The sequence below is a fragment of the Dama dama genome, chromosome 13 (genome assembly GCF_033118175.1).
Source record: "Dama dama isolate Ldn47 chromosome 13, ASM3311817v1, whole genome shotgun sequence".
NCBI lineage: Eukaryota > Metazoa > Chordata > Mammalia > Artiodactyla > Cervidae > Dama > Dama dama.
Window position 1 is genome coordinate 24920748 of NC_083693.1, and position 576716 is coordinate 25497463.

A 576716-nucleotide genomic window follows, 5' to 3' on the forward strand; every position below is an offset into this window, starting at 1 on the left:
GCCAGCATCACTCTGTGAATGGGACAGCTGGCGTTATCATCAGCATAATCTCCAGGTATCACATGTCCGGGTATTAGTGGATATGCTAGATTTGGTTGAGGAATGCATGTCTCAAAGATTCTCTACAAAGCATGGTTTTTCAGATGGTCTTCTGATGATAATAATGCCAGTAACAGTAATTAACATGACTAGAACACTTCTTATATTCCAGGTACTTTCTAAGCCCCTTAAAGATCACTCTTTAATGGTTTTATCTCCTTTAATCCCCAGACTTCCTTCTTAAAACCTGACACACTGCCTTGTTAAGATTCAAGTGTCTTTGGGTTCAAATCTCAGTTCTGCCACCTACTATTTTTGTAATGTCCTTAAACCTCAGTTTCCTCATCTACAAGTGAGGGTATTAATACTTTCCTCCCAGAAGTAAGTGACATAATATAAAGTACCCGAGATATAACAAGCTCACTGTGAATGTCACTTCCTTTCCCCAAAACAGCTGATACTGTTATTGAAAATGCTTCTACTCTCCTTTCTTTCTATGCTTCTGTTTTCAATAATTGCAGACAGAAGACATAGTCAAGTGTTTTTTTTGACAATGATATAATTAAATCACATCATTCATCAACATAGCAGAAAGCAAACGTATAGATTTGGTTTTTTGGTTTGTTTTTTTTTTTTTTTTTTTTTTGCTTCTGGAGTCTATAGTTCTTAAACAAGACTATGAATACAAGGATAGAATATGTGAGAACAAACCCTAGTGCCAGTTAAGGACACATTTTCTAATCTGAACTCTACCCATTCGGGGATCTGAACTCCACCCCCCAACCTCGTGAAATCATCAGAAAAGGAAAGAACCGCTTGGGCTCTGAGATCCTGTCCAATTTTAGCTCTAGGTGTTAGGTTCATGTGGAAGTGGCAAGTTTTTGAAATGCTGACATGCTGACACTTAAGAGCATGGCTGGATCCTGTTATAGCTCAGAGAAAGTATATAAAGAACCTGGCCCTGGGTGAGGTTTCCAGAATGAAATAATGCCCAGCATGATGGAAGTGGTAAGGCTTAAGGATGGAAAGCCTGGGGTTCTCAGCTTCACACTTCTCAGCTGTGTGACCTTGGGCATGGATGAATAATATATTGTCACCTTAGACGCCATCTCTGGGCTCACCTGTGAAATGGAGATAATAGCATCCTTCTCACGGCATCACTGTGCTGCTCAACACTTGTCCATTCACTTCCCCTTTGTGGTAAAAAATTTACTCCACACAAATCTCCAGGGACTTCCAGCCCAGCCCAGCTGCAACCCCGAACACTTAGTAAATCGTTGGAAGTCCACTTCCACATACTGTTTCGTGTTTTTTTAAGGAGTCTGTGTTGGAATTATTTCCAAGCTTGCAGCATATGTCTGCCCATGGAGAAGGAACAGGTTTCCTCTTAGCTCTGACTCAAACAGCCTCACCTCAGTTGGCGTCTATCACGTGAACCATGGCACAGCGGTCACTGCATCACGCCCTCGGCTTCCAATCTCATTTCCACCGTGACAGGCTTTCATCTTTCTGGAAAACGCCTCCGTCTCCAACTGGGACTCTCTTAGTCCCTTTATTGCCCGTGACTGGGACTCTCAGCCTCTATCTGTTTCCTACTCCTTGGCCTTTGCTTTCTCTTGCATTTCCTGAGGAGTTCCCCTCTACTTTCAGTGACTTTCTGGATTTCTCATTTGCTTTGTGTTGTTTTTTCCTTTGCTGCCTCCTGGACACCAGGGTTGAAATCCCACTCTCTCCGTTTTCTGTTGCTCATCCTGCTATATTTATTCCCTCATCCCTTCTCTCAAAGTGACGCAAGGAAGAGCTGCCTTGAACATACCTCACAACCCTTTAACTGGAGACATTAAGGTGAAGAAATATCGGGAGCCAAGATGACAGAGAGGGAGTGCATGGAGTCACACCTAGGATACTCACCAGACGCTGATGACCTGGAGGGGTAGAATGAGAGGGTGGGAGGGAGGCGCAGTGGGGAGGGGATACATGAATACATATGACTGATTCACGATGCACGGCATAACCTAACACAACACTGTAAAGTAATTATATTCCAATTTTTAAAAACAGAAATACAGAGAAAATGAAGCTTCAACATGATGGGCTTCCCTGGTGGCCCCTGACAATAAAGAATCCATCTGCAATATAGGAGATCCGCATTCGATCCCTGGGTGGCGAAGATCCCGTGGAGAAGGGAATGGCTACCCACTCCAGTATTCTCGCCTGGAGAATCCCATGGACAGAGGAGCCTGTGGGCCACAGTCCATGGGCTCACAAAGAGTCGGACATGACTGAGCGACTAAGCACACACACATATACAAAATTATAAACATTTTTAAATCATGGGATTATCAGTATTAAAAATTTCAATAAATTTACATCTTGGTAGAAATAAGTGTTGGCAAGAATGTGGAAAAAGAGGAATCCTTGCACACCGTTGCAGGGAATGTAAATACGTGCAGCCACTGTGGAGAACAGCATGAAGTTTCCTCAAAAACATTAAAAATAGAACTACCATATGATCCGGGAATTAATTCCACTTCTGGGTATTTATCCAAAGAACAAAAACACTGATTTCAAAAGGTGTCTGCTTCCTATGTTCATTGCAGCATTGTTACACTAGCCAAAATATGGAAAGAGCCTAAGTGTAAATCAGCGGATGAATGGGTGAAAAAATGTGGTGTATGTATCGAGCTATTCAAAAAATGAAATCTTGCCATTTGTGACAGCATGGATGGATCTTGAGGGCATTATGCTAAGTGAAATAAGTCAGAAAGACAAAAACAAATACCACACGATCTCACTTATATGTGGAATATAAAGAAAACTAAGCTAAACTAAATGAACTCCATGAGAATCTTTCTATTCTAACTGAATGGATCTGCCTCCAGTCGTTTTCCCCCATTTTTCCTGAACCTGAAACCCACCATGGCTTCATTCCCATCCCATGCATAGTGTTCTCACTCAATTGGCCTCCCAGGAGGGACCCTGATGGTGATGGTGATGGTTTAGTCTCTAAGTCGTGTCCAACTCTTGCCACCCCATGGAATGTAGCCCACCAGGCTCCTCTGTCCATGAGATTCTCCAAGCAAGAATACTGGAGTGGGTTGCCATTTCCTTCTCCAGGGGATCTTTCACACCCAGGAATCAAACCCGGGTCTCCCGCATTGCAGGTAGATTCTTTACTGACTGAGCTATGAGGGAATCCCTAAGAGGGGCCCTAACACCAAATGCAAAACATATATACACATCCACACACTTCCCTTTCACCCATCTGACTTCTTTGCACCCAACCCAAGTAGCTGTTCAATGTACCTTGTCCCTAAATATGGCTTTATGACAATCTTCTGTTGTTAAATAAAACATCATTTGTGGCCCCATATGCTTTTTCCCTTGTCATAGGACTGTGTTATGGTTACCCTCATCCCCTCCACAATGCGAACATAGAGCCTGCAATGCAGGCGACTCCAATTCAAATCCTGTATCGGGAAGATCCGCTGGAGAAGGTATAGGCTACCCACTCCACTATTCTTGGGCTTCCCTTGTGGCTCAGCTGGTAAAGATTCCACCTGCAATGCAGGAGACCTGGGTTCGATCCCTGGCTTGGGAAGATCCCCTGGAGAAGGGAATGGCTACCCACTCCAGTATTCTGACCTGAAGAACTCAGGATCACAAAGAGTCGGACATGACTGAGCAACTTTCACATGTTTTTTCCCTTGTTGTAGGACTGTGTTGTGGTTACCCTCATCCCCTCCACAATGCCAGCACAGAATGCCTGACCATGGCAGGTACTCAGTGGATGGTCATCTCATGGATAACTCTGACTCGGCTGAATTTTGTTTCCTTTTTTTCAGAGAGAGTCTGGAAGTCTCTGAAGAGGTAGCCAAAGCTTAAAAAGAGAAAGACAACTGACCAATGCTGTAGCAGTCCTGTAGTCTGAGAGAGGAAAGACCTAATAGTAGAGCCTTCACAATAGTAAACCCCTGTTTTCAAACGTATCCGCTGTGTGTCTGGAGGCTGGGAGGAAGAAGGCTGCAAAAACAGGAGAACAAATTATGAAATGAGATCAACAAATCCTGTAACTGCAAAACATTTACTCAGACAGGCGTTCTCTCTTATCCTAGAGACCAGAAAGGAAATAACTCCTCCCTTTGGAAAATAAGACTCGAACTTGCAAAGACACCCATGGCCTTGGCCCAGAGCTCTAGAAGCTCTAGAAGACCTAAATATATACTAAATGTATTCACAAGGGGCAGGCAGCCCATAAAGGGTGAATTTATGGATGTGAGAAAGAGATTGACAAGTTTTCTCTTCTAAACAAGTCATAAACTTCCAGATTCTAGACAAGCAGAACTTCCCTAGAGAATTATAATAATAATAACAACCACAGACATGTAGTAAGTTCTTACTATGGGCAAGGCATAGCTATAAGTCTTTCCATGTATCAAGTCATTTCATCTGCATAATTGTTTTTTTAATTTATTTTTAATTGGAGGATAATTGCTTTATGATATTGAATTAAAGTGTGTTAGTCACTCAGTCGTGTCCAAAACTTTGCAACCCCATGGGCTGTAACCCCTCAGGCTCCTGTGTCCGTGGAATTCTCCAGGCAAGAGTACTGGAGTGGATAGCCATTCCCATCTCCCTGGGATGTTCCTGACCCAGGGATTGAACCTGGATCTCCTGCACTGCACGCAGATTCTTTCCCATCTGAGCCATCAGGGAAGCCCACAATATTGTATTGGCTTCTGCCACGTGACAGGATGAGTCAGTCATAAGTATCCATATGGCCCCTCCCTCCTGAACCTCTCCCCGACCCCTGCCACATCCCACCCCTCTGGTTGTCAGAGTACCATGTTGAGCTCCCTGTGTTACACACAATCGCCTGTTAACTGTCCGTCTTACACACGGTGATGCGTGTGCTTCAGTCGCTCTCTCAGTTCATCCTGCCCGCTCCTTCCCCTGCTGTGTCCAAAAGTGTGTCCTCTATGTCCGTGTCTCTATTCCTGCCCTGCAAATGGGTCCGTCAGCACCATTTTTCTAGATTCCATATATATGCATTAGGATATGATAGTTGTTTTTCTCTTTCTGAATCTTTCCGAAATCTACATCTGCACAATCTTACATGTACATTATTTTATCGGGTTGGCCAAAAAGTTCATTCAGGTTTATGTCTAAGATGGTATGGAAAAACCCAAACAAAGTTTTTGGCCAGCCCAATACAGCCTTCACTTTGTAAATGAAGAAATTTAAGAACAGAAAAGTAAAATGGCTTCCCCAAGGTCAAACAGCGAGTGAGTGGTAAATGTGAGAATGTGGACAGAGAAACATAAAGGCTCAGTTTAGAGAAACTTGGGTTGGAATCTTGGCCCCATTATCTGTTAGCTGTGTGACCTTCTGCAAGTTACTTAAACTCCCTGAATCACATGTGCCTCAGTGGAAAAAATCAGGTTAGCTGCATCATCGGGTTGCTGTGAAAGTTGGGTGAGTCCTGGAACTTTGAGTTTCCTGTAATTGAAGGACTAGTCATTTGGATGAAGCTTCCTACTGAAAATAACTAAGCATGCTGGATAAATTTTCTTTTCATCTCCACAAAGCCATCAAAGAACAGATAAAATATTAAAAAAAAAGTTCCAGGCCTAAATCTAAAAAGCCGCAAGAACTCAGAGAAGTAAGCAGAGGGTCAGCATCGCTTTTCTTCTGAAGGCATCTGTTGGTCTGGATCATCTGAGCTGTGAAAATGAGCTGTGGTTTTACTGGCTTCTCAGGACAAGGGGGACGGTAGTCAAGGCCAGGGATTGCCAGAGCTTCCACAGGCACTTTTTCAAAAACTGGTGAAATTGAAGTGAACAGGCCTTTCCCATAATACCCACCCTAGATGGCAGAGAGTGAGGTCTTGACATTCAGCAAGAGTCAGGAGGAAAGAAGAGAGGACAACTGTCTCTAAGGGGTTATAACCATGGGCTGGCATTTTTGGAGATGCACTGCCTAAATCTGCATTGCTGATGTGGTTCAAAAGCTCAAGCTGTGCACTTAAAATTGTGCTGCATGCGGCTTCCCTGGTGGTCCAGTGGTTGAGAATCTGCCTTCCAATGCAGGGGACTCTGGTTTGATCCCTGATTGGGGAACTAAGATCCCATATGCGACTTAACCCTTGCGCCACAACTAGAGAAGCTCAAACACTGCAACGAAAGATTGTGCAACTAAAATGTGACACAGCCAGATTAATTAGTTAATTAATTTTTAAGAAATTAAAAACAAGAATACAGTGAGAAAATGGGAGGAGAAGTAAGAAAAGTCCGGTGGAGGATAACAAAGGCAGACACAATTTGTGTGCTGTGCACCACTGACTGGCTCCCAGTTCTTCACACAATCACCTACACACACCTGCTCAGCTCTGCACCAGTGGGGCCTTCCACTGTAGGCATCCCCATCGTCTCTGGAGTTGGATGGCCCAGGTTCAAATCCTGGCTCTGCCACTTCCTGGCTGCATGGTGTTGGGTAAGTCACTTAATCTCTCTGTCTACTTTTCTCATCTGAATAAAGGGGATAGCCACAAACCTTCCCTGTGGTTTATTGTAAGGATCAGATAAGTTCATGTCTAAAGAATGTTTACAGTGTCTGGCATATAGGAAGGATAACTATATGGTAGCAGGGATGATGCTGATAATTATGATGATTTTTTAAAATTATTTGGCTGCCCTGAGGCTTAAATGCAGCTTGTGGGATCTAGTTCCCTGACCAGGGATCAAACCTGAGCCCCCTGCTTTGGGAGCTTAGAGTCTTAGCCACAGGACCACCATGGAAGTCCCTTGATGATAATTTTCTGAAATGATAATTTGCCCCTTATTTAGTTGGCAAGATTTTATTAATCCTTTACAATTTGGGTCATATTACCTGCTCTGTCAGGCCTCTCTGTCTTGGTGTACCATAACCTTTACATATATATCTCTCCTGGAATCTTTATCACAGCTATTTGCAGTGTCTGATTGACTTTTCTGTCTCCCCATGGCACTATCAGTTACTTCATGTGGGAACTAAGTCTTATATTTCATTGTATCCCCAGCTGCTAGTACAGAGCTTGACACATAAGAGATGCCTAGTTAATATTTGATGAATGAAAGAATGTATTGATGATTTCACCTTGCCTTAGTGGAGCAACTTTTCCTATAGTAACTTTTTTTTTTTTTAGTCTCCTGTCCTTTATTCTGCCTTCACTTGAAACAAAAAACAAAATTCAGCTTGTTCTCCCATTTTAATTGTTTTTCTGGAATGCAGTCTTCTTACCAACAGTCCCAGTATCTTATCTACTTAATTTAGATCTGCATGAGACATAGAGTGTCAGGAAAATGACTAAACCACCATAAAAATGGCATTGGCAAACAAATTGCGCCCATGAGTCATGAGATCATGAACTGAAGTGTTCATAGATTCTTCCTGTGGGGATGTGGACTTGAGTTGACTTCCTGGTGCTGCTTTGTTCATGGATCAGAAGGCTGGCTTTACAGTCCCAGATCCACTCCATTTTGACTTTGAGCAAAATGTATTCTCCCTAAACCTCACTTTCCTCCTCTGCTAAATGGGTTTACTAATACCTACCAAGTAAAGATATCATGAAGCCAACAAGGTCATGCAAGACATGTGAAGGGGCTTTATCAATGGCCATGTGCTTTAAAAATGTAAAAATGGCTGATTATATTTGTGCTAGAAAATTCCCTGTCATATTCTGGGTGGCCAGTTCTCACCCTTCAATGGGTGGCTTCTCGCAGAAGAAGCCTTCTATCAGTTTTATAAACACAGCAAAGAGCTTCACCTGGGAACAAAGAGACCTCATAAAACTTTAGAGACATCTCTGTTTGGAGAGTTTGGCAAGTGACTGAGCTTGGTTCCAGAGAAAACAGCCCTGAGGGGACCTGATTGGGGAGCACGTAGGAGAGTTCATGCTTTCCCCATGACTCGACTCGCTCTGACGCATCCATCCACAGTAACAAGTGGAAAGAGGTCATAGACTGCCCCAGCTGGGTGTCTGAGAGCAGAACGAAGCCTCTCTGAAATGACATGGCTTGAAAACCAGTTCTGAATGTAAGAGAACAATTTCAGCTAGAGATTTAAAATGATCTTTCCCAACTAAGAAGAGTCAGATCGCGGTGGGGCAAGAGCGTTGGAGGCATCAGGACATCACCTCCAAGTCATTAAAGGCCAGACTCTGCATCCTGAATTTAGTAATGTATTTGCTTATCCTCATTATTAATCTCACAGAACTCTTTCCTGCCCCTTTTAGAAAGTCAGAGAAATTTCATAAAGGAATGAGGCAATTTCATTTTGGCATTGCCTGGGTTCATTAAGACCATATCCAGCAGCCAGGAAACTACTCGAACGTTCGTGAAATTACAAGATACTAGAAGTTGGAAGGAATTTGGAGAACATCAGTTGGAAGCTGAAACCCCAGGGTGAAGTGGCACACCCATGGGCAAGCAGTGAGTGGGACCAGAAGGCAGGCATCTTCACTCTCAGCCCAGGGTGACAGATCTGCATCCTTTCAACCTCCTGGAGCAGAAACCTTGAGAATCCAGCGGCTTCCATGTGCTAGCTTCCATGGTCCAGAGATAGGGTGGATCTAGGTTCTAAGTGCACTCTTTTGTCTAAACAACCTAGGAACTACTGCCAAGGCAATTCATTCTGAAACCTGCTACCTAAGTAGGCTACATGATGTCATCATCTGTCTAGAGAAACTTCCAGTCATTACATTCATTGGAATTGCATCAAGCATCAAATATATTCACCCACTCAGTCCTTCTCCTTACCAAGCAGGCTTTTTCTTCTCCGTCATTTCTTCCAAACTGTCCTAGACCGTAAAGGAGCTGGAGAAGACCACGAAGACTTGCTGACAATGCTCTAGATCCCAGTTTAACTTTTATTTAACTGAAGAACAGGAAAAAATAAATTCAACTACTTCTCTAAGCCAGATGTGTTCCATTCATCCCAGTTAATCCTCACAAGAGTTTGATAACTGCAATCGCCAATTGAGGAGACTGAGGCAGGAGGTAAAATAACTTTCTCTAAGACACAAATTTAGTGAGTGATACGGTCAGTGTGGAGTCTTTCTGTCTCCAGTGGTACCTGATCTGTCATACTGAAGGTTAACAAACATAGTGCAATTCATGTGTGTGCATGCTAAGTCACTTCAGTTGTGTCCAACTCTGTGCGACCCCACGGACTATAGCCTGCCAGGCTCCTCTGTCCATGGGATTAGGGCTGCCATTTCCTTCTTCAGGGGATCTTCCTGGGCCAGGGATCAAATCCGAGTCTTTTATGTCTCCTTCGTGGCAGGTCAGCTCTTTACTCCTAGCGCCACCTGGGAAGTCCCTGAATCATACCTAGATTTAACCTAAATTCAAGTCCATTCTGGACCAGATAACTCTGTTCTTTGTGCTCTAGAGAAAAGCAGTATGCCAACTTCACCAAACGCTAAACTAGTCTAAGATAATTTTAAAAATAAGTATTTAGTTAAGTGATTACTGTGTTCCAGACACTGGGCTAGGCCTTTTAAATTAATTAGTGCCTGGCAATCATAGAAGAGAATTATATGACAGGCATACCTCGTTTATTGCCCCTCACTTTATTGTACTTCATACACAGATACTGCATTCTTTGGAGACTGAAGGCTTGCAGCAGCCCTGCATCAAGCAAGTCTATTGGCACCATTTTCCAACAGCATTTGTTCACTTCATGCAACTGTGTCCCATTTTGGTAATTCTTGCAATATTTCAAAATTTTTCATTATAATTGTGTTCGTTATGTGATCTGTGATCTTTCCTGTTACTATTACAAAAACTTATGACTTGCTGAAGGTTCAGGTGAAGGTTAGCATTTCTTAGCAATTAAATATCTTAATTTAGTGCTTCTCTGGTCGCTCAGTGGTAAAGAATCCACAACAGTGCAGGAGATGCCGGTTTGATCTCTGGGTCAGGAAGATCCCCTGGAGGAAGGAATGGCAACCCACTCCAGTATTCTTGCCTGGGAAATTCTATGGACAGAGGAACCTGGCGGGCTATAGTCTACGGGGTCACAAAAGAGTCAGACATGACAGAGACTGAACACACACACACAGAGGAAAAAAGGAAATCACCCCCAAAATACAATAAAAATGTAGAAATGGAAACAAGAATAAAAATATAAGAATATTAAAGGATTAATTTAGGAGATCCATGACTTAGCGATTAAAAAATAACAATTTTTTAATTAAGGGATGTGTTTCTTTTTAGTCATAATGCTGTTGCACACTAACAGAGTGCAACGTAGTGTAAACGTTAACTTTTATATGCACTGGGAAACAAAATTTCATGTGACTCGCTTTATTGCAATAGTCGCTTTATTGCTGCAGTCTGGAACCAAATCAATAGTATCTTCAACGTTTGCATGTATTCAGATCATCCCTATTGTTTTTGTTGCTGTTCAGTCACTCAGTTGTGTCCGACTGTTTGCAACCCCGTGGACTGCAGCACGCCAGACCTCCCTGTCCTTCACTATCTCCCGGAGCCTGCTCAAGCTCATGTCCAGTGAGTCGGTGATGTCATCCAACTGTCTCATCCTCTATCATCCCCTTCTCCTCTTGCCTTCAATCTTTCCCAGCATCAAGGTTCCTATTGTTAGTTGCCTAAATTACCCAGCCAGTAAGAAACAGAGCCATATGCCCAGAACCAGCATGCCATGATGTCATCTAGTTATAGAATAGCAGAGAGGAAGTTCTATTCAGAAGCTTTGGCAGGCTTGGGAAGATGAAATTTCAGACCAGTGTCCAGTCGTAGAAACCTTGTCTTCAGGATCCTCTGTCCTGGACTGTGAGGGTAACAATCTAGTGACCTAAGCTCCAACAAGAGGCCACATCATGACTTGCTCTATGCTGAAATACAGTACCTAAGAGACTTCTCACAGACTCGATGGACATGAGTTTGAGCAAGCTTCAGGAGTTGGTGATGGACAGGGAAGCCTGGGGTGCTGCAGTCCATGGGGTCACAAAGAGTCGGATACAACTGAGCGACTGAACTGACTGCAGAGACTTCTAGCTCTTGTTAATTGCAACCCTACCCAGAGAAAGGTAGCCTTGCTCCCTTGTAAGAGTCACCAGAAAGTTCACACTTCAATAAAACTACAAGAATGGTCCCCACCTTGTATGGATGAGAGTTTCAACTCTTCTTCCAACCAGTCTGTCTGGGGAGACTGTTTGGATTTGTTTTGGTTACCAGCACTAGTAACAGGTCAAAACACTGACTTGATTGACCTCATTCAGTTGCCTAAGAGCCTCTTGACTTGTTATCTCATTGTCTCCATACAATCTTTCCTTCTGTGCAGGTAGATCGACTTGCAGGAGATGTTTCATTCTTTCTCTGGGCTTCTGCTGGGGCCCTTTCTCCCTGCTGATCTCTGTCCTTAGAAACTTCCCTGATCTTCCCTAATGGTCCAGTGGCTAAGACTCCACACTCCCAATGCAGGGTACCAGAGTTCCATCCCTGTTCAGGGAACTAGATCCCATGTGCCACAATTGAAGAAGATCCCGTGAAGCCACATAAATAATTATTTTCTCTTAGGGAAAAAAAAAAAGCAAAAAAGAATCTCCCTGACTTTTCACACCCAGCTCTGGTCACACCTTCACTCTACCTTGGCATTTGGCAAACAGGCTATTATTTTTTGTTCATGAGTTTTTAAAATTGACTCTTTTGCATGTTTTATATCTCTTAAGTCAGAAGCTTCTCAAGGACAAGGATCTTATCTTTTTATTTACTTGGTTTCCCACCCCTGACACATAGTATTCTCTTCACATATGACAGATTGCCTGGCCACCTTTTGTTTCCTCTGGCCCAGCCTCCAAAATAACGAAAAACATCACACAAGCAAATAGGGGAAAGGTCTGGGCTTTCCAGTCTATAGAAAAATAGAGAATTCTCTCTGGGCATTTTTGTATGAGTTTCTTGATTGCTAATCAGATTTCACTTAGGCATTAGTGACTTTCAAAAACAAACATAATTAAGATTTACTGAAGACCTCAGTGTGCCAGGTTCTCACACACATTATTTCAGTTATCCTCACGACAACCATAAAGAGCAATAAATGTTTTTCTCATTTTGGAGATGAGAAAAATGACTCAGAGATATTTAAGTTATTTTCCCAAGGCCTTCTGGATTCAAAGCCCAGTCTAATTCCAAACCCTGTCTTCTGCTCAACTGCACAGCCCCCAGCTATGCTCCAGGGCTGACTTGCCCGACCTGCTCATTCCTCTTCATTGACAGGCTTATCTGTAAGTTGCATAACATCGACTCCAAGGGAGAATGATAATGGCCTCCTGATAAAAGGGAGTAGGAAAGAGGAAAAAATTTTCTGAGACTCCACTGTGTGCCAGGCCATACACTAGCTTCTTTTTCTTCTTTGATAATCTTGTTGTTCAGTTGCTCAGTTGTGTCCAACTCTTTGCGACACCATGGACTGTAGGCTACCAGGCTCCTCTGTCCATGGAATTTTCCAAGCAAAAAAACTGGAATGGGTTGCTATTTCCTACTCCAGGCGATCTTCCCAAGCCAGAGATCGAGTCTGCATCTCCTGCATTGGCAGATGGATTCTTTATCACTGAGCCGCCAGAGAAGCTTATTTGGTGTCTTAGCTGTTCATTTTTTCAAAATGCTGTTTGATGAAGTTTTTTAGTTTAATATAGTTGAATGCATCAGTCTTTTCCATCATGATTTAAACTTTTTGTATCTTGTTTGAGAATTCCTTCCCCACTTTCATAATCATAAGATATTCCTACAATTTCTTTTAAGTTTCTTTTTTTTAAACAGAGAAGAGTCAATTTTGACTCTTTCATGCTAGATCTGTTTCTTTGGCCGCTTTTGTTATTATATTCACACAAAATGGCCTGCCACAGAGAATCCTGCCCCTTCGCCTGACCGTTAAGCTAACGTGCTTTCATTCAGAATCCTGAAGGAATGAACATATCCCTCCTGCCTGTGGCTTGCCATTCTAGAAGATACTTGCAAGATTAAATGGCTTTTTTACTGTTTTCTTACCTCCCCCCATCTCTGATACATGAAAGAACCTGGCATCCAGACCCTGACAAGATGATTATTTTGAGACATTACTCTGCCATCTTCTTAGTCAGTTGGCTTTCCAAATAAAGTCATATTCCTTGCCTCAGCACCTCATCCTTGGATTTACTGGCCTCTCTGGGGTGAGCGTTGCCAGCTTAGGCTCGGTAACACGTTTCTGTACATCCCCTCCCCTTGGCACTGCCTTCCCACAGGTCACCACAGAGCAAAAACATGGAACGCTTCACAAATTTGCATGTCATCCTCGTGCAGAGGCCACCCTAGTCTTCTCCGTATCATTCCAGTCTTAGTATATGTGCTGCCAAAATGAGCACTATGCCAGCCCCAGCTTCTTTATACACACTCACTCTTCCTAGTCACCTCATTGTGTAAATAAGAAAACCCAAGCTCAGGAAGTCACATGACTTCCCCCGGTTACCCCCCGCAAGTGCGTGTTAAGATCCAGGTGGTTAGGACCACCTAACCCAAAGCACAAACATGGAACTTCCTAGGAAAACAGTGATGTTCTACTAAAGTAATGGGCTCTGGGGCTTCCCTAGGGGTCTGGTGGTTAAGAATCCACTTGCCAATGCAGGCGAGATAGGTTCAATCCCTGGTCTGGGAGGGCATGTCCCACATGTCTTGAGGCAACTAAGGCCATGCGCCACAATTACTGAGACCGTGCCCGAGAGCCCATGGTCCACAACGAGAGAAGCCGCTGCAACGTGAAGCCTGCACACCACAGCAAAGAGTAACCCCCACTCACTGCAACTACAGGAAGTCCACACAAAGCAATGAAGACCCATCACAGCCAAAAATAAATACATACATTTTAAAAATAATAATTATAAGAAAAAAAAAGTAGTGGGCTCTGTTTTCAGAATTGAGGACTAAGATTTTGGCAGGTTGTCAGACCCAATCAGCAACGTGGTGTTCCATGTAAGTGGAATAAGACTCTGAAAGCCACAAACTGGTGACATCGATGATGTCAGGCACTTATTGTGATGATGTGGCTCTCTGAAGACCACAAGAGGAAACGCAGGAGGTCCCAAGCCAAAACCACACAGCCAGCCATCCTCCAGGGGCTGACTGCCCATGAGCGTGCTGCCCATACATCTGTATGGTGGCAAGAGACCCCAGAAACCACCAGTCCCACTGGATAAGTTTAAACAGCTATCCGCAGGCCATTTCTTGGGGAGAAATCCCTGCGGAACCATCCTTTGGTCATGGAGCCCACTGGATCAACATTGCACACAATGGAATAACACAAATCATTTTAAAATCAGAGATACAGCAAATACTTGTTGCATTCACCGCTTAGCAGTCATTCATTTCCTTCCTGGAAACACCCTAGGTTTCCTCTGAGCCCCGCCCTTCCCTGCTGTCAGTAAGCTGACTCTCCCAATGACACCAGGGGCAGGCAGGTGAAACCCAGCCAATCAGAGTGCTGTGTTCTCTTCTGGCTCACAGTTATGTGTTCTGATAAGGCTGCAACCCAGTGATACCCAATGAGACTTTTGCTTGTACTGTAGGGAGAAGGACACCCTCTCTTTCCTTCTGGGTTTTCACCTGGCAGATGTTGACTTAGAATTGAGAGCAGCCAGTTTTCCTCTGTGCAGAGTTAGAGAATGAAGTCACCACACAGAGGAGGGACTTCCCTGGTGGTCCATTGGTTAAGACTCCATGATCCCAGTGCAGGGGACTCGACCCCTGGTCTGGGAACTAGGGTCACATGCGCCTCAAGGCAACTATATATATAGTAGAGCTAAACAATATATGTAGTTCAGTTCAGTTCAGTTCAGTCACTCAGTCGTGTTCCGACTCTTTGTGACCCCATGAATCGCAGCACACCAGGCCTCCCTGTCCATCACCAACTCCCAGAGTTTACTCAAACTTATGCCTATCGCGTCAGTGATGCCATCCAGCCATCTCATCCTCTGTCGTCCCCTTCTCCTCCTGCCCCCAATCCCTCCCAGCATCAGGGTTTTTCCAGTGAGTCAACTCTTTGCATGAGGTGGCCAAAGGATTGGAGTTTCAGCTTCAGCATCAGTCCTTCCAATGGACACCCAGGACTGATCTCTTTTAGGATGGACTGGTTGGATCTCCTTGCAGTCCAAGGGACTCTCAAGAGTCTTCTCCAACACCACAGTTCAAAAGCATCAATTTTTCGGCACTCAGCTTTCTTCACAGTCTGACTCTCGCATCCATACATGACCACTGGAAAAACCGTAGCCTTGACTAGACGGACCTTTGTTGGCAAAGTAATGTCTCTGCTTTTTAATATGCTATCTAGGTTGGTCATAACTTTCCTTCCAAGGAGTAAGCGTCTTTTAATTTCATGGCTGCAGTCAGCATCTGCAGTGATTTTACATATGTGTGTGTGTATATATATATATATATATATATATATATATATATATATATACACGTACATAGCTCTATTATTAAAAAAAAATAATCACCACAGAGGAAAGCAGAGATACTGCTGTGGACTGAATGGTTGCACTCCAGCCCCAAACTCATATGTTGAAATCCTAACCCCAGTGTGACGGTATCAGTTAGTGGGGCCCTTTGGGAGACGTTTAGGGCACGATGGTGGAGCCCTCATCAATGGGTAAAGCTCAATGCCTTTATGAAAGAGACTCCAAGAAAGCTCTTTTGCTCCTTTTGCCATGTGAGGACACAGTGAGAAGACAACCATCTATGAAAGAGGAAGCCAGCCCGCATCAAACACTGACATGCCAGCACCTTGATCTCAGACTTCTAAGCCTCCAGAACTGAGAGAACTGAATGTCTGCTATTTAAGCCACCCAGTTGGACTTCCTGGTAGCGCAGTAAATAAGAATCCACCTGCACAGGTGGTTCAATACAGGGCACATGGGTTCAATCCCCAGTCCAGGAAGATTCCACGTGCCGTGGAGCAGCCAAGCCCGTGTGCCACAACCTCTGAGGCTATGGTCCAGCTAACGAAGCCTGAGTGCCTAGAGCAGCCTGCACTCGGCAGCAAGAGGAGCCGCCAAGATGAGAAGCCTGAGCACCGAAACAAACTCACCACGGCTAGAGAAAAGCCCGTGAGCAACGACGAACACCCAGCACAACCAAAAACAAACTAAATAGAATAAGCCACCCAGTCTATGGCATCGGTTATTTCTGTTATAGCAGCTCGAACACAGTAAGACAGATACAATTGAAGATGGTCCTAATGCCCTTGTTTTGCAGTTGCGCCCTATGGGTTGCATCCTAATGACATTTTTGACCCTTAAAGCTGGCCTGGATTTTTCAATTTCCTGAGATAATAAATTCCCACTTTTTTGCTTAAGTCAGTTTGAATCTATTTTTGTATCACTTGCAAGAGAAAAAGTCCTGACACAATGGCTTTTCAAAACAGAAGTCCCTCCGGGGGGTGGGAAAAAGTCCCTCTCCCTTGAGGTTTTGGGGCTTCTGAGTTAATGACAGTCTGATAGAACTGAATCTTGTTCATACCTTTGCTTAACTGTCTCCTCAGTAAGGCCTTTCCTGACTAAAGTCCTTTCAATTATGACTTCCTCCAACCCAGTAGCCTTGTCCCCCTCCCTCTTCTATTTTTAAGTTTTCACCATGCAATACACTACTTACTTTACTTGTTTGTTTGTTGTCTGTCTTCCATAACTAGAATGTAAGTCATAAAGGTGGGGTTTTTTAGTCTATTTTATTCATTAATGTCTCCATGGCCTTCCCTGGTGGCTCAGATGGTAGAGAATCCTCCTGCAGTGCAGGAGACCTGTGTTCGATCCCTGGGCCAGGAAGATGCCCTGGAGAAGGGCATGGCAACCCACTCCAGTATTCTTGCCTGGAGAATCCCATGGACAGAGGAGCCTGGGGGGCTAGAGTCCATAGGGTCGCAAAGAGTCAGACATGACTGAGCAACTAACACGCTGGACTCAGACAGACTTGGGTTCAAATCTAGACTCCCCAGTGACTGGTTACTTGCTCTACATAAGTTTCAGTGAGATTCAGTTTCTCACATATGAAGTAGGGTGGGGGTAATAATTGATACTCTCAGGATTATTGTGAGATCAGGTGAGATGATACATCCTTGCCTGCCATCCTATAGGCTTCCATTATAGGTTACCTGTACATAGGGCAACCAACCAGAATGAGAAAGAGAACTCACTAAAATGATACGTCGAAAGACCCTGCTCGTCTTTTGTGAATCCATGATGACTGAGGAACAACCAAGGGTATATACTTGACTCAGTATGACAACCAAGATTTTTGTCCACTGCTGGCACGTCTACCTGGTTTTAGAGTGACTGATCCAAGAAAGAAGGCTTTTGGATGGTGTGGGAATTCTTGTGGGACACAGATGATAAATTGATGTCTCCTAGCAAAAGATGATGTGACTTGTGTTATCTGCTTATTTATTGAATGTGGTAAATTAAATGTTTGTGTCTACCCTGAAATTCCTGTATTGAAGCCCTCTCAAGCCTGTGCTCAGCGACAAGAGAAGCCACCGCACTGAGAAGCCTGGGTACAACAACTACAAGTAGACCCTGCACACTGTACCTAGAGAAAGCCGGAGCACAGCAAGGAAGACCCAATGCAATCAAAAATAATAAATAAAATACATTTTTAAAAAATTAATAAGTGGCTCAAGGCTGAAGCAGAAGCTCCAATACTTTGGCCACTTGATGCAAAGAGCCGACTCATTGGAAAAGACCTTGATGCTGGGAAAGATTGAGGGCAGGAGGAGAAGGGGATGACAGAGGATGGATTTGTTGGATGGCATCACTGACTCAATGGACGTGAGTTTGAGAAAACTCCAAGAAATGGTGAAGGACGGGGAAGCCAGGTGAGCTGCAGTCCATGGGGTCACAGAGAGTCAGACACAACTTAGTGACTGAACAACAACAAAGGAGGGCTTGCCCTTTATCTCTTTCTCCCCCACCTTCCCCATGAAATGAGGACACAGAAGGAAGTGGCCATCTGCAAGTCAGGAGGAAAGACCTCCCAAGATCCTGACTATGCTGTTACCCTGATCTCAAGCTTCTAGCCGGCAGAACTGTGAGAAAATAGATACATGTTGTTTAAGCCACCCAGTCTATGGTATTTGTTATGGCAGCCCAAGCTGACAAAGACACTTGGGTAGTCTTCCTTTCTTGTTGCATACACAAAAAAATGAGAATCTGTGTAATTAAAAGTAAAGTGAGAATTAAAAATGTCAGGGGCAAGGAAAGTGCACCTTAGAACAGAAAGCATAGAGGAAGGGGAGGAGCAAGTAGTTCATAGGGTAATAGAGAGTTCTAGCACTGGTTCCCAATAGGAAAAGGAGTGCGTCAAGGCTGCATATTGTCACCCTGCTTATTTAACTTATATGCAGAGCACATCATGAGAAACGCTGGGCTGGAAGAAGCACAAGCTGGAATCAAGATTGCCGGGAGAAATATCAATAACCTCAGATATGCAGATGACACCACCCTTATGGCAGAAAGTGAAGAGGAACTAAAAAGCCTCTTGATGAAAGTGAAGGAGGAGAGTGGAAAAAGTTGGCTTAAATCTCAACATTCAGAAAACTAAGATCATGGCATCCGGTCCCATCAACTCATGGGAATCAAATGGGGAGACAGTGGAAGCAGTGTCAAACTTTAATTTTTTGGGCTCCAAATCACTGCAGATGGTGATTGCAGCCATGAACTTAAAAGACGCTTACTCCTTGGAAGGAAAGTTATGACCAACCTAGATAGCATATTAAAAAGCAGAGACATTACTTTGCCAACAAAGGTCTGTCTAGTCAAGGCTACGGTTTTTCCAGTGGTCATGTATGGATGCGAGAGTCAGACTGTGAAGAAAGCTGAGTGCCGAAAAATTGATGCTTTTGAACTGTGGTGTTGGAGAAGACTCTTGAGAGTCCCTTGGACTGCAAGGAGATCCAACCAGTCCATCCTAAAGGAGATCAGTCCTGGGTGTTCATTGGAAGGACTGATGCTGAAGCTGAAACTCCAGTACTTTGGCCACCTCATGCAAAGAGTTGACTCATTGGAAAAACCCTGATGCTGGGAGGGATTGGGGGCAGGAGGAGAAGGGGACGACAGAGGATGAGATGGCTGGATGGCATCACCGACTCGATGGACATAAGTTTGAGTAAACTCTGGGAGTTGGTGATGGACAGGGAGGCCTGGCGTACTGCAATTCATGGGATCACAAAGAGTCGGACACGACTGAGCGACTGAACTGAACTGAACTGAGCACTGAGATTTATATTTCTATGAGCTTCCAGCTGGCCAGAGAAAAGAGATAGAGGGCGATATTGTAAGGGTCAGCAAAGGGCAGTTTCCCATGGCTTAATCTCTAGAGGTTTAGAAACTTCTTGAGTTCAAGAGCAGTGTCAATTATTTAGCAGTGTATAAGGTTTGGCTACTTGACTCCATCATTATATGATTAGGGCCTTAACAAACAAGCTCAGGTGAGTAGGTTCAAATGAGCATGTTGAACTTTAAGAATTGCCAAGGGAGCATCCTGGCAGTCCAGTGGTTAAGACTCAGTGCTTTCACTGCCAAGGCCCAGGTTTGATTCCTGGTCAGGGAACTAAGATCCTGACCAGAATGTCATGTGGCATAGCTAGAAAAAAAAAAGAAAAACAACTGTTGAGAAGTTATCCAGTAGGCTGAGGCTTCCCTGGTGGCTCAGATGATAAAGAATCTGCCTGCAATGCAGGAGACCCAGGTTCAATCCCAGGGTCGGAAAAATCCCCTGGAGAAGGGAATGGCTACCCACTCCAGCATTCTTGCCTGGAGAATCCCATGGACAGAGGAGCCTGGGGGGCTGCAGTCCATGGGGTTGCAAAGAGTTGGACACAACTGAGTGACTAACTTTCACTTTCACTTTTTCTATCCAATAGGCTGCCTGCTTTGGCTTATCACATTTAATGAAGTTTCTTTTTTGAGTTGGTGGCAATTTCTTTATTTTTTATAAGTTTTTAAAAAAAAAATTTATTTGGCTGCACCAGATCTTAGTTGCAGCACATGACATCCTCATTCTTGTGGAATCTAGTTCCCCAACCCCATGGAATCCAAGCCCCCTGCATTGAGATTGTGGAGTCCTAGCCACTGGACCATCAAGGGAGCCCAGGCAACTTTTTAAAAATAGACTCCTTTTTGTCCTATAATAGTGGATGCGAGTTTTTTAAAGAACAGTTCTCACTGTGGAGCCCTTTAGGTCCTATCCTAGTGACTCCATGAAACTTTCTGCAACTCACTCTCCTTATTAAGAATAAGCAATCCCAGTTCAGAGAGGTTAAGTAATTTGCCTGCAGGCTTCCAGCTAATATGTAAAATAATGGGAACCCAACAGCTTCTGCTCTTTTCATTCCATCAGTGTTCCTCACGCTTTATTCCTATATGTGCCTTCTTCACTATCTTTGTCTTACCCTCTAATATGCATGATTGTTTAACATTTTTCAGCAAATTAACTCTCTATTATGAGTTTAATTTTTTCTTAAGCAGTATTCATGAAATTATGAATTTGATGTGCTTGTTATATGATATGTATGTTATATTAACAATATTACTGTGTGTGTATGCTCAGTCACTTGGTTGTGTCTGACACTTTTCTTTTTTTTTTTTTGTCTTTTTTTTTTGTCTGACTCTTTTTGACCCATGGACTGTAGCCCGCCAGGCTCTTCTGTCCATGGGATTCTCCAGGCAAGAATGCTGGAGTGGGTTTCCATTTCCTCCTCCAGCAGATCTTCAGACCCAGGGATTGAACCCATGTCTCTTTTGCAGATGTTTCACCACTGCTCCATCTGAAAAGCTTATATTAACAATATTATTAATTCACATTAAAATAACTATATAACCTATTAATTTTTAAATTTAAAGTCATGTGCATATGACCTAACGTATTCCTCCAATGGTGTGCATATTCAACCATTGGAAAACCTTACACTGTGTCCAGAAGTGAAAAAAGGTGAACATTTCAATGAACAATGCTGTTTGTTGCTGCTGTTCTGGGTTCTAGAATAACAAGACCAGTTTTTAAGCAAGGCTCATCCACTGTCTCTGAAAGCAAAAGAAAAAGTCGAGACCCCAGAACGTTTTGAACAGCCACGGTGTTATCACAAGAGACATGGCTAGACTTACAAAAAGTCTGCAGTGAGGAGATACAATCACTTAAATAGCTAGGTTTTTGTTCTTCTGTTCAAAATAAACATTTCTTAATAGTTACACTTCAAGTAATGCCATGAATAAAAATCAAACAAAAAACCTTTGGACTTTGATAACTAGAAGCAGATTAATAGCAAATCACATTTAAATAAGGCCTTCATAAGTGCATCATGATGAAACAGAAGCAATAAGGTTAATTAAGTCTTTATGTTCTATTATATACGTAGGAACCCAGCCTCTTTAGATTAAACAATATTAAAGATAGAAGGGCATGTGGTAAGTTGCAATTATGCCCAGTGTATCAATGAAATACTCTTCTTGAATTTTCACTGGTTGCTTTTAAAGTTGGTTTGAGCAGTAATCCCAAGAAAGAAATCCTTTGATCTAACCAAATGAAGGAGTAATCCATTAGTGCTCAAGCAAGAAAGACATAGGACTTCCCAGGTGGCACAGTGATAAAGAATCCACCTGCCAATGCAGGAGATGCTAGAGACTTGGGTTCGATTCCTGGGTCAGGAAGATCCCCTGCAAGAGGGCATGGCAACCCACTCCAGTATTCTTGCTTGGGAAATTCCATGGACAGAGGAGCCTGGCAGGCTACAGTCCATGGGGTCACAAAGAGTTGGACATGACTGAGCACACACACACACACACACACACACACACACACACACACACAGAGGAAGACATCATTTGTTCACACGGCCAACAGCTACTGGATGGTTGCCTAGTGATGCTGGATATTGCACTAGGTTCTAAGATACCCTAATAAGATATGGTCCCTGAGCTTGGGGAGCTCATAGCCTAGTTGGAGAGATAAACAAATCAAACAGAACAATCATGCTGTGTTGTGTGGGAACAGGTATTGGGTTGGGCAAAAAGTTCATTCGGGGCTTTACATAAGATGGTATGGAAAAACCTGAATGAACTTTTTGGTCAACCCAATACTAGGGGGTCCTGACAAAAAGGAATTAAATACAGCCTGAAGGAGTCAAGACAGGCTTCAAAGAGAAGAGAAAGGGGCAGAGCTAAGTGCTTATGAATGAACTGGAGTCAGTGATGAGGCAATTCCAGGCAGAAGGACTAAATCACATTTGGGAAAGCACCTTAATGAAGGACAATAGGATGGAACTGAAGACCAGGTCACTTATGGTGAACAAGTCATTCAATACGGCTTGAATGAAGAAGGGGAGAAAAAGTTCAAGCTGGAGATGGACCAGGTGATGACAGGCCTAACTAACTAGTTTACCCTGAGGACTATAGAGCCGTTCGAACGTGGTAAGCAGAGGGGACTTGGGTTGCCTGATGGTGGCTGCCAAGACTCCTCTGTGAGGGCTGCTCGGCTCCATTCTTGGGACTTTCCCTGGACACATTTGGCAACAGGGCAGCAGCTGCAATTACTGACGGCTGGAAAACAGGGTCTCTCTGGCATGTTATTCGGGCAAGTGTAATTACGGATAATGGGCCTCAATTTGCCCATCAGGAATTTGCACAGTTGGCTCTGTCGCTGGAATTTCAATATTTCACATTGTGCTTGTGTACCAGAGTTAGACAACAGGAGAAGCAGAAGCGGCCGTGGTTTCTCAGCAGCTCCGTGCGTTGACTTTGGAAATGGTCCCGGGCCTTTGTGAAGCAGTGGCCCTTCCTTGAAAAGCAGGCCTTGCCCTGAGCAAACCCATCCCCCCGAAAAAGGTTTCCAGCCACGCTCCTCAAGCACCAGGTCTGGAAGCCGAGCAGACAGGACCTGCTGGTCCAGTGGGGCCAAGGTCCTCTCCTGGAGTCTACAGCTGGTAAGGAGGACTGCGTCCACTAAGATCCTGGTCTGTAACCCAGGCTGACACACAATTAAAAAAAAAAAAAAAAAAGATGCTTTGAATGTGAATATTTCAGCTCCACTTAGGGCAACTACTTTGGAAACTCTTGCTTCATTACTGTTTTTCTTCTTTATGCTGCCTTCTGGGGCAGGGTCAACCAATTTTGTTTCCTATTATTCCAGTTTTGTGTTCTGTTCTTGTCCTGGCACTGGCCTTTCTATCCATTCTACACATATTAATATAGTATTTGGCCATATATCAAGTCATGTTCTAAAGGCTTTGTGTGTATTAACTCATTTACTTCTCATAACAAAAGTATGCGATAAATACAGATAAGGAAGTTATTATACCCATTTTACAGATGAGAAAATGAAGCCCAGAGTAGGGGAAATCAGATTTGAACCAGGCAATATTGTTCCAAAGTCTCACACCAAACTTCACTTGAATTTCATACATTCCAACCTGTGTTTTCTTAATATCTGAGATATTTTTTTACTGAGCAACTTTTTTTGGTGCTAGGTATTTTACATGTGTGATTTCCGCCAGACAGCTGAAAAGGACAGATACAGCTAAATGAACTAAGCCATAGTGATTTAAGCAACTTGCTTGTGATTATGCTGATAGTAAATGGGAAAGCCGCTGGCCTCTGAGCCAGACAGAGCTCCTTATCCCTCCATCTATTGCCTCATTCTCTCTTATACTGATTGTCTGGGGTATTTTGACAGCTTGAGTCTGCCCTAGGACCGAACCACCATGATGACCCTAGACACAGCCCAGGCCCCGCTCAAGGGGAGGCTATGACAATCCACCACAATCTCAGAGAAAGGAAATAGAAACCTGCAGTTACTCTGTGAGGCTACCTGTGAGGGCCTCTTAATAAACAGAGCTCTAACAATTATATTCTCCATTTATGAAATGCTTCCTAATGTGCCAGGCACTTTATATATGATACTCCTAAGCAGCATGACAATCCTACAAGGTCAATATTATTACTGCTATTTTACTGATGAGGAAACAGAGGCTCAAGGAAGTTAAATAATTTACCCACCTTCACCCAGTTATTCAGATATGCTGACTCCAATATCCAGATGTTTTCTCCTATACCTGGCTTCTTGTGAGCTAGATTCAGAATAAGCCTTTCCAAGGGCTTAGAGAAAATACAGAGGGTGAAAGAAAATAGATTTAGCATGGACTGGGGACATTTCTTCATTTATTTGGCTTTGCCAGGTCTTAGTTGTGGCACACAAGATCTTTGGTCATGGCATACGAACTCTTAGTTGCGGCATATGGCATCTAGTTCCCTGACCAGGGATTGAACCCGGGCCCCCTGCATAGAGAGTACAGAGTCTTTTTATTTTTTTTTATTTTTTTTTATTATTATTATTTTTTTTTTCCAGTGGGTTTTGTCATACATTGATATGAATCAGCCATGGATTTACATGTATTCCCAATCCCGATCCCCCCTCCCACCTCCCTCTCCACCCGATTCCTCTGGGTCTTCCCAGTGCACCAGGCCGGAGCACTTGTCTCGTGGAGAGTACAGAGTCTTAATCACTGGACCACCAGGGAAACCCCTGGGGGACATTTCCTTTTTTCCTTCCTTCCTCTCTCCTATCCTCCCTCCTTGCTTTCCTTCCTCTTTTCAATTAAAAATGACACAGTGGTTAACAAAGCTAACAGAAGCCCTGGACTTGGCCTCCTGTCATCTTTAAAATCCAAGTTCCACCCATGCACAATTATGACCGCTGACAATAAAATCCCAACCCAGTGTGAATCAGCACAAAGAAAAAGCAAAAGAGGGCAGGGCTGGGGCTTGGTGCTTAGAGTTAGCCCCAAAGTTATGAGTCAGAGAAGTCTTAGGATAACCTCCTGCCAAGTTAATCCCAGGCCAGGGCTTGCCAAGGTGCAGCTGCTCTCACAAACTCCAGAGGACCAAAGTGGACTGCCCTGGGGAGAAAGAGCAGTTCTACTGGGCTGGAGAGAGACCACTGGACAAGTCATAGAAATTGTTGTCATTGACTGAATCTCATTGGTGCTACTGTGGCAGAAGACAGTCCTGCAGTCACGTAGGTGGCGGTGTATCTGTTTGATTCTCCTCTGCACTGTACCCAGATACTCAGTAAAGGTGTGTATAATGCATTCAAAATGGAGGCACGGATTTGTTTGTATTACTAATACAATGTTTGCAATGTGAACGAACCAAAAATAAAATGTCAATACAATGCTTGCGTGCTATCCTAAAAACAATGGCATGGGTTTGTGAAAGCAAAAGTCGCTCAGTCCTGTCCAACTCTTTGCAACCCCATGGACTGTAGCCCTCCAGGCTCCTCTGTCCATGGGGATTCTCCAGGCAAGAATACTGGAGTGGGTTGCCACGCCCTCCTCCAGGGGATCTTCCCAATGCAGGGATGGAATCCAGGTCTCCCGCATTGTGGGCAGATTCTTTACCAACTGAGCCACCAGGAAGGCCCAAGAATACTGGAGTGGGTAGCCTGTCCCTTCTCCAGGGGATCTTCCCAACCCAGGAGTCGAACTGGGGTCTCCTTCGTTGCAGGCTGATTCTTTACCAAGTGAGTTACCAGGGAAGCCCCTGCATGGGTTTGTAGAGACCTAACCAAATGAAAAAGTGTTTGTCTTAGTTTGTCCTTGGTCTGGGTTCTCCACATTGCCTCCAGGTCCACCTTTCTCTCTGAATCTGAACTTTGTGAGTAAATTCTAGGGTCAGAAGGTGTCAGAATCACCTCGTGCTCCAACTTCAGACAGACCTAGGCTCTTATAGAGAGAGTAGTCTGCACTTCTTTCTTTAAAAACACAGGAACTATGAAATTTTCTCATATCCTTCTAGAGAAAGAAGAGGGAGTTATCCATCCATGCTTGTGGAAAGAGAAGAGGACTTTAGAATCACAAGGATCCAGAAACAAACTCTGCTACTTACCATCTGTATAAGCTTTGGGCAGTTTATTCACCTGTAACAATGAAGAAAACGGGACTTAACCTTGGAAAGAGGTTAAGAAGACTAAGTGAGAATGTGCATGTTAAAATGCCCAGGACGGGGGAGGGAGGTGGGAGAGGGGTTCAGGATGGGGAACACATGTACACCCATGGCTGATTCATGTCAGTGTATGGCAAAACCACTACAACATTGCAAAGTAATTAGCCTCCAATTAAAAAAAGAAAAACCTAACAAATGTTCACTATACTGGGAAAAAAAAATGCCCAGGACGATGGCTGGCTTACTGTAGTTAATTAGATCTTCATCACTCAATCTCCTTGGCTGACCTGTGCTTCTTTCTGTATTCCCAAGTCCTTCTGAGAGTCCTAGCACCATCTATTCTTTATGATACAGGAATCTTTGATCAGAAATGCACCGAAGGTTACTCTGGTATTCTCTCTGTGTTCCAGAAACAGAAATGGGCAATTCAATTTTTATTTTATTCCATAAAATGATGAAGCACATATTCTGGGTTAGGGACTGAACTAGGAGCTGGGGATGTATAAATGAATTGGGGGTCTCAGAGGGGGGAAACAGACAAATCAGACTACAGTTGGGATATCTGTAAGGACAAAACTAGAGTTTGCGCACATCCCAGAAGAAGTATTTAAATGGGATTTTCAGGAACTGCCTGAGAGTGTGTGTATGTGTGTGTGTTGAGAAGTAAGGCATGAAGGAAGGCAGGTGGGAGCCTGAAAGGGCAAGCAGAAGTAGACCAGGTGAGGTAGGCAGGTGGGATTGGCTCTGCCTGTAGAGAGAACAATGCCAAGGCACGGAATGTGAAATCATCAACTTTGGTTCTGGTCACGGGGACCAGCGTATACTAGGGGGCGGGGCCAGGAGAGGGGCGGGGCCAGGCCAGGGGCTGGAGAGTTGGGCAGAGGTCAGATTGCAAAGGGCCTGGGGAGGTATGCTATGCAATTTTTGGCTATTAACTGGACACATACAGTGAGTCCTTGAAGCATTCCAAGCAGGAGGGTAACATGATCAGATTTGCTTTTCTAAATTGCCAAGAAAGGGACTTCCGTGATGGTTCAGTGGTTAAGAATCTGCCTTCCAATGCAGGGGACCTGGATTCCATCCCTTCCAAAGTGGGAACTGAGATCCCACATGCCATGAGGCAGCTAAGCCCCTGCGTAGCCACTAGGGAAGCCCATACACTGCACCTACTGAGCCTGAGTGCTCTGGAGCCGCAGCTAGAAAGGAGCCTTGTGCCACATTGAACACCCAGCACAACCAAAAAAGTTGCCATGACAACTTATGTCCACAGATTTAACTTGTTTTTAGGAACTTATGACATTACCTACCCCACTACCCTTCCCAGGCTTCCCAGGTGGCTCAGTGGGTAAAGAACCCACCTGCCATACAAGAGACACAGGAAATGCAGGCCCAATTCCTGGGTTGGGAAGATCCCCTAGAGAAGGGCATGGCAACTCACTCCAGTATTCTTGCCTGGAGAATCCTGTGGACAGTGGAGACTGGAGGGCTACAGTCCATAGCATCACAAAGACTGAATCGACCCAGCCAAAAAAAAAATTATCCCACTGCCCTTATCCCATGGAAAGAGAAAATTCTGTCTTCAAAAATTAAAATTTTCAAAGAACCACATGCTAGATGGGATTTTGGTTTTGTGTTGAGGTGCTGTTGGGGATGGAAGAGATGATTTGATTAGGAATATTAACTTTATGGGGCTTCCCAGGTGGCGTTAATGGTAAAGAATCCACCTTCCAATGCAGGAGACGCGGCTTGGGTCCCTGGGTCAGGAAGATCCCCTGGAGCAGGAAATGGCAATCCACTCCCATATTCTTGCCTGGATAACCCCATGGACAGAGGAGCCTGGAGGGCTACAGTCCATGTGGTCACAAAGAGTCGGACACGACTGAAGTGACTTAGCATGCACACATGCACATCACTTCCCGGGCTAGTGATGAATCTGTGTCTCCTGCACTAGCAGGCAGATTCTTCACCACTGCGCCACCAGGGAAGCCCCAAGTCCATGGTTCTTATAACTTGAACAGGAGTTTTGAGATATTTACCAAATCTGGAGACAATGATATTTACTCTAACAAATCAGTTCTCAGAGGCCTCTCCAAGTGAAAAAGCAGGAGGTCTGTAACCCAACCCTGAAATTTATTAGCAGAATCAGTTTATGACTGTCAAGTCTCACTCTTAAGGCACCCCAGTGCTTGCCTTCTATTTCTGGCCCTAACTGAAGCTGTTAGCTTCTCACTTTCAAAAGCATTTAGTTCATTCAATTAAAAAAAGGTTATGATTATGAGAAGTCTATTGAAGTGCCCTGAAAAATCTGTTGACTTCATTTTTTTTGGTAAATCCACAACATTCGTGATGACTTGTTTTTAATCATTGTCACTTCTCTTGATCAAATCAACTGCCAGGGTTTTGGAGTCTCAAGGGCAGTTTATCCTACGAATCAGGACCCATTTATCTGAGGCTCTGTCTCTGTAACTTCAATACAACACGCCTGCATATCATAAAAATCCCGACCTCAACAGCAGGCGAGATCTGAAAAGCAGACTTAGAAAGTGGATGAAAAAAGAAAGCACAAACTTTCTGTGTTGCAATCCTACATTGCCCTCATTCACTGGGAGGCTTTTCTAATGTCACATTTGTCTTGGCAGATGAAGTGTCACATACTAAGCAGATGATAAGTGGCATAACTCAATGGAAGCATTTGGGAGAGCAACTCAGGAACAAATGAGTAGCTGGAATGTGTAACCACCAGCTCAGACAGGCAAGATCCTGATTTGGCCACCCGGTTGAAGTTAGACGGGTTGGAGCTTACTTTCTTCTTTTTTTTTGAATTGTATTTATTTATTTTTATCTGTGCTGGGTCTTCATTGCTGCACTGGCTTTTCTCTAGTTGTGGAGAGCAGGGGCTACTCTCTAGCTGCAGTGCGAGGGCTTCTCATTGCGATGGCTTCTCTTGTTGCAGAGCATGGGGTCTAGCGAGTGCCAGCTTCAGTAACTGCAGCTCCCAGGCTCTAGAGCACAGGCTCAGTCGTTGCGGTGCACAGACTTAGTTGCTCTGCAGCATGTGGGATCTTCCTAGACCAGGGATCATACCCGTGTCTCCTGCATTGGCAAGTGGACTCTTTCCCACTGAGCCACGAGGGAAGCCTAGGTTTGACATTACTTTTAAAATCAGTGTCCCCAGGAGTGCACGCATGCACACATGCATGTGAGTGTGTTACACAGCTGTTGTCTGTCACTGAATACTTAAAGTAGAAAATCAGGAGGTAATGTCATACTTAAAATGAAGAGAGAAACTAAGATCTTCAAGAGAAAAACAAAAGGAGGAAAGCAGATTTCCAAACTGACCTGATATCCACTTCAAGAGACCAGTTAACATTACTCCAGCTACAGAGTATCTTGTGTCCACAAGCTTTGTCCCTAATGTACGCCGAGGCCAAGGCGTCTGCAAGCAGAGTTTCTAGTCACAGCTCAGCTAGGAATTATACACCCTCCGGGGTCTGCAGGTCAAGATTTAAGCGCATGAACAAAGGACCTCTTCAAACTAACATGACAGAGACCCATCACGTCCGAACTGAAGCCAGAAAGGGGAAAGAAAACAAAATTAAATAGTTCTTTCATAAATTTCATTCAAGTTTCACAAGCTGAGACCCAGATGTGAAATTTAAAAAACATTCTCTGATGCCTTCATTCTAGATGAATAGGTTTCTACATTTAGGCAGTCTTGGCATTTGCAAGGCACTTGCTTTGTGTGAGGGAAAATGAGTGTGGGGACAGTAGAGAGAAGAGGGAGGTGAAGGGCCAGCTTTTAGCCTGTACCTGGTTCCAAGGTTTCCCAAGTTCCCCAGATCTTGGTTTAAGTGCTCTATTTAACTGTGAGAGCAGCTCCCAACTTAAAGTGAGACTCAGAACTATCTTCCCGTGTGTGAGTTACTAATCTGACTCTTCCCTAGTCGGGAGCTTCACAGAGGTGGTGTTCTGGAGCTGATGCTCAAGACTTATCCAGGCAGTGATGCAGTGGAAGAGTTTTTGGGTCGAGGTAGCTGTAGCAGCAAGGGCGGGAAGAAAAAAACTAGAGGAAATGTTCTGGACATGTGAAGATAAAGGACTGAAAGGACTTGGCATCAGACTGAATGTTTGGGGCAGGGCAGAAGGAGATGCTGGAGGCGACTTGCGGGTTTCCGTCCAGTGGTGATGTTTATTGAAGAATGGAATAATAGGAAAAGGAATGAATTTGGAATGGGAGGTGGTTGAGACAGGTATCTGCTGATTTTGCCTTCCCAGCATCTATCTCACACCCTTCTATCCATGGTACTTCAACTTTCCTTCAAGCAAACGCCCATCCTGTATCCTGTATTCACGTGGTTCAGGTGTAACTGACACCATCTTTGGTTCAGTGGGTAGACACATGAGCCAGGCCTGACTAATCAGGACTTCATCTCCCAGCCCATCAGGACTCTATACTTTTATATAAAATTGCTTATAGATGCTAATGTAATGGTGGGGTGGTGAAACTTTAAGCTGTGTTCTCATAGTGATTTAGAAGATTAAGAAATCACCAAAAATAGGGGGATGATGTGATCACAGGGGAGCTAGGTCTTCTCCAGTGACCTGTTTGCAGTGCTATGCTGCCAGTGCTATTGATTCAGGGGTGGACATGTGATCAAAGTTGAGCCAATGAAAGATAGTCCTGAGACTTTTGATCAAGGTGTTGGGAGCTCTCATCTCATTGGGGGTCCAAAGCTGATGAAATGGGAGCCTGGAGCTTTTGGTAGTTACATTGTTACTATAAGAGAAGAACTGTCTAAGAAAGAACCTAAGAAAGATCCTGGAGAAGGAGATGGTGAAAGACAAAAAAGGTGATGGGGAGAGACAGATTTCTGCTAATGTCATCACTGAATCACTTGGAATCAGACTTGCTTGGAGTCTGTCACTGGATTTAATTCTTTTTCTTTTTTTTCTTGAACCAGTGAGCCAAAAAAGTCTTAATGAATATAAAGATGTTATTTTTTCCTCTTTTTTTATTTTTAAAATTATTAATGCAAGATAACACATTTACTGGCAACTTGGAAATTACAGAACAGATGTACAGAGTTCCACTTTATAGTACAATTATTTTTTAAGTAGGTAAATTAAGATTTTTAGCTGAAGTTTCAATATCAAACTCTCAAAGATTAATAGAATGAATATACAGAAAAGTAGAAGGATATAGTAGACTTGAAAAGCACCATGAACCAATTCAACAGAATTAAGATTTATACAATTTTCACACAACAGTAGGGTACAAATTTTATTCAAGTTCCCATAGGCTATAAACTTGGACACTGGAACATATCCAGGGACATAAAACAAGGTGCCAAAATTTCAGGGTCTAACGGGATTGAACTTATACAGAGTCTGTTCTCTTATCACTGTGTAAGTATGTGAAATCAATATAAAGATGCCATTTTAAAATTTTTTAATTTATTTTATTTTTGGCTTCTTCATTACTGTGTGCAGCCTTTCTCTAGCTGCATTGCACGGGCTTCTCATTGCAGTGGCTTCTCTTGCTGTGGAGCACAAGCTATAAGCATGTGGGTTTCAGTAGTTACAGCTCTTAGGTCAGGACTTGCGGCAAATGGTTCAGTTTCTCCACAGCATATGGAATCTTCCTGGACCAGGGATGGAACCTGGTCTCCTGCATCAGCCGGTGGATTCTTAACTATTGGACCATCAGGAAAGTCCTAAAGATGCTATTTTTGGACAGATCTATTTTAGGTGCTGAGAATCACACAGACAGTTCAAAAAACAAAGCAAAATTAGTGCGCTGGACACTTTCCTTGAGCCAAAAGATAGAGTTTTAAAAGTCATCCATACGGTTAAAAAAAAAAAAAGGCAATAAGAAGAGAGAAGTGTCACATTTTTGCTTAGTGCCAGGTATTGTTCTAAGGGGCCTTGTAGTTATTCTTTCATTTCACCTCACAGAAACTATGCGAGTAAAAAGCTGTTATTTGTATTTTACTGAGGAGGACATTAGGGCACACACTGGGGAAGTTAAGTAGCTTGCTGTGGTGGCCAGACTCCAAGACAACTCTCATGAAACCTGCCTCTCCTTATTCATGCCATTATTCCCTTCTCCCTTCCCCCTAGCCCTTGAGTTTGAGCTGGACCTAGTGACTTGCTTCTGATGAATAGAATAAGACAGAAGTGATGGTGTGTGACTTGGAGACAATCATTAAAATGGTATAGCTTCTACGCTCCTCTCTCTCTCTCTCATCACTCATCTTGAGGAAAGCCATGTTGTGATCAGCCCCATGAAATGCCTCATGAGGTGAGAAACTGAAGTACCTGGTCAATGGCCATCAGAGTGAGTTTGGAAGTGGATCTTCCAACCCCAGTCAAGTTTCCAGAGACTATAACTTCTACTGACAGCTTCACCTCTTGAGAAACTCTGAGCCAGAACCACTCAGCTAAGCCATTCTCAATTCCTGACCCTCAAAAACTGTGTAGATAAAAAGTCACTATTTGTTTTAAGCTGATGGCCTTATGGCTAATTTGCTACCCAGCAGCAGATAATTAATACAGATTTTGGTACCAAGAATGGGGTGCTGAGGTAATAAAAATCTAAGATGTCCAAGTTGGTTTGGAAATACAACTTGAGTGGAAACTGGAAAAGCTGTAAGGATTTTGAGGAGGGTGTTAGTGAAAGCGTAAAGGGCCACACACACACAATTTGTAGAATTATGGACTTTGAAGAGCCCATCAGGAAAAGTGTAAAGAAAAATGGAGAAAACCTTATTAGAAACTGTATAAAAGGGAGTCTTCATTATGCATAGCAATAAGTTTAGTAATATCATTGTCTTCAGTGATGTGGGTGGTAGAAAATGTAACTGATTAACTGGGTGATCGAATTAAGATTTCCAGCCAGTGTGTTGAAGGTGCGACCTGGTTTCTTCTAGCTGCTTATGATAAAATGCAAATGAGAGGGATAATACGCTAATGGAAGATTGTTAAACAAAAAAGGAACCAAAGGGTTTGAAGAGTCACATCATGTGTAGATGCCAAATGATGTCAACATTTAAAAATGGCTTCTGAGAAAAGATCAAATCCAGAGTACTGTTGGGAAAACCTGGTCCAGAGATAAAGCCCAAGGTGTGTCTGTAAAATGCTTTGTTAATACTTGGAAAGCTTAAAGGTGTTGCTCACAGTACTGTTCAGGCAGACAAAAAGCCCTCTAAGATGTTAAGGGTGTGACTAACAGGTCCTCTCAATCAAAGAATAGGACTTCTAAGAAGCTTAAGGGTATTGTCTTTCCCTAGAATTTAAAAGTGGAGAAGAATTATATCAAAGAGATTTGTGAGTGTGGCTTTATTTTACTAGAGCGGACCCCCAACAAGATTCACAGGAGATCTGCTGACTCCGGCAGATAGTAATGGGAAGCCTGGCATACTTCTGTTCATGGGGTCGCAAAGAGTCGGACACAACTTAGCGAATGAACAGTAACAGCAGCGATCAGCAGAGACTGCCAGATTGGACTAAGAAAGGTGAAAACCGTCCAAAATGTGGAAAGGACCTTGGGCTCTTGAAATTCAACAAGACAGAACCAAACCGAGGAAACTACTCAGTTGCCGATACACACTACATTTCATTAAAAAAGGAAAGATAACTCAGACCCTGGGACCAAGAACTATGAGAACCATTCCTGGGCAGAGATAAGACTGAGTCCAAATCTGGGTACTCATAGTATTTTCCCAGATGGATTTCAGAATTGCTATGGGCCAGTGATGACTCTGTGCTCCCAATTTCTCCCTTTTTGAACAGGATGTCTGTAACCAATATCCTATGCCTGTTATGCATTGGGTGTGTACTCTGGAGTGGGGGGGAGGAAGATGACTTGTCTATTTCATAGGATTCACAAGTTTAAAGATTAAGAGCTACACTCAAGGAACTCAACTTAAGGTCTACACCTGAGAAGCCATATTCATATCTAGATTTCATTTAGGTTATGAAATTCTAGACTTTGATGTTACAATGGTCTAGAGACGTCTGAAGACCTTAGGATGTGATGAGTATATTTTTCTCAGCCTTGGGATATAATGAGTACATTTTTTATGTGAGAAGACTGTGAATCAATGGGAGATCAGAGAACAGACTCTAATAGCTTCCAAAATGGCTCCCAACGGAGCTCCTAATGGTCCCCATCTCCTAGAAATCAGTCCTTCATATAATCTCCCCTTCTTAAATGTGGACTGGACTTAGTACCTCGCTTCTTTTATTTGTGTATTTATTTGCTGCTCAGGGTCCTCTTTACTGGTGCAGGCTTTCTCTAGTTACGGTGAGCAGGGGCTACTCTCTAGTTGCGGTGAGCAGGCTTCTCATTGCAATGTCTACTCTCACTTCAGAGCACAGGCTCGAGGGTGCTTGGACTTCAGTAGTTGCAGCGTGAGGGCTTCATTGCCCCGCAGCATGTGGAATATTCCTGGAGCAGGGATTGAACCTATGTCCCCTGCATTGGCAGATGGACTCCTAACCACTGAACCACCAGGGAAGTCCCAGCAGTTTGCTTCAAATGAATATAAGGAGGAAGAAACGTTGGTACATGACTTGGAGACTATGTCATAATAAGCACTGTTGCCTCTCTATCCGTCTCTTTCTCTCTGCGTGTCTCTCCTTTTTCTGTTTCTCATAATGCAGTCTGTCATTAGTCACACAGTCAGCGTTCCTATGGGGAGGACCAGGTGGCCAGGAGCTGAAACCACGGCCAACAGCCAGGGGAGTGAACCTGGAGGGAGATTCTCCAGTTCTAGTCCAGAGACTGTGGCTCTAGCAGCCAGCTTTACTGCAACCTCAAGAAAGGCCTTGGACCAGAACCACCCGTCTTAGCACTTACAGATTCCTAACCCTTAGACACTGTGCAGATAAAGAATGTTTTGCTGTTTTAATGCAAATCTTGGGATCATTCATTACACAACAATAAGCAATATACTTGCCAAAGGCATAAACTCTCTGATTTCATGAATATTAGGGAAGACAAATCTAAGTTGTCTGGGACCATAGGTGGTGGTGGGGCTTGACAAGATGGGTCACATGAGAACTCTTGAGGATCATAAAAAATGTTCTGTTTTTTTGTTTGTGAGGGCAGTTACACACCTTGACACTCTAACTGAATTGTATACTTAAAATGGGTGTTATTTACTGAATGTTTATTTCTCATAAATAAAATTGACTTTAAGAAAAGAGGGCTGTTAATGAGGAAATGGAATCAGTGACTATAGGCAAAATAATGGGGAAGGCAAGAAGATGGGACAATGTCTTAAGAAAGTATTTGTGTTGGGATATTATTTATCTTTTAGGGTAATAAAGACTTGAATAAGTTTGAAGGCAGAGGATAAGGACTAAAGGTGTAAAACAAAATTTAAGTTATAAAATAAAGTTCTAGATGGGACAAATATAGCTTATATTAAATAGGATTTTTTTTTTTTTTTTGGTGGATAGTGAAAAACTTCCTGGAAAAGATGGCTACAGGGAGAGTTAGAAGCTTTGACAGGGACTTGGGTTCAGGTAAAGAAGTCTAATATAGTTTTTGTGCAAATTGACACTGGAAGTCAATTATTTTTGGATTGTCTTCTATCGTGTTAAGTATTATTCTGTAAGCAACTGGGAGCAATTATAGTCTTTTGATAGGAAACAACAGGTTAGAGCTGTGCTTTAGGCATACCATTCTCTAGCAGAGAGAAACATGGACTAGATGGGAGATATCAGGGGCAGGGAAACCCATTACAAGACTATTGAAATCATTCAGTCACAAGTTGGCAATTGATTACAAGAGAAGCAGAAAAGAAAACTTGGTTTTTTGATTTGTAAAAGAGATGCATGTGTGTTAAGTTGTGTCAGACTCTTTGCAACCCTATGGACTATAGCCTGCTAGGCTCCTCTGTCCATGGGATTCTCCAGACAAGAATACGAGAGTGTGTTGCTATGCCCTCTTCCAGGGGATCTTCCTGACTTAGCAATCAAACCCGTCTCTTACATCTCTTGCATTGGCAGACGGGTTCTTTACCACTAGTGCCATCTGGGAAGCCCTGTAAAAGGGACAGAGGATTATAAAAAGGCAGAATTTTGGAAATGATTAGATGGAATTGAGGGAAGGGAAAAGCAGGAAATGGAGCAGTTGAGAAAGAGAAGGAGACTTCACTTTTGGAATAAAGTCTGAGGTTCAATAGACTATCCAAGTGAAATGGTGTTTGCAGTGGGTGGGACTGCAAGTAGAAATCTCACAGCAATAATTGGACTAGGCTAGAATTGAGATTTAGGAAGCGTCTGTTTTCCTTTATTGATGAAAGAATCAAGACTCTTTGAAATGGATAACAGTGTGGGTGTATCAGTCAGCTTGGGCTGCTATAACAAAATACTATAGACTAGAGAAGGAAATGGCAACCCACTCCAGTATTCTTGCCTGGGAAATTCCATGGACAGAGGAGCCTGGTGGGCTGCAGTCCATGGAGTCACAAAGAGTCAGACACGACTGAGTAACTAACACTGATGATAGACTGAGTACCTTAAACAGGAGACATTTATTTCTCACAGTTCTGGAGACTGGAAAGTCCAAGATCACGGTGCTAGGAAGTTCAAAATTTGTTTGCTGGTGAGGGTCCTCTTCCTGGCCTGCAGATGGCTTGCAGATGGATACTTCTCTGCATCCTCACATAGTGGACAGAGGAGGCTCTGCTGTTTTCTTCTCACAAGGGCACTAATTCCATCATGGGGGCTCCACCCTCATGACCCATTTATATTTAATTATCTCCCAAAGGAGACTTCACCTTTATCTGATATCTTAATATTACTTCCTCTATCTTCAACATATGATCCTTAGGAGGCTCAAACATTTGGTTGAGAACAATGGATAAATCATAAATAATGCTTCAGATTTAAACCAGGTGGCTAAGTGATAGAGAAACTGCTTGCTGATTCAGGAGACACAGGAAATGTGAGTGCAGTCTCTTTGTCAGGAAGATCCTCTGGAGCAGGGGATGGCAAGCCACTCTAGTACTCTTGCCTGGGAAATCCCATGGACAGAGCAGCCTGGAGGCTACAGTCATGGGGTCACAAAAGAGTCAGACATGACTGAACATGCACATATACTGTTCTCTCTGGAAGATGAATTGAATGAACTCCAGGGATCGTTTCTCAAAATGTTTCCTTAATGCAATATGAGATATTAATGCATTTTCCAAGAAAAATTGGTTTCATGATGAAAGAAGTTTGGGAAATAGAGTATTAAAAAAAAAGCTAAACAGATTTTTAAAGGCAGTTCTTCTCAGAGTCTTCATACGTAATGGTACTATGCACAGTGAAACCTCAAGAGGACAGGACTACAGAATATAAACCATTTCTCATTTTATCTTAAATAGTGGTTTTTCTTAGGAAGAGTTCCAGAAACTAATGTTTTAAGGACAGCATTGTAAAAAGAAACTAGGTTAATTATATGACTATAACATCACCTATGTAGTATTCTTATAAAAATAAATAAACCACCCTATTCTACCAAGGAGGATTCAAATCCATTTATGCAAGAAACTACAAGCAACCTAGACTCCTGAAATAAGTCAATGTCGTGGAAGACAAAAAGAAAAAAAGGGAGGGGGGAAATGTTTCTAAATTATGTGAGTCTGTGCTTAGTTGCTCAGTCGTGTCCAACTCTTTGCAACCCCATGGACTATAACCCGCCAGGCTCTTCTTGTCCATGCGGATTCTCCAGGCAAGAATAGTGGTGCGGGTTGCCATGCTTTCCTCCAGGGGATCTTCCCAACCCCGGGATCAAACCTAGGTCTTCCACTTTGCAGGCAGATTCTTTACCATCTGAGCTATCAGGGAAGTCCTGATATGAAAGTCTAAAGAGCTACTATTAATAAATGCAATGAATGAGTTTTCTTCAGATCACTTAGGGGACAAAAAAGCACAGCTGTAAAGATCCTCATTGGAACAACTGGTAAAGTTTGAAAATACACTGTCATTAGATAATACAAAATAGAGGAAAAATAAGAATCTGACTCGGTTACATTCTATTCACCAGGTGTTTCCCAAAGTACTTTGGTCCTTGGGAATCTATACTGTAAGACCTAAAAGCATGACAGTTTTAAGTGGTAAGTGCCGTGTGCTCATTTGCGTCCAACTCTTTTGCGACCATATGGACTGTAGCCCGCCAGGCTCCTCTGTCCATGGGATTCTCTAGGCAAGAATACTGGAGTGGGTTGTCATGTCCTCCTCCAGGGGATCTTCCTGACCCAGGGATCAAACTCGCATCTCCTATGTCTCCTGCACTGCTGGTGAATTCTTTAACCACTGATCCATCGGGGAAGTTCAAGTAGTATGTTAGTTCCACATAAAAAAAAAGAAAGAAAAAGAAAAGGAACTTCCCTGATGGTCCAGTGATTAAGCCTCTGCATTTCAAATGCAGGATTTGTGAGTTCAATCCCTAAGAGACTAAGATCCCACATGCCACTTGATTGGCAAAAAAAGAAGAAGAAAAAGAAAAAAACTCTTTTAAGCTGTACTGAAGCTGTAGTTATTGGGAACACTTGTGTGTGCAAATAAAGACTTCTTAAAAAACTCCATACAAGTTAGGGAACAATATTGTATTAGAGATGAAAATTTATAAAAAATCTGCCCAGGAAAACCTGAGTTTTCACAAGATCGTAAATCAACTATGCTCCAATAAAAATCCGCCCCCCCCCAAAAAAAAACCCAAGTTTAGGTCTCTCATGAATTGTTGGAGTCCTTTTTCATTAAATAGTGTTTAAGGCTCAAAAAAAAAAAAAAAAGACCATGGTGTTTCTTTAACTCCAGCTTCAGAAACCTACCATTATAAATAATTGGGGATAATTATGAGAGCAGCTGAATAAACTGGAAAAGCCCGGGCACAAAGAAAAAAACCATAGGATGAAATGTGCAGTGCTGGAGTCAGCCCATAAATCTCTCTGCAATCAGAATAACAGTTCCCCGTCTTCTCCAAACTGGAACGTATGTTTAAAGCAAACACCAGAGCAAACCTAACCAGATCAAAATTATGCAACCCCCCAAAGTGAGTCTGGTTTCCTTTTACAGTTATAGGGAGAGAATCTCTGGGCCCTCAAATTAAATTCCCCTGACTCCAAATTGAGAAATACGGCAGTAGCTTTTTTTGGAGGGTATGATGTCCCTTAATCCTAAAGCTTTGGGGGCTCCCTTTTCTTCCATCAACCCAACAGCCCCTCAACTCTTCTCCCCTGGGAAATACAATGGCCTCAGAAGCTTACTTTGATACCATGAGCTGACTTTGGCAAACCTGTTGCTGGAAGGGTCATATGGAGAAAAGCAGGGGTCCCAAAAATTAAACAAATCATCTATCACTAACTGGTACATCTGGCCGATATTAATTAAAGACTGGGAAACCCCTCGGGGCAAGAGAGTAGGTGGCTGCCACATATACTGAGAGAGAGATCAATACATGACAATATGTACTTTTTGTTGGAAATTACCATTAAGATTGTGACAGAGTCCAGGTTTCCCTGAATTTCTATATAAATAGCACTTTTTTTTTTTTTTTGCATGATCAGGTCTACTCCTAGAGTCTTTGCTTGTCGTCTGTAAAAAAAGAAGTGGAGGAGGGAGTTAAAGCTGGCAGAGCACTTGCATGGCGCCAGGCAATGTGCTAAGGGCTATGCAGAGACTTTTTATGTACTGGCCATCGTGTGGCTAGTAGGTGTGGGTGATCGCTTTACAAAGAATTTGAGCGTCCAGGATCTGAAGCCAGCCCTGGGATGCTTCTAAAGTTCTGGTCTTTCTGTCTAACACAAGAACTTAAATCAGAACTTAAGTCAGCACTCTAACACCTTAAGTGAAAGAGGTGTAGTGAAGGCATTATGGCCTTTGTTGTTGTTCAGTCACTCTTTGCGACCCCATGGGCTACAGCACACCAGGCTCTCCTGTCCATCACCATCTCCCGGTGTTTGCTCAAACTCATGTCCATTGACTCAGTGATGCCATCCAATGTCAGGGTCTTAAATGAGTCAGCTCCTTGCATCAGCTGGCCAAAGTATTGGAGCTTCAGTTTCAGCATCAGTCCTTCCAGTGAATATTCAGGGTTGATTTCCTTTAGGTTGACTGGTTTCATCTCCTTGCTATCCAAGGGAATCTCCAACACCACAGTTCAAAACCATTGATTCTTTGGCAATCCAGTTTCTTTATGGTCCAATTCTCACATCCATACATGACTACTGGAAAAACCATAGTTGTGACTATACAGACCTTTGTTGTATTATGGCCTAGGCACATGTTATGGTTGGAGCAAATGCCCAGAGGGACACTCTATCAGAATCAGTCAACCTGAGCTATGTTGTCCAGCACAGTAGCTGCAGCCACATGTGGGGTTTTGAACATTTGAAATGAGGCTAGCCTGAACTGAGATGTGTTATAAGTATAAAACACATATTGTTTTCTTTTGAAGACTCAAAAGAATACCTCAGATTTCCCTGGTGGTTTGTGCTTGCATGCTCAGTCGCGCTTTGCGACCCCATGGACTGCAGCCCACCAGACTCCTTTGTCCATGGGATTTCCCAGGCAAGAATATTGAAGTGGATTACCATTTCCTCCCCCAGGGGATCTTCCTGACCCAGGGATCGAAACTATGTCTCCTACATCTATTGCATTGGCAGGCGGGTTCTTTACCACTAGCCACCTGGGAAGCCCTCCTTGATGGTGCAGTGGATAAGAATCCACCTCCCAACGCAGGGACACAGGATCCCACATGCCTCGGAGCAACTATTAATAAGCCCGTGCACCACAACTATTGAACCTGTGCTCTAGAGCCCAGGCGGGATCCACAACTAGTGAGCCCACGAGCAGCAACTACTGAAGCCCGCGTGCCTACAGTCTGTGCTCTTCAACAGGAGAAGCCACTGCAATGAGAAGCCCTTGTTCAATGAAGACTCAATGCAGCCAAAAATAAATAAACTAAAAAAAAAAAAAAACCAAAAAGACGCCTTTTCTCAGCCATAAGAAGGAACGATGTAGTGCCATTTGCAGAGATATGCACTAACTTAGAGACTGTCAAACAGAGTGAAGTCAGTCAGAAAGAGAAAAACAATTATTTTATAATATCGCTTATATATGGAATCTAGAAAAACGGTACAGATGAACTTATTTGCAAAGCAGAAATAGAGACACAGATGTAGTGTCTGTGTCTACTTATGGATACCAAGGGGGAAAGGGTGTGGGATGAATTGGGAGATTGAAATTGATACACATACAATACTAGCATAAAATAGGTAACTAATGAGAACTTACTGTATAGCATAGGGACCTCTACTCAATGCTCTGTGGTGATCTAAATGGGAAGGAATTCCAAAAAAGAAGGGGTATGTATACGTATAGCTGATTCACTTTGCTATACAGCAGAAACCATCACAACATTATAAAGCAACTATACTCCAAAGAAAAATTTAAAAACAAACCAAAAATTAACCCTTTCTAGTTTAAAGTTGAAAAAAAAAGAACACCTCATTAATAAATTTTTGTATGTATCACATGTTGAAATGACCATGTTTATGATACATTTGTTTAAATATAATACCATTAAAATTAATTTCACCTGTTTCTTTTTAAATGTGGCTACTAGAAAATTTTAAATCACATATGTGGCTCACCATATATTTCTACTAGGCAGGTTTGGGCTTGATATTGAGAAAGAAAATTTCTCTCAACCACCCAAGAAGTGAAAAAGTGTTGGACTGCAGAACCTGCCACCTGGAGCCCAGTTTCCCTTAGAGATTCTCCTGTTCCCCACCCTCATCGTCATCCCACACTTAAATTCAGTTTAAACACATGGTATGAAGGTAATCTTTCAAGATGAAAGCCTGTTCTCATCCTGATTCCATGGCTTAAAATCCTTTGGAGTTTTTGTCTTGGCCTTTCAGGCCATACTCCTTAGCAAAGCAGTGTAACCTGGCTTTGGCTGACTTCTTCCAGCTTCACCTCTTACCCCTTACTGCTCCAGTTTCTTGTGTGTGTTGTGTTTCTGATACCTCCGCGTCTTTGCATTGGCTCCTCCTTTTCCTGGGAATGTCCTCTCTGCTTGCCACACACACCCAAACCTCCTGGACTAGCTATACCAAGCACTGTCCTCTAACTGGTGGATTGTCCTCCAAGACCTAGTTTTATAGTCGCTCCTGTTGGTGCCTCCGCTGAACTTTCACCCTCTTAAGTGTTCTTCTCTAAGCCACCTAACACCCTCCATCTGCTTTTGTGGAGGCACGTACACTTCTGATTTCCTGCTGGCTTGATCGTTTGCTTCCCTCATTTGACTTAGTTCCTTAAAGCCAGGAACCTTGTTCTTCATCTCGAATCCCAGGACCAAGCCTAAGCCTGGCACCCAGTGAACATTTAATAGCTACTTGTAACTGAATTGAGAAGCAGGTCAGATAACTGACCAGGGATCATCCACTCCCAAATGGTGTATCAATTAGAACTCTTGTGGATGCAAGGGACAGAAACCTCCACTCTGACTGGTTTGATTGTCTTACAGGATTGAAAAGCTTATGTGTTGTTCTAGCTTCAGGAATTGCTGGATTTGGTTGTCCAATCAGTGTCACTGAGATGTTGGGTTGTTTTTTTTTTTTTTCCATTTCTCTACCTCTCCACTGTGCTGGTTTTGTGTGAAGAGAGATTCTGTCCTTAGGGCAACGAGATGGCTGATAAGCCTATCTTCCAGTTTCCAGTTGAGAAAAACAATGTTAGCCACCTTGATAGTTTGAACAGAGGGTAGAATTTACTCTTGCTGCCCCTAATTGGCCTGTCTGGGGGTCATGTGCCCAAGTCTGAACTAATAATTGTTGACCTGTGGATAAGAAACATTGATTGGCTCAGGTTTAATCATATGATGAAGAAATGGAATTGAGACTGTGATGCAGTCGACTTCACCCCAAGCAAGAGACTGAAAGCAAAAGCTCCTAAGGGCAACAGCAGGGTTCGTATTCAAAGGGAGTAAAGAGTCCGCTGCAATGAAAGAAGAGCCCTGAGGCAAGTTGGTTCCAGAGTGCCTTCTTTTGCAAAAGTAGACATTTTCGGGACCATGGATCTCAAGAAAAATTCATGTTCTTACAACTGCACTGATTTTGTTTTTTTCCCTTGCTTTTGCATTATCAAGGGACTCTGTAAAATGGGGGTTATTCTTGTTAGATGTACAGGTATTATGTGCTGAGCTGTGCTGCCATTTTAGTCACATTCAATTCTTTGTGACCCTATGGACTGGCCCACCAGGCTCTGTCGGTGGGATTCTCCAGGCAAGAATACTGGAGTGGGTTGCCGTGCCCTTCTCCAGGGGAATCTTCTCTACCCAAGGGTTGAACCTGAGTCTCCTGTATTGCAGGCGGATTCTTTACTGCTGAACCATCAGGGAAGCCTTGTGTAAATCAACTGGAGAGCTCAGTAAGTTGACTGGAGAGAGAGGTTAGAGATAGTTGAGAGACACAAAATCCTATTGCTGCTTGATAAGACCTTGGTATCTTTACTGGCTTGAAAACTTACTCGGGAAAGCAAGAGAATGACTGAACTGCAAATCTCTTTCTGGTGAAATGGGGACACTGAATGCAGACACTTGGTGTCCCTTGGAAGAACAAGTCTTTAGTATCGGGGACCGTCAGTTCCAGGGCACCTCACAGTAGCTCCTTCTGTACAAATTCATTCATGCAAAACTTCTGAGTGCCTAACTATTCCCACTGGCAGTCTGTTAGGTGTAGGAGAGAGAGAGGTAAACAAAACAGATTTTAGGGAGCTCGCATTAGAGAGAGCCAATAGAAACACAAATGAGATACTTTCACACTGAGATAAATGCTATGAGTAAGTTTGAGCGATATAAATGAGAGGGACTGAGATAGATGTTTTCTCTGAGGTGGGATGAGAGCTGGTGCTTGGAGGATGAGAAAATGCCAACCATGCAAATCACTACTTAGGACTTCCCAAGAAGACGGAGGGTGTAGCTGGGAAATGTGGAGTAGCACCTTGCTTCTCAAGGGGAGATCCCAGATTAGCAGCATCAGAATCACCTGGGAGCGTATTAGACATGCCGAATCCCAGAACCCACCCCGGCCCTACTGAGTCAGAATCCACATTTAATGAAGTGGCCCAGGTGATTCGTAGGCATGGTAAACTTTGAAAAATGCTGGACTCTTGATCTTTTCTGCAGCTCACTTGGAAGGTATAAAACCTGCTGAGGCAGGGAGTAGGGAATATTGCTGTCAGCAGTCGCTAGAAACGGGAACATTTGCTGCTGCTGCTTCTGTAACAGACCAGCCGGGCTGCTGGAGAAAATCATGAGGTTTTCATGTGTTAGGGTCCTAGAGGTTTTCTAGGTTAGTCCCCTTGCTTTACAGGACACTGAGGTTCTTGGAGAAGGCGTGACCTGCCCAAGGTGGGTGCCTCTGGGCAGGATCTAGGATCTAGGAGTTTCCTTTCTCTGGGCTACCTTTCAAATATTGACAGGACAGATTAGAGCGAGAATGGAGGAGGGAATGATAAGGTGATTGGGAAATATTTTTCACATGCAGCACTGGAAAACAGCTGGCCTTGGTGTTTCATTCTGTGAGGCAGAACTGAGAAAATATACCTGAGAACCAGGTTCATTTACAGGGAAGCAAATTTCAGCTCAAGGCTAGGAACCCTTCTAAGATTTAGAGCCAAACAACTGAAAGTGCCTCTTACAGGCAGGCAGTCAGTTCAGTCACTCAGTCGTGTCCAACTCTTTGCAACCCCATGGACTGCAGCACACCAGCCTTCCCTGTCCATCACCAACCCCCAGAGTTTGCTCAAACTCATGTCCATTGAGTTGGTGATGCCATCCAACCAACTCATCCTCTGTCATCCCCTTCTCTTCCTGCCTTCAATCTTTCCCAACATCAGGGTCTTTTCCAAAGAGTCACTTCTTCACATCAGGTGGCCAAAGTATTGGAGTTTTGGCTTCAGCATCAGTCCTTCCAATGAACACCCAGGATGTCCTTTAGGATGGACTTGTTGGATCTCTTTGCAGTCCAAGGGACTCCCAAGAATCTTCTCCAACACCACAGTTCAAAAGCATCAGTTCTTCGGCACTCAGCTTTCTTTATGGTCCAACTCTCACATCCATACATGACTACTGGAAAAACCATAACTTTGACTAGATGGACCTTTGTTGGCAAAGTAATGTCTCTGCTTTTTAATATGCTGTCTAGGTTGGTCATAACTTTTCTTCCAAGGAATAAGCATCTTTTAATTTCATGGCTGTAGCCACCATCTGCAGTGATTTTGAAGCTCCCCCCCAATAAAGTTTGTCATTGTTTCCATTGTTTGCCCATCTATTTGTCATGAAGTGATGGGACCAGATGCCATGATCTTCGTGTTTTGAATGTTGAGTTTTAAGCCAGCTTTTTCACACTCCTCTTTCACTTTCATCAAGAGGCTCTTTAGTTGTTCTTTGCTTTCTGCCATAAGGGTGGTGTCATCTGTGTATCTGAGGTTATTTATATTTCTCCCAGCAATCTTGATTCTAGCTTGTGCTTCATCCAGCCCAGCACTTTGCATGATGTGCTCTGCATATAAGTTAAATAAGCAGAGTGACAATATACAGCCTTGACAGACTCCTTTCCCAATTTGGAACCAGTCTGTTGTTCCATGTGGGGTTCTACTGTTGCTTCTTGACTTGCATACAGGTGTTGCAGGAGGCGTTTTCCTTCCCAGGGATTTGGGGTGGGGAAGGCTTGGCTGGGGCGAGGGCTGGTGAGAAACTGACTGGCCAGCCTCAGATTGCTGGGGCCTACAGACCAGAGGGCACAGGGTGTGGGGTCAGAGGCATTTGGGGCCCATTCTTGATGCCCCCGCCGAGACTGGAGGAGAAGAAAGAGCCCAGAGCTGCAGCGCTAGCGGGCGGAGGCTCTGTCTTCCATACAGGTAGTAAGTATCCACAAAACCCCCACTCTGGTAGGAGCTTGACTGGATCAGGGTTTCACAAAAGATGGTCCTTTGCATCTTCACATTTTTGTGGGCCATATCGTTTGTAAGTATTTTAAATTGATATAAAAATATGAATATGTGTAAAGTACACTAATCTTCATTGTACACTGGATGAATTTTCACCGTAAGTCTATACCTTTGTTATCTACCATCCAGATCAAAATACCTAAGGTGTCCAGCACCCGCCCTGCACTTTCCAGCCAATAATGCTTCTCTAGGTAACCACTGTTCTTGCTTTGATTACAATCAATTTGCACATCTCTGAACTTATATGAAGTTCATATAAAGTGTGTCCATTTTTTACTTAAAGTTTTTCTCTAAGTAGATTCATTTTTACAACTTATCTAAGAAATAACATCAATGAAATAGTTGTTTGATGTGATAGGCGTTTCCCCTCAATATACACTAAAACACACAACTTGCAAAATGAGCTTCTTCCCGTACCAAGAGACCACATTTTGTTTCTCAAAAGCCGCCAGATGATTTCTGAGGTCCTTGCAACTTGAAGATTTGCGGTGAAAAGCCCAAAGTTTATGGAATACCCTGTCGCAATCCCGATGCCATCAGAGGCTAGCCACCCATCTAACTAAAACACTTGTTGAATACCCAGCAGCGACTCTCAAGGCACTGCACTCCACTCTCCGGAAAAGACCCCACTTTCTGATCTCAAGGGGAGGGAAAAAGAAGAGTAAATCATTTCAGGGTGTGTTATGGTAAGTGCTGCAGCTCAGGTGAGCACCCTCACACTGAGGAAGGGCGGTTTCCGGAGTCAGGGAGCAGAGGAGAGGGTGGGTGAGCATATCAGTCGGCACCTCTACTAGCCACCCGACTTTGATCACTTCGCCGCAGCGCAGCAGCTGCGGTCAACCTCAGCCTTCCTTAGCAACCTGAGGGACCGCCCAGGCGCCTTGCTATTGGCCGGGAGGGGTTTGATGGGCAGCTCTGCCGCGCAACCCCGGCGCGCAGCCCCTGGCGCCGCGCTCACTCACGGGAGGGCTCGGAGGCATTACCGCCCCCCCGGGTGCCCCGCCCACCCCCGAACAGCGCGCGGCGCATGCGCGGGCGGTTTGGGGCTGTGTGCAGGGCTAGCGCCGAGCCGGAGCAGCTGCGGAGAGACTCCTGGACTCCGCTGAGGTCGCCGCGCCCGCTCCTCGCTTCGGCCGCCGCAGCTTCCAAGCCGCCTCCGCCGCCGCCGCTGGGGGAGCGGCCACTTATTGTCTTTCTCCGCGGCCAAGGTGCGGAGCTGCTCCAGCTCGGCCCGCGGGGGACCCCGGGCGCCGAACGGTGAGAGCGCGACTGAACTCGGCGGAGTTGGGAGAAGTTTTGCGGTTAGAGGAGGGGTCGCGGGCGGGGAGCGCGGGCCGCTGCGGGCGGGGGCGGGCTGCCGGGGCGCGGCCGGGGGCGCGCGGGGGCTGGGATGCATGGGCGCGGGGGGATCGCTCCCCGGCCCTCCGCGCCCCTGCCCGGGCCCCCCATCACGCATTGTCTGCCCGGGGCCGCGGCTCGCCTCGCCGCTCCCGCAGCCCAACCCTGGGGCCGCCTCCGCTCGCGGGCTGGGGGGGCGCGGCCGATCCCGCCCGGCTGCGATGCCCCCCTCCCGCGAGGCATCCCCGCGGGGCCCGGACCCCAGGTCTTCTCCGGGTCTGCTCCTCCGGGAGCGGGGGCCGCAGTCGTCCCCCCGGGAACTGCGGCTGCTTCGCGGGTCCCTCCGGTCCGGGAGCCGGCGAACAAGTGCCGCGGACGCCAGGGAGCGGCTCAAGGGGGCCGCGGCGAGCGGTAAACACGCCGGGCTGGGCCGGCCTCGCGGGGGCGCCCTGGGCGCCTGCTCCCGGGGGCGCGGCCGGGGCTCCCGCACGGGGTCGGAGACGTGCAGCCCGGGGGGACCCGCCTTGGGACCGTGCCCTGGGCTCCGCTCTCGTCGAGTTCAAGTGCAGCCAAACTTGGAAACCAAACAATACTTTTTTTTTTTTTTGTAAATACGACTTACTGAACCCCTCTCCCTTCCCTCCTCTCCCCGCCCCCCCCCCCCCCAAAGTCAACTAGTAGGTTAAACTTTTAAAATAAATATGGGGGAAGTCCTCAAGAGTTTTTCCATCAGAAGAAAGGATAGGGTTTTTTGTTTTTGTTTTTGTTTTTGTTTTTGCTAGTAGTGCTTAGAGCAAAATGACTCCGTAGCATTTACTTTTCTAGATCTTAGCTGTGAACTCAGGAGTTAACAAATGTAAGTTGGATTGAGCAATATTTGGTGTTCGGTCTTAGCTTTAACACTCCTCAGTGAAGTTATTTTGAGAGTTTGTTGCCGCAGGCATACAGAACTAAAGTGAAAAACAGTGCCTTTTTTCTCCCTCAGCAACCCCCTGCCCCGTTTTATTTTCGTAAGTAACTATTTCTTTTTTTTTTTAATTTTTATTTTTTTTAAATCGTTGGATCGCCCAGATCAGGATAAACGCTGGGAAAATCACTTGGAAAAATCATTTTCTGCAAGTTTGTAAAGGAGCTGTGATCAGCTGTGATAAATCACTGTTACAGTCTTGTAGGCTTCCGTGGTCTCTTGGGGATTTGGCAGACTGGCAAGCCCTGTTGTCAAGCTTTGGGTGCTTCCTTCTGCTGAATTCAGTTCATTTGCCTTATGAAGTCGGAATGATTATGTTTAAATCTCCACGGTGGAACCAGCGTAAATGTCTGTCAAATTACCTGGTGGAAGAAAATGACCAGAATGTGTTTCTATCAGTAGTATGTATTCCTTTGCCGTCTGGTAAATTAACAAGAGAACTTCGAACCAAACACCGTGCGGGTCAGCTTGCCTTTCGCTTCGTTTCTCCTGATTGACCGATGTGAGGTGTGCCCTGAGTTTTTCTGGTTTCCTTGGCCTCATTTTGTAACTGTCTTCACCTGGCAAAGCTAAAGAAAAGTGTCCCGATGGCATAAGCTTGGATTTTTGAGGCATAGTCACAAAGTTGGTTTTAGGAGTCATAATCCTTGCTCTTTGGGTTTTCCTTCCCCAGGTTGTGCAGCTTTAGATGGGTTGTGTGTAGGGGGTGGGCTGGGGGCTGGGAGGAGGGGTTGACAGAGGTTGGAAGGAGTTGTCAGGGAGGGACAAAATGTAAACAAACACTGCTTAGAACCTTAAGTGACAAGCAGATCAGTTCCTCTGCCTCTCTGATAGCATGTTATACATACCTTTGTTTTAGGATTATACATACCTTTGTTTCAGGGTTTCTTGCACTTCATTTTTTTGCCTGACAACTAGTAACTGCATATGTAGTGTAAATGGACTCCTCGTCCAACCTGTTAACTCCCGAGGGCTGTGATGAGTCTCAACTGTATGCCTCTTTGCCCAGAAGGAGTCTTAACACAGCACAGGTGCTCAGGAGGTGTTTGTATTGGGTGAAGGGGCTTGGTTGGTACTTCACCCGAACATGGGACCCAGAGAACCACAGGACCTGGGGACTCGTTCACGGTGACAGCTTACTTGCAGGCCTGTAATGCGATTTAGTGTACTTCATACAAGGATGTCTGACCTTTCCTGTTAACCCGTTAATTACTTCTTGAAAAGAATCTAGGTTTAAATAGTGTGCTCTGGATTTCGCAAAGTGGTTTTTAATTGGGAAAATTGCTCCCTTTTTTGTTGAAATGGCTAAGACTGCCGGACAAATGCATTCACTGCCCTGCCTGTTTACACCTCTGTTGTGACTTGGGGAGGTAGCACAGTGTAGAAGAATGCACATTCTTTGGAATTAGGTAAATTTGAATGCAAATCCCCACCCTTCCGTTGACTAGGTGGGCAGCCTTGAGCAGGCAGGTCCTTTATCCCCTCGGAGCTTCTGTTTCCTACTGTGTAAGGTATAGTAACATTCTTTAGAGCATTCTTAGAAATAAATGAAGCTGTGTGATGATCTTCATAGTATGCCTGTTACCTGGTAATGACAGTGATTTGGGTACCTTTTTGTATGATTTAAAGCATGTTTAAAAGTCCGATGCATCTGAGCATAGTGCTGTTTATCGTAGAGGGAACGCTTCTCAGGGCACTCAAAACCGGTGCTCTGGGACAACCCTGAGGGATGGGGTGGGTGGGACAGGGGTTCAGGATGGGGGACACATGTACACCCGTGGCTCATTCATGGCAGAAACCGCCACAATATTGTAAAATAATTTGCTTTCAATTAAGATAAATTAATTTTTTAAAAAGGAAGAAATCCATAGTGGCTGTTGTGAAATAATATTTGGTATTCCTACTGATACTAATATATGTAATTGTTATGTTTGGATTTGTTAACTCTCTAAGTAAAAGTACTGCCCCTAGTATAACAATAAAAAAAAAAAAAGAGGGAATGCTTCTGGGAATTGAGTCTTAAATGCAGTTTTTTTTAAAGGTGGAGTTGAACTGAATCTTAATAGAATTAGCAGTTTATCTTCTCAGTCAGTTGTTAATCTTTGAGTGGGCCTTGTAGTGTGACTCAGTACAGAACTCTGCATTTATAGTGTTTAGGAAATGGTCAGAAATGGGTTGTTTTCAAGACTTGGAGTAGGGTATCTGAGTTATTTAGTTCCAGCTCTTCTTCCTTATTTTACCTTAATTTTGAAAAAGAGTAGATATGGATTATGACTACGTTTCTCAAACTTGCTTAAGATGGAACTGGCCTGTGGGTTAACAGAGGTGGTATTACTTCCTCTTCAGAAACACTTTTGAAGGTGCCACCATTTGTGGGAGGAAGCAGTGATTTAAATCAGTTATACCAGCGTATTGTTTAGAAAATTCACAATACCAAGTGGAATACATTCTAGAAATATTAACCTGTCATGGGCATTTCTGTATATTGAATCTCATCGTTCCATTTTTTTTTGTTAATAAAGGCAAAAAATTAATCATGAAGGATTACTGTAAACCTTTAAAAATTATGTTTGACCAGACTCACAGATTGAGGGGAAAAACCAAAGCTGACAAAGCTAGATGAATCACACTTGGACTTTCGATAAGCCCCTTTTAAAGTTACCGTTGTGGTGCGCTTGAATACACAGGGTTATTACTGCTGGGGACAGGTGTCCCATTTGGAAGCTGTGCTCCCGAGTCACTGTCAGGCTGTCTTACCCACTGTCCGTGGGGCGAGAGGAGGAAGCTGTGAGTGGAAAGAAGTTAGCTTCCTTCACATGTCTTCGCATTTGTGGTCCTGTAGTCCACCTCGGGGTTGATTGGGACAGATTGAGTAGAAGATGGGTAGGTAACCCATTTTAGTCAGTCCTTGCTCAAAGAAGACACCAGTAGACCTGACACTGAGAAACGATGATTGTTAGGAATGTTTGTGTAGGACAGTGGTGTATTTTACTTGTTCAGAGCCCTGGAAAGGTGGATATCAGTGTGCGTGATGTGGCTGTTGGGGTGGGGAGAAGGAAACAGTGTGAGGGATTTACCATTTATGTCACTCAGTAAGCTCTCCTATTAGTAATCAGTCCTTTTGAATTTTCACTTATGATCCTATCGTAAGCCTGTGTTTGGCCGCAGAAATCGTCTTTACCACTTCAAAAGCCTAGTTATTCCTGAATGGTTAGGAATTAAGTATGTTGCACTGTAATGAGTTCGTCTTTGAGAAACTGAAGATGTCAAGCAAGAGAAAAAGTACCTTGGAGTTATGCAATGGAGTGTTCCATCAACCCGAGGTAATCGCTGGTGGTGTCTGCTGAAAGCATGTGATACGGGCCTGCATGGCTGACTTCCTGGGCTTCACCAGTTATTGGCACTGTGTCCTTGAGGAGGCCACTTCCTGTGTCTCAGACTTAGCATCCTTACTTACAAAATAAGGACAAGTTTGATATTGTCATCCAGTCTCCTGCCCTCTCCTGTCAGTGAGAAACTCGACATAAAACACTATACAGGGCTTTGTCATGTTGTAGTTTTGTGGGTTGGCTACTGGTTTGGATAAAATTCAAATCCTAGGCTATAAAATGGGAAAACAGCTAATGAAGTTTATTGATTTTTCTTTATAAATATTATACCATTTCTTTTGCCATTCTTACTTAGGAAAATGGATACTTCTCACTTTGGCCTCTTTGCAGATTTCCTTTTACAACATATTTGTTATGGGATATTTTTCTAAATTCAGTGCTTGCTGGGAGACCCACATTACTCTGAAATCACAGGAACTGGCATTGGATCCCAGTACTTGAAGTCAGGTGAAACCACAATAAACGGTGAACAAAGAATGTCAGACTGTGTCAGAAGGGTACAAAAGAAGCTAGCCTACTCACTGTCTGATCTTTACTGACTCATTTTCTTAAAAATTATTTTTAAAAAATTGGTTTACTCAAATCAGGGAATGCGCCTCTTACATGTCAGATGTTATGCTGTGTGTCTCACATTTTGTCTATGACTGAGCTGTGTGGCATGTGGGATATTAGTTCCCGGACCAGGGATTGAACCCTACATTGGGAGCATGCAGTCTTAGCCACTGGGCCACCAGGGAAAGCCTACATTTATTTCATTTTTGAAACAAATCTATGAGGCAGGAATTATTGACGCATTTCAGGAGGGCTTCCCTGGTGGCTCAGATGGTAAAGAATCTGCCTCAATGCAGGAGACCCAGGTTCGAAACCTGGATCGGGAAGATCCCTGAAGAAGGAAATGGCAACCCACTCCAGTATTCTTGCCTGGAGAATTCCATGGACAGAGGAGCCTGGCGGGCTACAGTCCATGGAGTCGTAAAGAGTCGGACACGACTGAGTGACTAATACCTTCAGGAGGGGGAAACACCCATGAAAATGATTTGATAGTGGTCATGTAGTTTTAAATTTTGGTGCTAGAATTTGAATAATCTGAATTCACTTTATTTTGGCTGCAAAGGGCATGCTTTTCACATCACTAATATTGTCACCTGAAAAGAGTACAGTCTGTAAACAAATCAGGTTTATTGAGTCATTGTTTATATGATATAATGCACCCATTTTAAGTGTACAGAGTTTGACAAGTTTTGATGAATATGTTAATCCCTGTAACTTAACAGCACAATAAAGGTATAGGATGTTTTCATCATTCCAGAAAGATCCTTTGTGTTCTCCAGAGAGTTCTGCCTTCACCCCTCACTCTGCTGCCTAGCTCACCATAGGCAGCCGCTACTCTGTTGCCTGTCAGAGTTTTGTTTCCAAACTATGGCCCACAGACCAGATGTGCCCTGCTTTTTTTTTTTTTTTTTAATAAAGTTTTATTGGGACACAGCAGTGTTCCTCTGTTTCCATATTGTCTGTGGTTGCATTGGTGCTACAGGGACAGTAGTTACAAGACACCCTGTGATCCACAAAGCTGAAAATATCTACTATCTCCCAGAAAAAGCTTGCTGAGCCTTGATCTGTGTGACTACTTATAATGATGACATTTGAACTGTCCTGTAGTTCTCAGTGCATATTCAAATTTTTCCTGTTTGTCCTCCAAATAGCTTTTTATAGTTAATGAAAATTAAACAAAAAATCAGGGTAATATTCCATGGCATGTGTGTATATATGTGTGGGCACATGCACATTTGGACATAGTTCTGTAAATAGTGCCGCTCTGAACATTGGGGTGCATGTATCTTTTTGAATTAGTTTCAAACTTTTCAAATTAGTTGTTTGCCTTCTTATTATTGCCCCAGCTGAAAGTACAAAGACTTTGCTCTATATTTTCCTCCTAGAGTTTTTATAGTTCCAAATTTTACAATTTAGGTTTATGAATCACGTGAGTTAGTTTTTCTAATGGTGCAAAGTGTGGATTGATTTTTTTTTTTTTTTTTGCATGTGAATGTGTAGTTGTTCCAGCAGTGGTTTTTGAAAAGACATCTTTCTCCATTGAATTGCCTTTGTACCTTTGCTGAAAGCCAGTAGATCATGTATGTGTGGGTCAGTTCCTGGATTCTGGGTTCTGTCATATTGGTCTCTGTCTTTCATTTTTCTTTTGCCACACTACTGATTACTGTATCTATATAGTAATTTTTGAAATCAGGTAGTATGAGTTCTCTAATTGCGTAATTTTTCAGACTTATCTTTGAGTGTTCTAGTTGCTTTGCCTTTCCAAGTACGTTTTATTTACTTATTTTTATTTTTTGGCTGTCCGTCAAAGCTTGTGGGACCCTAGTTCCCTGACCAGGGATTGAATCTGGGCCCTTGACAGTAAAAGCGTGGAGTCCTAACCATTGGACCTCCAGGGAATTCCCACCAAGTATATTTTAGAATCAGCTTGTTTAGAAGACTCCCGCCAGGATTTTTGATTGGCCCTGTATTGAATCTGTAAATCACTTAGGGTAGAATTGACAGCTTAGTCATATTGAGCCATGAACATGATTTATGATGTTCTATTTATTTCGACCTTTTTTTTTTTTTTTTAGTTTTTTTTATTAATGTTTTGTAGATTTTAGTAATTGGATCTTGCATGTTTTTTAAAATAAGATTAATATGTATTTCATATTTTCTGGTGCTGTTGTAAATGATGCTTTTAAAATTTCAGTTTCCTGTTGTTCATTGCTAGTATGTAGAAATAGGATTGAATTTTTTATGCTGACCTTTTGCCTTAAAAACTTGCTAAACTTACTTGGTCTTTTGTTTGTAGACAGTAATGTCATTGGCAAATACAGGAAGTTTGATTTCTTCCTTGCAGTCTATATGCCTTTTATTTCTTTTTCTTTACTGAACTGGCTAGCGTCTCCTGTATGATGATGAATAGGAGTTTTGAAAGTGGACCTTCTCTTGATGTTAAGGGGAAAACATTCATGTTTCACCACCAACATGATGTTCTTTATAGTTTTTGTTTTCGTAGTTGTAAAGGTGTTCTTTATCAAGTTGATAAAGTTCTGTTTATAGTTTGCTGAGTTTTTATCATGAATGGGTTCTGAATATTGTCACAGGCTTCTTCTGCATTTGTCGAGATGATCATATATTTTTTCTTCTTTAATCGGTAGATATGGTGAATTGCACTGCTTTTTCAGTGTTGAACTAGCCTTGTATTCTTTTGATAATCCTTAGTCATGCTGTATTTTTATATATTGTTGGGTTCAATTTGCTACTGAATCTTTTTAATTTCCTTTATTTGTCTATTAATGTTCCTTTAAAAAATTCTTGGTCATACGTGTAATACTCATATCATAGTTAAAGTCCTAGTTCATTAATTCCATTATTTGTTTCTATAGGCCTTTTTTTTTTTCCTTCCATTTTTGGGTCACAGCTTGGTAATTTCTTGTTAGATCCTAGAAATGGTGAATTTTAATTTGTTGATTGCTGTTGATTGGTCCAAGTTAGATCAACCCTAGCTGTATCCTTTTACTTTAAGACAGTTTTACTCCATTATTAAGTCATGAAGCCGCCATAGTTTTCATTGAAGAATGGTATGTTCTCTGTTCTCGCTGGTCTGAGTATGAGTCTCTCTGCCAGCCCTGTGTGAGCTCTGGAGTTATGTAGCGTATGGTCCTTGGGTCATTCTTTGCCTGCCCTGATAGATTCACAGTATGCACACACAGCTTATTATTCGTTATTAGACTCAGTCAGGCCTCTGTGCTGATTTCTGGAGATCCTTCTTCATGCAGCTCCCTCCTTTCTAGTACTCTGGTTTTTAGGTTCCTGACCCTTCTCATGCTCTTGGACTTCCTACTTGACAAGCCTGCCTTGCTCTGCTTGGGCTCCTCAAAGCACATGGTCCAGGATGGGCCTCCAGGCTGAGAAAGTTGGTGCATGTGTGGAGTTCACCTCTTCCCAGTCCTGTGCTGCTGGTGGTCCAGTGACTAAAAGATGTTGCCATTTTGCTGTCCATTTTTTTGGTTGTTGGTGGGGGGTGGAAGCAGGAAGGAGTCTGGATCCAGGTACTCCATCATGGTTGGAAATTGAAATCCTTTGAAAGAGTATAATTTATTGATGATGCTCAAGATCTCCTTACAGGAGTCTTCAAGTCTTTGTGGGTATAAATATCAAAGAAATGTTTGTTAAATGTCTATGTAGCTAGCCTTTACTCTGTCGGGAATAGAGAAGTCATGTTGCTAAGTCATGTCCATCTGTTTGCGATCCCATGGACTGTAGCCTGCCAGGCTCCTCTGTCCATGGGATTTCCCAGGCAAGAAATACTGGCTGCTGCTGCCGCTAAGTCACATCAGTCGTGTCCAACTCTGTGCGATCATAGGCAGCACCCCACCAGGCTCCTCTGTCCCCGGGATTCTCCAGGCAAGAATATTGGAGTGGGCTGCCAATTCCCTTCTCCAGGGGATCTTCCCGACCCAGGGATCGAAGCTGTGTCTCCTGCTTGGCAGGCAGATTCTTTACTACCTCTATAGTATGTACATGAGATTAATCAAAGATGTGAAATGCTCTAGTGATGAACAGAAAAGTGGTCTGATACTTTCATATACGATTCTTTATTTTACATCTTTGTTTCTTAACCTGTGTTTATACTTTCCTTCTATGGCACAGGATGAAGTGAGTCAGTGGGTCGAGTATTGACTCTTTCAGATGTGTTTGGCAACTTACTTGCTCTGTGGCTTTAGGTAAATTGTTTGTCTCTGAAAATCAGCATTCTCTTTTGTAAAATAGGCACATGACATACCTTGTAGGGTTGCTTGTTAATTTTTTCAGCACATATTTGGGTGCCTTCTGTCGTCAAGCACTGTTCTAGGTGATGGGATTTTCAGTGACAAAAAGCAGTTGCTGCCGTCAAGGGGCTGACATCTTAGTGAGAGAAGCCAAGATTAACAGGTAGAAGGCCGGTCGTGATAATTGTAGGAAGAAGATGAAGAGTATTCAGAAAATTGGGGGAGGGGGTCAAACTTTCTGAGATGAGATTTCTGAGAGAGACCTGAGGGAAGTGATGAGAGCAGACCTGAAGGTCTCTGGATGTTCCGAGTGGAAGGAGCATCAGGGGCAAAGAGCTTCAGGGGAGAGTATGAACAGGGAGGCCGAGGACGGGGCAAGAGACAAGAACAGTGTATATACAGGTAGTTGTTGCTGTTGTTTAGTCGCTGAGTTGTGTCCATGGACTCTCCAGACTCCTCTGTCCCCGGGATTCTCCAGGCAAGAATACTAGAGTGGGTTGCCATTTCCTTCTCCAGGGGATCTTTCTGACCCAGGGATTAAGCTTTGTCTCTTTCCCTGGGAGGCGGGTTTAAGCAAGACAGTAGTGACCTAAAACATCTTGTATATTTGTGCCCAAGAGTTAAGACTCCAAACCTGTTGAGAACGTTTCTCCTCTGAGCATGATAAAAGTGTTATCAGTGAAATCTGTTGTTCATTTTCAGTCTCGAAGGATATCAGTTCATTCAGTTGCTCAGTCGTGTCCACCTCTTTTCGACCCCATGGACTGCAGCACACCAGGCCTGCCAGTCCATCGCCAATTCCTGGAGCTTGCTCACACTCATGTCCATCAAGTCGGTGATGCCGTCCAACCATCTCATCCCCCGTCATCCCATTCTCCCGCCGTCAATCTTTCCCAGCATCAGGGTCTTTTCCAGTGAGTCAGTTCTTCGTATCACGTGGCCAAAGTATTGGAGTTTCAGTTTCAGCATCAGTCCTTCCAGTGAATATTCAGGACTGATTTCCTTTGGGATCGACTGGTTTGATCTCCTTGTAGTCAATACCACAGTTCCAAATCATCAGTTCTTTGGCGCTCAGCTTTCTTTATAGTCCAACTTTCACTTCCATTCATGATGACTGGAAAAACCATAGCTTAGACTAGATGGACCTGTGTTGGCAAAGTAATAACTCTGCTTTTTAATATGCTGTCTAGGTTGGTCATAGCTTTTCTTCCAAGGAACAAGCACCTTTTAATTTCATGGCTGCAGTCACCATCTGCAGTGATTTTGGAGCCCCCCAAAATAAAGTCTGTCACTGTTTCCCCATCTATTTGCCGTGAAGTGATGTGACCAGATGCCATGATCTTCCTGTTTTGAATGTTGAGTTTTAAGCCAGCTTTTTCACTCTCTTTCACTTTCATCAAGAGGGTCTTTAGTTCTTCTTCGCTTTCTGCCATAAGGGTGGTATCATCTGCATATCTGGGGTTATCGATATTTCTCCTGGCAATCTTGATTCCAACTTGTGCTTCATCCAACCTGACACTTCGCTGATGTACTCTGTGTATAAGTTAAATAAGCAGGGTGACAATATACAGCCTTGACATACTCCTTTCCTGATTTGGAACCAGTCTGTTGTTTCATGTGCAGTTGTAATTGCTGCTTCTTGACCCGGATACAGGTTTCTCAAGAGGCAGGTCAGGTGTCTGGTATTCCCACCTCTTGAAGAATTTCCCACAGTTTATTGTGATCCACACAGTCAGAGGCTTTGGCGTAGTCAATAAAGCAGAAGTAGATGTTTTTCTGGAACTCTCTTGCTTTTTTGATGATCCCAGGGATTTTGGCAATTTGATCTCTGGTTCCTCTGCCTTTTCTAAATCTAGCTTGAACATCTGGAAGTTCACAGGTTCACGTACTGTTGAAGCCTGGCTTGGAGAATTTTGAGCATTACTTTGCTAGTGTGTGAGATGAGTGCAATTGTGCAGTAGTTTGAATGTTCTTTGGCATTACCTTTCTTTGGGATTGCAATGAAAACTGACCTTTTCCAGTCCAGTGGCCATTGGTGAGTTTTCCAAATTTGCTGACATATTGAGTGCAGCACTTTCACAGCATCGTCTATTAGGATTTGAAATAGCTCAACTGGAATTCCATCACCTCCGCTAGTTTTGTTCGTAGTGATGCTTCCTATGGCCCACTTGACTTGCATTCCAGGATGTCTGGCTCTAGGTGAGTGATCACAGCATTGTGGTTATCTGAGTCATGACGATCTTTCTATACACAATGCTGTATAGTTCTTCTGTGTGTCCTTCTCACCTTTTCTGAGTATCTTCTGCCTCTCTTAGGTCCATACCACTTCTGTCCTTTATTGTGCCCATCTATCGGCGATCTTTACATGTGATGCAGGGGCACACTGGGGCTTCACTGATGGCCCAGACGGTAAAGAATCTGCCTGCAATGAGGGAGACCTGGGTTCCATCCCTGGTTTGGGAAGATCCCTGGGAGGAGGGCGTGGCAACCCACTCCAGTCCTCTTGCCTGAAGAATCCCCATGGACAGAGGAGCCTGTTGGACTACAGTCCATGGGGTTGCAAAGAGTCGGACATGACTGAGCCAGTAAACACACACACACAGGGGTGTATTGTGTGTAACTTTTACACACAAGATAGTTTGGAAGGAGTTTATCACAGCGTTAACTCTAGTTTTGTTTGCGGAGTGAGATGACGGTAGAATTTTTTGTTTTTTAATCTCCTAAGTACTTTGCTATATCTGTATCTTTCTTTGTATGTATTTTAATTTTTCATTTTCAAACAGAGGTAATACTTCGGGGCATCTGCTCGGTTGGTGAGTCTCTGGGCTGATGCAGTTTCATTTGTTTGTGGTTGTTCACACTCCGTCTTCCACAGATGGGTCTTTGTGGTCTGCTGTCTTGAACATTTGAGCCGTCGATCACCAGGGGGGACGTCAGGGGAGAGAGTACGAGTGGTTTTGACAGAAGAGTTCACGGCAGCTCCTGTGAAAATTGTCAGCGCATGTTCTCCCCACCAAGCTAGTTGTGGCACCATGTCGTTCAAAGGGGGCGTTGTGTTGTGTTCGTATTGTGGTGGGCAGATCACTTCAGGTAAATTGACTCAAGCGTGAATTTTTTTTCCCCCCCTTAAATCTGAATTATAACTTTCCGTGCTAGCTTAGCTCGTTAGAAGCATTCCTTTCCCCAGGTGATAACAGTGCCAAAGGTGACAGGGAGTTTTTGCAGATTTGACATTTTCTGTAATTGATGAATCACCTCTGAAAACACAGCAGTATAGTTTGAAATATGTCTGTAAATCAATCCATGTACCTGGTGTTGCCTGTTGAGTTCTGCCCTGTTTAAGGCAGTTGTGTTTCTGGAGTTGGAGGAGAGAGACCCATTGGGGCATTGCGGGGAATCATTTCTGTTACCTTTATGATCTGTCTGGAGGAAAGCGGTTTTTTTTTTTTTTTAACCTTGCATTCTTTGTGCACAGAGAGGGTGGGCTCAGAATACAAAGGAACTCTGCTTGTGGCTTTGCAGTTTGGGGGTTATTTAGGAGGAAGACCGGACAGCTAGAGTTTGAGAAGCAGAGTTCTAATTGTTCACTTGGTCACATGAAGCCTTGGGGCCTGGCCGAGGTGCTTTCTGCCTCTGAGGATTAAGAATGTATATGGGTCAGTGGACAGGAACGACCAAAAGTTTTTTGCCTGGGCCCTCCTGCTAAACGAGTGCTGTCTGTGTGCTTAGGACATAAGCTGGTGTGTACTTAAAGGACTTTTTCATTCGAGAGAGATCTTTTACTAAAGATCAGGCCATTTCCCAAGAAGTGTCTTCTAAAAAGTGAACTCACGAAAGGGAAGAAGAACCTAGTACTGGGTGCCTGCATGTGTAATACTGTGTGTTGATTTACATTCTCTCAATTCTTGACGGTAATCCTGTAAGATAGGTTTGATCCTCCCTGCCTTTTTGATGAGAAAAGTATGGTTCAGAGCTTTGACTTTGCCCCTGTGAGGTTAATGGACTATAATTTTCATCCAGGGCTTTGTGACTATAAACATACTCTAGTTTTTATTATATATGGCATAAGTCACATTTTTTATTCATTCTGATATAATTATACCCAACACAGCCGGCTTAAAATTCCAGCTTGTTCTTGTTGTAAATAGAAATCATTGTGGTCTGCCTTTCAAGTTTTCCTAGAATTCCTAAAAGCATGCTGGGCTTCCATGTTTGTACCTTGAAAGTAGCAGAAACTTGCCTGAAGAATTGTATTTTACTTCAGATGCCGGGGCTTTGTGGATCAGCATTAATAATTAACATTTACATACTCTTTCACAACTTCAAAGTGTTTTGCAAACAGTTAATTAGTTCATGTTTAACCTATATTGGAAGTTGAAAGACCAGTTTTTTAGGTTCATTTTAGTAGTCCTGAAATGTTAAGAACATAAGCCTTCAGTAAGAAAAATGTAGGTATGAACCGTGAAACATTAAACACCTCTCGCGAGTCCCTTAGCTTTGCGCCCAGCTTAGCTCACACCAGGAGTGTTTTTTTGGGGGTGGTATGCACATCTTTTGCTTAATGCCAGGGGATGGAGTTCTGTGGACTGTAAGATACAGGGCGCAGAGATCTGGATGATTCCGTGCACTGCGGTGCAGCTTGCTGTCCTGCAGCCCCTTCGACATGAACGGTCCTACATTCCCGTGGGGTTGTGAAGTGATTGCGAAGTGATTGGCACAGCGACTCCGGCAAGTGAACACAGTCGTTACGCATGGTAATTTCTGGGAAAAATTCTTTTCCTTTTCACTCCTGGCTGAGGAGATAATAACTCTGTAACTAAATACCTTGCTAGTTTCCTCAGTTGTCACCTGATTCCTTCTCCTCCCTTCTCCACCCCCAATAAAATGGCATTTAACCTGGCAAAGTTGTGTAGCTGCAAAAAGATCGGAAAGGAAGGTGATCGTCAATTCAGCTGTTTCTGTCACCTAACTAGCTAGCTGTGTGACCTTGAGCTGGTTACTGCTCCTCTTCTGCCCTTGAATTCTTATGTTCTGTGAAATAATGTGTTAAAGTCACCTTTCATTGAGTCCTCGCGGGGTGACTGGCAGGATGCTACAAAACTTACTCTCTTGGACGTGAAATGGAACAGGTGGTATATTCACATCAGTGAAGAATCTTCAAAGTTGTAGTGACTTCGTCCTTCCTACTTCGGTTTAGGTAATTAATTGTCTTAGTATTGTTGCCAACCACCCTGCTGTACTTTAAATATCTCCCCTCCACCGCCCTTTTGCTAATACAGAACAATAAATAGAACGCTTTGGTAAATATTGTGTCTGAGTTATTTCCTTAGGACAGGACACGCAAGTCCCTTGTCACCGTTGCTTTATAGCCCTGTCAGTCAGAGGAGCCTGTTGATGAGTCTTTGTTGAGCTGATCTTGCCAGAGAAACCTGAGTCTGTGATGAAAGAAAGGAGAAGGATTCTGAGAGCTTGGCATATATACTTAATAACATTTTTATTATGGATGGGAATCTGTCCTTTTAATGGGGCTAGGTAGGAATGGCCTTGAATTTTTTACTCTGTCAAATAATGTTTTTCAAATCTTTTTTTCCACTGCCCTTTTCCTTCACTGAAAACTTACAAGTGAGATGAGTTGGCTTTTGAACCTTTTTATAACGTTAAATACCCAGGTTTAAGCTTTTCATCCTGTTTTACCTAAATTTTTGGTAACTTGGAAGGAATGTTTGTTATACAGCTGAACCTTAAATAGTAGTACTATATTGTGAACTTTGAGTAATTGAGATTGACTTAGTTAAATGTTGGAACCCACCATTTTATTTTAGAGGATGCCTGTAGGGTAACACGTTTATTAATACTTTTTTGAAAAAGGACTCTTTTTGGGCCAAGTTTTGTATAAATTGGGCGTCACCAGTGGCTCAGATGGTAAAGAAACCGCTCACAATGCCGGAGACACAGATTTGATCCCTGGGTTGGAAAGATTCCCCTGGAAAAGGTACTGACTGCCCGCTCCAGTACTTTTGCCTGGAGAATCCCATGAGCAGAGGAGCCTGGTGGGCTACAGTCCACAGGGTCTCAGAGAGGCAGACCCAACTGAGCAACTAACACTTGTATAAATTAGACAGACAAGATAGAAGTTTTGGAAACTTTAGGTAGTTATGGAAAAGACCCTGATGCTGGGAAAGATTGGGAGCAGGAGGAGAAGGGGACAGCAGAGGATGAGATGGTTGGATGACATCACCGACTCAATGGACATGGGTTTGGGTAAAGTCCGGGAGTTGGTGATGGACAGGGAGGCCTGGCGTGCTGCGGTCTGTGTGGTTGCAGAGAGTCAGACATGACTGAGCGACTGAGCTGAACTGATGGCAAGTATCATAAACTACAGGAATAAATGAATTTTTCTAAGATTCTACGCCAGCAACTAGGTGAAAAAAATGTTGTTCTTGTTTTTTAAGCATCTTGGATTGTACTGTTATTGGTGAGTTCTTTACTTTTTCTGTATTTTCTTTGCCCACCATTTCCCCTCTCCCAGTTAGTTCAATAGGATTCGTTGTCCGATTGCTCACTGACTAGGTGGGGACAAGGTAAACCCACGTGTCTGTATTTCCTCCTCAATTATAAGGCCCGGGAGGACAGACTGTATCTGCTTTGTTCATTGTTGTATTCCCAGTATGTGGCGTTGTTCATGGCACATACCAGTTAGTTACTCCTCAGGATGTATTTGGATGGAGGGTTGAGTTTGTAATACAACTATATATTAATAACGTGTTTATTATTGATATCGGGTTGGCCAAAAAGTTTGTTTGGGTTTTCCCATAAGATGGTATGAAAACTGAATGAACATTTTGGCTGACCCACTATTAATAAAATCTGTTTTTTGAGACTAAATCAACAGAATTTTTTTTTTTTAATCCCAGCATCAATTGTAGTTTGATTATGGTGAGTTAAATTAGCCTTTTGGGGGGAAGCGAAGGGCACCATGTTAAATGGAAGATTGACTTGTGGTGTGACCTAGTCTGGCAGTAGTATTTGTTCAGCTCTTCCTTGTTTTTTCTGTCTGTTGTTTTATATTTTAACCTGTTCAGCAGCTTCGTCACTGTCATATTAGTGTGGCTCGCACATGGGTGTAGGTGTGGCTTGCCTGCCTAATTTTTTAAAAATGTGTTTTAAAACCATATTCAAAATAGAACAGTAGAATTGATCCCTGCAGGCCCATTACTCAGATTCTGGAGAATTAGTGAGATTTTGCCATTCTCTGCCACATCCCTTTTTAAATCACAGTCATATTGTGATATAATCTGTATAGAATAAAACTTAATATGTTTACTCCAGTTGTTTTGAAAGTTCCTATCAGACTTATTTTCTTAACAGTGAATTTTACATGGGACTTTCACTCCAGTGTTTAATGCTTGTAAACCATGAAATGTCTCTTAAGTCATGGCGTGGTATGTTTCCAGGATACGGAACAGACAACTTTAACTCAAAGCTAGTGAGTGCTGAGTAGGATTTTTTTTTTTTTTCCTTTCAATAGAATCGTTTCAGGAATAGGATCATAAACCTTCTATTAAGCACTTTTGTTTGCAATCTGAGGTTTCTGTGAAATTAGACATGGAAAATTAAACAGAGCTGCACAAGTTACTGATCTTGGCAGTTTTTGAGTTCTCCCTTAGGTTAGGCTCCCCCCACCCCTTCTTTGGATGACTGTTTCTCAGATATTAGTACAAGAATGTTATGATCTATACGAAATTATTGTTGGATTCATGTTAGTAGTTTTTCACCACCCCCCATAGAATTTAATGGTTCTTTTTTTCTTTTGAGAATCTATTTTTTCTTCCTAAAATGCATTCCTATTTATTTTGATTTTTTTGTGAAGGAAATACTTTTCAGGTAATTGAATATCTTCATAAATTTAGTACTTCCTTAAGAGTTCATTTGGCAGTGTACGTAAAGGTAGTGTTGATTTTAGAATTGCTTCCTAATTCAGATTGTCATCTTAGAAGCTTTCATTTGAAGCCCAAGAACAGTTGATTCACTGTTTTTCATGGCCCTTATTTGTATATATTCTGTCCTTAAGCTCAAGAATTCTCTGAAATACCACCCGGCTGCCTCCACCTCCTATTTCCCCCACTCCCCCCACCCCCAGGCGCTGTTTGGGTTGCTTTGGTAAAAGCGCTTGTGGCTGTCTAAAGATTTACAACTTTAATAGTTGCCTCTCTAGGATATGTGCCTGTAAACGGAGAATTTTCTTTCCTGAGTCTGAATAAAAGTAATGATTTACCTGTGAGATACCTCAGGACCCAAACAACCAAAGGAAACTCGGAGGAAAAATTAGATCTGTCCTGTCCCTTCAGTCTTGATGCCTGTGGAAATCTACAGGGACCTGTTGGCGGAAGACAACAGGTATCATTTAGTGGGAGCCTAGACCAAACTGGGTATCTTACGTTGATCAGTTCTCAACTCTGCAGGGCGTTTGTATGATTTTGCCAGAGGAGATTGAGGTCCAAGGAGGGTGATAAATTAATTAATTGTATTAATAGGCATACTTAATCAGCAGACATTTAGGGTAACTTCCTAGGTGCTGGGGGTCCAGGGATGATCAAAAATAAAGACACCATTCCTGTTCTTAAAGTGCTCTTGGTTTTGTTTCTTAGTTAATGTGTGATGGCAACAATAACAGTGACAACTGCTGTGATGTATTACTGCTCCCCCTGTGCCAAGCTTAGTCCTCTGTGTTCTGTAAGCCTTATTTCATTTTAATCCCCACAGCTCTAAGAGGTGGGGTCAGCCACACACAGTTAACGGATGAGGGGACTTGAGGCTCAGAGGGGCTGGAGAACTTGCTTAGGGTCTCACAGCATGTGGCAGAATTAGGACTTGAATGCTGCTCTTCATGCATCAAGAACATTGCTACCAGGGGTTGAAGTAAGTAATTATGTGAAAGGAACATCCACTGTGAGCTCTGATTTTGGCAGAACTTTGTGTAACTTTGACTTTGCCAGTAGATTTATTTTTAAAGTTCAGTTTCTGCTATATAATCTCTTATTCTAGAAGTCATCAGAGTTTTCATGATTCATGAGAGAGATTTTTTGTTTTATTTTTACTAACAGCAGTAATGTACAGTCCCTGCAGAAATTCAGGAATTACCCATAAACAAAAAAGTACACATAAGAATAAATGACACTGCCTGGAAAATATTTTGGGTACACTGGTGTTTTTCTTCCCAAACTAAATTTGTAGAAGGTGTGTGTGCATTTATGTATACCATATGTGATTGCATTTTGTATGCTCTTATGTATAAATAGATTATAAAGTATATTTCACGACTATGCTTTTACACAACGTCAAGTGAAGGTAATGGCTATATCGTATTTCATTGTATGGATTTAGATTTAGCCTCAGATCACTCATTACCTTTTTAATTTTTTTTTTTTTTTTTTTTCCATTTTTTGACCATGCCACACAACTTGTGGAATCTTAATTCCCTGATCTGGAACTGAACCCATGTCTTTGGCAGTGAAAGCCTGAAGCCCTAACCAATGGATCACGAGGCAGTGCCCTCATTACTTTCTTAGGAGTGGTGTTTCTTTTCTTTCCCCTCTGACCCTCCCTTTCCCCTTTATCCTGTTGTAAACACTGCTGTGATGAACAGCTATGTACATAATCTTTGTATTCTTATTTACTTATTTCTCACAGAAATGGAATTGCAAGGGCAAAGACTGTATGTTTCAACAGCTTTTAATAAATATTGATGTCTACAGAAAGCTTATCATCATTTACACTCCCACTGGCAGAATACGAGTGCCTGTTTATCATTTATTTCTCCATCTTTTTTTTTTTTTTTGCCTGCACTGTGTGACTTGCAGGATCTTAGTTTTCCCAAGTAAGGATTGAACCCAGAGATTGAAAGCTTGGAATTCTAACTACTAGGCCACCAGAGAACAAACTCTCCATAATCTTAAAGTTGTTGTTTTTTTAACTCAACATTTAAAAGGAAGTTTTAAATGCCATAGTAAAATTACTAGTAGAATTACTGAACTACTGGCAACCAATTATAAGTAAAAGAACTCTGTATTTCTGAAAGAATAGAAAGAAGCTCATGAAACATATTCCCTACTGTCTTAAGCACTGAGAGTTAATCTAAAATTGGTTCTCAGTATTAAAGTTCCCATAAGGGAACTTTCAGATAAGGTCTCTGATGGTCATGTTCTTTGGCACCTTAATTGGCGGTCCTAATTAACTTCAGGAATGAGTTGCAGGAGTGTTTGAGATAAGATTTATTTATAGAGATGATACAGAGTTAGGTAACCTTCTACACAGTACACAGAGAAGAAGGGGGTGACAGGATGAGATGGTTGGGTGGCATCATTGACTCAGTGGCCATGAGTTTGAGCAAACTCTGGGAGATAGTGAAGGACAGGGAAGCTTTGTTGTTGAGTCACTCAGCCGTGTCCAACTGTTTGCAATGCCAGGCTACTCTGTCCTTCGCCATCTCCCGGAGTTTGCTCAGACTCATGGTGTGCGGCAGTCCTTGGAGCTAGAGAGTCTGACATGTCTGAGCGACGGAACAGCTACACAGAGTGATCCATGAGAGAGGATCCGTGGCCATTCTGTTGCACATCCAAATGCATATAAAAAGCTTTAACAATCAATATTGTATCTAATAATGAACATGCAGAATTCACATACGTGCCCAAAATCACAGTCATGTGCTGACATTGTGGTTTAAGCAGGAAAATAAAAATCAAATTAAACATTGGTCCATGCCCTTGACTTATTAATATGGCCACACAGTTTTCTGTGAGACAGATGAGTTCCCTGGTCTCAACTGTGATAGCAGTGATTTTTAATTAGGTAACGTTTGTCAGAATTTTCTGTACTATAGGTAGGAAGAATCAGTTGCATAGCAAATTATAAGTCAGGTAGGTTGTATAAGTTGGTCTCCAGACACTGTTGATACACCAAAGTATGTCAGTTGTGTTGGGCATTCTTAGCAGTATTATGTGGCTGATCTTTAGCCTAGTCCTGGTTATAGAGAAAGATTTGCTGGTTGACTTAGTAGATAAATCATTCCTAGAAGAGTTGATTTATGAGAGCTCTATAACAGTGTTGCCTGGAACCTGTAGATTGTTACTCAGTTGAGGGAGAACAACTGTGATCTTCTTGGAAACACCCAGTTTTTTTATGTAGCATACCTGATTCTTGAACTGTTCAGATCTCATCAATGTGTCTGGGTGTTGATTTGGTTTCATAGGAACCCTCTTAAGTGGAGTTTTGAGGACATCGTCTCCGCTGACCTGAATTTTCAGAGGGCTACTGCTTTGGAAAATCTTGCGAGGTCAGAAGAGTTTTCACCTTCTCCTTCTTTTCCCTGTTACAATCACATTGCTTGGACTTGAATCTTAAAAAGTCTACCATCCTGCATTCACTGTTTTCTCCCCCTTGGCAACTTGAGTCGTTTTAATCCTAGCTTTTTCTTGATACACTGCCCTTTGGGAGATGAAAAGGGGAGTAACAACATTGAGCAGATCAGGCGAGGACTAGGATCTCAGCCTGTAACATTTCAGAGGATTTGCCCCTTGAGTCTGGGTTACTTTTTCTTTCTTGGCCTATGGTTTGGGGCGCTAACCTCAAGGGCCTGGTAATACAGCGGTGCTAGGAGTTACATGTTTCATTGCAGTTGTTTTGGGACACATGGCAAGATTACTGGGGAACAAAGTAATAAGAGAATAGACATGATATAAATAAACTTATTTACCAAACAGAAACAAACTCAGACTTAGAGAACACGCTTATGGTTGCCGGGAGGAAGGAAGGGATAGTTAGGGAGTTTGGGGTAGACACGTACACACTGCTCGGTTTAAAGTGGATAACCAGCAGCGACCTGCTGTCCAGCACGGGGAACTCAATGTTATGCGGCAGCCTGGATGGCAGGGGAGTTTGGGGGAAGAATGCATGCATGTATGTGTATGGCTGAGTCCCATTGCTGGCCGCTTGAAACTGTTACAACATTGTTGATCGGCTATACTCCAATACAAAATAAATACAATTTTAAGATTAAAAAAAGGATTAGCAGAATGTAATGTGAGAGTAATAGAGTAATATAAAATTAGTAAGAGAGTAAGGATGTCAGATATAAAATTTGAGACTCAAAGCTCTTGGACTGTGATATAGGTAAAGGTAGATTTTGATGCAGAGTGTTCTGTAGCTGAGAAAAACTTGACTGTTAGTGGACAGACAGTAGATGCGGATTCAGTAGATTTGGGTTCTAGGCTTAGTTTTTTACTGACAACCTGGGGAAGTCACTTAGACACACCCTTCCCATCCCCAATTTCTGCCGTTAAAAGTGAAGTGCATCCATTTTTGTTTTTTAGTTTATTTTCTTTTTTCGAAAGGTATTCTCAATCCCTCTGGATTCCTTAGCGTTACATCAGGGATCCAAGTAGGGTTGGGGCAGCCATGAGAAAGAGTCCAAATTGTTCCCCATAGAGTACTCCACTTGAGAAAAATTTACTTTTGTGGGTTTTTTCTGATAATTCCTTTGAAGAAAGTCCCATTGCCAAAATCAGTTTGGAAACATCTAGACTGAAACATCTTGAAAATGCTTTTGGATGCTAAGATGTGGTGTTTCTGAATCCTCCTGCAGAGTCTCTGTTCTTGGTGTGACTGTCTCAGAGGTAGGGAGGTACTGGTTCCGGTTCGGTGGTGAAGTCACCGTGCAGACCACTGGATAAAAGCGTGCTCTCTGGCTCCGCTCTGATGCCCACTGTATGTGAGAGACTTCTCAACTACACAGAAATCAGAAGTGCTTTTTACCTCTGCTCACTTGGAGAATGGTAAATGGTAAAATGGTAAAGAAAACCATATTCCGTGCTTATCAAAACATTTATACTGCCTGCCACTTGTTTGAGCATCCGCCGTATAGCGTTTTGTGTAGGTTGTCTTCTTTAACCCTGGGGTGGCCCTGTGAGCAGCTGGGGTGAACTGCGCCGTCGGTGAGGACCAGCCAGCTTCACGGAGATCGTGTGGTTTGGCCAAGCTCCCGCAGTTACGGGGAGAGCTGGGGCTTGAAAGCGGGATTGCGCTTCTAAAATGCGTGCACGCGTTGTTGTTAGCATGCCTCTCCTACATTTCGGGTGGACTTGTAGCCGAAGAAATTAGAGCACCACCGTCACTCGTGGTTACTCATTAATGAAATCAGGCAATGCAAGTAATTGGCAGCTTTCATTGTTTCTGTTTTGTGTGTTTCGGCCGTGATCACTGTGTGACTTGTCGGATCTCTGCTCCCTGTCCAGGGGTTGAACCTGGTCCAGAGCAGTGACCGCTTCGAGTCATGAGCACTGGATCAGTAGGAAGCTCCCTCGCTGCTCTTAAACTGCTTTGGATTATGCCACGGACTTAATCAGAGGGCAGAAATGGTCTGATCAGACTGAATATATATGTTCCTTATCCGTTGTCTCCTTCCAAATAAGGAATAAATGAGACATTTATCAGATTAGAGCAGGATGAAATAGTCTGTATGGAAGCTTGGAAATGATTCCTGAAAGAATAATAGATGTGAAAACAGAATTCTGCAGTAGATGATGATAAATTCTCTAAAGTCACTCAAGCATTTATAGATTACATTGTTTCATAATCGTGTGAGATTCATGATATCCATAAAGCTAGGGAGATTTGGTGATAACTTTGATGCCTCGAGAACAAGTTTACTGTGACACTACCTAGTTGCAAAGAAAGTAGGCATTTTTTTTTCCCTTCAAAATGTAATAATTGACTACTGGGCATCACCAGGGTTTCTAGTTCTTCCTTACTCATGTAAAAAGATCCATCACCCAGTCTCTTTCAAGTCCACCGGTGACCAGGTGTCCTGCTGTACGCAATGAAATTGAGCAGAAATGACACATGTCGCATTTTTAAATGTGAAAGCATTTAAAAGCTGATGTGAAATCCTCTCTCTTTCCCTGCTGTTGGGATCCTACCACGTGACTAGTCCAGAGGGAATGCTGAGTTGAGAAGGACAGCCTCTCTAGAGAATTTCCTGGGACCGATGCTGATGAGCGAGAAATAAGCTTTGAGTTCCGCCGCCTCCACCTTCTGGTTGTTTGAGCACTGTAACCTAGCCTGTGCTAATGTTACTGCATGTGCGTTCCCAGTACTGATGGGTGTGGTAGGTTGCTAAGGAGAGGGTCTGACCGAGAGCAGAGCAGAGCATAGTGCGGATGTAGGGAACCTCAGTGATCTAACAGCCAAGTTGCTCTTTCAGCTGTCATCCATTGTGTGTTCGGTCAGTTTAATTCTTCCAGAAGTACAGCTTCGGTCCTGTCACTGCCCGGCTTGAAAACATTAATAGCTCCTCAGTGCCCACAGAATAAAACCTCAGTCCGGCCCACCACGTGCTTTGAGCCTGTTGAAACTAGAATAGCCATGTTGAACTAGACATGCCTTTGGCCATTCACGCGTTTGAGAAACACTTGCTGGTCACTTTGCATGCCTGTTCTGAGATCTGACTGTGGGAACACAGAGTGTTCCTTACCATCTCCGCATGTCCAGGTTTGACTTGGCTTTTGATATGAGCCTTGAAGGATATTTCCTATTGAAACCCTGCTTTATTCTTAGTAGTCGTATAGAATTTCTCTTTCTGACTTCTCAAGCCTTTCTGGCACCCCACTTTCTGTCCTGTGTTGTACATTATTATGCTGTGTCTCATTCCCTTTCCTGGGGGTTATGTCACACTTTTCCCTAGCTCCTAGCATAGGGTAGGGACTCAGTAATATTTACCGAGTGGGTGGTTGTTAGAATGTGATTGTGTTGAAAAGTCAGTTAATGATTACTTTGCTTTTGTTTGACAAGTGGTGTTATTGTTAAAGGTATTTTGCCTTCTTTGCTTGCACGTTCCGCCTTCTGGCTTCTGGGGTTAAGTAGTAGGACCTTATGTGGCAATGGCATTAAGAAAAGAAAAGCATGCCTACAGTACTGTGCCCTGGAACACAGACACACTGAGTCTTCTTTACCACTGTGTGAGGTCTGTCTTGTGTTTTCTTAAAGAGTTACCATAGCGCTGCTTAATGTGACATGTGGGATAATTCTAGGGCATAAGAATGTGTGGATCAGATGTTTTAACCAGTTCACACTTTTTTGTCTTGAATGTTTTGCTGTCTCTATTGACAATCTCCTGAAAAATCTGTACCACTGATTTAGAACTTTGAAATGGGTGGTGAAAAAGGCCCAGATCCTCCTCTGGTTTGGCTCTTAGCTAACTCTGGTGGTTTCAGTCGTGACAGTGGTATCCACAGAACAAGTGAGCTGGACAAGAATCTGTGATTCTTTTTCCGATTTTGCAGAGGACCAAGTACTTTAAATTCTGATCTGGTGTGGATGCAAAAATTGGAGACAGCATCCTGCTAGAGCTGGGACAGGATGAAGGAGCCTGTCCTTCTCCATGAAGGAGATTTATGGGTTTATTGAGTGCTTACTCTGTTCTGGATGCTGTCTGTTCACTGTCTTGTGAGGGAGTTTTTATAAAACTCTGTGTTTCAGTTAAGGAATTTGAGGCTCCAAGAAGCTCTGAGGATCCTTGTGTAGGCCACACAGCTGGTAAGAGTGGGATCCAGAACACTGGTCCAAATCAGTCTCATTCCAAAGCCAAGTCTCACTTACAAAGCCTGTTGTAAATTGCAGGCAGTTCTTGGTTTTGCTAAGAGAGTGGCCTTTGGGGCAAAATGAAGCATGGTCTGGATGTGTCTTGAAGGAAGCACTACATGTTGCATATGATAGTTTGTAGAATAATCTTAGAATACAAAGGAGAGTGACTGGATAAAATTTTTTTTTCTGAATCTTCTGTTACCCTCTGTACCCTGTTAGAGTGGAGTCATTACCTTTGTTCTTGTGCTTTACATCCTGAGATGAAAGGACTTGACTGAAGTCCCAACAGCTTTGTGTGGGCTTAAGTTTTGCTTGCTCCTCAGTAGTTTTTGCGACCTTCGGCTGCATACATAGCCTTTTCGAAATGTAGTTTTTGTGTGTAAAATGGGGTAAACATTACCTGCTATAGCATGTTGCTGGATTTCGTCTGTAGTTGCACTTGTTATTGGGGAAAAACACTTTTAGCACAAATCATGGTCCAGGATGATGGAAGGTAAGAAGGCCTACACAGAAGGCATGACTTCAGCAGTGTGCATTCCTGTTAAGAAGCAAGTTATTCGTGTCTTCCTGTTTCAGGACACAGGCGTTTTCCAGTGCCCTGATAAGCTGCTTACAACTTTGTTTCGTTGCAGAGTATTGTTAAGTACAATTAAATGTAATAATCAACATCTTAAAGCAGAGCTTAGACGCTTTGAGGGGAAAGTATATGAACATGAAACTAACTTTCTAGGGGTAAATTATCTGGGGATTCTGTTCAGCAGACATTTGAAGCATCCTGTTGTGTGCCAGGCCCTGAAAGAACCGATGGCGAGTAAGACACAGTCTCATGTCACTAAAAGCGCATCTCTAGAGGGTAAGCATCTTGCTCACAAGACAAAAATTAATGTTATGCCAGTTATAAGTAGTATTAGCACATTGAAGAAAATGAGCAGAGTGAGTGGAACCAGCCACTAGGAATGCAAAGATAATTTCTTTTTCTTGACTGCGCTGCACAGCCTGTGGAAACTTGGTTCCCCAGCCAGGGGTGGAACCCATGCCCCCTGCTTTAGAAGTCTCAAGTGTTAATTGCTGGACCACCAGGGAAGGCCCGCAGATAATTTTTGGGTGAGGTGGAAACTTGTGGGATGACAGTGATACCCAAAAAGCTCTAAGGGACACAGCTGAGGGATGGGATATTTGGGTTGGATCTTAAAGCATGAGTATAGGGGTTGGCCAGGCGTGGGTTGAGGAGAGGCGGAGTAGAATAGTGGTCCTGCCGGGACAGAGTCTGGTCAGAGAAGCACAGCCAGCCCTGTATGCTTGGGCAGCAGGTGGCGTTGTGTCGTGTGGGTGGTTAAGGTGGAATGGGTGGGGTGTCTCTGTGTCACGCTAGGAATTGAGTTTGTCCCCCTGAAGCTAAAGGGAGGAGCCTCGGTTTTTATTTTGGATCGTTCATTCGGGAGCAGTGTGGGTAGTGACGTGGGGACAGGGGCGCCGTGCCCCCAGGAGCGGGGCAGACAGTCCCCCTGGGCTGGGGCAGCGGTGTGGAGGGCCTGGGTGCTGCAGAGAGGAGACGGGCGCCGGCAGATCCGCTGGGTGTTGTCCAGGTCGCGTGGATTGAGCTTGGTGAGTAGGTGGTGGGACGCAGCGGGTGCCAGGTGTCCAGGGTGACTGGACGGTTCCAGCTCAGGCTGCGGGGTGAATGACTGTGTACCGAGCGGCCTGATTCACCCTGGCATGGTGGGTATGGAGGAGCAGTTTTCCTGGAGGAGGCGACGTTGGAGCCAGGCTGAGATTCTCTCTTTCCTTGGTTTTTGTTCTTGCTAACAGTCTTTTAGAGGTCATTTATTCTTCCGGAAAACACTGTCAGCTTACTGTGTGCCGGTAATCTTTATTTTTTAAATTAAATTAGTTTCGGTGAAATACACATTGCATGAAATCTACTATCTTAACCAGTTTTAGGTGTGCAGTTCGGTGGTGAGTGAAAGTCGTGTCCGATCCTTTGCGACCCCATGGACTATACAGTCCTTGAATTCTCTAGGCCAGAATACTGGAGTGGGTAGCCTTTTCATTCTCCAGGGGATCTTCCCAACCCAGGAATTGAACCCAGGTCTCCCACACTGCAGACGGATTCTTAATTGCATTTACAATTGTAAATTTACAATTGTTTTGCAACCATTGCCACCATCTGTTTTCTGAATTGAAAGTCTGTACCTATTAAACAATAACTGCCTGTTTTCTCCTAACCCCTCAGCCCCTACCATTCTAGTTTCTTCCTTTTAGTTCGGCTGTTCTAGATACTTTATATAAGTAGAATAATAAAAGTTTTTGTCTTTTTTGTCACTGGCTGGTTTCACTTAGCATCATGTCCTCAAAGTCCACTTGTGTCTCAGCCTATCCTTCCAAGACTGAATAGTATTTCAGTGTATGGATGTACCATGTTTTCTTTTTTATTTTAAAACTGCTTTTATTCTTTAAACACATTGCATATATTTTCTGATGTTATACATTTTATTTTAGAAATTTGATGTGTACAAACAATTCTTAAATGAATTCAAGCAATCTCACTGAAATACAAGATCTAAAGGTTATTTTTAAATGTACTGCAAATCATTTCACTTTTACTATTTTTTCGGCAAATTCAAGATAACAACATGTCTCAAATATTAACAAAAGTATATTGCTCAGTTTTTTTGCTTCATACCAGTTGCAGATATAACAATAGTCAACTACTTTAATATTTTAAAAATCTTTTAAAATACTTGTTATCTCTAAGAATTAAGGAAAATTACTGAGTTCCGATCTTTCACACTTCATACTGGTTGTAGATAGAACAAAGTAGACCAACTACTTGAATAAAGTTTTACCCTCTTATGTCTGAGAATAAAGGAAACTTACTTACTAGTTCAGATGTCACCCCTCACAGTAAGTTAAGCTACCTATCAGCTTGTTTCTTTTTACTTCACACCAATTGCAGATATAATAAAATAGATCAACTACTTGAATAAAGTCACATCCTTTCCTATCATTAATAAAGGAAATTAAATTGAGATCTTTCACATCTTAGAGCAAATCTTATCTAGATTATCAGTTTAGGTAAATCTATTTTCTATAGTTAATGCTTACATTTAACTTCCAAATTTAACAAATGATATTATTTAGAATTCAGCAAGCATCTAAACTACAATTAATTTGCAACCAAGAAAGGTTTTATGAAAAAACAAAGCAAAATACTAGAGGAGGTCTTGTCTGTAACTTGAGACATCTCCTGAGTAGCCCAGGTAAAGGGAAAAGCAACCCTTTCTAACAGTGCACAGTACATTTTTTCCCCAAAGAACTAAGCAAAAGTCATTCTCAAAACAAATCATTTTGATCACATCAGCTCCTTTAATTAATACATTCACAGGACAATGGGAAGATTCTGAGCTAAACTGATTTTCGCTCCACCCCCGCCCCCCAGGTGAAGAATGCATCAAACCAAGTTGCCATTTTTTGAACCTCAAAGTTATTTGTAACAAGACCAATTCTCACGGGGGATGGGGGGGATTGGGGAGAGAGACCCTTCAGGGCAAGAAGTGGTGAAAGTTTGACAAACTCACTCCCCTCAGGGAGGACTATACAGATCTCTTAAGAAGCAACTCAGGGAAGATGGTAGGGGATAGAAGAGCGAGGTGGGTAGGTAGCGGGTGGAGGGCAGAGAGAAGAGGGGTGAGCTCTGAGTAAAATGAAGGAAAAAAACAACAAGAAACCCGAAGGAAAAAGGAAAACAGTCTACTGAGGGAGACGTGGTAGCGTTGGCTCCGGCTCCGGTGGCAGCCGCCACAGCGGCGACAAAGGCCGGCCTGGAAGAGGCGGGGGGTTGCGCCCCCGGTGGCGCCGGCCTCCTGCGGCTTCACGGACTTGGAGTGCTCCCCGAAGTTGCAGGCGGAGCGCACGCAGACCAGGATTAGCGGCTGCCTGGTATACTCCCCTCCCGTGACGATGGCTGGCGAGTCGGCCTGGCTCACTTCGACGGGGGTCTGCAGGATGTGTGACAGGGCCCTCAGCCCCCGTTGGCCTCCCCACGATGCACTGCACACGATGTCGTCACAGTAGCTAAAGAAGCGGTCGCGGCTGTCGGCGTCACCGGTTTCGGGGTCGCTGGAGAAAGGCAAGAAATCATCGACGTGCTTCCGCATGTACTCGGCAGTGCGGTTCCGCAGGCTCTCCACGGTTACGGAGAACACCAGCTGGTCTTGGATGGCACGATACATGCAGTGGCTGTCAGTCGGCGTATCCTTCATCTCCAGATGCTTGGCCTCCAGGATGGCGCCGAGCTTCTCTTCCTCGTCTTGGCGGAAGCTGGCCAGATACTCCATGTTAACCTCCGCAATCCTCTCCTGGCGTGTTCTCTCGAGGGCAGCCCTTCTTTCGCGCTTTCTCTGTGCCCTGAGGAGGTGCGGAGGCTGGTTCTCAAGATCCATCTTGGCTAGATCTTCAGTGACAGAATCAAGGTTGCTGATACCAGGGAAATCCTCTTGGAACTTCTCCAGCTCCTGCTGGTGCTTCTGCTCCATCTCGGCCTCAAGGCGGGCCACGTCGAGATGCAACTGCTTTCTTTTCTTCTTGTCGCTCTTGGGGACCGAACTCCTCATGAGCTGAATGCGGGCCTGTAGCCCTTTCTTCTCGCGGTGGTGGCGTCGTAACATCCGCTGTTTTTCACTCCGTGAATCTTCCATGATCTTTAATGGCAGACGAGAAGTTTGGTGGCAGCTTAAGTACTACTACCGTTTACGTCAACAGTCCAGCCGCCAGCCTAGCTAGAGCTCTTCAACTTCCCCTGGCCACTGCGTTCTCCCGTGTTTTCTTTATTCATTTATCCACCAACAGACACTTGAGTTGCTTCTGCCCGTTAGCTGTTGTGAATAATACTGCTGTGGACGTGGGCATGCAAATATCTCTTGAAGTTCCTGTTTTCAGTTCTTGGAGTGTGTACACCTATAAGTGGAATTGCTGGATTATATGTAGTTCTATTTCTAATTTTTTCAGGAACCGCCATACTTTTTTCCCATGGTGGTCAACACTGTCTCACATTCCCATCAGCAGTGCACAAGAATTCCAATTTCTCCATGTCCTCTTGTTTTCTTTTTTCCCCTCAACAGTAGTCATCCTAATGAGTGTGAGGTGGTATCTCATTGTAGTTTTGATTTACATTTCTCAAATAATTAGTAATATCCAGCATCTTTTCATGTGTTTATTGGCCATTTGTTTGTCTTCCTTGGAGAAATATTCGAAGTTCTCCGCCCATTTTTAAAAATTGGGTTCTTTCAATTTTTGTTATTGAGTTGAAGGAGTTCTTTATATATGCTGTACATTAACCCCTTATTGACTGCAGCCATGAAATGAAAAGACGCTTGCTCCTTGGAGGAAAAGCTGTGACCAACCTAGATAGCATGTTAAAAAGCAGAGACATTACTTTGCCAACAAAGGTCCGTCTAGTCAAAGCTATGTTTTTTCCAGTAGTGATGTATGAATGTGAGAATTGGACTGTAAAGAAAGCTGAGGGCCAAAGAATTGATTCTTTTGAACTGTGGTGTTGAACAAGACTCTTAAGAGTCCCTTGGACTGCAAGGAGATCCAACCAGTCAATCCTAAAGGAAATCAGTCCTGAATATTCATTGGAAGGACTGATGCCGAAGCTGAAACTCCAAAATTTTGGTCACCTGATGTGAAGAACCAACTCCTTGGAGAAGACCTTGATGTTGGGAAAGATTGAAGGTGGGAGGAGAAGGGGATGACAGAGGATGGAATGGTTGGATGGCATCACCAACTCGATGGACATGAGTTTGAGTAAACTCCGGGAGTTGGTGATGGACAGGAAAGCCTGGCATACTGCAGTCCCTGGGGTCACAAAGAGTCGTACGTGACTGAGCGACTGAACTGAAACCCCTTATTGAATATATGACTTATTTATAAATGTTTTCTTCCAGTCTGTTCTTGTGTTTGTGGCCTTTGATGCAGCTAGTATTCTTTTGGCTTTAGTCACTCGGTTGTGTCCAACTGTTTGTGACCCCATGGACTGTAGCCCACCAGGCTCCTTTGTCCATGGGATTCTCCAGGCAAGAATACTGGAGTGGGTTGCCATTTCCTCCTCCAGAGGAATCTTCCCAACCCAGGGATCCAACCCACATCTCCTGCGTCACCTGGATTGCTGGCAGATTCTTCACTGCTGAGCCACTGGGGAAGCCCGGCATTGCAGGAGCCGCATTGGATGTGAGACTGCTGCTGAGCTTGCCTGAGCCAAGGTGGGGGCGCTCAGGTGAGCTTGAGTAGCCATGGTAACTGAACAGTTGTGTGCTCCGAGTGAAAAATGATGCCGGTTTTACTTAACGTTCTCCATGAAGCAGGAAATTTTCATTTTTATCAAATCTCGGCCTTTATAGTACCCTTCTCTCCCTGCCCCCGCCAATACTGCATGACGTGCGGGATCCTAGCTCTCTGGCCAGGGATCAGACTTGTGCCCTCAGCAGTGGAAGCTTGGAGTCCCAACCACTGGGCCACCAGGGAAGTCCAAATGGTACCCCATAGGTAAAGGATTCATTCAAAGTGAAAGATCAGTGACTTTAATAGAGGACTTACCACTAACTTACGAGGAACTACCTACCATTGTCAAGTTTTAATATAATATCAAAAGAAAGAAAATACTCGCAATTATTTGAAAAGGCTAAAAAACTTTTTCCATCTGTGGATCTGAAGCTGAATTGTTTTTCATATACCTCAGTCAGAACTTCATGTGTTACATAGTTTGAATGCAGAAGCAGACACGGGAATCTAATAGTTGTCTTCTCTTAAGCCAGATGTTAAAGAGATTTAAAATACATGCAAAAATATAAAACAAGCCACTTTTTCATTAAACTTATGTTTTGGGGAAATATAGTTATTTTTCATAAAAATGGGTTATTTTAATATCTTATAATTTCATTCTATATAGTGAGTTTATATTCCATGTAAAGTTTGAAACCACTGATTGTAGGTTACAGATTGGAATTAGCTTCTTAGGGAAAACTTTAGATTCCGGCATATCTGAAAATCTGTATAGGAACAACACGCAAGAAAAGAGAAATAACGAGTTTCTGTTTGTATTGTGCAGTTACTGGGCATTTAACATGTGTCTGGCCCTGCGCCAAAGTACCTATATTAATTACTTCCTCTAATCTTTATCTTGCAGTGCATATATTTTCCCAGTTTTACAAATCAGGAAGCAGAGGCACAGAAAGACAGAGAGGTTAAGTCATTGGCTCACACTTACTCAGGAGGTTAAGTAGCAGAGCCAGGCTTTGGGGCTCGCTCAAGTCTGATTCAAAAGCCTGAGGTCGTTGCGATTCTCTATCAGGGCACAGAAAGCTGTGTGTCATGAATCAGCGCTATAAACATACTGCGGATCAGTCATTGGAATAAAAGTGCATTATCTTTTTTGGGGGGGCTGTGCCGTGGCATGCAGGATCATCTTAGTTCCCCGACCAGGGGTCAGACCTGCAGTGGAAGTTCAGCGTCTTAACCACTGGACGGCCAGGGATGTTCTGAAGAGTGCGTAATCTGGAGATGGCTCGTGGAGGGCTCCGGCTTGGTGAAAGGTCCTATCTATGGTTGGTTGTTTTGGTTTGTTTTTGAACCCAGGCCGTAGTCTGCTGCTGTTTCATGGAACCAGATCCTTAGAAGGCGAGTAGAATTTCACAGCAGACCCTGTCTGGAAGGCTGTAGGCTTTGTGTCTTTATTTGTTTTGTTTTGAAGATTGATTTATTTATTTTTGGCTGTGCTGGGTCTTTGTTGCTGCTCAAGGCCTTTCTCTAGGTGCTGCGAGGAGGGGGCTCCTCTCTGGCAGTGGCTGCCGGGCTCTAGAACGCAGGCTCGGTAGTTGTGGCTCACAGGCTCAGTTGCTCTGCAGCATGGGGGATCATCCCAGACCGGGGATCGAACCCGAGTCCCCTGCACCAGCCGGCGGATGCTTCACCACTGAGCCCCCAGGGAAGCCCGGCTTTATGTCTCATAGGTTAGTAGTCATTAGTATGTGATGTAGCTCAAGGTGGGGGAGACTTTCAGGGTGGCTGTAGTTCAGAGACCCTTGCTTGGGCTAGTTGCCGTTCTTGGCTTCACTCAGGGGTACAGGAAACTTGAGGTCATCAGAGTGTCATTTTGGATCAGAGGTTGGTTTCCCCAGTGGCAGAAGAGGAAACGGGAATGGGGTTGAAGGCGGTAAATCAAGGATAGTGCTGTGTGTCTGATCCCGGGCTCTTGGGTGTTACTTGCTGAGAGCATCAGGTGACCTTGAGACAAGCAAGTGTGAAAGCAGATTGAGAAAAGGCGAAGTCAGCCCACCCAGGGACCTCGCACAGGAGCTGCGTTGCTCCGGTTTCCACTTCAGATGGTGTGCGACCCGCCCATTTGGGATCACCTGCAGAACGCTTGTTTCTGCCTGGTAGAATGGTTTGCTGCCCGAGAGAACGTCACCCACGTTTGTACTCTGTGTCCCAGATGCTCGAGCAACTTGGGTATTCTACTATTTAGATACTTCAGAATTGTCATTGTAAATTTGTTTTGAATTAATTATAGGAACACTTTTATTTATACTACACATTATAACTCTTTATTAAAGTGTGTATATCTTATTGTGTACCTGTGTGCTCAGTCTTTCAGTCCTGTCCCACTCTTTGCACCCCGTGGACCATAACCCCTCAGGCTCCTCTGTCCGTGGGATTTCCCAGGCAAGCATACTGGGGTGGGTTGCCGTTTCCTTCTCCAGGGGATCTTCCCTACACAGGGCTCGAACCCTGCAGCTCCTGCATCGGCAGACGGATTCCCTGAACCACCAGGGAAGCCCCATATTTTTTATACTTTATTATAATTTTTAAACTCTCATTGTTTTCTTTCTTTTTAACCCCCTCCAAGGAAATGGAAATGAGTATCTGTTTTAGCCCAAAAAGCAGGGAAAGGAGGTGTAATTAGTTTTTCGTATTTTGGTCTTGACTAACTCTAGTTTTATTCCCAGGTTTCTCATTCTGTGCCTTCAAGCCAGAGTCTTAACTTTTGCTCAACACTGCTGTGGCCAGCATGTAATTGGAACTTGTCTTTTGGACTTCTGTATCATGTAAATAGGCTTTGACAGGGGGCAAATTTAAACTGTTCTGAAGATTGCCTATTCATTTCTAAAACTGTATTTTGGGGTAGAATTGAATTGCTAATTGTGTTGAAGGAGTTTTAAAATGAGGGGAAGACAAAACAAGAACTTATGAATAGTTGCACAGTTTAAAAAAAAATAGAAGAGGAAAATGAACATTGTGCTTTTTCTCTTCTGAACTGGTCAATAGCTATTTATTCCAATTAACAAAAAAGATTCCCAGACATAAGAAAAATGAGTTTTAGTGAGATGTAGCTGATTATATATAGAACGAAGATGGAAAATGTACTATAAATACAAACGATACGGCTTCAGAGTGTTCCTTTATTTAGTAATTTGGGAAGAGTTAGGGAGCTCAAGAGTTGGATAAACAAGTTAGTGGACTCCGTGTTTTGTTAACTCTTATGTCAGAATGCCTTTTCTTCATGTGGATGGGTTTCTAAGATGAATGGTTAATTTGTTCTTGGTTCTTTTCAATGACCATCTTTGAGCAGATGACAAATTGAAAAGATGTCCTAACTCTGAGACTCTTGGCATCTGTTTGAGACTTTTTCTTCATCCTTCCCGTTGTATTCGGGAAGTATATGACTGGATGAGACTTGCATGGCCTGGGAGGAGGGTTAGCTTTCTGTTTTCTAAAGTTGATTCCAGGCTTTCTGTTACGTAGGTTTGCAGCTTTTTGATGAAGGGGAAAACCTACTTGTGACAAAGGCTATATTATGTGAGCTTGCTTGGTTGAGTTCTCTGGAATTGGGATGTTTTGTGTGTTAATTTAGTTTCAGGTTTGGGGTTGTAGGGAACTTACTCTAGAAGCCTGATCATTTTTTTTCTTTGCTTAGTCTCCTGCAAAATTTCAGAGAGCAATGACTTTTTACTTATTTATTTATTTATTTTTTAAGCAATGACTTTTTAAAGTGAGATATGCATAGATGGAAGATTAGCTCCAAAAATGCGACAGGAAGTTTCTGAGAGAACTGGTGCTTTGACTCAGCTCGGAATTCGTGGATCGATACAGATTTATAAACAGAAAGATGCTGAGTCGGTATGGTAAAGGGCGATAGAAAGATTTGAACAAAGGTGGAAGCATGATAGAGCAGCTGTGTCTGCTTTGAGACGGGAAGAACGGAGTAGAGATGACCTTTGAACAACACTGATTGGAACTACATGTGGAGTTTTTTCAGTAGTAAATAGTACTACATGGTCCACAAATGTTGAACCGTGGATATCGAGGATCATATATGGTAGACTGACTATAAGTTCTGTGTGGATTTTCAGCTTAGCCCCAGGATCAGCGCCCCCAACCCATGCTTTGTTCAAGGGTCAGCTGTTGCAGTCTGAAACCTCAAGAGTGTTAAAGAAGAATGGGATGAGATTATCCTTTTATAAACTCGGTAGTTCACTAGACTGCCAGATACTTAAGAATTTCTATTCTAAACAACTATTTGTTGGGCAGTTTATATTTAGCTCTGTGATATGTGCTTGGGGAAAGAGTCACAAAAGAAATATATGTTAAAATTACCTCTAATTTTGGGGGGTACTTTGTGAGCAGCCTGATGAAGTTTGGGTTTAAGACTCACACGTGGGTAGTCAGGTACTGTGGCAGACTGGTGCCTTTTATTCCTTCTGTTAATCTCCCCTCTTCCTGCTGTTAATTCACTTTGGAAATCGTCCATCTCCTTAATGTAAAATCACACCGTATACCCCTCCCCGTGAGTACCCATGGTCACGGCCGGTAGCCACAATAATTCAAGGCCTTCAGTGGTCAGTGAGTAGGCCCAAGGTTCTTAATTTCTTCTACGGCTGACTAGTTTTCAGTGGGGAAAAGGAAATTTGAGAGCATTTGGGTAATTGGCTGTGACTTGCAAGACATGTGAAGTATCATATCACATCATGATAGATTATGGGAACTTTGGTGTTTGCTGGAATGCTGGAGGAGGTGTCAAGGTCATTCTCCAGAAAACTGACCCATCTGAGAGCCAGTGTGTCCGCTCTAGTCTGTTCTCACCAAGGCCACAGTTCCCTTGTCTCTTCCTCTTCTTCCTTCTCCGCTTAAAGGTAAATTTTAGGCATTCTGCACACAGGCTTCCTTAACATTTTACTGGAACAGGGAAGATGACCTGTCCTCTGAGGGTTGTATACTTATTAGAATTGACATTTGTTATCTGTGGTGGAGTTTGATATGTTGGCATCGTGGAGATGTGTTAGATTTCAGTATGAGATATGGGATTTTACTCACCAAACGGTCTTGCTTCCTTTCTTCCCAGAAGATTATTATTAATGGTTGAATAATAATAACCTTGAATAACTTAACTTGATTTTTGTAATAATTTTTTCTTACAAGCTTGCTAATTTACGAACAGCAGGTAACTTTTTCTTGCTTTCTGTTTTTTTCTGTTTGTTTGTTTGTTTTTTACTAAGTCCTAGAGTGGTATTAGAAATATTCACATGTTCATTCTAGGTAGGGGTGAGGTCTTTCCTCCCTCCTAAATATATACCAAGTAAGTTCTAGTAGTTTTTGGACTTTGAAATTTTAGAAACCTCATTTTGTATGGGATTTTGACTGCTTTTCTTCATCTTAAAATTGTTGTGTATGACCAAATGAATCTTTCGGATACATTTCTTTTGATAAAATTGGAACAGCATTCAAACAATAGACCTTTAGGTTAGAAAATATTATTTATGTAAAAATAAACCAGAAATCACTGAAATATGGTTTTGGCGTATTGGTCAATGTTGCTGAGTTAAGTTAATCAGTATGATTGAAGGGTATTTTTCGGACATAGAAATATTGAAATTCAGTGATAGGTCACACAGTGTTAGAGAACAGTCCTTCGTTAACCCATTGACAGACTTTTTGTGATACCTACTTGAGCGCAGTGGCCTCAGTGGCAGAATGTGTTACTGTTTTTTTTGTTTGTTTGCTCCCATTCACTGAGTCTCTACTGTGTTCTAGCCGTTATGTCCTAAGTACTCATTTATCCTCAGCCATGACCAGTGAAGAGGACATTATTGTAATTTCATACAAGGAGGAATTAAACCCAAATATTGGTCAGATGTTCAGATTGCACAAAACCAAAGGAGTTACTGGTCTTGGGAATTAAACCCAGATCTGTCTGGCTCCAACTTAGCACTGTCTGATAGAAGTACAAAGTGAGCCTCATGTAATTTAAAACTTTGTAGTAGCAAAAAACAAGTGATATTAATTTTAGTATTTAACTCAAAATGTTACAAAAATACTATTTCTTTCTTTTTTTTTTAAAATTTATTTATTTGGCTGTGTAGGGTCTTGCTTGCAGCACATGGGCTCTTTTGTTGCTCCTCATAGTACATGGACTTCCTTGCCCTGGGGCATGTAGGATCTTACTTCCCCAACCAGGGATTGAACCCACATCCTCTGCATTGCAAGGCAGATTCTTAACCACTGGGCCACCAGGGAAGTCCCAAAAATACTATTTCAACATATAATTAATGTGGAAATTGAGATATTGTACTTTTTTTTTTGGCACTAAGTCTGGAAGCCAGTGTGTATTTGACACATACAGCAGATCTCAGTTTGGACTGCCCCCCCCCCCCCCTTTTTTTTTTTAACGGGACCATTTTTAAAGTCTTTATTAAATTTGTTACAATATTGCCTCTGTTTCAGTGTTTTGGTCCTTGGCCCTGAGGCAAGTGGCATCTTAGCTCTCAGACCCAGGGATCAAGGCTGCACCCCCTGCACGAAAGGTGCGGTCTTAACCCCTGGACCACCAGGAAAGACTGCCTGCCTCTGGCTGGTGGCTCCTGGCCTGGATGGTGCAGTCCTCGTGCCTGTGATGTTGCCGAGGTTCTAGTTCAGTGTCACCCCCAGTTGTGCCTGGTTTTGATTTCAGCTTAGAGCTACAGTCGTAGCATTGCCTACTCAAGCAGTATGCCTGGAGGTTTTAAGGAATTCAGTCACATACTTGTCCTTAATAATAAAGACCACAAGTGGCTAAGAACCCTTTTAACCACAAAAGGGGAACAGCTGAAATAGTGTACATGGGTTTAAGGTAGATAATTAAATTCAGCAGTCTACTTTCAGTGTCTACGGGGTATCAGGCATTGTTACATGTTTAGAGATTAAAATGAGAAATAGACTTACTCAAGAATCTCACTCCCAGGGGTTTAATTAGAACAGTTGTTTCCAGAAAGGAAAAAAAAAATTTCCCCGTCTAATTGGTATTGATGGGAAGAGTCAAACAGTGTATCTCTGTGTATAATACTTTAAGAAAGTATTATATTGAACTGAAGGGGTTAAATTGTGAGCCCCAGAACAAGTTTAAGAAATACTGTTCTCTTTCTGATGGTCTGTGACTTGCCATTATGTTGCCACATTTCTGTTCCTGATAAATTGAACTGTGATCATGCTGATTAACGGGTGTGCGTTTTCCCCTAAGCTTTTCATACAAGTATTGTCCTGAGCGTGATTGTATGTCAGAATTGAGCTGGATATGTGGAGGGTTGTTTGGTTACCAGGAAGTAGAGGTGCCTCATCCTTTAAATGTAAAGAGTTGGTTGCATTCTGGTTTACTTGAGTTGGGAAGTAGAGTAATGTTTTTCCAAATTCACTCATTTTTCTGGTGAGGGGAAAGGGGAAATGAAGAGAAATGATCAGTTAATCATCACTTATCTGTTGTTTCAAAAAAGCAAAAGCTCTTAAAGATAATACATGTCTTTTGTCAGTGGTAAACATGCGCGTGTGTCATACTTTCTGTTGCTAAAGGCCAGTGCCCCCAGGTGAATAGGGCCTTGAGAAGGTCACTTCATTTTCTCTCTGGGGTTATAAAGTGAAGCGGATGGGAGAAAGAAGACATACTGTTTATATTGTTGTCATTTCTAGATGCCACAGAGTGTCTGACCCTCGAAACAGTGTCTTTACAGAGCAATGGTAGCGTCAGTATGCAGACTATTATCACTTCATTTTTATGATGATCTGCAGAACAGCTTGGAAAGTCTCAGTTTGGACTGCCTTTGTTGGAATCTTTAGTCCAGTCTAACCCTTCCTGCTTGAAGGAACCATTGCTCAGCTAGTCAGTTGACCATCTGCTAAGACAGAAAAGGCCAATACAAGTTGGAAGTTAACACTTAAAACTCATACTGTGACTGGGACGTGGAGGGAGGAATGCCTCATTTTACCAGAATACGACGCCAGGAAATTGTATTGAGGATAAAAATGAAGGGGCTCACGAGCTCACTCCATTATGTAAAAGGAGAAGTTACCTGAAACAGCGTGGAATTGTAGGAAGAGAAGCTGAAATATAGAATAATTTTTCTTTTCACTCCTTTCTTCAGTTGTGTAAAAAAAATTTTAAGGGACTACACCTAAAAAATGAGATTTCACACTTAATGGGGTTATGACTCATTCCCAGTTTTCCACAGATTAGGAATCTTGAATTACGTGGAAGTCTGCAAACCATTTCCGTTCTCATTAAACAAAGGTGCAAATGGACAGTGACTCAGAAATCCTGACGATAATGATTTTGGTTATGTTTATTTGGTTTCTTAAGTTTTTAAAAAATGGTAATCGGAAAATAAATAGCACAGCAGTCTCAAAAGTAAACAGGTCTTTTGTGAGATATCTGGGTGTCAGACAGACCCTGGCGCACAAGAGAATTGAGGTCAGTTAAGGGAGAATGCTGCTTTAGATTGCCTTGGAGCTCTTATAGTGTGCTAGAGACTCTGCAAGGGTGGGCAGAGCTAGCCCTAAAAATAGATGGAGGCTTATCTGCACATTTGAGCTTTTGGAGCAGCTGGATCAGGTCTCTTAACTCCCCTGCTCCTCCCAGCCGAGTAATTCTCCCTCTCTGTTAGCAGCTTCTTGGAGAAATGCTCACCGGCTCTGAGGGCATTTTTGAGAAAGGTGTGAAACGGGCTTGGGCTAGAGCACAGAAAGAGGATTGAGTAGCATGGAACATTGGGTGATTTCTGCCATTGTCAAAATAAGAGCAAGATTTGATGGGAGAAGTTGCAAGAGAGCAGCTGATGTTTTGATGGAGAAGAGCGTGTGTGTATGTTCACATTCTTTTTTTTTCCTTTACCTTTCTCTCTTCCAGAGAGTAGCTGATGTTTTGATGGCGGAGAGTGTGTGTGTGTGTTCACGTTCACATTCTTTTTTTCTTTTCCCTTTGCCTTTATCTCTTCCAGTCTAATACTCACTCTTGTCTAGACTTTGACAATGTAATGGACGAGACAGACTCCTCTTTCTCTGTAAATGAGTTGCAGACTTTCATAGGTGCATGGAGGGTAGTGAAGGGAACTTCTTACTTCGTGGGTTCATTAATACTGTTTTTAAGTCTTTGAATCAGAGCTCATTTCTCAAGTTACGGCTTTTCAGTTTGGATGCATCGTTCAACAGCTGCATGGTGACTGAGGGGCTCTTTGTTCTAGCAATGCCACTGCCCTGAGTGAGGTCTGCCCTCCCCTCACCCCCTTTTCACATCCACCTCCCAGAACACACTGCCTGGCACTAAAATGGGAGCTCCTCCAGCACACAGCAGTGTTCCTAGGCCCCTGTTACGCTGCAGCTGGAGGGCTGCTGCGAGTGATACACGTGATTGTGGGGTCATGGTTTCTCTCGGCAAATGCTTTACCCGCAGTCATTAATGATCACTGTATACTACCCAGTGTGTGCGTCCTGGCGATCTGCATTTTTAGGGCCTGATCCTCACCCTCAGGGAGTTTATATTTTAGTAGGAGAGGCTAGACTAGTCACCCAGTGACTACAGTATGGAGGTGCTATGTTAAGAGGTTGGAAAGTGCTTTGGAGAGTATAGAGGGGGCCCGCTTGACCCAGTTTTTTCATGCATTGAGAGAATTAGTGATTGTTTCCTGAACGTGAGGATGTTTGTTTTACCTTGTCCTGAAGGAGGGGCAGGAGTTAGCTGGGGAAGAGTTGGGTTAGGGCAGGAGAGGCTTGGAGGCAAGGAGGCCCTGTCCCTTGCAGTGCAGAAGTGCTATATTGATTTCAGGTTACCCACCAGTTTGACTCATCTGTAAGGAGTAATTGGCTTCATTTGGATTTCATTCCTCTTGTAATGTGAACAAAGTTTCTTTCCAGTGGGGCAGGGTTAAGAAAAAATAAGTCCTTTATCAGTCTCCAAACTGAGTTGTGCTATTACTGTGAAATATACATCAAATTTCAAGACTTAGGAAACAAAATAGGTAAAATATACCATTTATCGTTTTATGCTCTATGCATGTTGGAATGTTAATATTTTGGATATATGGAGTTAAATAAAATGTATTATTAAAATAAAAAAATAATAAGTTCTTTTATCAATCCTTTCTAACTTAATCAAACCAAATCAGTCATTGCATCCTTCCCATTATATTCCTGTATATGATTCTAAATTAAGGAAAAAACCCATTTCAGCTTTCTTATGGGTAGAGGTTGTGTTATTGTACACTTACTTATATTGGCAGCAAGTCCATTGCAGTAATGTGGGTGCTCTGTAGTCAAATGGATAACTGAAAAGTGCTTAATGGCATATTTTCCTGTTTGATATTGATACCTTATTAATTCTAATATATTGCATGGCCAGTGTACAAGTGAACTACTTGAATATTGTACAATGTTATATGTGGGTTTATTGTATTTTTATTGAAGTTGCCTCTAGGTTACTTATAATGAAGAGCCTGATTACAAACAGTAATTTGGGGAGCATGTTTAAATTATAAAAGGTAAAAACTTTCAGTTCTTGGGAAGTAATTCTTGGAGTATCAGACAGTATTTGTTCATTTTTAAAAAGTCCTCTAGAGACTTTAGCACTTGGAAGACTTGTCATCTTCATTTCCGGACAAAGCCTCTTTGAAAGTATTAATATTAGCTGGGAGGACAGATACATTTTTGGGGGTGAGAGATAGTTTTGGTTTTTAAAAATAGCCCCAAAGATATTTAGAAACAAGATTGATAATAAATTGCATAAGAACAGTTTGGTGCAAAGAAAGAGAATAAGAGATGTATCTATAAATATGTAATGCTATTTGAAGATTGTTGTAAAGGAGAAGATCCAAAAATGCTTTGAACAATGGGCAGTGCTGGTGGAATAAGAACTGATGCTTCCAAAAGGACTCTGAATAGGTTCATTGTGCCGTTTCCAGTTTTGAGTGCTTGGTGTGCTAAATGGCTAATTTGAAAATAAGAAAGGGTGGTGGTTTTCTCGAAGACTTCCCTCTTCAGTTAGAATTCTTTGTTATCAAAATCTTTTCATACTCTGTTTTGGTTTACTGAGTAATATTAATGGGTAGTTCCCTTAACTAATGGAAATGTAAGGTTTCACTGTTGTATGGAGCCTTGATAATTATTAAGCCAAGTGCTAATTAAAGCAGAAGAACAGTGTTCAGTGGTCACTAAGATGAGAACTTAATCATCTCTTACAGTGAATGAATGAGCCTTTACGGTTGGGGGCCTCTGACATTGTCGTCAAGGATCATATGAAACTAGGTAAAAATCTTAAGGGAGCTGAGTTTTTGTTTAGTCAGTTTCACTTGTATGTATTAAGGTAACACAGTCTGTGGATAACTCTTCTAAGATTTTTTTAGTGTTAACTGACAGTCGTACGTATTGCATTGGCAGGTGGATTCTTCACCTGCTGAACCACCGTTTTGTCGTTTAAAATCCTACGAGGAGCGACTTCTAGCCACAATTCTATCCCCACCCCAACGGTTGTTTTAAAGGGTGGTACCCTGCAGGAGATTTTGGCTTCCTTCTCTACCAGACCCTCTCCTTCATCACCATCTCTGAGGAGTTTTCTTGTGGACATCTCCTGTGTACATCATTACTTTGACTAGAGATTTAGACTGCACGTTTGAATTCCTGTTTCAACACGATCTTCTGGTTTACAGAAGTTAAAACCTTGTTCTTCATGCTTTAATAGGAGTAGAGAATCCTGGTCATCAGAAATGGTGGGATTTGTTTTTCTTCCTTCTCCCAGTATAGGAAGTTTGGAGAAGGTTATTCTATCCTGAACTAAAAGCCAGTAAGGGTGGTTTTAGACAGGGGCATGGGAGACATGCAAAGATAATGACTCCTTTAGGCGAAAATCTGTAGCTGTTTGTGTGTGTGGTTTTTTTTTTTGTTTTGTTTTGTTTTAATTCTTTGAAAATCCTAGTGGAGTAAAATTGCTTTTAAAGTAAAATGTTTGCCATAAATGTTTGGTAAATGCTAAAATATAGTTTTAAAACTTGAAGACATCACCGAAACCGTTTTGTCCAGTTTGTTCGTTTCATTGATGAGCGAAGTACAGGTCAAAGGAGTGGAAAGAGACTGAAATAGCATGCCAGATCTGATAAGACTAATTGTAGTAGAAGTATGTGTAAAGATCTGCATTTGGGTCTAGAAAACCAGTTGTGCAGGTATAGATGGAGGAGGTCTTGATTTAATTAGAGCATTAATTGACCATAATAGGCATATTTCAGTCATGAGTGACATGGCCATCAGAATCACTAAATTCACCTTGAGTTACAATAGTCATCTTGAATTGCAATAGTAAAAGCATAATGTCCAAAAACAGAGACTTTGGTGGTGTGTTAGAAGACCACTCCTGAAGAGTCAGACTACTAAGGTGCTTCGTTCTGGGTTACCTGTTTTCAGAGAAACATTGACAGATGAGTTTGTCTTACTATCCAGTTGATACTCCTGAGCACTGCTTGAAACCAGGCACCCCAGGCAGCTCTTCAGGTGGTGTTCCTCGACACCGGAGCAAGGCTGGCTTCTTTCTTGTCCTTAACATGATTCTCTAGCCTTGTCTACTAGCCTTGGGATCACAATAACACCTTTTACTTTTCTCCACGCTTGCTTAGGACCTGGTACCCTAATTTAAAGCTGTGAAGGATAGAAGATTGTATCTCAGTGTCTTGTGGAGTCAGGCCCTGAACCTCAGTAAAGATGAGGCCTCTCTGCTTTTTTGAGGGGTGATGGCTGGGGCGCAGGTTTTAAATGGTCACTTATGGGTTTGTAGTTTTGCTGTTAAGGTTTCATTTCCAGAAAGGACTTTAGAGATTTCTGGACCTGAGCATTACCTTTTAGCTTCCCTGGAGTTATGCATATATCAGAGATGGTAGCTGAGGACAGCCCTGAGGAATGACACAGCTACAGGAGTCAAAAACCAGCAGACACCCGAGAAGACACGCATTCACATGGTGCTGGAATGACCACACAGTCCTCTTCTGCGAGATAATCATCGTCTTGTATTATCTGACCGTACGGATTTCCACCTGAGGAGGAAGGGAGCTAATCTTCATTGAGCATCTGGATAAGAAGCCAGATGCTTTACAACTATCTCTCTATTGTCTAATAATGGTCTTACCCCATTTACAGGGTAGGATAAAGAAACTGGCTCATGAACGGAGTCACGCCACGTAGATATTGGAATTCATTTGTGTCTTGACTAAAAGATCTTCAGTTCGGTTACTTAGCTGTATCTGACTTTTTGCAGCCCCATGGACTGTAGCACACCAGGCTTTCCTGTCCATCACCAACTCCTGGAGCTTGCTCAAACTCATGTCCATCGAGTTGGTGATGCCATCCAACCATCTCATCCTCTGTCGTCCCCTTCTCCTCCTGCCCTCAATCTTTCCCAGCATCAGGGTCTTTGCCAGTGAGTCAGTTCTTCACATCAGGTGGCCAAAGTATTGGAGTTTCAGCTTCAACATCAGTCTTTCCAATGAACATTCAGGACTGATTTCCTTTAGGATTGACTGGTTGGATCTCCTTGCAGTCCAAGGGACTCTCAAGAGTCTTCTTTGACACCACAGTTCAAAAGCATCAATTCTTCGGTGCTCAGCTTTCTTTATAGTCCAACGCTCACATCCATACATGACTATTGGAAAAACCATAGCCTTGACTAGACGGACCTGTGTTGGCAAAGTCTCTGCTTTTTAATATTGGGTCACCTTTATTTTATGAGCAAGGGAGACAAATTAGTGTTTTTTTCTTATTTAGAATGGCCTAACAACCACCATTCTTTTCTATCCAGTTTTTTCCTTTTATACTTCTTAGGCCCTTTAGCCGTGTTTTCCCTCTTTCCCTGGTGAATTTTCTTGAATTTTTAATGTTTTTGAGTTTCTAATTTAGAATTTTCCCGGATTATCTTCTCGCTTCCTGTCTCCCTTGTAAGACGAATGGTCCATCTGGGAGTTGTTTTTCAGGCCAGGGAAGAGGGAAGCATGGGAGGTAATTCCCTAAACTGCTTCTTAATATTTTGTTTTTATTGGACTAAGTTCCTTTATTGACTGAGCATCTGGTATGGACATGATGTGGCCCGACGTGCCCTCTGGAGATTTAGGATTTAGTTTGGGAGCTAACGGGCTTCCTGGTGGCTCAGTGGTAAAGAATCTGTCTGCCAACACAGGAGGCGTGGGTTCGTTCCCTGGCTTGGGAAGATCCCCTGGAGAAGGACATGGCAACCCACTACAGTATTCTTGTCTGGGAAATCCCATGAACAGTGGAGCCTGGCGGGCTGTAGTCCAGGGGGTCAGAGAGTCAGATAGACCTGCCGGCCGAGCGCACACGCATGCATTGGGCACTAATGTACAGCTGGCCTTGGGATAAGTGCAGGTGCTTGGTTGATTGTCTAACAGCCAGACAACCCACAAACCACACAATTGTTTAGAACGGGAAAGGAGCACAACTTATTTTAGAAATTACAGAGAGGCTGTGGTTCTCAATCCTGGCTTAGGATCAGAATATTGGGGGAGATTTTAATTCAGTAGGTATGGTGTAGGGCAGGAATCGGTGATTCTGTTAGGCACAGTGATTTATGCCATTGAGGAGAATCTCTTGTATCACTTACTTCTCAGAAACAGCTTTGTCTTTCTTTGCTGAATAAACTTTTGCATTTTCCTCTAGACTGTACTTGAAGTTGAATCCGGGTGCATTTTGGCTCATTCCCCTTGTGTAGTTTTTGGATCTGTGAACGTGATCTGTGGCTCAGTTAACAATTTCCAGAGTGGAGTAGAGGTACATTCAGTCTTTTAAGGAGTTAATGTAGAATGTAGTGAGGTAGACTTCGTTTGTTTGCATATCTTTTGGGATTAAATTCATCTATTTAATAGCAAAGCATCATCATATTCTGTAAAGTCTCATTAATTTGGACTCTTAATTTAAATTTGTACTTGGAGGCAGACGGCACCACTGTACTGAGTCTGCCGATTGCATGTTTTAATATTGTAGCAGGTCAAATAGAACCTCTTTTTGATAGTTTTTATTGGTTCCCAGTTTCCATTTATCTGCATTAAAGTAGTAAAGCTTTCTAAATTTAGTCAAAACTATTAAGGAGCTTGTCTTTCCAAAGCAGTTTGAAACTGGTTGAAGTTGTGAACTGTTTTCTGTACAGAAATGTGCTGACACTTTCTCTTTAATTTTAGAGAGATGCTGGGTATGACTCAGTCTTTCCAATCAGGGGAGATAAGTGATACGTATGTTAGTGGCTATTGGTGGGTTTGCTTCTTAAAAGCAGTACTGTGTCTTACTGAACCAGCCCGTCTGATTCCCAGCTGTGCATCGCGTCTTGCAGCTCTTAGTCATTCCTGCACTTGGGCTTGAAGTGGCACTGTGGGCCTTGCTTGGGCTTCTGTTTTTCCTCCTGTTTTAACATGTCTGACAGTCACTGTTGATCTGGCCGCCTCCATTCCTGTTCCTGATCACTACACATAACAACTAGCATTTGAATACTCACTGTTTACCAGGCATCGTGCTTGATGGCTTTACACTTACTAGCTTAACCTTCATAGTGATATTAACACCTGTGTGCATAGTACTGTTCGCCATATTTTGCACATGAGAAAGTTTTGAGGATTTAAATGTTTGCCTTAGGTCATAGAGGTAACAATGAATGCAGATTCACATCTGTGCTGGGAGCCCGGAGTTGGAACTTGGCTGTACCAGGACCACGCCGGGTCTTCATCATCAGTGTTCTTCTGCTCAAGTTGCTAAGCATCGATGCTCCTTCAGGAGCCGTCTCCTGGTGATGCTAACAGGGAGAGATCACAGTCAGTGACTAGTCAGCCCTTTTTTTTTTTTTTTTTAAAAATGATCACTGGGGATTGTGATTCCAGGGGGATGGAATAGCCAGCCACCAGTGTATTACTCCCAGACGTTGGCACTGATGATGTCGAGGGTCACGCTCAGTCCGGGACAGCCACCACTAGAAAGTTGTGTAGAAGTATGTGCTCATTCCTCAGCGCGTCCAGCTCTGCGACCCCATGGACTGCAGCCCACCGGGCTCCTCTGTCCATGGCACGTTTCAGGCAAGAATGCTGGAGCTGTTTGCCATTTCCTTCTGGCTTAGTAGAAGCATATTTGTTATCCATTGAGGAACTGGGTGTATCAGTAAAATCTGCACTACCACTGGTTATGCCATTGTAATGGTTAAGAACTCAGGTGGGGAGCTGAGCTGTTCTACATTTATATCTTACCTCTGCCAGTTCTGTGACCCCAGACAAACGATTCAACCTTTCCAGTCCTCGGTTTCCTTACCTGTGAAACAAGGGTATTACTAGTACCTTCCTCCAAAGAGAGATTTTGAGGATGAAATAAGATAATATGAGTTACCCAGAGTATTTTGCAAATAGTAAACTTCACATATTGCCTTCCTATTGTGAGCCAACAGGAGATCATGGTGTTGTAGTACTAAATTTAGATTATGTAAAAGCTCTGAGGTGGACATGATCGAGTCTGTCCCTTAGTGTTAAGCAAGACTCATGTCTGTGGCCTTAAGGTCTGCTGTTTCACAGCCTTAGATAGTAATTTCAGGGATATTAAAATTCCAAGTTCTGAAGTATTTTGAAACACTTTAGAGCGGCTTATGTTTAAAAAATTCTTGTTAATACGATACTGAAGTAAATGGTAAGAAAATCAATTACTAGGTTATTTTAGTAGACTGACTTGTAGGATAGCTAAAACTTGAAAAATATGAAGTAGAGCTGTTGTGTGTTTGTATTTGTTGGGAGGGCTGCAGGGAGAAGCGAGGTCAAGTGACAGTTATTGACCAGAAGGAAGGGTTGATGTAATCGTGCCACTTATGGGGTTTGGTGTATGAAAAAGATGCCTTTAATGTTAAAATGACTTTGAGAAATAGCATTTATCTAACTAAACTCTGTCTTCTCTGTAATATTTAAACACATCATAAGTTTTCAAAAGAAAGCCATTAAAGAAAACTGTCTTGCCATGAAAGGTGGGGGTGGGAAACCATTTACTTCTTAACAAAGACCTCTGAACCGTGCAAAAATTCACTGTAGGATCTCCGACTTAATAATAACTTGTAAATGGCTTAATTGGTGATTTTTTTGGTTTCAATTTCCATGTTTGAAATTATAAACATAGACTGTTTAAAACTGTTTAAGGAGCAGCATACTTACAACATATATTGTGGTCAGTCCAGGGAGAAGGAAACGGAGGGTGAGGTGGACAGCAGAGTGTTGGAAGCTGTTGGCTGACTTTTCTGTAGACTGGTACGTATATTCGTAGCCTTCTTCAGATGAGAAAGTGACAGAGTGCAGTATTACCCTCATCTTCAGGCCTTTTGTCAGTTAAAGGGTAAACTTGTGTTGCATTTTTACAACTGCAGGAAAAGTGACACTTTTACTGGTTGTATCTGAATCAGCTGATGAGCTGGAGCAGGAGGATATCTAAGAATTTTTCCAGCTCTAGGATTTTATGATTCTTTGTCATCATCTGATAGAAATAATGACTGAAATAACTGAATACTTGAAAATTTCAAAAGTTCAATTGGTAGAGTTTTTTTTTTTAACTAATTCTGAATTTGGTTAAAAGGCAGTTTAGATCAGGAGCTCTTTCCAACTCTATTTCTGGAATTGTGTGTTTTCGAGTATTGAATGTTGCATACCAGATTAGTTCTCTCTTTTTTTTTCCTTTTTAGTAGACTATGTGCTTTACTTAAGAACAATAGAAAACAGCTTTTACTTTTAGCTGTCTTAACTCATTCTAGCCTCCTTTCTAACTTAACCTAACTTCATAGTTTATTTTGGCTGCAAAATCCTGCCCACTTTTTATCTGTTGTAAAAATGTGTTTTTCCTTCAATGAGGGGAAAAAATGCAAGCGAACGCATATTTATTTTGGATTATCTTTTCCTCCCATTATTTTCATAACCCCTTGCCATGCCTCTGCCAGTCTTAAAAAAAAGTTGATTGAATTTGAGGGTAGCTGAAGCATTTTTTAATGTAGGAGTGGTTTGTGAAATGTGGGAGAATTCTAGCAAATTCCCTCTCAAAGCATCGTCCAGTAACAGCTTATTGGTGATAGAGTACAGCTTGCTAGTACCCCAGCTTACTATTCTGGGATAGTTCCAGGTTTTGAAAGAGTCTGCTAGAGTTTAAAAGACACTTGCTTCTTGAAAGCTATGACAAAACTAGACAGTGTATTAAAAAGCAGAAACATCACTTTGCTGACAAAGGTCCATACAAAGCCATGGTTTTTCTAATAGTCATGTATGGATGTGCGAGTTGGTCCGTAAAGAAAGCGGAGTGCTGAAGAATTGATACTTTCGAACTGTGATCCTGGAAAAGACTCCTAAGAATCCCTTGGACTGCAAGGGAATCAAACCAGTCAATCCTAAAGGAAATCAACCCTGAATTTTCATTTGAGGGACTGTTGCTGAAGCTCCAATGCTTTGGCTGCCTAATGTGAAGAGCCAACTCATTACCAAAGACTCTGATGCTGGGAAAAGACTGAAGGCAAAAGGAGAAGGGGGTGACTGAGGATGAGATGGTTAGATAGCATCATCGATTCAGTGGACATGAGTTTGAGCAAACTCTTGGAGACAGTGGAGGACGGAGGAGCCTGGTGGGCTACAACTGAGGGGTTGAAAAGAGTTGGACATGACTTAGTGACTAACAACAAGACCAACTAGAGTTTTGCATCAGTGTGGAAATCAGGAAAAACTTTGACATCTGAAAAAGACCTAGGTGTTTGTAAGCCTCATTATACAACTAGATTTTCATTCACTTTGCATATTTGGACTTTATGAAGCTACTCTAAGGTGAGAAAAATGGTTTACAATTCTGCCAATGTTGCCATAGATTGATCTGTATAATGCAGCATCATATTACTCCCCAAAAGCAGAAAACTATTGAGAGAGCGCTCTGGGAAGATTTCCAACAACTCTGCTTCTTATGCTTCAAAGATTTGCCATCATGTTTTATAAAGTGTTGACGGTGGCACTCTCTCCTCCCCCGCCACCTCCCAATTACACAAATGGTGCATGGAATTTGGCGAATATATGAAAGAGTTATTAATCACCTAGGTAATGTTCCGTTACCTAGAGATAGTGAAGATTTTTATTTTCTTCTAGCCTTTTTCTTCCTTATACATGATTTAAAAAAAAATACACTGTTGATCAGATTATATAAACTGTTTTCTGCTTTTTTTCATTTAATCATATGTTCCCATGTAATACAATTTTGACTACTTTAAGGGATCACATAATTCTATTGCTTGGAGTTAACATATTTAACTAATTCTGTTAGTTAAAAAAATTTTTTTTTTCCAAAATAAGTTTTCCCTCAATTTGATCATCATTTCCTTGTGGTACAGTAAAATTACCAAGTTAAACTTTGAGAGTTTTCAAGTTTTCTTTATACATATCATAAAGTTGTATCTAAAATGCTTTGACTGCTTTATATTTCATGCCTATCATCTGAGTAAGGGAATATTTTGCTGCATCTTTGTCATCAACAGGTGCTTTTGTTTTTCTTGCCGTTTCTTGTTTTATATGTGGAAAAAGGCAGTGAAGTTATACCTCTCTTAGAAATGCGGTGACTGCCTGGTTAGTTCATAAGCTCCTTGGCCTTCGTTTTGATCTGAACCCAGTTCTGGGGACTTCATGATCATCCCTTCAAAATTGTTATCTAAGCTTTGTAATAAACACCTGAGTGTTTGTGTTAGACCACATCTGGAGTGGGTTCAATAAAACCCCGCTATCCCTGAATAGTTAAGCAAACATTTGCAAATTCTCCATGAAGGAAAAAAAAGCACCCAGCAAAGCTGTCCATGTTTATGGTGTTCGTGCTCACCCCTTGCATGGTTAGCAGTCTCTTTTGGAGAACCAGTTTGTGCATCCAGAAGAGCCAGTCCAGACTCCTCTGCCCTTCCCCTCATGCTGCCTTCTCTTTTGACTGGAACTCAGAGGTTCTCAGCTAGTTGACAGGTTACATACAGACTTGCTTATTCAACTTCAGCTCCATATTTACTAGACCTATTTTTGTGTTATAGGTAAAACTCTTTATTTAAATTTCTCTCCTTCTGGAATTTCATCCCGTGTTCTGAAATGCTTTACTTATTGTAACTGACTATATTGTAAACTCACGATCCTACCCAGGGAGGACTTGACTTTGATGCTGTGGAGAGAACTGGTGCAAAAATCTTCAACAAGCAGTTGTCGTTAAGGATAAAAAGAGCAATTCTTCTAAATTCATTGGTAGAAATGGTCCCATCTGATATCAGATGGTTGCATCTTTTCTTAAATTCACTAATTTTCAGTTACCTTAAGGTTGGTCAGGCGCTCTCACAAAGATGTCAGTAGGGTGGTGCATCAGAGTTCTCACACACTTTTTATTAGTCCTAGGAAAACTACTTTCTCAGTCATTCGCTTATTCTTCTCATATGCAGTTGGAAGAAGGTTGCTTGCAACTCTTTGCCCAGCCTCTAGCAAAGTAAATGATGGCCATTCAGAAACCAAGAGTTACGTTTAGGAATGGCTTAGTGTGGTGGAAATTAAAAAAAAAAAAAATCTTAACAGTGGTTTAAACAATGCAAGTGGATTTCACTAAAGGGACTGCAATAGCGGTTATGAGAGCCAACAGTATGATAGCAGGAGGAACTGCAAAAAACATACTTCACTCTGAGCTCAGGCTCAGGCCATTTGCAGGTTTGAACATTCTGTTCAGGTCTGTATGTGGTTACAGTTTCACACATGTAAATATTTAGGAGTGGATTGCTAGGTTAGACTGTTTTGCAAAGTGGCTATACCATTTTACATTCCCACCAGCAGTACTAGAGGGTTTCATTTTCTTCCCCCACACTTTTGCCAGCACTTGTTATTTTAAAGTAACAGCATTTACTTTAAATTTCACGTGATTGGTGTATGGACTCTGTTAGTCGTTTCCATGGGAGCCGTCTGGTGGGTGTGTATTGGTAATGGTTATTGATGTTGAGCATTTTTTCCTGTACTCATATTTGCCATTTATTTTCTTTGATGAAGTACCAGTTGACCATTAAATTTTTTGTTAAGTTTTAAGAGTTCTTTATATATTCTGGATACAAATCATGTATTTGATTTGCAGATATTTTTTCCTTCTCTGTGGCTTGTCTTTTCATTTTCTTACTGATGTCTTTTGGAGAGAAAAAGTTTTAAATTCTGAATACGTCTAGTTTGTCTTGTATTCTTTTATGCGATCTGTACCTTTGACTTCGTATCTAAGAGGTCTTTGCTTTAGCCAAAATCATGAGGATTTTCTCCTGCTTTTCTTCCAGAAGGTTTATACTTTGAGCTCTTCGCTTAATGTCTGTGATCCATTTTTGTGTGTGATGCAAGCTAAGGGTTTAAATTCCTTTTTTTTTTGGCTGTGGATATTCACTTGTTCTAGTGTCATTTGTTGAAAAGATTCTTAATAGTTGCTTTAAGCTATATTGCTACCTCTCAGTCTGGGATTCACTAAAGAGCAGAAGCCTTCATTTACTGGCCGAGTTAGGGGAAGAAGGAGAGAGGCGGTTTGTCTTGAGTGTTGGCCTTGTTGAGAGGCGATCTTGTACCACAGTTAGCTTGATTCTGATTTTGTTCTATTAAGACATCCACAGAGTCTTTGTAAGCAGTAGAGTTTTAGCCAGCTTGGCTTCAGTTAAGATGATGCTCTGTTATCCTCTCCCTCTGAGGCTGATTATGGAATCTTCTTTACAGTTTGGGTTGGGTAAGCCTGGGATAGTACAAGCTAACTTGCACATTTGTTAAAACTAGTTCTAATAGGAGAGTGATGAAACCCTACTGAAAACAGTTTTTCTTTTTCAAAACAGTTGTTTCTAACTGTATAAGTGAAACAGCTTATTACAGAAACTTGGAAATTATCAAAGTATAAAGAAAAACCTTTCTTTCCTCACCACTATCAACCTGGTTTTGGTACTGCCAGTTACTTAAATTTCATGTGGTTGATATATGGACCCTGTACAGCATAGTTTTGGGGAACAGTATTTTGATCTCCTGAATTCAGGCCTGTCTTCTTGCATTTCTCCTGGGAAGGGAAAAGACGAAGAGCTAATGCTTGATGAGAATTTATTGTGAGCCAAACCTTGTACCCCATAAAGCTCCATGAAGTATTAAAATTACATTATGTGTTATTTAAAATATTATTAAATTTTAAACAATTCAGTTTTAAAAAGTTTATTCCCCCCCTTCCAACTTCCTTACCTCCCCCTTGCTTTTTTAGTCTTGGGTTAAATTATTTGCCCAGTGTCTTTCAGCGAGTGTGATCAAGCTGAATATTGGCGGCGGGGGAGGGGGGGAGTGTGAGCATCATTCATTTAAAATAGTTAACCTGCATTTTCTTTTGTGGTTGGAAAAGTTTTAAAAGCAAGAGGATGAAATAGTTCTTTTGTTCCTTTTATTGTCCTGCTCATGTGGCCTCCCTTTTATTGTTGTCTGTCAAAATTAGAAGTTCCCCGGTCTCCTTGTGTCCTGCTCAAATTAAGGCTGCTACTCTCTGCCACTCCCTGCAGCTCCAGAGAGCCTTAGTTTTAACTTTGGTATTTGTTAACTGAATAGAAAGATAAAGAAGAGAGCTAGGATTTTTAACAAGGAAAATCTCTTGAATTGGATTGATTTCCATCAGTAATTTTAGTTAGCATTAACTAGTAACTAGACGTTGACTACCAGGCAAGCCACTCCATTTCTTCATCTCTGAAATGAATCAGCTACTCCACATAGACTTTTCTATCGTACATTAGCGTTGCTAGATTTTTGTGTTAGTGGAGCCATGAAATTTAATACATTTCTGTTGATAGGGCTGGGAGTAATTGCCATAAGGATCAGTATTAAAAGAAACCTCTGTCTTTTCCTGCGTGTGTGGGTGCTCAGTTGTGTCTGAGTCTCTCTGACCCCATGGACTGTAACCCACCAGGCTCCTCTGTCCATGGGATTTCCCAGGCAAGAATACTGGAGTGGGTTGCCATTTGCTCCTCCAGGGGCTCTTCCTGACCCCGGGTTTGAACCTGCATCTCCTGTGTCTCCTGCCTTGGCAGGCGGATTCTTTACCAGTGAGTCACCTGGGAAGCCCCTGTTTTCTCCACAGTGTCCTTAAATCTCAGATCATCATACTATTTGCACTGGAGTTAATGGGTAAAAAGTGTCAATTGCAGTGCACTCTGTGTCGGGTATTTGTAATCTTGGAGTCTCGTGTTTCTTCCTTCTTGTTTAGGAGGTATTTACTACTGCCTTCTTGACAGCCAGAACTTCCCATTGACGCCCTCATTTTATCAGATAGCATAGCTTACTCTAATCTTTTGCTTATGCTGTTGCCATAGTATCCTGTCTGGAAACAGAAAGGTGGTTGATAAGTTTGTACAGGAATCCAAATTTTTCCCCCTCATTGACATTTGCCAGCAGATATATATATATATTTTTTCTTCTCGTGATTCAGGCCAAGGCCTGGGTACCGTATAATTAGTGCTAAGGGTTGGGGGGTGGGTGGGGGGAGGTGGCATGTTTGGACTCTGGACAGTTAAAAGCAGAGTCTTTATATTAACCCACTCTGTTAATCACTAAACTGTTGGTGATTTAAGACTTTCTGCTTGAACCATCTACTTGTCTTAGGAATTACATTTATTCCTGACAGATGTCATGTTTGAGCTGAACATACAGAACTAAGACTGGTGCATCTTCCTGCTTCTTGGTGTATCAGGCTCATTAAAACAAAACAGAAAGCAACCAAAGACAGTGGGCTCCAGCCACTCTTAACATATTTGGACCAGTGAATCAGAGTGAAAAGTGATAAAAGTGGTTCTGGAGATGCGGAAGAGAAATTCTAAAGGGCTAAATAAGCAGGGCTCTTATTCTAGTGCCGATGAACCTCTGACTTGGTTGCAGGAGGCATCCACATGGGAATAGGAAGTTGTTGAGAGTAAAACCTTTATTTTGCACTGATTGTTGTTTTTGCTCTTCACGTGTTCAGAAGAACTGGGGGGGGGAAAAAAGCTGTCAGTGGTTGACTGAAATTACCACCAAGCTCAACAGTGTCTGTCTAGGATGTCGGAGGGGAAACGCGGAATCTGGTTCTACCTTTTTTTTTTTTTTTTTTTTTGGTTCTACCTTTTTCAGAAGACACCGGCCAGTGTAGGCTTTGTGGGAAAGGTATTACAATTTAGTTACAATTTAGTGAGGTTAACAGGGAATCCTGCAGCAGGTCCTGGTGATCTGATTCTGTTCTGGGCGGGCTTCTGCTTTCCATTTTTGAACCTCTTCCTTGCTGGCCACGTTCTCTCCCAGCCCCTGTGCCCTGGAGTACTGTGTTACCACAGAATAGTTAACTGTTCCTGTTTTTAAAACAATTTAACGTCTTTTTTTATTATTGTTGTTTCGACACGCACACACTGCTATATGCATTCATTTTTGGTTAATTTATTTTTGGCTGTGCACAGACTTTCTCTGGTTGTGGCTGGCGGGGGCTATTCTCAAGCTGCAGAGCGGGGCTCTAGGGCGCCCGGGTTTCAGTACTTGCTGCACACGGCTCAGTTGCTCCGCGGCATGTGGATCCTTTGGGACCAGGGATCGAATCTGTGTCCCTGCATTGGTAGGCTGGTTCTTATCCAGCAGGCCACCAGGGGAGCCCTAGTTAAGTCTTCATGTGGCACAGTCGTCAGGCGTGGAAGGCAGAGAGCGTTTGCATGGCATCATTCACACTGTGTTCCCGTCTCACATCTTGCCTTCTCTTGCAGGATTTGAGACCTGAACTCTTCCCTACTTTTCCCTCGCCCTCCTCATGCTTTCTCAACCCCAAATCCCTTATTTTCTGATCTCTGATAAGTACTGGGAAATTATCATCTGATCAAGACAGTTCTCTGGTATGAGCCTCTGAGGTTATTTACATTGTTTTAAAGATGTGGGATAGTTTTCATGAATACTCAGCATAGTTCGTGGGCCTTGTTTTTTAAGTCCTTCAAACACCAAAGAAGGTGATAACAGCTTGGCACTTCACCGTCTCTAAACCAACATTTCTAGAACTCACAGTGGAAGTTACAGGTTATAATGATACTCCTGAGAGTCAGCTTAGAGAAAACTTGATTGATGTGTTCTCTTTTTGGAACAGACATGTAAATTAATGTATCTTAGAATTTTTAGTGATTGTTGATGCAGGAAATTTGTTATTGAAGGTAGTCTGTATTCTGGAATGTCATTAGATTCAGTTTTCCTGTCTGCTTGTCATATTATGAAGATAGTTTATATAGAAGTACAGTCTGTATAAATTCATTTAATTACATCTTCCTTTGGGCTCCCGCAGCACTGTAATTTACCTTAGGCTGACTTGGGATGAAAGATATTAACTGTGAAAAAAAAGGCCAGTTTATAATTAAATTAATAAAGGTAATAACGGGACAGAGCCAAAGAGTATTTATATTTGTCTTATTATAAATGGCACCACTACCTGATGTTTTTCTATGTATTTGGCTTAGTTATAGAAATACCATGATTGGTGCGCAGCCGGGTATTGCTATAGTTGGAATGACAGCAGGATCTAAAGATCTTGATATGGTTTGGGGCTTGTGAATTTGACCTTACTGTGAAGAAAGCAAGGAATCCTTGGGAGGGTTTCATCAGAGAATTGCCACACAGATGGTAATCTGATTGTGGGGAAGTTGAACCTTGTGATAACTGATGATTATGCTTAGTGGCAGGGAGAACGGTAGGGAAGCTATGTGGTCCAAGAGAGGGTTAGGCTTTGGGTAGGAGGAACAGATACAGAGACATCGTAAGCTCCAGTACTTTGGCCACCGGATGCAAAGAGCCACCTCATTGGAAAAGACCCCGAGGATGGCAAAGAGTGAAGGCAAAAGAAGAGGGCAGCAGACGATGAGGCGATGGTGAGATGGCATCACCAACTTAGTGGACATGAGTTTGAGCAAACTCAGGGAGATGGTGGAGGACAGGGAAGCCTGATGTGCTGCAGTCCATGGGGTTGCGAAGTCGGACACGACTTAGGGACTGAACACCAACAACAGATGTAAGGTAGGGTTTGAAGGAGCGGGAAGTCAGTGCGTGGGAGAGCTTGAGGCAAGACCGTTAATGAGGGCCAAGGACAGAGAATGAGAGTATAGGGGATGGATTGGTAGGGATCATTCATGGGGAGTAGGATGTCTGGCAGGCAGTTGGCAAGTAGGAGGGTGCGGAGCTTCTAAGTTAGAGCTAGGGAGTCAATGTCAAGAGCACCCTGCGGATGAGTGATGGTTGAAACTGAGGGAGTGGGGTGGGAAGAGTATTTGGTGGCTGCAAGGGCTGTCTGGAGGTAGCGAGTTGTTGCCTAGGTCATCTGGCGAGGTAAACATGCCTTTTCTTCCTCCACGTTTTGCCCAACCCTTCCTAAAGCACTGGGCTCTGATGAGAATTTAATTTAAAATCCATTGTATTGTTAATCATTGTATAACTATATAACAGCATAAATATTTGGGTTTCAGAATGTACTCCGTGGAGGCAGTCCTGCCTGATGAATAAGAGCATAAACTCTAGAGGCAGGCTGCCTGGGCTGTCCACTTTCTGGTTGTGTGACCTTGGACAGTGTCTTCCACCTCTTTTGTAAAGCTGAGATAAAATGATTATCACAAGGATTAAATGGTTTCTTACTTTAAAGCCCTTATACTAGAGCTTGACATGTCATAAGCTCAAGTTATAGTTAACTAGCTATTGTCATCATACACTCTGATATATGTTCTAGATGATTCTAGTGGTAATCTGGTACATTCAGAGTCCAGTAATTCGCAGTTAAAAATTACTCTCCCCAGATATTTTTCCCTTGCCAGTAACTTCAAAAACTAATGAGCAGAAGTGGATTTGAATTTCTTTTCCTCTTTTCCTTGCTGTGTTTTGGGTGAAAGTTGGAGCAGTTCTGTGTCCCTTTTGGTTATAGATGAGATAGGAAGTGTAGCCACAGCAGTAGTAGATCTTGAGCCTGTTGCTTTCTCGTCCTTCCTCCTCATTCTACTCTGTCTGTGTGGGTGCTGCTGTCAGCCCCTTAAAGGGGCTTAAAGATGAGCTGCAGTTCATTGAACTTTGCACTTTTAATCCTCCAGTCAGCTGCTGTAATCACTAGAAATTTCAGAGGAGGCCAGGTAAGTAAAAGTAATATTTTGTGTCAGGCAGACTGGCCTTGGTGATGTGGGAGATTGGGAGGGTGGTCAGGGTTTGAGTCCACCCAGTTCTACCATTGAACATGTTACCTTTTAGGGCCTCATTGTCCTTCTCTGTAATAGAAAACGGATGGGGTCTTCACTATCAGCATTTCCATCGAGCTCTGATAATGTCACTCCTAGAAACAGGCCTCGAAAGTTAAGTGTATCCTAGCAAGAAATGTAGAAAATAAGAAAGCGGGTGTAAAAATGATTAGTGTTTTATCTTTTTATTACAGAATGTCACCATAGCTTGATCACTTGGTGCAGGAAAGAAGCAGGCTTGGGGAAAAGCATACATTTACAGCTTGGTGGTGTTTGAGGGGAACAGGCTTAGTGTTTTGGCGTGTGCTTTTGAGAGGTGCATCTGAAATGTGGGATAGTTCCTCAGTTTTAGCTCAGTTTTCAAGAAGACTTTTTCTGTTCTGTTGCTCACCTGGTATTTTTCAATATTGACTCAAACAGAGGAGTCAGTGAAACAGGGCTGCTGGCCGTGTGTACTTTTAATCAGTTAATTAGCACCTGGGGATCCCCTGTGTCACTGCCATGGAATCGAAAGTCTCGCCAGCCCACCTGGTCTGTGATTCTCTCCTTACTCTCTCAGTAACTGGCATCACTGCCAGTCTGTGTCATGTGACACAGAAGTCTAGAAACCATCGATACTCCCTTTTTCTTACTCCCTGTTTATATTACGCCTATCAGCAGATCTTGTGTTTAGTATCCCCGTTATCTGTCATCTGCCCCCTTCGTTCCATCTTCATCACTTCCCCCTAGTGCTGGCTGTTCCTGCTTACCTGAATTACTACACAGTGTTCTAGCTGGAGTCTCTGTGTCCACTTCCTGCCTTCTTTCACATCTTTCCATTACATAAACAAGCGAGCCTTTTAAAATAAGAATCTAATCATGACCCTTACTTTTAAAATAGAGACCAAAATAGTTGACAGTAGGCCTTATATGGTCTGGCCTCTACACTCCTTTCCAGCCTCATTTCAACCCACTTAACGCTCTCTGAGGCTCATTTCACTTTTCTTGTTTGAACTCCTAACAGCTGTCAAGAAATTGAGCCAGATCACTATTGACAAAGGAGAAATTGTTGGTTATCCAAAGTAACAGGTCTTCTACGTATGTTGACAAGGTAGGTTTCTTCTCTCTTCTCTCTGTTCCTTTGGGTGTTTTGATGTAGATTCTGGGTGTTTTTTGAAGTAGAAGCGCAGGATTCATTTAAACCCATGTTAAATTTCATCTCAGCACATTTGGTCTCTCGTGTATTTCTTTGGTCCACCCTTTTAGTCTTTCAGTGTTTTTGGATCTTCAGTCTTAAATTTCAGTATGTCAGTGTTCTTAATGAATCTCAGGTAGTCTGTATATTGGATCGTTTTATCATTAGCTATTTCACACCCTTGGTAAAAGTGTTCCCCAGAATTGGACAGAGGTGGGGTAGGGAAGAGTTGCAGTTAACTATATATAATAGAACCTTGTTCCTGTAGTCATTCATTTGGTTATTCCTTTTGCTTTGTTGTTGAAACTGTTGTAGGGTTAGGATGGAAACAGTGGGACATGGGGCACATTCTGCCTCTTCTAAAATGTCTCCTCAAATTCCTGGGACATGTTGTAGCCTAGAAGCATACCCTGTGGCTTCCGAAATACAGACAGAATCATGTCCCGGGAGATGGAGAATTTTAGTCACCCTGTGCTTATATCTGAGGCTGCCAGGTTTCATTTTGTTCACAGCATTATCATGGGAGATTTGGGCAGGTGTTTTGTTGAAATTCAGACCCACTATCAATCCCTAGGATGAAAAAATGATGCTAAAAAAACAGAAACCAAGCCACAAACTGTCTTGTGTGTCTTAATTGTGGCTATTTGCTGGGTTTTTAGGTTATTGTTCCCCAAGGCTTACAAAACATCCCTTTAACAATCTGTGTCTGATATTGAGATAAAATTCAATAGTTTACAGTTTATGGAATCTGCTTTCTTACTGTAAACTGCCATTGTCTGTATTTAATCTCTAATCTATTTTATTTTTAATTTTTTTTTAAATTTTTACTGGAGTATAGTTGAGTAACGGTGTTGTGTTTCAGGTGTACAACATAGAAACTCAACGATACATTTACATACATTCACTCTTCTTCAGATTCTTTTCTCATGTGGATTATTACAGAATATTGCCTCTCCTTTATTCTTAAATAGTCTTTCAGGACTTGGGAAGTCTCTCTTTCTAGCCTGGGACAGACTGCTCTAAGTCAGACACTCTTACAGTGTCTCCCTGTCTTGGGCTGTTAATTTTTTTCTTTGCTATAAATAATGAAGCGTGAAGTTCATTCTGATTGGGAGAAAAGGAGGAAGTAAAGTAGATAAGGAGTTCTTTTGTGTACTTCCTTTTGTACACTACCACCCTGAGCAGTGGGTCTTAGCTCTTCCGTCCTTGTCTTGTCTCAAACATAGAAAACCCGAAGAGCATTTTTGGAGTCCCAAGCCATTTCCCCAACCTTCAGGTCATTTTTGGAGTAAAGAATCTTACGCCTTGTGCCTTTCTACTCTAAACAGTTGTTAAGTTCACCCTTCTTGTTGTAAGCAAAAAATCAGAAGTGTTTGATGGTTCAGTCACTCGGCCATATACACTGAACATTTTAGTTAAACAGGCTTTCTGCTTTGGGTTGGAGATGACAGTTAATAAGGTGTTAGAGAGGAAAGCTAATCCTGACCACTCCTCCTCAATCAGAATCCAGATAATCAGGACCGCGCCGCCTCAGAGTCCGGGGGAGACTCTGCGCTCGCTTTCTGTTTTCTTCTTGCTCAGGTTGGCAGCTTTCTTCCCTACACTGAGTCTGTGGCTCATGGAAGACCACTGCCCATGAGCTCCTGTTGTAATCATGAACTTTCCGTGAAGTTCCGTGAAGGTTACGGCTCTGGGGAGATGTTCCTCAGTCCTCTCAATGCTTTAAACTACAGTGACTACAACTTACTGTCTACTGTGTGCCAGGCATTCTACGTAAATTTGCTTGTTTAATCCTCCAGGAATTGGAATTCTCCAGGCCAGAATACTGGAGTGGGTAGCCGTTCCCTTCTCCAGGGGGTCTTCCCAACCCAGGAATCGAACCAGGGTCTCCTGCATTGCCAGCGGATTCTTTACCAATTGAGCTGTCAGGGAAGCCCAGTCCTCTCAACAGCCTTGTAAGAAATGCATACCACCCTTTTATTGACTGGGGACTGGAAGCTTAGAGAGGTGAAATGAGTTGCCCCAGGCCTCATTGACATAATGTTTGATACTTGTGTGTTTCTGTCAGTCTTTAGGAAACTGACTTACCTGAAACAGTAAGAGTCATACCTGGAGCTCTAACCTAGGTCTGTTTGACCTCCAGAGTAAGTGATTTTTCTTACTGCTGTTGGGGGCCTGCTGTGATGTGGCACGCTGCTTTGGAGGATGTGAAATGGAAGAGCACACATTCTTGGCCTCTGAAGACGTTTTTGAAGAATAATGGTAAGGGGAGCTGTTGAGAGTTTTAGGGGAGGATTTACCTTTCTTTGGGAAGCAGTGGGCTGAGTCTATGAGTGTGCTAATGCGTGTGTGGGGTTGGATCTGTAGTTGATGTGGCTGGAGATCACCTGTCTCAGCACTGTGATGTTGTTGCAGCCGTCTGTCTGTCTGTCACCCTCCGCTTGGTCTCGGCTCAGGCCTTGTCCACTGCCGGGTGATAACAAATTGTTGGCCTTTATTGTAGGCTCTTCCATTTGCTGTATCTGTCTTCACATACAGAACCCCAGCCTCATGTATGACAAAACCCACTACAATATTGTAAAGTAATTAGCCTCCAACTAATAAAAATAAATGAAAAAAATAAAAAGAACCCCAGCCTCTAGTGAAGGGTGACTTTGATTTTTGTCTGCGTTGCTAAATTGTTACGAACACCCTGTTTGTTTCTAAGCCAGAGGGTCAAGAAAAGAGATTTGAATGTTTGCCAAATAGAAGTAGATCCCCTTAATGGGTGAGGCATCTGCTTTAAGCAGTTGGGAGGAAAATACTAACTTTTAAGTATCCCTTAAAAATAAGGATTCCCTTTATTTTTGGTGATGCTCATTATGGAAATTCTGGAGTAAGCAGAACGTATGAACTTATTATGGAAATGTTAGACTATGAAGTAAAAGAAAATTAAAATTACCCATAATCGCACCTTCCAGGAATAATCACTGAGCATTTGAGTCTGTTCCCTCTGTCCCTACTGTATGTCTGAGAAAGCTGCATTTCTCTATTCCGATTTTTATCACTTTACATTATAAGCAATTCACACACTATTCACTATTGAATTCCTCGTATGGTTTAAATAACCTTAATCATTTTCCTGATGTTAAATAGGTTATTTCTAGATTTCTTTTGTCATAAAGAGTTGGACTTGAGTGAAGTGACGGAGCACGCATGCACGTGATTCTCGTGAACTTCATTGTCACGAGCTGTGACTTGTCTATGTCAAGGGTACTGCAAAGCCAGCACATCTAGTTAACTCGTGTGTCACCCCCAGGTTACCACCTGCTCATCTGTTTTTCTCCTAAAAGTACCATCATCCCGGTCGTCAAAGTAAAAATCTTCCTAGACTCCTGATTAGTCTTCACTCCTAAGGATATCTGATCACTGAATTCTAGCTAGGCTGCCTTTCATAAAATCTGTTTTCTCCTTGCCATCCTTATTATTATATTTAAACTCACTAGTTTTTACCAGGACAATTGCAGTAGTCTTTCAACTTCCTACTTATAGACTGTTAACTCTTTGAGTTTATTTTCACATAATGGCCAGAAATTACACTTTGGCATGCATATCATGCTCTTTTAATGCTTACAGACTTTAATAGGTTTCTCATTGCCTTGAGAGTAAAGACTAAATTTCTTAATAGTCTAGAATTGTTTCTTCATATCTTTCTGGTCTTATCTTCTGTCTGTCTGTCTCTCACACACAAACACACCGCAACACATACTCAGTCAACACTCTCGCATATAATCACAGCGCTTTTGCTACCGGAGTTCTCATAGTTGTGCGGTTGTGTGAATGTTGTGTGAACTTTTAATATGCATACCCATTTGCACATGCTGTTGGTCTGCTGGAGACTACACAGCTCCTCACATAGCTTGCTGTGGTTGTTTAGTTGCTAAGTCGTGCCCGACTCTTTTGCGACCCCATGGGCTGTAGCTGACCAGGCTCCTCTGTCCATGGGATTCTCCAGGCAAGAATACTGAAGTGGGTTGCCATGCCCTTCTTCAGGGGATCTTCCCCAGGGATTGAACTGACGTCTCCTGCATTGGCAGGCGAATTCTTTACCACTGAGCCACCAGGTTAAGCCCCTGATGTAATGTTACCTCAGCTTGTTGAGTTTCTTGCAGGATAGAGCTGAGTTCATCGTGTCACTGTTCATGCACCGTGGCAGCCCATGCTGGCCAGAGGTGCCTCTCCTGCTTCATGTCTATTGAACCTTATATGATACTGCCTGCGGTAGGCAGACTGATGGCTCCCAGAGATGTGCACATCTTTTCTGGGTGTGGATAAGTTACCTTACGTGGCAGAAAGAACACTGCAGACGTGATCAAGGACCTTGAAGTGGGGAGAGTACTTTGAATTATCCAGGTGGGCGGTCTATCCACAGGGGTCCTTAGAAGCAGAGAACGTTTCCTGACTGTGGTGTGTGTGTTAGTCACTCACTCGTGTCCGACTCTTCGACCCCGTGAACTGCAGCCCTCCAGGCTCCTCTGTCCATGGGATTCTCCAGGCAAGAAAACTGGAGTGGGTTGCCATTTCCTCCTCCAGGGCAACTGTGGCAAGAGGGGGATTGAAAAAGTGTCAGAGAAGTTCGATTTTGTTGACTTTGAAGGTGGAGGGAAAGGGCCGCAGCCAAGGGATACAGGCACCCTCTAGAAGCTGCAAGGAATGACGGGACCAGATATTCCCTGAGACCCTTCAGAAGGGGATGCAGTCCTGTCCTCCCGACACTTTGGTTTGTAGCCCAGTGAGAGTCAGGTTACTAGATTTCTAACCTACAGAACTGTAAAGTAAGATTTGTTGTTGTTGTTTTACAACACTATGTTTGTGGTAGTTTTCTCACGGAAGCTTGAGAACTATCATCCATTGTATCTTATTGTATTATATGTCTGGTTTCATGACTTTTTCACTAGATTTTAAGCTCTGTGAGAGCAGGACTATATTGATTTTCACCTCTGTCCTCAGCATGGAGTAGGAGTGCTAACGCATTGTTAACACCCAAAAGTCTGAGCATACAAACTAGCTAATATAGTGAAAGTGTTGCTCTGTCAGTTCCGACTCTTTGCGACCCCATGGTCTGTAGCCTGCCAGGCTCCTCTGTCCGTGAATTCTGCAGGCAAGAACACTGGAGTGCGTAGCCATTCCCTTCTCCAGGGGATCTCCCAACCAGGGATTGAATCCGGGTGTCCTGCATTGCAGGCAGATTACAGATTCTTTACCATCTGAGCTACCAGGGGAGCAGTACTTATATCCTTATATCTTCTAGGATTTTTGCCACATAAATTCCCCAAGCTACTTTTTGAGTTAATGTTTTCTCGTTTTAAATAGTTTTTCTGTCTCCTTTGTCCTGTTAACTTACTTTTCTACTGCTCCTGTTTTCTCCTCTAGCTCGCTCGCTCACTCTCTTTTTTTTATATTTGGCCAGGGGCAGGAGAGTGCACAGTGTGGCAGGTGGGGTCTTAGTCCCCTGACCAGGGATCAAACCTGTGCCCCAGCAGTGGGAGCACAGATTCTTAACCACTGAATCACTAGTGAAGTCCTTCGGTTCCTGTTTTCTTTAATTATGGTGGTTCCTTTCCTGTTGTTTTTTTTTTTCCCCTGCTTCCAGTACTGTCTGTCTTACATCATTTGCAGGTGACAGTTTACAATAGCATTGTCCCTTAGGAGAGAAGCTTGTATAGATATAGAGTCTTGTTTTATTTAATCAGTCCTTCTTTACAGGTAGTGTGTACTTCTTTCTCACAAATCTGAACCAAAATTTTACTTAAGTAATTTCTATAAATGAAACAGAATTACTGATTTTCCCACTCTTTTTGTTAAACTGCATTCTGTGTAAACCTAGCGTGAATTTCTGGTTGACTTAGCCTGTCATTTATCAACCATAATTTCTGGGTAAAATACAAAAGCAGTGTAACGGTACTAGAGAGTAACCAATAGAGTGAATTCTGTAGGGCAGTTGACTTGTGGAAGCTTTCAGTCCGTGGGTGGATTCCTCAGTTTTAAGTTCATAGGAAAGCCCCAGTATTTATGTTTTTGGCTTGTTTCACCACAAGGCACAGTTCAGGACCATCACAGCCACTGAACAGGAAGGAACAATTCAGGAGAGGAGAGAGCCCCAAGAGGAGATGCCCCAAATTCTGTGTAGAAATTCTGTTCAGACTCTGCCTGACCCCTGATCCGTGCATGAACAGGGCATGTTTTAGTTTAAGCTTAGTTTAAGCTAAGGCTTAAACTGTAGATGGGGGTTGCCATCCAAGAGACAGAAGTTTGTCGTCTGAGTTCAATTAACTGCCTGCTAAAAGAAACAACAAAAATATTCTTTGGAGGAATTAAATAATTCAAAGCCTCTGTAGTATCCAGGATACATTCTAAAATTACTCAAAATGTGAAGAAACAGGAAAGTGACCCATTCTCCAAAGAAATCTAATCTATGGAGATTGATCCCAATATGTCCCAAATCTTGGGTTGAGGGGAGAAGGGTTTTTAAGCAACTATCATTACTATACTCAGTTATGTACAGGGAGATCTACTTGTAATGAAAAACTATGAAATCTCAAAACCAAAATAGAATGTATGAAGAAAACCTGTCTGAAATAAAAACTTTACAAGATAAGTCTAACGGAAGAGGGTAGACAAAAGAATCACTGAACTTTTAGATCAGCAAGAAGAATCTGAAGAACAGAGAGACGAAAGATTGGAACAGAAATGAACAGCACCACTGAGCCCTGTGGGGCAGTTTTTCAAGGGTCTGTAATGTGCGTGCAGCCGAAGTTCCAGAAGAAGAGAAGGAGAATGGGACGAAGAATTATTTGAGGGAATGTGGATACCAGTATTTAGTGAATTAACCAGAAATAATTACTGTTCGGCATTGTTTATGAGAAGAAAGGGAAAAGGGATGGTGGCCATAGAGCCCAGGAAGGATTGAGGCGGTCTCGCCCTCCTTTCTCCCAAATGCCGGGTCTTACCTCAGCTGACTGATTCTTCCCTGGGGTGTTTGTTTCTGGGCCTTTCAGGTCTACACTGCCAGGAGATCAGGAGGTTAAGTTGCAGCCAAAACTGAATTGCACAGAGTGGGAGAATGGGGTGGTTTTTGAAGCGTGCGAAGGCTGCTTTCTCGGGGAGGTCTGCAGTGAACACTGGCTCCTTCTGTGTCTGCACTTTGCCTTTCTTCGTGGCTTTCCTTTCCTGCCGCCCTCTTGTTTCTGAGAAGAGAGCCTGATGCTTGTGAGCTGGACTGGTGACTCAAAGGCAGTGAGTCCTGTTGAGACCCCAGTCAGCTTTGGCAGAGTCCAGCCACCAGGGAGACCTTTGTCGGGCCTTTGCTTTCCTCTCCTAGATGCCGTTGTTCATGGCAGGGCTTGGAGTTATTTGGTAGTGAGTCAGTGTTAATGTGCCTTGATTGAAATGTGGAAGCCACAGTCCTGTAATTCTGACCTTAACCTTTAAAAAAAAAAAAGAAAAAAAGCCTGCTAGCGTGCTCACATCCAGCTAGTGTGCACTGGTGAGACCATGCTGATTGTTACAAGTTTGAAATACTGCCCCAAGCCCTTGTCCCCACTCCTCCCCGCTCTGCCTGCGTTTGGAAATCACGCTGCCTCGAAGCTGGCCACCGCCGACTTACCTCCCTGTGACCACCAGCCGAAGGGGTCAAGTCTGGCATGAGGGCTGGGTGCCTCTGCTAGGCTTTATCAGACTAGTGACTTCCTTGGCCATAAATTTTCCAACCTCGGCCTGTCTGTCCCTCTAGTTCCCGTGTCCATCCATGTGAGTGCACCAGTATGTGTCCTATATAGACGTTAGAAATTTTGGGAGATAGTGTGGTCTAAGGATTAAAAAGGAGTTTTGGAGTCAGACTGACCCCAGAGTCTACCAGTTTTGGGCAGGATGTCTTTAGATAAGTTCCTTGAACCCTAACGTCCATTTTCTTGTAGAATAGGGATAATACCTATCGAAGCTTAAAATAATCTGTATATGATAATTCAATTAATTCAATTTATTTGATTTAAATAAGATAATATGGTAATAGGCTTCTTGGTTTCATCATAGCTGTTAGGTCATCTCTAATTTTGTACATTTTTGTGTAATTCTGTTTTAAGTAATTAATTTTACAGGAGAACTCTAAAACCAATAGTTTTTCTCATTCTTACCTATCTTTACAGAGAGCTGACTGATGTTCAGAGGTACAATTGGGTTGCCCAAGAATATGCAGTGATTTTGGAGCCCAAGAAAATAAAGTCTGTCAATGTTTCCATTGTTTCCCCATCTATTTGCCATGAAGTGATGGGACCGGGTGCCATGATCTTCGTTTTTGGATGTCGAGTTTTTAAGACAGCTTTTTCACTCTCCTCTTTCACCTTCATCAAAAGGCTGTTGAGTTCTTAGCTTTCTGCCATAAAGATGGTGTCATCTGCATATCTGAGGTTATTGATACTTTTCCCTTGATTCCAGTTTGTGCTTCATCCAGCCCAGCGTTCTTCATGATGTACCCTGCATAGAAGTTAAATGAGCGGGGTAACAATATACAGCCTTGTTGTACTCCTTTCCCAATTTGGAACCAGTTCATCATTGTTCCATGTCTGGTTCCAGCTGTTGCTTCTTAACCTTCATACAGGTTTCTCAGCAGATAGGTAAGGTGGCCTGCTATTCCCATCTCTTGAAGAATCTTCCAGAGTTTGTTGTGGTCCATACAGCCAAAGACTTTGGCATAGTCAATAAAACAGAAGTAGATGTACTCTGCTACCATTCAGATATAGATTAAGTACGAACCTCTTTGCTTTCAACCCAAGGACACTGTAACTGTTAAGCAGCATGTATTAAATAACACAGCAGATGTGTTTTAATAACCATGCATGTAAACTTTGGCCAGGACACCTTCGATCCTAAACAGAAAGTCTCAGAATATTAGCCTGGGGATTATAGTTTGTTGTATAGGCGAATAAACTGATGCCTAGAGAGATTAAGTGGTTTGTATAAGGCTTTTCTAAATTCTTACTTAGCTTACAGATTTTTAAATGTAGGTTTTCCCGGTTCAAAATAATTTCTCTCCCGCCTCTCTGCCTTTGATGTTATAACTAATGAAGTCGGTGTGCCCTAATCAATTTTTTGGAGATAACTTGTCTTCCTGAGTTGTAGGAGTTCTTTATATATTCTGAATACATGTCCTTTGCCAGATATGTTTTCCAAAGAACAGAAGTTACTGATTTTGTTAGCAGTTACCGTGTGTTTTTGTTGTTTTTTTTTTTCCCCTCTCTAGTTAACATGTTTTGTGTTCTGTATAAGAAATCTTTGCCAAACTGAAGGTCACAAGCATTTTCTCATGTGTTTCCTGTGAGAAATTCTCTTTTAGATTTAGGTTTGTGGTCTGTTGGAGTTAACTTCTACAGCTGATGTGAGGTAAGTGTTGACATTCATTGTTTGCTTTTGGATACCCACTTGTTTCAGCACCATTTGTTGGAAAAAACCCATTTTTTCCTTCCCAGATTACCTTGACCCATTTATGTGTGGGTCTTTTTCTGGGGTATCCTGTTCCATTGGTCTTTATCTCTCTCCTTAGACCAGTACTACCCTGCGTTAGTTAAGATAGCTTGATAGCTCTGTGGTTAAGTCTTGAGGATGGTAGTGTAAACCCTCCAACTTTGTTCATTTCAAAATTCATATGGATATTATAGATCATTTGCATTTTCAGGTGCATTTTCAAATCATCTTGCTGATTTCTGTAATGAATATTGCTTTTTATTGTTTTCTTGGAAATACATTAAATCTGTAGCTCAATTTGGGGAGAGTTGGCATTGAACTATGATGTGTGTATGTTGGTTTTTTTTTATGTTTTAAAATATCTTATGTATTTTCTAAAAGCATATTTTAAATTACAACATTTTGTTGAATTTATAGTTAGTATTTCATGGTTTTGGTACAATTATAGATGTTTGAAGTTTCAACTTCCAGTTGTCTGTTGTAGCATGTAGAAATACAATGGATTTTCGCTAATGAGGTAGCGTCATTTTTCTATTTTATTTTGTTGATGTGGTGAATTTGCAAAAGCTAAACCAACATTGTATCCCAGGATAAACCCAGTTGGGTCATTGTGTATTATCCTTTTTCATGTTTCTGGGTTTGAATTAGTAACATTTTCTTAAGGGGTTTTGTGTCCGTGTTGATGAGAGGTTTGGCTTGTATGTTTTTTCTTATAGTGGCTTTGTCTGGTATTAGTATCAGGGTAATGTAAGTAAAGGAAGTTAGAAAATCCCCACACACCCCTCCATTTTTTGATATTGATGTCTTTTTTTTTTTTTTTTGGCTGATCTTTTTGGTACGTGTCACTGATGCCATCCGGGCCAGTTTTCTTTGTGATACATCTTAGCTAAGAATTCAAGTTCTGTAATAGATATGGGGTGATTCTGGTAGATGTGCTGCTCACAGTAGTTTTAATTTTCCTGTTCCCTGATGACTAATGATATTGAGCATATTTTCATGTGCCTCCTAGCCATTCATGCATCTTCTTTAGTGAAAAAGAGCCATTTTTAGTTGGGCTCTTAACATTGAGTTCCAAGAGTTCCTTAGGAATCCTGGATATGAGTACTTTGTCAGATACATGATTTGTGGATATTGTCTTTGGCCTCTCAGAGGTAAAGCTATGAATCTTAGTCAAATATAAAATGAACATGTGTTGAAGATTTTATCTAATTCATTTATTAATGACGTATCCAGCAAGATGTTAAATGTGATATGTGATTGCACATATCTGGTAATTTTTTATTGTATGTTACACATTCTGGGTGATACGTTTAGAGACTGCTCTGTTTTTTATCTTCTTCTTAAAAGTGTTAACTTGTTCTGGCAGGCAGCTAATTGAATTGGACTTAAACTCCTAGTTTAATTTGATATCTGCTCAGTTCTTTCAGCCTCACAGATTTGCTTTTTGCTGGAAATCTTGAGACTCAGTATATGTACAATTCAGGGGTCTGCCAAGGATTTGGGGAAAGCTTATATGCAGATTTTAAGAATGCAGCTTTCTGCTTTAGTTCTGTCTACTGTCTTAAGGGATCTGGGAAGTAACCATAGTTGAAAAGCAAAGTAAAAGTGAATCTTTGATTCAGTGCTTTTCTCTTTCTTCAGCTTTCTGTCTGCTTTTATCTCTTTCCCGTGCCTTGAAGTGGTAGCTTTTTGTATTTTAGTCAGTTACAAGTGCTTATCCAGGAGCACATCTTCCCTGGTGCCTTAGCAGTAATGAATCTGGCTGCAGTGCAGGAGATGCAGAGACGAGGGTCCGATCCCTGGGTCAGGAAGATCCCCTGGAGGAGGAAATGGCAACCTGCTCCGGTCTTTTTGCTTGGAGAATTCCACGGACAGAGGAGCCTGGAGGGCTACAGTTCATGGAGTTGCAAAGAGTCAGACTCTGTGAGCTACTAACAGGTTCTCTTCCACTTTTGTGAGAGGAAGTGAGCAAGGGGAGGTTTTTGAGAAGGGAGGTGATGTAGAAAGGACTTTGGTAGCTTAGATACGGGGGTTGTAAGGTGAGGTTGCAGAGTCGGACCCTGAGGCCGCCGAGCATGTACACACGCAGGCACAGTGATCTAATACAGGGTAATCGGCTTTTATTTTTTTGTCGACTTTTTAAATAGTGACTCTCTTTTTCGGTCATCTGCAGTTAACTTTCCATAGTATATGTCTTCTAATGAGGGACTGGAAGCCTAACTCAAGACTTAAGATTTTTTTGAAAGTGAAATAAATAGGTTGATTTGCTCTGCAAGATTTAAAAAATGTTTTCGTTGCTTCCTGTCTGTTTTGACCTGACTCCTTGAAGGGCAGAGCTTGTCTTCATAAGTGCGGCTGATGCTGGCCCTGAGTGGGGTGTTTCGTTGTGTTTGTTAAAGCTCCAGGCCTCAGACTGTTAGCCCATAAGGAGTGTCTCCTTGGAGATTCCATAACTGAGCTTTTAGATTCCCCAGCCCTTTGGTATTCTTTTTTTTCTCTTGGACTGGGTGGGGAGGTATTCTGTGGGTGGCTGCATTCTTGACTTGCTCCTTGCTCTGACCTGGGATAGCCATCAAGGTCTGTAATGGAAGGGCGCAGAGCATGTCTCTGGTCTGTCCATTTTGCTTTTAAGTGCTTTGTGTTTTAATTTTCTGTTCACTCGAGTAGCAGACGTTAAGACTGCTAATCAGCTGTATGCAAAGCCAGTGTGTGCCAGGTATGCATGGGAAAGGATGGGATGGTTCTTACTCGTACTTACGGTTTGTAAAATTCAATGTCGTATCAGCAGAAACGGCTCTTCGCTCTGACTGCAGTTTTGAATGGGAAAGACTCCCTGTTGATTCTCTTGAAGACTGGGCGTTGGTTTTGAAGCTTGATTATTTGCTTTATCAGAGTTTCGTCGCATTTCAGGGAAAACATTCTCGGGAGTTCCTGTTGCTTACGTAACAGCAGCTGAATACTAGGGGCCTGCAGACTTTAGCTGGCGGATGTTAGCCTGTGTTTGTGTAAAGGGGAGCTTGTCTATTCCCGGCCGATTGTCAAGCTTGTAAACATTTCCATTTGGAGGTGGGTAGGAACATGTTGGTCTGTTGAGTTGCATTACTTATTGGGTAATTGCGAAGCTGACTTTTCCTGTAGGCCATTACCTACTACTGTGGGAAAACAGAATAAGGCAGGTCTATAAAGTAGTTGGAAATGGTTGAGTTTTGGGGGAGATGAAACAGATGAATTAGTCTACAGAGAAGTGCTGAACAAGTATGTCTTTGCCTTCTTCCTCTCCCATCAGTCTTTTATTGGTGAGGCACTGCTTCTACCACCAAGCATTTTCCATTTAAATTCTTCTCATCCTCACGGGGTTTAGTTCCCAGCTCACAAAATCACCTTTCTGCCTCCTTGCTTGTAGACCTAAGGTACCCAGTATTTCTAATCGTGAAATTACGAAGTGTTAAAGAGACATGGATCTCTTTACTTGTGAAGTGGATTAATGTGAGAATTTGTAGGTGCTTGAAGCAGAGTTGGAAAACTCTTTTTTAAGTGCCAGTAAAGATGATGGTGATGGTAGTTAGCTCTGGTTAGTTGTTAAGCTGTAGGGTGTCAGGAACGTAGAATTTACGGGGTTTGCCTTCTGGATGAACCGACAAGAACACCCACTGAGGAATGAAGTGGGAGAGCTGTGTGTGGTACCTGTCGGTGAGGTAGACACACTGGGTGCTTTCTGATGAGCTTGAATTCTGCAGGCCAGCGCGTGCTTCTTACCACCGATGTTATTTCCAGCATATACTTCAGAGAGAGAGAATGGGCGAGGAAGGAGTATTTTTCTTTTAAAATGCCCTTGGTTGAATTTCAGAAGTGGATTTCAGATGCCAGGAAGCAGCTTGTAACAAGAGGATGAGGTCAGTTGGTATAATTGGAGCTAGTTGATAATCCCTTTACTCTCTTCTCTGAACATTTAGTGTTTCTATTTCTGTAGAAACACACGAGCTAGAAAATGACTAGGTCTCTCCATAGATATCTTGTGTGTCAAACTGGAGGGAGACGCACAGGACGAGGGGGATGAGGATCAGAGCCCAGAGTCGGCCTTCAGCCTTCACCCATGCTGAGCCTGTAGTAGGTGCTGAGGCCATTGGGTTCTGTTTAAAAGCCTCTGAAGATTATTTTAGAAATGCCGTCTTCAGTGTGATTGTACCAGCACTTGGGCAGGGGAACAGAGGGAAAGAAAGAGGAACCAGGAGTACATTTTTAAAACTCTGAAAAAAAAAAAAATTGACCTATGAGCTTCTACTTCAAGGGGCAGGGGCTGAGACCGCTGGCTTGCGGTTTTCACCATCTTACTTCCTGCTCTGCCACAGAGTCAGCTGTTCCTGGGCCCAAGTTTGCTGGTTGAAATCACCGTTTGCATTTTATTCAAGTCACTTAGAGGGAGAGGCAGCCCCAACGGAGGTTTTAACTCTGAGCTTCCAAACAGGTGGTTAGTGGAGCGGCCTCTATGTCGCAGAGATTGCTGTTGCTGCAAGTAAGGGGTCAGGGCCTGCTTTGCATCGTGCACGGCTCTCTTGGTGTCCGGAGCCGGGTGCTGGCTGGGATCGTGCCCGTGAAGGATGGAGTGGAGAGAGAGCACTTGCTCTGTCACTGCCGTACGGAAGCGCTGCCCACGTTTGCCTGACCTCAGCGGCCCCCGGGGGGCCCTCTGACTCTGGTCAGATCAGTCCTTGTGTTCCTCAGGGGGCGGGGGTGTTTAAGGTGTCCCCTCTTCTCTGCCCTCCGGGGTCTTTGCAGCAGCGTGGCCCCTGAGTCTTCCAGAGCAGTCAGAGTCCTTGGCCGTCGGCTCACCACGACTGATCCAGCACCGAGCCCACTGTTGCTGCAGTGGGGTGTGGCCCCCGGGGCCTGTTTAATTTATGCGGAGAGTCAGAAAGTCAGAGATCTCAGAGCTCTCGGGCGAGTTTATTCGGACTATGTATGGTTTGTTGTCCTGTCCGCAGCCCCTTGTCAGGAGTACACGCTCACATGCCTGTTGGACTGAACTGTTGCCTCTCGGAGCCTTGCCCACCCCTTCTGTCTGGCGCCCTTTACGTCTGTCTGCGGCATCCCTTCCGCAGCAGGGTGGCTTCTGGACAGGCTGGGCCCTGGGAGACACCTGCTCACCAAGCCCACCTCACGCCCACGGAACAAAACCTGCAAAGCCGCGGTTTTACTTTTGGGACAGTACGCCAGGCGGTCTTTACTCTTTTCCTCTACATTAGTTTACCTTTTGGTTGTAAAGGTTTTCAGGAAAAGCAGCCAAGTGAAGCATCGATGATGATCAGATTATTAGCACTTGGGCCATTCTGTGATAATGCTGATTGTGTCACACACACACACACACACACACACACACACACACACACACACACACACACACACACACACACACACACACACACACACACACACACACACACTATTCTGAAATGTAAAGGAAAGGGTGCTGTGTAGTAGAGCTTGACTTTCTCTGGCTGTTTTAAGTATTTGACGTTTCACAGTGCCTAGCAGTACTGTCTTTTTGTACATTAGCTAGAAGCAGCAATTCATTGTTATGCATTTCTGTTATGCGCCACTTGCCTCCACACGTAGCTAGAAATGCTAAATGTTTTAAAGCAACAATTTTCTTTTTTAACTTAGTTGAAGTGGGGAAATGAATTTTCCATTTCCTGTTGTGTAAGTTATTAATATATGTGATCCTGTAAGAGTTTCCTTGTAAGAGGAATTCAGAAAACTCGAGATTCAGGGAATAATCTCGGAAGTTCCTCTTAGTTCTGTTATTTCTAATTTCAGAACAAGTGTGATATTACCTAAATTTAGCCGGGCAGTTAACCTTTTAATAGTTTAATGAAGAACTGCCTTTTGAATCATTAGCTTTAAAACCGTTCTCAGTGAACTGATCAAGTGAGGAGAATTTGTAGAGCACGTTGTCGTCGATTTTCAGTTCAGCCGATCGCCTCTATTCTTTACCTTTGTGTTGTCAAACACCTGTGTTTGTTTTGTGAGGCTGTGTCCCCGAATTGGAAGTGAGTTGGCTTTATTAACATCCGAACAGAATTAGACACGACTCCTTTAAAGCACCACTTTAAAAATGCAGAGGCACTTCCTCCTCTACTGTGGCCCCCGCAAGTGCAGTGTTACACTCGCCTTGAGCGTGACTTGGGGACAGATCGCTGAGAGAGACCTTGCCGTAGAGTGACAGGGCCGGGATTGTTATGTCAGAACACGGGTACGTGTTGGTCTTCAAGTAGCTGAATTCCCTGTTGAAACTGCTGATCAAGTTATCACAGGTTCTACAGCATGTTGCGGTTCCATATGGCTTCCAGATTGTTTAGAAGCAGGGGTGATAATTTTCATGTGCTTTTAATTGACTGGCCCTAGTTGTCTCCACCTAAACTAAGTTTATCAGTAATTTAAGAAAATTACTCTCTGCTCACTGTATGATATAAAAACAAAATGACTCCCCAAGGGATATTTTATGAATAGAAATTCTCCTTTAAAAATGAAAGTCTTCACGTAAGTTAATAGAGTGATTTTTTTTTTTTTAAACCTACTAGTGGGCTGCTGAAAAGTATTGGAGTTTCTTTGACTCTGTAAAATTTTCATTTAATTATGTAACACACAAATTTCTTTTACTTGAAGTCTTTATTGTTCAAAAACCTTCCCTCCATTTTGAGATGGTTTAAAAAAAAAAAAAAACCCTTGTGTTTTCAAATACCATTATTCTCCAATACCATCATTTGAAGACCTACTACTGGAGAATCATAATATTGAAGGCAGTTATTTATCCTCAACATATGAGAACCATTTTAACAATTTAAAACCTAACGTTGACATCCTTAGCATCTGCTTCTGATACACTCTTCTGCCTGCCCCTTCTGGGAATGATGCGATAGTGCTTTTGGCACGCAACGTGACCAAGAAGGTGGGCTGCGGGTCACTGTGGAATGATTTCTAACCAGCTAGCAACTCCAGACCTTGGGATTTTATTTGTCCAGGTGAGGTTGTACAGCTCAGTAATGTCTGCATTTGTGTGCGCGCCCACTTGCCTAGATTTAGTCTTTCCAAGTAGTTTGTAACTGGCTCGGCCCATTGGATTGCTTGCTTTTTGGATGATACAGGTTGGGGAGGATGAAGGAAGTAGAAAGGCTTGAACTTGGCAGTCTCTTGACAGGATGTCTCTCTTAACCCCTGCTGAGGTTAATTTACATAAAAGCCAGCTCTGTGTGTGTGTGGAGTTTTCTAAATTTAAAGTTTGTTCTTATTACCATAGTGATAGGATTGTCAGCACTGCCTGGATTTACGGCCCTGCTCTCCTCTGTCTGGACGTCCTGGCAGCTCCCGGTTCCGGTTCCTTTGGGTAACAGGGTACAGCTGGTGGCTGAATTCTCACCTGTGGAATAGCCCTTTGGAGCTCTCTCCTCCGTGTAGGTCTCTGCAAAGCAGCAGAAACCATTTTTGCAGGAAACCACAGGCCTGTGTTAAACACCAAGGGAGAATTGAAATAACATGTGTGAGTGTTCCTCTTCCCGAAGGTACCAGTCACCGTGCGGACGCTGCCTCGGTGTGGTGCAGGGCCGCCTTCCGCCCTCCCCTTGGCTCTGAGGTTCTTGTTTAGTTAGCTGATGCTGACTCCCCGCTTCTCTGGTCTCTATTGCCTCTCCGGCCAACTGAGCAAGTTGAACCAGGCTGGATTTCATAATGAGCTAGTAGGTAAGCCTTCTGGGACTTTCAGATATTTTGGGGAAGATTGATTTTTGTTCTTACACGCTGTGGCCCCTTGGCCATCAGATGGTATGGGGAAGCTCATTCATTTCTGTCTCTAATGGTCATGTCAGTCAGGTGTCTCTTTAGTATTTACTGGGAGCCCACTATTCTTCCAGATGCTGTCATGAGCCGTGGTGGTGTGGAGGAGGAGTGCTCCAGATGACATCTGCTGTGTGGCAGGCCAGCATAAAGGAGCCAAGGGAAAAAGGCAGGCACGGAATAAAGGGGGAACATACCAGTGTGTAACTTACTGCTGACTGTGTGGATTAGCCTATCAGCAGTAATCAGCAGGGTGGAGGGCATTATCTTGAGCCAGAGGAGTGAGCACTGGGTGGAGGGTGGTGTATGGGAGCCGGAGGGCCGCTGTGGGTGGGGGCAGAGGAGGAGAGGAGGGCTCAATAAGGAGCTGCAGATAGTGTGCTGAACAATATTTGGAGAAGTCAGGGTGGGTCTCTGGGGGAGCCTGGATGGCCTCTCAGAGGTCACTGGAGATGAAGGGCATATTTAATAGAGTGCTTTGTCTGTTGGGGTTCCCATTTCTCTCATCAGTACCCTTCATTTAGAATTAGGGGTCAGCACGGCAATTAGGATGGTTCAAGAGAAGTACTCCTTGAACGTGATGTGAGATTAATCCTGAGAGGGCTGAAGACGACATGCCAGGCAGTAAGGATAGGAACGTAATTTATTAAGTATTTTCTCATTGCTTAGTATCGTATAAACATTTTACATACATCTTTTATTCTTAGGTTTCCCCATTTTACACATGAGACTAAAGCTTGGCAGTTAAATAGCTTGTTGGAGGCAGTGCAGCCAGAAATGCAAGAGTTATACAGCTCAAATCCAACTCCGTGTCCTTCTCTGAATTGTGTTGCCTTTCTCATTTTTATTCTTGGAGTATTCTAGTTGTTTTTGTTCAGTCGCCGCGTTGGGTCCAACTCTTCGGGACCCCATGGACTGCAGCATGCCAGGCTCCCCTGTCCCTCACCATCTCTTGGAGTTTGCTCAAGTTCATGTCCAGTGAATCGGTGATGCCATCCAACCATCACATCCTCTGTCGTCCCCTTCTCCTCTGTCTTCAGTCTTTCCCAGCATCAGGGTCTTTTCCGTTGAGTCACCTATTCGCATCAGGACAAAAGTATACAGTATTCTAGTAGAGGCTGCTAAAGAATCCTTAAATGCTAGAAGGTTGTCTTCCCAATCTAGATGGGTGCTTTTCAGCCATCTGTTTCTTTAATATCTTCATTATTCATCCAAGTGGCTTATAATAGAAAGATGGGGAAAAATAAATATGATGCTGAATTTTTTGCAGAGGAAATGTTCAGAGCTCATAACCTCCCCCTTGGCAGCTGCCTGTCCCATGCGGCCCTTGTGTGTGTGTGGATGCAGCATCTGGGCCTGATCCCTCGGGTTCAAGTCTCCCCCTTTAGAAAAACCAACATGGGTTAAGTGTGTTCCCCAGACTGTGATCACTTCTTGTTTTTAGGCTTTTCTCTCCCTTTCTTCGTAGCTCAGTGATAAAGAACCCGCCTGCCAATGCAGGAGACTCAGGAGATCCCTGGATCAGGAAGATCCCCTGGAGAAGGGAATGGCAACCCACTCCAGTGTTCTTGCCTGGAAAATTATGTGGACAGAGGAGCCTGAGAGGCTACAGTCCATGAGGTCGCAAAGAGTCAGACACAACTGAGCATGCATGCAATGCTCCTTTTTATGAGGCCTGGCAGATCTTAGCACTGTTGCCTGGAACTTCCTAAAGAGAAGAGACTGGTGCCCCCAGAGAACCTTCCAGGAGGTAAGAGATGTCTTACCACTGTGTAGGCAGAGAGGAAGCTGCAGAATGAAAGCAGCATTTTAGGAAGGCTGAGTCAGAGGTGCACATGGAGCATGGAGAGATTTTCTCAAGGTGATAAGGCCCTGGCACTCAGGTTTACAAGCAGAGGCAGGTCGACTGGCGGTGCTTCCTGCCTGGGGAAGGAGGTGATGTGGGCTGCTTCTGGGACCCCTTCTAATTACAGAGTTCATGGCTCACAGGGTTTGGCTCGGTTTTGGGGTGAGGATCTCAGGGCCTCTGGACATTGGTTGGAAAGCCAGCCTTTGCCTCCTGCACCTCGGGGAGGCCACCGTGGGGTCCTAGCCTGACCTTCCTGGTTGTAACCCACAGCGGATACTTGGACTCTCAGGGTTTGAATTTAGGCTACAGGAGATTACCTTCTAATGGTACTTTTTATGAATCTTTGAACCTGAGTTGTGAACAGACATTTGAGCTGAGCTTAAAAAATACAGAAGACAAAGCAAAATCCAGAAAATGATGATAATAAAAAAGATTTGTTGATGCCCGTGTCATCGTACGGCCATCATTTCTTTGGGTTAGCACTATGTCGCAGCGGTTTGTGTATTTTCTTCTGTCTTCCTTCCTCGGCAACTTGGAGGCATGTGAATTTACGCAAGTGTCTCTCCTGACTTCTTCCATCACCTCCTGCTTGCTCTTCTCATTCTTCTGCATAGTTGTTAAGAACTAACTGCGCTTGTCTTTGGCTATGCTGTTCTTGTTTTCTTTCTTTTCTGAACTACACATCTCCTGCTGTGTCTACTTGGTTAAACCTTCCCTCAGATTGGCCTTCTACAGTAAGCTATGTTTGGGCTCCACCTTCTAGAGGATTTATAGCTCCTTCCTGATCCTTGTAAAATTTTTATTGCACTTATACTGTACTATAAATTAAGTATTTAAATGTATGTGTCACTTGTGATACTGGTAGGGGCCATGTGTTGTTTCCCTATCATGGATCGCAGCCTTGTCGTGGTGAAGGGGCTTGTGTAACTCAGTGAAGCGATCAGTCATGCTATGCTGGGCCACCCAAGACAGACAGGTCATAGTGAAGAGTTCTGACAAAACATGGTCCGCTGGAGGAGGTATTATTGGCCAGTCACTCTAGTATTCTTGCCATGAGAACCCCATGGACTGTATGAAAAGGCAAGAAGATACGATACGGGAAGGTGAGCCCCCTGGGCTGGAAGGTGTCCAGTAGGCTACTTGGGAATTCCAACTGAGCTATTTAAAACCCTAAAAGATGATGCTGTTAAAGTGCTGCATGCAGTATGCCAGCAAATTTGGAAAACTCAGCTGTGGCCACAGGACTGGAGAAGGTCACTTTTCATTCCAGTCTCAAAGAAGGGCAATACCAAAGAATGTTCACGCTACCATACAGTTGTGCTCATTTTACATACTAGTGAGGCTATGTTCAAAATCCTTCAAGCTAGACTTCAGAAGTATGTGAACCGAGAACTTCCAGATACACAAGCTCGGTTTTGAAGAGGCAGAGGAACCAGAGATCAAATTGCCAACATTTGTTGGATCATGGAGAAAGAAAGGGAGTTTCAAATAAACATCTACTTCTGCTTCATTGATTATGTTAAAGTATTTGACTGTGTGGATCACAACTAACTGTGGAAAATTCTTAAAGAGATGAGAATACCAGACCCCCTTACCTGTCTTCCTGAACATCCTGTATGCAGAACAAGAAGCAACAATGGACCGGTTCACAGTTAGGAAAGAGTACAGTAAGGCTGTGTATTGTCACCCTGCTTATTTAAGTTCTATGCAGAGTACATCATGTTTTTAAATACCGAGCTAGGTGAATCACACACTGGAGTCAAGATTGCTGGGGAGAGATATTAACAACCTCAGATATGCAGATGATATCAGTCTAGTGGCAGAAAGTGAAGAGGAACTAAAGAGCCTCTTGATGAAAGAGGGTAGTGAAAAAGCTGGCTTAAACTCAGCATTCAGAAAACGAAGATCATGGCATCTGGTCCCATCATTTCATGGCAAACGGATGGGGAAACAATGGAAACAGTGATAGACTTTATTTTCTTGGGCTCCAAAATCACTGTAGACAGTGACAGCAGCCATGAAGTTAAATGATGCTTGCTCCTTGGAAGGAAAGCTATGACAAACCTAGACAGTGTATTAAAAAGTAGAGACATCACTTTGCTGACCAAAGTCCATATAGTCAACGCTATGGTTTTTCCAGTAGCCATGTATGGATGTGACAGTTGGACCATAAAGAAGGCTGAATACTGAAGAATTGATGCTTTTGAATTGTGCTGGAGAAGACTCTTGAGAGTCCCTTGGACAGCAAAGAGATCAAACCAGTCAATCCTAAAAGAAATTAGCCCTGCCTGATAGCTCAGTTGGTAAAGAATTTGCCTGCAGTGCAGGAGACCCTGGTTCAATTTCTGGGTCAGAAAGATCTGCTGCAGAAGGGATAGGCTACCCACTCCAGTATTCCTGGGCTTCCCTTGTGGCTCAGTTGGTAAAGAATCCGCCTGCATTGCAGGAGACCTGGGTTAGATCCCTGGGTTGGGAAGATCCCCTGGAGAAGGGAAGGGCTACCTACTCCAGTATTCTGACCTGGAGAATTCCATGGACTGTATAGTCCATAGGGGTTGCAAAGGGTCGGACAGGACTGAGCAACTTTCACTTTCACTTTATTCATCGAAAAGACTGATGCTGAAGCTTGAATGCTTTGGCCACCTCATGCGAAGAGCCAACTCATTGGAAAAGACTCTGATCCTGGGAAAGATTGAAGGCAAAAGGAGAAGAGGGTGGCAGCGGATGAGATGGTTGGATAGCATCACTAACTCAGTGGACATGAATTTGAGCTAACCTTGGGAGATAGTGGGGGAAGAGGAGCCTGACATGCTGCAGTCTGTGGGGTCAGAAAGAGTTGGACACGACTTAGCAAGTGAAGGGCAACAAAATTTTATTTGTCTCTAAAGCTCAGCATCTGGTTGTCCATGGACTATTTTAAGGGCTCAGTAATATGAGATTATCTACCATTATTAAGTCTTTACGTGCCAGGCAGATACTATAAACATATATAAAGAAAATGTGGCCCCAATCACTAAAGACTATGGTGTGCTCACCCATATGAATTTTAGAGCATGTTCTAAGATGAGTGTCAGAAAATCAAGAGTTTTAAAATTAAATTTAATTTCTTTACTTATTTTAATTAATTGATAAACTATTGTGGCAAAGCTCTGATTTGTTTTATTCCACGATAATGACTTTGATTGTGTGTGATGTTTGCTGTAAATTCTGGGTCATCCTGCCTACTGGGTAATCCAGCACTGATAAAAGAATCAATCAAATGAGTGAATGCGGCTGTTGGTGTTTCGTTGTTGGGTTTTGTCTCAGTTTGCTGTATCCTTTTGTTTTCCTGTGAGTATTGTCCTCTGTTAGATCCGTGTCCTGACAACGTCTCCTAGGCACCCCCTTCCCCTCCCGCCCCCTTTCTGACTGGTGCTTCGCTTTTTTCTTGGTGTGTAGTAAGCACTGTCATGAGAGGGTGGGATAGGGCAAGGTTCACTGTGCCGTGAGAATCAGACACCTGATCCGAGTCTCAACACTGTTGTTTCCAAAAGTGTGGGCTGTGATTTCAAAGGAAAAACATCTCACGGTTTGGTTTTTTGATTTGGACTCTGATGGTGGAAGTAGGCAGGGAGGGGCTGGGCAAGAATTGGCATTATCTGACAATGCGCCAACAGATGCTCATGTGCCATTAGGTTTGAGCATCACTGCTTAAAGCTCACTGCTCAGTTAATCCGTGAGTGCATCTTTAAACAGAAGAACTTGGACATTTGCGAGGCTTCCGTAAGATTTCCTCAGTTTCTTATTCAGCAGATATACTTGGTATGTTTAGTACTTTTTCTTTTTGTAGAACTTGACATCCTCACCAGGAAAAGCCTATCTACCCCTTGTACTGTGCTTCTTTTTCTGTTGTTCAGAATTCCTGGCTCCTACCCTCAGCCAGTACATGACATGTTTATAGCCAGCAGCCCAAACTCCTTAGGAATGAAGGAAAGAGTCTTTTGAATCTTGTTGTTTTCCTTGAGGAAGACCTGAATGTTGACCATTCTGCAAGAATCCAGAGTATGCATTGTCATTTCCATGTTAACCCCCACCCAGATGTTTGTGGGTTTTGAAGGATTTATTGTAGCCCAGTCGTAGCTGGGTCCCTGGCCATGGAAATTCATTTGAAGCACACTTTTCCTTGGAAATACCCTGCAGGTAGAAACGCTCTATTTATGCTTGGCTGCATCCCAAACAGCTGTCCTTCCCTTAACGAGACTGGGGTGGTTGTGTTTAGGGGGGCAGTTTACACATCTTTTTTGTGGATTTAGACGCTTCCCTGTTGTGAATGACAAAAACCATGCAGAGTTTGTCAGGCTTGGGCAGCTGGTCCTTAGGAAAAGAGAGTTTGCAGTATAATTACCTGCTATGGCGTTGGGGGCGCCTGTGACTTGCTCGCCTCCCCTCCTTGAACATTTCACTTCAACAGTAGCCCCTGTTAAAGGCTTCTTCAGTGTAGAGTGTGACTGTGACCGAAGAATACTGAGTTTGGTTTATGTTTACAGACATACGGGTGCAGACACTCATGTTTTATTTGCTTTGCTTTTTATCAGCTCTGGGGACCTCTAGTAAAGCCAGTAGATTTATTCAGTTTGACATTGAGGGGAAAAAACAGGTCTTTTTACTCCTTTCTAGGTCCGTTGTAACAGGGGACTTATGCCTTTACTTTATTGAGACATGCTTTTTTTTAAGATGGAAAATATCTTTTAGACATATAAAACTGTTGAATGAGGACATAATGTTTCTTTGGATTATTGAGAGGTTTTCTTTTTAGCTTTTGACCAGGAGTTGGCATTCTGGGATCCCCTGGCTGAATCTAGCCTTCTGCCTCTTTTAGTAAATAAAGTTTTATTGGAACATGGCTACGCCCAGTCATACATATGGCAGCAGAAACCCTGTGACCTGCAGAGCATAAAATACTTACTGTTTGACTTTTTACAAAAATGTTTGCTGACACCTGTTAAGGATTCCAATTTTTATTTAGGAGTGTATTTTCCGGGGCGCGGGGGGTACCTGGTTAGGATTTTGCATTTGTTTGCTCAGGCCCATCGGTTGTTGGAAGTGCCTGCTGTCCTGTCTGTCCCGCAAACTAGTCAGACAGGCTCATTGTGATCCTGTATAGTGACTGAGCTTCTGCACAGTCACTTTTCAGGTAGAGCGAGGTGCAAAACATTCCAGAACTTCTGCTGCTGTAAACTTTGTCAGCATTGCACGCACAGAGCTGGTATATTCTGATGATGGTCTGTGCTTTGCATCCTATGAGGAAAAGGCTGATGCTAGTTTATGTTAAAGTACAGGAACGGATTGTTGCAATAGTCTTTCCTTCTCTAATCAGCAGCACCCTGAGACTTTTCTTCCCTATTCTCTCTTTTATATTTTTAATTGGAGGATAATTGCTTTTTATTGTGTTGATTTCTGCCGTACATCAGCATGAATCAGCCATAGGTATACATATGTCCCCGCCCTCTTGAACCTCCCTCCCACCCTTCTAGATTGTCACAGAGCATGATTTGAGCTCCACCATCAAAGTGGGAGAAAATAATTGCAAATGAAACAATTGACAGAGGATTAATATCTGGAATATATAAGCAGCTTATGCAGCTCAACAGCAGAAAAACTTAATAGCCCAGTCAAAAAATGGGCAGAAGACCTAAACAGACATTTCTCCAAAGAAGACATATAGATGGCCAATAATACATGAAAAGATCTCAAGGTTGCTAATTACTCAGTTCAGTCGCTCACTCTTGTCCGACTCTTTGCAATCCCATGGACTGCAGCACACCAGGCCTCCGTGTCCATTACCAACTCCTGGAGTTTACCCAAACTCATGTCCATCGTGTCAGTGATGCCATCCAACCGTCTCATCCTCTGTCGTCCCCTACTCCTCCCAACTTCAATCTTTCCCAGCATCAGGGTCTTTTCCAAAGAATCAGTTCTTTGCATCAGGTGGCCAAAGTATTGGAGTTTCAGCTTCAGCATCGGTCCTTCCAAAGAATGTTCAGGACTGATTTCCTTTAGGATTGACTGGTTGGGTCTCCTTGCAGTTCAAGGCAGCTCATTATTAGAGAAATGCAAATTGAAATTACAGTGAGGTATCACCTCACACCAGTCAGAAAGCCCTTCACCAGAATATCTACAAATAATAAATGCTGGAGAGGGTTTGGAGAAAAGGGAACCCTTTTGTGCTGTTGGTGGGAATGTCAGTTGATTACAGCCGTTATGAACAGTGTGGAGATTCCTTAAGAAACTAGGAATAAAACTGCCCGCCTGCAATGTGGGCAATGCAGGAGACCTGGGCTCGATGCCTGGGTTGGGAATATCCCCTGGAGGAGGGCATAGCAGCCCCACTCCTGTATTCTTGCCTGGAAAATCCCATGGACAGAGGAGCCTGGCAGGCTGCAGCCCATAGAGTTGCAAAGAGTTGGACACAACTGAGCACGCGCACAGTCGATAGGACGTGGAAGCAACCTAGATGTCCATCCTGAGACTTCGTGCATGTGGGTGTTGTGGTAGGGTGTGTAGATTTATGTAATTGACACAGTTGCATTAAAATTGGGCGAGACTGTTTTGACATAAAGTGAATATGTTCCATTTATACAACAGCCAACTGTTTGGTTTTTCTTGGAGCATTTTGAAATAAAACTCAAAATGTGGGAAGAATAAATATACTTACTGCACTTGTTATTAGTAATATTTCACACACACCCAAGTTTATGACTTTCCCAGAACTGTAACAGGTTACTATGGAGTGGCAGAGTTGGTAGACATAGCTAACATCATATCATGTAAATCTTTGCATTTTGATAGTTCTTTTTCTTCATGGTCTCTTTCAAATGGCCTGCAGCCTTTACTGGCCCCACAGTGTCAGGCGCATGTTGTGCTTGTGAAGTCACTCACTAGTTTGTTATCGGAGACAGAAGGATTTTCTCTTTTAGGATTTTCTCTTAAAATTCCTTGATGAAATGATTGGGTAGACATGGTGCTTTTGTTTAATTTTCCTCTTGATACAAAGTCTGTTGACAAAGCAAAGACTCCAGTGGTCTCCAGATTGCTCTTGGGGTATAGGTTGGTTTTCAAGTGCATTTGCTCTGACTGAGATGATCACCTTCCTGTAATATGTAGGCTCCTTTTTTTAGAACACAGTTCTCAAGTCAATTAAGTCTGTTTAAATGTGTGAAATAAGTTGATGCACTGTACATAGCAAGTGTTTGATGGTTTAGCATCAGAACTCTTGAATTCTCGATTTTAGGACCAGTTTGAGGGTCTTTCATCTACTGTATTACTTGCTTTCTTGCTCTCTTTCCCTGTGGGGGTAAAAGTCACCTCAGGAGGCCTTCCCTCAGCCCCATATTTAAAACTGTGTCCTCCTCGTTACCTGTTCCCTCTTTGATGCTTTCCTGTAGCACTCACTGCTGCTCTGTCTCTGTTAATCCTCAGATAAGCTCTGTCTGTGCTCTCAATGCCTGGGTGCCCAGCACACTGTGGATGCCCAGTGATGGCTGAATTAATGAAATCGAGGAGAGCCTGTACTGTTTGTAGAATGAGGGCTAGAGGCAGGCAGGGCAGGTTGGTTGGTGACATCAGACTGGGCTTGAATTCTAGGTTCACCCCCCTCTTACGTTGATATTAAATAATCACTGAAAGGAAACACCCCCCTCCCCAACCAGTGAGATGGGGGAAAATAGTGTTTTTTAAAAGGGGATTAAAAATGATGTTGGAGGGACTTCCCTGGTGGTCCAGTGGTTAAGACTTCGCCTTCCATCGCAGGGGTGTTGTGGGTTCGATCCTTGGTCGGGGAGCTTAAATCCCACATGCTCGTGACCAAAAAACCAAAACATGAAACAGAAGAAAAATTGTAACAATTTCAATAAAAACTTTAAAAGTGGTCCCCGTTAAAAAAAAAAATGACATTGGCTATAAAGCTCTGTAAATGTTAGTCCTTGCTTTCCCCTGGTTTGTCAGCATTGAAGCCTAAAGGCAGTCTGAATTTAGCAATCCGATGCTTCTAGGGTCATTACCTTGATGACTTCTGACAGATTTATTCTTCCAGCAGCCTGGGTTGCCAGCACAACAATGAACTGTCCCTTTGACCAGTGTGGGTGGACAGACAGTTTGTCAGCCCTCTTTAATCCTCATATCAGAATAACTTGTATGGGTTCTGGCTTTGAAAAGTTTAGGCGAGTCCACGATTCCAGACAGTTCAGAGGGCATCACCAGACCTTTCACCCAGATGCAGCGGGCGCATCCGAGAAGTTTGTTTGTGTTCCTTGTACACACAGTCATTGTAGGTCTTCTGGCAAATCAAGAAACATCAGAAGGCTGGTAGGTCACTAGTTGGTCTCCATAGATTTCTTCAAACCTTGCAGGTCTGGTCACAAGGTGTTAATTCTTGCTTTGGTTTCCACTGATGTTTCTTCTGTTGGGATGGTCAGGAATACTTCATAAGTCAGTTAAAGCAAATTGGTTTGGTTCGTGCATTTATAGATTGTTTCAGTCTTTTGTCCCAGGCAAGTCTGAACAGGACCTAGAAAGCTGATTAAAAGACTAGTGAGCACGGTGCTTAATTTTAAGTTAAATGGATATTTAATGCATTGAGAAAGTACTCTGTCTTCAATCTTTATTTTCTCTCTCTCTCTCCCTTTTTTAAAATCATCTGTGCTTGCTTTTTGAATCTGTTGGTTAGAAAAACAAAGGTTTTCTGAAATAGTTGACTATTGCTCCATTTCTCAAGTTTGGTTTCAGTGTGGATTTTTGTAGGTGATTTTTGCACCTTAAGGGTACAGAATCATTAAATGAAGCCTGGCAGGAAGGAAAGAGTGCCCTAAGCCGAGTGTGTGTGTGTGTGTGTGTGTGTGTGTGTGTGTGTGTATTGGGCGGGTGGGGGTGTTGACTAGAGGACAGACAAGCCTTGTGTGTGTGTGTGTTTGGCGGGTCTGTTATTGTGTGTGTGTGGTGGGGGTGTGGGCTAGAGGGCAATCGGGGCAGGCAGGGCAGGTGGTCAGCCCCTGTGGTGTGTGTGTGTGTGTGTTGGGTGGGTCTGTTAATGTGTGTGTGTGTGTGTGTGTTTGGTGGGGGTGTGGGCTAGGGGGCGTGGGCTAGAGGGCGATCGGGGCAGGCAGGGCAGGTGGTCAGCCCCTGTGGGGCCACCTGGCTGTGGGCACGTATTGCAGCAGAGTGAGTGAAACCCATGGCCTGCTGCTGGTTGCAGATGATCATGTGTGGGAGTCCGGTTATAGATTTATCTTTTTCCCCAGAGCTGTGTGTTAACTGTTTTTGGGGTGAGTTTTTGACTTCCCTGGTGGCTCAGGCAGTAAAGTGTCTGTCTACAATGCGGAAGACCTGGGTTCGATCCCTGGGTTGGGAAGATTCCCTGGAGAAGGAAACGGCAACCCACTCCATTACTCTTGCCCAGAAAATCCTGTGGACAGAGGAGCTTGGTGCAGGCAACTGTCCATGGGGTTGCAGAGTCAGGCACGACTGAGCAACTTCACTTTCACTGTGATCCTCAGACGCACAACCTGACTAAACTGGCCGATTTGTAAAGAAGTTTTAATGCTGAGAGGATTCTGTTAATTTGAGTTGTGTGTGGTTGCTCAGGCATTGCTTTTTATTCTAAAATTTGGTCTTTGATTTCTAATTTACGCTGTTGGCATTTCAGTTGTTAGGTTTTTATGATCTGGTGTGGCATCTTGCCAAGTATGGGATTTTATCTTTTTCTTTTTGCATCTTGAATGCTGTTCCTGTAGGTTTTTTTTTTTTTTTTTTAATACTGCTAGATCGTAATTGATCAGGTCCCCTATTATGAGCAAGACACTCAAAATCTGTTAGAATGAAATTACTTTGGTCTTCTCTGATTCTTATGAAGATGGGATTAGCTTATTCTGAGATTTGTTTATTTAACAAAAGATATGCCCTTCTCAAGTAATTCTGGACTACGATAATTTTAGCTTAGATGAAATCCTGGTCAAATCACCAAGGTGAGCTTTTAAGAACATGCTGTTCTTAATATTCACAAATGTATTATATAATGTTGTAAGTCTTCTCTAAGGTTCTTCCTAAGATTTTTGTAGGAATTCATTTAGATCAGGTAATGACAGGGAATCCAGCCACTGATTTTCAGGAGACCAACAGCTTCTAGTTGATGGAGGCCACCTGTGGCCCCCCTCCTCTGAGAGGAAGAGCCGTCTCCTGGTCTCCCCTCCGCCCTGAGTGCCCTAGTGATAACTGGGGGAAGCATCTTATGAGTTTGGGGGATTATATAGAAGTGTAACTTGCGCACGCACTGTTCTTTTTTTGGTTTGCGTTTAATATCCTGTTGGTTGGTTGTTGAAACATCTTCTGTGACTGCAAAGACTTTTGTCTTTGTTTTTCAATCAGAACATCTTTCTCCCCACTTGTAAAGATTGAATCTGGGCCACACGGGATGTTACAATCCGTGAACTTCTGTTTCCAAACCTCTGAGGAAAGCTGGGTATCTGTAACCCCAGACTCCTGATTTTGCTCATGTAATCTTAATTGACATCTAGGACTTTTCCAATGGGTTTTAAATTTTTGATGATAACTTTTAATTTTATTCTCATTTATTTCTCTCTTTTCTGTTCCAGTGTCCTGGGTCATGAAACTTAATCCACAGCAAGCTCCATTATATGTGAGTAAATCACCAGATTTCACTTTATCCTTAATTTTGCTGTTTAATTCTTATAATAAACTAAAAAATGTTCTCCTGTGATTATCAAAGGAATGTTGAACCATCTCTACATATGACTATATTGACATGATGCCGTTCAGAAATTGAATTTGATTTAGTGACTGTTAAATGATGAATAACGCATGATACTGGGCGGAGAACAAATGACACCTGTAAGCCTTGTGCGGTAGACTGATCGGGGAGAGAAGACGCATGTATAAGGCAGTCGCATTGCCCTGCTGAGTGATTCTGCGACTTCTCATTTGAATACACAGCTCGCTTCTGCAGAAGCAGGGTGTCGCGCTTCCTGCTGCCGTTGTGAGTTACCCTGTTCCACGGCTAGGTGGCGCTCTGTCACCGGCGAAAGTGCTGTTTACTTTTAAGAACCTGGGTAAAAGCCATCCTCTGCTTAGAAAGTGGGGAAATTAGAAGATGACATGGATAAATGAATGAATGGAGACCGGAAGAAGTAAATCCTAGGTGTTTTTGTTTGTTTGAACAAAGAACAGAACCGTTGTGAGTTAGCCGATCGGAGGTGGTGAGAAGCGCCTGGTTGGTGAGCAGCCGTCGGAGAGGTGCAGCTCGGCCTCGCGAGGGGCCGGGGCTGTGCCGTTGGGGGGGCCTGGGGAGGCGTGCAGGGTGTTTTTGATGGCACAGGACGTCAGTCAGATCCTTGATCCTGAAGATGAAGGACCGTTTCGTTGGCTGAAGAGTGCGCAGAGTCTGTGGAGGACGCAGACCAGCAGGCGGAGGGCGGGGTGGCAGTGAGCTGGTGTCGCTGAGTTGGCGTTCGCGGTGATGCGAGTCGGATCCGCAGAGGTGGGTGACGCTCAGTCACGGCAGCGCACGGAAGTGTGGCGTGTATTTCGTGACCACTGAGGAGCTTTGAATGGTGTTCAAACCGGCTGCTCATTTTACGTTTATTTTTTTGACTGTGCTGTGTTAGTAGAAGTCATATATACTTTCCTAACACGGAGCAATCATATGATTGCTCTTCATACAGAGCAAAACACATGTTCTTAGGCGATATCTTGTGTTCTTAAATTCCTTCCAGACCACTTGGAGACCATTTATTATGTTCACCAGTGGGTTTGCACGTGAATTGAATACCTTGGACTTAAGAAAACAATTGAGATAAAAGTCACACACCATAAAATCCACCCATTTAAAGTGTACAATTCACGGTTTTTAGTATATTCATAGCTGTGTCATCTTAACTTCAGGGCATTTTTTAGCACCCTCAACAGAAACCCCACACCCCTTGGCAGCCACTCCCCAATTCTCCCTCCTCCAGCCCTTGGCATCTGCGCTCTACTTTCTGTCTTTATGGTTTTACCTGTTCCGGAAATTTCATATAAATGGAATCATGCAGTATCTGGCCTTTTGTGACTGGTCTCTTTCACCTAACATCTTATATATAAGGTGTATATTAGAGTGAGTATAAGTACTTTGTTCCTTTTTGTTGATAGATAATAATCCATTATATGGGCAAATTACGTGTCATTTATCCAATCCTCAGTTGATGGGCATTTAGGCTGTTTCTACTTTTTGGCTGTTAAGGGTAATGCTGCTGTGAACAGCAGATTTTTGTGTAGGCACCCAACTTTATTCTTTGCCCATTGATTTTTCTTGGGCGCTTTTGTTGAGAATCAGTTGGTTATTAAATGTAAGGAATTATTCCTAGACACTCAGTTTTGTTCCTTTCATTTAAGTCATTCCTCGTTGGTTAAGTTTCTTTCAACAGTGATTGATAGTCCAGTGTACATGTCTTTAATTTTTGTAGAATTTATTCCTATTATATCCTTTTTGATCCTATTGTAAATGATACTGTTTTCTTAAATTCATTTTTAGATTGCTCATTGCTGGTGTAGAAATACAGTTGATTTTTCTGCATTGATCTTTTAATCTACAACCTTGCTGAACTTGTTTATTAGCTAGTACTTTTTTTTAGTGGATGCTTTAGGATTTTCTACATCCAAGATCATGTCAGCTGAAAATGTGCTGTGTGTGCTAAGTCGCTTCAGTTGTGTCCGACTGTGTGACCCTGTGGAGCGTGGCCTGCCAGGCTATTCTGTCTGTGGCATTCTCCAGGCAGGAATACTGGAGTGGGTTGCCATAGGCTCCTCCAGGGGATCTTCCCAACCCAGGGATCGAACCTGCGTCTCTTATGTCTCCTGCGTTGGCAGGAGGGTTTTTAATACTAGCTCTACCTGGGAAGCCCTGTTGAAAATAGACATAGTTTTCTTCTTTCCAATCTTTTTATTTTATTTCTTTTTCTTGCCTAATTGCCCTGAGGAGAACCTTCAATTCAATGCAGAGTTGAATAAAATAGTGAGAGGAGACATTCCTGTCTTGTTTCTAATCTTAAAGTGAAGGCATCCATTCTTTCACTGGTAACATTAGTACGACATTAGCTGTGGATTTTCATAGGAGACTTCATCAGGTTGAGGAGGTTCTCTTCTATTCCTAATTTGAGTATTTTTATCATGAAGACTATTGAATTTTGTTGTTGAGTGTTTTCTTCTGTATGTTGAGATGTATTGTGTGGGTTTTTTCTTTCATTCCATTATTGTATTATGTTGATTGATTTTTAAATGTTAAACCAACCTTTCTTTCCTGGGATTAATCTCATTTGGTCATGGTGTATAATCCTTTTTGTGTGTTGCTAGATCTGGTTTGCTAGTATTTTTGTGTCTATGCATAGTTTTCTCCTGATGTTTTCGTCTGCTTTTGGCCATTGAATGAGTTTAATTATGGGCTGATATGACTGCATAGTTGTGGTAGGCAGAATAATGGTTCAAGTGTGTCCATGTCTTAATTCCCAGAACCTGTGAATGTTTGTCTCACATGTCAAAGGGGCTTCACAGATTTCAGTAAGTTAAAGATCTTGAAACCAGAGTTTATCCTTTAATTATCTGGATAACCCAGTGTAATCACAAGGATTCCTGTAAGTGAGAGAGGGAGGCAGAGATGTGTAGATGCCACGCTGCTGGCTTTGAACGAGGAAGGGTCCATGAGCCAAGGACTGCAGCCTCTTGAAGCTGGGGAAAGCAGGGGAACAGCCTTTCCTTAGGACCTTCAGAAGGAACACAGACATCTTTATTTTAGCCTGGTGAACATCTTTCAGGCCTCTGACCTTCAGAACTGTAAGGTGATAAAACCTGTGCTGTTTTAAGCCTCCGAGTTTGTGGTGGTTTGTTGTAACAGCAATAGAAAGCTAATACAGTGGTAGTTTGGGAAAACTCAGTTAGCAGTGTGCAGGATAATTTAGAAGGAGCAAGAAGAGGCTGAGAGGTGAGTTAGAAATTTTCTTGTCTTGCCATCATTGAATCTGAGAAGTTGAGAGCTAACAGGCTCCAGATGATACCTGCTTCAACCTCCCCATTTTAGAGATGAGGAAATGCATTCTGAAGACACCGTGATAAGGTCATGCAGCTCATTGGTGGTAAATTGTGATTTACATCTGTATTTTAGGGGGCTTAGTCACAGAAATCACTGTAAAATTTGTGAAGCATAAAAAAGCTTCATTTTGTAAGGGAAGCAAGGCTCTTAAAAATCGGTTCTGAAGAATATACTTAACATAGTGCTTTTATATATGACTTAGGTGTTTAGTGTGGTTGGACAGGCTCTACTGGGAAGACCATCTTCAGTGAGCTAAGGTAAGTGTCAGGGCTTTACACTGTTTGGGTGAAGGAAAGTATAGTCATCCCCCCTTCACTTTTCTAGTGATCTAGCATCACAGTTTCACTTTCTGTGGTTTCAGTTACCTTCAGTCACCATGGTGATAATATTATATGGAAAATTACAGAAATAAACAATGTATGTATTTTATCTATTTATTTATGACTGCACTAGGAGGCATGCAGGTTCCATAGTTTCCTGACCAGGGATCGAACCCACCCCCTGCGTGGAAGCCCCATGATTCATAAATTTTAAGTTTCCCACTGTTGGGAGTGGTGTGGTGGGATCTTGCACCGTCCCGCTTCATTCTGTAGGGGATATGAATCATCCCCTTTTCCAGTGTGTCCTGCCCACTGGTCACTTAGCATCTGCCTGGGTTATCAGATCGTCTGTGGTATCTCGCTGCTGTGTTCAGGTGACCCTTATTTTACTTAACAGTGGCCCCAGAGTGCAAGAGTAGTGAGGCTGGCAATTCAGATACACTGAAGTGTAAAGTGAAAAGTGAAGTGTGAAAAGTGAAAAGCCTTGAAGTGAAAAGGTGAAAGTTCTTGACTTAATAAGGAAAAAAAAAAATTCATATGCTGAGGTTGCTAAGATCTATGATAAGAATGAATCTTCTATCCATGAAATTGTGAGGAAGGAAAAATAAATTCATGCTATTTTTGCTTTCGCACCTCAAACTGCAAAAGCTACAGGCACAAAATGTGATAAGTGCTTTAGTTAAGATGGAAAAGGCATTAAATTTGTACAGTAGGATATTCTGAGAGAAGGAGGCAGACACCACATTCACCTCACTTTGATTTCAGTATAGAATTGTTATCTTGTTCTATTTTGTTATTATTGTTAATCTCTTTACTGTGCCTAATTTGTAAACTTTATCACAAGTCTGTGTGTGTAGGGAAAAAACATGTTAGTTATATATAGAGTCAGGACTGTCCACGGTTTGAAGCATCTGCTGAGGGGTGGTCAGTGTGACCCCCTGGATGGGAGAGCCGCTCTGACTGTTACAAGGCAGTCCATTGGTTAGGGGGTCAGTTCTCTGCAAGCAAAATAATAGAGTGTGTTGAAATTCTTCTTGATGATTTGAGATATGCTAGGGTGTATGTCATCAACAGAAGAGAGAAAACTCCTAGTTAATGAGGAAAAACGCTGAACACTGAGAATAACTTTCACCTGAAAGTTAAGAAAAATAGGCTGGATTCCAAATATTCCAAATAAACGTCTTAACCGGGCTTTGCATAAAAAGGAGTCCACAAAAAGCTGCAGTAGTTAAAATGTAAGGGATGTCCTAGATTTTACAGGTGGCAGCACTGTCAGATGCTTCAGTGAAGCTATTGTAATGGGTGACCTTTGTGGACTGTTAACAGTGGGACACAGGGAACCTGGAACTTCGGGGGCCAGGAACTGTAATCTAGCTCTGCCTCGGTTTCCCTGCCTGTCAGCTCTGATCTCACAACTGCACCCTTGGTGTGATCAGCTCGTTACGTTACCAGGTCAGGTGTTTGCCTCGGCCTCTACAAAAACACTGATGGTTACCAGGTGAATGTTTATAAGAATTGCAGTTTCAGGACCATTGGGTGGTGGTGGTAAAAACTTGAACAGGTTCAGTTACACCTCTCTAGGCGGTAAGGGCCTGGATTGTTGGAAAGTGAAAGTGCTAGGCGTTCAGACATGTCCGACTCTTTGCGACCCCATAGGCTGTAACCTGCCAGGCCTCTCTGTCCATGGAATTTTCCAGGCAAGAATACGGGAATGAGTAGCCATTCCCAGGTCTCCAGGGGGTCTTCCCGATCCAGGGATTGAACCTGCTGCGTTGCAGGCAGATTCTTTACCATCTGGATTGTTTAGTGGAAGTAAAAATGGAGAGGCAATGGCAGGCGCAAGTAATATTGAAAAGAGGCAGTAGATCGGAATTCTTTAAAAATGAAAGCATGATGGTGGATTGAGAACTTGAATGTGAATGGCAGCCTGTGCCATTGCCAGATGTGGAAAAAGGAGGCAAGCGATGATTTTGTTCTTTAAGCATGTTTAAGGGCATGTTGATGTTCCGTTTACAGCAGGCGATGTGGGCTTGGAACTGTGGGCTGAGCAAGTTGGTTTCCAAGTAGAGTTTGACTCATTTATAAGAAATTGATACTTTTGACTCTTAGAAAAGATGAGTTCTTTGAGAAAGATAAAAGAGTGAATGGAATTAGGATGATGGACTGTAGCAAGAGAAGGTGAAGTTGACTGGAGAGAGGAGGAATTCCAGAAATCTGGGCTGCATTTGAACTTTTGGCCTTTTAGCCCTGAAATTCTTAAGTTTCAGTCATACGTTAGTCCTGGGAGTGAATTTGGGGTTTGGAGCTGGAGAGTTCTTAGATGCCTGCTTCGTGCAGACCCCTTTTTGGAGGCTGGGAATTTAGCCATGAACAAAGCCGAAGGCTCTTGTGCTGCTTGCATTATAGCGAGGAGAAGGCATAACTCTTAAATAAGAAAATGCCTGGAAGCACAGTTTCTTGAAAATAAAACAAGAGGATGTGATGTGGGTGTCTGAGTAGGAGCTCTTTTAGGGGTGCTCGGGGAAAGGGTTGGGGAGTACCTCTAGCTAGGGGGCGGAGTGGACCGGCCACTTAGGCTGAGACCTGAGTGACCGGTGCGAGCCAGCTGTGTGTGGATCTTGGCCCAGTGTTCCAGCCCAAGGTGACAAGTGCAGAGCTCTGAAGCCAGGGCTGGGCTTGGGCGGAGAAGGGGCAGGGTGTGCGCTTCTGGAGGAAACTGGAGACTCAGGGAGGAGACAGGGAAAAGCCTGACCTGGAAGGCTTTCGCAGACCCTTGGGTGCCTCCCCCAGGCCTGCCTTCTCTCACAGCTGAAGCCCACCTCTGAGTGTCCTCTGAAACCCAGCCTCTGGCTCACGGTCGGGTCTAGCCTTTCAGGGACAGCAGATTTATCGTAAGGCGGAGCGCTGGGACCCGGGCAGACTGCATTCTTAGGCAGCTGAAGCATATTGTTTCGGATTCCCCATTTGAGGAGAAACAGTTTTCATATTCTGTAGTCATTTTTAAGATCTGTGTTTTGATGCAAATGGAACATTCTTGAATGGAAGAATGTTTTAAAGGAGATCCGACTCTCATTCGTCTGAGGGCAGTGGGATTAAAAGTTTCTGCTGTTTTCTTCATGCTTTTGGGGAGAAAAGGAAGTCTTCCCAAAAACCTGCTGTTATGACCCTTCATGAACGACGTGTGACGCGATTTCACAGTGTCCTTTCAGCCCTTGGTTTTCTGTGACTGCTTCACCAGCTGGCGTAGCACTCGCCTGCATCTCCCATAACCTTTCTGGATGACAGCTCCTTAAAAACAAGAGTTCATATTTGTATACTGCCCCCAGGTTTAAAATGCACATTTGCACACAGAATATCATTTGATTCTCATTATAACCTTGTGTAATCCACCTGCAATGCAGGAGGCCCCAGTTCAATTCCTGGGTCAGGAAGATCTGCTAGAGAAGGGATAGGCTACCCACTCCAGTATTCTTGGGCTTCCCTTGTGGCTCAGCTGGTGATAGTATCCGCCTGCAGTGCCGGAGACCTGGGTTTGATCCCTGGGTTGGGAAGATCCGCTGGAGAAGGGAAAGGCTACCCACTCCAGTGTTCTGGCCTGGAGAATTCCATGGACTGTATAGTCCACAGGGTTGCAACGTGTCGGACATGACTAAGCAACTTTCACATTCTTCCTTTCACGACCTTGTGAGGCAGGGAGGACGCTTCATTCTCACCCTCATAATACTTGAAGAAATGAGAGTCCAAGATGGTTCATTTAGTATATGTTTTACCCAGAGATTGTGCATCTCAAACCCACGGTCTGTCTTCCGCATACCACACTGTTAATTAAGCAGGGTTGCTATCCGTAATTGTTACCTAAAACACGACCGGTCTCACTACATTTTATGTGATAGAGACTTGCACGAATAGGCTTTCCTGGTGGCTCAGACGGTGAAGAATCCGCCTGCAATGTGGGAGATGTGGTTCGATCCCTGGGTTGGAAAGATCCCCTGGAGGAAGGCGTGGCAGCCCACTCCAGTGTTCTTGCCTGGAGAGTTCCGAGGACAGAGGAGCCTGGCGGGCTGCCATCCATTGGTGGCAAAGAGATGTGACGGAGTGACTGAGCGCAGCACAGCGCAGACCTGCACTAATAAAGTCCTTTTTAAACTGAGTCACCCATGTTTAGTCTTCCGTTTCTCTTGTTTTTAAAGTTTTTAAATGTTTTATTTGAAAGAAGTGCACATTTACAGAAAAATGACAAGAATGCAGCTTCACCTCTGCTCTCCTTTTATTAACATTTAGGTGTGACCTAAATGTGATTTTCTTGCCATTTTCTTTATTACATATTTTTTGAACTGTGTGAAAGTTGCAGACATCATACCTTTCCCCCCCTAAATATTTCAGCCTGTATCAATAGTTCTTAAAGACTGAGACATTCTCTTTCATGATGACAGTACAATCAACAAAACGGGTATCATAACATTTACGTAATACATTTGCGTTAGTCCATATCCAGATTTCTCTAATCATCCCAAAATGTCCTTTAAAGCATCCTCCTTCCCGCTTCTCCCCAGTTCAGGGTTTAATCCAGGATTACACCTTGTATTTATTTACAGTCTCTTAACCAAGTACAGTTCCTTTGTCTTTCCTGGTGCTAGCATTTTGGAAGAGAATGGCCAGTTAGCCAGTTACTTTGCTGAAGTTTTTCTGGATTTGGTCAGGAACACTACATAAATTCAAGTCACCCTCACTTCTTTTTGACAGAACAATTGCCTTTTCAAAGTTGCTCATTAAAAAGTAAAATAAAGGTGCTTACTTGTTTCCCAGGTTTCATTATTAGATTTACCTTGTGTGAGTCCTGAATCAGTGCTGTCATCTTTGTGATTAAAAGTATTGCTCACAAGGAAATAAATGTGATAACAATGTCTTCATTGTGCACCTCTAACTTCTTACAACTGTAAGGAGATGTGTTCAGCATCCTTGCAAAGTGTAGCTAAGAATGTCTGATTTTATTTAGATGTGTGTTCTGTGAATAAATAACCTACTCATTCCTTTAGCCAGTTGAAAAGGCATGCTAGACGTAGAGTCCTGGAATCACTATCTTTAGTCCTTATGGGACTTCTGGTCTGAGCCACTTTTTACAATAAGCAACATACAGCAAGTAGTTTTTATAAGTGTAATACACGTACCCTTTGGCGGTAGAGCCCTTTTCACTGTCAAGATTAAAGCACATACTTATCCCAGAAAGGATAGGGGGTGAGGGATGCTACCAGATGATAAAAGAGAAAGCCAGGCACATGAAACAAAAGTTGGTATTTATAAAACAAACAAAATAGGTCCCGCCACCACCCCCACACACTAAGCACCACCGGACCTAGCAACCTAGCAACTGGACAAGAGCAACAGTAAATAAATCCTCCCCCAGACCAACAGCTGAAAAGGAAGCAAGGAAGGAGGAGGAGGAAGGGGTCTCTTTAAATGCCTCTTATCTAAGGCCCCAGGCTTGTTCTAGAAGAAATCTGGGCAGACCAGCCCTGAAGGCTTTTTCTTCTGTCATCTGATAGCATCCCTCACACCCTATCCTTTCTGGGGCACAAGGAGACAATAGGGGTCAAGAATAAGCACATCTGGATTATTCCAGAGAAAGTCACTTCCTTTCCCCGCTCTGACTTAACTTTTCTGGAGAAAAAGCCACGATGATGTCCCCAAGTGACTGCCCCACGGTTGGTGCCCCGTGTGGGAATGAACTTTGTGACTGAGGTCAGGACTGCAGAACAGGGAGATGAGTCAGGGGAATCATTGTATTTTTGGGGGTGGTTGACCTCACTCCGCTGGAAGAGTGAAGAAACTGAGCTACTGCAAGACTGACGGATTTGCCCGAAGTTTCATGGAGGTTGTGCTGGTTCTGGTCAGGTAGCAGGAGCTGCAGGTAACTAGCCCAGCCAGCATGCCAGAGGCGAAGGTTGGAATTTAGGGTTGTGGTAGAAGTCTGGGAATGCATGGGCTATGTAGGAGGAAAAAAGGGAACAGTGGGAATGCCAGAAGGAGGGAGAAGCATTTCAAAAGATAGCATTGAACTCTCTTTCAGAGTAGTGTTGGTTGCTCAAGTCCAACTCTTGTGACCTCATGGACTGTAGCCTGTCAGGCAAGAATATTGGAGTGGGTAGCCATTTCCTTCTCCAGGGGATCTTCCCAATCCATGGATTGAACCTGAATCTCCAGCATTGCAGGCAGATTTTTTAACTGTCTGAACCACGAGTAAAAATAAAACCTGGGTTGTAACACTTGACTGTAGAGAAGTCATTAATAACCATCCTGGTGAATTACTTGATCAGATACTTACCTTTATCCCTAGATCTTTTACAGGAGGATGGGGGTGGCTCTTTAGCCCTGGACCAGTGAAAGGAAGAGGTAGCCACGGCTGTTGAATAATGACGGAGGCATTTCTGTGTACAGCACGGCTCCTGCAGGGTTTTTTTTGTTTTTTCTTTTTTTTTTTTTGCTGCTTTTCTGTGTTAGAATAACGTCCTTACTGGTTGCCTAAGTGTTCCAGTGGGGCATTGGGCACTTGATGGTTAATGAAACCCCAGAATGGATGGCTTGGCTCTGACACTGACTCAGAAGGTTTATCTTGGATGCTTGATGATCCGCTAACTAAAATCACCATAAGAACACATTTAAAGAGGAAAAACTTGGGGTTCATTTCTCAGATCCTTCAGTTATAAACTTGCTGGTGTCCCCAAGATTTGTGGTTGGGTGAACGCATCTCAAGATCTCCCTCAGGAAAACCAAAACCCCCACCCCAAAACTACATACTCCTTTAAAAGCAGAGAGATAGACGTGAGATATAGGTTAGTATGGAATACTTACCATGACCTGCCATGTGATTGGGATGAAACCCACATTTATTAGACTTTCAAGGGGAAGAGCTAATCTAATTACAAAGAAGGTGCTCAGGACCCCAACAGACCTGGTTTATTGTGCCCTTTCACGTTTCTCTTTTTCCCATCGCACTGAATGTTTTTGCCTGTAACTGCTTCTGGGGGGAGGAAAAGCATCCTGTCATATCTTTGGCACTGGATTCCTTTTTCCTTACAAAACAAAAGAATATCCAGTGATTATAACTATTTCTATTAGAACAGGGACCAGTGTTTTAGATGATGTCGCTCTCTGTTCTGTCAAGTAGGGGAGGGTGGATTAGGACACAGGTATCCTTGAGACTCGTTGGAGAAGACCCTGATGCCGTGAAAGACCAAGGGCAGGAGGAGAAGGGGGCGACAGAAGACAAGATGGTTGGATGGCATCACCGACTCAATGGACATGCGTTTGAGCAAGCTCTGGGAGATGGTGAAGGACAGGGAAACCTGGCGTACTGCAGTCTATGGAGTTGCAAAGAGCTGGACGTCACTTAGTGACTGAACAACAACAACTGTGTGTTAATCAGAACTGACGTCAGTGCCAGAAATGAGAGTCCATGTGGCCATGTCATGCTGAGAAAGAAGGGGGTTTAACATAAGCAATTAAAACAGTTTGTTTTTGCATAAGTATAGTTGGTATAAATAATCATAGTTGAGAAAAGTAAAAGTGTTAGTTGCTCAGTGGTGTCTGACTCTATGCAACCCCGTGAACTGTAGCCCACCAGGCTCCTCTGTCCATGGAATTCTCCAGGCAGGAATACTGGAGTGGGTAGCCATTCCCTTCTCCAGCGGATCTTCCTGATCCAGGAATCACACCAAGTTCTCATGATTTACAGGCAGATTCTTTACTGTAGGTTACCTCCAGCTTTAATGTCCTCTGTTGCGTCTTTCTGTTGCCTCTTTGGAGGGGAAGAGGACCTATTTGGTAGTGGCAACATTTTATCTCTTCCGGATAAATGTGTTTCCCTAGCAGGAGTTGAAATAACAAGGCTGTCTCCCTCTTGGTTGGCTGTTGTTGTGTTACATGTTGCTCCTACAAAGAGAGCTTTATCAACTTTATGATCTCTTAAATGAATTACCTGTCTTTGCCTCAACAATACATGTTGAATGGGTCAGCTGCAATGTTTTGTAGACTGGAGGCTCTTTCCAGCCAGATCCGAGTACTGTGTTTTAAATAATGACAACTTTGTCACTAGTGCCAGAAGAAATAAGGAAGTCAAGTGTTCCTCAATTTAGTTTTTGATGACTTTACAGAGCAAGAGCTTCAGTTTCTTTCTGTTGGGCTTGTTAGCCCATCTGCAGAAACTTGCTTTGAAGTTAACAGATTTTGCATTTGCAGATAGCGTTTTCTTTTCCTTGGCATTTTCCGAGTAGGTTGAGATACATAAAGGCCAAAAGCCTTCTCAGAGTCTCTCTGCAGGGTGTTTTTACACTAACTTGATGTTTCCCAAGCATCTGGATATTTGGGAAGGGGAGTGGTGGTGGGAAGAGGGCAATAGAATTAAATTTTCCATTTGCTTCCAGTGAAGAGAAGTCCTGCTTTCCAAAGAAGGCCAAGATGTAATGCTCTGTGTCCTTAGCTCACTCACTCATCAAGTATTCGTAAAGCACTTGCTAAGTGAATGGAGGACCTGGTCTTCGAGGAATAGATTCTTTCGCTGGAGTTCACATGCATGAGGAATTAAATGACAGTACAGGTAATACTGCCTCAGATGCTGGATTTGTTAGACAGACAGTGATGGTTCATGGCAAGAAGAGGGATGAGATGTTGACAGAAATGATAGGAAGGCCTTCAGGGAAAATGGGGTTTCGTTAGCCTGGACAGATGTGGCTCTGGAGAAAGGAAAGAGCAGAATGAGAGAGGGGAATAGAATCTGTGAAGTAAGGTGTGGACATGGGGTTATCAGGGGTGGTGAGGGAGCTGGCTTGACTGGAAAGGACAATTCACATGGTGAGGAGGAGATGGCATAGATCTGCTTTGTTCATTAGGGTAGCCACTGGCCCCATGGAGCCATGGAAATTAATAAAAGAAAATTGAAAAATCAGTTCCTCCATTGTAGAGAGCTTAGCTGCCACGCTGGCTGGCGGCTGCCACGTTGGACAACGCAGATAGAATATTTCTATCAGTGCAGAAAATTCCGTTGGCCAGCACTGATGGAGGGAGTATGGCGTTTGACAAGCAGGACAGGGATCGACTGGAGGTCTTCCGACTAGGCCGGGGGTCGCACGATGGAAGCGGTCGTGTCCCAAAGGCCATGGAGGAGGGGCGTGGGGCGAGCAGAGGGGGAACTGCCAGGGCCTGCCGAGCGGGTGGGCCTGGTGCCCTTCGAGTGTGCTGGGTGCTCGTGAGGATGGGAAAGCGGTTCCAGAGAAAAGTGGATTGTGTCTGACAGAGTGGCGGAAAGCATCAGAGAGCCACAGATGTGACCACCAAGGATTTTCCTAAAAGAGGAAGAGGGATAATGTAGAGCCAGAGCAAGGGGTGCCCTGACGGATAGAAACCTTAAATATATAGGTAGTTTTTAAAGAGACCTATCTCCTTTATTTTGTGTAGTACAAAAGCATATAAACATAATTGTGTGGCTTCTTCTTGCATCTCTGCACAAGCACTTGGGTTGGTAGCTCTTTCCTTTGTTTGCTTAGGAAGAGGAGAACGACACTTAAGGAGTACTTTTTATGTAAGGTGACTTAGGTACATCATCTCTTCACCCACCTGAGGCCTGTGATACAGATGAAGGAATATATAGTTGATGAGAGGTGAAGCAGAGCTCTGAACCCACAACTCTCGCCCTTTCTGCCTAGTCTCTCCAAGTAAGAACGGTTTCACTCCCAGTCCCTTAAGTTGCCGCCACCCTCTCTTAACCTGGGACCTCGAAGCCTGATGCTTGTATCACATTCTACATTTAGAGGTTGGCATCAGTACTGGATTCCACTTGCCGTCGCTTCTTCAAATGTAAGCTGGAGATCTTGTAAACATTGTTTACTCAGGGCAGTCATTGGTGTGAGGAGTTGCCCAGACTGACTTGCAGCTGAATTGTTCTAGAGCACTGGTTTTCAAAGTGTGGTCCCACCAGCATGAGCATCACTAGGAGTTTCTTAGAAATGCAGATCTTCAGGCCCCATCCAGACCTACTGAATCATAATGCTTGGGGTGGAGCCCTACAAACTGTGTGTGTGTGTGTGTGTGTGTGTGTGTGTGTGTGTGTGTGTGTGTGTGTGTGTGTGTGTGTGTGTGTATTTGCGCCCCCACTCCCCTGTGCCCCCCATGTGAGAGGCTTGTGGAATCTTGGTTCCCCAACCAGGGATCAAATCCTCATCCCCTGCAGCGGAAGCGGCCCCTCTTTGCAAACCCCTAGTCCTAACCTCTGAACCATCAGGGAAGTCCTCATTTAAAAAACAAAAGTTTAATGATAGTTGTTCATGTAAGTGAAAGTCGCTCAGTCATGTCTGACTCTTTGTGACCCCGTGGACTATACAGTCCATGGAATTCTCCAGGCCAGAATACTGGAGTGGGTAGCCGTTCCCTTCTCCAGTGGATCTTCCTAACCCAGGGATTGAACCCAGGTCTCCCGCGTTGCAGGCAGATTCTTTACCAGCCGAGCCACCAGGGAAACCCTGTTCATATAACTTCACTGATAAAAATCTCAGACTGTAGATTGTTTGTAAACAATTCCAGTTATTTGGTTGTGGTGGTCATTGATTCCACAGCACATTACCCTGCAAGCCACTTTTAAATAAGCCCTCCAGATGATTGTGTTGCACCCCAGTATTTAAGAATGAACCAGTAAACAAAAAGGATGGTCTTAAAAGCCCCTTTCCTGCGGATTAAATTGGACAGAATTGTTTTTGTTGCCCTCACTTCGGCGTCTGTCACAGTACCTTGCACATAACAGGCCCTCAGTGTTTCTGATTAAACAGAGTTAAAGCCGTTAAGGGCTTCCCAGGCGGTGCAGTGGTGAAGAATCCACCTGCAGTGCAGGAGGCCCAGGAGACTCGGGGTTGATCCCTGGATCCAGACGATCCCCTGGAGAGGAGGGCATGGCAACCCACTCCTTTTGCCTGGAGAATCCCATGGACAGGGAGGCCTGGTGTGCTGCAGTCCATGGGGTTGCAGAGAGTCTAACACGACTGAGCGACTGAACTGAAGTGAACCCAGGCACTGGTACATTCCCTTTTTGGTCTGTGGGATCCACTGATCTGATTGTGGACTTAACTTTCTGCCATTCCTGTTATCGTCTTCATCTAGTTAAAAGTCAGAGGTGATCTTAAGTTCCCCTTATGATGGTGCGTTCCTCTCTACTCACTTCCTGCATTCCTCACTTCTATTTGATTAAAGATGATTCGGTTCTTGATCTCTTACTTGCTGTAGTTTATGTGTATGCAGGAGAAGGCACCAGAAATGGCAGGTTGTATGAAAATGGTAATCCTTATGAATGAATTTTTGCCTCACTAAAAAGTTTGTGACATGCTGACTCCACTTGTTTGACGTAGTATGAATAGAATGCTAGTTTCTAATTAAAAAAATAAATAGGCAACAGGCAATAAAGATTTACTGTGTTGCACAGGGAACTATCGTCAATATCTTTTAAGAACCTATAATGGGAAATAATCTGAAAAATAATATTTGTGCATATGTATAGCTGAATCACCTTGCTTCGCACTTGAAACAGTCAGCTACACGTCAGTAAAATATATATATATTGAGGGAAAAAATGGTAATCCTAAGGGGCCTCATTTTTTGTTGCTCTTTAATTTTGGGGAGGGCTGAAAGTATGTATTTCTAATCAACTTCTGGGTGATTCTTTGGTTCTGGGACAACACTTGGAGGACCCGGGTCGAGAAATGTAACTTCCTTGTAGGCGTCAAGTAGACAGGGGTGAAATTCCTGCTCTAGTACTAATCAGCTGTGGGAGCCTTGCAGTCTTCCTCTGTAAAATTCAGCAGGATAATGCCAGAATTACAGGTTTTCTGTGAAGGCTAAATGTGATTTTAAAAATGACAGCCATGGGCGGGAGGTGGGAGGGAGATTCAAGAGGGAGGGGACATCTGTACACCTGTGGTTGAAAGCGAAAGTCGCTCAGTCGTGTCTGACTCTTTGCGACCCTGTGAACTGTAAGCCTGCCAGGCTCCTCTGTCCATGGAATATCTCCAGGCCAGATTACTGCAGTTGGTAGCTGTTCGCTTCTTCAGGGATCTTCCCAACGACAAACCTAGACAGCATATTAAAAAAGCAGAGAAAGGTCTGTATAGTCAAAGCTGTGCTTTTCCCAGTAGTCATGTATCAGTGTGAGAGCTGGACTGTAAAGAAGGCTGAGAGCTGAAGAAGTGATGCTTTTGAACTGTGGTAATTTTGCTATTATCTGGAATGGTAGACTGTTTCTTCCTACTACTTTATGATTTTTTAAGTATTGTGGATCATTCAGTGTCTATATAGCTATTTAATATCAGTTAGAATGTTTAGCCAGCTTTAAGAAGGCTTCATAATTTACCTTTAAAGCTAATCAAGTTTTTAATTTTTTTCTACATGTCTTTGTTGAGTGCTTTTCAGAGGGTGTCATAAAACCGAATTTGCCATCCAGTTAAAATCCTTCACCTGTAATTAAATAAAAAAAAAAAAAACAGTAAAATTTATTACTTTGTTTTACTTTGAGAAATATATTTTACTAGAAGAGAGTATAAGGGAAAGTAAAGACATGGAGATTCTGAAATGTGGGGTATTTTTGTTTACTTTGAATGAGTGGGGACATGTGTTTGATGTCTGCTGTATGCTAGGTACTTGTTAAAATACTAGTACTTTGGGTTAAATAGTGACCCTAATCTGTGTAAGAGAGTCGTGCTGGTTTGTTATAGTTAGCACTTGATGAAAGAGCCATTATTTAATTATTTCATGCACTTCAAAATATGTGAATGTAATAATACAGGTTCTACCCTTGTGGAGCTGACAATTTTGTGGTTCCCCAGAAGGACTTGAGTGGTCCCTAGAAGAATCCCAGAGCTGATAGCAACTGACGTTGGAGTTCTGAGTCACGGGACTTGGGGCCCCTGGTTTTCCCTCCACAGTGATGCCCCCCATTCTGTATTTGCATCTTCCCTCCTAAAGCCGGTAAAGAACCTCCTGAGTACAGGAGACCCAGGTTCAGTCCCTGGGTCAGGAGGATCCCCTGCAGAAGGAAATGGCACCCTACTCCAGTTTTCTTGTCTAGAGAATTCCACGGGCAGTTCATGGGGTCATAGAGCGTTGGACACGACTGAGCAACTACCACTTTCCTAAATCTTGGTGTAGTTGACAGTGTCCTCGCTTCCAGCTTTGATTGTCTCTCTTCATGGTCTCGTATCCTGGGCTGGGAGTGAGATCTGAGCAGGCGCCCTGGACCCACTGGTTCCCCCCACGCGGACACTGCCCGTTGCACAGACAGGAGAGGCCTCCATGCCCAGAGGGAGGCGCACCGTGTGTTAGATCAGCAGGCAGGCCTTCCACCCGAGGAAGGAGACGAGGTGAGTCCTCGGAATAGAAAGGCGGGGCTGATTTCACGCCCTCCCCTCCTGGGCGGCGGCGGTCACGTGAGAGGAGGACGTGGCAGGTGAAGGCGGCCATGTGGCCAGGTGGTGAGACTCACGTAGCCAGAGTGAGGCTTCAGCCTCCCGGCGTGTCCTCCCGTCCGTGTGTTGTGCGCTTGCAGGGTTTGTGTGGCGCTTCCCTGGTGCCTCGGTCGGTAAAGAACCCTCCTGCAGCTCAGGAGACCTGGGTTCGATCCCTGGGTAGAGAAGACGGGCATGGCAACCCACTCCAGTATTCTCGCCTAGAGAATCCCATGAGCAGAGGCGCCTGGGGGGCTACAGTCCACAGGATCAGAAGAGTTGGCCCACCAATAACGGCGGGAGGGGCTCTGGGAGGCAGAGGCGGCTGGGGAGCAAGGGCCGTGTTGGGGGGAACCTCGTTTCCTGCAAGTTGAAGGGACACACTCGTGAGTTAGAACGTCATCCTGTTGGTCATCCATGAGTCTCAGGAGAGTAACTTGACCAGATTGTATTTTGGAGATTTGTCCTTTTGCCTTGTATTGTGTGGAGGGTGAGTCTGGAAGCCTGGAGACCCAGTTTCATAGATGCCTTTAGAGGAAAAAAAGAGACCTGATCAAGGATAGCCAAGGAAGCTACACAAATAAGTATGGGCGATAGGTAGGACACAAGTCCAATTGCCAGATTTTGATGATAGAATGCCCCCACTTCAATCATCTGCTTCCTGGGAGGGCAGAGAAGGAAGAGAGAGATGTTCTGTCAAGAATTAATTAAAAAAAATCCTCATGGTGTCTGCATTTTAACCAGACACCTGGTCCTGTTAGCAAAGGGGGACTGTCTCTTTAAGTGTTGACCCAAATACTCAAGCAGTTCCAGAGAGTTGTGAAACATTTGTGAGAGGGTGAGGCTGTTTTTTAAAGCTGCTAGCCAACACCCTTCGACCAATTTAGCTTTGCTTATTAACAGGAATAGACTGAGAGGCCGGGCTGTGCATTGAAACAAACAGCTCATCCTCTTAGAGTTGTAAAAAACTTCTTTTTAAGGAACACTTTCCTTAAACATCAAGGGGTCCATACATTAAATTATTTCCAAGCTTTTTGTAATTTTGATTCCTTTTCCAGCTGAAGTTTCAAGATTCTTCCCTGTTCTGAGAGAGTAGTCCTTAAAACCAGTCCATACAGAGCACTCTACAGACAAATTGAGCGCCATCTACTGGAGTTTATTTTAACGGACCATGTCTGTGGTGCTTGGAAACCTTTTAAGTATTTATGTGTGTCTTAGGACTTCCCTGGTGAAGCGTCTGTCTACAATGCGGGAGACTGGGTTTGATCCCTGGGTTGGGAAGATCCCCTGGAGAAGGAAATGGCAGCCCACTCTAGTACTCTTGCCTGGAAAATCCCGTGGACGGAGGAGCCTGGTAGGCTACAGTCCATGGGGTCACAAAGAGTCGGACATGACTGAGCAACTCCACTGTAGTGTTGCAAAATTATGAAGCTGGAAGACAATATGAATTTTGATCATAATTGCTAATAATATTTAATAGTTTAATGTTAGCATTGGGAAGGGGAATGCCTTTTGGCTGGAATATAAACATATGATCAAAAATGAAAGCAGGTTATAGGGATTTCACTGACCTGTATCTTTATCTGGCAAAAGATTAGCCTGGTTGAAACAAAAACTAACTATAAATGTCAAATAAAATGGTTACAGTAGTTTCTAACATTTGTTGTTTTTCAGTTGCTCAGTCACGTCCGACTCTTTGCAACCCCATGGACTGCAGCACGCCAGGCTTCCCTGTCCATCACCAACTCCCCGAGCTTGCTCAGACTCGTGTGCATTGAGTTGGTGATGCCATCCAACCAGCTCATCCTCTAGATGCCGTAGTGCTCTCCCCAAATGCTCCATCACTGTTAAGTGAGTGATAAGGAAGACCGACTTAGTGTTGGGTTTAGTTTGTGGTGTTTTACAGTTTGTTTTTGCAAAAGGATGACATGTTTTTGGTTCAGCCCAGCAGACATTTAGCACTTGTGATGTCTCAGGCCTTCTGAAGAGATGTTGCATATACAGAGATGAGCTGGATGAGGGCCCAGCCCCAACTCCACTGTAAATGGTTAAGCGTTCAGAAGACCCTCTCCTCCCTGCTTGATCTGTCCTGAGCCATGAGCAGACTCGGGCGCAGCCACTTCCCTGGAGAGGCTTTCCTCGTACCTGTACCTACCTCAGGACAGAGTGTGGGTGCCTAGAGACGCTTGTGTTTATGCTAATTAGAGCACTTACCGGGTGGCCTTCTGTCCATAGACATGTCTGTCTAGGCTCCTGGCGGACAGGAAGTATTTATAATTCTAGTACCAGTTGATACCAGAGATGAATTGTATTAAACAGAGGCACTGTGTGCTTGTTAAGCATCACTGGATGAATAACTTAAGGCTTTGGTAATGGGAACAGAGCAGAAGGGAAGGGAACGAACACATTAATATTGGGCTGTTAAATATCTTTCAACTGTTTAACTTATCTACTTGATGGATGGGCTGGAATAAAAATTTATACTAGCAGTAAAAAGTTATGAACTAATAAAACACACTCAAGGAAATGTTTCAAGTAATAAAATATTTTCAAGTATTTTAAGGCTTATTTACATATCAACACTAAAATTTCAAATATTCCTATTTTAAAAATAATCCCAATAACTGATGGCTGGTGGTCCTGTAGTATATTTGATAGCAATAAGTTCTCTGAAAGTCCTTTAACTTTCATTAGTTCAGTCTGGCTTTCTACCTCATTAGTACAGATCAACGATTGTGAGTGATATGATCTCGGAAAAAATACAAAGACTTTTGTAGTTACTCAGGTTATTATTAACAAAATGGTTAAAGTAAAGAGAAATTTGAAATATTTTTGATGATTGGAAATTAATTGCGTCACGAATCTAGGAAGTGATATTTATTGTAGTTGTGAGCTCTCTCGAGTATGCAAAATGAAAAAAAATCTCAGTATTTTAAGTTTTGGGCTAGAGAGGACTCGCTTGTGGCTGCCGTTAAACAGAGAGAAGTACGGTCAGCCTCATACTCTTCCTTGATGGCATTTGAGTTTCAGTTCCTGTTGGGTCCAAAGGAGCTTGTTTCTGGGGTTGAGGGCCTGGAATAGTATGTTGTGAGAAGACCCATTTAAGGCTGGAGAAAAATGAAACAGTTCTTGAGTTTGCTGCTTTCCTGTCTTCCCAACTCTCCTCCCCTGTGTGTTCTGAAGATTGCGTAAGCATCACTGCGGATCCTTTACTCCTCACCTCTTTTAGCATCACTGATGCTGTGTTCCTTGATTTCTTCTCTTCTCTGGCTGGCCTGTCCTTGCGTGGTCTGTCCCTCCCTCCCTGCCCTCCTCTATAGGAACCTGGGGTCTAGTCCTTGGCTCTCTGTTACCATGGCGACCTCATTGCTGGCAAGGCTTCTTAACTTAGTGTGGGTTGACTCTCAGATCTGCCTCACCAACCCAGACCTTTTCTGATACCCTGTCCTGCTTGGCCAGAGGAACCTGGCGGGCTGCAGTCCATGGGGTCGCAGTCAGATATGACTGAGCAGGTGCACGTCCTGTCTATATGATGTCTACAGTTTCCCCTCCTGCTGGTAGATGAAAGTTGACATTTAAAGCTTATCATCCACTTTCTCACAAATCATTCTCACAGCCCCCTCCCATTTTTCCTTGGAGAGATACCCATTTTTTTTCTCCTAGTGTTGCTTCATGTCTATTCTCTTCCTATATTTGTCCAGCTCCCATTGTCAGCTGTCATATTTCATCAAATTATTTTCAGCCACATGCCTTTCTCACATTTATTTCTTTTTAGGTCATTTTGGTGCCAGAGTAGTTTAAGTCCCTTTTGCTTCCTTGTACTGTGTTTTTGTAATATTTTCCTAGACTGGTTTCCTTGCCTCTGTTCTCTTTTTCCTTCTTAGAATACTTCTGAGAGATAAACCTTTCCAGAACATTCACTACATCCAATTTTCTCCCAAAACATGCCACTCAAAACTGTTTTTTCTTTCTTTTTCTTGCCTACATTCAGGTTCAAATATGAATGTTTTGGCTTGCCATTAATATTCTGTGTAAACTGCTACCTGCTCCCTTCATTTATTCATGTAGTTACTGAGAAGCTTCTTGTTGCTACAAAAGCACTGTGTGAAGTGCCCCCCGAGACACAGTTCTTGCTTTCCATAAACTTTAGATGTTGATGAGACACGCGTACAACATAGTGGGCTGCGTGCGTGCGTGCACAGTCACGTCATGTCTGACTCTGTGTGACCCTATGGACTGCAGCCCGCCAGGCGCCCGCCCCGTCCATGGGGTTCCCCAGGCAAGAATACTGGAGTCGTTGCCATACCCTCCTTCAGGGGATCTTCCCGACCCAGGGGTCGAACTTGCGTCTCCTGCAGCACCTGCGCTGCAGGTGGAGTCTTGCCGCTGAGGCCGGGGAAGCCCTCGTGTGCCGAGTGTACACTTACACGCACTCTTCGGCTTTGTCACACATCCTTGGGGCGAGGCAGCCGGTGTGCCTGAGTGTGAGTTTGCCCTCGGTTTCGGCTTGTCTGCTGCCTGAACGCTCCCACATCACCTCCGGATCCTTCGTCTCCCTTGTTTTCAGCACACTTTCCCTCTGCCTGCAGACCTTCAGGTGTCTGTCGCTTGCTCTTGAACATGTTTCTTCTGAGAATTCCCTCTTTGCGTTTCTCTCCTTTCTGTTTCCTGCACTAACCTTGGTGTCAGAATCGTGGAAAGAATAGAGACTTTGGAATCCTACTTGGATTTGAATCCCAGCTTTAGCCTTTCCTAGCTGTGTTCTTAAACATTAATGTCCTCTGGGCTGCTCTTCTCATCTCCAAGAGGGGTAAAGATATTTGCCTTGCAAATACTCGGTTGAGTTTGCAAAGCAGCTGGTGCTGCCTCTGACCTGCAGGGGGCGCTCAGAAAATGGTTGTGGTGAGCCCGCGTCCCTTTCTCTTGTCACCAGGCTCCTGTGTATTTATTGTTTGCAGAAAACTAATTTAGTGATTAAAATGGTTGCTGTGGTGTGTTAGTTATTTTCCCTCTCTTGTTGGGTGAGAGGCATTTGTGCATGGGGGTGGGGGTGCTCCACACTCTCAGCCTGGGCTTGAGCACCAGGGGAACTGTATAAACAGGTTGCTGTCGGCGTAGACCTTTGTCCACATCTGTGTTGATTGAGCTTGCCATATCCCTAGTCCGTGAGGCCTTTAAACCTTTGTGAATTAAACATTTTCCCCTTATCTTTGTTTTTTAAACTCTTATGTGTGGAAATAATTTGAAATTCATAAGAAGTTGTTAAAAAAAAAAGTCAGGGCAAAGAATACCCAGATGCTAGTCACTCAGGGTAATTAGCACTCACAAACATTCTACCCCGTTTGATTTATCTTTTGTACTCTCTAAAAACCAGTACACACTCACAATGTTTCCTTTATTGCCTTTTGCTAAAGTGCCATATGTAATGGATTTTTACCCCTTACATGCTTCAGTGTGAATTTCCTAAGACAGGAGCTTTTCTCTTATAAATCACAGTGGAGCTAATTACTGTTTTTAGCAGTCATGTCTCTGTCAGCCTTCGTTATCTGAGACAAGTCCACGAATACAGTACCCCTCTTTTTTTTTTTTTTCTTTAAACTTTATATTGGAGTGCAGCTGGTTACAGTTCTGTGGTAGTCTCTGGTGAACAGTGAAGGACTCAGCAGTCCACGTCCGTGTATCTGTTCTCCCCCAAGCTCCCCTCGCGTCCAGGCTGCCACGTAACATGACAGCCTGGGGAGACGCTGTTAAGGCAAGGTAAATAGCTTGTTCCTCATCAGAATTTTCCCCTAACTTGAGTACTCACTGAAAATTTTTGCCAAACTCAATCTCTCCCATTATGACGGCAAAATGATAGTACTTTCATTAGTTTGACATTCTTCCCACTGTGACCATCAGCCTTCCTCATTCCCCTATACGTAGGCGCTCACCTTTCTCCTCTTTGTCTATTGTTGGTATAGAGTCATGGCTTCCTTCCTATTTTTTTTTTTATTGTTTATAATTCATTACTGTTCTTCATTGACAGTTTGGTCTAAAATTGTCCCAGATTTGGCCAGAGGAAGCCACGTCGATGTGCATCGTGTCAGCATGTCCCTGTCCTTTTTTAGGGGAGGGAGGAGGACGTTTGCTTACTTTCTTTCAAAGCTAGATGTTCCAAGCTCATCTTGACATACCCTTGACCTAGACCTGGAAACAGCCATCTTCCAGCAGCCTTGGTTCCTTTTAGTAGAGAATGGTATTAGTGACCAAGATTAGTGTAAGATGTTAAAAAAATTTTTTTAAAAGCCTCAGAAATGGAACTTAATTTTGCGCCTTTTAATTTTGAATATCTGGCCATATAAATTATTTGAAAAATTGTTTCTTGAAAACTTTATTATAAAATGATTTCAAGTTTACAGTAAAGGTTTAAGAATAGTACAAAGAAATTCTGTATGCCTTAAACCCAGCTTCACTAACTGTTAACATTCTACCTCATTTGCTTAATCATTCTCTCCCACCCCAATCATTTGAGAGTAACCTATAGACATTCTCCTTTACCCCAGATACTTCACTGTGTGTTTCTTAAGAACAGGGATCATATAAATCACGGCACAGTTACCAAAATCAGGAAAATTCTAACATTGGTACAGTGTTAAATGTGTGTAAACCTCATTTAAATCTGGACACATGTCCCATTAATGTCCTTAATAGCAGTTTGTCGTTCAGGATCCAGCCCAGGACCATGCACCGCATTTAGTTGGAAAATCTTTTCAGTCTCCGTAATCTGAGTCTTTCATTAGTGACATTTTTGAAAGGTTCAGATCAACCTTTTTTTTTTTTTTTAAATAGAAAGCCTCTCAGTCTGGTTGTGTGTGATGTTTTCTTCTGACTCAGTCGAGGGCATGCATTCTTTAATAGGAGCACTGCGATGCTGTGTCCTCAGCGGGTAGGATCAGGAGACAGGCGACATTAGCTCATTTCATGTTTTTGTGCCACTTATTCAAGTGGCAAAAGAACTACAACAGGATGTTTTGAGGGTTTGTTACATCTCTTTAATATTTACATAATTATAAATTTAAATCATTTACTTTTTTTTTGCATTTCATCCGGCATTTAATTACATGTCTGTTTTTTTGTTTGTTTTTTAATTTTTACAGTGTTGTCTTGGTTTCCACGATACAGCAACGAGAATCAGCCATAATGATGCACATATCCCCTCCCTTTGAGCCTCCTCCCACCCCGCCCCTCTGGGTCATCACAGCGCCGGGATGGGCTCCCAGTGTTACTCAGCAGCTTCTCACAGCTCTCCATTTCATATGTGATAGCCTATATGTGTTGATATCACTTTCTCCATTCAGGAAAGCGAAGATCATATACTTTTAATAGTGGCCGTGTCTAACAGCTTGTTTGTGGGGTTCCTGAAAACGTGATGCGCCCTCACAGGCCTGTACAGGCCAGCCCCAGCATACGTTCCATGCCAGTTATCTTGCTGCTGAAGGGGCCCACCTTCCAGAACCTTGTGACTGACACTGTCTTGCTGTCTTTGAGATCAGCGCCGTCCCTTCTTTTAGCGTTCCTCCCACAGGACTGTAGCTCACCCGCCTCATCTCCACCCAGCACCTTGCCTGCTTCCAGGGCCTTGTCTGTCCCCACACCGAGAGTCGCTCCTTCCCACGCCTCCAATGCTCTTCTCTGCCCCATTCAGTTTGTCCCCGTCACGGTACTGTCCCCAGTGAGAGGCAGTTACCGTCTCCAGTTAGACATGACTAGTATCTTGGGGCAAGGAGAGACTCTCAGCAAGATGGTAGGCCTAATGCAGAGAGAGAATCCTTGATCTAGAAAAGAAGATTTATTCTTAGGACTCCAGGATAGAAATCTAAGTGGAAGATAAATTTTTTTTCCTGCTTATTAGTAGGTACATAAAGATGATTTTAGTTCTATTAATAGTTTATCTACAATGTAAATGAGTTAAAGGTGGGGAACGGAGATCATAGCTACCATTTAAAGCTATGTAAGTGATTGATCCCTGTCATTTAGAATTACAATGCACTTATCTATCGGGGATCACCTGTGACTTAGAAAATGAGGCCTGGTGTAGATGGCACTTTCCATTAGTTCTTGTGTCATCTGTCAGCAAAACTAGTTAGGACCCTGGAGAAATGGTCAGGTTCAAGGATACATGTCTCATGAATGAAAAAACATGGGATTATTTTTGTAATAATACGCCATGGTTTTTGAATTCAGATTACTGGAGAAATGCAGATGTAGATGCATTCTCTTTTTGGGATTGGGTCAAACTAAAATTTTCATCAAGAATGTCTTGAAAATTTTCGTTGTTAATAAGTTATCTGTTATAGGTAAAAACACAACAGACATGTTAACTGGTTAGCAACCTGGATTGGTTGACCTGTCTGTTCCCCGGGGCCGGCCTCTCCTTCCCCTGAGCAGCAAGATCCATCACCAGGGTATCTCTCGGGGAAGGTGTGATGAAAACGACCACCTCAACTGAGCTTCTTCCTTAGACCTGCTTTCCATTTTTATTTTTTAATCACCTATTTTAAGGCCATCTCGAATAGTTCTAAGTGTCTGGTTACTACTGCAGTAAAACAGGAGTCATGAGGCTGAAATGCGGAGTCCAAATGTTTATTGTTTGCTCCTAGCAACTTTATCAGAGTGCTGAGAGTATTCCTTCAAGGAGAACAGATGCTTTAATTCCAGATGCCTTCAGAACCTAAACTTCAAGTGAGTTTGAGGTGAATTAGGCTTCTGTGTTCACTTCTATTTAATATTGTGGGTAGCTGACTCAGTGTTTAAAAAAAAAATAGAGCTATGGAAGCAATTTAAAACTTACTTTTGTCTTGGGAATGAAGGAAGAGGTTGCTCCTGAAAGCTTTATTGAAAGGAATTTCAGCTGCTTATTAGCCGTCCCTTCTGACCGCAGTGAAGAGAAGGCCCCAGGTGTCGCCTGTGTCTTGGGCGCAGAAAGTCGCCTGGCAAGATGTTGGGGCTTTTGTGGAGAGGACCTTTTTGATTTTGAAAAAAGATGTATTCCTTGAATTTCAGGTTAGATATCTAAGTGAAAAACAAACTTTCTCCCCCTGCAAAAGTCCACATTGTTAATAGTGTAGGCTTGCAGGCTCTGTGATCTCTTTTGCAATAACCCAGCTCTTCGGTGGGCTTCCTTGACAGCTCAGGTGGTGAAGAAGCTGCCTGCTAATGAGGAGATGCAGGCAGGAGACTCGGGTTCGATCCCTGGGTCATGAAGATTCCCCGGAGTAGGAAATGACAACCCACTCCAGCATTCTTGCCTGGGGATCCCAGAGACGGGAGCTTGGCGGGCTACAGTCCACAGGGTCGCAAAGAGTCAGATACAACTCAAGTGACAGAGCAAAGTCAACTCTTTGATGGCCCGTTGTATTGCGAAAGTAGCCATAGACACTGTAAACAAATGACATGACTGTGTCCCAATAAAGTTTTATTTATGGATACCAAAGTTTGAATGTCATAGAATTTTCCCGTGTTAATATGTGTGAGCCACACACAAACCAGCAGAGGCCTGGACCTGGCCCACGGCTCATACTTGCCAACCTGTGCTCCAAAAAGGAAACTTCAGAACTTTCAGTAGCATTTTTTTTTTTTTTTCAGTTTATAGTGATATTTCAATACCTTGAAAAATTGATTCTTCTTTGTATGCTGCAGACATTTTAACTGGTTATAGTTTTATCATGCCAAAGGATAGTTTACCAGCCTCAATTTTTCAAAAATGTTTCCAAAATAGGGGCTTATGAGTCCTAAGTGTGTGTGTGTGTGTGTGTGTGTGTGTGTTTAATTGCTAAATCATGTCCGACTCTCTTGCAACACCATGGACTGTGGCCCACCAGGCTCCTTTGTCCATAGGAATTCCTAGGGAAGAATATTGGAGTGGGTTGCCATTTACTTTTCCATATATATACGTGTGTGTGTGTGTGTGTGTGTGTATGTATATATATTTCCCTTCCCGGGTGGCTCACCAGTAAAGAATCTGCTTGCAGTGCAGGAGACACGGGTTCGATCCCTGGGTTGGGGAGATCCCCTGGAAGAAGGCATGGCTACCCACTCCAGTGTTCTTGCCTGGAGAATCCTATGGACTGAGGAGCCTGATGGGCTGTAGTCCGTAGGGTATACAGAGTTGGATGCAACTGAAGCAACTTGGCACTCTTGCGCGCGTGTGCATGTGCGTGTGTGTATACACACACATAAATATATATATACACATACACACACGCACATTTATTTATTCTTTTCAACCACTTAAAAATGTAAAAACCTTCCCCAGCTTGTGAGCCGTACACAAACGAGAGTGCTGGACTTGACCCATGGCTCAGACTTTGCCGACCTGTGCTCTAAAAAATGAAACTTTAGAACTTTCAGCAACTTTTTTTTTCAGGTTATAGTGATATTTCAATACCTTGAAAAATTGATTCTTCTTTGTATGTATGCTGCAGACATTTTTCTGGTTGTAGTTTATTATGCCAAAGGATAGTAAACATTTTACCAGCTTAAACTTTTCAAAAACATTTCCAAAATAGGGACGTACAAGTTCTGAAGTTTAAATAGTGTCTGAAGTCAGGGGTAATGCTGTTGTACTGACCATGCTATTCCTGTGTTAGGGTGCTTGGGAACTTTCCAGTTCATCAGTCTTGGTAGGTTACAGCTTACTTGTAGTTCATTCTGACTTCTTACAGCAGACTGGAACCCATGTCGGACACAGGGCACTGCCTAGAGCCCTGGGAAAAAATTAGAGAGAGGCACTTTGGGCTCTGGGAACTGCTTGGAATTCAGAGCATTCCTATTACTAGCCTTGATCCCAAGTTTGATTTTCAGATGTTTGGTTTCCATTATGGACTGAAGCACTACCTGCTTCTCTGTTCTGCTGCTGGCCATTAAGTTGTGGCCACAGAGTGGCATGGTTCTTTAATTGGCTTTATTACTGCTAATGTAGGAAGGGAAAAAATGCTGTAAGTAATGAGAATTCTCCCCTATTTAATGGTAAAATGGCCTGACTTTCTCTTAATTAGATTTTCCATAGCATATCATTAAAGATGTACACAACCTAAGCCTCAGTGCTTTAAAGTCCTTTGTTTATGGTTACCACATAAATTATATAATGTTTGGGAGAATGGCAATTAGGACTCTATTTCATAGAATAAATTTAATTTAGCCACTGATCTCAGTTAAAAAAAGATTAATCTATAAAAATTGCTGGAAGAGGGAATTCCCTGGTGGCCCAGTGGTTTGGGACTCAGCTTCCACTGCAGGGGGCGTGTGTTCAGTTCCTGGTTGGGAAACTTAAGATCCCACATGTTTCGTGGTGTAGCCAAAAAAAAGTTGTTAGAAGATGATTGAAAATGATAGTTGCAGCCCCGTGAACTGTAGCCCACCAGGCTCCTATGTCCATGGGATTCTCCAGGCAAGAATACTCGAGTGGGTAGTCCTTCCCTTCTCCAGGGGATCTTCCCGACCCAGGGATCGACCCCAATTCTCCTGCATTGCAGGCAGATTCTTTACCAGGAAGAAGATAATCAGCAAGTGAAGGATGAAGATGTCTTAACTTCTAAATAGTTGCAGAGTCACAGGCAGAGTTACTGGGATTAGATTTATGGCTTGATGGAGGGGGTGGGATAAAGAAGAACAGCAATTCCAGATGGTCCGGAAACACACATTGTTGGAAAAGCAACCCTCCCATCCTCACAGGTTGAGAGTCTTATCCTAGGCTGAGTGGTGAATGTGTTTCAAGAGTTCTCACGTGTTAGCTGTAAGAAGAGAAGGTATTATCTCCATTTATGCAGTCAAGAAAACTGAGATTTAGAGGATTTAAGTAAAATCTTTTTAGATGGAGTTTAAACCCAGATTGGTCTTGAGCCCAGGTCCTTTGCACTCTACTGCTTCCAGCCAGCTCTTCGGAGGCACTCCGTGTTTACTGTAGGACGGGTGGACTTGGCAGTGACTCGTGGGATGTAGAGTTTAGAGAGTTACTGCAGCAAACAGAACACAGAGGTTAAAGGGCATTCGAAGTATAAGGATGTAGCTGTTTAATGTACTTCCTCCGTCCTCTCTGCCTTATTTTTAGATTTTCCTGGAATTTTTACAGAGCTTTTTAAGGGAGCCGTTTTATGTTCTTTTAAAAAATTTTCCAAGTAAATATCCCAATATCTTGTTGGTTTACTTGTTTTTCTCATCACCTTCACTAAAATGTAAGCTGAAAGAAGACAGATTGTTTCGTATCCTCAATGCCTAGACCACTTCCCGGCACATTAAGGGCTCAGTCAGTGTTTGTATAAACTTGCTAGAATGGGTGCAGTTTCTGTGATACATTGATTTCCCTTTCAGTTTGATGTTGTGTAAAAATCAGCTCCCCAAGAGAACCTTACTAATGCAAACCTGCTCTCTCTCCGCCTTTCCTAGGGCGACTGTGTTGTTACTGTACTGCTCGCGGAAGAGGACAAAGTTGAAGATGATGTAGTTTTTTACTTGGTGTTTTCGGGTTCCACCCTCCACCATTGTACAAGTACCCGGAAGGTCAGTTCTAACACGCTGGAGACCATCGCTCCTGGTAAGTGTTTGAACACAGTCTTCACCTGCCTTTATTTATTCTGTGTTCTAGCATAGAGTGATAGGAAGAACCAATCAGGGTGAGGAAACTGCAGTTGCATTTTTGTTTTAAATACACTTCATTTTATTTCTTGCTTGTTGCACAAAACCTGAGCCTGACTAAAAATAATTGAAATAGAATGGTGTCATAAATTAGAAGACAGTCGTTAAGATCAACAAAAATTTTAATTTATTGGAATGTTGAATCAAAGTAAAATACATTTAAAAGATAAATTCATGCGGTCACTGCGTGTGACTACAATTTTGATTCTGATTTTCATTTTGGCAAAAGCAAAGGTAAAATGCGACTGCTAATACATTCCTTCGTATCTGTGAGGGGAAGAGTGTAAAAACCAAAGTTCCCCCAAATTAACAGGTTATTGTTCATGGTGAAATGAATACTTAATCACTGTTGGATTTATCCATTTAATGGAATTAAAAGGAAACTGTTTACTTGTTGAAAATCCTTTGCAAAGTCATTATATCATTGCTAATTCCACCAGAAACGGCTTTTGACTGATTCCAGGCATCTGAAGGTATACTGATTTGTGTTTGGAAATGAACTTATTCTGTCTTTCCTCAACCTTGCTTCAAAGTTAATAATTGGTTAAATTTCATCTGAGTACAAAAGAGGGGACATTTAGGGGGAAACCCATAAAAAGTGTTGACAGTTGAACCATTTGCTTTCAGAGAACAAAATGGATTCCGTTCTTCTGGGAACTTTTCCTGTCTTCAGTGTTTTTATGTAACATCGATTCCACTTTTGTTGAAATAGATCATGTTAAAAAACCACCAGTTTGTGGTTGCTGCTGTGCTGTTTTACATAACCTGACTTCACTTCTGATGCCTGCCAGGTCCTAGAAGTTATACCACATTCACAAACTGAGATTCTGACAGTTAAAAGCTGTATTTATCCTCCTCCTTGACAAAAGTGATTTTGAAAATACAGAATTTAAAGGTTTTGGCAGTTCCGATGTATACTCTCCCTCAGACTTTTAGGGATGGGAGATTGAGGAAGTTCAGGAGAGGTACTGATTGTTTTTTCTTTCCCCTAAAGAGTGTTACGTATCCTCCTTTGTAACTTAGAGCTCCAGTCGTCTTGTTCCTGTGATGGATGTCATGTCAGAGGGTCTAATCTGGAACTTGCAGTTTGCTGAGTGGGAGCTATCCAGGGTCGCCCCTGCTAGACACATCTTTCGTGTGCGTGGCAGTGAGCAACAGCCCCTCAGCTGGGTATTATAGAGACTCAGTCAGTGCCTGACTGCGCTCTGATTAGGAAAGCAATGAGGATAACTTTTATAAACTTACTTTTCCTCCTGATTTAGAAGTACTGTATCAGTTTGTGTGTTTGTGGATATGTAGATGTATAGATATGTGTGTGTGTGTGTGTGTGTGTGTGTGTGTGTGTGTGTGTGTAGGTAGATAAGATAGCAAGAAAGCCTGCAAGCAGATACCAGGAAAATGGGCTTCCCTGGTGGCTCAGATGGTAAAGAATACACCTGCAGTGCAAGAGACCCAGGTTCAATCCCTGGGTCGGGAAGATCCCCTGGAGAAGAGAATGGCAACCCACTCCAGTTTTCTTGCCTGGAGAATCCCCATGGACAGAGGAGCCTGGTGGGCTACAGTCCATTGGGTCGCAAAGAATCGGACACGACCGAGCAACTAACCCAGAGGAAGGACAGCTGTTAGGACATAGCCCTGTGTCCTTGATGCCGCCCTCAGCCACAGCAGGGTCCAGCCTCTTGGGGGAGAGGGCTGTGCCTGGCGGCTCTGATACCTTCAGTGTGAAGGTACTAAGTTAGTGTGGGCTGCAAGCGGTTACTGCCTTCGGTTCACAGATCCATGGTATTGTATGACAACCAAGTGCTCAAAGTGCTTACCAGATCCTTGTATACTGTCCCCAGCCTACTTTTTTGACTTCAGTTTCCGTTCCCCGCCTTGCCTCTGGGCTGCCACCTCTGTAATAGGTCTCAGGACCCCTTCTTTCCCAGCCCCACACATCACTGGGTGTCCTTTTGTACCAGTCGGCTCTGGGTACCCTCGTTCTGCTGGCTCCAGCCCGCCAGAATGGATATTGTATTCTGCCCTTTCTCCCTAATTTGATCCGAATCCTCAGTACCTTCCTGACCCCTTTGCTTGGAGTTTGGAGTCCCAGTGCCTGGCCTCTCCTAGTCTGCCTCTAAGCAGCTCTCTTCCCCTCCAATTGTGATCTTACCTAGTGCCATCTTCTCTCAACTTGTCCCCTCTGCTCCCCGCTGGCCTGCATATTCTGCAGCCCGCCTGATTCAGTCAGGCTGCTGCCTGAGGCCCTTAATCCCAGCGGAGGTGACAAAGGATTCCAGTCCTTTAAGACCCCGTGGTCCGAGCAGGCCGAATGAAGAGCGAGGCGCCGCCTGAGCCTTGGGTGTCTGCGCAGGGGTTCCAGGGAGCCTCCCTCCTTGGTGGAGGAGGACCTCTGTTAGCTACTGAAGGGGGAAAGACTTTTGAGTGGATCTCATCACTCTGGTCATCAGGCGTGTGGTTTTTCCTCTTCTCTTGTCTTTTTCAGCTGGTGTTGTCCAGATTGGCTCAGCAACTGTTGTGGAGGAGTGGGGAGACACAAGCAGATTTGGGGGTTCATAGGCTAATTTTGAATTTCTTGTTTATATTACAGAGTTAATATTTTCGTGAAGAAGTAAATGGCCTTAAATCTGCCTTGGGGGGATTTCTTTGACTTGTTTCTTATTTTCCTTGAGGTCTTTACTCAGATAATCAATCAGCTTCTCAGTGAGGCCTTTCCTGTCCACTTTATAAAAGTGTACCTTCTCCTTTATATATTTAAAAAAACCTGCCTCCTCTACACACCCCCTGGCCCCTTTCGACGCTTTACTTTTCTCCACTGCACTGATCAACTTCTCACTCGTTGACACGTGTGATTTATTTTCTGCTCGCCTCTGCTGGAGCCTCAGCTTCACCAGGGCGTGGATTCGTGTCTGTCATGTTCTCTGGTGCCACTTGATGGGACCGGGTTTTTACCATGTTGAAACTCATCCTGGTTCTCAGAAACTGCCCTGATAGAAAGGTTGTACATACGTGTGTACACGTACACGCACACACACACACACACACGCCCCCCACCCCTTTCTTTTGCAAACTGCCAGAGAACTCTCTGTCTTCTTGACTGGGGGCAGGAGCCTGTGTTTTCTGTCCAGAGCTGCATCTGATGATTTCTGTGTGTCCTGTTGATGGTCTCAGATTTTGTGCAGAGCGCAGCGTCAGATTAGCCACGGTTCCTCGTGGCAAGTCCGCACCTGCCTTGGGCATCCTGGTTAGAGGGGGAACGCGCATGTGCATGTGCGTCCTGGTTGAGGGGACCCGGCATGGTCTGGTTAGAGGGGGAACGCGCATGGTCTGGTTAGAGGGGGAATGCGCATGTGCGTCCTGGTTAGAGGGGGAACGCGCATGGTCTGGTCCGTCCGCTGCAGCTGCTGTTGGGGCCCCCCGCTGTGTGGGGCTCACTCCTCGGGTCCTAGTCGTCCGCCTGACCATGGAAGAACGAGAGCTTTGTGTCTGCAAATGTCAAGTTTCACCCAGATTGCTGGCTCTGATTTTTCTTGGAGTCCTCCGTGTGTTTCACTGTCACTGCTGTGTAATATTTTAGTTTTCACGAAAACGAGATGATTGATTGACCTTCCTAAGACAGCCACTCCTTGATGTTCATTCATCTGTGACCTTTTATGATTTTGGTGGGTAAAGAGAGGAGACATTTCTTGATAGTCCCCGAAAAAAATCTCTTTGACTCCAGATATTGAGATTACAGTCCATTGCCCTCCCCCCCCCCCCAACACTTTTTCATATTTTCTCACTTTTTGGCTTTTCTGATGATAAACTTAACAATGAATTGTATATGTATGTTTAGGTATAAAGAAATGGTAAAGGCATTTTCTTGCATTATCATCATAGACAGGCTGTAGATATGATACAGTCCCCCCTTTTTAAAAAATGAAATTATGTTAAGAGTAGCAGCATCTTGGGACAGTTAACTGGAGCCTTAGAGACTTTATCTGCCTTTAAGTTTGACTGTTTTAAAGTGCATGTGTAATTTTTAACATATATAGTAATTTTTAAGAAAAACATATGAAGACTTTGGAAATACTGTCCTCTCTTTTGAAAGTAAAGCTGTCTTTGTGCTAATTAACACTAGACAAAAAAAGTTTTATAGTATAAGACTATATTCAAAATACCTATGAAACTGACTAGTTTATAATTTGCTGTGAAACATATGTCTAAAGACAAAACTTGTTGGCTTTGTAATAAATAAAAATAAAATACCTCTATTCTTTTCTCTTCATATAAAACAAATCCAACCCCAATCCCATTTTACCAAAACAGTGATTCTTCTTGCGGGATGAGGTCGAGATGTTTTCTTTATAAAGGCTGTAGGATAAGTAAGTAATATAAAGAAATCTGAGTACCCGCTGAAGGTAATTCTGGGGGGATATGAGGTGCTGTCCTGTGCTCATTTTTATTAATTAAATGTGAAGGTAGACCAAGCAAACAGGAACTGCAGCATGGAAAATGAGGCAGGGTATTCAGTGGGTGAATCTTTGTGAAAGGCTTTGGTGCAGAATCTCTCATAACATGAAATCCTAGCATCACCCCGCATGTCTGTCATTTGCTTTCAGAATTCACAGCAAAGGTTCTTGTTTGACAGGAAGATAGCAAATATTCCTTGACCCAGAATTTGACTCAGCTCTTTGGTATCTTTCCTTTCTTTCTCACTTATCAGGGGAAGATACTATATAAAGCAGATTTGTTATTGAAAAGAAAGAAAAAAGTACATTTACCATGATCAGAAGTCCTTGGGGGCTTAACTAAAAATCTTTGCTTACAGCCGAGGTCTCAACAGGTAGCCTGCAGTGAAAGCACTGTATCTCTCAGTTCCTGTGAACCAAGGCTCTCTTTCTGCCAGTAGACGTCCTGAGGTCCCCAAATAACACTTGAGAAGTTCTAGGCTTTTCCTGGCCCAATCAGAGATGCCCTCACGCTCTGCCGAAGTAATCAGTTACTTTTTCATTGGACGTTTTCTAAGTCTCTCTATCCTAAAGTACTCCTCCTACAAGGCTATCTCTAGACAGACGTGATTTTATATTTTAAAAGACTTAACTTTCTGTCCCAATGCTAATCAGTATACGTGGCTACCTTTGGGGAGGACCAGGTAACGGAAGCTGTGTGCTCTCTGGTGTCCAGGTGAAATGCCTGTGTGGACCCTGCACCATCTTGAGCTATGGGCACAGCACTCGGATGGAGTTCACGTGTCACCGTGGGGCCAGTGTCCGCCCGGCGGGGTGAGAGTTGGTTCTCAGGTGGTTAAAAAAATTTTTTTTAACTTTTTTCCCAAAAAAAAAAAAAAATTATAACTTTGTTTGCTTATTTATTTTTGGCTGTGCTGGGGCTTTGTTGCTACGAAGACTTTCTCTAGTTGCGCTGAGCGGGGGCTACTCATTGTGGAGTGCAGACTCAGTGGTTGGGGCACACAGGCTTAGTTGCTCTGCAGCACGTGGGATCTTCCTGGACCAGGGATGGAACCCACATCTCCTGCATCAGCAGGCGGATTCTTTACCATTGAGCCACCAGGAAGCACCCACTTCCCTGATCTTACTCTTCACATATAAAGCCCAGATATAGCATACAAATATACAGTATTAAAGTTTCATGGGGTGGGGATGTCAGACAGGGAGAAATGTCTAGAAAAGCTGCTTGGGAGATGTCAGTGACTAGAAGATTGGAGTAATAAGCTAGATTATAGTTCATCAGATTTTTAGTGTCAGTCCGGCCCTTTCTCCCCCCAGGTGTACGTGATTCCTGGGCCTGCTGTTTCTCCCCTTCTCCTTAAATGCTTCTCTACACACATACAGAGATCTTTGGCAACTATATCTAAATTTGCACATCTACTGTTAGACCACTGAAAACTAGCAGTAGGTACATACTTTAGCAGATAGTCCTCACTCCTGTTAGTGTCTGAAGACCAAAAATTTCCTTTAACTGTGTAACCAGTCCAGAGCAAAGAAAAAGACACCAAAGTTTCAAATACTTCGCCAAAGTGAAGTAGTAAAGTGTATTATTTTTGTCTTTTCCGCCACTGACTCTTTGTCATAGGAAATGACCGAGTGGGTCTGGGCTTGGCTGGCCCAGCGAGCACTCCAGGGTTCCCTTTTGTTGGCGCGAGGGCAAAACAAAGTCCCGATTGTTTCATCCTCAAAAGAGAAGGCCCGGATGGGATGTGTGCCACTTTTAGCCTAATAGGAAATGAAGTAATTGTTGGGTCATGCTTAAGCACTTTTGTTTATCTGTAGCACCATTTCGTTGCCATGGATACAGGTGCTTCGTACAGTGATAAGGAGCCTGCGGAAAGCTCGCTGACCTCAGGAGCACACCACCTCGTGACCTCTGAGCTCAAAAAAGGGTTAGATGCTTTGAAGAGGACCACGAGCGGTTAAACTTTTTTTCCCGCCAGGTGCCCCCGGCCCCCTTTATATTTTCATTGCTCCCGTGTCGGGGGCAGCGTTTCGCTCAGAAGCGGTGTTGGGCTTATGTGGAAGCTCTTGGTACAGTTATAGAGGTCTGTTTGCCTGAGTCACCTACATTAGGAGCATTTTAAGGAGAGTGAAAAAGCTGGCTTAAAACTCAGCATTCAGAAAATGACCATCATGGCATCTGTTCCCATCACTTCGTGGCAAATAGATGGGGAAACAATGGAAACAGTGACAGATTTTATTTTCTCGGGCTCCAAAATCACTACAGCTGGTGACTGCAGCCATGAAATTAAAAGATGCTTGCTCCTTGGGAAGAAAAGATATGACCAACCTAGATAGCATGTTAAAAAGCAGAGACATTACTTTGCTGACAAAGATCCCTGTAGTCAAAGCTGTAGTTTTTCCAGTAGTCACGTGTGGATGTGAGAGTTGGACTGTAAAGAAAGCTGAGCGCTGAAGAATTGATGCTTTTGAACTGTGGTGTTGGAGAAGACTCTTGAGAGTCCCTTGGACTGCAAGGAGATCAAACCAGTCAATACTAAAGTAAATCAACCCTGAATATTCATTAGAAGGGCTGATGCTGAAGCTGAAGCTCTAATATTTTGGCCCCCTGAGGCGAAGAGTCAACTCACTGGAAAAGACCCTGATGCTGGGAAAGATTGAGGGCAGGAGGAGAAGGGAACTACCGAGGTTGAGATGGTTGGATGGCATCACTGACTCAGCAGACCTGAGGTTGAGCAAACTCTTGGAGATAGTGAGAGACAGGGAGGCCTGGCGTGCTGCAGTTCATGGGGTTGCAAAGAGCTGGATACAACTTAGGGACTGAACAACAACAGTAGCTGACAGTGTTAAAATGACTTTAACCACCGGCAGTATTAGACTCCTGTCTCTGTAGGTGCTTGCGTGTATATGGCCGTCTCAAACGTGGTACTCTCTAACTCTCCCCCTAGTTGTTTGTCTCCTTCCTGACCTCTTAGGATTCACTCAGGAACGGTCGGACCTCTCCCAGCCCATGATTTACTCCATGCTTCTGATGCAAAACTTATCAGACCTGACTGTGTGTTATATTCAGAGGTCAGTGTAAAAAAAAAAAAAAAAAAAAAAAAACAATGGAATTGAGGTTCAGGCCTTGTTTCTTTAACAGTCTCTCTCTCTTCTTCCCCTCTCTCAATTCTTTGGAGGTCTTTCCCTCAGAAGAGTCTCAGTAGAATTTCCAGTACTTCCCCCCTCTTTGAAAGGACTTGTGATTTTTCTTTCCTCTCTCAGTTACCAGGAACTTCAGTGGAAGGAAAAACGCCACGGAACTAGTCAAAAACCTTGTTACCCTTCTTTATGCTGCAGCTTCTGTTTTCTTGTAAAAAGGAGTTAAATTGTGGTCATTATGTCAAATTGGATATGGCTTCCCATCCCATCCCTTCTTTTGCCATGAAGATATAGACATTGTTAATACCTTGTATTTTGTGTGTACAAAGGCAATCCTAAGTTAATGGCCCCTGAAAATAGTTGAGTCTTTAGAGCTAATTTGTGGTAGTAAGATATTTTATGTGGGTAGATGCAGTGATTTCAGTTTTATTAATGGGTCCTTATTATTATATAACCTTTGCTTTTGAAAAATGTTTTTTTCCCCTATGTATACTTTATCTGAAAGGTCATAGGGATTAAAAACCCTCAGTGACCCACTTGAGCCTAATAGAAAAGGTGAATGTGAGAGGGTAGCCTAGTCAGCCTTGCAGGGTGGCTTTCCAGACGTAGGGGAGGCCCTTGGTTCCTGCTCCCAGCTGACTGAGAGTTTGGTGAAGACTGGGCCAGGAAGGCCTCCATTTTCCTTAACCCTCGGCGCCTATAGTCATGCGAAGCAGATTCCAGCTATATGGCACATTTTACTTAGCACGATTCAGAGTTTCTCCTTCAGATTGTGAATTCATGTCTGAAGGGAGAATGTTGGGCACACAGTTGGATGACTTCTTCTGAATTTCTGTCTCATGGCCTTTTCTGACATTCTACCTCCTCTGTTCCACGGTTTTGTTTTAGTTCCACATGAATAGAGCAGACCGTAGTGTGCCCACACACCCATCCACCTTCTAACAGCTAAAGCAGCACAAAGAATCAGGCGTGCTTCTGCTGCTGAGCTCACGCGTGCGCGCGCACACACACAGACACACACCCTCTTAAACTTTCTATTCCTGCCCCCTTTGTTGTCCCCACCCTATTAGCCAAGTAAACAGTCCTTTTAGCAGCTTTAGATTTCTGTGCAGATCCATTACTTCTGCACTTTCCAGTTTGGGATTACGTGGGTATTGCCTCGCTGTGGCCTTTGACTGTGAGAGTGTGTGCATGCACATGCGTGTGCCTGTGCAGGGGAGTGTGAGAGGACGTTGAAGACCTGGACGGTGGCCTGGCCCCTGTATACACAGGAGGTGACTTCACAGAGCAGCGCTGATGTTTACCGTAGTGACGGTGTGACACCTTTGCCCAGGCTTGGGGAAGGAGACAGGTGAGAAAGCTGGGTGGGGCAGTGGGTATTATTACTGTAGGTAAGGTTAGTGTAAGATCTCTGCTTAAAGTGTGTTTAAAGGTAGAATTCAATTTGGATCCCACATTATTCACATTCTCATCATTGAATTGTGAAACCTCAAATTTTAGCTTTTATTGACATTTATTCATAGTTACCTCGAAGGACTGTCAGGAGTTTTAAAATGAGCTTTGTTGTTGGTCTTTAGTCACTGAGTCTTGTCCAACTCTGTTGCGACCCCCTGCCAGGCTCCTCTGTCGATGGTATTTCCCAGGCGAGAATACTGCAGTGGGTTGCCATTTCTCCAGGGGATCTTCCCAACCCAGGGATGGAACCCACATCTCCTGCATTGGCAGGTGGATTCTTCTACTGCTGAGCCACCAAGGAAGCATGTATATGTGCATACAGCCTGTGTGTGTATGTTTACATGTAGCCTATGTGTGTGTATTATATGTATGTGTATATATATGTGCACACACACACATAATAGTTCTCTTTAAAAAAGAAAGATAACCTTGAAGGGCTGAGCGTGAGCCACCTGGGAAGCCTTGAATAAATGGTAAATGCTGTTATTACTGGTGAGATTCATGAGTGAGAACCATCGCATTGTTCAGGTCCAGTTGCCTCTCAGTATTTGCAGGGGGCTGGGTTCCAGGAGCCCCACAGATAACAGGATCCACAGATGCTCTGGTCCCTTCGTCCACCCTCCGTGTCCATGGTTCCATCAGCCAACCATCGTTCATAAATATAGTAGCACATGCATGTGGGGGAAAATCCACATTATCAGTGTACCCATGCAGTTCAAACCTGTCTTGTTAAAGGGTCAGCTATAGTTATTCTGACAGAAACAGGTATTGTCTGTTTAATTTGGAAATGAAATGAGGCTATGTGTATGTTGTTTGGGGTGATAAGTATTAAAGAATTTGAGAGGAGTCTTCTAAATTTTAGGTCTTCACTTTCAAGACGAGGGTACTCTGTAGATTTAAAAGTGTTAGAGAGGTTACCGTTTATCTCAGGCCACACAGTCTAGGAAGTCTGTAGATTTAAAAGTGTTAGAGAGGTTACCGTTTATCTCAGGCCACACAGTCTAGGAAGTAAGAAACTAGGTTTAAACCTAGGTCTGTCCTCACACGAAGCACCTAGAAGTAGCCTAATTAGTCATCTTACTGACACTATGTCTCACAGCAGTTATTCCATCCTTTGGACTCTGCTTCCATTTTTACGTTTTGAAACTGTTTCCTACTCCTGGGACCTGAGTTTCTGTCTCCTCGCCTTCTGCCTGGTAAAAACCCCCAGACTGGTACAGCGGGAGGCACCATAGCGCCTGCAGAGGCTGCTCACTCAGGCCGTCTGTGAAGAGGCAGAGATGGTCTGAGGTCAGGCAGCATAGGAGTCCCACAGCCAGGATTTGAGCATGGAGTTTTCCATACTTTCCCATTGGTTCTTCCATGGTAGCATCGTTTCCTCTTCAAGCCTTCTTGTCTCTGTGAGTCTTGGTGTCGGGGCAGACGTGAGAGCAAGGAAACTTGGGTTCAGATTATAATTCTACCACTTGTAGGAGCTTTAGAACTTTGGGCCAGATATTTAACCTTTTTGTGCCTTGGTTTCCTCGTCTGACAAATGGGGATTATAGTAGTACCTACCGCTTAGGGCTGTGATGAGCGTTAAATGGGCTCTTATTTGGAAAGCACTGAGAATGGTGCCTGGAACAGAGATTGTTAGCGATAGTGATAATTGTTATCACTATTATTAGTGCTGGAGGTAGGAAGGAAGGATGGGGCCCGACCGGGCGTCTTGAGTGCTGAGGGTTGCAGTGAAGAACCTCTGGGGTTGGAGAGTTGGGAGCAGGACACCTATCAGAAAAGTCCAGTGTTTAAGATTTCACCTTCCAATGCAGAGCGATCCCTGGTGGGTGAGTTAAGACCCCACATGCCTCACAGCCCAAAACATAAACAGCAGAAGTAACAGTGTAACAGATTCAATAAAGACTTTACAGATGGGGTGGTGTGGGAGGCCCTTAACCGCCACCTTTCACCCACGTGTGAAATTGTGAAATGCACTGGTTCTCGCCCTTGAGGGCATGGTTTGTGTCTCTTTAAACTTCTGGAGGGCTTAGATCCCTGTGATTAGCTGCTGCTGGGGGTGGGGGGTGTGGGGTGTGTATATGTGTGTGTGTGTGTGTGTGTAGCTTCTACTCACAGTGTCCTGAGCTTGGTAGACGTCCAGATAGATATTAGTAATTCTTTTTTCCCTCTGAAAAAATTGAACCTGGGCCTGAGCCGTGAAAGCACCGAGTCCTAACCACTGGACCGCCAGGGAACTCCCCAGATGTTAGTTGTTAAATGTAACAGAACAGCTTCAAAGAAATATTTTCTGCCAGGAAAACCACCCGAACCATAACTACCCGAACCAGCTGATTTGTTCCTGCTGAAGTTGTCTTATATAATTAGGCTGGCTGCCCTCCAAAGAAAGATGAATATTCCGCCCCCCCCCTCCCAATTTCATTTTGTGTAATAGATGTACATTCAGCGTATTTGTTGACTTGAAATGCATACCTGAGTATACATAAACAGCCACGCCCATGCGGGCAGAGGATGCTTGATTCCCACAGCCTTTCTAGAAGGAATTCAGCTGGGAAGGCAGTGGGAGCAACTGGTGGAGTTATGCATTTGTATGGAGACTGATTTCCGGGGTTCGTGAGCCTGTTCCTCTGGCTTTAATAGTCATACTGGCCTGAAATTCCAAGTATAGGGTGGGCTCCTTGCAGACAGGGACATAACTGTCACTGTTACTTTGTGTATAAGCGATTCTTTACCGAACTCTCACCCTGTGATGTTCAGCATCAGACCTGGTAGATTCTGCTTCATGGTTGTGTGAATTTGGGCAGTTTATCTCGTGAAGTCTCAGTTTGCTCATCTGTACCATGAGGACAGTACACACCATATAAGTTTGTTGTGTTGAGAAAATGACACATCAGATGCCTGGTGTGCCGTAGGTTCTTGGTTAGTCAGTGCTTTTTCCCATCCTTAGATTACACACCAGTGAGAGACTTTTCGTCACAAAGGAAAGCCTTTAAAGAGGCTCCTGGGGGGAAAGGGACTTCCCTGGTGGCTCAGATGGTGAAGAATCTGCCTGCACTGCCAGGAGACCCAGGTTCGATCCCTGGGTTGGGAAGATCCCCTGGAGAAGGGAATGGCTACCCTCTCCAGTGTTCTTGCTTTGGAGAATCCCGTGGACAGAGGGGCCTGATGGGCTGCAGTCCAGGGGGTCACAGAGTCGGACTCGACTAAGCAGCTGACACACACACGTTGGGGGTGGCGGGACGTATGTAGAATATTGATTTACTTCTCCTGTTGGTCGCACAGGGGAAAAAAAATGATTGTTTTCTCTTTCAAAGACAGCAGAAAGCTTAGTTTGCTCTGCGGGTGGGAAGCCTCTGTTGGCTGCGCCTGTGGTTTGGGGAGTGGCACTCGGAGACCCTCCAGCTCATCCAGAAGCCGGGAAGGGCTCTGGGTGTGGGTGGTCCCTGGAGCCGGGCCCTCAGGTGCCTGCAGTTCCGTAGGCAGCGCACCAGGGGCGCAGCTCACACAGAAACACCAACTCCACTTTCTTTTCTCATCAGAAAGATATTTATGGAAGAAATGATGATGTTAAGAACATAGTTCCAGCCAGCTGAGATCAGGGCCTGAAGGTGGAGCAAAAGTGTGTTTTGATGAATACATTCTGCATCTTGGAAATGCATATCATTGTGAGGCTGAAAACCCCAGGGAAGATCTGATTTTCCAGGAATGCCTCCCTGCAGGAACAGTGCTCACACCTTCCGGTCTAGACGCCAGTGGAGCGCCCTGGGGTGGCGGGTAGCTTGCTGCCTGATGTCACAACTCGTGCAGTCTCTGCCCCTCTGGGCAGTGGGCACCGTGGTCTCTGGCCCCGGCATTGCATCATCCCTGTGCAAACCAGGCGATTTCTTTGAAGTTCTCTTTGCATTACAGGAAAGAATGGGCATCTCAGAGCAAAAGTTACTTTCTCCACCTTGAATTGCTTCACAGTAGTAAAGTGAAATCGGGTCGCCTGCTTGGTGCTTGCTCAGTCGCTTCAGTTGTGTCCAACTCTTTGCCATCTTATGGACCATGCCTTGCCAGGCTCTGTCCATGGGGCGCTGGGGCCTCAGTCCAGTCCCTGCCGGGTAACCCGTGGAAGTGACTTTTTCCCTGCTGGGTTTCTAGATCCAGGGTGGCTCAGGAGCCTTCCCACTGGACGCTAGGCCTCATCGCAAGCTCCTTGAGCTTTCGTTCTTTAATTTGTTCAAGTTGAACAAATTAGTGTATATTGAGATTTTCAAAGACTGTTAATGCCAAACATTATGCCGCCAGCATGGTGGCAGCTGGAATGCAAACTTAATCTGTTATCTGGTAGGGGAGCCGGGGCTTCCCAGGTGGCTCAGCGGTAAAGCACCTGCCTGCCGATGCAGGAGACAAGGAGACGCGGGTTCAATCTCTGGGTCGGGAAGATCCCCTGGAGAAGGTAATGGCCACTCACTCCAGTATTCTTGCCTGGAGAAATCTCATGGACAGAGGAGCCTGGTGGGCTACAGTCCATGGGGTTGCAGACAATCAGACATGACTGATGGACTGAACAACAGCAGGGGAACCAATTGATATTTGCAAATAGCACTTGTGAAAAATGAATTAGAGATGGAGTTTTGTGAAGTGTGGACGATTGCTGTCAGAGCTTGGGGGAAGGAGGGGGCTCCTTTCAGGAGGGGGAGCATGTACGTTAGGCAGGAAGAGCTGAGATTCCCGCCCCCACCCCATCCTTCAGGAGGAGGGCTCTGATCTGTCTTCCTGCTGCCTGTGTCTCCTTAGGTCATGACTGCTGCGAGACAGTGAAGGTGCTGCTCTGCGCTTCCAAAGAGGGCCTGCCCGTGTTCGTGGTGGCGGAAGAGGACTTCCAATTCATCCAGGACGAGGCCTACGATGCAGCCCAGTTCCTGGCCACCAGCGCCGGCAACCAGCAGGCCCTGAACTTCACCCGTTTCCTAGATCGCTCAGGACCCCCATCCACGGATGTGAACTCCCTCGATGAGAAAGTCGCCCTGGCCTTCAGGCACCTGAAGCTGCCAGCGGAGTGGAATGTGTTGGGGACAGACGCAACCTCACACGGTAAGGACCTCGGATGACCCGCAGCCTTTGAGCTTGGGATTCGTTGTTTTTGGCTGGGGCTGCTTTCCTATGGGGATGATCTCCCGTCTCCCATGGTGGCTGCGTAGACTGTGCCGTTACAGGAGCAGTGTGGCCTCAGTGGCCTCCTGGGTCCTCCTGCTGAGCTGTCAGGCCTGTTCTTGCCGGGAGACGACCCCGCAGAGCACTCACTCGCAGCGGCAGCTGTCAGAGGGCGGCTTGTTGCCCTTCTGTGGCCCGGACTTCACGCCTGATCTCCCGTGTGTGAGCGAGGCCTGTCCTTCATGAGGAGGGCAGCAGAGGAATGTTTGACACTTCTTGCTAAAGATCAAAGACAGGATTTTCATTCTTGTATTCTCAAGGTCTCTAGGGAGTCCACGAGGTTGGAAGAAGGAAAAGACGGGAGTCGTCAGTAGGGGCGCGCAGGGGAGCGAACCGAGACCTGGGACGCTCTCCCCAGGTTTCTAACCATCTGCTCTCTCTCCCCGTTAGAGTTCATGGAAGGCGGGGCTCCACCTTTTAAAAAGCAGTGATGTAGCAGGTATCTACGTATGTTCCTCTTTTTCTCATGGGGATTTCCTGTGTCATTTTTCTTGTGGTAAATGACACCTATTAGTTGTTGTGAATGTGTGTCTATACACTCACACACACATCTGATGAAGCAGCATATACCTGGAGTCCAGCGAACAGCGTCGTCTTTCCCTCCTGAGTGCAGATCTAATGGAGAGATTTAGGAGTTACACAGAGATCAGAATGTTTCCTCTGTTCCTGACAGAAACTGAATGGAAAGGCTGACTTCAGTCGGCTTTCTGGAAGGGGTTGCTTATCCTCTCGACTCTTATCTCTGGAAGAACAGGACAGTCACAGGACCGCCCTGCAGTGTTCTCAACTTTGGTTATTGCCTTATGAAGGGGTCGCTCAGAAGGCCCCGGCCCTCCCGCAGGCAAGTAGCCCCTGACTGAGGAGGAGCGCTCAGCGGGGCTGAACGGGAGGGCACTCAGGTCCCCCCCCCCGCTCTCTAGACCCATCAGATAGCTGTGGTGGTCTCATGGAAGAAGGGCAGTGAGGTTTTGCTAGCTTTGGTTCTCTTAGACTCACTGAATTTAACCATTGGGGCAATGACCAGCTGCAGGAAGGGGCCCCCACTGTCAGGGGCTTCCTGTCAAGATAAGAGGGGCACTCCTGCCAGGTAAAATACAAAAGGAACCTTGGATATGCAAATAAAGGGGAAAAGCATTTATCCTTTTCCTTTTTAGCAGTGTCTAAGAAACCTCTGCATGACTGAGATCTAGAGATCAGAAGATTTGCCATTATACAGGACAGTGGGCACTTTCCCAGAAACCTGGTGTTCCGACATTTCTAGCTCCTGCTGTTCTCCCCCCACCCCAGTGTTGATTTGTTTGTTGATTGATTGATGGCTCTGGGTCTTCATCGTTTTGTGTGGGCTTTCGCTCCTCGCCATGAGGGGCTCCTCCTAGTGGTGCTGTGTGGGGTCTCTGCGGTGGCCGCTCTCACTGCAGTGGCGTCTCTCACTGCAAGCACGGGCTCCAGCTAAGCTTCAGTCGTCACTGCAGCGTACAGGCTCCGTGGCCGTGGCTCACGGGATCAGGGATCGAACCCCTGACCCCTGCATTGCAGGAGGATTCTTATCCACTGCTCCACCAGGGAAGTCGACTCCTGCTGTTTTCTGTGTTGTGACTGGAGTGGTTATTCTGGAAAAAAAGAAAAAAAAAAAGGAATGGTTATTCTGGTTGCCATTCATAAATCAGTATCAAGAAGGGTTGCATTAGTTATTTATGGGGCTAAAAGTTGTTTTGTGTGGTTTTGCTTTGTCTTGTTTAAAGAAGGCACAGGAATTGGGTAGTTTGTTCATGTCACCTGGTTAAAAAGAACTATAGGAAAAGACAGGTCTGAGACGTTAGACATATCCTTCCCTTCTCTGGGCCTTAGCATCTCTGTCTTTAATAGGAAGCTTGCCAGATTTAATATTTTTATGGTCTTTCCATGTACTTCTTAAGTTTCTTTTGTACAGGAAGGCTAACTCAAATTTGGACACTTAAGGAAATGCCTGAAAACCACAATAAGGCACTGTTACACATTTTTAGGAAGGACAAAATAAAAAATACCAGGCACTGGCAGAGGATGCAAAACAATGTATCTCATACCTTGCTGGAATAGAGCCACCCCAGGAAACAGTTTGGCAGTCTCCTATAAAGTTTAATTTATTATGTGACCTAGCATTCCCACTTTTTGCGTTTTGTCCTAGAAAAATGAAAAGTTACATTTACCTAAAGAAATCTTTGCCCTAATGTACCTATAGCAGCATTATTTATAATCACCCCAAGCTGGAGACAACCCATATCTCCCTCACTAGGTGACTGTACAGACAGACTATGGTACATTCATACAATGGAATACTGCTCAGCAATAGAAAGGAACAGTCTGTTGACATGTGCAGGAACCTGAATGCATTTTAAATGTTTTGCACTAAGAAGTCAGTTTCCAAAGTTACTGTGTGACTCAAGTCACACAGTAGAAAGGGCCCTGGAGAAGGGAAGAGTCCCAGAAGAGTCAACTAAACAACAAACAAAGCATCAGTGACAGGTCCTTGCTTATTGTTGGTTGGAGGTGGGTTTAGTCGCTCAGTGGTGTCCAGCTCTTTCTGATCCTGTGGACTGTAGCCCACCAGGCTCCTCTGTCCATGGGATTTCCCAGGCAAGAATACTGGAGTGGTTGCCATTCACTGCTCCAGGGGATCTTCCTGACCCAGGGATTGAACCTGGGTCTCCTGCACATCTCCTGCATTGCAGGTGGATTCTTTACTGCTTGAGCCACCAGTGAAGGGGGAGAAATGCAAAGAAACAGTCTGCTTAGAGCAGAGAGTTGCATATCAGATGTTTTTTGAAAGACGTTTAAAGGAAGAAGGTAAGTTAGCTTGGTGCCTGGGGTAATCACGCAGCTAAATAGAGCACTTGTTACATAACTGGACTGTTTCCAGTTGAAAGCTGGGTGTTTACAGGTGTTCCAGCCTAATACTTGTACAAAGGAGTCAGGGAAGATTTATGGTTAATCCTCCCTCTCTAATCGTTTAGATGCAGTGCTTTTTAACTTTTTTCCCTCAGGTCACTAACTCCTTTAGAATTAGCTCCGATTTCTCCGGAGGGAAAAATACACATAGGAACCTACCTGCAAAATTTTACATATTGTTTCAGGAGTCAATCTCCCTGAACCACAGGCGTGAACATGACATTAAGAACTCTTGGCTTTAGCAGGGAACTCAAACCGGGACTCTGTAACAACCTAGAGGGGTGGGATGGAGAGGGAGGTTCAAGAGAGAGGGGACATGTGTATACCTATGGCTGATTCATGTTGATGTTTGGCAGAAACCAACACAATAGTGTAAAGCAATTATCCTTCAATTTAAAATAAATTAAAAACAATAAAAGAACTCTTGGCTTAGGCTTGATATCATAAAGTGGAAAAAGCATAGGCTGCAGGGTCAATTTGTTAATATCCTGGCTTCATTGCAAGAGTTTGTGTAGAATACTTAATCTGTTTCTCAATTTCTTCATCTGTAAAATGGAGGAAAAGATTTCCTGGAGAGTGTGCTAGTTTGCAGGCTTTTTAAAAATTTATCATTATTTAAAAAAATTTTTTTTTTTTTTTAAATTTTGGATATGCTGGGCTCCCTAGCTGTGGCATCTGGGCTCTAAAGCACGCAGGTTTGGTAGTTGCGATATGCAGGCTTCTGCAGTTGCAGCACATAGGGTTAGTTCCCCGGCGGCATATAGGATCTTAGTTCCCCGACTGGGGATCGAATTCATGTCCCCTGCATTGCAGGGTGCATTCTTAACCAGTGGACCATCAGGGAAGTTCCAGGCTCTTCATTTTTAGTATGCCATGACTGGTATCCAGTAACCTTTTGGACAAAGCAGTGATGAGCTCTGATGCGGGAAAGCAGCATGTTCTATAAAAGGACTTAAAAAAAAAAAAAAAAACACTCTTTGAAGCAGAATGAGATTTTTTTTGAGCTTATTTCTAAAGTCTTTCTTTACGCATATATCATCAAGAGGGAGTTTGTCCATTTTATCCTCCTCAGTGTTCTTTAATGCCTAGTTACATGAAGCACTGGACTTTTTTTTGCCTTAGTTCTGCCTTAAAGGCAAATAATACAGGTTCATCTGGGTGGAGGGTGAATGGTGGGATGGGAGTATCTTCCCTCTGAGCTACCAAGTTTCACTGAGTTGTCTCAGGTTTTCAGCACCTCTGTGGTTAGTGAAAGGGTGAACGAAGATGCTTTTTCCCCTGAAAGACCCTCTCACAGTAGCAGTCAACATAACTTTCTGGTAACAGAAGGTGGGCCTTGAAAGCCCTGCTCTGAAGAAAGCAAAGAGGAGCACGGTCCTGGGGGAAAGCTACATTCTTACTTAGTCATGGTGTTGTATAACTAACCGAGAAGCTCTGATCGTCTCTGGGGTAGAGAGGTGTGGGGTGGAGAGAAGGATGAGACGGGTTTAAGCCAGTTCGCACTAAACACCGCCGTTGCGTTCTCAGTTCTTTGTATCTGGTGTTTGGTTAGTGAAACCACAGTGGTAATCATTTGGGCTTTTAATTCCCGTACCTTTTCCAGATTGTTTGATAGCTTTCCATGGAATTTTCCCTTAGCTACACTCACTAGAATTTTTGTATATTTTCACCTATTCATAGCTGCTAAAAAAGAAAATAAGCTAGTAAAGATATTTTATAATATAAAATAGTAATCTACAGGACTGACTCCAAGACAAGTGCTTCCTCGTTATCGAGCACTTTAGCTCCAAAAGGTTTTATTGCCTCTCAGACCTTGACTCTGTCACAAGGTAGCGAGTGGCGTTTTTCCAAATGCCCGCTTCTCACAGGGGCCTGCTGTTGCCCATCCCCACTAGGCGTGAGGATTCCTGCGTCATGCTGGACCTGAGGTTTATTTGAGAAGGAGACCAGAACAGTCAGAGGAATGGAGACTTTGGAGTCTCCCAGATACACATTCAAAGCGCACTGCGAGCAGGCTGGCTCAGTGCGGTAGGAAAAGCACATGTAGCCTTGGATCACCGTTTTACTCAAAGAATTCAGAGCCCTTTGCTTAGACAGAAAATCCGGTGACATGAAAAGGTGCAGACATCTCTCACGAGGACGGGGCGCAACCCCTTTCTCTGCCGAGCTGAGTGTGAGGGAGGCTTCCAGCACTTGAGCAGGTAGGAAGCAAGACGCTTCCTCCTGCCTTCTCCATGGGAAGCTGGGCCCAGGCCCACAGAGCGATTTTTTTTCCAGTTGAAAATAGTTAAACAGGAAAATCAACCAACCAGCATAAGGCCCTTGAAATAACAGTGAAACAGAAAGGGAATGGAGAAGGGTCATGAGTATTCAGATGGGAGCCTGTCTAATTTTCATTAAGAAACCTAAGAAAAATTCAGAAGAGGTTTTTCATTTGTCCTTTAAGAGATTGAAGAAGTCAGACCTGTTATAAAATCAGAGAAGGAAGCAATGAGGGAGAAAAAAATAAGTTTAATGATTGTGTTAATCAGGGTTGACCAGAGAACCAGAACCGGTAGGAAGATAAGTATTAAGATTTATTTCAGAGAATGGCTTGCACAGTTGTAGGGACTTAGCTAAGGAAGTCCAAAATTTGGAGGGCGAGAGCAGAAGAGAAGATGGGGGCAAGCTCATGCCCACCAGCATGAGCCAAGGCTGTCCTCCTTGGACAGGAGGGGAAGTCCTGCGCTGGATGGACTCCACGGCCACAGGCTGACACTGTCCTCTTCCGGCAGGGTTTCTTCTCTCTCCAGGGGAATCTCAGCTCTGTCTTTAAAGCCTTCCAGCTGGTTCAGTTAGGCCTTCCCAGATTAGCCAGGATAATCTTCCTTATTAAATCAACTGATTAGGCCCTTTAATTACATCTGCAGAAAAGCCATCACAATGAGGGCAAAGATGGGAGTTGTCTTAAATGATGCAAGGACAACCAGAAAGCCATAGCATAATCAAATTCAGACTGGGGACAAAGGACCCAATTGACATCAGAGGAAATGCAGTTAGTGATCTGAACAACAAAGTTGAGCAGCTCTCACGGTTACAGAGAAAACACAAAGATCGCAAGAGAGAAAAAATTAGAACAGAGGCCAATTCTAAATTGTAGATCCTCAGGATTTTAAACTGAGATGAAAGCAACAAAAGCAATGATGAAAAGTGTGTGTTAGGTAAGAAAAATTACTTTTGGAGGAAAACGAGAGAAGGTGCTTCTTAAGCTACAGCATGAGAATGCTTGTGTGATTGATTTTTTTTTTTTACAAAAAGAGATGGGATGGAGTAATGGAGAGGGATTGGTTTCTAGATTCAAGACAGAAGCATCTTCAGATCTTGCTGATTTTTGCTGTGGGCAGTTATTAACCTCTCTTCATCCGCAGAAAGAGGATAACGAGGCCTCATAGGGTTATTGTGAGAATGGAAAGAGTGAATACAAAGCACCTAGCCCAGTGCATGGCATTGAGCAGCCTTCACCAGATATTACTGTTCTTATTACTTGTTGATCGCAGAGAGGGGGCGACCTAAAAGCAGATGTGGCGCCTGCTCCTAAGGACTGTAGGATGAGATTTGGGGTCCTCCAGGTGCTGGAATCGGTGCCAGCTTCAAGCAGCTGTATCGCCTTGTTATTGGAACTCTGCCTTTTGAAGGCTGAGCTGACTCAGAGCAAGTGAGGGATGAGGAAGACGGGGGGTGCAGAAGAACTGCTTTAAGGAGGTGCCGTCTAGTGGGGCCGGATTAACCAGTCTGTAAAAAATCACGAGCTCCCCGGCAGTGCCTTGTTCGCTTTTTTGTACTTGGTAAGGGTGAACAAGCGCAAGGCACAAGTCATGTGGTGATACTTGATCTTTCCTGAAAATTCTTTCCGTCTTTTCTTCTGGCCTGGCCACCTGCTCCGAGTTGTTTATTCACATTGGCACCCACACGTGCGCTGGTTCCTTCCGTAGTGTTGATGTCTTTCCAGCCTTATGCCTCTGCCACCATTTATAAACCATTTAGTGTGCTGAGTTCTGTAAGGACAGTGTAAAATATGGAAGATGGTTTTTGCCTCCCAGGAAACTTACCCTGGCAATAAGGAGACTAGACTAAGGCACGTGTGACATTAGAAGCAGTTCACGTACAGTTGCAGAGTTGCAATGCGTTTTTTCTTACCCTACCGCTCACATCTGAAGCATCAGGGACTTAAATGTAAGGGGAAGACACTGGGGTCCAAGAAGGATGAGCCTGCCCGGTGGGGTAAGTCGAGGCCTCCGGGAAGCTTTGGAGAAAGAGATGTTAGTGCAGCTGAAGGGACGAAAGCAGGCACAACCCCAGGGCACCATTCCCATTCTGGACTCTTGAGTGGTACTCCCTGGGGTCAGGTAAGCCCAGCCTCATCATTCCAAGTCAGACGAGGCGCAGAGTGTTGCCAGCGAACCTGGATTGTGATTGGAGGTCAGGAGGGACAGAGCAGAGAGCGGGGAAGGGCAGGAATGCAACATCACTGAACACCCGCTGCAGCCATCACCTGGCAGGCGTCTCGCCCACCCCTCTGAGCTGTTACTATGGCCGTGGGAGCGGAGGTGGTAGTGGTACCAGGCTTCAGGGAGGCAGGGAGGGGAGCTCCGAGAGCTGAAACGGGTTGTGTCCAGTCGCACGGACAGTAAATGCCAAATGGGAACCCAGGTTTGTCTGATTCCAAAGTCCTTCCTCACTCTGCCACTTTCAGAGTGACTCTGTACCAAGAAGGGCCTTCGCTTCAGGTCAAACAGGTACATATTTTTCCTTCTAAAATTGTTAGCCTATCATCTTGGAGCTGGTCTGTCTTATTATGCCTGAAGATGCATTTCTTTCTTAAACAACAAGAAAAAGCTGCCACTGCCAGCAATTTGATTTGGCCTTCATCTGGGAGAATAAAAAGACCTGTGTGTACTTAACAAGCAGAACCTGTTTTTAGTGTTTAACTAGCCAACTCCTCTCTGGGTGATATTTTTTTTTTAAAGTAATTATACTTTTTTGATACACCCATCTAAGCCCCAACAACTATTCCCCTTGGAACCTGATCCCCATGTAGCGAGGCTGCTTTCACTTCTTAAATTTTTTCTGTCTGTCTGTCTCCCTCCCCTCCCATATGTGTGCAGTCACCCTTGACGTCTGCATTAAATCAGAACATAGAAACGGTTCCTCTTTTGTAGGACTGTCTCCTATAGGAGATTTGGCCTCTCACCCTTTTTTCTAGCTTTGTTTTGTCTTTGAGAGCTGATTCTACTTGGCCACGATAAAATTGTTCGTGCTGTATATTGAGGCTTAATGGCACGCTCTCAGGGGCTTGGAGGCAGTGGCGTTGACCTGAGCCATCCTTTTGTTCTTTCCCTCTGGGTTTTCACGTTCTCCTCCTTATCTTCCTCTTGTCGGCTGTCTGCAGATGGTGGCCCCCGGGAGACGTTGATGCATTTCGCCGTGCGGCTGGGGCTGCTGAGGCTGACGTGGTTCCTGCTTCAGAAGCCAGGTGGCCGCGGAGCTCTGAGCATCCACAACCAGGAAGGAGCGACACCTGTGAGCCTGGCCTTGGAGCGGGGTTATCACAAGCTGCACCGGCTCCTGACCGAGTAAGTGCGCCGTCTCCGTTTCCTCCTTCTGGGCCCCGGCCCCGCCCCGATTCACAGTAACCCCGCCCACGTGGCATCTCCAGCCTTCCCTGGGAACTAAACCCTCAGCTGTGAGCCTTGCCCTGCGCTGGAGGTCGGTAAGCTTGCTCCTGCTCAGCCCTTCATTGTCTGAGAGGAACGCACGTAAGTCACCTTCCCTCTTCTTCCCTTTCCTCAGCTTTCTCTGCCCTCACTGTTTCTTGCCTCTTAAATTTTACTGAAAATGCAGATCTAAGTCTGGTCTGTAGGGGTAGCACTCTATGACCAGGGTATCCAGTTTTCCCCAACTTAGTCCAAGAGGGGACAGTTTTTCTGTGCCATGTACTTTTTTCCCCTGGTATGTCTTTAAGACTTGAAAGAGTTAACCCGAAACAAATACTTTAAATAATTGCATATAGAAAGTGTGCTGAACCACTAAGTTTTGGTTTGAATGTGATTTCTATAAGTAAAGTTGAAAGCAGTGGGCTCTTCCTGCGAGGAGCAGCAAGAACCGCCGAGTTGTCCTGGAAACGTGCTGCCGGAAGTCCTGTCTGTGTGTTTGTGGGTCCGTTGTTACCCATTCTGACTCTTCAGAGAGTGCTTGGAAGGAAGGCCGTTCGTCAAAACATTCAAAGAGTTCTTCCTTTTTTCTTGAGTGAATAGAAAAGTAAATGCTTTAGGACAGCCAACACTTTTTTTTTTAACTTCTTATTTTGTATTGGGATATCATACAAAAACAGTTGTGATAGTTTCCGATGGACAGTGAAGGGACTCAGCCATCCATATACATGTATCCATTCTCCCCAGCCAGTACTTTTCTTTGGAGTAGTTATAAAAGACAGGAAATGTCAACTATAGTTTCTCTTATTTAATGTATTTTTTACTGCTTTATGATTATCACCATCTTTTCCACCTCATGAGCAAGAATCAATCCCATTGGATCTGTGTTCTTTGGCAATGGAGGGACCCTTGTAAATTAAGTCAGTCTTTACAGATTCTCAGGTATTTTACCCATGTTAGATTTGATTTAGTTGCCTTTTATTTTTTACTATTCTAAACTGTGTGTGTGTGGCGGGGGGTGGGGGGTAGTCTGGAAGGGCCCAGAAGAGATCTCAATGTAATGTAACTTTGTTATACAAAGGGGGGTGGGGGCTATTTGTTTTCCTTTACCTGCCCCATGGTTATAATGCCCCCAGTCACTCCAAACAGGAGGTTCCTTGCAGAAAGCTTTCTGATGGGTGCCTCCGGTCCAGTGACAGCGGGAGGGGGCACACCTCATGTCAGATGAGCTGTGGATATTTGAGCTCTCCCAGGACCGTATTCCAGAGGGCAACGCATTCCGTTCCCTCGCACTTACCATCTGGCCAGAGACTGGATTCCTTCTGCTTGTCTGCCTCACGGCCTCTGGAAGACAGGCCTCATCCCAGAAGTTGAGACCATCAGCTCCGTATTACTGCCATGAAGTTCAAGTGCAGTTTTCTCCAGATTCAATCTTAGAGCGCAGAGGTTTTTCTGGGAAGCAGAGTTGGTTACGGATTGCCATCCAGATGGGGAAATAGAATGATTACAACAGCTTCTTTATATGCCGGGAGAGGATGTCACAAGACCGTTCTTGCAGCACAGCTTTAAGGAAACTAGAGTGTGTGTTTTTGGAGGAGAGACTTTGCTTTGCTTTATCCTGCCACCTCTGTTGCATGTGAGAGAGCCGCTTGGCTCCTTTTGAAAGGGAATAGGAAAAGGAAAGCCCACTTGAGAAGTCTCGACCACAGTAGGGCCCACAGTAGGGCAGTGGGAGCACCCACTACAGATCTAACTCTGAACTGAGATTCTTCTGGCTGTTACTCTTCTGCAGCCTAGAAAAAGTGCCAAGTCCTAATTGTTGTTCAGTGACTAAGTCGTGTCCCACTCTTTGCAACCCATGGACTGCAGCACACCAGGCTTCCCTGTCCTTCACTGTCTCCCAGAGTTTGCTCAGATTCATGTCCATTGAGTCAGTGATGCTATCCAAGCATCTCGTCCCCTGTTGCTCCCTTCTTCTTTGGCCTTCAATCTTTCCCAGCATCAGAGTCTTTTCCAGTGAGTCAGCTCTTCATAGCAGGTGGCCACAGTATTGGAGCTTCAGCGTCTGTCCTTCCAATGAACATTCAGGGTTGACTTCCTTTAGGATTGACTGGTCTCCTTGCAGTCCCAGGGACTCTCAAGACTATTAAGAGTCATAATTAGCAATTTAAGAAATGATCAGGAGGTGATTTTACTAAATCCCTCCCTCTTCCTGTGATGTCAGTAGACTCTTCTAGATTTTCCACCATAGAGAGTCAGGAGAGATGAGATTATCTTTGACAGATGAGGAAGCTGGGATCCAGAGTGGCAGAGTGAGGGGACAAGAGGGACAAGGTGGCCGAGCTGGAAACAGAAGCCGCATCTCTTGTGAGGCTGGCCAGAGTGGCCAGGCTCCCCGCAGAGATTCGGAGAACCCAGGAGGAGACTTCCTAGGATCCACAGCCTTTGCAATTAACAGAAGTTTATGCATGTGTGTTTCTGAATAAAGAGTTCATCTTGTGAAATTCACAGTGAGATTTGTGGGAAGTTAAGAATTGCTGCACTGTGTGATGGCTGTCTTTCTTAGTAGTTCACTAAAGTCTTTAGACTTGGGTATGCTTACTCCTTCTCCCTTTTAAATTGGAAATTCTCATGTTGGCCTCTTACCTTCCCATTTCAGTTAGTATGAAATTTAAGTATCGTTTGTATCCATTTTACATTAATTGTAGCTGTTTACAGTTTAGCCTTAGCTGAAACATCAAGTTTATTTCAGTCCTTTTATACCTCTCCCAAGATAAATCTGTTGTTTTGATTCTTTGCTGCTTATAGTGTTTTTTGAGTGGGGAACGAAGGATGCTGTGCTGATTCGGGTCCAAGTTCCTTTCTGCGTTTGTGTCCCTAAGGCTTATTTCCATAGTCTGTTTTGATTGACTGAGTCATTTCTATGTGAAATGTGCTTCGGGTTAAAAGCTTTCTCTTAAGTAAGACTCATGTCTATAGGGAACCTCCGTTTAGGACAGTTTGGGGAGTTCCCCTTTTCTGTAACCTGTAGCTGTTAATTTTCACTTTGTTCAGTGACAGGGAAGAGAGATCTTGTTGACTTACAGCTCTTTCGCTTTAGTTTTTATTTTGACTAGGGCTTCTCAGGTGGCTGGGTTGTGAAGACCCTGCCTGCCAATACAGGAGATGTGGTTCAGTCCCTGGGTTGGGAAGATCCCCTGGAATAGGAAATGGCACCACTCCAGTATTCTTGCCTGGAAAACTCCATGGACAGAGGAGCTTGGTGGGCTGTGGTCCATGAGGTCACAAGGGTTGGACACAACTAAGCACAGACCTTTATATTTTGATGTCCATTTTGAATATGGATGCATTTGTAATCTGAAAATTCACCTTAAATAAAACGTTACCAGTTTTGCCTGAGAAATCTTACTCCTCAAAGAGGACCCTGCACATCTGCACCGCCTTCTTTTAGGTGGATGCACAGTTAGCGCCCATGTTTTGAGGAGCTAGTTGGCATACTCTGCCCAAGGTCCCTCGGTGATAGGCAGAGCAGGGAGACAACCCAGGTCTTCAGGCTCTTAGGTTAGGATGCTCAGGAATGACAGCATTGGAGAAGTGTTGCATTGGCATTGTCTGACAGGAGAATGTTAGAACTGGGAGCTACCTGATGTCTCGTTCACGTAATGACAAGTCAGAAACCTTAGGACCTAGGTCACTCATTAGAGCTGAGACCCAGAGGCAATTCATGGTAAAGGCCAAGCATGCAAACTTTGGGGTCAGATCTAAGCTTGTGTTTTGACTCTGCCATTTTTAGCTGTATTAGTTTGGACACATGAAGTAACTTTTCCTCTCTGAGCTTCAGTAATATCTACTTTCTAGAATAATGACTAAGGGTTGGGCATGTACAGTGTGAAAAAAATCAGGGTTTACTGATCCCACAGTTTATGGTCATTTTTTGGAACACACAAAGGGGCTATAAATATGTTTCAGCTTGAAGAGAGACAGTATAGTATGGTGGAATTGCTTAGGGATGAAAAACGTAATATCTAAGTTTCCCCAGTTAGCAGCATGAGTGACTCAGAAAAAGTCACTTTCCCACTTGAATCTCATGTTTCTTATCCCTTATGGGTAATATCTCGTCTGTCTACACCATAGGTTGTTAGAACCCAGTGAGATTTGTGCAGATGCCTTATTAAAGTCAAAGGGACACTTTCATACAAAGTGTCCTGTGTAGTCATAAAATCACTGAAATGATTGTCACTGGTCAGTGAAGCTCACCTTCCCTTCCCGTCCCCGTTGATTGATCTGCCTACACTGTCCTTTTTGTAATGTTAATTATAGTTGTCTGTGAATTACAGTCAGTAGAAAGGTCGGGAGAGTTGTAGTGGAGAGTCTGGTTTTGAGTCCAAGGTCTGCCTGTGTAGAGCTGGAACTGCATGATGTTGGGTGACCCACTCATGTCAAGCCTTAGTGCCTTGTTTATAACATGGGAAGAGTAAGGGACCATCTTCAGGGATTGCTTTGAGAGAAGAGTGCATAGCATTTCAGGGAGAGAGGGGCACAGCCCAGTGGCTGACATAGATGTCATCTACCCTTTTCTTATTTTTCCTTTCCTTCCTCAGTTGTCCTTTTCTTCATATATTAAGAAAAATATGGCCAAAATGTTGGAAGTCTTTTCAGGCAGCGTTTGAACATTGCTATTTGATAAGAGTTTGAGATTGTTTCCCAGTGTAGCAGATAACAGTGATGTCGGTGCCTCTGGGTTGTTGGAACCAGACTGGTAAGGAATCGTTCACAGCGCTGTCACCCTTACAGGAAGAGTATTTCTTTGAGGAATTTCCACTCCCCGGTGTTGACATAAAGGTGCCGAAGTATTTTATTTGCCCAAAGAATGAGTTTGAAAGTATTTGTCCTAACAGTACTTCACCTAATTTTCCGTATCAGTTTAACAAATCTGTATTTGTTGAATGCCTGCAGTGCCCTAGAAATCATGGTTGGTACGTTGCAGGTCATACTTCATTTTAACCTTATTACAGCCTTGTGAAATAGGTTTTATCTGTTTTATAGATAAAATATAGAGGCTCAGAGAATTGAAGTAACTGGCCCAAGGCTGTATACAAACGGTGGCGCTCCCGGTACACACGCAGTGTGGAATTGCCAGGGCCTCGTACTTCCCTCAGCACGGATTTGACAGGAGAAGGAAGACTTGGGAAAGGCCCCTGGGATGCTGGGTGGGCGTCACTCACTCAGGGACAGCCAGCTTTCCATTTAGTCCCAGTCCCTACTCTCCCGAGCAGAGCAAGAGTCTCACTAAATAACCTAACGTTTACATTTCACATCACATGGTTTTAGATCTATTTTTTGGTTACCCTTAGGCTACCTTTTTGCATTTCGATGCTCCCGACATCCTAATGAGTGGGTCGGGTAGGTTTTGTCCCCGTTTTATAATCGGGGAAACTGAGGCCAGAGAGGTGAGGTGCGTGGCCCAGCGTCACAAGGCTACACCAGGCGTGGAGTCCAGTGTGCCCGGGCGGGGCTGACACAACGGCGTGTGCAGGGCAGAGATGCGGCCTGGCAGACCAAGGCCCTCAGCGGGTGGTTTATGCTGTAGCATCCGCAGCACTGACCCCTCTCTGAGAGTCTGGGGGTGCGCGCCCACGCCCATCTTCTGACACCTCTGCTCTTGAAACCCGAGTTCAGGGTCAGGTGGTAGAGTAACTGGTACTCAGGTGTACACATTTCACAATGGGACCCAGCCCTGTTGAGCAAGACGTCCTGTGAACATAGTGGTTGCCTTTTTAGGGTCCTCTTCAAGTACTTGACAAGTGGGTCCTTGGCAGCCCATCAGGTGCAAAACAAGTGTGTAGGCTTTGCTTTTGCTTAGGAGGAGGAAGGATGGAACAGATGTACAAACTTAACATTCAAAATGATGAAAAAAGCAAACAATTTTTTAACTTTACATTTCTCTGGCCCAAGTCTTATCCAACCACATGTTTGTTGGTCCATCCCTCCTTCCCTCCGTGTATCCATTCTCTCATCCTCTTTTCTCATTGTGTCACCTGGAGCTTTTTGTTTTGGTCAAGATAGGGTGGTAGAATTGAGTGGAAACTAGGGGTGGTAACAGTAACTGAGTGTCGAATACCTGCTGCACTGGCATTCACACTGTGTTCTTAGTAAAACCTCTTAGCAGATGTCTAAGATAGAGTTATTACAGGTAGTATCTGTATTTTTTTTACACATGAGAAGATAGACCCAGAAAGGCTAGTTTGCCCAAGGCCATGTGGTTAGTAAATTGGCATTATTCACAAACTTGTGTACTGGTTGTTTTAAAACTCTTTAATACAATTTTGTGAGGAGGCATGTTTGGTAACCTTGTCAGGCTTTTAACCAAACTAATGATTCATAGATTTGATTTTCAGTAAAGCCCCCCCTCTTCCCTCTTCCTTTTTTGGTAAATTTCTAATCTGAAGCATTTTAAGAATTTTGACATTTCATTGTTTGCTTTTTTAAAAAAGCCATTCAGCTACTGATCTCAGGATTTCCTTATCTGGCAACCTGCTGGCAAATTGCAAAATGTACTTTCTGAGGATAATGTTTGTATTTATCTAACAATTACACTAGTTACCATTTATTATGTTTGTGTCAGGCATTTTGGATAAATTCTCATATATGTTCTCCTCTCCAAAACCCTTTGGGGGTGGGCACGTTGTCCTCAGGTAACAGGTGATCACCATAGCTGGCGAGGAATGGGGCAGTAATTTGAACCAGATCGGAAATCTAAATTAAAACCCATGGTCTTTTATACTACCTTGGTCTTTCTAAGAAGGTGAGTGGGTCCTGGTAGGTGGTTGGAACAATAGAGCCACTCCACGTGTCTCATGACTCCTACTGTATACTTCTTTTCCCCCCTGCAGTATGCATGCAAATAGTCCTAGCCTGTGTTTATTCTTGGTGTAACATTTACGCCTCAGAGGTTTTCTTCAAAGAATTATGAGTTTATACACCTTAATTTGTGGCGACAGAGTTTCTGTGACCAACAGCATGTGATATTGAAAGTATTTCTGACTTGACTATAGACCCAGGTGCAAGAAAACATGAAACTAGAGCATAGGACTTGATGGGTGTTTGAGAGAAAATGAAGGATCAGTTGGCACTTTCTACCCTCTAAGGAACCCACACCTTTAGTATATTATGCATTATTTTTATTTGATGAATTTTGAAGTTTCCTTAAAGGCATACCAGGACAAAGAATGACTTGAACACCTTACCTGCATTTATTATTAACAGAAATGAAAATGATTTTTAAGCAAAGAAAATAAGGAATGTTGAATAAACCTAAGTGGCTAAAATCAGTATTTGGCCAAAGCTGACTATCACCAGTGTAGAATGAAGTTGTGTCGTACATGAATAAATATGAAACAATATAAAGAGTAGTTCTATGTGTTTATTAAGGTTTAATGGTTTTGAAAGTCTTGTAGTGGAAAAGCAGTAATTTCTCAGCATCACCAGCTTCTGTCTGCATCGCTCTTGATTCCCTAACAGCATACTCACTTTCTGTTGACACATCAGTGTCCCTAAACAGGTAGGTGTTAGAAAATTATAGTTCATGAGAGTTCTTCCAGAGCGTGTTTTTTTCTAAGAGGAATTTTGTACTTAGGATTCTTGATTTAGTGATTTTCAAAGGTTCTTGAGCTGTTGAATGTGGTTAGCATTAGGAAAGTCATTTTGGCAAGGTTTTGCTCAGTGGTTTTATTGTCCATACACACTTTATACGCCATTTATAAAGGGTTTGAGCGTCCCTGGATATAGGTATAGGTGAGGGGTCTTGGAACCAATTCCTGCAGATACAGAGGCATGGTTGTGTATTGTGATGTCCTCGAAGTATTCTTAATAAAGTCTGTTGTTTTGACATTTGATTAGCAAAACCTATTTGAGTTACCTCATTTTTTCCTGTTATTTCTTTATACATTTATATCTGGATTGAGGATAATTTGTCATAGTGGCTATACATGGTTTTGACATGTCTCCTCTTTGTAAAATTTGGAGGTGGCAATGTTGAATTTTCAGCTTTTTTTTTCTCTTATAAGATGTGGATCATTTACAAATAGAATCTTCCTTGAAAGGCACATGGCCTAAATGGAATGAGAGATGTGCAACTTAAAGCATTTATTCTAGTGAGTGTTTATTTGGTGTTATGAACAAGTTAGCAAACAGTTAATCAGAATTAGTTTTTATATATCCTAATATAATTCTTCCTTGTATCATTTATTTTTTTGTAAACAGTAGTGGCTCAGAAATGGTAAGATGATCTTCATAAAGTTATCTAACCAGAGCACTCTTTTAATATTCGTATTAACTGTCAAGCTATTTCTCTATTAATTTAACCATCTGAAACACTCTTGTATAGTGCATAGTGGCATTAACAGTTTTCACAGTCACTAATTATTGTAGTGTTTTACTCTTAACAGTAAATACATGTATGCTCTAATTGGTTTTAGAATTTTTGCAGCAAGAGTATATAAGGAGATTTGCACTTTATGTACTTGATCATTGATCCCATACACATTGGGTAGGCATTCAGCTGTTTGGCCTTAAAAAATAGCAAAGCAGAACTTGAATGCATCCCTATTATTTGTCATCTGTAAACCTCAGTTTTCCTCATCTGTAACATAGGAAGTCACAGCATGTACCTCATCGGTCTGTTCAGATTAAATGAGAGCATGCCTGTGAAGTTCTTAGGAACTTAGCCCGTCCCTTTATTTGGAGAGCTGGGGACAAAGATTCATCGTCAGTGAGACGAGCACTCAGCTTAATGTGAGCATGACGTCTCTGCACACCACCATCCAGTTTCTAACATGTTTTTTCCTGGTCAGGTTCACTGCACAACTGTAATGCTATCTCGTGAAGCAGCAGGGCACTGGGAGTTCTGTTTTCTCCTAGCGGTAGAGTGGTTTAGGGGTGGCTGCCTGACCGTTACCCCGCTAGCAGGGTCTCCGTGCCCTTTGCTTTTTAAATGTCTAATACTCAGAAACTGCCTTCTGGTTTGCTCACTAGAGTCACACCACCCCTGGCATCCCATGGGTTTATTGAGCGCTTTGGGAGAACCAGATGCTATGCTGGTAACACTTTACACTCAAGGTCGCCTGATCTCACAGCAAACCTAGTATTCCCACTCTATTGACGGGGAGATTGAGCTGCTGAGAAATTGAAGCATGACTAGCCCAAGATCCCACAGGTGGTACAGTCTGAGTAGGGAGTCAAACCGAGTCTGTCAGACTTTCCAACTCATGTTCTAACCATCATCCTATAAAACTTGTGTTTTAAATTATTCAGCAGCATGGAATCTGTGCCAAATTGCTGATACAGAGTAGTTATTCAAATGACGGGCTCTTCTTCTTTTGTGCTGTTCCCATTCTGGTCGTTAAGGGCAGGTGGCTGTACTGTGTCAAAAAGGAAGGAGGGAAGGCAAAAACTCAGAGTATCAGTGCTAAGAGTCCTAGTGAACCTGCATGTGCGTGTGAAGTATAAGTAGTCCAGTGTGTGTTCTTAACACCTAAGGTAGTGGCTTTCTGTTCACTTTAAGATGGATCAGTGGTCCACCTCCCCCTCCCTCCTCCCCCACCCCTCCCTCTCCCCCCTCCCCCTCCCTCCTCCCTCTCCCTCCTCCCCCTCCCTCCTCCCCTCTGCTGGCGCTTGTCTTCTCTCCCTCCATCTCCGTGGAGCTGTGGTTGATGCCGTAGGACTCCTTGAGGTCTGGCACTGTGAGGGTGATGTGGTTTCATGAAAGATATTGCAGTAACCCTCAAATAAGGAACTAGGTGCTGCACTTCCTGTCAGAAGTAGACTCAGCAAAACACGCCTTTGGGGAGGCCTGACCCGACCGTTCCGCCTCTGCTCTTAAAGCCAGGACCCAAATAGGATGGGCTTGCGGTACTCGTGGTGCGTGGGCAGCCGTGAGTGAGTATCTTCTTTCAAATGGATGCACTGCCGACCTTCATTGTTTATTCTCTGCCACTTGATGGGGCCTTTTGCTGTATCTCAGCAAGTATCTCTGAGCTTCCCCACCAAGTGACTGGTGTTGTTAGTACGGGAAAGATGTTTTTCTCTGCAGTTGATTTGACAGGGTCTTACATGTATGTTAGCATGAAACTGAACTTTTTTTGAGTTGCGACACACAAGGGGAGAAGGCGGAGGTTGAGTGGTGGTTGGCCGTTGTGTAACAACAGCTGGACGCCGGCAGATTAGCCGAGGTTCATGCTGGGCTTACTGAATTTTGTTGGCCCACATGCACAGACCTTGAGGTTTGGAGCCAGCCATGGATTCTCCATTTGGATGATGGAACCCTTCTCTGAGGAGTGGCCCCTTAGTTTGTGCTGTTCTACAGTTGAAAACTTGCTTTGGATATTATAAAAATTTTGACAGAAAGCCTACTATACCTGACTGAGGTGATTTAGTCGCTAAGTTGTATCTGACTCTTGGGACCACATGGACTGTTGCCTGCCAGACTCCTCTGTCCATGGGATTTCCCAGGCAAGAATACTAGAGTGGGTTGCCATTTCCTTCTCCAGGGGATCTTCCCAACTAGGGATCGAACCTGGGTCTCCTGTGTTGCAGGCAGATCCTTTACCCACTGAGCTGTGAGGGAAGCCCCTACCATACCTGACACCTGACTAGCTTCTGATAAGTATTATAGCGGACTTAGAATTTTCAGAACTTGAATGTGTCCTCATAATTTGACACGGACTTTCCTCGTGGCTCAGACGGTAAAGAATCCCCCTGCAATGCAGGAGACCTGGGTTCGATCCCTGCATCAGGAAGATCCCCTGGAGGAGGGATGGCTACCCGCTCCAGTATCGTTGCCTGGAGAAGCCCATGGACAGCAGAGCCTGGTGGGCTACAGTCCATGGGGTCACAAAGAGTCAGACACGACCGCGCAACACTAACACTTCATTTCACTTCATAATTGGACCGTGTTGGAGGGTAGGTATCACTGTGGACAGTCTAAAGCGGTACAGAAGTTTTGGAATTAGATCTGAATTACCACAGATCCTGGGTTTTTCACTTACTGTGGACCGGGGCAAGTTATTCCTCGAGCCTCACTGTCCTCACAGGAACAATGGAAACACAGTAGCCTGTGTGTCAGAGTCGTTGTGACGATCAGAAGTCAGTGCCGTCCTCCTGATCCTGCACTACCTGACTTCCCTGGTGGCTCAGATGCTGGAGTCTCCCTGTAGGGGAGGAGACCAGGCTTCGGACCCTGGGTCGGGAAGATCCCCGGGAGGAGCGCCTGGGAAGTCCCGTGGACTGAGGAGCCTGGCGGGCTGTGGTCTCTGGAGTCACCGAGTTCAGGTTTACCTGAACTTTGTTTGCCATCTACATGGCACGACCAAAGCTGCCAACACTGACCAGCCATACTGCTAGCATCACTAGTTTCATTCTTCTGTTTTTTTTCCCCCTGTTGCTTACTCCTTCCAGCATGTTCTCACCCCACGCGGAAGACAGTGCTAGTTCTGCATGATCGGCGAAGCTCTGTGAGGTCTGGCCTGTGTAGAGCTCTCAGACCTCGTTTCGTAACGTTCTCTTCGTTTCCGTCGCCTTCCCTGCACAGCCGCGCGGGCCAGCTGCTTGCCTCCCCTGAGGCTCTCCGTCCTTGCTGAACCCTTTGCCTCATGCATTCTGTCCCGGCAGCTTCACATGCTAGCTCTTTCACGTGGTTCTGATCAGTTGCCGTATCTTCTCAGACCATCTTCTGGCACCTGGCTGCAGAGCCTGTGTCTCCACTCCAAGGAGTTTTCTGCCATGAGCACCTTGTTTTATCTGCTTTAAAGCACTTACCTCTAACTGTAATCATACCTCTCTCTATGCTGTAACCTCCAACATGATAGGAATCTTGGCTGTCTCACTGATTCATCAATATTATTTCTCACACCTGGAAACATAATAGATACTGCATGAGTATGCATGTTTGAATAAATGAAAAAATATATAGCCTAGGCCATCTTCTGAAAATGTATGTGTGTTTTTATTGTTTGTTTTTGTTTTTTAACATCATCCTGAAATAACTTAAGAAGGGCATAAAGAAGACTAAATTCCGGTGGAATGCATTTGTAACACAATGGCATACTACCTGTAGTGTTATCTTTTTAGTGGACTTCTGGAAGCATTTTATTTGGCATTAAAACATTTGAGAACAAGCATTCATATAGATCTTAATACCTTTTCATGTATAGAGAAACAATATTTTTGTAATTGTTACACTTATAACTCAGTTTGCTCCTATTTAATAGGATATAGATTTTCATTTTAAGGTTGTACAGAGTAAAGTAAAATTCTGTGTATATTATACTGGAAATATCTCCCAAGATCTTTTTATATGCAGACCATTGTAGAGAATATGTGCTAATATGAAAATAGTTCTGTTAAGGTGCAAGTGTTCAGTAGAATAGTTTCAGTGCCTTTTTAAAAGGTGATCTAACGGCGCATTTAGCTTTTCTTTTAGCTTATTAATCTACATGAGCAACTGTACTAAATTGCTTAGGAATAGATTGCTTGGAATGAATCTTTTATTAAAAAATCATGTTTTAGCCCTCAGGCAGCCCTAACTCCGTGAAACCTTGTTTGGTTTACCTGAACTTTGTTCTCCATCTACATGTAGAACATCAACCTTGTCACCTGGACTGTCACAAATATTTATAATGGAAGGACTCTGAAAAGCTGAGTCCTGCTGTTCAGTGTATGGTAGTCCCTCATGACCTGCCGCTTGTACCAGTGTCCGTGAATGCGCAAGCCCCGCAGTTGGCCATCTGTATCTCTGGTTCTGTAGCCTCAGCTTCAAGCAGCTGTAGACTGTATAGTACTTCAGTGGATTTATTGAAAAACATTCGCATGTACGTGAGACCCATACAGCCCAAACCTGAGTTGTTCAGGGATCAGCTGTACCATTTTTACTATGTACGGTGATTAGCTTTCTATATTTCACATTTTATTAAAGGAAATCATGTCATTTATTAGTGAAAGAAGCTCTTCGTGACATGCCTTTTAAAGTAGACTTTTAGATGCTTTTGGTTTTCTAAAAGTAATTAAACACTGGTTGGGACCGAGCTTTTAAAATATTCTTGAATATCCTTGAGTTAGTTTCCAGGCCTATGTGAAGTGTTCCCTGGGAGAAAAGAAAATTTGTCCAGTGGATCTGTAGCTGGTACCACATTCCATGTTTCCGTCCATGCCGTGCTGTTTCTTTCTGCTGCCACTGGCCTGTCCCCCCAGGGTCTGTAGATTTTAAGAATGTGAAGTGTGGTTCCTGGCAGACTGGAGGGATCGCTGTTGTTCAACATGAGGCAGGCCCTGAATCAGGGCTGCTCTGCCCGCTCTTTGTCCCTGCTCCATGATGAGATCAGTATAAAGTATGTTGGGAGTATGTGTTTACAAACCTTTATAGTAATCTGACATGGGCTTCCCAGGTAGCACAGTGGTAAAGAATCCGCCTTCCAATGCAGGAGATGCAGGAGATGCAGGTTCAATCTCTGGGTCAGGAAGATCTCCTGGAGGAGGAAATGGGAACTCATTCCAGTGTTCTTGCCTGGGAAATTCCCGGGAGAGGAGCCTGGTGGGCCACAGTCCATGGGGTCAAAACGAGTCGGACATGATTGAGCAGCTGAACACACATACACGGTAATTAGAATAATTGTATATCTGTTGAATCTGTTAAAGCTTTGGGCATAAGTTTTTTGGTATAAGTTTTGTTTTTCTAGTAATTTTTAGAATTTTAAATTTTTTGATGAATGGGAAATGTAAGAAAAAATCTGACCCTTCATAAATAGTTCGAGTTCTTACCTGATGCATTTAATCTACTTATTTTGCAGTGCTATAAATCAGGGAGAGTGGATCAATGTTTTATGGTTCCTGTATAAGTAGTAGAGTTTCTGGAAAAAGAGTAGAGAAGAGTTACCAGGGAAAATGTCACATGTAGGCTGTGACCAGTCTTTATTTTGACTTGGTTTACTTGTCTGATTGCTTCTAAATAAGATTAATCCATTTCATCAATTGAATTATGAAAAGTGCTGAATAAGGGCAGTGGGACTTAAAAAGATAGACAAGATCATTAGAAGTTTGTTAGACTTAAGTATGGGTTCCTTTCTTAAAATTTTTTTTTTTTTAATGACCGTAACATACTATAAAGTCACATGAACTTCATGCCTGAAGATGAGTCCTGCCCAGATTAATGAACAAAAATTAGTTTTTCTTTTTCCTGAACTGGAAAAGCTAGTTTGCAGAGTGACGACTTGTGATTAAAATTACTGGTTTGTATAAGTAAGGCAAATAGTTTATCTGTAGAATCACGAAATCTTCACTGTTTGAAGCCTGTTAATCAGCTGATTTTAATGGTCACCATTACACTGGAGTTTGGGATTCGTATTTAGCTCTTAATCTTTCTGTCATCAGTTCAGTTCAGTCGCCCAGTCGTGTCCGACTCTTTGCGACCCCATGAACCACAGCACGCCAGGCCTCTCTGTCCATCACCAACTCCCGGGGTCCACCCAAACCCATGTCCATTGAGTCGGTGATGCCATCCAACCATCTCATCCTCTGTCGTCGTCCCCTTCTCCTCCTACTCTCAATCTTTCGCAGCATCAGGGTCTTTTCAAATGAGTCAGCTCTCCGCATGAGGTGGCCAAAGTATTGGAGTTTCAGCTTCAGCATTAGTCCTTCCAGTGAACACCCAGGACTGATCTCCTTTAGGATGGACTGGTTGAATCTTCTTGCAGTCCAAGGGACTCTGAAGACTCTTCTCCAGCACCACAGTTCAAAAGCATCAGTTCTTCTGCGCTCAACCTTCTTTATAGTCCAACTCTCACATCCATACATGACCACTGGAAAAACCATAGCCTTGACTAGACGGACCTTTGTTGACAAAGTAATGTCTTTGCTTTTTAATATGCTGTCTAGTTTGGTCATAACTTTCCTTCCAAGGAGTAAGCATCTTTTAATTTCATGGCTGCAGTCACCATCTGCAGTAGTTTTGGAGCCCAGAAAAATAAAGTCAGCCACTGTTTCCAACTGTTTCCCCATCTGTTTGCCATGAAGTGATGGGACCGGATGCCATGATCTTAGTTTTCTGAATGTTGAACTTTAAGCCAACTTTTTCACTCTTCTCTTTCACTTTCATCAAGAGGCTCTTTAGTTCTTCTTCACTTTCTGCCATAAGGGTGGTGTCATCTGCATATCTGAGGTTATTGATATTTCTCCCGGCAATCTTGATTCCAGCTTGTGCTTCTTCCAGCCCAGCATTTCTCATGATGTACTCTGCATATAAGTTAAAAAAGCAGAGTGACAATATACAGCCTTGACGTACTCCTTTTCCTATTTGGAACCAGTCTGTTGTTCCATGTCCAGTTCTAACTGTTGCTTCCTGACCTGCATACAGATTTTTCAAGAGGCAGGTTAGGTGGTCTGGTATTCTCATCTCTTTAAGAATTTTCCAGTTTATTGTGGAACCTTGCTGTCATATTGAGTTTCAAATGCTTGTCAGAAAAAATGGATGTGTATTCCTTTCCCTCTATTGCGAATAGGTTATTTAAATCAATAAGGTTTAAATAGGTTATTTTAAATCAGCTTAAAAATGCTGTTTTGTAAGCATTTCTATCATGCTAGAAATAACATTTATTTAATAAATAGCATTTCCGTTTCCAACTTTGAATTTAATTTTAGTCAGCAGTGACAGTGTTCTCCCTTTTGAAATAATTCCCACGTGCCTGTGTTTTCATTCTCATTAACATCAGGCACTTTGTAGACAAAGGACGTGTGTCCATGTGCTTAGTCATTCAGTCACGTCTGACTCTGTGCAATCCCAGGGACTATAGCCTGCCAGGCTCTTCTTGTCCATGGGATTCTCCAGGCAAGAATACTGGAGTCGATGGCCATTCCCTTCTCTAGGGAATCTTCCCGACTTCAGGGTTGAACCAGGGTCTCCTGCATTGCATGTGAATTCTTTACCATCTGAGCCACCTCCGGGAAGCCCAGACAAAGGAAATAAGTAGGTATTAAGCCAGTGACTGTTGTGGAATAGGCAACGGACCATAAGTTCTGTGAGCAGTCAATGGATCAACCCAAGTCATATTTAAATAGAAATCTCTCTCACTTGGCTGACCTAAGTCATCTGGGGAGAGAGGAGGGCTGAGCAAGAGAGGACACATTGAGCGAGGAGAGGTCAGCCACCTGGGTTGCTTCTTAGCAGAGGATCTGTTTGAAGTGCCTGCTGTCCTGGGGACAGATTAAATATGACTGTGTTAGAGTCCACGCTGAGACTTCTGTGTTGCGGTTAATTTCTCCATGTTCCCTTGAAGCAGTCTCAGTGACACCTGCACTAAGCTGCCTCTGTCTTGTGACTTAGGCCAGAAGCAAGGAAGATCATAGGGAGGGGGAATTAGCCTGTGTTAAACAGTTAGGTTAACATAACAAAATTATTCATAATGCTGCCACCAGAAGACAGGCTTATTTCATTGTCAGATACTACCTTCCACATTGCATGGAGTTTCTTAAATGGTTGTAGCTGATACTCCATTATGTATTCTGATATATTTTCACTTTATGATACTTCTACCTATTTCTCTGGTCTTTCTAATTATTTTTGAGCTCTTAAAGTATTTTGTTTATCACAACTATTCAAACCATTTAATGTTGAATGTTAATTTTAACCTTAAAAACCAACAGAAATTAACTAATGAATGCTGCAGTAAACTTTTTTTACTTACAAAGTTTTACCTGTTAAATTATTTCTGTGGGATAAATTGCAGGGAATAGTATAATTAGGTGAGACGATATGCTGACATGCCAGTGTTCATAGCAGTCTTGCCAGCCTTAGCTATACTTTTGTTTTTTAAATGAATCAACACCTGTGTGGTGTGTCACCTCCTTAGCTGCACATTAGAATCACATGGGGATTCTCATTGTACATTACAGTCTCCTGGGAACCTTTGAAAAATACTGATGCCTCCAGGCCTCCTCAAGACTTTTATTAGTGTGAGGTATGATCTGGACATTAGGATTTTTAAAAGCTCTCCAGGTAATTCTGAAATGCAGTTAAGATTAAGAACTTTGCTTAACATTGCATCTGAAAATTAATTCCTGAGAGTTTGTTGAATTAGGTTGGTGGCTTAAATCTGATTAAGAAGAATCAACAATGAAGTATCAATAGCTTGATCACATCAATAAATACTTAGATGTTAATCTAGTGTAAATTTTTTTTTTTAACTTGGGGATGTATTCGGTCTGATGTATACACAACTAGTATCATGGTAGGATATTAAAAACCACTTTTCAGGATCTTGAAAACAGTGCGTTAAGGTGAAGCTAGAAAATGGAGACCTTTGGACGTTAGAGGAACAGGATATTCTACAAGTCATGGAACCGTGGAGTAAGAGAGCCCAAGTCGCCCCTCAGGAGTGAAAAGCAATGGAGAAAAATGTCCACAAAAGTCACGGACTACACACTGTCCTCTATGTCCATAATGCATAGTAATTAAAGATTAAAAATACCAAATGTATGACACCACAGTTATGTGTGAGCATGGACTGATTAGTCATTAGAACTCACATCTCTCCAAAGCTTAAGCCCTCAAAGTCCATATGTTAAAAAAAATTTTGTTTGTTTCATTGGTCTGCGTTTTCCAGTGCAATCTAGGCAGCAGAGCTAGTTTTATGTGGTGGTTTAGAATGTCAGCCCAAATTCTGGCTTAACTGACTGTTAGGCACATTATTAAATTTCTTATGGTTTTAGTTTCCTCATCTGCCAGTCTTCCCTCACAGGGTAGTTAGAAGAATAAATTAGGTGATGTATGTAAAACACAGCTCAACATTTGATATATTGTTGAATAATTTAGCAGTAAAGGAGTGATTATGATTATCCCCATTGCTTGTGGAAGAAAATAGAATCCAATATTTAATGAGTACTTAACGCATGCATGCTGGGGCTTCCCAGGTAGCTCAGTGGTAAAGAATCCACCTGCCAGTGCAGATGTGGGTTTGATCCCTGAATCGAGAAGATCCCCTGGAAGACGGCACGGCCACCCGGTCCAGGATTCAGGATTCTTGCCTGGGAAATCCTACGGACAGAGGAGCCTGGCAGGCTGCAGCAACTTAGCTGAATGACTGAAGTGACTTAGCAGGCACACGCCAATAGATGGATGGCATTTTATCCTTTGAAGCAATGATTTATCTATCCCTTCAGAGAGAGTGCGTTCTTAGTGATCCCAAACCATTTGCTCGGGAGATGGAACAGGGCAATGCGACCTGGCCAGTCATAAGATGGGAGGTCCTGGCCCTCCTTAGGGGTTATAGGGAGTGGAGAAGTTGCAGGACAACACAAGAGATCTTTCAGATCTAAGTGGTAGGAGACCACTCTAGGAGTTGAGTTAAGACTCTCCAGATAAAATTCAGGATGCCCAAGAATGGTTTGAAAACAATATATTAACACGATGCTTGAAAGTTTCCCATATTCACAGCGCCAGTCCTTTATATCTTGAAGCCTGTTCTGGGCAGTGGTTGAGTGTAACCAAACAAGAGGTTCTCCGAGACCCACGGTACCCTGTGATGTTGTCGTAAGGAAGTAACACCTCTACTGCGCTGCTGACACTGGCAGTAAAAACACCCTTTCCTTGGCTCGCGGTGGTGGTGTCCTCATGGGGTGAGAAAGGAAAGGTCATGGAGATCCGTAGCGCTCCCCTCCCCCTGCAGCATTTACACGCCTTCATCTACAGATCTTCTTTCTCTCACACTTTTATTTGTTTATTTTTCTTTTCAAAGCCTCATCTGAGGCTCTGGTGCCTCTTAATCCACCAGCTGAAATAACCAGAAATTCTAGTGAATTTGTGGGTGTGCTTTTCTGTCCTGCCAGACTTGATGACATAACATCTTAGTGTGTGTTTCTAAGGTAAATTTTAGATACCCTGGCATACCCTTCTTCACGGCAGAAATACAAGGCCGAGGGCCAGGTGACTGACTCAGTGCTGCAGAAGCCCACCTGCCAGCACAGGAGACGAAGGAGACTCGGGTTTGATCCCTGGATCAGGAAGGTCCCCCTGGAGAAGGAAACCCACTTCAGTATTCATGCTGGAAAATGCTATGGCCAGAGGAGTGTGTTGGGCTACAGTCCATGGGTTTGCAGAGAGACACAGACACACACATACACACCCCCACCCACACACACCCACCCACCCCTCTCTCCGTGGCCGAAATGTCAGTGCAAGCCAAGGGTCAAGTAGACATAGAGAGAGCTTCTAATCAGGAGAACGGGGAGAGGTTACTCTAGGAACCAAGAAAGTGAACGTAAACTGGGAAGGGTGGTTGTACATGAAGAAAGCCTGTCCTTCTGGAACTGAGAGCGTGAGGAGGGATCCTCCAGCCCACCTCGGCGGGAGAGGTGGCCTTTCCCGCTCTCTCTCGGCCCCATCACAAGGGCAGCTCCATTTCTGCATGTGTTTTTGTTTGAAACTCTTCGACTGCATAAAAGTGGGAAGACTAGTGTCTTGGGTGACTTTTATTGCAGTTTATCTCAAGCCTCCGAGCTGGCCTTTTTCACGTGTATCTGCTGCCCGTGTGTTGAAGACTAGGGGCTAACAGGCCAGTGTCCATGTGAAGTTAACCAGATGACGTTGGGACCGTTTGTTTACTTGAACTGTTTGTACCACCCCTGCCAGTCTTTAGAGCGACAGTTGACTATGTTTGTACTCTGTTATCTCTGTTAAGAATATATATTTTTCTAGCTTGTGTCATAATTAACTCAAAACCATTATTTTCCTCCTTAGTAATACATAAAAATGATGTTATTATTACAAGTAACAGCATTGTAATGTCAGTGAAATATATTTCGTGCATAATATGCCACACAGGGGTAAAACACCCATGAGATTCTTTCTGCTTTTTGTTTCCACGGAGGTGGCAGTAACAGCAGTAAGCCACATTGTGGTCACCAGACAGGAATCCCGTGTTTGACCTTAGAACGGTGTTTGTTTATCCTTGAGAAAGGTATCATGCTTATCCTGGTAGCCCTGGCGTCTAGCAGAGTGCCTGCCATTTAGTAGAAGCCCAAGTTCAGGAAGTTGACATGTGTTCAACTAAGGTGTGAGAAGAGGAAGAAAAAGCCAGAGAAAACAGTAGATGAATAGGAGGGTTCTTAAGGGCATCAAGTGAGAAAAAGTTTTTCATAGAAGAATCAGATCACCGTTTTTAGATTCTACGAAACTCAAACTCAGTGGGGGAAAAAGCCACTGGACTTGGGGGTTTATTTTGTCAATGGAAACCCATGACAGGGAAGTCTTAGCAGCCGCAGGAGAGGCACTGGTCTCTAATAAGTCATGCCAGGCTTTTTTGCAACCCCGTAGACTGCCCATGGAATTTTCCAGGCAGGAATATTGGAGTGGGTTGCCACTTCTCCTCCACTGGATCTTCCCCACTCAGGGATCAAACCAGCATCTTCTGCACTTGGCAGGTAGATTCGTTACCACTGTGCCTCCAGGCAAGCAGCCAAGGGAGAGGTAGGCTCCAGATGACAAAGCCTTTAGTTGTTTAAACAGCCAGTGGGGAGGCAGAAGGGAAGGCATAGGGGGGCGTTGTATGCAGATTAGGGGGTTACAGCAGGGATTTCTCAACGCCAGCACTACTGATGGTTTGGGGCCTGATGACTCTCTGTTGTACGGTAGGGTGCCATCCAGTGCCTTGGAGGACAGCCACCCCGCTCCCACGTGTGACAATGAAAAATGCCTGCAGACATTGTCAGATGTCCCCTGGGGGCTGGTCTGCAGGGTTGAGTCAAGATTGCTGCTGGCGCCCACACACTTTTCCCCTTCTCTGCTCTGTCGTCTGCTGGGGTGTTCATGGTCCTTGTAGGCAGATGGGGAAGGAACTGCTCCAGAGACAGGTGGGAAGCTACAGGCATCCAGGGCTGATGACTGAATTGGTTACCTGAGGGCGGTTGATAGGGGAACAGGGCAAACCCACTGTTCAAAGAGGTGCCCTGAAGTTAGAGGAGCCGGGCAGACGTGTTTAATGGTGGGCAAAGGTGGACTTAATTCATGTTGGTTCATGGCCTCGAACTTCTCTCTCTGAAGAAAGAAAAGATCACCTGAGGATGAAGTGGATGAGGTTAATGTTGGGTCTTTGAGGGAATTAGAGAACATTTTGGTAACCTCTGTGGGGACGGATTAACACACATGAGTAAAAAGCGGTCCGGAGCAGCAGCGAGGCCTGGCTGAATAGGGACTTTAAAAACTAATTTAAGACATTAATTAAAATCCTAGAGAAGAGGGCTTCCCTGGTGGCTCATTGGATAAGAATCCACATGCCAGGGCAGGAGGCGCAAGGTCAGTTCCTGGTCTGGGAAGATCCCACGGGCCACAGAGCAGCTAAGCCCGCGTGCCATAGCTGCTGAGCCGGTGCCCTGGAGCCCGGGGGCCCTAACTACCGAAGTCCTTTTTGTGCCCGGAGCCCGTGCTCTGCAACAGGAGACGCCACCACCGTGAGAAACCTGTGCACTGCAACTACAGGAAGCCCATGCAAAGGCAACAAAGACCCAGCGCAGCCAAAAATAAAAAAGAAAGAAAAAGTAAAACAAAAATCCCCAAGAAATAAACCTATAACCCAACCACTGTAACACTATTTTAATTTGTGCACTTTACTGTTTATACTTAATGCTTTTTGCCTTTTTCATTTTGCTGGATATAGATTTCAGCATTACTGAACTGTTATTTCAGTTATATTTAATGGCTACAGAATAGTCTGCAGGGCTTCCCTGGTGGCTCAGTGGTACAAAGAATCCACCTGCCAATGCAGGAGACGCGGGTTTGATCCCTGGGTTGGGAAGATCCCCTGGAGTAGGAAATGGCTACCCAAATATTTTTGCCTGGAAAATTTCGTGGACAGAGGAGCCCAATGGGCTAAGTCCGTGGGGTCGCAGAGTTGGATGCAACTGAATGACTTTTCACTTGTAAGACTTTGCAGGAAGGTAATACTCTGTAGATCTGTTCCTTAATTAGTCAGATAGCCCTCTAGTTACTGACTTGCTTAGGTTGTATCCAGTTCTTAGTAACAATTGTCCTTAATGTTGTAGCACACCTTCATGGAGCCTGGCCAGGTTTTATTTGTGGATCCAGTAAAAGCTTCAGTGCTGAGTGCAGAGCAGAAAGTGTGTTGGCCTCGGTGTCACTTCACTGAGGTTTCCCTGACCCACCACATTTAAAACTGCAAACCTCATCTCTGCTTCGTTTTTTCCACCACCCCTGCTGTCTCCAGAACACTGGGTATTTTATCTTGATTGCCCTTGCTAAGTCCACAGACTCCCCCAGGACAAGGATTTGGGGTCGGTTCGCAGGCACGTAAATACTTGCTGGGTGGTGGGCTTACCCAGACGTACAGGTCAGGTGGGTTTGAACAGTGTCCATAGCAGCGTGTATTCATGGAAGCCAGCGGGAGGATAATTGCACTAACTAGTAGTTGGTTTCCAGGTGGGCTCGGAAGCAAGCACTCCACGTGGCTGGTGAATTGGGAGATGGTAGGGTTAGCGCTTGTGGCAGCAGGCGCGCATTCCTCTGGCAGGAGAGCGTGGGAGAGGTAGGAGGTAAGCAGATTGTGGTTCCAGCAGGGAATTTCCCAAGGTTTCCATACTACAAAAGAAGTAGTTTGAGAATTAACAGTGACATGGTTGGTAGAAAATGCCATTTTGCCAGGAATGGACTGTATCACTGTTTAATTGCCTCTGCCTTGGCCAGCAGCTCCCACTTGCTTGCTGTGTATTTGATTCACATCGTATGGTACTATATAAGTTAAGTTGTGTTATCAGAGTTTTTTTTTTCCTGGTCGGAGCAAGGTTGTATGTGGTAATCTGAGTAAGCAGATAGGCCAGTCATGTCTGAATTAAGCAGAGCTAGTGACAGTGTCACCTCAGCCTAGGTGGCACCGTGGTAAGGAACCTGCCTGCCAGTGCAGGAGACAGAAGAGACACAGGTTTGATCCCTGGATTGGGCAGGTTCCCCTGGAGGAGGGCATGGCCACCCACCTCAGTATTATTACCTGGAAGATTGCACGGACAGAGGAGCCTTGCGGGCTACAGTCCTTGGAGTCTCAGAGAGTTGGACATGACTGAGTGACTAACACTCTTGCTTGGTAAATCTGTGAGATATTTAGCATGGCATATTTTAAGCAACTGTTGGGAGTCTTGCTTGAGTATGGAAATTGTAATAGTTTTCTTCTGGGACAGCCTTAATTGTCACCTTCAGCCAGTATGTGGCTCTCCAGTTTGCCATAGATTTTCTACTATAACATATTTTTAGTTTTCAAAGTCCATGTATTCCCTGGTGAGTTGTTAAGGATAGACAGGTGTGATTTAGTGGATGAAACACTGGGTTGAGAGTTGAAGTATTGTTTCCCTCTTATATTTGTCAGTAGATGCCGTGTCTGTTATGTCTGAATTCTTTTGTTTCTTCCTTTTTAAAACGTGATAGTGATTCCCCAACACCACTTTCTGCCTTCTTCCAGAATCTCAGGGACACTTTGTCAACATGCTGGTTTATTGGAACCATGTAAAGAGATTTCATGTTTTGAGGTCTGTCTCAGAAATGCTTTTTTTCTTACCTATGCCTTTTTCTACTTTATTTGAATATGAGGTGTATCTGCAATGATGTGAGTTGAGCTGAGTTGGTCATCTTTTAAATTTAAAAAGTTATAATTTAAGTTATTGGGACCAAGCACTTGGTTCAAACTAGGATTTTATAATTACATTGACAAGTATAGTATGATAAGACATTATAGTATTTTTCTCTATATAGTTTTGACTTTGAGAATTTTGAGGATACACCCCCACTTGTTTTTAACAAAAATTGGACTGACCTTGCATAGATTGGAGTGATTAATTTCTTCCCTTCTCAGTAAAATTGGCTGCAATAAGCATATGCTGTAACCCATTTTAAGACAAAAAGACAAACGCTTTGGAAGACTTGCTTTTTTTCTTTTTTCTTTTTTTGGAAACCAGAGCAAAAGCATTCTCCTTACATCTCCTCATTGTTTGTGAGCATAATATTAACTCTCTTAGGATCCCAGTCTTCTCTTTATCTTGATCAAAGAACATCCTTAGGAAGGAATCCTGCAGTTTCCATTTAGCCCATTTGTGACCTCTTGTGAAGTTACATGTCCAAGTTACCTGGGAACTGTGCAAACCAACTTCCTGGAGCAGAGACTCAAAGAGCAGTGAGGTTAGAAATTTTACATAAGAGTTAGAGAATTTAACCTATGCCTGAGAGGCTGACTATATATGTATATTATATTACTATGTTTTTATATATTAACATATATATTACAGTGTATTCACATGTATTATATAGAGAATATACATATGTATTGGAATTTGCCACGTGGCGCTAATAGTGAAGAACCCGCCTGCCAGTGCAGGAGACCTAAGAGATGCGAGTTCAATCCCTGGGTCAAGAAGATCCCCTGGAGAAGAAAAGGGCAACCCACTCCGGTATTCTTGCCTGGCGAATTCCATGGACAGAGGAGCCTGGCAGGCTGCAGTCCATGGGGTTGCAAAGACTCAGATGCAACTGAGCACACACATGCATTACGTGTACATTAATCAGCGTTTGCTTCTTTCCAGGGAGGATGCTGGAGAACCAGACTCCTGGAGCAGTTTGTCCTATGAAATCCCTTACGGAGACTGTTCTGTGAGGCATCACCGAGAGTTGGACGTCTATATGCTAACCTCCGAGTCGGAGCCACACCAGGAGCCCCCACTTCCTGGAGACAGTTGCACTGGACACATTTTTAAACTTATGAACATTCAACAGCAGCTAATGGTAAGGAAGAAATTATTTCCATTTTCAGTCTTTCGTACCCTCACCCCTTCCCCCAGTGAGCTTTGCCATAATTAGAACATAGCCGTGCTTCCCTCAGAGATTGTGAAACCTGTAGAGCGGTTTTAGCTGCGTTCGATGTCAGCACTTAGAGAGACAGAGCTTAGCACTGGGGTAGTAATAAGAGGAGACTGGGAAAATTCTTCACTGGTTTTTGCCAGGCTTTTAAAATAATGAAAGATACACATATACATTGCTGACAGAGAACTATGCAACAACTAGAGCTAAAATTTTCTGGCTTAAAAGGAAATTTGTTTAACACTATAAATTTGTTGGTTTAACTTTATAAAACAAAATGAGCTAAACTGTTTCTGAGATTGTTGCTAAAGAACAGGAACCAAAGTTACTAAGAAACAGTCTTTCCTCAACTCTTTCAATGAATGATGACCATGTTGCTATATTTAAATTGATAGTTGTGTGGTAAAAAGATCACTAAAAAAAAATAAAGATTTTTATAATCCACTCAAGCCTTCAAGATAAAGTTGTTGCCAGACATAAAAACATTACAGACTCCCTGGTGGCATTTATTATGGATAATATACACGTCATGTGGATACATCTCTCTTGGCCGTAACATCTAAAAGGCTAAGTTTAGATAATTTTTCCACCCATTTTATTTCAGAGTTGATTTGATTCGGAAAACTCTTGGCAGTAATTTCATTTAAGGTCATCTGGGGTCAGCTCACTGCCAGAGTCTTCCCTGGGAGCAGACCTTATTTCAGAGACCGGCGGGCCAGAACACTTCACAGCAGGGTTGTAGACGCAGTCGCCTCTGCCTCTCCGGGTTGTGTTTATTCCAAACTAGGTGTCATTTTATTTTCCTCTGGAGATGGCTGAAAAGTCAGGTTTTCTTTAGACCTCTTCTTACTGGGTGAATGGTAGTCCATTCAGAAACAGCAGTTTGCAGATGCCAAAGCTACCCACAAGATGTGGGAATAGTTTCCTGGAAACCATGAGAAATTAAAACTATGAGAAGATGCATGTGTTAGGAGCATCTAACAATGAGAAGCATCTAACGATGAGAAGATGCATGTGTTAGGAGCATTTTCAAGCCATACCACTTTTTTCCTCCAAATCCCCGTTCTGTCGTGTTCACCCTTTGTTAAATTCAGTGACCCGTTTTCATAATTCTTTGGAGTTGGTCACCACCTCAGGAGGAAGGAAGCAACCGATCTTGAGTTCTCTTACAGAAGCATAGCGCGGCAGAGTCAGTGAAAATCTGTTATTCTCGTACTGTCTCATCAGAAGGACCTGAGTGAGCTTGACGTGTTTTGCACTTCCACGTGTGACCTCTCACATGAGACCCAGCAAGCAGACAGGAGTAGCCTGGTGGTCGAGGGCTGGAGGCACAGGGGCCGAGCAGGTGCAGGAGTGAGGCGGCGGCACACGGTGTGTGCACGAGATTATTGTAACAGAGAGGACGATGAGTGAAGAGTGAGCCAGGCGCTTCAAAAAACAGCTCTGCGAGTTCTCTGGTTGCTTGGTGGTCAGGATTTCAGGCTTTCTCGGCTGTGGCCCGGCTTCAGTCTGTGATCAGGAAGCTGGGAGTCCCGCAGGCTGTGCAGTGTGGCCGAAAAATAAATAAGGAAAGAAAACCATGTGATTAAAAAAAACAGTGTCATTATAAGGGTTCCTGAAACTTTGATACAGAGGTAGATCCACTCTTAATGATCAGATGTATTTTATTTCTCTCCATTTTTTCGCTAAGCTTTGTCTAACATGTGCTTGTGGTTTTTACATAATTTTAACTTTAGATTAACTGTTTCATTTTCTAAAACATTATAAATACCTTTTTCTGATTTCACTGTGGTCTTCACTGTTAACATTTGGAATATATGACAGCATAGCATCCTCCGCCAGGTTATTACCGCGATCGTTCTAACCATCCCCATATAGTTGGTCACGTCTGTTTCTCAAGTTGCAAAGACCTGTTTCTGAGATGACCTATAAAATATCCTCAAAGACGGTACCACCTGAGAATAACGAAGAATTCCCTATCGCTCGTTTGATATGTTGTTTGTTTAATATTCAGTAGTAGAGGAACAGAGGAACTCTTTTTATCAGTCAAGGAAAGGATTGAATCATGCCACTCTTCTGAAATTATTATAGCCCCATAACTAAAATAGCTAACCTAGATTGAACAGAGCCTGTTTTGGAGATTGAAGGATGCTATGTAACTCCTAGGTAAGAATTCAGGGCATGGGAGCATGTGTCTGCTGCTTGTGATTGAAGGGAGTTTACCATACTGGTCAGGATTTGTTTTCACTTATATATACGAGGCAGGATGGAAGCTGCCTCTGCCCCTCTAAAACCCCTATAAAAAGAAAGTTTTTGAGGCTCAGTTTTAATCTCCTTTCTAAAATAAGTCGATAATATAGAAAATAGCCATATTGTATTTTCTTGGCATCTTTATCTTTCTAGCAACTGCAGCTGTCAGACACAGCTCAGGCCCAAGGGCTCATCATTGGCACTTGCTTAGGTTGGCTCAGCCCGTGACCTTAGAAGGGCTAGCATGCTAATGACCTCTCTCCCACAGAATTTTCGCTTACAGATGTCAGTGATGTCTTTTCTCATGGTCAGTTTTTTTAAAAACATCTTCTATTTCCTCCTAGAAAACAAACCTCAAGCAGATGGACAGTCTCACACCCTCAGCGGTGACAGCACAGGACCCTTCAGGTCCCCCCCATGACCAGGATGCAGATGGTCACTTTCTTCCCTGCGTGTCCGAGCCCACAGCCAGCCTGCAGCTTGCCTCTCCTGGAGCTGCCGAGAGCTGTCAGCGCTGCCGGGGGAGCACCGTGGGGCAGACTGAGGGCTCCTGCGATTTGCCAGGTGTGGCCACGGAGGAGGACACAGACCCTTCCTGCAGGAAGAGGAGCACGGGCGTGGCGAGAACAGGAGGTGAGGTGGGGCCAGCGCCTGCGACAGACCCTGGAGCGGCGTCTGCTCCCGACAGCTGCGTTCAGAGCCTGCCTGATGGCAGAGGAGAGGGCCCGGAAGGCCTTCCGTCCTGTGGAGTCAGAGACGACGAAACTACGTTTTTGGCAGGGGCCACCGACCTGGCGTCCCCAGGCAGCATCCTGCAGGGGGCCGTGGCCCAGGCCTGCTCTGGAGGCAAGCTGGTGGTCGCTTCGCCAGCAGGTGCCAGCGCCCCCGAGGCTGCAGGAGAAGGGGAACATGGTCTCATGCACCCTGATGCCGCCATCATGGGGAACATGCTTGAAGTGGAAGAGAGTATGAAGAAACGATTTGAGGACTCCAGTATCAGCACGGCTGGAGCCTCTGACGGAAAAGCCGCAGACGAGCCTGTGGATGGAGCCAGCCTTCCAGACAGTGTCTTGGCTGCCAGTCCCCTGGATGCTAACAAACCTGCAGAATCGATACTTGCCATTAGTAATGGCAAAGCTGTCATTGACCAAACTGCAGAAACCGAAACTTCTAAAAGCTGTGAAGAGAGTGCTCACACTCCAGGAGCCCAGAATCTTCAGTTAGTTCCAGCTGCTGCAGGCGACGAGGTTTCAGAAGGGCTCCAACCCAACACTCCCTTGGCCAGCGTGTGTGCGCCAGGGTCGCCCTCTGATTTAACCTTGCCCGGGCCGCACAAAGATGTGACGCCTAACCCGAAATCAGAAGTGGAGTCATCTGGTGGTCACAGCCAAAACAGCGAGTCACCCATCTGCTCCGCAGCTGGGGGTGATAAACTTTGCACAGCCCCTGAGTGTCAGCCAAGCAGAGGGACGTCTAGTGGTGTGTCGCCTGCAGAACACCGTGACGACACAGCCCCCCAGCCTGAGAGCACGACCACAGGACAGCTCGGCACACGGCCCCCGCCCACTGCCCGCTGCCCGAGCGGCCCACAGGCCAGCTCCACCCAGATCACCCCGGACACCCCAGAACGTGTGGAGGCTTCTCTCCAAGTTTCAGATAAAGAAAGCCAAGGAGAAGCTCTGAAAGTGGAGACATCGTCAGCAGATCCAGCTGAGGTGGTTCCACACCCGCAGGCCGCTCCCCCCAAGGCTGAGAAAGAAGGGGCGTCAGGCCCGGCTGTGACACCAGGCGGGACTCTCTCTCTGGCAGGCAGTCCCGGCAGTGAATCAGTAACCAAAGATGACGCACTCTCGCTCGTCCCCTCCCAGAGTGAAAAGGGAAGAGCAGCCCTCCAACCACACACAGATGGTGGAGATGGGCCTGACGGAGACGCGAGACGTCCGGAGGAGCAGCCTCCAGAGGGCGGCGCGGCGGCCCTGGGCCCACCCCCCGCGGCCCTAGACCCGCCGCCCGGCATGGGGAACGCCGGCCCCGGAGGACTCGCTGGGGAGCAGGAGCGCCCCTCCCTCTCAGCAGCCCCCGAAACCCTGGCCGTCGAGGGGACCACCGCCTCCGCCCTGCTTCCTGGGGGTCAGGCCGCTGCGACTGAAGGAGGAAAAACTCAGGTGGTTCCTGAGGGCCCAGGAGGCGAGGGTAAAGCCAGGACCTGTCCCGCCACTGGGGACGGCCCTCTCTGCTCAGGAGCATCGCGGGGAGAGTGCAGACCACCGCCTCCTGCGCCAGAGGCCCCGGGGGTCCCTGAAGAGCCCGGCGCAGCGGCCTGTGCAGAGGACAGAGCGCTGCAGCCCGGCAGCTCCCCGGGCACACCCTTGGCCCGTCTTCATGCAGAAACTAAACCCAACAAGGAAGTGGCCCCAGCAGCCTCCCGGCCGACGGGAGGTGGGGCCACACACAGCCTGGTGCCACCAGGAGCCGGTCTGGCTGCTGATTCCAGCCAGGACGCCCCAGGTGCAGAGCCGAGCAGCTCAGCGCCGGCGCCAGATCTGTTAGCAGGTGGGCCCAAGGCGCCGAACTGCAGTCCAGCTTCTTCAGTTCCAGATGTTGAGGTGGAAAACACCCCATCTCTGGGGAAGAGCGCCGGCTGTGAGGTGAGTGGAGATGCAGTGCTGGACGATGCCCGGGTTCATGGTCTACAAGAAGCCCTCGGGGCTGGGACAAAGGATATATCTCACAACGCCCCAGACACCTTGTCCTGCCAAGAGGAGAATATGATCCTGGGTTTGCCCGGAGCTTCACCAGCCACAGGTGTGACTAACCCCCAGGGCAGCACGCCCCCAGAGCTGGTGGCGCCTCCGGGTGGGGAGAAGAAGCTGGAGGGAGCAGACTGTGGCTCTGTTGGCCCGCAGGAGGCCCAGGGCGACAGTAAGACGCATCACGACCCACTGCAGCCTGTAGGTGGAGAGCGCCCCCCAGAAATGGGGCCCTCGGGTGAGGCAAGGGGTGCCCCCGCTCTGCCCTGTACCGTCTCCACCAAAGCCTTGCATCGGCCCGAGGGTGCCGACTCCATCGAGGAGGCTGCCAGCCGCATCGTGGATTCTGTCATAGAGCGAGTCAAGGCCTCCGGAGCGCTGATGACAGGGGGGGCCCTCGGGCACAGGTCACCGCCCAGGCCTCCCGAGGCGGGCCCAGGGACAGAGCCCACAGCACCTGCTTCCGCCGGGGAGACGAGCGCCCTGCAGCCTGCGGAGACCCCGCCGGTGAGCAGTGGTGGCGGAGAAGCCTCTGGGAGCCTTGAGCAGTGCTTTGCTGGAAGTGAGGAGCCAGAGATGATTCTGCCTGTCCAAGGACCTGCACCAGAGACAGGTAAGCCACACAGAGTACAAAGCAACTACCTGAGGGATAGATTCCCTTCAGAGTCTCTGGGATGTGCTGGTAAAAATACAAGTGTCGCTGCTGTTCAGAGGCCGTGTGTTCACTGGGTCGGTTGCCAGGCTACCAGTCAACACCATCCGGAGAGACACGTCATGTCAGACTGGGACAGATTTTGCTTCCTGTATTCCAGAGCCCGGGCTTGATAGCTCAGAACCTATAAATGCTCTCTCTGTCCCACTGGAGCAGCTGCAACTTTCCTAACCTGGAAAACAGTACTGAGATCCCAGGTGCTCCAAAATGATAAAGGGATGGAGCAGATGTTTTGAGTCACGTGTCTTAGTCCTTTTTCTCGAGAACCGTGACACACAGTGCCGACAAGGTCTGTTTTATTTCTAAACCTGAAACTCCCTTTCTTTGCCCACCGTCCTAGTCTGTGTCCTGAGCACATCTAGAGTCAGGGTGGTTTCAGAACCGCTGGCAGTATCTTTCTCAGCCGATGGCCCAGCATCCCACATGGTGGCATTAGGTCATTGGTGGAGCCTGGGGGGAAGGGAACGCCCTACTTTTCCTGCCTGAGGAGCAGGCCTCCTGTTCCATTGCCGGTGGCTCTTGGGCAGCCAGCCGTCTGGGAACTGGGGACCCCGTGCAGCGCAGGGCCTAGGATACAGGATTTCCGCCCGAGCCTGGTCTGCCGCACCACTGTCACAGGGCAGACGTTGTATCTGCTTATCTCGGTGAAGCAGCTGCAGCAAGCAGATTGCTCACACGGCAGCAGCCCGGTTCCATCTGCGGGTAACCATGTCCAGAGAGAGCAAAGAGAAGCCTCTGGTGCTCGGTGGAAAGAGACCAGCCGAATAGAACTTCTTACTGAGGGCTGAGGCTTAAACTGAAGTCAGACTGGGTCTTGCCTCCTGACATCGTTCAAGGTCAGTTGAGCTCACACTCTGAGACCACCACCTGTTACCAGAGATAGACAGAGGATCTATCTCCATGCTTGTCCCCAGATTCTCATAGGTAAGAAGCCTGTTTTGTTTTTATCATCTGATTGTTTTTGCAGTTCCTTCTAATTTTTGAAAAACTGCTTTACTGTAGTTATGTGTTAAGAGGTTGCGGGGGTGGGGCAGGAAGAGAAATGAACGAACAGAAGAAGGAAAGAAGTTGCTTTGGAAAAAGAGCCGTTTAAACACAGTGGCCATTTTTCCTGATAAAGGGTTTTTAACCGTTTATCATCTGTTTTTCCAGTTGAGGGATTTAAGAAACCCAAGTAGTAGTTTTGGTGGCTTCAGGCTTTTTGTTTTCTTAATATCTTGGATTGTTAGCCATGAACAAATTTCTGTCACTGTCAATCTCAGGATTTAAATAAGAAGGTCTCTAATTTTTAAAATAAGGCACAACAACAGGTCTATTTTGGGGGCCCTGGCAGGGTGACATTTTGGAAGAATGGGAGTGGCTGTAAGCCGATGCCCGGCTGTGTTCTTTTCACTTGGGTGCTGCGTCTTTGGCCACATGGGCTGGAATTATTTCTCTTTCCGGCTCAGTAGTCAGAATTTAACCCAAGTAAGTACAGACTAAGTAAGGTTTGTGTCCAGAGTACCTTATGAGAAAAGGTAGATACCAAAAAGAGTTTCAGACTTTGATTTTTAGTAGTACACAAATATATTAAGGATGCCAAGGAATTATGTTTAAGATTTTTAAGGCTGTAGGAAGGGAAATGAGACAGAAATCAAGTTTTAACGGCATCTGTGGTTTTGGAGTTGGTGGGTGTGTGTGGGAGAGTTACTCCTGATGCCCCGAGGAGTCATGTGGGCTCCATGCTCATGGCCTCCAAGGACAGCGAGAAGTAACCGGTGATGAAGCAATGGGTGCTTTTTTCAGAAAATAGCCAGTACTGGGGAAAGTCCCTGGTCACGTTGCCCCAGAGAAAAAGCACCCAAGTGTGATCTCAGACCAAAGGGTATTTTCTAGGAAGTTTACATTCCACTTATGAATTTAACCCTACTGCTTTGTAAGTGGGCAGACATCAGTGTAACTGCTGGTTTGGAAGGACCGACATAGCGTTGGCCTCTGTTTTTCATTATATAGTGCCGTCGGCAGAGCCAAATAGAAATCAGGAAGAGCGAATCACATACCTTCAATTCGAATGAGGGGATGGGGCCTGATACATAATCAAGAGCATTGCCTGCAGTGCTTTGGAAAGTTAATATTGCATGAGCCAGGCCGGTCCTGTGGGGGCTGCCAGCACCCTGCAAGTCCCAGTAATCTCTATTTACTGCTGTGACTGGTTGCTGCTTGCCAAGATACATATTTTCAGGTGATGGATATTATCATCAGGATAGTAAGGATTTATGAGAAATCATATCTCTAAATAAATGAAATAAAAATCAACACCTGTCCCCCGACCCCCACCAAAAAAAAAAAAAAAAAACTTGTCTACTCACTCAGAAATGTTTTAATCAAGGAATATTTAAGGGGATTGCTTATCAGATTTTTCTTTTTTAATTTTAATCACATATTATGAAAGACAGATTTTCGTTCTTTGGACAACAAAACGTTTGCCCTTTTTTTTTTAATTGCTAGTAAAATCATGTAATTAAAAATAAAGGCAAAGAAAGGAGACTTACAAGTATTCATTTATAGTAATGTAGCTTTCCTAAATCTAAAGTAGAGCTTTACACATGTCACAGTGTGCTTTTTTTAGATTTATTTTTAATTGGAAGATAGTTGCAATATTATGTTGGTTTCTGCCATTTGAATCGACTGTGAGTATACATATGTCCCCTACATCTTGAGCCTCTCTCCCACCTCCCACCCCTAGAATATAGTCTTAATATACTTGATTATTATATAATAAGTATATACTATACTGTAGAATTTATTCTTTGGTGAAAGAAACCTCTGTGCCCTCTGTTGTAGGGAACATTTTTCTCTGCCAGAGTAGTCGTGTCACTAAATTAATAATCATAGAAAACTTTCAAAATGAAATCGAAATAATAGTTCTATTTGGATTATCAACATGAATTTTGACTGTTCAGCCATCAGAGTCCCCTTTAAAAAAAAGTGTCAAAGCCTAAATTTGTCTCAGGCATCATTTTATCTCTTCCTTCCTGTATTAGCTTGACCATATGGTGGTCAGGTAACAAAACCGCTCCTCTTTAGTCTGTTGAGCATCAGTCTAAAGAAAACATGAGAAATTTTTCCTTAAGAAAAGGTCCTGCTGGAGTGTTTTGGTTTGGAAAGAAATAAAAGTTAAATTCTCATTTGTTCAGGATACTTCAGGTGGATGAGTGTGTGTAGTATGTTTTTAAAAGACTCTGCCCAAAGGCTTTATCTCATTCTCAGCGGCTCTTTTCTTCTTGTTGTATGCAAGTATGTCTTGCCTCTGTGATAATAAGATGGAATGACTACTAGCTGTAGCTGTTAATTGGTTCCCTTAAAGCTTGTAAGTTTTTCACTCCATGTGCAAAAAGCACCACACTCATAGAATCATCATGAAAAGTAAATAGTGAAAATGGAAGTTCAGTAGGCATTGAACAAGATCTTTCCTTAGCTACAAACCCACACAGAGGCTGGAGAAAACCATACAACCCTGTGATCAGGGCTCAGCAAAGGGCCAGAAATGACACCAGCTCCCAAACAATACTTGCTGTTTAATGCAAAAAAAAAAAAAAGGGCAAAAGCAAACAAAATGCATGAAACCTGGAGCAAGTTGCGTAAATAGAAAGGCCAGGGAATCAATTTTTCAAATGCACTTTGTAACCACCTTGCTCTCCCTAGAAATGCCCGACACGAAAGCTGAAGATGAAGTGGATTTTCTGAGTAACACGCGGGAGAGTTCAGTTTCTGAAGAGGCGGCTCTGGGAAACAGAACTTCTACGCCGGAGGTGAAACAAGGCCCGAAGACCCAGGCGGTGAGTCTGTCCGAGCACAAAATGTGTTTAGCCTGCTCTGCGTGTCTGCTCTGTGGCGTTATCTGGGGGATTTTTTAAATTCACAGTAGGGTCTTTCCCCTTCTCCCTTGTTCCCTAATATACAAATGTGGACATGGTGCGGTGAGGCTTTTACACAGCATCGTTTTAGAATGGATGTTTTAGATCCCTGCAGCGATCCCTTGGAGATTGTAATGAAAAAGGTTTTTTTCCCTGTGAGCACAAGACTTTCCAACTTGTCATGAGGTTTAACATGTCTCAAGATGGGAATTACCACAAAAAGGGATCTATTGACACTTCTTAAACCTGACTCTTCTTTCTTTATATAGAAACTGATAGCGAAGATGATATTTTAATTTGAAACCCAGTACTGACTGAAATAGGAAGTGTGTCATTTTTAATGATTAAAAAAAAGATTTATTAGATTTTCATAACAACTCTATTGAGACATAATTCACATAACCATACAGTTCACTCATTCAGGTAAAGTGTGCAGTGCAGTAGTTTTTTTTAACATGTTTACAGAGTGGACAACAGTCACCACTGTCTAACTTTATAACATGGGCATCACACCAGAAAGAAACCCATATTCATTAGCAGTTCACCCCACCCACCTCAGTCAATAGTCACCAGTCTCCTCTCCATCTCCAAGGATTTGCCTCTTCCAGAACTTCATACAAATGCAGTTACAGAACATGTGGCCTTCAGTAACTGATTTCTTTCACTTAGTGTATTATTTCAAAGTTCATCCATGCTGTAACATTGATCAGTATTTAGTTTCTTTTCATTACCAAGTAGTACCCCATTGTATGGATGTACCATATTTTTTTCTATATTTGGATTGTTTCTACTTTTTGGCTGAATAGTTGTGAATAGTAACTGCTAACAAACTGTCCGTTTGTATGGACGTATGTTTTTATATGCTTAGTAATTATTGTGTTGGCTCATGTGGTAATTCAATATTTAGTATCCAGTAAGTTTTCAAAAATGACTTATTTTTCAGAGTCTTGATTATTGTTCTTGTTTGAAGCTATTAACTTGTAAAACAAGAGAACTTATAAACTTTTGAACAGTGCTCTAAGCTTTAGATGCCATGCTTGTTTTTTTTAAAAAAAAAAGCAACAAAAAGAAACAAGAAAAAAACCCCACACATCTTTGGCTGGAAAATCAAGTTATTGGAGTAAGTCACATTGCCCGTCAGAAAACCAGCCATCCTTGTCTAGACTTGAGGGTGTGTTTTTTTTGCTCTTCAGAGGGCTAAGTATTTTTCATAGAATTACCCCAGTTTGCTAAACAGAATGGTACCCTTCCAAACTGTTTCAAGTGTGTGGACTGGGATAAACAAGCTTCATTTCATTGGAGTGCAGTGGTAGGGAGGTGCTGGCCGTTCTCACCCGCCCCTTATTACCGATAATGCTCATGACTAATGCCTGGGCGGCTACTTGTGCGGCAGGCATTATTCAGACAAATGTTGCTTTGCCCCTGGGGAAAGAAGAGAGAACACGCCCTGCGTGGGTAACATGTGTCTTTGTTTCCAGAAGCCCCTGAAAAGGGGAAGGAAGAAACTCACATCCTTGAGTTCAGACACCTCTGTTTCTTCACCCTCCACATGAAGTCCTGTGGTTAGCGTCCTGGGTACAGGCTGAGGCTTGGCCACAGACCCTTTGCTTTCTCACGAGGATAGCTCTGTCCTGACTGTATCTTAACCATTACAAAGGAGAAAGCAAAACTCTGTTTTGTTTGGGGTTTCTGTTTGTTTTGTATTGGGCGTATAGCTGGTAAACAATGTTGTGATAGTTTGAGGTGACCATTGAAAAGACTCAGCCGTACATCCGTGTGAATCCGTCTCCCCCAAACTCCCCTCCCATCCAGGCAGCCACATAACCTTGAGCAGAGTTCCCTGTGCTAGGCAGCAGGTCCTTGTTGGGTATCCATTTTAAATACGTCTCCATCCCGAACTGCCTGACTCTCCCTTCCTCCTGTCCTTCCCCCTGATGACTGTTAAGTGCCTTCTCCAAGTCTGTGAGTAGCTTTCTGTTTTGTAAGTAAGTTCATTTGTATCATTTCTTTTTAGACTCCAGATATAAGGGCTGGCATAGGATATTTCTCCTCTGTCTGACTGACTTCAAGTTGCTCCTTTCCTCTTCTCATTTTCCCTCCAGTTTTAGAAGCCGAGAGAGGACACTCCTCTGGTTGGGCATGAGGCGTCATTTTGCAGATAGAAGAAGTAGACCCCCAAATAGTCCCTTGGCTAGCTCAAGGTCAGGGCCTGCTAGAATGCTAGAATGGGAGCTTCTAGTTTGGTTCTACCCTAGAATCTGCCCAGTGGGTTGCCTTCCTCCCCAACTCTTACCCCAGGCTCCCTACTGGGGGCTTATCCTAAGGAGCTTCAGGATTCGAGAACCATGTAATTTGTCTATTGTTGCTGGGGTATGTCTTTGCTTTGTGTCTGCCTCCACTCCATTTAGTTAGAGAAAACATACTTTGATGGGATTTTTAGTTTGTGAGGATCTTCAGGTCTAGTGTTCACAGCATTCTTAATAGTGACATGAAATCTGACCTCTGACCTGCCCTCCCTTGCTGTAGATCGAAAGGAGGAAGCATAGACATTTTTGCATTTTCCCTGTGTCGCATTTTCTCCTTTTTTTCCCCATCTAACTCTGCATGTTCTCTTCCTGGAGAAGTTTGCAAACACTTTTGTAAAGGACAGAGAATAAATACTTCAGAGTTTGTGGGAGGTACAGTATCTGTAACAGCTAGTCACCTTTGCTGTTGCATGCGAAAGCAGCCACAGGCTCCTGTAAACAATCATTTGACTGACTGTTCTGATAAAAACTTCATAGAAATTTGAATTTATTTAAAAAAATTTTTTTTCTTTTCTTTGAAATTTGAATTTCATATTGTGAAATCATTTCATATTGTAAAATCATGTCATATTGTGAAATGATTTCATATCATGAAATACTCTTTTTTGAATTTTTTCTTTCATCATTAAAAATTAATGTAAAAAGCTGCTCTTTGCTGTGTTTTTTTTCTCCCCATGTGCTGTACAAAAACGGGTGGTGGTAATCTGTTGGCCCCTGGCCTTTAGAATATGTGTGCATCAGTGGATGAAAAGAAAGAGAAAGCAAGTAGAATTTTTTCTTTTCTGAATGGTCTCAGCCTGTGGAGAGCTTGTTACTAAACCGCACAGAGGAAGCAGAGAGTTTCATGTCTCTCCTAAGTGTGTCTTTTGACTGGGTATCTCCAGGGCTCGGCTTCCTTAGTCTGTTCGTCTTCTGGCCTTAACCTTCTGGAGCCTGGCCTTGCAGTCTGAGATTGTGATTGTAGTCGAGGGTGGAATGGCATTCATTTAGGATTATTTAATTTGGTTTTTCAGACACATGCCCAGTCTATGTATTGCCCTTGGAAATAAACCAGTCATTGCTTCATTGACTCATTGTTTCTCTGAATCAACCTCTTCCAAATGTAAAACAGGAAAAAATCTGTGTGTCTTAACGCTTTGCTACTGTCTTGAAAACCGGGGACATAGTTTTGCATAAGGAGTAAAGGATGCATAAAGGAATTGGGCAGTATCGAGAAAGTACTTGTGTATCTGCAGAGAAGGCACATGCATGTTAAATGCTTCAGGTTTCTCAGCATGTGATAAGTGGTACTGACAGATACTTCCCTACTGAATCAAAAATAGTTCACAATTCCAGAGGCCCAGCTTTATACACCGAATGGTCCATTCCCATTAGTCATTTTATCATCATTTTATATTCATGGTTTGTTACTAGGTATTGCCAAAGCTTTAATACTAGTTACACTTAAATATTCATCATTATCCCTTCTTCCATACATCACTGGTTTCAAGATTCTAGATTACCTTTTGTTGTCCTTTTTTCCCCCAGTGAGTTAATATTTATCAAGTACTTAGAGCGCGACATGTAATAAGTACAGCTTAACATTCTTAATTAGCTTCATAACTTCATATTCCAGTATCCTTTTTACTCATTAAAGTAACTGGTGACTTACAGTGGTCCCTAAAGCAATCAAACCGCAGTTTCTGCTTCTAGAACATTGTTATGAAAGCTTTAGGAGTAGCAGCAAGCATTAATTTAAGTTGGGAGATAGGGTGCTTGTTTTAGTTCTGAGATCTTTAGAAATTTGAATGAACCTAAAAGATTATCTGAAATAGGAAGGAAAAAAATGGTTTCTGGAAAGTTAAGCAACTAGCCTCATTTCACAGCTAGTTAACTGCCCGCTAGACTCATTTCTGTCTGGGTAATGTTTCTGTGACACTGTGGTTTTCAGAAAACTCACCCTGAGGATATACGTCTGGGCAATTCAGTTCACTTTGATTTTTTGTGTTTTAAACAAACAGGCCTGAATGATGAATATACACATGAAGATTCTGAAACCATTGTGTTATACTCCCGTGCTTTCAATGATAGCCGGAGAAATTCCTTTGACTACTTTAGCACCTACTTTTATTTGCTTTAAAAGAAGTCTTGTGTTCTTATTATAATTTGTTCACCTGTAGGTAAATACCATCAAGATGGTATTTGTCCAAAGAGTTTGCTTTTGCTGAATAAATAACTAAGATTTTCCAGACCTGCTGCTTATTTCCTAAAGAATGCTGTGTAGAGATGACTGAATATTGAGCCCAGAACAGAAAGCCTCTGGGACCATTCACCTTGAGAAAATGCTCCACAGAGGCCAGGAAGGAGTTCTGACTCCTACTCGCCTGCTCTGGTGCTTCAGACCAGCACACTCCGTGTCCTCTGTCGATCTTTTCAGCATGTGGCCAGGTTAATCAGGGAGGTATTGTTCGTTCATTGAGATATCTCTGTAAGAATTCCTTTTCCAAATGATCATTGCAAAAGCTTGTTAGCCATACGGAAGAGTTAATTCAGCAAGCCAGAGTGTCTTGTCAGGATGCCCAGCAGCCAAACACTCGAGAAGAAATACATTCAAGCACAACTATAGAATCCCATATGTTGAGTATTAGGTTACTGGGAAAGTCTAGTCTTCATTTAACACACAATCCCCAATCAGAAGCACTCCCTTTAAAAAAAAAAAAAAAAGCACCACATGGCCAAACGTTAAATCAGCTCAATTTTCCTTCTTAATTATTTTTGCAACAGTGTTATTATTTGTTTCTTCATGGTTTTGTTAAGGGCAGTGTTAGACTGTTTTTGGTTAAAATCTTGTTGAATTCTCCCCATGCTTTGATTATGTTCTGTTTTCTTCCTCTTGTCTCAAGGGGGCGAGCTTGCATTTCCGTACCTAGGCCAGGAGTCTCTAAAAAGGGTTTGTTTTTTTTTTTTTCCCGTGTGTGGCTTTTCACAGCCTTTATGCTGAGCTGCTGTAGAAAATTTTGGCAGCTCTCTCAGACTATTTGGTAACTGACTGGACAGGTCATAGCACTAATAACCCAAGATGGCTCACATAGCCTATCTTGTTATTTGACAGTTTGCAGTTTTTAAAAGGAGTTTTGAAAATGTCTGTGCTATCATATTTACATATAGAGTTTTGTGGTGTGTGTGTCACCCAGGAAGAAGCAAAGTGGCCTCGCCAGTAAGTCTTCTGTACGTATATTTGATATCTAAGAGAACCAGCACCCCTGTCCCTCTGCCCCCATTGCCAGTTATCTTTTTTGGGTCCAAATGCAGAGCTAGCTTTAGTCACAGGGAAACTTACTCCTCAGCTTTTTCATACAGAAATTTTAGAGATGCTCCGGTTGTCTCTTCTGACATATAGTTAACAAGAAATGTCTGCAAATGTTTGAGCAAACTCTGGGAGATAGTGGAGAACAGAAGAGCCTGGCATGCTGCAGCCCATGGGGTTGCCCAGTCGGACACAACTCAGCAACTAAATAACAATAACGTATTCTGGAGAAGATAGTTGCCAGAAAGAAGCACCTTGATGAACCCCAGATCATAAAGCCACAAGCGGAAAAACCTGCAACCTTAGTGTAAAAATATCTGTAGATAATATTTGTAAGTTCATGTGTGTGTGTGCTCCGTCATGTAAGAGTATAATTTAGTGATCTGTAAGAATATAATGTAATATCTATAGAAAATATATGTAAGAATATAATTTAATGATTTAATTTAAAGCAAAATAGCATAATTTTTCCCTTGTCTAAAAAACTGAGGTACAGTTGGTGTACAATACTTTATTTTAGCTGCTTAGCAGTGATACACAATTTTTAAAGGTTGTGTTCCATCTATAATTAATAAAAACATCAGCTATGTCCTGTAACTTATTTTACACATAGTAGTTTGTACCTCTCCATCCCCTTGCCCTGTCTTGCCCCTCTCACCTTCTTTCTTACCTCTGATAACAATCAGATTGTTCTGTGTATCTGTTGAGTCTATTTCTGTTTTGTTACATTCACTAGTTTTTTTTTAGGTTCCACATATAAACGATGTCATACAGTATGTGTTTTTCTTTGTTGGACTTAGCTTCACTTAACATAATTCCCTCCAAGTTCATGTATATTACAACTAGCAGAAACTCATTTCTTGTTACGCTGAGTAGTATACCATTGTATATGGCCATATATTTTTAAGGGACCGTTTGATCTGTGAAGAAAGGCTTGGGTCCCTTGGTAATGTGCATAATTGGGACAGTTATATTCTCAGATTAGATTTTGATTGTGTGTTTTAAGAAGAGGCCTTAAAAGTTACATTTTTGAAACTTACGGTTGGCCACCATAAGAATAGAAGGTGCACACTGTGGGATTCTTTAGCCAGGAAAGGGTTCAGAGGAACTGATTTATCGTATCTTGGTCCTCTTAGGCTGCTCAACTTTGTGATGGGGCCTGTGGCTTTGATTTCAACTCACTTATTCATTTAGTAAGCCTTCAGTGAATGTACCTTTCCCTCTCAAGGTATTGCATCGAGTATCAGTTCAGTTCAGTTGCTCAGTCGTGTCCAACTCTTTGCGACCCCATGAATCGCAGCATGCCAGGCCTCCCTGTCCATCACCAACTCCCGGAGTCTACCCAAACCAAATATGTAGGGAAGTAAAAGAGGTTAGATCTTGTCCCTGCCCCCAGTCCAGTTAAATAAAGCAAGCATGCACGGGCACACTCACGCTCTGTGGCTGTCGTATGTGAGCTGTGCCGTATGGTGCCGTCAAGGCGCTGCAGGAGAAGTTCACAGAACTCAGGTGAGTCCTTCCTGAGGCCTGCTTGTCCGGATGTGGTGACGTCGCCTTAGTGTAACCTTGTTGTGATGCTCGCTGTCTGAATGTTCACTGGAAAGCAGAGACGGGCCCAGGGAGCCTTTGATGTGCTCCCCTGCTTGATGGTTCTTTATTGCTCTCACAGTGTGCTCAGCTCTTGGGAGATCTCAGAATTACCAGAAATGCCCCTGTTTCCATTTAGGAAGCTGAAAAGCAACATTTACCGAAAGAAATATAAAGAATGGGGGGAGAGATTCACGGGTGGCGCTAGTGAGATGTGGGTTTGATGATCCCTGGGTCAGGAAGAGCCCCTGGAGGAGGAAATGGCAACCCACTCCAGTGTTCTTGCCTGGAGAATCCCATGGACAGAGGAGCCTGGTGGGCTACAGTCCACAGGGTCACAGAGAGGCGGACACGCCTGAAGCACCTTAGCACACATGCATGTGTAAAGAATGGAAGTGTTTGGTAGTGTGTGAATCATGTAGGAATTAGAAAGAGTAGTTTCTCTGTTTAAACATTTCCGTTCTTTGCCTCTTTTGTGCAGTGATAATAGCCACTTTTCTTCCATTCTGAGAATCCCACGTGCCCCCATCTTGGCTTGTGGACCCAAAGAATTGTGACGTGGTCTTAAGCCTGCACCACACATGTATTCTTTAATTGATGGTGGAAAAATAAAGTTCAGAACAGAAAATACTCTTAGGAGCACATTTAAAAGGTCTTCAGTTCAAGCCTTAATAAGAAGTCCAACTAAGCCAAATGTTTATAATATTGATCTTCCTTGTCTGTGTAGCAGTTGGCATTCTGTCCTGAGTCATCAGACCTGATACATATTGAAGAGTTTTGAAAACCTAGTCATTCAGGGATTGGAGCTTGGAGTTGAACTAAAGTGTTAGTATAAGAATGAAATAGATTTTTTGTCTTTGTTTCCTAGATTTCTATTGAGATAGTTAGAAGATTTCTGAAACTGTTTGAATTACTTACGGTAGGAATAATTAAAATAAGTATATAGCTTCCCAAAGTGGACATTGTGGAAAATATTTATTTGAATGTCTAAATTTGACTTGGAGCGTTCACTTATGTGAAATAAACAGTAGTTCCTCCTTATCTGTGGAGTGTATGTTCCCAGACCCATTTGGACACCTGAAACCTTGTTTTGTTCACTCAGTCATGTCCGACTCTTTGTGACCCCATGGACTGCGGCACACCAGGCTTCCCTGTCTCCCGGAGTTTGCTCAAACTCATGTCCATTGAGTCAGTGATGCCATCCAACCATCTCATCCACTGCCGCCCCCATTCTCCTCCTGCCCTTAGTCTTTCCCAGCATCAAGGTCTTTTCCAGTGAGTCGGCTCTTTGCATCAGGTGGCCAAACTATTGGATCTTGGAATAGTGCCAAATCCTATACACCCTGTGTTTCTTGAATACGTACACACCTGTGATAAGGTTTACTTTATCAGTTAGGTACAGTAAGAGATTAACATCAACAATAATAAAATGTCATGGTTATAACAATATACAGTAATAAAAGTTACATGAATGTGATCTTTCTCTCAAAATACCTAATTGTACAGATTTAATGTCTTTTACATCTTAACTAAGCACTTACCACTGCACTCTGCCTGTAATTTTTGTAATTTGAGATGAGACAGCAAAGCTAGTGCTTTTTTCTTGTTCCTTCTTCACAGTTTCTCAGAAGATTCATTCTTACCATAGATCTTAGCAACTTCAGCATATGGTTTGTTTGTTGTTGTTGGTTTTTCACCTTTTATTAAGTCTGAAACTTTCACCTTTTCGGGCTTCCCTGGTGGCTCAGCTGGTAAAGAATCCACCTGCAATGCAGGAAACGTGTTTGATCCCTGGGTTGGGAAGATCCCCTGGAGAAGGAAGCAGCTACCCACTCCAGTATCCTGGCTGGGAGAATTCCGTGGATGGTATAGTCCATGGGGTCGGAAAGAGTCTGACACGACTGAGCGACTTGCACTTTTTTTCACCTTTTCACTTAGAGCACTTTATGTCTTTGGTAGATCCAAATTGCCGGCGTCACTACTCTTGTGCTTTGGGACTTGTAAAATAAAATAAGGGTTAGTTGAACACTTCAAAGTGATACTGAGATAGTCATTTTGATAACCAGAAAAGCTACAAAGTGGCTGACAGGCAAGATTTACTCTTGTTGCTTGCAGTCTCCTTGAAGAAAGCTAGTCCAGTAGAAAAATGGGCTGAAGTTAGAGACACCTCCCACCCCTTTGGTTGGTTTGCAGAAATAGCAAGCATGGGATCATAGGATGTGTAGTGGGGGCATTTAAAGGTCTTTTCTGTTTGTATTGCAGATTCTGCCTTTACAGGAACCCCGAATCTTCTGGAACAAGTTGTTCTCCTCATAGAACCTTGGCTAGGGTGGCACTGTGGTCTCTGTCACACCGTCTCTATCCTGCAGTTTGCAAGGAAGCGACTGGAGCCCAGCACGCTCCTGTGCCTGAAGGGCTTGCCTTTGTTTGCCCAGATGGTTGGCCCAGAGCCCAGCCCAGGACCCCACAGCCTGGAGCCCGGCCTCTCCCTTCCTACCCGCCTCTACCTGCGAGGCCACCTCGTCTCTTTAAGTCAGCTCTTCTGTGTCCCACCCTAGGCTGAGGCAGCCTGCCAGCCTCTCCGGGCCTGGGCCGCCTCTGCTGGGGCAGTCCTCAAGTAGGACCAGCTCTCCTGGTCAGTGGCCCTCTTCTGTTCCGTGGAGCCCTCCTGCCATCCCTGTATGCAGAGAGAAGTTGCAGGACGGGCATAGCTGGATCTGTATGCTGCTTCCTGTGCTGGGGTCATCCACTGCCCCGGGGGCTCTGCAGCTCCGCCTTCAGCAGGTTGCGGGCTCACGTGGATTCTTGGAGGCCCGGGCTGGGGCCTGGTGCCGGGAGCACAGTCCCGGGCCGTCCGGACGGATGTACGGGTTGCACCCCTGTGGCCTTCCCCTCGCCAGAGCCTGGCATCTTGATTTTGACGTGTGCTCGACCCACGTTGCCTTCCCTGTGATTTAATGCAGATCATTATCTACCGAGGCAGGGGTTTCTTTGGATCTAAACAGGCACGTGTGAGCTGGTCGGGACTCCACGTGGGCCTCACCGTGTGTGTTTCCTGGGTGTGCCCTGGGAGACGGGGAAGGGCCTTGTGCTCCCGTGTGTGCCGTGTCCACTCAGGAGACGCCCCTGCAGCCCTGGGCAGAGCGCAAAGGTGGGATCTCCTTTGCAGCACCCTTCATCTTGCTGTTCCTGTGAAAATAATAATTTCTGGAAATGGGCTTGTGGGCTTTTTCATTTCTGACATCATCAGTTTCTTTCTTTGCCAACCTTCCTCCTTACTTTGCCACCTCAAGTTATTCTTCTTCTTCTTTTTTAACCCAGCCTTTTCTTTTGTGTTGGGGTGTAGCCGATTTTACAACGTTCTGGTAGTTTGAGGTGAACAGGGAAAGGGACTCAGCCATACATTACATGTATCCATTCTGCCCTGAAACCACCCCCCATCCAGCCGGCCGCGTGGCGCTGAGCAGAGCCCCTGTGCTGTGTGGTAGATCCCTTGTTGGTTACCCAGGTTAAACACCGCCGTGTGTACGTGGCCTTCCAGAGTCCCTAACTGTCCTTTCTTCCCCCTCTGCCCTCAGCAACCGTAAGTTCGTTTTCGAAGTCTGTGAGTCTCCTTCTGTTTTTTAAGTAAATTCTTCTGTGTCAAATTCTCACGTTCATTTCCCCATTGAATCATCTACAAGCCGAGCTCCTTGGAGGTGGCGGGGTCTAGGGGTCTCGGGACAAGGGTCTGGCATCAGAGCTCCCCCCCCATGCCGGGCTAGTGGCGCCGTCGTCGAAAAGTCAGGTCACCACCCCAGCTGCTGGCTTCTCGAGGTTGCACCAGAACCTTGTCGCGTGCGACCCCCACTCTGTGGGCAGCGGGACATTCATTCCAGGAGATGCGGGAGATTTCTTCTCTCATTCCACCCCACCCCTGTGAGACCAGAGCTGGTTGAAGGCCACTGCTTGACTTGTCAGTGGGGGCCGCGTGGGGAGAGCGCATGTGTATCCATGCATGGGCTCCTTGCTTTTAAACATTTATAACAAAAGATTCTAGTGGTAAGTGAGACTATTGGGATGTATTCCCTTCCTACAGGTCTACTTAACAGTTGTGCATTTCCAAAACTAAATCAAGCCTTCTCTTGGCAAACATCTCCTGTTCTGTGTATTGAGCTCTGTAATAGAAGCTGGGGGTGCCGTGATGGTCAGATGAGTAGGAGACATCCCACCCCCCAAGAAGCCGTGTTGGGGGAGGCAAAGGAATGAGCTGCTAGTTGGCCCCTGAGTCATGGGAGCTTAGGGAAGGAGCCATCTCTTGCCAAGGCCTATTTATACCCGTGTCCTGGCAGTTCGCTTTGGTGCCATTATACCATCAGCCGTTCAGTGGAGTTCTGCCGAAATGTTTCACGTGGGGATTTTTCCCCTGTTGACAGCCTTGCTGGCCTTGAAATAAGGAGCCAGTCTTTTCATTCCAGTTCCAGAAAGTGATGCTCGTGTTGTCGCTGTTTTGCCAGGGAACAGTTCCTGTCTCCAGCACCATCGTTCAACAACACGATGGGCTGCGTTCCTTCCTAGGAGTCATTAGACTTCCCTAATGAGATGATCCAGAGGAAGAAAATAGAGCTCTGGCCCTGCTCCCTTATTAGTGCTGTGTCTGCCTCACATCAGGCTCATTGAATTGTTTTTCTCCTTGCCTGAGATTGTTGTTTCCTCCTTGACTCGGGAAGAGGGTTTCAGGCCAGGCTCTCTTGACGTGGGACTTAAATGCATTTGCTCTTGTAGCAGAACCCAGCGTACAGGCTGTGAGCAGAAATCACTGTTTCATGGTTGGCATATAATGTGGACTGTACTCCGAGGTTTGCATTGCTTTTTAAGTCCAAAGAATGTGTCCTACAGGCCTTGAAAAAGAGCTTGTCCCTGGCACACTCCACCCGGATAGCCCCCCAGGCTCCGTGAAGCCAGGGGAGGTTCTTGAGAAGTGCTGGATGAGGTGACTGACACCCACCGCTCAGCGTCACCGTTGCCATGTTGCTCTGCCTGTTGGCTTTGGTTGTGGTGTCATACTGGAAGCTGCTGTTTCAGCTGTCCTTGGCGGGGGTGGGGGCCGGAGGTGGAAACCTCATCAGTGCCTAAGAATTTCTCATCTTAGGCATGTGAAAAATGCTAAGTTTTCTCATCTTTAATTCCCGATGGGGGAATTTTTGCCTTTATTGCCACACGTCTATCTCATGGCATGGCTGTTTAGTAAAAGCAAGATAATGCACGCCCTTTCAACAAGATAATCTTTGAATCAGTCTTACTGTTCTTTGAAACTTAATGTCGCCGTGGGTTACCACCTGTTTATTGGTGGGCAAGCATGAAGGTGCCCTGAAAGTGACTGATGTGAAAAGTTGCCTTGATCCTTCCTCCCTCAAGCTAGTTAGTGCCAATGTGGAGCAGGAAAGAGGGAGGTGGCAAGAAGGAAAGGGAAGATGAAGGAGAGCTTTAATGTGGGGGCTGAGGAAGCAGAAGGATAAAGCAGCCTGAGTCTCTTTACAGCATCTGTAGCTGACCAAGGCATGAAATGGTAACAGCTGTGGAAAGACCCGGGTTGTCTAGTTCTTCTTGCGGTTGTTCATGTACGTTCTTGTAATTCATCACTACAGGGTAGACTGGAGAAGTTTATAAAATGAGATATTCAAAAAAGAAGGGCTGGCTGATCCTTCTTGTGAAAAGGATTTTATCACCTAACCAATTAGTTTAATGGAGGATGATAATTGCACAAATTTAGCTAAGGAAAAAGTGGGTATTGTCAATATTTTTTAAAGCAAGGTTTTTAACTTGTAGATAGAAACTGGTACACAGAGGAAATTTCAACAGCTATTGCTCAGTGAGGCACTGCTGAGCCTCCTTTAAAGTAACAGATAGGACTTTATAAATATTGGCATCCATTTTCACCAAACAAGTATTTCTTTGGGAACTTCTTTTTAATAAAGAAAGGCTAAATAATACATGTGACCAATGCTTGTCATTTTTACAAGATGGCCTTTTACCCTGTGTTTCCAAATGTGTGTATGTGCTGATGACCACAGGGCGTAGCAGAGCTGAGACAGCCTGACTCTGGCAGGGAGAGAAAAATCCATGACGCCTCCTACTGGGTCTTTAGCATCCACTCCTTAGAATTGTGGCCTGCAGCTCCTCATGCTACCTGCCCAGGAGTGAAGATCACTGTACAGTTAGGTGGGAGCTTCTCCACTCTGGAAGCTTGGACACGGGAGTCTTTTAGAAATGGCAGTTTTCAGATCTTTGGAGGTAAAGCCTCAAGTGCTGGAGCTTCCATTTAAGTCTTTGCTGTATTTCTGAAATACCCATGTATTTGACAGGCTTCTTAAATTGTGAAAAAAAATGTACCCTCTTCTTGATGGCTTGCCAGCGTCACTATGACTATCATTACTGTTGTGTCATAAAGGTGAGCATCATTGGGCACTGGTCTCACTAGCAGTTCAGAAACTTGGGTGACTTGGGTGAAGGAGTTACTCATATCACATTACAGCTTGGTCAGGGGCCTCAATCTCTCAAAAATGAAACTAGCCATATGGTGTATGAGAAAGTGCCTTTCAGGTGAATTTGTTTGCATGTAGCTCATGGAAATAGTCTCTTCCTAAAGAGTTTTATTTGCTCTTCAGAAAGCCATCTCTGCTTTTCATTCCTGCTGTAGTTTCTCAGTTCATCAGCTTCATTCAACATGTTAGGAAATTGTTGGTCCCTCACTTCACATATATAAAACTATAGGCATTGGCTTTCATATAGTCTCTATTTTGCTTTTTTTTTTTTTTTTAATATTTTATTGAAATACAGTTGTCTTACAGTGCTGTGTTGATTTCTGCTATACAACAGAGTGATTCAGTTACACATATATACATTCTTTTCCATTATGGTTTATCACAATATTGAATATAGTTCCCTGTACTATAAAGTAAGACCTTGTTGTTTATCCATTCTGTGTCCCAAACTCCAGATCAGTCCCTCTGCCTCCTACCCGCCCTCCCCTGCAATCACAAGTCTTTCTCTTTGTCTGTGAGTCTTTATGTTTCACAGATTAGTACATCTGTGTCCTATTTTAGATTCCACATGTAAGTGATATCCGGATGTTTGTCTTCCTCTTAGTTACTTCACTTAGTACGATCATCTCTAGGCCCATCCATGTTGCTGCAAGTGGCATTATTTCTTTCCTTTTTATGGCTGACTAATATTTCTCTGTGTATGTGTATGTATACAGACTGTACATGAAGTGATGGGACCAGATGTCATGATCTTAGTTCTCTGAATGTTGAGCTTTAAGCCAACTTTTTCACTCTTCTCTTTCACTTTCATCAAGAGGCTCTTTAGTTCTTCTTCACTTTCTGCCATAAGGGTGGTGTCATCTGCATATCTGAGGTTATTGACATGTTAGGATGACTATAAAAGTAGTTTTGACCCCACAGATGCCCTGAAGAGGTCTCCAGGCCCTTGAAGGTCTTGCAGACCACTCATCGAGACCCACTGCTCTGGGTCATGTTAGAGATGCTTGCTGAATTTGGTGGTGTGGCAGGGACTTCACGGTCTGGCTCCTCGGATTACTTGGACAGTCCCGTCAGCTCTGCCCTTCCACAGGCCAGCTGCCAGCCACGCCTCTCTACCAGGTATTCTGAGTGAAATGCACCCTGGGAACCTCCCTGGGTACTTACTCTTTGATTCTTTGAGACCCTTCTCGGAAGGGCTGTGTCACCCTGCAGCACAGGCCTCTGTGTCTCCTCTTCCATGTTGGCGGAGCTGCTGGGAACCAAGGAGCCTGCAGTGCCGCTCCTCTTGCCAGGGATGCTCCCTTGGCCGTGTTAGGGACCTGCCGCAGCTCCCAGACACGATAGGCGTTTATCGTGTGGGGTGCCTGGTGGGCGTCTTGAAAGAAGAAGGAACACAGGAAGTAGCTTGACAAGGCGTATTTTCTAGTTAATTGACAATTTTTTTTGTAAGTATGACTTCATTGGACTGAAGATCATACTTCACTTGTCAAAGTCTCTCCTTAGGGCACTGTTAAAACCTTAAGTAGTTCCCTTTCTTTTGAAATTTGATGTCCTGTTTCTTTTTTTTTTTTCCTTAATTTTTTCTTTGATTTCCTATTTCTATAGCAAATATATTTGAGGCTTTTACATTTTGTTAGTACAGCTTAAAAAGGCTGATTTAATCAGCATGCCAGGAGTTGCATCTAAAAATTACATGGAGAATAGGAAGTTTCTTATCGATAACCCATTAACACAAGTATTTGGGATTGAGCATCTATGTAGAATTGAGAGTGACCCTTGCAGTAACAGACCAAAGCTTCTTAGGGTTTATCAGTGTAAGAATGGAATGGAGCTATTAGAATTCAGACCCAAGGAAAGTCTCCTTGTATGAAAGAAAGATAGTAACAGCAAGCCACATTAAACAAATTGTACTCTTCAGAATACTCATGCTTACTGTTGCTTCCCAGGTGGCTCGATGGTACAAGAATCCACTTGCCAATTCAGGAGGCACAGATTCAATCCCCATGTAGGGAAGATCCCCTGGAGAAGGAAATGGCAACCCACTCCAGTATTTTTGCTTGGAAAATCCTATGGACCAAGCAGCCTGGCAGGCTACACCGTCCATGGGGTTGCAAAAGAGTTGGACAGGACTGAGTGAATGAGCATGGACGCAGTGCTTATTGTTGTAACATCCTCACAGGGGAGGCAAAAGAGCAGTGTTAATAACACTCTTATACGTGCAGACTGGGCAAGGCCTTCGTGTCCTTCCTGCCGAGTGCTGGGAGCTCCCGAGGTGACCCTAATAGCACTTCATGCTGTCTCCACGGGCTCCCTGGTTGGTTAGATGTGCCATTCTTGACACAGTGCTTGGCCGGTCAGTGACGTGCAGTCTTCTGAGGCGTTAAATTTACATGCACACACACACCCATACACACATGAACACACACGCGCGAGTGCGCACGCCTGCATACACACATGTGAATCTTTGGAGAAAGTATCAAAATGCTTCCATGAAACTTGGTCCTGAATTGACTGTTGTGTACATATATTTTATTTATGTAAATACATATAAAATATATAGTGGGATATCGTTTGAAAATTATGAACAAATGAAATAATAACCACAAATTAATATCTATTTAGTTAGACAAATCTCTAGCAGGGATGATCTTACAGAAGCCACCCAAACTGCGATTGTTTTCAAAAAACATTCAGGGTAGGCAGAGGATTCTGTCTTTACTTGCTGATTAATTTCTGACATGTCCTATTTATTGATGAGGTTTAACTAACACCATCTGTTTGTGTTGAGCAGAGCAGACATTCCTTTGATACAAGAGTGCATGTCTCTCTATCAAAAATCTGTGAATTATGTAAAATAAAGGAGCTTCTGAATCTAGGTTGCCTGCCCCAGTTTGATCTGCTCCTGAGAATGGGTGACCTTCTCTGAAAGTTCCCCTTCAGACAGAGAGGTAGATATTTATTCATTCACATAGGAACTGTTTGTTGAATGCTCAGTAAGCCCAAGAACCTATAGGAAAGCCCAAGTAAACATATCTCATGGTCCAGGAGATTTGTACCGCAGCTTTCCAGAAAATGGTGGTAATCAGAGTGTGGGTAACTTAAGTGTGGTAGGAGGGCTAGCACAGTTCTGATAGAGTCGGAGGAAGGACAGACCAGTGTTTTGATGAGGTGTTCAGTGGAGGCATCGGGCCGTGATGGCATTTGAAGGCGTCTTCTGACCGGTGTTGCTTCCGTGGGGAGGAGCGCGAGGGAAGGAGCATGGGCTCGGAGGCAGGTGTCAGTGTCTCACCTGAGCACGTGGGCGAGTCTTCCGGGGGCAGTGAGGGGAGAGGCCCTCGAGGCTGGCGTGGTCCTCAGCTTTCCTCCCAGAGTCGCCTCCGAGAGCCCCGTGCTCTCTGTCCTAGCGGTCACTGGTGTTCTGGCCGTCTGGAGGGGGACTGTTCAGGGACATTTTAAGTTCAGTCCAAATTGGGCACTTGGGGATTGGCCAGGAAAAACATCTATAAATATCTGTCTTTTTCTTCTTTCCCTTACCCTCACATGAAGAGACTTTTTTCTTTTTTTTTTCCCCCAAGGCTAACTCTTCCATCTGGGTTCCCAGTTCTGTCTTGACCTTAAAGTTTACAGAACCGCTTCTCCCTAAGACTGCTCGGCATTCAGGTTCAGATACTGAGGGGTTCCTTTAGTCTTAGCTTCCAGGGCAGCTCCACAGCTTCTCCACTTAGCAGAGGAATGAAAGCCTTTTTCCCCTCTGGTTTCCCATCTCATGGTACAGAATATTTTCAGAGGGAATCTGTGATCTGAATCAAAGCAGAAGTGTTGTGTTCTTTCAGCTATAACTTGAGTCAGGATGTTCCATTACATGCTTTTTTCTTATATGCACCCTTCTGTTGTTATTGTTGTTCACTTGCTATGTTGTGTCTGACCCTTTGTGACCCTCTGAACTGTAGCATACCAGACTCCTCTCTCCTTCATTGTCTCCTGCAGTTTACCCAAACTCATGTCCGTTGAGTCGGTGATGCCAACCAGCCATCTCGTCCTCTCTCTCTGCCTTCTCCTCTGCCCTCAATCTTTCCCAGCATCAGGGTCTTTTCCAGTGAGACTCTTCTTTGCACCAGGTGGCCAAAGTATTGGAGCTTCAGCTTCAGCATCAGTCCTTCCAGTGAATACTCAGGGTTGATTTCCCTTAGAATTGACTGATTTGATCTTGTTGCCATCCAGGGGTCTCTCCAGAGTCTTCTCCAGCACTACAATTTGAAGGCATCAATTGTAAGCTGACTTAGATACCTCCTTATAAAATAAGGCAAAGATGTAATGATAATAAAAATAAAACTATCATAGCAACTAATACTTACATAGTATTCATGCCACAGGCGTGAATATACAAAATACTATGTGTATTCTTTTTTTTTACTGTATGTCTTTTTATTATTTTTATCTCCCATCAGCAGTTAACACTACTTTTCTTCTTGGAGGGTTTTTCTCTTTTCCCTTTGTTTTGTCTTTTTCAACAGTTGATATAAAAAGCAAGTTAGACTTCTCCATTTTTTTGGAAGGCGTGACTGTACTGTGTGTTTGCTTGGGAGGGCCAAGGGACATTGTCCATGGGAAGCTGAGTCACTTTTTGGCTCGTCTGACTGGCTCTGCTGGAGCTGTTCTTCATTCTGTGAAGTGAAAAATAAGAATAAGTCGAGTGATTTCCTAAAGTGACACGTTTTCATTTTATGTGGGATTCAAATTTTTCCTAAAGGTATGATTATTTTGAGCACCAGTTTTCATGTCTGGCCAAGACTTTTATCCTTTAAGTCTAAAAACTCTTCCAGACAGCTCACCTTCTGTGTGTGTTAACATTGACCAAGACCTTTTCTCTCATTTACTGACTAAATCTGGTCAGCCTTTTGAAAGTCTTAGGATTATGATTGCGGCAGGAAACGGATGTATAATCAGTTTCTCCTCTAGCCCTTGGATGTCTAGGACTGGTTTTGGCGCCCTGGGAGAGATTTAAGAAGTATTCAGTTGCCCTCAGCATTCTGCTTAGAGAGCAGCATGCAGCCGCAAGGAAGAACACAGGATGAAACTCGTAACACCAGTGTGGTGGCCCAAGGACACCATGGTTCACAGCACAGAGTTCTAAGGAGAGTTAGAGTTGGCAGAGAGCATGACTGTTAATAGAAATGTGGGAAGGTAGGGAATTACAGAAACCACAGTTGTCCTGAGAACCAGGGTCACTGAAGTAGGAAGAACCCCCACATCCTAGATGTGGAACCTTGAGAGACCAACTGTTTACATCTTGAGGACCGACAGTAAACAAGGCTGGATAAGGATCATGGCGTGGTGTCCCCACAGGCAGGAGACTTGATGAGGCTAGAGACTCGTACAGATTTTCTGAGTTACAGCACAGATTGTGCCGCTTCCATGCTGTAACATCTCCGGTGGCTCCTTGTTGCCTCTGAACAGCATCCGACTCTTCAGCAGGGCATTGCATGCTTCTGTAATCTAGGCTGTGGACGCTTGTCCAGACCAGTGTCACAGCAGTGTCTTGAGTCCGATGCAGGTAACGGACGCCTTGCCAGTCCTCGGTCATACCTGCCTCACATCAGCATTTGTACCTTCGATCTCTGTCTGCATCGGGGTTGCCTGCCTCCTCCCTCCCTTCTTCTGTCTTTCTGTCCCTTCATGTTAAACCACCACCTTCTTGAAACTTTTCTACCTGGTCAGCTCAGGCAGAGCTCCTTACTCCTTGGTGAAACCCTGCATTTCATCTGTACTACCCAAGCTTCCTCATGTGTACATTTCATGCCGTGGTCCCTGGTTTGTTTCTTTAAGGTCCCAAAAGTGTCTCATCCATCTTGACATCTCTCATGACAGCTCACAGAGCCCTGTAACTTCAGCCGATACTCAGGTATTGTCGAACAGATAAGTAATTTTGGCTGATATCAGCTAGTCGGCCACTCGTTGGCCGTGACACGCTGGTGATGACATCATCCCTTGGGAAATTATGGCCTGCAGTTGTCAGCGCTGTCTCCCTGACCTCATTGCCTTTGTTTTGTAGAATGAGGTCTGTTCTTATTTTCCCAGATGATCGTATGGAAAGGGAGTCTCAGTTGCGGGCCGTCCCTTCTGTTTCCGCTTCCTTGCCAGGCGCTGTCCGCCCTGCTCCCTCCTCAAGCTGGGACCTTTGTGTCTGTTCCTGACCAAGACGTAGCACGTGCCCTCAAGGCTTCTCCTCCGGTCTCTGACACGGTCTCTTGCACAGAACCGAAATAACGGGCGTGGAACTCACTTCGTGTCAGCGGTTCTTTTTCTCTGCTCATGCTTCGTTTCCTTCTCAGAACAGTTTCTATGCACTAAAGTGTTTATTCCCAGGTCAGCCATCCTGTAGCAGCCATTCTTTAAGGATTCACTAAGGCACTTTGAAGGATAAGATGTCTCGGGAGAAAACCGGAAGAAGCGGAGTGTATGGCAGAGCTTAAATTTTCCCCTGTGAAATGGTAGAAATTCAAAAGAAATTGCAGCTGAGCCTTCCTCACTCCACTACGGCCCCAGAACTGGCTCTCCCCAGCCAGGGTCCACGGAGCATTCACACAGCAAAACCCAGCTCTCTCCCGACCTGACTTTGCCGCAGCATCAGGCTCTGTTCACCACTCTCGCTGTCTGGCTCCTCGAGTCACGTCTCTGTGTTGATTTCCGTCATCATTGTGCCCATCCTAGCCGCTCTCCCGAGTCCCAGGCACAGCCGCTCAAGTTCCATCGGAAGGCAGGTGAGCTTGTGGTAGCCTGGGAGTCCTCTGTTCGGGCATTTCTCACACACATTGTTTTTACTATTTAATGTCCATCTGGTTCTCTCTATTATATTCTCGGCACCAGACCTAGGTCTTCAGTGAATATTTGCCTCATGATTGAACTCATTTCAAAAAGCTTGTTGAAGATTCAGGACAGTGACTCGTGAGACGTTGTAGCAATCACAACAGTATTCTTCCATGTAAAATTTCTGGGTTGTTTAACTGGTTTTTGATACTAAACTTGCCATTTTTGACATCCGTAGCAGTCTAGGTTTTTACAACACTGATATATTTTAACTCCGCATTCTTTGGGACACTTTGAAAATTCTAAAAAAATTAAATGTTTACAAAATACCTAGTACACTTTAAAGAGGAAAATATGTAAAGTAGGGTTTACAGTAAAATCACGTGATCATAGTATGAAAGAGACCTGTTTTGATACGTCCAGCAGAGAGGTGTGGGAAGTGACTGACTCGACCACAAGCTGGTATCCGTCCAGCAGTGTGGCGTGTGTGTTGAGAAGAAAGGCAGTTTGATCCCAGTCGTCCCGGTGTCCTCAGCACCAGAGGGTTTTTGTCTTGGTGTTCACATCACGTGAGGGACACTCACTAACTGAAGGGCCCTCAGTCGGGTACCCGTGGCACGGGGAACAGCTGTGGGAACCACGAGCCAGAGGAGAAGCTCTGAGGAGGGTGGTGAGCCATGATGAGTATCTTCAGATGCTCGTTGAAAAGCTGCCGTAAGAAGTAACTAACGCTTGTTCCCAAGAGGAAAACTGACAACAGTACCGCCGCTCATTCTGAAGGAGACCTGGAGACCAGTTGTCAGTAAGACTCTTCGTCTCTGTATTGGATGTGTGAGTTCTGATTTTTGTGACAATAACATAGTGAGAAGCTATTAAAAAAAACTAAATGTCAAGTATTAAAATGATGGCAAAGAAGTTGAGTGCATTTAGTGTAATAACACACTTTTTCTACCAGTACTTTATAAAATTAGAAACCATTTGTCATTTTTATTGAAAAAATAGTCTTTTTCTGTCCTTTTTCGTTTCTATAAAATCAGATGTAAGAATGCCAATGATTAAAAAAAAGAATGCCAGTGATAAGAGACGAGAAGTGAGTTCTAGTTTTGTTTCCTGAAATTTTGACTTATGTTTTCTCGCTGAGAGTTCTTTCTTCCAGTTTAGGGGATTACTCAAGACAAAATAAGATGCATATAGAAAGAAAGATTTCTCAAATTGGATTTAATGCAGACTCATTAGTTGTGTGACCTCGTTGTTGTTTAGTTGCTAAGTTGTGTCCCACTCTTTGCGACCCCATGGACTTTAGTTCACCAGGCTCCTCTGTCCCTGAGATTGATGCTCCAGGCAAGAATACTAGAGTGGGTTGCCATTTCCTTCTCCAGAGGATCTTCCTGACCCAGGGATCAAACCTGCGTCTCCTGCATTGGCAGGTGGATTTTTTACTACTGAGGCACCAGGGAAGCCCAGGTGACCTGATAAACCGACTAAAGCTCCATGGTACTTTTCTGCATCTGTAAAGTGGACAGAGACATTTCACACTTTAGCTTTTTATGAAGAATAAACGAAATGGTACATGTGGGTGCACCTGGCCTACAGGAAGCACTCAGTAAATGTTATGAATAAATCTTGCCCCCAGAAGACCTGTCCTAGAGGTTACATTATCCTATCACCACTTTTCCAGATGAAATCTGATCTGGCTGTCTGCCTTTCTTCCCTCCTTCCTTTTCTATCATCAAGCGGCTGGTAATTTTACTAAAATTTAACATTTGTGTGCCTGTTCCCTGAGACCTGTTTCCTGTGAGGCGCACAGGTTGGTGAAGGGATGTTTTTAAAGCTCTGTCTTACTCTCTTCCATCTTAATTGCTTCTTGCCACTGCCATCAGCTGGCTAGCGTTCAGGTTTCTTCTTGGGAAAGGCGAGAAAGGACTAAAGCAGAGGTACTGCCAGTGGAACTGCTGGTCGGCTGGTGGCTGCCCTCTAGGTCTTCCATTCCCCTTTACTCTTTGAACCTCCCTGCAGCCTCCAGAGCCGGGCGTGGAAGAAACGCCGGGGAGGGGGCCTCGGGCCTCACTCTCCTGGGTCAGCAGCACCTGATCAAACACCTAAACTGAAATGGAAAAGGAAATCCTCTGTGGGCGCAGTGCAGTTGCTGTGAATCCTTCTCGTCTTCCCTCAAATGCTCAGGTATTTTAAATGAAGCAGATTTAGTTTCAACAGACGAGTTGCTCAAGTGGAGGCTGTTGATAATAAAAAAAAAAACCAGTATAAATATTTTATCTGGATTTTAGTAAATTTTGCCACCAACAAGTTTGTAGCTCTTGATGACTGTTTTTAACTTAATGAAATCATAGATTAGTGAAAATTGATGACTCTGCTAGTCGTTTCCTTCCTTTTCATTTCATGTGAAAAGTGGAGGTGGAAAATATAATTATGCAAGAATACACTATATGTTTTCTACAACAGGTTTTGAGAGAACTTCTCAATTCCTTTTTCTTTCTCCACTGCACCCACATCCTATGAGTTATATGGCAAGTGATAAAGATTTGTTAGTCTCAGGCTGACCATATCAGACCAAAAAGGAACTTCAGATATGACACAGTGTCCAGCCCTTCTCACTCCCCAGTTCTGGAAACCCAAGAGTCAGTCTGATTATCCCAGGGTGCTCAGTGAGATGTGACAAACCTAGGGATGGAAAGAACGTTTGATTTTCACCTTCTGCTCCTTGCAGAGACGAAATTGATCATTGGTGTGTCTTCGAGCCAGTGACATGCTACTGCTGTATGTTCAGACTTTGAGGTTACAAAACAAATGTTTCAGTGGCAGTAGACACCCCACCCTCGGACCACAGTGCTCACTGGCCTTTGTGTTCTGTTTGGGTCTTCAGTACACCCACTAGATGGTGTCCTGTCTCAGAAACTTTGCTATAGGGCTTCAGGTAGGGTTCTGCCCTCACTAAAAAGCACCCAAATAGCACTGACCCATAAGAACGCTTAAATAATTTGGATAAGGTGTTAGATAAATATTGAGGGAAAATTTAACTCATGAACAGAAACGCTGTAGTTAAAATAAAATTCAAAAAAATATTTTTATACTTTATTTTCTGGAATCTTTAATAAGATACATCAGGCCTGTGGTATGAACAGACTTTTAGCACTGGTTGCTTGTATTGAAGAATGTAGGCCTCTTTGTTTGAGTTTGAGTAAGATCCAGAAGTTGTTGATGGACAGGGAAGCCTGGTGTGCTGCAGTCCATGTGGCCACAAAGAGTCGGACACCACTGAGCGACTGAACTGAACTGAGGCCTCCTTGTTGTGGCTGGAATGTGGAGTGGAGGGCACAGAGAGAAGGGAGATGTAAGTAATCTTGTGAATAATTACTCTTGTGAAAAGAGGTTGTAAATAATAAACATATTTTACTCTTTAAGTTCCCAAAATTAAAGGAAAAGAGACATATCCTCAAAACGAAGCTTCATAGGTCTCAGCTTTGGTTTGGATATAAAATGATTGGTTTCTGAGTTTCAAAATCCTAACAGAATAACTGCTCAGCAGTTCCAGATGTTTTTGATAAAAACTTGGAATTGTCAGATCAACAGCGAAAGCGCAGGACCACAGACTTTGTCTTCTGTGGCGAGTATCGAACAGATCCAGAGGGACAGCAAAGCAGACTCATGTTCCCCACCCAGGGCATGTGTTCCCTACCCAGAGGATTTGTTCTCCAAGAAGGAACAGAACACGCAATTACAGTTCCAAATCCTCTTAACATGTTTATGTGTACCGAACAACTAGGAAGTCTCAATTTCCAGCCTGCAGCGCAAAGCCAGCATCTCAGCAGAAATTCAAAAAACTGTCTCAAAACCATAACCTGGGCCATTTCAGACAGTTGTATTACTGTGAAACATTTCTTTTAAACTTCTCGAAGACAGAGATTTTGTTTTTTTGTTTCTTTTGTTTGCCTTTGTTGCAAGGCAGTTTAAGTGCAGATAACGCCGAATGTGGAGTATCTGTTCAATCAGTGTAGATTATCTGAATTGAAGTCAGTAGTTAGACAAGACTGGGAATAGAAAGGCTGTATGGTGATTAAAGCATCTATGATCCCTAGGGAGAAGCCTGGGAACCTTGGAAGCAGGAAACATTTGATTCTAATTAAAACAGAAGGGAGCGGCAGTGGGGAATAAACCATGTTGAGGACAGAGGGGAGGCGGCTCTGTCTTTCTGTGGGGGAGGAGGGAGAGTTCTGAGTGACAGCTTGGTGAAAGTTCATACAGAAAAGATAATAAACCATCCATTTTTCCCTGCACCAAAACCTAAAGGATCTTTCCATTCGTGTCCTAGACCACATAGTTTTCAAAGTCGTCGTAAGTCGCCGGCCAGGTTCCCACCCTTTGGGTAAGCCTGAGTTAGAATTTTATTTACCGCTTTATACTCTCTCTCCAATCGTCTGTTTTCCATCGTCACTCTCATGAAAAGCAACATCTGGTTCAGTGTCCGCGTTGGTAGCGTCACAGTGCGATGCTCGCTGTGGGCGTATGGGGAAGGGGAGGGCCGGTCCACCCCACCCCGCGGATGAAACCGGGACGGACGGGCTGGAGGCTTTGAGCTGGCTGAGCCACAGCTGCCGCGTGTCCGGGGGAGCAGGGAGGTGCGTCCTAGTGGGGTTCGCTGCCTCACTCTCCTCTGAGCTGGTCAGCCACTTGACGGCCTGGCCAGAGGACATGGTGACTCACCGGCCCATCTCTGCCTCTTTTATTGCTCCTGGAAAGCCTCCCCATCAGCTCTCTTGGTGACACTGATGGAAACTTCAGTATTAAATCTCTTCTCCTCTGGCTTGTGGCGTTGGACCCCCCTCACCCACACTGGCAAGGCCAAGCCAAGGACTCCTCCTGTGGCCCCTTGAGGGGAACGTCCGCAGCCTGACGCTCCTGGAAGGAGAACATCCTTTCAGTTTTTCCATCTCCACTCTCCCCCCACCCCACCCCCTGTGTCGTCCTCAGTTCTTTCTCTTCTTTCCCCCCCAAATTGTTTCTGACACCAGCGAGAAGACGAATTCTGGAGCGGGTCTGCCCCTGACGATGATGGCTAGGGTGGGGCGGGAGAGCTCCCGGGTGGCAAGAGAGCGGGCTTGTGGAGCGATGGAGCCCCACGCGGGCTCAGTCACGGGAGCGGGAGAAGTCCCCGCCAGGGGCTCCTCTTGGTCCCACGCAGTGCGGCTGACACCGATTCCTTCTCCTCCTCTCCTCTTCAGGCGTCTTCAAAGCACTGCTCCTCCCTGCCCACTCCTCATCACTCCCTCCCTCTCCGCAAAAACATAAAGAGAGAAAAACCTAACTGACCTCTTGATCTCTAAGCCTTGCCTGCCACTTCCGTAAGCCCTTGTGGATCCTGAGACTTGTCCCCGGAAGTCTCAGGCTAGCATTTTTCTCACGTTAAATCACTGGTTTGCATCTGGCAGGGCGCTGCAGCGCGCGCCCGGGGTAGTGGCCGCGTCCCTGACTTTGTGGGACCGAGACGCTTGTGGCGCTCGCCTGCGGTGTGCAGGATGGCAGCCCCCCGCCCTGTCCCCACGCCGCCCCGACCTCAGCCCGGGGCGCGTCTGGGGTGCCCCACAGAGCCTTTTTCATGGGAAGCAGCGTGAGAGGAGGAGGAGGAGGAAGCCGGCGGGAAAAGGAAGCCTTGTTTTTCTCCTCTTCGTCTGGGGATGAATCATGTTCCCAGCACCGCCTTTAGGTTTTCAAGCCTCGGAGGTTGCTGGTGCTGAGGAAAGGGCCAGCAGTGACGTTCCTGAGGGAGGGAGGGAGGGAGGGAAGAGGGGCCCGCGCCCCAAAAGGGAGGGAGCACGGGGGAGGAGTGGTCTTTTTTTTTCCTTCCTGCTTTCACTCCGCTGTCATTAGATCTTTTCAACTGAAATCAGAACCAAGCCCTACTGCCTGGCGGGCAAGAGGCTGACTAGAGACTCTTTCTCTGAACAGAATCTCAGAATTTCAGCCTGCCTGCTTGCTTTTTTTTTTTTTTTTTTTGCTGTGAAGGAAATACTGCTTTTCCTTGCTTTTGTGTTTTTAAGCAAGAAGAGGTGTTCATGAGAAAATTTTGTCCCGCCATCCCTGCGAAGTAGAGCTGTCTTCTCTTCTCCTCTGCTTGTCTTTTCCCAACAAGGTACATACTGGATTTTTCCTTGCCTGTTCTGGGCTGTTCCCCGCCACGTGCGTCGGCCGGCATGCATAGCCCGTTAAGCCTTCATTTTTCTCCTGGAGTTATCGCCCGTGATGGAAACAGTCTGTGCTTCTCTCTCCGTCGAGATCTGACTAAAGTATAGCATCAAGGGGCATTTACTGTGGATACTGCGAGTTGTGCGTGCATCACCCCGGGGCTCAGGCACTGCCAGGAAGTTCTCCATCCCATGAGGGACTTGGGCTTCTGTGTGGTTTGACCCCCTCGAGGTTTTCTTCATAGAGGAGTCCAGACGGCAGAAACCCCGGCCAGCTCCCCGCGAGAGGTTCAGACCTGGGGGCTTGCAGGCGCACCCTGACCCCCACCCCAGGTTACAGTGGGTCCCTCCTGCATCTCGTGTCCTCTCTTCTGCGTTTGGACAAAATGTATGAACGGCACAAGAGGCGCTACAGCCTGTGCGACATCTCCAAGGTGGACAGGACCGTGGACGTGGTACTGCTGAAGGTAAGGGGCCTCGCCGCAGCCTCTTTCTGGCTCTGTATCCAACAGCTGGGTCCCTGGCCACCCTGTATTGGGAGAAAAGCTGAGAGGTGTATATGTGTGTACGTCTACACTGGGGATTGTGGAGTTGGGTTGGTGATCTTAAGGCTCCTAGCAGAATATCTGACCAGAAACAATGGAGATTTAAGAATCATCAAGTCACTTAGGTTTCAGCGTCATTTTACTTGCTTTAAAATGGATTCTTCTGCCCAAGAGGACCTCCTACTCTTGTAAATCACAAGTGGAGAAGTTCACCATCCGCTGCTCTTTCCCAGAGAGGTCTGTGTCCCTCTGCCCCCATCGTTCCCGCCCCGGGGCCCCCTCTGTAGAGGCATCATTATCTGTCAGTCTCTCCCCTTCTGCCTCTGTCTCCTAGTCTGTCTTTGCCTGACTCTTTTTTTTTTTTTTTTCTCTCGGCTGTTTCTGCTGTCTGTACTCACAACTCTTGGGGGAAAGACAGTACTTATTTCCTTTGGAAAGATCTCCACTCAGTCTGTTTATCAAGGTGGCACAGTGGCCATTTTGGCTTGGTTTGACTGCTTTACAGGTCTCGCCTCTGTCTGTTAATTGCTGTGTTTGTTTTCTCCGGTTAGTGATGCTGGCTGTCTCTGGCAGGATGGGGGCGGGGCCTCTGGACAGCTAATTGCTCACAGAAGGCATCCTTGGGTCTAAAATTAGTAAGAACTCCTCCAGCCATAAGGTGGGAGTCTGGGAATGTTGGATGACTCTGGGAGCACTTTTTGGAAGTTTAGCCATCTTCTGGCAAAGGCAGGGGAAACTGGAAGCCAGCCAAGTGCTTCAGAGTTGCCAGAGAAGCTCAGTACCTGAGCTGACGAGGGTGTGGAGCCGGGGGCATGCAGGCACAGTGGGAATGTATTGACCCGGTCCAGGAGGTAGGGGAGCTCTTGCATTGATTGATCAGTTCAGTTTATTACTTGAGACTCCCTCATTTTTTCCACTGATCCATTGAGGCCAAGCATGGCTCAGAAAGCTAGACACAGATGCCAGTGAACTGGCTGGGTGGCGGGGTTGTGACTGTAGAGAACCGCTGTCTGTCTCTCCATAGCCTCCATCAGCTGGCGCTCTGACTTGCCAGGGCGAGGCTCAGAGCAGTGGGCAACCTGGCATTTTGAACTTGATCCAAGATCTTATTCATCTTATTTCTCTGAAATGTGAGCTCCGCTGTGAAATCACAGTGATGTTTGTTTGTTTTTGTCCTCCTTTGTCTGGAAGAGTATAGCTGTCAGGACCTATACGTGCTTGACTCTTTATGATGTCGGGCTTCCCAGGTGGCGCTAGTGGTGAAGAACCACCTGCCAGTGTAGGAGACGTGAAAGACGAGTGTTCGATCCCTGTGTTGGGAAGATCCTCTGGAGGAGGAGATCGTAACCCACTCAAGTATTCTTGCATGGAGAATCCCATGGACAGAGGAGCCTGGCAGGCTACAGTCTAATGGTCACACAGAGTCGGACATGACTGAGCACTTTGCATGCTTTATGATGTTCCCTGTCTGGGGAAAGAAAGGAAAGAGGGGAGGGAGGATAGAAAATCTCAGTATCACAGGAATGTGGTACATTTAAAACCGTGCTGAAATACGTAATACTCTCCACTCTCACAGGGCATGAAAGCCCTTAGTAGCGGAGCTAACTCAGCACAGGCTTACTGCCTTCGTAGATGCTGTTTTACGGTTTTAACAGAACACTTTTATATACGTTCATTTGAGTCGATTGGTCAGGCAGCAGTGGTCCCCACACCCCTACCCCGGACTCCTTTTCTTAGGAAGAGTTTGAGGCATCTCCTGAGCCCGGCTGAGGAACGTGAAAGACTTGAGTGATGTGATGTGTTTTTGTTTTTTTTTTTTTCCCCCACAAGGCCACAGCACATAAAGGACATAGTTAGTTTTCTTTCTCTTGCTCTCTCTGTTTTTTGGATGTGCCTGTATTTGTATTCTTTTTTCTTTTCTTTTCTTTTTTTTGCACCATACTGCCTTTACATAACCAGAGTTTCAGTAGAAGAAACTTCACTTCTCAGAAAGCAGGCATTTATTACAAATAAGGAAGATGAGGTGGGCAACTTTGGTGCTGATTCTTTGCTTTGAAGACAGAGAAGGTCACGTCACTGGGAGATCTACATGAAAACAGTATTAATGACTTGTTCAGTGTCAGGCGTGGTGCTCTGTCCAAGGGGCACTGGGTCTCCAAAGTTCCTGTATTGCTTAAAGACAGGCAACAGACAAACAGAAAGTACACGTTACTGTAAGTGACTTGATAGAAATAAACAGTGTGCACTATAAGAAGTGATAGGAAGTCATTTCAGGTAGATCATTCTGAGGTTCTGACATTTAAAAAACTGGTCTCCCGAGAATTAGAAGACGCCAGCGCTGCCCCTAGGGAAGGCGTTCTAGGAAGGATTGGCAGAGACCCTGGGGCGGGGAGGGATGGGGAAGGCCGTGGTGATGCGAGAGCACTGGTCAGGCCGGGCCTGGAAGAGCTAGGCCTCGACCCATCGTGAGGGGTCTGCTTTGCTGGGGTATCTTACTTCTCAGCTTACGTTTTCAAAAGATCATTCTGGCACGTGGGAGTCTCTTAGGCTGCCATTATGGTAGGCCAGGTGTGATGGAATGGCTCTGTGGTCTCCAGCGGGCAGGCACTAAATCTTTACATCCCTAGTATTCGTTTCATCTTATGGGGAAAAACATTTTTGGATAGTTGGTAATTTTCTCACAGTTCATCCTAGGTAATAGGATACAACCCAGACGTAATTCTTTTCAAAGCTCATGTTCTTTCTTAGTCCCCTAGACTTCTTCTTTGAGTTGGCCAACACTTTTATTTCATGAATGTGTGTATCTGTATCTATATGTATCTTTAAAAGTTTTAACTGCTATGACTTTTTCAGTATGAAAAGTTGATCTCATTCACTTCTTTCCCGGTGTGGGGATTCCTTCTATAGCACTTTGAATTCAGATGTGAACCCACCATTTTTAGCAGCCTTTCCCCCACAACTTTTTTCTTTTTTTAATTCATTCAGAAGTGGCCTCCTCACTTATCTTCCATTTTGAATTTCAGTTTTTTTAAATCAGTGTTTTTAAAAATATATTATAATGGATGTATGTGCTACTTGAGTTCCCAAGTGGCCATGTACTATGTTCCAGTGGAAGATTATTTTTTTTTTTTAAATACCAAGGAGTTTGTAAGTTTTTTTTGTCTATTCATTATGTCTAAGCACTCAAAACAGTGTCCCTAATTCATGTTAAATGCTCAATAAGTTTTGTTTGTTGAATGAGTTAATCTGTTAAGATTTGTAAGCATGGATTCATAAAGCATCATGGTGTGCCAGCTGTGCTTAATGTGCTGGGATGTTTGGGGTAAAGAACAGAGAGATGAGTGAGTTGTGACAGTCATCACAAGATTTGGACCATGACCCTGTCCTTCTGGTATCATAACATTTACAACTCCATTCCTTCCCACTGGCATCCAAATAATTCACTGTGAATTAACTTGAAAATCTTATCCTCTGTTATATGCCCCTCCTTTCTGAGACTTACTCTGCATTCTGACCCATTCCCTTTGTCAGTTCTGTTCAGTGACTTTCATGGGAGCTCTTCTGCATCAAAGCCTTCCCTTGGGATTTTTCCCAAGGCTGGGTACACCAGTCTTTATCCTCACATCAGCTGTTGCTTCCCATCATCAAACCCAATAGATGCTGAAGTCTTAGCTCCTTCTTGAATTTTTTTTTCTAATAATAAAGTAGGTTAATATAGTATTCTTGGCTCTGCCATCCCAGTACACACATACATACATGTCACTCCTCACAGTATCCCGCAGTGCCTGTGTGACTTCTGGCTTCTTACGGTAGGTAAATGGTTAGTAACTATGAATCGTGTGCACAGAGTGGGATAAGGAAGAATTTGAATCATTGGCAGACACCCTTTGGTATCAACAGGCCCATTTTCTTCAGCCAGCATCTTTCAAAGGCCTAGTTTTGTGTCATTTTGTTTGGGGGCTGCACTGGGTCTTTGCAGGAAGAGAGCTCCCATTGGCGTGCGGGATTCTGTAGTTGTGGCGAGTGGGCTCCGTAGTTTGCAGCAGGGCGGCTCAGTAGCTCTGGCACCTTAGCTGCCCCTCCGAGTGTGGGAATCTTAGTTCCCTGACCAGGGATGGAACCCCAGTCCCTTCCATTGGAAGGTGGACTCTTAACCACTAGACTACCAGGGAAGTCCCTCTAAAGCCTATACAAGTTGGTGAGAGGAGCCTTTGTCTTCACACAGTTCGGTAGCTAACTCATGATCACATTAAGAGACTGTTCAAAGAGAAAGACAAAGCACTTTGGAAATGTAGTGTCTTCTTCAAAGACAAAGAAGTCAGAATCCTAGTTCAGCTACTGACTTTAATCCAGGGACCATTTCCATTTCACTAGTTTTATTACTTTGGGTACTTGCAAAAATATTGCCTATTAGTAACAACAGGATTCTTCCTGCTGCTGACGATTTACTGACAGCATACTTTGTAACTAGTAAGTCAGAGTAGCAGATGGATGGTGAAAACATTTGCAACCCTGTTTTGTGGACACTGAGTGACGTGTGTAAGGAGGACGACGACCTCCTCCCCTCCGTGATGCTCAGGCAGGCCACCTGGCCTCATTGGTGAGCGCGCAGGAGTAGTTTGTCTGTAAGCCCAGTGTCACCTTCCAGGAAATACACATCCTTTAACAAGTTTACTTGCTCAAAGACACTTCCATGCTGCTTTAAACAAAAGATGTTAGGAGGCAAAAGACGACTGAAGGCAGCTCTGCCTGTCTGCTCAGTTAGAGTCTGGTTCCCTGAAAAGACTTTTGACTCAAGTGTTGGCTGCCCTGTCCGGATGGTGGGGTTTCTGCTTCCTTTTGTTCAGCCTTGTAACTCCAGCTACATCTCCTGAGACATTTGCAGAGGAAGTAAGTACAGGCAGTGACTGGGAAGGCTGGGTGTAACCATGAACTGTCTTATTAGGATGTTCAAATATAAACAGTAGCAGAAACACTGCCAAAAACAAGGCAGTTCCCTCTCCACTGAAAATATGTACAGCTCTATTTTCAGACTGATGGGAACACAGTTTAGGTGTGGTTTAGATCATGCCAAGGAACCCAAGGCTTCAAGACAGGCATGGAAAAGTTACCAGGATGGTCAACATTTTTTCTGAATTAACTTCTCCCATCCCTTGTTCCATATGCACTGTAACTCACCAGAACTTTGGATGCTCGGTACCTGTAATGTCCACAATCTGATTGCCGTGGAGATACAACATGGACAGAGGACTAAGTTTGTTTTTTAACTAAAGAATTGCAAATAGAGTCAGAGCCAGAAAGTGGTTTTGGGTGGCTTATTCCCCCAGAAGATGTGGATATTTAATGGCACGGTCTCTGTTTTCCTCATTTCCAACTGCTTGCTAAACAAAATTTCAGAGTCATTTTGATCTACTCCTTCTCCTACCCATTTAATCAGTTGCCAGTCTTGTATTTTGCTACTAGTTCAAAGATTCCATAGAGCAACACCTGGGTAAAGGGCCTTATTATTGTTAGTTATTATCTTTGTTTTCCTCCTTAGCTCAAATTATTAGCAATCTCAACACTGTTGTCTCTTTCTAGTGCATCTCCTAATTCTGCTGGCCATCAGAATTTCCTGCCAAACCTAGTCTCAAGATGGCTAAGAAGAGTGTCAGTGGTACAGAGAACCAGTCTGTCATCCAGTAATGTAGAAACCTGGGTCTTAGAGGTCACCTTTTGGAAAAGAGACTACCATGAGAAGAGATGTGTTACCCTGAGTATAATCAGGGCCTGGCATTTTCTCTGGTCTGTAGCAAGCACTCTGAAAACGCTCCAGAGGAGCCACGTTGGGTGTGTGGCCTTTAAGTTATCTCACTGTGTGAGTGAGAAACAGTGGAGTTGTTGACAAATAGACCAAAGATGAAGGCGTGATTTATTGGTCGCGCTGATAAACCTGTTTCTGAAAGCAGGCGGGAGGAGGGGGAAAGGTTTTGTGATCAGCCTCTGCCTCCTGGGCGGCTTACTTGCACACGCTCAGCGCGGTATTGGTCACACGTGAGTATGGGCTGCTCGCCGCTGCTGTCCCTGTGTGCAGGGTGTGGTCGGAAACGCTGATGCTGGTTTTGACCTTCTTTCCACACTCTGTCTGCAGACTCTGTCCTCTGGCTAATGGCGCTGACCACGACTGGTGGCATCTGGCCCGGATCACCAGCTCTCCCTCCAGCTGTGGGCCGCCTGACCGCTTTTCTCTAAACACACTCGCTTCTCTGGAACCGCCGCACACTCACTCTGTTTTTGTTGTCGTGAGGAGATACATAACATAACAACACTCACCACACGAGTGTACAGTTCAGTGGCATCAAGTACGTTCACATTGTCCTGCAGCTGTTGGATCACCACTGTCCAGAACTTCTTTGTCTTTGCAAACTGAAGCTCTGTACTCAGTAAACAGTAACTCTTCATCTCCCCCTGCCCCCAGTCCCTGGCAATCACCGTTCTATTTTTTGGCTCCAGAATTTGACTATCCTAGGTATCTTATATAAGTGGCATTGCACAGTATTTGTCCTTTCATGACTGGCCTATTTCACTGAGTATAATGTCTTTGTGGTTTATCCATGTGGAAGCAAATATCAGAATTCTGTCCTTATTTTAAGGCTCCATTGCATGTATAGACTACCTTTTGTTTATCCATTCATCTGTTGATGGCCAGTTGGGTTGTTTTCCCCTTTTATCTATTGTGAATAGTGATGCTGTGAGTGTTGGCTTATAAATATGAGTACTGTTTTCAGTTCTTCGGGGTGTGTACCCAGAAGTGGAATTGCTGGATTGTATGGTGATTCTGTTTAAGTTTTGGAGGAACCCCTGTACTGTTTTCCACATTTTACATTCCCAAGAATTTACGTGCACACAGGTTTCAGGTCCTCTGTATTCTCACCAACACTGGTTATTTTCTGGAGGTTGTTTTGTTTTGGAGGGTGTGTATGTGTGTGTGCGTGGTTTAAATAACAGCCATCCTGATGGGCATGATGTGGTATCTCACTGTGGTTTTGATTTATTTCATTTTGTGACTGCACACTCGCTTCTGTGCTGTTTCCGTCTGCACAGAGCCAGCCTTCCCGGTTTCTTCACCTGCAGCTGCGTGTCACCCACACGAGCACCACAGCAGTGTGTCTTCTCTCTGGGCATGTCCACTGGGCTCCCACTCCATTTGACATTCTTCTCACCACCTTTTACTCAAGAGCAGATGAAACCAGCTCCAGTCTTTCAATATAGGTAACTTTTAAGCATCTGAAAGACATCTTAACACTTCAGACTCAACCTCGTCAAAGAGAGGCACCATCACCGTCTCCTCTGGACTTCCTACGTCTTTTTCTCAGTGTGGGGTTTTTCTCTCTCTCTCATTTCTGTGGATTCTGCCCTTTGTAGCAGCTCACTGACCTGCTGCTTCCTCTGTGTCCCACGGGGGCCACCTGTCCCCAGCCCAGGGACACACCTCCGGACCAGAGCTGCCTAGACGCCTCTTACTGGGCTGTGTCCCGGTTGTTCCCTGCTTGCCTTCCTTCCTTGCCTATAGAAAGGAGCAGTTTTTTCTGCAGTTTTCCCAGGATGATACTGATTTTTTCGCTCCCTTGCTTGTGTAACTGGGGTCGGGGGTTCACCTTGGTGGAGGTTAAAGCTTAGATTCACGGCTGCCGTGTCCCCCGTTCTTTCCTCAGTCATACTCCTGGACACCCTTGGTCTTTTCGTGCTCCTCAAGAACTTGTAAGGAGAAGTCTCTACTCTGAGTTGTGAAGCCGCCTCCAGAACCACTGACTGGACGCACACACGCGTGTTTCTGGGAAAGAGCGGTCCCTGGCTTCCCTCAGATCCTTGACGGAGTCTCTGCCACCAAAGGCCACGAACTCCAGCTCTGAAGTGTCCTGGCGGCCTTGCTCAGCCTCTTTTTCTCCATGGCAGGAATTCCCAGTGTCACCATCTCCCTTTTAGGCACACTTCCCCCTTGGGGGGCCCACTTTCTATACCACCAGCCTCATTAAGCTTGCCCCAAATCTCTGAGCCAGAAATTACCTTTCTTTATACTAGAGACTCCCTTACCTCTTTGGGTTTCAGGTACTCATGTACTTATTCTGTTTCACAAGCTAATCAGTACTACGCAGTCTGTATTCCATGGCTGTGGAGTTATTTCATGAGCTCTGGTAATCCGTGGGTCCATATGGTTATATGCATTGTCCTAGGGTGTGGATGCAGGTATAACCCTTGATGCCTTATACTTCATGTGTTTATTTCTGGCCAAGCTGGATCTTCTTCATTGGTGCACAGGCTTTTATTCAGTTGGGGGCTCCTCTCTGATTGCAGGTTTCTCTCTGCTGTGGCTTCTCTCGTTGGAGAGCACGGGCTCTAGGGCACGTGGACGTGGGTCCGTGCAGCACATGGGCTCGCTGGCGGCCACTCCCAGGTTCCCGAGCACAGTAGTTCTGGCCAACGGGCTTTGTTGCTCTACGGCATGTGGGTTCTTCCTGGATCAGGGATCACACCCGTGTCTCCTGCCATTGGGGGGCGGACTCTTAATCACTGAGCCACCAGGGAAGTCCATCCTTGACATTTTAGATGAACGAAGGTGCCTCATACTTGTGAACTGTGGGACCTGTTGTGCAAACTGTCACCAGGCTCACGACTCGTCTTCCTCCTGCTGCACCTCGGCACTGTTCCTTGCCGAAAGTGGGCATGGTACTCCCCAAAAGCTGACTGGCCCGCTGTGTGGTTTAATCAACAAGCTAGCAATAGGAAGAAGTCTTCTTGGGCTAGATTTGCTCACCCTTTCCTGGTGAGGAAGCCTCTGATTTACCTGAAATCATACTGCTTTTCAGTGTAGGTTTTAGTTTGAAATGTTTGTGAATGAGTCCTGATGCCACAGAAGGAGCTCCCTGGAGCCGCATAGCTGTCAGATTTCCTGAGGTTTCCTTGAGTGCTTGGAAGCGGTGAGCCTGCTCAGCACATTGTTGGTAATTAACTGTCAGTGACTGAAAACGCAGGCTCCTGAAAGCAGACAAAGCCAAGACAAACAAACAGAAAACATTTCTTTCAGTTACAGCATTTTGATGTTCCAAAAATTGGCACCCCCAGTTTCATATTTTAGTTTTCTCGTTATAATACTTTACTTTCTAAATATTTTTGTCTAATTTAAGCAGTGACTCTCTTTTCCAGCCAATAATCTCCAGAGATGTTAAATGCTCCTTTGCCAGATTTTTTCAGTTTCATATTGCTATTAAAAATTGTTTAAACAGTTGAATTCTGAGACAAACGTTAAGAACAAGAAGAGGTAATTTGCAAGGGTGGGTGAAGAGCACCGGACTGGGAGTGAGGAAAAATGAGTCCTCACTCCATCTCTAAATGCTCTGTTACCTCCTTCAAGTCCCTTCACCCCCTGTGCCCGCCCCACTTTCTAATGGATCTGGTGAAGGGAGGCAGAGTGATCATCATAAAGGTTCTCCCTTTAGTTCTATCCTTAAAAATCATTGAGGATAATAAATTCAAAGATTATTCATTAAGCATCTGCTCTCTACTCATGGGGAGATCTGTGGACATTTTAAAGATAGGATTCACTTCTCAAGGAGCTTATGGTCTTTTGAGCAGATGCAGTTACCAGTACAATATAGTTGGCACATAAATCTATCATCCCCAAATCTAGCCTCACCCGTGATGCCTCGTCTCAAAAATGGCGATGTGCCTCCCAGTGGGACAGGCATCAGGTCCCATCCAGGCAACAGTAGTCTGCAAACTTGAAAGTACCATCAATTTAGAAATACAATGAGATGTTGTACAGTTTTGTTTTGTTTTTTTTTATTAGTTGGAGGCTAATTACTTCACAACATTTCAGTGGGTTTTGTCATACATTGATATGAATCAGCCATAGATTTACACGTATTCCCCATCCCGATCCCCCCTCCCACCTCCCTCTCCACCCGATTCCTCTGGGTCTTCCCAGTGCACCAGGCCCGAGCACTTGTCTCATGCATCCCACCTGGGCTGGTGATCTGTTTCACCATAGATAGTATACATGCTGTTCTTTCGAAACATCCCACCCTCACCTTCTCCCACAGAGTTCAAAAGTCTGTTCTGTACTTCTGTGTCTCTTTTTCTGTTTTGCATATAGGGTTATCGTTACCATCTTTCTAAATTCCATATATATGTGTTAGTATGCTGGCTTACTTTTCACTCTGTATAATGGGCTCCAGTTTCATCCATCTCATTAGGACTGATTCAAATGAATTCTTTTTAATGGCTGAGTAATATTCCATGGTGTATATGTACCACAGCTTCCTTATCCATTCGTCTGCTGTGTTTTACAGTTTTAATTCTGGTATCACCTGTCTTGTTTCAAACTCTTCTTTCCAAAGTCACCATAAACCTCACGGTTGCCCAATTCATTGACTTCTTTTTAAAAATTTATCAGTTCCAACTTCTCAGCAGCAGTTGACACTGTGGTCCTACCTTCTCTCTCCAGCCCTCGGCTTTTCTTAACTTCCGTGAAACTCTAATCTCTGAATTATTCTGCCTGTACAGTGTGGCAGTCTCCGGCTCCTCCCCCACATATATTGTGCAATAATGCCTTGTGTAAAGTGGAAGAGAAGAGTTGTTATCTGGCCCAGTGTTTGTGTGTGTTACATTTGTGACCTGGGCAGCAATGTAGAAAGCATTTCAGATCTGATTCCCATTTCTCCTGATCACAGGACACTTTGTCCACCCTCATTTCAGGGCCTAATGTGTGCAGAATGCTGTGGAAGACTTATTTACTTAAGTTTTCCACATCTCTCTCACACCCACTGAGTTCTTTGAGGACTCAGTTCTTTTACTACTTCTCAGTTCTTTTACTACTTCTGCTTTTAAGGCTTGACACAAATGTTTTGATACATTGAAGATATTTAGTACTTTATTTAATGAGAGAAGGAAACGAATCTGAGGGAGTTTGGCATTATGTCTTCATAGAGTCTTCCTTTCCTAGAAAGTAATCAATAGATTAAAAAATAGTTTCCATTTTAAAAGAGTGAAAAGTTGGAAGTATGTTTCTAATGAGCAGTCATGTTTAAAACCAGCTGAACTACATGATCATGTTTTATTTACTCTCATCTAGTCTGTTTCACTTTTTCCATTTCATATTCAGTGCTCTGATTTCATTTAGTTTGTTTTCCAGTTTCTCCATCTCTTAAAATTTTTTCCTCATGCCTCTATCAAGCTTAGTAGAAAAACTTCTGTTTACATATATATAAATAATGTGTATAATATATATATTTTTAGAAAACTTATGAATTTTTGCCTACTAAAAAATTTATGACATTTTGATTCTACTTAGTAGGAATAGAATGCTAGATTTCTAATTTTTTTTTTCCAATTATTTTTATTAGTTGGAGGCTAATTACTTCGCAACATTGCAGTGGGTTTTGTCATACATTGACATGAATCAGCCATGGAGTTACATGTATTCCCCATCCCGATCCCCCCTCCCACCTCCCCTAGATTTCTAATTTTAAAAAGTGCAACCAGCAACAGAGGTTTACTGTATGGCACAGGGAACTACAGTCAGTATCTTGTAATAAGCTATAATGGGAAATAATTTCAAAAATAATACATGTGTATGTGTATAACTGCATCACCTTGCTGTGCTCCTGAAGCATTGTAAGTCAACTGTACTTTGGTAAAATACATATATTTTAAAAAAGGAAAAGTTGAAAGTGTATCTCATATACTCACATGAGATACCATTCACACCTGTCAAGTTGGATACATCTAAACACAGGTAAGAGCAGTAGCAGGTGTTGGCGAGTGAGTGGAGAAGTCAGATCACCCGGACATTGGTGGTAGGAATGTCAAATGGCACGGCCACTCTGGAAAAGCCTGGCAAGCCCTCAGACTTTATTAAACGTAAAGTTGTCATCACGTGACATAGCTGTTCCACCCTTCGGTGTATACCCAAAAGAAGTGGAACATGTCCTATGCTCGTATATGGATATTCATGACAGGATTATTCATAACAGCAGAAAGTGAAAACAGCCCACATGTCTATCAGCTGAAGAATAAATACATAAAATGTGGGCATATCTGTACAGTGTTATGGATTATTTGGCAGTAGAGTACAGTACTGATAAATGCTAAGACACAGATGAACTTTCAGCCTTGAACCTTAAAAGTTAAGTGCAAGAAGCCAGTAACCAAAGACATCAAAATGTATGATTCCATTTGTACAAGATGTCCAGAGTAGGCAAATACATAGAAATAAAACATAGATTAATGGTTGCCTGGAACTGGGAGGGGAGGGGTTTGGGGTAGTGTGTGACTACTGATGGATGCAAGCTTTCTTTTTTGTGCCGTGAAAATGTTCTAAAATTAGATAGTGGCCATGGTTTCCCAACTGTATTAAGACACTGGACCATTGAACAAGCTATTTAATTGTTAAATAGGTGAGTTTTAGAGTATATGAATTATGTTTCAATTTGTTGTTGTTCAGTCGCTAAGTCATGTCTGACTCTGCAACCCCATGGACAACAGCACATCAGACTTCCCTGTCCTTCACTGTCTTCCAGAGCTTGCTCAAACTCTTGTCCATTTAATCAGTGATGCTATCCAATGATCTCATCCTCTGTCATCCCCTTCTCCTGCCTTCAATCTTTCCCAGCATCAGGGTCTTTTCCAGTGAGTCGACTCTTTGCATCAGGTGGCCAAAGTACTGGAGCTTCAGCACCAGTCCTTCTGATGAGTATTCAGGGTTTATTTCTTTTAGGATTGACTGGTTTGATCTCCTTGCAGTCCAAGGGACTTTCGAGTCTTCTTCAGCACCACAACTGGAAAGCATCAATTCTTTCATGCCTGGCCTTGTTTATGGCCCAGCTCTCACATCTGTACATAATTACTGGAAAAACCATAGCTTTGACTATACAAACCCTTGTCATATATTTCAATAAAGGTCTTAAAATGCAAAATTGCACAAAATGTGAAATTACACACAAAAATGTGCAAATACACACACAAAATGTGATGTGGTATGCTGGATTGCCAATATCTGTTGAATCATCAAAAAGCAAAAGAGTTCCAGAAAAATATCTACTTCTGCTTTACTTGACTATGCCAAAGCCTTTGACTGTGTGTATCACAACAAACTGTGGAAAATTCTTTAAGAGATGGGAACACCAGACCACCTGACGTGCCTCCAGAGAAATCTATATGCAGGTCAAGAAGCAACAGTTAGAACTGAAACAGTGAGACACTTTATTTTTGGGGACTCCAAGATTACTGCAGATGGTGACTGCAGCCCTGAAATTAAGACGCTTGCTCCTTGGCAGAAAAGCTATGACCAACCTAGACAGCGTATTAAAAAGCAGAGACATTACTTTGCCAACAAAGGTCCATCTAGACAAGGCTATATAGTTTTTCCAGTAGTCATGTTGGATGTGAGATTGAACTATAAAGAAAGCTGAGCACTGAAGAATTGATGCTTTTGAACTGTTGTGCTGGAGAAGACTCTTGAGAGACCCTTGGACTGTAAGGAAATCCAACCAGTCCATTCTAAAGGAAATCAGTCCTGAATATTCATTGGAAGGACTGATGCTGAAGCTGGAACTTCAGTTCTTTGGCCACCTGATGCGAAGAACTGACTCATTGAAAAAGACTCTGATGCTGGGAAAGATTGAAGGCGGGAGGAGAAGGGGATGACAGAGGATGAGATGATTGGATGGCATCACCGACTCAATGGACATGAGTTTGAGTAAGCTCCCGGAGTTGGTGATGGACAGGGAGGCCTGGCGTGCTGCAGTTCACAGGGTCGCAAAGAGTAGGACACAACTGAGCAACTGAACTGAACTAGCTGACCCTGGATTGGATCCTGGAACAGTAAAGAACATTAATGGAAGGAGTGAAATCCAAAGTCTGGAGTTTAATTAACAAAATGTTCCAGTGTTGGTTTCGTTTTTAAGTTTTAATTTTATTTTTTAACACCACAGACATTTTGTATTGGGGTATAGCTGATTAATAGTCATTAAGGAAGACTCAGGAACCTATAGAAAAGTTAGAGTGGATATTAGTTGTCTTTTTATGATCACTCAGGCATAACCACTCGAAACATTGAATCAGATTAAAGCTTTTCACCATATAGGTGTCATCAGGAGACTTTTGGCCACTGCTACCTTTAAGTATAGCAGTACTATTTAATATACACTAGTTGTCAACTGAAGTGAAGTCGCTCAGTCGTGTCCGACTCTTTGCGACCCCATGGACTGTAGCACCCAGGCTCCTCGGTCCATGGGATTTTCCAGGCATGAATACTGGAGTGGGTTGCTATTTCCTTCTCCAGGGGAATCGTCCCGACCCAGGGATCGAACCCGGGTCTCCCGCATTGTAGGCAGACGCTTTACCGTCTGAGCTTGTCAACTGAACTGAACTGAACTGTCAAAACTGTGATGGGGTCTGAGATTTCATCCTACCTACAAGCTACCAAGTCAGCCTGACAGTTTCGTGGCTGCTGTCTGAAGTCAAAAGCACCCTGAGCATCAGCTTCTTATTGGTGCTGCCGGCTGCCCTGCTCCCGGCGGGGCAACACGAGGGGCCCAGGGGGATGCTTGTCACAGTCGTGGGACCCCTGAGGTCTTACTGTGTGCAGTAAGCCTGCCTCACTTTTGTTGTGACTTCACACACCTGTCTTCACACAGAAAGAAACAGTATCTCTATCTCCCCAGGCTGTGGAATGAAAGGACAGGCAGTGTCCTTTGCTCACTAGACACGCACAGGGAGATCCTTGAGGAGTTGTCTCCCATCACTAGTATGTTCTCGTCATCATTATTCAGAAATCAGTGTGTTTCATTAAAGGGATTTGATTTAATTTTCTTTCTTTCAATATTTATGGTATATTATTTTAAATAATACTCCACTAACTTTTTTGTTAAATATTACATTATTTTTGTATTACTTATATATTATTTTGCAAAATGTGTAACTCATTTTCTGTTACACACAAATGCCTAAAATGACATGAAAAGTGATGTCAATTCGTCCCTCAAGTATTGACGATGAAGAAAATTCTGTTTACTCATTAGCTATTGAGTAACGTCTGAAAAGGTGAAGAAAACATTCTCAGATCAAGAGTTTTAATAAAGTTTCCTAAAATGTTGAGTGGAGAGGTGTTGAAGATCATGGACTGGGAGAGAGCAATGTCATGATAATTCAGAGTGGCTCGGCATTCTTCACTGTTGTTAAAGGGCCTGCTTTTAAAATGTCCGTTATCTCTTTAAAATTTGTTGCTATGTTCATGTAGCAAAAGTACAGTAATTATGGACTCTTGCTTTTCCTGTTGACAGAGAAACTTTTTTCACTGGAAGTGAAGTTTGGCTCCTTTCAAATGAGGTGCAGTTCACAGTCAGAAAATCCTTCTCTAAATGAAAGGGTCTGTTTTGTTTTTTAAGGAAAATTTGCTGTTTCCATTCTTTGAAAGATGGGGATTGGGTTTGTTAAGGTTACTGAATTTGAGGTTTCTTCCTTATACTCACTCAGATTGCATTTTGAAAGGGGATACTTTGCATAATCCCAGGGACCCTGCTGAATATTCTTTTCCATTCAAGGATCACTTTCAAATTTTTGGCATCATTCTGTAACACACCAGGAGTTGAAACACTGATGGCCTCTGGTCCCAGCCTCCATTCCTCTCTACTGGGAAAAGAGCTGAAGCGAGTCAATGATTTGGTGTTTGTTTCCTGTGGCTCTAGGTTTGCATAGTTTATTTGCAAGCAGTTTAATTTCTTGCGTTTGCTCTTTGTCAGACAGTTGTAATTTGACAGAATGCCCCATAACTTTCTACCTTATTTGCTTAGCATGTTTAGGAAACCTGTTGTTCTTTCTCACCCATATAATTTAGCATCTTCTCACCAAAGATCAGAAATTGACAAGTGTAGGTCCTGCAAGCCTAGTTATTTTTTGGCAAGAGAAATAATACAAACTTCTTCGAGCTAGTGTGGGGATTAAATAAAATGATATATGTTGAATTATTAGGATGAATTGAAATAATGTATGTAGAATTCTTAACCTGATACCCAAAGTACAGTGATCCTTGAATAAACAGGAATTATTTTTGCACTTTTTTTCTGACTTGCAAACCAGGATGTGAAATACATAGTTCAACATTTGATCCATTTTACCTGTTAACTTCTTTTTTTTATTTCACCCTTGTCTGCACCATGATCTTCCTCTTTGTATGCCTTTTTCCGTTTTGCTTTTTTTTTAACGCATGACTCTTACTCAATCTCTCTTTCTTTCCCTTCAGATAAACCGAGAAAACTGGTGTACCGTTGAGCCGTGCCCTGACGCAGCATCTCTTCTGGCTCCCACGCAGAGGCCAGGTAAGCGGGGATTCCCCATCTTCCGGTTTGCTTGAATAACTGCATCCAAAATGTCCCTTTTCCAGAGCCACCATCCCACTCTAATGCAGAGTGTTGGCGATCTGTCCTTCATGAGTATTAGTGGGATAAGTGAGAAGAGTATTGCGTGATTTGGGTTCCTAGGCCTTTTATCTATTCACAGCTGAAAATGAATGTGTAATTACCTAAATTTCATTTCAGTAGTAAGTTTCCACAGGTGGCTTTATGGTTGATTAATTCATCTGAAGGCATATGTGCTGTGCATATATGTACATGTGATAATGGTTTCTTAATATGATAAAACTATAAATACATGTTATTAAAGACTAATCTCAGGTCTCTTGATTTTGGCTGCGCATTGAAATTACCTGGGGAGCTTTAAAAATATACTGATGTCTGGGTCCTACCCCCCTGGCGATCCCAATTTAATTAGGCCGAGGTGTGGTCTGAGCATCAGATCTCTAAAAGAGCCTTTGGTTCCTCTGCTGTGTAGCCTAGATTGAGAATCGTAATCTTTGGAAATACTGTCAGCAGTTGAGGCTCTCCTTAAGCACCCACGAGGTAGTAGTGACATTAGATGAGGGTAAAAGGCCCTTAAGACCTCAGTGGTTAATGACACAGTGCATGTGTTGTGGTCGTTAGGAGTCCTGACTTTTCACCCACGTTGAGCCACTAATTCACTGTGACGCAAGGTTTGTTCCCGATGTCTGTGCTCTGTTGTCTTCCATCCCTGAAGCCTACTGGCTTTCCTTAAGGGAAGAGTCCAGATGACTGGTGAGTAATTCAAGTACCCTACGCCTGTTCTTGCAGCTGGTAATTTGCATTTTGGGCTCTTGAGTCTGCTTTACCCAACAAAACCTCTGTTAACCTTTTCAGTTTTTCCTGACTTGCTTTAAAAATTACTGAGTTCTCATTTGCTGGTCATTTTAGAAACAGTTTAGCTGTGGATGTATGGTAGTAGGAGGAAATTTAAGAACAAGATGGTTCAAATCCTCTTCCTAAAGAGAAGTGTCCTGCTGATTCTCAACCCTCTGACTTTGCTCCAAAGAAAATGTTGGAAACAAATATGAGAATAGTTTTTTTTTTTTTCTATTTTTCTCTCATACAGAAGTTAAAGAATATTATTATGCTGTTGTTGTGTTTAGGGTCTCCAAATATTGTAAGATTGACCTTGCTCACAGATGTAACTGACCCATTCCCCATCTAATCCCCTAGAATCTTCGACTTGAAAGTATACTACTCACTCTGTTTTAGTTCCTTAGCTGTTCGGGGCTTTTTCTAGAAGTGTAATTATTCTCAGCCACTCAAGCCGTGAAGTTGTTTGCCCTGTAGAGGTTGCCTCACAGTTAGAATATTGACAGGAAGGTTCTCCACATGCCACAGTTTATTTTTACGCCTTAAAAGAGGTGAATTTGAACCCCTGAGCATTTTCCCCAGTGCATAATCTTAAATATCGTTGACTTTCTCCATACCGCAGCCCCCTGAAAGACTTTGATTCTTTCGAATCTTTTTAAACCTCAGTTTAACAAAATCCTGAATTATGCTCCTGAACTTCAGGCCTGAGATTATGATTGTAGGCATAGTTTCTTGTGGATTCTAGATACGTTCAATCATGTAGGTTTCTTTCTTTTGCTTTTAAAGAAAAGCTCAAGAGAACAATAGTGTTAGACTAAATAAGATAATAACCTTTATTTAACATCACTTTGCATACTCTTCAGGCTTTCCTAGAGGCTCAGAGGTAAAGAATCTGCCCACAGTGTGGGACACTTGTGTTCGATCCCTGGGTCAGGAAGATCCCCTGGAGAAGGGAATGGCAACCCACTCATTCTCCATTCTTGCCTGGAGAATCCTATGGACAGAGGAGCCCGGTGGGCTAGAGTCCATGGGGTTGCAAAGAGTGGGACATGACTGAGCGACTAACACTTTCACTTTCTTTCACTTGTATGATCTTCAGTCCAGGATAAATGCACACTTATTTAAGTAGAAATAAGTGCACATGGATTACGGTTAACATAGTTCAGCAAAGCCCAGTGAGCAGGCTGCTGCTAAGTTTTCCTACCCTTCCCCAACTATAATTTGTTTGCATATGTAAAATTTAAGCCCAAGTGACTTGATAAGCACTTTGAAAGTGCACATTACATTTTGCTTGTTTTTAAAAAGGTGGTGGCTCAGGGCATAAAAGTAAGAGACAGATTTATAAACAGGTCATAAAATGGGACTGACCCACCACAAACTGTCATGTCCTTACCAGACTTTTGTCAGATCACAAGTTATAGGTTACTGAAGCGTTAACCCTAGTAGGTGTGTGTATCATATTATGCCTGCTGTGTGCCAAGGTGCAGATGTCCATTACTAAGTGTATAAATTCTTTCTCACCATCACTACAACTATTTTAGGGAGGGACGTACTATCCTATTTCATTGGTAAGGAGTCTTAGAGGTCAAGAATGACTTCTTGCCTGGGGGTCTTTTAGTAGTCAGATCCGGATTTAAGCCACCTCACTCCATCTAAACCCAGCAATGGTTGTTCCTGTTTATACCTTCCTTATGCTCCACCTTATGGATTAGGAAGAAAGATTGCATTCATTTTGAAAACCTGCCGGCACATGTGAGCTGAGGGTCCCCGCACTCCCGTCTGTAGGGGTCTCGTAACGCCTTCGGGTCCTCTGCTCTCCTTTTTCCTTGTTTTCATCCTCTTGCCTCCGCCCCAGCTCGACAGTCAGCGCCGTATCCCATCCCAGACTCGGGTTCGTTCCCTGGGTGAGGTGTTCCTCCCGGGACCGAGTTTGGATCTTCCCTGTGAATTTTCCGTTAGAATGTCTTGAACCACTGCGTTTTCCAGTCTGGAATCTGGACGTGGTCTTTTGCCTGCCAGCTGGACGGCGAGCGGCTCGGCGTAGTTGCTGTGACAGCCTTTTCTGCTCTTGGGCAGCCCCCTCCCCCTGCTGTTTTCCCCTCAACCGCAGAGTGGAGTTTTTGATTTTTCCAAGTGGGGAAAGCCGGGATGGTGGGGGTGGGGGGAGCAAGTAGAAAAATCACAGCCACCGACTCCACCTAAGTTAGTACATACTCTAACTGTGAGGGGGGGAAAAAACACCCAAAATTCTAGAATACCTGTGATTTCCAGGCTTTTAAAAGCAGGGCTATTCCCATTGAACTACACACAGAAACAGTTTGGACCAAGATTGAAATGGACTACTTTTCTACCTTAAGCAGAAACATTTTCAGATTAATCTGTAAGCCCCACCTCAATTCCTGTGGCGTGATTTATGTATTAATACATCAGTGTTGAAATTTCCTCTTAATATATTCATTTCTACCCCGGGATTATAAACTGCCCCCTACCCTCCCACACACAAACATGAAACAGCTCTTTATTTGGGTAATCCCCAGTCCCCAGTCAAATGCTTCACCAACAGAAAAGGTAATTTTGTTGACAAGTAATTCATGACCTGTATCGGTGCAGTGCCTTTTTGACCTTGTCTTAGATTCCTGGCTAATCCAGGGCTGATGACTTTTTTTTTAATAAATTTATTTTTTAATTGAAGGATAATTGCTTTGCGGAATTTTGTTGTTTCCTGTCAAACGTCAGCGTGAATCCAAGGCTAATAATTTATTAATGATCACTTATTAGTTTAGAAGAGAAAACCTTTTTCTTCTCATTATCTCTGAACACAGACATGTACACACAGAGTTACTGTCTAAACATATGTGTGATGTGCATGCATGCTCAGTTATGTCCGACTCTTTGCAACTCCATGGGCTGTAGCCCGACAGGGTCCTCTGTCCATGGGATTCTCCAGGCAAGAATACTGGAGTGGGATGCCGTTCCCTTCTCCAGAGGATCTTCCCAACCCAGGGATTGAACCTGCGACTCTTGCGTCTCCTGCACTAGCAGGCAAATTCTTTACCGCTTTACCGCTGCGCCACTTGGGAAGCACATTGTCTAAGCATAGACTCTAAGAATTAAAAGAGACTTTAGCATCATCTAGTTCAACCTCCACTCCCTCTTCTGTGTAGACAGTTTTTTCAAGACCTCTTGCCCCAGGCAGGCTTTCTTCTCCAGCCCTTCTAGTGAGTGACCCTGATGACTTCAGGTGTCTGTCAGCCTGTGGCCCGGAAGCCTAGTTACAGTGAAGCTCTGGTTTCACTGGGCGAGCCTTCAGCCGTCCTCAGACACATTTTCTTCAAGCTCCTCTGCAGCCTGGATGTATCTCGGGTGTTTTCACTCTCATGACCTCATTGCCACGTTTATCAGTGTTTCAGTTTGATTTGTCTAGGAACAGACCCAGCTGTGGCGGTGCAGCGTCGGTGGCACCCGCTGGCCGTGGCCAGACTGTCCCCGTGTGGGACTTGGTAGTCTGTCTGTCTGTCTGTGCTTTGTCTGTGAATACAGCCCGAAACTGCTAGTGTCTTCTGTTTTGCCATCACCTTGTGTTGCCAGCTGCTCTTGAATTTCCTTTCAAGCAAAGCCTCCAGGTAGAGTTCTCTTGAACTGCCAGGCAGCCAGCTTGTCTACAACTATCCCTCATCACTTAGTAGCACCTGAAGATTTGATAAACTTACTTGTGTTTTCCAAGTCATGCATCATGCCAACTAGAATGGAATCGCTTCATCTTTCAAAATTTGTTGAAGGAGGTTGATATCTTTCTTGGTATCACTAAGTACCAATGTTTTAATCTCTGTTGTTACCAGGTCACATGTCCCTTTTGGTTACAGAGTTAAGGGAGAGAATGGGTTAAATACTGAGCTAATTTAGGTCTGCTTCAGTTCAGTTCAGTCGCCCAGAGAATTCTTTGAGGCACCAGTAAAATATTTCTGTCAAGGCCCCTCTCTGTCTGCTTCCCCAGAGTTCATATCCTAGTTGTTGAACTGAAAACAGATTCTAGATTATGTATTTTTCTTCATCACATTATTCATCCAGTATCAGCTCTATCTAGGAAAAGTTAAATAGTTACATTTCTGTTATTGCATAATAAAATCTGTAAGTTTAATACACTGGTATGCTTATTAGTTATGCTTCCTCTTTGTCTTTCGTCTTAGTATTTTGATAAAGTAATGAGTTTCCAGAAAGAACTTAAGTCTCAAAACAGAAATTGCCTGCACACCGTATCACATAGTTTCCTAACAAAGAACTTCAGAGTTTGGTAGCAAAAGAAATAAATTCACTAACTACCAAGAGGAAAAGATGTATGTTTAAATACATAGGTGTTATTACAGTTCTAAATCACTGTTTTTTTTTTTTGTTTTTTTTTTTTCATTTTTGTGCCCATGATTTATATGACAGACTCAGGTTATCAACAGAGAATTGAAAGCCACTAAATTTGTGTCCTTTACAGCTTTTTAATTGAAACATGTACATTATCATATGTGAAATAGATCGCCGGTCCAGCTTCGATGCATGAGACAGGGCTCTCAGGGCTGGTGCACTGGGCTGACCCTGAGGGATGGGATGGGAAGGGAGGTGGGAGGAGGGTTCAGAATGGGGAACACATGTACACTCATGGCTGATTCATGTCAATGTATGGCAGAAACCACTACTATATTGTAAAGTAATTAGCCTCCAATTAAAATACATCCTTTTTTTTTTTTTTAAAATAGAAAAAATACAGGAAGAGAGAGAGATTGGGTAGTCGATCGATTTAAAAGGCTGATGGCTGGAATGAAAAGAAACTGATGTTTTTTTTAAGCAGTGGTTGAATGAATTTTCTTTTTCAGAATGTGACAGCTTCCTGGATGTTGGACTGGGCCGAGAGTGTGCCTCAAAACCAGGTGTCCTTAAAAGAGAATCTGGGAGCGATTCTGACCTTTTTCACTCGCCCGGTGAAGACGTGGACAGCATTGTCTTCTCCAAGGTACCGCTGGCCTCAGTGTGCGCCTCTGGCTAGCCTTCATCTCTTACACGATCTCAGAGACTTGTAAAGGCTCCCTTTTGGAGAATGCAGCTCCAGGTGGCCGGGCCTTAGAAAGAGGCCTTGACTCCTTTCTTTTCTATAGAATCATGGCTGGTTCCATGCAGGTTGTGAAGCTCACATTGAGGCCTAAAGCAATGGATGTTCCTTTCAAGTGAATTAGAAGTCAGATGACGGTGACTGCTTCTCATGGGGTAGGAAGGACCACGGGATAGACTGTAAGACGTCATGTGAATAAGCTCACCACAGAGTCCTGGCTGGTTAATGTGTTCAGGCCTGAAGCTCATGGCTGAGCTTGGTGAGGTCAGCCCTCCTCATTGCCTGCTTAATTGGAACTTTCTAGACCTCTGCTCGGGAATCCAGCTTTCTCCCTGGTGGAAAGCCACACCCATCCACATGAGTCACTTCATGTTTTCATAGTATTTGAGGCTCCAAGACACGCTCTCTTAACTTAGGTTTGCGTCTAGTTGCTGCAAGGTCCGTTTTGTCTCCCAAGAATAGAGGCTTTTCCCATAGCCGGGTCAGCTCATGGTATTGTTAACCTGCTGCAGCGGGTTGTCTTAACAGAGAGCTGGGGAGGGGCAGACACACAGCGGCCGTGCCGACGCCTTTGTGAGGAGCTCGTGGGAGAAGCGGCGGGCGGTTGGGTCAGTGGCTCATCAGGTCCCGAAGGCAGGCTGATGGTGCTGGGTCTCTACGCCAGAGGCCTTCTGGGACTCTGGGCCAGAACACACTTAAGCCTCTCTGAGCCTACCTGTGCTTTCCCTCCCTTCTGCTCAGCGGCGCTCATGTGTCCGCTGGGCCTCCCCTTACCCTTGGCCTCTTTCCCTTTCCTGTGTTCCTTCCCTTCCAGGGGGCCTTGGAAAGACTCAGGGACTTCAGCATTCCTGTCATCATTCCTCGTAGAAGGGGGAGAAGTAAAGTAGAAAAGTCCACTACCTTGGCAGAGCTATCCTTCTCTGAAGTTATTTACAGAGGAGGACATCAGTATGATCTCTTCTTTGTTTTTAGCCAACAGAATTTAGGTGATTTCCACTGTGATTTTGAGGTTTGCACTGTAAGGACTCCTAGAAGTGTCTGCTTCTCCCCAAGGGGAATGCCGTTCTCTAGGTGCCTGTCCCTCAAAAGGCATCAGTGAATACATTAGATATTATCTCTTAAGTTCCAGTTTTAAGATGGAATCACTGGTAATCACTCACACTGTGCCCTGGATATGTGAGGATTTGTTCAGCATATATATACGTGTGACAGTTTTCTCAGTAAAAAACTTTTTCACCAATTGTAAAGTTTCCTCCATGAAGAAACACTTGCTTAAACCTCCTAGGTGCATGCCAGCTTGCCCTGAATGTTGCCATCTCTAAATTGAATGGTTTTCCTAGCTGAGGAGAATTAGCATTGACTACATGTTACTACTTAATTATTCCAACCTGCCAAAATCATTTAGGTTTTGTTCATAAAAAATGGCCAGCACTGGATTTTAAGAGTTTTTTCCAGGACGACAGTACAGAAGCATTTTTAAAAGCCGAAATATATCCCTGACTAAACTTTGACGAACATTTTGTGCTGGGGCTCCTGGGAAAGTCTGGAAATGGCGGAGACACTCTCCCCTCTTCACGCTCGCACGAGAATGTCTGGCGGCCGGGGGTGAGGTTGGAGGGTCGTCCTCTTGTTGTCTCCACCCTGTCACGGCGGTTGGTGACCAGGAAAGGTTTTGCAACCACGTTTTCTCCAGCATTCACAAAACCAAGGGTTAACATGTGAGAGGAAAAGGAGACGGACAGGCTAACGTTTACAAGGTGCTTACTTTATGTGAGGCACTGAACAGAATTTTTTTACATAGGTGATCTCATTTCATGCTCCCAGCGGCCCTGCAAGGTGGGTGGTTTTATCCTCATTATACCCCTGAGGAAACAGACTCTGGTTGGTAAAGAGGTTGACTCAACATTACTCAGCTAGTAAGTGACAAAATTGAGATGTGTAGCTAGGCCCAACTCTGAAATCCACTCATTGATTTTGCTCTTAATCTCTAGGCACCTGCTTCAGTAACCAGTGCTTTTTACAGAAGCATGGCAGTGGTGGCAGACAGGCCATCAGCTACTTCCTTAAAGGCCTTCCCCTGTGGTCATCCACACAGCATTTGCTGTGAAGCGTCAGACCCTCCCGGAATCTCTCTGCAGGCTCCAGCCCTCCCACACTCCCTTCTCTAAAGACTAATCTGTAGGCAAGGCGTTGCACCATCCTTTTCTGTGAACCACGAGTGGTACGTTAGGTCACTTCCTGCAGCCGCTTGTGTGACTTTAGCCTTACAGAAAGCTCTTTAATGTCAGCCCACGGTGTTTGTCAGAACTTTCCACCTTAACCTCATGTTTCCACTTGGCATGCCGGCCTCCTGGCAAGTATGACTCTTTGGTGAGTGTTGCGAGCTTCATGTTTTTTTCTGATGGATATTTGCTGGTTCCTGAGGTCTTGGCTTTTCCATAGATCAGTAGCATAAAAATTTAATTTTTGCTTTTAAAGTGAGAAGAAATCCTAGGGTTCTTTCTGGCCCTAGCTAAGAAAGAAAATGTGATTGTATAATACATGATCTGGGCCACTCTGCTACCCAAAAGGTAATTGAAGCCCACAGAATTATACTAATAGTTGCTGCCTCTTTTTCCCAAAGACAAAGCCCTTACACTTTGTTTTCTTCCCCGCCCCCCCCCCCCCCCGCAGTCATAAGATACTATCCACAATTGATTAAGAAAAAGCAAAGTGACTCCGCCAACATGCTAGCTCTTAAAGGAAAATCCTTTGTTTTGTATGCTGTCAATTGCTCTCAAGAACTTAAACATCAAGCCAAAAATTTACCTTAAATTTTTTAAACTTTTTCAGATAAAAGTAAATATATTTACAGAATCCAAATTAGAAAACCTGTGAACTCTTAATGCACAAGTATTGAAATGATTGTAATTTCAGAACTGTGAAGTGGGGCTAGTGTTTGCCATCAGTATAGCGCATAAATGGATTAAGTGATTGGCATATACTAGGCATTTAAAATATATGCTTTTATTTTCAAGGCACATGTCCAAGGGCCTTGAGTATACTATAACAGATAATAATTTATAAGTATTTGAATAAATGAATGAAAATTAAAGGACTAGTATTTTGGCAGTGTTAAGGGTGATTCCTTCAGGTGTAGTAGTAAGATACAAAATGCATAGCTATTTCTAGATTTCTATATATATAAGTGTGTATAGTGTTTACACCTCTCCATGTACATATCTATATCATACCTGCATGGTATAACTCTGGTTAAGAAAGCCAGTCAGGCATTTTTTCTCCCCCAATACTTTTATTTTTAAAATTTTGAAACAGAAAAGCGGGAAGAATTCTGCGGTGAATACCCACCACCTAGATTCTACAGTTAACCTTTTATTATTTGCTTCGTTACATAATTATGCATCTGTCCCTCATTCTTTCCATTAGGTCATCTAATTTCTTTAATACACTTCAAAATTATAGATATTAATGCATTCCACTTGTCAATACTTAGAATTCAGTATTTGTAAGATTTTTTTTTTATAATGTTTACATAAAATGAAGTACATGGTCTTGAGGGTACCATTCAGTGACTTTCCCCCCAACTTTATTGAGTTATAATTGACAAATAAAAATCATGTATTTTAGGTGTATGAATCCTAGCTGAACCTAGAATCACCTGGAGAGCTTGGAGAAGAAGGGAAATAGACAAAGAAAAAAAAGAGTCTGTCCCTCAGAAACTTGAGTTTATTATGTAACCATATTGAGCTTCAGGTTTCTCATCAGATGCAAATAAGAATAGCTACTAAATCAAACAGTTATGAGGATTAAAAGAAATCATACATCTAAATCTCTTGGTAAAAGCCTCACAGTGATGAGTATCTAGTACATAATTACCATTCAAATTTATGTAATAGTTATAATGCACGTATATTTAAGTAATAGATTCTCTCAAGCTTTTTGTAAGCATCATTTATTTTAGACTTCTATGTTAACTTTTATTTATGTAATTATTTTGTAATTTCATTTTCCCTAATTTATTTGTCCTTAGATTAGGCAAAACCTAAGTGTCCTCGGGTCAGTCTGTCAGTTCAGCCCTGCCCTTGAGGCCGGAAGGTCAGTGTTGGAAAGCTCAGAGGGCGTTCTCTTCAACACCTAGTGGGTTTTTCTAGCCTGATCACCATTTGCAGATATTCATAATTTTATTAACCCCAAGGAAAGAGAAGCTTATGGTAGAGGTGATAGTTTCTGTGTGTGTTCCATCCTGCTATATGCAGGAGGAAAAGCAGTTATGAAAACTCCAGAGAGGACGAGTTCATCTGTCAGCCTCAGGTTCAGACGTGGTCTTCGTCTCCCCAGTAAGCTTGCTTTCTTACATGCGTGTGTGTTGGTCGCTCAGGCGTGTCTGACTCTCTGTGGCCCCATGGGCTGTAGCCCACCCGTCGGCTCTGTCCATGGGATTCTCCAGCCAAGAATACTGGAGTAGGTGGCCAAGCCCATACATGACTCCATTCACCCCTTCCTTCCTGTGTCTACCTTTTAGCATCTCTTCTCCTCTGCCCTCACCCAGTCTTAATACTCATCACAGCTGTTTTTGGCCATTTGCTTCTAAATATATATATATGCACACACATGTGTTTTCATTCTTATATATTCACTGTATTTATATGTAAACACGTATTTAAATGTAATATTTAGTCCGTATAAATATATGTGTGTGTATACATGTGGGCCTTGGGACATTATTCCTGGTTTATCCCTCCTGATACTCAGGCGGAATGGTGCCATGGGTCAGTTTAACTGGTACATTTGATTGACATGGATTCAAAACTAAGTTTTGAAATATTTGTTAGTTAAACTGATCCCATGGCACCATTCCTCCACACCACCAGGAATAATGTCCTGAGTCTTGAAAGTCATGTAACTAGCAGGTATTCTAAGAGAGAAGACCTCTCTAAAGAAAGAAAGACCAGCTCAGACTCTTAGAGGGGCTTAACTGCTAGGCATGGAACATTCTGTTCTGTGTCAGAAACCATTCCCCCTGCTAATTTATAGAAATAGAAAAGCAGCATTCCCCAAGATCTGGTACTTTTCTGAGGAGGGAGAAGAATGGTGTAAATCGTACCTTTCCCATCTGCTTTTTGGCAGCTTTCTCTGAGAGCTTTAGCACCACACATTCAGAGACTGGAAAGGGAACATTGCAAAAAAAAAAAAAAAACCTCAAAAGTTAAAACAAACAAGCCCTGTTTTTCTTTTTTCCTCTATTATCCATGATTGAAATAGGTAATGTTTGTACACAGACCTCACATTAATTTCTGACTTCTTTAGCTCTGAAGATTATCACGTGGCTCATCCCTAGACACATACCTCGCCGTAGGAGGGCCATGGCCATATTCCAGGTTTGGTTTCTCATTACGCCACTGAGACTTTCTAGTCTGCAAAGTAGTATAAGGATGTGATGAAATTGGGAAACTCTTGAGAACACTAAAGATTTTTAGTGTTCTAAAACACAAACCTGGAAAAGAGTATTATAGTCTTCTTTAGATTCAATCTAAAGTTAAAACCATTTGCCTCAAATACTTAATAAATAAGCTCTCTCGTAACTTCTGTATTTGTCCTATTTTTCCATTTTCAAGTTGCACTTACCGGCTCATGAAAATATTTGAGTGTAAGAATATTATACTGTCTGAACCTCATTCTTAAATCAGAATCAGGAATGCAAAACTAAAGAAATCATGCAGTTACTATGAAAAACAAAACAACTCCCTGTCTTTAGTTTGTGGTTTTTGTTTTTTTAAAAATTAAGATCAGAGTTAAAAGCACACACCGGGAATAAGACCACGTTGACGATATATGCTAGGCAGGTTTCTTCTGGTTGGAGAGAAGTACCTGCTTTCCCATCTGCAAGTCATTTCCGCACTGGAAAGAGCTAACTTGTAAGAAAAACGTGTGATACATGGATAAATGGAAACTTTTACTTCTTTTGAAGCCTTGCTTGTGTATCTTAACACGGACTTGTCACATATTTTTCTCTTCTGTTGGCCTATTCTGTTTGTCCCTCGATATTGCTTTGAGAATTAGACATTTAGGCAGCTTTAGTTTCCTAGGGTCACTGTAACCAATTACCACACATTTGGTGGCTTGAAACAATACAAAACTGTTCTTCCATAGTTCTGGAGGCATGGGGTCCTAAAAGCCATGTATCCGAGGGGCTGCTCTGTCTTCTTACAAGGAATCTACTCCTTTGGGATTCAGGAAATATTCTCATGTGAAGTATGACCTCATCTTAATGAACAACATGTGCAAAGACCCAACCAAATAAGGTCACATTCTGAGAAGGATGTGAATTTGAGGAGGACACTATTCAACCCATTCCAGTGAAAAAGCTAAGACATCCTATAAGTGTCTTCTGAAGTTGCTATTCATGACCATTTATATTCTTCCTCTCGATGGAGTGTGGCCCCAGGAATAGAAACTGTAGGATGCTCAGGTCACTCCTCACTAACTTGAAAGGAGTCATTGACAATTTTATTTTAAACCAAAACTTACCCTATTTTAGAATCTGCTCAGTATAGTTTCATTTTACTATAAAAATATATGGCCCAGTTGAAAGGAACACTGAGGACTTCTGATACAGACTTTGAGATCTTATTTCTTACAGAGTCCTTTTGTTTTTGTTTTTTAAATGATGAAGATAGTAATAAAGCAGGGCGTTTTTAAAAGTTGGAATTAGCTTGCGTTCAGATCTTGCCTTTGCTGTACTTGGGGGAGCCCAGGAGACAGTCTGGGCCTCACAGTTCTGACTCTCCAGAGCCTTGCATCTCCCTCAGTCTCATCCCTCACTGATTGTTTAAAGGGCAGTTAAGCTGGGGAACTTGATTCTAGACAGTAGGAAGAAGAACCTCATAAGAGCTGGTGAGATCCAGCCCCAAGGGCATAAAGATTGCTTTGAGAAGGTAGAGTGCTTTTGAAGTGTTTTGTTAAGCCTTTAAAGAAGCAGCCTCTTTAGTATAGAAGTTATTTTCTGTTTCAAGACTAAAAGGGCTCATGAGTTTCTATAATTTTTGAAATCTCTTTTGAAGAACTGTAAGTTTCTTTACTCCTAATTAAAACTAAATAGATTGGCAAATTAGGGAAATACTCTGAAGAAGGGGGCGGGGGGGAATCACAGTCTCTTTCTGTTTCCTGCTCCCTATCCCGTAAGAATGCACAAGAAAGATACGAAGACAGTACAGTGCCCACCTGTGTAGCTGAGAGTGTGAGCATGCGTCTTTTAGACACTTATCTTCTGGGCAGTCTTATTTTTTGAATGCCACAACACTCATCTTTCCCTCACACATCACATGATGTGTTCTGGTGCTTTTCAGCAGGTAGAGATTGTCAGTCTGCTGCATCAGAATGACACAATTCCTGGTAGGCTCTAGAAGTTGGCCAGGGAAAGAGCACCATCACTTTATCAAAGACTGCAGAGGACTGATTATTTTAGGTACAGTTTGGCTTGATAAAACTCAGCCAGTACTCGGTTAAAGGAAAAAAGGGGGGATAAATTCCTTGCATTTAGGTATTTGTGGCCCAGGATCTGGACATTTGTGGGAGACTTTAGGTGGGATCATAAGCTGTTCTGCATTTTTGAAAATGCCACTGAAAATAGACTTGCTTTTTGAATATAAACCGGTGTATCACTCTTGTAGTCAAGCACGCTACCTTGTTTTTAGTTAAGGCTTGTAAAAAAAAATTTAACTTTACATGGTATGAATTTAGAGTTTTCATACATCAGAAACCTCAGAATAGGTTCGCTTCATTTCAGTTGATAGTATTGACTGAAAATAACTGACCGGAATTAGATCTTTTCCTCTGCAAGAGAGGGAAGACAATATATTTCCCATTTTGCACCTCTAGTAAAGGGTAGAAAGAGTATAACCCTGGACCGTACTTTGACTGGAGGCGGTTTGAATCCATCTCTGATTGTGCTTTAAGAAAGCAAGCTGTTTGAAGCCAGCTGTGATGTTGCCTCTCCCCAGCCTGTAAAAGCACTGACTCAGTGGAGAGTGGCCGAGGCCTCTTGGTCCTGCCGTTTCCGACCATTCGTGCTTTCTCTCCACTGCAGCCCGAGGAGGAGCAGCTGGCCTGCGATGTCACTGGATCCAGTTCCTCAACCGATGACACGGCGTCCCTGGACCAACATTCGTCTCACGGCAGCGATGTGTCCCTCCCCCAGGTTTCCAGTTTGAACAGGTCCAGAGACCCGCAGTGTCTCAATGGCTTCTACAGCCATGGGCTGGGAGCTGAGGGTCGAGAGAGCGAGAGCGAGCCCGCTGGCTCGGGTGAGATGGAGGAGGAGGAGATGGACAGCATCACCGAGGTGCCCTCGAGCTGCTCTGTCCTCCGGAGCTCCATGCGCTCTCTGTCCCCTTTCCGGAGGCACAGCTGGGGTCCCGGGAAGAACGCAGCCAGCGACGCAGAGATGAACCACCGGAGGTGAGGCGGCAGGCCGTTCGTCTCCTCTCCGTGTCTGCTTGCTCTCGGTTTGGTGTTACCGTTCGTGAAAGTTTTCAGGAGACACCATGGTATAGAAGAAAGAATATAGGCTTTGGAATCAGGAGAATCTGTGTTCCAACTCCAGCCCTGAAACTTACTACTTGGATAACTTTGGGCAAGTTACCTGACCCTTCTGAGCTTTAATTTTCTCATCTGTAAAACACCTGCCTTTCAGAGTGTTTGTAAGAGTAAAGATTACAATGAAATACGCACGTCACAGAGTGGCTTAAACACTGGTGTAGCGTTTTTCTAGGCCAGATTTGTTCATAATATTGAGAGGTTAGAAAATTTGAAGGGAATAGTTTCATGTCAATTTTGAATTAAGAAATAAACTTGAAATCTTACAGTCTCAACACAAGTTTTTCACAGTGCTTCATAGGATTTGCCATCTGTTTCTAGTTTAGAAAGTTTTGATAAAGTCTAAATTACCAGCACTTAACTGTTAAAGAGATCATAATGATTATTAAATTGTTACTGTTTTTCCAGGTATCATTCAGTCTGGGGGTCTCTGTGTGAGTCTCATACTCTCAGTTTCCCAAGCAGGCTGTATGAAAATGTGGATTTGGTTTCTAACCATTGGCTGCCTAGGTGAATTTAAGTTTAAAGAACAGGTGCCATGATGCCTACTATATGTGTAAAAGTGTGCCTACTCCAAGGCTATTTTCTAAATGAGGACAAACAGCCAGGGAAGGAGGCTGACAATTGTAAAACAACTGATATAAACAGTTCACCTGGAGCGGTTGCTGGCTTGTTTGCTTTTTAAAACTTCCTTGGCCTCCTAATATTTTGGCTGAGATTTCACAGCTGTAAGTACATGTAATCTGATACATTCACTCACTCATGTGTTTTTTTATTCTGCCAACATGTATTAAGCGCAGCAGGCACGCCTAGGTTCTGGAGGCCCCAAGGTGAAAGAAGTCCTGCCTTCATATGGTACCTTACACCCTCCTGATTTGCTACCCTTTTAGATTCCTGTAATAACACATTGTCTCATGTAATTTTCCCATCCTCTTCATGAGTCAGGTGGCATCCCCATTTTTGCAGGTGAGACTCCGTAGGTAGTTTAAACCATTTACACAATGTCAGTGGAATCCAGGTTTCCAGTCTCCTGGTCAAGCAGCCTTTCTACAACTCCCATTTTATTCTGGGATACAGTTCAGGATGCAAACTTTAAAAATAACATAAGCAGTTGCTCTATCTGATGGGCAGTTTTTATGTATTTGAAATCCTAGCTTATGTAAAAAGCAATTTGTAGAAGCTTTCCTTCCCAGCTTTGTTCAAGCTGTAATTTTTTTTTTTTTTTCTTAAGCATTCATATGGGAAAATAAGGATGGGGAAATGATCCCTGCAGGCAGAATTCCCTTCCTGAGGCAAGAGAATCTGCTTGATAGGATACACATGTCCTAAATGACAACAGCATTGAGAAAGGATTCCTTTTATATGGAATCTGTTTTCCTTTATAAACCATGATGGATCCCTTTGCCATGCATGACTTTAATTTCCAAGCTAGATGTGACTGTATGCATCATGTTGCTCCAGTGAAGAAATTGAAGCTCAGATTAAAAGATTTGCCCAAGATTACATGGTGATTTTAGGATAGAGCTACAATTAGAACCCTGTCACCTAAATTGCTTGTGTTTTCAGCCTGTATAATATCATGGACTCTCCTATTTGCAGTTACCATTCAGAATTGCCTGGTACCACTGTCCTAGTACCTCTAGAGATAATGGAATGAGAGTCAGGGGTCATTTTCATCAGTTTAACTAATTCTCACAGTATTGCCTGCATAGAGAATTACCTGAATTTTAAAGTCTTTAAGAAAACCCTGCTAAAGTTATTCTTGGATGGCCTTTATAAAGTCCTTCTGCTTTTATAACTTAATAAACCTCATTCCTGGTCACCTGATTGTCCCCTCCATGCTCCAAGGAATTAAAGTAGCCCTGCTCAGAGATTATCAGGCCTTTTTGGTGATGATGTTTTCCTTATTCCACGTTCTTTCATTCCCTTACTCCCAAACCATTTCTCTTTGGTGATTGTCTCTTCCTGGTGTGATGTTTGTATGTTTCATGCGTTTGTATCCATTTTGTTTCACCTGGACACTGACCTCTTCCACCATTCATTTTCAGTTCAATGCGAGTTCTTGGGGATGTTGTCAGGAGACCTCCCATTCATAGGAGAAGGTACAGAGTTCGCTAACTTGATGGACTAACTGTTTGCCTCTGAGCTTATTTTACTAACAAGCATCTCATTCTGCTTCATCCACGATTAAACAGTCTAATTTTAAATAAGTTCTGTCTGCTTCAGACAAATAAAATACAGGTACTAATTGCTAATGTCCGTCCTGTATGAAATGGTTTCTCGAATTTGAAGTTTTTTCCTGTTCTACTTTTATTTTTTAAAAAAAAGTTAAATATTTTTTCCATTTTGGTTTTTTTTGGTGTTCAGATCACTTTGATAGTAGGGTCTCCCCAGCTTTATCTAAGGAGGAGTCTAAGAAGTGTCTGTTGTGCATAGGTAATGGACCCTGGGGAGTACTTTTTCTTTCTTTCCCAAGAAAAGGGGGAGAGGAAGAACCGAAAATAGAAGTGTGCTCATGGACCAGGCCCTAAACTATTTTCAGCGCACTCTTCAGTAATGTGGTGAAAGCCTTTCTTCTTCAGCCACCTGGGAGTCTCCCGTCCACGGCTGATGTGCTCCTCATTTCTCAGGGCTCCTCTCAGTCTTTCAATCCCATACTGATTTTTGGTCACATAAAATTTTGAAGCTAAAAATTGCAGTAATTTATCAGCTGAAAAGTCATTTTTAGTTGAAAAGTCCTGATTTGCTTTAATTTTTTCAAATGCTGAGTTTTTGTTTTATCAGTACATTTCCCGTACAGGAGTCATTTGTGACTTTTCCAATTTTTGAAAAAAGTCTAGAAATCTGAAAATGATGGTTTGATTACGGTTAGTGTCTCATATTAGGAGATACTTGCAAAGAGATATTTTAAATTACTAGCTGAGGCTGTCTTTTTAGGAAGTGGGCGGATAATGATCTTTGTTGCCTACCTGGTCTTTTTAAGTGGGTGTTTCCTTTAATTTCAGATTTTAGGCGCACAGTTGAGCTCAAGCTCAGTGTTGTCATGAATCTCAGATAATCATAAGCCTGGTTACATTTGTCTCCAGGAGAACAAGCTATTAAAGGCCTTTTTCAGTAGACATATCTCAAACCTTTAGAGATGTATTTGTCTGACTGTTCCTTAAACTCTTCAATATGGACTTATTAAAAACATGCCCTGGATAACCCTGAAAGGGGACGTTGCTGGATACAGCCCAGGTTACCATGTAGACAAAGCCGTCACAGCCACTTCAGTGACGGTTTCACCCTTTGTCGTGTTTTTGTACGAAGACCAGGAGTTACGGTTTTAAATTTTGTGTTAAGCCTTAGCTACTAAAATGGAAACGGTTCAGCAAGTGTTTAAAGGTGGAGCATCAGGATACTTTTTTTTAATCTGGAACTATCTAAATCTCAAAGCTAAAGAACCATGAAATGTTACTCTCCCAGCTGAGGAATTGAGGAAATTAGGATGCTCTGAAAAATACTCTTACTGTTGTGAAAGGAGTTTCTGCGACCCTAGGACTATCTGCAGCTTCCTCCCCAGATCCTTAGGGTTTTCTGACATTCCTGCTGTCTCCGTTATTCATCTTCTTTATCCTAAATCTCATCCCAGTCTCTGAGTAAAGGGATGTTTAAAATCCATAGAAAGACATTATTTAATTTTTAGTGAATAATAAATTGGCATGTATATTCACTTTCTAATTTTTTCCGCTTTCTGTTCTTAGTAAATTGGCCATGTAGACATAATATGCCTTTTTACTAACAGCTTAGAGGTATAAAATTAAGTTAATAATTTTCAAAGAACAGACTTGTGAATCTCATGTGTGTTTGTAAACTGTATCAAGGCTTGCTTCCCTCACATGTAAACCCTAAGTCAGTCTGGTCTTGCTTAGCAGACTTGTAGAGACATGTCTCAGCTGTGTACTTCCACGCTCTGCTTTTGTACTTGTGAGCTTTGTACTATTAATATAATCTGATTTAAAGTGTTTTACCTTTTAATTTATTTTTAATGGTATTATTTTAAAGATTTACTTTTAGAAGATCGATAGGGTTAGCTCATTTGTTTTCCCATCGTTTTCCTTGTCTTTTTTTGTCTATGAAAACCTTCCACTTGTCAGCATAAAGTTATCAGCTGTATGTATTCAAGACAAGGTGGTTTTTATTTGCGGGGGGGGGGGGGGTTGTTTGTTTGTTTGTGTTTTTTTTTTTAGCTTTCTTTTTGTTTGTTGGTTGGTTTTTTTGGTGTCTGCAGGTCTTCCCATTGAAGGTTCAGGGAGCAGATTAGTTTTATTGTTATCTCCCTTCCGAAAACAAAAGCGTGTCACTTAGAACTTTAAGGCCGAAATAGTAGCAGTGTATTTTCTTTTAAATAATAGCTTTTATTAATCAAAAATCCTGACCTATGGTTGCAGCTCCTTTTACAGAGTACCTGATACTCTGAGTTGGTTATTTTTTGTCTGCTTATGTTCACTTACCATTTCCAACCCCAGATTTTCTGTTCCTACTGCATGAGAATAAATGTAAGTGCTGAGATAGTCAAGGAAATAGATGACCAAATGGATTTTTTTTTTTAATCTTGTGGGAAAATAGATTTTCCATAAGAAATTAGGGGACCCTTTGGTCAGTACTATAAAATTCCTTTTCAAGGAAAGACATCCCTTCATTATTAAAATACAGGGAAACAGGACCATTGCTATATACTTTATCTTTAGCATCCTAGCCTAAATGGGTGGAAGAGTGGTGGGCAGTATAGAGAGTGTGTCCTTTAGTAGTGGGGTTGAAACACTGCTGTGAGCCAGGAAGCCTCAGGGAATGTGGGTACTCTGTTCAGAATTTGCTAGGAGGAATTCTGGGGTTTCCAACACTGAACTTGTTAACCTGTAAAGAGTTCATGTAGTCATTTCTAACATATTATGTAGATGGACATCAATAGAAGAATTATGTTTTTTGTTCTGTCCATTTTCTAAATTCTAAATCAATGTTACATTCCTAATTTTTTGATGATCAGGAAAAAAAATCCATCTGTCTCTAACTGTGTCCCTTCTTTTTAAACCCAATAATCCCATCCCTGTTTCCTCTTCCATTTCTGTTTCTGCCTTTGATGTCATCCCCAGTATGAGCTGGTGTCCCTCTGGTGTGCAATACTCTGCTGCCCTGAGTGCTGATTTTAATTACAGAAGGTATGGTATTGTTATGTGTCCAGCCACCAAAGGGGGAATCGTGAAACACAGTACCCGAGCTTTCGGCTTTGAACTGGCTTGTGTGTGGCTGGAAAGCGTATGGCGGCCTGCTTTGTGTGTGAGCATGGTGCTCTGCTGCCTCTGCTGTGGGCATCCTATCCAGTTCAAGGGGTACAGCCTCGGAGCTGGATGTTGGTCCCCGGTGCATTCTATTTGTCTCAAGTGGCTATAGATTTGGGTGTTTTCTGCACAGGCTTGTCTCCATGCTGTGGTAGACCTCTTCTCTCTGTTTTCATCCATCCCAATTCCCAGCTCCTAGGAATTAGCACATCCTGAGGAAAACAGTAACAGACATAAGGCCTCTAATAAGATGCAGTCATTTCTTAATTACGCTTCCAAATCCAGTCATCGCTTTAGTTTCTAAGCTCACAGATTGCTCAGCATTACGTGTTCTTCTCGCAACTAAGCTGCCAGATTTAATCACTTTCAGAATTAAATGTTGTGGTAAGCATAGGATCTGGCTTTCTCAGGCTTTAGAAATAATTCATAACAGAAAACTAAATTTCTTCTTCAATTAGTCTGTCTTCTTACCCTTGCTACTGAAAATGACTTTTACAGAGACATTTGCTAGGAGTTAGTCATGATTTCTATCATCATATTGAAATCAGAATAAAATCCATTGTTTAATTTATAGAGGCATATGGTTTCAGTTCATAATAAGTGATTCATAGGAAAAAGGGCAAATAGAAATCCTTCTGGACCGGCATACGTGAACTTTTTTTGTAGCAGTTAACTTTGAGCCAGAGATAACGAAGAGCTTCATTATGCCTTCAAATACAACTCCACATGCTTGTAACTGAAGGCGTGGTGCTCTCCCCCTGCATTCTGAGATCCAGTGGTAACACACATGATTTATTCTGGCTAGCATCCCCGAGGATGAAAGCTGGCCAACCTCTCTATATAGCCTCCTCCTCACAGAAAATGCTTTTCACTCTGCAAACCACAGTCTTTATTCCAGGGATCCCATTTTCGATACCAAACCTTAAGTTTGCTTTTTTTCTCCAACTTTGTCAGTATCAAGGAAAAAGAAATTAAACCTCTCTTAGACACCGTAACTTTTCAACTTTTGCCCTTTATGGTGTCCCGTGTGCTTGTCTGCAACTAACCATTCTCAGGAAGCCTGCCAGAGCGGTGCTTGTCAGGGCAGGTGTGCACAGATGGTAACGCGCCTGTGTGATGTGGGGTTTCTGGGGTGGACGCATGCCTGTGAAGTTACAAAGGTCACCTAGACTGTCGTGGAACGTGAAGTTACAAGTGTTACCTGGATTGCAGTCGAATGTGAAGTTACAAAGGTCCACTTGACAGCTGCAAGGGCAAGTCTGGATCTTCCCTATTTTCCTCCAGAAGCTCACTTAATGTTTGTATTTTCTCTGTGCTATTTAATTCTTTGGCATCGGCAGGCTTCAGATTCTGACAAAAATTGATCACATCAGATCAAGGGTAAAAAAAAAAAATAAAAGATCTATAGATAATATGGTCTATCCATATGGTATATTGAAAAATGTCTGAGAAAATGGCTTGAAGTAGTTCAACGTTTGAGTAAATTGAATGAGGTTTTTTTATATTTCTCAGCTGACCAAGATCCAGGGGGAAGGGTAGGGGGCACTCATTTGGCCAGGCCCTTGCAGACGGTTTTGCTGAGTGACAGGAAGTTACAGGCAGGAGAGACACAAGTGCAGGGGCTTTGTACCCTCCTGCCTTTCTGAGCCTCAGAATGAATTAACTCTCGTGTCTTGTGTTCAGTTTCAGTCTAGAAGGCTTGACAGGAGGAGCTGGTATTGGAAACAAGCCGTCCTCATCTCTCGAAGGAAACTCTTCAAACACCAAAGAACTCAGGCACCCTTTCAGTGGCCAGGAAAGGGGTGACTCTCTGGTGTCGCTTTCAGAAGAGGATCTTGAATCAGGCCAGAGGGAACATAGAATGTTTAATCAGCAGGTAAGGCTGAGAGAGGTGTATGTTGCTAATTTGGAGGGCGGGGGGATTGGTTTCTTTTCTCTAAATACCTCCTCATATTAGGAACAAAGAAGGCAAGACTTAATGTTCACATAAGGTTAGTAGCTATAATTACGCATATACTCAGTGTTGCAAACAGCAGTTTCTAGCCCTTAATGCTACTTGAAAATGAAAGTCGCTCAGTCATGTCCGATTCTTTGCGATCCCATGGACTATACAGTCCATGGAATTCTCCAGGCCAGAATACTGGAGTGGGTAGCCCTTCCCTTCTCCAGGGGATCTTCCCAACCCAGGGATCAAACCCAGGTCTCCTGCATTGCACGTAAATTCTTTACCAGCTGAGCCACAAGGGAAGCCCAAGAATACTGGAGTGGGTAGCCTATCCCTTCTCCAGCACGTCTTCCCGACCAAGGAATTGAACTGGGGTCTCCTGCGTTGCAGGCAGATTCTTTACCAAATGAACTATCAGGGAAGCCCAATACTAATTAAAGAATATCATCAATCTGCATAGATTTAAATATTTCAGCAAAGCAAACTTTTAAAATTAAGAAGGTATTAATTTTAAAACTAACACCTGGATGAACTTCTGAGAGTATTCTGGGATATACTTCGAAGTGAAATTTTTTCTAATTAAACAAAAAAGTTAAAACGCCAGTCTCTGAGTAGGTGACTTTCATTTTAGGTAGAAGTGTAAGGCATCGTTTCAAACTAAACAAACAGAAATTTAAACAATCTGTTCTTCAAATCAGTGACTAAGGTTTTGTTTAGAAATCTAGTTTTTTATTACATCCTGCTATGTAGCAATGATGTGACCAAATGTTTTAAATCTAGCACTAGGTGATTACCTTAGTAATGAATATATCAATTATGGTCATGTGAAGGTCTAAGGGAAATGAAATTGAAGGCCTAAAGGAATTTTGCCTCCTTTTGTCCCCTCTTCGTGGCTTCTTGGAAGTTAAGAAAAATAACAAGAATATGGAGAATATAGTTATTAAAGTAGATGGTGTCTATTTATTCAGCCCAGTGGTAACAGGAAAAGAGGGGAAAATAGGAAACAATAAATCTGGTGACTACAGAGAGCGTCTCTGACAAGTTCGTCTGAAAAACATGTTGCATTTTATGTGTAGAGAGTCCTTTGGAAATCACTTGTAGGACCAGGTAAAATACCAAAACTTGAGTTTACTTAGAGCCAGTAAATCCCCTCAAAATCTGCTTAAGCCTTTGTGTGTGAGAAAGTCAAGCCCATTTAAGTGACTTGCCTAAGGCCCCATAAGTGGCTCCTAGCTGAACAGTATTAAACTCAGAATGGCAGACTTTCAGTCTCACTATTACTTTGAAGTAGATGCCATTTGATGAGGCAGTTTCCTTCATCGTGTTTATGCGATGGCCTTCTCCTGCACTGACGCCCCTGGGAGTCTGAGTGGTGGCCGTCTGTGTGAGTGGCCTTGCTGAGTCTGCCGAGATGAAGCGCTGACCCTGCCGGCGGTGGGCTCTGCTCACCCGTCTTCCGTCACGTGTGCAGCCTCAGAGTGGATGTTTGAGCCGCTTGTATCTCTGATGCGCGCAAGTCGTCAGCAGCCAGCTTCCTGCTGAAGGTCTCTGCCTTTCAGCTGACGTCATTTTGCAGACCTCACCGTTGTATTCGAAACATAGCAACTGTTTGTCTCAGACTCCATGGTTACCCGTGGAACATGCTCTAAATAATGAGAAGTCTTTGGTGTAACTGAGTCAAGTTCACCCTAGTAACGGATTTTCATTGCTTCCCTTTCAGCACATACAGATTTCAGACTGCTAGGAAGGGAAGGGATTTATGGTAATTAAAGTTACTTAGCAATTAGGATGGCCTCTCTCCAAGCAAAACAAGAGGAGTCCCACCGTCACCGGAAATGTGTTTTGTTGCAGGACCTTCTGCAGTGGGTCTGATTACACAGCCCTGAAGTGGCTGTGAATTTACTAAGGGAGTTGCAGTCATCCACATGTTTGCATATAATCTGTTTAATCTCAGAAGAGGAAGTGAAAACGATTTAGGTTTCTATCCAGATGCAGAGCCTGCTTTGCTTGTGATCTTAAAACCTTTTCTATTTGTATCTCTGTTTCTAACTCTTTAACATCAGATTGATATTCAGTTCAGTTCAGTTCAGTCGCTCAGTCGTATCCAGCTCTTTGCAACCCCATGAATCGCAGCACGCCAGGCCTCCCTGTCCATCACCAACTCCCAGAGTTTACTCAGACTCATGCCCATCGAGTCAGTGATGCCATCCAGCCATCTCATCCTCTGTCGTCCCCTTCTCCTCCTGCCCCCAATCCCTCCCAGCATCAGGGTCTTTTCCAATGAGTCAGCTCTTCGCATGAGGTGGTCAGAGTACTGGAGTTTCAGCTTCAGCATCAGTCCTTCCAATGAACACCCAGGACTGATCTCCTTTAGGATGGACTGGTTGGATCTCCTTGCAGTCCAAGGGACTCTCAAGAGTCTTCTCCAACACCACAGTTCAAAAGCATCAATTTTTCAGCGCTCAGCTTTCTTCACAGTCCAACTCTCACATCCATTCATGACCCAGAATGATATTACTGGTATCCTATTATATCTGTACATGATATTTAAATTTTCAAAAGGCAAGCACTATACATAGTCTGGTATTTCCAGTGAAGTTATTTTTATCTGACTGTGCATTCAGTAGATGTGTATTAAGTGCTTACGAAGTTTGAGACATCCTTACATGTCCCTCTTAGGAGGGATACGAAATGTCCATAAGCAGTAGATACTCTTAACTGTTCCCATTTTACAGTAAGAACCCTGAGGCTCAGAAAAGCTCGATTGCTTCTCTGAAGTTGAGCAGCTGTTTTGTGGCCTACAAAGCTTGTGGTCTTTTCCTCTGTGTACTGCCTTACTTCCTTCTGCTGAGTCAGAATGTCAAGTTTTGTACTAACCTAGAAATATAAGAGCATGAACTGAGAACTGTTTTACCTTTATTTCTTTCACAGACATGTCACAGATCTAAACAACAGGGATTTAATTACTGTACATCAGCCATTTCTTCTCCACTGACAAAATCCTTCTCATTAACGACAATCAGCCATTCTGGGTTGGACAGTGAGTATGCTACTTTTTTCCATTAAATATATTCAGAACATTTTCCCTTTCATTTATTTTTTTCGCTTTAAGACCCTGTGACATTGCCTTACAGCATTTGCCTGACTCTTCCCCTGAATGAATGACTGATCATTTACAGAAAAGGTGACACAGAATTCAGTTTGGAGACCTTTCTCCTTTTACTACATAAAAATCTCCTTAACACATTAAATTCATTGTATTCTTGGGCCTAAACCTGACCAACATTATTTTTGCAAACTCTATTTTGAAATAATTTCTGGTTTTTAAAATTGTTGCAAAAAACAGCACTAACACCACATAGTCTTCACCTGGACCCTCCAAAGTGTTATTTTAACACTTGTTTTATCCATCTTGCTCCCTTCCCTGACTTTATCACTTTCCTTAAAGATTTCTGAAACACAGGAAAGTAAGTTGCACATATAATGCTCTTTTGTCAAAGACACTGTTTTGTATTATCATAGTACAGATAACCCAAACATTATCCAATACTAGTTCCCTGAGCTTTTCAAAAATGTCAAGCTCATGAAGGACAGAGAGAGACTGAGATACATTTTTAGTGAAGAAAATGCCAAAAGGATTACAGCCAAATACGATATACTGAAACTGTATACAGGTTGAAGATCGATGAGCTGTGAAAGTTACGCTACAGGCCCAGAGTGTTTGTAAATCAGAGATGCTCAAAAATACACTTGAATTGGATCCATATGTTTGCCACAGACAGGTGTCTTTGGGAAGCCCCACTTTTTTTTTTATTTTCAAGATAGATTTTTTTCTTTTTCATGAGTAGTTGCAGTGTGGGATCTTGATACGAAGATTCAAATTCTCATCAGAGAGAGTATGGTACATTACATTCTTTGCTGAGAGATCATGTATTCAGGAAGCTGAAATAAAGGGTATAAAACCCTCCTGGTGTTTCTGTTTTTTCTTCACCATCTCCTGATACAAAACTCATCTTAAAAGAGTTGAGGACAGAAGTAGCTGCCCTGTGGTAATGGGATGTTGTCTCAATTCATGACTTACTGGAGGCCTCATCTTTTTAATGTCTGCAGTGGCATTAAGGCATAAATGGGTGATTGTATTAACTTCATTCTCATTTTAATATGATTAGTAGTTCAAGTATCAACCTGGCCTGTTGGAATAAAGGTGCCTGATAGTGACTTATTCTCCAAGATAATAGGTACAGACTCACAGAGTTGTGACCGAAGTAATTGTTATTGTTCTTGTTTGGATCTTGGTTTGCTTTTGACTTGGCTTTGGGCGAGTGGTTCTGCTGGTATAGAAGGGACATTATTCTAACAGAACAGTTTATAGTGGCTTTGGACCCGGAGTACTAGAACTGGATAACCCGACAGTCAGTGAGGCTGTTCAGCCCCACGTCCCTCCTCCCGGGGCTGGGGGAGGGCCTGCATCTCTATAGCACTAGCCACCCAGAACCACCAGAAGGTGGCCAGTGGCCAGTGTTCGGTGACACACAAACTCTTCTTATTTTTCCTCCAGAAAGCAAGATGGTTTTTGACTGTGCTTTCAGTTGCTAGCCAGACACTCTGAGTGGTGCGGCTCCCCTCCAGCAAGCTCAGTCCTGGAGCACCAGGAACTCTGGCTCATCTTGTTGTGGGGTCCAAGCAGCTGAGCTCCCCGAGGGGGACCCAGCTCCATGGCCGGCGGCCGTCCCTCCCTGAGGAGGACCCAGCTCCGTGGCTGGCGGCCGTCCCTTCCCGAGGGGGACCCAGCTCCATGGCCGGCGGCCGTCCCTCCCCGAGGGGGACCCAGCTCCGTGGCTGGCGGCTGTCCCTTCCCAAGGGGGACCCAGCTCCGTGGCCGGCGGCCATCCCTCCCCGAGGGGAACTCAGCTCCGTGGCCGGTGGCCGTCGCTCCCCGAGGGGGACTTAGCTCTATGGCCGGTGGCCATCCCTCCCGAAGGGGGTCTGAGCTTCGTGGCCAGTGGCCGTCCCTCCCCGAGGAAGACTCAGCTCCATGGCCAGTAGCTGTCCCTCCCCGAGGGGGACTTAGCTCCGTGGCCAGTGGCCATCGCTCCCCAAGTGGGTCTGAGCTCCGTGGCTCGTGGCCGTCCCTCTCCGAGGGGGACCGAGCTCCATGGCCGGTGGCTGTCATGCATAGAGCTTGGAGCGAGAGAGTTCAACCCTTTCATCAAAGTGGAGGCCACTCATTCTGATTTCTAATGTACATTTCATGTGGCTTTGAATGATGAACTGGCCTTGACTACTTCCCTAAGTGAGCACAGGCTATAAGTGGAGGGCTTATCCACTCTTAATGGCAGTATTTCTCTCAAGTCCCTCCTCACGTACAATTGAATTAATTTCCCGATCTTTTTTTTTTTAATTATTCTGCTCTGGAAACATACTTTTTTTGGCTGATATAAAAATTCTGGCTGTTAAACAGAAGGTTTATAGAACTTCTCTCTTGCATGCTATGCCTCTAAGCCTCAGGGTAACTGGATGGTTCTTGGTTTTTGCCACACACACAAATCTTCACTCCAGATCTCTTACATACTCTGCATGATTCACCTTTGGTCATGGTCTTCCCTGTTGAAAGTATCAGAATTAAAACCTACCCAGTGGTTTTTAAAGCCTGAAGTGTGTGGAACACTTCAGGTATTTTAACGAATGCTTTATGGTAAGCACACTTAGTGGCTGTGTGACCTCGCGTCCTTGAACTGTTCAGCAGGGCTAATAATGGGGTAGGGCTTAAATGTGTATTTATTTTAAATTTGCACTAGCCTGTTTCCTGGCTTGTAGGAGGCATTTGTTGTCACTATGGAATGAGGGTGTTCATCGTCCAGCAGTGTAAGAGTCTGTTTTTCTCTGACCAGAGTCTAAGCAGTGGTGAAGAGACGAGAATATGGTCCCTCCTTTGTCTTTAAGTGGCTGTGTCTTACAAACCTCTTGTCTCAGTACAGTATATTAATACTTCCTAAACTCAGCGTTCTCTCACTACTTCCCAGCTCTTACTTGTGTTCTAGATTCTCTTCTTGAAGGAAGTTAGCAACTTTTCCCACAGCCTTTCCCAGCTGTTACCATTTGAGCTTTTCTGCAAACGTCCACTAAACTGTTGCCTGGACTGTCCTTGGGTCACTGGCCAGATTAGAAAAACAGACAGACTCGGCATTATTCCCAAACTGGCGGGACACTGCCCTCTGAGAAGCCGCTCCAGGAAATGTGTTCACAGCCTCGGGTTGAGTGTAGACTCCCAACTTGCCAGGAGACTGATGGTTTCTCATCAGAACTTAAGAATAAACTTTATTTTTGCATACACAGAATAAGGCGGTTATTACAGACAATCCCTTCACAAGTCTGTATTTTTAAACTTGTCACTGCTTGCACCCAGAAGATGCTTACAGACAATAAACTGTGGGATTGATTCAGGTTCAATCCTTGGGTTGGGAAGATCCCTTGGAGGAGGGCATGGCAACCCACTCCAGTGTTCTTGAGAATCCCATGGGCAGAGGAGCCTGGAGGGCTACAGTCCATCGGGCTGGAAAGAGGCACTACTGAAGCAGCTTAGCATGCACACACGCATGCACTGCTGAGCGTGCCAGTGGTGGTAATATCAGAGGAGGATGATACCCACTGGACCAGGAAACCTCCTGGGCTGCTTACTGAGGCTTCATTTTGCCCTTCATCTCACATGGCTTGTTATCACAGAGAACAGTGTCCCCAGGTGGCACTTGTCCTTGGGCTCATTCTCAGACCTTCACTCGGGGTGGGTGAGTTGGCCAAGTTCCTGGGCATGCTTTGATGGTAGCGCTCGCTTGTAATTGACCACGAAAGCGGAGTGGGTCTTAAGAACCAGACTGTGGCACTTGATGTATAAAATGCACCAGATCTTCAACACGAAGTGACCCACATGACCAAAGATCAGAGTGGGCCTCTGGGCAGCTGGGCAGCAGTGCCAATGAGGATATTTTCTCTCTGCTTTCTGTACTTAGTCTCTCTCCTAACTGGTCAGTGGGAGGAGACTTTATTGGAATACATTTACTTTCTTAGGGTAGCTCTATTTGGAGAAGATAACATTTGACAAATTCATCAGAACAGAAATTCGGTCAGGCAAATTGGCTTTTTAAAAACTATGTGTTTATGACTGCGTCGGGTCTCAGGCAGCAAGCAGGATCTTTCGTTGTGGCGTGTAAACTTATAAGCTCCTCAGCAGTTGGGATCCTAGTTCCCCAACCAGGGGTCAAACCCGCGTCCCCGCATTGCAAGGTGGACTCTTAACTGCTGGACCACCAGGGAAATCCCCAGATTGACTTTTGATATTGGCCTTCTGATTAAATTATGAGGCTGGAATATATTCATGGTCATTAAATTTTAGTGCATTTTAAAACTGAATCCCTGTGTTAGCAGAACATATTCTTTCCATACATGTTGAAGATACTCCTTATTCTTACAGGTAGGTTTTTCTTTATGGTCCATGATCGTGTGACAGAAGAAGGGGATACTCTGAGATTTGGGTAATTAAGAGAGGTTATTTTCATTTCTTATATATGCTTCACATTTGGGAATACTGTAGGACACACATTAAAATGGTATCTTACCTTTGCATTGGACTGTCACCGCTGGAAAAGCCAATGCACGTGAATTCGTGGCAGGCGTTCTTTGTTAGGAGCCGTGGCCCTACCCTGTGGTCTGCCATCACGCGGCATTTATCTGGCGTGGAGTGTCTGTTGTGCTGGGTAGGTACAGGGTTTTTTCTTTCATTTTATTTAGAATGTTGACCTTACAGAAAGCCTGACAAAAGGAAATTCATTTATTCGTTTGTTAAATTAGTCAATAGTTAAGAACTTGTCCTTTGCTAGGCACCAGGTGAGACAGTGGAAGGAGAGGCATGACCTTCCAGAAACGATTCCTTTTCTCACCAGACTTCAGCTCAAGGACATGAGAACAGTTGAGTGTAGCAGATGATGATACATGCGGCAGTTGAAAGAAACATTGGGTGCTTAGAAACCCCAGACTTGAGGGGTCAGAGAAGCCTAACTGGGGACCATGCTAAGTCGCTTCAGTCGTGTCTGACTCTTTGCGACCCTTTGGACTGTTGCCCAGCAGGCTCCTCTGTCCATGGGGATTCTCCAGGCAAGAATACTGGAGTGGGTTGCCATGCCCTCCTCCAGGGGATCTTCCCAACCCAGGGAACGAACCCAGATCTCCCGATGCAGGCGGATTCTTTACCGTCTGAGCCACCAGGGAAGCCCTGGGAAGAAGTGATACTAAAGTCAAGACCAAGAGGAAATCACTGGGAAATCACTGGGTTTGTTAGCAGGTGGAAAGCTAGACTGAGGACTCTGGGCTTCTTGTTTGAGGGCAATGGAGTGATTTTTGTTAAGTCGACTGATTGATTCTGACACTGCAGAGAGACCTCACTGAAGATCGTGTTGGGAAGGAGAGGCTGGTAGGTGAGTAGAAGGCTCTTGCAGAGCTCTGATGAGAGCAGGTGCTGGCCCGAAGCAGGCGCAAACCAGTGGCAATAGAGAAGTTGATCTTCAGAGAATTCTAGAAGACAGAATTAAAAGCGCTGAGTGAGAGGCAATAAAAGGATTGAAGGGTGGTGTCCAGGTTTCTGTCCTGTGTGATGAGTTAGATGTTAGGTACCATTCACCAAAGGAAAGAGTAAACGAGGAGGAACGATTCTGGAGGAAGGGCCTGAGTTGGTTTATGTGCTTGTTGAGTTTGAGCTGCTGTGGGATGTCTGCCCACAGGTAGGCAGTGAGATGAATGAGGCTTGAATCCAAAGGACAGACCAGACTTGAAAATAGAAAGCTGTGAGTCATCACTGTATCACCTGCAGATTGTACTTGAAGAGGCAACAGTGAATGAGGAGGTTTGGGGTGGGCAGCAAGAGAGCCGATAGAGAATCCCGAGGAACACCACCATGCCAGGCGTTTCCTTACCTTGAAGGGGGAAAAAAAAAAAAAACTCCGGCTGTAAATGATGGCTGTGAAAAGTAGCACACTTTTTGTTTTCACAGCCTAAAAAGTACATCTTTGTTGGATGCATTTTCTTAAGTCGCATTACCATTCTGCATATTGAGAAAGAAAGGTGAAAATGTGAGTACATGACACCTAGAGGCCTAGACAGCCTCCCTGGCATCCTTCAGGCCAGTGACATGGTTCTCGGCACCGTGTCTTTGTTTTGGTGTGATCCGCAGGCGCTAATGTCTTCTGTCAACCTGTTCCTCAGCCCAGCAGCAGAGGCGGCCAGCACGGCGGATCTCGCTCTCCGTCAGCATCTCACCTCTCCTCCTTAAGTCTAAAACTCTCTTTTCTCTTGGCTCTTCTTACTCCAGTGATGAGGAGGAGGAGTTGCATAGTAAGTAAGCAACTTTGGGGTCCAGTGGCTGCTCTCCAGGGCCTGACCAGCGCTGAAAATGCCGTAGGCTTGGTACTAAGAGACTGGGGAGCTTTAATCCTCTTGCATGTCACCACTGCTGAGTCATTTGCCTTCATGCTTTGCTTTGAAAATGAATTTGGATAAAATTATAAAGTTTTTGTCTTGTACACCACCAATGTTGACTAATCCAGTGACCCAGTTCCAGGGCCCGAGACATCGTCTCAGAACAGAGATACCTGCAAGGGCGTAAGGGGCTCCCACCCCGCCTTGTGCCTTTTGTAATGCTGTGTGCTAACTTCTCAAAACGTTCCATTCAGTCCTGTAAATGTCACTGACATTGTTTCCCCTCTTTTGTCTCATGGGACAGATACCTAGATGTCCATCTGTGACGTTTAAAAGTCACTGTCAAACTCCCCCCCCAACCCCGCCCCGCGTCTTTGTCAGTTTTTTATTTGTTTGTTGGCGGGGCAGGGGCGCTGTTCTGCATGACTTGTGGGATCTCAGTTCTCCAGCCAGGTGCTGAATCCAGGCCATGGCCGTGAAAGCTCAAATCCTAACCTCTAGGCCACCAGGGAACTGCCCCAGACCATTTCTTTAAGAATATCTTTTCTGTGAGATTAAACCACATGAATCAATTGGGTGAAAGAAGTTCCTTTGGAACTTTAATTTTTCAATCCTTTCACTACACTGTAGGTTTCAGATTATTATATCATTACTTAATAATCTAGTTTAGTATTAGTTTTAGTAAACTCGGAGAGGAAATGAATCCTGACCGCCATGAAAATTACTCTTTACAGTTGTATGAGATTTCTAGACGATTCCAGGATTGCTGTTATTAGTGGAGAAACTACTTGCTATATAAAGCTAAATAATGAATTGTTTTCATATAAATCAAATTAGTCTCAGGCAGTTATAAATATGATTAAGCATGCTTGTTCAGCGCCATTTGCTGATCCTAAGTTTTAGCAGTATTTAATACTTAAATATTAAAATTTAATATTTAGTAAAGTAACTAGCCTCCAACTAATAAAAATAAATGAAAAAAAGGCAGAAAAATAAAAAATAAATAAAATTTAATATTTAGCAATATCAAGTTCAAGGTGACATTTTTGCATTTCTTTTTTTCCCCCAATGTAACGTATCATATTTATTACTGGTCTCAGACTGATAGTGAGGAAATAAGAAACATCAGGAGCCAAGCATTACAGTAGTGATGTTCTCACTGTGATACGGCTGCTTAAATAAGTGATCTTAACATGTGTGCCACTTTTTATGTGAGGCTTCTTCTAGACCCAGCTTGGTTCTTCTCCAATGTCTGCTCTTGGAGTTGTACCTAATTTTATTGCCAGTTTTCGTTCGAATCCATTGAGGAATGGGACGATTCTGCTTTTGCTTCTTGGAATCGCTTTTGCTTTCAGGAATCGCTTGATCCTGAAAGTCTTGTGCGTTGTTCTTAAAGGAAAGTGGCTTAGGCACAAACGAAGATCTTATATGTTCAATACTTTTTCACAAGTAAACGGCCTTTGGTATAGGCATATAAGATTTTCACTCCATACCAGTTGTCACAGGACGGAAATTGTCTCATGGGACAGATACCTAGATGTCCATCTGTGACATTTAAAAGTCACTGTCAAACTTTTTTCTTCTACAACTTTTGAGTTTTTCCAAATTCCCAAGGCTGTTTCATCTCAAAGTATTTGTAATATGCTTGGAAATAGGTTAGCATGGCAAATAAAACTAACTTTCCAGTAGTGTTTCTTCTACCACTAATATAAAATTATCACCAGTTATGCAGTTAATCAGCACTGGTTACTCAGTTAATCCAACATAATGTCATTACAGAGAACAGAAGCTCAAAGAAACCCTTGAATCAAATGTCCAGCATTCCTCAAAATGTGTTCCTTAATCTCAAAAATACAGTGAAAATTATGGGGTAGGGGGATAAGAGAGATGTGGGGGGAAGAGTTGGTTCTCAAACATATAAATTTAGGAAACTATTTTAAGCAGATTTCAAAGGCTTATGTGTATCTTGTGAGTTTTGAAGATAGTGTTCAATATGCTGTGATTCCAAAATGTATTAACCAGGTAAACCATAGTATGTGCAAGACAATGTATGACGTCTCAGGAGACAAGTGTTCCATGGAACACACTTTTAAAAATACTATGTCCGTCTGACAGTTCCAGTCCTGGAATGTTACTGTATTAGGTCTGCAGGTTGTTTCATGCCTTAAAACAGAAAAAGGCTCGTTGAAATATGCTATTTACTTGCAATAGTACTTAATAGGCTAAATTCAATGACAGATTTCTTTGCTTCTGTCTGTAATTATGTCATGGAAGTAACGTTGGTTATATCATGTTCTTAGATGCTCTGAAAACTTGACACTTCAGGAATGTCAGAAGCATTTATTTTAGAAACATTGGTGAATTAGTCACTGTTTTCAGAACCATACCTGAGAGGTCATAGTAAATGAATTAAAATGAATTGAAGTATCTTTTAGCAGCAAAAAAGTTGGAAATCCTTATAGGAGTTACAGATTCTCACAGTATTTGTATCACGTATTTGTTGAGTTCTTAGTTTATTTGACAGAAACCTTCTGGGAGCTTATTCTTGGCCAGGCTCTCTGCTGGTTGGTGTTTTTCTTTATGAGTTTTATTTTTACTTTGTTCATATTACTGAGGTGGTAACTTACTAGGTAACTGATCACATGTACAGTAGAATCCTGGCAGCCTGAGAGAACTTGATGGTGCTTATATCATTCGGGGCTCCTTAAGTGTAAAAGTTTTAAAGCCCCCAATCTAAACCACACTCTTAATTTTTGTTTAGGTAAATGAAGGCATTCTGAGCTTTAAATGCTGGTGTTCTCACCAGATCATGCAGAACTGAAAGATAGATCCCAGATCTTATTCTTCCTCTTCCTCTCTCTTCTGGCTGTTGTTATTGTGCATCATAAGTGAAATAGAAGGAAAACCCCAAAAAAGTAAAAGGAAAAGCTATAAAAGTGATCTTTTGAAGCCTTTGAATTCATTTTTAAGTTTCTAATGCATTATTTACACCTGTTGGCTCTGTGTTAGTAATGACTTCAGCTTTGCATTTCTATTCAAAATCTGGAACAATTTGGGAGTTTTTAACAGTTTCAAATGTTGATAATTTGATGGTGGAACATTTTTCATACCTCTATCAAATCGAAGTTTCAGTAACGTCAAGGAGAAAGGTGTGTTTTGTCCACATAATAACAGTAGTTACACAGAGCAGCCTTTGTCTACCTGGAATCACACACAGAAGGTGTTTCTATACCTGATCTCCTAAAACTTGGAAACCACTTGCCACTGTGTGATTGTGGCCTCTCTCTTATCTGAGTCCTAAAGTAGGTTAACCTCTATTAACATGTCAAAGATAAAATAATGGTATCATTACTTCTTTATTTGTTCCAGTTAATACCCTGTCTGACTTAGCTGTTGATGTAATGACTCATTTCAGTTTATGGTCTGATAGTTACGGAAGGAGGAAAAATATATCTGCCCTACTCATTTTATCAGTATCAACCTAGAAAGACCCTTAGCATCTGTTTTATCTTCCTTATTTCAGAGATGAAGAAATGAAATCGGAGCTCTCACCCCAAATTAGTGGCAAACCCTAAACCTTATAAGTTGGGTCTAATGCTCTTTCCTGTTCACTAATCCATTTCTAGGCATGCTCAGGAAAATGTCAGGCATATATTAGCTAGACTTTTAGTGTAGAAATATATGAATACAAAATTAACAGCATACAGAAAATGACATGTCATTTCCTGTTGTATATTCCTTCTCTGACAGCATCTCAGAAAGATGGCCTATGGACTCTGATGAACCTTCATAAGAACAGAAACTAAACATACATTTGAGCATTTTCATTGTTTCATTTTGGGGTTTCTTTGGTTACTTGAATCCTGGATTAAAAGAAATTTTCCCCATGAGAAATTCACTCCCAATTGCTGCCAATTTCCAGTTCTAATTTGAGGGTTTCATTTTTAATTTTTCCTTCTTCTAAACCCTCAGAAGGATCGCTTCTCGGCCTCTTGGCTAAGATCAAGTGTAGTAAACCCTCAGAAGGAAAAGCACCCCACACTGGCTTTCAGAGGCTATTTTTTGCTTTATCTGTGTCAGTCATAAAAACACTAAGCATTTTATCTGTTATCCATGTAAAATGCTTTTGTTCTAACTTTATCCTGCCATTCTTGTTTTCCAGGTTCACGGCCCTTCCACAGCACCAGCTCTAATCTGACTGGGAGGTACGATACACATTTATTTTGCTACTCCTTTTCTCCAGATAAAATGAAGGAAATCTGAAATGTCTTAACACATTTATGCAAAAATAAGTTAATTGAACTTACTGGAATTTTACTTCCTTGATTGATAAATTTGGAATATTGGTTTTTTAATTTATGTCCTGAATAGTTTTCTACTTTTATTCTTTATAGCATCTTATAGATAAAGGTTATTGGTTGCACTTAGTCACATAGGATACACTTATATTAACTTTATGAACTTTGTACTCTTTGCTTATGGCAGTTTTTAATTTCTAAGTCTAAGAACATTTTGTTTCACGGTGTGTGTGTGTATCGGTATTCATGCAGTATTGCTGCCTACTTAGCCCTTGCAAGCTTTAAAGCTATTTTCTTCTGTATAGGTTCAGTCAGTACACACCTCTGTCCAGGGAACTGACTTAGTTTTTTGTTTGTTTGTTCGTGACTTAGTTTTTAACAACAGGCTAGAGATTGCTATTTTGACTCATTGTTTATTTTTATATTCTACTTTTCAAGCTTATGAGATTAAATATTCAATCTTAAGCATAATTGGGGTTCTCAATGTTGCCCTGCAGTGTCTTATAAATTGCCTTCTTTTTCACAAAGGCATCAGTTGTGACCCAGTAATCCAGAACTCTCTCTATATGAGTCCTCTTGTTTTCACTTACGTCAAATTCTGCTTACTCTTTGTTCTTTCTAGAGTAGTTTTCATTTCCCCTTTGTCTTAGTAACAGACTGCTTTATATTCCAAGCAGTATTTTAAATATAAATAGACTTGAGCTACTGAACAGGACCCATGTGGTCCTACTTGTCTCTGCTCTCACAGAAGCCCTCGAGGCAAACACTACTTTTCCATGGAAAACTTCTAGCACAACTGTTCTGGGACCCTAGGAAAAGTAGTTTGAATAGGTTTCTATATAATAGATGATGTATTATGTAACAGTTCTACGTAGTTGTATGTGTACACAAATGATAGTGTGTACAAGGGCCCAGCATTCTTTGAGGAACTCAGCCTTTGTGAGTTTCCCAGGGTCTGGAGATGCCCATCATGGATGGGCTTAGGACACAGCTGTCCTAAGCAAGTAGACCAGTACCTCCAGGTCTCTGAAACTCCTCCAGTAGCTCTTTCTGCACACAGTGCCCATTATACCTACCATGCAATATATTGCCTCCTTAAATCGTGCATAACTGAATTCACATATTGACGGTCCAGTGTGCCCGAAACCTAAAGAAAAGGTGTGATCTCTGCTATGAGGGAACTTGTATATGCATTCAGTCATAAAAACTCCTTGGTTTGCATCTGTGGGTTTCTTTTTAGACACCTGTTAAATGCAAAGATGTTTATACAATGGGTGCTGTTTTAGGTTAAGCAATTTCAGATAAAGTAATTAATGACTAATTAATCATTAATTCTAATCAAAAATTAGCATCAGATCCCTGAAAACCCATTAGTGAAACACTAATAACTGACATAGAAAATTTAGCCAAGTTTTCGCAATAGGACGTGAGCACTGTGGTATGCTCTGTTGTTGGGTTGATATGATTATATAAAACCATTTAGCAGCCTCTGGCCACCCTTACTCCTTTGCCCATTTGCACGTTAGCATGTAAGTTGGCTGTAACTTGTAGCCAGAATAATACCTGACAATCATGGTTACAAAGAATTATATGTAGAGTGTTTTAATTTTTAAAAAACCAACTTCTGTAATCTTTTTAAAAACTCTTCTGTTTTCTATTTAGTATAACAGAAGAGAACTTTAATTTCCTGCCACAAAGCCCCAAGAAAGATTTTGAAATAAAGAGTGGAACCAAAGTCAGTCGTACATTCAGCTACATCAAGAACAAAATGTCCAGCAGTAAAAAGAGCAAGGTGAGTACTGTTGTGGGGTTCCTGTGTGACCCCTCAGCCAGCCCTCAGTAGGCTCCGGGCATAGCACACAGCCAGAAACCAACTACATGATGGGGTCCTGTGGAATTGAGTTGACAGATGCTGGCTCCAGGAAGCTAATATCTGAGGAAAACTAACAGCAAGGAAAACAGCCATGAGAGATAACACTACTAATTGAATTTTTACTATATGCTGAGAGCTTCCCATGTATTGTCTGATTTAATCATTTGCACACATTGTAAGGTAGATATTATCTCCCTTTATAGGAGTAAGGTACCTCATCTGGGAAAAAACCAGGAATAAAAAGTACCTGTAATAATCCCACATAGAGATAAATACTCTTCTAATATTTTTTAAATATATTTTTAGAAAGGAAAAAAACAGAGTTAACTTTCTTATACTAATTCCCATTGCTAAACAGGAAGATTCTGTTTCAAATCAGTGAGGAAAACTCTCTGCCTCTCACTTTCCTACACTCTATTCACCCACCTAACCTCCAACAACATAAGGAGGAAAGAAACTGAGACTCACTTAAGGACTTCTTGCATGGGAATCACTATATATCTGTGTGTTATATGCATACACTCAGGTACATAATTTCTAAGTTTTTAAATGAGGTAAGATATCTTTCCTTTGAGCAAATACTAGGTTTGGTCATCACTCAGATTTTTCCAGAAAACCTGCCATCACAATTACATTTTCTCCTCATTTCACCTGCCCAGGTGCAGAATGGACAGAAAGTAGGCAAACTAGAAGACTCATGAAGAGTCTAGCAATCTGTGTTTCTGGAATGGTCTCATATTTAAGCATTAACCTCATGCTTAGTCTTGTTTTATAATTCAAAACAGTTAAGGTTTAAAGAGGGCAGAACACTTATTATTCTTTGTGTGGCAGCAGGGCTGAAAATAGAGCCGTGTCTGTCTTATCAGCTGGCGTGGCTGCTGGCTAGCATCAACAGAAGAAGGCCTCCTTGAAAGAGCAGTGTTAATGGGCCAAGTGTGTTTGAATGGAGTCAGCATTCTGCCAGGTGCCGACGGGCCTCTGGAGGAACCAAAGCACACGGTCTTTACCTGGACGACTTTTACCATCTGCTTGGATGATTTCAAGTGTTTCTCTTGCCTTTTATTTTGGTTTTAAACTGTGAAGTCTTTTCTCCAAACAAACTTTTAAGCAGAAGACCAGGGTAAAGTGGAGAATTCCCCCCTTTCCATCCATCTCCTTCGTGACACCAGCTTAGGGGCAGAGTAGTGAATACGTCGCTGATGGCTTTGGCGAGGCAGTATAAGCAGGCGTGAACAAAACAACGTGAGACTGAACGCAGAAACTGGGGCCTGACCTTCAAAAGCATCTCGCACCGGTCTCCTTTTACCAACCGCGGCACAGAGAAGTACGCTTCAGGTCACAGACTAGGTCATATCTCGTGATCTGACGTCTACCAAGTAATACTGTTCATTTCATGTTCACTCTTCAGCAAGAGTGAGCTGCACAATGTCTCTTTCCTTTAATTTTTTCAAATAATTTCAAAGGACTGGAGTCTGGAATTTGCTAGGAGAGGGCTGAAAAGGGGCAGGCAAAAAGAAGGTAATTTGTGTGCAAGTGCAGCCTGTCAACAGCAGCAGGGCGTCTTCAGGTGACCTGTCACCTCCCATCTTCTCTTTGTCAGAGTGACTGCACTCTTTTGCAATGAGACTGCTTCCCCTTTCAGGCTCTTGACCCCAAGATTTGGTCTCTGGCAGCTTGTGCTATCTTTGCTGCTGCTGCTGCTAAGTCGCTTCAGTTGTGTCCGACTCTGTGCGACCTCATAGACGGCAGCCCATCAGGCTCCTCCATCCATGGGATTTTCCAGGCAAGAACACTGGAGTGGGTTGCCATTGCCTTCTCCAGTGCTATCTCTAGCGATGGAAATTCTCCAGAAGTTACAAATCTGTAACCCTGGATTGCAATCCATTTCACATTATCAGGGGTGTAGGCACCCCTTTAGCCACATTATTGTGTGTTAAGAAGCTTAAGTGTCATCTTTGATTGTTGTTACCAGCTTACTTCAAATAAGATTGTTTTGTCCTCACAAAGGATAGCTCAGCTTTTGTCCATATACCAAAAGATAGTAAGAAACAGGAGAATTGGTGAAGTAATGCATTTTATGATGATATTGTTGTCTAGTCACTAAGTCATGTCCAACTCTTTTGTGACCCCATGGACTATATATAGTCCACCAATCTCCTCTGTCCGTGGGATTTCCCAGGCAAAAATACTGGAATGGGTTGCCATTTCTTTCTCTAGGGGATCTTCCTAACCCAGGGATCAAACCCACATCTCCTGCATTGCAGGGGAATCTTTACCACTGAGCCACCAGGGAAGCCCCACATTTTATGTTAGGTTGCGTTAAATACGTTGTCTGTCTTTGCCATTGTATCCACAGGAGGGCTTTTCCGTTCAGAAATGTTTGATTCTCTAAAAGGATAACATAAAAATGAGTGAATATTTTCTTCGTGTCATGATGCTGGCTCTACTGATTTTCTTACCCATTGAATAATGTTACTTCTCCATAATGCCTAAAAAATCGAAATGCTACTGTAGATGTTAGCACTAGTTTTTTAGTGTAAGCACTCTCTATAAAATATACTGTATGTATAACATAATATACGCTATATATATTTTCATATCTGTAGCCATGTGAGTATGAGGCATTTGGGGGAAATTGAGTATTGATCCTTTACAGGTCCTTTCAAGAATTCTCGTTAACTGGCATGAGTTAATAGATAAATATGTTGAGCCGTGTGTGTGTGTGAAAGAGGGAGAACCTAAACAGGAAATAAAACAGTAAGACTGGCAGGCAGTTTCTGCTTTTGTGTTTTAGTATCTTTAAGAAGTAGTACTGTTTCCTGCTAAGTAAGTCTGCTTGCTGCAGACTCATAACATAACAGACACACACACATAGTATATATGTGTGTGTGTATATATATATAAAATGTCCTCATTATAGAGGGAGTGGGGTGTGACCCTCTCTAAACCATCTGTCACATCGATTTTTTTTTTTTTTCCTAAGCTTTCCTCTTTGCAGACGAGTAGGAGATGGTCAGAGATGTTTGAGACAAATTCTTAATCTGATTTGAAGTAGGCCTTTTTGGATGCAAGGATTAGATTCCTGCACAGATGTTAATCTACTCCCTGGCTTCATGACAAGACATTCAACTTCACCTCCCAGTTCCTGTGAAGTGTCTAAAACAGAACTAAACATCTTAGCCTCTCAGAGGTGCTAACTAGGGTAAAGTAGTGTTTGCCAAGACTTAAAGCAATGTTAGATATCATCATCTCTCTTGTTTCTTCAGTTCCTTAATCATAGTATGCTTTACAGTTTTCCAGAGAGTTCTTTTTTTTTAATGTAATTACTTGTCTAAAATGGTAGGTTTAGAAGAATCAAAATATCATTTCCCCTCATTGTATCCTAGTGCAGTTGTCTCTTGCATTATTCCCGTTAAATATTACTAGTTTCCATTTCCCCAGCACACAGGTTTAAGGCATTTTGGCAGGAGATAAGCCTGGAAAAATCAAACTTCAGAAAACAGCCAATCACTGCCTTTCCATAGGCGACTTCACCAAAAAAGTTTTCTTTAGAAACGTATGGCTTTTAAAATGAGGACATCTGTTTAAATAGATGTGTTCCTTAACTTGCAGCATTGGGGAAAAAACCCGCCTCATTTTGCCAGGGCTCCCGTCCCGCCACTTAAGCACTGCCCACTCACAGCGTGTGCAGGGGAGTTTGTCCCTGTCGCGCCCTGGGTCCTCTCTGCCCGGGCTGCGGGCTGCTCAGGCAGCATGCAAATAGTTAAGCTTGTCTTGAGGAAACCCGCAGCCTCAGCCCTCCCCCGTTCCTTTTCTCCACCAGTCCCCAGCTTCCTCTTACAGTTTCTCTGGTGGTTGCTCTAATGGCAGCTCAAAATTGCCAGGCCCTGCCCCGCCGGCATGAGCCCCTCCTCCCGTGAGAGCATATTTCCTGGCATGGGGGTCGAATCATGTCGGCAAAATGGGGTCGTTTTCATGAAGCACCCCTCATAACAGTGAGATTCATAGGACCAAGGCATGGGGAGGTAAGCGCCTGACTTCTTTACAGCACTAGCTTCCGATCAACAGAGACAGACACAGTGGAGTCTGTTTTGTTTTGTTTTTATCCTTGGAGGAGCTGGTCAGGGTTCTCGCAAAGGATGGGGAGATTATCTGTTCAGATTTGAAGAGCATAGCAAGGCTTGGGGGAGAGTAAGCTAGTTGCCTACAGATTTTCTTAACTCTCAGAGCAGCTTTTTTAGCTTTCTTGAGCAAAAAGCTCAGGTGCTCTTCAGTTTAACATTTTGTATATAAGAAGCCTTTAGCAAAATTTAGTTCAGAGAAAAATTGTTAGAAAAACTCCGTTTCTTCATACTGATTTCTGTTAGTTTTAGATACTTTAGCAGTTAACGAATTTTCACTCAGAACAGTTTCCTGTTTTATAAAGTGAAGTAGTTTGTTTTTCCTCCCTTCCTTTCCTGTTGTTTTTTATAGTTCTAAAGTATAGCAATTTGATTCTTAGATTTTTATCATATGCATGCTATTAACACAGGGGGCTTCCCTGGTGGCTCAGAGGGTATTAACAAAGGACTTTATGCGAATCACAGATTTAGCAGACATTCACCATTTCAGGATAGCAGATGAGTTCTGAATACAGTCAGAAGACCTGGGTTTCTGATTTTATCTGCAGATCATTTGCTGTGTGACATTCTGTGAGTCCACAAACGTCTCTAGTCCTTGGCAGTAGAATGCAGTGACCAAGAGCTGAGCTTTACAGTTAGCAGATCTGAAAGTTAGCTCCAGCTTGGGCAGGTACTGGTGTATGACATGAGCCATCTCTCAGCCTCGGCTCCTCGAGTGTTACACAGAAATCAGAGCTGGTCCTTACACGCCATTGGGTTGTTAATGAGAAATTTCATGTCAGTTGCTTTCTGCAGTGCTTGGCACATAGTGATTGTTCCAACTCTTACCTGCTATTATCTTTGTTATTTATCTTTTCAGTTAGGAAATGGGAGGCATAAACGCCCACCCTACTCACTTCAGAGTTATTGAATCAGATGAAATAATGTAGACAGAAAGCATTGATTGAAAATCTAAGACCTTTGGTAGTTGTCATGATCACTAACTTCAGGGTCTCTTTTTTCAGGAATTGTTTTGGATGACAGCAATAGTATTGTTATATGCCCTGGAAAATGGGTACCCTAACATTGGTGATGACGACCACTACTAAATGCATTCCTCCTACCTCTGTAAATTGCAATTCAGGGTCCAGTTAGTGTGAAAGAAAGTTATTCATTTGCTGTTGATTAACCAGCCAAGTGTCTGTCTAACCATGTCTGGAAGGACCTTTTTATGAAGAGTGTGTGGTTAGACCACACAGTCCTCATCTCCTAAGGGTAGCGTGTACCTGAAATGCCCCTGACCGCCTTGGATATTTTACCAAGGGTCTAGCGCTCATTAGTATTTCTTTGCGTTTTTAGGGTTTAAACCCCTCCTCCTCCAGTTTGAAAATTGCGCCAAAGCTGAACCTTGAAATTAATTAGTAAGAACAGCAAATGTCTATATGGGGGATAGTTCATATTTCTGGCTAGAGTAGGGGAGGCAGTTATCAGATATGTGCCCTCTCTTGAGGGTATGTGGTGGGTGGGAGGCAGTCATGGGGAACCTTGAGTCATTTTTCACGCTGCTCAATCATCTCTCCCTCAGGCTGGTCTCACAACCATCGCATCCTTCCTTCTGCTCCCTGCCCTGCTACTGGGCTCTGCGCTTGCTTCCCCCATGGGCTCAGCGTGGCTGTCTCGGGAGGCCCCAGGGCCACCGCAGGCTCCTCCTCCCCCAGCACCCATGCTGGTCCCTAGGCAATGAACGTGTTGATTGGCATAGCTTCCCTGGTGTCTCAGATGGTAAAGAATCCATCTACAGTGCAGGTGATCTGGATTCAATCCCTGGGTTGGAAAGATCCCCTGCAGAAGGCAGTGGCAGCCCACTCCAGTATTCATGCCTGGAGAATCCCATGGACAGAGGAGCCTAGCAAGCTACAGTCCATGGGGTTGCGAAGAGTCAGACACAACTGAGCAACTAACACTTTGACTTTTCAAGCCAGGGACAAAACTGTTCAACCTGCCCAGTCCTCCTAAGGTTTTTCTAATGCAATTCGAATGCACACAACTTAATAAAAAAAATTTTTTATGTCCAGGACAGCATTCCTAACTTTGATTCAAAACATTTACCAGCCACTGTTGACCACAGGTAGCCCAGTAGCCTTCTAGAAGGGAAGGCCTTCCAGTGTTCGGTTAACAATGTCATGTCGATTGTTTTCTTTGGCAGGAAAAGGAAAAAGAGAAAGATAAAATTAAGGAGAAGGAGAAAGACTCTAAAGAGAAGGAGAAGGACAAAAAGACTGTGAACGGGCATGCGTTCAGTTCCATCTCCGTTGTGGGTCCCTTTGGCTGCCACCAGTGCATGAAGTCCTTCACCAGCAAAGATGCCTACACGTGTGCAAGTAAGAGATGCGTGTGTTCCTGTGCAATAGAACGCTCCAGGCTCGGAAACGTTTGTTTCTCGTTTCCTGTCCTTCCCACCCCTTATCTGTTCCTCTTTGATGTGGAGAAGTAGCCTTTTTTCTGTCTTCCTTTAAACAGCATTGAGACACACATTCCAGATAAGAGAATACAGAGCCCTTAATGTTTTTCACAGAGCCCGATTTCAAATATCCTCTCCTGTTGACCCTAAGCCACTGGCTCATTCCGGAAGTCCATGTCAGCATGAAAAAAACCATCTCGTAGCCTCACACCCCAAGGCCGCCCAGCAGTCCCTTGTCAGTGACTCCGGCTCACTTTTTACTCTAGCACTAACCATTTGCAGTTCACGGGCCATATGGAAACAGGCTGCAGTTTGCAGACCCTTGCTATGAGGCGTTAACGTCTCAAAATGCGGTTGCACACAGAAAAGAGTCGTGCTCATCGTGCACACCGGGGAAAATCAAGGAGACCGCTTGTGGTCAGACGTGGCTGAAGTGAAGGGCCAGTCATCCAGAAGGCGGACGTGACGAGCGTCACGTTACACCTGTAACCAGTTTGGACCGAACAGTGACTAACCCCGTCCCCAAGAAGCACTGCCCAGGCCATGATGTCACGACCTGGTCTTGATTTTAGTCATTTGTGTGAAATATCGTGAGTGACTTGTTAACTCAAGATAGTTAATTTACTGAAATTTGGAAATTTTAAAAACTGTATCTGAGCAGAGTCAAGAGTTACAATAATAATAAACAGTCGCTTACTTCCTTAAATGTTAGAGGCACAGTGGGGTGACAGCTGGCAAAGAGCCCGTGTTACCCATGCTGCAGCTGTTGTGACTTTTTAGACAACTGGTGTTAACACACACATGTTCCTAAAATGCCTCTTATGGATATATTTTACTCCAAATGTTGTCTGCAGCCCTCTTTGTTCTACTGTCCTGTTTTTCCTTAAAGAAAGCCTCTGGGGAGCTCTCGTGTCTGCATTCATCCTCGTGAGCAGATATCACACACATGTATGCCCTCCGTCGTGTGTAACTTACCAGGAGATAGAGGACTCCAGTGTTGTAATACACTCTGTGCAACCTCGGGGAAACAAAAGGCTGTCACTGTCCATATGTCCCCAGCACGTTAGTCTGGAGCTCAGGCTCTGAAAGGACTCATTCTTAGGACACTGGCCACTTGTCGCCAGGATAATTTCCTAGCTGCTAGACACAGTTTCTCAGTACTGAAGCGACTTGGTTGTCTGGGGCGGTGGTCACCAGGTCCTTTTTGGTATGCTTGTCTACCATTAAAACATTCTTAGCCTACTACACGTGACTTCCCAGGTGACACTGGTGGTAAAGAATCCACCTGCTAATGCAGGAGACGCGAGAGACATGGGTTCAATCCCTGGGTCAGGAAGATCCCCTCGAGTAGGAAATGGCACCCCACTCCAGTTTTCTTGCCTGGAAAATTCTGTGGGCAGAAGAGTCTGCTGTGTGTGTGTGTGTGTGTGTGTAATGTAAAAAGATCACATACATGTCCTATATTATACTTCCAAAGAGCTCATTCTAGGAATGAGAAGTCAGCGTTGCCATTTTCTTGTTTGCTGATCAGTTACTAGTTCTTTTAAGATTCTCAGATGCACAGTTTCTGCAGGAGTTTGTCTTTTATTTTAGTTGAAACTACATATAATTTATAAGTGATATTACTGAGCACAGGTACGTTTGCATTCATCACCAAGTGCTTGAAGTAAACACAAGGAGGACGCTGCTGTTCACACCCAGGCCTGCCACCCTGGTGCCTCTTCTTCCCTCCAGAATCACACATACCATGCGTCTGCCTAACGGCGCGGTGGAGTGAGCTACCCATGTGTCAGTCTGTGTGTTAGACACTCCATTTCTCTTTTAAATCTGTACCAGTGAGAGCTGTGGAAATTTCCTCATCCACTGCAAAGAATCATCTCCCCTATAAAGTGCCTGTCCTCCATGACAGGAGTGTTGGCCTCAGAGAAGAACGGGGAGAGAGCACATTTCTTGGTTGGCTGCATGAAATTCATATTCTAGCAACTCCCAACAGTACAGCAGGCCGAACACCTGCTTTCTGCTATGAAACATAGTTCTTAAAAATGTCTTCTCAACAAAATAAGTGTTGTATAAAACTAGTACATAAGTGAACACGCAGAAAAGAAAATCCGCAAGCCGTGTACATCCTGTTCTCCATTAGGGACTTGATTCATGTCAACCGTTTAATAACTGTCAGCATCTTCTGCCTGCATTTGCTAATGCTTCTTCATCCTGGTTTACCTTGCTTACGTGGTATCTGGGGGGTTTTTTTGTCGTAAGTTCGACTTCAGCTTCATAAGACTTTTCCCCCTCCCGTGGGAATCTCTGGAGTCCCTGTCCTGCCGCACAGGCCCTGCGGTGCCGCAGTCCTGTGTCTGTTTCAGCGGGGATCCCGCAGGGTTCCATCATTGCCGGATTGGAATTCCACTAAACCTCTAGAGAGAGCTCCTTAACTCAGGGTTCTAGGAGATACAAATGGTGTAAATCCGGACCCTGGACTCATACATAACATAAAATTCTCACACCAGGTCCAGGGGAGGGCAGGTGTGCATGGTTTTTTCCAGGCCCTTTGGCAGGGCTGTTACAGTCTTTAGTATAAACCTCTTAACTATATTCAGGGGTCTCAATTCCAGTCGCCACTATGTGCCCAGAGACCTCGTGTCTGAGGGGGACGCTCTCTGCTTCTTAGAATACTGCACAACCAGCGGGTGGATTTGAAAAATAACTGAATAAAACTAACAGTAAAAGTAAAACTAATAATAAAAAATAAATAACTGAATGCAAGCAGCTCTTGAAAAATCTTCATGGAGATTTTTCACATACTGTAGTGTTCTGCATCATTGGTGGGTTGCTATGATTTAGATTTTATATACATAAAGGAGCAGTGGCTTCCATTCTGTCATCTGCTTCAGTAGTGGGGAAGAGCTGAGTGGCTATTCTAGGAGATCTTGGTGACTTCAGACTGAATTCTTTTTTTACTTTTAACTGTCGATAAGTCTGGTGGCACAGACAGTAAAGAATCCGTCTGCCAGTGCAGGAGACACAGGACTCTTGGCTTTGATCCCTGGGTCAGGAATATCCCCTGGAGAAAGGAATGGCTCCCCACTCCAGGATTCTTGCCTGCAGAATTCCATGGACAGAGGAGTCTGGTGGGCTCCAGTCCATGGGATTTCAAAAGAGTTAGACGTAACTGAGTGACTAACAGCACCAATAAGTATGCATTTGAGTTCCTTATTGTAAATTAGTTTATTCAGCAAAGATCAGTTGCCTGCAATAGGCAAGGCACTGTATAATACATTCAAAAGCTGTTTGTCAGCAAATATTCTTTGAGCAACCTGTGTGCCTGGCACCTTTCTCTTATTTTTTTTTTTCCATGAGTATATTTGACATGTAACACTGTGTAAATTTGAAAGTTAATGCCAAGCATTAACTTGATGCATTTGTATATTATAATCTGATTGGTGCTAATGTTTCCATATTTAGCACCTGTGTCACATCACATGATCCTTTTTAGTGGTTGGAATATGTAATTAGGAACACCTTTCTCAAGTTGCTTATTACACAGTGGCTTAGAGTAAGAGCTCTCAAGGTATAATCCTTGGTACTTTCTCATTGAAGCATTATTCATGTTGTGGAAAACTTCAAAGGAGCTAAATATTTAACAGTAAAATGTAATGTATTCTTTAGGTGGAATATTATGCCAGTGGTAAAAATGGAATAGCTCAAAGGTCATCAGCAAAGTTTTTCTGTAGGGACTTCCCTGGTTGTCCAGAGGCTTTGAGACTCTGAGCTCCCAATGCAGGGGACCTGGGTTTGATCCCTAGTTGGGGAACTAGATCCCACGTGCTGCAACTAAGACCCTGCACAGCCAAATAAATTAATTAGTTTAAAAAAATGTCTTTCTGTGAAGAAGCTGATAGGACACTAGGCTTCGGAGGCTGGTAGGCGTCTGTGGTGATCACCCTACCTGCCTCTTGTGGCACAGAAGCAGCCATAGATAAGACATAAATGTGAGCGCGACTATGTTCCAATAAACCCGCTTTTCCAAAACAGGTGTGGGCTGACCTCAGCCCCCAAGCTGTGGTTTCCCAGCCAGTGGAATAGATCTGCAGATACCGACATATCTCCAAGATGTTTTGGAAACTTGAGAGGCAATAAATGGAACTGTGTGTATGATTCCAAATTATAGGAAACAGATAAGTAAATAGTAATTGTTTACGTAGCTATATGAGAATGTCTAAAAGGATATACACCAAACTGTTAACAATTTGAAAAAGAGGTTAGAGGAGAGATTGAAGGGGACTAAGTTTTTGTTCTATACTTCTGCGTTGTTTGAATTTTTTAAGACTGTACTTGAATATTGGCTCTCTGAGTTTTAAAAAAAATGTAAATGTCATCTCACTGGTAGTTTCAAAGGTTTTTCTGCTTGTCAGCTGGTCTCTGAAGAAAGTGCAGACTGTATTGATGTTGACTGAAGAACGTAATGGCTTTAAGCAGTTAGTTGGACAGAAGATTCAGAGAGAGTCGCTCTGTCACTGTCCTGGTAGCACCAGGTGGACGAGAAGCAGACCCCACCAGCTCTCCGTTCTGCATTGTGATGTGAAATACTATAAGAAAGTTGAGGGACAAAAGAAAAGGAAAATCTTGTTTGAAGACACAAAGAATCCTTTTCTTTGTGCTATTCTTGGTGACTCAGACAGTGAACAGTGAACTCAGATTCCCGGACGCGTGCAATGCAGGAGGCCGGGATTCGATCCCTGGGTCAGGAAGATCCCTTGGAGAAGGGAATGGCAACCCACTCCAGTATTATTGCCTAAAGAATTCCATAAACAGAGGAGCCTGGCGGGCTACACTCTGTGTGGGGTCTCCAAGCGTCAGACTCGACTAAGCGACCAACTCTTTGACTTTCATAGAGAACCATAGGTTTATGGTTATAGTGAGTGGATGACTCACTATATACTTCCACTAGTAGCTCCAGATAACTTTTCAATTTAAGTGCAGGCTGGAAAAAGTTGTCTGATGTTGTCAGTATATGAATCATCTTATTACTGTCATTGATTTTTGCATACACATTATTTTCAAGTAAAAAGAGTTGAATTATTGTTAGTCTGTGTTAGAGTCCAGTGACTCCGAATCGAACCTGTACCTGGCACATGACTGCTTTGTCAAAGACCAGAATGACCACCCTGATGGAAGACAATGCACCTCTTGTAACCAGGCATCCTAAACCCATTTTTGTCCCTCCATACCTTTCCCTCTTCAGTAGAAATTCTCTTCTACTCGACTCACTCCGTGATGAAATAGAGCTAGGGCACCTCAGACTGTAGAAGTGCTTATATTGTCAGTAATAGTGTCTACAGGACGCCCCCTGGAGAGGGGACCCGTGTTGCCTCTGGGAAACGTCTGTGGCCCAAGGACGCTGAGCCACTCACGAAGAATCACGTGTGGTGGGGGCTGATACTGACGGGGAACAACCCAACTCAAGAGATTTGAGGCTTGTAGACTAAAGTTCTCAGCCACTGGTCTGTGTAGTAATTAAATAGCTCAATAGAACAGTGGTTTTCAGAATGGTTTTTATGGAACTGGTGTTTTGGAAGTTCCACAGACTCTGGAATTTATGTATTTTTAAGACTACTTTACAACCCACTTAAAAATACACTCTCAAAAGTGTCACCAAATTTTAACATCAACATATTAACTTTAGCTGTCAGTCTACCTACTTTGTTTGAATTTTTCCTTCCATCTTGAATTAATTGAAGAATGTAATATGATTGCAAGGCAAGCCATTTTTTAAAAAAGAAAACTACTAATATTTGTACCTACCTCTCTGTGAAAATGAAGATACTGTACTCTGTATTATGCATGAAAAGTGAAAGTGAAGATCGCTTAGTTGTGTCCAACTCTTTGCGACCAAATGGACTGTAGCCTGCCGGGCTTCTCTGTCTGTTGGATTTCCCAGGCAATTGAGTTGCCATTCTCTTCTCCAGGGGCTCTTTCCGACCCAGGGATTGAACTCAGGTCCTCCTGCATCATAGGCAGATTTTTCACTGTCTGAGCCACAAAAAGAAATATAGACATAAATTAGATGCTGAGGTAGATACGTGAACAGCAAGTATAATATCCACATGATTGCTCATATTTTGATCCATCAGAACAGCTTCATTGTTCTCTTTCATTGCAAAAGTATATGTTGAAATTATAGTTCAAATATCTGTGCTGTTTTACATATTTGATAGCACACAATATAGCAATATTTTATTAAGGCTTTTTAAATATGGAAGATCAGTAAAATAGTGGGTTGACTACTAGTTCTGTGTTAACAGTGTTTATAACAGTAGGATGGAGGTTTTTGTCTTAATTTGTGATTTTAATGTTGAGTCACCCGAGTTGTCTGGTTCTTCGGGAAGCAGACTATTTCATGGAGTCCACTGTGCCATCACAAGAGTCTTCTGTCTGGAGAATCTGTCAGGGGGAGGAGCTATTGTCCTGATGGCCTGTGCCAGCAGTTCTTTGACTTATGGAAGTCACTTGATCTAGCTACAGACGTCACAAGTTATCTTAGGTCTGCTTAGCACAACAAGGAAGAAGAGTTAATGCTTTTAGGTTTAAACTGAAAGAATCAGATGACAAAAAGGAACTGTTTGATAGGGCCTGGTTACCCTAGTATATACCTAGGTGCAAAAATAACATTTTCAGTTTGCATACCACCCCACCTCAGAAACTTAGGGGCTCCCAGTCTCAACTATAGCTTTGCAGTCTGCTCCAGGGTTAGTGTTGAAAGAAGCTCAACGTTCAGTGGTGACCTTAAGGTCTGTGTGTGGCAGGGTGCAGCCTGCCACTTGTAAAAAGAAGAGGAAAAATCAAGGCTTGAAAGCAAAGGAAACAACATGTAGTCATCTTCCCCAAGGAACAGAGGCAATGGGCTGATTCTCTGCAGCTTCCTGAAGAACAGGGCCTGCAGTGCATGTTTGTGGGTGTGAAGCACCGTTTGTGATTTTGGCAGGAAGTGGAAACTATGAGTAATTTGAGGACTCAGAATCTTTTTTCGCTTCCCTCCATCCCTTCTCATGTCCGGGATCTTCGCAGGAATCTCAGGAAACAGGAACCTCCAGTTCCTTTACCTCCTAGGAAACCCTTGTGCTGTTAGCAACCCTTTCCTTGGATTAATATAATCCTGTTTGCTGACCCTGGAACCTCAGACCCCAAGTGGCTGCTCAGTCAGTTTTGACTCACGGTTTAGAAAGATCAGCCACCTGGTCCATCGTGGTCCGTGTGACGATGGCTAATGTTGGTCTTCGCCTGTCTTTCAAACATCTCTAGTCACTCTAATACATCTTTCTGCATGCAAATACTGAGAGATTCAGCAGGCTGGAACTTTTAAAACAAGTCAACATCTCTTGACCCCACTGGAAAACACCTAGACCCGTCTGAAGTCATAGTCGTGGTGAAAGCTGAGTTCCCTTGGTGGACTTAGGTGAAATGGTCAAGATTACAGATGCTAGAAATAGCCAAGGGGCAGGAGCAAAGCCTCCCTGAAGTTGGTTCCTCTGCAGTTTACTCCTGGAAAACAAACACACGGTGAAAGCAGAGTTCCCCCTTTGTCGGGAATAAGTAATTTAATTTAGGAGAAACTTGGCGAGTTTGTTTGTTTGTTTTAACTCTGCCAAAACTCTACTCTTTATTTTAGGATTTTGGTAACTTTAATAGAGAAAGGAGGAGAGCATCTTACCACTTCTTCCCCCTTGCAGTTATGTAAAGCTTGCCTTGAATAAGTCAGCTGTTCTTTCCAGCCACCACGAATAATTTGGTCTCTGGAATGCCTGGTGGAGTCCTTCAGCACAAGGAATCCGCTACATTCGGGTTTTCAGATCTTGCCAGTGGTTCTATTTTGTTTGCTTTAAACACATGCAAGATGATAACTGAGATTACTGTGGATTTATTTTCTGTTGTGTTAGCAGCTTCTGAGTACTTTTGTGGTACGTTGCCTCTTTTGATTAGAAGAAAAGAAACAAGTGGACCAGCCTCAACCCAAGTAGGAAACAAAGAGTTCAGACTGCTTGTGATGGTCTGGTTCACCTTGAGATTTTGTCCTGAAAGGCAGCTCTCTGGACAGTCAGGTTTCTCACATTTAGAGTTCATTGCTTAGATGGTGAAATACATATAACCAGTTAAAGAAAAGAAGTGTGTTTGGGGAAAGGACGGTGGAAGAGTCTCAGCAGTAAAACCAGTTCTTACCCAAGCAGAGCACTTTGGGTTTTGCTCTTTGTTGATTTGTTTGCCAGCATTCTTGCAAAAACTTCTGTTAGGTGAGCCCTCCAGCTCCTGTGATGTAGCTCTCTTTTGTGGCTTTCGTCTTGTTCTGTATAACCAGCACTGTGGTTATCACACCAGCTACCGAAAATATCTTACAAGTCATTTGTATCTACGCTCTATCAGTCCAGACCAGGCCGTGTCCCACAGTCCCCAGAGAATTTAAACCAGAAGTTGCAGAAATCCTTTTTGAGCGTGTATTTCTAACTTTATCAGTATTTAAATGTTTTTCTGCTGTTGTTTTGTTGGTGAGTGTTGACATGATAGCAAGAAGTTGGACCTTTCTCGCCTTAAAGTTAGAAAAGTCTCTCTAACCCCTAACCTTTAGAAGGATCTGAGAGTTCTCCCCAACGTGGATTCTGCTGCTCAGACCAGTCTCCAGGAGGAAGGGTAGTCAGAGCTCTTCAGCACAGCCCTCCCTGGAAAAGCGTTGGACAAGCCCTTTCTTCAGAACCTGACACAACTCAGGAAGGTGAATCCTTCCTTTAACAGGCAGGCCTGGAGTATTCACGCCATTCTCTAATTTCATTTCAGTTTGGCGTGGCGTCTCCTCTTAACTCTTCTTTAAAGCTGATTTTCTTAGGCCAGTTTCTCTGGTGGGTTGTTGGATTTCTCTGCTGAAGGTGAATGGGTGTATGGTATATAACAGTTCACCAAAGCTCTGGTGGCAGAGTTTTAAAAAGATGAAGCAACAAATAAGATGTGAGCTCACAGCCCTGTGGGTTTTCCTTCATATTCTTTTGTTTGATGCCTCCATGTAGCCAGGAAAGAAGCTGAAGGCTGGGTTGTTTGCTTTTAAGTTCAGAGGAGTCCAATTAGGGGTCAGCTCTGTTCCCGTAAACCATGGTGCCAAGACCTTTTTGAAGAACTTTGAAGAATGAAAGCATATTGCTTACTGCTATTAGGAAATGTTTTTTGAAAAATAAATAAATAAAAGGCCAAATAATTCTTTGATCCCCCTAACAACATGGTATAGAGTTTGTGACAGGGAGCTTGAAAGTGGTATTAGATTGTCTTCAATTCGTATGTTCTTGGTACTTGTCTGTTTTCCAAAACAGAGGTTTTAACCTCAAGACTTCAGCTGATGTCAGTTGGGCCGAAGTTTCTAAGTCGCCCACGTACACCACTAAAACCATTACCGTGAACTGAGTCCAGGACAGCTGGGTAACAAGTTGAGTGGTTTTCAAGTAGGTACTCGAGTGTGTTAAGCAGACATGCATGCAAACTGTTTATGTCTCAGACTTGTGGCCATGTTATAAAGTATGTTGAAACTTCAGCTGGGTTGTGGCTTTGGGGACGTGTGTGTCAGTTAACTAGAACAGTGGATTGTGTGAAAAGTTGTTTACCAGAAGTACATTTTAAAAATACTACTTCTGCTTTTATGGTACGTCAATTGGAGTTGTCCTTTAAATCTCAAACACTGGTCTGAGAACTTGAATATTCCTAAAATCTATTTTAAAATAATTGCACCATTCCCACTATTTAATTCTCTATAGGGTGATGAAACTGTGGGTTTTGTGAATTGCCTGTTCATAATCTTCATACCGTTTTTCTATTTGATTCTTCGTCTTTCTGTTTTATGATGAGTTTTAAACATTTTGAAGATAAGGTTGTTAGGTGTGGCACTCCCTTTTAATTCCATTTCGAAATCTGTGGTTTCTTTGGCTGTGATACGAATTCATTAGTTTTCCCCATATTTTTTTCACCCGTGTTTCAAAGTATTATTTTATGTTAGTAAAATGGTATGAAGAAGAGGTTCTCTTAGGATACTTAGGCAAGGCACAGAGGGCAAGGAAGAAGGGGATTAAAGACAATGGGCTTCCCTGGTGGCTCAGAGGATAAAGCGTCTGCCTGCAGTGCGGGAGACCTGGGTTTGATCCCTGGGTTGGGAAAATCCCCTGGAGAAGGAAATGGCAATCCACTCCAGTATTCTTGCCTGGGGAATCCCATGGACAGAGGAGCCTGGCGGGCTGCAGTCCACGGGGTCGCAAAGAGTCGGACACGACTGAGCGACTTCACTTCACTTCATGTGAAAGACAAAGAAAAAAGGTAGGAAGGGGAGCTGAGAAGCCTGTGCGTGAGGACATGTTGGGTCAGCAGGACTGCGCCATGGTCTCAGGCGTCTGTGGAGCAAGGGAGGGGAGATGGTCACGGTACAGTATCATGATGGAAGCAGGTGTGGGATACCAGAAGCTCAGAGATCACTGGGGGTCTGCTTCCCTGGGAGAGTCAGACAAGACTTCAGAGAGCTGAGTCCTGCCAACCCAGTCAGGGAAGGAAGAGTGAGCAAGGGACACAGTTGCAGGAAAGAGTTTGTTCAGAGCTCAGAGGTGTGGCCGAGGGGCTAGAAGTGTACACACACATGATGGGCTTAAGCTAAGTAAGGAGTGTGGCTCAGATGGTGAAGAATCTGCCTGCAATGCAGGAGACCCAGGTTCGATCCCTGAGTCGAGACAATCCCTGGAGAAGGGCATGGCCACCCACTCCAGTCTTCTTGCCTGGAGAACTCCGTAGACAGAGGCGCCTGGTGGACTACAGTCCATGGGGTTGCAGAGTTGGACACGACTGAGCGACTGACACTTTCACTTATCCTAAAGATGATGGGGCACTATTAAAAGAGTCACTTTCTGAGAGTCTGAGTCTCATTTTCTTGGAGGTAAGTGGGAAAAAGTTTTGAATATAAGTCAATAAAGACAAATTTGGTCCGGCCCACCTGTTTCCTCTTTGACCCTTTGTGGAAGGCCGTTGGCTCGTGGGGCTTAAAGCCTTTAATAAAAGTTCACCAGAGTCTAGATCTGGAATGTGAGTTTCATTGCATGATGTATAGAAGGGCACAAAGGCATTGGAGTCTCAGGAGTTATTTGGATTTCTGTTTGCCGATTCTTCTCTTTTCTGGGAGCAGTATGATGATTTCTTAGTCAAAACGTATCCTTATTTCCAAATAGCAGAGAACTTGACAATTTAACAAGGGCCAGAGTATTCCAGTTCTTGAGAAAAGTATCCTCAACATGTTTCCTTTTCGCTGATTAGAATGAGTCACTCCCCAGGGGGCTCTCTGCAAAGGCTCCCTTGTGCCCAGAAAGGGATGTTGCTGAGAAGCCCTGGTATTAATATTCAGGGATGTATAACCCTTTCATAACTGCTGACCTCTGGAGCAACTTCATGACTTAATGTGGAAGTGTGCATAATCACCAACAGTGGAAACTGCCAGAAGCACAGCGTCCGTGCAGCTCCCTTGCAGTGTCATTCCTGGAGGAGAGGACACTGGAAGCAAGAGTAGACTTGCTTCCCTCCAGGTTGCTTCCTCTTGTTGATTCCCTGAATAAACCTTTCCCAGAGAGTCTCCCCTCATGCTGACATTGGGAATTGAACTTGAGGGTCTCTTCCCGTTGATGAGCATCAGAAAAATGACTGGAGAGTCAATTTCTCATGGGGTGAAGCTAGAAGAGGTTACTCAACAGAAGGCTCAGTAGGCCTGAGAGTTTAAAGGCCCAGGATAAAGCTTCACCCCATCCCACTTCCAAACTAGTTCCTGCTCTGGACCATCCTGTTGACCAAAGTAGAGTTGCTTCAGGTGGCCTCTTTCCTGGGGGTCATATCTGCCGTGATTCCTCCAGTGTGAACTGCCCCAACCAGGCCCTGAAGGATGGCTGTGTCCTAGTGACGATTCAGACGACTAAGAAGTTGAAAACTCTTCTGCAGCATGAGCCTTGTAGAACATTTTGAAGTAATTTACTTCGAAAAATCCATCTCTTTCAAGAGATGCAGCATAAGGAGTCTTACAGAAGCACAGAGAAAGGGAATGGGGAGGGCAAATGTGGTCCTTTCACTTTGGAGATCTGAGGAAATGGAGGCCTGTGGAGGAGGAACCGGCCTAGAGTCACAGTACCTAACTCGGGGAGCCGGGACCTGGAACACACTGAGTGTGACAGCCGTGCCTCTAGCGCTCCTTTTACTGTTAGAGGTGCGTGTTTGACCCACTGGAATCAAGGCTGTGACAGGGCACTTGGCCTTTTTGTAAAATAAGCATAAAGGCTAAAACGGACATTGGAATAGGCGGCATGAGTAGGCACTGTGCTAGGGAGACTCAATTAAAGTTTCAGCAGTAGATGGAGAGACCCTGCCCTGGAGGAACACTCGGTGGAGGAGAAAATGTTAGTCGCTCAGTGGTGTCCGACTCTTTGTGACCCTGTGGACCATAGCCCGCCAGGCTCCTCTGTCCGTGGGAGTCTCCAAGCAGGAATACTGGAGTGGGTTGCCGCTCCCTTCTCCAGGGGATCTTCCCAACTCAGAGAGTGAACCTGGGTCTCCTGCATTGCAGGCGGGTTCTTTACTCAGTGGAGGAGAAAATCACAGGATCATCCAATGCACTGTGACTGGGGGTGTTAGGAAAGAGGCCTGTGAGCCTGGCAGATGTTGCAGAGGAATGGAGAAGGCCCCGAGGTCTAGGATTCTGGCCTTTTCCACACTCACATCCTCAGAACCCGGACATATAAGTCAGGAGAGCATCCTGCCCTTGATTCACGGGTGACCATTCAAGGACCTGCGGTCCTTCCTGAGTCAGAATGGGAAGCATTGCCTAAGGGCGGTGTCTGTTGATTTTCTCAGGGAGCCTTTCCCTGGGGAGGCTTTCGCCATGGAATCCCCACAGACAGATCTCTTACTTGCTTTAATTCCCCTCCAGCCTCTTGGCCCAGCTCAGTATGACTTCATAGCAGCAGTACAAGCTGATGCTGGCCCTCTGGAGGCCCTGAGGGCTGGGTTTTTTCTGTCAGCAGCCCTTGTGGGTCTAGGAGTTGAGATAAAAATCATGTCCTCAGCAGATCTGGGTGCTGCTTCATCTTTCAGGAAGTCTCGGCTTCATCTTTCAGGAAGTCTCCCACTTTCTCTTGAGTCAGGGCTCCTGGAGGTGCTGATGATGTTTCTTCTCCAACTTTTGACCTGGAGTGTTGCAAAAAGCTCAAGGTGGATAGGAGTCCAAGTCAAAAGGACACAAACAGGTGGATTTTCAGATTCACTCTCTGCCTGTGACGCAGTCATACAGATTTCAAAGCCCCTGTGATGGGGGTGCATTTACATATCATTTGTGGTTGTTCTTACATGTTTATGTTAATGTCTGTGTGCGTGTGCGTGTGCATGCATGCATGCTCAGTCGTGACCGACTCTTTGCAACCCCACAGACTGTAGCCCACCAGGCTCCTCTGTCCATGGGATTTCCCAGGCAAGAACACTGGACTGGGTTGCCATTTCCTCCTCCAGGTATGCAAATACAGATCCGTACCACTTACGTATTGTTTGTGACACAGACTCACATGTCGACAGCAGGCACTTTCACTTTTAGTTTTGGTGGCCTCTCAGCTTCCTGCCCGAGAAGCGCCAGTTATGTCATTTATCTGCTCTTGTTTCTCCTCCTCCTGATGATGTCACACGCCTGCTTCCTGGAAGAGGGCTGCAGTCTGTAATCCCGGGTAGTCACACCCTGACATGTGAGCGGCTTCTCCGGTGGTCCGTCGGCCGCCGTGGCGGTGAAAATCCGTGTGGGCCTCTAGTCTCTGTGTGTTTAATGGCACCCGGCGTTCTGCTCTCTTTTCAGATTGTGGCGCCTTTGTCCACAAAGGCTGCAGAGAAAGTCTGAGCTCCTGTGCAAAGGTCAAAATGAAGGTAAGACATTTCTGCCCGAACCAATGAAATCCTCAGAGTTGGGAGACTCGGGGTTAGAGTTTCTGTTTGTCTTTTCATCATCCGGTACCTCCTTTGAGACTGCAGTAACCCAAAACGTTTCATCTCTTCTTGACACACTCGGGAATTTGTGGCTTTCGGAAGATGAAATGCTTTCAGAACTTGTCCACATTAGACACACATTTCGCTGTGATTGTCGTCTGTCACCAGTGCAGTGACTTTCTTCTTAACCATGTCTGCAGACCTGCCCCGCTCCGCACACTCCTGCCTTCCTCGTTGGGGACCCCGAGGGCAGCAGGTGGAGACCAGGGGCTCTGACGTGCTGACAGCCTGGGGAGGGCAGGGTTTTGAGCCAGCCTCCCCGGCATCCCTTTTCTCCACAGGCTCACGTAGATCACATGACGAGAAGAGAAGTGGGTGGTGGTCTACGCTCCGAGTGTGCACGTCACATAATAACACCCAGTGCACGTCAGAGGCCCTTGTAGAGTACGAGGCTGGGGGCAGATGGGCGTTTAGGTGGCCCGTGTGGTTTTTCAGTGTTTCAGTCACTCATAACTGTCTTTGTTCTTGTCAGAAGAGTGCTCTCCAACACCATCTACACGCACGCTCAGTGTGCTGTTTGCTTCCAGTAACCAAACACGTTTATCTAGTGAAGTGGCCTCAGACTTGAGAGCCATCTCGGGGGCTTGTTATAAAATGACACTGGGCCAGTGACCCACTCGCAGAATTTCCGATTCTGGGTGGGTGAGGCCAAGGAGTTTACCTTTCTAATAACTTCCCAGAAGATGTTGATGCTGCTGGTCCGAGGACCGCACTTTGAGAAGCACTGAACTAGTGTAAAGACGACAGGCTTCTGTACCCTGGATCTTATTCAGCCCATGGACATAAATTTTGTCCAAGGGCTGGATTTTTCTTTTTTTTTCTACAGTATTTATCACCTTCTTGGGGCTTCCCTGGTGGCTCAGATGGTAAAGAAGTGGCCTGTAGTGTAGGAGACCTGGGTTCAATCCCTGGGTCAGGAAGATCCCCTGGAGAAGGGAATGCCAACCCACTCCAGCATTCTTGCCTGGAGAACTCCATGGACAGAAGAGCCTGGCAGGCTACAGTCCATGGGGTCGTCAAGAGTCAGACGAGACTGAGTGACTAATGCAAAATATCACCTTCTTAGGGTCTGTGTATTTATTACATTTACTTTCTGTGGTCTGTGCCTTCCCCCCACTAGAATGTATGTAAGCATCAAACTTGCCAGGCAGTCTGAAGTCAGGAGCGTTAGATCCGTTGGCAGCTCCTAAGCCCGTAGAACAGAATCTGGGCTGTAGGTCCTTAGATGTTGGAGGCAAATGGAGGTGACGGCCCACTGGGCTGAGTGGCTGCCGCCTCCTCCGGACAAGATGCGCAGGCCCAGGCTGCTGCCTCCCGCCCTCCAGCTTGCCTCTGTCCTTGTCATCTGCCTGACCCCGTGGGCCTTTGAATTTGTGACCTCTGGTATGAGTGTCGTCATTGTGACTGTGCCAGAGAAAGACGGTAACAGGGACATCGCCTGCCTTGTGTCAAAGAGTGTCATCGAAGAGGGGGAGTCCCATTCTAAACAGACCCTTTTCCACTAATGGTTTATCTCAGACGAATTGCTTCAACCCGGAGTTTTTTCACACGTTGTCTCTGTTCCATGCCACAAAAAGTCTTAAAATTAGCACTTTCCCTAAGAATTATTTAACACCTTATACATAAATGCTGATCACTGGAGAGACGGAAATGAAAAGGGCACAGATGCTGCTTGTAAGGAACCAGCGTTGTGGTGGGGACAATGGACTAGCAGACAGTGACCATAATAAGGAAAGAACTAGCCGGGGCAGGGGGAGGGGGCGTACGCACAGCATTCTGAGGGGTGCCAGTCGCTGCGTCACGGGAGGAGAAGACAGAAGCTCGTGGTGGCTCTGCCCCTGAGGTCTGACCTTGAAACAGGAGACTGCCTGGCCTGTGAGGGGAGAGAAGCGTTCCAGGCAGAGGAGACGGCTCTCGCAGAATTGCAGGCTGGGCGGGCTCAGGGCGACGGCCAGCATGGGTGGCCGTGTCTGAGAGTAGGACCCTGAGGGCCGTTGGCAGGAACAGGGGAGCAGCTGGCTTTGGGTTCTAGGCTTCTTGAGACTTGACAGAAGATAAGTTGTAAAATTCATCAAAACTTGTGAAATTTATCGAAATTTCTTTTTCTTACAGCAACCCAAAGGGAACCTGCAGGCACACGACACATCCTCGCTGCCCACAGTCATCATGAGAAGCAAGTGTAAGTAGTCCGCCCGCCCCTCATGGCCCCTCTTGGCCTCTCTGGTTCAGTACTTACACACACTTCTGTCATATCCGTTTGTTATTCTTAATCACGGTTTGAATACCTATTTTGTGGTAACTTAGAGAAGGCTGCAGTTTCGTTGACCAAAAGCTTGGCAGTCCACCATCAAACTCTCTGGAAGGTCTTAGAATTGTGTGTGTGTGTGTGAGCCTACAAGGCCGCTCTTGAGCCTTGTTTATTTGAGCGAGTGACCCCCATGTTTTTTGAAACTCCTTTTCCATGAGTCAGCAGTGAAATTTGCTTTTAGTGCTCTCAACATCAAATGAGATCTTGCTTATTAGACTCCTTGACAGACTGCGAAATTATATAGTTTAGGGGTGGCTTTTTTTTTTCTTTTTTTTTTCAAGGTCTTCAAGGGGTACACAGATTGAGTTCGTCACACTTTGTCACATCAGCCCGTCTTCTCCAGTCTGTGCAAAGCTCCACTTTGGTTTTGCTGAATGTTTTCCCCTTTTCATTCTCCATTCTCTATCTCACTCCTTTCCCCTCATTAGTACACACTGTGGTATATTTAATGCAGCCCTCTCTAATTTGCTGTATCTTCAGACGTATGTGTACTTCTGAAAATATCTCTTACTATTTTGTGTGTTGAATTTAAATTAGACAGTATGACTTATGCTTATCCATTCTGCTGCTGCTTTTCCCCTCAATATGGTTTTGAGATCTGCGTGTGATATTATATGAAAGCTATCATCTCAAATTGCTGCGTGGTATTCTTTCAGAAACGTACACCACATTTTAATTACCAGTTCCCCCAAAGACTTGAGTTGTCTCCACCCGCTGCCATAAATAACACAGTAATGGATACCACATTAATTAGCTCACAGAACCCAGTTGAGACTTGCCCCCCAGGCTGTGTTTTTCAAGGCCTATTTCCTGGATCAATTAAAAGTGCCAGTTTTGGGCCCTGCCCAGACCTACGACATCAGAGAGTCCAGGGGTGGAGCTGGGTGCTCGGTTTGGTAGACGCTCCAGGTGATGGTGATGTCCACGCTTGAGTGTGAGAACCGCTGCCCCATGCCTGACTGTTCTGAGCACTTCCAGACGGCTCGGAACGGCCACTCAGGCTGTGCTGCCAGCGAGGGTGTGGAGTCCTGTCAGACGGAAGTCTGGTTATTACCCATCTTTGCATGTAAATTCCTAGAGGAAAAGTTATGCCCGACTGTCACCACTGTAACCAGTGATCCAACCTATCCCAACACCTTTTACAAGCCTACTCTTACTTAAATTTTTTTTCTTGACTCTATGACATTTATCTCTTCTTTCAGAAATCTGCTTTCTTTCAAATCAGATAAAAGAGGTCTTCCCCAAAGCTACCTATGATATTACCTCCAACACCCATGTGTGTTCTCATTCCCCTTTTACCCGCCAAGGTAAGGTAGCAGTAGGAATCCAGGTGGTGGACTCAGATTGTACGGGTGTGAGTCCTAGCACCCCGCTTAACAAATTACTGGCCAGAGACGTATTAATGCGTCTTTCGTTACCTGAACATTATTGACTGGAGACTTTATTGGTATCCACCTACCTAACAAATTGCCAGCCACAAGGGTTAGTTTCTGCAAAAATCCTCTAGTTAATAATGTATTAGCAGTTGCATAACCTCAAGACGAACATTTACGGCTCCCCCCACCCCCCCCATACTTCATGTTCCTCCTCCGTGGAAGGATGTAGTGGTACCATTAGGCGATCGTTGGGTTTAAGTGAGGTGACGCCCGTGAAGCCCTTGGTGGTGGGCCTGCCTCAGTGGGAACGTTCCCACTGCCGTCGGCTTCGCGGGCGCGGATGCCGGGCTCAGAGACAGTGAGCAGCTTCCTTGAGCGGGGATAGACTGGTTTCCAGCATTCCCAGAGCTCTCTCTCTCACCTCCCCGCACACCCACGCCGCCCTTAGATGCAAGTTGCTCTTGATAATCATGAAGGCTTTGCGTGACCTGACTTGGTTCTGTTTCTCCAGCCATTGCCCCAATCCTGCATGTCCTTGCCCGGCCTGCCTCCTCATCTGCTTGTCATCTCCATTTCACGGTAGCACTGCGTGAGCGTTTCTGCCTCCTTCAGACAGTCCTCCTCCTCAGAATGTCTTTTCCTGTCCTCCCGGCCACATCCTCACTTCAGGGACTTCCCCATTCAAGGACTGATGTTTCTCCCTCCGCCTGATTTTTTTTTTTAATAATTTTATTTATTTATTTTTGGCTCTGCTGGGTCTTGGTTCCTGCATGGGCTTTTCTCTAGTTTCGGGAAGCAGGGACGGCTCTCTAGTTGCAGTGCACAGGCTTCTCATGCGGAGGCTTTTCTTGTTGTGGAGCACAGGCTCTCGACCACAAGGGCTTAGTAGTTGCAGCGCTCAGGCTTAGCTGTCCTGCAGCATGTGGGATCTTCCCGGACCAGGGATCAAACCCGTGTCTCCTGCAATTGGCAGGCAGATTCTGTACCACTGAGCCGCCAGGGCACTGCTCCTTCATCATATTTTATCTGCTCACCAGCTTCCCTTGGAGGCCCTGTGGTGTGCCCCAGGCCCCTGCACACTAGAGCCTGTTCACCTCTCTGCCTCTTGCCCGTCTTCCCTGTTGGGCAAGGCCCCCCATCTCCTGGTGTTCTGCATATTTCCTGCAAGAAGGGTCTGGTCATGCCCCCGTGCAGCAGGTTTCTGGTGATTACATCACCTTCTTCTGAATAGAATCTGAATGGTTTTATCCATTTTATTAAGTCAGGCACATCCTGTAATACTGTGAAGCTGTAACAGCTGCCCCAGTTATTTCCTTCAGCTCCTGACGCTCCTAGGGCTGGACGGATAATGCTGCTCGCGTCTGGGACAGCAGCTTCGTTACCACGGAAAAATCATCTGTTACCCAGATGCCAGTGTGACTACTTGACCCAAAATCAGAGCTCCAGTGTCCTCCTCGGGCGTGTGCAATGGCCATGAACTTGGGCACGCTCTGGGAGACGGTGAGGGACAGGGAGGCCTGGCATGCTGCAGCCCTTGGGTCGCAAAGAGTCGGACGCGACTGAACAGCACATGAAATACTCAGTTATGAGGACAGATTAGCTGGGTGGCATTGAACACAGGTTGCATTTTCCTCCTCTATAAATTAGAGGAATTGGTCAAAATCTGGGTTCTCAGACATGTACAGAAGAAATGATAGAGAAGCTGGTAAAAACGTCTTAGACCCCTAGGTCCCACCCACACAGGACAGACAGGGCTGGGCATTTGCATAACTCAAAAGCCCCTCACACGAAAAACACTGGACTAGGTCATCTCTGAGGCTGCTTGTGTCCTTAAAATTCTTTCAATCTCCTTTTCTCTTTGAATTAGTTTAAATTTTTAAATATATGTACTTTCAGTGATTCTTTATCCTTACTGCCTCATTTCCATCACACTCCACAGGTAACTCCATTTCTTATGTTTATCTTCTCCAAGTTTCTTTCTTAAAGCAGATACCAATTTGGATTATTTATTGCTTTTAAAACATAGCAGTGGTCTGTGGCACACGTTATTCTGCTCCTCAATTTTTTTTCCCCTTAATGTGTTATCGTGCGGTTTTGTGTCAGTTCATTCAGGGTGTGCTGGTTTTTATTTTACACATTCATAGTATCCACCAGTAGGATATACTATGATTTATTAACTGACCTTACTTTGGTAACTCATTTTGCTTATACTGAACTTTGCACTGAGTACCTTTGGTCATATGCCATTGCAAGTGTAAACAAGTAAATCTTGTGGAATGTACATGTCCTGAAGGAAACCACTGGATCAATAGGTATAGACATTCACAGTTTCAATAACTGTTGCCACATTGACCTCCGCAGAGTTTTTGTCTCCAGTTACACTCCCAGGGTGGATCTCTTACAAAGCATTCTGTTCCTGTCTGATACTTGTCGGGTGGGTCCGTGCTGGAGGGCCTGAGTCACTGACACTCCAATGGTGTCCTCTCGTCCTCTGCAGCCTCCCAGCCCAAGGAGCGCCCTCGGTCAGCCGTCCTCCTGGCCGATGAAACCACTGCCGCCCCTGTGTTTGCTAACAGACGGTCCCAGCAGAGCACCATGCTTTCCAAAAGCGTCTCCATTCAGAACATCGCTGGGTAAGTGGGGGTGTGGAGACGGCACAGTTGACATCTAGGCGATGAGAGCATCATATACCATTTGACAGAAACATGCTCTTGGGAAAGAACGTGTGACCTAACGAGTTGGCGTGCAGCTGAGTAATGCAGACAGGCAGGGTGAGGATTACATTGGATGCAGCCGTTCTCTAGCAAGGATCCCCACTGAACACCATCTCAAGTAAGGTTTTGTCCATGATCAGTCCTGCCTTTAAAGAACCTGCCTTCTAAGAGGATGATTTTTAGGTCAAAATAAGAAGTGGAAATAGGAAAGGAAAAAAAAAAAGTGATTTAATGCTGAATGTTGGGCTGCAACCACTTACATTTTTAGATGTCATACTTTTCCATTGGTCAGATGAATGTGGGAAGGGAGGGTAGTTTTGTTTTACCTTCTTTTTTATTCTGTTTTCCATCCTTGCGTCTTGCCTCTTCAGTTATGGGAGTGAGTAACGGGCCGAGAATGACAGTAGGCTCCCAGCCCCTCCTCTGCCCTGAGCTCCTCTGTGGTCCTGTGGGAGCTGCCGTGGCCGCTGGCTGTGGGTGGTTAGCACAGGGCTGATTGTGATGTGGCTGGCTGTTGGGGGTCAGGTGCCTGCCTTCCCACCAAGTAAAGAAGTCACCTCAGATGTAGGGCTCAAAAGTGTCCCTGGCAGCTCTCCTCACCCAGGCTGGAGGAAGATTCCCAGCTGAAGGATGCAAATCTCCTTTTGTCTGTGTGTCCTCACCTCTGTGCTGGATAACGCTTCCTCCTCCTTAAAAAAAAAGAAGAAAAAAAAAATTCCAGGTATTTTTATATCATCTGCCTCAGTGGTGTGATTATCTTCTTTTCAGAGTTAATCTCAGTTGGTTTATATTATGACTTTAAAAAGTTGGCCTTTAAACACAATTTAGTTTTAAGTGACTCTGGCTTACCTCTGTGCCATACCACAAACATACCGGGTGCCTGATGTGCTAGCTGGGATCGAGAAAAGTCCAAAGAATTTGGTTTAGCGTTAAGTGCTGGCTGTATAGGTGTTTGGGGAACACAAGGAAGAGGTGTTGTGGTTAGACACGCGTTTCAAACAGAGAAATTTCATTTGTAATGTGTACGCAGTTTGAAAGAAGAGCCTTCTTCTTGTTACTCATGGTTTAAAATAAAACTGCAAGGTTCAAAAAGTTCACGGTTGCAGTGAACTTAAAGTGCATTGAAAAGCCTCTCACCCCCTTCATAGTTCATGTTGCACGTTGGCAGGTACCTGACATAAGTAATTTGCCTTCGACATTGTCATTTTATAGTTTTTCAAATCTCCACAAACCATGGCTTCTCAGAATACACCTGACAGTATGTGTTTCCTTCTGTCCCTAGAGTTGGCAACGATGAGAACATCTCGAACACCTGGAAGTTCCTATCCCACTCAACAGACTCACTGAATAAAATCAGCAAGGTCAACGAGTCCACGGAGTCCCTTACGGATGAGGGTAAGCGGAGGCCACGGCCTGTGTGGTAGGCGTCTGCAGAGACTCTGTGCCGTTAGCTGGGATGCAGGCACCGACGAAGTAACGGTGCCTGCCCTCCTGGCTTCTGTGGCGCTTCTCTGAACTGCCTGTGCAGCGTCAGATGCTTTATAGTGAGCTGCGGAACCTGCTTATCCAGTTGCTGGGTACTCGTCCACTGAAGGACTCCATTGCGTTTAATGTGGTCAGACTGCCACAAACACTGCTTCTTCCCCTAGACTTGTGTACATATTCAGTTCACAGTTGTAAACCTACTGTCTTAAACAAGGAAAGTCACCAGGACCCTTCTAGCTCCTGCTTCACGAAGTAATCATGTCTTAATCACCTTTAATTTAAGTGACTTTTTCACCCTTAACCAAAGTCTTGAATATAGTATATGTCACTCTCGAACAGAAAATCCTCCTTTCTAATAGAATATATATATTCTGTGAATATCACTGTCTTAGTGCAGAGTGCATAGTCTCATGAAGTTACCACCCCGAGGAATGTCCAGCAGAGGTTTTTTTAGAAGTCGCTGATGCAGGACTCTGACACCGATTTTTTTCTTTTTCTTTTCTTTTTTTTTTGAGGAGTAGGTACAGACATGAATGAAGGACAGCTAATGGGAGATTTTGAGACTGAGTCCAAACAGCTGGAAGCAGAGTCTTGGAGTCAGATCGTGGACAGCAAGTTTCTGAAACAGCACAAGAAAGATGTCGTCAAGCGGCAAGAAGTGATTTACGGTGAGACGCCTCACGTGCTCGCTGAGATCTGATTCACGTAGTCTGGTGGGTGGTTTGTTGCACTATGGCAAGTCAGTTTTCAAGAATGTATTGTAGCCATCTCCAAGATTTTCTTTAAAAGGTTTGAGGTATAGAGACATGATCTTATTTCTGTCCTTTCCTCTCTCTGTAAAATGATCTTGAATTTTATCGAACATTTTATTGAATATGAGTGCTTATTTATGCAGTATTCTTAGAGATCCCCTGTGACAGCACAGTTGAATTCCTCAGCTGCAGCGGAAACTAGATTAAATACAAGTCCTTTCTGGGAAATGGGAGCACAGTCAGTTATGGGAGGTCCTGAATCCCAGTGAAGATAACTTTGGAAACCACCATTTGAGAGGGATGGAGTCCAGTATGCCCGTCAGAAAGTAGTATGAGGTCCCATGAAAAACAGGAACAGGATGAAAACTCTTCAGGGAAAAGGCAGCTCTTGACCCAGCCTTAAAGTTTAAGTTGGGCCGTAAGCAGCCTTTAGACAGGCCTGGGCTCTCAGGAGCAGGGGAATCGGCGAGGGGGGCGTCCCTGACGGTCCAGCCCTGTCGCCCCCCAGAGCTGATGCAGACAGAGTTCCACCACCTCCGCACCCTCAAGATCATGAGCGACGTCTACAGCCGGGGCATGATGGCCGACCTGCTCTTCGAGCAGCAGATGGTGGAGAAGCTTTTCCCCTGCTTGGATGAGCTCATCAGTATCCACAGCCAGTTCTTCCAGCGCATCCTCGAGCGGAAAAAGGACTCCCTGGTGGATAAGAGCGAGAAGAACTTTCTCATCAGGAGGATCGGGGACGTGCTTGTGCATCAGGTGAGCGGGAGCAGGGCCCCGGGCACTTCTCTCTCACGCACACACACACAGCCAGACACACACACACACACACACACAGAGACAGACACACACACACACAGACAGACAGATACACACACACACACAGACACACACACACACACACACACACAGAGGGGGCCGGTAGCCGTGTGTTCTCGTCCTGGCTGAACTGCCTGTGATCCCTGTGAGCTTGGGCAGGTGGTTCCATGTCTCCAGCCCTCAGTTTTCCTTTTCTGAGATTGAGGACAGTAGGTTTTCTCTTCTAATGCTGTTTTAAAATTTAGAAGCCATGTGTATATAAAGTGCCCAGTGTACATGCTAGGTATGTACGGCTATGTACATGTACGGCTAGGTATGCCGTAAAAGTCACGTTTCCTTGCTTTTGGGGGGTGCTTGCCTTGTGGTCACTTAGAACGTCTCTGCTTTCAGCTTCTCTGTTGGTCGGGGGGAAAGGAAAGGCTCCCATGAAGCTTTAGGGTGAGGAGCAAGCCTTGCTAACTCCAGAGACTTAGTCCAGCAGGGGTGGCTGCTAGCGTGTGTTGCAGGGACCATTTGCAGAAACTCCAAGGCCACCCTGCAGTGAACATAGCTTCAGATGAGGTAGCACACGTGTGGGGGTGATGGAAGGGCCACGCAGAACTGTTGCGACCACTGGCCCGAGCTAAGTAGGATAAACAGCCCTAGTTACCATGGCTGTTTCTAATGGCTTTCTGACTTACCAAGGTGACATTCTTAAGACGGCTTCTTCATGAAAGACTTCTAGTGAGTCCCTTCCTTTTATTGCTATTTTTATGACAGATGGGAGTTAGAACACGTTTTGCACAGCGCGTGGCTACTTCTGTGTTTATTATTTATAAATATCCGTATCAGCTTTACTGACATATAATTCATTAGCCTTGTGATCCACCCGTGTAAAGTGTGCTGTTCAGTGGTGTTTAGTATATCCATGGATTTGAGCAGCCGTCACCAGGGCCAGTCATAGAGCGTTTTTATTGTCAGCACCCACACCCACTTCCCCGACTTCCCCAGCCCTAGGCAGCCATTGACGTACTTTCTCTCTGGATTTGCCTGTTCTGGACATTGTATATAAATGGAATAAAACAGTATGTTGTTCTTAGTGCTTGGACTTTTCATGCGTAAGTACCACATTTTATCCGTTTATCCTTCGATGGACACGAGGATTAGTTCCCCTTGGTTGAGGGCTGTTGTGAACATCGCTGCTAGGAACATTCATATGCATGTTTTTGTGTGGACATGTTTTTATGGCCAGGAGTGGAACTGCTGGGTCATATAACTCTGTGTTTAACTTCTTGAGGAACTGCCTGTCTTCCAAAGCTCCTGCACCATTTCACTCTTCTGGGGGAAGTTATAAGGAAGATCCCCTGGAGGAGGAAATGGCAGCCCATGCCAGTATTCTGGTCTGGAGAATCCCACGGACAGAGGAGCCTGGCAGGCTGCAGTCCGTGGGGTTGCAGAGAGTCAGACGTGATTGAGCCACCAAGCATGAGCACAGTGAGGAAGCCCTCCTGGGTTATACACGCAGCCTGGACCCTTGGCACACAGTGGTAGCACAAGTTTAGCGCCCTCAGTGGTGGTGTAACCCCTGCTTGCTTTCCTCCACAGTTCTCGGGGGAGAATGCCGAACGCTTAAAGAAGACGTACGGCAAGTTTTGTGGGCAGCACAACCAGTCCGTGAACTACTTCAAAGACCTCCACACCAAAGACAAGCGCTTTCAGGCCTTCGTGAAGGTAGTGACGTGAAACGTGGAATTCCCCACCGTTGCTCAGAGCCTGGTGTCCCTGTGAGGTTTAGCCTGAGCCTTCCCCTCCGGGTCATTCCTGACATTCGGTCTCCTCCCTTGCAGAAGAAGATGAGCAGTTCGGTCGTCCGGAGGCTGGGAATCCCCGAGTGCATATTGCTTGTAACCCAGCGAATCACCAAATACCCGGTTTTGTTCCAGAGGATACTGCAGTGTACCAAAGGTGAGTCTCTCTCTTGAATCAATCTTACCTGCCAGTGGCCTGTTCCCTGTCTGTCCGGCAGAGGCCCCGTAGAAGGACTCTTCCACATCAAGGGAGGACTAAAAGAGAACCCTGTGTTTTCTCTTAAAAATTGTTTTCTTAAGTGCAAACGTGAAATGTCACGTTACCAGACCTAGAGTGAATGAGAGCGAGAAGGGGAGGAACCGCTAGGTGATCCCAGACAAGAGCTCAGTGGCCCGGAGAGCTTGGCACTTGTCTCTCTGGGAGAGGACATGCCCACCTCACCTGCACGTGCAGGGATCGCTGCTGCTTCTCGGTTAATCAGTGCCACTAGTTCTTCTTTCTGCTGCTCCTGCTCCGCCACAGTTACATTAAGGATTAGCTAAAGCAAAGACATAGATTAAAAAACCAGAGGCTCCTCTCTCTCCCTAAAGATGTTGGATTCTACCACTAGAAGGTAGCTTGGGGGACTTCCCTGGTGGTCCAGTGGCTAAGACTCCTCCCTCCCAGTGCAGGGGGCCCAAGTTTGATCCCTGGTCAGAGAACTAGATCCCACATGCGTCAACTAAAGGTCCCAACTAAGACCTGGTGCAGCCAAATAAGTATTTACACATCTATATATGTATATATGGGGCTTCCCTGGTGACTCAGATGGTAAAGAATCCACCTGCAACGTGAGAGACATGGGTTCAATCCCTGGATGAGGAAGATCCCCTGGAGAAGGGCATGGCAACCCACTCCAGTATTCTTGCGTGAAGAAGCCCATGGACAGAGGAGCCTGGCGGGCTACAGTCCCTGGGGTCGCAGAGTCGGACAGGACTGAGCGACTAAGCGCAGCACATGTGTGTGTAGAGAGAGAGAACGTAGCTCGTGAGTGCACATCATCTGTCCCACTGAAACACCTAACCTTATTTAAACGCTGACCGAGCGGGAGGGCGTCACGTGGCTGCAGCGTGTTGGCCTCGCTCTGCCCATGTGCCCGCAGGGCACAGACCGTGCCGGGGGGGCATGGAGGCAGGGCGCCCTCCTCCGCCCCGTCGGGACCGAGCGCTCCTCTCCTCCTCAGACAACGAGGCGGAGCAGCAGGACCTGACGCAGTCCCTGGGCCTGGTGAAGGAGGTGATCAGCGCCGTGGACAGCAAGGTGGCAAGTTACGAGAAGAAGGTCCGTCTGAATGAGATCTACACGAAGACCGACAGCAAGTCGATCATGAGGATGAAGAGCGGCCAGATGTTCGCCAAGGAGGACCTGAGGCGGAAGAAGCTGGTGCGGGACGGGAGCGTGTTTCTGAAGAGCGCGACCGGGAGGCTGAAAGGTGAGGCCCGCTCGTGCCTGACACTCCGCGCGCTCCAGGGGGAGCAGGCAGGACGCAGGCATCCCAGACCGCTTCCGGGACCCTCGTCCAGGCATTCCCCAGGAGCAGCCGTCGTTCAGTCCTCAGTCTTATCAGAAAGGCCTGGGCTGAGATGGCTCACAAGCCACACCGGATACAGTAAGGCAACAAGGATCTGGTGCAGTCAGGGTGTGAGAAGAGCAAAGAGTCAGCGTCATACTCAGATGCGAGCTCTTAAGGCACATGTAGTCTCCCATGAGAGATGGGCAGCAAATTTGGGGTCGGGGTCTCTGGCAAAACCACTGCCAGGAGGGATGCACCATCAGTTGCACCATTCATAGGTTCTCTGAGATTAAAAATACATCGTCAATTGTTCCAAAGAAATGTTAGAGGATTCTCAGTTCCTGAGACCTTAGAGAAATCTTTAACTCACAACTCGACTTATTATTAAACTTTGTTGTTCGTATCTTTTATTTTTCTCTAAGAAAATGAGATCATGAAGGATACTCATTTCCTGTTTGATCTTAGGTTTTTTTTTTTTTTTTTAAATGATCAGCCCCATCAAGTTAAGGAAGTTAGGAGGTCTGTTCATTCATCTGTGCATCTGGTCTGTTGGGTTTTTTGTTTTGTTTCTTTAATAATTTTCCCCATCAAACCCATATCCTCTGGGTCTGTCTGGTAACTCTAACCTCACCAGTAGCCTTGAGTACCCCCAGCCTGCCTCCCTGGCCTCAGTGAGCTGAGCACACAAAGCTGCTCCACTGGCAAAAAAACTCAGGCGTGAACCGGCCACAGGGTGGGTGATGCCCTAGCTGCTGGCTCCTTAGCCAGCTCGGGTCTCCCCCTGCTCAGAGCAAGGCATGAAGGTGGATGACATGGGACAGTCTGCTTAGAGGTTGGGCTCGAACTGCAGAGACGTTTAAAGAGGTTCTTGCCCTGCAGTGTGATGGCTGCTGGAACAGAGGTGTGAACTGGGGACGAGGAGAGGGGCCTGCGAGTCACGTTTTGAAGGATGGAGAGGAGGCAGCGTGAGAGCTCGGAGCCTGGGGGGGTCAGGCGGGCAGGCAGCGGAGCGAGGCAGGAAGTACGGCCAAAGCATGAGCTCGGGGCCGACTGGGGGTGGACACGAGCTCTGGGGGTGGCAGGGGCTCACCGCGGAGGGTGTGAGCAGGGCAGGGGTGGATCCGAGTGTGGGCACTGCAGGGCTGCGTAGGGCCGAGGAGCCCAGGGGGACGGCCGACCGAGCTGAGGACAGTCCCTGGTGCGGGGACCTGGGGTGGGGGGGGTCCTCCAGGTAGGGTCACTTCAGAGGGAAGAAACACCCCTTCCAGCCCCCAGCCAGCTCTGCATCTCCCTGCTCCGTGATGAACGGCATGGTCCCCAGGGCTCCCTGCTTCCAGCCCTGATGCCCTGTGACACCCTGAGGCCACAGCTGGGGGCTCTGGCCTCCCCGCTGCGGTGAGGCCATCTCCGCCGCCACCTGGTCGTGAAGTGCCGGTCCTCTTGTGAGAGCAGGCTTCCTAGAGCGGCCACTGCCTGGAGCCAGCGCCGTGTTCCTTCTCTACACAGCAGTTGATTCATTCGTTCCCGAAATAAAAAATAATCGGTTCCAGCTGTTGGAACAAAGTCGTGGTCCAAGCAGTGGCAGAACGATAGGCTTCCTGGCCCACGACGTCTCACGGCGAGAGGAGTTGGTTTCTAGTCGTTCCCCCGGTGAACGTGTGCCAAGGACAGCCAGTCCTGTGTCAAGTATCGCTTGCAAGGGGGTGGGATTGTTTTTCTCTGGTCTGCTGACACCGATCACATAAACTTCAGGATCAAAACTAAAGTTGAAACTTATGTGTTAGGACCTTTTTTATTTATTTATTTTTGGCAAACACCTGAACTGTTTAAAAGTAAACTTTAAAAAAAACTAAGTTGTCAAAACTAATGGTAGTGCATGGAAAATTACTGTGGTCTGTGCTGAAAACTAGACCTCCCCAGGACTTGGGCCTGCTTGCTTCTGTTCCTTGTAGCTTTGCCGTGAATTACACAGGGGGGCACCCCCGTCTTGGCAGAAGTGGTGGAAAAGGCCGGGAGGGGCCTGACCACCCAGGAGGGGGCTGCAGAAGTCAGCCTGTTGTTTTCCCCAGGGAGTCATAGGCGCCCCAGCCTCTTTCCTGGCTGAAGGTGGTGCCGACAGGGGCCAGCCCGTGAGGTCTCAGTTGACGACTCACCTCCACGTCCCCCTTTGTCCTTAAGGGAGCACTGGGAAATGTCACTGTATACTCTTCGCGAATTAGAGCAAGTGTTGGTGGCATTCTTTTGATTTCTGGATCCAACTAGAGACGTTATTTTTCATTTATTTATTTATTTTGAACACCAAAATCATTTTGTATTGGTATATAGCCAATTAACAGTGTTGGAACAGTGTTTCAGGTGGACAGCAGAGGGACTCAACCTTACATGTACATGTATCCATTCTTTTCCAAACCCCCTCCCATCCCGACGGGCACATCACATTGAGCAGAGTTCCCTGTGCTAGCCAGCAGGTCCGTGTTGGTTATTCATTTTAAATAGAGCGGTGTATGCATGACCTTCCTAACTGTCCGTCGTTCCCCCTGCCCCCACCCCCCACCCCCGGCAAGCATAACCAGCTAGAGATGTTAATTTTCCTCTTGTTGCGTTTCAGTTGAGAAGAGCAGGCCGTCTCCATGGCACGGAGAGGTTGAGGTTGCTGGCACCGTGTTGGGCCGAGCAGAGTGCAGTGTTCTGTGTACCTGAGACGGCATGGGTGTTGGGGGGCCCCCTTGTCCTCCAGGGCCTGTAGAGGAAGCCTGCCTTTCATGATTAGGTTGAGATAGTCCTCTGCATCACCTCCTGGCAGCCTTCTGTCTGCTGCCCCACGACTTTCCCCTTACCGTGATCAGAAGCCGAGAAACACTGTGACCAAGAGTATTTTGTGGAATGTGTTGCTGTAGTCCTGCTTCCCAACTTTTAAAGTATTTTATTCTTAAAAGCCTTGCTTTGTGGGATCCGTCTTTCCAGCACTGAGTGCTCAGACCTTCCCAGAACAGAGTTTTGGTGATCAATCCCATTTCAAAATGCCTCTGAAAATTCTACTGGCCAGATGTGGACCCTGCAGAAGTGTCAGACCCTTGCCTGGGAGGAGCGTGATGAAGTGCCGTGTGGGCGAGCTGCGGGGTCGTCGCCTGGTCAGGTGCCCTGGAGGTGCTTCCCTGCTCACTGATGGTGTGATCGTGATTCTCTCTCCTCTCCCCACTCTGCAGAGGTTCAGGCGGTCCTGTTGACTGACATCTTGGTCTTCCTTCAAGAAAAAGACCAGAAGTATGTCTTTGCGTCATTGGTAAGCTGAGCTGCTCACCTCTGCTGTTTGTAATTAACAGTGTTCACAACCGTGAGGGTCGGTGGTGAGTGTAGTTCAGTGTTATTGTTCAGTCACCCTCTCAACACTGACCCAGAGCAGATTCCTCTGGGTCATTTCTCACATAGCCTTGCAGTTTTCTGCCCACCTCCCTCCCCCCAGTTATTTTTCTGCTCCCTCAGAAGCCTTCTTGAGAGCCTTCGGCATTTGATCCAAAAAGAAATCTGTCGTTGTAGTATTTCTCATGTATTATGTCTTACAAATCGTTCCCCCTTATAACCTTGCTAACCAGAGTCTATGACAAAAACCAGAAAGAACTCGAACCTTGACAGCCTTAAATTTTTGTTTCCTTTTTGGAAATCATTTTCTGTTGGGTAAAATGCAGTGAAATAACACGCTATTTGGTTTTTCTCCTAAATCTGCCATTGTTTCTTAAGCCATATGCTTTTTTTTTTTTAATTGGAGAGAAAAGCAAGACATCATGTATTAACCCATATATTTGGAATCTAGAAGAATGGTACTGATGAACCTGTCTCATGGCAGGAATAGAGACGCAGATGTAGAGAACGGACTTGTGAACACAGCGGGGGAGGCGGAGGGTGGGATGTATTGAGAGAGCAGCCCTGGCGTATATACACCTCCGTGTGTGAGCCACAGGCTCTTCAAGGGCATCTAGTCCGTCCTGAGATGGGAGCTGTCTTAAGAGTTGGGTTGTTGCATCCACATCTTTCTAGCTACGCTCTCCCCACTTTCCAGGACCAGAAATCAACGGTGATCTCTCTGAAGAAGCTGATTGTGAGGGAAGTAGCACACGAGGAGAAGGGCTTGTTCCTCATCAGTATGGGGATGAAGGACCCGGAGATGGTGGAAGTCCACGCCAGCTCCAAGGAGGAGCGCAACAGCTGGATTCAGATCATCCAGGACACGATCAACACCCTGTGAGTCTCAGCCCGCCCTCCGGGATCGCGTGATGGACGGGCCACCGTCAGGGTGACGGACCTCTGAGTAACGTGCTGTTCTGTTGTCGTTGTGTCAGGAACCGAGATGAAGATGAAGGAATTCCTAGTGAGAACGAGGAAGAAAAGAAGATGTTGGACACCAAGGCCCGGGAGTTAAAAGGTGAAGCTGCTGGAAGCGGCCCAAGGGCCTGTCAGGGCAGTGGGGTGCAGGGGGAAGGGGGCGCTGTCACACAGAACCCCTGCAGGTTTTCAGTCGATCCCAGGGCCGGCCAGACAAAAGAGAAGCCAGGTCAGAGCCGACACAAGTCCCTGCAGAAGCACCCTGTACAGTGAGCATGGCCCGGGGGGACGCGTCTGACACCAGATCGTGGGGATGTTGCTTCTCTGTCTCAGGGTCAGTGCCCGTGGGCCCTGGGGACAGGCTCGGTACTTTGTCACGGAAGAAGTTGCTGGAATTCACAAGCACATCTGAGATTAAAACAGGAAGGAGAGAAGAAAGGTGCTTGAGGGAAAGAATTTCCCAGTTAATCTGTTTATCCGTCACCCCTGCCACGGTGCCCTGCGTTCCAAGGGTGTCACTTAGGGCGAAGTGTGCTTCCGGGTGAGGTTGGACCACTGTCTACCGAGGCCTGCTGTCCCATGTAGTCTCATCTCCGCCCCTGCAAGGCTCTACTCTAAGCAGTGAGAAAGCTGGGCCCACCACAGCGGAGCAGCCCAGGGCCTCAAGCCCTGTCCCTGCAGAGCCGGGCCCTGCTGTCTGCCGAGCTGCGCGTGTGTCTTCCCCTTTGGTGCTACTGAGTGTTCTGAAAGAAGCGCGTGTGGTGCTCTGGAGAGAAGTAAGGCTCAGAGTCAAGTACATGCAGGCTCCCGAGGAGTTCAGTTCAGTTCATTCTCTTTCAACAGTGAGAGGGGAAAAAAAAAAAGATGGACAGATTTAGACTGGAGCCAGTGTCTCATTGTTATCTCTTCCTGTGAGTAGGATGGCAGAGAGGAGAACCACCTGCTTTTTAATTGAAGGATAATTGCTTTACAGTATCGTGTTGGTTTTCTGCCATGTACATGAGCATGAAGGGAACAGCCTTCTCTTCACATGCCTGATGCACCTGGCCAGGCACAGTGCTAGGGGCTGGGGATGCAGTGATTCCTGACCTGGAGCCCCTGCTGTGAGGGAGACCTACGTAGATGACAGGCCCTGCAGACCCCAGCCACGTAGAGAGTGTGTGGGACCCGGGAATCCTGCCTGTAGTCAGTCTCATGGAGAAACTGACCTGTGACGCTATTGTGAAAATGAAAAACTCACCAGATGAAGAACAGTTAGGTGAAAAATGAAAAAGGAATGAAGGTCTAGTGTGTCTGGGAGTCAGGGCTGAGTGATGGGAGACCAAGCCTGGAAGCCACCACATGTTGAAGTTCAAGCAGGGACTGATACAGTTTTTTAGCAAAATGTAAACAAGTTTTTTAAATCAGTATTGATGCCAGTTGGGAGAATTGCTTGCAGGCCCTGGGAGAGCCCAGTAGGAGTGGGAACGCCAACTGGGGGAGTCTCCGAAGTTGGGTGAGAAGCGGGCTGGAGGCAGAGTGGAGGCGAGTGAGAAATGAGGAACCTCTGGGGGTGGTGGGACAGAGTGTGAAGAAAAACCTCCACCAGCTCTCCAGCCTGGGTATCCAGGGGGTGAAGGTGCTGTTGACTGAGGAAGAGGCCGGGGCTCCAGGGAGGAGGCAGGTGGGGTGGGGGCAGGAGCAGAGAACAGAGGCTTCTGACCTGTAGAGAACTAGGTGTCTAAGTGGAGATGCCACTTGACAATGAGACTCAGCAGTCTGGTGCCCGAAAAGTGAGTAGGACTTGTGTGTCTTGTGTGAGTTAATGGGCTTCCCTGGTGGATCAGACAGTAGAGAATCTGCCTGTAATGTGGAAGACTCAGGTTTGAGTCAGGAAGATCCCCTGGAGAAGGGAATGGCAGCCCACTCCAGTAGAATCCCGTGGACAGAGGAGCCTGGTGGGCTAGAGTCCATGGAGTCGCAGAATCAGCCACAACTGAGCAACCAACACTTTGAGTTGTCAGCCCGTGAGCAGTAACTGAAGCCGTGGGAGTGAATGAGGTCCCCCAGAAGGAAGTGTGTAAGGTGTGGGGAGCGGTCCAGGGGGGCGGGGGACCAAGCGCGTGCAGGTCTGTAACGTGCCAGAGACAGAGTGGGAGGAAGAGAGCCTAGCAGTGCCTGAGGGCCCGGGGCGGGGAACAGGTTTACATGTCGCTGGAGAAGAGGAGATGGAAGACTTGGCTGGATGCAGGCGTGAAAGGTCCCGTTGGAGAGAGCAGAGCCAGGGAAGAGTGCAGGGGCTGAGCAGAGAACAGGGCGATGGGAGAGTGGGACACAGCACACACTTGCTACATCGGAAATTCCCAGGTTTGCCTCAAAAGACCCAGGATAGTTTTCCAAGTAGACATGACAGATGAAAAATCGGATACTGGCCTCAGAGTGAAACAGGAAGGGGGCGTGGGGGAAGCTGTGTTCCTTGTTGTTCCGGGCATTGCCACAAGGTGGCGTGCGTGTCTCAGTCATCACCTCTCGCTGACCTGTTAGATGACCAGATCCCTTCTCCAAATGCCCGCAGAGCAACTTCAGCAAAAGGACCAGCAGATCCTGCTCCTGCTGGAAGAGAAGGAGGTGATTTTCCGGGACATGACTGAGTGCAGCACGCCCTTGCCAGAGGACTGCTCCCCAACTCACAGCTGTAGAACCCTCTTCCGCTCCAGCACAGAAGAGGCTCTCAAAGGAGGACCTTTAATGAAAAGTGCAATAAATGAAGGTAATTTACATTCACCGTCGCCCCCCCCCCCCCACAGTGGTTTGCATGCTAGCATTATCTACCAGTGAGTACTTTTTTTCGTTATAAAATAAAGCACAAAATACAGAAAACAACCCAAAACATGTTTTGCTTCAGTAAATTATTATCAAGTGAGCATCCTTATAACTATTTCCCAGGTCAAGAAATAAAATGTGGCCAGATCCCTAAAAGCCTTTCCACATCTCCTGTCCCCATCACAGCTCTCTCCTTCCCTCCCACAAGGCACAAGTATCATGACTTTTAGAGTAAAGACTTAGGTTTCTTGATGGTTTTATGTGGCCATGTAAAATCATATATGTGGTTTTAGGCATGTTTATAGACACTGATTTAGTTGTGTCTGTGGTTTTTGATACTCATTTTTAAGGTTCTTCATTTACAGTCCTCCACCTGCCCCACCATCCCTTTCTTTTCCACACAGGTTATCCGTGAGCTTTTTGGCCTACAGCGTTCTCTTTTTGGACTTTATTCATGCAGTGGTTCTGTTCTTCTGCCTTCTGTTTCCTTCAGATGCTCACCTGGGTTTGGGGGCTCAATTGCTCAGAGGTGAAACCCCTTTGGCGGACTGTGTTCCTGTAGTGTTTCATCTGGAGCCACAAACTGTCTAGTTGTCTTTTTTATTATTTTTTGTAACATATAGGAGAAGCACGATAAAAGGATAAATCTTTTTTTCCCTATATTATGTACCAGTTTTCAAAATAGTGAACTGACTTATGGTCATACTCTGAAAGTGACTGGTACTGTTAAAATATTATTATAGACTCATGGATTTAAATATATCTGATGGGCTTTGAGCCATTGCACTTCTTATCCTTATTGAAAAGGTTTAAAAGGGCCTCCCTCTCTGCCAATGTGCACCTTTTCATGTTGCCTCGGAACCCTTTTGACATGACCCCAGCGATCTTTGAAAGCCGCTCTGCTGTTTGCTCTGTTAAGATGTTCCGGGCTCATCTTGTTTTCTGCACGTCTGGCATTAGCCTTTCTCTGAGAAGCTGTGGTTTCTTCTAGTGGGAAATGATGTCTCAGGACCACTATCTAGGTGCTGGGGGTGGTTGTCACTGCTGGGCTTTTCACTGTTAGTAGGTGAGGCCTTTTCAGTGGACCTCTTAGGTGGAAATGTGTATGTAGGGGGTGGTAATGAATTACACTGGTATATTTTTAGTTCACCTTGTGAACTACAGTGTTTTTACTTGTGTGCTTAGCTGTGTCTGGCTCGTGACCCCATGGACTGTAGCCCTCCAGGCCCCCCTGTCTATGGGATTATCCTGGCAAGAATACTGGTGTGGGTTGCTGTTCCCTCCTTCATGGCATCTTCCCAACCCAGGGATCAAACCTATGTCTCCTACATTGGCAGGTGGATTCTTTACCACTGAGCCACCTGGGAAGCCCTGTTTTTACTTAATCTCTTCTGTATTACACCTGTATCTCTTTTCTTCCATATTGTGAATCCTTATTCTTAAGGATGCATTATAGAAATAAAGTATCCTATATTTACCCTAACACACAGGTACTAATATTACTATCACTAAATAGGACTCTTACATGCTATGTCTGCCCATCCCCCCGTTTGATCAATGGTACTTTGTCTACACTGTCAACTTGCAACCATTGTCTATGACACTCCCCTTTTTTAGACCTGTAGTCTTCATTCTGCAGGAATCACCACCAGTTCTCATCCGCAACCCTCCAGTGATTTTGGATGTCTGAAGCTTACTCCTTAGTTCCTCCGAAAGATTCATGAGGATAATACCCCCCAAGTCCTTGCATACTGGTGATAACTTGTGCCTTTATCCTGGAAAGTCTTTTCTACTGGATGTAAAATCCTTGGTTCCCAGTTTCTTCAAGTACCCTAATTCTCAAATGTGTTACTCATTTTTCTGTGACGTAAAACATTTCAGGGTCCAGTCATAGTGTGATTTCCCCCATATATAAGTCACATGCTCTTCGCCTTGACGCCCACAGGATTCTTTTCCCTAAATCCAGGTCATTTTACTAGAATGTGCCTTGGTGACGGTGATTCTGGAATGATGTTCTCAGTTTTACAGTGTTCGATTCTGATTTATAGTCGCAAAATTTTCAGATTTCAGAGATGTGTTCTTATAGCTCTCAGTGTTTTTCTTGTGCGCTTGCTTTGATTTTCTTCCTCAAGAACTCCCACTATCCATATTATTACATCACCTTTGCCTGTCTTCAGCACTTCTTGCTTTCCCAGAGTGCTTTTTTTATATCTTCATCTTTTTAACATGTAAATATATCCTTTCACCTTCTGTTTTCTTAAGTCATTTTCTTTTGGGTTTACTTACTCTCAGATTCTAGTTTAGTTTTCGAAAGGGGTGTTTTTTTTTTGTTTCTAGTTATTTGAGTTTTGCCACCTCCCTTCTGTGTCTCTTCATTCTGACTAGGTTCTTCCAAATCTTGAGTCTTTTTTTTTTTTAAACCTTGTTAGCTCACTTACTTTATGGACATGTCCTTCTGATGTGCTTTTGTTATGTGTAGGGCAGCTGCACCCCTTTTTCTTTCTCTCTCTTTTTTCTTAACTTTGTGTGGGATTTGACTTTGATATTTTTCTGTCACTCGTTTTTGTGTAAAAATTCCAATCCCAAAGAAAGGCAATGCCAAAGGATGTTCAAACTACCGTACAACTGCACTCATCTCACACACTAGCAAAGTAATACTCAAAATTCTCCAAGCGAGGCTTCAATAGTATGTGAACCGAGAACTTCCAGATGTTCTAGCTGGATGTAGAAAACGCAGAGGAACCAGAGATCAAATTGCCAACATCTGTTGGATCATAGAAAAAGCAAGAGTTCCAGAAAAACATCTTTATTGACTACACCAAAGCCGTTGACTATGTGGATCACAACAAACTGTGGAAAATTCTTAAAGAGATGGGAGTACTAGACCACCTGACCTGCTTCCAGAGAAATCTGTATGCAGGTCAAGAAGCAACAGTTAGAACCGGACATAGAACAATGGACTGGTTCCAGATTGGGAAAGGAGTCCGTCAAGGCTGTATATTGTCACCCTGCTTATTTAACTTATATGCAGAGTACATCATGAGAAACACTGGGCTGGATGAAGCCCAAGCTGGAATCAAGATTGCCAGGAGAAATATCAATAACGTCAGATATGAAGATGACACCACCTTATGGCAGAAAGCGAAGAAGAACTAAAGAGGCTCTTGATGAAAGTGAAAGAGGAGAGTGAAAAAGTTGGCTTAAAGCTCAACATTCAGAAAACTAAGATCATGGCATCCAGTCTCATCCCTCATGGCAAATAGATGGGGAAACAGTGAAAGACTTTATTTTCTTGGGCTCCAAAATCACTGTATATGGTGACTACAGCCATGAAATGAAAAGACGCTTGCTTCTTGGCAGAAAAGCTATGACCAACCTAGACAGCATATTAAAAAGCAGAGACATTACTTTGCCAACAGAGGTCCATCTAGTCAAAGCTATGGTTTTTCCAGTAGTCATGTTTGGATGTAAGAGTTGGAGTATAAAGAAAGCTGAGTGCCGAAGAATTGATGCTTTTGTGTTGGAGAAGACTCGAGAGTCCCTTGAACTGCAAGGAGATCAGACCAGTCCATCCTAAAGGAAATTAGTTCTGAATATTCTTTGCAAGGACTGATGCTAAAGCTGAAACGCCAATGCTTTGGCCGCCTGATGTGAAGAACTGACTCATCGGAAAAGACCCTGATGCTGGGAAAGATTGAAGGCAGGAGGAGAAGAGGACAACAGAGGATGAGATGGTTGGATGGCATCACTGACTAGATGGACATGAGTTTGAGTAAACTCTGGGAGTTGGTGGTGGACAGGGAGGCCTGGCATGCTGCAGTCCATGGGGTCGCAAAGAGTCAGACAGAACTGAGTGACTGAACAGAACTGAGACTTTTAGGCTCAGATGGGTTTTTTCACTTCATGGACTCATCTATTGTTTTCCTGCAGTGTTTTTAGAAGATGACAGTGACTTTTCTTAGGAGATTCCTGGCCTCTTTTCTCCTCCCTTTTTCCACATGGACCTTCTTTTTCCTTCATCTCTCCTGCTCAATTTCTACTCCACGTTCAGATCTTTCTCCTTCCTGTGGGACACTGCTGCTCTAGAAGAGAACCGTGGCTGGTCGGGTTTGATAATTCAGATGCTCAGACTTCCCTATCCCCCTGACCTCACTACAGGAGGGGCAGAAAGCCTGCCACTTTCCACTGCTGTTCTCAAATTGGCACACCTCACTTCCTGGGGATTTCTTTTTGGCTACTTCTGGTCTGACTGCAGGAGCCGTGCTCCTTCCAGTAAATGACTCTCCCTTCCCTGTATTGTGCTTACTCAGTCGTGTCCGACTCTTTGTGACCTTTTGGACTGTAGCCTGCCAGGCTCCTCTGTCCGTGGGATTTTTCAGGCAAGGATACTGAAGTGGGTTGCCATTTCGTTCTCCAACCTTTCCTGTACCCTTTCTACATTTCCTAGATCTCACGTGAATAAGGCTGGAGGTTTAATCTGTGCATTTCCAACAGAATCCAACTACAACACCTGTCCTTAGCTGAGAGCTTTCTGTGAGCAAAGGAAGTCTCGTAGTCTACTTTGGGATTTTTCTGATCATCTTCCCGGTGCATATAATGTGTTAATTAGGAGATTTTCTTATTTCCATTGCAAGAGGAGATGTCAATGTTGCCTGTTTCCTCTCTTCCAGTGGAGATCCTGCAGGGTCTGGTGAGTGGCAGCCTAAGAGGCTCTCTTGGGCAGGTCGTCAGCAGCCCCTCGGAGCAGGAGGGCGTGGTCGGCCCCGTGTCCCTGCCCCGGAGAGCGGAGACCTTTGGAGGGTTTGACAGCCATCAGATGAACGCTTCAAAAGGTCAGTGGGGTGTTGTTGTTTTTAATATAACTGTATTTATTTATTTTTGGCTGTTCTAGGTCTTTGTCGCTGCACGGGCTTTTCTCTAGTTGCGGTGAGCTGGGGCTACCGTCTGGGTTTGGTGTGTGGGTTTCTCACTGTGGTTTCTATGGAGCACCGGCTCTAGGGCACGCGGGCTCGGTAGTTGTGGCACGTGGGCTTAGTTGCCCCGCAGCATGTGGGATCTTCCTGGATCAGGGATCGAACCCGAGTCTGTTGCACTGGCAGGTGGATTTTTGGCAGAGAAGCCCCCAGGTCAGTGGTTTTGAGCTCATGTGCTCTTCTTCTGGGCAGTCGTTCACCATCACAACGAAAAACCATCTGTACTCCACCACCTCTGTCCCGCTCAGACGGTGAAGGTTTTAGTGAGGTCCTAAGTATCCAGCTGCTGGAACTCAGGGACCTCCATCTGCGTTGAGTTCATTTTGAGTAATAAGAGGTTTTCCTGGGATCTCAGCTAAGCTATAGCAAAAGGGGTAATAAGACTGGTTTTTTCCTTTCTGCTCCTAGTTCTTCTGTGTCAGTAAAACTGTTTAATAATCATGTGGCTGCCCTTCTACTGGCATTACCAGGATTCAGAAGTATTTTGAACCCAAGCTGTGTATATGGTATTTTCTTGGCTAATCTGTTTTGCAACTTGAAAAAAATACTTGTTTGTTTGTTTGTGTAGGAGGTGAGAAGGAAGAGGGAGACGATGGCCAGGACCTCAGGAGGACCGAGTCAGACAGCGGTCTGAAAAAGGTATTTCTTCCTAAGAGACCTCCCTCCCTCTGTCTTCCTGGGCCCTTCTTCTAAGCTCATCATCTTGAAATTAGTCCACTGTGATTGTGTTTTGGACACCCAGTTTGCCCTGTTTATGTCCTACATCATCTTGCGAGGAAAGCACTTTTCTATACAAACAGCACCGTTCGGAGCCCCGTGTTCTTGGCTGTCGGGCCTCTCTGGTTCTGGACATCATGTTCCAGCATACAGCTCCGCCGGCTGGACTGGTTTCACTGAGAGCCTTGTTTAAACACACACCACCCCCACCTGAACTCATTGCAAGGCTTCCGCAACAGTTCAGCCTCACCTCTTCACTGCCCTAATGTAGAAAAGAATGAACACGGGACGTCACAGCATAACTTAGACACACACTGAATATAAATTTTGCCTCAATCTTCATTTTTTTTACATGCACTTTTTATTATTTTATAGGGTGGAAATGCTAACCTGGTATTTATGCTTAAAAGAAACAGTGAGGTAAGAACACTATGAGCTCTTTAAAGGAGTATGATTTTGTTGTAGTTGCTCGGTTGAGCCTGTTCGTTTCTGCTTTGCTGTGTTGAGCAAACTGTGCTGTCATCAGCCCCAGGGCATCGTCCTGGCAGTTTTTTGCCAGAAAATCGCTGCCTCCTAAACCAGCCTCTGCTCCTCTGTCCTTGAGCAGCCCCTTGCTTTCTTTGAATGTGGGCCGCAAAGCTCCCACCGTGGCTTCTGTCCATCCACGCACGCTGAGCAGAATTTGTCTCCAGCTTAGCTCTAACTTTAACCTGGCACCAAAAGCTGCAGTGTGAAGCGTGACAGAGGAACTTGTGAGTGATTCTGCACAGTGACTCAAGTTGAGTTTTCTTCTCTGAGCACTGCTTCTGACTCCATATGTCACTCTAAAAAGTAGCCCAGGCATCCCCTGGCTAGAGATCAGGTTCCCTGCCTTCCACTGACCCTGCAGGGTAACCCAGGTCTTTCACCGTCTCCCCGTCTCCTTGGGTTCCTCTGAGGAAATCCTCCTGAAGGCTCCAAGCTCAGTTGAGTCTGCACATGTGACATTGTCAGCAGGCTGGAGCTAGACCCGGGACAGGGAGGGGCGAGGGTATACCTCTCAGGTTGCGCTCTCTGCTTTTCCTGCTTTTCATAGAACACCTTAAAATCCCTGAGGAGCTTCGTTTCAGAATTTCAGATGCAGGGAATCGCTTCTTTTTCCCCTGAAACACAGAAGCTGTTTGTCTTCTGTGCTGGCCTGTTAGTCTGCACACTGTGACACATTGAAGGAACCCCTTCAGTGAATGAAGTAAACCTGCTTCCACGCAGACCGTCCCACTCCTGTGCTGCTTAAAGAGCAGCCCTTTAGTTGTTTTTTCCACTTGCCAACTCCCCGCGCCCCACCCCACGCTGAGTGAGAAGAGTTGGGTAAGAGATCGTAGGAGACCAGTGGCTTCCAGGCATTCCAGCACGGACTGCACACTACAGGTGCTTAGCCAGAGTCAGCTGGCCGGCTGGGACTTCTCATCCTCTCTGTTAATTAAGAATAAACTTAAATGAGGGGCAAAAAGTATTCTCCGAAGAGCTAAGCCTGATAATTAAGTTTTTGTGTTTTCAACTAAGACAAAAGGAATACATGTTCATGGTAGAAGATTGGAAAAACATCCAATAATGTAAAAGAGGAAAACAAGTAAATATCCTACCGCTGAGAAATAGCTACTATTATTAAATGTGTGGTGTTCTATTTTCAGCCTTTTCTTCCACAGGACATGTATTTATGTGTCTAAGTTTATGTGAGTGTGAATTGCATAAAAATAGTTTTGCACAGTTTGTTTCAATACTCCCTGGAACTTCATATCCTGCTTTTTTTTCCTCTTAACACTCGAGAAGCATTTTCCTGAGACGTTTGTACAAAACATGCTACTTAACAGCTGTATATTATTATGCTAGTTGCCATAATTTAATCTTTCCAATGGTCAATTCTTTCTCTGCTTTTTTGCTTTGTAAATGATGCAGCCAAGAGCATCCTCATACTTTTTTTTTGGCAAGGCTATGATTATTTCCTCAGCATGCCATCCTCTCCCTAGAAAGGTTATACTGCATTCAACCCTGTCAGTACAAGAGGATTCATCCATTCTCATCATGCTTTCACCAACACTGGAATTCTTTTTTAATTGACATTTTGTTGGCTTGATAATTTCAAGTAGTTACTTCATTTTTGCATTTTTGTGACTTCAAATAAGGTTGAATCATTTTTAATATGTTACATATTCGACCATTTGTATTTCTTCTTTTGTAAATTGCAGGTTTATGTTCCTTGCCTGTTTTTCTCCTAGAATGTTTTTTCTTTTGCTTATGAATCTGAGAGCCTTGCTGGGGTCTGAGCTGACAGCTTGTTGATTCCTTTTGCAGCAGGTCATCCAGAGCGTCGTCCATCTCCACGAGCTCCTCAGCACTCTGCAGGTATGTGCCTTTTCTCCTTTGTCCCTTCACTTCCTAGTTGAGAGGGAGACCAACAAGGGTGTGGCTGGCCTGGATCTTTGAGGTTTATACATTTCTTACGGGTAAATACAGCCCTCAGACAAGAGAGACTGGCTATCATGATGAGGAAGATTCCAAAATGCAGTGGTTAAGGTCCCCTGGCAGAGGGAATGGCAACCCACTCCAGTATTCTTGCCTGGAGAACTCCATGGACAAAGGAGGCTGGTGGACTTAGTCCTTGGGGTTAGAAAGAGACATGACCGAGCAACTTACACTACACTACAGAGTCTCACTGATCTTCTAAGACTAGAGTTGCTGAGCAGATGGTGGATGGCAGGTACCCAGATCACAGTTAACAGCTGTGCCCCAGAGCGCAGCGGGTGCGGGCCTTCACAGAGGAGATGCTTCCGGTCTGGACGGCCTTTGTAGGTGTCTGACTTTGCACCAGTGGTAAAGAACCTGCCTGTCAGTGCAGGAGACATAAGAGACCAGGGTCAGTCCCTGAGTCGGGAAGATCCCCTGGAGAAGGAAATGGCTACCCATTCCAGTATTCTTGCCTGGAGAATCCCATGGACAAAGCAGCCTGGCAGGCTCCAGTCCATGGAGTTGCAGAGAGTGGGACACGACTGAGCGCACATTCACACACAGTATCCTCAAATTCGGGTCCCTTCCTTTCTTAAACATCTGACCAATCCAGTTCATAACTCCTCCCACCGCCAAAGGCACACTCCACCCCAGACAAGGCTGCTGACTGCAAAATTGAAGTCTTGGCACCATTGACCTTCCCGCTTGGTTGCCGCCCAGGGTTATCCTAGAGTACTTTTCCCAGAGCAGCTTAGAAAGCAGGGGAGGGCGCCAGCCATGCTCCGGGCGGGTGGGCACACGGTCCCCTCTTGTGGGCATCGTTCCCCCTCGTGCCCATCGCCCCCTCTGCGTCTCCCCGCAGGGCGTGGTGCTGCAGCAGGACAGCTACATCGAGGACCAGAAGCTGCTGCTGAGCGAGCGGGCACTCACGCGGACGGCGTCGCGGCCCAGCTCCCTCATCGAGCAGGAGAAGCAGCGCAGCCTGGAGAGGCAGCGCCAGGACCTGGCCAACCTGCAGCGGCAGCAGGCGCAGCACCAGGAGGAGAGGCGGCGGCGCGAGCGCGAGTGGGAGGCCCGCGAGAGGGCGCTGGCGGAGCGCGAGGCGCGCCTGGCGCAGCGCGAGGACGAGCTGCGGCGCGGCCGCCAGGACCTGGAGCGCGAGCGCGACGAGCTGCTGCAGCGCAAGGGCGCCTACCAGGGCGACCTGGAGCGCCTGCGCGCCGCCCAGCGGCTGCTCGAGCGCGAGCAGGAGCAGCTCCGGCGGGACTCGGAGCGGCTCAGCCAGGTGCCGGCGGGGCGGGGGTCCTGACGGCCTCGCGGGCGGGGTGCCGGCGGGGCGGGGGTCCTGACGGCCTCGCGGGCGGGGTGCCGGCGGGGCGGGGGCCGGGGGTCCTGACGGCCTCGCGGGCGGGGTGCCGGCGGGCCGGGGGTCCTGACGGCCTCGCGGGCGGGGTGCCGGCGGGGCGGGGGCCGGGGGTCCTGACGGCCTCGCGGGCGGGGTGCCGGCGGGGGCCCGGGGGTCCTGACGGCCTCGCGGGCGGGGTGCCGGCGGGCCGGGGGTCCTGACGGCCTCGCGGGCGGGGTGCCGGCGGGGCGGGGGCCGGGGGTCCTGACGGCCTCGCGGGCGGGGTGCCGGCGGGGCGGGGGCCGGGGGTCCTGACGGCCTCGCGGGCGGGGTGCCGGCGGGCCGGGGGTCCTGACGGCCTCGCGGGCGGGGTGCCGGCGGGCCGGGGGTCCTGACGGCCTCGCGGGCGGGGTGCCGGCGGGCCGGGGGTCCTGACGGCCTCGCGGGCGGGGTGCCGGCGGGCCGGGGGTCCTGACGGCCTCGCGGGCGGGGTGCCGGCGGGCCGGGGGTCCTGACGGCCTCGCGGGCGGGGTGCCGGCGGGCCGGGGGTCCTGACGGCCTCGCGGGCGGGGTGCCGGCGGGGCGGGGGCCGGGGGTCCTGACGGCCTCGCGGGCGGGGTGCCGGCGGGGCGGGGGCCGGGGGTCCTGACGGCCTCGCGGGCGGGGTGCCGGCGGGGCGGGGGCCGGGGGTCCTGACGGCCTCGCGGGCGGGGTGCCGGCGGGCCGGGGGTCCTGACGGCCTCGCGGGCGGGGTGCCGGCGGGCCGGGGGTCCTGACGGCCTCGCGGGCGGGGTGCCGGCGGGCCGGGGGTCCTGACGGCCTCGCGGGCGGGGTGCCGGCGGGGCGGGGGCCGGGGGTCCTGACGGCCTCGCGGGCGGGGTGCCGGCGGGCCGGGGGTCCTGACGGCCTCGCGGGCGGGGTGCCGGCGGGCCGGGGGTCCTGACGGCCTCGCGGGCGGGGTGCCGGCGGGCCGGGGGTCCTGACGGCCTCGCGGGCGGGGTGCCGGCGGGCCGGGGGTCCTGACGGCCTCGCCGGCGGGGTGCCGGCGGCGGGGCGGGGGCCGGGGGTCCTGACGGCCTCGCGGGCGGGATGCGGGGGCCGGAGGGAGGCCCGACAGGGCGTGGATGTGTGTGTACATACGGCTGATCCGCCTTGTGGTGCAACAGAAACTAACTATGCTAACTAAACTTAACTATGCATGCTAAAGCAGTTATCCTCCAATTAAAAAATCCCCCTCTGTGTGCCCAGCATGGAGGAGAGTAGGCAGATAGAATATACAGCATATACAGGCTGATTTTATAGGATCTGTTTGTGCATCCGCAGAGGGGCAGGTGAGGAAGTGAGTCTTTTTCTCCTGTTTGTCTCTAGGGGGTTGAGAAGTGCATGTAAGTTTGGAGTTTGGCCAGGCCAGTGGGGGGGTACCTGACCCTTGGCCTCAGCCTGGCCAGTTTAGGCTGGGGTGGCCTCAGTGTCTGTGAGGGTGGCGGTCAGCCATCCAGGATTTGGGGAGCAACCCCTCTGTGCCACGTGAGAAATCAGAACCTAAAGGACCTTGTAGCTGAACAGAGAGAATGCACTGCAGGCAGCAGGCAGCCGGTGCCTGAGCTCGGCGAGCAGTGAGGGCTCTGATGCCCAGCTCAGTGAGAGAGCGCACACGGTGGGGTCAGCGGGCATCAGCCACAGGGACGGGCCCAGCCCATCTGGGCTCTGCTTCATCCCAGTGCGTCTCGCCACTGTGGATGAAGCCTTTTCCTGCAGCCACTGCTGATTCAGGAAGGCCTTCCACCTGTGGGGAGGAAACCGCCCCCTGAGTTTGTTTTAGTGGTGGTCCCTGGCCCTTCTAGAACAGGAAGCCAGAGCCTCCTGGGTGTCCTGATACCCATGTTGCCATTCGTTTGCTCGACCGACCTTCAACAGTGAAGGAAAAGGACCCTGACATCTTCCAGAGGCGGGGCAGTTAGGCTTCGTACAGAGGTTTCCAGGTGTGTGGTGGGGCAGCCAGGGGCCGGGCCGTGCTTCGTGTGACGCAAGAATGGGCTCCCCAGGGAAAGCTGCCCGGGGAACACAGTCTATCTCTTCTTTAAACTTCAGTTTGACCTTTGACCAGGATCTTGGTGTAAGCACGTCTCCCCCTGCCCTCTAACCTAAACAGGTCTCTCTAATCTCTCGGCCCTGAAATAATTATCCACTCCTGCATGTAAGTCAGGCACTGGATAAGCAGCTCTTCCTGCCTCTCCAGGGGATGGGAATTGTGAGCTGCCTCATTGAAGGTGCTATTCATTCTTTACAGTGCTAATAATAGAAGTAGTCAAGGTATAAAGATGGTCATTTAGCACTTCCGTAGATACTACAGGGGATGGGGAACGGAACTGAGAAGTTCAGGGTATTTCAGCTTCTCGAGAGTCCAAGGCAGTGAGTGTACACGGGGCTGACACGCCAGCGTCCCCAGTGACCTTGTGCAATGCTCACTGAGCAGTCACTGAGGACGCTGCCGGTCCCCCAAGTGACATCCCTTCTCTCCACCATGTACAGGTTTCATATCAAAACACCAAGCTGCTGCGGATCCCATCCTTCTCTCCTAACCCCGAGGAGACCCCCTCGCCACCTGCACCTTCAATAGCCAAATCAGGGTCATTGGACTCAGAACTCTCGGTGTCCCCCAAAAGGAACAGCATGTCTCGGACACACAAAGAGAAGGGGCCTTTTCACATGCTGGGTTCCGCCAGCCAGACAAACAGGGCACCAGAGGCTCAGAGCCAGACCCCAGTGTCCACGTCCACATCCACCCGCCTGTTCGGGTTAGCTAAGCCAAAGGAAAAGAAGGAGAAAAAGAAGAAGGGCAAAGGAAGCCGCTCACAGCCCGGGGGTAAGTCACACACCAGGTCTCCCTCTGGCTGCGCCGCCCCTGGGGGCTTTAGCAGCACAGGAGGGGTTAAAAAGAGGTGCCTGCCTTTCAGGCGTGTAGAAGCTGACCCACGTGTGTCTCACCAAACCCACTGGTTCTGCCCACAGCGGGCTGTTGGGACTTACACTGAGAACTGAAATTCAGGGAGCCTTTAGGAGCCCACTCTGCGTGGCGTGTGTGCAGAGTAGAGTGCGGGCTCCTTTCTCACACTCACTGTCCAGACGAGGAGCGGAAACTCAGTGACTCAGTTACAGTCCTCCCTGCCTTGCGGCCTGGTCCAGTAATAAGCTGCTTCAATGGAAAGCTGAATTGGTTGTGATCTCATAAGATTCTTAACCAGTCACTAACTTTTTTGTTTAAAGACACAAGTTGAGATACTTGTATAAAGAAATTTCTACTGTAAAGGAGGATCACTTTTTTTTTTAAAGATTCTATATATTCACATGTAAGTACTTTCCCTTACCATGTAAATATATTTAAGCGTAAAAGATGCAAATTGCTTATGTGCTATTGTAAAGTTTAAAGCTTTACATAGCATTTCAAAAAGCAATAAAATTGACACTGTTTTCTCAAAGACCCAGGGGAGAAAAGAAAAATAATGTACTAATAGGTGCTTGGTGAGCCTTTTCCGAGGGCAGCTTTAATCCTGCAGGAGATACAAGGCCGGTGTTTTTGAGCCCAGACACCCAGGAACCCTGCAGCTCAGGGTTAGCTGAGTGCCTGTCAGTGCCGGGCACACGATCAGACCACACGACACGAGGTTGAGTCCTTCTCATCAGGATTGGCCTCTCCCTTCTGTGCGGGAGGGTGTAGAGAAATCCCTGTTTCCAGGCTTGTCTTCTGTCGAGTTCAAGGATCTGTAGACACACGGGACATCATTGAGGACCTCATTCACTATATCAGTGAGGGGACACCACAGCAGAAGTCATCGCCCACCTGCCCAGCATCTGTTTGCATCCTGGGGGACTTGTGTTTAGGGAAGACAGGACAGAATTTACCAATGAAAAGAGCAGTTTTGTCTGAATTTCTTTTTCCCTCTTGGCTTCCTTTTTCCAGACGGCCCTGCTTCCGAGGTTCCCGCTGAGGGGGAGGAGATTTTCTGCTGACCGGTCCCGCTGCTGTCCTGCATGGTGACCGTTCACCCCCGCCATCCTGTGCGCACTGCCCCCCACCGATGCCCGTGCCTGGCGGCCCTCCCCGCTGCCCCAGGGCCTGGGCCTGATGGACATATGGTCCTGGGGGTCAGGGTGGGGAAGGAGGCCCAGGATTGCAACCCAACCACTGGCCAGTCCTGCTGAGGTCACATTATAATGAGGATAGTGGCCCTGGAAGTCCAGGGGATGGTTGTGACATGTCAGGAATGCCTCGAGGCCGAGAGGGTGTTTGCGAATGTGGTCTGAAGCTCTGGGACAGAACCAAAAATCAAACCGCAGGTAGTTTGCGCTTCATCTGAATGCGTATAGTACCCGTCTGTATAGACACATGGAATACCACGGACCGTGCATGGTCTGCACCAGACGCCTGGCGGGCTCAGCTCAGCTCTGCACAAGGGCGCTGCCCCCCCCACCACTCGGGGGGGTGTGCTCTGAGTCTCATCCGGCATTCCCCCCGGTCTGTCTCCTGGCAAACCCACCCGTGCACACTTCACCCCCACTGCTGTGTGTATTTCTCACTCAGAAGGGATGGCAAACAGTTGTGAATACCAGTGAAAGAAGGCTGGATGTCTTTAAAAAGCAAATGATCCTGAAACACCTTGATTTTGGTGTTTCAGTCACTTTGGGGGGAAAAAAAAAGTAATGTCATCAGATCTAAAAGAAATCCTATATTGGCTTTCCAAGATGTTTGCTCATGGATTCTGGGCACAGATGAAGTGGAGAGGCTACCTCCCCGTCACCCCTGCAGAGTGACACTTTCCGGTCATCACTGGCCATTCGCACATGACCGCGACCCCCTGGCTGTCCCCCTAGGGCCTCGCAGTGGCTCCCCAGGGAAGCTGTTCCTGCCTGCGCCCCCGCCAGGGGAGAGGGTGGCCCCCCGGCGCTCCTCTGCCTGCCCTGGAGCCACCTGCCTCTTCCTCCGGGGTGGGGTGACCGCCCTATCCTAGGCAATTGGCTGAAAAGCAGGTGCAGGTAGGCGCGTTGGGCGTATGAAGTGGTTCCCTCCAGTTCAGACCAGGAGACAAGCTGGTCCAGAAGGTATGGCCTGGAAGGGTCTCCTTCTGTCAGGAGACCTGGCACAATTTTGATTTCTCCAAGTTTTGCAGTCTAAAGTTCTGATGGTTATTGTACTCTGTCCGTTGAAGATGCCACAAGTGCTGTCTGCATGTTCTTTTTCCTTCTTTCTTTTTTCTGTGTTTCCATCTGTATTCCTGGAGGCTCGTCACCAGCTGGCCGGTGCAGAGCGTTTCCCCATGAGGCCCCTGCACCTGCCACGCTTGTTACCTGCCTCGTGGCGGGGGGAGACCCTGGAAAGTTCTGTGCTTCCCATGTGGCCTTGGATTCCTGCCTTTCGCCCCTCAGGAGCATAGGTCTTTGAACTTAACCTTTCTAAAAACAAACAGATCTGTACCTTGGTGCTTGTTGATGAATTGCAAGCTGGTCTTGCAGATGGAGATATCTATCTTTCAGTTTATTTGAAAGAGGTCTGGTTTAAAAGTTTTAGCTTTAGATTTGTTTTATTTATTTGTGTGCCGGGTGTGTGTGTGTGTGTCTGTGTGTGTGCGTATGTGCGTGTGTGTTAAGGGTGAACACACCAGCTCAACGGTTTTGACTGTGTCCAGTCAGGCAGCCCGCGCTGCATCCTCACTCCTCCAGGTCTGTCAAAGTGCCTTGAAGGCCCAAAGGAAAATTAAGGGTGGCGGGTGAAGTCCCTTTCCTTCCCTCCTCCCACCCCAACCTCATTCTTTGACCAAGAGAGGTCTTCTTCCTTGCTTGAGAGTTAAAAAAAAACTTGCCACCCATGGGCTCCATGTGCCTCGTTTTTATCACGGCAATCTCCTACCCTTCAGGAATGCTTTGAGAACCAGCTGATCTACTGGACCTCGATATGCGCCCCCAACCCCATCCCCTAACCAAAGACCCTGAACATCGGAAGGTTAAGTTGCCTCCGCCGCCAATCCCTGCAGCTCTGAGGATGGCTGGCCTGCTGTGGCCTTGCTTAGACCCTGGGGAGCTCGGCGCTGTGTCCTTGTCACTGGTTCGGGGTCCCTGTCCTGCAGAGAGTGGCTTTGCTGGAAGAAGGGGCCGGTGATTGGGGACCTGCGTCCTCCCGGCGTCCGTGTAGGCCCGGCGCCCCTGGCTCTGGGCGTGAAGCCGGCGCTCGGTGCTGGCGGCCTTGCCCTCACACACGCTCTGCCCCAGAGGCGCCCAGACAGTTTCTGTTTGTCGCCACACAGCTGGATCTCAGTTTGAAAGTGGCCTTCATTCCCACCTAGTTGTGAAGTTGCGGTTGCCTTGGCTGTTTGGTGATAGTTTTCTGAAACAATTGGCCCTCCGCCTGCGCCCCACAACTTAAAAAGTAACCTGGTCGGGTTGTGCTTGGACAGGCTTCAAATCTGAATCCAAGGGCGTCTCCCCCTGACCCAGACCTGTGCTTCTCCGTGCCTTGGCCCCCCTCCCCATCCGGTGTGGGGTTTGGGGAGCCACCTAGGATTCCTGCTGCTCCTGCTTTTGCTTCAGATCTCGAAGCCGCCTCTGACCTCGAGGCCTGACCTGGTTGCTGCAGTTTCTTTCCTGTGAGAAGGGGCTGCCTCTCCGGGCGACTCAGACTCGGCGCTCCGCAGCGTCCCCGAGCTGGGAAGGCGAACTTCTCAGCTTAGGGAATCAGGGGCCTGACCTCCCTTGTGTTTAGGGTTTGGGGAGCAGATGGAGACGCCACCCAGGGTCCCCAGGTTCCCAGAATCTCGTGAGTTCACCTGGAAGGAGGCTGCGCCTTCTCTCAGGACTCCGTCATCTCAGCGGTCGCTGTCCTAGTCTGGTGACAGGCGACGTGTGCACTTTAAACGCTCCCCACGGTTGGCTCCACTTCCGCGACAATCAGCTGTTGACTGTTTTCTTTGAAAATGGAGAGGCTTAAAAGCAGCCCCAGCCTTTACCAACATTCCCCCCTCTGCCGCCAGGAGAGCTGTCTGTGGGGAGGAGCTCCCTAACGAGGTTTCGGTTTTTATTTGGAAAGGTACGAACCTACCTTTTATCCTCTCATGTCTCAGGGTAATACCACTAAAAGTTGTTCTTTGCGGACATTCTCCTGTTACTTGTTGTCTTCCCAAGCCCCTAGTTTCAGCAGTAGGGAGCACGTGCTGTAAGACCATCGGGGTTTGTTGCCCCTTTGGAGGCTGGGTGTTAGTGTGTAGGGGTTTATAAACAGGCACCACCTTAGCTAAAAGGTAGCACCATTAGCCTTAGGGCCAGACCTCCAACCCGGAAGGCGTGGTTCACAGAAGTACTCTGTAATTCATCCATCGGACCCCAAGGTTCTTTTTTCCACAGCCAGTTCTTGCTCCCAAGGATCTGTTGTCAGCTTGGAGCTGTGGGTGTTGATGCAGCATTGATGGGGGGCCTGGTGTGCCCCGTGGACGACCAGGCCCAGGGGCTGGTGCAGGGCAGAAGTTGGGAGAAACGGACTGGACGGTGGGCTTCAGCAGCCGATAAAGAGGGTGGTTTGGATGGGACCCCAGCCACTGCCAAGGGCTCTGGACACGCTTGGACTGCAGACGCCCAGAAAGAACCCTCCATGCCGTGGTGGCAGGGACCAAGGCACGGTGCCCGCCATCCTGCAGCGGGGCCATGGGACATGCTCACCGGCAGCCCCAGGTCACAGCCCCACCTGGTGCCTCTGCTCCGACCTACCCTCAGAGACAGGAAGGCCAGGGGTTCGTTTTGGTTGGCTTCTTCATTTTCTTTCTTGCAGTGTAGCGTAACATTCCTAGTTAACCAGCGCTTTGAAATCTACTGCCTGCTGGCCAGGTTTTAAGACGAGAAGTCTTTCAGTGCTGCCGTTAAGAGGGAAAAAGACAAAAAAAACACAAAGGCTTCTTTGCATGTACCAGTCGAATTTAATTTGTCAGAAGCTTAGCTGGCCTTGAGTTCCTTCTCCATCTTGCGAAGGTTTAAAGACGGGCAGACCCAGCTGGCTGACGTGTCTCCTGCCGCGGACAGCGGCCACCTGCTCCGGACCCCGGGTCGCGCCGAGCCTCTGCTCACCCCGCCCTCCACCGCCCAGGCCGCCCCGGGCTCCGGGGCCCTAATGGGCCGCCACGGTCACTGTTCCGTCTGAGGTTCCCGGCGTGTCACCCCACCTGCCGCGCAGGACACCCCAGGATGTGCAGGAGGGCGGTTCCAAGACACCTGATACCTCTGCTGTCCTTTCGTCGTTTTCAGATGCTAAATGGACATTTCTGTGCATTTATTTCTATTAAATAAAGAGGGGTTAAAACCCAGATGCTGTATATTAATTTGTAATTATGTATAAAGTAAAAGCAGTTTTAAACTGTAAAGGTTTTTTGTTTTTGTTTTTTTTTTTTCAGTGTGTTTCCTGGAATTTTGCCACAACATACTGGCTTTGTATTTTATTTATCTTCCTTTTTAGTTATCGGCTTCAGACCCTTGTAAAGCCCCCCTCCACCTTCCAAAAAAAAAATAATAATAATAAATGTCCTTTAAGTCTCGATGGTGACTCTGATTTATTCCTGTCCGGGTGGGCCTCCTGGAGTGAGTCCCAGGGTACTCGGTTCCCGGTGAAGGGCCCGCCCCACTCCCCAGCTGTGAGTGAGCCTTCGACCCAGTGAAGCCTTATTTCTGTACCTTCGGGAAGGACCGCCCCAGAGCACAAAGTGGTTCCTGGGGAGCTCAAGTCCCCCAGAGCCAGACCCTAGCCTGGAGGCGCCAAGAGTCAGAACAATTTCCCGTCAGATAAGTGCGGTGAGAAACTTCCTTGTTACAAGGAACTTGTTATCCTGCTGCTGTAGATCCTACTACGTAAAAAGGAATGTCAGTTTACCTCTCTCTGCTGACTTTTTTCCAGCCCGTCCCACCGCCAAACAAGGCAATTGCCAAAAAAGCGAATTCAGGGAGAAGAATCTGGTTTGCATGTAGCTCCTCGGGGATTTACTGTGTCTGGTCCTCAGAAATTGCTGGGATGCACGGTAGGAGCTGCTGTTCCTAACCCTAACCCGCCTGCAGGCGCCTCCCGGAGCCGGGCCTGCCCTGCTGTCCCCGCGAGAGGCCCCTGGGTGCAGCTGGTCACCCAGTGTGATGCGGAAAACAGAATCAGCCGGGATTCGCAGCTCTCTGCTCCCAAGCTCCCCAGCTCCCCACCCCTCCCCACGCAGCGACAGCCAACAAGAAGGAAGTCCTGCCGGCTTGCCAAGCGCCTTCTCTCGTTCCTTCTAAAGGGTCCTGCAGCCCTGGTGATAGCTGCCGCCCCAGAAGCCAGGGAACAGTGGTGCCTTCTCTCCGCCACCCGCCCTCGGCCGTCAGGGCAGCTGCTGCGTCTGGATGCCCCCAGCAGGGCGGGAGAGTGGTTCCCACGGCCCCCGCCAGCTCCTGGCTTGGGTCTGAGCCAAGGACAGGCTCGCATCGCCTGGGAGGCAGGAGAGGGGAGGAGGTACCATCCTTTGTTCCAGGAGAAGCCAGAGGCACAAAGCTGGGCGGGCTCCGTGAGGACCAGCCATCCATCCAGCGAGGCGCAGAGTCCCCGCCTGCTCCTGAAGGAGAAGGGGCCACTTCTGCCCAAGGACCCGCACCCCACTCAAAGGGAAACCCAGCCGTGCACCCAGGAAGTGAGTGTGCTAACTGATACTGCAGGACAGAGACACAGTCATGAACGAAGCCAGCGAGCTGGAGGAGAGCCTGCTGGGCAGGGAGGAACAGGCCCCGGTTTTGTTACTTCCTTGGAACCGGGAATAGAAGCAGATCTGAGGTCAAAAAGAGGATCAGAGTAGCTTCCCTGGTGGCTCAGTGGTCAAGAATCCGCCTGCCAACGCAGGAGACGCGGGTTCGTCCTGTCCCTGGTCTGGGAAGATCCCACCTGCCGCGGAGCAACCAGTGAGCCCGTGCGCCCCGACCATTGAGCCTGCGCTCTAGAGCCCGGGGGCTGCCACTGCTGAGCCCACGTGCCACAGCGGCTGGAGCCCGTTTGTGCCCGGAGCCCATGCTCCACAAGAAAAGCCAGGGCAGTGAGACGTGCGCGCACTGCACCTCCGCTCACCACAACCAGAGCCAGCCTCTGCAGCTGCGAAGACCCAGCACAGCCAAAAACTTTCATTAAAAATCTGAAAGTTCCCTCTGTCACCACATTCCTGGCTCGGCCTGGGGCCACGGCCACCTTCCCAGCAAGTCCCCCTGCCTCCCCAGCCACCCATCCCGTTCCAGACTTGGGAGATTCCTCCTTCCTTGGGCTTCCCTGGTGGCTGGGTGAAGAATCTTCCTGCAGTGCAGGAGAAGCGGGTTGGATCCCTGGGTTGGGCAAATGCCCCTGGAGAAGGGGAGGGCCACTCACTCCAGTATTCTTGCTTGGAGAATTTGCTCGCCTCCCTCCCAGGACCCCCCCCCCCGCCCCCCAGCATTCCTTCAGGGGCCTCAGGTCACGGCCAGAAGGTGGCCCAGAGGTGGCAGAACGATCCAGGAGGACCTCGTCCTCCTCCTCAGGGGCCCTGAGGCTGTGGGCCCCACCGGCCTCCCAAGTCCTTCGGTGTCCCAGTTAACCCGGGCTGTCCCCAGGTCCCTCTGGACTCTCGTCATCACTCCCTCACACGGCTGCGAACAGTCCCACTCAGGTTTGGGCTGCTCCTCCCTCCAGCCACACTGAGAGACTTCCTTTCTTCCTGGGAAAGCGTTTCTGGACCCTTGGGATGGAGGTTGGAGGAGGGGAGGGGAGAAGGACCCGAGAAAGGGAAGGGCCTTCAGTGGCGGGACTTGGGGCGAGGGAGCGGCAGGCCGGCTCTGCAGACCCTCCGAGAACCAGCCTGCTTCTGTCTGCCTCTGTCGGCCCATCCCCTCCAGGGCCTTGAATTTCCCACCCCACCCCCACAGCCTCAGTGTTGGAGCTGGGCGGTTGCCTGGACAACCAGGCCCCCAGCCTGGGGGCGTCTGCATCCAGAGGAGGGGGGCCCCAGTCACCTGAAACAATGCTCTCTCCACCCACAGGAGCCTGGCAGCTGCGAGGAGCTGGGGACGGGGCCAGGCTGGGGTCTGGCACCATTGAGGGGACGTGGACAGAGTCTGGGGGCCACAGGGTGAGTGGGAGAACCACAGACTGCAGAGTCTGGGCTCAACACCCAGTCTCGCCATCTGATGGCTGAATAACCTGGGACAAGTTACTGGTCCTGTCTGCCCCCGTTCCCTCCTCCATGCGGCAGCAGCCAGGGTGCCGCTCACAGACTTGCTGTGACGATTCCACTAGAGGCTAGATGCTGGTCCCCAGGCCTGGTGCCTGAGCCCTGAGCCATCACCCGTGGCTGCAGGAGGAGCCTGTCCCAGCAGCTGCTGCACCGGAATCCCGTCCCCACCCCCGCTCCACATCTGGAGGTGAGCACCCGGCAGCAGAGACCACCTTCCCATCACCCGGCCCCGGCGCCCTGCGCAGGGCGTGGCTCAGTGCTCCTCATCCCTGGGCTTCTGGTTTGGAACACCTGTCCCCCCTTCCGTCACTTGGCTCAGGTGAACGGTCACTTCCTAGAGGAAGCTTCCGGGACGGCCAGGGCAAGCCCAGCCGCTCCTTCCTGCCTGTCCCTTAGCATCCAGAACCCACCTGCCTTAGAACCGTTTGGCACCTGGAATCACCGGCCTTAGGCTAGCGTCCCCTCCGCCTGGCTCGGGCCAGGTGAGCGCAAGAAGCCAGGTCTGGAAATAGATCCCCTCGAGTTCATGCCCCAGTGCCCACTCCTGTGTGTCCTGGGCCAACATGCTTAACCTCTCTGAGTGCAATTTCTTTGTCTGTAAAATGGGCATGAAGGCACCTTCCCCCATCCTTTTATTGAAAAACAAAAAACCTGCGTGTTCTTTCTTTCTACTTGGCAGGAAGGGACAAGGTAGAGGCGTGGATCTTGGGATGTGCAGACATGTGGGCGTAGTTGGAAGTATTTACTGTGACGCCAGGGCTCCCATAGTGTTTCAGGTTCTTTTGGGTCAAAGAAACTTGGCCAGTGTCTCGTTTTTGCTTTGGATGACCTTCCCATGGAAGGCCCAAGAGCGAGGGGCGCTCACTGGCTGGAGACCCACAGATCTCATACCCTCAATGCCTGAGTGGGGTCCGGGTCCCCCGTGTGGGGATGATCACACCAAGGCTCGTGGAATTAGACCAGCCCAGCCAGAGCCGGTGTCAGGTCCATCCTGCCAACATGCAGATACAAGGTTCTCCCTTAAGCCCAAGCTCCTCAAACCAGTCTTTAGATCCCTGCGTTTGAACTATCTGTCTGCCTGTTAAAAATGCATCTGGGCCCAACCCAGGTTTAATGACTCAGAGTCTCCAGGGAGGAAGCTGGGGAATTTGCAGGGTTCATGAAATCCCTGGGGATAGTTCAAGAGGCCCCAGGTGCATCCCCAGACTCCCCCCAACCCAGGAGAGGTAAGTGTGGGGAAAGGGAGGTGAAGAAAGAAGCTCCCATATCCCACCCCTGTAACCACTCTACAAACGGAACTTCCCTCCGTGGAATCTCATACTTGCTCTGCAGGTAATTCTCCGTGAACATTCTGGCTGTTGACGAGTCTGTTGACAAATCATGGGAGCTGATACATGACCCTGGGCTGAAGGGACGGGCTTCAGTCTCTCCATCTGCAAGGTGGGACCCCTACAACCCCGCCGGGCTGCTGAGATGATGGGGCAGCACAGCATCACTGCTGGAGATTCCTCCCTGCTTGTGTGCGCCGACCTTGTCACTGGAGGGCTTGGTGGCCCTGAATGTGTCACATCCACAGAGCAGGTGGTTGGACTAGAGCCAGGCTCTTGGCCTTGCGCACATTGGACTCATCAGCGGGTGGGTGGGGGACTGCTCTGCCCAGAACCTTGGGGGTGGGGGTCTGGACACCCCGACATTTCCCCGGTTCTGGTTGGTTCCCACTTGCAGCTGAGATTGAGAGGCTCGTTGATCCCCAAGCTTGATCCCAGAGATCAGCTCTGTTCTGCAGACAAAGTTCCCTCCCTGGGCATCTCCACGAGCCCCTGAGATGGATAGAGCTGGCTCTGTCTCTGCTGGGAGCCTAAGCTTTGAGCAGCCGGTGCTCCAGGCCCGAAGGGTGACAGCTCTCCCCTTGGGCCTTTGACTCCCGCCAGAGGCTGCCAAGGGCTTCCCTGGCGGCTCCGCAGTAAAGAATCTGCCTGCAGTGCAGGAGACTCAGGTTTGATCCCTAGGTCGGGAAGACCCATTTGGAGGAGGAAATGGCAACCCACTGCAGGATTCTTGCCTGGAGAATCCCATGGACAGAGGAGCCTGGCGGGCTACAGTCCACGGGGTCGCACAGAGCTGGGCACAGCTCACAAACAGGCCGGAGGGGGAACGCGAGGGAGCAGGAGGCAGAAGCGCTGCCCCGGGGAGCACAGCCCCAGGGCGCCATCCGGGGGCCTCCAGAAGTCGTGAAAGTGGGGGGCAGAGAAGACAGCGCACCCAGCCCACTCTGGGGGCTGAGTCAAGTGCTGCCTGCAAGTCCCAGCTTCTGGGTGCCCACCTCCAGCTGGCTTTCCCCCAAGGATCCGAGACCACAGGGCCGCTTCTCCAGCCCCACCTGCCCCTCAGCACCCACAGCCTGGCCACCTACCCTCTATCCCAACGTGACAGGAGCCACTCCTCTGTAAGGATGCTGTCTTAATATTTGGGGGGGGGGGGTTTCATTGTTTGATATGATTATAATTCATGTTCTCTAAAAAACATGTGGGAAATATTGAGATTTATTTTTTAAATATTTTTAAACACCTATAATCCCATCAGCCAGACAAAAACTATCCACTAGTATTTCGTCATGTTTTCTTTATACTCATTTTTTTAAACTGAAGTCTGGTTAATTTATAATACTGAAAATATTGAAGTATAGTTAATATATATGTAAATCAGGTGTACATCACAGTGATTTGGGGTTTGTTTGTTGTGACAAACGATATTCCATTATAGATTATTATAAGATATTGGCCCTGTACTATGCAGTAAATCTTCAACTGCTATCTATTTTATTTACTGTGTGTGTGTGTGTGAGTCGCTCAGTCATGTTGGAACCTTTGTGACCCCATGGACTGTAGCCCTCCAAGCTCCTCTGTCCATGAGATTCACCAGGCAAGAATACTACAGTGGGTTGCCATTTCCTCCTCCAAGGGATCTTCCGGACCCAGGGATTGAACCTGGGTTGCCTGCATTGCCGTCAGATTCTTTATCATCTGAGCCACCTGGGAAGCTCATTGCTTCTCTGTTTTATGTATTTACTTTGTTAATGCCATGCTCCTAATTCCTCCCCCCACCAATCCCATCTGGTAATGATAAGTTTGCTTTCTATGTCTGTGAATCTGTTTTGTATATAGATTCATTTGTATTTTTTAAATTCCACGTATAAGTGATGTGGTATATAGTATTTGTCATTCTCCGTTTTATTTCACTAAGTATAACATTCTCTTGGTCTGTCCATGTTGCTGCAAATGGCAATATTTCACTCTTTGTGACGACTGTATACACGTACTGCATCTTCCCAAACCAGCCGTCTTGATGGGCACTGGCTGCTTCTGTGTCTTGGCTGTTGTAAGCTGTGCTGTGTGAACACTCGGGTGCATGTCTCCTTTTGTTTGGGGCCCTTTTTAGTTGCAGCATCCCGGATCTCTTTCGTCGTGGTGTTCGAGGTCTTTAGTCACAGGCATGTTGCCAGGATCAGTTCAGTTGCAGGGATCTCATTTCCTGATCAGGGATCAAACCCAGGCTCCTGCGTTGGGAGCACAGTCGTTGCCGCTGGACCACCAGGGAAGTCCCACATGGATCATTAAATTAGAGTCTTCATCTCTTCTAAGTATGTGCCCAGGAATGGGATGGCTGGATCACATGGTAACTCGTTATTTTTAAGGGTACTCCACACTGTTCTCCATGGTGGCTACACCAATTTACATTCCCACCAACAGCCTTTGTACGCATTCTTATTTATCAGAATTAAAGTCATGTTCTATACAGACACTTATATCCTACTTACTTCACTTCACATTTTCATATGGACATTGGGTACCTAATACCTTTAGGTATTGCCAACTTTTCACTCTTATAAATAACCTGCAGGGCTGGTTTATAGCACCGCTTTCCCCCCCATTTCAAAGTAAACACATGTTTATTAGAGAAAACGTGGAAACTATTAATATGTAGAATAAATAAATAAAAACTATAGTAGGAAGTTCTGCTTCCAACCAAGTTGGAGTAATACTGACCAGATTTACTCACCTACCTAAAACAACCAAAACTCCACACAAAATGTGTGGAATGAAGGTTTTAAGGACACTGGAAATCCAACAACAGAGTACAGGTACCCCCGAGAGACCAAGGGCCTGTCTGAGCCTACCTTAGGCCTTGCAACTGCCCTGAGTTTCCCAGCTGCAGCCAAGCATGAAGGCACAGGTGGAATCTGAAAGACTCCCCACGTTGAGGGGATGGAGCTGAGAGTCATGAGATGAAGGGAGATGGATCTGGCAGGACAGGGGGCTTCCCTGGTGGTCCAGAGGTGAAGAATGTGCCTTCCAGTGCAGGGGCCACGGGTTCGATCCATGGCTGGGGAACTAAGACCCCACAGGCCTTGGGGCAGCTAAGCCCCCGCACTGCAGCTGCCGCGATCACGTGCCACTAGAGAGAAGCCCGCACGCCACCGCGGGGAAGCAGCAGGCCGCGGTGATGGATCCCAGCACCGAGACCCAGGGCAGCCAAGTAAATGAGCCGGCGGCGCTGGTGGTAAAGAACCCCCCCACCCCCGCCAGTGCAGGAGACGTAAGAGAAACGGGTTCAGTCCCTGGGTCGGGAAGATCCCTTGGAAGAGGGCATGGCAGTCCGCTCCAGCATTCTTGCCTGGAGAATCCCATGGACAGAGGAGCCTGGCAGGCTGCAGCCCAGGGGTCGCACAGAGTCGGACGCCCCTGAGGCGAATGAGCACAGGACAAAGGATTGGAGGTGAAAGTGCCTGTGCTCACGCTGGGTCAGGGTAGTGCCTGTTCCCACCAGCTGGGCTGGAAAAACCATTCACAGGGCATAGGCTAGAGGACACACAGAAGGATCTTTCTTAGGAAATAGGGACTAATTAGCCCGAGATGAAGCACTGCTCCAGTTTCACCTAACAAGTCTTGAAAAGCAAGACCTGGGCTTCTCAGATGGTGCCGTGGTAAAGAACCTGCCTGCCATTGCAGAAGATGCAGGTTCGATCCCTGGGTCAGGAAGATCTGGAGAAGGAAATGGTAACCCACTCCAGTATTCTTGCCTGGGAAATCCCATGGACAGAGGAGCCTGGTGGGCTACAGTCCGTGGGGTCGCAAAGAGCGGGACATGACTGAACGTGCAAGAGGATCAAACTGGTCCCAAATAACTTAGCCATGTCCCAGAGTCAGGAGTGTCCAGGAAAACATCCAGCACACAACAGTGACATTCACAGTGTCTGGCCTCCAGAGGAATTACTACCCACGTCAGAAAAAATTTAATTCATAGTGAGGATGAAAATCATGTAACCTGACACAGAGCTGACACAGATGTTAGAATGACCAGACAGGGATGTTAAAAGTCAGTATAACTATGTCCCATAAATTTAACAAAAAGAAGTGAAAAACTGATACTCCAAAGGCAACAACATATTGTTGAAAGAAATAAAAGAAGACCTAAGTAAGTGGAAACACATCATGGATCAGGAGACTTAACATTGTTAATAGGCCAGTATTCCCCAAATCAGTCTATGGGTTCACACAGTCCTTGTCAAAAGCCCAGCAGCAACTGGGCTTCCCTGCAGAAACTGACAAGCTGACCCCAAACTTCATATGTGAATTCCAGCGATCCAGAACAGCTACAACAATCTTGAAACAGAAGAGCCAAGTTCAAAGACACACACTTCCCAGTTTCAAGACTCACTACAGAGCTATGGTTATTGAGACAGGGTGTTACTGGCTCAAGGACAGACTATCCTTAAGCCAGTAGAGATCTGGAGATCTAGCCTTAAGCCAGTAGAATAGAATTGAGAGTCCAAACCTGTGCTGTCACATTTACGGTCAGTGGGTTTTTGGAAATGTTTTATTTACCTGTTTTGGCTGTGCTGGGTCTTCGTTGCCGGGCACGGGCTTCCTCTAGTTGCGGTGGGGCAGGGGCTACTCCCTAGCTGTGGGGCACGCTTCTCGCTGCTGTGGCTTCTCTTGTTGCAGAGCACCGTCTCTAGAATGTGTGGGCTCAGTCGTTGTGACACATGGCCTTAGCTGCCCCGCAGCATGTGGAATCTTCCCTCACCAGGGATTGAATCTGTGTCCCCCGCATCGGTGAATTCTTAGCCACTGGATCTCCAGGGAATTCCAGTGGTCAGTTGATTTTTGACAAGGGTGTCAGGACTGTTCAATGTGGAAAGAGCAGTCTTTTCAGTAAATCATACTGGGAGAGCTGGATACCTACATGCAAGAAAAATGAAATTAGACACACACTACTCCCCCCCCCAACACACACACACACACACACACACACAAGCACGCGTAATAACTACCTGGTCCCTTGTGGCTCAGATGGTAAAGAATCTGCCTGCAATGGGGGAGACATGGGTTCTCCATGGGTCAGGAAGATCCCTTGGAGAAGGAAAAGGCAGCCTACTCCAGTATTCATGCCTGGAGAGTCCCATGGACAGAGGAGCCTGGTGGGCTACAGTCCATGGGTCACAAAGAGCCGGACACGACTGAGTGACTAACACTACTCTAAGAGCTAAGAAAAAAACAGGGTCAAATCCTCATGACTTGAGGTTAGGCAAAGCCTTCTTAGATACAAGGCTAAAACCACAAATGTCAAAAATAATAATATGGGCTTCATCAAATTTAAAAACTTCTGTGCCTCAAAAGCTACCATCAAGAAAGTGAAAAGAAAACATAGAGAATGGGTGAAAATATTTTAAATTGTTAATCTGACACGGGAATTTTATCTAGAATATATTAAGAACACTTTCAGCTGAATAATAAAAGGACAAATGACCAAATTTCAAAATGGGCAAAGCTGCTGAATAGACATTTCTCCAAAGAAGATACATAAATGGCCAATAAGCTCATGCAAAGATGTTCAACATCATTAGTTATCAGAGAAATGCAGATCAAAACCACAAAATGTGAAATATCAATTCATACTCACTAGGAAGGCTATAATAGTTTAAAAAAAAAAAAAGAAAGAAACCGGATAACAAGTGGGCAGGAGGCTGTAGAGAAATGAGAACCCTCGTGTGCTGCTCCTGGGAATATAAAATGATGCAGCCACTTGTGAAAATGTTCTGACGGTTTCTCAAGTGGTTAACCAAAGTGTACTGATACTTGCTACAAGGATGAACCTTGAAAACATCGTGCAAAGTCAGAGCAGTCGCAGAGGACCACACACTGTTTTATTCCATTTATACAAAATGTACAGAATACAGGCAAATGCAGGGAGATCCATGATTGCCGTGGGCTGCAGCAGCTGGCGGGGAAGGAGAGTGACTGCTCATGGGGATGGGGTTTCTTTTGGGATGAATGAAAATATTCTAAAATAGACTCTGATCATGGTCACATAACTCTGTGCATACACTCACAGGTGTAGGACTTTCGTGGTGATGGATATAGCACAACACTTGGTGACTGTGATGATTTCCAGGGTATATTCATACCTCAAATGGTATAAAATTGTACAGTTTAAATAGGTGCAGTTTATGGCATATCTATGACACCCCATAAAACTATTTCTGAAAATCACCTACAGTGAGCATCTAGAAATAAGCACACTTCACAGTATGATATATCCTTCCAATCTCTTTTCTCTGAGCACAGTTTATTTTACAAATGGGGTAACCCTGCTCTTTTTCCGCTTGGTAATGTGTCATGATCGTCTTTCCACATCGCTGAAAGCTTAGGAAATATATTTGATGGCCACATAGCCTTTTACGTTCAATAATGCAGTAAAATTTTTTGTTATTTATTTATTTATTGGTTGTGCTGCGTCCTCCTTCCCGCATGCGGGCTTTCTCTAGTCGTGGTGCATGCATACGTGCTTAGGCGTTCAGCCGTGACTGACTCTTGGGACTGTAGCCTGCCAGGCTCCCCAGTCCATGGGATTCTTGCACTGAGAGGGGGCTACTCTCTAGCTGCGGTGTGTGGGCTTCTCATTGTGGCGGCCTCTCTTGTCGCTGAGCACAGGCTCCAGGGTTCGCAGGCTTCAGTGTTTGCGGCACGTGGGGTTGGTATTTGTGGCTCATGGGCTCTGGAGCACAGGCTCCATAGTTGTGGCGCACAGGCTTTAGTTGCTCCGAGGCATGTGGGATCCTCCCAGGCCAGGGATCAAACCCACGTGCCCTGCATTGGCAGGCGGACTCTTATCCGCTGTACCACTCGGGAAGTCCAATAATGCAGTAAGTTAATTCCAATCAGGGGAATCCAATATGCCTTCTGAGCCTTTCTGGCCTCAGGGGCTCCTCTACCCCAGGGGGCCCAGAAGGCAGAGAGAAGTTCACCTGGGCCCCGTGCCAGCACAGGACAGGTCACCTAGGCAGTGATCAGCAGACTTTCAGGGTCACGTGTTCTTCTGAAAATGATTGCAGAACAACGTGCCCTTCTTGCGTTTTTAAGTTGATCTCTAAAATGATGTCACAAGTTTAGTAGTTACAAAGTTTAGAAGTTGTCACAGTATTTATGTGCTTTGAATAGATTGAGGGCTGAAGATTTAAGCTGTCTGCTTCATAGGAGACGTCTACCACATAACCTAATCAACAAAGCCAGTCCTTACTGGCAAACCGGCCAATTCGGAATTTGTTTCCCCCAGAATAAGTTTGATTTTTTTAAAAAAAACTGATTTATTTATTTATTTGGGGCTTCCCTGGTGGTTCAGATGGCAAAGAATCTGCCTGCAATGCCAGAGATCCGGATTCAGTCCCTGGGTTGGGGAGATCTCCTGGAGAAGGAAATGGCAACCCACTCTAGTATTCTTGCCTGGAGAATCCCACAGACAGAGGAGCCTGGCGGGCCACAGTCCAGGGGCTCACAAAGAGTCAGACACGACCGAGCGGCCAACAGACATTTATTTCTTTGGCTCTGCCAGATCTCAGTTGCAGCATGCAGAGTCTTTAGTTGCAGTTTGAGCCCTTCCTGGAGGCAGTCAGCCTCCCGAGGAGAAACGTCTCTGCATCAGGAGCCAGAATGGGTTCCTTAAGACTGCTCGCTTTCCAGGCAGGAGCCGAGGTCCTATGACTACAGGAACCTTGGCTCCTGAAGTGAACACCCGGGCCTCGGCAGGAGGAGGAAGCATGTGTACCACGACGAGGGAGACGGTGGCCTCAGAGCTGAGGCTCCCAGGCGGCTCCCGGCTTCCTGCAGCCAGGGTTCAGGGGCCAACGTGGATTTCTGGTGGGAGTTTCCTCTGACCCTTCCTGCACCCCCAGAATTCTGGAGTGCTTCCTCCTTTGTGATAATGCTTTTCCTAACACGTCCCCCACAGTGACTCCATTGGGAACGTCTCTGGGGCACAGAACGCTGTGGAAGGAGGTCTTTATTTTCCTGAGGAGTAAGGGAACCTTCTGGATAAGGGTATCCACAGACAAGGGGGGCTGCAACCTGGGCCCCCCTGGCCTGACTCCCAGTGCACCCCTATACCACCTTGGGGCGTGCACCAAGGGCTCAGCTGTGAGGACGGCACACACTGTCTGCCGTCCACACCGTCTGCACAGCTCAGCCTCCCCCGGGAGGGGCCGGGGCATCAGAACACAGCCTGGAGAAGAGCTGGGAGCCAGACCCCCAGCCGAACTCGGCAGCCAGGCCTCTGGGGTATCGTTTCTTCGTTCGTGTTAAACTCTCATGTCTCTGCCTGAGAACCGGGGCTGGAGAGGGGTAGAGACAAGACCCTCGTAGGACATGTGACCCAGAGCACCAGCGTGACCCTCTGCGGACACGGGTAGGCTTGTCTCAAAGACATTGTGAAGCTGAAATGAGCCCCTGTGGGGGAGAGAAGCCACCTGGTCTCAGAGCCCGCTTCCCCTCCGTGCTGGCCTTCGGGTGAATCTTGGGGGACGGGAGAGCTGCCCGTCTTCCTCCCCTGGATCCCCACCCTGGAGGGTGCTGCTGGGCGGGACCACCCTGGGTGTCACAGGTGCCGCAGGCACAGGGCTACCTGCAAACAGCTTTACAATCATGGGCGTCTGGTGGGGGCGTGGGGGGGGCCCTGTCACTCACAGGGAGGGCAGGACCCCCCACCTGGAGCCAGTGCCTGGTGTGGGGTGGTACTCCCTGCAAAGATGAATTAGTTGGTTGTGCAATACAGGGGTGTCCGTAAGCTTCTTCTGGGGTCCCAGAGCAAGGCCCTTCCTCTCTCTTTGTTGTAGAAAGGCCAACTCAGCTCCCTTAGTACCCAATTCAGCTCAACAAGCCAGTGACTGAATCCCTGCCTCGGGGACTGCCCCTGGGCGCGTTCAGACAGGAGTGTGTGTAATCAACCCGGCGAAGTGGTGACTGGTCCTCATGACAGACACAGGACCGGAGAGGCGCTGCGGTCCTCCTGTGGCCCTCATGTGGCTGGAGGCCCGAGAGCCCCTCCTCTGCTGTGACCCCAGGGCTCTGACCTCCAGCTGCCGCACCAGGTCAGCCACAGCCCCAGAGCCAGGCTCCCTTGGCTTGGGGGGCCTGGAAGGCCAGGGGTCAGCAGGGGGGCCTCGGGAGAAGCGAGCAACTATCCTGGTCTCCAGGGGGCTTTCCCACATCTTGAGACCAGGGCATGTGGTCGCCCTGGGCACAGGAACAAATGCCCATGCTCTCTAAACCAAATCCCAAATGCTCCCCAGGAAATCCCATCCCACCCCACCCACTCGGTGCTGAGGCTCCCTGGTACCACCCAGGTCCTGACCACAGTTGTTTCACTCAGCCTTTTTCTGAAGGACGCCCCCCCGCCCCGGCCTCTGCAGCCCACCTAGAAAAAAATGCCCAGACAGGGCAGACATCTGAGCTCCAGATGACAAGCAAGTGCCCTGATGCCTGAGGGCCCAAAGTCTGCATCCCAAAGGGATTGAAGCCCCCTCCTGAGCCTGAAGCTGGAGGACACCCCCCGCAACCCCCAGATCTTTCCCAACCCAACTCGATTTTTAAGGAAAGAAAAAAATATGCATATTCTTATACAAAGCCCTTTCACAATCCTTCCAGGCTTCCCTGGTGGCTCAGCAGTAGAGAATCTGCCTGCAATGCAGGAGATGTGTGTTCGATCCTTTAGTCCGGAGGATCCCTTGGAGGAGGAAATGGCAACCCATTCTAGTATTCTTGCCTGGAGAATCCCATGGACAGAAGAGCCCGGTGGGCTACAAAGAGTTGGACACAATTTAGTGACTAAATCACCACCACTAACAGCACCACTAATCCTTGCAGGTAGGTAAAAGGATTCTTCTTTATTTTATAAACGAGAAAAACGAGTCTGAGAGAGTGTTTTGCCCAAGGCCAGGCTGCTGGGGGTGATGCCAGAGATCAGTTGGGATCTGCTTGGCTTTGAAGCTAGAGGCTCTCCTAGTGCAGACCCTCCCCTTTCACCTCCACGCCTGCGTCTTTTCCATGAAAACTGCGGGCAGTCTGACCTCTGGGTATAGTATGGCCCAAAGCATCAACAGGAGCATTTACAAAAATACTTGTGGTGATTCAACTGATAACCCCTAACGACTTGCATGAGACGTGCGTGGGAAGGAGCCGGGGTGGGGTCTCAACTCAGGGAAACGTGCTGACCAACAGGAAGCTCACGGTGAGAGTTAACAATGGCGCACCTTTGTGGGGCTTCCCCCATGGCTCAGTTGGCAAAGAATCCGCCTGCAATGCAGGAGACCCTGGTTCGATTCCTGGGTTGGGAAGATCCCCTGAAGAAGGGAAAGGCTACCTACTCCAGTATTCTGACCTGGAGAATTCCATGGACTATAGAGTCCATGGAGTTGCAAAGAGTCAGACATGACTGAGTGACTTTCACTTTGACCTTTGTGGAGCGTTTCCTGAGCGCCAGGCGCTGTCTCAGGACTTTGTCTAAGACTCACGTGTTCAGTTCTCCTAAGGACCCGGTGAAATGGCCAGTGCAAGAGACATAAGAGATGCGGGATCAATCCCTGGATCAGGAAGATCCCCTGGAGAAGGGATGGCAACCCACTCCAGTATTCTTGCTGGAGAATCCCGGGGACAGAGGAGTCTGGTGGGCTAAGGTCCATAGGGTCACAGAGAGTCGGACACGACTGAAACGCCTCAGCACACACACAGTTGAAGCACAGGGACCTGAAGGGTCTGCTCCAAGGCCCGAGTGTGTGAGAGCCTCAGGGTCCTGTCTGTCTGGAGCAGCGGGACAGGGACACACGAAAGCCAGACAATACAAAAGCTGGTGCTGGAGGGTTATCCCCAAGCCTGGTGTCAGATGCACGTGCATATTGGAAGATGAAGAGCATGTGGTGTGAACTTCTCCACTTAGATCCTTCACAGTCACTTCTTATGAAGTGGCCAGGAGGCCCTGCCCTGGGCAAGCACCTGGCGGCCAGGTGAGCGGGCACAGGAAGACGGGCTGCACGGACCCAGCACCATCCCACCTGCAGGCTCTGCCCCGGCCCCGGGGGAGGGGCTCGTGGCTCGGGCTGGCCCTCGCGTCCTTCCCAGGATCGGGGAAATGGGACTGGGGCTTCGTGGACCTGTCACGGATTCACACGCTGCACTCAGGGCGCCCGACAGGCACAGTTGGCACGTCTCCCACCCAGGGTGCAGGGCTGGCCTCCTGTGGTCGGGGTGGATAAGGCTGGACGTGAGCCCAGGAGCAGCTCTTGCAGCCGTGGCCTCCTGGAAGCACCGAGGGTCAGGAGAAGGCTCAGCGGGTGGGCGCTGCCCTGGGACCCCTGGACGGGGTGGCCGGCGCTTGGGCACATCACCTGAGGTCTGGCCGGGGCCCCGGGAGCAGGGCCACACGAGCCGACAGGGAGGAGAGGGGCCCCAGTTCCTGCCCAGGCCTGCCCACCCGGGCCCTGGAGTGGACCTCAAGGCCGGGCAGGCCCTGCCATTCCTGTACTGGACATCAGGGTCGGGAGGGTTGCCGGGGGTGCTGGGGCCTGGCTGAGGGCCCTGCAAGACACCCCACAGTGAGCCTGGGCCACGGGCTCCTGTCCCTTGGAACCCTCCAGCTCCTTCTATAATGGAAAAGGAGATATAAATATATTTGAGGTCTCATATATATTTGAGAACAGGGCATCAGAGGATGAGATGGCTGGATGGCATCACCAATGCAATGGACATGAACATGGGCAAACTTCGGGAGACAGTGATCGACAGAGAGGCCTGGCAGCTGCAGTCCATGGGGTCACAGAGTCAGACCCGACTGGGCGACTGAACAACAACACTGTATATCTGGGCTTCCCAGATGACTCAGCTGTAAAGTACCCACCTACAGTGCTGGAGCCGCAGGAGACCCGGGTTCTGATTCCTGGGTTGGGAAGATTCCCCTGGAGGGATCTTCAGTGTTCTTGATGAATGCAATACCCGCTCAGTATTCTTACCTGGAAAATCCCATGGACGGAGGAGCCTGGTGGGCTACAGTCCGTAGGGTAACAAAGAGTCGGACACGGCTAAAACCACTCAGCACACACACATATATATATATACACACAGATAAAACACATGAATGTATAACTGAATTACTTTGCTGTACATCTGAAACTAACACAACATTGTAAATCAACACACTTCCACTGGTTTTTGTTTTTTAAAGGTCCTTCTTTCCTCACTATAATTTACAGGCTCAGGTGTACCAGGATGCGTGTCTGGTTCTTTTGCCCTAAGCATGCTTGCTCCAAGTATTTCCACTGCATAACTAATTGGCCATAAGGCAACCTTGTCCAAGAAGATAAAATAATGAAAAATAAGAGAGGGACACTAAAAAGGACATAGTAAAACATGAGAAATGAATAACAAAATTAAAAACACTTTGTTGCGACACACAAAATATTTGAATATATTTAAAATATGTGTAGATTCATGGCAATACTGCAGAAATAACTGATTTTGTGAGTTGTACCTAAGCACTTATCTTCCAAGTCATAGTATTTTATACATTTTTTTTTTACTTACTCACTTGTTTTGCTGACATCACACTTTTTTCATTAGAATTTCCTCCCTCATTAAGAAAGGTATTAAATGCCTGTTTTCCAAGCACCAAGAGCATATTCATAGGTGAGCTCTATGTTGTGTTGTGAAAACTTCTTTCACGACTGTTTCTGGCATTTTGTCACATGTCCACTGATAGATGTTCCAAAGTTCTACTGGAAATGTAGCTTCAACTCTGTGTCTTCAAATCACAGAAGGATCTGCAAACTGCTATGTTACCATTGCCTAGTATAGCAGGCAGTATAGTATGGCTTCACTTTCTTACTTCACACCTCCAGTAAGTTTTATCACATGTCCATATTGCGTGTGTGCTCAGTTGCTCAGTCTTTACGACCCCATGGACTGTTCATGGGATTTCCCAGCAGGAATACTGGAGTGGGTTGCCATTTCCTTCTCCAGGGGATCTTCCCGACCCAGGGATTGAATCCACGTCTCCTGCACTGGCAGCAGATTCTTTACCAGTGAGCCACCTGGGAAGCCCCATCATGGCCGTTATCAGTTCAGTCGCTCAGTCCCGTCCGACTCTTTGCGACCGCATGGACTGCAGCACGCCAGGCTTCCCTGTCCATCCCTAAGTCTGGGTGCTTACTCAAACTCATGTCCATCGAGCCGGTGATGCCATCCAACCATCTCATCCTCTGTCGTATATGTCGTGGCCATATATGTAGTGGTTTTATCCACAATTCAAATGCATCAATTCTTCGGCACTCAGCTTTCTTTATGGTCCAACTCTCACATCTATACCTGACTACTGGAAAAACCATAGCTTTGACCAAACAAACTTTTAAATTTTCATTATTTACCCCTTATCCCATCACGGGTGGGAGGGCTCCTGCTCGCATCCCAGAGTCGGTGTGGCCCCTGGGAAGCCAAGGAGCCTGGGGTCACGCCTGCAGGGCGCGGACTGGGCGCATATCCCACCCCCTGCGATGGTGGTGGCCATTCCTACTGTATCCAGGGCTCCCTGGTGTTTAGCGCTTTACAGAGCTTGACCTCAATCCCTTCTGTTAACCCCGCCATTGGTAAGTCTCTATCAGAGAATCAAATGGTTTATTCAAGCCTGCACACAAATGAGACAGCTGGGACAGTGGGCTTAGCCCTGAAGGCCACCTTCTGCCCACTGCAGCCTGGTGCCTCCCACCAGTGTGACCCTGTGACGAGCAGCTTTAACCTCTTGGCCTTTCTCCTCACCAGCAGGAAGGGGACAAGGATGCCCACCTCCAAGGGAGTCACTGTGAGGATTAAAGGAGGTGAGGATGTAAAGCACTGGTCAGGGGGCACCAGAGTTACAGCTGACAGATGCCAGCACATGAGGGGCCAGGCTCTGTCAGGGGCTGACAGCTGGACTCACATGTCCTGCTCAGAGAAGAGGAAGCAGGTCCACATAGGCAGGTTCCACTCCTCACCAGGCAGGTAGATGGAGATGGTATTGTCCCTTGATAGCTTCTCTCCCCTTTGTTCAGTAATACAGGTTTACTGACACTTCCTTGGGAGTGTGCAGAAGTTATGTGTCCTTAAAGAGGCTTGCTTGTCATATCATAATCTTCCCCTCCCAGTTCCTGGAATGCAGATGAGATGGCAGGGCCTAGGTAGCCATATTGGGCCAGGAGGTAGAAGCCGCAAAGCAAGCCAGCAGATCCACAAGACAGGAGGAGGTTGGGCCCAACCCTGTGCAGCCACTCTGGTCTTGGCTTCTTTACACTCGCAGCACAGCTGCATAAATGAGAAACACACCTACTTCCTGTCTGGGTTTTTTCTACAGCCTGACCCAAGGCCGATCCCAAGTGTCCAGATCTCGGGCCTGGGAGGAGACAGTGCTTGCCTTGGCTGTTCTCAGCCCTGAAGCAGGAGTGAACAGTGTGATGGGGCCAGAGTGTCCTCCCAGGGGTGGCCCTGGAGGCCACGCAGGGCAGCTCTGTTCCTGGCTGTTCTATCAGCTCTGTACTTTTGAGATCCACTCACTCATTCAGGTGATGATCAATTTTATGAGAAACGTGATGTAATACCCCAACTCCAGAATCTGAAGCATTACGTCACAGTGTTAAAGCCCAGGCTTGGCTCTGGGGGCCTGGACACCCTGAGGTTTAGAGCAGAGGTGCCCTCCCCGCCACCAGGGGGCGCCGTGCGGTCAGGTCGCCCGCACCGCCCAGGGGTGTTTCTTGCCTGTGCCCACAATTTTATTTTTTTAATTGAAGTATAGTTGAGTTATAATATTGTGTTGGTTTCAGGTATACAGAAGAGTGACCCAGCTGTGTATGTGTGTGTGTTTTCCAGATAACTTTCCATTGAAGGTTATTACAAAATATTGAATATAGTTCCCCGTGCTATATGGTAAATCTTTGTTGCTTATCTCTTTTATGTATAGTAGCTTGTATCTGTTAATCCCATACTCCTAACTTATCCCTCCCCACCCTTCCCTTTCCCCTCAGATGACAGCAAGTTTGTTTTCTACATCTGTGAGTCTGTTTGTTTTGTATATATCTTTTAGATTCCACAACGAAGTGGTATCCTGTTTGTCTTTCTCTTACTTCACTTAGTGTGGTAATTTCTAGGTCCATCCATGTTGCTAAAAATGGCAATATTTCATTATCTTTTACAGCCGATTAATATTTGTTTATATATACCATATCTTCTTAAACCAATCATCTGCTGATGCCCACCTCGGTCGTTTCCAGGTCTTGACTATTGTAAATAGTGCTTCTGTGAGCACTAGAGTGCATGTATCTTTTTAAATTAGTTTTCACCTTTTCTGGATACATGCCCAGGGGTGAGACTGATGGATGATATGGTTCAGTTCAGTTCAGTCGCTCAGTCGTGTCCGACTCTTTGTGACCCCATGAACCGCAGCATGCCAGGCCTCCCTGTCCATCACCAACTCCCAGAGTACACCCAAACCCATGTCCATCCAGTCAGTGATGCCAACCAACCATCTCATCCTCTGTCATCCCCTTCTCCTCCTGCCGTCAGTCTTTCCCAGCATCAGGGTCTTTTCAAATGAGTCAGCTCTTTGCATCAGGTGGCCAAAGTATTGGAGCTTCAGCTTCAACATCAGGCCCTCCAATGAACACCCAGGACTGATCTTTACAATGGACTGGTTGGATCTCCTTGCAGTCCAAGGGACTCTCAAGAGTCTTCTCCAACACCACAGTTCAAAAGCATCAGTTCTTCTGTGCTCAGCTTTCTTTATAGTCCAACTCTCACATCCATACATGACCACTGGAAAAACCATAGGCTTGACTAGATGGGCCTTTTTTGGCAAAGTAGTGTCTCTGCTTTTTAATATGCTGTCTAGGTTGGTCATAACTTTCCTTCCAAGGAGCAAGCATCTTTTAATTTCATGGCTGCACTCACCATCCGCAGTGATTTTAGAGCCCAGAAAAATAAAGCCAGCCACTGTTTCCCTATCTATTTGCCATGAAGTGATGGGATGGTATGGTAGCTCTATTTTTAGTTTTGAAAGGACCCCCTATACTGTTCTCTGTAGTGACTGTACCAATTTATAGTCCCACCAACAGTGTAGGAGGGTACCCTTTTCTTCACACCCTCTCCAGCATTTATTTATAGACTTTCTGATCATGGTCATTCTGACCCATGTGGGGCAATACCTCATTGTGGTTTTGATTTGCATTTCTCTAGTGGTGATGTTGAGCGTCTTCTCATGTACCTATTGGCAATCTGTATTGTCTTCTTTGGAGAGATGTCTATTTAGGTCTTCTGCCCCCCCCCCTTTTTTTTTTCCATTGGTAGTAGTTTGTTCTTTTCTTACCAAGTTGTATGAGCTGTTTGTATATTTTGGATATTAACCTCTTATCATCTGCATTGTTTGCAAATATTTTCTCCCATTCCATAGGCTGCCTTTTCATTTTGTTGATGGTTTCCTTTGCTGTGCAAAAGCTTTTAATTAGGTTATCATTTATTTTTTCTTTTGTCTTGGGAGACTGACCTAAGAAAATATTGCTACAATTTATGACAGAATGTTTTGCCATGGTTTCTTGGGAGTTTTACGGTATCTTTTATTTTGGTCTTTAAACCATTTTCTTTCTTTTTGTATATGAAGTGTTCTAATTTCATTTGTTAGTATACGTAGCTGTCCAGCTTTCCTACCACCACCGCTGAAGGGACTGTCATTTCTGCACTGTATATTCTGGCTTCTGTTGTAGGTTGACCATAGGTGTGTGGGTTTATTTCTGGGTTCTCTATTCTAGGCCTTAGGTTTGTGGGGAGTTTGACTTCTTCCTTTCCAATTTGAATACCTATTATTTCTTGTTTCATTCACCACAGCTAGGACTTTCAATACTGTGTTGAGTAGAAGTTGTTAGAGTGGGCATCCTTGTCTTGCTCAATTTATTTAGCAAGGTTTTTATGTTTTCATCACTGTCATATTAGCTGTAGGGATGTTATAAATTGCTTTTATGATGCTGAGATATGTTCCCTCAATACCCACTTTGGTGAGAGCTTTTATCATGAATGGATATTAAATTTTATCAAATGCCTTTTCTCTATTGAGATGATCATGTAGTTTTTGTCTTTTTTTTTATGGTTTTGTATCACTTTTATTTCTATTGGAACAGAGATAAGCAATGTTGCTTTTGTTTTCTCCATCAGGCACATGCATTCAATTATACATACTACTACATCTACTGGTTTCTGCCCCCTTTCCCCAGATAACTTTTTCCAGTGTGTTGACTAGTGTTCCCTATACAAAACAATAGGTCCTTGTTGACTGTACAGATACCAGTTTTATTGCACATGCTAATTTATCCCTGTCCAGCATTTTCCTTCTCCAGTAACCATAGGTTTCTTTTCTAAGCCTCTGAGTGTATTTGTTTGGTCAATTCATGTAGTTCTATCCATTTTCATATTGTACCCCAGTGTGATATGTATGCTGTTTTTCTCTGTATAACCTGCTACCCATAATTGTCTTTTCTTTTGTTAATGGGGTATATCACATTTATTAATTTGTGTATGTTGAACTATCCTTGAAACCTGGAATGAATTCAACTGGACCATGGTGTATAATCCTTCTTATGTACTACTGAATTCTGTTTGCCAATTTTTTTTTTTAGGACCATACCATGCAGCATGTGGGATCTTAGTCCCCCAACCCGGGATTGAACCTTTGTCCCCTGTATTGGGAGCGAGGAGTCTTAACCACTAGTGAAGTCCCTCAGTGTGCTGAGTTTTTTATTTTAAATATTCCCATATTTTTATTAGTCTTATTTATTGATTTTTTTTTTCATTGCGGCAATAGTGGAGGATAAAAAGTACTTTCTCCATGCACAAAGGGTGTCCAAATGACAGAAGCTGGTGTAGGAAGGACATCTTTCCGTTGGTGAAAGTTTCTGTGTGCTTTGGCTGGCTGAGGGTGACCCCAGCAGGATGCCTGCAGTGAAACCCAGTGTCTGGAACCAGCCCGGCACAGACCAGGAGACATGCTGGAGAGGGACCCACCCTGTCCACCCTCACCCAGCAGTTGTACCTGGCCCAGCAGCATTCAGTAAGAGGTAACAAGTCCCTGTCTCCTGGTGCCCAGCCCCAGGCCCAGAAATGCACACCAGAAAGATCTGGAGCAGGCCATGTGCTGGGGGTCCCACAGAGTCCCTGCGGCAGTGATCCCGATACATCCTTCTCATTAGACTGCCAGCTGTCAAGGTTTGCTAATATTTTGTTGAGGAATTTTGCATCAGTATTCATCAAAGATATTCACCTGTAAATTTTTTTTTTTAGTGGCGTTGTCTAGTTTGGGTATCAGGGTGACAGTGGTGTCATAGAGTGACTTTGTGGTTGTTCCCTCCTCCTCAGTCTTTTCAGAGGGTTTGAGAAGGATCAGGATAAATCCTTTGTTTACCCAGTGAAGCTGTCCACTCCTGGACTTCCGTTTGCAGAGAGTTTTTACAATTACAAATTGTGTTTCACTTCTAGTGATTGGTTTGGTAAAATGATGCTTCTTCTTGACTCAATTTTGGCAGGCTGTAGGTCTCTATAAACGCACCTGTTTCTTCTGTGGTGTCCAATTTGTTGCCGCCTAACTGTCCACTGGATTCCCTCATAGCTTAGTCAGTAAAGAATCCACCTGCAATGCAGTTTGATTCCTGGGTTGGGAAGATCCCCTGGAGAAGGAAATGGCAACCCACTCCAGTGTTCTTTCTTGGGAAATCTCCAGGACAGAGGAGCCTGGCAAACTACAGTCCATGGGGTCACAAGAGTCAGACATGACTTAGCAATTGTACCACCAACAGTTCCTAGTATTCTAGCATGATGATCTTTTTGTTTCTGTGGTACTAGAAGTTATTTCTCTTCTTCCATTCCTATTTTGATTATCTGGCTTCTCTCTTTTTCCTGGTGAGCCTGACTAGAGGTTTGTCAATTTTATTTTTTAAAAAGTATCTTAGTTTCACTTTTTTTTTTCCATTGTTCTTTTTTAATCTCTATTTTCTCTCTGAACTTTTTATTTCCTTCCTTCTGCTGACTTTAGTTTTATTTATTCTAATTCTTTTAGGTTGCTTGAGATTATTCTAGTTTCTTCAGGAAGGCCTGTATCGCTATGAAATTCTGTTAAAACTGTTACGCTGCGTCCCATAGATCTTCTAAGGTTGTGTTCTCATTGTCTTTTGTCTCAAGGTATTTCCTGATTTCCTCTGATTTGATCACTGAGCAGTGCTTCTTCAGGAGCATGTTGTTTAGTCTCCATGTATTTGTTTTCTTCTCCATTTTTCTTTCTGTGATTGATCTTGAGCTTCCTATCTGTCATGTTCAGAAAAGAAGCCTGAAGTAATTTCTATCAATAATCTTTCTTAATGACTTTAGCACTTCTATTACCTGCTCTTTGAACTTGGGGTCTAGTAGACTGGTGAGGTCTGCTTCATTATTTGTTCTTTCACAGGATTTCTTGTTCCTTTAATTGGGATTAGTTCCTCTGCTTTTTCATTTTACTTTCGTCTCTATAAGTTTAGACGGAAAAGTTACTTACTGTGGTCCTGAGGGGGTGTTTTCATGGGGGAGCATCCTTGTATAGACTGAGTCCAGTACTTTGGGTGTGAAGGCCACTGTTGGAATGGACGCCAGCCTCATCTTTCCCCACGGTGTGCCGGCCACTGTCCCCGTCATCAGGGGTGTGGCTGGTGTCCAGAGCCTGTGGTGGGACGTTGTACAGGGCTTCCTCTTTACTCTGCGGTTGTCACAGCCCTGCCTGTCCCACCTTGAGTTTACAGCACCTAATAGCTATGAAAATGAGTGAAAGGGGCGCAGGCAAACCTGGGCATTAGTGTTGTAACCGATGCTAGACCCTCGAGTGGTGATGCCTCCCTTAACGCAGCTGGTGTTACTTTCACACAAATGAGTGTTAGCTGGGGGCTCACAGCGCACAAACGTGGCAATCAGTGGAATTACAGCTTTAAGTTGACACTCACGCATGGGCTTTTCAGGGAAGGAGTCCTCAGCACCCCACATGAGAATCAATGTGAGGCCTGTGCTGCTGAAACGATCTGAGGACAGGAGGCCCTGACCTCTGGGTGCCCGTGGGTCTCCCCCAGCAGGCCGTGAGCCCTGACTGCTGCAGCAGAAATCAGCCCACTCACACCCTGCATCCCCCAAGACTGGCCTCGGCACCCCAGGAAGGCAAGATTTCTCAACTCTTTTATTAAGTTAGAAATGGGTAAAAACAACACAACTTGTGGAGAAAGCACCACTGTGAGGTCCTTTGTGCTGCCAGACCTGTGACGAGCGCAGCAATCCAACAGGCCAGGGGGCCCTCCAGGCGGTGCGGGCGCTGGACCGGGGCTGCCGCTTCCCCGGCGTCTCGGGCTGAGCCATCTCCGGGGACCAGGCCCCTGGTTTCTGGGTGTCTGAGAGGAAGCACTGAGAGCAAGGTGTAGCCTCGGACACAGGCGGGGGCTGTGGGGCCCCAGGAACCTGGAGACGTGCCTTCTGCTTTTTCCCCAGGGGAAGCGGATGGCCTATGGCTGGTGCACATCTGTGGGCCAACCCTGCCCTAAAGATGCCCTTGGGGCCCCGGGGACACCCACAGGCCCGGAGCCAGCACAGAGGTCCTGTAAGGGGGCAGGGCCAACTCGGAAGCAACCGGCCCCACGAGTAGTACAGCCTACTTGGGTGCACCAGGGCAGGCAAGGGACAAGCCCAGACCCTCAAACGCTAGGTGAGGGGGGCACCGGTAGGAGCCGACCTTTCCAGAAGCCCGCGGCTGTGGCTGGACCTGTGAGGTGCCCGATACTTGGAAGGTGGGAGGATGAACAAATGCTTGGCAGTTCTCTTGCAACCACTGTCACGTTTTGAGCTTAGGGGACACGTGAGCCAGACCCCATCACCAGTTGGAAGGTTGAGAGGCCAGCGTCACAGGGCTTTGTCATCCTCTCCAAGCTGAGTCCAGCCCGTGGTGGGGTCTGTTGTGGGCACCCTGGAGTCCCCCAGTGGGCCCCAGCTCACATCTGCTCCTGGTCTGGGCTCTGGGGGAGGTGATGGGCAGCCCCATGGGCACGTGCCACCCAGGGTCCCTGCACACCTGTGCCTGCACCCGGGAGATGGTGGGTCGCTGGGGGTGAGGCCCGCCTCTCGGGAGCCTATTTAACGCTGGTGGCCTGGAGGTCATTTGCTGAGAAGGCCTAGTGGCTGTCACTGAACGGTTCTCTCCCTTAAGACTTTCTCCACAGCACAATCCAGCCTCAGCCCCCGTGCACCCAGTTCCCAGGGGCTGGGGGTGTCCTGTGTGGGGAGACTTTACAACACCACCAGGGAAGCCCGGAGCCCAAGACTGTGCTATCCCACACCCGCCCAGCCCCCCCAGCCCCCCGCCCCAGTCCAGGATGCCCTCAAGGCTCTGCAGACTTGTCTTTCTCCTCCAGGCCGAGGGACTCTTGCTGTCCGTCCACAGCCCCCTGGAAGGTCTTCTCCCCCGGCAAACCACCACAAAGCAGGCAAGGCCTCAGCCAGACCCATAGCACGCGGGAGACGGCTCTTCTTCCCTGAAGCTCGGAGCAGCCCCCGAGGCCGTCGCTCCCAGGGCTGGTGGGCCGGCTTCTGGCCACTCAGAGCACTGGGCCAGGCGGAGCGACCCACAGACAAGGTCAGGGCCACATGCAAGAGCGAGGGCCGCGGCCGTGGGGCGGGGAGAAACACACAGCATCTGCAGAGGAACGAGAGAGAAAAGGTGAATCGCACCTACCGCCTTCTGTCCTCACCTGGAGTCGGACCTGATGGCAAGGCCACAAGGAGGGGCTGGGGCGCAGACCCTGGGCGGAAGGCCTGGAGTGAGAACGGAGCTAGCCTGTCACCTCCCTGAGCTGGGCTTTGCTCACCTCCATCCAGCTTCTGCAGACACACACTCTGCACACCCTCAACCCAGTGGGCACCGTGCCAGGCCCAGAGAAAGGGGACGGCAGATACAGCTACCATCTCTGTGGATCGGCTCCAGTGGGAGAAACTGCAGGCTTGTATGAACAAATGTATACAGCCAATGTATACAGCCAACACACATAGAAGTGCTATATGTGGGAAAAAAACTTAAGAGAGATTAGAGAGCCATTTTGCACCAGGAACTGTGGTCTAAAGTCCTGGGTGAGAGCCTTCTGCAAGCTATGAGCAAGTGAAACTGAGCTTCACTCCAAGGGAAAAAAGAGCCAATAAAACATGGAAGGAAGCAAGTGCATAAAACAGTAGCGGAGACAAAATGCCAGAGCAGAAAGATGTGCACTCACCTCTTCTTACGAAAACACCGAAATTACAATTAACTGCTGAACAAGCATCGACCAAAAAAAAAATGCTGGAACCTACCAGAAAGGATACGCTACTTCCACAGACAAAGAAGAAGCCACAATATGATGGCAGGAGGGATGCAATCACGATAAAAACAAATCCCATACCTGCGAGGAGGGAAACTCACAAACTGGAACTTATTATAGAAGTTGTCCCATGGGAGTAAAAGTTCTGAGCCCCTGTCAGGCTCCCCAGTCTTGACTGGGAGGAGGCACCTCAAGAGAACCTGGTTTCGAAGGCCGGCAGGGCTGGACTGCAGGAATTCCACAGGACTGGGAGAAACACACTCCACTCTGGGAGGGTGCACAGATCTTATGCGCACGAAGACCCAGTGAAAGTGAAAGTGAAGTCACTCAGTCGTGCCCGACTCTTTGCGACCCCACGGGCTGTAGCCTACCAGGCTCCTCCGTCCATGGGATTTTCCAGGCAAGAGTACTGGAGTGGGGTACCATTGCCTTCTCCAGGGGATATTCCCAACCCAGGGATCGAACCCAGGTCTCCTGCATTGTAGGAAGACACTTTACCGTCTGAGCCGCCAGGGAAGAAATAACAAAACCAGTGACCTCATAAGAGCCTAGGCCAGACCTACCTACCTGCTGGTACTGGAGGGTCTCCTGAGGAAGTGGGGGGCGGCTGTGGCAGACGGCGGGGACAAAGACACTGAAAGTGGTCATTCTGGGGAGTACTCACTGACGTGAGCCTTCCTGGAGGGCGTCATTTTCTCACCAGGACCTGACCCCACCCAACAAGCTCTGGGCTCCAACAGGGTGGGAACCCAAACCCACCCCTCAGCAGGCGGGCTGCTTAGACACATCTTGAGAACACAGCCGTCTCTTTGTAACCCTGTGGACTGTAGCCCAGCAGGCTCCTCTGTCCACGGGATTTCCCAGGCAAGAATACTGGAGTGGGTTCCCATTTCCTTGTCCAGGGATCTTCCCGCCAGGGGTTCAGGGACTGAACCCACACCACCTGAATTGACAGGAGGATTCTTTACCCCTGAGCCACCTGGGAAGCTTCACACTACATTTAAACTGATGAAAAAGCTACAACAAAGAATACTCTATCCAGCAAGGTTCTCATTCAGATTTGATGGAAAAACCAACAGGTTCACTGACAGACAAAAGCTAAGAGAATTCAGCACCACCAACCAGCTTTGCAGCTAATGATAAAAGAACTTCTCGAGGTGGGAAAAAAAAGGCTACAATTAGAAACAAGAAAATTACAAATGGGAAAACTCACTGATAAAGGTAAATATACAGTAAAGGTAGGAAATGACCCACACACAAATATGACATCAAATGTGAGGAGAGACGGAGAAGACAATGGTGCCCCACTCCAGTACTCTTGCCTGGAAAATCCCATGGACGGAGGAGCCTGGTGGGCTGCAGTCCAAGGGGTCGTGAAGAGTCAGACACGACTGAGCGACTTCACTTTCACTTTTATGCATTGGAGAAGGAAATGGCAACCCACTCCAGTGTTCTTGCCTGGAGAATCCCAGGGGTGGGGTCGCACAGAGTCGGACACCACTGAAGTGACTTAGCAGCAGCAGTGAGGAGAGAAGAATACAAATGCAGGATATTGGAAATGCAATTGAAATTTAAAAACCAGCAACTTAAAACAACCTTGTTTATATATAGGCTGCTAAATCAAAACTTTAAGGTAAGTGCAAACCAAAAATTAACAATAGATAAACACGAAAAAGAAAAAGGAATTCAAACACAACACTAAAGTTAGTCATCCAATCACAAGAGAACAAAGTGGGATGAGAAAAGGTCTATGAAAACAAATCAACAAAAGGCAAAAGGAGAGGATACATGCTGTCCACAAGAGACCCACTCAGATCTAGGGCACCCACAGACTGAAAGGGGGGAGGAGAAAGGTGCTCCATGCAAATGGAGATCAAAAGAAAGCTGGAGCAGCAGTAATCGTATCAGACAAAACAGACTTTATTAAGTCTGTTACAAGAGACAATTTTTCCTTATTGCAAAATTCGGACTTAAATTGAAAAAAGTAGGGAAAACCAATAGGCCATTCAGATATGACCTAAATCAAATCCCTTATGACTATACAGTGGAAGTGACCAATGGATTCAAGGGATTTGATATGACAGAGCGCCTGAAGAACTATGGACAGAGGTTCGTAACACTGTACAGGAGGTGGTGATCAAGACCATCCCCGTGGAAAAGAAATGCAAGAAGGCCAAGCGGCTGTCTGGGGAGGCCTTACACATAGCTGAGAAAAGAAGAGAAGCGGAAGGCAAAGGAGAAAAGAAAGATATTCCCATTTGAATGCAGAGTTCCAAAGAACAGCAACGAGAGATAAGAAAGCCCTCCTCAGTGATCAATGCAAAGAAATAGAGGAAAACAATAGAATGGGAAAGACTAGAGATCTCTTCAAGAAAATTAAAGCTACCAAGGGAACATTTCATGCAAAGGCAGTCACAATAAAGGACAGAAACGATATGGACCCAACAGAAGTAGAAGATATTAAGAGGTGGCAAGAATACACAGAAAAACTATACAAAAAAGATCTTTACAACCCAGATAACCATGATGGTGTGATCACTCACCTAGAGTCAGACATCCTGGAGTGTGAAATCAAGTGGGCCTTAGGAAGCATCACTATGAACAAAGCTGGTAGAGGTGATGTGCTATTTCAAATCCTAAAAGATGATGCCGTGAAAGTGCTGCACTCAATATGCCAGCAAATTTGGACAACTCAGCAGTGGTCACTGGACTGGAAAAGGTCAGTTTTCATTCCAATCCCAAAGAAAAGCAATGCCTGAGAATGTTCAAACTACTTCACAATTGCACTGATCTCACATGCTAGCAAAGTAATGCTCCCAATTCTGCAAGCCAGGCTTCAATAGTACATGAACTGAGAACTTCCAGGTGTTCAAATTGGATTTAGAAAAGGCAAAGGAACCAGAGATCAAATTGCCAACGTCCGTTGGATCAGAGAAAAAGTAAGAGAGTTCCAGAAAAATATCTGCTTCATTGACTATGCTAAAGCCTTTGACTGTGTGGATCACAACAAATTCTGGAAAATTCTTAAAGAGATGGGAATAGCAAACCACCTTATCTGCCTCCTGAGAAATCTGTATGTAGGTCAAGAAGTGACAGGTAGAACTGGACATGGAACAATGGACTGGTTCCAAATTGGGAAAGGAGTACATCAAGGTTGTATACTGTCACCCTGCTTATTTAACTTATATGCAGAGTATATCATGCAAAATGCCAGGTTCGGTGAAGCACAAGCTGGAATCAAGATTGCCGGGAGAAATATCAATAACCTCAGATATGCAGATGACACCACCCTTATGGCAGAAAGCGAAGAGGAACCGAAGAGCCTCTTGATGAAAGTGAAAGAGGAGTGTGCTGTCTTAAAACTCAACATTCAAAAAACAAAGGAGGCAAGGATATACAATGGAAAAAAGACAACCTCTTTAACAAGTGGTGCTGGGAAAACTGGTCAACCACTTGTAAAAGAATGAAACTAGAACACTTTCTAACACCATACACAAAAATAAACTCAAAATGGATTAAAGATCTAAATGTAAGACCAGAAACTATAAAACTCCTAGAGGAGAACATAGGCAAAACACTCTCCGACATAAATCACAGCAAGATCCTCTATGACCCACCTCCCAGAATATTGGAAATAAAAGCAAAACTAAACAAATGGGACCTAATGAAACTTAAAAGCTTTTGCACTACAAAGGAAACTATAAGTAAGGTGAAAAGACAGCCCTCAGATTGGGAGAAAATAATAGCAAATGAAGAAACAGACAAAGGCTTCATCTCTAAAATATACAAGCAACTCCTGAAGCTCAATTCCAGAAAAATAAATGACCCAATCAAAAAATGGGCCAAAGAACTAAACAGACATTTCTCCAAAGAAGACATACAGATGGCTAACAAACACATGAAAAGATGCTCAACATCACTCATTATCAGAGAAATGCAAATCAAAACCACAATGAGGTACCATTACACGCCAGTCAGGATGGCTGCTATCCAAAAGTCTACAAGCAATAAATGCTGGAGAGGGTGTGGAGAAAAGGGAACCCTCTTACACTGTTGGTGGGAATGCAAACTAGTACAGCCACTATGGAAAACAGTGTGGAGATTTCTTAAAAAGCCGGAAATAGAACTGCCATATGACCCAGCAATCCCACTTCTGGGCATACACACTGAGGAAACCAGATCTGAAAGAGACACTTGCACCCCAATGTTCATCACAGCACTGTTTATAATAGCCAGGACATGGAAGCAACCTAGATGCCCATCAGCAGATGAATGGATAAGGAAGCTGTGGTGCATATACACCATGGAATATTACTCAGCCGTTAAAAAGAATTCATTTGAATCAGTTCTAATGAGATGGATGAAACTGGAGCCCATTATACAGAGTGAAGTAAGCCAGAAAGATAAAGAACATTACAGCATACTAACACATATATATGGAATTTAGAAAGAAGGTAACGATAACCCTATATGCAAAACAGAAAAAGAGACACAGAAGTACAGAACAGACTTTTGAACTCTGTGGGAGAAGGTGAGGGTGGGATGTTTCAAAAGAACAGCATGTATACTATCTATGGTGAAACAGATCACCAGCCCAGGTGGGATGCATGAGACAAGTGCTCGGGCCTGGTGCACTGGGAAGACCCAGAGGAATCGGGTGGAGAGGGAGGTGGGAGGGGGGATCAGGATGGGGAATACGTGTAAATCTATGGCTGATTCATATCAATGTATGACAAAACCCACTGAAATGCTATGAAGTAATTAGCCTCCAACTAATAAAAAAAATAAAAATAAAAACAACAAAGATCATGACGTCTGGTCCCATCACTTCATGGCAAATAGATGTGGAAACAATTGGAAACAGTGAGAGACTTTATTTTCTTGGGCTCCAAAATCATTGCAGATTGTGACTGCACCCATGAAATTAAAAGACGCTTGCTCCTTAGAAGAAAAGCTATGACAAACCTAGACAGCATATTAAAAAGCAAAGACATTACTTTGCCAACAAAGTTTCATAAAGTCAAAGCTATGGTTTTTCCAGTAATCATGTAAGGATGTAAGAGTTAGACCATAAAGAAAGCTGAGCGCTGAAGAATTGATGCTTTTGAACTGTGGTGTTGGGAGAAGACACTTGAGAGTCCCTTGGACTGCAAGGAGATCGAACTAGTCCATCCTAAAGGAGATCAGTCCTGCATATTCATTGGAAGGACTGATGTTGAAGCTCCAATACTTTGGCCACCTGATACGAAGAGCTGACTCACTGACTCTGATGCTGGGAAAGACTGAAGGCAGGAGGAGAAGGGGACGACAGAGGATGAGATTGTTGGATGGCATCACCAACTCAGTGGACATGAGTTTGAGCCAGGCTCCAGGAGTTGGTGATGGACAGGGAAGCCTGGCATGCTGCAGTCCATGGGGTCGCAAAGAGTCAGACATGACTGAGCGACTGAACTAAAAAAAAAGAAATAGTGCCATTTGCAGCATCATGCATGCACCTAAAGATTCATGCTAAGTGAAGTTAGAGAAAGGGAAGTATCATAGGATATCACTTATGGATAGGAAAAAATGATACAAATGAACCTATTTACAGAATAGAAACAGACTCCCAGGCTTAAGAGAATGAATTTATGGATACCAGAGGGGAAGAGCTGGGGGTTGGCACAGACTGGGAGTTTGAGGCTGACATGTACACACTGCTATATTTTAAAATGATAACGAGGGGCTCCCTGCTGGCTCTGGGGTAAAGAATCTGCCTGCTAATACAGGAGACTCAGGTCTGATCCCCAGTCTGGGAAGACCCCACACGCCATGGAGCAACTAAGCCCGGGAGCCTCAGCCCCTGAGCCTGCACGCCCTGGGGCCTGTGCTCCCCAACAAGAGAAGCCACTGCAGTGAGAAGCCCCCACACCATAACAGAGAACAGCCCCAACTCCCCAAAACTAGACAAAAGCCCACACGGCAACCAAGACCCAGCACAAACAATGCATGGCAGAAACCAGCGCAATGCTGGGAAGCAATTATCCTCCGATAAAAAGATTTTTTTTAGGTAATAAAAAAAGTTAAAAGATAACCAACAAGGATCTACTGAATAGCACAAGAAACTCTGCTCAATATTCTAAAATAACCTAAATGGGCAAAGAATATGAAAAAGAATACATAAAAGTAGACAGATAACTGAATCACTTTGTTGTACACCTGAAACTAACATAAGATTGTTCATCAGCTCTACTCCAATATAAAACAAAAATTCTTTAAATACTAAAAGAAAAAAATTAGAGATTAAAACAAGGACTGCTACTTTGCCAGAGGGTGTGGGAAGGACACCCTTAGACCTGCAGGACAGATAGGAGTTAGCTCGAGAGGCAAAGAGCAGTCCAGGCAAAAGTAGCATGTGCGAAGACCCTGGGGTGGGAGTCCTGCACTTCTGAGAATTTGAACGTAGGCCAGCGAGGTGGAAATGGTAAGGGAGGGCGGGCGGATGTGGTCAGAGAACGGGGCGGGAGGTGCACAGACGTGGTCACGGTTAGTCACGTCGTCAGGCGGGCAGCAGTGAACACGTTCATTCCTGCGCTCGACAAATACTCACCGCACGGCCTGTCAACCCCGACCCCACAGGACGGATGCAGCGGTGAACGAGGTCAGATGGCTGCGGAGCCCACACTCCGGAGCCGGGCTCATGTGGCATCCGCTCTGAGCTTCACGTTTTCCTGTGGAAAACGAGGAGAGAGACCTGCCTCCCAGAGAAGGATGGAGCCATCTAGCACATGTGAAAGGTTTAGTGTAACACGTCCTGGAAGCAACGAAGAAAACCCAACTGGCCAGTATGGTCGGTTTCTAAAGCCCAACCCACAGCGACAGCTCGGCGTAATCAGGCCTGACTCCAAGCAGGGATGTGGCCGTGGCCGTGTGTCCGTCCAGGAGGTGGGTCCCTGGCCAGAGCTCAGCTCCTGGGCTGCTCACCTAGCGGAGAAAGGACACAGGAGGCCCAGGGAGGAGCTGGAGGGGGTGCGGAGCGGGGAACACTTGGGACAGCGACGCAGGGCTGTCCCCCTCCGTGCGCTTCTGTTTTAACAACAGGCTCTCTGCAGACTTCCCTGGTGGTCCAGTTGCTAAGACTCCACGCGTCCAATGCAGGGGGCCCGGGTTCAATCCCTGGTCAGGGAACTAGATCCCGTATGCCGCAGCTAAGAGCTGGCATGCTGCAGCAAAGATGAAAGATCCCACGTGCCGAACCTGAGGGCTTCCTTGGTGGCTCAGATGTAAACATGAAACTAACACCCGCGCAGCCGAATACGTAAATAGATACTAAAAACAAAAACAGGCTTTCTGGAGTACTGGGGACAGGGCTGGGGTACTCGCCAAGGGTCTTCCCCACCCCAGCGGTCCACACCCATCCACGCACCATTTCCATGCCAGATGCCACTCTTACTTTGGCCGGCTGAGCGCCATGGGCTCAGAGATGGCCCTAAACCAAGGAGGCAGGTTTGTGCCAGGGGACGCAGACAACGCCCCCCGCCTCACGACACCCAACTGCCAGAGGGGGTGTCATGGGGACTCCAAAAGGAAAGAGATGGAGGCGCCCCCTCCCTGTAAACCCACACATTCAGCCATCCGAGAGGCAGAGACGACACCACCTCCAGCAGAGCTTCAGTCACCAGCGACCACATCCTCAGTCTTACAGCTCCGGGTGTCTTTCACCTGGGCAGTTGTCAGCCTGACAGCCGTGAAACAGCTACAAGGGCAGGGAGCTTACATCGAGGCGTAAGTCTGTACGTGCTTAAGTAACAGTATCACGAACACAATTCCAGCCAGCGCAGGGACCTGTGGACCTTTCTCCTTCAATGGGATGCAGCCCTCGCTCGCGCGGCTCTGGGAGGTGGACTCCGGCTCTGCCGAAGCTGCTGCAGCTCAGGGGTCAGCAAGCTCCCAGAAGGGGGCGCTGGGCAGGGTGACTGCTGTCTTCTCAGTGGGGCTGGTGAAAGCTCCCCATCCCTCCAAGGGCTTCACTAGCCAGAGCTCCTCACGGGCCCTGAACACCCAGAGGTGCTCTAAAGTGGTGAACCCAAAACTCGGGGGCCTGGGCCCCCCACCCCTGCCTGGCACACAAGGCGGACATGGGCTTCCCCTCGGGGCAGGGTGCCACTGCTGCCCAAGACCAAGCTCTGACCCGGTCGGGGGGAGCCCCTCTAGGCTGTCCTGAGATGCTGAGGAGGAGGAGGGGGCACCCCGAAGGCAGAGGAGCTGGGGAACAGCACTGCCCAGGCCTGCACCCCCTCCCAGGTCACCCAGGCCACCCTGCTCTGGGCCACCCGGAGTTTTGGCAGCTGCCTCTCTGGGACCTAGTTTCCTTATCTGTGAAACGGGACTGTATTAAAAAAAAAAAAAATGTTGCCTGCCACATCAGTAAACAAAAATGCTGCAGCCCTCAGCCATCGCCGCCTCCCGGGACGGTGCACCCGCAGGAGACTAGGAAGAGGACAGGGCACTGGCCCCAGTAGCTGAGGTGCGCATCAGAGGGGTGCGTGCAGAGAGCCCAAACCCCTGTATCATCCCACACACAGAAAAGAATTTTTGTGATGTCTGTGCTGTGCTGTGCTTAGTCACGTCCGACTCTTTGTGACCCCACGGACTGCAGCCCGCCAGGCTCCTCTGTCCATGGGATTCTCCAGGCAAGAATACTGGAGTGGGTTGCCATGTCTTCCTCCAGAGGATATTCCCAACCCAGGGATTGAACCCAGGTCTCCCGCATTGCAGGCAGATTCTTTACTATCTGAGCCAGCAGGGAAGCCCGAAAATACTGGAGTGGGTAGCCTATCCCTTTCTCCAGGGGATCTTCCAGACCCAGGAATCAAACCGGGGCCTCCTACATTGCAGATGGATTCTTTACCAGCTGAGCTGCTGTTTAAGTTATCTTTTCATGTTCCAACTCCCTGGTCATCATTGTACAATCTCCTATATACCCTGGCTCCCCCCTCTGACCTCTTCAGAGTGGTCCCTCAGAGCTGAGATGCTGCTTTCTGGACTTAAGTCCTGAGTTTTGTCTGAACAAAACATAATTCTCAACCCTTAGGTTATGCACTGTTTTTCCAGTCAACAGGACCCGTGTCCACCCGGCAGAGCAGATGTGGGGTCAGCGGTCACCCCACCGCCATGCACAGCCGCCCCACCAGGCCTTGTGACCGCCCTTCATGGTCCTGAGGGTCACCCACGGGGGGCCTGGCAGGCAGCCTGCAGCCACCAACGCCATCCTGGCTGGCACTGGGCCACACTGTGCAGACGGACGCATGGTGCTTTATCCCCCTGGTCGCACCAGCCCAGCTCTGAACCCGGAGCTCTGCGGTTTCCTCCTGGCCCCCACCTCTTTAAGGCAGGACAGGTCGTGCTGAATCCGCCCTTCTGTGGTGGCGGGGCCCCCGGAGTTCGGGTGGGGGGATCACAGGCTCAGCCTCTCCCAGAGCAGGACTGAAGGGTGTTCCCCCACCCCCTGGGGCTGGTCCCCCACGGTGCCCAGGAGGAGAAGACAGCTCCTGGCAGCCTGCATCTCTGCCCTGATGCTCTAAAGACCACAGGCCAGAGGCAGGCAGGGTCAGGATGGGGAGCTCAGGGAGAGAAAACAAGAGAAAAGAACGTCCATGCATGGTCTACACTTGGCGGGCAGCCCAGAGAGATGGGCGCCCGCCCCAGCTCCAGGGGCCTCCTGGCCACTGTCACCTAGAGACAAGGATCAGACTGCAACCCGGGAGCCAAGGGCTGGCCCTGGAGATCTTGCCGGCGGTGAGCTTCGAAGAGCGCCCCACCCCCACCGCCGGGCAGCACTCTTGTGGGCTGCAGCGGGCAGCGACCGGCGCCAGGGCACAGACACGGGGATGCTCGGGGCCTGGGTCTCCAGAGCCCCCTGCAGGCCTGGGGCCCGGCCAGGACTCAGATCCCGCTCCAGCCCTCCAGCTGTGGCCTGACACCAGCCGCCCACCCCGGGTCTCGATACCATCAGCACCTCTAATAAATGCTTCCGAGACAGAGCTAGCTCACGACTGAGAAACAGAACACTTGGGGGTGACCGGGGGAGTCACCGGGGTCGTGAGGAGGGGCTCTCCGGCTGGTGGTCCCTGGAGTCTCTGGCTTGGGGACCAGAGAGGCACTGCAGGCTGGACCCCAGGCTGGTCCGATGCCTGCAGGAGGGTCTGGGACAGCAGCCCAGGGAGGGGTGCACTCGGGAGATGCTGGGTACAGACCCCCTTCTCTGGCCCCAACACTGGGGCTTCCCAGCTGGCAGCCAGGCTGGGTGGAGGGGGGTTCCATGCTGGAGGGGGCAGGGGCAGCAGGGGCACTAGTCTCTGCTCAACCTGACCTCCGTGAGCCTTGCCGAGGGTGCCTGAGCCCAGCCCCTCACCCACTGCTGCTGTCTGGGCCCCTCCCACCCCGTCCACCTGCCACCCCCCACCCCCGGCCCAGGACCACCCTGAGGACCTGAGCCAGGGCCTTCTGCGTCGGTCCTGGCAGCAGCAGACACAGGTGGCCCTCTTGCCACAACCGTGCTATCCACCTGGAGCCAAGGGTGGGCCGGGCATACCCAGGCGTCACCCTCCGCCCCAGCGCCCCTGACGGGTCTTCATCCGAGACCACAGCACCCTGCCACGGGCTGGGGGTGGGTACCGAAAAGACAATGTCTGCGCGTCACTCAGCCAGGGGCACAGAAAGGGCAATCCCGACCGTGCGGGAGGGACCCTTCCAGAAGGAGGGGCTGGCCCAGGGGCTTCCCGATCCCGGGGCCACGGCCACCCAAAGCATCCCGAAACCATCACCACCATCCCCGCCTCATCACAGCCTCGGAGGAAAGCTGACTCTGAACCCGGCCCCTCACTTGATCTCTTCTACTCAACTGTTCTAATACTATTTTTATCCCCATTTCCCAGATGGGAAAGCTGAGGCTCAGGGAAGTTAAGCAACTGGCGTCAAGCAGCAAGAGTCAGAGCTGAGGGCCCACGCCTGCTTCCCTTCCCCAGTCCCTGAAACAGGGGAAAGTCCTGGGAAGGTTGAAGGCTCGTGGGGTCCTGCTGACCTCCTGCCCACCCTCTCCCACTTGGGAGGAACTGCCCTCCAGGGTCCCGAGGACAGGCCAACACCAGACAAGGTCCGAGCCTCTGGCCCTGGGCGGCCTGAGATGGGACGAGACGTCACGGCCCACAGGCGACCACAGGTTTCCAACAAGGAGACGCCAACGTTCTCTTTGAAGCCTGCTCCCCAGGGGACCCAGGTCTGTGGCTGGCCAGAGTTCTCAAGACAGCAGATTCAACAAAGAGAGCAGAGAAACCTTAATGGAGAGCAAAGCCTGTTCCCACCCAGGCCGTTCTTTACGAGGCCTCGCACCCTGTACAGATCTGACACCTTCGCGGGGGCCAGCCTTGCCTGCCTGCCGGGAATGGAGCCCTTTAAGGGCCTCGAAGGCCTGGCTGGATCTGACCTAACAGCTGAAAAAAGAAACATCAGATTCCATTCAGAAGCCACCCAGCCAAGTACAACTGCCTCCGCTGCGTGGAGTTTTCAGCATTCTTGTCAGCAGTCGCCAGGCCATTGAGGAATTTTCAGCTCAGGCCGGCTCCTCATGAGGTTCCTGTGGCTTGAACAGCGCGGGGCCAAGGGCTGGCTCCTCCGATCGGCAGGAGCACAGTGCAGCGGCTGTGGGCAGGGAGACGCTGGGACCAGGACAGCCTGGGGGGCGTCAAGGCGCCCCTGGCGTGACCTGGCATCTGATCCCAGACTCCCCCACGCTTCCTGGAGCCCCCAGGATTAACGCCTCTGCCTTCTGTCCACCAGGGGTCCCGGGACCTCACTGCCCCAAGGGATGAAGACCTGAGGCGAGCTAAGAGCCGGGACCTGACCATGGACGACCTTCTCCAACGCCCACCAGTCTACACCCCATCCCAGCCCCTGCACCCCTGCCAGGCTGGCTCAGGACACCCGAATCCAACCTCAGCGCTGGCCATGGGTCACCCCACAGGGGCTGCAGGAAAGCACCTCCTCAACCCCTCAGAAAGGGCCCCGCCAGGACAGGCTGGCCCCCTTCCCCTGACTGCATCCATCCTGCACCCCATCCCAGCCCCTGTGCCCCTGCCAGGCTGGCTCGGGACACCCAAATCCAACCTCAGCGCCGGTTGGATCACCCCGGTGGGCTGCAGGCAAGCCCTCTCCCACCCGTCAGAAAGGGCCCCGCCAGGACAGGCTGGCCCCCTTCCCCTGACTGCATCCGTCCTGCACCCTGGACAAGCCCCTCCTGCTATCCCCCTGCGATGCCCACAAGGAGCGCCTGAACATGTCACCTCGCCCCTGGCCTCCACTGTGGCCTTCCTGTTTCACGCAGTTACTTCATGGAACAATGTTGCCGAGATCAGAGAGCGTGGTAACCCGGGGTAACCAGGGCAGCCCTGCTGGGGGCTGTTCCCATGCTCCAAGGAAGACCTCCTCTCCATCTCATGGAGGGATGGGAAGAGATGAGAGGCTCCTCTGTGCACAGGGGAGCACACGGCTGCCGCCAGGAGGGGCCGGGCCCAGCGCAGGGCCACTGGGCCCGGTGCCATGGCCCCACCAAATGCCCACAGTGATGCCCGGCCCCGCGGCGCTCGTACCCACCCCCCTGAGCGCCCATCCACCCCCCTCCTGCTGTCATGGGCCCGCCCAGTGGGGCGCTCACCTTCGCTGCACTCCGGACTCGCCCAGAGCTACCACGGCTCTGAGCCCTGGGCCCCAGAGGCCCCGACTCCAATGGTCTAGGCTGAGGCCTGGGCTCAGCATTTGCACAGGACAGAATTAGTGGTCTTGCCCAAACAGAGGGGCTTCCCTGATAGCTCAGACGGTCAAGAATCTGCCTGTAATTGACCCAAGTTCAATCCCCAGAGGTCCGCTCTTAGCTTCTGGGAGGTGATCTGTGTCATACCCGATAGGAGGGTCTTTGTTTACAGGGAAGTCTGTGTGACCCAGGGGGGCTTTGGGTCACGCTGGACCAGCTGACTTGAGAGTAACTGTGTGGACAATCAATCAGTCACGCCCACACGGTGGGGCCCTGATAAAAACTCTGGACACCACGCTGTGTGAGCTCCCCTGGTGGGCGGTATTGTGCATGTGCCGTCACTCACGAATGCTGTCAGTACACGGGGCGTGGACGGGGTGCTCTGCGTCTGGACCCCCGTCCAGGGCTCTGCCCCAGGCATCTCCACCCTCTCCTCTTAATCCGCATCCTTTCCCTGTAAATAAATCATAATTGGGCATATACACCTTCAGCACATTCATGAGGGCTTCCAGTGCTGGATCTAAGATGGTTCTGGGGAACCCTCATCTCACAGCTGGTGTCTGCGACAGTGTTGTACACCCACACGTCCTTGGAGACCCCCATTTCCTGAGGGTGCCCTTGCACAGAGACTGTGCCCTCAGACTTCAAAAGAGCCTAAACACCACATAGGAATTGTCCACAGACCCCCTGATGACTGATCTGCAGCCAGGCCCCAGGAGCTAGTCTAAGACGGTTGCCCCCATCTGGCAAAAGGGTGACCTGCTTTGCTCAAGATTAACTAAGTGAGGGGGGGAGCTAGATTCTGGCTCCAGAGTAGAAAAAAGGGGTCCCAGAGGCCCCCCAGTCACCTGCTTCCTGACTGGTCCAGCCTCCCCTGCAAGATGCAGCCTTTGCCCCGAGTGGGTTCAGGCAGGGGAGAGGGGGCTCACCTGGCTGGCTCCGCAGCCGCCTCAGGCGGGCAGGTGCTTCCAGGTGCTGACGAAGGCCGTGGGGATGAGTGAGTAGGGCACGGTGGTGACGCAGTTCCACGTGTCCGAGGTGGGGTCGTAGCAGTCCAGGGTCTTACACCGCTGGGTGCCGAAGTAGCCCCCCACCACGTAGAGCTTGTTGCCCGACGCCAGCGCGTGGCAGGACATGCGCTTGGCGGTCATGTCCCCGATCCGCGTCCACTGGTTGCTCTCGCAGTCGAAGCGATAGGCGGAGGCGGCCGTGAACTCCGTGTCGCCGCCCATGATGAAGATCTGGCTGCCCAGCACGGCGGCCGCGGTGTAGCGCCAGGGCTGCGGACACTCGGCCTTGATGCTCCACCGGTTCTCCGACGGGTCATAGCACTGGACCTTGGACACCATGTCCCGGTGGATGCTCGTGCCGCCGAACACGAAGAGCTTCAGCTTGGCGCTCACCACCGCGGCGTTGCTTACGCCGTCCCTCAGCGGGGCCACCATGGTCCACTTGTTCGCCCCGGGGTCGTACTTCTCCACCTGCTTCAGCGAGACCGACGGCGAGGCCGGGAAGACGCCGGCCAGCGACGTGTGGCCCCCGACCACGTAGAGGCAATTCTCCAGCTCGGCGGAGCCGTGGCCGAAGCGGGCGATCAGCATGGGCGCCGCCTTGGACCACTCCTCGTGGACTGTGTTGTACACCCACACGTCCTTGGAGACCCCGTTCTCGGAGCCCCGGCCCCCCGTGACGTAGACCTTGCAGCCGATGGCCGAGGCGCTGAACTCCTTGCGGGGGCTGGGCAGGTCCGCCTTGGGGATGATCTCCTTGGCCTTGTGGTCCACCTGGTAGATCTTGTCACACATAAAGGTCTGGCCCCCGAGGATGAGCAGTGTGTGGCCGGCCCGGCGCGGCCGGGCGCAAGGGCTGGTGACTACGCCGTCGTTCTGCAGGATCCGGGCCTTGCAGCGCAGCGCCTCGTCCACCAGCAGCCGCGTGCGCTCATCCGCCATGAGCAGGGCGTCTCCGGACACGGCCTCCTTCAGGCAGTCGGAGGGAAGCAGGGCCAGCCGCACGCCGCGGAGGAGCTCGGGCAGGTGGGCCTTGCGCTGCTCCAGGTCGTGCCGGACCCACTGCAGCACGGCCTCGAAGACCACGCGCTCGTCCTCCGCCTCCAGCTCGTCGCTGGAGACGAGGTCCATCAGAGTGTCCTTGGAGAGGCTGTTGAAGTCGTCACTCTGGCGCACGGCCTCGAAGTGCACCAGGCACATGCGCCAGGAGAACTCGTAGAGCCGGCGACACTGGTGGGCGTCCGACAGCAGCATCATGCCCAGGCAGTTGGATGGGAACAGGTTCTTCTCCAGGAACTCAGCAGCAGCGTCCCGCACGTCGTGGAACTGCAGCATGTCGCCCGCCTCCAGCAGCGACTCGGCGTTCTCCTCGTTGATGACGATGCGCGACGAGTAGGCGAAGTCCAGCAGCAGCTCCAGCACCTCGGGGTGCAGGTTGTCCTGGAAGTTGACCGTGTCGTCGTGGCTCTCCCGCAGGCCGTGGCTGAACATGGCCTCGAAGTAGCGGCTGGAGGCGGCCAGCACGGCGCGGTGGCAGGGGAAGGCGCGGTCGCCGGCCCAGAGCGTCACGTCGGTGAACATGCGGTGCTTGCGCAGCGTGTTGAGGTGCGCCAGCACGCAGTCGGGGTGCGAGGCCTTGTGGAACAGCGTGATGTTCATGGAGCCCGTGCTGCCCCGCGACTTGCGGGTCTCGTGGACGCTGACCGACATGCTGAGCCGACCTGCTGTGGGGGCAGGGGGAAGGACGGGGCCACAGGTGAGAGGGGGCCAGGCCCCGGCTCCCCGCTGGGTCCCCCAAACCCAGCACCAGCCCCCGCCACCCCTGCCACACCTAGACCAAGCCCTGCCCCTCAATCTGACGGCCAAAGGATGACTCGGGTGGTAAAGCCTGAGGTTCATCTCTGGATAAGAGCCTGCCCAGGTGACCTTGACCTAGAGTCATCTCCCGCGGTTGCAAGAACATGCCACGTTGTCCCCAGCCCGGTTAAGAAGATGGCAGGTGGGCTCGCGTCCCTGGTGGCTCAGGGGTAAAGAACCCCCGTGCCAATGCAGGAGACATGGGATCCCTGATCTGGGAAGATCTCACATGCTGGGGAGCAACTAAGCCCGTGTACCCCTACTGAGCGGGTGCTCCAGAGCCCGGGAGCCGCAACTACTGAGCCCACGAGCCGCCACAGCTGAAGGTGGTGCGCCCCAGAGCCTGTGCTCTGCAACGAGAAGCCCCTGCAATGAGAAGCCGGTGCTCTGAAGCTGGAGAGGAGCTCCTGCTTGCTGCAACTAGAGAGAAGCCTACACAGCAACGAAGAGCCAGCACAGCCAAAAAGAAATAAATCTTAATAAAAAAGAGGACAGCGGGGCAGTGCTAAGCAGCATGTGCTCTGGAGACACTCCTCGGCTCAGGGATGCTGCTGCATGGCCCCATTCTGCAGCCGGGGAAGCCAAGGCTCAGAGAGGCGCCCCAGCTGCCTGACCCCTGCAGCCAGGATTCCCACGTGGGCCGTCTGGTTCCAGCCCAGCTGCCACCCCGTTAGCCAAGCAGACTCACATTCGTGCAGGGGGACTTTTGCAAACTTCCCCAAGGAGCCACAGACCCCAGGCAGAGGCTCATGCCCTCACTCTGCTCCCAGCGGGGCCCTGTCCTGAGCCGGGCTCCAGGCAGCCTCGGCCACACTCCTCATCCCCCTTGCCCTTGGAAAGCTCCCCCTGAGCCACTGTCACAGCCCAAGCGCTCAGTGTAGGCACGCTCTGCAAATCCAGGGCTCTCTAGGGGCCTCTGGACCCAGCTGCAATGAGGCCAGCTGGCCTGTGGCTCACCCCCTGGACACCTGCTCAAGTCTGAATCCCAGTGGGAAGCCGAGACCAAGTCCTGGGCAACAGCGGGACACTAAAGCAATCCGGATCTGCCTCAACCGCAGCAGCCGGAACACCTGCAGCCAGCGGAGCCTCCCTGGTCCCGATAGGTGACTCCAGGCCCCTGGGCCACAGCGAGCGCCTCATGTACCCTGGTCTGCCCATCTCTGCTGGTCCCCAGCAGACACGGGCTCAAGGGTGGGGATCCCAAAACACTTTAATTAATAAAGTCTGGCCAATGACACGACCCCAGACCCCACTATGGTGCTATGGACACGAGGCTCAGCCAACAGGCAGGGAAACCCTAGGCCTCGAAGTGGCCAAAAGCAAACTGCATTCAGCATCCTGAACCCAGAAGTCTGTGCTTCCAGCTGGTAATGAGGCCAGAAAAACCCCCTTTTCATTTTTACTTTGAAAAGTGTGTAACTCCCCTGACCCCTCCTCAACTCCAAGTCACATTTATACTGAAGCAACGATCTGGTAACTTTATTTTCTTGGGCTCCAAAATCACTGAGATGGTGACTGCAGCCATGAAATTAAAAGACACTTGCTCCTTGGAAGAAAAGCAATGACAAACCTACAGTGTATTAAAAAGCAGAGACATCACTTTGCCCACAAAGATCCGTATAGTCAAAGCTATGGTTTATCTAGTAGTCATGTATGCATGTGAGAGCTGGACCATAAAGAAGGCTGAGCATCAAAGAACTTATGCTTTTGAACTGGTGTAGTGTTGGCAAAGACTCTTGAGAGTCCCTTGGACAGCAAGAAGATCAATCAAGTCAATCCTAAAGGAAATCAACCCTGAATATTCATTGGAGGGACTGATGCTGAAGCTCCAATGCTTTGGCCACCTGAATTGAAAAGCTGATTCATTGGAAGAGACCCTGATGCTGGGAAAGATTGAGGGCAGGAGGACAAGGGGGTGACAGAAAATGAGATGGTTGGATGGCAATACCGACTCGATGGACATGAGTCTAAGCAAACTCCAGGAGCTGGTGAAGGACAGGGAAGCCTGGCGTGCTGCAGTTCATGGGGTCGCAAAGAGTTGGACACAACTGAATAACTGAACAACAATGACCTGATGAAGGAAGGCGGCACTCCAGCTTTGGTGGATTGTAAATTAGAGTCCAAGTGCACGGCTGTCTCCCTTGCTCACTCCTGTCCTGGCAAAGAACCAGGGAAGCCACAGTGACGTGATCAGAGTTGCCCGGGCAGGTCCCCAGCTCCCAGGCCAGGTGGGGAAGTCACTGGAGCTGGGCCTGGCCTTGCTGCTCTGGGCCCCAAGCTCCAGGCAGACTGTGAGCCGGTGGCCCACCAGGAACATTGCTGCGCAAACCAGCCACCGTGGGCCATGGGGCTCGGGTGAAGAGATCAGGCTCAGAGGTGTGTGCCTGTCCGTGTGCAGTCCGCGGGAGTGGGAGAATGCAGGACCCCACACCCAGACTATACACAGTGGCCCTGTGCCACCACCCACCCAGGGGCACCGCTCTCCTCTGCAACTCTGTTTCCTCTTTTGTAAGACAAGGCCTGCCCTCTTCAGGCCTCCTGAGAGCCCCCCACTTGTTGGCAATTATTTACAGAGCTTGACCCTCAAGCCTGGCCCTGGGACCGGGTGTCACAGACGACAGGCTGTGCTGACCTGGCCTCACGAGCTCAGCAGCGGCAACCCCCAACCAGGTCTGAACTGCCCACCCTCGATTCCAGACCGCACAGCACGGTCCCCACACCTCGTGTGACTGCTTAATCCTCATTCCCGCTTCTGCCCCTCAATCACCAGACACTTTCCCAAATGCGGCCATCCACCGGGGCTTCCCAGGTGGCTCAGTGGTGAAGAATCCGCCTTCCGATGCAGGAGACGTGGAAGACCTGAGTTCAATCCCTGGCTCGGGAAGATCCCCCACAGGAGCAAATGGCAGCCCACTCCAGTATTCTTGTCTGGAGAATCCCATGCTCAGAGAAGCCTGGAGGGCTACAGTCTGCGGGGTTGCACAGCGTTGGACACGACTAAACACACACACACATGTGCAACTGGGTGATGCCATCCACCACGCCCCTGTGTGCCAGGGCCTTTAGAGGGACGTGGCCTCTGATCTAGGGGCGCCTGGGGGACTGGCTCCAAGGACTCGGTTCGGGGCCCTCACGGTGAGGCTGGACCTCAGTTCCTGCTGTCCCACAGCCACACCTGCTCTCGGACCCTGAGCACCGCTGCCTGGTGCCCCAGCCAGCCAGGAAGCCAGGCTGCTTCTGAGCCCCACTGGAGTGTGGTCTTGAACGCTGGGGCCTGGACACCCATGTGGGCACCCAAGTCCTCCTAGACTCACTTTACAGACAGCGCCGGGGCGGAATGCCAGCCATGTGACCAGGAAGTCACCAGTGCCTGCTCCTGCGGGGGGTGGGGGCTCGGAGGCTGCTGCCCACAGGGCCTGGCCCCAGGGCCAGCCCGAGAGTGGACAGCCCTGCTCTCCCCACGCGGTGACACGTGGACACACACTCTAAGCCCTCTCAGGCTTTCTGGCCCCGTGTGGCCTGCTTCCCTCCATCCCGGGCCCAGGTCCATGCTGGGGTGGCCAGCCCGGGAGCCGTGGGGTTGGGCTGGGCCTGCCTCCGCCCTGGGGTGCTGTGCTCAGGACCGCCCTGGAGGGATCCAGGTGGAGACGCCCCTGGGGGGGACGTCAGGGGCAGGACAGAGTGGGACTCCAAGATGAAAAAGTGACCCAGAGCACAGCAAACCCTGACAGAGTGGCCACATGTGCCCGCAGAATGAGGTCAGGTGACCTCTCTGAGGGCAGCGCTGAGTGGGCGGCTGGGGCCCAGAGTTGACTCCTGCTCGGCAGAGGATGCCTGCCCGCGGGCGCCAACCCCCTCCCAGGCCAAGATCCTGAGGTGCCCAGATACACCCAGAGGGCCCCCACATGGCGGCCGGCCTGGCTCCGTGGAGCAGAGCCGGGAGCAGGGGTGCCTTCCAGGCCGGCCGCCTCCCTGTCTGCCCCACGTCCTCTCAGGAGATGCCAGGACCTGAGCCAGCGTTTTAGCAACAGCCCCGAAGCCCCAGGATTCCAGGGAGTGAGACCCCCACTGGCCCCAGTTTACAGACAGGAATACTGAGGCCCAGACATAGGGAGGGGACCACAGTGTCCACCCGGGGCCCACAGGTACCCAGGGCTGCCCTTCAGCTCTGGGCCAGCAGCATGGGAGGTCAGGCCTGGGAGCCGGGGTGCCCCCGGGGTTGTGTGCCCCACCCTGGGCTCCTCACCTCAGCTACAAGATCCCCAGAAGCCAAAGTGTTCCCTCCACTGTGACATGTCTGAGAAAGTTCTCAGTGTTCCCCCAAACCTGCGAAACAGCACCAACACGCTCCCTGGTGCTCAAATCCCACCCCACCCCACACACACACACACCTGTTCACACGAGTCTTATGGCCCCACCTCCTACACGAGTCCCTGTCTGACCCTCCCCACCACCCCGACTCACAGAACCCCCACACCAGCCTCTGCTTCTGCTCGGGTCTGAGTCCACCCAGAGACCAGAGGGCATCCTTTAAAAAGCATCACCTGGATCACACCACACCCAGCTCTAAGCTCACCAGGGACGTCTCAGCACTCTCGGTAAAATCCCAGGTCCCCACCGTGGCCCCCGCATCCTCACACGCTGCTATTTCCCGACGAGCTGCCCCTCCAACCCTGCTGGACGCATCCCTGGCCTCAGGACCTTTGCATGAGCTGCTCTTCTGCCTGAAATGCTCTGCCGTCCACCCGCTGTCCCTGAGTGGCTCGCTCACTCTGCTCCTGACTGTGGCCGCCTTGTTGAGGTCATCTCCTCTCCACACCTCCCCCACTTACAGCACTTGTCACAGCTTACAACCACAGGCTTATCTGCCTCCTGTATCTCCGGCCCCTGAAGGCAAGGACCGTGTGTGGTGCTAACTGACGGGACCTGGCACGGAGCGGAGGCTCGGCTGGACTGAATGACCAAGACGAGATGCGCACAGCGCGCAGGCTCTCCTTGCTAATATCCTCTGAGGTGCTCACACGGCTGCGCTCCAGACCTAGAGAAGATGTAGGCTGAGACCCAGCTGTGGATGCTACCAGGCCGACTGTGAGAACGGACCCAAGTGGGAGACCCTTGAGCCAGCAGGGCACCCCCTCCTGCTTACCCGGATACCCGCCTGTTCTCAGGAACCACTCTCTTCCCGCTCCAGGCTGTTTAGACATGAGATCTATGGGATCCAGGGCCGGCCAAAACAGCGCATCCCTGGGTCCCAGCATCTGCCGAGCCATGGTGACAGGCCCCACACCCAGGAGGGGCCTGGAGACGCTAGTCTGAGGTGCTGACTCCGCTGCAGGGTGATGCGGCATCTGTCCCTGGGGCTGCTGAGAGGCTGAGCACAGGCCGGGAGCGCAGGGCCGCCCCAGACGGGAGCTGCACACAGGAGGAGCACGGGGCTTGGTGACCGGCGACCTGAGGCCATCTGCCCCTTCCTTCCCGTCCCGGGCCGCCGGGAGTCCCAGTGAATGCAAGGACTCACGGGGACGTGGGGACAGGACGCTGGCCTTGCCAGGGGGCCTCGGCGGGAGGAGTCCTGCCACTCCTCCCACCACCAGGGGAGGCCACCCCATTCACCAAGAATGAGTTTCATGAGATGATTTCCAGTGACTGGGGCTGCAGGACAGTGAGCCGGAAGGTTCCCAGCGGCGGGAGGGGTGAGCGCCGAAAGCGTGGGCCAAGTCCAGTGAGCTGGGTGCCTGCTGAGCGACACCGCGGCCGTCGCTGCAGCCTGGACCACACATTTGACCTGATGTACGCCCAGCGTGCCTCTGGTCACGGCCACGTGGGTGGGGGCACGGAGGAAGGAGTGTTTTCTGGGGCCCGTGAGGACATGGCTGCCCTTGAGGAGGACTATGAGGAGGCTGGTGTGGATTCTGCTGGGAGAGGGAGAGGAAAAAGGGGAGGAATACTAACTACCATTCCTCTGAGCCCTGCAGCCTGCCATGCTCAGAGCTTCAGCTTCGGCATTAGCTGACAGGTGCAAAAACTTTCCAACTGGACTGTCTTCGCGTCAACTGTGATCATGTACTGCTTTTCCATGAGTACCTGTAAGACTCCTCTCCTGTCTCAAAACTAAAGATTTTGAGAAGGGAGGGGAAAAAAAAAAAAAAAAAAAACACAACAGTGTGTTTGTAGAGTCAGGTCTGTCCTGGCTCTTGGAAGCCTGTCTCCACGGACCCCTGCCTTCGGGGGCCCCAGTAAGTCGGACACTCTCGAGCTGTAGGCATCTCAGGATTATTCTGATGACCTAAGCGTCACCCCAGGCTCTGAGGGATACGAGGCACATCAATGACCTGCACACACTGCCAGGCTCCCGATGAGTGATTTATCATCCCGCTAAGTATCGATCCACCTCCTACAACAGCTCCGCTCCTGTGACCACAGGCTTTCCCTACAGGGAAGCAGTTAAGATGCACCAAACAAAAGGGACGGGATCAATGGCAGGAGACCAGGATGGGGCGCTCACCTGCTCCCACCAAATGCTAATGATACACTTGCAAGCGGAACGGCTCACGCACAACACCTACTGAATGCCGCCGTAAGGCCACAGACTCCTCAAAGGGAAAGAAAACCTCAGTGTAACCACGCAGGACACAAGGACAAAGAAAGGAATCGGAATAAGGCCCGTGCCCCAGGGAGGGAGCTGTGGAGGACAGGTCCCTGCAAGCTGGGGAGTCCTCTCACTGGCGGGGAGATCAGGCTAGACAGAGGGGGCGCTTCGGAGCCGGGGAGGAGAGCGTGGCAACCGGTCTGCAGAAGGCACCACAGAAAGGAACCGCACGGGAGGTGGGCCCCGCTGCCCAGAGCTCCCCCGAGTCACTCATCTGCTGGTGCGGGTGGGGCTGGGCGCTGACTCAGGTTTCAGAGGTCAGACCCAGGAAGAGGACAGGGGCTGGCCGCGTGAAGATGGCCTGAAGGGGCTGGGGTGTGGCAACTGAGGGTGTGCTTGGGAGCAGCGAGGGCCCGCCAGAGAGGTAAGCGGGGAGCCCTGGGAGAGGGGCCAGACCATCATAAGGGTGTGCTTCTCTGCGACTGCTCCTTGGCAACAGGACACCGCCTGCAGGAGCTCTGGGGATGGGAGTGAGTTGCCGCTCTAAGACCCGCAAGCAGGTGCCAAGCGCTGTGCCCGCTGTCCCGGGAGCACACAGACGGCAGCTGCCCCCAGGAGACCCACATGGTGGCAGTGGTTTAGTTGCTAAGTCATGTCCGACTCTTGCGACCCCAGGGACTGTAGCCTGCCAGGCTCCTCCGTCCATGGGATTCTCCAATCAAGAATACTGGAGTGGGTTGCCATTTCCTTCTCCAGGGGATCTTCCTGACCCAGGTGTCCTGCACTGCAGGCAGATTCTTTACCAACTGAGCTACCAGGGGATTCCCAAGCAGACCCACGAGCAGGCTCCAAACCCTGCTCCCGCTGTCCCCGGAGTGGCCTGGACAAAAGCTGCCACTATGAGACCTGCAAACAGACGCCAAGTGCTGCCCACGCCATCCCAATGGTGCACAAGGGCCTCTGCGCCTGCACACCCCATGTCAAGGGAGGAACGGCCAGCACAGGCAGAAGAGATGGCAAGCATTCAAACTGAGGGAAGGCTCTCGATTGGCAAAGACGGCAGAGCAGAAGGACTCGAGCTCACCTCCTCTCACAAAAACCTCAAAATCACAATGAGCTGCTGAACGACCATCAGCAGAAAAAGACAGGAAGCTACAAAAAAAAAAAAAAAAAAAACAACACACATCTTACATTCAAAGACAAAGAAGCTGCCACGAGATAGTAGGAGGAGTGCTTTCATGACACCATCAGATCCTGCAGCCACCAGGTGAGAGGCCCACAGGTTGGAAAGCAATTGCATCACAGAGGTTCTCCCACCGGAGAGTCCTGAGCACCTGCTCGGCTCCCCAGCCTGAGGGTCTGGCATCGGGACGAAGAGCCCTCAGAGCATTTGGCTTTGAAGGCCAGTGGGGCTGGAGTGCAGGGGCTCCGCAGGACTGGGAAAAACAGAGACTCCACCCTGGGAGGGCGCGCAGGGCTTCCCTACACCGAGACCCGGCCCAAAGCAAGAACTCCATGGGACCCGGGGCTGGACCTACCTATGAGTCCTGGAGGGCCTCCTGGGAAGGCAAGGGTTGGCTGTGGCTGACTGCCCGACAGGACGCTGATGGCAGAGGCCCGAGAGAATACTGACCAGTGTTAGCTCTCCCAGAGGCTGCCGTTTTGGCATCAAGACCTGGCCTTACCCAGTAACCTACAGGAGCCGGTGCTGGAACGCCTCAGGCCCAACAGGAGCATATGAACACAGCCCCACACGTCGACAGCCCGCCTAAAGCAGTACTGAGCTCCATCACCTCTAAACACACCACTGGACGCAGCTCTGCCCACCACCGGGACAGGACCCAGCTCCACATGCCAGTGGGCACACACCAGTCCTGCCCACCAGGAAGCCTGAACAGGCCCCAGGACCAGCTGTAAATGGAAAGTAACCTTTAAAATTGTATAAAAATAACAATAAATAAAAAATCTTTAAAGATTAAAAGCAAAAAGAAAGGACACAAAATGTACCTCTGTAATACTACGCTGTGCCAAAAAAAATTAAAATTAAAAATTGTTTTAAACTTAAAAAAAAAATACACTAGGAAGAATTAATAGCAGAAAAACAGGCAGAAGAACAAATAATTGAGCTGAAGGAGAGTGTTGGAAATCACTGCAGTGTAACAGAATAAAGAAAAAAGGATGAAAAGAAATGAGGACAGTCTCAGAGACCTCTGGAACAACATTAAACACACCAACAATGGCATTTTAGGGGTCCCAAAAGGGAACGAACAGACCTGAGAAAATATTTGAAGACATAATAGCTGAAAACTTCCCCAGCACAAGAAAGGAAACACTCAAATCCAAGAAGCACAGAGTCTCATACAAAACAAACCCAAGGAGGAAGAGGATGAGACATAGATTAATCACACTGAAAAAAATTAAAGACGAGGAAAAATCACTGAAAGCCCAAGAGAAAAGCAACAAGTAACATATAAGGGAATCCCCACAAGGTAACAGTTGGTTTTTCAGAAGAAACTCTGCAAGCCAGAAGGGAGCAGCACAATATATTTAAAGTGAGGAAAGGAAAAAAAAAAAAAAATCTACAACCAAAAATACTCTATCCACCAAGGTTCATCATTCAGATTAGATGGAGAGATCAAAAGGTTTACAGACAAGCAAAAGCTAAGAGAATTCAGCACCACCAAACTAGCCTTAAAACAAATCCTAAAGGAACTTCTCTAAGTGGAAAAGAAAAGGCCACAATGACAATAGAATCAAGAAAATTACAAATGGGAAAGCTCATCAGTAAAGGCAAACCCAAAGTAAAGGCAAATAAATTCAACAACTACACATTAAATATAATATCAAAGCCAGCAACAGTGAGTAGATGAGACTACAAATGCAGGATACTGGAGATGCATTGGGTAAAAAAGAGGTCGGCAACTTAAAACAAACCGGCACATAAATATCAAACCTGCAATATCAAAACCTCCCAGGAACCACAAACCAAGAATCTACAGCAAATACACAAGCAATAAAGAAAAGGCAATCCAAATACAATAAAGACAGACATCAAATCAAAAGATTACAAAAAAAGAGAATAAGATCTACAAAAATAAAACAATTAAAATGGCAATAAGAACATACATATCGATAATTAGCTTACATGTAAATAGATTAAAGGCTCTAACCAAAAGACATCGACTGGCTGAATGGATATAAAAACAAGACCTGTATATGTGCTGTCTACAAGGGACATACTTCAGATCTAGGGACAAATATAAAGTGAGGAGATGAGAAAAGGTACTCCATGCAAATGGAAATCGAAATCTGGAGCAGCAATACTCGTATCAGACAAAATAGACTACAAGAGACAAGGAGGGTCACTACATAATGATGAAGGGATCAATTCAAAAAGATGTAACAACTGTAAATATCTGTGCACCTAACATAGGAGCACCCCAATACATAAGGCAAACACTAACAGCCACAAAGGAGAACTTGCCAGTAACACAATAATAGTGAGGGACTTCTCTGGACAGAACACTTAGACAGAAAATCAATAAGGAAACATAGGCCTTAAATGACACAGTAGACCAGATGGACTGAACTGGTATTTATAGAACACTGCATCCAAAAAGCAGCAGAACACACTCTCTTCTCAACTGCACATCACACATTCTCCAACACAGAGTCACATCTTAGGTCACAAATCAAGCCTTGGTAAACTTAAGAAAATCAAAATCATATCATCATTCATCTTTCCCAACCACAATGCTGTGAGATTAGAAATCAATTACAGAGGCAAAAAACTATAAAAAACACAAAACCTGGAGGCTTAACGATATGTTAACCCTCGGTGGATCACAGAAGTCAAAGAGGAAATCAAAAGGTACCTTGAGACAAATGAAAACATAAATATGATAATGCAAAACCTTTGGGATGCAGCAAAAGCAGTTCTATGAGGGAAGTTTATAGTAGTAAAGTCTTACCTGAGGAAACAAGAAAAATCTCAAATAACTTACCCTTATACCCAAAGCAACTAGAGAAAGAACAAAAAAATCCATATACCCAAAGCTACCAGAGAAAGAACAAACAGACCCAAAGTTAGAAAAAAAGAAATCATAAAGATCAGAGCAGAAATACATTAGATCTTAGCCCAAAGGCCCAGAAATGATAAAGAACAGAAATAAATGAAACAGATAATAGAAAAATATCAATAAAACTAAAACCTGGTTCTTTGAAAATGTAAACAAAATTGATAAATTTTAGCCAAACTCATCAAGAAAACAAGGCAAAGGGCTCAAATCAATAAAAGCAGAAATGAAAAAGGAGAACTTAAACGGACACCACAGAAATATGGAAGATCATGAGAGACTACTACACCTATATGCCAGTAAAATGGACAACCTAGAAGAAATGGATAAATTCTTAGAAAGATAAAAACTTCTAAGACTGAACCAGGAAGAAATAGAAAATATGAATAGGCCAATTACAAGTACTAATATTGAAACCATGATTTAAAAACTTCCATCAAACAGAAGTCCAGGACCAGGTGGTTTCACAGGCAATTCTATCAAGTATTTAGAGAAGAGTTAACACCTGCCCTTCTGACACTTGTTCAAAATACTGCAGAGGAAGGAACACATCCCAAGCTCATTTCACAAAGCCACCATCACCCTGATACCAAAAGCAGACAAAGACATCACCATTATCCCCCACCCCCACCAAAAGAAAATTACAGGCCAGTATCACTGATGAGGGGCTTCCCTGATGACTCAGATGGTAACACATCACCTGCAATGCAGGAGACCTGGGTTTGATCCCTGGGTCGGGAAGATCCCCTGGAGAAGGGAATGGCTACCCACTCCAGTATTCCTGCCTAGAGAATTCCATGGACGGTGAACATAGACACAAAAATACTCAACAAAATACTAGCAAACTGAATCCAACAATACATTAAAAGGATCATACATCACAATCTAATGGGATTTATCCCAGGGATACAAGGATTCTTCAATATTATATGCCACATTAACAAATGTCACCACACTCTTCAATGTTATACATCACATTAACAAACCAAAGACTAAAAGCCATATGATCATCTCAATAGATGCAGGGAAAGGTTTCAACAAAATTCAACACCCATGTATGGTAAAGACTCCGCAGAAAGTGGTCACAAAGGAAATATACCTCAACATAATAAAGGCCATATATGACAAACCCACATCTAACATCATTCTTGATGGTGAAAACCTGAATGCATTCCCTCTAAGATCAGGAACAAGTCAAGGATGTCCACTCTCACCACTTTTATTCAGTGTGGTTTTGGAAGTCCTAGCCACACCAATCAGAGAAACAAAAAGAAATAAAAGGAATCCAAACTGGAAAGGAAGTAAAACTGCCATTGTTTGCAGATGACATGATACTACGATACACAGAAGATCCTTAAGATGCTACCAGAAAACCACTAAAGCTCATCAGTGAATCTGATAAAATTGCAGGATACAGAATTAACACAAAGAAATCTGTTGCATTTCTATATACTAGCAACAAAAGATCAAAAAGAGAAATTAAGGAAACAATCCCATTAACCACTATATCAGAAAGAATAAAATACTAAGGAATAAACCTACACAAAGAGACAAGAGACCTGTAGACTGAAAACTAAGACACTGATGAAAGAAATCAAAATGACACAGAGATCGGATTGGAAGAGTCAATAATTAAAATGACTGTACTACCAAAGGCAATCTACAGACTCAATACAATCCCTAGCAAATTACCAAGAGTATTTTTCACAGAACTAGAACAAAAAATTTTCTTAAGTTTGTATGGAGACACAAAGGACCCTGAACAGCCAAACCATTCCTAAGAGAGAAAAACAGAGTTGAAGGAATCAAGACTCCCTGACCTCAGACTATACTGCAAAGCTATGGTCATCAAAACAGTATGGTACTGGCACAAAAACCAAATAGATCAATGGAACAGGATAGAAAGCTCAAAAATAAACCCCTGTACCGGTGCTCAGTTAATCTATGACCAAGGAGGCAGAAAGAACAATGGAGAAAAGACAGTCTCTTCAAGTGATGCTGGGAAAACTGGACAGCTATATGTAAAAGAATGAAATCAGAACATTATTTAATGCCATACACAAAAATAAACTCAAAATGGATCAAAGACCTAAATGTAAGGCCAGACATTATAAAACTTAGAGGATAACATAGGCAGAACACTCTTTGACATAAATCACAGCAGTATCTTTTTGGGTCCACCTCCTAATGAAAATAAGGACAAAAGTAAACAAGTGGGATCTAATTAAACTTAAAAGCTTCTGCACTGCAAAGGAAACCATAAACAAAATGAAAAGACAACCCACAGAACAGGAGAAAATGCTTGCAAACAATGTGACCAACAAGGAATTAATCTCCAAAATATACAAACAGCTCCTGCTGCTCTGCATCCAAAAAACAAACAACTCAATCAAAAAATGAGCAGAGGCTCTAAACAGACATTTCTCCAAAAAAGACATACAGATGGCCAACAAGCACATGGAAAGATGCTCAGCATAGCTTGTTGTTATTAGACAAACGCAAATCAAAACTACAATGAGACATCACCTCACACAACAAAAAAGAATGAATATATGTGTATGTCTAACTGCATCATCCTGCTGAACCCCTGAAACTGACATTATAAATCAAGTATACTCCAATAAAATAAAAAATATACAAAGATAAATGTTTTAAAACTGCCCCCTCCTCCAAAAATGAGGCACCAAATAACATGGGTTCCAGCTCACCCCTTCCATGTCCCTTGGAAAGTTACTCAAATAAACAAGGAAACAAGCCAAGGGGCAAAACATTCAGAAGAAACCTTGCCAAGCTCTCCAAAGATTCCAGTGCCATTCTCAGAGAAAAAGGCACCCGAGGAGACCTGAGCTGCATTGTGGGGGTCACTCTTTGGGAGGTCCAGCTCTGTCCTGTATCACTCACCCCTCCCCGCCTCCCACCCCCAGCCAGGAGTCAGCGATTTTCTGAATGAGGGTATCAAGTCCATCCTTCCAGGCCAGAGGGAGCTGGAAAAGCCCAGGGCCCAGCTGAGGGGTTGCAGGTAATGTGGTCCTGACCCGCTCATCCACCACAAACTTTCTGAACAACTCCCACGTGCCAGGCGGGGAGACAGGTTCCTGCCCCAGCAGGGCTGCACGCTGGGGCAGGCAGGAGGGAAGGGGGCAGACAAGACCCGTCCGCAGTGAGGAAACCACTGGACACTTTCACTTCTCTTTCATAAGTTCTATGAAAAAAATAAGAAGGCGGTGGGCCACCAGGCAACAAGGCCACGGCAGGTTCTTTCAGGCCCCTTTGAAGGGACGTGTGGCCTGAAACTTGAGTGATGCGCGGAGCCAGGATATGCTAGCAGGGAAGGGAGGCTTCGGGTGGAGAAGCGGCAGGGGCAGAGGTCGGGCGGAAACCGCCACCCTGCAGGGAAGAACAAGGCCAGGGACAGGCAGGGACACCATCACACGGGGCCAGGGACTCCTGAGCCCTGGAGCCAGATGTGCGCGTGAAGAATTCGCCTTGGACGTCCCCTAAGAAGCGGACTCTAGCCCGGAGAGCAGAGGGGCAGCACGCTCTCTGCAGCCGGATCTGCACACAGGAACAGGGCCCCTGGAGACAGCCCAGCCCTTCCTGCGTGACCCTGGGAAAGTGACTTCACCTCTCTGCGCCTATTTTTCTCAGCCACAAAAGTGATGATGAAAGCAGCTGCGGCCTCGTAGGTTTGTCGGGAGAATTATGAGACAAGTCGATGGTAAGCATCGGGATGGCTGGGCCCTCTCTTCCTCACCCAGTCAGCTGTTTTATTATTGCTGCCATTACCACTGCCATGGAATAATCCGAGAAGACACTCCCCCCAGCCGTGCTGCAACTGCAACCCTCACTTTTGAATAAAGGGCTTTTTCACTGTCCACTCTGTTCATTTTTAAGTTGATTTTTTTTTTTCCTTAATGAATATGCAGTATTTTTGTAGTCAGGAAAAACACTGAAGGTTTTCTTCAAGCCTGCTGGGTCTGGGTTACTTTTAGAACTGTGATAAGGAGGGATTCCAAAGCTATCAGATGACACACCCATGCAGAGTTGCATGCTGCAGCCAGGGTCCTGGGAGGGGGGTTCTGAGAGGACGCCCCATGATGGTGCAGCCCAAGTTCCTGCTCTGCCCACGCCTGGAGGACGCACGCACCTCGGGGAGCCCCTGGGCTCAAGTTTCAAGTGGAAAACAAACTAAGCCCCTCATGAGCAGGCAGACCTGCTAATTGAAAGTAAAATCAGTATGACCAATATAACGGAAGCAGAGCCACAGATCACTCTAGATACAAGCGAATTGCCAACGGGGCCTTTCCCTAGATGCTTCTACTTTTCAATGGCCCTTTCTTTGAAAAAACAGAACCAAAAAAAAAAAAAACAAAACTATACATCTATTCATCTATTGGCCTGTTTTAAAACTGCAACAGTTTTAAAACTGTTGATATTTTCCACTGTGCGTTTATTTTGATCTCGTTTTTCAGCTTGGGATTGTGAAAGGTTTCAAACCTGCAGGAAAGTCCCAGAACTGTGTAAGGCACATCTCCTGGTCTCGTGTGGTTATATAGCATCTGCTGGGGGCTGCTGCGCCCTGCCCCAGCCCGCGGGCTCACCCAATCTGGCCTCATCGCAAGCCCCGGCCCTTCTGTGGGACACTGGGCTGGCCGTGGGGGCGGTTCTAGAACACGGAGGCCGCCCCTGAGGTCACCCCCATGGGGCCGAAGCCCAGCCCTTGCAAACCCTCCAAAGAGGCACCCTGTGGGGCAGCCAGGCACCTACCTGCGGTCCTGAGATCTGAGCAGCAGCGCCACCGCAAAAGGGTTTCACACACGCGCACGCGCACACACTCACACATACTCCTGGGCGGGCAGTGACCCTGTCTGCCCACACCCAAAGTCAGGAAGGGAAACGGGGTCCCAGAGGACCCAGAGGGGCAGGCAGGCGCCTCAGGGCCTTCTCTGGCCTTTTCACTTCATGCACACGATTGTTAAGCACACCTGAAATGCAGCCACCGAGCTCTCTTGATTGATATAAGCCAGGTCCCAGGTGGACGGTGGCCTCTGGTCATCAGGGCTATTATTCTGAGTTGATACACGCTGTGTGGATGGACACCAGCTCCACCGGGGTGGGCGGGCTGCCCCGAGGAAGGGTCTGGGTGGCACGCTGCCCTGGCATTTCCCGGGCAACAGGCTTTCTTCCCAGAAGAGGCAGAGGACAGGAGGTAAGGGGTCAAGGCCTGTGAAAGGCTGCTGAAAGATGAAGCAACACCTGTTGCAAAGAATCAGCGGGGAATTTAATCGGGAAGGGAGCCAGACAGAGCGCCTGACTGCCATGTACCCACACTGCACTGGGCATCTTACATGGAAGATTTCATCCTCATAGCCAAGCCTGACAAGGTGATGACTCGGTTTTAATCAAGATGGGCTGGGCTGTGCTGCGACAACCAGCACCCCGAGCCTCAGTGGCGCTGGGGGCAGAGACATTCCTTGCTCATGCGATGTGCTCTGCGGGTTAGCTGGTGGTTGGGGTGAGGGGAGAAGTGCTCTTCCCATCACCGTCACTCCCGGCGACCCAAATGACACCACAGCACCAGTCACAGCCACTGGGAAGAGAGAAAGATCCGGCAAGTGTGGCACTGGTGCTTGGCTTAGAAGGACACACATCACTTCTGCCCCCATCTCACTGGCCAAAACTAGGCTTCCCAGGTGGCGCTAAGTGGTAAAAGAACCCACCTGCCAATACAGGAGACTCAAGAGACATGGGTTTGATTCCAAGGTTGGGAAAATGCCCTGGAGGAGGAAATAGCAACCCACTCCAGTATTCTTGCCTGAAGAATCCCATGGACAGAGGAGCCCGGTGGGCTACAGCCCATGGGGTTGCAAAGAGTCAGACACGACCCAAATGACTTAGCAGGCACAGTCACGAGGCTTCACTCACCTAGAAGAGCATCAGAGGTGGGATCCTACCATACAGCCTCTCGGTTCTGTAATTTACAAATAAGAAAACAGCAGCTCAGAGATGAATGGGGATGGCAACAGTACTACTAACAAACCGTAGTGATGAGCACCGACTACGTACCAGGCTCTGTGCTGAGTGCTTTTTCCAGGCTGGGACACTGGGCAAGGAGATGTGGAATGACTCCCTGAAATGACTGCCAGGGCCACACGTCCAGCCCAGCAAATGCAGCCACGGATGGCCAGTGCCCCTTTTTCTGCCCAAGACCCCCTCCACTGGGTGTGAGCTCCACGAACCAAGTGAGACAGGCCAACAGGCACACCCCAGAGTTCAGTCATTATTATTGAAAAGACAACACAAAAGAGAAGGCAAAATACAAAAGATGAAGATCCCCAGGAATCACGGCCCCAACACAGACATTCTCATGGGGGTGAGGCTATCAGGAGGTGGTGGGCAGGAACACTGTCCTAAGGAGGCAACCACTGGCTCCTGGAGGACAGAAAAAACTCTTATCTGTTCTAGGTGCAAAGCACAGACACACACCAAACGCAGACACACAGTGTGAGTCTCTAGGTCATGTCCGATTCTTTGTGACCCCGTGGGCTGCAGCCCAACAGGCTCCTCTGTCCATGGGATTCTCCAGGCAAGAATACTGCAGTGCAAGAATACTGCAGGCAAGAATACTGCATGCCCTCCTCCAGGGGATCTTCCTGACCCAGGGATCAAACTCTCCGGCATGGCAGACAGATTCTTTATCATCTAAGCCACCAGGGAAGGTTAAGTATATCCTTATAGTATACCTGGTGTTAAAATTTATGCGGGGGAAGCACAGGGTTGAATGCAATTAGGAATAAAAGGTCCAAAAAGGTTTGTGGTAGGGAAGTTAAGAAAGGTTGAGAAATACTGAAGAGAGTAACTATTTTCACTTTGGCTTCTTATTTTCAGCCTTTATTCCCAAACATTTTACATTGTTGCAGTTACGGAACACGATTTCACATTGTTTTTACCCATTCACAGAGTCGGCATGTTCCATTCATCACTGAACACAGACTGGCTGGGCCTCCTGCCTACAAACACTGGGATGAACCTGCTCAGTCTCTCTGGGATCGCTGGCTGTAATTTTTAATGTCTGTGCAGCACAGAACCGCCCTGACTTCCTAACTCATTCATCCGTAGTTTTGAATTTGTATCCAACAAACAGCATCTCTGTGCTGAGGTGTGCTTCCTCACTCAGTCACATCCGGCTCTTTTCCAACTCCATGGACTGTAGCTCACCAGGTTCCGCTGTCCATAGGACTTCCCAGGAAAGAATACTGGAGTGGGTAGCCATTCCCTTCTCCAGGGGATCTTCCCGACCCAGGGATGGAACCCGAGTTTCCTGCACTGCGGGCAGCTTCTTTATGTCTGAGAAACCAGGGAAGCCCCCTCCCCCACTGCCTTTGCTTGCAGTGAATTGTGAATTACTCTACTCTCTTGAGGGCTTCCCTGATAGTTCAGTCAGTAAAGAATCCTCCTGCGATGCAGGAGACCCCGGTTGGATTCCTGGGTCAGGAAGATCCCCGGGAGAAGGGGTAAGCTACCCACTCTAGCCTTCTTGGGCCTCCGTGGTGGCTCAGCTGGTAAAGAATCCACCTGCAATGCGGGAGACCTGGGTTTGATCCCTGGGTTGGGAAGATCCCCTGGAGAAGGGAAAGGCTACCCACTCCAGTATCCTGGCCTGGAGAATTCCATGGACTGTATAGTCCATGGGGTCACAAAGAGTCGGACATGACTGAGCAACTTTCGCTTTGAGATAAAAATCTTTGGAGAATTATTAGACGTTTGATGTCAGATTGTCCTAGCAGCTCTGTTTACCCTGCTTCATGAAAGCAACCTGGCAACAAAGAGGCTTCTTTCAGCTTAGAGAGCGGTGGCTCAGATGCCTCCAAATTCAGTGGGGCAGAGAGACGCTGCCACCTGGGCTCCACTGCTGTGTCCTGCTGCTCCCCAGCTCTGGCCCCGAGACTGGGGGTCTGCAAGTCTGCAAGCCCAGCTGCTGCTGCAGACAGGAGCAGGGCCAATGAAACGGACATCCCGGCTCTCAGAGGGGACAAAGAGCTCGGTGCTCCGGTTCTCCCATCTGTTGAAATCGCTTGTTTCCTTTCAGTTATCCAGAGCGAGACAGAGCGGAGAAACAAAGCAGGGGGCAGAGAACAGCCTCCGTGCAAAGCAAACATCGCCTCCTGGTCCTGGGTTCCTCCTCCGCCAGCAGGATTAGCTGGGCCCTTGGCAAACAGAGGTGGTGCGGGGGCTGGAGACGGGGAGGGAGGCTGTCTCTCTTCCTGTCTGGCCCCCTGAAAGATCTGCAGCGGCCCACAGATGGAGCCATTAAGAGCACTCTGGCCTAGATATCACTTTCAGCAAGCCACCTGGAGTGACAGCCTGGGAGGAAAATGGACATGCAGAAAAGGACAGAAGAGGGGAAAAAAAAAAACAGTCAAGCACCAGCCACTTACTGGTCATGAGCTGCTTTCTCCCAGTGTCCAGAAGCTTCTTCTAGTCCAGGCTGGCAGTGTCGGACCAGAATGGGAAGGTGCCTCAAGTGTTGAAGCCCAGGACACAGCTCTGTCTGTCCCCTCCCATGGGGAGGGCGGAGGGCAGGGGCGTGTGGCTAGACAGCGCTTTGGCAAGATCTTTCAAAAGGACAGAAGACGTGCCCTCTGCCCCAGCCTCTCCACACCCAGGAATCCTACCCTCTGTTGCCTTTTGGCTACAAGCAAAAGATTGCAAATGCCTCAATGTTCATGAGTGAGAGGTCCAGTTAAAGAAACAGTGGTTCATTCATACAGTGGAGTACTACAGAACTATATATATATATATATATATATATACGCACACACACAATAAGCAACTGGCTTTCTCTGCTAAAACGAGAAGTGCTGTGAATAGGAGGCTGTCTCTTACATCTGTTAAAAACCAACTACCTAGTCACACACACAGACCCGTAGTACACACACACCTGCTGGAGATGCACAGACTGTCTCAGTAGGCTGAGCAAGAAAGCCAGTGGACAGTAGGCACTGCTGGTGAGCAGGGTGAGGAGACTGTCTTCACCTCACAACCCCAAGACCCTGCCAGATGCTATGCCAGACACAGGGTCACCTTTTTTTTTTTTTTTAAACCCTGCTTTGAGCGAGTGTTTCGCCAAGCCTTGTACAAGCCTTCTTTCACTGTATTCTCATGGCACCTCTTCAAGGCCATCATTGTCCCCATTACACAGATGGGAAAACTGAGGCCCATAGAAGGTAAGAAATGTGCACACGTCCTCAGTACTCAAAGCTGTTTTGTTCCAGGGTCCCTGCTCACACAGGACGCCCAGTCTGGCACACTGTGATGACCCAGAGGGGTGTAATGGGAGAGAGGCAAGGGAGGCAAGAGGAAGGGGACATATATATATATATATATACAAATAAAATTGTGACTCATTCGGGTTGTTGTATGGCAGAAACCAACACAACGTTGTAAAGCAATTATCCTCCAATTAAAAAATAAAAAAGAAAGAAAAAAAGAAAAACCCTAATGAACTTTTGGGCCAACCTAATACCTTTTCCAGCGAAGAAAGGACCAAGGTTTTAATGTGAGATTTTAGCCTTGAGAAGTTAGCAGGCTTAAAGAACTGGAAAGTGAGCTTCCAAAACATCATTACTGTGTTTTTTTTTTTCTGTGCTACACTGAAAGTCCATTTAATAATACATTTATACAATATTCATGGAAAGTGGAAGTGTTAGTTGCTCAGTCGGGTCCGACTCTTTGTGACCCCATGGACTGCAGCCCGCCTCTGTCTCTGGAATTCTCCAGGCAAGAATACTGGAGTAGGTAGCCATTCCCTTCTCCAGGGGATGTTCCCACCCCAGTGATCGAACCCGGGTCTCCCACATAGCAGGCAGATTCTCTATCATCTGAGCCGCCAGGAAACTGCTGTACATAATCACTGTTCAGTAACTAGCAGCATCATCTTCTCTGTATTTTTCCAAGAGAAATGAAACCATGTTCACTCAAAAACCTGTATACAAATTATTACAGCAGCTTTATTCCTGATTATTAAAACTTGGGAAAAAACCAACCAACCAAAAAACCCACCAAAAAACCCCACACACAGTCCCTGCTCAAATGGCACCTCATGGGCCGTTGAGAAAGAAGAACCTTCCTGGCTGCCAAGGCTGTGTGCGCCTGACCAGGAGACGCTGTTCTTAATGAAGAGCACTTGATTTCTCAAGTGCCTTGCTGCCACTTGGCAAACCTGAGCCCTCCTTCCTGGGCCTCTGGAGAGGAGGCAGGGTGAGGAAGTGTGCTCGCAGTTGGCCAGGCCCCGTGCCACCCTGAAGAGCGCGTGATACATCTGAAAGTAACATGAGGACAGACCTGGCCTGTGTTAACAGGCTCTCTCTTGGGCGTCTGCCTTCCTCCCTGTCTGGGGAGCAGGGACTTTGGTCTGGGACCTCCCTGCTGGCCGGTGCTGCCAGCAAGGCCACCTCTGTACTGCAAAGCTTATGCCAGGTATTCAGACATTCACTGCCTCAGCTTCCACGTCTGTAAAATGGGTGTGAAGAGAATCACACCGACCTCGCAGGAGCCCTGAGGGACTGAAGGGGAAAAGAGATGAACAGAGATGGGTGCTGGGCTCATATCCAGGCCCCAGCTCACAGGGGCTTTGCCCTGCACAGCTGTTCTCAAATGGTTTGGTCTCAGGGTCTTTTCACAATTTCAAAGTGACTGAGGGCCTTCAGGGGCTTCTGTTACATGGTTCAATCTATTGATATTTATCACATACAAAATTAAAACTGAGACAAAGTTGAAATGTTTACTAGTTAACTGAAAATAATAAACTTGTTATATGTTAGCATAAATAAGTTGTTTTTCATAAATCTAGTTTCAAAAAAGTTTTTTTATTGATTAACAGCCAGATTCTCTATCTGCTTCTGCATTCAATTTATTGTTAAGTGTTGTTTTTTTTCTTAACTGAAATACAGTTGATTTACAACATGGTATTAATTTCAGGTGTTCAAAATGACTTACATATATATATATATTTTTAGATTATTTTTTATCACAGATTATTACAAGATACTGAAAGTAGTTCCCAGTGCTATTCAGTAAATACTCATTGCTTATTTTATATATAGTAGCATGTATCTGTGAATCCCATACCTGTAAACATTGTAAAATATTTTCATTGAAGACTAGAAGAAAATACAGCCTCACCCAGATAGGGAGTTGGTAAAGGGAGATTTTAAGAGCCTCTTCGGATTATTGTGGATATTCCTCTTTGACAAAAAACGCTAAGACTTGTCGAGCAGTACTTGCTCTGTGGCCTGTGGGATCTTCCCAGACCAGAGATCGAACCCGTATCTGCCGCACTGGCAAGCGGATTCTTCACCACTGAGCCAGGCAGCCTGAACAGCAGTTTCTTAAAGATCAGCTGCAGCGTGGGACCTGAGCCCTGTGGCGAACAGGCGTACTCTGACCTCCCCATCTTCCGGTCTGTCTTGCACTCTGGCTCATTTACCCATGCGTGACTTGATAGCTTTGTGCAATGGTTACTTGGAAAACACTGGTTCATGGGGTTTTGCACTTGGAGAGAATGGGTGAAAAAGGCAAATAATATCTGGGTGTTACTATGAAAACAGCTTTGATGCTGTGGACCCCAAAAGAATCCCAGGGACTTTCTAGCACCACGCTGTGAGAAGCAGAACCCCCTCACCCTCCACATGAACCATGTTTTTAAAATAAGAACTCAGAAAAAGAAACTGCTGTGGAAAGTGATGGGTGGTGACAGGGCAATCAGCTGCTCGGAGGGTCTTGTGAGAGCCCCTCCCCGGCGAGCGGGCACATGGCATACAGGGGCCGCCCTCTGATCCCCACTTGCCGCCTCCCCTCGGGGTGCCCAGGCCCCTCTGCTCCGCCCTCCATCACCAGACGCTGTCTTCTCGCCACAGGACCCCTCATTTCCCCCCAAATAACAGTCCTTGGCGGTTTGCAGAGGGCAGGGCCTGAGACAGCAAACTACAGGGGCTGGGCGTGGGCTGCTGCCCTTGGGCTTCGCAGCTGATAATTCTTGGTCTCTTGAAATTACACATGTAATGTGTATTTATAGCCAAATACATGGGTGCCCAGAAACTGCAACTCATTCATAGATACATTTTTAGCATATCGTGTGGTCCCACCAAGTTTCATTAAATCCTCCTTCCCGGGTCCCTGGTGTCGCTAGTTCTTCCAGAAACAAGGGGAGGACCTGACCACTGCAGGCTGGGCTCCCCCTCTCCTGGCACTGCGGTGCCAGACACTTGGTTCTGGACCACCTGCTCAAAAGCCTTCAAGGAGGCTCTGACGTCCAAGCCTCGTTCACTCTGTTCCCCAGCCCCTCGCCCCCCACCACCCACTGGGGCATATGCTGGACTTTCAAGCTCTCTCCTCCCCTGTTCTCCTGCTCAAGCCCCACTCCCTCTCTCTGAAAGCCTCCTGGACTTGACATTTGTCTGGTGTGTACAGGACCTTGGACACAGCATTAGGTCGGCAAAAAAGTTCACCCTGGTTTTTCCGTTCCATTCTTCAGAAAATCCCAGACAAACTTTTTAACCCACCCAACAGATACTCAAAAAATTGACAAGTAATTTCTGAGCACCTGCAAGCTGCTGGGCCCTGAGCTATGCACCAGGAACACAGCAGAGAACTAAGAGAACATTTTTTTTGTCTTGCCTCCTGCGATCAGGGCTTCCCCAGTGGCTCAGCAGTAAAGAATCCATCTGCCAATGTGGGAGACCCAGGTTCAATCCCTGGTTCAGGAAGATCGCCTGGAGAAGGAAATGGCAACCGACTCCAGTATTCTTGCCAGGGAAATCCCACGGACAGAGGAGCCTGGTGGGCTACAGTCCATGGGACAGTATTCTGTGTCTTCTTTGCTGCCTGGAATACATCAGATACTTGATAATATTGCTGAGCAGGGAAGTAGATGAACCACAAATATCCACTTCAATAAGGCTCAAAAATATCCACGTGAGTGGCCCTCAGCATCTGCTGTGTTAACCTGAAGTGTGATTGGCATGTTTCACACCTGTTTCAAACGTTGGCTGGAAAAGAGCAACCTTCATCTGTGTTCTAAAGGGTGTTCTGCCAATCACAGGACTCAAAGTGGAGATGCTGGCCGCAAGCACCCTGATGGGGTGGTGAGGTGCTAAGGCCCTGATTTCGAATCCTTAGCACTGCTGTTTCTACCCGTATGACTGGCCCAAGGTACTTACATTCTCTGAGCCTCAGCATTTCCATCTGGAAAATGGGGAGGGGGTGGGTGGAAATAACTGTTCCTATATCAACAACTATTCTGAAAATTAAATGAGACAGTCCAGGGTCTTCCCTGGTGGTCCAGTGGTTGACAGTCTGCCCTCCAAAGCAGAGGATGAGGGCTTGATCCCTGCTTGGCGAACTAAGATCCCACATGCCACAGGGAAAGACCACATACCACAACTAAGACCCATCGTAGCCAAATAAATAAGAGGCAGCCCATGTAAAGAGCACAGTGAGACACACAAAATTCACTCCAGTCAAGAGAACAGAGCTTACTAATACTGTTGCTATCATATCCCCTGTTGACATGAGCCCTTAGCAGAAAAATTCAAAGATGACTCTCTTGATCTCCACCCCTGTGACCATGTTACCTACATGGCAAAGTGAGTTGCAGACATAACTAATGTCACTAACTAATCAGGAGTCCTTAAAATAGAGAGATGCTCTGGGTGTGCCTGCCTTAATTGCATGAGTCCTCTAAAGCAGAGTCTTCTCCAGCTGACTGCAGAAGTGGACATACGAGATCTGAAGCGGGGAAGGACCTGAGGGTCCGCTGCTGGCCTGGAGGTGGGGTGGGGTGGAGGGCTATTTGGCACGGAGTTAAGGAGCCCACCTACTGACAGCCAGGCAGCAGAGGGACCTCAGTCCCACAGCTGCCAGGAACCTGATTCTCCCAACAACCTGAAAGAGCCTGGAAGCAGAACCTCCCCCACCCCCCACCCAAGGCCGCAGGACAAAAGCCCAGTCCCGCTGGCACTTGATCTTGGCCTTGTGACGGCCTAGGTGGAGAATTCAGTTGAGTCAGCCCAAGCTCCTGGCCCAGAGAACTGTGAGCTAACAGGCGCTGTCTAAGCCACTAAGTCAGTGCTCATCTGTCAGGCAGCAACAGAAGCCAACAGAAGCCCTGCCTGTCCCCTAGCCATGACGCTTAAAAACATCAGGTGGGGACTTCCCTGCTGGTCCAGTGGCTAAGACTCTGAGCTCCCAATCTAGGGGGCATGGGTGTGATCCCTGGTCAAGGAACTAGATCCCACATGCTGCAACTAAGATTTCTCCTGCTGCAACTAAATGTCCTGCATGCCACAACAAAGACTGAAGATCCCATGTGGCCACAACTAAGACCTGGTACAGACAAATAAATAAATATTAAGATAAAAAAAAAATCAGGTGCTTGTCCAAACACTTCAGGTACCACTGACACTTGCTGCGTCCTTACTGCTACACAGGCGATGCTCGAGAGCAGGGTCTGTCTAACCCACCTCTACCCCAAGCACTCAGCAGTGTGGCTATCACACAGCAGGTTCTCAATAGCTTCACTTGATAAGATTTCAACTTCCCGGGCAGTCAGGAACAGAATGGTCCAGGCTGGCTTCACCACTGTGTGACCATCATGAGGTCAAGGTGCCCCAATCAGGGGCACCAATCTGGGCAAATCCCAGCAAAGGCCTCTTTCTGGCCTGGAGGAAAAACTCCAGACACTGCAGGCAGTTCAGAGGAAGTCACCCAGCACCCAGGGTAGGCATGTGTCCACGGGCAAATGAGTCTCACTTTACACATGCACAGACCGTGCTGTGGTCTCGGCCTGGGGCTGTGGCAGCCTCCCAGGGCTCAGCTGACCAGCCAAACCCTGACATTTTGCTTGTATTGTAATTGTACCTTCCTGTAAAAAGTCCTAGTTGGAGTGGTAAAAATAGTAGCTGCAACTTCCTGCGACATGGACAGGCCAGTCCATCCTGCTGCCTGAAACTGAACCTGGGGACTCGATCTGACTCTGACTGCACAAAGCCCCTCTGAGCTGGGCTGGGCATGCAGTGAGGGGGGCACCTAGCCAGAAAACCCTGCCTTGCCCTGCCCCCACTGACTGCCCCCCCCCCCCCCCCCCCCCGGCCAGCTCCTGTGTGAGATGCTCCCCCCACTCCCTCCATGAAAAACCCAACCCCAGTAACTGCAAAAAGGTCTCCCCTGGTGGCTCAGAGGTAAAGAACCTGCCTGCCAATTCAAGAGACGCAGGTTTGATCCCTGGGCCTGGGAGATCCCCTGGAAGAGGAAATGGCAACCCACTCCCTTACTCCTGCCTGGGAAATCCCACGGACAGAGGATCCAGCCGGCTACAGTCCATGGGGTCGCAGAAGAGACGGCATGACTTGGTGACTGAGCAACAACAAATACATGCACACACATGTCTGCAGCTATGGTCCCCGCCTCCTCTCCACCTGCTCACTGGCTGCAGAGCTAAAAAGGCAGGATACCTCCTGACCGGAGCACTTTGGGAGTGCCACTGTCCCCTTGTTCACATGCTGTCACCCTCCCCGCTTCACCTTCCTGTCCGTGGCCCTCCCCGCTTCACCTTCCTGTCCGTGGCCCTGCAGCCGTACCAACCAGGTCAGGCTGACGCCTTCACCAGGCCTGAGGTCCCAGGCAGCTGCAGGGGAACTGTAGCCAAGCCTGGATGCTGCCTGCTCCCCAAGACAGGGGCTCGCCATGTCACAGCCCACTTGGGGAAGGACAGGAGAGCCTGGCTGTACGTCCCCAGGCTCCTGAATCCCAGTGAAGATGAATTTCTCCAGGGACACCGGTCCACCAGCACCCCGGCCTCCCCACTATGGGGCCAGAGGCCCCAGGTCCCATCTTTCCTTCATCAGGCCCCACTGTTTTCCCGCCTGTCTCCACATCAAGTACAAAAGCTCTTGGGTCAATCTTTTGCTTAAATCCTCCCATTACAGGGCAACAGACAAGGAGCCCCAAAGTAATAAACACGGCACTCCACGAAGCTCTGGGAGCCCCAGCCTTTGGCCTCTGGAAACAGTAGCAGACTTTATTTTCTTGGGCTCCAAAATCACTGCAGATGGTGATGGCAGCCACGAAATTAAAAGATCCTTCCTCCTTGGAAGAAAAGCTATGACAAATATAGACAGCATATTAAAAAGCAGAGATGTCACTTTGCCAACAAAGGTCCGTAGTCAAAGCTATGATTTTTCCAGTAGTCATGTGCGGATGTGAGAGTTCTTGCTGAGCGCCAAGAACTGATGCTTTCGAACTGTGGTGTTGGAGAAGACTCTTGAGAGTCCCTTGGATTGCAAGGAGATCAAACCTGTCAATCCTCAAGGAAATCAATCCTGAATATTCACTGGAAGGACTGATGGTTAAGCTGAAGCTCCAATACTTTGGCCAACCTGATGCAAAGAGCTGACTCACTGGAAAAGACTCTGATGCCGGGAAAGATTGAAGGCAGGAGAAGAAGGGGATGACAGAGGATGAGATGGTTGGATGGCATCACCGACTCGATGGACATGAGTTTGAGCAAACTCAGGGAGACAGTGAAGGAGAGGGAAGCCTGGCATGCTGCAGTCCATGGGATCTTGCAAAGAGTCGGGCACGACTTAGCGACTGAACAGAAGATAAAGGAGGGATCAGTCTGTGGTGATCAATGCCCTTTTCTGAGCCTTCCCTGGACCAGCTTCAGAATCTTCTCTACCCTTCTGGGCTGGATGAGGCCCCTCCATCTCAGGGATGCAAGGTGTACGTCCCACCTAAAGCCACCCCGGCCCCTCCCCTGGACACACTAGCTGCTTAGAAACACTCACATCCGTTCAAATGTTCCAGGCTCCACATAGTCGCCTTTCACTAGTAAAACCCATGATGTCTGCAGAGCTTTTCAGCATAAAATGAACTTTCCGGAATGTTTCCCCATGCGCGACACGGAGCAGCCTGGCAGGGGGCAGGGATTAAAAGGGCCTCATTTTACAGATGAGCACGCAGGGTGAAGGCTGAGTCCCCAGCCGTGGTCAGGAGACCAGTGAGAGGCAGAGCCAGCACTTGCTAAACCTTGATTTTCTGGAAAAAACAATGATGGATTACAATAAAAACTGGAAGCCTGAATAAACTGGATCACTTTTTTTTTTTAAAGGAATATGAGATCATTTTTACCAGTCACATTAGCTAAAAGGGAAAATGTAGATAATAGCAAGTATGGGTGGAGAGGTGGGCTCCCAGACAACATCAGTAGGAGAGTAAACTGGCTTATTAGTCTTTGCAAAAGGCATCTTAGTTTTGACAATGAAAATTTAAAGACCAGAAAGATACATGATCAAGATGTATGTGAATTCATGGACTGTAGGGAGGATAAAAGGAAAAAGAAAAAAAATCAGACACAATCCAAAAGTCTCCTGTTAGGAGACTAAAAGAAAAAAAAAGATAGTGGTTTGGCCATGCTGTGGAATATTACGCAGCTGTGAAAAGGGAACAAGATCCACCACACACTAAGTGATAGCCACTGGAATACTGAGTGTGATCCAAATTACATAATATGAAAAGGGGGACGAGAAGGGTATGCCCCAAACTGCAGACAGATACCAAGGACCAGGCTGCTTTCATAGCGGGTTCTACTTCTTCTAATACTGTTTGTTGATAAAGGAATCCACCAATGTATGATTGACATTAAGGATAATAAAACATCTTAAAAGGAACATGTTTTCTTGGCCTTTGTACAAATCAGAAGAGCAGCTTATCTCTGGGTCTCATCTCAAACCCCTCTCCAGCACACAGGGTTCACAGCCTGTGCACTTGTTTGACACCCTCTCCTTCAGATCCTCCCACGGCTGCGTCTTGCTGTCCTGGAGGTCTCAGCTCAACGTCATCAGCCTAGAGGAGCTTTCTTTAGGCTCCCTAGTCTAAGCGGATGCCCCACCTCGATCCTTTTCCTCACGCTGCCACCCCACCCCACCCACCTCCTGCAGCCCAACCTCAGCTCTATTTATTTATCTATGTTGTCTGCCTCCTCCAGTTGAATGGGGGCTCCAGGATGGTGAGGACCTTGCCTTGTTCTCTGCTGCGCTGCAGAGCCTGGCAGAAAACAGCATGCAAAAAAACACTCATCGGGGACTTCCCTGGTGGTTAAGAATCGGCCTGCTAATGAAGGGGACACAGGTTTGATCCCTGGTCGGGGAAGATCCCACATGCCATGGAGCAACTGAGCCTGAGAGTCCCAACTACCGAGCCCGCGCACCGAGAGCCCATGCCCTGCAGAAGAGAAGCTACCACAGCAACAAGCTGAGCACCGCAACTAGAGAGTCGTCCCCGCTCTCTGTAACTAGAGAAAGCCCAGCACAGCCAAAAATAAACAAAATTTTAAAAATTCATTGGCCACACAAAGAATCAGGACACCAATGACAGTCCATTTCCTCACGCGTCCTGTGGCTCCGGTCACGTCACTCACAGCCTAGCTCTGAGCCATAACCACCCGGCTAGCTGTCCGTCTCCCAAGCCAGAGGCTGAGCGGAATTCCAAGCACAACCCTCTTTGAACCTGACTTTCCCTTCCCAGTTTTTAGTCCAGGGTGAGCCATTCAGAAGATGGTAAATACATGTTCGCGGCCTGAATGGAGCTGTACCTCTTGCTTCCTCTGATTTCCAAAGCTGCGAACAACACAGGCGCTCACTCATGGGTTACGGGGATCTCGTTTGCCCGGGATCTCGCAAGCCCCGCTGGGACACAGCAGGACTTGAACACTGGATGGAGGATGCGATCCCCATGACTTTCAAGAAAAAAAGCTCCCCCGTCTCTCGGCCCTCACCCCAGCCCAGACGAAGCAGACGGATCTGACCTGGCCAACTGCAAACCTGGCAGGCAGCTTGTCCTGGAGTTTGAAGGAGCTGAGCCTTCCTTATCTTAACTAGATCAATTCTGGTGAGCCTACGCTGATCTGTGGTCAGTCTCTCCTTCAAGGAGTAGGCAGAAAACCAGCCAGGCTTTCAGGATCCCTTGCATCCTACTCTGAGGGGCGGCCGATAGTCGCCTTCCCGACAGGAGGTGCCTTCCCGGCAGACAGAAGTGGGTGGGGAGCCACGCCGTAGCCAGTGCGGGCCTCCTTCTGGCGGCGTCTGACAGTTCTCCCACGGCCCTGCTCGGCCCCCGCCGCCCGCCTCCTCACACGCGGAGCCATCAGACTGGTCTTGCAGGCACCTCCTTGGCAAAGTGCGGGGAGCCTGGCGTCCTCCTCTGTGGCCCTGGACTCACTGGTGATCCCACTTGCTCCTGGAAGCTCTCTGTCCCTCTTTCTTTTGCGAGGTGTCCCCTGGGCATTCCTCCCAGGCGAGGTCTCACTCCATCTGTTCCAGAGTGGAGGGAGAAACTTCAGTGCTCCCACAACTGCTGCCCTTCACCCCGGGGCCCCAAACTCCAAGGGGCCAGAGGCAGGGGACAGCCCTGTCCCTCTGGAGTTACTGGGAAAGTCTGACTCAGTTTTCACTCACTCAGAAAGAAAAGGAAGTGGGGCGCTTGCCTACTACCCCCCTTTCACTCTACAGGTGGAAAATTTGAGGGCCGAGAGAAGGAAGGTGACTTGCCCAAAGGCCCAGCACCCGTCGTCAGAGGCAGAGCTGGGAACCAGGATGCCAGGCTCCTGCCTTCTAATTCAGCTCCCTCCACTTTACCGGCTGCCCCTCCCCGCTCCTGCCCAGGAGAGCTATGCAAATAACTCATGCCTTATAAAACGACATGAGACCAAAAATCTTTCTTGAGATTTAACAGCAAGACATTTAATAGAAGCACTGTACAGGAGAGCATCCACCCAATTTGCAGAAGAGCAAATCAAGGCCCAGAGAGGTAAGCAGAACTATGGGAAGTCACATAGCCAGGCAGAGATGGGGCAGGACCCCCAGGACCCCACCATCAGGGCTCTATCTGCCAACACCTTCCAGGTGCGAGGGTTCCAACCGCGAGATGGCCAGTGAAGAGGTGGCCCTGAACTTGGCCTCGGTCACACTGAAACAAGGTGGGCCCAGAGACCCTCTTCTAAACTCTGTCCAGCCCAGGGGTACAGGAGACGATTGTGGGGAAAGGAAGGGCTTGGGAGATGGTTGCGTATTTGCAGAAAATGCAGTGAAATTTCCCAGCTTAACTGGGTTTCTGAGACCACAGAGCTGTCACTTCTAAAAACAGGTTGATGAGCCACACGCGCCTACCATTTTTCATCCAAAAGGGTAGTGAGAGGGCTGGGAAGGAAAGGTTTACCAGTAAGAAAGAACAGAGTCTCCTGGCACTAAAGGGAGGGGGCAGGGTGGGTGCAGGTGGTCGGGGCCCCAGGAGAAGGCTGACACAGACACAGAAGCCTCATGTGAACCCAAGTCTGGTTCAAAGAGCCCCTGCTCGTCTCCCTCCTCCCCAACCTGGTGCTGCAGAGACTTCGTAACAGGGAGCCCTCCCAGCCCCAAGTCCCTCTCTGACCTCCAGCCCTACACACCCCCTTTCCCTGCTCCTAATGAATGGCTGAGGGACCCAGAGTCTGGATGGCAAGGTGAGCACCTGAAGGTGACAGGCATCAGCTTCAGCTGCCTTCTGATTGGGGTGGGAGGAGTGTGGCTCAGGGGCCAGGGGATCCAGGAGAAGGACTGGAATCTGCTGGGCAGGCGGGACTGACTCCATCAGTGCGGACAGACCCAGGTTCCTAACGGAAAGGCCTGCTGGGAGGGGGTGTAAAAAGCTGCGGACACACACACTCTCCCCATTGCCACCCCCCCGCCCCCCAGATGTCTGGGAAAGCTAAGTGTTTTCTGGCTGGGAAAATGCTTCAACCGCCTGGGCTGCCTAAGGCAATTCAATTATGAAATTTACCACATTAGATGAAAACCAGCATCTCAATCAGCCAATTCATTTGTGTCTGGTCACCCTGTTTTCTCGCGCCAGACCTGCTGGCCCCCTCCTTTCACGGGCCACACCCATACTGAGAGCTGGCCGGTCCAGAGTGACTGAAGGCTTAGGGGACAGGCTGGTCTTGGGGGTTCATGGGGTGGGACCTCCCAGGATTCCCTGAGCAGAGAGGCTGCATCCAGGAGCGCCTCCCCCCTTCTTCCTGGGGGACTCCTGGGCCAGACCACCACAGTCCCAGGTGAACGTTTCATTGCCTGCCACCTCCTGCTCTCTGCCCTCAACCGGCACCAGCCTGGAGGCTGGCAATGAAGCGGCCTCAGGGAGAAGCATGAATGGGTGGGGGAGGCGGTAGCCCCGGGCGTGCCTTTCTCATCTTTACTCTATCAGAGCATCCTCTCTCCAGGAAGCCTTTGCCACCCGTGCTCCCCTCCTGTGCCCCTCTTCGATCCCCTCGCTGTCTCTGTCACTGGGGGTACCGTGGGCACCTCCTAACCCCACATGGCAGCACATCCTGGTCCAGGGGGGCTCCCAGAAGGCGTGAGCCCAATCAAGCCCCTTCAAACCATGAACCGATACATCAATTAACGCACGAATGAACACACCACCCGCTGAAGGACACTCCCTCTGACTCCCCTAGCCCATGACAGTGAGAGATGGAAACAGCCAAGCCTTCTTTCCCTGCAGCCCAGGAAGTCCGAGGCCCGGGTAATGTGGTCTCTCTTCCTGCTCTCCTCTCCCACACGGAGCGCCCGCAGGTGCAAGATGCTATTAAGGGGCATCAGGCTGAAGAAACCGCCTCCGAGGGGGAGGGTGCAACTCGCCCCCAGCTCCTCTCTGGGCACCACAAACATAAAACCGGTTGCAGCCCCAGGACCAAGGTCTCTACCATTAACTACCTTCCTTTTAACAACCTCCGCGGAGTCACTTCCTGACAAAGGGAATGACTCAAGGCGGAGACAGCTGCCCGGCCTGTAAGAAGACAGACTCGTCATTCTCAAAGGCAGGTCTTAGGGATTCAGTCCCCCATGTTAAGAAGAATAACAAACCTGCCCCCTGGGTGGGGTGGGCCTTGGGTCCTGCTCCTCCCAGTCCTCAAATGCAAGCCTTTAGCAACACCGGGGAGCAATCAGAACAGCACCTGGGCTCAAGGAGCATCAGACCCACCTGTGAATGGGGCGACTGAGGCCCTGGGTGCGAAAAGGCTTGACCCCAAGTCACAGTCACCAGGGTCTGGCCCATGACAAGCCGCTGGGGTTCCCGCCTCCTCTCCCAGGGCCACTGGCAACTTCCCTCCCTCCAGCATGCCGCCAGAGTGAAACCAAAAGGCCCAGACACCTGGCCTTCTCCGCCCTGAGTCACCAAGGAGGGCCAAAGCTCAGGGAGCCTTGACCCAGCCCCAAAGCAACCCAGCAGGACCAACAGCCGCTGCACTAAACCTGCGGGGGTCCCGGGCGGGTCCCCACCCCAACCCCTTTGTTAAGGTCTCTATAAAGATTCCTCTGCTCAAAGACAGCGGAAATCAATTTGGCGGGGGCAGCTTTGAAACACCAGAGCAGAAGTGTACGGTGCCCCTGAGGGGTACGGCCTCCCAACTCGAAGATCCCTCAAGCAACCACAAGGGGGAAAAGGAGTGAGGGCGTGCCCAGGTGCAGCGGGGTCCCGGAGCCAGGGCAGAATGGGGTGAACCGGACAGCCGGGCCAAAGGAGGTTCGCTCTGCACCCGCTAGGGTGGCGGCCACCCCGGGGCGCGGGACTTCGGGCGGGTGCCCACTCCTCGGCGGCTCCAAGCTCCAGCACAGGACGAGGGGCCCCGTCAGGTGGGACGCAAGCGGGGCCCGGCTCGCGTGGACGATCTTTCCAGTGGGGAAGCCCCTCGGCCCTCTCTCTGCACGAGGGAGGCAGCCATCTGGCCCCTCGGCGTCAAGTGCGCGGGGACTACCTCGCAGAGCCCGGACCGCTCACATCCTCAAAGACAGGCAGCCTCCTCTTTGCAGGATCGATAGTAATTTTTTAAAAAGAGAGTCTGCGGACTCAATGAATCAAGTACTCCCAGGGGGGAAAAAAAGAGTTGCAGCCCCCGCGCGCAACATCCTATTTGCAAAACAATTCATTCCGTCGCTCGGAGCTTTCAAACAAATACCCTCGCTGGGTCCCCAGGCACGCACGAGGCCGGAGGAGCGGAGCTGGGAGGGGTGCTTCTCGCCAGACCTCCACTCCCCACCATTGTCCCCGACTCCAGCCCCCGACCCCAGCCCCGAGACCCCGTGGTGCACGAGGGGATTCCGGGGGCTCGAGCCCCGGGGCGCTGCTCCCCGGGCAGGCGGGCCCGCGAGGCTCGCTCTGCCCAGGGGTTGCTCACACGGCGGGGCGCGCAGGACCCGACGCCCCAGGTCCCGGCCGCGGGGCGGGGTGGGTGGTGACAAGTGCCAACGCCGGGGCCGCGAGTGCTGCTAGACCGACTCTCGTCTCCAGGCCGGTCCCGGTACTTACCGCTCGGGGCTGCTCTGCCCGCCGCGCTCAGAGGCCGCCCCCCTGGCCGCGCGCGCGCGCGAGGTCCCTCAGCCCTCGATGCTGCCGCTCCCCTCCCCCGGTTCGCGAACGCCGCGGAGCGCGCCGCCGCTTTGCGGTTCAGCCCCGGCGCCGCCAACAAACTAGTTTCTCCGGCCTTCCCGCCCCGCCTCCCGACCTGCAGCCAATCAGAGGCGGCGCCTCTGTGACGGACGGGCAGTCGAGCCCGTAGCTAAGCTCTCCGGGAGAGAAAGGGGTGGGCGCCGGGCCGCGCCGGCTCCGCGAGGGGGCGGGGCAGGCGGAGGAAAAGGACTTCGACCAGATTCTTAAAGGGGCAGGCGACGGCCCGCCCCCGCGGCCGGCCGAAGTTGGTGAACAAAACCGGACGAGTGTTCCGGGGCTCTCCTAAGGTGCGAGCTTTGTGGACTGCGAATACCTCTTCTCTGCCTGCTCTTCGAAGACATACTTTTAGTCATTAAAGTGTTAAACAAACGTTTCTCTTTTATTCTGAGCTTGCCTCAGTGTTTGAGATTTTCTTCAGCACTGAACCCCATCTGTACTTGGAATATGTATTTTTCAGGGTACTTCAGATCCCCTCCCGGTGTCATTTCTCACCGAGTTCCTTTTGTAAGCTGACCGGCAGGCATTCATTCATTCATCCGTTCATTAATTCACTCCACAAACATTTGCTGGATGCCTGAGCAATGAGCTAGGCTCGGACGGGTGGGGGGCCGGGGGGGGGCGGATTTTAATTTCTCCTTCTTGCTTCCTGGGTTTGCACCACTTTAGGTGTCTGTGTATCCAAATTCTTCATCTGTAAAGTGGCGGGTTAAAAAGCCCTCATAGAGTTATTTGAGGAATCAAAAGAAACAAACTCCTATAACAAAATTAAGTGCACAAAAAAATGTCCTATCGTTCCTCCCTCCCACTGAAAATGGGTCATTCAGCTATGTCACTTAAGGAAACAAAAAGCCCTGGTAAAGTACAGAAAAGGATGCGTTGTAAGAGCCACGCATGGTGGGGAGAATTCCCAGGAAGCAGACTTCACACAGACGGGGAAGCCCAAGGAAGTTTCTGGCGGAGGGAAGGAGATTGCACAAAAGATTTGGGTGAGGGGTGGGATTGTGACTGGTGGACCCTGGGAAGGAGACCCCAAGGGCAGAAAGCCATTTAGATTGAACAGAAGAGATTCCAGGCTTCAAAAGAGGACAGGGGGACACACAAGGCATTGTGGGAGAGAAGCCTTATGGTGTAGAGCAAAGGGCTTGAAATCCAGCTCTCCTCTCAAGAGTTGCTGAGAACTAGAGACAAAGTGCTCAGGCTTTCTGAGTGATGGTTCTTATTGGTGAAAGGAAGATTCTAGAACCTATTTTGCAGGGTTATTGTAAACAGATGAGAGAACACGTGCAGTGGGCCTGGTACCTAGTAAGTGCTCAGCATATCATAGATTTCAGCTTCCCACGTGGTGCAGTGGTAAAGATTCCAGCTGCCAATGCAGGAGACAAGGGAGACTCGGGTTCTATCCCTGGGTTGGGAAAACCCCCTGGAGAAGCAAATGGCAACCCACTCCAGTATTTTTGCCTGGAGAATCCTACAGACAGAGAAGCCTGGCGAGCTCCAGTCCGTGGGGTCAGAAGAGTCAGACGCGACTGAGCACTTACAGCCTACACATGTAATAGATTTATGTCTCCACTAGGCCTAGCTCTGACGAAAGTTCTGATAGCCAAGAGCATTCTTGGCCAGAGATAAGAAGTTAGCCAAGTGTGTGTTAAGGTGCCTTCCAAGGGGAAAAAGAGGCATCAAAATAACTGGTCCATTAAAGAAATGACACAGATCACATTTGTAGTTTTAGCCTCCTGCCAATTTTCTAGAGCTTGCGTCTTTATATAATTGTCAGTTGGATGAAGCTCCACATACCAAATTGATTCTTAGCAAGTTCATAACCATTACTTATTATTCCATCGAGGTTCTCTGAAATTATAAGTGCCAACCATCTAAAATCTGGTCCACATTATCATTTTTTCCCCCTCCTCAACTCCAAGCTTAAATTAGGTACTGGAATAAATTAAAATTAAATGTAGGCAATGGAACAAAAATCAGACCAAGAACACGCGTTGAGTCATTGCATTTAGATATGATTTGAAAGGAACTGAGAAGATGAAACTTGCTTTGCCATCTGTCTCAGTCCTCACTGTAGACCCCGGAGCACACCCACCATCACAGCCCCTACCAGCCAATGCTGTTATGACCCAGGTACCAGCGGTGCACCGGTGAGTCCTTGACTGCACAGGGTGTCCTGGGAGAGCAGGGACCATGACAAACTGTAGACAACTTGGTTCCTCACACAAGTTGCCCACATAGTTTGGAAATACTCTGAATAAATCTCATGTCAGAATTGAATTTTGCTACAGTACAACAGAAAACCTAAAATAACTGTGAATTTTAAACAGAAGTTTGTTTCTTTCTTAACTTAATCTAAAGTTAAGTAATCTATGACTTGTTGGCAACTCCACAGTTAGGAGGATTATGGGCTTCTGTACTTCCATTCTGCCATCCTTAATGCTTGGTTTCCATTTGCTGAGCCCTCGTGATTCAAGATGGCTGCTGGAGCTCCAACTGTCACATCTGTCTTTCAGACAGCAGGAAGGAGTAAGAGGAGAAGAGCAGGTGTGTGCCTCCCAACCACAGTAGCTCCATTGAAGCAGGCTGCAAAAGTCCCACATGAACTTCCATTTACATTTTATGTAGATACTTATATGGGTACACTGCCTCTCCAAAAAGAGTCGTGGTTCTTTTATCAAGAAAAAGGGAACAGACTCTTGGTGTCAGCCAACAGTCTTGGCTCACACTTTTTATCCCAACCTGGCAATGCCACCTGTCCAGTATTCCAGTAGTTCAAAATCTAAAGTCTTAGAAATTCTGAGATGATGTGCAGAATTCAATACATATTTGACTAAACTCTTGGTTCTTCTACCTCACTGGATGTTACTTTCCCTCTGGTGAGAGTCTCCTCTGGTGATTGCTCCTCACTTCCCAGATGTCCAAATATTGGAGTGCTTGGGAAGTGAGTGAAGACAGACAAAACCTCTTCCCCATCTGTGCTCAGATCTCTGTGATTTCATCCAGGGCCCTGCCTTATATTCACATAAACATTGGCAGCTCTCGAATCTGTCATCCCACCAAACTTCTCCAGGAACTTCAGGCCCACAGGTACATCTGCTTACTCAGTGGCTGGGCTTGGATTCTAGTGACGCCTCAACTTGGCACCTCCCCACCTCCCCGTCCCGGGAACTCCTGATCCATTACCTTGCAAAAGACATTTTGCTCCTTCAGGGGGCTTCCCGATCGCAGGAAAGAACAATTCAATCTTTTGCTTGAATGAAAAATCTTGGCACCATTCTGTTTTACCCCACCTCTAAAATCTGTGTCCAATCTGAGATCTTCCTACCACTTTTTCTGCCAAGTTTATCCAAACCAGCATCATCTCTCCTCCCCTGAGCCATCTCAGCAGCCCCCCAAAGCATCTTCCATCTCTGCTCCCTAGAGTCCATTCTCAACACAGCAGCTGGAGGGGTCTTTTTATTTAGTTATCTTTTTATACAGGTATACTAGCAGATATGGGCTCCTCAGTGGCTCAGATGGTAAAGAATCCACCTGCAATGCAGGAGACCTGGGTTTGATCTCTGGGTGGAGAAGATCCTTTGGAGAAGGGAATGGCAACCCATTCTAGTATTCTTGTCTGGGAAATCCCTCGGACAGAGGAGCCTGGTGAGCTACAGTCCATGGGGTTGCAAAGAGCTGGACAAGGTAGAGCGAATAAGTGAGAGAGAGCTTGACGGACAAGCAGCCATGACCCCAGGGAGCTGGCCCTGCATGCATAGCTAGGCTTTGCTGTTTTCCAGTTGAATGTAAATAATTTGGCAGAACATCACCATCAGACAAGGTCTCTCTGTGACCACACTGGGTCAAGACAAAAACAAGACCATAATCACATCTGAACGCTGCAAAACATGAGCACCATCCAAGCCCCAAAATACTCAAATCTGTGTCTCCTGGTTAATAGGAGTGACCTCTGTTTCTTTATAACTTGCAGCTTTGGCCTCCACCTGGTCTCCTTCCTTTTAGATGAGGCTTACTAAGATACACCATCATGGACTCATCACTGCTTTCTGACAGCATACCATCCAAATCTATGCCCCCACTTCCCTGGGCTCTCTCCCAAACTACCCAGCCAAAGCCCAAATCCTACTCTAGGTTCCTCGTAACACCCCTGGGCTGAGATGCCCTCAGTTCTCCCACGGTATGTGGGCTCCCTCATTGCAACAAGTAATAAGCTCAACTTGTTCATCTAAAGTTATTCCTGATTGACCATGCAAATACACAAATATTGGTGATACCCCACCCCCCCAACACACACCCACTTTACTTGGCATGGGGGTATCTAACTGGCTGCCTGCTCTCCCAAGATGTAAATTCCCTGAGAACAAGGGTTTGTATTCACTGCTCCATTTCTAGACCTAAAGAGTGCCTGCCTTATAGTAGGCTCCCCATACCTCTGTACTGAATGAATTCAGAATGAACTGAATGTACTTTAGCAGCACTATTAGCCACCATTAAGTTTCTGATCTCAGTGTTAGATACATTCAATCAGGCCTTGCATTTTTGGTCAAACTCCCCCAGAATGGAACTCCTGGTCAGGTGGGCCCCACCTAGGGCAAGCCTGTGGCAAGAGATAGCTTTGCCAGCTTTGGTTCTCTAGGGAGGGGCCGGGAGGCAGTGATGGCTCTTCTGGGGGAGCAGCAGGGATCAAGGTCACCGATGAGTCATCATTTCAGCTCTGGGAGTACAAAGGAGCTGGGCAGGGCTGGGGCTGGCAGGACAGAGGCTATGGGAGGCGGGGACAGTGTCCTGCCCTCACTGGTGGCAGCGTGGGAATGCATGAGGAAGAAGGACTCTGGGTTTCCTGTTTCTTCCTCCCCAAGAGGCTGTAGCCATTTGGCAATCTCCATTCAGCAGTGCCCATAAAGCCCACAAAATTGATGCCTTTGAACTGTGGTACTGGAGAAGACTCTTGAGAGTCCCTTGAACTGCAAGGAAATCAAACCAGTCAATCCTAAAGGAAATCAATTGACTATTCATTGGAAGGACTGATGCTGAAGCTGAAACTCCAATACTTTGGTTGGCCACCTGATGCAAAGAGGTGACTCACTGGAAAAGACCCTGATGCTGGGAAAGACTGAAGGCAGGAGAAGGGGCCGACAGAGGATGAGATGGTTGGATGGCATCACTGACTCATGGACATGAGTTTGAGCAAGCTCAGAGAGTTGGTGATGGACAGGGAAGCCTGGCGTGCTGCAGTTCATGGGGTCGCAAAGAGTCGGACATGACTGAACAACTGAACAACAACAAATGAAGCCCATTTGTCACAGGCACTCTCCCCACACCTCCGGAAAAGCCCCTTTTACGTAACAGAGTGGGACCCGCACGCTTCTGTATCAAGCGGTGCATCCTGGCGATGTGGGAAGGGCAAAGGGAGAAATGCCTTTGGTCAGTGGGCACATGCAGAGACCGAGGGAAGAGGTTCAGACATCCAGGGACCAGCAAAAGAGGAGCCAGGCCGAGGGGCTGGGAATGAAGCAAAGGAAGGAAGATAACAGAACATTTCAGAACAAACGCCTCCTTTGAGAAACGTTGGCTGGGGCCTTAAACCCACTCCCTTCCTTCTTGCGAACCAGAAGCAAAACACAGTATGGAACAATGGTTCATAAACAACTGTTGAAGATGCAAAACAGTGTGTAGAACGTGCTATCTCTGGGACCCGAAGTGGGAGGAATCAGAAAGGGCACTTGTCCACGCATGGATGCAAATGAAGATGCTCTGGGAGGACTTGGAAAAATGAGCCCAGTGGGTGAGGAGGGGCGGTGGGGCTGGTGCGGGGTAGAGGTGTTGACAGTCCTGGAGAGTTAGAGAGTTTGATTTCTGAGCCATGGGAATCTATCGCCTCTCCAAAAAGATCATTTAAAAACTAGTCACGGCTTCGAAATGAAATAGAGCCACGTGTTTCTATGCTCAGATTAGGATGGGAGAAAAAGTGTTAGTCACTCAGTCATATCTAACGCTTTGTGACCCTACGGACTGTAGACCTCCAGACTCAGTCCTCTGTCTGTGGGATCCTCCAGGCAAGAATACTGAAGTGGGTTGCCGTGCCCTCCCTCCAGGGGATCTTTCCAACCCAGGGATAGAACCCGGGTCTTCATCATTGCAGGCAGATTCTTTGTCATCTGAGCCACCAGGGAAGCCCCAGGATGGGAGAAGAAGGGTAAAGAACATTTGTATTCTAGGTATATGGCCTGGAATCAGGTTTTCTTTGTATGATAAAGAGTCATGTTTAAGGAGAAGGGAGAAAGAAAAGAAGGGAGGAAGGGAGGGAAGGAAAAACAGCATTTGGAGACAGCAGACTCACCTGGGCTTGTATCCCAGCTCTGCTACTTATTGTGTGACCATAAGCAGGATACTTTGCCTCATCTGAGCCTCAGACTCTCCATCAGGAAGGCGGGAATAGTACAACTAGCACTGCTCCAAGTTCCTGCTACATAGGGTTCTTGCCATGCCAAGCTAAGTCACTTCAGTTGTGTCCAATTCTTTGCGACCCTATGGACTGTAGCCCACCAGGCTTCTCTGTCCGTGGGATTTTCCAGGCAAGAATACTGGAGTGGGTTGCCATTTCCTGCTCTAGGGGATCTTCCTGACCCAGGGATCGAACCCAGGTCTCCTGCGGCTCCTGCACTGTAGGCAGACTCTTTGCCGATGATCCAGCAAGGAAGCACACGTCGGGTACTTAAAAAGGTTCAGTTAAGAAGAAAAGCCTGTGAGGAGCACGGAGTCCAGAGACTTGGGGCTAATGACCCATAAACAATTAGCAGCTGGGATTTGTCACATGCTGAGGAATGTTTCTGGGCGCCTTACCCTAAGTATTGAATTAATTGTAATCATTATTCGGGGATACCCAAACTCTGCTGGCGGTCTCTGGCGACTCCCCAGCTGGACAGGTGGGAGCCCTGTAACCTCTCACTGGCCACCCCTGAAAATCTGTTCCAATTAGGGGTCTGATCCCTCCCGGTTATTGGGATGGGGCCCTTCCACCTCTCAGGACCTCTCTCAAACATGCACATAAGCAGTACAGGCTGTGGCCAGGACTGGACTGCAGGATTCCTGAATCTGGCTCCAGAAAAACTCCTCTAGGAAAACAGCCAGTGTGCCCTGTGGAATTTTATTCCACACTCAAATGAGTCCCTGCATAGCTGAGTGGGAGTGGCCTGTAGAAGTTGTTTAAAAGCTGCAGGCTTTGTTCATTGGTGTGCTGATTTGAAAAATGTCGATCAAGCACCCAGCAGGTTCTAGAACAACGCTGGGAGCTGAGTAGATCTGCAGGGAGATGGGGCACAGAGGTCAATGAATCATTGTACTTGTCCTTAAAAATAGCACAAACCAGACCCAGTGGGGGCAGAAAATGCACACATTACAAAATGAAACTGACAATTCCACAGAGATTTGAATGAAAGTTGTGGCAGACCTGAGGAGGGAAAGATGAATTTTGGAGGCAGTGTTTGCCCCTTACAGATCGTAGAGTTGGATCATAAAGAAGGCTGAGCAGCAAAGAATTGATGCTTTCAAACGGTGGTGCTGGAGAAGACTCTTAAGAATCCCTTGGACTGTGAGAAGATCAAACCAGTCAATTCTAAAGGAAATCAACCCTGAATATTCATCGGAAGGACTGATGCTGAAACTCCAATACCATGGCCACCTGATGCGAAGAGCCGACTCTCTGGAAAGGACCCCGATGCTGGCAAAGATTGAAGGCAAAAAGAGAAGGGGGCGGCAGAGGATGAGTTGGTTAGATAGCATCACAAACTCAATGGACATGAATCTGAACAAATTCTGGGAGATAGTGGAGGACAGAGGAGCCTGCTGCTGCTGCTGCTAAGTCGCTTCAGTCGTGTCCAACCCTGTGTGACCCCATAGATGGCAGCCCACCAGGGTCCCCCATCCCTGGGATTCTCCAGGCAGGAACACTGGAGTGGGTTGCCCTTTCCTTCTCCAATGCATGAAAGTGAAAAAGTGAGAGTGAAGTCACTCAGTCGTGTCCGACTCTTAGTGACGCCATGGACTGCAGCCTACTAGGCTCCTCTGTCCATGCGATTTTCCAGGCAAGAGTACTGGAGTGGGGTGCCATTGCCTTCTCCAACAGAGGAGCCTAGCATGCTGCTGTCCATGGGGTCGTGAAGAGTCGGACAGGACTTAAGAGGCTGAACAACAGCAACATTGGCCCTGGGCTGGCTGAGTGAGGAAAATTCCACAGGGGTAGAGAAAGCTTCCCAAGGTATCAAGGCCTGACATGTAAAAACTGCGGAGAGAGATTTCAGAAAAAAAGAGGAGCCCCGGGAGGAGTCTGGAGTTTTGTGGGAGGGCAGGGAGAAGGGAGATGGGAGGTGGGGGGGAAGGAGAGAACTCCAGGAGGCAGGGAAGAGCGTGAGTAACTCCCAGTTAACTGTCCTGCATCAGCGCCTACGCAGGCCCAGAACAATGAAAATTCAGGACAGGAAAGACCAGGCATGAGGGCGGATAAACTGTACATGTGTATTCACACGAAGGGTTACTACACAGCACTTAAAGGCAATGAGGTATCTTTATGTGTTAATATGGATACATCTGGAGAACATGATGTTGAGTGAGAAAAGCAATCTGCAAATGGATACATAGGGTGCAATCATATTTATGTATATTATAAAACCTTCCAAAGCCATGCTGTAAAGTATATAGTATTTGCACATTATTGTTTATACTGTGTAAATATAGAAACACCATGTATGCATATACACACAATATACTTTGGGATAGCAAAATGTTTTGAGAACCTCAATGATGTTGAAGGTTTTCTGGGAAAATATAGGTTATTAAAAATACCTTGAAGAGGAAACAGAAAGGGCTCAATGACAACAAAAGGGGTTTAAAAACTTATTAAAAAGAATCAATCCACTAGGAAAATAGAATTACATATATAGCAAACAACAGACCTTCAAAATAGGTGGAGTAAAAACTGATAGACCTGGAGGGAGAGACAGACAAATACACAATTATAGTTGAGGATTTCAACACTTCCCTCTCAGCATCTTACAAGGACTTCCCTCGTGGTCCAGTGGGCAAGGCTCCGAGCTCTCCGTGCAGGGTCCCCGGTTCAATCCCTGGTCCGGGAACTAGAGCCCACACTCAACTAGAGATCCCACATGCCACGACTGAGATCCAGCACAGCCAAACAAATAAATGAATAAAAAATAACTGTTAAAAAAGAATTATTAGATGCCTGGAGAATTCCATGGACAGAGGAATTTGGTAGGCTACAAGCTGTGAGGTCTCAAAGAGATGGACATGACTTAGTGACTCAACAACAACTAGAGTTGTAAGCAGCCTTAAAATCAGAGATACAGGAGGTCTGAACAGCATAATCAGTCATCAGACTCTAATTCACAGTTATAAAACATTCCACACACCAACAAAATATAAGTTCTTTTTCAAGTGCCCAAGAAACATTCACCAAGATAGATGATCTTCTGAGGCATAAAATAAACCTCAATAAATTTTTTAAAAAACAAATAGCTTTAATAAAAAAATAGATAAATAAAATGAAACCACACAATGTTCTCTGACCATAATGGAATCAAACTAGAAATCAATAACAGACAATTAGAACATTTCTATACATGTAGGAATTAAACAACTCAGTTCCAAAAAACTATGGATCAAAAAAGAAGCCTTCCTCTTGTGGGGGAAAAAAAAAGTAGAACACACACACACACACACACACACACAATCAATCTCAGTAAGACATCTTTTCAATATTAAAGGCCACAGAAGTCCAATTCCCTGTAAAACTATTGTAAGTAGAGAAAATGAGGTCTTAATAAGAAGCCTTTTGGCATAATGAAAAGAGGATTGAATTTCACATACACGAGCTAGTAAATGCCTCATATCTTCTCCTCACAGGAGCAGAGCAGGTCTTCAGGAAGCTGACATTGGCTATACTGACTGTCTACTACATTCACTTCTTCCCACACAATTTCTTCCTGACTGTCCTCTATGGTCAGTGTGATACCTTCGAATTGCTTCCAGATGCCCACTTGAGTTTGAGAGCATTTCTACTTCCTTGGTGTTTTTCTTTTTTACACAGGACATAGCTGAGAACTGTCTGTAAACTGAAGTTTTTCATGGCGTCATGTATTAAGAGTGGGTCTTGGAGAATGAATAAAGCACACTCTATTAAACCTTATAGGACTGAATGAAAACAAAAAATACAATGTATCAAAATATGTTGGGATGATGCAAAAGCAGTGCTGAGAGGGATGCTTCCAGCAATGAATGCTTATATTAGAAATGAGGAAAAGTCTCAAGTTAATAACCCAAGTGTCTACCTCAAGAGTCTAGAAAAAGAAAAGCAAAATAAACCCAAAACAAGAAGAAGGTAGGAATAAAGACAAAAGCAGAAATCAATGATATGGAAAATAGGAAAACAGAGGAAATCAATGAAACAAAAATCTGGTTCTTGGGGAAAAGATCAGTACAACTGATAAGGCTGTAGGAAAACTGATGAAGTAGAAAAAGACATAGATTAACAATAAAAAGAATTAAATAGGGGATATCACTACAGATTCTGTCAATTTTTTGTCATTCAATAGGGTAAAAAACTTTCTACCCCTTTTTGTTAAAAAAAAAGGGGGGGCGTGATTTTCCAAAAATCAGTGTAGAGTGTTACAGAAATAAACATTAAAATGTTAAAGAAATAATTAGATAATTCAAATAATTTAATTATTACTATCACAGAAGTTATAATGCTTATTTGAGGCTCCAGAATAATAACAACTTTAAAAAATCACTGATATCATCCTTATAGGATACTCACCCTTGGTGTGCCTGTGAACACAAATTTTAATTTTTGGTTCCAAACAATTCCAAGATAAAAAGATTTTGAATTATGGCAGTGCCATATAATACAAGGTGCTTGTTGGCATATGTCATCTTTAAACTGCATTCCACAATTTATAATTCTTTTGTAACATACAACAGAGTAACAAACTCTATGTTTTTCTCTTTTAAAAACAAGTGGGCACTATAGATCTTTTTCTACGAGGATAACAAGGGTATACTATACTAAATAGCTGTACAGTGATAAATTTGACAGCTTAATTAAAAAGGACCATTTCCTCAAAAGAACCCCACAAACTACCAAAATCCAACTAAGATGAAACAATCTGACTAGTCTTGTAACCACCAGAGTAACTGAATCAGTCATTTTAAAAGTCTTGAAAAAAATATCCATCCTCAGACAGATTCACTGGAGAATTCTACCAAACATTTAAAGAAGAATTAATATTCTTATATATAATTTCTATATAATTCTATATAATTATAATCCTATAATTTCTATATAATTCTATATAATTAGTATATAATTCTATATAATTTCTTCAGAAAACAGAGAAGAAGGAAACACTTCCCAACTTATTTTATGAAGTTAGTATTACCTTGATACCAAAAACAATACGAAAAATGAAAACTGTAGACCAACCTCTCTTGTGAACTCAGACACAAAACTCTTTGACAAAATACTAGCAAGTGGAATTTAGCAAAATATAAAAAGAATATATACTAAGGCCAAGTAAGATTCATTCCAGGTGTGCAAGAGTGGTTCAGCGTTCAAAGTCACTCAATGAAATCCATCATACCACACACCAACAAGCTAAAAAACAATACTCACGTGATTATAATTTGTGCTTAGTCACACAGTTGTGTCTCACTCTGAGCCACCAGGCTCCTCTGTCCATGGAGTTTTCCAGGCAAGAACACTGGAGCAGGTTGCCATTTCATTCTCCAGGGGCTCTTCCCCACCCAGGAATCAAACCTGTGTCTCCTGCATCTCACTGCATCAGCAGGCTGATTCTTTATCACTAGTGCCACCCAGAATCATGACACAACAGCATTTGATAAAATCCAATACCCACCTATGATAGAAACTGTCAGCAAGTGTGTGACAGAAGGGAAATTCTAAAACTTGATAAAGAACCTCTATGAAAATACTAGTTAACTTTAAACTTAACTGTGAAAGACCGACTGCCTTCCCTCTAAGATCTGGGACTAGGCAAAAGGTGTCCACTTTCATCACTCTTGCTCAGCATGGTACTGGAAGTGCTAGCCATTCCACAAATCTAAGAAAAAATAGATGAAAGGCATGCAGATTAAGAAAGAAAAAAGAAAACTACCTTTATCTATAGATGTCCTGACTGTTTACAAAGAAAATCCCTTCCCCCAACCCTCTGAGAACTAATAAAGATATTCTTACAATACCATTCAGTCAGTCTAATGAAAATAAAATACTTACACACTTTACCAAACGTGTACAGGATCTGAATGCTAACAACTGCATAATGCTGATGAAAAACATCAAAGAAGAACTATGTAAATGGCAAGATATACTGTTACAGATTGGAAGACTCAATAAAGATGCCAATTCTCCCCAGACTGACTGATAGGTTTAAAACAACTCTTATCAATATCTCACAAGGTTTTTTTCAGATGCAGATAAGCCTTTTCTAAAGTTTATATGGAAGGCTTCCCTGGTGACTCAGTAGCAAAGAATTTGCTTACCAATGCAGGTTGCTGCTGCTAAGTCGCTTCAGTCGTGTCTGACTCTGTGCGACCCCATGGACGGTAGCCCACCAGGCTCCCCCATCCCTGGGATTCTCCAGGCAAGAACACTGGAGTGGGTTGCCATTTCCTTCTCCAGTGCATGAAAGTGAAAAGTGAAAGTGAAGTCGCTCAGTCGTGTCTGACTCTTAGCGACCCCATGGACTGCAGCCCACCAGACTCCTCCATCCATGGGATTTTCCAGGCAAGAGTACTGGAGTGGCGTGCCATTGCCTTCTCTGACCAATGAAGGAGACACGTTCAATTCCTGATCCGGGAAGATCCTGCGTGTCATGGGACAACTGGGCCCATGTGCCCCAGCTACTGAGCCTGCGCCCTAGAGCCTGTGCTCTGCAACAAGAGGAGCCCCTCCAATGAGAAGCCCACGAACCTCAATAGAGAGCATCCCCCACTCACCGCCACTAGAGAAAAGCCTGCACAGAAATGAAGACCCAGCACAGCCAAAAGTAAATACAAATTAAAAAATAAAATTTATATAGACATACAAAACAAAATAGATAGCCTAAACAAGTTTGAAAAGGAAGAATAAAGTGGGAAAAATCAGTCTACCTGATTTCAGGATATTGCGTAGCTACAGTGTTCAAGGCTGTGTGTTAATGACAGAGAGATATACACAAGGTCATAGAGAACCCAGATATAGACCCAAACAACTATGCTTAACTGTTTTTTGACAAAGGTGCAAAAATAACTCAATGGAGGAGAAAATAGCCTTTACAACAGATGGTGCTAAGACAACTGAACATCCACAAAGAATCTCTTTTCACCTAAATCTCACACCTTATACAAAAATTAAGTCAAAACAGATCATAAAGCTATAAACTTTAAGAAAAAACAGGCAAAAATCTTTAGAATTTAGAACTAGAGACAGAGTTCTTAGACTTGACACACAAAAAAAACATGATCCGTAAAAGGAAAAATTGATACTGGATGTCACTGAAATTAAAAACTTTTGTTCTGAAGAGGGGACATTACACACTGGGAGAAAATACTTGCAAAGCATATTCAACAAAGGAGTAATTTCTAGACCGTATAAAGAACTCAAAACTCAACAGTAAAAAACTACAAACAATCTAATTAGAAAATGGGTAAAAGACATGAATTGACACTTCACTGAAAAGGAGTAATTTCTAGACCGTATAAAGAACTCAAAACTCAACAGTAAAAAACTACAAACAATCTAATTAGAAAATGGGTAAAAGACATGAATTGACACTTCACTGAAAAGGAGTAATTTCTAGACCGTATAAAGAACTCAAAACTCAACAGTAAAAAACTACAATCTAATTAGAAAATAGGTAAAAGACATGAATTGACACTTCATTGTCAGTTCATGACAAATAAGCATGTGAAAAGGTCTTAAACATCATCAACCATCAGGGAAATGCAAAATAAAACCACGATGAACACCTGAAATTAATTATTGTATACAACTACATCTCAAAGGGAAAAAATCCACAATGAGTTCCTATTACCTACCTATTAGGATGGCTGAAATAAAAAGTAGTGACAACACCAAATGCTGGCGGGGAAACAAAGAAACTGGGTCACTCTTACATTTGCTGAAGTGAATACAAAATGGTACCATCACCCCCGGGAAACAGTTTGACAGTCTCTTATAAGGCTGGATACCCACTTACCGTACACCCCATCAATTGAGCATTTATCCCAGAGAAATGAGAACTTACATTTCCCTAAAAACCTGTATGCAAATATTCATAACAGCTTTATTTGTAATAGTCAAAAACTGGAAACCACTCAGATGTCCTTCAGCAGACACATGGCTAAACAAACTTAGGAACATCCACACCACAGAGTGCTACTCAGCAATGAAAAAGGAGCCAGCTGTTGCTACATACAATAACTTGAATGAATAGCCAGGAAATTATGCTGAGTGAGAAAAGCCAATCCCCAAAGGTTACAAACTGTATGGTTCCATTCAAGTAACATTTTTTTAAGTGGGGAAAAAAAAAAGAAATGCAGGACATAATAGAGGTTTCCAGGGATTAGAAAAGAGCAGAGTGAAGGGGTTGTCAGGAGGTATGGGAGTGATTAGGGATCTTTGTGGTGCTGGGACTTTTGAGTAGCCTGATGGTGCTGGTGGATACATGAACCTACACAGGTGAACTTACATAAATCTACACACACACACGCAGTATAAGTAAAACTCAGGAAATCGGAATAAGACCCTGGATTACAGAATGACAATATTCTGGTTCCGATATTATACTATAAGTTTGAAAATGTTACGAATGAGGTAAATTGGCCAAAATGCACAAGGAATCTCTCTGGACTATCTCTTATAACTGCATGTGAGTCTACAATCATTTCAATAAAAATGTCAAATTAAAGAGTTGCTATTCCTTTTTCTATTCCCCTTCCTATTCCTATTTCTCACCCTCAAATATACTTGGGGCCTCTGTGGAAACTAAGGACCATACAGCTCACTGTTCAAAAATCATTACTGTTGTAATGCCCTAATTATTGAGAATCATATCTGTGAAAATTCCAAATGAAACACTGAGAAACAAAATTCAACATAAAACAATTATCTGCTATGATGATGAAGTAGGGTTTGTCATAGGAGGGTAAAAATGGCATAAAAATAGAAAATATTTTAATAAGATATAACATACCAGTAGATCCAATAAGAATTCCACATGCTGTTTGAGATACTAAAAAAGAAATAGTGAACTTAATACTTACTCCTGATTTAAAAAATTGTTTATATAATTGAGGTATGCTGTGCTGTGACACCTCCATCGCGCTGACTCTTTGAGATCCCATGGTCAGCAGCACGCCAGGCTCCTCTGTCCATGGGATTCTCTAGGCAAGGACACTGGAGTGGGTTGCCATGCCCTCCTCCAGGGGATCTTGCCGACAGAGGGATCAAACCCGGATCTCTTATGTCTCCTGCATTGGCAGGCGGGTTCTTTACCACAAGTACCACCCAGTCCAGACAGATTCCCTGTGCATTTTGGCCAATTGGGAAGCCCAGCTGAGGTATAGTTGATTTCCAATATTGTGTTAGTTTCAGGTATATGACAATGTGATTCAGTATACAAACATTCAGCATATATACTTTTATCATATGTATGCATATACACATATACATACACACATATGTAAATATAAATATATGTGTACTTTTTCAGATTCTTTTCCATGCAGGATGCTAAAAGATATTGAATATGTGCCATACATTAAATCCTTATTCCTGATTTTTAAAAATGGCTAATGAAAGAAAATTTCCTTAACCCGATAGATGATCAGGTAAGGAACTATCCCCAGCTCTTCATGACATGAACGTTGGTTGGGAAAACATCAACTTTTGGGCTGTTTGGTAAGGACCAGTGTGGGTAGGCTCCAGGTGTGGGGACTGATCACAGGGCAAGAATTCAGAGCAGGGCTGGCCTCTGGTCACAGGAGAGGAACTTGACATTGGCTTTCGCCATGAAGATAGAAGAGAAACTGAAAGTGACTCTGAGGTTCAGAGGGTGAATCAATGAGCAATTTCAGACTCAGAATGGAGCAGAGGAGGAAGAGCAGATTTGGCGGGTAGGGAAGAAAATTCCTGATTCTGTCCATCTGTCTGTAACTCCACAGGTGATGCCAAGTGTGGGGAAATACTATCTCCTCAAAGAACCCCCAGTGCTTTAGACTCAAGGTCTTCTAACACCCCAGGGGATTTTTTTAAACCATGAGCAAAACTTGGGATAATCACACATTCTCTAATAATTGCTAGAGTTTTAACATATGGATTCTAAAGTCCAAGTGGCTGCTGGGAGAAATCGCAGATACAAAGTGTGGTCTTACATCCCTTATAAACAACTGACACAAAAATTAGTATCATAATTATTGGGCTCCCCAGGTGGCGCAAATGGTGAAGAATCTGCCTGCCACTGTGGGAGATGTAGAAAATACAAGTTGGACTCCTGGGTCGGGAAGATCCCCTGGAGTAGGAAACCCACTCCATATTGTTACCTGGGCAATCCCACAGACAGAGGAGCCTGGTGGGCTACAGTCCATGGGGTCGCACAGAGTCTGACACAACTGAGCACGCACACACACATCATCATTATCACTACCATCCTCTGCCCATGAACTAACAACAGTGAGAGACAATCCTGCTTTTGCTGAGAAGAGCTTTCAAACTCGAAAGACAGGGAGGGAGAAGGAAAGAAATGCCCTTTGGCTTCAATCCTGGAGGACTAAGTATGAGAGCTAAGCATGTCGGGAACATTCTAGGGGTAAAGGGAAGGGTTCCAGGAGGACAGATGACAATGGGCTGGGGCCGGGGACCCCAGCCCCCAGTCCACGGCCACACAGCAGGAGGTGAGCAGCGGGTTTATCTGCCTCTCCCCACCCCCATCATCACTTGCATTACTGCCAGCACATCTCCCCACCACCACCAGACTCCATTCCCCAACCACTGAAAAATTGTCCACGAGCCTGTCCCTGGGGCAGGGCACTGAGGAGACCCACTTGTCCCCAAATTTTCCCCTCTTAGTCTTGGTTCCCAAATCTTCCTAAATCAATTGCTGATACCTTAGGCATGGGTGGGGCTTCCCTGGTGGCTCAGATGGTAAAGAATCTGCCTGCAATGCAGGAGTCCCAGGTTCCAACCTGGGTCAGGAAGACCCCCTGGAGGAGGGAATGGCAACCCACTCCAGTATTCTTGCCTGGAGAATCCCATGAACAGAGAAGCCTGGTGGGCTGATATTCACGGGGTCACAAAGAGTCGGACACGGCTAAGCGACTAACACTTTTTTCCCTTTAGGCACAGGTGATGTAGCATTGTGAGCCTGTGAGCCTTAGGAAAAGCCACATTTCTCTGGGGCACAAGAAATGATGAGCAAAGTTTTCCTTACTTGAAGTTTGTCTAGGCTTGGGTGGCAGATTTAGAGTGGGATTGGGTTAGTGGAGGAAACAGGAGTAGGAGTTGGGGATGGAAGAGGCCTGGGGAATCGTGACTCATTCTCTAATATCAGAAAAGCAGAGTATAAGAAGAGATCCTCAAAGAGCCTAAAAAAACATTTACTGGCATTTATGCAGATACTTCTTGTTCTTGCAAAGTAGTTTACTTTCTATGATCTCATTTAATCTTCAACTTGTGAAGTTCCCTGCAAGCCCACCTTGGGAATTCTGGAGGCCCATATATAAGACTCCAGGCTTCCCTCATGGCTCAGATGGTAAAGAGTCTGCCTGGTACCTGTACCCCTGCATTGGAAGTGTGGCGTCGTAACCACTGCACTGCCTTTTTGTGTTTTAGAGTCCACGCATTTCCCCTGGTTTCTAGCATGTCAGTAGGTCATTTAAACCTTGTCAACTTTAGTTAAGGAAACCAAATTGCCTTGTGGATAAACCGTCCAGGCTTCACTGGTAGCTCAGTGGGTAAAAAATCCACCTGCAATGCAGGAGACCCGGGTTCGATCCCTGGGTCGGAAAGATCCACTGGAGGAGGGAACAGCTACCCGCCCCAGTATTCTTGCCTGGAGAATTCTATGGACAGAGGACATTGGTGGGCTACAGTCCATGGGGTTGCAAAGAGTCAGACACGACTGAACGATTAACACTTTTTCACTTTTCAACCCCAAGGGAGCTTCCGCCCAATTCTTCAAACAACGGACAGGTTTCTTTTCCTGTGGGTGAGATAGGTTCTTCTCCCCACTGACTGACGCAGGTGTAGAGCAGAGCCTCCCAATGCCAAGTCTGAGTGGAAGGAGAGGAGAGTCAGAGGCTCCATCATGCAGTTTGTAAAGTTTCTGAGCTCCTCTTTCACAGTCTGGCCTCCAGGTACACTGCAAGAGTCAAATTTCATCCAGGGAGTATCTTTGACTTTTCCCCAGAAGGCCTTCCGAGTGGTCTGGTGGCATTCAATCTACCACTCGTATTTATCTTTCAGTTTACAGAACAGGTCTTATCACCTTTTCAATTACGCCTCCCAGGGAGGAATACTACTGTAGACAGGACCTGGACTAGGCTGGAGGCAACGAATGAAATGAAACAGAAATGGAAATTAACAGCTCAGAGCCCATTTGGGCGTTGAGCGTTTTTACTTCATTTTGTCTTGACTTGCTTTTTTGCCTTTCAGTAATTAGCGTTGAGCTGCCCATCTGTGGGCTCCATAGCTGAGCAATATTTGGTGTTTTTGGTACTTTTGTAAATGGTATATGTTTAAAATTTTCATTTTCTATTGGTTTGTTGCTCCCATGTGGAAATAAAATTGACTTCTAAAATGGACCTTTTTCTCCCACTGTCCCTTATAAATTCACTTATTAATTCTAATAGTTCATCTACAGATTTTTTTAATTTTCTAAGTATACAGCCTTATTCTCTATGAATAATAACAGCTTTATTTCTTCCTGACCAATCCTTATAGTTTTTCTTTCCTTTTCATGCTTTATTGAACTGCCCTGGAGGGTCATTGTAGACAGAAATGGTGCTTTTAGCAACCTTGTTTCCTTTCTGACTTCAAGGGGAAAGCATTTGATACTTCACATTTAAGTGTACTGTTTGTAGGGATTTTCCTTTTGGATGGCGAGAATTTCCCATTTTATTATTTTAAAAATCAAAATATAGTTGATTTACAATATTATATTAGTTTCAGGTGTATAGCATGGTGATTCAGTATTTTTGCAGGCAATACTCCACTATAAGTTATTATAAGATAGTGGCTATATTCCCTGTGATATACAATGTATCCTTGTTGCTTATCTATTTTAGATATTATAGCTTGTGTCTGTTAATCTCATACTTCTAATCTGTCCCTCATCCTTTCCCTCTCCCTTTTGGTAACCACTATTTTGTTTTCTATATCCGTGAGTTTGTTTCTGTTTTACATTCACATACATTCATTTGTGTTATTTTTTAGATCCCACATATAAGTGATATCATACAGTATTTCATTTTTCTCATATTGTTCTCTAGGTCCATCTGTGTTACTGTAAAGGTGGAATTTCGTTGTTTTTCTTTTTAGTGGTTGGGTCAGTTTAGTTCAGTCGCTCAGTTGTGTCCGACTCTTTTCGACCCCATGAATTGCAGCACGCCAGGCCTCCCTGTCCATTGCCAACTCCCGGAGTTTACTTAAACTCATGTCCATCAAGTCGGTGATGCCATCCAGCCATCTCATCCTCTGTCATCTCCTTCTCCTCCTGCTCCCAATCCTTCCCAGCATCAGAGTCTTTTCCAGTGAGTCAACTCTTCACATGAGGTGGCCAAAGTATTGGAGTTTCAGCTTCAGCATCAGTCCTTCCAATGAACACCCAGGACTGATGTCCTTTAGGATGGACTGGTTGGATCTCCTTGCAGTCCAAGGGACTCTCAAGACTCTTCTCCAACACCACAGTTCAAAAGCATCAATTTTTCGGCACTCAGCTTTCTTCACAGTCCAACTCTCACATCCATATATGACCACTGGAAAAACCATAGCCTTGACCAGATGGACCTTTGTTGGCAAAGTAATGTCTCTGATTTTTAATATGTGATCTAGGTTGGCCATAACTTTCCTTCCAAGGAGTAAGCATCTTTTAATTTCATGGCTGCAGTCACCATCTGCAGTGATTTTGGAGCCCAAAAAAATAAAGTCTGACACTGTTTCCATTGTTTCTCCATCTATTTCCCATGAAATGATGGGACCAGACGCCATGATCTTAGTTTTCTGAATGTTGAGCTTTAAGTCAGCTTTTCCACTCTCCTCTTTCACTTTCATCAAGAGGCTTTTTAGTTCTTCTTCACTTTCTGCCATAAGGGTGGTATCATCTGCATATCTGAGGTTATTGATATTTCTCCCGGCAATCTTGATTCCAGCTTGTTCTTCTTCCAGCCCAGCGTTTCTCATGATGTACTCTGCATATAAGTTAAATAAGCTGGGTGACAATATACAGCCTTGACGTACTCCTTTTCCTATTTGGAACCAGTCTGGTTGGGTAGTATTCACTGTATACACACACCATCTTTATCCATATCGTTATCCATTCATCTGTTGACAGGCACTTGGATTGCTTCCCCATCTTGGCACTAGTAAACAATGCTGCTATGAACATGCATGTTTTTGAATTCCTGTTTTCATTTTTTCCCCCAAATATATACCTATGGGTGGGATTGCTATATCACACGATAGCTCTATTTTTAGTCTTTTGAGGAATCTCTGTACTGTTTCCCATAGTGGCTGCATCAATTTACTCTTTGGGTTTTGCAGATACGCTGTATTGGACCCTTCCTATGGACCATCTGGATTCTCTGCCTCAGATGTGCTTTCCTAGCTGTAGCTGCAAGAAGCCTCTTTTCACGGGCTCTGATTGCCATCACACGTCTTGATAGCACTTTCCTTCACAACTCCCATGTTAAGCGATTCTAGTCTTGAGCCAGAGGGCTACCCCACTGATGCTGAGGTGGGAGACTTTCTGATTCTCTGCTGGGTGTCCCCACAAGGGCAACTCTAGGGCCAACCTTCAACTGGTGGAAATGGAGCCAACCGATCAATTCTTCCTTTTTTCCCCTCCTAGACAGACTGTGCTGAGAAGCGAGTGGTCCCACAGGGCTGTGCACATTAACAGGCAATGGCCAGCTGGCAATACACCCTTGTATTGGCTCTTTCTCCCTCCTGCCTCGCTTCCCCTCCCCTCCCCTCCCTGCAGCCCACTCTCCTTTCCACCCCCCCACCCCCCAACACACACACTCTAGCTCTTTCAGATGGCCTCAGGTTTGGCTGTCTGGGAGGCTCAGACAGAGATAGTCATAACAGGTGTGACCCTAGAAAGCAGACAGATGTTTGGAGCTGGATTACTCACCAACTGAAGCCTTGAGGATCCTGTTATTAGTGATAAGAGGGTGTGATGATCACCTGGCATGCAATGGCATTGAGCTAATTAAGCCTTTAACCTGTGGTTAATTTGGGCAAAATGTGGGTGGAAAGCAAGGCATCTGCTGATGCAGTGGCTGTGAGAGTTGGATGGTAGGGAGCGAAGAAAAGCATGAGGATCGGAGAGCATACTGGCTATTGTTAACAGCAGGAGAAGTCTTAAAAAAAAACAACTGATAAATCAGGGCAGCCAACTGTCAACTCCAGGCACGCTCTCAAAGTGACAAATGAGAAGCTTACCGCCTAAAGCTGCAGGGATCTGTTATGAAAACCAGTTCTCTCATATTTTATCTCATGTATCTGGGAGCTATGTTATGAGCTGTTTGCACAGTTAAGATTGCTATATTTTTTTGATGAATTGACCCTTGTATTATAACAAAATGCCCTTTTCTGATCGTTAGTAGTATTCTTTCTCTTGACGTTTACCTTGGTAGCTCTTTTCTAATTTATCTGTCTGTGCCAGGCCTTAGTTACAACATGGGGGATCTAGTTCCGTGACCAGGGATAGAGCCCGGGCCCCCTGCACTGGGAGTGTGAAGTCTTAGCCACTGGACCACCAGGGAAGTCTCTTGTCTACTATTTTTAGAGTCACACCAGCTTTCTTATGCTTAGTGATTGTGTGAAAGATCTTAACCTATCCTTTTACATTCAGCTTGCCTCCATCTTTATGTTTCAAGTGTGTTTCCTGCAAATAATACAGTTAGGTTTTGTTTTTATTGAGTCTGTCAATTTCTGACTTTTACGTGAGGTGTTTAGGTAAATGGTTTTTACAGCTGGTTTTATCATTCTATTCTTTAAAAAATATGTTTTTACTTTCATATTTCTTTTCTTATGCAGAAGGTAACATATTCTAAATATTGCTCTGTACTTTGCTTTTATTCCCCCCCATTAATGTGATGACCTGGAGGGATGGGATTGGGGGAAAGGGAGGGAGGTTCTAGAGGGAGGAGATGTATGTATAATAAAGGCAGATCGCATTGTTGCGGGACTTCCCAAGTGGTGTTAGTGGTAAAGAACACGCCTGTCAAAGCAGGAGATGTAAGAGATGCGGGTTTGATCCCTGGATTGGGAAGATCCTCTGCAGAAGGAAATGGCAGCCTGCTCCAATATTCTTGCCTGGAGAAACCCATGGATAGAAGAGCCTGGTGGGCTACAGTCTATGGGGTCTTAAGTTTATAAGCAACTTCCTCATTTCCCTTTGTGGTTGTAAAGCTCCCCATTGTTTTGAGGTACCACTGTTTCTTTTTTTATAAAGCTTTTTTTTTTTTAATGTGGACCATTTTTTTAAAAAGTCTTTATTGAATTTGCTACAATACTGTTTCTATTTTATGTTGTATTTTTTGGGCCCCCAGGCATGAGGGATTTTAGCTCCCTGACCAGGGATCGGACCCAAAACCCCTGCATTGGAAGATGAAGTCTTAACCACCGGACCATCAGAGAAGTCCCTTGATGTACCAGTGTTTATTCAACCCATTCCTATGGATGATATTTGGGCCCAGTCAGCTGCTATTATGAAATATCCTTGTGCATGTGTCTTTTTCATACTGCTTGAGTAGGTTTGTGGACGCTGACCTGCTGGTCTGAGAACAAACACATATGTCACTTCCCTTGGTATTGCTAAATTCCCCTTTGTAAGGATTATACCCTGTTGCATTTCCCAGGTGAGGCTTCTCGAGAAAGATGATCAAGAGAGCTGTTGTTCATTATCCGGGGTGCCTAAATGCCGGAACACAGAGTTTCTTTGCCCTGGAACATTCCATTTCTTTAAGGAGAAGCTGTCTGATTGTTTGCGTGGGGGGAGTATGCATTGCTTCCAGATGTCCGTTGTTTCCACGTGTGTGTGTGTGAGGCGGTGAGTCCGCTGGCTCCCTGGGCACAGATTCTATAATTTTCTGTTTCAGTCTCACGTTTCACGTGCACCAAGCATTTCTGAATCCCGAGTCTCTCTGTCTGCCTGACAGGCTGCGAGCCTCTCAAAGTGTAATAGCGTCTAGGATGTTCTTGGCTGGGACTTCTCACCCGGTAGTTACTCTGGTGTCTCAGTGAGCTCACTGTCTTGCAGGACTTTGCTGAAATCTCTTGCCTCTTTGTATTCCATCTCCTCATCTTTTCTTTTCTTTTTTGTATTTTTTTCATCTCTTTTCTATTGGGTGTACCTTTAAAATTAATTTAGTACCATTTTATTGGCTTGAGGCTGAAAAGGAGATGCATTGGTGACATGATTTCACCACTTTGATCCAGAAGTGCACCAAAAAGGTATAGAAGGTGATGCTGAAAATTTGCAGGCTATGAGGGAGAGAATTAGGAAAAGAGAGGATTTTCTAACAAGGGCTTCTCTGGACCACATGTTAAGCTGTACCTTCTGGCTTCTGAGAAACATGAGTGAAGGATTTGACTTCTTCTGAAATTGCTTTTGGTTCCCAGATGGGTATATCATTGGCTGGGCCACCCAGCTTCTTAACACATAAAGGATTAATGAAGAACTGAGTTAATTCTGAAAATAGAGCAGATCACATGCTTAAAATTTGGGTCCTGCTAAAAAGTTTGATTCAGTTATCCTGTCTCCTGACACATAGAGGATGCTTGAAATTTATTACAGAGCAATAAAACAAAAACCTCCCAAACAAAAAACCACAAGGAATCTGCAGAATTCTGTTATACTTCTGACAATTTACTGGGGCCTCTACGGATACCCTAAGCTTTCTCAGACAACTTGTTTCTCCTAAAGCTAAGAGATGAAATGCACGTTTGTTATTACGGACGATACACATCTTGCTCACAGTTAATGATCTAACTATGATCATTATGATATAGGATCATACTTGTGTCAGCTGCTCTGCTGGGTCCTGAGAACAAGACAGTCCTTGTTGTCAGGGAATTTACAGTCTGGTGGGGGAGGAATGGGAGACAGGCCACAAAGAGATAATTATAAAATGTTGTGATATATGCTATTATAGTAAAATGTACAGAGGAGTCCAGGATTTAATTATCATAGTTAACAATGTACATTTTTATACACGCTTACTTTGACAGTGCATACATTAAAACTGCAGAAGTACAAAGAAAACTGGCTCGGTTCCTGAGCAGAGATGACTGGAAAACTTAGAAGGCAGCCTGTTGTAGTGGAAATTTGTCTGTACTTGGTCTCCAAAGGTCTGGGTTTGATCCCCATTTCTACCTTTTGTTTCATTAAAAAGCCCCTTAACTGTCTCTGGGAGTCAGTCTCTTCATTTTTAAAAACAAGGGGGGGAGGTGGGGGACTTCCCTGGTAGTGAAGTGGATAAGAATCCGCTTGCCAATGCAGGGGGCGTGGGTTCGATCCCTTGTCCAGGAAGATCCCACATGCCTTGGAGTACGAAGCCCGTGTGCCAGAACTACTGAGCCTTCACTCCAGAGCCTGTGGTCTGCAACTAAAGAAGCCACTGCAGTGAGAAGCCCACACGCTTCAATGAAGAGTGGCCCCCACGCTTCTCAACTAGAGAAACCCCGGGCAAAGCAAGAAGTTCTAATGCAGCCGAAACGGAACTACATAAATAAAAATAAGGGACCTTCCCTGGAGGTCCACTGGTGAGGACTCTCGGCTTCCACTGCAGCGGACATGGGTTCAATTCCTGGTTGGTATTAAAACCCCACATGGCCAAAAATAAATAAATAAATTAAAATAAAATAAAAACACACGTAAATCCATGGCTGATTCATGTCAGTGTATGGCAAAACCACTACAATATTGTAAAGTAATTAGCCTCCAATGAATAAAAATAAATGGAAAAAGAAAAACAAGTGGAAGGTTAAATGATGGCTGAGACCCTTCCATGTTGAACATCCTAAGGGGTGAATTCCAGCTCCTCCCTGATGTGAACCCAACAGACGAATGAGAACGTCAATGACTGCATTGCCGAGCTGGGCTAGATGAGTCCAAGTAACCAACCAGGGTCCTCGTTAGGTGTCAGTGTTAGATATGCAAAGTACCTTCTGGGAAACTAAACTTGACAAGTTTGATGGCAGTGGGGCTACGCTGCTCTTCATTTCTGAAACCAGAGCTGCAATGCTGTCAGTATCTTACACAGCAGAGAAAGCGCACACCCCCAGATGGTCATGGGCTAGGGCAGTCTGCCAACTCAAGCTCGGGCTGCGGAATCAGAGGCTACTGCAAATTTGTGGATGGTGGCTCAAAGAGTTGTAGGGAACCTGGCACTCAATATGACTTAGTTACTTGAAAGAGAAAAATGTATATTTTGGTTCAATAAACATTTTTGAAAATTGAGCATCTATGTTGCCCAACCAAGTTCATGCTCAGGTCTGTGGGAAACTCAGAGGTGAACCCAGGTCTATTTCACATCAAAGTATTAGGTTGGCCAAAAGCTTCATTCAGGTTTTTCCATAATTGGGAAATTCAAACGAACCTTTTGGTCAACCCAATAAGTGCTCTTAACCACTCCTCACTACTCTAGTTGGGGCAGTAACTGAATGATGCTGTCAGTGGAGACTTACAATTTTAAGCTGTAGCAAAATACACATAACGTGAAGTTTTCCATTTTAACACGTTTAAGTGTATAGTTCAGTAGAGTTTAGCGCAGTCACATTGTTGGGCAATCTGTCTTCAAAACTTTTTTTAACTTGCAAAACTGAAACTCTGCCCACTAAACAATAAATCCCACTTTTCCCTTCCTCCCAGCCCCTGGCAACCAGCATTCTACCCTCTGTCTCTACGAATTTACCTACTCTGGTTACTTCCTGTAAGTAGAATCACACAGTGTGTGTCTTTTTGTGACTGTCTCCGTTTCCACACTGCAAATGAGAAGAGAAATACCCGCAGAGACAAAGACTGAAGCAAGCACTGTTTTCTTTGACCATTTCTTGAGATCCACAGAGCTGAATGCCATCAATTCACCATTCCTGGCAGACAGCATGGGGTAAGGACCATCAAATTATTTACTTTGTAAGCTGTGCCATTAGTCCTTCCAGGAACACTGGCATCCTTCCTCTCTTTGACATTGCACATTGCCAAAGTCTTCCATTGGTCAGCCTAGATTTCTGGCTTTTTAAGATTCAGTGTTCTTTCTCCATTTATTTACCCCAGTTTTCATCAACAGATACACATGAACATACTAAGGACAGATGAACACGGTCCAGAGAAGCCAATATTTATGGAATAATGACTTAAGGGTGTCTGCAGTGAGCACTTTTTACCCTAGAAATTCTCCTTTAGCCTCTTTTCCATCCTCACGGCTATTTTGGGAGCTACCATCCCGGTGCCACGTCACTGCCTGTGGCCACAGCTGATTGGTCTAAATTTCTTTTTTTATAGTATTTTTTTTTTTTTTTTTTTAATGAGGACCGTTTTTGAAGTCTTTGTTGAATTTGTTATAATACTGCTTCTGTTTCATGTTTTGATTTTTTGACCACCACGCATGTGGGATCTCGGCTCCCCAGCTAGGAATTGAACCTGCACCCCTTGCACTGGAAGGCAAAAATCTTAACCACCGGACCACCAGGGAAGTCCAAACTGGTCCAGATTTATCTTGCAATAAGCTGGGCTAATTCAAGTTCTTGTCCAGAGAAATCCACTGGGGAGGCAGAAAGGACTGACTTTCTTTGAAGCTTGATTGACAAGCATCCAATCTGCAAGCTCTTGGCAGCTCGGTGGATTAAGGTGTAGAGGGGCTGGTCTGTAGCCAGAGGGAAAAGAGAAACCAACATAAGCAAGAAGAGGGTATATTTATTTCCAAGGGCTGCTGTAGCAAATTACTACAAACTACAGGGCTTAAAACAACTGAAACTGTGTCACAGTTGGAGGTTAGAAGTTCCAAATCGAGACACCAGCAGAGCCATACTTCATCCGAAATCTCCAGAAGAGGATCCTTCCCTGTCTCTCCTCTAGCTTCTGCTGGCAGTCCTTGGTGTGTCTGGGCTTGTAGATGCATCACTCCACTATTTCAGTGTCTGTGTTCACATGGCATTCTCCACTGTGTGTCTTTACAACATCTTTCTGCACCTGTTTCCATATCTTCCTTTTTTTTTTTTTTTAAAGATGTTTGTTTTTGTTTATTTTTGTCTGCATGTGGGCTTCCTTGCTGCACTGCGTGGGCTTCTCACTGGGGGTGCTTCTCTCGCTTCGGAGCACAGGCTCAGTAGGTGTGGCTCCTGGGCTTGGCTGCTCCACGGCCTGTGGGTTCTCGGTTCCCTGATCAGACAAGGAATCCATGTCCTCTGCATTGGCAGGTGGATTCTTAACCACAAGACCACCAGGGAAGCCCTCCCCACGTCTTCTTATAAGGATACCAGTCGTTGGATGAAGGCTCAACCGAACCCAGTGTGACCTCACCTTAATTTTAACTAATCATACCGCAAAGATCCTATTTCCAAATAAGACTGCATTCTGAGCTTCCAGGTCAACATGAGTTTTTGGGGACACTACACAACCCAGGTACAGAGTAGGTGGCCTGAGGGCATCTGGAACCTCGATTTCAATGTGTTCTTAAGACCAAAACCACATTCCACGTTTTGCGTGTTCTCAGACAGGCCCGTATTCTGACAATAAATTCTCATTTGTGTTTAAACCTCCTTCAAGTTAGGTGACTGTTGCTGTCGCTGCTTAGCTGCTCAGTTTGTGACCCCCTCCTGGGATCTTCCCAACCCAGGGATCAAACCCACGTCTCCTGCATTAGCGGATGGTTTCTTTATCGCTGAGTGACTGTTACAGACAACCAAAAGAATCCTTAAGATGCATGAAATAATACAGACCCCAGCAGTCACAATTCTATTAGCTGCCACTAGCAATAAATAAGATCTTTTTTAGGGGCCCCAGTAGGGGTGGGCGCCATATTAATCAGCTCTGATGAAGCACACAACCTGTCACACAGGTGTCTACACGGCCAACCTCAACTAAGCCGGCATAACAGGAGGGTCGTAGGCAGGCCAGGCGGGGACACCTTCTCCAGTTCTGCTTCTCTCGAGTCTCCTGGCTTCGCACTTCTCCACGTGTCTGAACCATTCCTAGGCTAGGGTCCCTGTGTGGCCAGAGGGTGGCTGAAGCAGGTCCAGGTATCATGTTCAGGTACAAAGTTCTGAGGCAGGAAGCATCCCTCTCTCCTTTATGTCTCCTTATAAAGGCAAGGAGAATTGTGCCAGGAGGCCCTACCAGGGACAAGGTTCCCACCCCCAGCCTGCCCCTCCGCCAAATGGCTTCCCTTACCCCAGTCCAGAGGCCCCTGCCCCAGCCCTGCAGATCACAGGAAAACTGGGCTGAGGCTCCCCCTTGTAAGGGCTGGCTTCAAAGGAGATTCACTTCCTGCTGCCAAAGCTCAACGGCTTTCCACAAATTGACCCAACAAGGCCTGGGGTACCACGGTGGTAGCTCCTTTCAGAGGCTGCCATGGCTGGAGACTGATGGCAGAGAACCCATTTGGACTCCCTTGATGGTACGGTGGATAAGACTCCACCTGCCGATGCAGGGGATACAGGTTCGATCCCTGGTTTAGGAAGATCCCACATGCTGATGAGCAGCTAAGCCCATGAGCCGCAACTACTGAAGCTCGTGCGCCTAGAGCCCGTGCTCTGCAAACAGAGAAGCCTCCAAAATGAAAAGCCCCTGCACCGCAAAGAACAGCTCCCACTTGCCTCAACTAGAGGAAGCCCATGGAGTAACGAAGACCCAGTGCAGCCAAAAGTAAAATAAATATTTTTCAAGAAAAGACAGATTTTTTTCCCCAACTGCTCACCACCTGATTTCATGAGGTTAAACCAACTGGCCTGATTGGAATCACCCTCTCAGGCTCTCTTCCCAGCTGAAAAGGTGGTGAATGGGATTCTCTGCTGTGGAGCTTACGTGCAGGGCATCTGAAGGGCTCTAGCCAAGACATGCAGCAAGGGCGGGCACAGCCCAGGTCCCGGCCCATGGACTCACAGCAGGGAAGTGTGCCTCGCCTCTCACAGGTCTCCTAAAGCCACCTTTCAAAAAGCCACTTCTGAGTTTATGCAACCACCAGGAAAGCTGATCGAGTTGTTTTTCACCCTTTGTGCTACTGACGTCAGAGGCACAGATCAGAACATTGGTGGGATGCTACCTTCTGCCACTTCCTGCCAAACTTTGCCTACAACACATGGATGGGTGTTTAGGCGTGATCTGAAAAAATCTGGTGGAAAGAGCCCTACAGCCATGTGGGATCTGGGGACCAGAAGTTTGCCAGTTGCCCACTCGACATTCATTTCTCGCCCACCCGCCCTTCCTCTCTGGATCAGAACACCCATCTGTCCTCCTTCAGTCAGCTTTGGGCTTCGAGGGGCGTTCATCTCAGCCCCAGCCTGAGGGGAACAATCCTGACAGATCCAAGTCAGTCATGGAGGCCCAAACTCTTTGTTGGTGGTGGATGTAGATAAGGGCATATGGCATATTTCAGGCCAACAGGCCTTGAGAGGATGTTTGCTGGAAACTCCTGGGACAGTTGGAAGAGACACAAGGGAGAGATGGGGCCTTCCCTGGTGGCTCAGATGGTAAAGAACACGCCTGCCAGTGCAGGAGATGCAGGTTCAATCCCTGGGTCCGGAAGATCCCCTGGAGAAGGAAATGGCAACCCACTCCAGTATTCTTGCCTGGGAAATCCCATGGACAGAGGAGCCTGGCGGGCTACAGTCACCGAAGAGTCAGACACGATTTAATGACTAAACAACAACAACTAAAGGAGAGATGGCCTCTTTCTGGCTCACACCCCCTCCAAGACATTTCCTGCCTCCCAGAAAGCGGAGAGAGACTTTTCTACTGATCTCATGGAATCATCGAATAGCCATTGATACGGCTGTGACCACACCCGACCCACCGGTTTACATTTAAGGAGCTTGCGGTTCAGACAGGACAAGGAGTTCAGTTCACACTTCCAGTGAAGGGTTTCAGGGCCCAGGCGGGTCCTGAGAGGACGAAAAAGGAGACGATCTCGCGATGGAAGAAGATAGTCAGGGGAGACCCGGATCCCTGCTTAGGAGGGCAGGCTGAGTGGTCCCTGCAGGAGGGGACTGAGTGGCCCCCCTCGAGTCAGCAGGAGGCACTGCGCGGGAGGACAGACGGCGGGGGACGGGAGGTAACCGGCGCCCTCTGACGGCCACTTCTGGGAAAACACGGCACGACCGAGGCCGAGCAGCAGGGCGAGCTTGCCAGGGTGGCAGGTGGGTGGGGCCGGTCCTTGGGAAGGCGGCTGAGAAGTGCGCAGAGCCTTGGATGCATTTACCGATGGGGCTCGCAGTCCCAGGGAGGGGAGGGCGAGTTGCGGAGGCGGGTGGGTGGGGGTGCGAGAAGCCGGCACGGTCAGGAATCAGATTGAAGGAGCGAGGCCAGGAGAGCCTGGGGAAAAGCTACAATGAACTGGAGGCCCTGAGGAGGGAGAGCTGGACCAGCCATCAGGTCACGGCGGTGGAGGCTGCCTGAAGACCCTTAGGACTCCGAGGATGCCTGAACCGCAGCCAGAGGGGAGCCCCCTTTGCATATTTAGTGTGAAGAGTCTCCTGATCTGGGAATCCGATTCTCCATTTTACAGCCAAATCTAGGGTGGGGTTGCAGAGTCCGACACCTCTGAGCGCACGCACACAAATTCATCCTGGGTGGGGTCGGGGGAACGGTGGGGTAGAATCCCAGGGGCGCCCCCAGGTGGAGATGGCACGTGCGGACGGACGTGAGCCTGGTGTTGGCCCGTCCCTCGCCCCACGTGGGAATCAGGGAGAGCTGCTGCGGACTTTGCACGCAGGAAAGCCGGCTTCCCTCCTGTTTAAAGCGCAACAAAGAACCTCTGGGCCAGATGGAAAATCAGTTCCTTTTCTGGCGCGGCCTAGAGACACCTTTAATTGCGAGTTTCAAGACCGGCCCTTGATGGAATTTGCAACGAGGCCAGGGCCGTATGGGAACATTTCTTGATGGAAATGAGCATCTGCTCTCTATAAGAAATGCAAATGATGCCTAATTGCGCCTTCAGAGAGCTGTGTCCCATCCCCAGTGCGGTGCCCGCAGGCGGGTAAACCTGACCACGCTTCAAAGTCCTCAGCTTTCTACCCCAAGACGGAAGCAGGGTAGAACCACACTGAACCAGGCTCCAGGCAACCGCCCGGGGTGGGGGGCGGTTGGGGGTGGTGGTGGGGTGGTACAATGCCTGCTGGGTTCCAATATATTCCAGGTCCTGGGTAAGTTGTTTATCATTTCATTTGATGTGGGCAAAATCTATTATGGGATCTGCTGCTTTACAGGCAAGGAAACCAGAGCTCAGAAAACTGAGAGCGTTTGTCTGATGTTGTATAGTATAAGGTGGGTTGGATGCCCAGGAGGAATGACGGAGTGAAAAGCCCCAGAGTTGTCTGTCCTCTAATGTTTACTGAATGCCTAGCTCACGTCTTTAGGAGACTTTCTCTTATTCTGTCTCCCTGTCACTCTCCTGTGACTGGCTGAAGAAAAGGGGGCTGCCTAGGCAAGCGGTATTCCTTCCTAATGAACACGTTGTTTCCTTCCCCAAACGTTAGAGATGTCTTATCACAAAAGGCACTTACAGCAGGACGGGCACCCTGGCAGAGAAAGCAGTTGAGACCAGCAGTCCCCAACCTTTTGGGCACCAGGGACCTGTCTTGTGAAAGACAGTTTTTCCATGAACCGGGAAGGAGGGGGATGGTTTCAGGATGGTTCAAGCACATTCCATTTCTTGTGCATTTTATTTCTCATCTAATGCCACCGCTGATTTGATAACAGGTACCAGTCTGAGGCCCAAAGGTTGGGGACCCCTGGTCTAGAGGAAGCAGCCATTCCCTCCAGGAAGATGAAGTTCAAGAGTTTCTGTGTCATTATTACCATCATCATCATCATCAGATTTGACGGCCCTGGAGTCAGGATTACTTACCTTGTATTTCCACAGCTTGTGGGAAAGCTCAGCTTAAGTCCTGGCTCCAGAGTCAGCTGCAGAAGGGAAGTGACCTCCTCTGTGCTTGCCTTCTCATCTGTAAAATGGGATTATAGCTCTCATCTCAGGTGCGTGCTGCCTGAGTTATGTGCTCCTGTTTTTAGAAGTGCACTATGGCCTGTAATCATTGCCTAATCAACCATAGCTGTAACTCGTTTTCAAGATCTCACAGTCCCGATAAGGGTTTGAGAACTCCCTTCAGGTCCTGGGGGTGTGATGTGGGTTCCTGTTCTTGCTTCTGCAGCCAGAGATACCAGAGTTTTTATCTTTTTTACATAGTAAGATAGGTCGCCTACAATATATTTGAAAACTGCCTTAGATGATGGGGTTTCCCAGGTGGTGCTAGTGGTAAAGAACCTGCCGGCCAATGAAAGAGACATGAGACAGGGGTTTGATCCATGGGTTGGGAAGATCCCCTGGAGGAGGGCATGGCAACCCACTCTAGTATTCTTGCTTGGAGAATCCTGTGGACAGAGGAGCCTTGGCAGGCTATGGTCCATAGGATCGAACAGAGTCAGACACAACTGAGGTGACTTAGCATGCATGCACATGCTTTAATGATAGGAGCCATAGAACCTCTTTGAGCTCCCAGATTGTAGAGAATCTTTCTTACTTATTCAATGTTATGGGCTATTTGTATCCCCCACCCACTAAAGTCATATGGTGATGCATTAACCCCCAGCATCTTGGAATGTGGCCATATTTGAAGAAGACATCTTTAGAGAGGTGATTAAGTTAAAACGAAGGCTGGATCCCAATCCAGTAGGGCTTCCCAGGTGGCACTAGTGGTAAAGAACCTGCCTGCCAATGCAGGAGATATAAGAGACACCAGTTCAACACCTGGGTTGGGAAGATCCCCTGGAGTAGGAATTGGCAACCCACTCCAGTACTCTTGCCTGGAGAATCCCATGGACAGAGGAGCCTGGCAGGCTACAGTCCATGGGTTGCAAAGAGTTGGACGCGACAGAATCACTAAACAACAGACAAAGCAACTGAGATTTAGAGTCATTAAGTGACTTGTCCAGGGTCACACAGCCAGGAATTTCAATCAACTGGGTGAAACCAAAGTCTGGGCATTTTTTTTTTTTCTGGATACAACATAGCATCACAGACCCAGAGAGGTCTATATTGTGTTTCTCAGGCTAAACAGATAAAAGCTGCTCCCTGGGTGAATGCAGACCCATTTCCTCCCCACTCGGGGTCTGCTCTTGGGATCCCTGGACTGCCACCTCGTGAGGATTCTAGGCACTGAGCTCCCTGGACAGAGATTCCGTGACATATAGAACTCACGACCACGGGCCCTCGACTGTTCATCGGCCTGTGACTGTGACACCGGCCACATTTACACTGATGCCCAAATGACAGGAGCCCCAAGCCATTTCTTTCTCCAAACACGAATGTTATTCCCCCGACGTGTCCTGCCCCATCAGAGTGCCCCTGCTCGTTTTGGGGAGGCCTCAAAGGGAGGCTCACACATGCCCAGGCTGCCAGGGGCACCCTCACTCAGCACCCACCCCTCTCCCCTTTCCTGTGTTCTGGTTTCTGTTTGTCTACCCTTCACAGCTTTCCTGCTGTGGACTATTAAGTATGTTCTGGTCATAACCACAGTATTATTAATCATGAAAGTGGACCATCTGAAGAGTGATGTTCAGGCCAATGTCTGTGCCAGTGGGGCTCCCGCAGTGCCCAGAAGGCCCTCATTCATTGACGGAATCTCACAGTGACTCGCTGGAGAGATTTGGAGCTCCCATCCAGAGGTCCTGTGCAGAGGAGTAGGTGGACACTGGTACTCTGCCCTTCTCCACTGAACTCCCACCTCCTGATGCCATCTAGCCACAGCCACACTCCCTCCCTCCCCTGGAAGATCAGAGGATGCACAGAAATCTTAGTGGCCAAGTTGTTATTCTCTACATAGGTCTCCAGAGGTTTGTTCTTTTTTTTTTTTTTTTTCAAAAATTGCACAATCCTACCAGCACATCCGGGGCTTCCCTGGTGGCCTAGTGGTAAAGAACCCACCTGCCAACTCAGGAGATGCAGTTTTGATCCCTGAGTCAGGAAGATCCCCTGGAGAAAGAAACAACAACCCACTGCAGTATTCTTGTCTGGAGAATCCCATGGACAGAGGAGCCTGGTGGACTACAGTCCATGGGGTCACAAGGAGTCGGACACATCTTGGCAACTAAACAACAGAAACAATGTCAGTCCATCTAAGAATCACGGACTGCTACAAGATGCGAATCTGTTTACTCACATCAGACTGAGCGCACACACGTACACATAGCACTGCATTTATGTATAAGGTGCGTTAAGACCATGCACAAACTAAGAAGATACAAGGGTGATGTTTCTTCATACATTGGAAACACCCGTGTGTTTCTGTATTACGCCATGAACACCGTATGTAAAAAGGGACAAGTACTGGGAAGATGTAGAATCAATGTATAAAGAAGTTCTTAGCTTTTCTTCCTCCTCCCCCCACCCCATGCATCTGCTCCTCTCTACCCCCAGGTACATGCACCTCATCTTATTTATTTTTATTTGGCCACGCCGGGCCTTAGTTGCAGCATGTAGGATCTTGGTTGTTGCATGCGGGATCTTTAGTCACACCATGTGTGATCTAGTTCCCTGACCAGGGGTTGAACCTGGGTCCTCCTGGGAGTGTGCAGTCTTAACCACTAGACCACTAGGGAAGTCCCTGTATCTCATTTTAGAGGTTACAGTCTCTGTCCACATCTGCACACTTATTAGATGCCCATTTCACAAACACGATTCACTCCAGCTTCATGGCTGCCCTGGGTGGGGTTTCTGTCTTATGCATCAGATCAGGAGACAGGCTCAGAGAGGCTGAGTGAGGCCTTTGGTACCCAGTAAGGAGGTCTGGAGACTTCCCATAGGGCACTAGTGGTAAAGAACCTGCCTGCCAGTGCAGGAGATCTGAGAGACATGAGTTCGGTCCCTGGGTCGGAAAGATCCCCTGGAGAAGGAATTGGCAACCCACTCCAGCACTGTTGCCTGGAGAAGCCCATGGACGGAGGAGCCTGGTGGGCTATAGTCCATGGGGTCGCAGAGAGCTAAACACGACATAACACGACTTTCACTTTCATCTCTTTAAAGGTCCTGTTTCCAAACACAGTCACATTCCTTGGGGTCACAAAGAGTCGGACAGGACTGAGCGACTTCACTCTCTCACCTCTTTAAAGGGCTTCCTTGGTGATTCACAAGGTAGAGAATCCGCCTGCAGTGCAGGAGACCCAGGTTTGATCCCTGGGTTGGGAAGATTCCCCTGGAGAAGGAAATGGTCACCCAGTCTGGTATTCCTCCTGGAGAATCCCAAGGACAGAGGAGCCTGGTGGGCTATAGTCCATAGGGTCGCAGAGAGCTGAACAGAACTCACTTTCATCTCTTTTAAAGGTCCCGTCTCCAAACACAGTCACTTTCTAAGGTTCTGGGGATGACGAATCTGGGGGCCAGTTCAGTCCACGGCTCCGAGGCCCGCGCTCTCCGAGTCACCGGGCTGCCCTGTCTGGGCGGTGTGGGCTGGGAGCACTCCGCCTGAGGGGGACCCCGCGCTGACCCCCGGGGCAGGGCTCCAGCTGCAGCTCCCCGCCCCCAGGGGCTGCTCCTCGCTGCCCACTTTGGGGGGCCGCTGCAGCACCCCTTCCGCCTGGAAGACCCTCCCTCTGCTCTCACGCCGCTCCCCCACTTCCCCCCACCTCCCCATCTCCCCCTGTCCTGTCCGTCCTTCCAGAAGATTCCACGGCTTCTCCGGCTGAGTCCTGACCTGGGGTGCCCAGCGGAGGGGGCGAGGAGAGGGATGGGGTTTAAAAGCCAGCCTGCTCCTTGACTGCCAGACGCCGAGTCTATCACGAACCCACGCTCCTCCGCTCACAGTGCGTCAGGCTGGTAAACCGAGAGCCGAGTTACTGGAGCGAGCCACAGTGACTTTATGGGAAAGCCCCGCTGACTGAGAAGACAGCAGACCAGCGTCCCAGAGAACCATCTTCCCTGAGTTAGAATTCAAGCTTCATCTACATGTAAAAGCGGAGCGGGGAGACCTGGTTGGACCAGACTCTGGAGAGGAAGGTGGCGGGGGGGGGGGGGGGGGGGGGGGGGGGCGGGGGTTGGGATGTGTTAATACCTTCCTGCCTACAACCAGTCACGGGAGGAGCTGGAGGAGATGTTTCTTGTGAGCTGAACAAAGGTGTTTTAGCTTAATGCTCATTACCTGGGAGGCAGGGTTGCCAGAGATGGGCCATTATGTATAATTAACACTTATAGGCACTATCCCTTTAGTGATTAACTTGTGTTAAAGGTTCTGCCCCCTGACAGGACCAGGGTGCTGGGTCTGTCAAGGTGGACTCCTTCTAGTGGACACAAGAGTCCTATGGGCTAGGGTGTGTGTGTGTGTGTGTGTGTGTGTGTGTGTGTGTGTGTGCGCGCGCACGCTCAGGCATGTCAGACTCTTTGTGACCCCATGGACTGTAGCCTGCCAGGCTCCTCTGTCCATGGGATTCTCCAGGCAAGAACACTGGAGTGGGTTGCCATTTCCTCCTCCAGGGGATCTTCCCCACCCAGAGAGCAAGTCCACGTCTCCTTCATCTCCGGCTTTGACAGGTGGGGTCTTGACCACTGTGCCCGCTGGGAAGTCCAAGGGTTTGGTGGGGAATGCTAAACAGCAGGAGACTTCAGGAGTTGGAGGCACCCCTTAAAGAAAGGAAACAGGCAGAGAGGTCCTGGGGTGGGATCCTTGGTGGGAGAAGATGCACCTTGACTTTTGCTGGGAGTTACCCCCAGCTGATGGTTTCTGGGAGTGAGAGAGGAGAGCCAGGGAGAGAGAATTGCAGTCTGAGTTAAGAGAAGTGTGTTAAAGGTCCCCCATCACTCCCACCCTCCTTTTCCAAACCAAACAAAAATCAGACCAATGTCACTGACTTGGTTTAAGCCATTGCAATAGGCAGGATACTCTAGATCTGAAGACTTGACTGTCTTGTAGGGGAGAGTAGAAGAGTCCTGGGCCTGCCCTGCTGGTCCTGTGGGTAAGACTTCACTTTCCAATGTACGGAGTGTGGGTTCGATTCCTGGCTGAGGATGTAAGCTTTCACGTACCTCGTGGTGGAAAAACCAAAACATAGAAGCAGTACTGTAACAAATTCAATAAAGACTTAAACAATTGTCCACATAAAAAAAGAATCTTAAAAAAAAAAAGTACCTTAAAGTTGTCTAGGGAGGACCAGGCAAGTTATCTATGGGGTGATCGTACAACTGGACTTGTTTTTGTAATCAGGGGGGCGGCTTAGTCAGCCAGACAGGAAGTGTTCGCCTCTGTGTCTAGTTAGTTTCAGGCGGACCAATAGTTTGTGCAATCACAAAGAACCGGGAGGTGGGAAGGACTGTGTCTGGCCTCATCACAGGTAATAAGTGGGGTGTCTGTGAGTCTTATGGGAGTCATGAGAGAGCCTGACAGCAAGTCTTATTTAAGTCAGATGGGACGGACAGTCCTTTGCGGTATGCTTTCTGTTTTCCAGAATGCCAAACAATGGGAGGACTTTGAAACATACAAGTTTGGGGGGAAACTTCTTCACCATCTTTGTTTGCTGGAAGAACCGGGTTTGGGTAAAGTTCAACATTATCCAAATCTCAGTGACCTTGACTGACGGATGTTATCAGACTAATTTTATAACACACTTGGTAGAATAAGAAGTCCTCGATCTTTGCTCAGAAGTGCTGGGAAATCACTCTAACTGGGAAAAAGTAGGGGTGGGAAAACTTGGGTCTCAAGACACTGCTGTTCTTTTCTTTTTTAAAAATTTATTTGGCTGTGCCAAATCTTAGTTGCTGCTTGTGGGATCTAGTTCTCTGACCACGGGTCAAACCTGGGTCCCCTGCACTGGGAGTGTGGAGTCTTAACCACTGGACCAGCAGGGAAGTCCTGGTATCTGTGTTCTGAAGGATTCTTTTCTTTCTGCTTCTGAGCAGAGGGTGCTATGGGGTGGGGAAAACTTCTCGGTGGTGTTGGAGACAGGGAGGAGAGGGTGTTATTGGGAGCAGACTATGAAAGAGCAATACTCGAGGAGGGCATGGTGACCCACTCCAGTATTCCTGCATGGAGAATCGCTATGGACAGAGGAGCCTAGTGGGCTCCTCCACGAGGCCTCAAAGAGTCGGACATGACTGAAACATCTTAGCATGCACGAAACTGCAGGTTGATTTATCTGCCCATTTGTTTGAATTCTCCATTGATTTCACACTCTGAAGTGTTTTCCTTCATTAGTGAATAATTTTACTGAGAAACCGCGTGAAATTTCAGTGCAAAGAATCATTTCTTGCTAAAGGGCATCTAAAATATTAATAAAAAGAAACTTCAGTTAAAAAAAAGTCGGAAGACCAAAGCAAGGAGCTCTCAGGTTCAATAAAGAAGAAACTCCCTCTTAATGGGACACAGGAATTCAGCCAATGAGAGGCCATCACAACCCAGCCAATGAAAAGCCATAGACTATGTTACAGCCCGCCCACTTCCCTTCCCAGCTGTAAGGGCACTCCTTTTGGTTTTTGCCAGGTGGGTTTGCATGTGGCTCATCATGGATGCAGACCCTAAACTGCAATTCTTTTCTGATCCTAAATAAACCCAATTTTGCTGGAGAAATAACTGACAACCTTTGTTTTATCTCAATGGAGCCTAAAGTTTCTGAATCTATATCAGACTTGAGAAAGTTTGGACTTGAGGGTGGATTTAAAGTGTGTTAGAAAGAAGCTTATGAAGGTCATTTGTCATCAGGTATCAGAAACCTTGAAAATATGCCTATTCTTCCATACAAGACTTCCATTTCTAGGAATTTATCTGAAGGAATTAACCAGGGAATGTTCAAAGATATTCAAAGTGAAGGAGATGTCCCTGTATTGTTTATACAAATGAAGAATTGGAAGTCCAGTAACAGTTTGCTAAATAAATTATAGGAATATCAACATAATAAAAATACGTGACCATTAAAAAGAGAGCAATAAAGGACAGAAATGGTAGGGACCTAACAGAAGCAGAAGATATTAAAAAGAGGTGGCAAGAATACACAGAAGAACTATACAAAAAAGATCTTCATGACCCAGATAACCATGAGCTGTGATCAGTCACCTAGAGCCAGACATCCTGGAGTGTGAAGTCAAGTGGGCCTTAGGAAGCATCACTAGGAACAAAGCTGGTGGAGGTGATGGAATTCCAGTTGAGCTATTTCAAATCCTAAAAGATGATGCTGTGAAAGTGCTGCACTCAATATGCCAGCAAATTTGGAAAACTCAGCAGTGGCCACAGGACTGGAAAAGGTCAGTTTTCATTCCAATCCGTAAGAAAGGCAATGCCAAAGAATGTTCAAACTACCGCTCAGTTGCACTCATCTCACATGCTAGCAAAGTAATACTCAAAATTCTCCAAGCCAGGCTTCAGCAGTACGTGAACCGTGAACTTCCAGATGTTCAAGTAGGATTTAGAAAAGGCAGAGGAACCAGAGATCAAATTGCCAACATCTGCTGGATCATCAAAAAAGCAAGAGAATACCAGAAAAAAAAAATCTACTTATGCTTTATTGATTACACCAAAGCCTTTGACTGTGTGGATCACAACAAACTGGAAAATTCTTCAAGAGATAGGAATAGCAGACCACCTGCCCTGCCTCCCGAGAAATCTGTATGCAGGTCAAGAAACAACAGTTAGAACTGGACGTGGAACAACAGACTGATTCCAAATCGGGAAAGGAGTATGTTAAGTCTGCATATTGTCACCCTGCTTATTTAACTTCTATGCAGAGTATATCATGAGAAATGCTGGGCCGGGTAAAGCACAAGTTGGAATCAAGATTGCCAGGAGAAATATCAATAACCTCAGACATGCAGATGACACCACCCTTATGTCAGAAAGTGAAGAAGAACTAAAGAACCTCTTCATGAAAGTGAAAGAGGAGAGTGAAAAAGTTGGCTTAAAACTTGACATTCATAAAACTAAGATTATGGCATCTGGTCCCATCACTTCATAGCAAATAGATGGGGAAACAGCAGAAACAGTGACAGACTTTATTTTTTTGGGCTCCAAAATCACTGCAGATGGTGATTGCAGCCGTGAAATTAAGAGACGCTTGCTTCTTGGAAAAAAGCTATGACCAACCTAGACAGCATATTAAAAAGCAGAGACATTACTTTGCCAACAAAGGTCCGTCTAGTCAAAGCTATGGTTTTTCCTGTAATCATGTATGGATGTGAGAGTTGGACTGTAAAGAAAGCTGAGCACCGAAGAATTGATGCTTTTGAACTGTGGTGTTGGAGAAGACTCTTGAGAGTCCCTTGACTGGAAGATCAATCCAGTCAATCTTAAAGGAAATCAGTCCTGAATATTCATTGGAAGAACTGAATCTGAAGCTGAAACTCCAATATTTGGCCACCTGATGGGAAGAACCAACTCATTGGAAAAGACCCTGATGCTAGCAAAGATTGAGGGCAGGAGGAGAAGGGGATGACAGAGGATGAGATTGTTGGATGGCATCATGGACTTGATGGACATGAATTTGAGCAAGCTCTGGGAGCTGGTGATGGAAACGGAAGCCTGGCATGCTGCAGTCCATGGGGTTGCAAAGAGTCAGAAACGACTGATCAACTGAACTGAACTGAAAAAGAGAGCATGGATGTATATTTGTTTATGCAGTGTAAGAGAAAATTTGTGCCTCAGTTGTAAACTAGGCATTGTGGGAAGCATAGCCACTTGGCTAACTGATTCTTATTTTGGCTGTGCTGGGTCTTCGTTCCTGCCCGCAGGGTTTCTCTAGTTGTGGTGAACGAGCTTCGTTGCTCTGTCTGAGGCATGTGGGATCTTCCCGGACCAGGGATCGAATCCCTGTCCTTTGGCATTGCAAGGCAGATTCTTAACCACTGGACCACCAGCAAAGCGCCTGGGTTAACTGATTCTCATTCTACAGGGTTCTTCCCATTTCATGGCCTTTGGGCTATTTTGTATCCTCACAACAGATAGTCATGCAAATAATTCTTTATAGACATGCAAATAAATTGTGTCCATTGGCAGTTCATTTGACTAGCCCCTCTCCAGTGGAAGAACCTACTTTCGCATTCATTTGTAAATCCATTTCAGTATTTCTCATAAACATCTCTGCTTTCTTTTTCAAATCACTTGTTCATTTTGGCTGCGCTGGGTCTTTGTTGCTGCATGAGGGCTTTCTCCATTTGTGGAGAGTGGGGGCTACTCTCTAGCTGCCATGGGAGGCCTTCTCGTTCCAGTGACTTTCTGTTGCGGGGCTCAGGCTCTCGGAGAGGCAGGCTTCAGTAGTTGAGGATGGTGGGTTCAATAGTTATGGCATTTGGGCTTAGTTGCTCTTGTGTGTGATCTTAGTTCCCAGATCAGGGGTGGAGCCTGTGTTCCCTGTATTGGCAGGTGCGTTCTAAACCACTGGACCACCAGGGAAGTCCCTGTCTCTGCTTTTGATGCTTCCTTTGTTACCTCTTAATGGTTCCCTCATTAGTAACAAATTAAATGAAATGTTAAACATGTGCTCATTTTACATATGTAGGAGAGTCATACTTTCATCCTTAAAACATTATCCTTTAACCATTGAAAGCTACTCGTGATCATTATTAAATAACAAAAACAAGTTACAAATAAGGTACCTTATATTTTTAAAGAAAAGGCATGTGTGTTAATAGATGTACAGAAATAAAAAGTTCAGTGCAGTATACACCAAAACGCAGGACTGTTTATTTCAGGATGGGTTCATGAATGAATTTAATTGTCTCCAAGCTCATCTTATTTCTTATTTCTTGGGCTTAACATGTATTACTTGTGAATACAAGTTTTTAAACACCAAAGTAGCACCAATCGAAATCTGGGACATACCATCCTTTCTAACCAAATTTCCATGGGATTCAGAACTCCTCTCCTCCCAATCTGGTAAGTCTAAAGTCAGGAGGTGACTTTTCTGGCAGAATCCGTTTTCCTTTCTAGGGGAGGATAAGGTGGCCGACATTTGAGAAGTCCTATTGGGCCCGGGGCTTCACACCCAGAGGCTCCGGGTTGGTCTGTTGGGTGGAGAGATGGGGGCATGGGGTAGAAGCTTATTAGGATAGTATTTGAGACTTCAGGTTTTCCCAGATGGTGCTAGTGGTAAAGAATCCACCTGCCAATGCAAGAGACTTGGATTCCATCTGTGGATCAGGAAGATCCCCTGGAGAAGGGAATGGCTACCTACTGCAGTATTCTTGCCTGGAGAATCCCATGTCAGAAGAGCCTGGGGATGCTACAGTTATAGGGTCACAAAGAGTTGGACATGACTAAAGTGACTTAGCTCCTAGTTCAGTCAGTAAAGAATCTGCCTGCGGTGCAGGAGACCTGGGTTTGATCCCTGGGTTGGGAAGATCCCCTGGAGAAGGAAATGGCAACTCACTCCAGTATCATTGCCTGGAAAATCCCATAGACAGAGGAGCCTGGTGGGCTGCAGTCCATGGGGTTGCAAAGAGTCGGGCACAACTGAGTGACTAACACTTTCACCTAAGCAACTTAGCACCCATGCAGGCTCTGGTTACACAAAAAAGAAAATTTGAGCAAACTACTGGTTTGTATAGAGTGGCTTTGAGGGATTATGACTTAAAAATACCAGGTATTGATAACTTATGTCTGTATCTCAGGTAACTAGGGTACCAGATAGACGGTCTCTGAAAGTGTTTCCTTTAGATGAAGCTGTGGAAGAGTTCAAGGTTAACATTCATTTCTCCCCCATCTCCCCCTCCTTTCCCCTCTTTCCGCCACCTGAAATCCCACAGGAAGAAGCCCCACGGGCAGACCTGGGTGGGGTGGGTGGGCTTCTTGAAGATGCTGGGTGAGGTCACCGGAAGCCACCACGAAGTACTCTGTCAGCCCTGGGGACGCAGCTACTCTGAGTCCCTTTGTGGAGGGGTGGGGGTTGGGGAGAAATGTCAGTACCCCGAAAAAAGCTGCCCTGCCCGGGAGAACCAGGGAGTCTCTGCCAGGAATGACGTCTGTATCCTTTGCGCTTCAACTCCCGTTCCGTTTTCAGACTGATGCATAACTATGTATGCATGCATGCATGCTAAGTCGCTTCGGTCGTGTCCGACTCTGTGCGACCCCACAGACGGCGGCCCACCAGGCTCCTCTGTCCACAGGACCCTCTAGGCGAGAATACTGGAGTGGGTTGCCGTTTCCTTCTCCAATTCACAATTAAAATGAGATAAAAGTGGTGGAAGGCATTTCGCATTATCTGACACTTGCTCCACGTTACTTTGCTCCCTCCCGCGCTGCCTCCTTCCCTTCATCAGGATCTGAGGGAGACCGTCCCGGTCGAAGGGCTGTTTTCTGTAGGTCACGTCGTCGCAAGAGCCGGAGGCGGCGAGCGACGCTTCCCGCCGCGCGGTCCTCGCGGCCCCGAGTGCAGGACGCCCCTAGCGCGCCCTCTGGCGGCGGCAGCCCCGCACGTTCTCCAGCGGCCAAGGCTGGGTTTAGCCAGGGGCTTCCCTGCAAAGCCCGGAGCGTTGTCACCGTCAAGGTCAGCGCACAGCCGGGGCCCACTTCAAACCTAGGTGGCTATCCCGCTTTGGACCGAATCACTCGCTACAGGGTGACTTGCTAACGCCATCAGACAAGAAAGAAACTGGAGAGGGAGACGACAAGCATTTGCAAATCTTAAAAAAAAAAAAAAAAAAAGTGGTACTTCTCTTCCTTCCTCGAAGTTTTATCACTAAAAATTTCAAAAATAGCTAAAAGTGCAAAGAATTTTACAGTGGATAGACATATATCTATTACCCAGACTCATCTATTCACATTTTATTCTACTTGTTTCATTGCATACATATCCATCACCCACCCACACTCCCCACCCATCAAAATGGTTTATTTTACTGATGCATTTCAAAGTAGCTTGCAGACACCTCCCCCCAAACATCTCAGGCTTCAGATTCTAAAAAAATAAGTGGAAGAGGTTGCTAATATTTTTGTGGGGCTATAATGTACATTTCCATTTTCATGTTTTGTCCTTGTAACCCTGTGAATGAGTTATTTATTAAGTTCAGACAATTGACATATAACGTTACTTTAGTTTCAGGTGTACAACATAATGGTATTTGTATATTTGTATATATTGTGGAATAATCACCACACTAAGTCTAGTTAACATCCATCACCTTAGGTAGTGACCAATTTTTTTTTTTTTTTTTCTTTTCTTGTGATGAGAACTTTTGATATGTATTCTGGATGGAATTCTCCAGGCAGGAATACTAGACTGGGTTACCGTTTCCTTCTCCATCTATTCTGGTAGCAGCTTTCAAATATACAACGTGGGATCTTAGATCCTCGGCCAGGGATCGAACTCATGCCCCCTGCAGTGGAAATGAGGAGTCTTAACCTCTGGACCACCAGGGAAGTCCGGGGGTAGGAATTTTTAATCCCAGTTTAAAATTTTTTATTTCTTATTATTTTATTTATTTATCTTTGCCTGTGGTGGGTCTTGCTGTGTGCTGGCTTTTCTCTGGTTGCCGTGGGCAGGGGCTGCTCTCTGGTTGCGGTGCTGGGGCTTCTCCCTGCAGCGGCTCCTCTTTTGTGGAGCACGGGCTCTGGGACACACAGAGTCGGCAGCTGTGGTGCGTGGGCTTAGTCGCTCCCGCCCTGTGGAGTCTTTCCGGGTCAGGGATTGAACCCATGTGTCCTGGTAGGTGGACTCCTAACCAGTGAAGCACCGAGTCCCATTTTAATCCCATTTTACAGGCATGGAAACTGAGGGTCGGGAAAAGTGAGTCATTTGATGGAGTGTGATTCAATCCATGTCGTTCACATCAGAGGTCCTCCCCTCTCGTCCTTTGACGGCTTTACATTTTTCTTGGAGTTTAGCAGAACTGCTGGTGCACACGGCCATCCAGGACCGGCCTCATCGGTCCCCTCCCACCCTGCCCTCCCCAGCACCGCCCTCTCTGCCGGGGAGGCGCTGTCCCAGAGCACCCTGTGCAGTCTGCTCCCCAGGGGCGCTGCGCTCACCGCGGCTTCTTTCTTCCTAACTGTTCACCATCAGGAATTACTGTGTCTTTACATTGTTTTCTGATCATTGTCTGATTCCCCCAGGGATGTAAGGATCTCCAGGACCTAGAAGTGGGCTCAGCCTGTGTCAGTCCTGAAGGAAGACATTCAGGAAGTGGATCAACGTAGAATTCTGCTCAGCTTCCTGAGTCGCTAAGTCTCTAAGATGTGAGATCTTGGGACATTTGAGTGTCAGTCTACAAGGTTCCCAGGTGGCGCAGTGGTAAAGAATCTGCCTGCCAATGCAGGAGATGCAAGAGACACAGATTGGGGAGGTCCCCGGGAGGAGGAAATGGCAACCCACTCCAGTATTCTGGCCTGGAGAATCGCATGGACAGAGGAGCCTGGTGGGCTATAGTCAGGGGGTTGCAAAGCGTTGGCCATGACTGAGTGCTCACACACGCCCACAGCACAGACACTGCTGCCATCGGGCTTCTTGTCTGAGGACAGGGCAGCTCAGGGAAGGGCACTGAGCAGGGGCCCGACTAGCCCTCCTGGTCCCCACTGTCCTTCAGGATTTGCAGTTTTGTGAGAGTGTCTTCTGTTGTTTGCAGCTGAAGGCATCCTTTGTGTTTAGCTCTTTACTTAGCCTGTACCCTCACTCTGTTTAGCATTTTATTTCATTTATTAAAAAAATTGTCAGTGTGTCTTTAACGAATTTCGGTTTAGTAGCGCTTAGTTGTAGCATGTGGGATCTTCGACCTTTGTTGGACATTTGGGATCTTTAGTTGAGCATGTGGGATCTAGTTGCCTGGCCAGGGATTAAACCTGGCCTGCATCGGGACTGAGGAGTCCCAGCCACTGGGCCCCCAGGAAAGTCCCTGCTTAGCATTTTAGAAATAGTATTTCTAGACTGAGTGTGTAAGAATTGATGCTTTCAAACTGTGCTGCTGGAGAAAGACCCTTGAGGGACTGCAAGGAGATCCACCCAGTCCATCCTAAAGGAAACCAACCCTGAATATTCATTGGAAGGACTGATGCTGAAGCTGAAGCTCCAATACTTTGGCCACCTGACGTGAAAAGCTGACTCATTGGAAAAGACCCTGATGCTGGGAAAGATTAAGGGCAGGAGGAGAAGAGGGTGGCAGAGGACGAGATGGTTGGATGGCATCATCGAATTAGCGGGCATCAGTTGTTTTTTTTGGGGAGGGCGTCAGTTTGAGCAAACTCTGGGAGAGAGGGCAGGACAGGGAAGCCTGGCGTGCTGCGGTCCACGGGGTGACAAAGTGTCGGACAGCAGCAACAAGTGAGCAGATCCAGCCAGCGGGCCCCCCCCACCTCCTCGCAGGATGTCCCTGGTGAGGTGCAGCGTGAACCCCATTACAGGGTGGCATAGGCACCATTGTTCCCCCTTTGCAGAGAGGAGACCCAGGCCCAGAGCGGAAGTGACCAGCCTAACGTACCAACGTTCAGCCCCGGGCAGGTCTGGGAACCAGACTGTGCCTTTCAAAAGCTTACATCACTATTAAAAACAATGTGTGCTTTTGACTTTAAATGATACATTTGCACATTATGAAATCAAACAAAGAAAACATTTAAAATTGAGTTTTGTTGGTGGATTCTCTCTTTAGGCAAAGCATACCAAAATGGTTTCAGCATTTTTTGGGAGGGGGTCTGGCTTTGACAATAGATGAAATATGGAACGTGTCCCAGGTTTGCGTGTCCCCTTTGCACATGGGCGATGGTTATCTTCCCCGTATCGTTCCGAGTTTAGTATGTGTGTGGCTGAGGTGAACACAGTATGGTGGGTTTTTTTTTTAAAAAGGCTTATTGAGATGTCATTCACACACCATAGAGCTTACTCATTCCAAATGGACAATTCAGTGGCTTTCGATATATTCAGAGTTGTGCAGCCACCATCATGGTGAATTTTGGAGCACTTTCATCACTCCAGAAGTAAGCCCCATACCCTGCAGTGCCAGCTCCCCGGCCGGGGCCCCTGGCAACCATTCACCTGCTCTCAGTCTCTATAGAGCTGTCTGCTCTGCACGTTTCTTGTGAAACGGGGTCAAATACCACTCGGTCCTTTGTGACTGGCTTCCTTCACATGGCAGAAGGTTTTCAAGTTCATCTATGCATAGCGCGTATCTGTGCTTTATTCCTTTCCATGGCTGAATAAAATTCTATTGTGTGGATACATCACATCTTATTTATTCATTTATTGGGTTATGGGCACTTGATGTGTTTCCACCTTTTGGCTGTTATGGATAAAGTTGCTCTGAACGTTCATGTACAAGTTTTTGTGTGGACGTATGTCTTCATTTCTCTTGGGTATGTACCTAGGAGGGGAACTGTTGGATCATATGATAAATCTATGTTTAACCATCTGAGGAACCTCCAGACAGTTTTCCCCAGTGGTTTCACCATTGTGTGTTCTCACCAGCAATGTCTCAGGGTCCCAATTTCATCAGGGTCCCACATCATCACCAACATTTGTTACTATCTGACTTAAAAAAATTTTTTTTTTCTGGCTGTGCGTCTCGGCTTTTGGGATCTCAGTCCCCAACCAGGGATCAAACATGGGCCAAGGCAGTGAAAGCTTGGAATTCCAATCGCTAGACCACCAGGGAACGCCCTACTATCTTACTTTTTGATGACAACAGTAGCAAGTGGCTGTGAAGTGATAATCTGGTTGTGGCTTTGATTTGCATTTCCCTGATGGCTAACGATGTTGAGCATCTTTTCATGTGCTTAATGGCCATTTGCATATCTTCCTCGGAGAAATGTCTTTTCAGATGCTTTGCCCAGTTTTTAATTGGGCTATTCATCTTTTTATTATTGAGTTGTTTCAGTGTGGGTTTTAGCAAGGGGATATGGGGCTGGCTGAATTTGCTCACTGTCTGAACCATCTGGAGACAGGTGGATCCGAGAGCACTGTCTCTCATCTTAGAAAATCAGATATTTCTTTTCCAAAAAAACTTTTATTGGAATGTAGCTGCTTTACAATGTTCAGTCTGTTACTGATGTACAGAAAAGGGAATCAGCTGTGCTGTGTGTGTTAGTCACTCAGTCGTGTCTGACTCTTTGGGACCCCATGGCCTGTAGCCCGCCAGGCTCCTCTGTCCATGGAGATTCTCCAGTCAAGAATACTGGAGAGGGTTGCCATGCCCTCCTCCAGGGGGTCTTCCCAACCCAGGGGTCGAACCCAGGTCTCCCTCATTGCAGGCAGATTCTTTACCATCTGAGCCACCAGGGAAGCCCAAGTATACTGGAGTGGGTAGCCTGTCCCTTCTCCAGGGGATCATCTTGATTCAGGCATCGAACTTGTGTCTCTTACATCTTTTGCACAGGCAGGCTGGTTCTTTACCAGCAGCACCACCTGGGAAGCCCATATATTTCATAGTAGTGGATATATGTCAGTTGCAACCATTGATCAAGTAGATCAAAGTTCAAATAAAGAAAACTGGAGTAGGACACGCCTAGCCATCGTCACACCAAGGAAGAATGCTTTCTGGCTGTGTGACCTTGGGTGAATGACTTAACTTTTCCGAGCCTCAGGTTTGGGTCCGTTGTATAGGCGGGTCCTCTCAATGTGTGTGTGTTAGATGATTCCCTCACTCAGCGCTCTTTCTGTAGCAGGTGCTGCAGTAAGCGCTGCTCCAGGATTGACGAGTCGAATGCTTCTTCCCTTCTTTTCCCGCCTTTCCCAGCTCAGCTCTGGTTCTCAGGACTCAAAGGCTCAGATCACTTGAAGGAAAGTCACTCTTCCTTTGGGGCTTCCGTGGTGGCTCAGTCAGTAAGGAATCCGCCCACAGTACAGGAGGCCTGGTTTCGATCCCTGGGTCGGGGAAGATCCCCTGGAGAAGGAATGGCAACCCCCCAAAACGTATTCTTGTCTGGGAAATCCCATGGACAGAGGAGCCTCGTGGGCTTTAGCACATGTGGTCGTGAAGAATAGGACTCGACTCAGGCGACGGACCACACACGCACGTGTCCTCGTGTTACAGACGAGAAAGAGGAAAGGCAAGTAGTTTAAGGGCTTTGCCAAAACTCACCTAGTGAGTCGTCAAGTTATCCAGACTCCTTGCTTGTCCCACCGCACCATGCTGTCTCAAGGCGTTAACATGGGAGTTTGTGTTTGCGGATTACACAGTCAGTTGACCTGGCCCTTGGTGAATTAGGAGTCATGAACTCCCCTCTGATAATTTAAGCCATGACATATTCCAAGATAAGATATGAAGGGCTAGGGCCCTCACTCTGCAGCCTTTGTGCATTTGATCTTCACTAATGTGCCCAGCACTGTTGATCCCCTTGTGACAAATACAGTGAGCCCTGTTTAGTCCATGAACTCAAGCTGCCCTGAACATCATTTGGACTGTTAGCTATCGTTGGGGTTTCTTAAGCGGAACAGTACAAAGCCCTGAAGATACATGTGACCTGACTCAGCTGCTCAGTCGATAAAAAGAATCACCCAAAGAGGCAGAAAATTCACGGTGGTCCTTCCACTTCTTCGGCCACTTGCTTCAAAGCTTTACTGCCTTGATTCCATTTGAGCATTTAATTTTCCACCTTTCTTCTTAACGGCTTCCCAGGTGGCTCAGACAGTAAAGAATCTGCCTGCAATGCAGGAGACCCAAGTTTGCTCCTGGGGTCGGGAAGATCCCCTGGAGAAGGGCATGGCCACCCACTCTAGTATTCTGGCTGGGAGAATCCCATGGACAGAGGAGCCTGGCGGGCTACAGTCCATGTGGTTGTAAATAGGCAGACATGACCGAGTGACTAACACTTTCACCATCACTTTTCTTCATAAAGAAAATTTGAGTCAAGCGTGTGATCTCCCCTGACTTCCGGTCCACTTCATCTCTACCCAACCCATCTGCATCTCTGCTTGTTCTTGCCTCTGCCTCTCTTGTCAAAGGGGAAGAAGTATCCCACCTCATGGATGCATCAGTCAGGGTCCAGACAGGAAGTGGAATTCATTCAGATGGTTTAAACAAGGAGACTTTTAAGGAAGTGTCTAGTTATAGAGGGTGGGCTTCCCAGGTGGCTTAGTGGGACCAGACTAAAAAGCAACAACACAAATTATAAAGGGTGTTTGTGGACAGGTTTTAAAGAAAAAAATAAAAGATGTCAACACCCCCAGAACTATCAATAATGAAAGTCACCACCACCCTAGGGTTGAAGACAGAGTCTGGTGGTCAGAGACCAAGATCTAGGTGCCAGCAAAGCTACATTGCTTCTGGTGGCTTCAGAGGAGACTCTGCTTCTTTGCCTTTTCCAGCTTCCTGACGCCACCTGAGTCCCTTGGCTCATGGCCCCCTCCCTGCGTCCCTCTAGCATCCTGCTGCTGTCACCACATTTCCTACTACTGACTCGGGCCCTCCTGCCTCCTCTTGTAAGGACCTTTGGGATGACCCTGGGTGCACCCTCGTAATCCAGGATCATTTCACCTCTCAGGTTGTTCAGCTTAATGTCACCTGTCCTAGGTGTTCATTGACAGATGAATGGATAAAGAAGCTGTGGTATGTGTATGCGATGGAATGTTACTCAGCCACATAAAGGAATGCATTTGAGCCCTTTCTAATGAGGTGGGTGAACCTAGAGCCTTATTATACAGGGTGAAGTAAGTCAGAAAGGGAAGAACAAATATCATATATTAATGCATACATATGGAATCTAGAAAGATGGTGCTGATAAACCTATTTTCAGGGCAGCACAGGATCTAAAACCTGTGCTCTGGGTCAACCCAGAGGGCTGGGATGGGCTGGAAGTCGGGAGGGAGGCTCAGGAGGAAGAGGATCTGTGTGTACGTACGGCGTATTCACTTTGTTGTATGGCAGAAACCAACATAGCGTTGTAAAGTAATTACACCCCGATTAAAAATAAATTTGCAAATAGTCTCTTCTGCCGAGGTCCCTTTGCCAGAGAAGAGCATGTGGCCACAGGTTCAGGGAATTAGCAGGGGAGCATCCCTGGGGCCCCTATTTGGCCTACCTGAACCAGCATCTTGCCACGCTGGCCGCACTGAACTGTCGGCATTGTTTTACCCTTCCTGCTTAGGACAAGGATAAACATAAAGTTGGTCCTTCATGTGGTCTTGCTGCATGGAAAGTGAAAACTGGTAGTCACTCAGCCGTGTCTGACTCCTTGTGACCCCACGAACTGTAGCCCATCAGGCTCCTCTGCCCATGAGATTTCCCAGGCAAGAATACTGGAGTGGGAAGCCATTCCCTTCTCCAAGGTATCTTCCCAACCCAGGGATCAAACGCAGGCTGCATTACAGGCAGATTCTTTACCATCTGAGCCACCAAGGAAGCTTGCCACGTGGAAGGGAATTCACAAAGCTGGAACCTTCCTTCCTGGAAGCTTTGCTCTTAGCGTCAGGGGACAGCCCTGGGCAACCTCTGTGGGCACAGCGCAGTTCCCCTGAACTTGAGTAGATGCTCCATCTGACTTCTGCCCAGGCTGGGGTGGCAGAGAGGAAAGCGTGGCAGATGGATGGATTTCATATTACCTCAACTTCTTTTCCTGGGTCTAATCACTTTCATTAAAATCCACCGCACGTTTCCAGTGTATTAAAAATATATTTGGTGTTAGGATGTGCATGTCTTCAAAACCTGAGAAAAAAACCCACGCTGAACCAGTAATATGGTTTTACATTCCCCTCGTTTGCAGGAAGTAGAGTTCTGAGCAGTTTAGGCTGATTTATCCAACCTCAGAGAACAGACATGTTCCAGAAATATCCCCGCTCTGCTGGCCCTCCCCCTGGCTCTCTGAACTGCCTTGGCATCTATTTACAACTCCAGGAGTGACTTTGCCTGCTAATTTCTGAGTAGGTTAGGAGGGCAGGGGCCAGGGTTAGCCTGCCAAGGCTGCCCAGACAGTGGCCTGCCCCTCGACCAGGCAAGTCCTTTTGGGTCTCATATTCTGGGTTTTGGATCCAGCCTTTCTGGATAAAGCGGGGAAAGATACGCCGAAGTAGAAGCCGCATTTAGTGACAGAGGGGTGATGAATGTTCGTGGAAATGTTTGCACGCAGTGCCAAATGAATGTGTTTTAAAAGATTTATGTATCGGTTAAATATTTTGACAGTGAAGCAAAAATAACTGTGGAGACCCCCTCCATCTGGCTTACCCCCACCCCTGTTTACTGCATGAATATTTACACTGCTGCTTTGGAAGTTTCACCGATTTGAGGACGAATGTACAGAAAAAGATTCTGTCTCCTGGCCAGAGTAGGAGACAACTTTTTAATCCTGAGAGTTGAGGATGAGAGAAAACACAAGCCCAGGCCACTCTCGAGGGGTTTCATCTCCTCTCCTTTTGTGTCCGAGACTAAAGTCACACCCTTCACCCTCCCCACCAAATTCCTGATGAATGCTTTGCTGTTATTCTTACTAGCGGCAGATGTGATTGTATCTGCAACAGTGTGAGTGGCAGAGATTGAAAAATTTTGAATAGCAGCTAGTGCCAGGGAGAGAAAATGGTGCTTGTACTTAAGGAATTTCAGGGGCTTCCCTCATGGCTCAGCCGGTAAAGAATCCACCTGCCATGCAGGAGATCCGGGAGACTCGGGTTTGATTCCTGGGTCTAGAAGATCCCCTGGAGGAGGAAATGGCAACTCCCTCCAGTATGCTTGCCTGGAAAATCCCATGGACAGTGTCGCAAAGAGTCAGACATGACTGAGCAACTAAACAGAGACAGAAGGAAAGATTTTCAGTCTATGGATCAGAGAAGTAACACATGGAACTTTTTACTGGAATGTCAATGTAACTTACATATTGCAGGGTGGGCTGTCAGGGAAGGCATCTTGCTAGGTTTTGAGGCAGAGCTGAGGAGTCTAAGTGTCGAGGAAGAGTTGGCTTGAAGGTTCCAGAACGCTGACCCCTTTAGGATGCCTGACACATGGGGTGGCCCTCACCGGGGTCCCTGTACCTGCCTCCCACCATCTATAAGGCTCTCTGGCCAGGTCTCACTTCCCGATCTCACCTCAAACAAAAATGCTGAGAAGCAGAATTTTTTCCTTTTCTGAGGCTAAACCTCATTTGGTGGCAAATCCTGCCTGAGTGGGCATGAAGCTCTCCATCGTCTTTATTTCTCTTTTACGCCTTCTCCTGATTTCGCTACAAAAATCTGGGTGTGTTTGATTTCAGATGACATCCTGGACCATTCTGCAGAGAGTAAGAAATAAACAATCTTTAGACTGATTACTTTCCTAAAACCAACAAACGCAGAATTCCAAACCTATCTTGCTGCTTTTTGTGATCCCATGGACTGTAGCCCACCAGGCTCTCCTATCCATGAGATTCTCCAGGCAAGAATACTGGAGTGGGTTGCCTTGCCCTTCTCCAGGGGATCTTTCTGATTCAGCAATTGAACCCAGGTTTCCCGCATTGCAGGCAGATATTTTACTGTCTGAGCCACCAGGGAAGCCCTCTGGCCCAAGCATTTTGACCAAGGGATTGTGGACCTTGGTCTTTCTTGCAGTAAATGCTCTGACTTTGTTGAAAAGTCTGTCTCCCCAGGAGCCCATGAGCTTACAAGAGGAGCCTAGGTTCATCTTTATATGCCGGGACCCTCGATTGGGTCATGTCCATAAGCATGAAAAATATTGGTGGACAGGTTATTAATCGGAGATGTTCACTGAGGGTGCCCCTCTTCTACTGCACCGCCAGGAAGGATGGCAGGGCTGAGCTGTACACGGTGGCTTTGACCATGAGATGTAGCACGGCTGGACCAGGCAGGTGTGGCCCACTGTGCCCTGGGCGGGGGGCATGGTCACAACCCTAAATGGGCAGGAAGGTGGGAGTGTGGAACCTGAAGACCCACCCCTCCCCTGCCCCCAGACTCAGGATAAAATGGGGGCAGGAGACCTTGAATTTATTGATACCGACTCTCTGTTCCATGATGGAATGAGAAAGCTTGAAATGGAGCAAGACTCTATAGTCCTCACCCCTCAACCCCCCATCATATCCTCTGCCTGCCTTTTGTCTGTGGAAAACTTTAGTCAAAGAATAAGTTTAATTGGAGAAGTGAGAAATGTGGAACCAAAGGAAAACAGTCAAAGGAGACTAAATAATAATGATGTAGTCACTAAGCATAGTCAAGGACCTTCAGTTCTTCCTCAAGGGTTATAGATAATATTCTGAGCCATATCCTGTGAGCTGTCTTATAGACATTAAAACACTAGGTGGAAGAAGTTATCTACATGATGACCAGACAATAGAGTGGGAAAGACTAGAGATCTCTCCAAGAAAATTGGAGATACCAAGGGAACATTTCATGCAAAGATGGGCTCAATAAAGGGCAGAAATGGTATGGACCTAACAGAAGCAGAAGATATTAAAAGGAGATGGTAAGAATACACAGAAGAACTATACAAAAAAGATCTTCATGACCCAGATAACCATGAAGGTGTGATCACTCACCTAGAGCTAGACATCTAGGAATGTGAAGTCAAGCGGGCCTTAGGAAGCATCACTAGGAACAAAGCTAGTGGAGGTGATGGAATTCCAGTTGAGCTATTTCAAATCCTAAAAGATGATGCTGTGAAAGTGCTGCACTCAATATGCCAGCAAATTTGGAAGACTCAGCAGTGGCCACAGGACTGGAAAAGGTCAGTTTTCATTCCAATCCCAAAGAAAGGCAATGCCAAAGAATGTTCAAACTACCGTGCAGTTGCACTCATCTCACACGCTGGCAAAGTAATGCTCAAAATTCTCCAAGTCAGGCTTCAACGTAGGTGAACCATGAACTTTCAAGCTGGATTTAGAAAAGGCAGAGGAACCAGAGATCAAATTGCCAACATCTGCTGGATCATCAAAAAAGCAAGAGAATATCAGAAAAAAAAAATCTACTTCTGCTTTATTGATTACACCAAAGCCTTTGACTGTGTGGATCACAACAAACTGTGGAAAATTCTTCAAAAGATGGGAATACCAGACCACCTCACCTGCATCCTGAGAAATCTGTATGCAGGTCAGGAAGCAACAGTTAGAACTGGACATGGAACAACAGACTGGTTCCAAATTGGGAAAGAAGTACATAAAGGCTATATATTGTCACCCTGCTTATTTAACTTATATGCAGAGTACATCATGAGAAACGCTGGGCTGGATGAAGCACAAGCTGGAATCAAGATTCCTGGGAGAGATATCAATAACCTCAGATATGCAGATGACACTGACACCACACTTTTGACAGAAAGCGAAGAAGAACTAAAGAGCTTCTTGATGAAAGTGAAAGAAGAGAGTGAAAAAGTTGGCTTAAAACTCGACATTCAGAAAACTAAGATCATGGCATCCGGTCCCATCACTTCATGGCAAATAGATGGGGAAACAGCAGAAACAGTGACAGACTTTATTTTTTTGGGCTTCAAAATCACTGCAGATGGTGACGGCACCCATGAAATTAGAAGACGCTTGCTCCTTGGAAGAAAAGTTATGACCATCTTAGACAGCGTATTAAAAAGCAGAGACATTACTTTGCCAACAAGGTCCATCTAGTCAAAGCTATGGTTTTTCCAGTGGTCATGTATGGATGTGAGAGTTGGACTATAAAGAAAGCTGAGTGCAGAAGTATTGATGCTTTGAAACTGTGTTGTTGAAGAAGACACTTGAGAGTCCCTTGGACTGCAAGGAGATCCAACCAGTCAACCCTAAAGGAAATTAGTCCTGAATATTCATTGGAGGGACTGATGCTGAAGCTGAAACTCCCAAACTTTGGCCACCTGATGTGAAGAACCGACTCACTGGAAAAGACCCTGATGCTGGGAGAGATTGAAGGTGGGAGGAGAAGAGGACGACAGAGGATGAGATGGTTGAATGGCATCATTGACTTGATGGATACAAATTTGAGTAAGCTCCAGGAGTTGGTGATGGACAGGGACACCTGGTGGGCTGCAGTCCATGGGGTCGCAGAGTCGGACATGACTGAGCGGCTGAACTGACTGACCAGGCTGTACCCAGGACATGAGTTGCCACAATTCCAAGAACTGGCCTCAGAGAAATGACAACAAATGGACTCAGGAACTGAAGATATATGAAAAAAAGCAAACTTGCCTCTCCTCCATCCTGACCTGTTTACTGACTTTTGAGCGGCAAACAGCCAGATCCCAAACATTCTTTGGTAACAAGTTTATTTACAGAAAAACAAAGAAAAATAGTCCTACACTCTGCACATCTACCTTAGTGACGTAGAAGCCACACTGGCTGAACAAATGAATAAAGTGATTAAGGAGGACTTAATCATTTATTTTAAATCCCCGATGAGGATTTTGTTCTCCTACATGTCAGGCATTGGTGTATCTTTGTCACTGTCCGTGGCATTCCTGGGACCTCCACAGCTGCTCCTGACTTCTTTAGAGTCAGTATGGAATAGAAGGGCAGAGCATTCAGAAAATGAGGTAGAACGCTTGTGCCAGGTCTGACGTCAGACACTATTTCTGCATGGGGGAAGCAAACAGCTTTGAAAAACTTGGTTGAACAGGTAAACTCATAGGAAAAGTGATCATCTGTGTGGATACCAGAGACAGGAGTAGAGGGAGAGGGAAGTAGATGAAGGCGATGAAAAGGTACAAATTTCTCGTCATAAGATAAATAAATGCTGGGATGTAATGTACAACATGATAGATACAATTTATATGTAATTAAGATATATAATGATGTATGTTACACAAAAATCGTTAAGAGAGTAAATCCTGAGTTTTCATCACAAGGAAAAATGCTTTTTTCTTTTTCTTTAATTTTCTACCTAATGGGATGACGGACGGTCACTACATTTACTGTGGTAATCATTCCATGATGGATGCGAGTCAGTGAACACCTTGAACTTACACAGTGCTGTACCTGTGTGAATTACATCTCAAATAAAACCAGAATGAAAAAACCTTTGGTTTAAGTAGATATTTCTGGAAACATCCCTAGAAATCTTTAAGGGGAACACTAGAGAGCGAAAAAAGAAAATAGGAAAGAAGAAGAAAAAAGTCTGTCATCCAGCAGTGTGGTTGGGGGACTGCAGGATAATCGATAACCACTAGGTGGCACTGCGGATCCACTCCTGAAGCACCGGCGCCTGTCTCTATGGTAACAAGTTTACAAATTGATGGAGAGAACTGGCCTCGTCCTCTGGGTGTGTGCGTGGTGTAAGAAGCAGTTTTGAGTGTTCAGAGAAGTCGGCTCTGTGCAGCAGGGACTGTTGATATGTATGTGTCAAAGAGAGACAGAATCACGGAGACTTTATCATACTATGCAAGGCGACGAGGAACGTGAGAGCGGAGAAGTCGCTCCTTCTAATACACGTCGCTCCTTCTAATACATTTACAAAGCACCTTCTTACGGCTTTCCCTGACTCTGATGCTCTTTAATGAACGCGACTTGGAAGCAGGGATCCGAGGCAGACTGGGAGCTTGGGGGTGGGCTGCAGGCTGGATTTGCTTTTGTGCAAGATAACACGGCAGGAGGTCAGCCCGGGGTTGGGGTGGGGGTGAGGGGGGGGAGGGAGATGGGGTGGCTTGAATTGTGGGTGTTCTAGGGTTTTCTATTACATAAAATATTACGTGAGCCCAGACAGCCAGTTTTACGTGTTATTTCGTGTCTAGACGTTTACGATCGCTCTCTCTTGAATGTGGGTATCCAGGCGTTTATGATCGCTCTGTCTTGAATGTGGGTATCCCACGCTCTCTGTATTAAACGTTACAGAATGTGGCTCTGCTAACCCTCCAGACCCCACTTGCTTGATCATAAGCCCAGCTCCCTTGGTCTTTGTCTCCCTGGTGCTGTAGTTTCTCACCGGCAAGGTGCCCGGGGCTCCCTATTCACTGTGGGCTGTCTGACTCGGATTCTGGGCCAAGATGGCAGCAGCTCTGACATCTGCAGGGCTGCAGAGATACTTCCCATGCTGACAGCAAGTAAATACATGTTGCTCTGGAGAAAAACCACACCCCACCCCAATCCAGTTACTTAGTAGGGAGGGAATGTTTCTAAAAATATATATATATTTCTTTAATATTAATTGATTGATGATTGCTTTGCAATACTGGTTTGATTTCTGCCGTACATGCAAGAGAATTTTTTGAAGGTGACCGGGTTACACCTGCAGAAGGCTTGCCTTGGTGTAGAATTTGTGCTGGTTTTCAACAGTAACAGGAGGAGAAGGTAGCCACAGAGGATGAGGTGGTTGGATGGCACCACTGACTCAATGGACGCGAGTTTGAGGAAACTCCAGGAGATGGTGAAGGACAGGGAAGCCTGGAGTGCTGCAGTCCACGGGGTCACGAAGCTGGATATGACTTAGCAACTGACCAACAGTGGAGCCAGATCGTTCTTCTTTTTTTTTAATCTTTACCACTGAGCCACCAGGGAAGCCCCCCCAAATCAGTCTTTAATTTTTGTTTTCATGGAGAGAAGGGAAAGAGGAAAGAATTAAAAAAACAGGACCTGAGCGATATTTTTGCAGACCTTGCTTTGTAAGAATATGCTCCTCTTGGAGTTTTACCTGGATAGCTGTTCTGAATATTTCACAGAATATTTTTAAGATTGAAAATATTTTGAACTAATTTCAGAGTTAGAGAAAGGTCATTTAAAAAGTACAAAGAACTGCCATGATGGCGGTGGTTTAGTTGCTTAGTTGTGTCTGACTCTTGTGACCCCATTGACTCTAGCCTACCAGGCGCCTCTTGTCCATGGGATTCCCCAGGCAAGAATACTGGAGTGGGTTGCCATTTCCTTCTCCAGGGGATCTTCCTGACCCAGGGATCAAACCTGCATCTCATAAGTCTTCTGCATTGGCAGGTGGCTTCTTTACCATTAGCACCACCTGGGAAGCCCTCAAACAAGGACACCCTCTCACAAAACCACAGTACAATTACCCAAAGCCAGAAATTAACAGCAACACAATACTGTTATTTAATCAATGCGTGCTTAGTCGCCTCAGTCATGTTCGACTCTCTGTGACCGCATGGACTGTAGCCAGCCAGGCTGCTCTGTCCAAGGGATTCTCCAGGCAAGAATACTGAAGTGGGTAGACACTACCTTCTCCAGGGGATCTTTCCGACCCAGGGAGTGAACCTTGGTCTCCCACATTGCAGGAAGATTCTTTACAGTATGAGCCACAAGGGAAGCCCCATATTTAATTAATGAGCTTTATTAAAATTTTGTCAATTTTTCCACTAGTGTTTTTAATTTCATTTTCATTTAATTTCATTTCAAACATTTTCCCACAGTTCAGGACCTAATCCAGGATCACTTATTGCATTTAGTTCTCATGTATGTTTGTGTCTTTATTTTTTTTTTTTTTTAGAGGGAGCTCCAGTTCTTTTATTTGTATTCCTGAGGCCACAGTCATGCCAGCCTTGAGGGCACAAAAATCCCTTTTCTCGTATCGCATAGCTGAGACAAAATGGCTTCTCCAGAAAAGAAAAAGCTTTACTGAAGTCCGGTGGGAAAATAAATTACAGAAACTATATACAACATAAAAACAGCCACACTTGCAAAGCTGCACACTTGATAAACAGCTGTCCAAAGACACAGCACCAAACTTATCAGCCCCAGATCCCCTCCTCTGTATTGGGTGGTTCAGCTGAGTCAGACTTGGTGTCCTGATTCTTTAAGAGCTGGTCAGAGGACATGGTGTGTCTTGGTCTCAGGCAAACACAAAATGATTCTTCTCAAACCATGAAGAGTCTGTGTTTTGTTAGTAAGATTCCTTTGTACCCCTGATTCTGACCTATCCCCATGGTATCCTGGACTCTGGAATTTGTAAGATTCCTCTAGTTCTTCTGGCTGCTGATGGCCAAAGTCAGACTGTGGTGCCAGTGCGACAGCTCCTCCTGGTCTGTGGACATAAGCAGTAGCTTCTCATGGGGAAAGGACAGGCTGAGCAGTCCACCACAAGGGCCTCCTGAGTGGCCAAAGACCCTGTGGAGTTGACACTCGGCCATGGGGTAGAGGGCCCGGCAGGCAAAGGTGCCACTCTGCAGCAGATGCAATGGGGGTCGAGGCTTGGCCATGAGGAGTGCATCAGAGAAGAGGAAGAACACTCCCCTTGGGGAGGCACCACCAATAGCCATCCCTGGCGTAGGAACCAGCGACCTGAAATAAGCCCCTTTGCTTGCCGTCCACTCAGCAGAGCCTGGACACGCTGGAGATGCTGTTCATTCTTCTGTTTCTGAGCAATGGTGTGGACTTTCTGGGCAGTCTCACTTATCAGCTGGGCAGCCCTTGTGAGCTGTTTGTGTTCAGGGCTGTTGGGACTTGTGTTTTCAGCCAAAGCCACAGCAAGATTCTCATACTGGTGGAGCCTCTGCAGAGGCAGAGGGAGCAGGTCCTGGAGCTGAAGGCCACCAAACTCAGGGCGGCCTTCCTGAAGTCGCACAAATCTCCGGAAATGTTTGTTCTTCAGTTGCTCCTGCAGGATGGTCCGGGACCTCTCAACATTGGCAGCAAATTGGGTGTAGAGCTCCAGGTGGTTGCAGAAGCCCTCCAACCCCTGTCCCCAGCGCCCTCCTTCGAGGTAAGGAAGCAGCTCTTGGCTGGCGCCATAAATGAGTTCCCAAGGCCCAAAGAGGGCCTGGCGCTCTGGTGGTCGCAGGGTGCCTTTGGCTCTCAAAATTGCCACGAAGTACGTGGCCACCAGCCCCAGCTGTTCCTGGTAGCGCCGCTCGGTCTCCAGCAGCTCCCGGGCAGTGCAGGAGCGCTTCCGCTCCCAACGGGCACGCTGCTCCTGCACGGGGCACCGGGCACCGGGGGCCGGGCTCTCCATGCCGGACAGAGGCGTTGCCGCTCTGTTTGTGTCTTTAAAAATGAGCAAATTTGTTTTTTACTTGATAGTGGCCTTTGATTTTATTTTTTCCTTTTCTTGCTATTGTGAGTCAGGGCCTCGCAATTGAAAGTTTTTCTGCTTCTGGGATTCATGGCTGTTTCTTAAGTGGCTGGCAGACCTGGTGATGGAAAATATATAAATCCAGTAAATTCCCTGGTTGTCAAAGGGTTAGGATCACACTCTCAGTGAGGAGGGCCCAGGTAGTCAGGGAATGAAATTCCCACAAACTGTGGGGCATGGCCAAATAAACCCCATAAATCTACACAAACCTGAATTCAGACCTGCCAGTTCCTAGCTGTGTGACTTTGGGAAAATTGCTTCACTTCTCTGAGCAACAATTTCCTCTATAAACTGTATATCATAATCTGAGTCTTGGAAAGTCAGCATGAGGATAAATGAAAGAGATAATATCCAATGAAAACTTATCCACTGCAGGGCCTGGTGGAATAAGCTCTATATGCACTTTCTCCCATTCTCAGAGGGGAATTCTTTTATATTAAAAGTATTCAAGAATGCTTAAAATATTTGAAACTGTGTTTTCATTTTCTTAGATTGAAACCACAAAGTAGTTTAAGTAAACTTTTAAAGACTGTTCATTACCTCAACTTTTTCAGCCATTGTTAACATTTGAAAGATCTCTATAACAGTTTTTTGGTATATGTTAATTCCAAACTCCTAATTTATCCCTCCCTCTGCTTTCCCTTTGGTAAATGTAAGTTTCTTTTCTATGTCTGTGAGTCTATTTCTGTTTTATAAGTTAATTTGTATCACATTTTGATTCCACATATAAGTGATATCATATGATACTTATCTTTGTTTGACTTTTTTCATTTAGTATGATAGTTCCTATGTCTATCCATGCTGCTGCAAATGGCATTATTTTATTGTTTTTAATGGCCAAGTAATATTCCACTGAACCACATCTTCTTTATCCATTTACCTGTCAGTGGACATTTAGGTTTGTTTCCATATCTTGGCTATGGGAAACAACGCTGCAGCAAACATTGGGGTGCATAGATCTTTGTGGATTAGAGTTTCCTCTGGATATATGCCCGGGAGTGGGATCTCTGGATCATATGGTAACTCTATTTTTAGTTTCTTAAGGAAACTTTATACTGTTCTCCACAGTGGTGCTTTTTTTTTTTTGTCTACACTATGTGCCTTGTGGGATCTTAGGTCGATGACCAGGGTTTGAAGCTAGGCCCTCACCAGTGAGAGCACGGAGTTCTAACCACTGGGCAAAAGAATTCCCAGTGGTGCTTTTATAAATGAAAGTTTTTGTTTTGAGATTCACGTGAATTGCAGATTCTCGTGCAGTTATAGGACGTAATTCAGAGAGAGCTCATGTACCCTTTATCCATGTTGCCCCCTTGGGAACTTCTTGCAAAACACTGGAGCAGCATCTCGGCCAGGATGCTGGCACTGATGCAGCTGAGATGCAGAACGTCCATCACACAAGCATCCCTCCTGTTGCTCTTGTCTCGTCACACCTGCTTCCTTCTCTCCTTCATCCCCTCTGTAACCCGTCAGCCATGGATCTATTCTCCAGTTCTCTAATTACATTATTTCAGAAATCTTATATATGTAGAACTGCACAGCATGTAACCTTTGGGGACTGGCATTTTGCACTCATCGTAACTCTCTGGGGATTCATGTTGCATGGAGAAATGGTTGTTCCTTCTTTATTGCTGGCTAGTGATAAACCTACATCACATGGTATGTCACGCTCTATAACTTGCTTTCTAGAGCTTAGTTGACTTGAGTTACATTAAGTTGGTCACACAGTTCAGTTGGCATCACCGACTCAATGGACATGAGTTTGAGCAAGCTCCGGAAATTGGTGATGGACAGGGAAGCCTGGCGTGCTGCAGTCTATGGGGCACAAAAAGTCTGACACGACTGGGTGACTGAACTGAACTGAACATTCAGTTGGTCACACAGTTGGGCACACAAACTTCTCCAGACCAGAAAGTAGTCAGACTGGTCTGTATTTCCACTAAAAGAGCAATTGAGAAAAAAAAATTTTTTTGGGGTGGGGGGGAAACTTTTTCAAAACTTGAAATCAGAGATTCTTATTTTCCAATAGTGAGAGTATTAAAAATAAAACAATTCTCAAGAAACAAGATTGTTGAAATATGAAAATTTCCCAACAATTTATAAGATACTCTGGAGCAGGATCTCTAGCAATATGCAATGTTGAGGCATAATGATTTTTCTCAAAATTGCCAATTCTGTAAAATTAAGAAAAACAAATCCAGAAGGAATTGTTTGGCAAGTTTCATGAATCTAGCTTAAGTTTTGAAATTTTGGTGCTCATATCTTGCACTTCCTTCAATTACAGGACATAAGAAAGGCAACATCAACCCCAAGTATAAGTGACTATAGAGAAGCTGTGATTGGCAGATGGATGAGGGGCCATGAATGGGCTATGGCTCCCGTTGCAGACTTAAATGATAATACTTGATGTAAAACTCAAGTTACGCCAGGCAGGACATTTAGCACCTAAGTGAATAAATGAACTGTTTATAAACTGACATTTGACCCTTCATTCCACAACCCTATAAAGTTTGGGTTTTCAAATTGACCTTCACACTTTTTAAAAATAACATATTCTCGCTAGGAAAGTGGGGGATCACTTTGCATTTGGCTGTCAGGGAAAGTTTTCCGCCCTTCTTGGCTGTAGGATAAGAATTTAACTATGTCTCCTCTGGCCATTTAACTTCCAACACAGTGAAGGCAGCGCTAATAGAAATAAACATGGAAACAGGGCAGCAGGTTGGGAACTGATTTGCATTAGAACTTCCCTGAACACATTGAGTGTGCAGTTTTTAGGATGCCCTGAGTTGACCTGCAGGAAGGTAATTTAACTAGTTTGCTACCCATTCAAACCTCAGGCATGTTCAAGCTATACGTTCCCCGCCCCCATCAGGATTCTAACAGTGTAATTTATTTTCTCCATTAGCGTTCACTCCTGAATGCTGGTTTGGATGCTGCTTGCTCCTTCCTGGGAAGACGTGGAGCCACTTGACAGTGTGGGTTTTGGCTTTGCTAAAATTAACTAAATTAAATTAGTGGCCCCGGGAACTGGATGGTGGTCTTTTAAATTTTCTTATTTGTAAGACGGAAGGTGCCTGACTGTCCTCTTCAGCATCACTGCAGGTTCCTGAGTTGACACAGGTGTGTAGGTGTGTAGCCATAGGTTGACACAGGTGGTGACACAGGCAGGTGGCTGGCACAGGTGTGTCCTGGGCTTAAAAACAGTCCCCAAAGGCCGATCATCTGTCCTTTACCTGCAGACCTCAGGTCCCACCCTGGGCTCTGTCTAGCCCTCCCTCCTGCTGAAGTGGGCTTACTGGAAGGTGGAGAAAGAGCTTATGTCTCTTGCTGTTAGTTTACCATGGTGTTAGTCACTCAGTTGTATCTGACTCTTTGTGACCCCATGGAATGTAGCCTGCTATGTTCCTCTGACCATGGGATTCTCCAGGCAAGAACACTGGAAAAGGATGCCATTCCCTTCTTCAGGGGATCTTCCTGACCCAGGGATTGAACCCGGGTCTCTGGCATTGTAGGCAGATTCTTTACCAGTTGAGCCACCAAGGAAGCCAAAATCTCACCCCACCATCTCTGGGTGGACTTGAATCACCAACATTTTGGTTAACAGCTGAATGCGCTGACTGACTGCGCCAGAGTTGCCATCAGGATGCCTGTGTGCAGGTGTGTGGAGGGTGTGTGTGTGTGTCGTGGCTGAGTCCTTTCCTCAAAACCCAGTCCTCTTCTCCCCAGACTGGCAGACAGGTGGGGGCTGTGGCCATCTGGCCAGCCTCTCTGCACCTGGCCTGCCCACTCCAGAGTCCCGGCCCTGCTCTCAGCTGGACATCTAGGGCACCTGGGCTCCTCTCGGCCTTGAGTCCAGAGATCAGCCTCACCTAGGGGGACCCGCAGCCCAGAAGAAGGTCTGTAGAGGTCCGAACCCCAAATGGGAGACAGGCTCAAGTCTTTCCCGGTATGATGTACCCCAAACCCCAGGCACAAGGGCGTGCCTGCTGTCTTCAGTGCCAGGCCTCAGGTGGCCTCCAGGGGGCAGTGTGGCCCGACTCCTGCCGCCGCCCGGTGCCCCGTGGCCCAGCCCAGCTGGTTGAACCGCGCTCTGCGCTGCCGCTCAGAGCCACAGACCACGGCTGTCATCACGGCCGCTACACCTGCTGCTGCTCCCCCTGGATCACAGCCACAGGTCAGAAACCCGTTCTTGCCCCTGCGCCCCGGAATGTCTCCTTCATGGGACTCCTGAGCGCTGAGCAACCGAAAATCTCACTTGGCATTTGGCATATTCTGGCATTTCTTGCAATTTTTGTTTTTAGCGTAACTTAAGTGTACATTCAGTTTTATGTTTCTGGAGGAACAGGTCCGACTCTTTGCAACTCTGTGGACCGCATCCTGCCAGGCCCCTCTGTCCGTGGGATTCTCCAGGCAATAATCCTGGAGTGGGTTGCCAAGAGCTCCTCCAGGGGATCTTCCCGGCCCAGGGATTGAACCCATGTCTCCTGCCTTGCAAGCGGATTCTTTACTACAGAGCCACTGGGGAAGCCTCATTTCTGGGTACACCCAGATATTCCTAAATCCATGGCCCTCTGACCAGACTCACTCCTCAACTGTATTCCTCACCCTCTGTTTCCTTATCTATCAAATGCAGACAGTACTTATACATATTTGCCTCACTACCCACAAAGGATATGCTGTTTGTTGTTTAGTTGCTAAGGCACGTGCGATTTTTTGTGACCCCATGAACTATAGCCCGCCAGGCTCCTCTGTCCATGGGATTCTCCAGGCAAGAATACTGGAGTGGGTTGCCATTTCCTTCTCCAGGGGATCTTCCCAACCCAGGGATCGAACTCCTGTCTCTGCCTCTCTTGCACTGCAGGTGAGTTCTTTACTTTCTGAGCCTCTGGGGAAGGAGCCATGAAAATGACATGCTTTCCCCATAACCTCTTCAGAGGCTGGAGGATCAAAAGAACAAAGACAGTAGTTAGGAGTTGAGGGCCTAGTAGGCAATTGGGCATCCCTTTCGAAAGCCTCGCGTCTCTGGGATGACCACTTTGATGACATCACGAGCTGTGTATACAGCACGGCTTCTTGGCAGGTATAGGGGGCTTCTCGGGGTCCCTGACGGGAGTGACGACCAAGGGGTTTCATGAGAATGAGGCCGCGAGGATGCTGGGGGCAGTTCATTGCCCTATACCTCCGAGCTAGGTTGTGGTTCTCTGACCTTGTATTATGTCTCTGTTTTGTGATTTCCTAAACCCTCTCATATTTTTTTTCCCATTAGTTGGTACCCAGCCTGTTGGGGCAGCTGGGACATTGGTTGGGGAGACCCGCCTGGAGTCACTGAGCTGATGGTGGAAGAGTCAGGATGGAAAGGGGATCGTTCTCTTGACACCTTCTGTCTTCTTCTCACTTTCCTGCTCGGAAATGGATGCTGTTGGGAACCCTCCTGGTGGTTCAGTGACCAAGAGCACTCCCAGTGCAGGGGGCCAGGGTTCGATCCCTGGTCAGGGAACTGGATCCCACGTGCAACAACTAAGGGTTCACATGCAGCAACTAAGACCCGGCACAGCCAAATAAATGAATAAATAAATATTAAGAAGAGAAACGAACGCTGCCTTCAGGTCAGGAGGGCACCGTGGGGCAGCGCCTTGGGCACCCTGGCATGCCTGTGTTCCTCACCCGCATGAGTGGCCAGTCACTGCGTCATCCGGCAACTTCTGAACTGGCCTCGGTTACTCCAAGTGTGGTCCGTGGACCAGCAGCATCAGCGGGAGCGCATTAGAGCTGCAGCGCCCCGGCCCACCCCAGGCCTGCGCCGGAGCCCCACGGGGCTGCCGTCCTCCCCACGAAACCTGTGTGGTCAGCGGCCTGTTGAGTGAATGGTCATCAGTCATGGCATGCGTGTCGGTGGTTGAGGGGTCCCTCTTCCCAGGCCCTCAGTGATAGTTACAGGGACCCCCAGGTAGGCAGCTCTCTGCTCTGAGCGCAGGGGTCATATTCATGCATTATCACCCCCAAGGGCCTCCTGGAGACCCATGGACTGACTTTAGGCCCATGTGGAGGACCCTGAAACCCAGTGGGGCCCACAGCCCTGAGGACACTGTGTCTGTGGCCTCTCCCCTCTCACAAGGCCACTTCTGACCCCTCATTCTCCTCTCGACCCTGTCCTCCAGGTGGGCAGTCTTCCCCAGTGCTGACCCAAGCCAGACACTCAGTGGAAAGCCTAGTCATTTCCCCTAATGTGAAGAGAAAGGCGCCCACTTCATTAACAAGATAAATCCCAGAGGGTCTGCATCAGTCTTAATTCCTAAGCACGGAGGGCCCACATGTTCATAAAAATGCTCTGAAGAGGCGCTGGGAACCCCTCTACCACCCCTGGGAGACATCCTCCTGTAAACACACCCATGTCTGGAGTGGAACACATTGTCTCTTAGAGAGAATGGTGTCAGCTGGAACTGAGCTGAATTCAGCCTGATGCAAAATTCATGCCAAAGGATGGATGGCAAATGAAAGATAGTTTATTAATCCAGCTTATTCAAGGCTCCTAAGAAACACTCGGGTGGCAGAAGCAGCCCATGAATATTCTTCATGCTAATTGGGATGGTGTTTCGGGCCTCTGCTGGGCGGAGGTGGGAGGGGGTGGGGGGGTGGTGTTCACAGCCCCCTTTGGGAGCAGAAGAGTTGGGCCTGGCTGAGCGGCCACCTCCCGACTGTGGCCTGGCTAAGCGAGCCGTGTCCCTGCCCGTCTGGACAACTGGATCACGGCCCTCCCTGACACACACCGTCAGTCTGGCCCCTGCACTCCTCCCTGTGGCTGCTCACGTGTGGGCAGAAGCAGGGTCTGTATGGAGATGCTGTCCTGATGAGGAGTCAGGGGCCGGGGGTCGAGGGCGGTGGGCGGGGCCTGGCGTCCCAGTTCTGTGCCTACCAGTTGCATGGCTTCAAGGACACTTCCTCCTGCTCTTGGCTTTAGTTTCCTCTCTTCTAAGGATTCCATGAGTTAGGGGTGCAGAGTCCTGGAAGGGGCCTGTTGAGTGCTCCGGACATGGTAGTTATGTTGTGTCGACTCCCACGGTGGTCCTCACTGACCCCCTTCCCCTGAGAGTGGCCGTCTACTGACTGGCTTTAAAACATTTTTAAAGACTTTTTCAAAATGTGCGTGCTCAGTCGCTTCAGTTGTGTCTGACTCTTTTCGACCCCATGGACTGCAACCCGCCAGGCTCCTCTGTCCGTGGGGATTCTCCAGGCAAGAATACCGGAGTGGGTTGCCATGCCCTCCTCCAGGAGATCTTCCCGACCCAGGGATTGAACTCGAGTCTCTTATATCTTCTGCATTGGCAGGCAGGTTCTTTACCACTAGCACCACCTGGGAAGATCCTTTTTAAATAAATAGATATTTAAGAGTAGTTTTTAATTTTCGGTTATTTGGCTGCGCCAGGATTTAGTTATGGCATGTGGGCCCTCGTTCCCTGACTGGGGATTGAACTCAGGCCCCCTCCACTGGGGGAGTGGAGTCAGCCACTGGACCACCAGGGAAGTCCCTAAGAGTAGTTTTGAGGTCTCAGAAAAGCTGAGAGGGAGGTGCAGACATTTTCATAGACATCCTCACCCTCACCATATGCATTGCTTCCCTGTCTATCAACGTCCCCCCCCGAGAGTGATGTCTTTGTCACAATGGATGTACCTGCACTGATGGATCACTGTCACCCAAAGTCCACAGTTTACGAGTTCACTCAGTGTTGTACACCCTGTGGGTTTGGACAACTACGTAATGATATGTATCCATCATTATAGTAGTGGACACGTTTTTTTTTTTTTTTTTTTCTGGCTGTGCTGGATCTTAGCTGCGGCACATGGGATCTTAGTCCCCCGACCAGGGGTTGAACCCAGGCCCCCAGCATTGGGAGGCTAAGACTTAGCCTCCTAGAGTCTTAACCATTGGACCACCAGAGAAATCCTGCACACACAGTATTTTCACTGCCCTAAAAATCCTCTGTGCACCACCTATTCATCTCTCCCTTCCTTCTAATCTTTCACAACCACTGAAAGGACCTTTTTACAGTCTCCACAGTTTTGCTTTTTTCCAGAATGTCGTATAGTTGGAATAATACGGTATGTAGCCTTCTCAGATAGACTTCTTTCACTTAGTAATAGGAACTTAAGGTTTCCTCCTTGTCCATATCCTGATGGCTCATTTCTTTTTGGTATTGAATACTATTTCATTCTTTACGTGTATCACAGTTCTTTTTTTTTTAATTCGTTCACCTACTGAAGGATGTCTTGGTTGCTTCCAAGTTTTGACAATTATGAATAAAGCTGCTATAAACATCTGTGTGCAGGTTTTTGTGTGAACATATGCTTTCAACTTCTTGGGATGAATGCCAAGGAGAGTGATTGCAGGATCATATGGTAAGAGGATGTTTAGTTTTGTAAGAAGACTAAAGCTGTCTTCCGAAGTGGCTGTACCATCTTGTGCAGTGAGGGGACGTTCCTGCTGCTCCACACTGTCACCAGCGTTTGGTGTTGTCAGCGTTCTGGATTTTGGACGTTCTAATAGGTGTGTGGTGTCATCTTATGTTGTACAGTGACTTGATCTAATAAACAGCACTGCAAAGGTGATGGAGTACCCCCTCTGTGATTAGATCACAACAACCAGCTTCCATCTTGTTCGCTCTATCTCTCTCTGGCCCTCTGGTTGTTCGCTCTGTTTACCAGCTCCATGTGGCAAGGATCAGGAGAAGGTCTCCAGGCAACAGCCAGTGAGGAACAGAGGCCCTCAATCCAACAGCTTGAGAGGAACAGAATCCTGCCGCCAATCACTTACGTGAGCTTGGAATCAGATCCACCCCCTGGCTGAGTTACTGATGAGTGCAACCCTAGTGGTACCTTCAATGCAGTGTGGGAGAGACCCAGAACCAGAGGGCCCAGCTAAGTCACACTTGCATTCCTGACCCACAGAAACTGTGAGAGAACAAATACTGTTTTTCAGACAGTAATATTTGGGATCTTTTGTTATGCAGCAGTAGCTAACTGACACAGTAGCCCCTAGAGTATGTTTATTATTTTAACTGTCCTAACTCTGGTTAATGATATTAACAGGGTGCACAGCTAAATCACAGAGACGAGGAATTTCTAGAATACTGATTTCTCAGCCCCCGTACTGACTTAGTTCACTTGGGTTGAGCCCTGGAGGAGGCTGACATGCACCCCTAGCAGGAAAAAAATGTTATTACAGATCACTGGCTGACTATTGCAAAGAAGCAGGGAGCTTTGAAAAAATGCTGAGTTCTGGCCTTGTTATAGAAGACTCTGATTCAGTAGACTAAGAGTTAGACCAGGGATCTGAAGTTCAAAAAAACAACCTCAGGTGTTTCTCACAAACATTCTGGGTTGGGAACTCCTGGGTTAGGTGATATTTGCATTATTTAGCTAATGTGCACATTTCCTGCAGTATCTGCCTAATATTAAAACAGTGGCTTCTATTCCTGACTGCACATTATGAGCACTGGGGGAGCTTTTAAAAAAAATACCTTACCTGGAGCCCCACCCCAGACCAATTAAACCAGGGTCTCTGGGGTGGGAGGGCTCTGGCACTAATATTTTTAAGAGCTCCTCTGTTGAATCTAATGTGCAATGAGGGTTGAGATCTTCTGTTTTAAACCTTTAATGAACAAATAGAATCTACTCACCACCTGCATTTGGAGGCTGTGTTTGATTATTGTCTGTTTTTAGTCTTTCATAGAACTGAATTTTTATTCAAGATGTGAGTTTTCCATTGTAGCCTTATCTGTGTAAATCTGTTTGGATCTGTATCTCCCTTTGAGCTGAAGGCTAGAATTCCACAAAGGTGGCTGAAGATGGCTCTTGCTTTAAATAGTTTTTTGGGCAGCTTCACCTATTATTGGTTAATGCATTGGGTTTGTGGAAGAACTGAACCTTCAGGTCTTTTTCACACACACACTGCTCTTGAAACAGTCTCCTCTATTAGGTATTTTGCTGGTGATTCTTTTGATGGTTGTTACCAGAGAGGCGGTGAGCCTGGGTCCTGGAGAGCTGGTGGGGTGACCCTTTAGGGCAGGTCAATAAAATAAATGGGCTTCCCTGGTGGTTCAGTGATAAAGAATCCTCCTGCCAATGCAGGAGACATGGGTTTGGTCCCTGGGCCGAGAAGATACCTGAAGAAGGGAATGGCAACCCACTCCAGTATTCTTGCCTGGGAGAGTCCATGGACAGAGGAAACTGGTAGTCACGACTTAATGACTAAACAGCAACAAGTCCATTCACAAATGCTGTGAAGTACATTTAGGAAGAACTTTGCTGCATGCTCTTAGAGACAGCCTCGGTCTCAGAAATGCATGTGTCAGTGCTGGAACAAGGGTGTGTAGTGTGGAGTGGAGTGAGATGTCAGGCAGACATTTTATTGCCTGTCAGTTACCTACTAGTTGCCCTCCTGATTTTTGTGATGATTAACCCTTTAAACATTGGTTCCCAAAATGTGCTACCAAGATCAGCAACATCAGCATCACCTGGGACGTAGATGGAAATGCACCTTCGGACTACTCAGTCATAAAAAGTGATGAAATAATGCCATTTTCGGCAATATGGATGGACCTAGAGATGACCATACTAGGTGAAGTAAGTCGGAAAGAGAAAGACAAACACCATATGATATCACTTATATACAGAATCTAAAGTATGATCCAGATGAACTTATCTATGAAACTGACTCGGGGACACAGAAAACAGATTTGTGGTTACCAGAGGGGTGGGGGTGGCAGAGGGAGGGATCAGAATTTGGGTTAGCAGATGCAAACTACCATCGATACAATGGATTAAAAACAAGGTGCTAGTGTATAGCGCAGGGCACTGTAGTCAACATTCTGTGATAAACCATAATGGGAAAGAATATGAAAAAGAATGTGTATATATATATATGTATAAAACTTTGCTGTATAGAAGAAATTAACACAACATTGGAAATCAATTATAAGGTACACATGTATTCAGTCGTGTCCGACTCTTTGCGACCCCATGGACTGTAGCCCGCCAGGCTCCTCTATCCATGGGATTTCCCAGGCAAGAATACTGGAGTGGGTTGCCATTTCCTCCTCCAGGGGATCTTCCCAACCCAGGGATCAAACCCACCTCTTGTGTCTCCTGCATTGGCAAGCATCTTCCTTACTATAGTACCACCTGGGCAGCTATACTTGAATAAAATAAATTTAAAAAAGAAGAAACCACTCCTTCTTACACTTTAATCTTGGACTTCTAGCTTCCAGAAATGAGAAAGTAAGTTTCTGTTGTTTAATGTCCCCCACCGAAAAAAAAAAAAAGGAAAAAAAGAAAAAAAGAAATGCTCATTTTCAGGCCACTTGGGACCTGGTGAATCTGAAACTATGGAAGTGGGCCCCAAAGTCCATGTTTTAAGCCCCCAGATCTTCAAGTTTGAGATGCACTGCCTAAAACATCCTTGGTCCTTTAAATAACCCTATGTGTTATCATTCTCATGTAGATAATGAACCCTTAGGAAGGTGCTGTCTCCAAACTGCCCCAAACAGGAAGTGGCCTCACAAAACTGAAATACACACCCAAGTCAGCCCAACCCCAAAGTTGTCAGAGCTTGCACCATATTCATCCTGCCTGCAAAGAAAATCCAGAGTCTTTTATTTCCAGCTCCTCCTAACACTCTTTTCTCCCCCCAAGGCAGCCCACCCCTTCTCCCTTTTGTGGCCGTCTCCCAGTCAAGGGAACCTTCTCTGCCCTGCTTTCTGAATTTTGTCTGTGAACTAGTTAAGAGGTTTGAAGAGGTGGTATCAACAGCTGTTCCTCAGTTGATCAGTCGTGTCTGACTCTGTGACTCCATGGAGTGCAGCACACCAGGCTTCCCTGTCCTTCGCTGTCTCTTGAAGTAAGTCAGTGATGCCATCCAACCATCTTATCCTCTGTCATCCCCCTCTCCTCCTGCCTTCAGTCTTTTCCAGCATCAGGATATCAACAATGCCTAGTATAATTTTGAGTAGCCTTTGCAAACAAGAAAACAATGCCAACAAGACAATCTTGTGTGCAAATGGCAGTAAAATCCCACAAACTAGCTCTCTGGCTCTGGTTTTTTAGAATAAAATCAATGACAGTTCTGTTAGGCTTGGTCATTTTAAAGGCAAAAGACACTGGGCATCTGGGGAGTGGGTTCAAGGATGGAGGCTGTGTCTCACTGATGCTCAGTCCGGAAGGAAGTTAACAGAAGCACTTAAACCTTTAGCCTCCAGTGCCTCGGCCACTGGATGACCAGGAGGAGGAGGGCAGCTCATTAGCATAAGGTGACCCTGAAGTTCTGGCTTTCATCCTCTCCGAGGCTCTGAAATCCACGAGATGGCAGCAGCCACTAAAGCATCACACACATTGTCCCTGCTACTCTGGGGATTTCCAAATTATAAAAAAAAAAAAAATCCGCAATCTGGAGAAGACCACGAAATCTCCTTCATGCCGGTCCTGCCTCCATCCTTCCAGAACTGTCTGAGCCTGAATCAACGTGAGCCCCCTGGTCATAGAGTGGTCAGGGGAAGGAGCTCCTCCAATCCCTTGTGTAATCAAAGGACTCATCTGTTTACATATTTCCCATCCTCCCAGTTATTTTGTTTTATTGCAGCATAATTGCAACCTCCTAGTTTTTTATTCTAAAAAAATTCTAACCTATAGACAAGCAGGAAGATGAACACCTGCTTGCTCTTCACTCCAATCGGTCGATTATTAACATTTAACTACATTTATCTCCTCTCTCTCTCCCATTCTTGGTTGAAACATTTTAAAGTAATTTGCAGACATTCTGCTGTTTCATCTCCCAGAGATCCTAAGAATGAAGACATTTTCCCACACGAGCACATCATTGTGATCCTCAAAAAATTTATCAGTATTTGAATATTTGTAACTCAGTTGGTAAAGACTCTGCCTGCAATGCAGGAGACCCTGGTTCAGTTCCTGAGTTGGGAAGATCCCCTGGAGAAGAAAATGGCAACCTGCTCCAGCATTCTTGCCTGGAGAATCCCATGGACATAGGAGCCTGGTGGGCTACAGTCCACGGAGTGGAAAGTCAGACACGACTTAGTGACTAAACGACCGCCGTGTAATATATGGTCCATATATAAATAGTCCCTGTAACCCCAGGCATGGTCCTTTTTATTGGAGTATAGTCGCTTTATAGCGTTGTGTTCATTTCTACTGTACAACAGTGTGAATCAGTTATCTGAGTACACGTTTCCCCTCCTACCCCCTCCCCCCGACCCCTCTGGGCCATCACAAAGCCCCGAGCTGGGCTCCCTGTGTCCTTCCCACCAGCTATTGATTTTACACGTGGTAGCGTATGGATGTCAGTGTTACTCTCCAAATTCATTCCTCCCTCCCCTTCCTTCCCCTACCCCCAGTGTCCACATGTCTGTTCTCTACTTCTGTGTCTCTGTCCCTGCCCTGGAAATAGGTTCATCTGTTTCTACATTCCACATGTGTGTGTTAATATACCATATTTGCTTTTCTCTTTCTGTTCTTTGTAGGGATTTTCAGCCCTGGTCCGGAGTCCATTCAAGAACTATGGACTTCATTTAGTGATTGTGTCTCTTTAGTTGCTTTTTTTTCCCCCTCTAGAACTGTCTTCCCTCTTTTTGGGGGAGAACTTTCTTCCGGGATTTTGAGATTCTTTTTGACAGTCCAGTTCATTTGGTTTGTAGAATGTCCGTCACCCTGGACCTGTTTTGTTGTTCCTGTATGTTTAGATTCAAGTCCAATATTTTGACAAGAATTTGATCAGGTGTCCTTCCCGATGCATCACTGTGGCTGGCACGTGCTGACACGTGGTCTCATTCCTGCAGATGCTGAGCTGGGGCTCCTGGCTGGGGTAGAAGACCCAAATTCCAGGTTCTGCTGTGCGACTGCAGACCAGACACATAACCCCCTGAGCCCGAGTTCTCTCCTCTGTAAAGTGAAGGGTTTGAGCTTGAGAATGTGTAGATTCCTTTGACTCCAAGACTCTCAGAGACCCAGATCTACTGTTTGTGAGATGCTGATCCTAAACAAACCTGTTCCCCTTGTGCCTCACTCACCTTGTCTGGAAAATGGGACTAATAACCCCTGTCCCATGTAGTGAACTGAAAAGCAGGTGTTGTTAGGGAGAATAGTGGTGTGTGTGTGTGTGTGTGTGTGTGTGTGTGTGTGTTCAGTCATTTTGGATTCTGTGCCCTCATGGACTGTAGCCCTCCAGGCTCCTCCGTCCATGGAATTTCCCAGGCAAGAGTACTGGTGTGGGTTGCCATTTCCTTCTCCAGGAGATCTTCCCAACCCAAGAATTGAACTCGCATCTCCCATGTCTCCTGCATTGGCAGGAAGATTCTGTACCACTGTGCCACCTGGGAAGCCCCAGAACAATGTGGAATTCCCTTAAATAAACTAAACATAGAGCTGCAGTGTGATCCAGCAATTCTACTCCTGGGCATATATCCAGAGAAATATACTAAAAAAGATAATCTGAAAAAGATACATGCATCCCAGTGTTCACTGCAGCACTGTTTCCAATAGTCAATACATAGAAGCAACCAAAATGTCCGTCAACAGATGAATGGATAAAGAAGATGTGGTACACATGTACAGTGGAATATTATGTAGCCACAAAAAAGAACAAAATAATGTCATTTACAGTGACATAGATTGACTTCGCCTGGAGGAGGACATGGCAACCCACTCCAGTATTCTTGCCTGGAGAGCCCCCATGGACAGAGGAGGCTGGCAGTCCATGGGGTCACAAAGAGTCAGACACGACTGAGTGACCAAGCACAGCACAGTGCAGATTGATTTAGAGATTATCACACTAAGGAAATTAAGTCAGAGAAAGACAAATTCATATGATATTGCTTGTATGTGGAATCTAAAAAAAACGGTACAAATGATTTTATGTACAAAGCAGAAATAGAATCACAGATGTAGAAAGCAAACTTATGGTTACCAAGCAGGGGAGACGGGGAGGGATAAATTGGGAGATTGGAATTGGCTTACTACACAATGTGAGTGTGAGTGTGTGTGTGAGTGTGTGTGTGTGTGTGTTAGTCCCTCCATCGTGTCTGACTCTGTGGGTACCATGTACAAAATAGATAACCAATAAGGACCTATGTATAGTACAGGGAACTCTACTCAACACTCTATAATTATCTATACGGAAAAAGAATCTAAAAAAAGAGTCAATATATGTGTATGTATAACTGATTCACTTTGTTGTACACCTGAAGCTAACACAGCATTGTAAAGCAACTATACACCAATAAAATGAATTAAAATAATTTAAAAAGGTGCAAACCACAGATACAAAAGTAAGGAGTTCCTCTTACTCAGGGGCAAGGAATTCTTACTCCTGAAATGAAGGAATCTGAAGATTGCCCGTGTCTTCAGAACTTTTTGCAGCAGCTCCAGCAAGAAAAAGTAGCATTTTAATCCAGACTGCTTCTCTGGAAGCCTCGGCATTTTGAGCTGAAGGTCATTAAAAGACCAGATGGCAGAGAAACCTTTTAGGCTACTGTTTCCAGAAGTTCCATGGTTCAGTTGGAAACCCTGGTGCCCTGGCAATTCCCTGCAGAAATGAAGATCAATGGTACCATGTGGTATCACTGCATCTGTGCTTGTCCTGGGCACAGCTGCCCACCTGCTTCGGAGATGAGGAGCAGAAACAAGGCTTGGACTGGTCACATGTCACCACAGCAACTTCTTTGTGTGTGTGCTCCCTTGCTACCCGCCAACCAGCTGTGGGGCAAGGGTAGTGCCAGGGGCCTGTGGAGGGGGCCAGTGAGGACAGCAGGGAGATGTGGGAGGCTCTGGAACAGAGTGGCAACAACTTATCCTTCTATTTTTCTCTCTTTTTAGTTTTTTTTATTGAGACATAATTCACATGGTATAAAATCCATCTAAAACAATGCAATGGTTTTTGGTATGTTCAAAAATAATGACAGTATCACCCCTACCTAATTCCAGAACATTTTCATCACCCCAAATAGAAACCCTGTACCTGTTAGCAGTCACTCTCCCTTCTCACGTACCCTCCATGGATTTTCCTATCCGGGGCATTTCATATGCATGGAATCATGTAATATTTGCCCTTCTGTGCCTGATGCAAAGATGGCACAATGGTTTTAGATTTCATCCCTCTTCAACATGTATCATTCCCCATTTCTTTTTTAGGGTTGAATAATATTCCAGTCGGGCTTCCCTGGTGGCTCAGTGGTAAAAGAATCTGCCTGCAATGCAGGAGACCCGGATTTGATTCCTGAGTTGGGAAGATCCCCTGGGAAAAGAAATTGCAACCCACTCCAGTATTCTTGCCTGGGAAATCCCATGGACAGAGGAGTCTGGTGGGCTACAGTCCAAGGGGTTACAAAAGAGTCGGACATGACTTAGCGACTAAAGAACAGTATTCCATTGTGTGGACGTACCACACTTTGCTTATCAATGCATCAGTTGATGACCATTTGGGTTGTTTCTACTTTTTGGTTTTTGTGAACGAGAATGCCGTGAATACTCACATTCAAGTTTGTGCATGAACATGTTTTCATTTTTCTTGGCTACACATCCAGGAGTGGAGTTCCTGGGTTCTCTTGTTTTTATTCCTGTCAGCCCGCAATATTCTCATGTTGCAACCCAGGCACATAAAAGGTATGTAGGATAGAGAGGGATTCGGGCCCTCTGCTCACTGAGGGTCCTACTTTTTGTTTTCCTACAGTTCAGGTCTTTTACTTTCTTTACTCCCCTCATGAAAGTGGTTATATCAGGGTAGCATCAATGGAGGTGGTGAAAAGATGGTCTAATTCTGGATATGTTTTTAAGTAGAGTCAACTGAAACTGCTGATAGATTTGATAAGGGTGTGAAAGAGAGCCAGCAATGATTCATAGGGAATGGGCTCCAACAGTTCAGGTTCCTTGGTTCTCATGAAGTGACCTCTGGGTGGAGCAGGGTGATGCTTCAGCTGAACCTAAGTACCTTTCTCTCTGGGATTTCCCAGGTGGTGCTAGTGGTAAAGAGCCCACCTGCCAATGCAGGTTAGACGTAAGAGACTTGGGTTCAATCCCTGGGTCAGGAAGATCCCCTGGAGGAGGGTACGGCAACCCACTCCAGTATTCTTGCCTGGAGAATCCCATGGACAGAGGAGCCTGGATGGCTGCAATCCATAGAGTTGCACAGAGTCGGACAGGGCTGAAGTAACTTAGCATGCACCAACGAGGTATTTGCCATCCCTGGACCAGGGTTTGGGATCCCACCTGCACCCTCCCAGTGGTGGAACTAGCTCTGCTCAGGCTGTGCTGGGGTATTGATGTCAGCTGGGGTGTTGTGTGAGGTCAGCATGTCCTCAGCTAAGGCTGACACGTGGTGGCCCCTTAGATGTGGCGAGTGAGATTTGCTATAAGGGAGGAGGCGGCTGACCAACATTTGGAAAATGAATCAGGATCTATAAGGTGGGGTGAATACAGTGGACAGCATGTTAACTGGAGGCAAGGAGGAGGAGGGCAGGCATGGATGGAGGACTGGAAGCAGGGGCAGAGAGGCACTGGCCATCACTTCCGTTGGAAAACACTCTCAAGCTTTTCTGTTCACAAGTCAATGGAATCGTCATTGGGAATGAAGGCTAATTTCTTGTCTGGCTCTGCTGTAAGTCAGAAAATGAGAACTCAACACTCATTACGATCCTCCAGGGATGGAGACAAACTCTCTCATTGGCCATTCATGATTAAAAGTGAATAGGTCTATCCAGAGAGTCAGATATCAGGCTTGAGTCCCTTTCTCTAAGTATGAAAGAGTTTTTTTTTTTTTTTTTTCCTGGATCATGAAAAATAAATGCCCATTTTTCTTCAATCAAGTCAGCATGAGGGATCTATGGGGGAAAGATCGCTGTTCTTGTGATGGAGAATTTTTTGAATTTTTTGCAGCCAAATATTTCCAGGGTTGTTTCTACACGATTGGCTGGAGAGACATTGAGCTGGTGATACAATGGGGGGTTCTGTAGGAGGGCCACCTTCTCAGTGATGTGGGTGGGTGGGGAAAGGGGGCAGATCCTAATGGGGGTCTGGAGTTGAGGGGCCACCATAGAGTTGATTATCATCAGGCATGTGCGTGCTAAGTCTCTTCAGTTGTGTCCAACTCTTTGCAACCCTTGTTGTTGTTCAGTCACACAGTCATGTCTGACTCTTTGCAAACCCATGGACTGTAGCACGCCAGGCTTCCCTGTCCTTTGCCATCTCCCGGAGCTTGCTCAAACTCATGTCCATTGAGTCAATGATGCCATCCAACCATCTCGTCTTCTGTCATCCCCTTCTCCTCCTACCTTCAATCCTTCCCAGCATCAGGGTCTTTTTCAGTGAGTCAGTTCTTCGAATCAGGCGGCCAAAGTATTGGAGCTTCAGCTTCAGCATCAGTCCTTCCAGTGAATATTCCGGGTTGATTTCCTTGAGGATTGACTGGTTTGATCTCCTTGCAGTCCAAGAGACTTTCAAGAGTCTTCTTCAACACCACAGTTCAAAAGCATCAATTGTTCAGTCCTCAGATTTCTTTATAGTCCAACTCTCACATCCATACATGACTACTGGAAAAACTTACATGACTACTTTGACTTTACGGACCTTTGTTGGCAAAATAATGTCTCTCATTTTTATTATGCTAATATGTCTAGGTTGATCATAGCTTTTCTTCCAAGGAGCAAGTATCTTTTAACTTCGTGACTGCAGTCACCATCTGCAGTGATTTTGGAGCCCAAGAAGATAAAGTCTGTCACCATTTCCCTTGTTTCCCTGTCTATTTGCTGTGAAGTGATGGGACTGGATGCCATAATTTTCGTTTTTTTGAATGTTGAATTTTAAGCCACCTTTTTCACCCTCTTTTTTCTTTCATCAAGAGGCTCTTTAGTTCTTCTTCGCTTTCTGCTATCAGGGTGGTGTCATCTGCATATCTGAAGTTATTGATATTTCTCCCTGCAGTCTTGATTCCAGCTTGTGCTTCCTCCAGCCCAGCGTTTCTCATGACTATGTACCTGCAGTTGTGTCAGACTCTGCAAATGCCTTCTTTTTCATTTGAGTTCTCCTGGCAGCCCTGTGGGGCATCTTACAAAGGAAGAAACATCAACACAGAAAATTAAGTATCTAAAATACAAATCTGAGATTCAAACACGGTTTTATCTGGTTTCAAATCCCAGCTTTGGAATTAACTTGCTATCCTAGTCTGCCTTTAGCAACCACAAGTTTGATTTTTGAGATTTGTTGGTCTGTTTCTGCTTTGTAAATAAGCTCATTTGTATCATTTTTATTAGATTCCACATGTAAGTGATATCATATGATAGTTGTCTTTCTCTGTCTGACTTACTTCTCTTAGTATGAAAATCTCTAGGGTCATCCATGTTGCTGCAAATGGCATTGTTTCTTTCTTTTTTTTTGATGGCAAAGAAGATATACAATGGTCAAAAAGCTGTGGGGATAGTGGGTTGCTTGAATGGATATTTTTTAGAAGCTCTCCAGTGGGGAAGAATAAAGCTGGGCTTGATTTGGGAAGGGGATAGAGATAAGAGGAACTGCCCTGTGGGTGGGGCCAGCCATGGGATAGACTCAGGCCTGGGGAGCCTGGCTGATTCCTGAGCATCCATTGCTTTGAAGCACCAGCCAATGAGAGGGTGGTGGAGACAGTGGAGAGGACTGGAAGGAGTGGGAATGGTATCTGAGCACCAGATGGGAGAGTTCAGTGCTAGGATTCCTTCCAGTGGGAACTGAGAATGCAGACCTGGAAAGCAAGACAGAAACTTGCTTGAATCGACTTATCAACAGCAAAGGGATTATTAAAACTGAGAATCTTGGGATGCCAAGGCTTCAGCTTGGGTCTCCAGACAATGGGTCTATGGTCGTCTGATTTGATCCAGACAAATCTCCAATTGTCCTTCCTGCATTGATAAGGCCAGACAGGGGCTAAGTGCCTGTAGACAGGGTTGGTTTTCTTCTCCATGTTTTGTGAGCTGCATTCCTGACCTTTGGAGGAGGTCAGGAATGATGCCGTATGATTCCATAATGATGATCTCCTTCAGTCGTCTGTGTGGGGCCCACTGTCAGATTGTGAACTTGGATCCATAACAATGATTGGAGACTGAGCTGACTCTAATGCATATGAATTGTGTGACCTTGGGTAAGTCACCCTCTCATCAGGCTTATTTATAGAAATCGACAAGCTAATTTTAAAATGTATACGAAAAGCAAAGGACCTGACATAGCAAAACAGTTTTGAAAAAAGAAAATACTCCCCCACCTGATTTTGAGACATACTATAAAACCACAGTAATCAAGACCATGTGGTATTGGGAAAAGGATAGACACATAAATCAATAGAATAGAACAGAATCCAAAAATAGACCACACATATATGGTCAATTGGTTTCGACAAAGATGTCAAGAAGTTCGATGGAGAAAGAATGACCTCTTCAACAGATGATGCTGAAAAAAAAATTGGATATCTAGTATGCCAGAAAAGAACTTTGACCCATACTTTGCACCCTATGCAAAAATAAGCTAAGATGAATCATAGTGATTGTAAAACCTAAAGCTACAAAACTTCCAGATGAAAACATAGGAGAAAATCTTTGTGAGCCTGCATTAGGCAAGGATTTCTCATATAGGACACAAAACGCATGAACCATAAAAGAAAAGAAATAAATTGAATTTCATCAGAATTAAAAACTTAACATTCTTCAAAAGACACTCATTCAAGAAAATGAAAAAACAAGATAGTTTGGAGACAATATTTGCAAAACACTGTTGATAAAGAACTAGTATTCTGGTATTAACTTTGTGAATGAAGAACTTGAATAAAGGGCTCTCACAATTCAAAATAAGAAAACAAGTAAACTAGTTTTTAAAAAATGGACAAAAGACTTGAACAGATACTTAACCAAAGAATATGTATGGGTAGAAAATGAGCACATGAAAAAATGCTCAGCATTAGTACTTATTACGGAAATGTAAATTAAAATCACAATCAGCTCTGAGCTGTATCTTCTTTACCCATTCCTCTGGTGATGGACATTTAGGTTGCTTTGCTGTATTGGCTATTGTAAATAGTGCTGCAGTGAACCCTGGGGTGCATCTATCTTTTTCATATTATGATTTTCTCTGGGTATATGCCCAGGAGTGGAATTGCTGCATCATATGGTGGCTCTATTTTTAGTTTTTTAGTGAATCTCCACACTGTTCTCCATAATGGTTGTCCCAATTTACAGTCCCACCAGCAGCGTAGGGTGATTCTCCACAGTCTCTCCAGCATTTATTGTCTATAGATTTTTTGATGATGGCCATTCTAACTGGTGTGTAGTGATACCTCATTGTAGTTTTGATTTGCCTTTCTTTAATAATTAATGATGTTGAGCATCTTTTTGTGTGCTTTTTGGGCATCTGCATATCTTCGTCATAAGAAGAATGAAATAATGCCGTTTGCAGCAACATGGGTGAACCTAGAGATGATCATATTAAGTGAAATCAGTCAGATAAAGACAAATATCATATGATATCACCTATATGTGGAATCTAATAAAATGATACAAATGAACCTATTTACAAAACAGAAACAGTCTTACAGATCTTGAAATCAAACTTATGGTTACCAAAGGGGAAATGGGGGAAGTGATAAATCAGGAGAGTGGGAATGATGTATATACACTACTATATATAAACTAGATAACTGATAGGACTTTACAGCACAGGGAACTCTACTCAATATTCTGTAACAATCTATACGGGAGAAGAATCTGAAAAAGAATCTACCTGCCAATGTAGGAGGCGCAGGAGATGTGGGTTCAATCCCTAGGTTGGGAAGATCCCCTGGAGTAGAAAATGGCAAACCACTCCAGGATTCTTGCCTGGAGAATCCCCATGGACAGGGGAGTCTGGGTGGCTACAGCCCATGGGGTTGCAAAGAGTTGGACATGGCTGAGCAGACATGCATGCGTATATCATAACTGATTCACTTTGCTATACACCTGGAACTAACACAGCGTTGTAAATCAGCTGTATTCCAGCACAAGTTTTTGCCAAATCACCGTTGGCTGCCACTCCATACCTATTGGAATGGCTGACCGTCCCCAGTCCCTACTAGTCTGGTCATTGTTGGTGATGATGTTAGACCGGAGCTCTCAGAAGGTTTTTTTTTTTCCCTTTTTCTGGCTTGTGGGATAGTTCCTTGCCCAGGGATTGAACTCGGGCCATGGCAGTAAAAGCACTGAGTCCTAACCACTGAACCGCCAGGAAGTTCCCTCATAAGCATCTGCTGGGAATGCAAAGTCGAATAATCACTTTGGAAAATAGTTCAGTCATTTCTTATAAAGTTAAAAACACATATTTTACCACTCAGGAGCTCCTGCTAGGTGTTTACCCAAAGGAAATGAAAAGATTCACCCATGCAAAAACCTGTTTGCAAATGTTTATAGTGGCTTTATTTATAACCAGCACAAATTGGAAATAATCCCGTTGTCTATCCACTGGTAAAGGAATGAACAGAAATGTGGTGAATCCATATATTGGAATTCTGCTCAGCAAGAAATAGGAACAGACTGCTGTACAGACCCAGACATGGATGCATCTCAAGTGTATGATGATGTTTTAAAGAAGCCAGACTCAAAAGGTTACCTATGGCAGGATTGCATCCCTATGACATTCTAAAGAAGGCAAACCAGTAGGAATGGCAAACTCAACAGTGGTTTCACGGAGCTAGGTGTGGTGGGGAGGGGCCTGACTGCAAAGCGGCATGAGGGAACTTTTGGGGCTTCCTCAGTGTTCTGAATCTTGATTGTGGGTGTGGTTATTGCCTGTGCATTTGCCAAAACTTAGAGAATTGTACTGGGCTTCTCTGATGACACAGTGGGTAAAGAACCCGCTTGTAACGCAGAAGACACAAGAGACGTGGGTTTAATCTCTCGGTTGGGAAGAGCCCCTGGTGGAGGAAATGGCAACCCACTCCAGTATTCTTCCCTGGGAAATCCCATGGATAGAAGAGCCTTGCAGGCTACAATCTAAAGAATCTCAAAGACTCCAACACCACTGAGCGATGATGCACGCGTGCATGCATAGAACAGTCTGTTAAAAAACTTGAATTTTATCGAGTGTTAAAAACCTGACAAGGGGCCTCCCTGGCAGTTCAGTGGTTAAGACTTTGCCTTCCAAGGCAGAAGGTGTGGGTTTAATCCCTGGCTGGGGAGCTAGGATCCCCCATGCTTTGCGACCAAAACACATAAAATGGAAGAATAAAGACTTAAAATAAACAAAACCTGACCAAAAATTAACACTACTTGAAATGGTAGTTTTCGTCAATCGAAAACAATCAAATAGCTGCAGTTTCATGTGATGTGATACGTAACATGATAAATCACGCTGGGTTGATAATAAATAGCAAGCCCGCAGGGAACTTCGTAGGGGAGGGGGTTTTGCGGTCCATGGTATAAGAAGGATGATGCTGGCAGAGCCATTGGGCTGGAAGGAAATTATCTGTTCATCAGATTGACAGGGATGTGTTGTTCAGGGTGCCGAGTTTTCCTGAACTGAGCCTGATCACGCCAACACATCTTCGAGTCCTTTTTCTGAAGCCTCTTCTGGACCTCGCTGGAGTGGGGACAGGACTGTATTCTGGACACCATCACTCCCGCTGGACTCCAAACCTCACATCTCAGTGCCCTGCTGTCCGCCAGCTGCCTCAGCTGCTAGTGAGCACACAGCCATTTCCTTGGAGCTGACAAGTAAAAAGCCAGTAATTCTCCATCAGGCCGAGGCTATTTTCACAGCACACCACGGAATGGCCATTTCAAAGGGGTAAAGCGCAGGAACAATCCTTAAAGCTGCCCTGGCATGGGAGATTTAAGGACAGGAAAGGTATTGTTGGGCTGTCCCGTTACTGGATGAATGTTCAATGACAGGTATTACCTGATTAGAGGTAAAAATCCCCAGTATCTTCATGTTTACCTCCTCGTGGATTTGATCCTTCCAGGGCAGACAAAGTCCTTGTCAGGAACCACTTCCTTTCATGAGGGTTCGTTGCCTGGAGAGAGTATGCTTTTGTCTTCAGAAAAGTAGGTCCATTTTTGAACTACTTTCTTCAACTTTGATAAAGGGAAAAGCCCTTTTATCTCCCCTGAAGTTCTTTTCTGCTCCAGGCTCACCTTAGCTGGGTCTGCAACATTCTCTGACCCCACCAAAGGCAGGCTGCCTCCTGAAGGGTCTCCAGCAGAAACTAAGTATTAAGGCAAAGCACAGACACAACCCCCAAAGCTCTTCCCGAAATGAAGGAGTCTTTCTAAACCCATAAAATTATCTGATGTAACATGGTCTCAGGAAATAGAAATCTGTTTTGGGAGAACATCTGCTTTTATTATATTTTAGGGGAAAATTGAGGAAGAGAAGGAATTTGCTTATTGCTTTCCCTTTCCATGGTTTCTGTTAATTTTTTGCAAGAGACTTAGGATTTGAACTAATGTCTTATAGTTCTTTTTCCACCAACCTGAAAATTTCTCTGAGGTTTGTTTTTCTCCATCTTCCCAGTGTATGGCAGTGTTTGAAATGTAGTAGGGAGAAGGAAGGAAATTCCTATTTACTGAGTGTCCATCAATTATACAGTTAGTTCTAGGGAGGTGCTTTATGAGTGTGTGTGTGTGTGTGTGTTCCTATAAGTGTATTGGTTAGCTATTGCAATAGTAATGCTATATAACAAACCATCCTAAAGCTCAGCAATTTAAAAAAGCTTCAATGTTTTTTTTTTCTGTTGCAGGGATTTTTTAATGTATTGACTAATTTATTTTTTAAATTTAGCTTTTATTTTATATTGGAGTATAGTTGACTTACAATGCTGTAGTTTCTGGTGTATAGGAAGCTGAATCAATTATGCATATATACACATCCATTCTTTTTCAGATTCTTTTCCCATGTAAGTGATTACAGAATATTGAGTAGATTCCCCTGTGATATACAGTAGTCCTTATTGATTATCTATTTTATGTATAGTAGTGTATATATGTTAATCCCAAACTCTTAATTTATCCCTCCCCCTCACCTTTCCCCTTTGGTAACCATAAATTTGGTTTTGATGTCTGTAAGTCTATTTTTGCTTTGTAAACAGGTTTATTTGTGTCACTTTTAGATTACATTATGAGTGATATCATATATTTGTCTTTCTCTGTCTGACTAACTTAGTGTGACAGTCTCTAGCTCCATCCTTGTTGCTGCAAATGGCATTATTTCATCCTTTTCTATGGCTGAGTAACATTCCATCGTATATACATACCATATCTTCTTTATCCATTCCTGTGTTGATGAACATTTAGGTTGCTTCCGAGGAAGTTTATAGTAATACAATCTTGTGTCAGGAAACAAGAAAAATCTCAAACAAACAACCTAAACTTACACCTAAAACAATTAGAGAAAGAAGAACAAACAAAACCCAAAGTCAATCATTTTTTTTTTACAAAAGTTTATTCTTAAATGTACAATAGGTTCTAAGACAACACTTCATTCTAGCTATAGGTGGCAACAGATATCATGACAGGGAATCCAGGTGTTTAAATAGGAATGGATCTAAGGGTCATCATTGCCTCAGGCACAAGGAACAGCTTACTTTTTGCCAGATTTCTTAATTCCACCAGTGGCCAGGGGACCTTTCCCCGTGGCCTTTGCTTTTAGCTCCTCGAGTTTCTTCTGCTCCTCCTTCTGCTTCTGCTTGAATGCCTTATCTCATCCATCTCCTTGGCTTGCTTCTTGGGCTGCTTCAGGGGCTTCTTCTTGCCACCTTCGTGGCCTGACATGGCGCCTGCCGCCCCTTCCCCAGACCCTGCCACCAGAAGCAGCCAAAGTCAATCATTTGTCCTTGTTCATACTGTCTAGGGTTTGGCTGGTCTAAGTTGAGTGGGGCTGGGCGTAACCACACCAATAAGAACAAGGTGGTTCTTGTTGTAGGTCTGTGAGTTAACCAGGATGGTTCTGTTCTGGGCTCTGGTCATTGAGGTGGCTTTTCTCCATGTGTCTCTCATCCTCCTGGGACCAGGAGTCCAGCCAAGGCATGCTTTTTTCTTGACCGTGACAGAGGGACGAGAGACCAGGCGGAAACACTCAAGGCCTCTGTGGCCTATGCTAGGAATTGGTACACTGTGGTGTTCAGCTCTTTCAATCTGTCAAAGCAAGTGACATGGCCAAATCTAAAATCAGGGGGTGGGGAGTCATGCGGAGGAGGTGGTGGGCCGGGAGGGGGGCACTTCAAACTCAGAAGGCAAAGCATGAGCAAGAAATGAAGACAGGGCAGTAATGCAGTTCACCATAAGGTTTAATCCTGACAGCAACCCTGTGTGCTAGATATGCATTATTCCCATTTTACTAATGAGAAGACTAAGGGAGAAGAAGGCCACACCCACGTTTCAAAGCTTGTTCTCAAACAAACAAAAAAACAAACAAAAGAATTCTATTTAAGATCTGCATTTAAAATAGAGCACTTGTTCCTAACTGTACGTACATGTACACACACATCAGTTAGGATATATTTATATATTATGGAAATAATGTAAGTATTATACATATTTATAGTATTTATACATCACATAATACATGTGCATAAATATTATAGTTATATAAATATTGTAATAATTATGATTTAAATATATATATATGGGCTTCCCTGCTGGCTCAGATGATAAAGAATCTGCCTGCAATACAGGAGACCCAGGTTTGATCTCTGGGTTGGAAAGTTCCCTGGAGTAGCAATGGCTACCCACTCCAACGTTCCTGCCTGGAGAATTCCATGGACAGAGGAGACTGGTGGGCTATATTGTCCGTGGAGTCACAAAGAGTCAGACAAGACTGAGCGACTAACACTTTCACTTTTTCCTAGTACATATATAGTAGCAATTTATTTATTGTGTAATTTATAACCACCTCATTAAACTGTAATCCCTTTGTTCAATAAATATTACCACTTGAGGAAAAAGAAAGTTTGTTCTCTTTGTACCACATCATGGTCTCTCTTCCCGGTGTTTCCTGGAGCTCCATGAACTCAAAGCCACAAGTCCAGCTGAAAGTTAAAGTGATTTAACCGAGGGCCTCTCGTCCTGAACTGAGTTGCCGTTTGTCTGCGGTCTCACTTATGCACTCACCCTGGGTCTGGGTCATGCCACACGCTGGTGTAGTTCAGCGTCTGACCGGCTGGGCTGTTTTCGAAGCTCGGTCACGCCCTGGTCTGTGTGGAGCAGTCAGACCAGAAGACACACACGCGGGGGCCCCCACCGCAGAAGAGGCTCTCTCTCCACTCTCTTTCTTTTTGCCCTCTTTGCCAAAATGACCTTGTTTGCTAGACGACAATTTCAAGCTCCGGATGGATTTCTTAATCAAAATGGAGTATGCCAACATAAAGGAATGTGTCCTAGGTTAGCTGTCAAAGGCCCCAACCACTCCACTGAACTAGGACAGTCAGGATACTCCTCCGTGTCTGTCAACACCAACCCAGCATCTCCTGGTGGCCCTTGGTGGTGGTCTCACCGAAGAGCGTGTCAGGGTCTGAGGAGGAGACTCGGGGGGAGGCAAGGCCAGCTGGCCAGGGCAACGCTGGTGACTCAGAAGGTGACATTCTCCTCTCTGAGTCACCGAGGAGCTCCGTGAGGGGCCCTGTGGGAGTCTGCATTTTGCCAGATGCAGACATTGTGTTTTTCCTGCCAGCAAAGTTGTTTCTCTGCCTACATGGGTCACCAGCTGGCTGCTCTCAGCGTAGATGCCCACAGAAAAGTGAACTGAAGCAAATAGTCCCCATGACAGCTCTTTAGGCTCACAACACACCTCAGCTCTGTGGGTGAGAAGCATCTGGAAGTCGGGGGTGGAGGTACCTCACAGGGTGCCCTGTCTGTCTGGGGACTTCTTGCATGTACCACTCACAGCCATTTCAAAAGGTTCTTTTTTAACTTTTCATTTTTTCCATTTATTTATATATTTTTAATACCAAGAACATTTTGTCTTGCAGTAGAGCCAATTAACGGTGTTGTGGTGGTTTCAGGTGAGCAGCGAAGGGACTCAGCCATGTATATACGTGTATCCATCTCCCCCAAACTCTGCTCCCACCCAGGCAGCCACATAACATTGAGCAGAGTTCCCTGTGCTAGACAGTAGGTCCTTGTTGGTTATCCACTTTAAATACAGCAGTGTGTACATGTCCATGCCCAACTCTCTAACTGTCCCTTCCCTCCATCCCTCCCCCTGGCAACCAAAAGTTTGTCCTCTTAAGTCTGTGAGTCTCTCTGTTTTGTAAGTTCATCTGTATCATTTCTTTTTAGATTCCACATATAAGGGATGTTGTACGATATTTCTCCTTCTCTGTCTGACTTACTTCCCTCAGTGTGACAATCTTTAGGTCCATCCATCTTGCTGCAAATGGCCTTATTTCATTGTTTTTAATGAGCCATTGCCAAAGTTTTGAACAGTTACCTCTGATATCCTGGCTGGATCTCAGGCAAATGCTCATTTCCTGTCTCTTCTGACCCTCTCCACGTGAACACTGTTCCCAGCCGTGTCTCTGAGGCAGCTCAGTAGAAGGAATGTTTTTCACCCAGGATGGGAGGGGTGCGGAGCTGGGGGGAATGGTGGAGATTTCATTTCACAGATAAACCAGCAAAATGCTTGTTTCTTGGGAGAGGGGTAGGTTTCAGTTTTGGAAAAATTTCTGAGCGACTTTGAAAATGTTGGTGGATGAATGGGGCTATTGTAATGCCAGTCATCTTTCTATACTTATTACTCACCACTGCTTGTAATAATCCCTCAGAAGCTGCGGATGAAATTGGTTTCTCAGTGATTCCTCTTTGCACTCTGGATAATTCCTACATGACTATTTGCAAGTCCTTCAAACTTTATCAGAGTTAGTTGGTGACATGCTTCTGGGGGAGGACAATGTAATTTTATTTCAATACCGAGGTACTGCCTTCTGGGCTTCCCAGGTGGTGCTAGTGGTAAAGAACCCTTCTGCCAGTTCAGGAGACAGAAGAGACTGGGGTTTGATCCCTGGGTTGGGAAGATCCCCTGGAGGAGGAAATGGCAACCCACTCAGTGTTCTTGCCTGGAGAATCCCATGGACAGAGGCGCCTGGCAGGCTACAGTCCATGGTGTCACAGAGAGTTGGATATGACATAGCACGCATGCAGACATTGCCTTCTAGGGTCAGGTTTAATGGGATGAGGACAGGGAAGGAAGAAGGAAGGAGGGAGGGAAGAAAGGGGAACCAGCACTTTTTGAGTGTGGACCAGATATTTGATACTTTCATGGCAACGGCCCCATTTTATTCCTCCCACAAACCTTTGGGGTGTGTACTTGGATTCCCATTTCACAGATGAGGAAACTGCGACTAGATGAATGGAACTAGTCAATAATCTGGAAAATAACAAGTGGGGAGTAAAACCCAAGTCTTTCTGAATCCAAACCAAAAGCAAACCAAATACTTGCTCCCACTCACAGAACACCTGTCCTCCTTACCAGTCTCCCTAGGCAATGTTTTCCTTTCTTCCATCGTTGAAGCAACCGTAGCTTCACCCCATCACCTCCTGGACAAATAGCTGTGACTTTCTCTCCATCTCATCTGTGCCTTTCAATATTCCACTCCTCAGACTTCCCCTGGAGTTAGATTTGGCTTTAAATGCACACAAAAAATAATGATTTCTCACTGCAGCTGGCCAAAGACTCCTCTTAACAAGCATCACCTTCCCAGCCCCTCGCATGGTTCCTTCCGCTGCTTCCAGCTCTTCATTGCTGCTGCTGCTGCTGCTAAGTCGCTTCGGTCGTGTCTGACTCTGTGCGACCCTATGGACGGCAGCCCACCAGGCTCCTGTGTCCACGGGATTCTCCAGACAAGAATACTGGAGTGGGTTGCCATTTCCTTCTCCCAGTCCTTCATTAGCAACATTTAAAGGATGCTGTACATACAGTTCATATGCTGAAACAGGGCCACACACAGCCATTTAACCCGTAAGGTGGAGCACCTGAACTTGGAGAACTTTCTGTCTAGGGCAGCATGGGTCCCAAAGCACAAGCCACAAGTCATGACCCAAGGAAAGAAGCAGGAATATGGAAGGTAAGCAAAACCTTTGCATCTCGTTCAGGTGAAGGCGTGAAACAAGTGCCGTTTATCCTGGAGATAAGATCCCAAAGCTGGCCATCCATACCCAGCTTCTATTTTTCCCCCTCAGGGAAGTGTAACAAGACAAAACAGAGACATTGCATTAACAATTTTTATTGGCGTATGGTTGCTTTACAATGCCGTTAGTTTGTGCAGTTCAGTAAAGTGGATCAGCTATACATGTGCATGTATCCCCTCTGTTTTGGATTTCCTTCTCATTTATATCACCGTAGAACATTGAGTAGAGTTCCCTGTGCTATACAGTAGGTTTTCATTAGTTATCTATTTTATACATAGTATACATAGTGTATATATGTCAATTCCAATCTTCTGATCCATCCTCCCCCTTCCCCCCTTGATATCCATACATTTATTCAACAATTCCTTTAGCAAACTGGCTTTTGACCTGGCTCATTTTTCTCCATGCCCCATGTTTGAATCTCTCATAACTTGTTCTCCTATTCCAGCTCTTTTCATAATCAGAGTGCCCAGAGGTCTGATTCCTGAGCTGACTCTCTGTGACGGCCAAGGTGGCGCCTAGGATGTCTTGCCCTTGTCCTGTGGGTTATGTTCATGGCTAGTGCCTGAGTTCACATGCAGGCTAGTGTCCTGCATGGAGACCAGCTCTTCCTCCTCCTCCCTCCACACTGAGACACAAGGGCTGTCTCCTGCTCTGCCCAGCTTTCTATCTTTCCCATCTTCCTTGCATCTTCCTTCCATTCTCATTTCAGTGGAGGACTTGGGCTGGGAGAATGTTAATGCTATTCTATCGGCCACTGGGAGTTGTTGAAGGTTTGTGAGCACAGAGCTGGTTCTGTCAACGGGGACCTGGAGGTTGTGAGTAGGATGGGGACCCAGTCAGGGACCTCATTCATGACGTTGTAATTGTGGAGGAAAGGATAGTGAGGGTCCTAAGCTAGGATGCTGGTGTTGGGAATGAAAATGAGAGTGGAATTGCTGACCGAGTTCCTTTTGCCCAGGATTCCTAAGCCCCTAGATCTTGGAAGGGAACGCCAACCTTTACACTAAAGATATCCAAATTTTGCCTTTTGAATAAATCTTACCTTGGAAAGGATTCACAGGTGAAGGTTATATAATTCTTGGCAGTAATGTGGGTAATGGCTAGCCTTATACAAAATAAAAGAGCTAGGAAAGAGGTTTTGGTCTCAAACAAAGGAAGGGGAGAAAATAACCTGAATTAATATAAATGAAAGGAGAGGTCTCAGGGTTAGATTCAGAAAATGGGAAAAGAAAGGAAGATCAAGACTTTTCCAATGAGGGAACAGGAAGGAGGAGGGGCTGTGTGCTTCAGCGGAACAAAAACGCATGCTATTTATCTGTCTGTCTGTCTCTTAGTTGACACTAGAATTACTGGTAGGAAAGAAAATATTTTATTTAGGAAAATATCCTGCTCGGTATAGAAGATGAGGTAATGAGGGCATACTTTAGTGAGTGTCAAGAGATAAATTTATCTGCATTGTAAATAAGCAACAATGTGGTGATGGGGTTGGGCAGTGCAGAAGAGAGGAGCTGAGAGAAGATAGGAAGGGGGTGAGAAGAGACAGGAAAGAATATTAGGATATCGTGGTAGGTGCTGGGACTTTTAAGAATGGGGATAATAGGGACCCACCCCCCCCACCCCCCCACGGTGGTCCCGTGACTAAGATGCCACACTCCCAATGCAGGGGCCCAGGTTCCATCCCAGCTCAGGGAACTAGATCCCACATGCTGCAACTAAGACTTGGTGCTGCCAAATAAATAAATTAATTGAAAGAAAGAATGGGGATGATGTTACTCAATTGGAAATGATATGCATTTCTGAGACATACTTTCCTTTTCCCCTTTCCCAGGACTTTGGAAAGTCTGCTACTTCCAATGGGAGGTTTTTTTTTTTTTTTTCTTAAATCCACAGACACCACAACTGTGCTGGGTCCATTGCCCAGGTTGATGCTATGGGAGTTAGGGGGCTTCATTCAGGGGTAAGTGACGTTTTCCACCTGCTGACCTGATTTAGCTACAGGAACCTGAACCTGGAAGGGACCCTGAGATTATACAAACTTTTCAGGAACGGCCAGAAAGCTTGGGAGAGGAACCTGGATTTCTACAAGTCAAGGACCGACCAAAGTTCCAGCAGGTCATATGTGGTCCTTAAGGGCAGGGAGACCCTAGTTAGATTACCTATTTGGCTTTTCTGGTTTGTGGCCGGAGAAGGGGTCAGGAGGGGGAGTCCAGACTGCCTGAATATGTTACACTAATTTGGAATGACCAATACTGGATGCAGAGACCTTCCAACCAGCTCAGATGTGAAACCTGGGAATCTCAGCTCAGTAGGGGATATGAGGACTGGGGAAGTGAGGATTTTGGATCTGATCTCTGTGGGTTAGTCTGTCAGGAGGCTGCAAGAGCAACAGATACAGCCAACTGGAGCCCATGTCCTGGGTCTTTCTTCCAGCCACAATCAGGACGGCTTTCTTGAGATTCTTCCAAACTGCCTCATTCTGAGATGCAATAATTATACTCTGAATCAGGCTTCCCTGGTGGCTCAGTGCTAAGGAACCCTCCTGCCACTGCAGGAGATGCAGGTTCAATCCCTGTGTTGGGAAGATACCCTGGAGAAGGAAATGGCAACCCACTCTAGTATTTTGGTCTGGGAAATCCCATGGACAGAGGAGCCCGGTGGACTACAGTCCATGGGGTTGCAAAGAGTCAGACATGACTGAGAGAATAAACAACAACTACAATATTCTGAATCGGTGCTGCTCCAACTCTAATGTGCCTCAGAGTGCCTGGATGGCTCGTTCAGAGGGTTTGCTGAGCCCTGTCCTCAGGGTCTGGGAATGGAGCCTGACAATGTGCATTTCTCACAAATTCTCCGCTGCCGCTGGTCTGGGAACGACACCTAGAGAACCGCTGTCCTCCACCAGCATTTCTCAAACTTTGGTGTGCGTGGGGATCATCTGGAGATCTTGTTAAAAAGCAGGTTCTGATTCAGTAGGTCCGGGGGTGGGGCCCGATAATTTGCACATTGACAGACTCCTGGGTGACGCTGATGCTGGTCACTAGGTGAAACACAGCAGGACGCTGTGGTCCTTGTCCCGTGTCCTCTGCCTGCCTTTCGTCTGTGGAAAAACTTTAGTCAAAGGAGAAATTTAACCAGAGAAGTGAGAACATGCGGCAACTAAGGAAAACAGTCAAAGGAGACAAAACAGTACTAATGAAGTCATTGAGCAGAGTCAAGGACCTTTAGATAATACCCTGTGAGCTGTCTTGTAGATACTGAAACCCCCACTGGGTGGAGGAAGTTAACTACATGATGGGCAGACTATGCCCAGGACATGAGCTGCCACAGTTCCCAGAATTGGCCTCAGAGAAATGGAAGAAAACCGACCCTGGAACTGAAGATGAACTGTACCTAAAACAACCAAGATGACGCTGGTCAGACCACCGATGACCCATCTGAAGCTGACTGTCAGAGCTGACCACGCTGTTTCTGCATGTAGCCCCCTCCCTCTGTCTATAAAAGTGCTCACTCTCTGTTTTGGGGGGTGGTGGTTGGTGGGGGAATTGGCCTTCGGACAGATGTCCACCCTTCCCACCCAGTTACCGGCATCTGAAATAAAGCAAACTTTCCTGTCCACCAAACTGGCCTGTTTTATTGGCTTTTGGGTGGTGAACATTCAGACCCCACCTTTTGGTAACATAAGGACCACTATTTAAGTAGCATTGCCCTTCAGTGCTGCCTTAACCTCTGACTGGCTGCAGGCCAAGTGTTCCTGTTCACCTAGGAATAAATGCCTCTGTTCCCTGCCCGGTCGACTCCGCCCCATGTTCCTGTTAGGAGCTGAGCTGCCCAATCAGCCGTGGGAACACCTGTTCATCCCAAGCTCGGCCCTAGAGGGACAGTTAAGCCTTGTCAGGCTCCAGCTCGCTGGCTTCTGCAGGGCTGTGGCCAGACGTCTGCACTCTCCTGCTCCCCAGGGCCGGCCCTGCCCTCAGCCGGCTGGCAGCGGCCGCCTCCAGTCCCAGCTGTTCCTTTGCCCTTGAAACCAGCCGCTCTCGGCAACTCTCCTGTTTCCCACTGTCCCTGGCCACTCCCGAATGACTGCAGGCTCCAAAATGGGAGCCAGAGGCCGGCAGCTGCTGGAGCGACACGGCAGGAGGACCTGGGAGGTGTTTCCAATAAGGAGCAGATGAAGAGACAGAAATATGGGGGAAGGAAAGAGTAGCAAGAGTTCATGCAGGCCTCATGCGTTAGATTTGTCATTTGCAGGATTGGAATAACAAGGACTTCAACCTAATAAGCACCGTGATGGATTTAAGGGAGGGTGTCTTGTGGGGTGAGGTTGTGGGAAGGGAATTGTTTGGGGTTTGGAAGACCCAAGTTCTAATCTTTATTCTGATGCTCATTAAGACACCGCCCCCCTGCCCCAGCCTCACTGTTCTCATTTATAAGAGAAGGTTGGAAGAAACCAACTTGGAAACCAAAATCTTAAAATCTCACGTATAGAGTGAGTTTAAAGTGAGTTCTTCACTTTTAGAAGGATTGTCAAGGAAGGCTGGGAAAACCCTAGGCTCTGGAATTTGCAAGACCTGAATTTAATTAATTAATTAATTTTCAATTTTAAAAATGGAAATATAGTTGATTTACAATGGTGTGTTAATTTCTGCTATACAGAAAAGTGATTCAGTTATATATATATATATATATATATATAGGCATGTTTTAAAAGATTCTTTTCTGTTACGATTTATTATAGTATTTATCATATGTTTATCAAAGGATTTTTTTTCACTATTTTTAAAAATTGTGGTAAAACGTGAAACACTTTTGTAACCATATTTAACTGTACACCTCAGTTGCACTAAATGCACTCACGTTTTTGCAGAACCCTCACCATCATCCATCTCCTGGGTTTATCACCTAACTAAACTGAAGCTCTGTCCCCATTAAAAACCAACTCCCCTTTCCCTCTCCCCAGTCCTCCCAGCCCCAGGCCCCGGCGTCTACCAGTGAACTTTCTGACTCTATAAATTTGGCTATTCTAGGTACCTTGTGAAATAGAATGAAACAGTATTTGTTTGCACCTACTGTATATTAGAATACATTTTTAAGATTAACAATATATATCATAGAATATTGAATATTGTTGTCTGTGTTATACAGTAGTCCTATAGGGTAGGACTTTGTTATCCATCCTTTCTGTATATAAAAGCTTACATCTACTAACCCCAACCTCCCACTCCATCTTTCTCCCATCCCCCACCCTCCCCCGCAACTATCAGTCTGTTCGTATGAAGGAAAACCTGAATTTAAATCCCTGCTTGTCCTATTCAACATCTGGGAGGCAATGGATGCATCTCAGTCACACTCTGTGTTGCTTCTTCACCACTGAGGATTAACTGAAATAACAAAAAGAACCGAAAATAGCGGCAAGTACCTCCTGAGTGAGCACACCAAGAAAAGACGCTAATATTATGACAGTCACTAAAAATGTGAAAAACCTGCACATTTCCACTGTGTTCCATTTTGTTAGACTGAAATGCTCAAACATGCATTACTTTTTCCCCTCTCTAGAAACACTTCAGTTCTGTGCCTCCCACACTAACCCCTAAGGTAGTCTGTGTTTGCTCGGCTCAGTCTTCCAGAAAATATGTTCCAAACTCCTGTAAAAAGAGGGTAGTGACAATCCAAGCAGCATGTTGCCCTGCTCAGCATGTGCTAGTGCATTATTTAATACTGAATTGCAGGAAAACTGACGGAAACGTAATCTGGGCCAACAGCTGCCGTGGACCCTGTCACCCGAAGGAAATGTTTAAGAACAGGGCGGCTCGCACAGGACAAAATGGTTTTTGATTGTCTCTCGCTCTCTGAAAATGGTTGTCATGAGATGCCGTACCCAATGGGTGCTCATCTGATGGTTCTTCATTGAAAGAAGCATGTTCTAGAGACTTAAGTGTTCCACCTGCTCAAGATTACAGCATAAGCTGAAGGGGACTGTTGCTTCCATTTGTACCCTGGTGGTCTGTTTATTTAGTTCTAATTTGGGGCCCCTAGGAAGCAGCTGTTCTGTTGCAAGCGACAGAAACCGAGTCCGGCTAATGTCTGTGGCTATCTGGAGTTGACCCGTGCACAGGGAAGCCTGGAGAGCTGGGTCAGTAGACAATCGGACTCGAGGACCTACTTGAGAGGCAAGTCCATGGGGGGGGGGTTGGTGAATGAACCGAAGGTTTTGAATGTTTTTTTTTCCTCCCGTTTAATTCTCCTCCTCTCCCTTTCCCCCCTTCCCCCTCCCCTTTTCCCTCCCCCTCCTCAGAACTCCTCCTCCTCCCCCCTCCTCCTCCCCCTCCTCCTCTTCCCTCTTTTTGAATGTTTCTTATTAGTTAACAAAATATGTCTGGCATTTCCAAAGGTGCCACTCCCTTGGCGGCAGCTCTCAAATATAACCTCCTCCTCTCCCCAGGACCCTGATAGCAGCAGCTGACCATGGGCAGTATCATATCAGAGGGCCAGTGTATCTATTAACCCACGCCCAGCATCCTTACGAGATATGACACAAGAATGTTCATTCCTGTGAACCATAAGTTCACTATTTGGCCCAGTGTGTGGTGTTGCCTTCAATATTAATCTCTGAGTATTGGGTAGTTAATTTCCTATCACACCTGTAGCTTTTGTTTAGTTGTTTTGTGCCTAATGTTTGGGTTTTGTAGATAAGCGCTTATTTAGCACAGTGTATCTACGAAGAACCACCTGTGGGCCATGTGATAACCCCACTGGCCAAACCACTTCATCTGCCGACAGTGGTCTGCCACACTCATGTCAGACTCCAACTAGGGTGCTGTGGTCTCCTGGATCCCCAACTATATTGTGATATGGGCACAACAAAGCCTATATGGTGGGTTTGTTGTATTAAATTATATAATAGTCATCACACCTTATGTAGTAGGAAGGAACATAAAAGACAAAGATTATAACTTTTATATTTCTTCTATGGGATTATTCCACTTCCCTGGAATAATCAGTGACTAAGACTTTGTTGCTTTATATCAAAAAGTTTAGTGACTTCCCTGGTGGTCCAGTGGTTAAGACTTTGCCGGTACAGGGGGTGTCAGTTTGATCACTGGTCAGGGATCCCACAAGCCTCCTGGCCAAAAAAAGCAAAACAAACAGAAGCAATATTGTAACAAATTCAATAAGGCATAAAAATTGTAATACATTAAAAACATGTTTAAGGCATGAGGAAGGTGAAAAAAGGGGAAGGTGGCCACATTCTAAGTTACTTTATCTCTCCATGGTGCAGAGCTGAGTCCTTGGTCACTGGTGCCCCCCTCAGCCCCTGTCCATGCTTCTGGGATCACAGTCCTCTTAACAATTTCCCTGCTGGCTCCAGAGTGATGTGGCATTGCTATTTTTTTTTTTTTAACATTATATTTTGTCTGAAAAGTATAAAGTAAATATTCTTTTTAATAAAAGTCTAATAATTGATTTCTTTCCTTGGATCCCTCTGCTTGATACCAAATCCCCAAAGAGAGAGAGTTAGTTTAATTTGTCTGGCCTTGCTGATGGCCCCAGCCCTTCAGCCAGGGGAGAGGATGTCAGTCTTGTTGACAGCTCCACCAAGCAAATTAGGGCAAGATGATGTTCATGAAAGGAAACTGGGTCACAGTTGCCAAGGCACAAAGGGCCCATGCAGTGGGTTTGCAGAAATCCCAAATCTCCACCACAGGGCATGCAGTATTTACTCCCATAAAAATGAGAAAGCTAATAAAGAGATTTGTCCAAAACAGCACTTACGATTTGGACCTAAAAAATCATAAGAAATAGCACAATTTAATCATTTGTCATACATATATATGCACACATACACACATATGTATGTATATGTGTATTTGTATGTATCTAATCATATATGTATACACATACATGTAACTGGCTCAGTGGTAAAGAATCCACCTGCCAGTGCAGAGGACCCAGGTTCGATCCCTGGGTTGGAGAAGGAAATGGCAACTCATTCCAGTATTCTTGCCTGGAAAATCCCAAGGACAGAGGAGCCTGGTGGGCTATAGTCCATGGGGTTGCAATGAGTCAGACATGACTTGACGACTGAGCCCACACACGAGGAGGCAGGGTTACCGTAGAATATTTTCTATTGACACAATTCGTTGACGCTACCCGTTTCCAAGAGACACTAGTTTGTTCCTAGCTCTCAGCCTCCTGCTGGGCTCTCTCGCCATCTGAGTCAGCCAGTCTGTCCGGCTTCTGTCAGGTGCTGTGTGAGATTCTGACTCTAAGATGGAGTCCAGGTACCGGTCTTGGTGGCCCTTGTTGCCGGGGAGTCCCAAATTGAAGAAGAGAGACTGACGGATGGGTGGGTCAGTTCTTCTTGGCTGGTGACCTTGAGGGGACCAGTGTTTGGATTTGGGGTGCTGACTGTGCCAGGGCACCAGGGGCTGAGACACTTGCTACATTCCATTCTGCAGGACTCCTGGGACTTTTCTCAAATCTGGGACTTCATTTCTTTCTTTTGGAGTCCTGCATGTCACTTGCATGAATCCAGAGCCAACTGGCTGGACCCATGAGTGCCATGAGGATGCTATGGGCCGTGGACACAGGATGCCAGGCTCCCTGGAGGTCCTGTCCCTTGGCCAGCTCCTTGTCCGGATGGAGTCAGGGCTGCCAGGAGTGAGGTGATGCTTTCTCCGCCCCATCCCTCTCTCCACCTGCAAGTCTCTGTCAAGGACTCCAAAAGCTCCTCTCCCCAGATTCTCCAGAAAACTCGCCCTTTCCTCGGAGGGTGGACATTGTCTCTGGTCACTAGGAACTTGATGTCCATCAGTTTATCCAAGACTTGCCTATCTAACTTGGTCACCAGGCAGTGTGAAAGGGCCAACACTACCCTTGCTCCCTCTTTCCATCCACTCTTTTTGGAGAGAGACCAACCAGAGGACGGTGGAAGGGGTTTTATTTAATTTCATTTCTACTCACTTTCAAGCCTCCAAAGCAGTGGGATTGACTCCTCTGCTTTTGGGTTAGGCTCAGAAGGCTGACAGAAGTCTCACTGACTCTGAAAACATTGGGGACGCATCTTCTAAAGCTCTGCTTTGATTTTGTCACCTGCCTGCTCTCCCACTACCCAGGAGACAACCCAAACTCTTCTTCCTGGCATTTGAGGCCCTGTATAGAAAGCGGGATCACTAGCCAGTCACACCTCCTGTGGTCCTTCCCTCCTTCCCCATCCTCTGTTTGGGCCACACTGGGCTCCACTGCATCCCCCAAACCCACCTCCTCTCGCTCGGCCCATTCTGGCCCGTTACCCAGAATGCTTTGCTCTCCCATCTCACCTCTTCACATCCTACTTTGTCTTCAGGTTCAGTTCAGGGATCACTTCTGTTAGGAAGCCTTCCTGGTTGGAGGGAGTCTCTCCTTCCTCTCCCCTTTCAGGGCCTTTTTGGTGGTTCTCTCTTATTTTTCCCATTCTATTTGGCCTTCTGGATAACCTGCACTTTTACCTCACTACATCCCATTTCTTATAGGTGACCAGACACCCAAGACACATTCTGGGGGAGGGACATTCAGGAGCCCCTTTGGCTTACTTCTCCCATTCCATCAACCAGCAATTCTGCTGATTTTAACCTATGAAATATTGCTTGAGCTCATCCCTTCCCCTCTGGTGTGATGACCAGAGCTTGAGTCCTTGTCCCTGCTCCCAGAGGTCACTGCACCCATCATCCAGCTGGGTTCCCTGCTGTGGCCTGCTGGGCTCAAACTCAGCATCCTCACAGGGCTGCAATTTTTGTGTTTCTCTCCCTGTTAGTCCAGCAACTTCCCCAGTAGCAACCACATCATGGTTATGAAGGCCTGGTGCCTATTAGATGCTTAATAAACTTTGAATGAATGAAGGATGGATAAGTGATGCAATTATGGAGTTGGGGGTGGGGGTGCACAAATCAGCTGGGATGGGAGGATATTATATGATCCTGGGTCCTTGACTCATATAAGCATCCAGCCTTCCATCCCTGACCCCATTTTACTCATCTGTAAAATGACAGTGATGATCTTATATTTGAGGTCCAATCAGGGAGCCAATTAACCCCCAGTTCATGTACATTTGTCTCATAATTAAATAAACTCCTTAAGTTTGAGTGATTCGAGGGTTACTTTGCAAGAGATCATCCTTCCCTCAAAAGACTTTTTTTTTTCCTGGCCTTGTCACTTGGCATGTGCGATCTTAGCTCTATGACCAGGGATTGAACCTATGCCCCCTGCATTGGAAACTTGGAGTCTTTATTTATTTATTTGTTTTTTAATTGACGGATAATTGCTTTATAGTATTGCATTGGAGAAACTCAAAGTCTTAATCACTGGACCACAAGGGAAGTCCCTCACCCTTCCCTCCTGAAATAGTTTCTTCCATTTCAGCTTGTTCCTGAGATCAGCTAAACATTCACTCCCACTCAAAGTAGACATGCGCTATGGCTGATGTGGCAGAATGCAAGGGAAGGGCTTTCCAATATGGTGTAACTCTCTCTCCTTTTCACGGCCTGGCTTGGTCTCTCAGGTTCCATGTTCCAGATTCAAGTTCAAGTTGTTGTTGTTCAGTTACTAAGTTGTGTCTCACTCTTTGTGACCCCATGGACTGCAGCAGGTCAGGCTTCCCTGTCCTTCACTGTCTCCTGGAGTTTGCTCAGTTTCATGTCCGTTGAGTCAGTGATGCCATCCAACCATCTCATCCTCTGTCACCCCCTTCTCCCCCTACTCTCAACCTTTTCCAGCATCAGAGTCTTTTCCAATGAGTCGAGTGTCTGAAAAATCCACTTAGACATATAAAAATCAGTCAAAGAAAAGGAAGCAAGCTTTCTTTCTTCAAACTACCTGTTATATAATTCAGAGGGTGAGTACACATGGCTTCCCCCTTTAAAAACTCTGGAAGGTGGAAATCTGAAGTGTTAATCCAACAGTTGAAGGAAAGGACAATAATGATTATGCCAGGAAATTTCTCCTTGTGTAATGGCTGGGAAAGTATACTCAGATCACAGATATCGTAGTCATATACTTCAACTTTTTTTTTTTTTACCCTTAAGGCCTCTCCTGAATTTAAATATTCTGATTTCATGCTCCCAGAAATATATTTAATCGTCAGTTCAATTGGGATAATATGGTCATTGAATGAATAGGTCTTGGAAAGTTTTGATAAATTCATGTAAATTTATGATGCCTATAGGAATAAAGTAAACATAATGTTAATAATGTCTGGAACTTCTTAAATTCCTCCTATAAGCATATTTCTAGTTTCTTAAAAATCTCACTTGAAGGCCATCAATTATTCCAAGCTCCAAAGCCATAATTTTCCTAGAAAACAGAATCTTCTCACTTGGGATCTTATTTCTTTCTATGTTTCTTCTACATGAGACTGAGTCTCCTGAGTAGTGAGTAGTCATAGTGAAGTAATGGCCTGTTGGTTAGGGTGATGCTAATGCTAATGCTAAGTTGCTTTAGTCGTGTCCAACTCTGTGTGACCCCATAGACGGCAACCCATCAGGCTCCCCCGTCCCTGGGATTCTCCAGGCAAGAATACTGGAGTGCTTCTGCAAAGCACGCATGCATGCTAAGTCGCTTCAGTTGTGTCCAACTCTGCGTGACCCTATGGACAGCAGCCTACCAGGCTCCTCTGTCCATGGGATTCTCTAGGCAAGAATACTGGAGTGGGTTGCCATTTCCTTCTCCATGGTTAGGGTGAAGGCATATGAAAATTGTTAAGGTGTGTTTGGACAAAGGGAATTGAGCGGTGCACTGTTCACCTAATTATTTCCCATCAGAGAATAAAGTAAGAGCACAACTGTTTGGAACAGAATAACACAGCAGACCAGGGGCCACCTGAAACACTGGTACAAAAAGTGTCACATGTGGGGATGACCATTGAGAAGGTCGAAGGGGGTGGGAGTCTGCAGTCTATGTGTTTATTCTTTTTTTAAAAAAATTTATTATTTATTTATCATCATTATTATTTTGGCTGTGCTGGGCCTCAGTTGTACCGTGCAGGGTTCTTTGCTGCAGCTTATCCGCTCTGCAGCTGTGGTGCGTATGTAGGCTTAGTTGCCCTACAAGGCATGTGGGGTCTTAGCTCCCCCACTGGGGATTGACCCCACATCCCCTGTACTAGAAGGCAGATTCTCCACCACTGGACCATCAGGGAAGTCCCTATGTGTTGACTCTTTTGAAAGCTCTTTTATCTTCGTTTCCTTTAGCCCTTTTGTAGTTCTAGCTCCTCTATTCCTGAATCCTTCTTTCACCATCCAATGTCTCCCCTTGCCATCATCTTACTAATGACTGTGTCATGGAGGATACTGACTAATCCATAGGACACGATACAATCCCTGCTCAAGATGGAATGAATGAAGATCAGGGCATATGAGTTGATTTTGATCAGGAGGGTGAATCCATGGAGTTAGAATGTTGGGGGCTCATGGGATAGACAGTGTCAGGCATCCGTTTGTCAGATGAGAAATCAGAAAATGACTGAGGTCAGGGTGGTGTCTGGGTTTGAAAAGTGCCTAAGCATCTGCCCCCCCCCCCCGCCCCCCCTCGCCCATTGGCCAGGAGGTCAGAGGATATTTACGGGATTAGGGACCACCAAGTGGCAAACCAGAGACATAGTCTTGATTGGGTAGAGGGGGGCTCACAAGTGACTCATTGTAACAATAGTGAAAGAATCAGTACTTATCCATGTTTCAGTAAATTGAAGTGGTTCAAGATTATGTCTATTTATTTATTTGTTTGGCTGCATCAGTTCTTAGTTCATCAATTCTTAGTTGCAGCATTCAGGATCTTCGATGGTCTTTGTGGCATGTGAACTCTTGGTTGCAGCATGTGGGATCTAGTTCTCTGACCAGGGATTGAATCTGGGCCTCCTGCATTGGGAACACAGACTCTTAGCTACTGGGCCATCAGGAAAGTCCTAGTTTTTAAATGATTTTTAAAATTTATTTTAATTAATACATATATATTTAAACTGTGGCTGTGCTGGGTCTTGGTTGCTGCATAGGCTTTTTCTCTAATTGTGGCTAGAGGAGGCTTCTCTGCAGTTGGAGTGAGCAGGCTTCTCATTTCAATGCCTTCTCTTGTTGCAGAGCCAGACGCTAGGGCTCGTGAGCTGCAGTAGTTGCAGTACTCAGTACTCAGTACTCAGTTGCAGTGAGCTCAGTAGTTGTGGCGCCTGGGCTTAGTTGTTCCTTGACATGTGGGATCTTCCTGGATCAGGGATTGAACTCGTGTCTCCTGCACTGGCAGGAGTATTTTTTACCACTGAGCCACCAGGGAAGCCATGACAAACGTTCTCAAATTGGAGAAAAATGGTCAGGGGTGCAGATAACACACGAGGAACCATGGGACTATCTTACATGGATCATGAAATTTCTTCTAATAGGTGCAACAGTAAAATATTGCATAGCATTTTACTTCCACAAACTTTTTTTTTTATGGATTTCATCAACATACGAGAGGCATGTTGAATTTGGAAATAACAAATGTCCCACGTGATGCTTAAGGGAAAAGATTGTGACATGCCAATTTACTGTCCTGAACTGTGCCGGTGGAGGCAGACTGGGACAGGGTGGGGAGAAGGTGCCTCTGTTCCTGGCTTTCAGGATTTTGGAGTTCAACCTTGATTGACATCTGGGTCAGGAAGGTCAACCACTGCACGGCTGCCTTCTCTTCTGGAACATACATCTCTCACCTCTTTAACACTTTCATGCTCTAGGCATACCTGGTTTTCAGGTTTGGTCATACCTTCCTTCACTGTGGTCTGACATTTTCTCTTTGCTGCTCTTTGCCACAAGCACCCTGGCTGAGATCAAGCCTGGAGCCCGGCCAGCCGTTTCTTACAGTAGTTTCTCTCTGGGCAGCTGCTCCCAACTCCTTTCCGAGCTTCACTCTGCCACCCTATTAGTCTTTCTAAACCTTTCCTGGTTTCCTGACGCTTCCCTTGTTGGAAAAGTTCAGCAGAACACAGTGAGATGGAGCGAGCGCCCACCAGGCGCATCCCTGGTTTCTCACCCGTTTGCCTTCATCACGCCCTGTCCCTGAGCAAGGTGCTTATTGTCTTGATGTCTCACCATCCTTCTCTGTGATATGAAATGATGTCATTCAGTTCAGTTTAGTCACTCAGTTGTGTCTGACTCTTTGGTACCCCATGGACTGCAGCACACCAGACTTCCCTGTCCTTCACCAACTCAAACTTAGGTCCATTGAGTCGGTGATGCCATCCAACCATCTCATCCTCTGACGTTCCATTTTCCTCCCACCTTCAATCTTTCCCAGCATCAGGGTCTTTTCCAATAAGTCAGTTCTTCACATTAGGTGGCCAAAGTATTGGAATTTCAGCTTCAACATCAGTATTTCCAATGAATATTCAGGACTGATCTCCTTAGAATAGACTGGTTGGATCTCCTTGCAGTCCAAGGGACTCTCAAGAGTCTTCTCCAACACCACAATTCAAAAGCATCAATTCTTCAGCACTCAGCTTTCTCTATAGTCCAACTCTCACATCCATATACAACTACTGGAAAAACCATAGCTTTGACTAGACAGACCTTTGTTGGCAAAGTAACGTCTCTGCTTTTTTTTTTTTTTTTTTGAGAGATTAGTATTTTTTTTTTTTTTTAGAGATTGGTATTTTTTTTTTTTTTTTTGAGAGATTAGTATTTTTTTTTTTGAGAGATTAGTTGTTTTTTTTTTTGAGAGATTAGTATTTTTTTTTTTTTGAGAGATTAGTATTTTTTTTTTTTTTTTTACGTCTCTGCTTTTTAATATGCTGTCTAGGTTGGTCATAACTTTTTTTCCAAGGAACAAGCATCTTTTAATTTCATGGCTGTAGTAACCATCTGCCATGATTTTGGAGCCCCCCCAAAATAGTCTGTCACTGTTTTAATTGTTTTCCCATCTATTTGCCATGAAGTGCTGGGACCAGATGCCATGATTTTAGTTTTCTGAATGTTGAGCTTTAAGCCAACTTTTTCACTCTCTTCTTTCACTTTCATCAAGAAGCTCTTTAGTTCTTCTTTGCTTTCTGTCAAAAGTGTGGTGTCAGTGTCATCTGCACATCTGAGGTTATTGATATTTCTCCCAGGAATCTTGATTCCAGCTTGTGCTTCATCCAGCCCAGCGTTTCTCATGATGTACTCTGCATATACGTTAAATAAGCAGGGTGACAATATATAGCCTTTATGTACTTCTTTCCCAATTTGGAACCAGTCTGTTGTTCCACGTCCAGTTCTAACTGTTGCTTCTTGAGCTGCATACAGATTTCTCAGGATGCAGGTGAGGTGGTCAGGTATTCCCATCTCTTGAAGATTTTTCCACAGTTTGTTGTGATCCACCCAGTCAAAGGCTTTAGCATGGTCGATAAAGCAGAAGTAGATGTTCTTCTGGAACTCTCTTGCTTTTTTGATGATCCAGCGGATATTGGCAATTTGATCTCTGGTTCCTCTGCCTTTTCTAAAATGAGCCTGAACATCTGGAAGTTCATGGTTCACGTACTGTTAAGCCTGGCTTGGAGAATTTTGAGCATTACTTTGCCAGTGTGTGAAATGAGTGCAATTGTGCAGTAGTTTGAGCATTCTTTGGCATTGCCTTTCTTTGGGATTGGAATGAAGAGTGACCATTAGTGCAACGTTAAGAACCCTGATTCCTCTGCTTAAAAACCCTCTGAATCTGCCCCAGTGTCAATTTTAATAAAATATTGACTATTTTTTTTAAACAAAACACTTTTTTTGGTCTTTAAAGAACAAACTGTTCCTCTTTTTTCAATATAAATCATGATTAACTTACAAAAACAGGCACTGACATCTTCCAAGAAGTTCCTTTTAATAGGAAAACTTAGTTTCCAGAATACAAGCACTAAAAGGTTAAAAAACTCTATTTTGTTGTCATTATAAGACAAAAGAGAATCTAGCATAAGTCAAGGAAATTCGTTCACACTTCAGGCCCTTCTCTAGAAACTGGCATTGTTATTTCCATTTAGCAAAATTTGATCTAATTTAGTAATTCTTCTTCCTTCTGGTGTGAATTCAAACTCAGTGACATCTTCCAGAACCATACTGCCAAAGCCATCAAATCCCAGAAGTGTGCCAACAATCTCCTCATCACTCTTCATCACGATGTGAATTCTTGATCCTATACGCTTGGTCCACAGCCCTTGAAGGAGCAGCTGTGATGGGTTAGTGGTTGAGTTAGCTGCCATGGCTATACTGGAAGTCACCTCTTATTTCTTTATACACTTTCATGTGTTTGTCAGAGAAATTTTGGAAATGTAATGGACACAGGGAAGAAAATAAAGATCATTGTAGTTAGGAGGAAAACATTTGTTTTTAATCTAGGACAAGACACCATCTCCTTGTGCAAATTTTTTCCCTTCTTCTGCCTTCATCCCCATCTTTAGCTTTCAACTCTCCTTTAATGCTCCCTCTAGGTGCCTCTTGGTGGATGGTAATATTATGGGAGACTGAGCATTAATAAAGTGGTGATAAGAAAAATAGGCTTTCATATCAGAAAGGTCTGGGTGATGCTTAATTTCATCATGGTTTAGTTGACCCTTGGGGCTTCCCTGGTGGCTCAGTGGTAAAGAATCTGCCTGTCAGTGCAGGAGATGCAGGTTTGATCCTGGGTTGGAAAGATCCCCTGGAGAAGGACATGGCAACCCTCTCTAGTATTCTTGCCTAGAGAATTCCACAGACAGAGGAGCCTGGTGGGCTACAGTCCATGGCATCACAAAGAGTTGGATACTACTAAAGTGACTGAGCACAAATTGACCCTTGGTGATGATGTTTCTAAGTGTCATTTACTCGTTTGCAAAACGGAGATAAAAACAGTACACTTCTCAAAGCCTGGTGCTATATGGCCTGGCACATAGTAATAACTAAATAAGCGTTAGCTAGGAGTAAGGTCCTGCTTAAGTCTCCTCTCTCTCTTTTTAAATTATTTGTTTGTTTCGGCTGTGCTGGGTCCTTCTTGCACACGGGGCTTTCTCTAGTTGCCATGAGTGGGAGCTTCTCTCTAGTTGTGGTGCATGGGCTTCTCATTGCAGCGGCTTCTCTTGTTGCGGAGCACAGGCTTTGGGGCTCGAGGGCTCAGTAGTTCTGGCACATGGGCTTAGTTGCTCTGTAGCATGTGGAAGCCTCCTGGACCAGGGATCAAACCCTTGCCCCCTGCACTGGCATGTGGATTCTTAATCACCGGACCATCAGATAAGTCCAAGCCTTCTCTTTATACTTTTTTTTTTTTCCTGTCTGGTTCACTGACTTCCCAATGATCTTATAGGGATTACTATGTGGTTTGACATTTGGTTTTTAACCTAATCCTGGGTCGTTTTCCCTGGCCAGCCAGATACAAACTTTTTCAGCAGTGAACCCAGCTTCTATTTCTTTTGTCTTCTTGAGGAAACTGGACAAAATGCTTGCCCAGTAATATTTTTGGAGCAGTGGAGGTTCACACCACTTGGACGATGCCATGGTACGTCTCCCAGTCGTCACTGAAATCATGGTGAGAGGCCTTGCCTGGTCCAGTGGTTAAGACTTTACCTTCCAATGCAGGGAGTGTGGGTGGGTTCAATCCCTGGTCTGGGAGCTAAGATTGCACATACCTCCAGGCCAGAAAAACCAAAACATAAAAAACAAGCAATATTGTGAAAAATTCAATAAAGACTTTAAAAATGGTCCACATCAAAAAGATCTTAAAAAAAATCATGGTGAAATTGTTCTTCCCAGGCCATCATTCTGTGCCTGCTACTATGCAGATACTTAATCCTGATGGACAGTTTATCCTCTGACACCCGAGGAACACTGAGTTTGGGAATTTTGTGACTCCTGAATCGGTTGCCTGCAAAGTCAGAGTCCCTCCCAGGCTCTCTCCCTTCGGGCCAGGAGATGCCCGCATCCTTCCAACTCATGGTGAGTTTGGAATGGTTGTCCAGAGGCTCCCTGGAGGAGGAAATGGCAAGCCACTCCAGTATTCTTGCCTGGGAAATCCCATGGACAGAGGAGCCTGGAGGGCTACAGTCCATGGGGTCTCAAGGGTCAGACATAACTGAGTGGCTGAGCATGTGTGGAGGCTCAGGAATGGAGAGGCTGCCCTCAGAGAAGCTGGTGGGGGGTGGGAGGAAACGAAAGTGAAAGGGAAATTTGCTCCGTCGTGTCCGACTCTTTGCAGCCCCGTGGAATTCCCCAGGTCGGGGTGAGGGGTCGACTTTCCAGCGCTGTCTGAGTTTATTAACGTCTGTCGTCCACCACGGCCACGTGAGGGTATGATCACGCACACTCTCACTGTCCTCAGCACACTGTGGGGCGATCCATCCCCATGGGCTTTAACTTTGGAGAAAAACCTCAACATTACATGTAAAGTCGAAAATTTTCCTTATCATGGTGTTGTTTAGTCGCTAAGTCGTGTCTGACTCTGTGATCCCATGGACTGCAGCTCGCCAGGTTCCTCTGTCCATGGGATTTCCCAGGCAAGAATACTGGAGTGGATTGCTATTTCCTTCTCCAAGAGGATCTTCCTGTCCCAGGGATGAAACCCGGTTCTCCGGCATTGCAGGCAGATTCTTTACTGACTGAGCCACCAGGAAAGCCCTAACCAATATTTGTATGCTGTGCGTGCTCTGCTAAGTCAATTCAGCCGTGTCTGACTCTGTGAGACTCTATGGACTGGAGCCTGCCAGGGTCCTCTATCCATGGGATTCTCCAGGCAAAAATCCTAGAGCGGGTTGCTGTGTCCTCCTCCAGGGGATCTTTCTGACACAGGGATTTAACCCGTGTCTCTTCCATCTCCTGTATTGGCAGGCGGATGCCAATAGAGCTTTACCACTAGAGCTACCATATACAGACTATCTATTTGGGGACTAACCCTGGAAGAAAGCATCCTCTACCCAACTCCCGGTGTGTAAAATGTACTGGGAAGAGGCCACAGCGGGAGCAGCTTGGTCTGTAATCAAATCTGCAACCTGCCGGTTAGCATCCTAAAGGTGGATGGTAGGCAAGGTGAGGGCTCGTATCTGGAATGGGAGGGCAGACCCTGGACCTGCATTTTGCAGCAGTGACCTATGCTCCGCATTTTCTTTGCATGGACAGTCCTTCCCTTTGGCTGTCTGCCCAAGGATTACCCCAAGGGTCTCTTCCGTATGTCCTGATTTTGGGTGTCTGGGCGGAAGTTGACCCCAGGCTCATCGAAGCAGGAGGCTGCCTGTAGCTCCGATCTATTGCTCTGACTGCACAGTTCTGCTCCACCTGGCAGGTTGGCGTGTGTCATGCATTTCATTCCAGCTCATCAGATGGGCTCTATTTTCAAGGCCTGTCCATCACCCGGCTTGCCATGTGAACCTAGAGTTCTCTATATCCCGGATCGCAGCTGTCATGGTGTATTTTTGATGGTGCTCTGTGTGTACCCAAAACACAGGGAGGGAGGCTACACAGAAACCCTTGGAGAGAATGCATGGGGAATTATTCACATCTGAGATGCGGGTGGTGAGACTTTTGCTCGGGATCTGAGCAGAACAGAACCAAGGGACCTGACGGATTTGGTCTCTTAGAGACCCCCTTCAGCTTTGTGATGTTCTCAGTCTAATTCAGAATGAGAAAGAGAAGGGTCAGGCTGAGTGAGTGGAGATTTGCTCCTGTTTATTAGGAGGAACAGAAATTCAATATCATGTATGTGAAAAGAATGTTCTCAGATCATAGAGGCCTTACCTAATCAGGCAGGGGAAAGGGGAATGGAGAAGCTGGGAGGCTGTGAAAGGCCTGGGGGTGCTGGGACAGTGGAGTGGCCTTAGGGTGGGCAAGCCAGAGCTGACTCAGCACTGATGTTACTGCCAGATGTGGGCTCTGAGACACTGACACTCATTCTAGATGCATCTGCTGGAAGGTCTGAGGCCACCTGCCAACCCGTGTCCTGTTAGGGCTCAGCTCAGGACACTGAGTTTCTGGGAAGTTAGCAGAGGTGGCTCTTGTCCCTGGATTAACTCGTCTCTGGGTGGACAGCCACCATTTGTCTTATACAATGTTCCAGTCATCCTGAGCACCCCTGCAGTCCTCCTCGGTGCCACTTTCAGGGTTTTAATGATCCTGTTAGATAAGGCAGTCATTTCCTCCCCCACCCCGTCTTATTTGGATCATTGGATTTCCTTGTCCATGGACGGTGATTGTTCGAAGGAATGCTTGTATCTGTTGCTTGAGTGTATTGGGTTGGCCAAAAAGTGCATTTGGGTTTTCCCCGTAAGATATGGAAAACTCAGATGAACTTTTTGGCCAATCCAATACTATTGTCATATAAAAAAAAATCTGCCTGCTAATGCAGGAGACTAGTGTTCAATCCCTGGTCAGAAAGATCCCCTGGTGAAGGAAATGGCAAGTCACTCCAGTATTCTTGCCTGGGAAATCCCATGGACAGAGAAGCCTTGGCGGGTTGTAGTCCATGGGGTACATGGACTCAGCAAGAGACTCAGACATGGTTTAGTGACTAAACAACAACACAACAATACTTGGTGTGGGAATGTGAGGTGCAAAGTTATTTCCTCTGATGTTTTGCAGCAGTGGTATTAGCATAACACAACAAGGGAAGTCTTAGAGAAGGGAGAGCTTATATATGACACCTCAGATTCCGATAGGTCCTCACTGAGTTGCAGTGAGGCGCCATCACTGGTAACCCAGGTGAAGAAGGTGGTGGGGGAATATTGATTAATCACCTCTGGGGTGAACTGGGTGTAAGGCCAGCCATGCATCACGTCAGATACCTCTAGGACATCCTGCCACTATATCCACTGCTCACTTAGAGGCCCAAGAATGAATAGACTCCAGCATCCAAATGAGCAGGAAGACGGCCTGGGACATCTTTTTGCTGCAAGAGTAGGAAGGCTTGAACTGAGGTCTCAGGTGTCAGTTCTTTTTCTTTTAAAAAATTTTATTTATTTTAACTGGAGGCTAATTACTTTACAATATTATGGTGTTTTTTGCCATACATTGACATGAATCAGCCATGGGTGTGAGGTGTTATTTCTTGCCTCTCGAGTGATGAAACATTATTGATAACTCTTGGGTATTTTTGCAGAATTCTCATAATATGGAGGCTGATATAATTTTCTATAATCCTTATTAAATGTGTGACAGGTCCAGTTAGTCTTGACTTCTTACATTTGGAGACCGAGACACAGAGCAGAGAAGTGACTTTTTCAAGTCACACATTTCACACTGGAGAGTCTGGGGCATGAGTATCTATTTCCTGATTCTTAGGTACATGCTGTTTCTTTTAGACTCCAGGTATTAAAGAACTGAGACTCTTTATTTGGGAGTAATGAGGGATTCCGAAAACAGCCTTAGTGGTGCTTAACAAATTGGAACGACCAGAGGAACTGAGGCCAAAGGAGATTGAGATAGGTGAGCTGTTTCCCTGTATAACTTTTCATTAACTTGGTTAAGAGCAGTCAATGCTGCCTTTATATGTGTCTATGTATTAATTAAAAATACTTATGATCTGATACAAGGTCAAAAATGACACACTGCATTTTCTTTCAAACCTTGTTAACTGCAAATAAGAATCTCATGGTGACCATGATTTTACCAAATTGATTGGATGAAAAGACATGCCTCCAAGTGTCAAAGACTACATTAGGAATGGTTGCTAATGAGCTTGACTGCTCAGAGCTGTCTGGCTGGGGGCACAGGAGGTGCTAAATGAGTGATGATGGATGGCTGGATTGATCAAGTTCTCAGCTGGCCTTCCATCCCAGGGAGCTATGGTGCTTTAATGTGTGAGCTAAGATGACATTCTAAAAATGTATCAGCCCATATATTTAAAGATTCATTTGGAAAGATTTCAAACTTACAAAAGGTAAGACATGAAAATTAATGTTTAATTGCTTGAGAGGCAGGAACTGACATCTCAATACACCTGAGACCTCAGTTCAAGCCTTCCTATTCTTGCAGCAAAATGATGTCCCGGGCCATCTTTCTGTTCATTTGAATGCTGAAGTCTATTCATTCTTGGGCCTCCAAGAACCCAGTGAGGGGTGGCTACAGTGGCAGGATGTCCTAGAGGCATCTGGGGTGATGTATGGCTAGCCTTACACCCGGTTAACCCTAGAGGTGGTTAAACAATATTCCCTTGTCATGTAAGATTTCAAACTTACAAAAAGTAAAGAGAAGAGTATAATAATCCCTGAGGTATTCTTCCCCAACTTCAGGATTTATCAGTATCCTGTTATTTTCATTTTTCTATCCCTTTAATACACACATACATTCTTTTTTAGATAGAGTGCTATACAGGAAGTTCCAAACATTGTAACACTCACCTGTGAATATACCTGTGTGTATCTTCAATAGGCAAAGATTCAAGAAATATATATATATATATATAACCACTATATCATCATCACAATAAAAATAACAATTTTATCATTTATCTTGCATATATGTATCTTCAACAGATAAAGATTGAAATATATATATCCATATATATGCACATATATAGGGGCCTCTCTGGTGGTCTAGCAGTTAAGAACCTGCCTGCCAGTGCAGGGGTCACGGGTTTGATCCCTGGTTCAGGAGGATCCCACATGCTGAGGGGACGCTAGACCTGTGCTCCGCAACTACTGAAGCCTGTGTGCTCTAGGGCCCATGCGCTGCAACGGGAGAACCCACCACAATGAGAAGCCCGAGTGCCACAACTAGAGAGTAGCCCCCCTTGCCACAGCTAGAGAAAGCCCACTTGCAGCAATGAAGACCCAATACAATCAAAAATAAATAAATTAATTAAAAATATATAACCTTAATAACAGCATAGAATAACAATCATCATATCACTCACTTGTGAATATTTATGTATGTATCATCAATAGATAAAGATTAAAAAAATGTATACATAACCACAATACCATCATCACAACACAAATACAATCATTTATTAATATTAGAGACTACCTCTTTCATGTTTAATGTTCCGTGATTGTCTCAAAATGCTCCGATTCTTTTGGATCGATTCTTCAAATCAGATTTCAAACAATGTCTTCACACGGCATTTGATTGTTCCAGCTCTTATATCTCCTTCAATCTATAATAGTTTCTCCTCTATCCTAATAAAAAAAAAGAATTAGGTCTAGAGGCTTGACTAGATTCAGGTACTTTAAAAAATACTGCTCAGATAAAAAATTTGCACTTTCTTTCTTTTTTTTTTTGCACTTTCTTTAACCTACAACATTTTGAAAAAACTTCATAGTGTTGCATTTGTGATAAATTTTCATTATGATAAAACTTTCATGGTATTGCATAATGTTTCATAAATATGCATTTATTCCCAGGTGCTCATTCTTGGACAAAACTGATAATGTGAAGAATGTTTTGGGAAGACGCCCTGGTCCGTTATCACGCCAGATGAGTCAGGCTTCAGGAAGTCCCCGCACAGCTGCTGGAAAAGGGAAGTCAGCTACTGGGGACTGGATGTAACTGTCATAAAGTCTCTCAGGAAGGATTTTAGGGCTGAAAGGAGGTCCCAGTTCAGGGCCTATTTTCTCTCGCTTTACACACATTTCTAAGAAACTTCATTTTATTTTGGCAACCCACAGTAAGCATGAAATGGAAAATTAAAAGGAGCAGGTGGTCAGGAGACATGAAAGGGGCTGGATGACAGCTACACAACCGAGGAGAAAACAGAAGATATATGAGAAACAAAACCGGGGACTTCCCTGGTGGTCCAGTGGTTAAGACTCCGTGCTTCCAGTGCAAGGGGCACAGGTTCAGTTCCTGGTCACAGAACTAAGATCCCACAGGCTGTGAGGTATGGCCAAGAAAATACAACAAACAAAAAACCCCAAACGCACAAAAACTGGAGAAGGCACAGAATCCAGGAAAAATGGAAATAGAGGCCAAGGAGGTTCATCTTCCTTTCAGTGGGTACCTCATCAGTTCAGTTCAGTTGCTCAGTTGTGTCCGATTCTTTGCGACCCCATGGACTGCAGCACGCCAGGCTAACCTGTCCATCACCAATCATACTTGTCTGTTGATTTGCGTTGTCTGTTTTAATTGTCACTCCAGCCTCTCAGGTAGGTGCTATTATGTTCTGTATTTCACAGATTAAAAAAAAAAATTAAGAAATATTCCTAAAGTCCCCCAGCTGGGAGGGAAATCCCAAGGAACACTGTCTCATTGCTCCGTGATCAAGTATAGGATATGCAGAAACTGATGACACTGGCAGAAGAAAAATGAGGTCTTATGTCTCTTGGTGAGCAGGCAAGAAGTCACATGATGTGATTTAAAATGTACTGACTTCCCCACAAAATGGGAACAGCTAGAAGTCTATAGTCACTTTAAACAGCTTCAGGTTTCTAGAGAATTTATATAGGTTGAAGTACAAGTACAAATGTTTAAAACTAGGTATTCCAAAAATTTTTACAAACCAGAAACACAGAGATGGTACAGCAGTAGTTAAATTCAAAGATTGGTTTATCTCGAAGTGTTACCTGGTAACTTCTCAGTGATGTTGATATCATCCATTTCTCCATCAACGTAGACTTTTCCTGGGGTTTACTAGAATTTTCAGTGAGACATTTGATTGACAGCCTTCCCAGGTGGCTCAGTGGTAAAGACTCCACCTGCCAATGCAGGAGACTCAGGAGACATGGGTTCGATTCTTGGGTCAGGAAGATCCCCTGGAGCAGGAAATGGCAACTCATCCCAGTGTTCTTGCCAGGATAATCCCATGGTCAGAGCAGCCTGGTGGGCTACAGCCCAAGGTGTTAGAAAGAGTTGAACTCGACTGAACTACTGAGCACACACACTGGTAAGCTCTGGTTGAGAATCTCATTTTGTCTTTTCTCCTCTGTATAACTGAAGACTGGGTTAGTTAGGAATGCGTTTCCCCATCACGCCCTATAAGCGGTGGAGACATTAAAGAATTGATTACTGCATTTGTCTCTTCTTGAGAAAAAAGTACATGACTGGAGCCTTTAGTTTGGATACCTTCTACATGACCCACATCTTAACCAATTCTTACTGAAGGTCAGGAATTTGGGAAAGGTAAATTCTTCATCATCAGAAATGACACCTTGGAAGTCACCTCAGCAGCATGTCAACTGTCTGAGACTCAATCTTCCAGAGCCTACCCGAGAGGCAGGAAACAGAGAACTCAGTTTGAGGCCACCATCAGGCAAAATCCACAGGGCTTCCTTTGTGGCTCAGCTAGTAAAGAATCCACCTGCAATGTGGGAGACCTGGGTTCGATCCCAGGGTTGGGAAGATCCGCTGGAAAAGGGAAAGGCTACCCACTCTAATATTCTGGCCTGGAGAATTCCATGGACTGTATAGTCCATGGGGTTGCAAAGAGTCGGACACGACTGAGAGACTTTCTTTCATCAGACATATCCAGCACCATGTGGAGCAACTTAACGAAGGGACAAATAATCCCCTGCTGCAACAAGTTCCTAGACCTTCAGTAAATAATTTGTGGTGTTTATAGAGATGATTCTGAATCAGTAAGCCATATTAATAGGGAAATAGTTAAGATAAAAAATTCTGGTTGTTTAAAGAACTTCCTTCAGGGACTTCTCTGGTGGTCTAAGTGGGTAAGATTTTACACTTTCAATGCAGGGGAGTGGCAAAAAACCAAAAACAAATGCTTCCCTTCAGCTCTCTGGAAAACTTAGCAATCCAGCAATGATTCACTTCCTGATCATCCCAGATAACCAAACTTTTATGCTATGGTGCTTTAAAAAAAAAAAAAAAGCAGCTTCTTTTGTTTTACCGGCAGAGAAATTCTGAACTAATCTCACCTGACATGACATTTTTCTGTGACATCTTCTGTGCCTTTGACAATTTTCACAGCATATGGATTCTTCATTTCATTGTCAGACACATCAGTTAATTAGCTAATTTGGTTTTTGATTCACACGTATTGAACACCACCTTTCTCTGAGCACATAGAAACCCCTTTATGTGAAATAAGTGGCATTATGTCCAAAAGAATGGTGTTAGATTATCTTTTGCTTTGGAGGAAAAGGAGGTAATTAGTTTGATATATATTTTTTCATTTGCCAACTTTAATGTCATTTTCACCAAGGAAGGAACAGTGAATGGCTGTGACCAGTCACTGCTCCTGGTTTTTGTGGCCCTGACATTATATAAAAGGAGCTTGGGGAAATGAAATAAAAGAGCCTCTGTTGAATCTGTAGATACGTAGTGTTCTTAATACTTCAACAAAATCTAAAAGAGTTAGCAATTCATATGGCTTTTCTGAAAGGTTGCCAAGAGGGATATTTTCAATAGATTGGTGAAATGAGGAATTAAATGCAGATTTTTCTGGAAAAGATTGGAATTTAATATAACATTGGAACAGGTTAAATTCTCAACAAAAAATGCCGGACAGAGAATGAGACCGTTTAATTTCCAGCACAGAGACGACACGTGACATTGCTAGGAATGAAGAATGCAGCATAGGCTGCTGTTTCAAGCTCCTGTGTTCATTTTCAAAAACAGCCTGGGAAATTTTTGCCATCCTTTGGAATTCAAGGCAGTGGCGACGCTGCGGTCAGATGTGATGGATTACACGGCCAATCTGCTTGAAGTTTGTGGTTCATTAATCCAGCTCTTTGAATTTCAAAGAACCGAGGTGATGTCATTTGGAATGTACATCACAGAGCATTAATGGGATTCCTTGGTCAGAAGCGAGAACTAAGACAATGTGACGGGGAAGACGGGGATTGATGTTACTAATAATTGAGGAGTGGGAGAGTCTGCCTAGCCATGCAGGGCCCCTCCTCGCCCCCAGTCCCCTTGTAAGCTCTGAGGAAGCCCTCTTTGTGGGTCGGCCTTGCCAAGAACAGAACACAAAGCTTTGCTTGTTCAAGTGCTTCCCAAGAATTCAGCAGCATCAGAAGCGGTTAAAAGCTTCAGTCTCTCTAATTCAGTGCAGCAGAACTGACTGGTTCCTCCTGTCTCCGGTTCCGCAGCCTACCGCCCTGTCTGGGTCACGTTGGCAGGGCTGGTGGGAGCCCTGCCCATCACAGGGCTGTGCTGACATTGGATGCTTCTCATGATGGACTGGGCTTCATCTGTGGGAGGCCAGAAGGGAGACTGAATCACTGCCAAAGAGGCAGGCTGGGAACCTAGGCCAGGAGGGGGTCCCAGGAAAGATCCAGTGAAATAAGTGGATGGGAGAGGAAGGGACATTTAAGGAGCCTACACTCTGTCAAGCTGGGTGCTAGGAACTATCACAGTTTATAAAATCATTACAGTGACTGTCTAGGATAGCAATAGGAATACAGGACCTCGTGCAGTGGTTAAGAATTCACCTGCCAATGGAGGGGACGTGGGTTCGATCCCTGGTCTGGGAAGATTCCATGGGCTGCAGGGCGACTAAGCCTGTGTACCACAGCTACTAAGCCCAAACTCTGGAGCCCGAGAGCTGCAATTACTGAAGCCCACTTGTCTAGAGCCCGTGCCCCGCAGCGGGAGGAGCCCCCACAGTGAGAAGCGCATGCACTATAACTGGGAGAGTAGCCCACTCGCAGCAACTAGAGAACGCCTGTGCAGCAGCAGAGACAGTGCAGCTAAAAACAAAGTCCTTATCAAGAAACACGTCCCCTGGTGCAAAGTGGTTGCTCAAAACTTTTAAAATAAAAGCAAGAAGCAAATGAACAAAAACCCTAACAACTACCCAAACCTCAAAACTGTTCACCTGGGTGATATATTGTCCTTCCTTTTCAAATGAAGAAACTGCAGTTCCGAGACTTGCTCAGACGGTAAGAGAACTTTATTCGTTGAAGCCACAAAAACGCGCTTCAAACATTAGCTATCATTACTGTATCACTGCTGCTGTTCAGTTGCTAAGTCGTGCCTGACTCTGTGACCCCATGGACTGCAGAACGCCAGGCTTTCCCCGTCCTTCACCATCTTCCTGAGTTTGCTCAAACTCATGTCCATTGAGTTGGTGATGCCATCCAACCATCTCATCTTCTGTCATCCACTTCTCCTGACTTCAGTCTTTCCCACCATCAGGGTATTTTCCAATGACTCGGCTCTTCCCATCAGGTGGCCAAAGTATTGGAGCTTCAGCTTCAGCATCAGTGCTTCCAATGAATATTCAGGGTTGATTTCCTTCATGATCAACTGCTTTGATCTCTTTGCTGTCTGAGGGATTCTCAAGAGTCTTCTCCAGCACCACAATTCAAAAGCATCAATTCTTCGGCGCTCAACGTTCTCCAACTCTCACATCCATACATGACTACCAAAAAAACCATACCTTTGATTGTATCACTGAGAAAGCCCATTTCCTTGAAGTCTTTGCCTGTGGAAGTACCTGAAACAGTATAGTGATTCAATTCCTATTTGCCGATTGAAAGACTCCTTGGCCATTGGGTAAGATGGGCTGATGGTATCGGAATGGAACTATTGCCTCCCAGAAAGAAAGATGAGGATTTCTACACACATGTACCATCTGCTGTGTGGAGTGAGTGTCCAACACTGTGTAATAAAATTGAAATTAGTCATCTATTTAAAAAGATGAAGTGAAATTTCTCAGGATAATTTTGGAAACCTTAACTCTGCCTTAGAACCCCCTGAAAACTCCATTAGGATCAAAATGTAGGAGTATTTTTATTGGGTGAAAATATAATCTGAAAGAGTGAAAAGTTTTCAGTTTGATGGTGCAGATGGGGGTTCTATTTCATATTAATGGTCAAATCTAATAATGTGGATAGTAGTTTTCGTTGCCTATATGTTTATTAAAATTTGAGAGCAATTTGAACTTGATAGCATGTTTTATTGCTTCCTCAAACAGTAGCAACTTTTTCATTTTAAATATACTTTTGATATTACACTTATATTTCAAGACATAATCAACGTAAATTTGTAAAAAAAGATATAAAAATCTTTATACATTCTTATTTCTAGGCTTTACTTTCTTGTAGAGTCTAATAGGCTTGATGTATGTGTGCTCAGCCTCTCAGTGGTGTCTGACTTTTTGCAATCCTATGGGCTATATGTAGTCCACTGGGCTCCTCTGTCCTTGGGAATCTCCAGGCAAGAATACTGGAGTGGGTTGCCATTTCTTCCTCCAGGGGAATCTTCCCAACATAGGGATCAAACTTGTGTCTACTGTGTCTCCTGCATTGCAGGCAGATTCTTTACTGCTGAGCCATTGGGGAAGTCTTTGATGGTCTTGGACATAGCCATTAAAAGCCAGTCAATAAACTGCAGTTTTTAGAACCCAGGGAGAGTGAGTTTTAAAAGGGGACCTCAGGATTCTGTGTTCATTCACTCCTGGTGCCATTTTCCTGGGAGAAAACTCAGATTTTCTCTGTCCAATTTGGATTCCCATTTCTTGACTGGAGTTGAGATTGTCAAAAGCTCTGATAGAGTAGAAACTTAGCTGTAGGTAGAAAGTCTCTGTACATTTTTCAGAAATTAAAAAAATTGATGTGGAAAATTTTGACCAGTATGAGATATAGAGAGAGTTAAAAAAATTTAAACTGAAGCAAAGTTGATTTACAATGTTGTGTTAATTTCTGCTGTATAGCCAAGTGATTCAGTAATAAATATACATTCTTACTTTTACATTTTAAAGCCACTTAGTTTTTACAGTGATTATATACATATATATCTTTTAAAAATTATTCCCTGGTGGCTTAGTGGTAAAGAATCCACCTGCAATGTAGGAGATGCAGGTTTGATCCCTGGGTTGGGAAGATCCCTTAGGGGAGGGCATGGCAACCCACTCCAGTATTCTTGCCTGGGAAACCCCCTGGACAGAGGAGCCTGGTGGGCTACAGTACATGGGATCCCAAGAGTTGGACACGACTTAGTGACTGTACCACCACCACCATATCTTTTTAAAAATTGAACTATATTTGATTTACAATATTGTGTTAATTTCTGCTGTAGAGAGAATAGTTTTTCGAATACCCTCATACCCTTACCCAGATTCAGCATTATCACCATTTTGCTCATCTTATTTTATCTCTTTTCCACATTTATTTTTTTTCTGCATTATTTAAAAACAAATTCCATATCATTATCGTGTCACCTGTAAGCAGTTCAATGTAAATCTCTGTTAAGGACTATTAAAAACTGCCTTACAATGATCACATCCGGAACAATTAATGGTTCCCTTAGCACCATCTAATACACTGCCCATATTAACATTTCCCTGGTTGTTTTAAAGATGTCCCTTGTGGTTGGTTGGTTTGAATCAGGATCCAATTACTGAATGTTTTTTCTGAAGCATAGCTGCCTCCATCGGGCTGCCTCAACTGCCTTCGTAGACTGGGAGACCAGAACTAAGGTAACTAAGGCAAACGTGGGCTCTAAGGCAGATGGCGCCATCTGCTAGTTAGGGCCAAGCGCAAGTAGAGCTAACCTGGCCTCTTGGGCTTGGTTGGAAGAGGCCCCTGATTGACTGGCTGCAATCCTTAAGGGGGAGAGTGGTCTCATGCCGGGTCATTCCATCCTGTGGCTTCCAACACAACAGTGGAATCCTCTAGAACCTGCTGGGAATAGCAGTCATTCCAGGAGAGTCAGCATAAGAAGACAGAAAAATGTCAGCTTTTATGGGGTGGGGAAGATGGCCTCAGGTCCCCAGCTCAATTAGGAGTATTTGTAGGAAGTAGAATAGCAGGCAGAGAATGAAATGGCAGGGACTGAGTTGGAGACAGTGGGGTCAATCTATGTTGGAGAGAAGAAAGTGTGTAACTGGCTTCATAGCTCTCCTAGGACACTAATTATCATGTATGTTCAGAAACAAGATTATTTGGTTCATAGGGTAGGAGCCCAACAGTGGCATCTGGCCTTTGGATCCCAGTTCTGGAAGCATGACTTCATTGCAAGTCTCATGGGGTGTGGGTTGGGGGAAGTAGGCAATCCATGCATACCCTGACCATTCTGAGATTGCCTGGGAACATGTGTGAGGCTGCCACATAAGCAGAAGAGGGCATGCAGGTAGAGTTTACATAAGGGTATTTGGTACAGAGATACACGTTAGCAGTTACCAGAAAAGACATGTTACCAGTCTGAAAGAATTAGAACTGTCTCCTCGGATACAGCGATAGTCTTTGTCCATGCATGCATGCATGCTAAGTCACTTCCACCATGTCCGACTCTTTGCAGCCCTGTGAACTGTAGCCTGCCAAGCTCCTCTGTCCGTGGGATTCTCCAGGCATGAACACTGGAGTGAGTTGCCGTGCCCTCCTCTAGGGGAGCTTCCTGACCCAGGGATTGAACACGCATCTCTTAAGTCTCCTGCATTGGCAGGCTAGTGCCACCTGGGAAGCCCAGTTTTTGTCTATATTACTGACAATATAAGTAACATTCCTAAGTGTAGAAATAATGAAACCTGACATCTGATTAGTATTTCATAGTTCTCAAAACATTTTCATAAGCATTGCTCCTTTCATCGTCACAAAACTCCCATCCACTTAAAATTGATATTGATATTTAGTGAGCTTTGACTATGTATCTTAATCTGTGCTGGGTGCTCTTATATCTTGTGCCGTCACTTCCACCTATCTCTTTGTAAAAGATAGGGAATTTTGTCTCTAAAATCCCTTACTTCTTTAATTGGACAGGGTTCATGTCAAGAATCAGGATAAATATATAATTCATGTTCTACAGGGACTTGGCTTTTACAATTAAGGACACTTGACAAGCCATCTCTGCAAGGCTGTCTCAGTCCAGTGAGGCACCAGTCAGGTGGTCAAGAAGGAAAGATAACAAGCAGGTTGGAACTCCATGTGCACAAGCTGAAATCCCATAAGGATGAACTGAACTCTACGTCTGTTCTTGTTACATTTGACCTTGGAAATGAAGATAACCTGCAGAAGCTAGTGCACACACGTGGAGCTGAACACACACATCCAGGAGGCAGAGACACAGAAGGAATATTTAGTAGAAGAAGAGAATGATGACAAGACCACCTGCCGCTTCACCTCAGAGGTGAATCAACTGATCAGCAACAACCTCTGTGCTACAAAATAGCTGCTGCCTCCCTTCCATCTTCCAACTCTCCCAAGAGACTTTCCCTTGGAATCCATGCTAAGAGGAAGGACACATGGAAAGGGAATTCTGGGAAATGTAGTTCAGCCTAACGGCTGGCACAGACCTAGCATACCTGTTCTAAGATGTGCACAAGGTAAGGTGGTTCAGTGTGGGAGGCAGGAAGTAGGGCTTTCTTGGCAGCTCTCAGTAGGAAGTTAAGGTAAATTAGACCTTAGTGACCACGTTAAACTTTCTACTACTGCGAAAGGTGCTTCATGTTGTAGGATCTGCTTTCCTGATGTTTTCCACTCCATTTTGTGTGAAATGGGGCAGCGTGTCCTACACTTGAATGAAAGTGAAAGTGTTAGTCCCTCCCTCAGTCCTACTCTTTGGGACCCCCATGGACTGTGTAACCTGCTAGGCTTCTCTGTCCATGGGGATTCTCCAGGCAAGAGTACTGAAGTGGGTTGCCGTTTCCTACTCCAGGAGATCTTTCCTACCCAGGGATCAAACCCAGGTCTCCTGCATTGCCAGCAGATTCCTTACCGTCTGAGCCACAGTTAGCAGAAAAGCATGGCATGCTGGATGACTTAAGGTAGAGGGTCTTCCATTCATTCATTCAGCAACTAATCATTGGCTCTGGTGGTCAGGGGACCATCCAGCGTGCCATGGAGGGACAGCTTAATCCTTCAGTGTCCCAGCTGGAAGCAGCTAATTGTCACTGACCCCAGAAGGCCTGTGCCTGGCAGACTGTTCGCTTTGACTAGAAGGGCACATGGCCTGTCACAGCATCCTCCCTCAGCCAAGTGGACACTTGGGAAGAGTCTTCCTGAGCAAATGTGGGCTCAGGTAAAGGACATACCAGGGCCCATTCAGCTCTTATCCAGCTTGGCACTTGGGCAACACACTCTTTGGGAATCTGTCACTATGCACCCTGCAGGGCAAGAGAAAGGAGCTCTGTCTCAGCTGGTGTGAAAGTGTGTGGAGTGGGAGTTGCTAACTTCCCCTTGTCTGTCTTTACGGGATAGGTGATTTGGAGCAACTTTTTTTTTTTTAAAGTTTCATATGTTCCAGATACATTAAAAAATTATTTGTTTATTAATAGCTGTGCTGGGTCTGATCTCTGGTGGCCTTGGCCTGCAGTGGGCTTGGAGTGGGGCTTGGGTTCTCAACCAGAGATTGAGGCCAGGTCGTGATAGTGAAAGCACCATACCTAGCCACTGGACCAGTGGTCAGTGACCAGGGCCCTGGCCCTTCAGCTTTGTAGAAAAGAATCTCCACAAAGATGGAAAGTAGTGAAGCAAGTCAAGTATTTATCAGGAGGAAAAAGAATTACAGTACATGTGGTTAGACACACAGGCAGACTCAGAAGGAGAGTCCCTGAGCTGCTGAGTTGCACCCTCGTGGCAGTTTGAACTACTTCTATGGGGCATTTCTTCTGGGCTTCCTTTGGCCAGTCATTCTGATTTGCCTGGTTCACAGTCCATATCTGGAGCATCTCAGGATCCTCCCATGTGTGTGAATGCATCTCTTAGTCAAGATGGATCCTACCACAAAGGCCTATGGATAGAACATCCCTTGACCTGACTCTCCTTTGGCTTCCAAGGAGCCTTTTCTGCGCCATGTGTGGTTGGGGAGGTCTCTTGACTTTGGGAATAAGAAATATGTGGTCTGTGCAGGGTCCAGCCTCCTCCCTTAATTGCCCTGCTATTCTTGTCTTAGAGTTTTGGTCAATGGACAATGAATCTCCAATTGCTTTTCCCCAGGGGTGGTGGGGGGCATCTGCCTCAAACCTCAGGTTTTCATTTTGGTGCAATGGGCTTCTCATTGTGGTGGCTTCTCTGGTGGCAGAGCACAGGCCCTGGGATGCTCAGGTAGTTTTAGCTCGTGGGCTCCAGAGCTTGGTCTCAGCAGTTGTGGCACATGGGCTTAGATGCCCCGAGACATGGGGATCCTCCCAGACCAGGAATCGAACGCGTGTCCCTTGCATTGGCAGGCAGACTTTTAACCACTGGACCACCAGTGAAGCCCTGGAGCCACCTCTGAAATCAAGAACAGAGACTAAATGGCCCGGTGGGTGTTCAGACGGTCCCTGAGGATGTGCGCAGGGCCGTTTGCATCCCAGAGCCTACTACACAGCGCAGGAAGCAGATCTGATGAGCTGGGCCTTGGGCCAGCGCAGCTCTGAGCATCTGGGGCAGGACGGCAGGTCCTGCTGATGCTCCTGGTGCAGAGTGCTGACATCCGGGTGCTCCCTGGGTGCTTCTTGCCATTAGTAATCTTTGTTCTTTGATCTTTGCTTAATGGAAAAGAAAGCTTTGCGTGCTCACTGGAGGCTTTGGTGTCCCAGGCTGGGAAGTGGAGCTCAGGCAGGCAAATCTGAAAGGCAGTGCTGATCCGGTCAGGGGCTGCAAATTAGTGTATTCTATTAATACTTTGCAGGCTGGTTTTATTCATTGGCCTTTGGTGGGTGATGATTTTCTACGCTTTTTGCATTAAATCTAGGTAATGGTATCTAATGTCTTAACTCTCTCTCCTTGTCACAGAGAAAGGTACGGGGACTCTCAGAAGTTCAGATGTGTTTTTCATGCTTAGTCGCTCAGCTGTGTCCAGCTCTTTGTGATCCCATGGGCTGTAATCCACCAGGCTCCTCTGGCCATGGGATTCTCCAGGCAAGAATCCTGGAGTGGGTCGCCATTTCCTCCTCCACATGTGTACTTCAGGCCCTGACAAATGGGCTGAATTTTGATGTCCAGGAAGAGGGAGCCACAGACATAGATGGGGCTCTTGGGAGGCAAAGGCATCACCTGGGACCTCTTGGGAGGACTGTCTCCTCTGTCCACGGGTTGTCATGCCCTCCTCCAGGGGACCTTCCTGACTCAGGGATCGACTTCACATCTCTTGTGTTTCTAGCATTGGCAGGCAGGTTCTTTACCACTAGCTCCAGGTGCTTATGCAAAGTTGATTTCTCATGGAGAATTATGAAATTTGCTTCCTGTCAACATCAGGCTCAACCTGAAGCTGTATTTGCTGAAATGATCATACATACATCATACGGTACACATCATCGCCATGGGAGTAACAGTAATGGTGGACAGACAAAAAGGGAGACCTTACTTTGACATAGACTGTATTCATTTGTTGGGGCTGCCACCATGGATGGGATGGGTTAAACAGTAGATAATTTATTGTCTCACAGTTCTGGAGGCCAGAAGTCCAAACTGAGGTGTCATCAGGATTGGCTCCTTTAGAAGCTGGGAGGAAAGGATCTATCTATTCCAGGCCTCTGTCCTTGGCCTGTGGGTGGTGGGGCCTCCCCATGTCTCTCCAAGCTATGCCTTTGTGTCCAATTTTCCTCTTGTTATATGGATATCAGTCACCTTAGGTTTATTTCTACTCTCGTGATCTCGTGAACTCATTTTAAACATGATGGCCTCCATAAAGATCTTATGTCCAAACAGGGTCATATTCTGAGATAATGAATGTCAACATAATGAATTTTTGGGGGGAGAGAGGACACAATTCAGCCTATAACAGACCACAATTAGCTATTCTCCCCTATTTTTTAGAGATGAGGAATGGGGACCCAGAGAGCTTTGGGGCAGCCTGGTTCATTGGCGGGGACCTGGGAATGGATCCCAGCTTCCTACTACCCTTGCAGGTATGGGCTCCTTTGGAATCCAGGTGTGAGAAGGGACGAGTGTGCCCCAAATGGGCTCGGAGTTGGTGTCATTATGTAGGTGGTGAGCTTGCTCTCAGGTAATGTTTCAAGTGGACCTGTTGCTCATCTTGAAATGAGGCTTCTCCCATCTTTTTTATTTTTTAATTAATTAGCTTATTTTTGGCTGTGCTGAGTCTTTGTTGCTGTGTGCAGGCTTTCTCTAGTTGCGGCGAGCAGGGGCCACTCTAGTTTCAGTGCACAGGCTTCTCATTGCAGTGTCTTCTTTTGCTGTGGAGCATGGGCTCTAGGGCACACGGGCTTCAGTAGTTGTGGCTCATGGGCTTAGTTGCCCCAAGGCATATGGAATCTTCCTGGACCAGGGATCAAACCCATGTCCCCTGCATTGGCAGGTGGATTCTTATCCACTGGACCACCAGGGAAGTCCGTCTTCCCTCTTCTTACTTCTCTTCTTACTTCTCTGCTTTTAGGGCTATGATGGTGCTGGCATCTGGCAAGCACTGTGTACTTCTCCAAGCCCGTTCATATGTTTTACCATTTTGCATCCTTACTACCACCCTATGAGTTAGGTTCAGGTTTTTAACCCCTTATCCAAGCCCCTGGGGTTAGATATATTTCAGAATTCAGAGCCCTGCAGACTTGTGAAAAGCTACTGCTGTGCGTGACCTCTGTATCACACATCAGCCTCTGTGGGGCCTGGGGCAGCCTTTGAAATCAAACAGCAAGACAGGTACATGTTCACACTAAACTGGGTCAGCTCAGGGAACTCAAACCAGGGTTCTGTGACAGCCTAGGAGGGCGGGATGGGGTGGGAGGTGGGAGGGAGGCTCAAGAGAGAGGGGACATACATATACCTATGGCTGATTCATGTTGTTGTGTGGCAGAAACCATCATGATATTGTAAAGCATATCCTTCAATTAAAAATAAATTTTTAAAAGTAAAATGAGTGGGGGAAAAAAACTGGGCCAGTGAGGACAAACTGTCAGCTCTGATCCTTGGGTCAGATTCTGCAGCTGTTCAGTTCAGTTCGGTTGCTCAGTTGTGTCTGACTCTTTGCAACCCCATAAACTGAAGCACACCAGGCTTCCCTGTCCATCACCGACCGACCCCTGGAGCTTACTCAAACTCATGTCCACTGAGTCAATGATGCCATCCAACCATCTCATCCTCTGCCGTTCACTTCTTCTCCTGCCTTCAATCTGTCCCAGCATCAGGGTCTTTTCCAGTGAGTCCATTCTTCACATCAGGTGGCCAAAGTATTGGAGCTTCAGCTTCAGCATCAGTCCTTCCAATGAATATTCAGGACTGATTTCCTTTAGAAGGGACTAGTTGGATCTCCTTGCAGTCCAAGTGACTCTCAAGAGTCTTCTCCAACACCACAGTTCAAAAGCATCAATTCTTTGGTCTTCAGCTTTCTTTATGGTCCAACTCTCACATCTATACTTGACTACTGGAAAAACCATAGCTTAGAGTAGACAGACCTTGGTCGGCATAGTAACGTCTCTGCTCCTTTTTAATATGCTGTCTAGCTTGGTCATAGCTTTCCTTGCAAGGAGCAAGCGTCTTTTAATTTCATGGCTGCAGTCACTATCTGCAGTGATTTTGGAGCCCAAGAAAATAAAATCTGTCACTGTTTCCACTGTTTCCCCATCTATTTGCCATGAAGTGATGGGACCAGATGCCATGATCTCAGCTTTTTGAATGTTGAGTTTCAAGCCTGCTCTACTGAAAGTTGAGTTTCAAGCTCTTCTGCTGCTGCTTATTCTGGAAAGCTCCCTGTTTTTGGAGCTTCCTGAACTTCAGGCGTGTGACTAAGTGACTACCAGCCTGTTGTTACCATGGTCCCTGTTCTTGGATGAGAAGGTGAAGTCAAATACCTGCCTGCAGAGGCGACTGCATCCGGGCACTCTGCAGGAAGGGACTGGCGGTGGGCCTGTCTAGAAGGATCTGGGTGCTAGTTCTTGGCCTCAGTATTTCCTCCTGTGTCTCCAGGCATGTCCTTCACCCTCCCTGTGGCTCAGTTCCCAGTCTGGCTCTGATATGCCCACCTCGTGGTACTGCAGTGATAATGAAACAGACTAAAGAGGGGAAAGGAAGGGGTCTGGGTTTTGTGGGACTTGAAGCTGATGAGATTTGCAGGCACTCTTAAAGAAAAAGCAGAGGAGGTGACAGACATAAAATTAGACACAAAGATTTTTGTTTAGGATGAGAAATCACATCAGATTACAAATTTTAAAAAGCTGCCAGATAAACTGGAGGTGGGGGAGTGTGTGAGGGGGAACTCTTTGTACTTTGTTCAATTTTTCTGTGTATCTAAAACAAACCAAAAAAAAAAAAAAAGTCTATTAATTAAAAAAACAAAAGCTGCCAAATAGCTCAAACATCACACAATCTAGAAAGGAGACATGATCCATATTTTTAAATTAATTACCTGACCACTCTCTCTATCACACATTTTTTCTCTCCAAGTTTTTGCCGTGAATTCTTTGGTTTCCTTTTCACTTAATGACTTTGTAATATTTTTATAGGGAGCCTTTAAAAGTCTAATGTAAAGATGATATAGTTGTCTTTCTACTATGGTTGATCAAGTTGACTTTTCATTATTATTTTTTAAATTTTATTTTATTATTGGAGTATGATTGTTTTGGGCTTCCCAGGTCGCTCATTGTTAAAGAATTCGCCTGCCAGTGCAGGAGACAAAGGTTTGATCCCTGGGTCAGGAAGATTCCGTGGAGAAGGAAATGGCAAACTTGTCCAATATTCTTGCCTGGGAAATCCAAGGCAAGCAACCAGAATAGTATCTGGCATAGAACTGGTACTTGGGAAATTTAAGGAAATGAATGAATGAATGAGACATGGAGGGCCAGGCCAGCTTTATCGTCAGAGGAGCTCTCTGAGCGATAGGCATAGATGCTTCCGAGCTTGACAGGGAAGGATTTGAGGGCTAAGGACGGTATGTGGGTATCCATGTATTTTACGAGGGCTGTTGTAACAAAGTGCCACAAATTGCGTAACTTATAGAAGAGAAATTGATGGTTTCACAGTTCTGGAGGCTAGGGGTCTGACATCAAGTTGTCTCAGGGTTATGGTGCTTCTGAATCCTTCCTTTCCTCTTCCTAATTTCTGGTGGTTTTCCCTGGCTTGTTAATGCACCACTTCAGTCCTGCGTATTCCTAGGACATTTGTCTTGTATCTCTTTATCTCGTCTTCCCTCTATATGTGTCTATGGCCAAAGTTCCCCCTTTAAAATTTTTTTATTAAAAACATTTTTTTTACTAACATATAGTTGATTTACAATATTGTGTTAATTTTTGCTGTAGAGCAATGTGGTTCAGTTACATATATATATATATATATATATATATATATGTATATATATACACACTACACACACATAGATGATCCTGGACTTGATCCCTGAGTCGGGAAGATCCCCTGGAGAAAGAAATGGCAACCCACTCCAGTATTCTTGCCTGGAGAATCCCATGGACAGAGGATCCTGGCAGGCTATAGACCATGGGACTGCAAAGAGTCAGACACGACTGAACGACTAACACTTTCACACTTTCAAAGAACCATACACTCCCTGGCCTGCCAAGCTCCTCTGCATGAGAAAACAGGCTTTTAAGAGGATAATGAACTTGGCCTCAAAGGGAAGTGAGCAGACAGCTGGTGGAAAGCATTCCTGTGCAGATTCAGCCTTAGTTCCAATGCCAGTGCAGCCTGCTTCTGCTGGTGAGGAAATGGCTTCATGCAAAGGAAGAAATACCCCCTTTCCTTCAACCCTGAACCCTGGAGGTAATCCTGGACATCCAGCGAGGTTCCCAGGCCATTTTCCTTTCAGTATTAATATAAAGCAGGTGCCTTTTGCTCATGAACACCCTTTCTCTCAAAAGGATCTTAAAATGGGACTCTACTCGTTTTCAGCTGGAGTTCAGTTAAGCCAATAAAGGCCAACTATTCTCATACTGCAAAGGAAGGTGGGAGCAGACTGACAAAGGAGATGTTTGGAAACTGGTGTTGGAACTTGAAACCTTTACCCACGGGAGGGTATCAAAAGGGACATAAAGAGAAGATATGCTAAGTTAGAAAGGTAGGGGGGAGAGATTGGAAATTGAAGCATTACTTTTGAAAAGTGCTGTCCTGTGATTCTTTTTAAAAAAATATGTATTTTATTATTATTTGGCTGTGCCAGGTCTTAGTTGTGGCATGTGGGATCTAGTTCCCTGACCAGGAATCGAACCTGGACCCCCTGCATGGGGAGCATAGAGTCTTAGCCACTGGACCACCAGGGAAGTCCCCTGTGCAGTGAATCTTACCCTTGATGGCACAGGAGCAGAGGACACTGTCTTTCTGATCCCACATCATTTGAGAAGGATGCTAGTGGGAATTCTCTAAGATCTTGACACATATCCCCTGGTTCTTGAAAGCCACAGTGGACTGTCATCTGTCTCAAATTGGGGAATCTACAGAGCAAAAGGCTGCAGATCAGGGAGGGAGAAAAAAAACACCTGATAAGGGGCTGTCACCCAGAGGAGTGAAATGACCTCAGAAGGAAAAGACCAAAGATATACCACGGGATGCCCAGCAGTCAAGGGAGAAATTGTAAGTGATTGGCCACCAGAGATGAATTTGCCCACATCAAGAGCATTGTAACAACTTTAAACAGGGTCCTTATAATAATAATAATTCATACATGTATAGAGGTTACTAAGGGCCAAGTGTTCTAAGCACTGGCTTAATCTTCAATAACTCTATGAAGCAGATATTCTTTCATCTCTGTTTTACAGATGAAGAAGCTGAAGCACAGAGATCAGGTGACTTGCCCAAGGTCATGCAGGTAAAAGTGGCAGAGCTAGGATTCAAATGCAGGCAGTCTAGCTCGAGAGTTCACACTTAAAAAAATTAATGAATTAATCAGTTAATTTTTGGCTGTGCTGACTCTTCGCTGTTGCGCGGGCTCTTCTCTGGTCGAGGCCAGCACGGGCTACTTTCTGGTTGTGGTGCCGAGGCTTCTCATTGCGGTGGCTTCTCTTGTTGGGAAGCATGGTCTCCAGGGTTGGTGAGCTCATCATTGCGGCTCCCAGGCTCTAGGGCACAGGCTTCTCTAGTTGTGGCACACGGGGCTTAGCTGCTCTGCGGCACATGGGATCTTCCTGCACCAGGGATCCCACCTGTGTCTCCTGCATTGACAGGTGGATTCTTTACCCATGAGCCACCAGGGCAGCCCAAGAATTCTCACTTTTAATCAATACACGGATGCTGAATCTTCTAGTAGCAACGAAGCTGTTAAGTGGTTCTGCTGGAGGAAAGGGCTCCGCTTCTTGACCAGAACTCCACGAAGGTGAGCTTATCGTGGTTGCTCTCTGCTCCCAGAGTCCCTGACTCGCCCTCTACTCAGCAACAACCCCACCCCAACGCCCCCCTGCCTTCTCTTAGTGCGTTTCCCTGAGGGGCGGCACCGGGGATGCTGTTATTATCCCTCCTCCTGGTCCCTGGCCAGCTCTAACTTCAGGTGTGTGCAGAACTCAGCAAACGCCCCAGACCTTCCTCTGAGCCCCTCCACCTATTCAAGTCCAGTCTCGCAAAAAGCCCCTGTGAATTCTAGCTTCCTAACACAGAAGCTACAGCACCTGTAGCTTTTGGTGCTTAAGTCGGGGAAACTCTTAGCATCTTTCTACAAACACTTTCTCTTCCTCCTCCACTGGCTCTGAGCCCTCACAAGCATGAGGCAAGAGACAGCTCTGCTTGGAGGGAAGATGCTGTCCCTGGAGAGGATGATCTGAGTTCTGTACCTGGTACTCAGGTGCAGGCAGCTGTGTCTCCCGGAACCACTGCCCCCATGCAATGTGATGCCTGCTGGAGGCCCTTGGACAAGAGAAGTCCTTAATGAAAGTGTTTTTGAGAAGGCAGAAATCTTAAAAAAAAATGCATATATGTAATATATAATATATATACAAAAATTTGCATTTATGTACAGATTTGTATTCATTTAAATATGTCTATGAGTACATATATGTCTATATGTGTATATACATTCATATAACTGTCTCTAAATCTTCTTTCTCTCTCCCTCCACCACCCCTCAGACTTTGCAAGATGAAACAGAAAATTTAAAGTTATAAGTGGTCCTTCCTAGAGGGTGTCAGACAACAAGCAAAGTAAGTCAGACAGAGAAGGAAACATGTCTTTTGACATCCCTTATATGTGGAATCTAGAAAGAGATGATACAAATGAGCTTACTTACAAAATAGAGACTCACTGACCTAGGGAAGGAACTTATTGTTGCTGGGGGAAGGATGGGGGGGAAGCATAGTTAGGGAGTTTGGGATGGGCATGTACACTGCTTTGTTTAAAATGGATAACCATTAAGGACCTGCTGTCTAGCACAGGGAACTCTGCTCAATGTCATGTGGCAGCCTGGAGGGGAGGGGAGTTTGGGGGAGGATGGATACATGTGCATGTATGACGGAGCCCCTTTGCTGTCCACTGAAACTCTCACAACATCGTTTGTTAATCAGCTGCTGCTGCTAAGTCACTCAGTCGTGTCCGACTCTTAGCGACCTCATGGACTGCAGCCTACCAGGCTCCTCTGTCCATGGGATTTTCCAGGCAAGAGTACTTGAGTGGGGTGCCATTGCCTTCTCCATTGTTAATCAGCTATACCCCTACAAAATAAAAAGTTAAAAAAAAAAAGTTACAAGTGGGCCTTGGAATTGTAATCCAACCTCTTGATGAATGAGTGAGAGAACTGAGGCCCAGAGACGCCAAGTGATTCGGCGGGAATTATCAGGGCTTGAACTTGCCTAGGTGTTCTGTCCGTTCCTAGTACGTGGCTCTTCCCCCCTCACCAGCTGCTTCTGTTTCCCAAGCTCTCAGTATGTGCTGGAGGTACTAGGCACTTCTCCAGTGTTGCCTCAGCCAGCCTCTGTTTTTTTTTTTTTTTTTTTTAAATGTTTTAAATTTTATATTGGAGTATAGTTGATTAACCATGTTGTGTTAGTTTCAGGCATACAACAAAGAGATTCAGTTATGTATATATAAGTATCTCTTCTTTTTCAAATTCTCTTCTTATTTAGGTTAATATAGAATACCAAGCAGAGTTCCTTGTGCTGTACAGTAGGTCCTTGTTGGTTATCTATTTTGAAAAAAGCAGCAGTGTGTACATGTCCATCCCAAACTTCCAATCTACCCCTTCCCCTCTTCCCTGTATTAATCACACATTTATTTTCTAAGTCTGTGAGTCTGTTGCTGTTTTGTAAATAAGTTCATTAAGATTCCATATATAAGGAATATCATGTGATAAATGTCTTTCTCTATCTGGTTTATTTCCCTTAGTATGATAGCCTCCAGCTCCATCCATGTTGCTATAAATGGCATGATTTCCTTTTTTTTTTTTTTAAATGAGTCAGCCTCTGTGTTAAGGGGAGGATACTGAGGGGCAGAATGGCTGAGGGACTAGTCACACAATGGTCCATGCTAGAGCTTCCAGGTCTTTCTGATCCCTAAGTCTGAGTGCTTCGCAGGACACACGCGCCTCTACCGTGCACGCCAGTTCCAGCTGACTGGGGGTGGCTGCGTGGAGTGCTCGGGGCTTGGGCTGATTCAAAGGTGGCCTTTGGTCTCCGGGGCCCTCGTCTGTATCCTGTTCACCCCACTCCTGGGAGGAGCCCTTTGGAATTCTCAGCCAAAAGGCTGCTTTCCCCAGACCTTGCTGCTTTTTGGGCCCTAGACTCCAACTTGACTCCTTTGATGCCACTAGGATGCCCACAGTTAGTTCAGCCTTTCAGCCACCCGTCACTGCACTGGAACTGGCAAATGCCGCAGGGGTCTTCAGTGGTGGTTCACCCTGAACTTCTCTTCACTCTGGGCTCTTGGTCCCTCAAGGCCCTGCTTCTTTGGCAGCTGTCTGATGTCTTCAAACAGGTATTTTAAATATCTTCTTTTCCTCCAGTTGTTTTAGCAAGAAAGTCAGCTGGCTACATGCTAATCCACCTTTACCAGACCTTTCCTAGTTTAGGATGTAGAGAAACCAAAACTGGAATTAAAAAAAAAATTAATCAATTTGGCCGTGTCAGGTCAGTTCCTGCATGTGGGATCTTTTGTTGCAGTGTTCAGGCTTCTCTTTAGCTGTGGGACTCTGGTTCAGTAGTTGTAGCGAGTAGGCTTAGTTGTCCCCAGCATGCGGGATCTTAGTTCCCTGACTAGGGTTTGAGCTCTGGTCCCCTGCATTGGAAAGCAGATTCTAAACCACTGGGCCACGAGGGAAGCCCCCCAAATCTGGACTTTTGATGCTGAGTCATTTGGGAAATTGACCTCCTCCCAGCGACCCTTCCCTGAATGCACTGTAACTCTGAAAGCTCTCTACCTTTCAGCTGGGTTACCAGGGCAGTTGAGCGATGGAGCCTGGGACAGAGAACATTCTCTTTACAAGAAGGACAAGGGGCACAGTTTCTCTGGTATTGGGGCCTCTAGCCAGGAATGCTGGGTGAGTTATACAAGGCAGACTCCAGGCAGAGCTGGCTATCTAAGAGAGTAATTGCATTCCGTCTATCATGTCCAGTGTGTTCTCTTGACAAAACTCTGTTAGCCTTTGCCCTGCTTCATTTTGTACTCCAAGGCCAAACTTGCCTGTTACTCCAGGTACCTCTTGACTTTCTACTTTTACGTTCCAGTCCCCTATGATGAAAAGGATGTCTTTTTTTGGTGTTAGTTCTAGAATGTCTGATAGGTCTTCATAGAACCAATTGACTTCAGCTTCTTCAGCATCAGTGGTTGGGACATAGACTTGGATTACTGGGATGTTGAATGGTTTGTCTTGGAAGTGAACTGAGATCATGCTGTCATTTTTGAAACTGTACCCAAGTACTGCATTTTGGACTCTTTTGTTGACTATGAGGACTACTCCATTTCTTCTAAGGGATTCTTGCCCACAGCAGTAGCTGTAATAGTCACCTGAATTAAATTCACCCATTCCCATCCATTTTAGTTCACTGATTCCTAAAATGTTGATATTCACTCTTGCCATCTCCACCTTGACCACATCCAATTTACTTTGATTCATGGACCTAACACTCCAGGTTCCTATGCAATATTGTTCTTACAGCATTGGACTTTACTTTCATGACCAGATATATCCACAATTGAGTGCCATTTCCACATTGGCTCAGCCTCTTCATTCTTTCTGGAGCTATTCGTAATTGCCCTCCACTCTTCCCTATTAGCATATTGGACATCTGACCTTGGCGGCTCATCTTCTGGTGTCATATCTTTTTGCCTTTTTATACTGTTCACGGGGTCTCTTGGCTAGAATACTGGAGTGGTTTGCCCTCCTCCAGTGGAGCACTTTTTGTCAGAACTCCCCACGATGACCCATCTGTCTTGGGTGACCCTGCGCTGCATGGCTCCCAGCTTCATTGAGTTACATAAGCCCCTTCGCCACAACAAGCCTGTGATCTGAAGTGCCACATCCCTGGTTCATAGGCAGTTACCCAGTGGCCACAGTGAGGCTCAAATGAAGCCCATTAAGTCCACTTGGGCACAA

The 576716-nt window shown here is 45.7% G+C and overlaps 4 protein-coding genes, 3 long non-coding RNA genes, 2 other non-coding genes and 1 pseudogene across 23 annotated transcripts; 1 reads left to right on the forward strand and 9 right to left on the reverse strand.

The window, feature by feature from the left end:
* Nucleotides 1-13334: 13334 nt before the first annotated feature.
* On the reverse strand, nucleotides 13335-13441 carry LOC133068553 (U6 spliceosomal RNA). Its single transcript, XR_009695531.1, has one exon. It is a non-coding gene; the product is annotated as a U6 spliceosomal RNA (small nuclear RNA).
* A 33672-nt stretch (nucleotides 13442-47113) lies between these two features.
* Nucleotides 47114-363781, forward strand: AKAP13 (A-kinase anchoring protein 13). Of its 10 annotated transcripts, none has more exons than XM_061158636.1 (38): nucleotides 47114-47326; nucleotides 136764-136807; nucleotides 166467-166614; nucleotides 180545-180841; nucleotides 189315-189498; nucleotides 214195-214393; nucleotides 217063-220081; nucleotides 223865-223998; nucleotides 267608-267683; nucleotides 273419-273555; nucleotides 281738-282108; nucleotides 284295-284348; nucleotides 287379-287444; nucleotides 289248-289440; nucleotides 292441-292549; nucleotides 303137-303179; nucleotides 304935-305064; nucleotides 311452-311626; nucleotides 325589-325656; nucleotides 327889-327955; nucleotides 331958-332093; nucleotides 333457-333569; nucleotides 334175-334327; nucleotides 334920-335170; nucleotides 336815-336940; nucleotides 337057-337174; nucleotides 338241-338489; nucleotides 341777-341853; nucleotides 342628-342809; nucleotides 342908-342990; nucleotides 345445-345639; nucleotides 350363-350524; nucleotides 351234-351304; nucleotides 351758-351802; nucleotides 353714-353764; nucleotides 354729-355151; nucleotides 357744-358077; nucleotides 359173-363781. In XM_061158636.1, the coding sequence occupies exons 2-38, from the start codon at nucleotides 136775-136777 to the stop codon at nucleotides 359220-359222; spliced, it is 8322 nt and encodes a 2773-aa protein (XP_061014619.1). In that variant the 5' UTR covers nucleotides 47114-47326; nucleotides 136764-136774; the 3' UTR covers nucleotides 359223-363781. The 10 variants fall into 10 exon arrangements, with proteins under 10 accessions (XP_061014619.1, XP_061014622.1, XP_061014623.1 ...); XM_061158639.1 differs by having other exon boundaries at nucleotides 334178-334327; XM_061158640.1 differs by having other exon boundaries at nucleotides 334181-334327.
* Nucleotides 73482-76940, reverse strand: LOC133068539 (OTU domain-containing protein 6A-like). The gene is made up of 2 exons (XM_061159750.1): nucleotides 75975-76940; nucleotides 73482-73880 (listed from the first exon to the last, which is right to left on the reverse strand). The coding sequence occupies exons 1-2, from the start codon at nucleotides 76905-76907 to the stop codon at nucleotides 73482-73484; spliced, it is 1332 nt and encodes a 443-aa protein (XP_061015733.1). The 5' UTR covers nucleotides 76908-76940.
* On the reverse strand, nucleotides 244909-250342 carry LOC133067755 (uncharacterized). Its single transcript, XR_009695394.1, has 3 exons — nucleotides 249912-250342; nucleotides 248995-249500; nucleotides 244909-246820 (listed from the first exon to the last, which is right to left on the reverse strand). It is a non-coding gene; the product is annotated as an uncharacterized LOC133067755 (long non-coding RNA).
* LOC133067758 (uncharacterized) lies at nucleotides 294589-319382 on the reverse strand. The gene is made up of 3 exons (XR_009695395.1): nucleotides 318919-319382; nucleotides 317509-317736; nucleotides 294589-298074 (listed from the first exon to the last, which is right to left on the reverse strand). It is a non-coding gene; the product is annotated as an uncharacterized LOC133067758 (long non-coding RNA).
* A 5827-nt stretch (nucleotides 363782-369608) lies between the features above and the next one.
* On the reverse strand, nucleotides 369609-372959 carry LOC133068346 (uncharacterized). The gene is made up of 3 exons (XR_009695496.1): nucleotides 372789-372959; nucleotides 372340-372696; nucleotides 369609-370117 (listed from the first exon to the last, which is right to left on the reverse strand). It is a non-coding gene; the product is annotated as an uncharacterized LOC133068346 (long non-coding RNA).
* A 15091-nt stretch (nucleotides 372960-388050) lies between these two features.
* On the reverse strand, nucleotides 388051-440031 carry KLHL25 (kelch like family member 25). Of its 6 annotated transcripts, none has more exons than XM_061158649.1 (4): nucleotides 439908-440031; nucleotides 422433-422478; nucleotides 403905-405706; nucleotides 388051-389536 (listed from the first exon to the last, which is right to left on the reverse strand). In XM_061158649.1, the coding sequence occupies exon 3, from the start codon at nucleotides 405693-405695 to the stop codon at nucleotides 403926-403928; it is 1770 nt and encodes a 589-aa protein (XP_061014632.1). In that variant the 5' UTR covers nucleotides 405696-405706; nucleotides 422433-422478; nucleotides 439908-440031; the 3' UTR covers nucleotides 388051-389536; nucleotides 403905-403925. The 6 variants fall into 6 exon arrangements, with proteins under 6 accessions (XP_061014632.1, XP_061014629.1, XP_061014630.1 ...); XM_061158646.1 differs by having other exon boundaries at nucleotides 403905-405709; XM_061158647.1 differs by lacking the exon at nucleotides 422433-422478 and having other exon boundaries at nucleotides 403905-405709; nucleotides 439908-440021.
* A 47135-nt stretch (nucleotides 440032-487166) lies between these two features.
* LOC133068562 (U6 spliceosomal RNA) lies at nucleotides 487167-487273 on the reverse strand. Its single transcript, XR_009695537.1, has one exon. It is a non-coding gene; the product is annotated as a U6 spliceosomal RNA (small nuclear RNA).
* A 12501-nt stretch (nucleotides 487274-499774) lies between these two features.
* LOC133068347 (rho guanine nucleotide exchange factor 39-like) lies at nucleotides 499775-501239 on the reverse strand. Its single transcript, XM_061159594.1, is given in 2 exon segments — nucleotides 499775-500509; nucleotides 500512-501239. Coding segments are annotated over 2 exon segments (990 nt in total). The 5' UTR covers nucleotides 501233-501239; the 3' UTR covers nucleotides 499775-500240.
* A 25733-nt stretch (nucleotides 501240-526972) lies between these two features.
* Nucleotides 526973-527188, reverse strand: LOC133068348 (translation machinery-associated protein 7-like; annotated as a pseudogene).
* Nucleotides 527189-576716: the final 49528 nt, after the last annotated feature.

Coding starts and splice junctions, on each gene's coding strand:
- KLHL25 (XM_061158649.1), bottom strand. CDS start 405,695: ATGTCGGTCAGCGTCCACGAGACCCGCAAGTCGCGGGGCAGCACGGGC.
- LOC133068539 (XM_061159750.1), bottom strand. CDS start 76,907: ATGGAAGATTCACGGAGTGAAAAACAGCGGATGTTACGACGCCACCAC. Junction 73,881..75,974: donor GCCGGAGCCAACGCTACCAC/GTCTCCCTCAGT, acceptor TTCACCCCGCAG/CCTGAGCTGGAACCGTCCAG.
- AKAP13 (XM_061158636.1), top strand. CDS start 136,775: ATGAAACTTAATCCACAGCAAGCTCCATTATAT. Junction 311,627..325,588: donor AGATGCCTACACGTGTGCAA/GTAAGAGATGCG, acceptor CTCTCTTTTCAG/ATTGTGGCGCCTTTGTCCAC. Junction 325,657..327,888: donor GTGCAAAGGTCAAAATGAAG/GTAAGACATTTC, acceptor TTTTTCTTACAG/CAACCCAAAGGGAACCTGCA.